Raw genomic sequence first — 576,716 nt, forward strand, 5'->3', positions numbered from 1 at the left:
TATCAGTCATGTGACCTTTTACGTCATTCCAGTTGCCATCTTGAGTACCTACCAAGTACCAGTAGGCCACTGACAAGCATTGGCTAGCTTTCTATGATTTACAGATTTCTTATCTTTAACTGACAACATTTCGCACCTTGACTGTCATGAAAAGAAACACTACTTTAAAAACAATATCTTGGTTAGGGTGTGATGCCTACTCAATCACTGATCCGTTCTTCCAGCCGCTGTCTGCTGCTACCGAACTACCACTATTTTTACAACACTAAGAAGGCTCGACACAACATGAACACTTTGCTTGAAGTAGGGGAGAGTGGGGTAAAGTGAGACATTTTTTACATTTGCTCCCCTCTAAGCGAACTAAAATGATATATCAGTCAAATTTACACATTTCCCATTAATTCAGGATGTTTCCTAGCTTTGGAAATTACCAGAATGTATTCAGGACGAAGAGCAGTGAAAATATGATTGTTTTAAAAAAAGTGGTCTTGTGTCTCACTTTACCCCAGCTTAGGGTAAACTGAGACAGACCAGAAAAATCAAGGGGGTAAAGTGAACCAGCTCGGGGTAAACTGATCCACTTACTTTTTCCACTCTGAAACTACCATAACAGCACATATTGTAACAGATAAAATCCTGACGGCTAGCTTGACAACCACACATTCCAGAACTAATGTTGGACTAGTAAAAGAATCAAGAAGATTGGTCAATTAAGAACATTATTTTTCTAAACACTTGAAAGTACAGTAACTCTGAACCAATATCAAATACAACGTAATATAATTCAAAAGTTATATTTTTTGGCCAGTTTTTGCCTTTATTTAACAGTGAGTTTTGGAGAGGACAGGAAAGGACAGGGAGGAGAGAAGGGTATTGGATCGGCAAATGACCACGAGCCGGGAATCGAACTCGGGTCCCAGAAAGTGTGAAAGCACCACATGTCGGAGCGCTGCCCACTATACACCATTGGCTCCGACAATTCAAATTTTTTTAATTAACATTCAAAGACATATAGAACTAGTTAGATTAGAACGCAGTCTGGGGGTCAGAACAAAGGACCCTTAGAGCCAGCTAGTGTCTGCGGGTCAGCGCAAAAGACAATCAGAACCATCTATCAATATTTCTATCCCTTGCAGCTGCTCTTACTGTGGGTTCACACCAGACGTGAGTTCAACGACCTGCGCAAGTAGACTACACTCAAAGCCAATGCAAAGACACGACCAGACGCATCCCCGCCCGGGGCGACGCGAACGACGCCACATGAGCAGAGCACCCGCCGCGAAAACACGCACCACCCACCTCAAACACGTCCTCGCCCAAGTTGAAAATATTTATCTCGAGCGAAAAGTTTGCATGACACAATGTCAAATCCCGCGAGTAATCCAGAGTGAGTAATGCTACGTACACACCAAATGCGGGGCATCGCGTTACTTGATCTAGATTACTCGCAGGATTTAACATTGTGTAATGCGAATTTTTCGCTCGAGTTGAATATTTTCAAATTGGGCGAAGACGCGCCCGAGGCGAACAGCGCGTGCCCCCACGGCAAACGCGCCACCCATATCACGTCATTCGCATCGCCACACGCGATGACGTGTCTGGTCGCGTCTTTGCATTGGCTTTGTGTGTGGTCTGCTTGCGCAAATTGCCGAACTTGTGTCTGGTGTGAACCCACAGTTCCATGATGCCTTGCGTTTGGTGTGTACGTAGCATTAGAGACTTCTTTCCTTCCTTGACCTAAGCAGCTGCACTCTCCATCTCCTCAAGGGGTGTTTTTCCCCAGGCTGCCTTCCTGGTGTATTGACTAGGCATAATGTTTTTTCTGCAATGTTTATAACATTAAAAATAAAACATATGTAATGTAATATTACATTAAAATATGTTTTAGACTAAACTGCACTTGTGCCTCATGTCTCACTTTACCCCACAGCATTTGTCTCACTTTACCCCACCACCACATTTTGGAAAAAAACTCTCTCTCTTGGAAATTCAGGCTTATCTTCAGCTAGCATCAACACAAGGTTTTATATGTTGGTAGTTCATAAACATGTGTGATATAAGTTTTTCTACCTGAATCAATTTGCTTTGGCACAACAGTTGATTAAGTTGACAGCAAGAAAATTTACTTTTACACGCAAAAAATATATTTTTGTGAAAAAAACATGCTAAACACAGCAGCATGAGGTCCTGTCCTTCATGGCCAAGGGGAAATTTGAGGGGCTTAAAAACATAATAGTCATAGGACCACAAATGTGTTCCGTTGCCTAGATACAGGGGGTGTCTCACTTTACCCGATGTCTCACTTTACCCCACTCTCCCCTATCACCTGGATCTCTACACATGAACGCGAACATTGAGAACAATGAATTATCCGTGCATTTATATGGAACTCTGCTTTAGGAGCTATCCATCTTTACTCTCCTCCCTCCTTGCGTCGCATTCGGAGATCAATACATCTTGACTGGGAAGATGGCGGCAGGGGGACACCAAAACAATCAAAGTCAGTTGTTCAAAACCTTATTAGTAAACTCTGTTTACACAAACATTGCTCGAAGTATCACCTGTGTCTCTACACGTGAACTTGAGCATTAAGAACAAAGTTTCATGTTGTGTCGAGCCTTCTTAGTGCTGTAAAAATAGTGATTTTGATGCTCACAGCATATTGAAGGCATAGCTTTTAGTTATTTTGTGACCACTTCAGGTAATCAAAATAGCAGAAGACAAGTTTAAGATGTGAGTGATGTCAGCTGATATTCATGAATAGAAAACACAAACAAGACATTTATCCTCACCGGGTGTCCACAGAAGACAAACACTCAAGAGTCACACAACATTTTGTCCATTATGAACACAAACACTTGAAGAAATAAGATCATGTGTTCAACCTGACAGACTTCAATCAATGGCTCTCATTCACTAAGCATAGGGTGTGACGGTTATTATATAACCGTGAGGCCGACGGTTATAGTTGAACACCGTCATCAGAACTCTATAACCGACAAAACCGTGTTATTAAAATATAAAAAATATATATATCATAAAGAATGTTTAAATACTAATTAAAAACAATTGTCAACAGTCTGTGTTACACGCCCCACCATGTTATCACGTCACGCAATGAAAAATAAAGAGCGGAGCAGACACTGACAACGCGCTGACATACAGGAGAGACCAGGACACTTTTTGGTTACTTTTAAGATTAAACATATTAAACAAAGTCTCACCTTTCAAATCATCTCTTCCTTCTATTTAATTTATAGAATCAAATAAACATGAATGACCATAATATGTTTTAACCGCGGAAAGGCTCCGCCCCGCTTTTCAAGTTCAAATCCTCCCATATAATCTACTAACTCTCATGAAAGCACATTCACTGTTAGTTGTCTTGCTGTTAATTGTAAACAAACGTAGAGCAAGTAGCTAATCAGTGTTTAGTTTATTCAAATGCTGGTTACACATCGCAAGCATGAACACTGAGCAGCGCGTATGCGGAGAGCGTTTGCCGCGCGTGGCCATTGTGCTTTTACACCGGCTGCGTTTGCAGCGCATATGGCGCAGTTTAATAACAGTATAACAATCTCAAGTTCACATTACTTTATTTTACATGCATTTATGAGCAAAACCTCTTCAAGACGCTTTTTAATCCACATTGTTTTCGTGCTGTTCTGGTCCGTGTAATGACAGATATAGACACAATTATAGACATTAAAAGCCCATGGCACAAATCTGTTTCTCTGAAGATTATTAAGATAATGATAGATAAAGGATTCATTTCTGCTGGGCAGAGAGTGACAGCGCAGTCTTCTGGCAACAGTGTGTTTTTTAAATATTTAATTGCTTTCTGTTAGATTTCTCAGAGTCATTACTGTTTAAAACACACTTGACATCACATTCATGATTGTATGGTAAAATGACACTTTCGTGTCAATCCACGAGCATTTCAACAAGCACCTCCCCCCCAGACGGTTATGTGACGAACCGTCATCACCAATTTTGAAACCGGCACAGCCCTAATTAAGCATGAAATGTGTGTACAGACGTTTTCATAAACAAATCATGATTCAACAAAAACCTTCATAATAAAATTTCTTCTAAATGTACGCAATAAGTAAGGGGTAATGTAGAGGCAGCGGGTAGTTATCGGGAAATATTTTAGTTATCGGCTTATTTCCCGATAACTACCGGCTGCCTCTACATTATCCTGCTTATTACACGGCTACTTGTCACATAAGAAAAAAAACCTGACATGAATATGAATTCGAAACATTTTATTTGCATATTTGTTTTAAATTAACATTTTTATCATAAAATGATCGTAATACCTTATTAAGATCCTCTGCTTCATACTTGTCTGTCTCCATTTTTTCTCTTTTAGCCAGTCTTTGAGAAGTTTTAATGCCCATTCTGTATTTTTTTGTGTGTTGGCTTCGTAGCTGTCATGCTCTATTTTGTCAAGTTCAGTCTCAGTAAGCTTGTCGTGGTTGTTGAGTGTTTGTCACAAGATGGCGCCAAACAGTAATCTTTATTGATCTTTATTGGCGCGGAGCGATTTTACTCGTACAAGTAGTACCAGCTATGTGTTATTACTTTGGAGCGGTTATTATTTGAAAAGAACGAACCTGCAAATGTCTCAACTGACCAATCAGAATCAAGCATTCCAGAGAGCCGTGTAATAATTATGAATAAGACAAAAATAACCCTTTATATCTGTGTTATATATATTATATACACTTTTTCTTTGTGTGGTCTAAGTTTTACTTACAGTTTTGCATACATTTAGAAGAAATTTTTGTATGAACATTTTTGTTGAATCATGATTTGTTTATGAAAACGTCTGTACACACATTACACGCATACATTTGTACATATGCATACTTAGTGAATGAGACTCAATGTCTTTGAATATGATTTAATCACGGCCGAATCCTCCTCATCAGAAAGAATACAAGAATATTTATATAGGATAGATACATGACAAAGTCACATCATTTATCTCTAATATGATTTATTCTTCATATCTGCAAATTCAGCAACTCCTCTCTGTTACCATGCAGACAAAAACAAATGTAACTTTCTTGAAAAGACATGTTAGTTATAATTAGTTATGATTCATTTCAATTTCCTTCACAACGTGCAACAAAACTCCTCTGTTAAAATGTCAGAAAATGTAGTTTGGTGTTTCTTTGAAGAAATCTTTGCTGATATTATTGTGTATGAAGAGTGTTTCTCCTCGTCGTGTTGTTTTTATAAAGATGATTAAAAAAATTGATCCATCATTGACACTAACACACACATTAATAATGTTTTTATAGATTGAGTGAAATTGATCTTTAAACACTGTAACATCTTTTAATGTAAGATCAGAGTTATGTTATCTCCAGCTGATATTCCTCCTGTAATAGAGGAAGATTTTACATCAAATACCTGATGAGAATTACAAGTGTGGGTCATGAACTCAATACAGATTTATGAAGAAATGTTCATGTGGTTTAGGACATCTAACACTAATAGTCAGCTGTGTGATGGATTTATTTGACAATTAAACACACAGTGTCTCAGTTACTGAGGGATTGAAAGAGGAACATTACATGAAGAGATGGAGGTTAGAGATTTGTGGACAAACTTTGTAGTTTTGCATCATTCACATAATGTCTCTGTTCTCTACAGGTTGAAGTGTTGTCGTATCACAGATGAAGGTTGTGTTGCTCTGACTTCAGCTCTGAGATCAAACCCATCACACCTGAGAGAACTGAATCTGTCTCTGAATTATCTCACAGATTCAGTAGTGAAGCTGATCTATGATCTACAAAATGATCCACATTATAAACTACAGACAGTACTGTGAGTAGAGTTCATTTAAATAAATGTTTAAAGTAAACTCGTGCAGTGTCATTTAAATCCTAGAATATAAATATTAGAAATAAATGTAAATTGATCTGCTGCTGTTATAGGCTGTGTATCATTTAAACCCAACAAACAGAAAATATGAAGTGTACATGAACAACACTTGATGCTTTGTCAGATCAACACAATAAGAATTCAATCCAATGTCTGAGTCTGTTTACTAACTCTGATGTTGAGTTTGTTCACTCCAGGATTTAATACTGTGATCTTACTCTTCTTACACATTATATATGATGTTTGTTAATGGGGTTTGTTTGATAGGCCGACACCTCTATAGTTATGCACACTTGACTAGATGTTCATCTTAAACTCTTTTTATAACAACTTGGTTTTTATTTCATTTTTTAAGCATTATTTATCAAATCATCAGAATACAGAAAGAAATAACAACACAAACACAATATATACACAACAGATGAACACAAAGTACAGATGATAAATGATAGAGATGAAGATTAGAAAAAGAAGAGAGTCAACTCTTAAAATCTGATGGACACTTCACACAACTCTCTGTCGAGCTTTGACATTGATGCTGTTTCTCTTTATTTACACGACTGTCAACCTCCAGGACTTTTAAAATAAAGCATCACCTTCATTTTCTTACTGTTTGTGTGTGAACTCATAAAACTGTCAGTGTGTCATTATATTATACTACATACATATCAATACATTCATCTCTTACATTGACATCAAATATTCAGAGGAAATAGATGAAATGTGTTTTTGTATTGTTGTAGCTCATGTGTATGTGATAAACAGATTGTTGACATGTTTATTATATCTGATTCTCTTTCTCATTTTAGGACTAACAGATGGTAGTAAAGATGTAAAGATGTCTGTCTGATCTTCAGTATGATCTGCTGGTGAATAAGAAGACACAATAGTGACATCACTTCATCTTATCCGTATGAGTTGATTATTCAGTACAGGATCTGATCTGTGACTTTATTCAAATCTGACTCAGATCATAAACTGAAGTAAATACTGACAAGATTCCTCTTCTTCTACACTGTTGGAGTTTTTAACTTCATCTTAAACTGAAATGCACAACACTGAAGACTCGCAGCTTATTTATCTCTAAATCCAGATATTGGATGTCTTTGCTTTCGTGTTCTTCAGGATCTGACTGCAGGACTTTTTGATGATTATCTGATCAATTATAAAAAATTTGAGACACTGAATGAAATGTAAATAAAATCACAAAGTTTAATAAAATGATAAACTTGACATTTCAGGTTTGGTCCATTGCTGTTGATTATCTGTCAGACGCTTTCTGAACGACAGAGTCAAACTGCGCCATCTAGTGGACAAACACAAACTTTATAATAAATTTACAATAAAACACAACACATTCTATGTCTAGTTCAAAATAAATGTAAAAACAAAACAGTAAATTCATACTCAGTGAACAGTACATTCGGTCATTATTATAATTTGTACAATCTTGAGGTAAAATCCTGGGGCCTCATTTATCAACATTGCGTAGAAAATGTTCTATATTTGTACCTACGAATGAAATTTAGTATGTGCGTAAGTACAAAAAAATTGGGATTTATCAAACTTGCGCACGTGGTTCGTATTCACATCAGTAAGTAATCCTTGATGATAAATTCCATTTGTTCTTAAGCACCATGCTCGTGCACGTTCATAGTCATTTGCATTCCGAAACGCCTCGAATAAACCATATATGGTGACAACACCTCCCGTTATAAGTCACATGGTTGTGCTTTTTCCCTCATCGCAATAATGGCAAAGAGAGCGAAAAAGAGAAACTTTACAGACACAGAAATCGAGTTACTGGTGGATGAGGTTAAATCCTGTGTAGAACCAAATAGGGGCCATATTAGTGTTGGGCGATATGCCCTATTTTCAGATCATCCTATCGTCAGCCTGTGAGATCGGCGATACACGATATTATCGGGGGGCGGGGCAGTAGTTTACTCATTTTTTATTTGATAATTTTTTACTCATTATAACAAGTCACTTGATGGGTGGACAAAAAAACAACAGCAACACCGTCATGACCGCAACCTTCTTAAACCTGATGCCCTTAATGCGAGCGCGTCATTAAAACCCTAATCATGATTACTTAATAACTGTAAAAGCATGCATCTGCGCACGCACACACACACGTGCGCGCACATACAAACTATTCAATGCATTGGTTTAGTGCTGTTGCAGAAGACTACACGTGTCAAGCAGTGGTGCTCTCATGAGGTGCCTTTTTAAACGCATCGGTCCAGCGGAACGCGATCATATTTTAAACACAATCATATATTAAACACGAGAGACGTGTTGCTACAACTCCTTGAAATGCATATAAACAGGATTAATACCTAGTGATCTGACTTCGGACAGAGCGCAGCTTTCTGCACGTACGCGAGAGTGAGGCGCTAATATGCAGCGGTTCATATTTTAAACAAAAAGTAAAGTTTGCCTCAGCTCGCATGAAACGCATTAAACTGAACAAATACATAAGGATTACTACTTTAGTTTATGTTTAGACTTCGGACAGACGCGAGAGCGCTTGCACGTGAGACAGAGAGAAGCGCAGCTGCTCATGACGCGGCGCGCTGGATTTAGTGGTAGAAGGAGACCAAGACGCGCGCATTAAGTGCAGGTACGCGCAAGAAGGAATTCTCTCTTTACAAGCTCTCCACGTAAAGTGAAGCCCACAAACCCTCATGTGAGGAAATGCATGCATTGTGGGTGTTAATATAAAACTATGATAATAATAATAATAATAATAATAATAACCATTCGCCAACTATCGTCATGACTATCGCCATGAAAGCCTGCCATTGGCGATATGTCTGAAGATCGTCGATACACGATACTATCGTCTATCGGCACAACCCTAGGCCATATAGCACCACATATGGTTCTACATAGCACTATTTGGTTCTACACAGGTGCTTCACTGGTGCTTCACCATTGCTATATGGCACTAAAAAGGTTCTTCTATGATTACGAGCGAAGAACCACTTTTGGTGCTATATAGCACCGCTTTTTTTTTTTAGAGTGACGGTTTGGTACACTTAATGCGCGAGGAATGACTAACAAAAGAAAACAAATCTGCATGGGAACATGTTACCAGTGAGTTTAATTACGTTGGGTACAGTATGAGAACACTACTAGAAATAAAAAGTGGTTTGACATTAAAAAACCCGTCACAGCACACCAACGTGAAATCAGTGCAAATGGAGGAGGACAGACAATGACAGAACTTTCCACCTTGGACAGCAGCATATAAACAGCATCAACGGCGTGATCTGAAACGCGCTCCCGGCGGATGGATGATTTCCCAAGTCTTTCAATAACGCAAGATAAGCCATTGCACTGCATTTTCAGCGCTTCATTTATAGTGGTAGACACCAATTTGACGACAAATCACAAATAAATCATTAACTTCAACAATGGTTTGCTGTTACTATACACAAATCATTTTAGCACCTGCTTGTGGATAATAAATACACACTTCTTTACACACTGGGGATGATTCTGTGTAGTATCACTATTCTAGCACTAGATGCTCTGCGTAAGAATACTCAGAGGTGTGCGTATATTTACACACATTTCTACGTATAAGTGCAATTTGATAAATTACACACTTTGCGTAAAACTGTTCCTACGCACACTTTACGCACGCTTCTGTACATACGCACGCTTGATAAATGAGGCCCCTGAACTCCATCAAAGGCGTCTGAACGGCAGATGTTGTTTTAAAAATGACCGCTTGAGGTAGGGATGGCGAAGTGAAGCTTTCTTGAAGCAGTGAAGCTTTCAACCCAATTGTATCGGAAAAAGGTTCATTACTCGAAGCTTTTCAAATCAGAGCTCAATGAGGACCTCTGCTGGTGAAAGTGCTGTTTCACAACATGTTCCACAACCAAAAAACGTATTAATTTAATTATAAAAGCAAAACTTAATGGATTGACAAATTAAGGATAGATTCATAAATAAATGTAACACTATATTAAATGCATGACCAAAGCATGTTCCATTTCATGCGAATGATACTTCAAACAAAAATAACAAATTAAGGATAGACGTTGTCTCAAAAGTATAAAGTGTGAACCAATAAAAAAATATATCATGGTATTAAGTGGTGCAGAAAAGGCTTTTTACTACTAATATATTCTATATATATCATAAACTCACTATACAGTAATCGATTCCGTGTAATGCAATACTCCAATACAACCCATGAGGGCGCGCCGCGCATCGCACAATTCTAAACCTTTGAATCAGATAACGAAGCGGTCACGTGGGTGTGTGTGAAACGAAGCTTCGGACGTCATTGGTCACGTGATTTTGCCAGAACGAATCAAGCTTCGATACAAAGCTTCAATGAAAATCGGTTCGTTTTTTTGACACACGCTTCGGAGCTTCGGTGTCACTGGTAACATCACTAGCTTGAGGCGCTTTGGAGACGTTTATGTGCTTTGGTTATTACAATACTAGCTATAGTATTTTTCAAGCTTGATAGCATTGTTTGTCTCGTGAATATACAGCATAAATTGGTGATGAGGATAAAGTATGTGAGAGGAGGAAGACTATAAAGCAGAAAATGAGTCCTGGGGTCTGTTCTTCGTACGTGGATTACTCGGTTAGCTGGATTTGATTGTTGATGATTTGGCTTGATCTTGGATTATTTGGTTCTTCAAAGCTCATTCTAGAGTTGCTGTCATAGCAACAGGTCCATAAGATTAAACCTGCTCGGGAGCAGTCTTATTTCATGTAATCAAGATTAGTTTGTACCTTTTCAAAAGCGGATGTGATACGGAAAGTCTGACGCAGTTGTATATTCTCCATTATACGAGAAATACGAGAAGAGCTTTTCAAATTCAACACGTAAAAAAAAGTATAGATTAAATCTTTTAGCGATGTTATTTAACAAATATATAATATTACAAATATATTTTTTCTGTACTTGTGCAACTTGTTTTTGTTTAACAGATTTGATTATCATTAAATGAATGACAAGACAAACATGCTGATTACTTTCATTTTAAATGTATTTAAATTTTCATCAATAAAAATAGCAATCAATCATACCCAGCAGTAATATATGTTATAATATGTACAATAAAGACTATTACTCGGTGTGAAATAAGTTTCCTTTGAATAAACTCATCTCCGATTTTAGTTTTGTCTTTAGATTGTCAAGTAGGCTTAAGGGTTCTTTTAGTAATTTCTATCTGTTATATAAACTCTGAATACAAAGATGTTGTCCTGTCCCTTTCCTGTGACAAAAATGACAATAACCAAATAAGTTTTTTGCACATATTTTCACATATATTTATCTTCTTTACTACACTTTTCTGTGCAGACTCAGCAGATGCAGGACTTTCAGTTAATGTGGATTCCTGCTAATATTCTTGTAGTCAGAAATCAGTGATATAAGAATAATGTAATTGAAGTAAACTTATTTAACCACTTGCATATAGTTTCTCTAAAGGACTGTCTTCTGAGAGGATTTCTTTACTGTCGTGTGCATTGCTCAGAAACAGTTGCTCTTTATAATCTTTTGATGTAGAATAACATTTACATTCACTTACTGCACATCATACTTCATTTAACACATTCTTGAGAACTGCTGAAAGTGTTGGTGTATTATCTACAACTGCACAAAAGAGAGGAAAACACAATCTTATAATAAACTACAATTAAAATTTTATTAATCAGCAATCAAAGTGTTGCATTGGATGTGGGTTTAAGAAAGAGCAACTGCTCCAGAGATGATCTGTACAATCAATCATTTTAGAGACATCACTCCTGCCAGCACATCACATGAAGATGGAGGTCCACCACCTGTTTTTATTCTGCTTTTTATGTTGCTGTTACAAAAAGACAAAATAGCATTGAACTGTTTTTAAAAGAGACTTAAAGTACTTTAGGAGCATCAAAGTTTAAATCAAGCATATAAAGATATCAAGATTATATTTTTACAGAATATTTGACATTATTTATGGTGATTTATGTAAAGTAGCTTTAACTGGGATTCTAAATTCAGTGTCATAAAAAGTTCACAACCTTCCATCAATAGCTCTCAGACTGCAGGGGTTAAAAATGGGCGTGTTCGTGGCCATTGTAACAACCGGCCAATCACAGCGTGGCTGATCAGTGTTTCTACTATCGATATGTATTGACTTTTCTTGCAGCGCACAAACACGCAGTCATCTCAGATAATTCAATCCTGCCATACTAATCATCAACAGCAGGAGAGTTCAAAGAACCGGATAAGCGAGATATAATTAGCGAGATCTAAACATCTTGGATGTCTCATTTGATCGTGGATGTATTAATCGACATACGAAGAACGGACCCCAGGACTCTTCTACTATAAACTCATGCTGTTGTAATAGATGCAGTATGAAGTTTATCAATGTCTTACTGAAATAGACAAAGACAGATGAAAGCAGATGTTGCTCTTTCAGTATTGATGATATCCCGAGCTATGTGATCCCAAGTGGATTTCAGATTTGTATTTTTTGGTCGACATACTGCATTATCTGAATGTGGATCTGCAGGGGAAGTTAAAGATGGTGCATGACCTGGTGCAGTGTTTTCACATTTATCAACAAACTCAAAATGGATCCACAAAAGAGTTAACAGATTTTCCATCTTTGTTAAAGTGTACAAGCAGCAGAGGTTGCAAACAAGTGTACTGCACTGTATCCAACACTGCTTGAAAATCTCAAACAGAGTTTTGAGGACAGATTCTCATCAACACATTCACTGCTGAATCATTGTTTAAAAGTCCCTTTAGTGGAAGATAAAGCAGCATCTCAGCTTGAAATGATTGAACTTTCTGAGGATGACAGACTTAAACATGTTCTAAGGGAAGAAACTTTGGAGTTTTGGAAATATCTCAATGTTAAAAGGCAGCACTAAAACTATTGTCTATGTTTGGGTCAACTTACATCTGTGAATCACTTTTTTCAACACTGAAACAAGTGAAATCAAAGCATGGCTCTGTCCTGACTAACACACATGTGAAAGAATTACTACAAACTGAATACAAGCCAGACTTATCACTAGACGACAGGCTGTACAGCAGCTTTGAGGAAAATGAAAGTTTAAACTGTCAAAACTTTAAAACGCATGCAAACAATACACTTTCAGCATAAGGATGCAATTATCCCTGATAGCTATGTGTTGTATATGCTGTTTGATGGGGATGTGAAGACACGTTGCGTTGTTAGGACCAGAGAATGTCCTCATAGAAAATACACACATATCTGTAGAAATCCAAATTGTCCACGGATCTGGGGCCTAGGGTGGCCATTCATGCCAGTTCCACCCGACACGTCCCGAACATGTTTTCTGGTGCGTTCTCCAGAAGTTGCGTTGGTCGACCACATACGTCATCAAGGTTTAATATTTCGGGTTCAATTGCAGAAAAGCAACCGTTACATTTCAAGGTAAGAATGAAACTACAATGATTGTATGTCTTAAAAGAAATAAATCATTATTTTCTAATGTATTTTAACTGAAATGTGAGAACTTCAATGAAGTATGCGATCGTATCCGGAAAACGCACTCGAAATCCTGTTCAGGATGTGTCTGGCGAAACTGGCACGAATGGCCACCCGTCTAGCAATGGCAGCATTGGCTTAATTAGAGGACATTTTCAATGGACGAATCCGGAGAGAATGAATTTTTAGAGACCACAATAATTTTCTGGCCCACGATGATAACTGGCTTATTTCAGATTTCCAAGGGCTATACTCTTGGAGCTCTGCGCTGAGTTGGGTCAGAATTTGGAAATAGAGACAATGAGGAGCCACGCATTACACGTACCTTTACAGGTGCTTACTACACTTGGTTTCCTGGTAACTGGTTCTTTCTAAAGAGAACTGGTAGACCGCTCATGAATAAGCCAGTCGTGTTTGAGCAGTGCAATGCCAGCTGTATGGGACGCAATTTGGAGGCTGTTATAAGGCCCTGACAAGGTTTCCCGCATCATACTGGCCTGAGGAGTGCTGCACAATGTCGCGCACAAGCATGGCACACCTATTGGTGAGGTGGGGGCACCACCAGATGACCCTGACCCAGGACCAGTACATGTCCAGCACATTCAACAAGCTTTTCAGGACCATCAACATGTAAGTGCAACAAATAGTACTCAAATAGTTCATTTGTTGACCAATTCCTTTAATGAATTGCTTATTTCTGTGCTGATATATGATGTTTGTTAATGGGGTTTGTTTGATAGGCCGACACCTCTATAGTTATGCACACTTGACTAGATGTTCATCTTTTTATAACAACTTTTTATTTCATGTTTTAAGCAGTATTTATCAAATCATCAGAATACAGACAGAAATAACAACACAAACACAATACATACACAACAGATCAACACAAAGTACAGATGATAAATGATACAGATGAAGATTAGAAAAAAGAAGAGAAAGTCAACTCTTAAAATCTGATGGACACTTCACACAACTCTCTGTCGAGCTTTGACATTGATGCTGTTTCTCTTTATTTACACGACTGTCAACCTCCAGGACTTTTAAAATAAAGCATCACCTTCATTTTCTTACTGTTTGTGTGTGAACTCATAAAACTGTCAGTGTGTCATTATATTATACTACATACATATCAATACATTCATCTCTTACATTGACATCAAATATTCAGAGGAAATAGATGAAATGTGTTTTTGTATTGTTGTAGCTCATGTGTATGTGATAAACAGATTGTTGACATGTTTATTATGTTGAAGATTTCATTTCTATCACTGACTGACAGCACTAATAGTTTGTTTTTCTATCTCTTCATCTGACACTGATGATGATCTCATATCTGATTGACTTTCTCTTTCATTTTTATTCAGGACCCATGTGCAGAGACTGTAAAGATGTCTGATTGATCTTCAGTATGATCTGATGGTGAATAAGAAGACACAATAGTGACATCACTTCCTCTTAACCGTATGAGTTGATTATTCAGTACAGGATCTGATCTGTGACTTTATCCAAATCTGACTATTTAAATTTTGACTATTTTTTATTGAAGTTGATCAATGTCTTACTGAAATAGATGAAGACAGATGAAAGCAGATGTTGCTCTTTCAGTATTGATGAGGTCTTTGTGATGTGAAAGCTGCTCATTTAGACGCTAATCCTCCTCCATACCAACAGAGATGAAGGCTTTTGATGTGAGCACTGATAACAAAGACCTACTACAAATAACACAAACATAAAACTATGCTAACTATAGTTAAGTCATGCTTGTTTTTTTTTTAAGGACAATTCATCTCATGTGCATTACATCTCATGGTGCTTTCATTCTTCACTCATTCATGTCAGTACAGTCTGCACACGAGCGACATCTCGTGGACTTTGATTGTATTGCATCAAATGAGTCATTCTGGACCAAACCCGAACTCAAAAGTAATATTTAAAACATTTATAAACTGATGATTTAAGCCCTGCTGATGTCAAACATTTATGTTAGTGTTGATGTAAAACTAAGAGTAACAGCTGCGGTTTATTAAACCAAACAATATGTGCAATTGTCTCGTTTACACTATGATAATAAAAACATGGATGTACATGTAGTTCACACAAATAATAAAATATCACTTAGTCTACATTATATTAAACTCATATGACTTTATTAGGCTTACATTAGTTAAACAAAAGAGGAGTAATTTTGATTTGAGTTTAATTATTGTTAATGCTGATGTGCTCTTTGTTTCACGCAGTGAATGTAAACACATTGACTCACATTATTGATTAAGTCTCGTTTATAAATTAAATCTGTTAAATTATTTGTAATCAGATGTTTAATGTTTGTTTACTGTCAGCAGAGGGAGAAACACCTCAAACACTTCCTCATACAATAGTGACGTCACAGATGAAAGTGAAAGTAAATTGTTTCGTGTTTATCTTCCGCCATTTTAAACAGGTAGAGTTGATTTCTTAACATATCGATGATCAAAGTGATTAATATAACATGTATAAACAGCTTTACATGTATTTTTGTATATGTTGTAGTTGATGTTAAAGTTGTAGTATTTTGAGAAAGTGAATCCAGTCAGATTGTGATGACAGCGAGTGTTCAGGTGTGTTCAGGTGAGATGAGACGCTTTTCACTTCCTCATAGCAACTAAGTAAGTTATCATTAGTCACAAAAAAAACCATTCGGTCTCATTAACATTGCAATGTTTTCCGCTACGTGTCGTCCGTCCATTTGGTGTTCATTATCATTGAAGACTTTTTAAGCTTCTTAGCTAATGTTACATTTTAGCATCAGCTTGCTAGATAACGGGTGAAAACCGGATCGGGTCTGTGGGTAGAGCTAACTATTAAACGCTAACAGCTAAGGATGCGCGATAATTTGCATGTGATAGTCATTGCGCTTCTCATCAGTGAAGCCGTTTTCTTGATTAAAAGTGAATCGCCATCAGCTGCTTTCAGATTGAGCCACATTTACTGCACAAAGCCGTAGTTCATGTACAAGCTGAGCATAGGTTATCCCAAGGCCTATTATAAGTGAACTTCTAGCGAAATACTAACAGCATCTTACTTACCAATCTAAAAAAGAAGTCATTTCGGAGTCGAACCTCATTTCTTTCATGTCCATTAGTTGTCTCCAGCGATAAAAAGCAGTGCAAGTATTTACTCTGGTTTGGTTCCTTTATTTATCAGATTTTATTTGTGATTCTGAGCGCGTTTTTTCCCTGCAGCGAATTGTTGTGGTAGTGTTAAATGTCTCTTGCTTCAGCCATTCTTCCGCTCTCTTCCCTGAACTGAAATGCGTTCGAAAACCCTATTGCAAGGCAGGAAGGCATCAAGACATGTCCGAATTGCATTTCTCTGAGCTGCCTTCATGCCTCTTAAGTCAACAAGTCAGCTGCCTTAGTTTTCGGACGCAGCGGTAGTAGAGGGCTGTACTTCCCGCACATGCGACTTATTCGTGTATTGCAGTTTGGCTGGCGGTTATGTGCGTGGCCCGCATACGCCCTACCATGGTCGAAACTGCTATTACGGCACCTGTCGAGCTGTAGCTAGTCATTTAGCATGCTAATTCAGATTGATATTTCTGCAGCACTATACCTTGTCATTTTTTTAATGACATCTTTGCCCTTATTTCTTCTCATTCTTTTGATGCGTGTAGCTCATTTTTTAAAATCTTTTACCTCAATTATTATAAATGGAACATTTAAAAAATGTCCAAAACATACTCTGTAGTTTGTGGTTTAAAATATATATGTTAAGGATGAAAATGAAAACCTCCCAGCTCAAATGGTGTAATCCTCTTCTTCTACTTCTCTGTACCTACACTGCCCGACTAGTTATGTATTGTTGTGATTAGGGGTGGAACAATACATGTATTCGTTTCGAACCGAATCGGTACGGGGGTCACGGTTCGGTGCATGAATTTAAACGGAGAATACACGGTATGAAAATAAAAAAACTTGCGTGCAAAATAATTAATGTAATGCGGAACTACTGTTAGATACGCGGGTTCTTTATGGACAGCTAATCTGTTGCCCCGCTTTAGCTCTGAAGCTCTGATTGGCGCCGATGCATCCGAGCTCCGCCTATGTATGCGCACTATCAGAGCCCGTCTACATTCTGGCACTCTGCAGTTTTTTGTCAGGTCGACGTCACGTCGGTCCAGTCAGTAGTGAGCAGGGATAGCGAGGATGGCAAGTGGTGTTCCACAAGAGTTAGACGGTCCGCCAGCCATCGCAAGTTTGGCAAAACTTCAGTTTTCCAGTCAGTTACAATAGTACAGGCGAGAGAGTGGTGGAAAAGATGAGGACTTTGCATCGGCGTTGTTCAGCAATTGTTAGGTATGTGAGTGGAAATACATCTAATCAGGGCTCTCAAGTCTCACGCATTCACCTTGACAAACACGCATTTCAGTCAGTTCAAACGCCACACTTTGTATTTCTCACGCTGAGAAGTAGGAGATAAATTGTCCTGCTATATACAACAGGCATACGCAGGGCAGTTCTGTCGAGTTCATCTGCTTTCAGTTTTTTAAGCGTGCTCAACTTTACGCAGCGCCATCAGCATCAGAGTACCGCGAGAAATCTTGCGGAGGAGGCTGATTTCAAATCGCTCTCGCGTTACTCTGACGTCATCCACTTGTCGTTTCTTGCAGCGCCTCGTGAAGTCGTACACACCTATTAATTCATCCTAAGAGCCTTTTTTTTGTTCTTTAGTACATTAATATGGAATAAGGCCAAAATGTAATTTTAAAATGTATTTAGGTAACACTTGTAATACAATTGAACCCATATTTGTATGAAAGATGAGTACAAGATTACTTAAAGAGGTATACATTTTTGAAATACGAGATAGTATGTTAAATGCATTTCAGTTCATATTCATGACATCTCAAAATAACACTGATAAGGACACCTATGTTTTTAAGATTAGCTTAGGTACTAAAAAAAATCTTTAATTTTTGTTTTGCTTTTCCCTCCATTGTACCGAAAGTGAATCGAACCGTGGCGCCTGAACCGAGGTACGAACCGAACCGGGACTTCTGTGTACCGTTCCACCCCTAGTTGTGATGCAACTTTTTTTGTTAAAATCCAACAAAATGTTTAAGTTATGTTTATAATGAGTGAGTACATCATGAATCAATCTTTCAAGCCGTGGTTTTGTCTGATCCTGAATCACCATAGTACACCTATAATTAGTGTTTATTTTAGTCCAGCAGGATCGCAGCAGCTGCGGAGTAGTACAGTACCTGGGTGACTTGTCCATAGACTTAAAGGAATAGTCTACTCATTTTCAATATTAAAATATGTTATTACCTTAACTAAGAATTGTTGATACATCCCTCTATCATCTGTGTGCGTGCACGTAAGCGCTGGAGCGCGCTGCGACGCTACGATAGCATTTAGCTTAGCCCCATTCATTCAATGCTGCCATTTAGAGATAAAGTTAGAAGTGACCAAACACATCAAAGTTTTTCCTATTTAAGACGAGTAGTTATACGAGCAAGTTTGGTGGTACAAAATAAAACATAGCGCTTTTCTAAGTGGATTTAAAAGAGTAACTATATTTTATGGCGTAATAGCACTTTTGTGAGTACTTCGACTCGGCGCAGTAACACCCTCCCTCTCCCATTATGAGAGTGAGAAGTGGAGCGGACTTTTCAGGCGAGTCGAAGTACTCACAAAAGTGCTATTACGCCATAAAATATAGTAAATCCGCTTAGAAAACCGCTACGTTTTATTTTGTACCACCAAACTTGCTCGTATAACTACTCGTCTTAAATAGGAAAAACGTTGATGTGTTTGGTCACTTCTAACTTTATCTCTAAATGGCAGCATTGAATGAATGGGGCTAAGCTAAATGCTATCGAAGCGTCGCAGCGCGCTCCAGCGCTTACGTGCACACACACAGATGATAGAGGGATGATTCAACAGTTCTTAGTTAAGGTAATAACATATTTTAATATTGAAAATGAGTAGACTATTCCTTTAACGAAGAGAAGTAGCGCCGGTTACAATGTTCTTACGCAAGACGCATGCAGTTTTGTGCGTCCCAGTGTGTAGTTGCCAGTGGTGTAGTCTACGTGATACGCAGGTATACGCCGTATACCCACTAGAAATTGTCAAGGATTTCCGTATACCCACTAAAAATAGCGTAACAGCATGGTTTTCTGACATTTCAAACTTTTAGTCATAATTCAGATGGAAAAGGACTGACCAGCATGCTACACTTGCTATTTTAGCGGGTTGAACTGCATATATATATTAGGCTATATATTTGGTGTGTTTGAATTCCTGCCGAACTGCGCGATCCGATTCGCGTATGAAATCAAATTACCATAGCGGCGCGAAAGTGACTGGGGAGCAGACTGGTGTGGCACCAGAAGAACCCACAGGCGCGTGACAGCAAAGTACCGCGAGAGCGATTGCATTTATCACATGGAGAAATCTGCTTTGAATCGCTCTTGCGGTACTTTGACATCACCATAGGGTCTGCTTAGCGCCAAATGAAGTCGAACCTGCAGTGTAGCTGCTCACGCGACACTGTAAACAAACAATCCATGTGAAGTGAACGAGCTGCTGCAATATAAAATCTGGAGAGTTAACAATGCACATGTGAGTAAACAACATTTAAAACATCAGTCCAGTTTATTATTTTATCTGGAGGTAAGGCTCCAAATGCAATAAAATAAGCCCGTAATTATATCCTGATGGTTTTAGCTTTCAGCATGTTTGCTTGTGCTTCATAGTGTTAAACTTTCCTTCTCTGTGTTAATTTATATATCTACGTTCAAGATGTATATGATCTTAAACTTTTGTGAGGAAAATCATGTCTGCGTTGATATTCAGTTCAGACTTGCAAATTAAAGATAAGTTTCTTCACTTTGGTTTGGGTGTCTAATATTAGGCTACATGATGGTCTTGTAATAATAATTAAGTAAAAGCCTATTTTAATTTTTAGACACTGCTTGTATTATATGAATAAAATAAGCTTTTATTTCAATGACTATGCAAATTAGAGTTAATTCATGGTCATCTTAAATGTGTATTAATTAAAAACATTTACACCATTAAATTACACATGGTAATGTTATCAATAGTTGTCAGATAATAGCTATTGAAAGAGTGGATATTTTTTTCTCCTTCAATGCATGTGTTAGCCGCGAATTGAAGATTGGAAACAGTTTATTTAATTTTAATTAACAGTTGAGCAACTTTTGGCCCTGAGTTAGATGTTGATTAACACTAAACCAGTCTAAAAATCCATCCAGTTTCCCCAGCTGTAAACCCATTGACTGTTAAAGTCTTTTTTTCTTATAATAAACTGACATGTTGATAACACATTCAGTTTATGTGTTTATGAGTACCCTTTAGAATGCTCTCGATTACATGAATATCTATACTGTATGCATCTGTAAGTGTGGTGGTGCTTATGGGGTGTCACGCTGGGACGAGTGAGCATAAGGGTGAGAGGAAAAAATCACAGTATACTCACTACAAAAATCTAGACTACACCACTGGTAGTTGCGTACGTGTGTCTCTGTTGTTAAAGTTTATCGTATGGTTTATCGTTAATTTGAGATTCATTTTAACAATCGGGAGTCATGTTAACATGACGTCACGTGCGTCTTTTTTGGTCAGTCGTCATGGAAACGTGGCGTTTGGACCAGGGTGAAAACAAACGACATATTACTCTATATACTGTATACCACCAGTACCGGTAAGTTATGTGTGAAATCACTAACTGTGGCTTTTTACATGAATTGTTATTCATTCCTAGATTTATATCTGTTATTTTTCAGTTGTGTCTGATTATCAAACTAGACAATAAATATTTTTTTGTTTGTCACACGCAGATTAATATGAAGGGGATAAAGTTTTTAACCCTTAGTGCAGGAGTCACAAGTGTTTTGTTTTGGACATATAGTAAAGGTAATCGTTCAATTAAAGGACTGTTAAAAGAAAAGCTGTAAATTAACAAACTATTAATAAACCTACCATATGTTGTAGGCATAAAAGTTATACATTAGGAGATCTGTAATTTTGACAAAGGCTTAAAACGATACACTGTATATTCACATAAAACCATACCCACACTGCTGCTCTAGCCCACCTTTTGTCCTGAGACTTTAATATGGCATTAATGGCAAAAAAGTGCTAGCTTGCCATTAATCAGAAAGAAAAAGGTTGACAAAAAATGTATCTCAAAACTCATGAGATTGATGCTTTAAAATATGCAATTTTAAATTTTTTCTTACAGGGGAGCATGCCCCCAGACCCCCCTAGAGGGGTAATATCCTTCTCATGTTTTTCACCCCTGTTTTCATCCCTACAAAGGTCTCCAAAAAAAAAAAAAAAATCAGGATTTTAGAGTTAATTGAACCGATGTTAAAATGATAGTTATTTTACAATAGACATATTATTGTTTTTTGTGTGAAAAAAGGGTGGGTGGTGGCAGCGGAGCTCATTGGGTGCTCAGCACCCCTAAAGCTCTAACCCTAGAATCGCCTCTGATATTAGCGTTATATTTATTGAATGGTTTGCACTGTCTGTGACTCTTAATTTGTGTTAATATTGTGTTAAAGGGATAGTTCACCCAAAAATAAAAATAGTGTCATTAATGACTCACCCTCATATTGTTCCAAACTCGGAAGACCTCCGTTCATCTTCGAAAAACACAGTTTAAGATGTTTTAGATTTAGTCCGACAGCTTGCTGACCCTCCATTGAAAATCTATGTATGGTATACTGATGCTGCTGACGTACGACGCTACTGACGTGTTATCTGGTGCACCCAGGCATGTAATGGCCATCAGGACTACTGGGAGATTCCCGGTGGGCCGCGGTCTGGTTGGGCCGGTGCTTTATGTATTTTCAGGGTGTAACACCTCCTTTGTTTTTCATGTGTTACTCTGAGGGAGGTAGAATTTTTGACATGTACTGACATACAAAAATTCACAACACAAATTAGCTTATACAACAATTTTATTTTTCCCACAGTGCTTATATACATGTGACCCAAAGAAAATGAATACATTTAAAAATGAGCATTGTCTTTTTTATATGAGTCAATGGGATGAAGTAAACTTAGCGTTTCAATGTCCAGTTTTCAGATGAGTTGGAGTGATGATAAGGATGATAAACATGAGATTCTGATGCACGCTTACTGTGTGGTATACAGTAATTTAGTCACGTTGAGTTTAAAGTTTTGTTACTACTTTACTATACGTATTGTCATTTATGTGTATCATCTTTAGCACCCAGAATCTTTTGTGGCTCAAACATATTTGTGTTTGGCTGCTATTTTTACACATTAATGTTTTTAAAACATTTGCCCAAATGTAATGATGGGGAATGAAGCTATCCAATCATAGCAGTGGGCGTTACGTCCAGGTCTTCAATGCGGCCCGCCCCTTCAAACGAACCATTTCTCCAGACAGCCACTAATCCATGTTACAAAATAGCCTATTACTTATTGCTTTTGATGTTTTTGAATGTAAAAACCACGCAAACATCATAAGTAGACATCAGACAACAGTATAAAACAATAAAATCAACAAATTCACCGCCCCTTAAAGCTCTCAAAGCAGCATTAACTATGAACACCATGATGAGACACAAGTGACATAAGAAAAAAGAAAAGTAATGAAAAGTCCTTTCTAGAAAAAAAGCAATAACTAACATTAGTGATTTTTTAAACAAACAAAACAGCAGGAAAAAGCACAATCCATATTTACAGTTGAGCAGAAACTCAAGAGTTCTCAACAAGGACTTAGTAGACAAGAAAGATAGCTTGAGTGGAAACCATGATGAACCCCTACCAAACTAATTCACTTCTTCTATGGTAGCTCAGCTTATATGCTGGTTACCTCCAGGCACTCCAGTTGCTCCTAGAGGTACTACACTACTTTGCAGCGACCCCTAAGAAATCCCCAAGCATAAAAGAAGTGAAAATAATACAATAAAACAGGTAACACATCTTGTCTGTTACAAGGGGCAGACTGGCCATCTGGCACACCGAGCCATTTCCCGGTGGGGTCGATGCATCTCAGACTATTTTTGTACCATTTTGACCAGCCCATAACATTAGTGCATCGCACATCGTAGCCCATTGCTTTCTTTCTGTTTGTTTCTGTTTTAACGTAATTCATTAATGGCGCTAAAAGGCACGGTGGCAATGTACTGCATTTTCAAAAAAGTTAGCGTATGTTTTTTTCACACAGACCGGCCCAGGAGACACCTAATCAACTGGTTCTTTTTTATTTGACATTTGGCTAGCCCAATCACAACATTTAGGGCATTTTATGAAGCATGCACCGTCAGTGTGCATCTGTCAAAATAAGAGACGCGAAGAGAGTGGACGTGCGGTAAGCAGAATTGCTTTTAAAACACTGTCGTTAGAGATCCCCTTGATAAAACGCAGTCAAAACACAAGTGATAGACCAATAGCTGTTTGCAAAATGACAGTGATTACACTGCAGTAAAATACAGTTTGTGCGGAATTATGAGGTAGCTGTAAGGTTTTGTTCTGTGTTTGCTTGTATTCTGTGTATTTTTGTTATTTGAACTTGTATTTTGTTATCCTGCTCTGTTCGGACTTTTATTTTGAAATCATCATGCCATGTCACGCTTTACGTTTCCTGATTGTTTTTGTATTTAAGTCACTTCCTGTACACCAGTTCCCTGCTGAATATTACACATAGTAAGCCCAACCTGTTACCTGCATCTGTATATCTGTTAACCTGTTACTGTACCTGTTATCTGTTCCTGTGATTGACCTGCGCCTGTATTTGGATTTTGATTGTTACTCTGCCTGCCCTGAACATTTGCCTGTCTTTTGGATTACGATTGTTGGATTTACCCTGTTTGGATTTGTCAGCTGGCCCTTATTGGGATTTTACAATAAACCACCTTTTGCACATGGATTCACATCTTCTCCGCTTTCTTTAAAGCAACCCATTACAGTAGCTACATCAAACTTTTGATCACAGTTTTTATCAAACATCTTTTACTAATTACAAAACAAATAATTAATCTTAATACTACTACCATCAATTTAGTAAATAAAGCATTTATAAGAAATACATTATTGTTAGAAAAGAAAGACCTTATATTCAGGTGTGCAGAATTATTAGGCACAATTTCTTTTACAGATAAAATGGGCCAGAAAAGGTTTAACACACACACTGGAAATTCATTATTTGATGTCCATAAGAAAGATGCAGTGCATGGAAATTGCAAAATTGAGGTGTCGCCATTAGATAAGAAATCCTGATTCAGGCAACCAGGACATAAAATAGGATGAAAGGGAAAGATATATACAAAAATTAATGGTAGTTATTAAAATTACTGTGGTTTGGAATTTGCTAAAGGTGTTTAGAAAAAGTGTTCAAAATATTCTGCGCACACTGTAATGGGACTCATGGCTCTGCCGTGAGACTGCAACTTCATTGTAACATTTATCAGATCTCAGTGTTATCATAAGGTGGTTAGCAGATTTTTAATATCTGCAAAGCCTTTTACAGCACTTACATTTATTATAATGTCACGTGTCAGCTCTTATACCTTTCTACTTAATCATTATATGGAGTTGGTTGTCAAGATTGCACAAAGATGGGGGCTATTTGTGATCCCATGTAGTGGGCCGTTCTGGGCCAAAATGCCAGGGACAATTTTTTGTCCCACTCCAGCCCTGGGTGCCCCCAAGCTTTCCAGAATTTCGTTTACAGTCGTTTACACTGTAAGTTTAAAAAAAACTTTGCAAACATGTCTGCGGATAATATGTCAGCAGCGCCGTACGTCAGCACTGTCACTGTTCACAACAGAACCGGAAGAGAAGACAATGCTGAATAAAGTTGGACATTTTGTCAAAATGTATTTTCGATGCTTTAACACATTCTAACTGACCCCCTGATGTCACATGGACTACTTTAGTGATGTTTTTATTACCTTTAAAACACCTTAAACGGTGTTTCCAAAGATGAGCAGAGGTCTTTCGAGTTTGGAACGACATGAGGGTGACTCATTAATGACATTATTTTCATTTTTTGGGTGAACTATCACTTTAATGTTGTGTAGTTGTGTTGACACAGTTGTTTCTTCAACACTCATTCATTTATCTGAATTATAATGTCTGTTTATTCACTTTGATTTTAAGTTTATTTTGTGTCTGAATGTTATCAGTTGTGGAGATCAGATTGATCAGATTCACCTCTACAGCTTCCTCATGGGTCAAACACAAACATCAACACATGAAGATTTTTCTCCAGGATGCAGGTACTTTATAGAAACACTTTATTAAATAACAGTTATATTATAGGAAAATACTTTAGTGTTATTTTATTTTAATCTTTGAAGAAAATATTAGTAATGTAATTTAAAGTATTAAATCTGTTGTGTGTTATAGTTCAGATCATCAGAAGAGATCAGATTCAGAGTTCAGTTGTGTGTCTATGAAGAGTGATCGGTCTATGATTCATCCATTACACTTTAAGAATGAAGAGACAAGACCCGCACACAGGTATAAAATATCTTTACTACTATTATTGTAGTTCAATATTTTTTACAATTGTTTATTTTGTGAAATTCACCATCTTTGTATTAAAATAGTGAACGAATATATCATATGAGAGTTTTATTAGTAAGTTACATTCACAGCAGTGTAAAAACTGTAGAATTAATAAAGTAATGTGAAAAATCTCACTAATATTAAAGCGTAAAGTGATTCTTGATTCTCATTCTTGCCGTTCAGACGAATCAGAACAGAATCTGACTGTCAGAGGAGGAAGATTGAACAATCTGAGAATCAACTACAAGACTTCAATGAAAACATGAGTCCTCGTTTCAGGTGAATCATAGGACTTTTTGTTTAGTAGTAGACGTGCCTAAATGAAACATTTTACAAACCATTATTATGTCCTGGTCTTAAAGAGCACCAATTATGCTAATAAATTGGCACGTTAGCACGTTATTGCAGTATCCCATAGTACATACATGTTATTAAAACTTGAACTAATGCATTGTGAGTCTTATAAATTGCTTACATACCTCACCGATTTCCCACTGTCTGAAAAACGCTCGGTTTAGTTCCTGTCTCCGCCTCCCAAAATGTCTAGTGTAATCGGATTGGTCAGATGACTACTCAACTGTTATTGGTCACCTGGGTTCGGCGTGTGTTTGAAAGGTTACGCCCCTGACTACGCGTGGGTTGACACCGGTTCTGACTGAGAGTCACAGCCTCAGAGGCAACGTAAACAAGCGTTATATTTCTCTATAAACGATGGTGTCTGTACTGCCTTACCACTTCGAGCTCGATCCAGAGAGTTCAGAAGGCCGTTACGATATAAACGATCTCCGTCAATGAATGCGATTGGATTTAACTTTTTTAGGTGTCCTTAGCTCTGCCAGAATGCTAAACGAAGACGAAAATGTGTTGGAAAAACATCCAAAAGGTAATTATAACGTACTACATAACTATATGGAAACACCAAATGTAGCACATAGAAAGTATTTGTTGAAATGATTATAAAACGATTTCACTTGGTAATTTCTACATTACTTTACTATAGTAAAATGTATTATAAAAGACTGTTTACATACTCTATTACTGTGCAAACTATAGGGGAACACCAAATGTAGCACATAGAAAGTATTTGTTGAAATGATTATAAAACGATTTCACTTGGTAATTTCTACATTATTTTACTATAGTAAAATGTATTATAAAAGACTGTTTACATACTCTATTACTGTGCAAACTATATGGAAACACCAAATGTAGCACATAAAAAGTATTTGTTGAAATGATTATAAAACGATTTCACTTGGTAATTTCTACATTACTTTACTATAGTAAAATGTATTATAAAAGACTGTTTACATACTCTATTACTGTGCAAACTATATGGAAACACCAAATGTAGCACATAGAAAGTATTTGTTGAAATGATTATAAAACGATTTCACTTGGTAATTTCTACATTATTTTACTATAGTAAACTTTATTATAAAATACTGCTTACATACTATTTTACTGTGCTATGTTTTTACTTATTAGGTTTTAAGGAGAATGCAACAGGTTCCTGGGCATCTTACCTGCGTGATTCATCATCCAGGTTTTGCACAAATTGTGTAAATCCCTACACACAGAACATTTATTGTACCGACTATAAGCCTTTGAGGCGCAGGACTAGAGTAAGTTTTATTACATTTTTAAACCAATAACACTAAAGTATTATTATAGTAACAAAGTACCCAAAAGAACAAAAGATGTAACTTTAAAGAAAATATAGTAGTCAGTCAAAAGTTTATTTATTACAAATATATATTTAACTGTTAAACAATATACAAATAAACATACTTTAGTAACCATATTGTGCTCTTCTTTCAAAAAATTGTTCAATTCACTTCTTACAGCTATCTATTCAGATAAATGGCATATCAAAGCTTTGTCAGCTGGTGCTATCTAAGACGACACTTTAGGGTTATCATCCTGTCGTGTGTTGTTCTCCAGATATGCTTGGAGCTTCCTGATCGGAATGGTGGCTTCCGACGACCCCTGCACTGAAGATGGCATGCAATCACGTCCTCCTTTGAAGGTCTCTCAAACTGTGATGCCAGGTCCATTGGAATCGGGGTTTCCTTCAGCTTATCTTCAAATACCTCATCAAACCCAAGCCTGATCACATCATCCACATAACTGTACAAATATTGCAGTCAATAAATCTTTTGTTTTGATCATTTATTTCCCTGCTTCATACATTTAGTTTTTAATTATGAATGTATTTGAAATAAAACATTACTGCTTACAGTATGTCACTTGTGTGTTTTGGGAACATAGCCTTGTACTTTCCCTCTCCTGCTTTTGTTACGGCTTGGTGACATTGTAATGGATGGCTGCAAGGTACAACCTGTAAAAATATAAATAAGCAATACATTTATTTTAAAAGTAAATACTACTGTACTTTATTTAACACAGTTACTAAAATTCCTTAAATACCTGCACAGCATTCCAATAAATGGGAAAGTCACATTTTTTGCTGCAAATCTGAAATCTCAGGGTACGGACGGCAAAGGCATCCACTGATGATGGTGATTGAAACATTGTGAAACGATGCTACTGCCTGGGTTCCTATGATTATGCAGAGAAAAAAAACTGTCATCATCAGTTATACATTTAAGACTGGTAGTGGTTTCACTAGCTAAATACATCATATGTGTTACACACCTTTGCTCCTCATATGCCTTGTACTGTGTGTAATGATGTTGCATGTTTGCATACAGTGTAGAAGGATGTGTCCAGCTGCGAATCTAGGATATAGACAAATAAAACAAACATGTATTCAGTCAAAAAGACATATTATAACAATAGAGTACAACGATTCTAAATCGTTAGACTATTCATTAAAACGTTAATGTATTACATGTTACATGGCCCAACATTAGCAACACACATTACGTGTTTACTTCGTTTCAAAATCTAAGAAAGCTTCAAGTAAAAACAACAGTAAAATACATATAACGTTAAACAAATCATCTGTACTTCGAGTTTCTTGAGTTTGATCACGAGAACAAACTTTACCGGTAACAGTTTAGCTGGAACAGCTTAGCAAGTTTGTAAACACGTCTAAATAAACATAGATAAAAACGATAGTCTGCATAATTCAACATACACGTGTGTAAATATGGTACGTTGTTTATGAAATACATTATTACAACACAAAACAATTAGCTTGCAAGGTTAGCTCTACACATAGATCTATATCTGAGCTTTACAAGCACATAATGTTAAGCTCCGGTTACAGGTAACGTAACTTACAGTAAAGGCAAATAATAAACATGAATACTTACAGCCTGTGATCCAGAAGTGCACAATAATCCAACTTTCAGGAGGAGACGTCGCGCAGCTTTGGTTCATGAGAAGCAGTTATTGTGAAAACTCCGTGAACCACTTCTGACTGGATTTTTCCGGAACCGTATTAAACATGATGTCCTCTTTGTAAGTCCATAAAGTGCTATTTTGCCCTTGCATCTAAAGAGACAGCGTCTACTCGAGAGATTTAATCGCTTAAACAATGAAACAAGAGTTTGCAAACAGGGTCAAAGCAGGGACTCCCAACCTCCGCCATTTTAGCTCTATTCTGACTCAGCGCTCTCCCCCCCCCACCGTCTTTGAGGGCGTACCAAAGCAAAGCAGAGAGGGCTGAACTATGATAATGTTGGTCTTATCTACGTCACCAATCCCAGGAAGTAAACTGTTGCCTACAATCCGAGTGTTTTTTGTAGTCCTCGAACGTTAGAGACGATAACTCGCGTCATCGTTTTCTTTGAGGTATGTACTTTTTGAATATCGTTAGCATGTACTAATACACACCTACACACAAAAGGATGTTTAAAAACGTGTATCTCATAATAGGTGCTCTTTAAGATGCAAACACAAACTTTGCTCTACACATTTTTACTCATACAGGTATTTGTGTAATAATCTGATATATTCATTTTTAATTTACAGTCATGATCCTGCTGAAGTCCTGAACACATTCAGATCAAATCTGAGGAAGAAGTTTGAGTGTTTGTATGAGGTAACATCAAATAAGAGAAACCCAACACTACTGAATGAGATCTACACAGAGCTCTACATCACAGAGAGTGAAAGTGGAGAGATCAGTAATGAACATGAGGTGAGACAGATTGAGACACAATCCAGAAGAACAACAACAGAGGAGACACCAATCAAATGTAATGACATCTTTAAACCTTTACCTGAACAAGACAAACACATCAGAAGTGTGCTGACAAAGGGAGTCGCTGGCATTGGAAAAACAGTCTCTGTACAGAAGTTCATTCTGGACTGGGCTGAAGAGAAAGAGAATCAGGACGTCCACCTCATATTTCCACTTCCTTTCAGAGAGATCAATTTGATGAAGAACAAAACACTCAGTCTTTTAGATCTTCTTCATCTTTTCTTCCCACAAACAAAAGAAATGGAAATCTTCAGTGATGAATATAAAGTGTTGTTCATCTTTGATGGTTTGGATGAGTGTCGTCTGTCTCTGGATTTTCACAGCAGTGTGAGGTTGTGTGATGTAAGTGAATCAACCTCAGTGGACGTGATGCTGACAAACCTCATCAAGGGGAATCTGTTTCCCTCTGCTCTCATCTGGATCACCTCCAGACCAGCAGCAGCTGATCTCATCCCCTCTGAGTGTGTTGATCGAGTCACAGAGGTACGAGGCTTCAGTGATCCACAGAAGGAGGAATACTTCAGGAAGAGAATCAGTGATGAGAGTCTGTCTGATCAAATCATCTCACACCTGAAGTCATCCAGGAGTCTCTACATCATGTGTCACATCCCAGTCTTCTGCTGGATTTCAGTCACTGTTCTAGAGAGAATGTTGAGTAAAGCAGAGAGAAGAGAGATCCCCAAGACTCTCACTCAAATGTACACACACTTCCTGATCATTCAGACAAACATCAAACATCAGAAGGACTATGAGAAGAAAGATGAAGACATGATCTTCAAACTGGGGAAACTGGCTTTTGAGCAGCTTGTGAAAGGCAATCTGATCTTCTATGATGAAGACCTGAGAGAGTGTGACATTGATGTAGCAGAAGCATCAGTGTACTCAGGATTGTGTACTCAGATCTTCAGAGAGGAGTTTGGTTTGTATCAGGGGAAAGTTTACTGCTTTGTTCATCTCAGCATCCAGGAACATCTAGCAGCTCTTTATGCTCACATCTCCATCACAAACAATAAACGATATGTGTTTAAACCAGGTCAGTTTTCTATAAATTTACAGCAGCATTCATTGGCTGATTTACATCATCGAGCTATATATGAATCTTTACAGAGTAAGAATGGACATCTGGATCTTTTCCTGCGTTTTCTTCTGGGTCTTTCACTGGAGTCCAATCAGATTCTCTTACAGGATCTACTGACACAGATGAGAAGATGCTCCTACAAGAAAGAGGAAACTGTTAAGTACATTAAACAGAAGATGAATGAGAATCTGTCTCCAGAGAAATCCATCAATCTGATTCACTGTCTGAATGAACTGGGTGATGATTCACTGCTGAAAGAGATTCAACATTATGTGAGATCTTCATCAGTAGGAAATGACAAACTCTCCTCTTCACAGTGGGCAGCTTTAGTTTTTGTGTTGTTGATGTCTGAGCAGCATTTGGATGAACTTAAACTAAAACCATTTATTGGAGATAAAAATACAGCAGATGAAGTTCTTGTGAGACTGCAGCTTGTGATTAAAGAAACCAAAAAACTCAAGTAAGTAAAACTAACAACAATCACATGACTGTTTACATATTAAAGCAACACTATGTAGTTTTCCATGTTAGATTGGCTTATGGCTCACACATGAGGTTGAAAAGCACAACAGTGCAATTGTGTTGCTTTAATACAATTAATTTAATTATTTTATGATTTTATTTTGAACTCTTACTTTGGAAGAATCTTTTCTAACAAAAGTCATTTTCTTAATGTTGTACATAAATCAGCAGTCAATCTGAAAAAAGTTCCCAACATTCTGCCAATATAAAAGTGTCCAGTTTTCTTGACGTTCTAAGAACGTTTCTGTGTTGTCTGAACTAGGGATGTTAACAATTAATCGATCTTCGATTAATTGTCGATAAGAATTTACTCGATAAAACTTAACGATTGTTGAAAAAAATGATCATGCACGTGTGTGCGGCGCCTGCGCAAAACACATACAGTCGGAGAAAAAAAAATTAAGCGAGCGCGCAAAAGTTAAACTACTAGCTATGATCACAACTAGAGCCCGACCGATATGCGTTTTTTCGGGTCGATGCCGATACAGATATTAGGGAGTAAAAAAAGACAGATAACGATATATCGGCCGATATTCTTTATGTGTATATTATAGTTCAGTATATACTACAGTATATTATACTAAAGTACTGTACATAGAATACACTATATACTTTAACATAATATACTGTATATGAATAAATACAATGCAATGCAATGATCACTCACATATGTGGTGATCACTCACAAATGTGGTGATCCAACACTTATATTGATGTGACAAAGATATGTACTATAGGCAAGAAGTTAACAATAAACTTTATTATCCAAAATTAGTTGGATATCAGTGCACTAAACAGTAAACTTGACTTATTATAAATAACTTTAAAACACAAAGAGAACAAAATACATAAAACTTGCATCATTTGCAGTTTTGACAAGAATAACGTTATAAAGAGAAACTTATGAAGTCATTGATTATTAGCTTTACAGTATGTTGTGTACTTCACAAATTTGTTAGCCACTCACCGTTACGAAGACAATGCTTGACGGAGCACATACTAATGTACGCTATGTTTAATGTTGTGCACAACGTTTTTATAACACAAACCCAGGGTTCCGTGCAAACTTTAGACTTTTATAAAAATAAAGCGTCTTCGCTCCGCCTCTTTTATTTAGCAAGGGTGTAGAGTTGCGCGAGCTTATTGAATCAATTGCTCTGAAATGAGCATGTTACCTAACAACACAAGCAGCAGTTATCTCATATAGTGTTATATAAGTGCACGGCTGCGCGTAGTTTAAACGTGTCATTTCTCCGTCTCGCGTCATTTCTCCCGCTTGCATTTTAACTCGCAAGTCGACAAAGAGACGGATTAAAAACACCAAATGTAAGCGGGAATGCGTCTCTCTTGTCCATTTATAATCCAATCGACCAAAGCGCGTCTTAATACCAGGTGTAAAAATGTTGTGAAGAAGACACTGCGTGACTGCTTCCATGCCACCTGAACTGACTGAGGTGAAGGGGGTGGGGGATTGGCTGGTGTCACTACAGTGAGTGATCTGGGTCGCCATTAGCAACCAGTATGGCGCACTCTGCTGGACAAACAAGTACTTACATCTTTCAAATGCATTTAATGTGTTCTGTAACAAACGTTCATATCGGCGCATATCTGCGGCTTATACGCCGATACAGATATATCTGCGACATGCTCATATCGGCCGATAAAATCGGCAAAACGATAAATCGGTCGGGCTCTAATCACAACGATGCTCGATGCCAAGCACACGCATGTGCTTTTTAACGTCATGCGAGACGAGGCTGGCTGGCTGCCAACGCAACGAAATCACATCCGCAGTGGATCTGACAGGGTCCAACGCAGAAAATGCAAATACGTTTAGGATACTGAAAGCAAAGACCCTCTTCGGGGAAGCCTGCAAGATTAGCATAGCAACGCTGCTATATACAGAGAAGGAGACCAGAAGCCGTTTTTAATGAACAGATTAAAATGTCATCTTAAATTATGGCAAGAAACTGTCAAATGTAAACTGTAACTGACTGTCGTTACACCCTGAATGCCCGCAACATATATCATTGATCATCATTATTGACTGGCTGAGGCGCTGCGTGTTTTCTAATGGAAGGTTGGCATCTCCGTAATATAAGCATCTTTGCTGAAAGTACGTCTAAGCTGAGGTGACGACGAGAAAAGTGCCCTTCGTGTGCTTCTTGGATATAATTACAAACAGTGTATCAAAGACTCGGAAAGCGAGGTAAACAACTTGATAAATAACACTTGATGATAATAAAACTGTTATTTTGACATGGACTTTCATGCGTCTGTTGAAGAGTGCCCATGTAAGGCGGAGTTTACTGTGTCTATTAGTCATTATATTTCATTACGAGATAAGTTTAAATTGATGATTTTATCAAAACAACAACTACATTGACTCATTTTACAATCCCACTAGCATGTTATTTAGACGAAATTAAATCTTTTAATTCGCGTGAGGAAGCTGTCGTTATTATGCACACTTTTATGTCATTGGCTATATGCCACTGCAGTGAAGGCTCATTGCACTATTACTGTTAACGATTATTAGATTGATTGATCGTTAATTTAAATGATCATCGAATATGGGAAATTGCATAAATTGACATCCCTAGTCTGAACGTTAGATGAATGTTACATTATGACAATGTAACATTCAAACGTTATGACAATTTCATGTTTTAATTTTCACACAATGTTTAAAACAACAACTTATCTACCAACTGCTACAGAATTACACTAACTTTACATTAGCATAACAAATGTGTTTTATATACACAAAGTTAACACAACCAGGGAATAACTAGCAAGCAAAAAGTCAAGGGTCAAGAGTCCAACTAAAACAAACAATAATCAACAGCATGGTGACTTTAAATGAAACAAATCATCAACATCTAAACCTAATAAGTGAATTGTGTTTTCTACAGCAATATTTTTACACAACATTCAGAAATAATGTTTTATGGGGTGGTTTCCCAGATAGGGATAAGCTAAAACCAGGATTAGGCCTTAGTTTAATTATGAAATATAAATTGTTTTAACAAACACACCTTACTAAAAACATTACTTGTGTGCATTTTAAAGCAAAACAAATGGCATTGATGTATTTTAAAATATGTCAGTGCAAGTTGTTTTCAGTTTGGACAGCTATTACATTTACTTTAGTCTAGGACTAGTCTAATCCCTGTCTGGGAAACCACCCCTATACATTTTAAAATAATAAAATGCAATGTTTAGGACGATATACTTCATTTCGGGCGATACGGTATAAATCCGAAAAAGGCATGCATATTAAAAAAGCCTCAGGAAAAACTGCCAAGCCTGCAATGGATGTCTGAACCTGTGATGACTGGTTTGAAAAATCAGGAAGCAAATGCAAGATAAATGAAACAGGTTTATTAAACAGATGATATAGATGATATGACAGATGACACAGATGATATGGTGGTAGTTGGACAGACAAAGGCTGCGGTGACGAATCCAAGTGCTCGTGAGTGAAGTCAGACTGACGGATGAAACCGGATAAACAGACAGGCAGAACTCCAAAGCGAAGACGAGACCACAGGAACACACGACACGATAACACTGGGAACACAACGTAGTACAATCATCTGGCAGTGAGAGGAGAGAATGAGTGAGTATAAATGCCGTATGGGTAACTACCACCAGCTGGAGCAAAGCAATCACGCACACCTGCACTCACTCAGATCATTAGCGATCAGACACGCACACATACACTTCAATCATACAGACAGACACAACACAGAAAGTCACGGTGGACTTATCCTACCGTGACAGTACCCCCTCCCCCACGGACGTCACCTGACGTTCCCGGGCTCCTTGACCTGCGATGGAAATCATCAATAAGGGAGTGATCCAATATGTCCCGAGCCGGAACCCAACTTCTCTCCTCCGGACCGTAACCTTCCCAATCCACCAAATACTGAAATCCGCGTCCCCTCCGTCTAGAGTCCAGAATACGATTAATCGAATAGGTTGGTTCCCCATCTACGATACGAGGCGGGGGGGGAACCGGGACAGGCGGATTAAGACGAGATTTAAACACGGGCTTGATTTTGGAAATGTGGAAAACCGGATGAATTCGTCTGTACACAGGAGGGAGGTTAAGGCGGACTGTTACTGGATTAATGATTTTAGCAACAGAAAATGGACCTATAAATTTGGGAGTCAACTTATTCGAAACGGAACGCATCGGAATATTTTAAGTACCTCTGATCTCAGTCCCTCTGGCACAAATAACCGGTTCGGTGGGCAACGGGCCGGGGGCGTTACCCCTTCTAAGGCTTTGGTCACCTTCGATTCGATCTCCCATGAGAGCGCGGAGATGAATATAGTCTCCGGTAAAATGGGCTCGGGAGATGAGGCACGATCGGAACGCTCAAAAATGCGGGATAAAGCATCAGGTTTGGTGTTTTTAGAACCTGGACGGTAGGACAAAGTGAAATCGAAACGACCGAAAAATAAAGCCCACCGAGCCTGCCTAGAGTTCAAACGTTTAGCAGATTTGATGTATTCAAGATTCTTGTGATCAGTGTAAACTATGAAAGGCACACCCGACCCCTCAAGCCAATGACGCCATTCTTCCAGTGCTAGTTTAACAGCCAACAATTCCCGATTACCAATGTCGTAATTACGTTCGGCAGGCGATAAACGATGGGAATAAAACGCGCAGGGATGCACCTTTCCGTCTGAGGACGTGCGTTGAGATAACACGGCTCCTACCCCCACATCTGACGCATCGACCTCCACTATGAACTGACGCTTACGATCAGGGGTCACAAGAATTGGGTTGAAACAAAGCAGCCTTTCAGTTTGGTAAAAGCAGTCTGGGCTGCCTCCGACCACCTGAACGCAGTACTAGCGGAGGTCAAGGCAGTCAGAGGTGCGGCTAGTTGGCTGAAATTGCGAATGAAACGCCGGTAAAAATTGGCGAACCCCAGAAATCTCTGCAGGGCCTTGCGAGACTCTGGGGATGGCCAATCAACCACAGCCTTAACCTTCTCCGGATCCATACGGACGCCCTCAGTCGAAATGATGTGCCCTAGGAAAGAAACAGACTGTGCATGAAATTCGCATTTCTCCGCCTTGACAAAAAGCCCATTCTCTAGCAACCTAAGAAGCACTCGTCGTACGTGTTGCACATGTTCCTGGAGAGACGAAGAAAAAATCAGTATGTCATCCAGGTAAACATACAGAAACTGGTCTACCATGTCTCGCAACACGTCATTAACGAGTGCTTGGAAAACTGCCGGCGAGTTAGATAGACCGAAAGGCATCACGCAGTACTCAAAATGGCCACGAGGGGTGTTAAAAGCAGTTTTCCATTCGTCCCCCTCCCTTATGCGAACCAAATTATAAGCATTGCGTAAATCCAATTTTGTGAAAACGGATGCTCCTTGCAACCTCTCGAAGGCTGAAGACATTAACGGCAAAGGATAAGTATTCTTTACCGTAATGTTATTCAACCCTCGGTAATCAATACAAGGTCGCAAAGATCCATCCTTTTTACTAACAAAAAAGAACCCCGCCCCCGCTGGAGATGAGGAAGGGCGGATGAACCCGGTTGCTAAAGAATCAGAAATGTATTTCTCCATGGCCTTCATCTCAGGAACAGATAGAGAGTAAAGTTTGCCCTTAGGCGGAGACGTACCTGGCAATAACTCTATGGCACAGTCATAGGGACGATGAGGAGGTAGAGAATCGGCCCGAGACTTACTGAACACTCCCTTCAGGTCCTGGTACTCTACGGGCACGTTAGTTAAGTCCACCGTCTCCTCCTGAAACACAGACGCAGAGACAGATACACAAGCAGAGACAAGACAAGACTTATGACAAGCTTCACTCCAACCGGTGATAGTTCCTAATCTCCAGTTGACGGATGGGTTGTGTTTGAGCAGCCAAGGATGTCCAAGTACAATGGGAGCCAGAGGGGAAATAGTGACATAAAACTGCAAAGTCTCAGAATGATTGCCAGAAATGCACAGGGTGACCGGGTCCGTGATGTGAGTGATAACAGATAACTCGCTACCATTGAGTGCGAAGGGTGAAATGGGTTTGGAGAGAGCTGTCAACGGAACCTGGAGCTTACGTGCAAAGTGGTGATCGATAAAATTCCCCTCGGCTCCCGAGTCCAGTAGTGCGTCACAGGTGAGATGTGTGTTGCGCCACCGCAGCTTCGCCGGGAGGAGGGTAGATGTTAAAGGGGTCTTTGCTGTAGAGATTCCGCCCGAAAGTAACCCCAGCACTACTCCCGGGCGTTGCCTTTTACCGGACACCGATGGAGGAGGTGCCCGGCCTCTCCGCAGTACAAGCAAAGCCCCAATGATCGACGGCGAATCCTCTCCTCCCGGGAAAGCCGAGCTCGACCCACCTGCATGGGCTCCGGATCGGACATGGAAGAACCGGCCGCAATCTCCCTCGACGACAGTCTTCCCTCAGAAACAGCTTGAGAACAACCATCATCGTCATGAACGGGAATACTCCTCAGCCGGATGTCCACTCGGATCGCCGCGTCAATGAGACCGTTGAGAGAAATGGGAATCTCCCCATGTTGAAGTTCGCGTTGGATGCGGCCGGTTAACCCATGCAGGAAAATATCCCACTGCGCTTCCTCGTTCCAATTTGTGTCCGCTGCTAGCGTGCGAAAATCAATGGCGTAGTCTGAAACGGACCGTGTACCCTGACGCAGATCGGCCAACTTCCTAGCCGCGCCTCTACCAACTGCAGATCTATCGAACACCCTTCTCATCATGGCTGACAACGCCTCGAAGCTCAGGGTACACGGGTCGTGATTTTCCCACACCGCGGTTCCCCAACGCGCCACCTTTCCCGTCAGAAGGGATAACACAAATCCCACTTTACTCTCCTCCGTGATGTAAGTCTGGGGCTGAAGAAAGAAATGGAGAGAGCATTGAGATAGAAATGGTCTACAACATTCCGGATCACCTGCATATTTCTCGGGCGTAGAAAGTCTTGGTTCCTGACGGGACGCGCTCGCGGGTGGTGTAGAAGGAACAGACGGTGCGGGTGGCGCAGTGGGTAGCGTCAGCTGTTGGATCGCCTGGGTGAGCTCGGACACTTTGTCTGTCATATCCTTCATTCCCCGGCTCAGTTCCTCGATCCGACTGTCCTGGGTGGTAAAACGATGTATGGCAGCGGAGATAAACTCTTCAAACCGAGCCGGGGATCCTTTACCTGCTGCTTCCATGGTGGCCAGATGATTCTGTGATGACTGGTTTGAAAAATCAGGAAGCAAATGCAAGATAAATGAAACAGGTTTATTAAACAGATGACTCAGATGATATGACAGATGACACAGATGATATGGTGGTAGTTGGACAGACAAAGGCTGCGGTGACGAATCCAAGTGCTCGTGAGTGAAGTCAGACTGACGGATGAAACCGGATAAACAGACAGGCAGAACTCCAAAGCGAAGACGAGACCACAGGAACACACGACACGATAACACTGGGAACACAACGTAGTACACTCATCTGGCAGTGAGAGGAGAGAATGAGTGAGTATATATGCCGTCTGGGTAACTACCACCAGCTGGAGCAAAGCAATCACGCACACCTGCACTCACTCAGATCATTAGCGATCAGACACGCACACACACACTTCAATCATACAGACAGACACAACACAGAAAGTCACGGTGGACTTATCCTACCGTGACAGAACCAAAAACAAACCTCTGAAAAAAACTTGGCCAATAAAACTATAAAAACTATATCATATGTAAAATAAAAAAGGGATAAATATATTAATGTTCACCTTTAATTCGTGTTTATCCTTCATACAAAAAAGTGATATCACTGTCCAGTAAAACAGACTTTCAGGCTCAGCTTAATATTATTATAATATTATTAATTAATTAATTAATTAATATTATATATTATTAATAATAATAATAGTAATAAATGCTGTAATGCAGGGGTCTCAAACTCAAACAGGCTTGGGGACATTTCTGAGATCGACATCTTATAGGAGGGACGAAGAGCTATTTTAACATTAAAAAACACAATTATTTATTTTACATTTATAAACTATTAAGTATTTTTTGCCACCGGGTTGTGTTTGTGTTTTGATATATTATGGATTTATTCAGTCATAGTATTGACTTTCATAGTTCCATCTGTGTAAGTTTTGATCAATTTGCTATTATAGTAATATGTGCAGAAAATATAAGTCAACGTGACCCTAAAATAATTGTAGTATTTAATGTTACATACTGTAAGAAAAATAAAAATTACTGATTTACTTGTAATTGCTTAGCAAGCTAGATAGTGAAAAATTATACATTTATTTCATGATCAAATCTAATATTTTTTATACAAAGATGACGGTGTTGACATGTTATGGTTGTCACAGTAGCAGTGTCCAAAAATATGAAGATGTTTAAGAGAAAATATCAAACATACAGGAGCTTGAGTGATCTTGAAGCATGCAGTAGAGCTGAAGGTTTGAAAATGGGGTCCTCAGGAATGCAGTTGACTCTGTAGTTGTCTGATTTTATTGCTTTTTATAAATATCTGACGGTGGTGACGAATTTGTGGGACACATTTTAAGCAATCACAAAATAATAGTTAATATTATTCAAACTCACTGTTTGTTGTTTTTAATACATATTACAATGTACTCTTTCATGTGGTAAATATATTATTCAATTCAATTATTACTTTTGGCTTTTTTAATCTAGTTGAAATGATTATCTCTTAACCGAGGACAGCTGATTTTATAGGCAGCATTTAATCATTAAATTAATAAAAAATAAAAATAAACCTATAAAAGAACCTTACATATGTGCAAAGGACCCCCTGATTATAACATTGATTCTTTTTCTTCATGAAAATAATATTAATTTCCAACAGAATTAGCACTTTTCTTAGTGGGACATGTTTTTGCCAAAGTTTCAAGAATCAATGATTTGATACTAGACATTTAATTATATTATACATATAACTCATAACCAGGTGACACAGCAGCATACATACTTGTATCTTTTCTCCTCATCTTTATTCTTTTCTAACCTTGGCACCTTATGGTTTAAGCCTATTTTTTCTCACCAGTAATTTAGTTTTTTGTGTTTATTACATCTCCTGTTCTCCCTCTCTATATGATGTCGTCATATCAGTGAACACCCCTGACCACTCGCTGAGTTTCACGTCTTTGTAAACGAAAGTTTAATGCATTTTAGGAAGGATTGTTCCAGTGCACATATACAGCCATTGTAGAGGTGGGGGTAATACAATAAACACCCGAAAGTTTTCCGGCCAGCATCATATGTCCAAATTTCAATCAAAACCGTTCTATTTCATCATAAACAATCTGAAAACAGGCCTTTAGGTGTAAAATGCCAAACTTGTCCTTTAACTACAAGACACCACACGTTTAAGAGGGAAGTAGCCCCTTGACCTGTGTTTAACATGTGTTTTTACATGTGACATGTGAACGGCCACAGGACGCCGTAATGTATCGAAATATCGAAATGTGTTTAGAAACCATATCACTGTTATCGAAAAATATTATACTGCGAGATATATTGATATTGAATTATTGTCCAGCTCTACTCTATCATTTACATAACAAGCAAATAAGTCTATAAAACAGTTGTTGTTTTAAACATTGTGTGAACATTAAAACATGACATTGTCATAACGTTTGAAAATGGTAGAATCTAACATTCATCTAACATTCAGACAACACAGAAACATTCTTAGAACATCAAGAAAACTGAACACTTTTTATGTTGGCAGAACGTTTTTGGGAACTTTCAAGGAACGTTCTTAGAACTTTTTTCTGTTAGCTGAGAGTCAAACAATATCTTGTCATTATGAACACAAACACTTGAGGAAATAAGATCAAGGGCCAGATTTACTAAACAGGGCAAATTAGCGCATGAGCGCAATTCCAAAAATGCGCTGATGGGAGTGGTGATATCTGCGGGTTATTTACTAAAAAAGCGCTAATTAAATAACACAGGCGCAACAGCTGATTTCCATAATGACCAACCAATCTACTAAGAGCAGCGCAAATTAGCGCATGGTTGCAAATAAGCAGAGATGATGCTCCTGCAGGTGCATGTGATATACAGGCCGATAAATAAAGGCAGAGAGACGCGTGAACTTATCTGGTAAAATGATGGAAGCTTCCGGCCGATTTGGGAATATTATATGCTGATGTACTATTTTCATCAGTGACTTCAGCACCACGGACAACGCAGGTGAAAATGCGGATTGTGAAATTCCAGCTAACGTAGCCACAGTAGACTGAAAAGAACCGGAGGACAAAAAATGAAGTGTTGCAAGAAGTTTTGAAACACCTGGGATTGCGTGACTCCTTCTAGTTGAGGGCTCCAGATCGTCTTGTATTTCTTCCAGCAAATTTAGAATAACATGGCTTGGCAAACAAAATTTTTGGATAATTTGTTGTTCTGGCATTCCAAATAAATTGATACGTGTGGAAAAAATCCTCTCCCTTCTACCATGCAGTCTCTGATTTCTGCGATGTCTCCTCCTAGCAACAACAATTGCAGCCATTTCGAGCGCAAAATGATTTAAGACATGCTTTTTTTCGGCGTTAAATAGTCGGGGTAATTCATTACATTAGACATGCGCAAACATTAGTAAATCGCGTTGCGTGAATCATTTAAATAGTCTCCTCCCAAAATGTTTGCGTCTGAAAGGGAAACTCCTAGAAATGCATATGCAATCAGGTCAGTCGCAAAAAGAACTAGACCACACCTTTTCAGCGCTAATGATCCACTGCGCGTCTTTAGTAAATTCCGACATCGCTATTAACCGCCAAAATGATGGTTTACGCTGGCGCAAGCGCTTAGTAAATCTGGCCCCAAGTATTTAGTGTGAGCCATGAACTCAATACAGATTTATGAAGAAATGTTCATGTGGTTTAGGACATCTAACACTAATAGTCAGCTGTGTGATGGATTTTTTTGACATTTAAACACACAGTGTCTCAGTTACTGAGGGATTGAAAGAGGAACATTACATGAAGAGATGGAGGTTAGAGATTTGTGGACAAACTTTGTAGTTTTGCATCATTCACATAAAGTCCCTGTTCTCTACAGGTTGAGTGGTTGTGATATCACAGATGAAGGTTGTGTTGCTCTGACTTCAGCTCTGAGATCAAACCCATCACACCTGAGAGAACTGAATCTGTCTTATAATAATCTCACAGATTCAGGAGTGAAGCTGATCTCTGATGTACTGAAGAATCCTGACTGTAAACTGAAGCTACTGAGGTAACATTGTGATCTGATGCTCAGACAGAAATCACATATAGATTATAGTGAGACTATATAGAGATCACAACATCTGTAATGGATTTATAGACACTAGTCAACATTGAAAGTGGATCATAAAAGTTAATCTTATGGTGTTTTCAGACCTGTAGATCGATTGCTTTGTTTTGAAACTGGGGTAAATGGCTACAATGTTGGTTCAGTTCGCATACACAAGACAATATTTCCAAATGAATCAGACTTTGTTAATACAAGTCATGTGTGTGTAAACTTTCCTTTAATTGCTCAGATTGCATCTGTTTATTTTCTGTGATTCTGCTTAAATTGTCTGTCAGGATTAGAGCCCGAAGCCATTTGTTTTGAGAATAATGGCTGGCTGATGAAGTTATTGGCTGGCTAGCCGGCTCAGCCAAAACCTGAATGACTGCTGCAGCCGCCAAACTTTTCATAGCTGCAAATGACTGAAGCTGCCACTACATGTCTACAGATGTATATGTTATACTGATTAACTAGATCTCAATCTTTCCAGGTAATGAGAAAATGAGACTGATAAAAAATGTAATATAAACACTAGGGCTGGGTATTGTTAGGAATTTCACAATTCGATTCGATTACGATTCTTGAGGCTTCGTTTCGATTCGATATTGATTTGTTTGCTTCAATATCGATTCAATAATAAGTAGACACACAAGTAATTAAGTACCTGAGTAGCCTATATTTTAATTTTAGCTTTTGGTGCAGACTTGAACGGACTGCAGCTGCTGTTTGCCATCTTGCTGTTTTGGTAAAGCGTGTTTTGTACAACGCTGAACGCTCTCACTAGAGCAGGGCTATTCAGTTAGTTTGTCATGGAGGCCAGTTCATGAAAAGCATCTCAAATAAGGGGCCGAAGATATATCAGTGATTATGACTACCTACTTTATGACTGCATAACAACAAAATCAGTGCATTGTACAATAAGCTTTTTCTACATCCAGACATGTTCATATGTTGTATTTTAAAACTGCATAATAACATAAGTGCACTGTAAGATGCCCGAGAAAGCTTTAATTTACATTTAAAGGTGTAAATAAGAGCCATCATTGAGAATTTAAATTTTTTACTCACTTTAGTACACATAACAAAAAAGTTTACAATATGTAACATAACATTGTTTTATGCTGTTTTTGTCAAAGCTAATTATTTCACTACCCCTATTTAAACTACAACAGCCATCTTAATAACTGGCAAACATTAGTCTAGCTTCTAATAAGAGAAATTATACTTTTAGATTTCGCTAGAGCAGTAAAATCAGGTGTATGTTTGTCAGTAGATACGCGTTCAGTGGTGCAGGTGTTGGGCGCGATGGGTGACTAACTGTTACTAATCGTTTCAATGTGTTTCCTTTATTAAGACATCTAATGTCATTGTGGATAAGCAAGTCATCATTGAGCCGACATATCAAACAACAACTGTCGGAAAAGACGGTTTTGTAAATACAAGTTAAAACAGCCATAGAGTCCGTGGTCTCACCACTGTCAGTCATCGCGTCTTAATATGCGGGTGCGAGCGGCTCGCGTTGGATCAAAGCGCGAATATAAACACGTGACACAGCTGCTCGCGCCAGTCAAGTGACTCGCGCTCTGCATCTCATGCTGTAACAGATGCACGCTAATCAACTCGTAACTGTAGGGCCCGTTGTACAACTACATTTATTTTAATTCTACATTTATTTATTTTAGAGATGTCTTTTTCACAGACTACATAAAGGGCCGGATCAAATTACCTCGGGGGGCTGGCGCTAGAGTGTTGCCCACCCACAGCGCCGCCACTGGCCAGTAGGCTGAATCGATTCATAGGATTTGATGAATGGATATTGAATTGAGGAACAAATAATTGCAATGCATTGATGAATCGATATTTTTACCCAGCCCTAATAAACACACACTGTTATCAGTATTATTTTGGATAAAGTTTTGCACATTTCACTTCAATGTACACTGAATCATGCGTTGTGAATTAGCAATGTGGAAACGATGGTTTGTTACTGCAGTTATATCACGTTCAGTGCTAAAAATCTCTCCGTTCCAGAATATTTGGTTCATAACATCAATCTTTGATTCAGGTTTGTGCAACCGTGCCCTGAAGATTTAACAAAAGTCTGGGTAGGTCTAAGTTAAAAAAAAAGTAAGTAGGAATTAGGAAAGTATGTGAGAAGTGAGATCAAAATGACCTTGCTTGCTTCTTTCTGCCATTTAGATCAGTGCGAGAAAAAAATGCATCGCTTCTTCTGTAGCAATTTTATTTGTTTAGTCTCCGGAGGTCGCATTTTTACGCTGCATACGTCATCAAGACTGTCTTCAAAATATTAACAATTATAAAGTTTATTCTTAGTTAATCGTAAATTGTTGTAATATGCGTATGGCTTGCGAATGTAATGCTCAGTTAACTTAAATAAACCAGACTTGATGACGTATGTAGCCTGCATATGAGACCTCCACAGACTGCAACCTTTGGATTGAGAAACGGCCTCTGTGTATCGTAGCAACGAGTGAGCACAAGACTGTGCTGTTATGAAACCAGTCGGAAAATAGATCTCGTGTATTGGTTTATATATTTTGTGTGTGTGTGTATGTCTCTATGTGATAGAATTATTATTTTATGCAAATAATTCTAGCCGGCTCAGCCAAACTTTATCAGCTCAATTTGGCTTAGGAAATTATTGGCTGGCGGCAGCTGAACTTCTAAATGGTGGAAATGGCGGCGCCTGGCGGCGGCTTCGGGGTCTAGTCAGGATTTTTTGTGGGCGGAGCCAAACTGGTTGCAGAAAGTAACTGCTCCGCAGGAGGATTGTGAAGTGTTTTAGCATTAAACCATGATTTTTATGGATCCGGTGTTCTGTCGAAGTCTGATTCCCCTGTTTCCCTTTAGTGCAATGTTTCTTATAGCGTTTTAATAACGTTAAGTTTATTTTTTAGATAGATAAAAAGTTTAAATGGCTTTGCTACTGATATGCATGTATGTAATGTATATGTATTGTTCTTTTTTGCTAAATCAATTATTTTTACAGTCTGAATCACTAAAGTACATATAAAAGCAATACTATCATGTATTATATATAATAGCGTTTATTAAATATTTCATAATTTTCCTGTTTTCTATTATTTCTTATATTTATCTTACGTGTTTGGTCTAAAACTATTATAAAAGTATTATGTTTAAACATACATTAAAAAGGCCTGTTTATATATTAATAACACTTTACATCATGTGTGTGTGTGTGTGTGTGCTATATTTGTATATTTATTAAGTATGTAAACATAATAATTTTAGAACAAACAGGAAGAAGACATAAGCTAAGATATAAGGAAATAAAAAGAAATAATAGAAAACGAAAAAATTATGAAATATTTTTTAAAAATTGTGATATTATTGCTTTTTCAGTATAAAAAACAATTATTCTAAATAATTATAATTGTAACGTAATAAAAACGTTATAAGAAACACATGGCGGGAACAGACTTCAACAGAACACCGGACATCTTCTCTACTTATTTTCTATTCTAATTATTAAAAGATTTCCAGATGATTTCCTCGCTCCATTCTGTCCGTTTAAGGGCTTATTGTAACCAAAAACACCTACGTTTATCTTCAATGATGTCTTCGACGATGGTTCTTATTCTGACACTTAACAGCACAACAGGACATTTTCTAGTGAGTTATCTTGCTCTTTTCACTCGTGTCTAATTCATTTCCACTGTTTTTCTGCAACCGCATTGCGCGCGCAGCTTGAGGTGACGTAACTGTGACGTCTACTCTAAATTGGTCTATTGTGTGGCTTTTTTGTAAGTGTGGTTATATTACTTCATTTGTTTAAGTAGGAATCAAAACTTCTTACCATGAACCTATGTGGAGAAGAGCAATTAAAATCTGTTTTTAATAGGAACAGATATACTTTCGTGTTAAATTAGGTTGACGTGCTCACCAGAATTCATCTACAAAAAGCTATCAAGCTATATTCATGGTTAATTAAGCAATTCATGGGTACCAAAGACGTCACTTCTGCCATGACTGCTGCCATATTTGAGTCAGTCTTGGCAGCGAACACATATCTAATTCACTAAATGGTCACATTTATTAGTTTAATTGAGGACTTACCAGAAACAAAATACTGATTTTACAATCTGGAGTTAGATGTCGGCTGCCAGTCAGTTCGTACAGTTGTTCACGATCGTGGAAGAGCACAAAATCAACAAAATGTTGAATTTTTGGGATTCTGCATTATTTGTCATATTCTGTATTAAATATTTCCAGAAATTCAAAATGTCTCATAAAAATAAATCAAATATAATATCTGTCATTATAAATAGAGTAGACAACTTGAATATTTTTGGCTTTAATTTACTAACGTGAATAAACAATCCCTCTCATGTCACGCTGTATCATGTTAACATAACAGCTCTGCACCCCACAGTTAACAGTGAATCACATCTTCTGAGTACACATAAAAACATTATCTCTACTAGATTTATGAAGTTTAATGGTAAGATATAATGCAGTATTTTCATTACGATACACACATGAAAGTCCTTGTGAAACCTGCTTGGCACACCTGCTGTCTCATATGCAAGGATCTGTTAAAGCAATATCAAAATGTATTACAATGTATTGTTTTGTAGTCTTTAAAATAAGCAGTGCACTCTTAAGAAAAAAGGTTCTTCAAAGGTTCTGAAACGATGGTAAAGGTTCTATATAGAACCATAGCTTACTGAAGAACCATTTTTTGCTGAAATGGTTCTTTGTCTTGGCAAAAGGGTTCTTTATTTCCCTCCTTTTTTGATTTTAAATTTAGTCAGTTATTTTCAGGCTGCCTCCTGATTATTTTCACCTGTAAAAGCCCTGAATCATCAGTCCTGCTGAACTGCCTGCAGACTAACATCACAAACAGGTAAGAGAGGAAAATAATCATCATTTACTGTTAAAAACATTTTGAAAATTGAAGTTTTGTGTGTTCTTATTGTAAATGATTTATTTTATAACAGGTAAACTTTATACTGTAAGCTTCATTCCATTTATAGCAGGTAAGCTTCATATTGTTTTAAATTATATATTTAGGGGACTCTACTTTAACAATGACTTAGGATAATGATTTGTTAAAGTGTTATAAAGCATATACATGTATATTGTACATTAAGTTTATTAAACTAATTATCAGAAGTATGTGGTAAAACATGTGTTTAGTTTTTTTATTGATATTTCAGAGTTTTTATATGTGAGGTAAGCTTGCTGGGAGTGAAGGCAGTGCGTATGACCGCTTGATACGAGAGACACATTCTTTTTTTAAAGGTGATGTATGCATGTTACTTTCAATCCTGGCATTAAAATAATAATATTTACTGTTTAAACATTTTGTAAATTGAGGTTTTGTGTGTTTTTGATGTACTTTATTTCTTTTATAACAGGTCAACATACTGTAAGCTTCATTCCCTTTAAAGCAGGTAATCTTCATATTGTTTTAAATGATATATTTCAGGGACTCTGCTTGAACAATGACTTAGGATAATGATTTGTTATAGTGTTTGTTATAAAGCATATACATGTATATTTTACATTAAGTTTATTAAACTTATTATGAAAAGAATGTGGTACAACATGTGTTTAGTTTTTGATATTTCAGAGTTTTCATATGTGAGGTAATCTTGCCTATGCTTGGAGTGAAGGCAGTGCGTATGACCACTTGGTATGAAAGACACATCCTGTTTTGGTGATGTATGCATGTTACTTTCAATGCTTTAAAATAATCATTAAAATAATCGTTATTTACTATTTAAACATTTTGGAGATTGTGTGTGTGATCTTGTGGCACATTTACTTGTGATAACAGAATTACTTTTGTCTATCTGTTGTAGGTGGATCATGAGTGAAGCTCTGCAGGTCTGCCATTGGCTTGATAACAGTGGTTTATGTTAATTGAGTGAATTCAATTTATAAATAAATCTTTCACCAAGCATTCACCTATTTACTGACAAAACAGGTATCTTGAGCAGAGTCATATTAAAACTTCTGTCAAATCATGTTTTACATACAGTATGTAAGCAAACTCCAGGCTAATTTTAACTTGTTTTGTTTCCATGTCTTATCCTTTCACCCATGACTGACAGATCCAAATCTTGTTCAGCCTGATGCTCAACCTTGTATGATGATGACTACAGCCAGGTGATGGAGATCTGTGTTAATCACAGCCTGCGTCTCAAGATCAACATGACAATAGCAGACCATTTCTTATCTTACTCTTATCTGACTAAATGTTCAGCATCATTGCAACAAAACGTTGAAAGAACATTGGATGGAGTATTGGATGATCCCGTAAAGAAAATAATATGGACTTTTTTGGTGAGATTCTAGAAAGATTGACACAATCCGACTTTTATTTTTACAGTTACTAATGTATTATTAACATCCCATTCATTTGTATTCTATGTCATCGATCGTTTGTGCTAAAGTGTTTACATCTGAATGTAATGTCAATAACATGTTAATATTCAGGATTTATTATCATTTGCATGTTTTGATGTTGCATGTCATGATTTTATTGATTTCATGTAATTGTTGTCTATTTAAAATGATTTTAATTGCCAAATTTTATTGTTAATTTATTTGATATTGAAGCTGTTATTAAACATCCATATCTTTTTGAGTAGTTATTTGTTATATTTGCATTATAATTAATATATGTATTCTGATTGTGATTTTAATGCACATATTTATTATTGTATGACACCTCATGTAATGAAAACGTGAAAATAAAAGTATGATCTGATGTCTTGCAATTCTGTTTTTAAACTGTTAAACCTTATAAAGTGCTATAAATAAGAAAAAACAAATAAAAAATAATCCTCCTGACTGCTGATAAATGAAAGGGTTCTTTATAGCACCACTGAGGTTCTATTTAGCACTTTTTCAAGGCAAGGTTCTATATAGAACCATCTAAAAAAGGGTTCTATATAGTACCAGAAAGGGTGCTGCTATTGTTACAAGCTGAAGAACCCTTATTTGGTACTATATAGAACCATTTTTCTTAAGAGTGTGGTGTATTAAGACCTTGTGGTGCCCCCGACCCACCTCACAAATAATCATGCAAGAATCCACTTAATAATTTATACGATTTTGTAAGAATTAGTAACTATTACATTTCACAAGGAAACTATCAATATAAACATGTCACTTTTGTAAAATTGAACACAAAAAACAACTCTTTAATCTGACATATAACAACATCTGTAGTTAATGTGCAACTACTCAGTGGTGTAATCAGGGATGGGCAGTATTTCAAATACATGTATTCAAAATACGTATTTGAAATACAAAATAGTATTTTGTATTTTGTATTTTAAAGCCTTTGAAAAAAATTAAATGTAATTTGTTCATTTAAGATGAGTATTTTTGTATTTTTAAAATACTCAAAATACTTTGAGCCAGTCAACCAGTCAGGGTGCTGTTTTCATGCATCAACTAGTTCAGACCAGACAACAGAGTTCAGGTAAGCAAATATATCTGTGCAGCTTTTAGTGGGCAATAATTGAAATGTTGGAGTGGGAAATAAAGCAAAGGCGATTGAATTTTTGGGTGTGATGTGATTTGTGTTATAACTGTCGCAAAAGGAAATTCAAATTCACACTTGCACGTTGGCAGGCAGTTGCAACACTACAGTTGCACTTGCACATTGCACGACTGAGACAAAGTGTGGAACGCTGACAAATTGGCCTACACTTTTGACTTAAAGGAAAACCACCATTTTGTTTATATTTTACTATGTTCTTACCTCAACTTAGACAAATGAATACATAACTATCTTTTTTCAATGCATGGAGAAAGAGCACATAGTTTGCAGCATTTCGACCTCAGTGCGCAGTAACATCTTCACAGGAGTAATGATGTTACTGCGCCAGAGGTTGAAGTGCTCTTCCGCCATACAATATAGTTCTCATTTTCTATTCACTTAAAAATCACGTTTTATTTTGTGCTACCATACTTACTCGTGTAACTATGTAACAGTCTTTAAATAGGGAAAACATGGAAGTGTTTGGTGGCTTCTAAATTCATCCCTGTTTGGATCCTAAGGAATAAATGGGACTAGGCTAAATGCTAACACATTCATGACATGCTGTGCAAAGATTAAGTGCACATACAGTTTTGAAAAAAGATAGGCATGTATTAATTCATCAGGTAAGAACATAGTAAAATATTGAAAAACTGTGTAAACCTAAAAGGCTTTTATGCTTGACGTGCTCTCCGTTGTATAATTCTGTAAATGACAGAGGGCGACTCGTGAGTAATTGTTCTCAAAACCATCAAAAAGCAGCAATGAGAGGAATTAGTTTGCCGAATAATTTGTCTCGTGAGACGTTTGTAAATGCATGGATTTCTTAACATATAAACTGATTAGGTTGTGGGTCATTTTGACGACACATGAAAAAGTTTTATGATGTTTTTATAAAACATCACTTTACTTGAAGGGGTGTTCATAAGGCTGACATGACACATTCATAATCATAACATGACACGTGTCATGAATATGAAGGAGATTTTATGGATGTTTATGACAACTGTCATTAAGTGTCATTTGTTCAATTATGTCATTTTTATTGCAAAGATGACATTGTTTGAGATGTCTTTGTTATGACAACTTGACATTAAAGCAACACTATGTAGTTTTTGTTTACCTTTAAATAATGTCTCGAAAATTATTTCAGTGATAGAACACTTTTAACTGGACAAATTGTTCTGTTGATGCAACCTGAGCAGCCTCCTAGCTGCTACAAGCACACTCTGAAAATGTCGGTGGAGGGTAAGAAACACAGCCCGCCCCTCCCCCTGCCTGCAGAAGAGTGTCTGATACCAGGCACTGTTGCGCTTTTCAACCACATGAGGGAGCTGTAAGTCATTTTTACATGGAAACTACATTGTGTTGCTTTAACCCATACATCATAACTTGCCATGACAACTTGACATTAACCAAGACAACATAACTGACAACTTTTTACCAGTGATACAAATATAATTTGTCATTAAAATGTCATTAAGTGTTAATACTCTGTTAAATAGTTTTTATAACAGCATCATGAATATTCTTCAGTTCATAATGTTTATTTGACCGAGTATTAATAATATTTGACATAGTTTTAACACTTAGGGCTCTATCTTACACCCGGCGCAATGCAGCGCAATGCGCGACGCAAGTGTCTTTCGCTAGTTTCCACCCTAATTTTCACGTTTAGCGCCGCGTTGTTTAAATAGCAAATGCATTTGCGCCCCCTTTTGCGCCCATGGGCGTTCTGGTCTGAAAACGAGGCGTGTTCAGGCGCATTGTTGGCGCGTTGCTATTTTGAGGCAACTAAAATAGACTACGCCATTGACCAACAAAAACCTGGTCTAAAGTCTAAAGTCAATGGCGCAATGTGTTTTATGTTATTTAAAGAGCGCATTAGTAATATGCGCCTATAAACGGCAGGACAACGCGGGTTTGCTTATCACAAAGTACATGAATGCGCAGCAGCACAAAAACGCTTTTAAATATGAAAGATTAAAGGATTGAATGTAAAAGATTATTATTGAGTCTCTTGAACATAAATGAGGACTAATTATGAGACGTTAGAAGGCGCAAAGAGCTGCTTCACCTGCAGCCTGGTAAGTAAATAAATGCTTACTTTAAACAAATGCATCTGTTTTTAAATGTTTTTTTTAATGCTACCTCACGGAATTAGTGTATATAATGACTCTGTACCTGCGAATATGGTGAGATGAGAAACATTTTAAGTAATGCTTAAAAAAAACTCTTTGCTAAAAAGACCGCTGTCCAAAGTGCTGAAACGTGAGGAGAGCCGTTTGTAATTTCTTTATCTCCTGTTTGTTACAAATAAAGTATTTTTAGAGAACAAACATTATCTTACATACTTGTAAATTATTTTTTGATGATATTGGATAGCCATACATTTAAAGCAATTACAAGCCTGCTTTTTTACTTCCATGACTAAAAGAAAACGGGTTTTAAAGGTTTTAACAAAAAAACAACAACCTCAATACAAGTGAAAAACAACACAATTATTTAACATTAATCTTAAACTGGGGATCTTCTTCCTCCGCTTAGTTTTTCAGTTTACAAAGTCCGTCATCCAAATAGGGATCAGACACAGCGCCAGCGCAACTTGCTTTTAAAGGGAATGAGAGCTGTGACTCTCATTGGTTTACTGCACGTTACGCCCAAAATACTCCCATTACAATAGGACCTACCCTTTTCGACCATGCGCTCCGCGCAAAAACCATTTTTCCCGTCGTTAAATTAGCAAAAGTGGATTCGGACACGCCCATTTAGACGTTGCGCTGTGCTGTAACGATACAATAAAGTGGAGGAAGCAAGCGCAGGCGATCAACACAGATTTATTATGAATGATGGTAATACAGTGAAACAACATAGAAAGTGACTGAGTCCAGGATGTAGGCAATGGTGATCGAAGGTCTACGGTGGCGTGAGAAGTGTTGGTTGGTGAAGTCGGTGGTGAGTGTGGAGATGGCCAATGGATGAAACCAGGAACGGACCGGAACACTCACACGAAGACGACAACACGAAACACTAATCCAAATACACGAACACGGGAGACGATAATCCAAACTTTGGCTGGAACATGAATGAGGATCTGACAACAGGAAGAGAACTGAGTGAGTATATGTAGCTGATGGGTAATGAGGACCAGCTGGAGCGAGGCAATCATACACAGGTGACAACACTTAATCAAACGAGCACATGGCAGAGGTGAGTGAACAAACAAACACACACACACACGACACGGAGGAAACAGAGGATTTCCTACCGTGACAGTACCCCCTCCCCTAGGAACGCCCCTTGGCGTTCCCAGCCTGCTTTACCTGAAGATTGTAATCATCAATAAGGCGGTGATCCAGTATGTCCCGAGCAGGAACCCACCTTCTCTCCTCCGGACCGTAACCTTCCCAATCCACCAAGTACTGAAAACCGCGTCCCCTCCGTCTAGAGTCCAGAATACGATTAACCAAATACGTGGTCTCCCCATTAACGATACGAGGCGGGGGGGGAACCGGGGCAGGCGGATTAAGACGGGAAAAAATCACCGGTTTAATTTTGGACACATGAAACACGGGATGAACCCTCCTGTACGCCGGTGGAAGGCTAAGACGCACTGTTACCGGATTAATGATCTTGGTAACAGAAAACGGGCCAATAAATTTGGGAGCAAGCTTATTCGAAACGGAACGCATCGGAATGTTCTGGGTTGAAAGCCACACTCTTTGACCGACGACGTATCGGGGAGGCTTCGACCGGTGGCGATCGGCCTTAGCCTTGGTGCGCGACCTTGCCTGGAGCAGAGCTCTACGAGCTCTGGTCCAGGTGCGGTGACACCTCTGGACTAGTGCGTTTGCGGAGGGAACCGACACCTCGGATTCAGTACTGACAAAATTAGGTGGTTGGTACCCTAAACTACACTTAAATGGAGACATGCCCGTAGATGACACTGGCAGAGAATTGTGTGCGTACTCCACAATTGAGAGTTGTTGACACCAGGATGAAGGATTGTTGGAAGCCAAACACCGCAATGCCCTTTCGACATCCTGATTGGCTCGCTCGGTTTCACCATTGCTCTGGGGATGGAACCCGGATGAAAGACTAACAGTCGCTCCTAACAATTTACAAAACTCTCGCCAAAATTTGGACACAAATTGGGGACCCCTGTCAGAAACCACGTCTGTCGGAAGGCCATGTATACGGAAGACGTGGTTAATGACAGTTACCGCTGTTTCCTTGGCTGATGGCAATTTGGGCAAGGGGATGAAATGAGCCGCCTTCGAGAACCGGTCCACTACGGTTAAAATCACCGTATTACCCTTAGAGGGTGGGAGGGCGGTAATGAAATCTAGCGAGATGTGGGACCAGGGTCTCGAAGGGACAGACAGCGGTAAGAGTAACCCATCTGGAGGTCGATTGGAAGTCTTACCAACAGCGCAAACCGAGCAAGCCAAGACGAAGTCGTGGACATCACGAGCCATACCAGGCCACCAAAATCGTTGCTTGACTAGAAATTTAGTTCTACTAACCCCTGGGTGACAAGCAACACTGGAACAATGACCCCACTGGAGAACGTCTGACCGTAACCCCTCCGGCACAAATAAACGGTTCGGTGGGCAACGAGCCGGGGGCGTTACCCCTTCTAAGGCAGTCAAAACCTTCGATTCGACCTCCCATCTGAGCGCGGAGATAATGATGGTCTCCGGTAAAATGGGCTCGGGAGTAGCAGTACGATCGGAACGCTCAAAAAGACGGGATAAAGCATCGGGTTTGATGTTTTTGGAACCCGGCCGGTAAGAAAGTGTAAAATCGAAACGACCGAAAAACAATGCCCACCGAGCCTGCCTGGAGTTAAGTCTTTTAGCAGTTCTAATGTATTCGAGATTCTTATGGTCCGTCCATACAATGAAAGGTACACCCGACCCTTCAAGCCAGTGACGCCATTCTTCCAGTGCCAATTTGACGGCCAACAGCTCTCGATTGCCAATGTCATAGTTAACTTCCGCAGGAGATAAACGATGAGAATAATACGCGCAAGGATGAACCTTTCCGTCTGAGGATGCGCGCTGGGATAACACTGCTCCTACCCCCACCTCTGACGCGTCGACCTCCACTATGAATTGACGTGAGCGATCAGGGGTGACAAGAATAGGAGCTGAAACAAAGCAGCTTTTCAGTTTGGCAAACGCAGCCTCAGCTGCATCTGACCACCTGAACGTCAAACTAGGGGAGGTCAAAGCGGTCAGAGGCGCGGCTAGTTGGCTGAAATTGCGAATGAAACGCCGATAAAAATTGGCGAACCCCAGAAATCTCTGCAGGGCCTTGCGAGACTCTGGGGATGGCCAATCTACCACAGCCTTAACCTTCTCAGGATCCATGCGAACACCCTCAGTCGAAATGATGTGTCCTAGAAAAGAAACAGACTGTGCATGAAAAACGCATTTCTCCGCCTTGACAAACAATCCATTCTCTAGCAACCGCAGAAGCACTCGTCGTACGTGTTGCACGTGTTCCTGGAGAGACGAAGAAAAAATCAATATGTCATCCAGGTAAACATATATGAACTGATCGACCATGTCTCGCAACACGTCATTAACGAGTGCTTGGAAGACTGCCGGCGAGTTAGATAGCCCGAAAGGCATCACGCGATACTCAAAATGGCCACGAGGGGTGTTAAAGGCAGTCTTCCATTCGTCCCCCTCCCTAATGCGGACCAAATGATAAGCGTTACGTAAGTCCAATTTAGTGAAAACGGACGCTCCCTGCAACCTCTCAAAAGCTGAAGACATCAGCGGCAAAGGATAAGTATTCTTTACCGTTATGTTGTTCAACCCTCGGTAGTCAATACAAGGTTGCAAGGATCCGTCCTTCTTCCCCACAAAAAAGAACCCCGCCCCCGCTGGAGAAGAGGAAGGGCGAATGAACCCCGTTGCTAGAGAACTGGATATATATTTCTCCATGGCCGCCGTCTCTGGAATAGACAAGGAATATAACTTGCCCTTAGGCGGAGAGGTACCTGGCAATAACTCTATCGCACAGTCATAGGGACGATGAGGAGGAAGAGAATCAGCCCGCGACTTACTGAACACCTCCTTCAGGTCGTGGTACTCCGCGGGCACGTTAGTCAAATCCACTGCTTCCCCCTGAAACACAGACTCAGAAACATTAACACCAGCAGACAAAAGACAAGACAAATGACACTCCTCGCTCCAGCTAACCACAGATCCGAGACGCCAATCAATCCTGGGGTTGTGTTGATGGAGCCAAGTGTGACCGAGAACAATGGGAGTCTGAGGTGAGTCTGTGATGAGGAATGAAATCTTCTCCGTATGATTACCAGATGTGATGAGTGAAACAGGAATGGTGGTCTGAGTGATGACTGGAAGCTTGTGTCCATCAAGTGCAAAAGGTGCAATGGGGTGTTTGAGGGAAGTGAGAGGAATCTTGACCTTATGTGCGAAGTTAAAATCCATGAAACTGCCCTCGGCCCCAGAATCCACCAAAGCGTGCTGATCCAGTGTATGCGTGGACCACCGTAGTCTCACCGGAAGGAGTGTTGATGTTGATGAGGTCTTCCTGGCAGAGATCCCACCCGATAGTAGCCTCAGATTTACTATCGGGCCTGATCTTTTTACTGGGCAGCGCTGGATGTGATGTTCTGGGCTGCCACAGTATAAACACAGTCCAAGGGATCTCCGCCTGATCCTCTCCTCCCGGGAGAGCCGAGCTCGCCCCACCTGCATGGGTTCCAGATCTCCAGGTGGGCTGACCGCAACCTCTGGCCGTCGATGCTGAACCTCTGGACTGGTGGTGCGAGTGGTCCTCCCCCTCCGTCTAGCTGCTTGATCTAGCCGGTTGTCAATCCGGATAGTGAGATCGATTAACCCGTTGAGTAAAGAGGGAAGTTCCACGGCTCGAATCTCCTGTTGGATGCGGTCAGCCAACCCATGCAGGAAATGATCCCACTGCGCCTCTTCGTTCCACTTACACTCCGCCACCAGGGTGCGGAACTTGATGGAATAATCTGATACGGACCTATCCTCCTGTCGTAGGTCCGCTAGAAGCCTGGCCGCCTCCCTCCCGGCGACGGAGCGGTCAAAGACCCGTCTCATCTCCTCCGAAAGGGTGTGGAACGAAGCACAACAGCGATCTTGGTTCTCCCACACCGCCGTCCCCCAGAGGGCAGCCTTCCCCGTGAGTAGGGAGAGAACGAACGCCACCTTCATCTCCTCTGTGGTGAACGTACGGGGCTGCAAGGCGAAGTGCAGAGAACAATGAGAAAGAAATGATCGACAAAATTTTGGCTCACCCGCATACTTCTCAGGAATGGGGAGGCGTGGCTCGGACTGGGGAGAACCCCCAGTGGTGATCGGCGGTGTGGGTGGCGTGGGGGGCGCAGCGGGCGGCGATGGATGATGTTGTTGAGCCTGGAGGGCGAGCTCGGAAACCTTCGTCACCATCGCTTGGAAAGCTCGACCCATCTCATCTATCGCTTTCTCTTGACGATCCATACGACCCACTGTGCGTTGAAGAAATTCCTCCAGATGAGATGGGGAGCGATCGCCTGCTGCTTCCATGATGGTCAGATCCTTCTGTAACGATACAATAAAGTGGAGGAAGCAAGCGCAGGCGATCAACACAGATTTATTATGAATGATGGTAATACAGTGAAACAACATAGAAAGTGACTGAGTCCAGGATGTAGGCAATGGTGATCGAAGGTCTACGGTGGCGTGAGAAGTGTTGGTTGGTGAAGTCGGTGGTGAGTGTGGAGATGGCCAATGGATGAAACCAGGAACGGACCGGAACACTCACACGAAGACGACAACACGAAACACTAATCCAAATACACGAACACGGGAGACGATAATCCAAACTTTGGCTGGAACATGAATGAGGATCTGACAACAGGAAGAGAACTGAGTGAGTATATGTAGCTGATGGGTAATGAGGACCAGCTGGAGCGAGGCAATCATACACAGGTGACAACACTTAATCAAACGAGCACATGGCAGAGGTGAGTGAACAAACAAACACACACACACACACACACACACACGACACGGAGGAAACAGAGGATTTCCTACCGTGACATGTGCGCTTTAGACAATGCGCTTAGATCGTTAAAATAGGGCCCTTAATGCCTTTTAAATCATGGTTTAATGTAATGTTAACCCACAAAGCTAGGTAGTTTCTTAAGTTTGATAATTATTGTTTATAATTTATAACAAGTTGTATTGTATTGTACTGGTTTATGTGTCAAGTTGTCATAACAAAGATTTTTCTAGTTTTTTATTTTTTACAGGGCAGGGGAAAGCAAGAGGTACGTAAAATAAAATGAAAGTTTCTAAGTAGTTGCACACATCTAAATGCTTTTTGGCATTCAGAAATAGACCCAGATAGATTTCAGCCTAATAGGGATACTTGCACAGAATCGCCAATTTCACATGTATTTTGTGTATTTTCAAAATACAAAATACTGTATTTGTATTTAAATACATTTTTCCTCACAGTATTTTGTATTTGTATTTAAATACATTTTTCGACTCAGTATTTTGTATTTGTATTTGAAATACATTTCCATGTTTTTATGCCCATCTCTGTATACACCAGTCAGCTCACAGTAATGTGAGATAAAATTTACTACACAGGTTCTCACATTGGGGCTTGTGGATTACCAGGTAAAAATATATAGAACATGTGAACAAAATTAGTATATATGGTTTATTTAGGATGTGTATTATTAGGGGATCTGCCTTATTCAGCCCTGCATGCATTAGTAGGTGTTCTTCTCTGAACTCTTAAAATATTTCTACAGAATTCAGCATGCAGGGATTCCATTGGATGTTTGTCCCATATAGAGCTATGGGCATTATTACACTATCAAATATACACTATCAAATATATACACTATCTCTCTCTCTCTCTCGCTCTCTCTCTCTCTCTCTCTCTCTCTCTCTCTGTCTTTCTCTCTCTCTCTCTCTCGCTCGCTTGCTCGCTCGCTTACTCGTAGCATTGAGTTTGGTGCAGGTACTTTTAAATGGCCATAACTTGCTCAATTTTATACCCATTTTCAAACGGGTTTTTTTTTTACAAACGTTATTAACGTGGTTATAATTCTGGATGCTTTAACATGTTTCATGATTTTTTTTTTTAGTATAAGTATGCAGTGTCATAGGTACATCTTTGACGTTTATTACAAACCAAACCGTTTGAAAATCGGTAAAAAATTAAGCAAGTTATGGTCATTTAAAAGTACCTGCATCATTAAAACTTAATGCTACGAGTGAGCAAGCACCCTGTGGTAAGATGGCCGCCAAAATGCAGACGTTCCACTCAATTGGCCGCAAGCAGCAAGAGCGAGAGATCTAGCCTTCATACATATCTATGGTTTGTCCCTCATCATGACCAGGCTTTGGATGCTCATGCTCGCGAATTCCGGGAATCCTTGGACCAATCACAGCTAGTAGGCTGACTCTTCTTCCTCATTTTTTTACACTTAGCAGCATATAAGTGATCGTATTAGTGCCCCTGCTGTCGGCTGATCATATTGCGTTTTTAGACTTTTTTTGCCGTCGGCAGGGCGACAGCCCTCCGTTGAACGGCCGTTCTGGACTTTTCCAGAACGCACAGATTGCCAATCCGTCCCTGGTATGATTTCACAAAAATAGGTTCATGTAAGCTATCATGGCATGTTCCCAAAATTGCCACTAGGGTGCTGTAAAATGGTATTCTATTTAGAATTCATTATTATGAACATCAGCTTTAGGTCACATCACCATAGTCCCCCCCACTTTTAAAATGGCTACAACGCCCCTGAGTACCATTGTTTTTTCACAAGATGCCAGTAATGTTTTTGTGAGGTATGTATGTAAAAGCTACTTTAATCTCCTAAAGCAGTGGTTCTCAAACTTTTTCAACGTGTGGCCCCCCATGTGTACGGAGCTTTCCTTCATAGCCCCCCTAAAGGAAAAGTAATGACAAATGTGTTCTAAAATGCAACATTTTAATTAAACAAAACATATTAAATTATACAAAGTAGTGCTGTTTGTTAGTAGCCTTATTTTTTTAGGTTTAGTTACACAGAATTTATGATGAATTTGTTTATTTTATAAAATGTCATAAAACTGGGGCCCCCTGGCACCATCTTGCGGCGCCCCAGTTTGAGAACCACTGTCCTAAATAACTAAAGTCTTATCTGTCTTACTTAGTCTTACTTTGTCTGGGAAACCACCCCATAGTGTCAAAACACAAAAGCTTTATTAACTGTAAAACCTCACATATAATTTGACTCAATAAAAGATTTTTGATTCACTTTTAATAAATCTTACCTTTAACTTTTATATTTAATACCACACAAATCAAACAAACACCATGGGGTGGTTTCCCAGACAGGGTTTGGATTAAGCCAGGACGAGGCCTTGGTTATACACTGAAAAAAATGATTCGTTCAATTTACAAAATTTTTTAAGGTAAGTGGTTGCAATCAATTTATTTAAGCTACATTTAAAAAAAAAACTTTTGTTTAAATGTATCTGAAATAAATTTATTGCAACCACTTACCTTAAAAAATTTAGTGTTTTGAATGAATCTTTTTTTTCAGTGTATTAGGACATTCAAGTACAATAGCACTGATATATGATCAGATATGACAGGGCAAGTTGTTTTTAAATTAAGGTAGCTCTAACATCCATATTAGTCTGGGACTAGGATTAACCCTGTCTACGAAACCGACCCTACATGATGAGTTTGAAATCATTGTTTCTTTGAGGCTTAACCTCTGATTACAGCTAATAAACTGGTTTATATGAGTAAAGAGTCAATGAAAAATTCATTATTTGTTTCTTAATTACAGTTTTCAGTTCATGTTTGTGACCGTGTTTATCATTTACATTATTACAGGTTGAGTTTGTGTGATATCACAGATGAAGGTTGTGTTGCTCTGACTTCAGTTCTGAGATCAAACCCATCACACCTGAGAGAACTTGATCTGTCTTATAATAAACTAAGAGATTCAGGAGTGAAACTGATCTCTGATGTACTGAAGAATCCTGACTGTAAACTGGAGAATCTGAGGTAAGATCATCTCTCTGATAGTCACAAATGTACTGAGGTTTAGTTACACTTAAACTGTATGAAAAAAACACACCAAACTGTAAAGGATCTGATCAGTAAACAGATACATCAACACTCTCATGAATAATTATGAGAAATCGATACATCATCAAAGTACTGCAGTGTTTCACCACAACACAACCTGTGAAGATAAAAACAGAGATAAAGCTTAAAATAAAAATAAATTCACATCCAATTAAAGTGAATGATGTTGTGTTGTTAGAATTTTCCTACGCACCTGACTGACTCCGGTGCGTCTATAGACAACACACACAAGACATTTATCCTCACTGGGTGTTCACAGAAGACAAACACTCACCCAGCTAACAGAGAAAAGTTCTAAGAACGTTCCTTGAAAGTTCCCAACGTTCCCAAAAACTTTCTTTTAACTTAAAAAGTGTTCAGTTTTCTTGATTTTCTGTGAATGTTTCTGGGTTGTCTGAACATTATGTTACATTCTACCATTTTTAAACTTATAATTTTAAAACTTATAAAAAGTGTATTTTACTCTTAAAGCCCTGTTTTCAAATTGTTTATGATGAAATAGAATGGTTTTACAGAAATTTGGCCCAAGAATTTTCAGGTGTTTGTTGTATCACCTCCCACCGCTATAATGGCTGTATAGGTGGACAGGAACAATCCTTCCTAAAATGCATTAAACTTTCATTTACAAAGACGTGAAACTCACCGAGTGGTCAGGGGTGTTCTGATATACTCACACAAAAATCACTGCAAAAGCTGAGAGCTGAGAGCTTGAATAATAGACACTCCAGCCCAGTTGGTGGCGATAATCTGCCTTTGCCAATTGCAAGAATACAAACAACGTTCCTGGCACAGAGTAATAGCGTACCTCACAGCACATCTAATACAAGTCAATGGATTTGGCAAGAACTACGATAAAACATGTTGGATGCGTCTTTTGCAGCGATTTTTGTGTGAGCATATCAGTGAACACCCCTGACCACTCGGTGAGTTTCACGTCTTTGTAAATGAAAGTTTAATGCATTTTAGGAAGGATCCTGTAAACCTATACAGCCATTATAGAGGTGGGAGGTGATACAAGAAACACCCGAAAATTCTCAGGCCAGCATCATATGTCCAAATTTCAGTCAAAAACATTCTATATCATCATGAACAATCTGAAAACAGGGCTTTAAGTGTAAAATACCGAACTTGTCCTTTAAAGTCACCATTATTGTGATCAGTGTTTTTATACACACAAAGTTAACACAACCAGGGAATAAATAGCAAGCAAAAAGTTAAGGGTCAAGAGTCCAACTAAAACAAACAATGATCACCACCATTGTGACTTTAAATAAAACAAATAATCAACATCTAAACCTAATAAGTGAATCGTGTTTCTACAGCAATATTTTTAGAGAACATTCAGAAAGAAAGTTTTATAAGTGTGCTGGAGTAGTTTTCTCTCCCTCCAGTAGGAGGCGTTGTAGTTGTTACAAGTGTTGTGTTTAACCTTTACTAGCATGAGAGTTAGAAAAACAACACATGAGCCATTTCTCAATACTAAGTACGCCAAACTCGGACTTGTGTCCTTCGTAGTTCGAACTTGCAAGTTCAGACTCGGAAGAACGAACTCCTGACGCGAAATGCATTATGGGAAACTTCGCTGTCATAAGTCCACACAAGTCTCCTCCGATGCATCCTCGATAAAATGGGCGGATCAAGAACACATCCGGGGATTTTATGTGAACTTGGGCTTGATGCGAACTTTGAATTGGAACAGTACTTGGGCCGCGACTGATGACGTTTCACAAGTCCACAAGAACACAAGTAGAGACAAGAATGCATATTGAGAAACGGCTATGTTGAAATATGGCTGATAGCAACATCCACTTCTGATGTGATCTGCATTCATCCTTCTTTGTCGTCTTACAGAAAGCATTGCTTTTGAGTGTTTTATGTTTAATATGAGCCTTGAAGACAATATTTGTGAACATTTATGTTAAACAAGATTATATTTGATAGTTTTTAGTTTTGATGAATGTTAGCCAAAATTTGCATAGGTACATGTGAACATACATTAGAATACAGTCTACATGCTGTTTATTTGTTTATTTTTGTAGTTTCACTCTGTCAGTAATTGAAGGATACATGAATAAAAGGACATCACACCTGTCACTTGTTGAGGAGTTTATCTATCTGCATAGCTGTGTCTGAGTCTAACAGTGAGGGCAGAATAATACGTTTTAAAATAATAAAATGGAATGTTTCTCTATCATTTACATAACAAGCAAATATGTCTATAAAACAGTTGTTGTTTAAAACATTATGTGAACATTTAAACATGACATTGTCATAACGTTTGAAAATGGTAGAATGTAACATTCATTGTTCGGACAACCAGAGAGCGTTCTTGAGAGCATGGAGAAAACTGGACACTTTTATGTTGGCAGAACGTTTTTGGGAACTTTCAGGGAACTTTCTTAGAACTTTTCTCTGTTAGCTGAGAGTTAGACAACATCTTATGAACACAAACACTTGAGGAAATAAGATCATGATATAATCAAAACCTTATTGTAAAGTCTTACATTATTCAATACACACAACTTTTACTTTCTCTATTTCAACACATTTTGTTGTCAAAAGCATACAGTACAAATATTCAAACCTGTAAGGAAAAGACACGTTAGTTATAATTAGTTATGATTCATTTCAATTTCCTTCACAACGTGCAACAAAACTCCTCTGTTAAAATGTCAGAAAATGTAGTTTGGTGTTTCTTTGATGAAATCTTTGCTGATATTATTGTGTATGAACACAATAACACGACGTGTTGTTTTTATAAAGATGATTAAAAACATTGATCCATCATTGACACTGACACACACATTAATAATGTTTTTATAGATTGAGTGAAATTGATCTTTAAACACTGTAACATCTTTAAATGTAAGATCAGAGTTATGTTATCTCCAGCTGATATTCCTCCTGTAATAGAGGAAGATTTTTACATCAAATACCTGATGAGAATTACAAGTGTGAGTCATGAACTCAATATAGATTTATGAAGAAATGTTCATGTGGTTTAGGACATCTAACACTAATAGTCAGTTGTGTGATGGATTTATTTGACATTTGAACACACAGTGTCTCAGTTACTGAGGGATTGAAAGAGGAACATTAGATGAAGAGATGGAGGTTAGAGATTTGTGGACAAACTTTGTAGTTTTGCATAATTCACATAAAGTCTCTGTTCTCTGCAGGTTGAGTTGGTGTGATATCACAGATGAAGGTTGTGTTGCTCTGACTTCAGCTCTGAGATCAAACCCATCACACCTGAGAGATCTGGATCTGTCTGATAATAATCTCACAGATTCAGGAGTGAAGCTGATCTCTGATGTACTGAAGAATCCTGACTGTAAACTGGAGAAACTGAAGTAAGATTGTGATCTGATGTTCAGACAGAAATCACATATAGATTATAGTGAGACTTTATAGAGATCATAACATCTGTAATGGATTTATAAACACTAAACAACGTTGAAAGTGGATCATAAAAGTTAATCTTAGGGTGTTTTCAGACCTGTAGATCGATTGCTTTGTTTTGAAACCGGGGGTTAAATGGCTACAATGTTAGTTCAGTTCACATACACAAGGCAATATTTCCAAATGAAGCAGACTTTGTTAATACAAGTCATGTGTGTGTAAACTTTCCTTTAATTGCTCAGAGTGCATCTGTTTATTTTCTGTGATTCTGCTTAAATTTTCCGTCAGGAAAGACAGAGGGCAGTTTTACGAGATTATCGTGAGGTAATCTAACCCTAACCCTAAGTGCGGTTATATTACTTTATTTGTTTAAGTAGGAATCAAAACTTAGGTGGACCACATTCTTACCATGAACCTATGCAAAGAAGAGCAATTAAAAGTTGTTTTTAATAGGAACAGATGCACTATGGTCATCTACAAAAACCTATCAGGTATGTTCATGGTTAATTAAGCAATTCATGGGTACCAAAGACGTCACTTCCACCATGCCCACGGCCATATTTGCATCTTGGCAGTGAACACATATCTAATGCACTAAATGGTCACATTTACTGCCAGTCAGTCCCTACAGTTGTTTGCAATCGCAGAAGAGCGATTCTGCATTATTTGTCATATTCTGTATTAAATATTTCCAGAAAATAAAAATGTCTGATAAAAATAAATCAAATATAATATCTGTCATTATAAATAGAGTAGACAACTTGGTGAATATTTTTGTCTTTAATTTATTAACGTGAATAAACAATCCCTCTCATAGCACGCTGTATCCTGTTATCATAACAGCCCTGTACCCCACAGTTAACAGTGAATCACATCTTCTGAGTACACATAAAACCATTATCTCTACTAGATTTATGAAGTTTAATGGTAAGATATAATGCATTATTTTCATGTATTGTTTTGTAGTCCTTAAAATAAGCAGTGGAGTATTAAGACCTTGTGGTGTCCCCGACCCACCTCACAAATGATCATGCAAGAATCCACTTAATAATTTATAAGATTTTGTAAGAATTAACAATTATTACATTTCACAAGGAAACTATCATTATAAACATGTAATTTGTAAAATTGAACACAAAAAAACAACACTTTAATCTGGAATATATCAACATCTGTAGTTAATGTGCAACTACTCAGTGCTGTAATGCTACATTGCATTTGTTTTGTTTGTGTTGTTCAGTTCAAGCAGTGATATTATGCACAAATTCTCAAACAATTTACAATTGCATTTTTCTGGATTTTTACCAAGCAAACTGGCATATGATGTCTTCAAAATCTATGTCTCTAATCAGTTCAGATTCAATGACAAGCAGGGAAAGTGCAGAAAGATGTTTTTGTGTCATTGTTGTCTTAAGTTCATTTTTCACTCGCTTTAGGGATTGTGCACACCAAAACTTTGTCCAGTCGTTTTCAGCCACGTTTTAATTCTGAATGCCAGTTGTTTTTTCAGTTGTGTGTCAGCTTTCTTCAGCTGAGCGCTTTGGTAGCTGTGATACTTCAGCTGTTAGTTGCTGTGGTAATGTCCCGCCCCTCCTCCACTGTGATTGGACGGCTGTGTGAGAACTGACATTGACGAGCGGAGCTTTTCACTCAAAGTTGAATATTTGTAAACTCTCAGCGCCGAACGCGGAAAAACCGCAGCGCGCCGTTTTTCAGTGCGGAAGAAAACCGCTAGCTGCTGGCTTATTTAAAAAACGCAGAGCTTTCATTGGAAACAATTGAAAACATGCGCCGGCCACGGGCGTAAAAGCTTTGGTGTGCATGCCCCCTTAGAGTAGCTAAAGACCTCTCTCCTTCACAGTTAGATACTGACATAGTTAAATAAAGTCTAAGTGCAAAAAAACATTAGGAAATGTTGTCTTTAGTCCATTCTGATCAATAATTTGCAGCAGCTTTGCAGGTGAGGTCTTGTCTTTGATAAAATGTCTGAACTGAATCAGTTCATCAAAGTTTTATCTTGGTCCACTGGATAAGTGATGACAGTTTATCAGCCCTTATGTGCACAATTCACTTTCTGTACAGTCCTTACAAAAGAGAACACCAAAAAGATAATAGACCTCTTTGTAAGCATCAATACGTTTGGCCAGGCATGATTTTAGTCTGTCCAAAATGACATAATATGCCTCGACCTTAAATCTCTGACTTACATCAGTAAATAATACTTCATCTTCATCAGATGACTCATCAGCTTTCTCTTTCGTTTGTGGCAAACGTCATATTGATAAGTCTGAGTAACACTGAAAGCACGAGCAGATTCATCTACCTCAACAAACTGCTCTCGTAGTGCCAACATAAAAGTGTAATGACTGCAATAGTTCAACAGCAGTGGATAAGTCTATGTCGCATTTTTGCAGATGAACGCTTGTTGCCTTAAATCTGTTTAGCACCCGGTTCCACAGTGTAGTCATTATCGTCGTTTCCAGATTATTACGCTTACCAGCGAGTGCGGCAGCATCACGTCTTGTGTCTGCTGTTTCATTACAATCTGCTGTATTTTTTGCAAGTGCTTTTCTAATTGTATTGTAGTTTTCATAGAGAGCTTCGGTGGAGTTGGCCCTACGGTTTCATCTTGTGGCACACAGAGGTTTAAGGGTTAAATTAATGTGAATGTCACTGTCATTAAATACCCGATACACGATGAGTGGATGCGCTGCAAAAGTTATAAAGAGATTGTAAATGACTAAAAAATGATGTGACCTCATCACAGCAATCATCTATGCTGTTCACACCAACGAGATTCAAAGAATGAGCGGCACAGAGCGTGTAATGAATTAAAGGGTTTTGCATTTTCAGGTGCGCTTGAAGTCTGTTATATTTATCAGACATATTACATTTATCATCAGCGGGTGTCCACAGAAGACAAACACAGTAGAGTCACACAACATTTTGTCCATTATGAACACTATGAAAAAAAAATTATTCTTTGATGCATCATGATGTGGAGGATTCTGAATCAATTCACAAATGTCAAGAATTGATTCTTAAAAGTTATTTTACAAAATAATAACATGACGTTATCAGAACCAAACTGCGGGAGGGGTGCTGCACACGGACAGCTTGAGAGCGCGCACCGCACTAGCACATCAGATGAGTCTGTAAATAAAAGGTGCTGTTTCTTCTTGCCGCTCACTGAACAGAGAAAAGGCAGATGAAGATCATCCCAACATGTCTTTTGTTTTCTTGCAGTTTATAATGAGTCAAATAGGGCTAGATGTATTTGTTTTTTCTTTCTCTACTGCTCGTGTAAGCTCCGCTGTGGGTGCACTCTAAAAACAAACGGTGCTTTATAGCACCAAAAGTGGTTCTTTGCTTGTAATCATAGAAGAACCGTTTTTAGTGCCATATAGCACCGGTGAAGCACCAGTGAAGCACCTGTGTAGAACCATATAGTCAGGGTGCGATTTGCCGGGGGGGATGCGTGGGATTTCCCCCTTTCTGGTCAACGTATCCCTGCCTCTGCTTAATTATTTTTATCCCCGGTGGGGATAAATTTATCCCCCTCTCAAAGTGATCAGTGCTACTACACAAGTGGCGAGACGGATCACAAAACTTATCACGGATCCGTGGTTTGATTAAAGTCAATTTTGTTTTAAAATGCGCTACTTTGGCTGGCTCTGATACAGGTGCCCCGCAGCCTCTCTGTATTCACCACTCTGCAGACTTGCTCAATGTCCCGCCCACGGCGCTATCTGATTGGTTACAGACCCGGTTAAACCTCATAGCCTATCAACACTTGCGAGATGGTTATGGAGCTGTGTGTCGAAACGATGAAATGCAGCATATTCAGCCGCATATTAATAAAGCGGGAATAAACATAACAATCTGATTATCTGTTTATGATGACAAGCAGAGTTAGTGTCCCAGTCACACCACTGAGAATGGCCGAAGTTACACACATGATAAATGCCGATGAGGCATTTAGCGAGGCGCGGGCGCGTCCAGTTTGCGCAAATGAGGCTAAGTGACTAACACATAATGCATCTGACTTTTCTATCATTTCACTGTAGCTCAGCATCGCAGTGTAAAGTTAATGTTATTACTTTAAAAGCAGCATTAAAACTGTTTCTACTGTAATGGTTTAACTTTGCAATCAATACATTGTTCATATTTATGTTTAAGTTGACACTACGTTGTGCCATATAGTTTTGCCATTCAAGATTTAATTCTTGCGTGTTTTTTCGTTGTGCATGATCACAGTTCATATGTGTGGGGAAAGATAAGCTATTAGAGTAAAAATATTGCGTTAGGGTGCTTCATGAGTTAATAAGAAAAAAGATTTTACAATTCCTGCAAATGCAGTAATGAGTTCATGTTCTCATGATTTATTTTTATGAATTAAAATGTTTTGAAATGTGCTGTGGACAGAGAAGCATTATGTCAAGAATTATAAAAAATCGTCAATAAGCTCATAATTTGTGCTAAACTAGTATAAATGTTTAGTTTTAAAACCATTTTGAAAAGCTGGTTATATTTTTATGTTTCTGCGCAAGTTCAGCAGACAGTGAGGTTCGGGTTTGTTCCTATCAGAGCTCGTGAGCGGAGAGCGCATTTCTGAATATTAGAAATATTTAAATTAGAAATATATAAAAAATCATAATAATATTATAATGGATTTTTGTTAGGTCGGACAATGATTACCAAATTTCTCATATATTGCTCTTCATAACCACTGAAAACAGTCAAAAAAGTTAAAACTAATGGTGGGTACAAAATGACTCATGACGAAATATGGTGGGTACCCACCGTCGCCGAAATCGACGTTTATGAAAACATCCCCCCCCCTCTGTTTTTTTCACAAATCGCACCCTGCAAATAGTGCTATGTAGAACCATATGTGGTGCTATATGGCCCCTATTTGGTTCTACACAGGTGCTTCACTGGTGCTTCACTGGTGCTTCACCGGTGCTATATGGCACTAAAAACGGTTCTTCTATGATTACGAGCAAAGAACCACATTTGGTGCTGTATAGCACCGTTTGTTTTTAAAGTGTAATAGGGTTTCCAAAACCTGTCGCTAAATGTTTAGATCTAGATAAGAACATGAATATACTTCTGTAAAAATATGCACATCATTTGTTATTCAGACGGAGGCGCTGGGTGCGCTGCATTAGATAAATACAGTAATACTGCCAAAATCACTGTGTATAATGATGATGATTAGACGATATGTTAGTTTCAGTTACATATCAATATGCTGGTTAACATATTAATGATATATGTCGATTCTGAATTGATTCATGAGGGTCCAAACGATTCCCACCCCTAATGAAAACAAACACTTGAGGAAATAAGATCATGTGTTCAAGCTGACAGACTCCAATCAATGTCTTTGAATATGATTTAATCACGACTGAATCCTCCTCATCAGAAAGAATACAAGAGTTTATATAGGATAGATACAGGACAAAGTCACATCATTTATCTCTGATATGATTTATTCTTCATATCTGCAATTCAGAAACTCCTCTCTGTTACTATGCAGACAAAACCAAATTTAACTTTCTTGATGACCTCAGCTTTAACAAGTCATGGGGTTTTAAATTGAAATCATTTAACCACATGTACTACTTCTATTTCAACACATTTTGTTGTTAAAAGCATACAGTACAAATGTTCAAACCTGTAAGGAAAAGACATGTTAGTTATTATTAGTTATGATTCATTTCAATTTCCTTCACAACGTGCAACAAAACTCCTCTGTTAAAATGACAGAAAATGTAGTTTGGTGTTTATGAAATCTTTGCTGATATTATTGTGTATGAAGAGTTTTTCTCCTCGTCGTGTTGTTTTTATAAAGATGATTAAAAACATTGATCCATCATTGACACTGACACACACATTAATAATGTTTTTATAGATTGAGTGAAATTGATCTTTAAACACTGTAACATCTTTAAATGTAAGATCAGAGTTATGTTATCTCCAGCTGATATTCCTCCTGTAATAGAGGAAGATTTTTACATCAAATACCTGATGAGAATTACAAGTGTGAGTCATGAACTCAATATAGATTTATGAAGAAATGTTCATGTGGTTTAGGACATCTAAGACTAATAGTCAGCTGTGTGATGGATTTATTTGACATTTAAACACATAGTGTCTCAGTTACTGAGGGATTGAAAGAGGAACATTACATGAAGAGATGGAGGTTAGAGATTTGTGGACCAACTTTGTAGTTTTGCATCATTTACATAAAGTCTCTGTTCTCTACAGGTTGAGGAGGTGTGATATCACAGATGAAGGTTGTGTTGCTCTGACTTCAGCTCTGAGATCAAACCCATCACACCTGAGAGAACTGGATCTGTCTGGTAATAAACTCACAGATTCAGGAGTGAAGCTGATCTCTGATCTAAGAGATGATCCACATTATAAACTAAAGAGAGTAAAGTGAGTAGAGCTCATTTAAATAAATGTTTAAAGTAAACTCATGCAGTGTCATTTAAATCCTAGAATATAAATATTAGAAATAAATGTAAATTGATCTGCTGCTGTTATAGGCTGTGTATCCTTTAAACCCAACAAACAGAAAATATGAAGTGTACATGAACAACACTTGATGCTTTGTCAGATCAACACAATAAGAATTCAACACAATGTCTGAGTCTGTTTACTAACTGTGATGTTGAGTTTGTTCACTCCAGGATTTAATACTGTGATCTTACTCTTCTTACACATTATATATGATGTTTGTTAATGGGGTTTGTTTGATAGGCCGACACCTCTATAGTTATGCACACTTGACTAGATGTTCATCTTAAACTCTTTTTATAACAACTTGGTTTTTATTTCATGTTTTAAGCATTATTTATCAAATCATCAGAATACAGACAGAAATAACAACACAAACACAATATATACACAACAGATAAACACAAAGTACAGATGATAAATGATAGAGATGAAGATTAGAAAAAAGAAGAGAAAGTCAACTCTTAAAATCTGATGGACACTTCACACAACTCTCTGTCGAGCTTTGACATTGATGCTGTTTGTCTTTATTTCAACGACTGTCAACCTCCAGGACTTTTAAAATAAAGCATCACCTTCATTTTCTTACTGTTTGTGTGTGAACTCATAAAACTGTCATTATGTTATACTACATACATATCAATACATTCATCTCTTACATTGACATCAAATATTCAGAGGAAATAGATGAAATGTGTTTTTGTATTGTTGTAGCTCATGTGTATGTGATAAACAGATTGTTGACATGTTTATTATGTTGAAGATTTTATTTCTATCACTGACTGACAGCACTAATAGTTTGTTTTTCTATCTCTTCATCTGACACTGATGATGATCTCATATCTGATTGACTTTCTCTTTCAATTTTAGCCCTTACAGATGGTGGTAAAGTTGTCTGTCTGATCTTCAGTATGATCTGCTGGTGAATAAGAAGACACAATAGTGACATCACTTCCTCTTAACCGTATGAGTTGATTATTCAGTACAGGATCTGATCTGTGACTTTATCTAAATCTGACTTTGAAGTGTTGGAGGTAAATCTTCATCCTAACTCAGCTTCTGTCTACACATTTCCTATAAGAGCGATTTATCAGTCAGTGTAAGAGGAGCAAGAAATCTCATAGGATCATAAACTGAAGTAAATACTGACAAGATTCCTCTTCTTCTACACTGTTGGGGTTTTTAACTTCATCTTAAACTGAAATGTGTTCAAGTTCAGCACAACATTGAAGACTCGCAGCTCATTTATCTCTAAATCCAAATATTGGACGTCTTGACTTTTTTTTAATTGATCACACAATCATCAAAAAGTCCTGCAGTCAGATCCTGAAGAACACAAAATCAGAGACACTGAATGAAATAAAATCACAATGCAATCATTTTTCAATCTTATAAACACAGAAAACAAATATGAGCAAATGAACTTTATAAGAATAAAATCAGGTCAATTTAAATTTGATGTCATGAAGACGTGTGAATAAAGTTGTGACAGGGTGATGTTTATCTCCTCTTCTTTTAACAACAGTCTGTATACATCTGGGAACTGAGGAGACGCGTTGATGAACTTTTAGGAGATGAATGTTGTCCCATTCTTGTCTGATACTGGATTCTAGCTGTTCTGAGTTTTCTTTGTTGTATTTTTCACTTCAAATGTTTGTCAGATGGTTTTCAGATCTGGACTGTGCTCAGGACTCTTCTACTATAAACTCATGCTGTTGTAATAGATGCAGTATGAAGTTTATCAATGTCTTACTGAAATAGACAAAGACAGATGAAAGCAGATGTTGCTCTTTCAGTATTGATGAGGTCTTTCCAGATGTGAAAGCTGCTCATTTAGACGCTAATCCTCCTCCATACCAACAGAGATGAAGACTTTTGATGTGAGCACTGATAACAATACAGATGATCTCTCTCCTCTTTAGTTTCCAAACTTTGATTTGTCTGATCACAGAACAGTTTTGTCTCAGTCCATTTGAAATCAGACAGAAGAGCATTTCTGGATCTTGTATGATAAAGCTTTAAGCAGCATTGTGGATGATAAAGTGAATTGTGTTAACAGACAGTGATTTCTGGAGGTGTTTCTGATCTCATGCAGTGATTTTCAGGACTGTGTTTCATTCAGTGAGGACATCACAGACATCTAATATTGATTTGACTCCCTCACACACAGAGATTGTTTGAATATTTTGATGATATTATTAGTAGATCAGTGTCCTTCCTTCATAATGTTTTAAAACACCTGATTCAACTCATCAGACTCCTTCCAGAATGATTGAAATGTCTCCATAATGAAAACATCAACAAGATGATGAACTGAATCTGCTGTTTTATCTGCTTTCTACTCTGTTGTATTTGTTAAGATTATTGCAGCATTTATTAATGTTAGTTAATACATAACCTGATGCTTTTCTACACTGTTAGTTTGCATTTACAAATGTTAGCCAAACGTTTGACTTTATAAATGTATTAAACATCAAATTTAACTAAATACTGCAGAAGTATTGTTCATTTTTTTATAAAGTAAATATTGAAATATTCAGTAAACAGAAGATTGATTTAATTGATGTTTGACGCAGTGCACTGATACAGGCCGGATGTGCTGGTGCTGATGTTTCTCAGTGTCCCTGCATCTGATCTGAGAACAGCACCATCAGTTATCTTATACATTTCATTCATCTGCACATTCAACACACACTTTAGATTTCAGTGGAGAAAATAAAGAAACTGTGAATAATGTTTCTATTGTCTATGACACACTGCAGAATAACTGTAATAACACAAATGTCCTGTAGGTGGCAGTGGAGGCGGAGTTTTCTTTAGATCTTTTAATGTATAATGTCTGATAATTATCCTGAAAAGTAAAGTTTTCAACCATACTGATATTTCAGATGTTATTACTGTACTATAGGTATACATGGACATTCATATCTACCCTGCTTTTATAAACACACTTTCATATTTTGCTCTTGTTCATATCAGTAGATATACAGTTATCTATATAAATAATATCCAGTTCTGAAGAAAACATCATAGTATTACAATCTGAGTAATAAATGGAGGAAAATGCTCGTCAAAATCGCACTGGTAAGACAGCATGTTCCTGTCAAGGTTTGCAACCTCATCATGGATTACTACGACAACTTCAGTGCGCGAGTCTCTTCAGGACAAATAACATCCTCCTGGCATCAACTTGAAAAGGGGATAATCACCGGCTGCACAATCTCCGTATCTCTCTTCTCACTGGCTATGAACATGATTGTAAAGTCGGCAGAGGTGGAATGCAGAGGGCCCAAGTCAAGATCTGGGACCTGTCAGCCCCCTATAAGAGCCTTTATGGATGACAGTGAGACAACATCAGTTCCTGGGTGCAGATGGCTCCTCCTGGGCAAGAATGAGCTTCAAGCCTACTAAGTCCAGGTCTCTGGTCTTAATGAAGGGTAAAGTGTCCGACCGTTTCCGCTTTGCCCTGGGAGAGACCATGATTCCATCGGTGACTGAAAAACCAGTCAAGAGCCTGGGGAAGATCTTTGATAGCTCCCTGAAGGACTCAACTGCCATAAAACAAACCAAGCGCGACCTGACTACCTGGCTCACAGAGATTGACATATCCCGGAAAATTTAGAACCTGGATCTAGCAGCACGGAGTCTTGCCAAGAATACTCTGGCCCCTGCTAGTCTATGAGGTACCAACATCAACAGTCGAGGATCTAGAGAAATCTATTAGCCAGTTCCTCAGAAAATGGCTGGGGCTCCCTCGGTCCTTGAGCAGCATTGCCCTGTATAGCCATTCCACCAAGCTGCATCTTCCTTTGAGTGGACTAACAGAGGAGTTCAAAGTCACCTGCTCCAGAAAGGTGTTGATGTACAGGGACTCCAGAGACAGAAAAGTCGCAGCAGCAGGAATCCTTGTGAAGACCGGGAGGAAGTGGCGGGCGCAGGAAGCAGTCACTAAAGCAGAGGCTTGACTAAGGCACAAAACGATGGTGGGCTCAGTGGCAACGAGACGAGCGGGTCTTGGTTGTTTTCCCAGGCCACGTTACGATCTGGCTCGTGGAAAAGAGAGGCGCAGATTGATTCAGGACGAGATTCGAGCAGAGGTAGAGGAAGAACGCTATACCAAAATGGCTGGCATGTCCAAACAAGGAGCGTGGACCAGGTGGGAACATGTAGATCCACACAGAATAACCTGGGCAGAGATCTGGAAAGCAGAGCCATTTCGGATCAAGTTTCTTGTCCAATCTGTCTATGATGTCCTCCCAAGCCCAATTGTGTGATATCCATCAACTTATTGATTCTTTTTTCGTTTTACTATAACAATTACAGGTAAGAAGCTATTACATTTCCAAAATCTTACTAACTTATGTTACTGAAGTAATCTAATAGGGCTAGTTCATTAAGGTTTTCAGCTAGTAAACAGGATGGTGTATCGGTCAGGACACAGAAAAAAAGACGAGGAGATGTATTTTCTTCTCTTAACTGTATTGAGTTTCAGAACATTTAAATATCCAGTATTGTCATTATAGTCTGATAAAAAGGCAAATAAATCACCATTAGGTACTGACATTTAAACAGTTACTTACTTTAATTGCTATGCAACGTAAATAATAAATCCACACATATAATACAAATCATGATCATCAAACATAAATATCTCAATAAACATTAATATTCCCCTTTAAACATAATCTACAATTACATAAATAGGGAAATGACTCTTAATATAAGGAGCTTCATTTATCTTACTGACCAGTATACATGAAACTGTATTAAAATGGTTTACAGAAGGAAAATAGCGACATCCTCTGGCCAGACAAGGCTACTACACCAACAGCTCGCACATGGTCTCCTCAGCACGATATTAACTCTTTTTAACTCAATATTATGAATGTTACTACATAACTTATCAGGGACGGACTGGGGCTAAAAAAATAGCCCTGGACTTTTTCCCAAATAGGCCCATCATCCGGCCATTCGCACCTAGCCGTGCGCAACAGACACAAGGATGTCCTGGCAAGGTTATTTAATATTTTGTCAATGTCATACACTTTGATGTATAATAAGGCTGTGAAATAATGAAAATGGCTAGGCCCTATTAATTTTGTCTGTAAAGCTTTCACAAACAACCACCAGGTCTTTGCCAATTTCACAATACTAAACACAAATATAAAAGACAAGGAAAAACTGCACACTGATGGAGGAAAGTGCAAGCTAGGATTTTTTGGTTAAACTAATATTTTGACAATTATTTAGCCCCATTTCTTGTATATTAGCACGTTTAGAGTAGTAGCAATGCATTACTGATATTTTCTCATTTAATTCAATACCTTTATTGTAGCAGAAAATGTGAGCTCCCTACAACCTCTCATATACAATAAAGTCAATGAAAGAAATGAAAACAAATGCAATACGATGAATGTCCACCCACAGACTGTTTTTAAATGTGATTGGATAAATACTTTTTGCTTTGGTGTTTGTGTGTGTGTGATTTTGGTTAGATGACAGTTGTAGGTTACAGTTGGACAAGAGTTTACAGTTTGACAAAAGCACGTGTTTTGACTTATTGCGACTGTATACAACACTCTGCAGTTTGAATGATGTCCCATATGAACAAAATGACAGAGTATAGCCTATGTATTGTTTTTACATTTTCACTGTTCAATTGCGCCCACGCCTCTCTCTCTCTCTCTCACACACACACCCAAGCGCACACACAGTCACACGTTAATTTTCACGTGATTTGTATTTATTTTTATATCATGTACATTATATTATAATGTCACGTGTCCTGCTACTACTAGCACTTACATGACCTCTTGCTGGTGTGAAGTTAACTCTGTCTGTCCCTCATCATGACCAGGCTGTGGATGGTCAGGCTCGCGAATTCCGGGAATCCGTGGACCAATCACGGCCAGTAGGCCGACTCTTCTTTCTCGTTTTTTTTTACAAGTAGCAGCATATAAGTGATTGTATTAGTGCCCCTGCTGTTGGCTAATCTATTCATATTGCGTTATTAGACATTTTGCAGACGGCCCGGCAACGGCCCTCCGTTGAACAGCCGTTCTGGAAAACTCCCTGTAACTTGTACATCAGAAGACTCACATCAGTTAACTTATTATTTCCTACAGTGTTTTACAGCATAAACATTATTCTATTGCTATAATCATTTAATTATAATCTCACTCATCACTGAGCATGCAGGGAAATTCTACAACATAGAAACATCAACACAACAAACAGTCACTTACTTTTCTTCATGAACTCAACACATGAATATTGAAAGCTGGATCATTTAAGGGACTGAAGAAGCTACACAACACGGTAGACTAAACTTCCTCTATCATAACCACATTATTCGAGTCTTAAAGTGACAGACACCCAGAAATGTCAGACCCTTTTATACAACTTAAGTGAATTAATTTGTTTTTAATTTTATGAAGAAGCAGTGAACATCAACCATGTTGGAAGAATTCAAGGAGGAGACAAAACAGCAGGAGAAAGAAGTGCAGAACATCAGACTACATCTTGAACATCTTGATGGTAGCAGCACATTCAATAATACAGAATCAGAGACTGAAAGTCTTTATCCTCACTAACTATTATAGTAGCTTTATGACAAATACCTTATACATGTTTGAAGTATTACCTGCTCTCATACGATGCACTTCTGTTTTTAGGGAGGTTAGGCTGTGATGTTTGGAAATTGCAGTATTTTTTGGGTTTGTTTCTAATACCCAATAGTTGCCAGATGTTGTCCTGTCAGAAATTCTTCATCATGTGGTCCTGGAGGAGGGTGATGCTGTATTGTTAAATCTCTCTTTGGTTTGTTTCAGATTCAGAAGTCTGGTGGACAGTCACACTTCTGCTGGCTTGATGGTATTCATTTTCTTTTACATCTTTGATTAAAGAGGTTTAAAATGGTGCCATACCATTTAATTTCTCTGTTGACATGTCTGAATGTTTATCTTTGTAATGTTAACTAATATAATTATGCTCATTTCAATATACAGGTGTAACTAAATGGAGAACAAAGTCTGAGCCATCCCAGGAATTTTAGAAAATGTTTACACTGCAATGAAGTGAACAATAACTGCTTATCAGGTGTGCAAATTAAGCATGAAATTGTGATCACTGTTAGGTTCATGGCAAAATGCAATGGGAATATGTCTGTGCATGCTTGCCTACTGTTAAGGTAATTTATGTATTAATGTCTCCATTTTCTTATGAATCCTCTAGGCTATGTTGGAAACGAGGAGAGATGAAGGCTTTTACTCAGAAAACACTCATCCAGGGTTTAGCAGTGAGTGGTCATGATGCTGCAGGAGGAATAACTCTGTATAACACATCACTTCTGTTCTGAAAGTCTTGTAAATACCTCAGGATTATTTGTGATTCTGATTTCTGACATCTACTAGGGAGCGCCCCTAATATTGTGTTATATATAAAGGTAAGTTGGATAATTTGCATATTACACAACGTGTGTGAATGTGTCTGTTTCTTGAGTTACTAATGTAAAAATTAAGCAAAATAAAAAGATTTAAAATAAAGGTCATTGGCGAGATCTGTCTCTCTTCGTCATTTAGACGTGTGTGTGTGTGTGTGTGTGTGTCCTGTATAATAAATATATAACATACAGTACATCTAGTAGTAAGTGTCTCATATAAATATGAATTCATTTATTTAGGTGTTTTTGTGCATATTTTTCATTATTTCACACAAACATTGATTTACACGCATATGCATTTATACATAAATATTCAGCTGGAATTTAACGTTTGGCCAAATTATCTTCATCTTTGTTTATATTCAAAAAACATTTTAATCAGATAATCCTGACGTTTATACATTAATACTTAACGCCAGCAGCAGCACAGAAGGGACTTTGGACCGTACTTTGATCTCTTACTGCTTTAAGTCATAAACAGGTGTGTTTTATAATCTCTCGCCATTTTACACACCAGTTTTAATGTGTCTACATTCATTGAAAGTCACTTACGTGTCCTTGTTCACTTTGAGTAGAAATAGGTTGACGAAGGTAAGTGTTACTTGACTCAATGTTTCTAAAAATCATTTTTACAGTTAATAGTAAAATTAAACTATTATATTGATCTAAACAGTATCATCTATTATCGTTTTTAAAACATGACTAATATTTATTAAAGCTCAGTGACTGAATGGATTTTGTCAGAAGCAGTGCAGAGACTTTATAACTTTATACATTTTAATTGAATGCATCCTGAGAGTGTTTATTTGGTCCAGAAAAAGAATAAATTGTCTAAATGAGACCTTAAATGATGTTGAAAATATGTTCACATTCTCCACATCTGAACTAGTTTTTAAACTTATATTGAGGTTCCATGAACATTATAAAGTTTATAACTTTTATGTATCTTTTAAATTCTTTATAATTTCTGTGTAAAGTTATTTAAATGATGCTATGTCAAGTCAATTTTATTTATTTAGCACTTTTCACAATTGTTCATTGTTTCAAAACAGCTTCATATGAAATAGAAACTAAAACACACACAAAAGCATGCTTGTCTACTGACTCAGAGGACTTTGAGCTGGTTTATAAAAGTATTAAACCTATGACCATGATTATGATTCATAGATTCATTAGATTTATTCAGAGTCTGTGGTGTTGATCAGATTCATCAGTGGAGATCAGACTGATGTGACTGAATGATTCATGGCTGATTCACAAACATTCAGAGATGAAGATGATTCTCCAGGAGTCAGGTATTCTTATTCAAGTCTGCATTAAATGTTTTATCTAAACACAAGTGAATGACAAGTTACACACTTTGTTTCATATTTAAAATAGACATTTTTTTTTTAAACGGTCATTAATATAAATAACATTCTGCATGTTTATAGGATAAATTAATTTGTAATTAGATCATCAAATAGCTGTAAATATCTTTATTGATGCAAATTAAACTAAGAATGAAAACATCTACTGTATATTATCTTGTTATAGATCAGACCATCAGAAGAGATCAGACTCATCTCAGATCAGCTGTTTGTCTATGAAGAGTGATGCGTCTATGCCTCTTCCAATAACATTTCAGGACAGAGAAACATCACCTGGTCTGAGGTACAACAGCTGTCTCATGATCAGCGGGATATTTTAAAATGAACTTTTATGTATTTTTTAAATTCTTTATAATTTCTGTGTAAAGTTATTTAAATGACGCTATATCAAGTCAAGTGAATTTTATTTATTTAGCACTTTTCACAATTGTTGATTGTTTCAAAACAGCTTCACATGAAATAGAAACTAAAAAACACACACAAAAAAGGCAAAGAACAATAAAAGCACAGCAGTTTTTAATAGTTTAGGATGAAGTAAAATGAGTTACTCAGATTGGTAATAATAATAATAACAGCACTAAAGTGAAGTAGCGATATCTGTAAGATTGTAACTGGACCATAATAATGAAAGCAATATTAATGAAAAGATTAAATTAAGTTAATCTATATTATCATTATGTATAAATGTGCTCTGATTACTCTAAATAATTCTTAGAAACCTGGAGAGATGTGACAAACATGTACAGCAGAAGAGATCAGACTCATCTGAGATCAGTTGTGTGTCCATGAAGAGTGATCAGTCAATAACATTTCAGGACAGAGAAACATCACCTGGTCTGAGGTACAACAGCTCTGTATAGATAAAGATGTGATAATATGCTCAAATATGTGTTCACAAACTGTTGACTAGTCTATTAATATCAGATTGTCTGAATGTCTTCTGTTTAAGGTCAATAATGTTGTCTGGATCAGACTCAGATCAATTAAGAGTGTATAAGAATCATGTTGTTATTTAATGAGTAAAAGTAGATATCACTTACATGATATTATTATTAGTTTAGATGTTTTTCTAACTTCTTTAATTTATGTAATAGTATCATGCATCTCTTTACAGTTATCATTGTCATCAGAAAACATTCAGATCAAATCTGAGGAAGAAGTTTGAGTGTTTGTATGAGGTAACATCAAATAAGAGAAACCCAACACTACTGAATGAGATCTACACAGAGCTCTACATCACAGAGAGTGAAAGTGGAGAGATCAGTAATGAACATGAGGTGAGACAGATTGAGACACAATCCAGAAGAACAACAACAGAGGAGACACCAATCAAATGTAATGACATCTTTAAACCTTTACCTGAACAAGACAAACACATCAGAAGTGTGCTGACAAAGGGAGTCGCTGGCATTGGAAAAACAGTCTCTGTACAGAAGTTCATTCTGGACTGGGCTGAAGAGAAAGAGAATCAGGACGTCCACCTCATATTTCCACTTCCTTTCAGAGAGATCAATTTGATGAAGGACAAAACACTCAGTCTTTTAGATCTTCTTCATCTTTTCTTCCCAGAGACAAAAGAAATGGAAATCTTCAGTGATGAATATAAAGTGTTGTTCATCTTTGATGGTTTGGATGAGTGTCGTCTGTCTCTGGATTTTCACAGCAGTGTGAGGTTGTGTGATGTAAGTGAATCAACCTCAGTGGACGTGATGCTGACAAACCTCATCAAGGGGAATCTGTTTCCCTCTTCTCTCATCTGGATCACCTCCAGACCAGCAGCAGCTGATCTCATCCCCTCTGAGTGTGTTGATCGAGTCACAGAGGTACGAGGCTTCACTGATCCACAGAAGGAGGAATACTTCAGGAAGAGAATCAGTGATGAGAGTCTGTCTGATCAAATCATCTCACACCTGAAGTCATCCAGGAGTCTCTACATCATGTGTCACATCCCAGTCTTCTGCTGGATTTCAGTCACTGTTCTAGAGAGAATGTTGAGTGAAGCAGAGAGAAGAGAGATCCCCAAGACTCTCACTCAAATGTACACACACTTCCTGATCATTCAGACAAACATCAAACATCAGAAGGACTATGAGAAGAAAGATGAAGACATGATCTTCAAACTGGGGAAACTGGCTTTTGAGCAGCTTGTGAAAGGCAATCTGATCTTCTATGATGAAGACCTGAGAGAGTGTGACATTGATGTAGCAGAAGCATCAGTGTACTCAGGATTGTGTACTCAGATCTTCAGAGAGGAGTTTGGTTTGTATCAGGGGAAAGTTTACTGCTTTGTTCATCTCAGCATCCAGGAACATCTAGCAGCTCTTTATGCTCACATCTCCATCACAAACAAATACACAAATGTTTTTAATCCTAAACCAGGTTGGTTTTCTAACATTTTGGGCAAATTTAAACATAAATCATCAGAACAGGATTCATTATCTGAGTTACATCAGCGAGCTGTAGATGAATCTTTGCAGAGTAAGAATGGACATCTGGATCTTTTCCTGCGTTTTCTTCTGGGTCTTTCACTGGAGTCCAATCAGATTCTCTTACAGGATCTACTGACACAGATGAGAAGATGCTCCTACAAGAAAGAGAAAACTGTTGAGTACATTAAACAGAAGATGAATGAGAATCTGTCTCCAGAGAAATCCATCAATCTGATTCACTGTCTGAATGAACTGGGTGATGATTCACTGCTGCAGGAGATTCAACTTTATGTGAAATCTAAATCAGTAGGAAACCACAAACTCTCCTCTTCACAGTGGGCAGCTTTAGTTTTTGTGTTGTTGATGTCTGAGCAGCATTTGGATGAACTTAATCTAAATAAATTTATTGGAGATAAAAATACAGCAGATGAAGTTCTTGTGAGACTGCAGCCTGTGATTAAAGAAACAAAAAAACTCAAGTAAGTAAAACTAACAACAATCACATGACTGTTTACATATTAAAGCAACACTATGTAATTTTCCATGTTAGATTGGCTTACGGCTCCCACATGAGGTTTAAAAGCGCAACAGTGCAATTTGTGTTGCTTTAATACAATTAATTTAATTATTTTATGATTTTATTTTGAACTCTTACTTTGGAAGAGTATTTTCTAACAAAAGTAATTTTCTTAATGTTGTACATAAATCAAAACAACAACTTATCTACCAACTGCTACAGAATTACACTAACTTTACATTACCATAACAAATGTGTTTTATACACACAAAGTTAACACAACTAGGGAATAATTAGCAAGCAAAAAGTCAAGGGTCAAGGGTCCAACTAAAACAAACACTAATCACCACCTTTAATGAAACTTAAATGAAACAAATCATCAACATCTAAACCTAATAAGTGAATCTTGTTTTCTACAGCAATATTTTTACAGAACATTCAGAAATAATGTTTTATGGGGTGGTTTCCCAGATAGGGATTAGCTTAAGCCAGGACTAGGCCGTAGTTTAATTATGAAATATAAATTGTTTTAACAAACACACCTTACTAAAAACATTACTTGTGTGCATTTTAAGGCAAAACAAATGGCATTGATGTATTTTAAAATATGTCAGTGTAAGTTGTTTTCAGTTTGGACAGCTATTACATTTACTTTAGTCTAGGACTAGTCTAATCCCTGTCTGGGAAACCACCCCTATACATTTTAAAATAATAAAATGCAATGTTTCTCTATCATATGCCTGGACGGTATGGCCAAAAATTTTATCGCGGTATACTTCTTCATTTCGGTCGGTACGGTATAAACCCGATAACGGTATGCATATGAAAAAAAGCCTCAAGAAAAACAGCCAAGAATGCCTGCAATGGATGTCTGAACCAAAAACAAACCTCTGAAAAAAAATTGGCCAATGAAACCTTCTCCTATAAAACGATATCATATTTAAAATAAAAAAGGGATAAATATATTAATGTTCACCTTTAATTCGTGTTTATCCTTCATACAAAAAAGCAGTGGTGTCAAAAGTATTCATATTCATTACTCAAGTAGAAGTATAGATACTAGGGTTTAAAAAGACTTTTGTAGAAGTTGAAGTATCAACTCAAGCTTTTTACTCAAGTAAAAGTGAAAAAGTACTGGTTTCAAAACTACTTAAAGTATAAAAGTAAAAGTAATGTAAGGAAAAAAATGTCATTAGAGAAAAAAGCCTAAGCCGCACCACATGGGCCTTTTGGGCACTACCCTATCTTCTCTAAAAAATGTTTCTAAAGGCCATAATAACTATAGTGTTATTAAAATGTTAATGTTAAAAAATGTGGGATGCACTAGGGCCAGGGGTAGGCAACGTCAGTCTTGGAGTGTCGATGTCCTGCAGATTAGCTCCAACCCTTATAAAACCTTGGTTACCTGTAGTTTCAGGTGACTTTAACCTTTATTAGTTTGTTCAGGTCTGCTTGATTAGACCTGGAGCTAAACACTGCAGGACATCGGCACTCCATGTTGCCTATCCCTGCCCTAGGCTATCTGTTTCAACCACATACGGTATATGCCCATTAAAAATGAACGCATTTCAATACAATGCAAACAAATACATTAAAGCAGTGGTTCTCAAACTGGATGTCGCCAGATGGTGCCAGGGGCCCCAGTTTTATAATATTTTATGAAATACATTACTTTATTATAAATTCTGTGTAATTAAACCTCAGAAAAATAAGGCTACTAAACAAAAGCAATAAATTGTATAATTTAAAATGTTTTGTTTAATTCAAATTTTAAGTTTTAGAATGTTTATGTCAATCCACTGTACACAAGGGAGGCCGCAAAAAATGTTTGATAACAACTGCATTAAAGATCCATATATGTGTACTGCTGAGCATTAACATGTGTTCTATAGAGAGGAAGATATGATGACTAGTTGCCTATAAATATTGTAATGGTGCAAAAAGTCAATCTTCAGAGCAGTGCCGCTGGTGGCCAAACCTTTACAGTGGTGCCCTCTTTAGTTAAAAAACAACAAAATCACACACAACTATAGTATGTGTGAGAATAGAAATATGCTATTGTTATCATTTATAATTGTATTTTGACAGCAACACAAACTACAAATATGCAATTATATATTATAGCCTATATTTCTGCATCTGTACTTGTGTAGCTAATGGACTTTTGTATACTTTAGTCAGTATAAATCCAAGCAATTTTGGAGAATTACTAAATGTCTTTATTGTAAGTAAATTAAAAGTCAGGTTTAAGGAAACAGCTGATGTCTATTAACAAAAGCAAAGGTTTGTATGTATGATTATTTGTTTGATTGATTTAACACTCAAGCATTCAGCTAAGTAGGTTTTGTTAATGCAAATAAAATTTAGGGTAGTTATTAGCATATACAAAACAACAATGTCTTTAGAATAGATATCTTTGCCATGCTTCAAAACGCAACGCAGCACAATGTCATTTAAGTTGAACAACTGAAGTTACATGATATAAATTGGTATTCTTACACTATTTAAATCACACAGATGAGTTGGTGCCAGCCACCAGCTATACATTTACACAGGCTTGTGAATGTGAACTGACCTGAAAGTGATGCGCGAGTTTTATTTCGTCCTTTTCCATTTGAAGACAGAATGCCGCGTTCTGTTACTGTACAAACAGATGGCGGATGATATCAAAGCATCGCGAGGGGAGACACTCTGCATGCTTTCTAATCGCTCTCGCGGTTCTTTTATGTTTCTCTGTGCAGCGCTATCGAACAAACTTTTGATCATCTGCAGTCAGCTGGGGGGCGGGGATTGCGTACAAACCAATAGGGAGTCGGAATGGTGTATGTTTATACTTCTCATCCAACCACAATCGGATTCATCTGGATGATGCAATTTATCAAGATAGGTTTTTTTAACGATGACAAGCCGAAATGTAAAAAAGAAAACAAGTTGAAATTAATAGAAGTAACGAGGCGATTTTTAAAATGTAAGGAGTAGAAAGTACAGATTATTGCGTCAAAATGTAAGGAGTAGAAGTAAAAAGTCGTCTGAAAAATAATTACTCAAGTAAAGTATAGATACCCAAAATATCTACTTAAGTAATGTAACGAAGTATTTGTACTTCGTTACTTGACACCTCTGCAAAAAAGTGATATCATTGTCCAGTAAAACAAACTTTCAGGCTCAGCTTAATAATGTTATAAGGGCACCCTGAATGTCGTTCAGTAATAAATGCTGTAATGCAGGGGTCTCAAACTCAAACAGGCTTGGGGACATTTCTGAGATCGACATCTTATAGGAGAGACGAAGAGCTATTTTAACATTAAAAAGCACAATTATTCATTTTACATTTATAAACTATTAAGTATTTTTTGCCACCAGATTGTGTTTCTGTTTTGATATATTATGGTTTTATTCGGTCATAGTATTGACTTTCATAGTTCCATCTGTGTTAGTCTATAGTTTTGTTCAATTAGCTATTATAGTAATATGTGGAGAAAATATAAGTCAACGTGACCCTAAAATTATTGTAGTATTTAATGTTACATACTGTAAGAAAAATAAAAATTACTGATCTACTTGTAATTGCTTAGCAAGCTAGATAGTGAAAAATTATACATTTATTTCATGATCTAATCTAATATTTTTTATACAAAGATGACGGTGTTGACATGTTATGTTTGTCACAGTAGCAGTGTCCAAAAATATGAAGAAGTTTAAGAGAAAATATCAAAGATCCAGGAGCTTGAGTGATCTTGAAGCATGCAGTAGAGCTGAAGGTTTGAAAATGGGGTCCTCAGAAATGCAGTTGACCCTGTAGTTGTCTGATTTTATTGTTTTTATAAATATCTGACGGTGGTGACGAATACCGTAAAACTTCAAATAATAGCCTAGTCCCAAATAGACGCCTGTCTCTTTTAGACGCCTGGTGTGACGACAGGTTTGGGTAAATAAACGCCTGTCTCAAATAAAGGCCTGGTCTGTTTTTTAGTTTCGGGTTGTATTTGATCTTCTAAAACCCGTCAGATAGTCTGTTTAAGACAGTTCTATGGGGCAGATTGAACACGCTAAAGTTTTTTTTGCTTACCGGTAGATGTCACGTGACAGACGCAGTCGTTTCGTTACTCATCACTATGACAACACAACAAGCTTTGTCGCCAGGATTGAGGTGATGATGATGGTAGCGAAGTGGCAATCGGGAGAGTCGGGACTTTTCCCGGTGGGCCGGTAGTGTTTTGAGGCTGCTGATAATAGTCGGGCTTTCAGTCTTTTGTCATGCATGCACTCCCGCCACACATTGTATTTCTCACGCGGAAACACTATTTATCATATTTAATATGCTGCAGCGCCTAAAATGTATCTGGCCGCACTGCTCTCTCTCTCTATCAAGCCCGTCTTCCCTTCCCTAGAGTTCTAGTCGAGCGAGCCAATACAAAAAAAAGAGAAAGAGGCTACACAATAGCCAATCAGAAAATAGCACTGTTGTATCTGGGTAAGATTTCACGCAACAACCAATAAAAAAAACATATCCTTGTTTGCTTTATTTAGACTGCCAATAATTTAAGACTGTTGTTATTACACGAACTAATTTGTTAAACACATTCAAATTAAAAATAAACCGTAATATGTGGTAACCTCCTGCTGTCATGCTGGAACAATTAAATTAAAAGCCTGTCTCTTATAGACGCCTGTCTCTTTTAGACGCCTGGTGTGATGATAGGTTTGGGAAAATAAGTTTCAAGAATCAGTGATTTGATACTAGACATTTAATTATATTATACATATAACTCATAACCAGATGACACAGCAGCATACATACTTGTATCTTTTCTCCTCATCTTTATTCTTTTCTAACCTTGGCACTTTATGGCTTAAGCCTATTTTTTCTCACCAGTAATTTAGTTTGTGTTTATTACATCTCTATATGATGTCGTCATTGGAAGCTGTGACTTGACATGAACTAACCCCACACCTCCTTCTCATACTTCTGAGTGACTGACAGCTCTTCTCTGAGCAAACACTCCAAAGTCCCGAATAGATTAATTGATCGCATGGTGGTGTCAATGATATGATTTGACGCGAGGTACAGATGAGCGAATTTAAATCCGCATTCCATTTGCTTGTCGTCCCGGTGATCGCGGCTTATGGTTGCTTAAAGGACAAGTTCTGTATTTTACACTTAAAGCCCTGTTTTCAGATTGTTTATGATTAAATAGAACGGTTTTGACTGAAATTTGGACATATGATGCTGGCCCGAGAATTTTCGGGTGTTTGTTGTTTCACCTCCCACCTCTACAATGGCTGCATAGGTGCAGTGGAACAATCCTTCCTAAAATGCATTAAACTTTCGTTTACAAAGACGTGAAACTCAGCGAGTGGTCAGGGGTGTTCACTGATATGCTCACACAAAAATCACTGCAAAAGATGCTTTCCGAAAGGTGTTTTATTGTAGTTATTGTCCAAATAAATAAAACGTATGTGCTGTGAGGTATTTCTCCGCCGCCGGGAACTTTGTTTCTATTCTTGCAATTGGCAAAAGTGGATTATCGCCACCAACTGGGCTGGAGTGTCTATTATTCAAGCTCTCAGCGGAAGAATGTACAGGTATGAGGCGTTTGGAAAAATAGGTCCACAAGTTTACAACGAATGGTAAAACAGCTGTTGGAAAGCATCTTTTGCAACGATTTTTGTGTGAGCATATCAGTGAACACCTCTGACCACTCGCTGAGTTTCACGTCTTTGTAAACGAAAGTTTAATGCATTTTAGGAAGGATTGTTCCAGTGCACTTATACAGCCATTGTAGAGGTCGGGGGTAATACAATAAACACCCGAAAGTTTTCGGGCCAGCATCATATGTCCAAATTTCAGTCAAAACCATTCTATTTCATCATAAACAATCTGAAAACAGGCCTTTAAGTGTAAAATTATCTTTAACTACAAGACACCACACGTTTAAGAGGGAAGTAGCCCCTTGACCCGTGTTTAACATGCGTTTTTACATGTGACATTTGAACGGCCACAGGACGCCGTAATGTATCGAAATATCGGAAATGTGTTTAGAAACCCTTATCGAAAAATATTATACTGCGAGATATATTGATATTGAATTATTGTCCAGTCCTACTCTATCATTTACATAACAAGCAAATAAGTCTATAAAACATTTGTTGTTTTAAACATTGTGAGAACATTAAAACATGACATTGACATAACGTTTAAAAATGGTAGAATCTAACATTCATCTAACGTTTAGACAACCCAGAAACGTTCTTAGAAAATCAAGAAAACTGGACACTTTTTATGTTGGCAGAACGTTTTTGGGAACTTTCAGGGAACGTTCTTTGAACTTTTTTCTGTTAGCTGAGAGTCAAACAATATCTTGTCCATTATGAACACAAACACTTAAGGAAATAAGATCAAGTATTCAGTGTGAGCCATGAACTCAATACAGATTTAGGAAGAAATGTTCATGTGGTTTAGGACATCTAACACTAATAGTCAGCTGTGTGATGGATTTATTTGACATTTAAACACACAGTGTCTCAGTTACTGAGGGATTGAAAGAGGAACATTACATGAAGAGATGGAGGTTAGAGATTTGTGTTTGTAGTTTTGTATAATTCACATAAAGTCTCTGTTCTCTACAGGTTGTATGGTTGTAATATCACATATGAAGGTTGTGTTGCTCTGACTTCAGCTCTGAGATCAAACCCATCACACCTGAGAGGTCTGGATTTGTCTGGTAATAAACTAAGAGATTCAGGAGTGAAGCTGATCTCTGATGCACTGAAGAATCCTGACTGTAAACTGAAGATACTGAAGTAAGATTGTGATCTGATGTTCAGACAGTAATCGCATATAGATTATAGTGAGACTATATAGAGATCATAACATCTGTAATGGATTTATAGACACTAGTCAACATTAAAAGTGGATCATAAATGTTAATCTTAGGGTGTTTTCAGACCTGTAGATCAATTGCTTTGTTTTGAAACCGGGGATTACATGGCTACAATGTTGGTTCAGTTCGCATACACAAGGCAATATTTCCAAATGAAGCAGACTTTGTTAATACAAGTCATGTGTGTGTAAACTGTCATGTAATTGCTCAGAGTGCATCTGTTTATTTTCTGTGATTCTGCTTAAATTGTCTGTCAGGATTAGAGCCCGAAGCCATTTGTTTTGAGAATAATGGCTGGCTGATTAAGTTATTGGCTGGCTAGCCGGCTCAGCCAAAACTTAAATGACTGCTGCAGCCGCCAAACTTTTCATAGCTGCAAATGACTGAAGCTGCCACTACATGTCTACAGATGTATATGTTATACTGATTAACTAGATCTCAATCTTTACAGGAAATGAGAAATTGAGACTGAGAAAAACTAATATAACAACACTCACTGTTATCAGTATTATTTTGGACAAAGTTTTGCACATTTCACTGCACTGAAGCATGCGTTGTGAATTACGCCTGTTTCACACATACTCCGTATGCAATGCGTTTGCTTTGCGTATTGCAGTACGTATGTGGTGGGATCCGTCAAGCATCCGTTGTGCTTTCACAAATACTCCGTTTGCAGTGCATTGCTAACCGCTGCTTCTGCGTATCAAATGATCATGTGATTGACACTTTCTGTTGAAAAGCGCCTCATCAATAAACAATATAATAGCCTGCTGTGTTTTTTCTTCACAAAACAATATACTTTAGATATTATTTGATAGACTAGTTAGGATGTTTAAAATCTCTAGTGGTCAGGACACATGAATGGATTAAAGGTCTATTTATCTCCACATATACAGTATTGTTCAAAATAATAGCAGTACAATGTGACTAACCAGAATAATCAAGGTTTTTAGTATATTTTTTATTGCTACGTGGCAAACAAGTTACCAGTAGGTTCAGTAGATTCTCAGAAAACAAACAAGACCCAGCATTCATGATATGCACGCTCTTAAGGCTGTGCAATTGGGCAATTAGTTGAAAGGGGTGTGTTAAAAAAAATAGCAGTGTCTACCTTTGACTGAACAAACTCAAAACTATTTTGTACAAACATTTTTTTTTCTGGGATTTAGCAATCCTGTGAATCACCAAACTAATATTTAGTTGTATGACCACAGTTTTTTAAAACTGCTTGACATCTGTGTGGCATGGAGTCAACCAACTTGTGGCACCTCTCAGCTGTTATTCCACTCCATGATTCTTTAACAACATTCCACAATTCATTCACATTTCTTGGTTTTGCTTCAGAAACAGCATTTTTGATATCACCCCACAAGTTCTCAATTGGATTAAGGTCTGGAGATTGGGCTGGCCACTCCATAACATTAATTTTGTTGGTTTGGAACCAAGACTTTGCCCGTTTACTAGTGTGTTTTGGGTCATTGTCTTGTTGAAACAACCATTTCAAGGGCATGTCCTCTTCAGCATAGGGCAACATGACCTCTTCAAGTATTTTAACATATGCAAACTGATCCATGATCCCTGGTATGCGATAAATAGGCCCAACACCATAGTAGGAGAAACATGCCCATATCATGATGCTTGCACCTCCATGCTTCACTGTCTTCACTGTGTACTGTGGCTTGAATTCAGAGTTTGGTGGTCGTCTCACAAACTGCCTGTGGCCCTTGGACCCAAAAAGAACAATTTTACTCCCATCAGTCCACAAAATGTTCCTCCATTTCTCTTTAGACCAGTTGATGTGTTCTTTGGCAAATTGTAACTTCTTCTGCACATGCCTTTTTTTAACAGAGGGACTTTGCGGGGGATTCTTGAAAATAGATTAGCTTCACACAGACGTCTTCTAACTGTCACAGTACTTACAGGTAACTCCAGACTGTGATCATTGGCTGAGCCTTTGCCATTCTGGTTATTCTTCTATCCATTTTGATGGTTGTCTTCCGTTTTCTTCCACGTCTCTCTGGTTTTGCTCTCCATTTTAAGGCATTGGAGATCATTTTAGCTGAACAGCCTATCATTTTTTGCACCTCTTTATAGGTTTTCCCCTCTCCAATCAACTTTTTAATCAAAGTACGCTGTTCTTCTGAACAATGTCTTGAACGACCCATTTTCCTCAGCTTTCAAATGCATGTTCAACAAGTGTTGGCTTCATCCTTAAATAGGGGCCACCTGATTCACACCTGTTTCTTCACAAAATTGATGACCTCAGTGATTGAATGCCACACTGCTATTTTTTTGAACACACCTCTTTCGGCTGGTTGCCCAGTTGCGCAGCCTTGGGAGCGTGCATGTCGTGGGTGCTGGGTCTCGTTTGTTTTCTGAGAATCTACTGAACCTACTGGTGGCTTGTGTGCCACGTGGCAATAAAAAATATACTACAAACCTTGATTATTCTGGTTAGTCACATTGTACTGCTATTATTTTGAACAATACTGTATCATAAATATAAATTAGCATTATAACTTTTGAAGAGAAAATATAGGTCACAGGCATGGTTACATTATACATTTCCTATATTTATATATTTGCATAGACGAGAATATTTATATAACGGCAATGAACGTCTCATATGGCAAGAAATATACGTACATAATTAAAACATGGGCGTCGGAAGCAAATGAAAAGTGGGTGGGTCCCCACGTACCATCCCCGAAAAATACATTATACACAATAGATGACATTTTCATGTTTCCTTTTATATAACCTGAACATTTGCATTTATTAAATAAAAGACAGTAGCCTATTGCGGTCGAAATTCTGGTAATAGCCTTTTAAATATTTTGCAAATAATGACAGATGTCATGCTTCATTTATCTTTCTCTGTGACATTTTTTTTCTCTACTCTGCTGACAGTAAGCTACAATGTTTATTTTTTATTTTGAGGAAATAAAAGGTAAGAAAAACGAATGAAGGTAAACTGATACAACTTTTATATACCTTTTTTATTTGTTATTCCCAATCTCTCTTTCGCTCTCTTAGAGAAATAAATGTGAGATTCTGGAAATGAGATCACTTTATTTAATGGTATCCGTCAGGAAACAATGCTGTCATAAGAGTTTGAGCATGTGTACTTCTAAAACACAATCGATCAAAACAGAGGTATGACTTTATGAATTATCTGCAAATGTAGGCCTACCTCGCAAATAATGTCAATACGTGAAGACGTTCAACTCTGTGATATCGCAAATGAAAAGTAATTGCGGGCTTCTGTAAAAACTTTAAAATTATCCAGCGATCGTGGCACCATAATCAAAATAAACTATTTTACAGCAGTAATCATATTTTAACGAGTAGCCTACACTTTTAACGTTTGAAAGGAACCACATTTAGTGCTGTGTTAATTATCATTAAAAGCAAAACGGGAGTCTCCGTGCCTTCGCGACAGACGCAATTCTTCTGGAGTCTCTCCTCATCATCATCTCTTCCTTTTTTCTTCTGTGTCTTAAACTTGGGGCTCGAGTCCGACCTAAGGTTCGAGCTGCCTTTAAGAACAGCAAGCTAAGTTCGTTTACCGTTAAAGGCGGAGTCCACGATGTTTGAAAAACGCGTTGAAAAAGGAGACGGGCCGACTACCAAAACACACTTATAGCCAATCAAATCAAATCAAATGCCGGGTTGCGTATGTGTGGGGCGGGTCTATCAACAGAAGGTCCAGATTCTATTGGGGTAAGGGCGTGTTTGTTTGGGTGATTTCAAATATCAACATTGGCTTTCAAACATCGTGGACTCCGCCTTTAATTATTAAGACTAAATGGGCAGGTAAACTCGTGAAACGATGAAAGTAAAATAATCCGCTATAATATGGTTTTACATATGGTCGCACTTTGTTCGAACAGCAACTCAGTGACCACTCACCCCCGCGAATTATGTTTAAAAGCTGGAACGGGTCCGCGGTGTAAAAAAGCAAAGGTTAGGGATCCCTGCTGTAGTGGAATGGATTTTGAGTAACAGCGCTTTGATAAGTGAAGAGACAAATGCGCTAAATTAGAGAAAAAGTGGGTGGGTCCATTATCATTGGTCTTAAAAAGTGGGTGGGTCCTGTCTGTAGGAGCCATTTGGTTATGTTAGGCCTGTAATTTTCTTTCACGCCAATAGAGGGCGCTTAATGTATATATGGTGTTGAGTTACCGCAGCCAGGTGTGCGAGAAGTAATCAGGTCAAACAAACTTTTTGACCGTCAGCGTCACAGTCATCAATTGTGGTATTTGAACTTGATTAATTATATGTTTGTTTTATTTTTCTTTATTGTTTATTAATGATTACATTTTGAAGTCAAAGGACGGACACAAAATAAATGGATTGGAATATCCAAATGTATATGTTGAGTTTTGGACAGTGTTTTATCTAACGTTAATATCAAGTTTTAAAATGACGCGTCAGAAGCACAAAGACCTCACAATGGACAATCACGCACCTACATTTTAAGTCAAAAAATTTGGCCTTAATGGAGAAGTTTATTTGTGCTGAGCTTTGAGTTTATCTCAACGGGCTGAGGATCAAATTGGAGACTACAGGACAAGTCGACTGATCTGCACGAGGAGATTCACTTCGATGGACTGCATTCGGCAAGTTGTTTGTGGATTTCGTTATCGTTTATCGCGGTGGATTTGCGCTGTATGCTGGCGTAGATGTCAACAAAGGAGCTGCATAAGCTACAGAGCAGAGGGCTATTTCATAAAACTCGCTTGGAAAAGCGAGGATTAAAGTTACAAACTCGACTTGAATTAACCTAACAAATGAGGCGAGGCTAAAGCGGTTTCAAAAAAGGCAAATGAAGCTTACGCAATCCAACTTATGTGATCCAGATTTCCCTAGTCAAGATAATTGCGCGTGCTGCTATTCTTGAGCAGCCCTAGAGGTCGAGCGTGGATCAAATCGATCAAAGTTAAAGAGAAAGCGGTCATTTTTGATAAAAATGTATGAAAATGTACTACTGACTGAAAATGATAATACTGCTGCAATAAACAAACCCATAAAATAGTTGGAAAGTCCTTATGGATTAAATCCTTGCATGCAGAAACTAAATTTAAATATATTGTCTTATTTTAAAGTGATCACATGAACGCATGATACACTGTTAGAAATGATGGCCTAGTGGTTAGTGCTCTCAGCAGCGCATGCGGGGATCCGGGTTCGATTCCCGTCAATACTTATGTGGCTATGCTTTGCTAATTTTTATATACTGTACTTTTTAAAAATAACACAAATCTTAACTTTTAAAAGACAATTTGTAGTTTACTAAGTAACCTATATAATACATATTTAGCAGATGAATGATTTTAATACATTTACAGTAACTTACATTTATTTATTTTTTATTTGGGGGTACATTTCAAAAGCAGCAACTTGAGTGGACAATAACGTAACAGGTGAAAATAAAACATAAATATATTGTTCATAAGAAGTGTAGTTGATTTAAGCATAAGAAGTGTCTAATCTCATAATGTTTGCCAAAGATGTTAACTGGCAGTGAGGAGAGCACTGGCATCTATCAGCAGCACAGCTTTACCCCTGCAGATGAACTGTTCTTCAAAGAAAAAATGGGGGTCACTGAAAGCATGGTGGGTGAACAGCATATGCATTTCTGAATTTACAGTAGTACAAGAAATTTTGTAAAATCATATATGTTTCACATATTCTTGACCAATCATTATTACTTGACATGTTACTCAAAACATTTTTGATGGCAAATTATGTGTGCGTTATAGAGCCACAAGTCATCATGTTAAACCCTGGGAGTATGAGAGATTTTAAACCACTGGGTTATTATCACACTGTTAAAAAATTAGCTGTAGTTATGCAGCTGTTTGCCAGTAACTTATGTAGATTTAAAGGTTTATTATTTACTGGCAACAGTGTTGTTCAAAGTTAAATCAACATTAAACATTAGCAGGTCTATGATTTTACAGCATGGAACTATAGAATGGCAGCCTTGTGCAAGGCATTTTGTGAACCAGAAATCCTCATGAACCTTTTTCTGTTGTTTCCTTCATATTTTGGTTCCCAGAATGCTTTGCATGAGGCTGTTATTTGGTGGTTTTGTTCTGTAAATAAAAAGACTTGTTGATGTTTGTTGTTCATTTGGCTTTGAACAAACTGTTGCCAGTGGGTAACATAGATATAAATCTACAGTAAGTTACTGGCAAACAGCTGACAGTAATACTGTAAGTTCTACATAATTTTTTAACAGTGTAGTGTTAGGTGTTGATAGATAAACAGAGATTTATGAATGGTTACAGTGAGGATCAGTTGAAGAAAAGCCTAAGGTATAAGCACATTATACTGTATGTCTACAGTACAAGCCTTGTGAGCTGAAAAATTATTGTATGCAGGACACTAACAATCTTCTCTGTGATAAAAAAAAGAATTTTAACTCATTACAACAAAATGCCAAGAGCATACCATCACATAATTATATTGTATTCCTTCAGCCATGCAGACACCATAATTTTTTTTTATTTCAACTAGAGACAGATACAAATACTGTAGATCTTTAAAATAATGTGCATTTTTATGCACACCAAGCATAAAAAAATTAAATGACTGTACTTGACTTTTGTGTGTTGTATATTTAAATTAAATATCCTCTTTGTGTGACAGACAATCTGAAAAAATTGAAATATATATATATATTTCATCAATACATTGCAATTATATGAATTAAGATACATCTTAAATTTGTTAATAAACTATTATCCTTATATTGGGGTAGTTAAGATTATCATTTATATTCAACATTTGATAGGCCTATAATATACCATATTATGAAACACATGTCTATATTTTATTAATTATTATTGTAACAAAATTGATCAAAATTTAATATTAATATATAAGTTGATTTTCTTTAATTGTTAGATTAATAGTGGTTCATAAAGTCAAATAAAATGTCAAAGAGTCAGCTGTAATATCATTGCATTTACATTTCAGTGTCAGTGGAAGTCTAGTTAAGCAACAATTGAGGCTTAGCCTGACAGTTAGCCTGCTCCAGACCAGGCTAGTTTGCAAGCATAAGTTTCCATAGTAACTGGGGTTGAACTAGTTCATATTGTTTATTTTGTTCATGCTTACAATGTTTGCAATGTTTATAAACTTTGTATTTCTGGGTATGTTTTGAATGAACAAAGTGTTTTATGAAGGTTTAAAAATGGCAGAGAAAAGTGAAATTTGTGTGTCTAAAGTGACTGATCCTGACGAGGATCAAACACAAAATACAAAGGGTACTGATATAGTTGACCAAGCGGTTAGAAAACGTGAGGTTAAACTTACTACAAAAGGGTTGTTGTTTAAACTTGATACGCTGCAAAAACACAGAAAATCTAAGTTTGAAATGGCAGCATATATTAAAGGTGTACTGAATGATCTTATGGGTAAAGCTGATTTTGAAAATGTTGAAATCACTTTTGAAAAGTTTAAAACCCAGTGCAAAGAAGCAAACGAAGTACATAAGACTTTGTTAGGTTTATTACCTGATGAAGAGAGAGAGAAACATGAAACATGGTTCAAACCAAATTACTGTGGGTTGAAGAGTTTTCTGCTATTGTCATTAAGTGGCTAAAACAACATCAAGAGGAAAATCAGTGTGCTGATAGTGAAATTAACCCTGATGATAGCGTTTCCAACATTGATGCCCGGGCAAACAGTCCCACGTCGAGTCGACACAGTAGTTCCACCAAATCCAAGTCCTCTGTTCATCGAGTGCGCACACATGTGGAGGCTGAAAGAGCTGCTCTGGTTGCACGTGCACAATCTTTAAGAGACAGACATGAGCTTGAGGATCAAGTGGAAAAGTTAAGGAAACGAAAGGAACAAATGGATCTTAATGCTGAAATAGCAGCCTCTACTGCAAAGTTATCTGTGCTCAAAACATTTGAACAACAAACCACTGAGAGTGTGATATCAGATGGGATGGAGTCTTATTTTGATAGAGGAAAAACTACATCAAAAGCTTAATTTCTCAATTCAGATTGGATTGAACCACCAAATGCCACATCGCGTAGCTATAAAGGTTTACCATTGCTACCTTTCTCTCACAGTGTGCAACAGCAAGATTCTCATACTGGTAGGCCAGTACAAGGAGAAACTACAACACACAGTACACGTCCCAAAGTTCCCAACAGAGGAGTACATGCTTTATCAAATGCTGAGGAGTAAACCGTTTCAATGTTAAGTATGCTTCAAAAGCAAGAGCAAATAACGGAGCTGCTAATACAACAGCAAAAGGCTAGTCACTTACCACCACATGAAATTCCCATATTTAATGGAGATCCTTTGCAATTCAGTTCATTTATGAAAGCATTTCAGTTTTGTGTGGAAGACAAGACAAACAACAAAGGAGACTGCTTATATGTTCTAGAAAGGTATACTAAAGGACGTCCAAAGGAAATTGTTCGCAGTTGCATGAACATGACACCTGAAAGGGGCTATCGAAAAGCTAAAACAATGCTTAAACAACATTTTGGTGATGATCATGTGGTATCTGCTGCCTACATGGAAAAAGTGCTTCAGTGGCCAGTAATCAGAGGAGATGATGTTACAGCTCTTCAAGATTATGCAATTTTTCTACGAGGTTGCTGTAATGCAATGTCTGACATACAATACTTACAGCAATTGAATATACCAGCCAACATGCAAACAGTAGTTCTAAAACTTCCTTTTAAGCTAAGAGAAAGATGGAGAACTGTGGCATGTGATATTTTGGAACGAAATCATAAGAGAGCTAATTTTGATGATGTTGTCTCATTCATTGAACGTCAAGTCAAAATCATTTCTGATCCGGTCTTCGGATGCATTCAGAATGTGGAGAAAGGAATCATCAATAAACAAAAGGATGTGACCAAATGGAAACCACAATCTCTTTCAAAGCCCAAATTTAAAGGTAACAGCTTTGCAATACACTTGTTTCAGCATCCCAGGCATGTAATCATACAGGGCCCGGGAATAAAAGTGGTATCCTTCCTATACTTCCAGTACAAGTTAAGTCAACAATGAGTAACAAAGTTATCCAGACTTATGCCTTTTTGGATACAGGTAGTACTTCTACATTCTGCTCAGAGTTTGATGAGAAGGTTGAATCTAAATGGGCGAAAGACAACAATCTCATTACTTACAATGAGTCCTAAGTCAACTGTCTCAAGCTATGTTGTTAATAATTTGGAGATTTCAGGCCTCACTGGAAAGGAGTTTTACAGATTGCCAGAAGTCTACACGCAGAAAAGGATGCCTGTTCACATTCCACACATTCAAGCAGATGTGGTGTTATTGATTGGTAACAATGCCTCTAAGTTACTTGAACCCTGGAAAGTTGTGAATAGTTGTGGAGATGGACCTTATGCCATTCGAACCCTATTGGGGTGGGTTATAAATGGTACCATTGGCAATTGTCAAAGTGAATGCCTTACTGCTACAGTGAACCGAATTGATGTAAGAAGATTGGAATTGCTATTGGAGAAGCAATATCAACATGATTTTGGTGAAAGGATGTATGAAGATAAGGAGGAAATGTCCAGAGAAGATGCTAAGTTCATGAAAATTATGGAGGAGTCTGTAAATCTGAAAGATGGACATTACAATTTGAAACTACCTTTCAGGAGCATGGATGTTACTATGCCTGACAATCGCTGCATTGCCAAGCAGCGCCTCCTTGGAATAAGGAAAAAATTTGAAAAGGATAAGAAGTTTCAGCAAGAATATATAAACTTCATCAATAATATGATTGATCAGGGCTATGCTGAAGAGGTGCCAAAACATCAACTTGTGCGACATGATGGTAAGGTTTGGTACATACCTCATCATGGAGTATACCACCCCCGTAAGGGCAAGTTGCGTGTTGTATTTGACTGTGGAGCCGAGTTCAAGGGAACTTCTTTGAACAGTCAGCTATTACAAGGCCCAAACCTCACTAGCTCATTGATTGGAGTTCGTCTTAGGTTTAGACAGGAGCCAGTTGCCTTCATGACTGATGTTCGGGCAATGTTTTATCAAGTTAAAGTGAAAGAAGAGGATAAAGACTTCCTTAGGTATTTGTGGTGGCCCAATGGCAATGTAACAGAAAATGTCTCAGAGTTCAGAATGACTGTTCATTTATTTGGAGCGGTTTCATCACCAAGTTGTGCATGCTTTGCTCTAAGGAAGACTGCTGAGGACAATCAGCACAGTTTTGATCAAGAGGTAATCAACACTGTCTACAATAATTTCTATATGGATGACTGTCTAAAGAGCCTACCAACAGAGATCGAAGCAGTCCACATGGCCAGGGATCTGGCGGCTCTATGTCAAAAGGGTGGCTTCTATCTGACACAGTGGATCAGCAATAGCCGTGAGGTTCTGCAATCCATTCCAGAGCAAGACAGATCCCAGAACATCATTGAGCTTAACTTGGACCGAGATCAATTGCCAGTGGAACAGGCTCTGGGACTTCAGTGGTGCGTACAAACCGATACATTTAACTTCAAGACTCTGTGTAAGGAAAGGATGCACAGTAGATGTGGGATCTTGTCAGTGATCAGTTCAATCTTTGATCCTTTAGGTTACCTGGCACCAGTGATACTACCTGCTAAGGTCCTTCTGCAGGAATTGTGCAGAACAAATTATAAGTGGGATGACCAAATTCCTCCAGTGCTTGATCAGCAATGGATCAAATGGGTAACGGATCTAGATCACTTGAGTGCTTTCACAGTTGACCGATGTTTAAAGCCACATGATTTTGGACAACCTGTTCAAGCTCAATTACATCATTTCTCGGATGCCAGTGAAAAGGGATATGGCTCTGTAACTTACCTTAGACTACAGAATAGCCATGACACTATTCATGTCTCATTTCTTCTGGGTAAATCTAGAGTGACGCCTCTTAAACCAGTCACCATTCCACGCCTAGAGCTAACTGCTGCTACTTTAGCTGTTAGCATAGACAAAATGCTGAGAACAGAACTGCAACTGAATTTGAAGGAATCATGTTTTTGGACTGATAGCACGTCTGTCCTGAAATATATACATAATGAGAACAAAAGGTTTCGTACTTTTGTGGCAAATAGACTCTCTATTATTAGAGAGGCTTCTGATTTAACACAGTGGAAGTACATCCATACTTCTCAAAATCCAGCCGACGATGTGTCTAGAGGAATGACTGCACAGAAACTTCTAGCTAGCAAGAGGTGGCTAAATGGTCCAGAGTTTCTGTGGAAACATGAAGAGGAGTGGTTAAACCATTACATTGAGACAAGTATTTCTGTCGATGATCCAGAAATCAAAAGGGAGCTCACAACAAATGTTGTAAATGTAGGGGATGCCAATAATGCCACTCACAGACTGATCACATACTTTTCTGATTGGAAACGACTCAAAATAGCAGTAGCATGGTTACTTAAGTTTAAAAGCAACTTACTAGAACTGAGTCATCAAAGAAAGCAATTAATTGCAACATCAGAAGGCCTGGACAAAGTGGAACGTAAAATGCAGGAAGTCAAAGCTTCATTAGGAGGACAGTGTTTGTCTTTGGATGATCTCTCTTTGGCGGAAAAAGCTATCATTCAATACTGTCAGCAAGAAAGGTTCGGTATGGAAATTGCTTCACTGGAATCTAGAAAAACTACAATCAGAAGGGATAGTGCTATTTACAAGCTAAACCCCATTCTTGAAGATGGATTGCTAAGAGTTGGTGGACGGTTATGCAAAATTGCAATGCCTGAAGAAGTGAAACATCCTATAATCCATTCCAAAGATCAACACATTTCCAAGCTTATTCTTAAACACATCCATGAACAGACTGGTCACGGTGGGAGAAATCATATTCTTTCCACATTAAGAAGAAAGTATTGGATCACCCACGCTAATGCAGCTGCTAGCTTTCTAGCTGTGTCTATTGTCGGCGTCAGAAAGGGAAATTGGGAGAACAAAAGATGGCTGACCTGCCTTCAGAAATGTTGACCGTAGACCTACCTCCATTTACCAACGCTGGAGTAGATTACTTCGGTCCAATTGAAGTTAAAAGAAACCGTTCACTTGTGAAGCGATACGGTGTGATATTTACATGCATGGCAAGCAGAGCAGTCCATTTGGAGATCGCTTATTCTTTGGACACCGACTCATGCATTAATGTGTCACAAGGTGACGATCTTTTAGTGGTGGAACCAAAGTTAAGGAAGTTTGGTTCTGCCCGGAAGCGTTCCCGCCCGGGCCGGAAAGGAAGAACACCGGAACTTCCGGTAGCGCCGCGGGAGGGAAAATCGCGAATTAGATGCAACTGTGCCTAGTTAACAGGAGCGGCTGCTGATTGGAGAAGACACTGAACAAGGCAGTATTTAATATCAGCTTAAATCACAGTTTGGGGCTGGTTGTTGCTGTTGTGTTGTAGTGCTGCGTTGTGCTCATCAGATACGCTGTTGGGGGCGGTCTAACTCTCTTTCTCAGGCTGAAGTCTGCATGGTTGAAAGGACATCGTGAACCTTAAGAGTCGATGAGCGAACGGAAAATGTTGCAAACCAAGACACAATAAGAGGAGAAGAAACGGAGTTTATGTGAGTACATACCTGCAGGTAAAATGTGGAAATACCGGAAGTTGTGGTGTAACCCTGTCGGCCCTACCCCTAAGATAGCGTGGTTGGTGAGCCGAGGGAATATCTGGCTGAAGCTAGTCACGGCGATGAGACCTAGGCCGTATTATCCATCGCCAATCGGACCTGGGCAAAGAAGAAGAAGACGGGCGTCCTTTGTGTACACTTGAGTGTGGTGGGTGAGTCTTTGTGCTGTGGAAACTTTCACTTTGACGTGGTGCCGTGTATTGCTGTGTGTTGCTGTGTGTGTCTCGTCAGACAAACCCCCGCCTTCGTACACTTTGTCGAGGGAGGACGAAGAGGTTGCCGGTCCTAGTGAAGATTATCATACTATATGTTGTGAACACGCTTCAGGCCTAAAGCAACGGAGTGGTGCCGCGGAACGATCTCCGGTCTAGACATTTGGGGTGTTTCCGAAGAACGGCGGTGAAGAGCTGGAAAATTGGTGTGTGTGTGAGTACGACTAGGGGTCGCTATTGTTGATGCTTTTACCTACGTAATACTTACTGTTGTAGAGAGAGAGGTGTAGGAATTCCGCCTGTCCCGAGGTCCCTACTAAGGGGCGCCCCTGTCCGGTGTACGATTGCCTAACGGTAGCAAGGAAAGGGCAGCGCTCGGCCTGGTGCGACGGTGCGACGTTTCCACCCCTCTGCAACCATCGAGCTCGTCGAGAGGGTCCGCCCCCGACGCTACATGGGAACTGCTTGTCCCATCTGACCCATTGAGAGAAACCAATTGTCGTAAGTCCGCCACCCGGTTGTACTAAATTGAACCCCTTTTAAGCCTGCTGATTTACAGGGACGGAGAACGCACCGTAAAGAAACGGAACGCAAGGAGGACCACAAGAGAGAAACGAACTGCGTGAAACCTGTACTTACCGTGAGCTGTAGCCAGCGAAGAGGTGAGAGCAAACCAAGTCAAATTAACTGTGCCTCTGTGTCCCAGCCGCTGCCTGTGGAGAAAGAGAAAGAGAGTGAGCACCAATAGAACAAACTGTGTGGAACCTGTACTTACCGTGAGCTGTAGCCAGCGAAGAGGTGAGAGCAAACCAAGTCAAATTAACTGTGCCTCTGTGTCCCAGCCGCTGCCTGTGGAGAAAGAGAGTGAACACCAAGAGAACGAACTGTGTGAAACCTGTACTTACCGTGAGCTGTAGCCAGCGAAGAGGTGAGAGCAAACCAAGTCAGATTAACTGTGTCTCTGTGTCCCAGCCGCTGCCTGTGGAGAAAGAGAAAGAGAGTGAGCACCAAGAGAACGAACTGTGTGGAACCTGTACTTACCTTGAGCTGTAGCCAGCGAAGAGGTGAGAGCAAACCAAGTCAGATTAACTGTGTCTCTGCGTCCCAGCCGCTGCCTGTGGAGAAAGAGAAAGAGAGTGAGCACCAAGAGAACGAACTGTGTGGAACCTGTACTTACCGTGAGCTGTAGCCAGCGAAGAGGTGAGAGCAAACCAAGTCAAATTAACTGTGCCTCTGTGTCCCAGCCGCTGCCTGTGGAGAAAGAGAAAGAGAGTGAGCACCAAGAGAACGAACTGTGTGGAACCTGTACTTACCGTGAGCTGTAGCCAGCGAAGAGGTGAGAGCAAACCAAGTCAGATTAACTGTGTCTCTGCGTCCCAGCCGCTGCCTGGGGAGAAAGGGAAAGAGAGTGAGCACCACGAAAATGAACTGTGTAAAATCTGCACTTACCGTGAGTTGTAGCCAGCAAGGAGGTGAGAGTGAACCAGGTCGAACTAACTGTACCTCTGTGTCCCAGCCGCTGCCTGTGGAGAGAAAGAGAAGAAGAGTGAACGATACGACAGGGAACTGTGAGAGCACGTGCGGTGAAGTCTCCGCAAGGAGGATAAAGGTACGCAGACAGGAAAATAACTTCAACACTCATTTTGCTTTTAATTCTGCCTCCAGGAAGGAAAAGGAGGGCGCCACGGATAGCAAGGACCAGGCAGGAGCCTGATTTCTACGCCCCCTTGGTCTATAGTGCCCCGGACCACCGTTGCCCCCCCCTCTTCCGGTTACTCCCTTGGCCGCAGCCTACCTGGAGGGCAGAGCCGGAGGCCTTAGTTTTAATTGCCCTTTCCCCATTTCCCCAAGTTCATTTTAAATATTTAAATAAATAAAGATTTGTTTTATACTTACCTGTCCTCGTTGTTGTCTGGTCATTGGGTTGGCTTTGGGGACCTCCTCGAGGTGGAAGTTGAAAAGGGGCGTGGCTTTAGCCAAACCATAGCCAGCCCCTGGGTGTGACAAATGCATTACGTAGGTTCATATGCAGAAGAGGTCAAGTATCTCACTTAAGATCAGACAATGGAACTAACTTTATTGGCGCAGAAAAAGAGTTGAGGAAAGCTCTAACAGAGTTGAATCAAAACAGGATCCAGACAACTTTAGCGCATAAAGGCATCAAGTGGAGTTTTAATCCACCTGCAGCTTCACATCACGGAGGAGTGTGGGAAAGGATCATACGAATGATCAGAAAAGTTTTATCTTCAGTTCTCTTTCAGCAAACATTGGATGATGAGGCATTACAGACCTTTATGTGTGAAGTAGAGGCAATTCTGAACGATCGACCCCTTACAAAGGTGTCTGAAGATCCAAATGATTTAGAACCCCTCACTCCCAGCCATCTTCTTACTATGAAGAAAAGGCATGTCCTGCCTCCTGGACTGTTTGATGAGAACGACCTGTATGCAAGAAGGTGGAGGCAGGTGCAATACCTCTCAGACCTCTTTTGGAAGAGGTGGATAAAAGAATACTTACCTCTACTACAAGAGAGACAAAAATGGTCCAAGGAAAGACGCAATTTGCAACCAGGTGACATTGTTCTCATGGCAGACACTGCAGCCCCACGTAATTCTTGGGTACTTGGAAAGGTAATAGAAACTTTCCCAGATCATAAAGGTTTAGTCAGGTCTGCAAAAATCCAAACAAAATTGAGTGTCATAATTAGACCAGTAACGAAACTCTGTCTTTTAGTAGGAACATAAAATGAGTGAGTTTTGAAAATTCCAGCATAAAATGCATAAAATGGAATATTCTGTTATATATTTTTATTTTTCTTGGTGATGGTTGGTTGTAAAAAAAAGGGAGTTGAATATAAAATGGAATTGTATAATTATGATTGTAATTCATGGCTCCTTATGTAAATGTTTATTTAATTGTTTCCTCACTCCAGTCATAAACAATTAGGGGCCGGGTGTAGGAGCCATTTAGTTATGTTGGGTCTGTAATTTTCTTTCACACAAATAGAGGGCGCTTAATGTATATATGGTGTTGAATTATCGCAGCCAGGTGTGCGGGAAGTAATTAGGTCAAACAAACCTTTTGACCGTCAGTGTCACCGTCAACATCAATGACAAGTATTTGAACTTGATTAATTATATGTTTATTTTATTTTTCTTTATTGTTTATTAATAATTACATTTTGGAGTCAAAGGAAGGACACAAATAAATGAATTGGAATATCCAAATGTATATGTTGAGTTTTGGACAGTGTTTTATCTAACGTTAATATCAAGTTTTAAAATGATGCATCAGAAGCACAAAGACCTCACAATGGACAATCACGCACCTACACTGTCCCACCCACGTATAATGGTTCCGACGTCCATGAATTAAAATAACAGCATAATGACATGAATAAACAGACAAGGAAGCAAGAGTGACATGCAAATTGTTCTGTTATAATAGCGTTGATTGACAGGGGCGCTTCCCCGTCTATCAAACAGATCATTTTGTATAGTTCTCCTTAGAAAAATTAACCATAATTTTAACGGTTGACAAAACGGTTTTTGTCAGATTGATTATGGTTTGTATTACCTTAGTTTAACTAAAAATGCCATGGTTATGGATATTGTGATAAGACAATATAAATTTGGTTACTGTTGTTTTACTACAAATAAAAACTAAAAGACTATGTTAGTATAATTAAACAATGGTAAAATGAATAGCATACTTTATGTATATGCATGTATATAAACACGGTAGAATATTTAACAAGATGTTTTATATATAATTTTTCAACTTGTGGTGTTTTACTTTAATTGCTTCATACTGGGATTAAATAAATAAGATTACAGAAAAAACTACTGAAAAACTTTATTTACATCCATTTAGAGTGAAATTACTGCATTTTTGTGTAAATCCATGTTCATTCTGACCACAAAACACGCGCTATCGCTTTAAATCAGCGCGTGCAGCTTGCGTGCTGTACAGCAAAAATAGACTCGCTGCCGAAACGATTGCAGCACTGCTGCACCGCATCTGCAACGGACAGGACGGACCGCATACGTATAGACCGTTTCAGCAGTAACAACATAAACAAGCAGCTGCACGTAACTTCCGGTAAAGTCCGCTAAGAATAAATAACAACAAAGTTCTTTAAACGTAGTTTATTTCTATAACAAGTAGTGATGCTCCGATCGATCGGCCGCCGATCGTAATCGGCCGATAACGGCATTAAATGACGCGATCGGCACTCGCTAAATTTGTCGATCTCATGAGCCGATCTTTCTGTTTACTTTTGTCATCATAGCGTTCCTGATGCGGCTGCAATTAGAAACCATTTTACACAGTGCGGGCCTTTTGTAACCCATTGCTCATGTGTGACGTGCAGATTTGGATTTCCCTCTCTGCCTTTACAGAGATATGCGTATTTTCTATTAGGACACGCAACACACACACCTCTGCTACAAATGAACAGCGTATTCAACACATATCTATCGCAGACAATTGCATCCTCGTGCCGAAAGTTTATTACTTGCATTCGTTTTAAAGTTTTGAAGGTTTAAACTTCCATTTTCCTCACAGCTGCTCTTGTTTGTGGACTATGAGGACGCGCTCCGGTCCTCAGCGCGATGCGTCTTCACATCCCTATCAAACAGCGTATACAACACATATCTATCGCGGATAAATTGCATCCTCATGCCGAAAGTTTATTACTTGCATTCGTTTTAAAGTTTTGAAGGTTTAAACTTCCATTTTCCTCACAGCTGCTCTTGTTTGCAGACACCCGCCGCACGCATACACAGCAGCCGGTCATCAGTGCCCGTGAAGAGAACGATCTCTCCCACGTCTTAAAGCTACAGTATCCTAATTCATCTCTCAATAAAATGACTCTCTGCTCATCAGTGAAGAACTGTTGTACCTTATACGAATGCGTGTATATTTAATTCATACAGTAAAGACTGTAAAATGTTTTATTTTACATAAACCTTTTTAAAGGCATATTACATTTCTCTTTGCAAGAAGAAATATTTGTTGTGCTTATTTATTTGATTCTCTATTAAAACAATAATATACCTAATTTATAGTTAGTTTCATTTCTACAAATGGTGTAAACTCTGCTAGATTATAGATAAAAGATTCCCATTCCACTGCCATTGTGATCGGCACTGATCGGCGATCGGCAGATCATGATCTTGGTGATCGGTAATCGTGATCGGCCCCAAAAATGCTGATCGGAGGATCTCTAATAACAAGCAAAACAACAACACATAGATTACCTAGGAAACCAAAACATTTGTTATTTTCGACGAAGCAACTAGTCAGACCATTAAAAAAACGAAACCGGAAGTAAGGTTAGGATCCAGACGTGTATCACGTGCGTCCGATGAAACCGTCTATACTGTGTGAAAGCTCTAACCTGTTAACATGGCTACGTAAAAAATTATGCACCGCAAATGCACTGCATACGGAGTATGTGTGAAACAGGCATTAACAATGTGGAAACGATGGTTTGTTACTGCAGTTATATCACGTTCAGTGCTATAAATCTCTCCGTTCCCGAATATTTGGTTCATAACATCAATCTTTGATTCAGGTTTGTGCAACCGTGCCCTGAAGATTTAACAAAAGTCTGGGTAGGTCTAAGTTAAAAAAAAGTAAGTAGGAATTAGGAAAGTATGTGAGAAGTGAGATGAAAATGACCTTGCTTGCTTCTTTCCGCCATTTAGATCAGTGCGAGAAAAAAATGCATCGCTTCTTCTGTAGCAATTTTAATTGGTCGTCATCCCTGTGAGTCTCTGGCCGTTTTCCCAATCCGAAGACTGCAGCCTCCGGAGGTCGCATTTTTACGCTGCATATGTCATCAAGACTGTCTTATTTCAAAATATTAACAATTATAAAGTTTATTCTTAGTTAATCGTAAATTGTTGTAATATGCGTATGGCTTGCGAATGCAATGCTCAGTTAACTTAAATAAACCAGACTTGATGACGTATGCAGCCTGCATATACGACCTCCGCAGGCTGCAACCTTTGGATTGAGAAACGGCCTCTGTGTATCGTAGCAATGAGTGAGCACAAGACTGTGCTGTTATGAAACCAGTCGGAAAATAGATCTCGTGTATTGGTTTATATATTTTGTGTGTGTATGTCTCTATGTGATAGGATTATTAATTGATGCAAATAATTCTTGCCAGCATATCTAATGCACTAAATGGTCACATTTATTAGTTTAATTGAGTACCAGAGACAAAATACTGATTTTACAATCTGGAGTTAGATGTCGGCTGCCAGTTAGTACGTACAGTTGTTCGCGATTGCAGAAGAGCGCAAAATCAACAAAATGTTGAATTTTTGTGATTCTGCATTATTTGTCATATTCTGTATTTCACGAGTTCGCATTAACATGTAATCGATAGGGAATGAGATAAAGCATATTTGGCGTGCTGTCCGAGGAGAGGGCTCCGAGCTCGGAATTTTAGCCCGAACCCAGAGTACTCCCCTCTCTTTAAATGTGATGAATGAATCTAGATGAGAGTGAGGTGATGGGGTGGAGCAAGGATGCTGCAAAAAACTCTCATGGGACAGAGGTGAAGGGCGGCTGTTTAAAGGCACCTCTTCACACTGATTGGTTGGATCACACAACCATGATCCTTTCGAACTTAGTTAAATAAACTTCATTTCACAAGTTCGCATTAACATGTAAGCCAGAAAAAACATCCCCAAAAAGTGTAAGCGTAAAGACCTATAGAAAGCAGTGGAAAAACTAGTGGTTTGACTGGGAGGGCTCTCGCAGCATCCGACGGGGGCATTGTCTGAGATGCTCGCAGCATCGGACGGGAAAGCCCCGCCAGCAGTCAAACGGGGAGCGCATTTGCGAACTAGAACAAGGTGCGGAATTAAACGAGTTAAGGCCAATTCACTGGAAGGCCGCTGCAGTGTCCAACGAGAGCTTTGGTTGAGATGCTAGCAGCATCGAACGAGACGTCTCCACATGCAGAGGGGAAATGCTGGTGAGGACGGTGAGAAATTTAATAAGCGAGACAAGCAAAATTCGAATTAGGCGTTTGACCGAGAAGACCCTCGCAGCATCTGACGGGGGCTTTTGCTGAGGTGCTCACGGCATCAGACGGGAAGTTCCTGCCAGCAGTCAAACGGGAATGCTTTACGATACATTTTTTAAATAAGCAAAATTAAGCGTCCAACCGGGAGGACCCTCGCTGCATCCGAAGGGAGCTTGAGCGAAGATGCTCGCTGCATCGGATGGGTAGGTCCCGCCTGTATTAAAAGGAAATGCTTGATATAAGGTTTAAAAAGCAAAAATTTTGGTGTTCGACCGGGAGAACCCTCGCAGCGTCCGAAGGGAGCTTTAACGGAGATACTCACAGCATCGAACGGGTAGGTTCCGCCTGCAGTCAAACAGGAAGGCTTTAGAATAGGGTTAAAAAGGCAAAAAAATTTGGTGTCCGACCAGGAGGACCCTCGCAGCATCCAAAGGGAGCTTTTGCGGAGATGCTCACAGCATTGGATGGGTAGGTCCTGTTGCAAATTCAACATGAAAATATAAAGGTAAGAAAATTATGAGTGATGAGTGATGGGGCTCGACCAGCGATTTGAAGGGGCGAAACTTAAATTGGTGAAAGAAAATCCCGCACTGCCTACAAACGGGGAGCCCATACAACGACGTGCACGGTAGAGTGCAACTGTGTGTGAAAAATGCTGGGGAAAAATATATACGAATACTGTATACATACAGTGTATTCTCACAAGTATAAACGCACGCAGATAAATATACATATAATTATTTATTCATTTTAATGAATGTGCAGGTGAAGCAAACAAAACAAACTAGGCGTACACGAGATTTTCTGATATGCAAGTGGTTGAATCTAATGTAGAATTTGAATTATCCTGACATCTGGCAACTGAGGGCCTAAGTTTCTTGATTAGAGAGGCCATTTGGAGCGGGAGTGGTTGGGGCACTGATGCTGAATGAATTAGCTGAATGAAAATTTAATTGCTTGGATATCAGACTGGATTAAAACAAATTTTATCAAAATCTCGTAGCCAATTAAATTCGGTTGTCGATGAAAAGAGGATCAAAACAAGTTTCGACCAGGATCGTCTGTACTGCAGGTAATTTATTAGCGAATTATATAATTGGATGGGGTTCGGTAAACTGAAAATAGAAAGTGCCCCTTCTTAAATTTGAAAGTCTTACTTTGTTTGAAGAAAAACAAGATTGTATCAAGGTTTTAGAACTTTATAATCAGAAGTTGTAGGGTAGATGACTGGACTGAAATTTTAGATGACTGCAAATCCTGAACAGTGAAAAAAGCAAAAAACACAAAATGAACACTGCGTCCAGTGTGCGGGCAGTATGGATGGAGTGGTAGAGGGAGTGGTGACCGAGCCGAAAGGCGGAAAGGCACCTAGACATTAAGTCAATTGTAATGGGCGGCATGGAGTTTGGGCGAATGGGCTTATTTCTAAATATAGTTTTGATGACGGGTGAGAGTTTTAGAGTTGTTTATAGCTGATGAAGGTTTGCCAAAGATTAGATTATAAAAATTAATGCCACTTAATTAGCCTGAATGACTTAACTGTTGAATAAATGAGATGCCCAACAAAGAAAAATCCGGAAACGGATGGCATCGGAGAGGTAGACCCCATATGCAGTCGAAACAAGAGTGCATATATTAAAAGGCGTGAATTTTTTGGAGCAAAACTGGGCATCGAATTTAAGTGTTTGACAGGAAGGACCCTCGCAGCGTCTGCGGGAGCTTTAGCTGGAATGCTCACAGCACCAGACGGGTAGGTCCCACCTGCGGTCGAATGGGTCTCACCCAGCACTTTGAAGGGGCAAGACGAATAAACAGAAGAAAGAAACTTTGCATAGTTTCTGATTGGGGGAAATGTGCAGTACTGCAAATACCAGAGCTTAAAAAGAAAACTATTGTTATTTAATGACAATATAATGAGGTTTAGACAAGCAGCAAATGCTGATAGAAATTTACGTGAAATAAGAGCTGATATGCAAGCGCTGAGCAATTAGAAAAAACACGATTGAATTGGCATGTGAACATGCGAATGTGATTGGTAACAGCGGGAATGCTCAGGTGTTGGAAACGAGCAAATTAATTAGTTCCAGGCAGGCTTGTGCACAATTCAGAATTTCAGAATTGGCCTCCATTCAATTCATGAATTGGAATTTGAATTGAATTGACTCCGCCCTACAGGAAGTTGAATTTGAATTGGAATTGGAATGACAGAAAGTGGAATTAAATTCATTGCAATTCAAAGAAATTCCACAGTCACACAACAGAAAGAATCTCACATACATTCAGTGTTAGGAAAGTTACTTTAGAAAATTGTTTGGCAACCCTTTTAAATACTTGGTAAAATTAAAGCATTCTGGGAAATGAAGTCATGTTACATCATGTTCCATAAAATTACAATTGCAAAAAAATCTAACTTAATTACTTGTTATGTGACTAGAGTTTTTAAAATTAATTGCTAGGGGAAAACATTTCCTGTTAATGTAAGCTGTACAAACGAATATATTTATAGAATATGTAATGCAATCATATCTGACATATACTGAAAGCTTTATTTTTAACACTTCACTTACTATATAATATGTATAAGAATTTCTTTGAATTGAATTGCAATTCTGCTTTCTTTAATTCAAATTCGAATTGTAATTCTAGATCCTGTTTTTGACATAAATTCAAATTCAATTCAAATTCAAGAATTGAATTGGAATTTAGGAGTCATTCTCAATTCAATTCTGAATTCTGCACAAGCCTGGTTCCAGGTGTGGTTTCCTTACACTGTAAAAATCCAATTAATGAAATGTTGGACGGGCAAAAAATATATATATACAAGTTAAACCAATTTTCTTAGTTACTAAAAAATAATTAATTGGGCCAACAATTTGAGTTTTACAGTGTAGAGAAAAAAAAGAGTTCATGGTTAAATGATTTACCGTTGAATAATACCTTTGGAGGATAGGGTAAATGTCTCTGAATATAAATCGAGGTATCAAGATTTTACCTGGTGACTTTGTAAAAACGATTTTGTATGATGACTTACTAGGGATGGACTTGCATCCAGTTCTGATGCCGGCAGGCTAACTACCGGTGATGGAAAAAAAAATTAATACGATTTTGCTCCCTGGCACATGCGTGGCAGTTAAATTTAATTCCGAAGACCATTGTAAAAGCATAGCAAGGGGGCGCAGTGTTTCGTTGACAAATTTAGAAAATTTGAGCGTTTTCAATTTTATTTAGAATGCTACCAGAGCAGCATGTAGGACAGAACAAAATTTTAGATGAGAGGAGTTTACATTTAAAACAAAACTGGCTAAGGAGATTAAATACGACAACGCTATATGACCGAAATATAGCTTAAAACCCAGAAACCCGAAGGAGGTGGATGGGTCCCATGATTTGCACTCAGCGATGCCAAAATGCCAGGATCTTTAAAACCTTTTGAACTGTGAGGGAGATCTGCTGGAAAAGCATCGGGTGGTTAGATTGAGATTTTTCAGCGAATATGGGAATTGCATAGTTACATTAAATAAAACCGAAAACCGAACTTTTTTGCGACTGATTTCCCCACAAGTTAAATAAACCGTGATGCGGAATTGAATGCGGTAGCCTATATTACGCCAGCGGGCGTTAAATGAATGCTGCGAATCAGGGTATTAGACTAACGTCAACTTTCCCATGGTCTATAAATGGTTTCAGCAGTAACAACATCAACAAGCGTCTGTCGAGGTCCGCACGTAACTTCCGGTAAACTCCGCTAATAATAAATAACAACAAAGTACTTTAAACGTAGTTAATTTATATAACAAGGAAAACAACAACACATAGATTACCTAGGAAACCAAAATATTTGTTATTTTCGATGAGGCATTTGTTCAAGAGATCAGTTTAGCAACTAGTCAGACCATTAAAAAAAACGAAACCGGAAGTAAGGTTCGGATCCAGACATGTATCACGTGCGTCAGATGAAACCGTCTATACTTGCAGGTTTTTATTTTACAGGCTGGATAAAAATAGAAAAAACGCTTAAAGGAAGATTAAGAGATTACCTTGTGCGGCATATGATTTAAACAGCTCGGGATCTGCAGAGGCAGATTGGAATAATATATTTCGAGTATGCAGGGATCCTGGGACAGAATTAAGCAATGATTAATGTCAGACATCATTTAAATGGTAAAATCAGCGTCATAGCTCCACCATCGACTACAAAAGAACGAATCGACTGGCAGGTGACGAATATAGAGTTAGATTTTGAAATAAATAACCCCCTAACATGCGGAGCGCGCTGCTGCGGGTGCTGAAAAACCCTGGTAAGCTGTATATCCATCAGGGTATGACGCGAACATGCATCAGCTTTTAACGTCGGACTCGGCGGCAAGGATGGAGCTAGTTAGTGCACTTCTTAGGGAACAAAACACCGTCCTGTAGAAGGACATACGAGCCGACACTTTAACGCCGGGCACGATAGAGGCACGGTGTCGGCAGTAAATGATCGTATTGGGGGGTCTGTGATGAGAAAACGCAATATATTCTAAAATAGTGTGTAATAAGCGAGTTAGGTACGCCTGGTAGCGTATCACCAGCAGCTGGAGGCGCTGCTTCTAGATAACTTACATAATGGCAAATATGAGATCACACGACTCGAAAAACTACAGAACTGACTGACAGATTTGATTTAAAAGTATGATTCGGGCCGGTGGTGATAGCGCAAAAGTCTGCCGTTGTGATGAAAGCGTGAGCGGTTGCTTATTAGGTTTGCAACTAGGGAAAAGCAGAGCAAATTATTTCTGTACAGTAGCTAAATCAATACAAAACGAAGGATGTAAGTACAATACTTTAAGAGTAACGTGGAAAGAAAAATCAACACGGTCTACATTGAGATCGAGAAGTCCGAGTTGCGGAGGAAAATATCGATAAAAAGGGGAAGCATATATTATTATGTTAATAATCCGTGCGTTTCAAAACGATTGCATGGGGAGGTACTGAATGAATAAGTATCGGTGGTCTGCGGAGGCAATCTCCCGTTATATTTGGTGATATTTAGAACAGGTTGAACTAAAAACAGAGGAATGAGAGATAATAGCGTCAGGGCTTGAGCCGCTAGCGGAGGCAGCCTCACGCTAGGAAGCACCTGAAGTTAACATCCTATGGACAAAAATACAGATGAGGAAAATGGATTGCGACGCTGGCGGATATAACAGAAATATTTGGTGAAATGGAAGCGGCAGCCACTGTAATGCGGGCAAGGGAACTGATTGAAACCGGCGCTCTAGGACGCGGCCCGGACCTGCCGAGCGCCTGCCACCGGTGGTGAGAAGCATTAGGAATAAACCCGGAACTCGGCGGAGTAGGGTGGAAGGTGGAGGGCGCGAAATTTGGGCCCGGTGGCCTTGCTTGCTAGAAGAGTACGAGAGGCTCAATGGGAAATGGTTAGTAGTCTGAAAGGAGACATTTAGTCATAGCGTTAAACCTGCGCCAAAGATATAGTTCAATAGTGATCGTTTCGAGGCTTTTATCAGTCCCTGATTAATGATTCGGCTTGATTGGGCCGGATAGGAACCGAGGCGAAAAAATGGCGGACGTCTCGCTGGCAGGGGCGAGAGTAGGATTCGGCGTCCTGGTGTGAAGTGGAAAGTGTTGGTTAATATCCCCAAATTTTCAGGTAGAAAGAAATTAATCCTTGCTGGTAAGTAGTGGCGGGCCGAGAAAGCACGTCGTCGCACAACAACGCTCGAAACCGGATGTGACGACACATGGGCGGGGCCAAATGCTGCAAAAAATCTCACGGACAGAGGTGAGGGACTGCCATTTATAGGCACCTCTTTGCACTGATTGGTTGGATCACATGACCATGCTCCTCCCGAACTTAGTTAAATAAACTTCATTAAAAATTTCCAGAAATTAAAAATGTCTCATAAAAATAAATCAAATATAATATCTGTCATGATAAATAGAGTAGACAACTTGGTGAATATTTTTGGCTTTAATTTACTAACGTGAATAAACAATCCCTCTCATAGCACGCTGTATCCTGTTACCATAACAACCCTGTACCCCACAGTTAACAGTGAATCACATCTTCTGAGTACACATAAAACCATTATCTCTACTAGATTTCTGAAGTTTAATGGTAAGATATAATGCATTATTTTCATTACGATACACACATGAAAAGTCCTCGTGAAACCTGCTTGGCACACCTGCTGTCTCATATGCAAGGATCTGGTGAAGCAATATCAAAATGTATTACAATGCATTGTTTAAAATAAGCAGTGGCATATTATGACCTTGTGGTGCCCCCGACCCACCTCACAAATGATCATGCAAGAATCCACTTAATAATTTATACGATTTTGTAAGAATTAGCAATTATTACATTTCACAAGGAAACTATCAATATAAACATGTCACTTTTGTAAAACTAAACACAAAAAACAACTCTTTAATCTGACATATAACAACATCTGTAGTTAATGTGCAACTACTCAGTGGTGTAATGCTACATTGCTTGTACTTAACAACACAAACAAAACAATTGCAGTGATATTATGCACAAATTCTCAAACTATTTACAATTACACTTTTCTGGATTCTGACCAAGCAAAAAGCAGGGAAAGTGCAGAAAGACGTTTCTGTGTCATTGTTGTCCTAAGTTCATGTTTCACTCGCTTTAGAGTAGATAAAGACCTCTCTCCTTCACCGTTAGATACTGACAAAGTTAAATCAGTATGAGTGCAACAAAAACATTAGGAAATATTGTCTTTAGTCCATTCTGATCAACAATTTACAACAGCTCTGCAGGTGAGGTCTTGTCTTTGATAAAATGTCTGAACTGAATCAGTTCATCAGTCAAAGTTTTATCTGGTCCACTGGATAAGTGATGACAGTTTATCAGCCCTTATGCGCAATTCACTTTCTGTACAGTCTTTACAAAAGAGAACACCAAAAAGATCATAGACCTTTTTGTAAGCATCAATACGTTTGGCCAGGCATGATTTTAGTCTGTCCAAAATTACATAATATGCCTCGACCTTAAATATCTGACTTACATCAGTAAATAATACTTCATCTTCATCAGATGACTCATCAGCTTTCTCTTTTGTTTGTGGTAAACATCATATTGATAAGTCTGAGTAACACCGAGAGCACGAGCAGATTCATCTACCTCAGCAAACTGCTCTTGTAGTGCCAACATAAAAGTGTAATGACTGCAATAGTTCAACAGCAGTGGATAAGTCCATGTTGTCTTTTTGCAGATGACCGCTTGTTGCCCTAAATCTGCTTAGCACCCGGTTCCACAGTGAAGTCATTATCATCGTTTCCAGATTATTTATCTTACCAGCGAGTGCGGCAGCATCACGTCTTGTGTCTGCTTTTTCATTACAATCTGCAGCAATTTTTGCAAGTGCTTTTCTAATTGCATTGTAGTTGACAATTTGACAAGTCCAACCCCAAGTCTTGCACCATTTTTAGTACACACTCAGTAAGGCTTGCATCTGTGTGGCTATGGATGAGCTCAAATCAAAGGAATCTTTTTAACTTCTCTTCCCTCAGCATTAACAAATCTAAAAATAAATGTCAACTGATCAACATGGGAGAGGTCTGGTCTTGGCCTCGATATTTGTTTTGCTCTGTTTATTAAAGCAAGCATGTTACGTCGGTGAACCGCACTCTTTTCATGGTCGGATATTCTCTTAAGATGTTTCCAGTCACAGAAGCCTGTAATAAATGTATGATTTTGTGAGGAGAAAAGTTTGCATGAATAGAAATAAACCAATCCAGTTGACGGGGAGTTCAGTAACCATTCCTTAGGAACAATTTAGTTGTTTTGGAGACGAAACTGTAAAAATTCATTTGTAAGAGAACGTGTTCTTCCTCCATTTCACAATCTCGTACAGATGTTGGATATTTGGCAGCTTGATTCTGATAGACTGCAGCCCAACATTGTTTACTCTTCCCTCCCTTTTTCTGTGATGAACCCCCACAAGGTCAGATCACCAGGAACAGAAAACCATCGATTGTCTGTTTCATTGTCTACCTCAGTCTGGGTGTAGGAGCTTAAGTCTAGCTGTTGGTCGATTGTTTCTGGATGCTTCGGCTCATCAGGTGCACTTCTGTTTATTTGATCGGTGGGGTCTCCATCACTATTTGATTGCTCAACAGAGCATAAATTTGCATCATTGTTAGTGCTGCTAACAGACTGCTCGGCACCAGCGCGAAAAAAACTGCATATTTGTGGGATTTTGTGTAAAGTGGCTTAATGTACTTTTTTTGGCTATGCCACTAAGCTGCTTCCGATCATTTTCCAAAAAGCTGTTGTGCATGTCACGCTTACTTAGTAGATGTGTCACCGGGTGACTATGATGGGGCGGAACCGAAAGTGGCGGAGAAAGGTTCCGCCTGAAGATGGTTTCCGCCCGGGCCCGATTTTTAACTACACATTTTACTTCCTGGTCTCCCTGGCAACACAAATCACGGGCAGATGAGCAACAAGTGTTACAAATTAAGCTGGCAACTCGTGATTGAAGGAGAGAAGAGAGACAAGACCCATAAAAGGTCCAAGGAAAGCACAAACAGGGAGAGTTGTTTTGGGCACGAGCTCCATTGTTGCCTAGGGCAGAAAATCAAAAGCTCCATCCTTAGAGGAGCCGGAGGGCGCCTTTGATCCACGGGAGCGCTTATAGCGCGAGGAAAGAGTGCGGCAGCCAAGACAGGCGAAAAGAGGACGGAGCTGTGATAGTTAAAGGAGCACTGCACTGGAGCTTTTTGGCTGGAATTACATGGTTGTGAAGACATCGCGAACCTTAAAGGTTGAGAAGTGAATGGATTACATTGCAAAACGAGACAAAGTGAAAAGGGATTGAAACCGGCATTGATGTGAGTACCAAGATTAAGTTGAAAACGTACTGTATAGTGTCTTTATGCTAGATACCTCCAGGAGAAGGAGGGCGGCCCTACCCCTAACATAGCGTAGTGGGTGAGCTGAAGGGATACCTACCGAAGCAGTCACAACGACGATACCACCAGCTAGGCCGCATATTTCATCGCCAGATCCGAACTAAGCGAAGTGAAGGAAGACGGGTGTCCTTTTGTACACTGAGTGTGGTGGGTGAGCCCTTGTGTCGTGAAAACCTTTATTTTTGACGTGGTGCTGTATATTGCTGTGGATTGCTGTGTATTGTGTGTGTCCCTTCAGATAAGCCCCCGCTTTCACACACTTCGTCGAGGGAGGACAGAGGGAGGACATAGAGGCTGCTGGTCCTAGCCTAGTTCAGTACAGCATATGTTGTGAGTGTGCTTCGAGTCTCCAGTAATAGTATGGTGCCATGGAACGATTTTCCCCTGCCTAGACATCGGGCGGATGTGAAGAGTGGCGGTGAAGAGTTGAAGAAACAGCAGAGGTGTGAGTACGATTCGGGGCTATTATCATTGATGCTTTCAATTGCATAACCATTGTTGTTGCAGAGAGAGAGGTGAAGTAATTTCATCGTCCCGTGGCCTCTACAAAGGGGCGCCCCTGTCCAGAGCTCGAACGCCTGACGGCAGTGAGGAGAGGGCAGTGCCCGGCCCGGTGAGACGGTGTGACATCCCACCCCTCTGCCACCACCGAGCTGTCGAGAGGGTTCGCCCCCGATGCCACGTAGGAACTGCTTACCCCATCGGACACCTCACAAATTGTTGTAAGTCCGCCACTGCTGCCAGCTGTAAATACTAACCTCCTAAGCCGTTGATTCATAGAGACGGAGCACGCACTGTATACGGTTGGTCGGGGAGGAGCACCCTGAGGAGAAATCGAGGAAAATCTGTACTTACGGTACGCCAAGTCCAGTCAAGAGGTGAGAGCCACCCAAAGCAGAGTAACTGTGCTTTTGTGTCTAAGTCGATACCTGTGGAGAGAGAAGGAGAGAGAGTGAATAATCTGAGGAGAAATCAAGGAAACCTGTACTTACGGTACGCTGAGCCCAGTCAAGAGGTGAGAGCCATCTAAAGCAAAGTAACTGGGCTTTTGTGTCCAAGTGGACACCTGTGGAGAGAGAAGGAGAGAGAGAGAATTAACACAAGGAGAAATCGAGTGAGACATGTATTTACCGTACGCTGAGTCCAGCCGAGAGGTGAGAACCATCCACCCTGAATTAACTGTGTCTCTATGCCCCAGCTGCTACCTGTGGAGAGATAGAGAGACGGTAGTGAGCGACACGACAAGAGCTGTGCAAGTACGAGGGAAAAGCCTCCACAAGGGATATCCAGGTACGCAACCAGAATATTAACCCCCCCACACTCATTTGGCTTTGATTCTGCCTCCAGGAGGAAGAAGGAGCGCACCACGGATAACAAGATCCAGGCCAGAGCCTGAGTCCCACGCCCCGGACCCCCGTCGCCCCCTTGCCCCCCGTCATTCCTCGGCTGTGGCCCACCTGGAAGGCAGAGCTTGATCTTAGTTTTAATTTCCCTTCCCCCATTCCCCAAGTATATTTTAAATATTTAAATAATAAAGATTGTTTTATACTTACCTGCTCTTGTGTTGTCTGGTCATTGGGTTGGCTTTGGGGACCTCCTCAAGGTGTAAGTTGAGAAGGGGCGTGGCTTTAGCCATTAGCAGCCAGCCCCCGGGTGTGACAGATGAACAACTTACATCTTAAAGAGCAAGCTGGTTTCAGTTGGTGCCCATAAGACTTCGGTGCCCCTGGGTACTCGCCCAGTTTGCCCATATGGTTAATCTGCTCCTGAAAATAAGTTGCTGGGACACAAAAGAAAGTCTGCTGTCCATAACATCTCAGCGGGAACAAACGTACACATGCAGAACTGTGATCTTTCAGGCTTTGATGGTCACATACGCTCATAATTAAGTCAAAATGTCCATTGGCATATAAATGTATATAAAAAGGTTATGTGTTAAGTGAAAAGTTTAGGAAAAAAGTATTTTAGGGCATATGAATCCATTACTGTAGGCTTGTAAATATAAGTGACAGCTGTAACTTATGTTACCATTCATTAATATTAGGCCAGCATTTATGTTATCTTTGTGGTCACTTCTGATTGAAGTCAATCGTTTATTCTGCTGATTTAACTCCTTTGGAATTGAATTCAAGTGTAGTTCGGGGTTCCTCTAACGACTGTTGTTACCGGCAACCAGGGGCGCCGTAAGGGGGAGGGGGAGAGGGTTTCGGGTATGATTCTAAGGGCCCATGAATTTTTTGGGGCCTCAGCCAAGGACTGTGCCGCACACACAATCCCCTTAAGCTGAGCCCTCTTAGCTCTGCCCCGTCTTTACTCTGTGTTTTAGCACCTTCTTTAATCCACGGTCTCACAGTGCGCGTGAACTTCAGAAGAGAACAAGGTGTGTGTATTTAATGCTAATTTCTATGATATCTGCATATGTGCACTTCCTTACTATAAATGCAGTTTACACAATGTGACGCTGGAGCAATACAATGCAGTTTTCTTTCCACTGTAAAGTCTTCGCTCTTTTCACCCCACTTTAAAAAAAAACAAGGTGATTTATGTTCCCTGTTTTATGTTATGATTCTAACGCGAAGTCAGTTCTTATAAGCTGTTTTAATTAATGTAGCCCGAATAACCTAATTAACATAAACTAGAAATGCTAGCTGTTACACACTCCAATGTTTTGTAACGCAATATGCCAATGAAGGATTTTTAGGCAGTTGAGAATCGAGTTGATTGTGATAAAACTGAAATGCAACTAAGGCTAAACTAGTCCAGTTATGTATATTAAATCTTCTCACCTTGCAACAGATTTAAGAAATCAATCTGCCGTAATCTGTTATAGTTGTTGTAGTTTGTTAGAGAGATGGAGACGTTTATCTACAGTTGTCCTTCATTTCATTTTAGAGTCCTGTTGATTAATAAACAGAAGAATCATTTACGTTAAGAGTAAAGCTGTTTTCATGAGTTCACGTTAATGATCTGTTGTTATTTTTGCTTTAGTGTAGCTGCTGGTGTGTGAAACCTGTTCTTCATCTTATAAATAATGCTAATAATTATCATACAAGCTTTGGTCAAGCATTTTTGACCCAGTCTTATTTGAGGAATAAGGTAACTGTATAGAAAAGATGCATTGTTGTTGTTCGCCATTTTTAAATGTTATAATGTTATTGGTGTGTGTAACAGCTCAAGTATACAGTATGTCACTGAGACGGTCTCTGAAAATCAGACTAAAGCCTCAAATCTGTTTGTGAGATAAAAGCATCACAGTTTAATTTCAAGCATTAATTTCACTATGATTTCAATCGCTGACATGACATTACTCAGTCAATATCAAAGATATCAAGTTCATATTTTCACAAAATGTTCTTAACATTATGTAGGATGATTTTATGTGGAAAACAGTAAATCACAAATAAATACTTCAGCTGGGTTTTCACAGGCATGGTCACAATTATCTTTAATCTATGTTTAATAATGTTGCATTTTCTCTGATTATTTGATTAATGTACTGTATTTTTCAATTACATTTACATTGCGCAATAAATTATCTTAGCTGCAGACATTGTAAGTATCTATAAATACTGTTAATTGTGGTCAAAACAATAGCAAAAGAAATAGTTCTGTATTATTAAATTGCAGACAAAGATTTTGAATAGCTACAGTAGGTTGGATTGTATGTTTGGTGCGAAATGGGTATGGTGGGGGCTCGACCTCATATTCTTTCATAGGGCCCAAAATTGCTAGCGGCACCCCTGCCGGCAACAGCACAACATATCCCGGGCAAATTGTAATCTTGTTGTGAACCTCTTGGGAGTGTTTTATTGATCTTCATCTGGTAGTTTTGGCTGCTGTGACCATAGACTAAAGCAGTCCGCCCCTGCAGGGTTCACATATGACTAAACAAACTGAACCAAGAAGAAAAAGCAGCAGGTTCTGAAACATAGACTCATGTCTGAAAACACCCTAAGATGTCCTCAGACAAGTATTGTTTAAAATTCACACACAACATTTATAAAAAGTTTTGATCCACTTTAATTGTTGAATAGTTTATTTTAATTTAATCTCAGTAATGTATTTGATAACTGAAGCTGATTTTATTCAACATTCATCACAACACTTTAACTCTTACTGAAAGTCACAAACATAAAACATTAAAATTGAATTATGAACAAAAGTAAAAAACTTTAGTGATGTCTGATGAAAGAAATCTGATTTCATTACTGTATAAAAAATAAATCACACAGTTAATATAAACATAAACTGATGAAGTTCATTTCCTTTTAAATCTCACTGATGTGTTTCAGTAAAACACAAACACACATAAATGAAACTAAAATGAAAATGTTCAAAAACACTAAATGATGACAGAAGAGAAACAAATTCAATTCACTGTAGATTTGATCTGTGTGTGAACAAACTGTGTGTCTCTGTTCTCTACAGGTTGATCAGTTGTGATATCACAGATGAAGGTTGTGTTGCTCTGACTTCAGCTCTGAGATCAAACTCATCACACCTGACACATCTGGATCTGTCTTATAATAATCTCAAAGATTCAGGAGTGAAGCTGATCTCTGATGTACTGAAGAATGCTGACTGTAAACTGGAGATACTGAAGTAAGTTCATCTCTCTGATAGTCACACATGTACTGAGGTTTAGTTAAACATAAACTGTATGAAAAAAAACACACTAAACTGTAAAGTATCTGGGCCCGGTTCCCTGATAACGTTCACTCTTAGCGCGCTAAGAAGACTCAAAAAGATATATCTTAACAAAGTTGTTTATGTTCCTAAGTGTGTTCCCCGAAGTGTCTCTTAGGAAGCTTCTTAACACGCTGCCTCTAAGTTCGACATAACAAAGGCGCTGTCCCAAGTGAAGGTGCTGAATTATTTGCGATCGATCGCTCAGGGATCGATTTTCCACTTCACGCAAAGGTGCATTACAATGTTAAGAAAGACAACACGTTATATACAAATGGAACGTAACTCAAACTATTCCAGTAACATTTATTTTAACATGGTTTAAGTTATGCGTAAAATAGACTAATAATTAAGTTATCAAATTGTCAGTAATATAGACAAAGCGGGTATCCCTCGCTAATCATCCACCCTCCTTATCCCGTTGTGCCACTTCTTGACATGGGTTTAACGACTTAAAGGTGCCCTTCCTCTGGCGTTTTTATTGTTTTAGACTATTGTCTGAGGTCTACTCATGACGTTTGCATGGTTTCCAAAAACATCAAAAGCAATAAGTAATAGGCTATTTTGTACCCTGATTTTGAGGCTGGTTAGAGAAATGATCCGTTTTAATGGGCGGGCTGCATTGACGACTTGGAAGTAAACGCCCACTACTATGATTGGATAACAGTTTTTCGTTCAAACTAACTTTCAATTTAATCTCATGTGTAATCAATTTAATGTTAAGTGAGTGTCTTAAGACTCAGTGTCTTTCTTACACACGCATATTTTATCATAAACCCTTTTGACACTGAAGTAGTTTATTTTAATCCAAAAATGTGCATCATGAGTTTACTAATATAATCCAACTATGCAGTAGTCTAAAGAACCATCTGGACCAGCTGGGTGTATTCAGGTTTCAGGGTAGTTTAAAGAGCCATCTGGACAGGCACAAAGAGTTTTAGTATTAGCAAACAGCCAAGGGTCAAATAGGTCATGGGAAGGAGCCATTGGTCTGAGGAATGTCATGTGGTTCTTTAGATTACAAATCTTATATTGTTTTGGCCATGAGGGGAGGGAACCAGGACCTGTATATTTGCCAGGCCCTAGCTTGGAGGGTCAGACTGATTTGGAGATTCCTCCCAGGCCGGCAGACTGGTTTTGGAGTGTCCTCCCAGAACTCTGGTTCTGGGGGGATTCATAAGGGCAGGCTCGGCTTTTTATTTGACCGGAAAATAAAAGTCTATCTCTTGAAATCAAAACCTAAGACTGAAGATTGTTTCACTTGAGGAAAAGGAAAACCACAACATTTGGTGCCGAAACCCGGGATAGAAAAGAGCTGGACAGTCGCGCCACCTGGGTGAACCTGACGAGCAACACAAACAGTGTATGGCCATATACAAGGTAAGCACTTTTTGCTTATTTATTAGGTTTGTGCTGTTGGCCAGAATTTGCTCAACGTGGTGAGAAATTTAAGCTCTTCTAAATTTAAGAACCATATAGGTCAACTGGGTTTTGATTTCAAGGGTACAATCTAATTAAGGCATGCATGCATGAATCTGTATTAAGTTACTTTGGCTTTGATGATCAAGGTGAATTGAAACAGATTTTAAGTAAAAGAAAATGCGTAAGAGTTTTGTATGCAAGGTTGCATATGCTGCGTCTATCGGGTAAGTGGATGACGTAGAGGTTTAAGTTAAGAAAACGGATAAGAGTTTTGTATGCAAGGTTGCATATGCTGCGTCTATCGGGTAAGTGGATGACGTAGAGGTTTAAGTTAAGAGAACGGATAAGAGTTTTGTATGCAAGGTTGCATATGCTGCGTCTGTCAGTAAGTGGATGACGTAGAGGTTTAAGTTAAGAGAACGGATAAAAGTTTAAATCGTGATGTGAATTAACGATTGGTTATTTGTTTAATGATTTGTGTTTGAGTGTGTATGTATGCAGCTGCAGAGAGTGTGTTAGTGAGAGAAATGTGAACGTGCATCTGGTAAAGCAGGGAGAGACTTTCCCTTGGGCAATAACTACTGTGTTAGAATGTGGAAGAATGAGCCCTAAGGAAATAAATAAATAAAGAGAGCCCAAATAAAAACATAAAGGGTTGTACATAAAAGCTAATGGGTTATTACTGAAAAATGGTTGGGTAAACAATTTGGTTTATAGGTTATCAAATATACATTTGAAATTTAAGGTTTGGTAAAAACAATTGACACCAGATGGGACATCAAAAAGAGCACAGACCCTGAGACCACAGCTGGCTTTCTCAATGGACAATGCAATCAGGTGGCCACCTACAGAGATGAGCAGTTTTGCTTGTTCAAAGATTGTATTGTTCACCTGAGATGGCTCGTGGGGGTCAAATCTCAAATGCTCTTCCAAATTTAAGAATAAAAAGGGCAAATTAAAGATTATTAGACTAAATGATAAGAATAAAGGGTTTCATTTCAAAAGGAATGTGTGCTAGGACAGATGATGGTTTATTGTGTGAATGAGTTTTATTTTTTGTCGTTGAGTGGCTTGGATAAAGATTTAATGTTAAGTTGAGAAAATGCCTAAGAAGTTTCGCGAACCTGAGTGTTACCGTGTCGGGGCAGACACGTTGGGGTTCGGAGAGAAGAGTTATTAAGTCCTGCAGGTCAGGTACGGTCTATGTGTTATTTGTCTTGTTGTTTTGGAAGGCCCGGGCTGATGAGAGATATTGTTTTTGTTTTATTTGTCATGTTGGATTGGTAAATTGTGTAAGTGAATCTTTTCCACGTTGATGGAAGTGAAGTGGAATGATGAACTTGGCCAGGTAGTCTAGATAGAGTTGTTTTATTTTATTTGTGTGAGAATGCAATGTGTCTGTAATATATAGAGTCTGTGTGTGAATGTCTGAGATGGAAAGAGTGGGGGCTGAGTGAGCAGTGGGTGTGGCTTTCTCCTGTGGCTCTAAAGAGCCCACAGAGAGGTGTTGTGTTACAGGAGTGAAGATTGTTTAAAACTATAAAAAAAGGGGATAACGTTTGAAAGTATGTGAATATGAGTATACGGATAAGAGACAGTTATAAATGCTGGGTATTAAAGATTAGAGTTGAAGACATTGTGGTTCTGAGGTATTGTAACCAAAAATATTAGTTATTACAGTGAAGTATACAGCTAATTCTAGAAATTAAATAATTCGTTTAAATGATTGATTAAAATAAAATTGTGCTCAATAGGAAAAGATTGCTTGTCCAAAAAAGGACAGATGTTGGTGATGGTATTTGATTCTATTTGACAAAACATTACAGAATATTATAAAGGAAATTTTATTTTAAAGACACATTGGAAATCTAAGTAACTATTTGGAGAATATATAAAATTGGACAAATAAAAACAATAAGTTTGTGAAGTGGTTAAATGAGAAATAATTACAAAATATAAGGTGTGTTATATTGCAAAGAAAAGATTATGGCAGTCACATTAATGGAAAAATAAGGATTAAACAATTGTTGTGTGGAGAATTAGAAAATAAAATAATTGGAGTTCAAATGAGGAAACATTTGATGTGGCATTGTGTGAGGAGAAATACAATTAAATAAAAATATAAACTAATGAAAGATAAGAGGAGATAATTAACAGACAAAGAAATGCTCAAAGGGAGGAAGAGAGAGAGAGAGAGAAAGGGAGGGGGAAGGTCAACTCCCATAGCTCGAGGGAATTGTGGGATTAAGCAAAATCTAGCAGGAAGACAGAAGTGAAGCTTTGAAAAGAAAAACAACAAATTAGAGAAAAAGAGTAGAGACCAGGTTATTAAAGGTGGAAATAAAGAGAAAAATAAGACAAGAGAAAAACTGGACTATACTTTTGCTTCTTCATACAAGCCTTTGGGTGAAAAGGGAAAGAGTGAAACAGCCGTTGTTCAATGTTTAGCTAGGACCTTATAACTATAGGGACACATACAATCTTTATGAGAAAATCAGCTAGTGTTGTGGATTTTTGAAGTGATTATGAAAAATAATTTTCAGCAGAGGGTTCCATTGCCAAAAGATGACTTTATTGCATACAACAATAAGGCCGAGTTGGTGGCCAAGCAACTAAAGAGTCTTTTTTCAGAATGCAACCTAATATACAGTTCTCTAAAAGTTGAAACCCCTCCCATGTAGTTGTTTTTAGCATGTTTTTATGTTTGACAGGTGTGGTAACTTCATTCCTTCCAAATGTCAGCCTATGCATTTTTAGCTCTGCTCTCAGTTACCATATTTTAAACCCTGCATACATTGCAGTCTTTACGACTGCTAGTCTTCAGCTTACAAGCTTGAGACATACATACTTGCAAAACACATTTGAATCTGAGTACCATGTTCACCAAAGATAAGTTCTGAATTAAAAAATCTTCTTCATTCCACCCTTTGAGACTTTCACAAGTCTCACCCAAAGTGCAACTTCATAATCCAGTTCAATTAAGTTAAGCTAATTAATGGCTTAACTAAGCCATCTTTCCCTTACCAATGACTAAATCATGCTGCCGCACTTTGGTGTAGTGTGGAACAAACATCTTCTCTTGGAGAAGTAAAAGAATCTGCTCCCTAAATTAACAAACCTTTATGATCATGGAATATACTTCATTATGTCATTGTTGCTGTAAACTCAGAACTCATAAAAATATTCATCATAAGAGTGTAAATTAGTCAAATACCTTTTCAATACTTATTATCTTTTTCTGATGTAGTATTACCATTTTCCAACTTTTGCAAAACCCATTTTTGATGCACTTTGTAATTTCTTATATGAAGTAACTTTTCATCTTGATATTTCAACATTAACATTTGTTTCAATATAAGTACACAGTAAAGTAACAATTCATCCAATTAAACTTGCAAATCCTTAACCTCTGATAATTTGCATCATTTACCTTATACCTTTGATAATATTCATCCTTTAACCTATACCTTTAATCATTTGCATCATTTAACCTATGAATCATTTGACATACCAAAATATATCTTTGATAATTTGACAAACCAATCACCCATTTTCCTAATTTTAAATCACACCAATTCCACATTAAGATTCTTTCTTCCTGTATTTGTTGCAGTTTCTATCCTAAACTCTTAAGCTTATTGATAGCTTCAATGAATATCTATGAGCATAACATTAATCTCCATACAATAAAACTATACCCCTTTGTAGTATCTCAGTTTTTTTTTTTTTTTTTTTTTTAAATTGTTAAAACATCATTAGTTAAATTTAATAAACCTTTGTTGATTATAGTAGATATAATTTAGTAATTCTAGATTAAAGCAATATTTATTCTAACCATGATGTTATCTCATCTCTTGCTTAAATTGTAACATATGGTAATACCAAACCAATTTAGGGATAAACTATTTTAGTTTTATCATTTGTTTTCTCTGTATTTTGTTCAATATACTTCAATATAAGTTCTATGTTATAGAATATTCCCTTTAAATATCCCTCATCTTTAGTTCCATCAGGTTTACTGTAGCATTCATAATCTTTTTCCTATTCTGCCTTTTTTCTATTTTAATGCTTTTATTAACTTTCCAAAATTGAGACTATTTACCAAAATATGCCCTATAAAATGGATATTTAAACCAGAATTTGTCAATTTGTTAAATTGAACACCCCTATAATATCATGTTGACTTTTGATTATTATTACCTTTCGTAATTCAGAGCATAATAAGCAATTGTTCATACCAATTTCTCTTAGCTTTGAAAGTTACCCATTTGTACTATTCATTATGTTTTTTGTTGTTTCCCATAAAATGTCCAAAATATATTTTTTCCTTCCGTTGACGTCCTTTTCTTCTTTTGATGTCCTTGTCTACTTGTTGTTTTGGTTTTTTTTAGTATTCAATCTAGATTTTGTTCCTCCTGAGATTATTGTAGAATAAATTCTCACTGGTGTCCTCGCTGAAGTGTGACTGATCCTTGCTGATAGGTGAAAAGTTAATTGAAGAGAAGTTTGATTATTGACTGCAGTCGTGTGAATTTACCATATGTTGCTGATAATTGTCAAACTGGTTATTAGCTTTATTTTTCAATTTCCATGGCTAATTTCTTAAAGTTTTCCTTGTGTGTCCTTTACACATTACCAGCAACTTTGTCCCTGTGTATTGCTTGTGAACTTCACTGCTTTGCACTCATTGGTTGTTGCTCCTGAAAGTCACTTCTCATTTACACATTTTTCTTAACATTGTTGTTGTTGCTTGATATGCCCTGAGTGGTCATTACTTCGTTCTTTTATCTCTTTGTAGGCTTGAATTGCTTTAAATTTTTCTGTTGTTGTCTTCTGTCTCATGTCTTTTATTATTTTCTTTTCCTCAGTTCTCCTCTTCATTATTGTGTTTAAGTTCTCCTCTGCTCCTCAGCTCTCCTCTTCTGTATCGTGTTTTTGTTGTCCTCTTCTCCGACTGGTATTTTAGGAACTCTGTGCAATGGCTCAGATGACATCAGATGTGCTCATTCCCCCTGGCCTGCTGGTAGAGCTGCTCTCCCTGGTCCTTGTTTTATGTCACTCTCTCCTGAAGACCCTCAGATACACTAGATCCCATGGCATAATATGGCATTTTATTTCCATCTCCTCATCAGGCTCCTTTTCTTTTTTCCTGCACACAAATAGCTTATGCATACAGTTAGTTTCATCACATAAGATCTCATCTTTATTTGTAATTGTTCCAAAAGCTCCATCTGCAGTCATTCCAGAGGCTGTCCTTTTTTGGGGATGAATTTTTGTTATCACATATAGTATAGCGCAGACATTGATATTGGGATTGGTATTTGCATTGGTCGACCAATAAGCATTCCATGCAGTGTTAGTTGAAGTCTTTCACTCGTTATTGCAAGAGACAAAGCATCCAGTCAGTTCAGTTTCATGCTTTCACATTTTTTGCTGAGTTTAACCTTGAAGGGATGGTATACTTTTTATGATTAAGGATGGTAAACACTATGGTAATTTTAGTTTTTCCTTTATTCATTACTGTTGCAGTATTTGCTTTATAGTTTTTAATGAATGCTGATCCATTATCTAAAATGATTCCTCATAGTGTTAAAAATGAAGGGATAACTTCTTCTATCATTATTTATCCTTATTTTTTTTGCACTAGCTTTACCTGTTGAACAGAAATGTAACCAGTATTGCACTTAAATGAGACAATTTCTCAAATATAGAGAATAATACAAATTTTCCTTTTTTTTATCTTTAATTTTAATTTGTTATTTTATATCTCTGTTTTTAATTTGAAATTAAAACCACCCATCTGGAAAGGTAACATTTTACTGTATTATAGAATGATTTATCCCCAATACATTAGATGTCTTAAATGTCTTTATTTGTCCCCCTTTGGGTACCACAAAATGTTCATAACATCCTGCTTGTTCTTCTTCTCTTCTATCTTATAATTAAGGCTTTTATATTAACACTAAGCAAAACTTCTGTGTGGCTTTCTGAGGCTTCTTTAGCCTCCCAATCTGCTGTGTTGTTCCCTGTGATAAAATATCATTCATTTTTATATAAGTTTAATATTTTATGATTGCCGTTTACTTTGATAATGTTCGATGCAGAAATTAAACCCCACTTATTCAGTACCTTGATTATGTATACCCTCATTCTTTTGAAAGCCTCTTTGTTCCCATACCGAATTGGATATTGTTTAGTTTCCCAAAAAACAAACAAATATTTCTTCTGTTTGAAAACTCAAATATATAAAGCAAATATCAATTACAGTATTTGTCATCTGGGAAAACATTTGTTAGCAATGTGGATCTGGATATCAACTGTTTAGTCTTACAATGTCATTAATTGGATACTTCAAATTATTACTTTGTTCTCTACATCTTTTAACAATTAATACATCTTCTTAATCTTGCATGTTGTTATCATCCGCATTTATTGTTTTTATGAAAACTATTTCCTGGCAAATGATTGACTATAACATATAATTCTAATGTGATTCTTAAACATTATGGAGATCCACTGGCTTTATATAGTTTTTTTTCCATCATATCCCATAAATCCTTTTCTTCACAATCTTTTCCAGTATACACGAGACCTGTGGAAATAAGTCAGTTACATTAAGTCATTATTCTATTAACTGATTTTCAACCATACTCTTTACTAATTCTTGTTTACCTTCCTTTGATGTTATATCAATTTCTTGTCATATAATTTATTTTGCCACTTTTTAAGTTGAATATCTTTCTCATGATCATATTATAATACAATGAAATTCCCACTTTGATAACTTTGCATTAGAAATGTGTGCTTCAATACATTTTCCAATGTATTCATTGTTTGTTGTGCTCACTACTTATTATACATTTGCTTTGATTCAGTTAATATCACTTTAATATCATGTCTTACTTACTTTATATCTATATTCCCTATACCCTTCTGGAAAACACAAATTCCAATGGCTTAACCCAAATTATGCATATTTTGTTTAACAAGTAAACAGTAAACAGGAGTGTGATTTTGATATGAGAATAGATATGGTCATGGTTTTGTTTATTGTGTATAGACATACATTGAATTACCACTACTTGTCCAGAGAATCATATTCTTAACAACTCTTCTGGACCTTAAAATGGACTTTGAAAGGCTGCTGTCACCCTCCCCCCTTCACCCACAGAGCTGGTACATGGATATAGCGAAAGTCTCTCTTAGCGTGGCCCGGCTTTTTGTAGTCCTCAGCATGTTTTCTTTGTCTCTCCCATTTCAAGTTGTTTTCTTTCTGGGATGGTGATGCTGCAAAGTCATTTATGATGGGTACAGGATTCTGGCTTTTTGGAGGAATTGCGGAAAGTAGCTGAACACAAGAGTCATCACTGTTATTCACTTTGCATTTCAAAACAGTGTGGTCATTCTAGGGTCTCCTTCTGGATTTCCCTCAGTTTCTTTTTTATTGTCTCTGAACAAAACTGGATTCTCTGTGTCTCCCAGTTTTCTCTTTGTGCTTTTAGAGTCCAAGCAGTGGCTGCCACACTGCTATGATATGTTCAAAAATAGTCCCTCCTCATGTAACGTTAGTCCACCGGTCAAAGGTTTGGAGGATTTCTTTCATTTCTCCATTGCCACAACTTAGTCCTTTTCCCAGCCCCATAAATGCCTGAGGGTAAGTGATCAGCCTCACAAGGTCCTTAATACCTTTATTAAATTAAGAAATTGTAAGGCCAATGGCCTAAGCCATCCTTTTTTTCCCCATATCCACATTTCTCCATCAGATGACAACTCCTCTTTACTCTCCCTCTCTACTCTCTCCTTATTTTGCTTCATTAATTCTTTTTAATGTTTTTCTTATTTTTATTTCTTATTTTATTTATATCTTCCTACCTCATCTTCTTTTTCACCTCTTTGTGTAAACAATGCCTCTTGGCTTTTTACTCTACACCAGGGCTATTCAATTGGCGGCCCGCGGGCCAAACCCGGCCCCCAAGGTAATTTGATCCGGCCCTTTATGTAGTCTGTAAAAAAGACATCTCTAAAATAAATTTAGTAAGTTAGACAACGGGCCGTACAGTTACGAGTTGATGCGCGTGCGTCTGTTTCATGCAGCATGAGCTGCAGAGCGCGAGTCACGTGACTGGTGCGAGCAGCTGTGTCACGTGATTATATTCGCGCTTTTGTCCACAAGTTCAAAGCGATCGCCTCCCCCGCTCGCGCCCGCGTCTCAAGACGCGATAGCTGAAAGACAGTGGTGAGTTAAGAGACCGGACTCTATGGTTGTTTTAACTTTATTTGTTGTATTTTCAGCTTAAAACACTGCCTTTTCCGACAATTGTTGTCTGATATGTTTATGCTTATCCACAATGACATTAACGTTAGATAAAGGAAACTCGTTGAAACGATTTTGTGAACTAGACAAAAAGATCCTGGCGTTTCTCCAAAATTCAAAGCAGACAAAGGCTCAAATATTATGCGAGTCATCGTTCTCACACAAGAATGCAATTAAAACGAGTAACAGTAGTCACCCATCGCTCACAGCCCAGCAGCTGCACCACTGTATGCGTATCATGCTGACAAACATACACCTGATTTTACTGCTCTTGCGAAATCTAAAAACATATTCTGTTTATAAGAAGGTAGCCTAATGTTTGCCAGTTATTAAGATGGCTGTTGTAGTTTAAATAGGGCTACTGTAATAATTAGCTTTTGACAAAAAAACAGCATAAAACAATTATGTTCCATATTATAAACTTTTTTGTTATGTGAAGTGAGTAAATGAGTTAAATTCTCAAGTGTGATATGGATCTTATTTACCTATTTAAATGTAGAATAAAGCTTACTTGGGCATCTTACTTATGTTGTTATGCAATTTTAAAATACAACAAACATGTCTGGATGTAGAAAAATCCTACTTTGACATCTAACAATGCACTAATGTTGTTGAATGCAGTTTGAAAATACATGTTTGTAGAAAAAGCCTATTGTACAATGCACTGATTTTGTTGTTATGCAGTTTTAAAATACAACATGAATATGTTTAAATGTAGAAAAATGTAGTCATCATCACTGTTATATCTCCGGCCCCTCATTTAAGATACTTTTTATGAACTGGCCCCCACAACAAACTAATTGAATAGCCCTGCTCTACACTCTTCACACTTATACTTTTTCTGATAATAATTAAATTTCTTTCATTTAGGATATTTCCTCATTTGTAAGATTCACTCCCAAACCTGTTTAAGTTTCCTATTCTATAACTACTGATCATTTCATTTACATTTTACCTATAATTTCCACAGTGCCCTTGAGTACTGGAAATCAACCTTCTACAGTATGCATGATAAATATAGAGTAACATTTAACACACTTTCTTTTGTTCCATTATCAACTTCCTTTAACATTCTATCATATATATCTCCTTTATTCATTAATAATGCCAATGCTTTTTCCTTCAAATCCATCCTTCTTTTCTTTCTTTTGATTTAATATAGTTTTATTTACAATATCCATTTCTTTACACATTGCAACATCAAATGTTCCCTTCATGACAATTTCTTAGACACATTCTTTATTAGATCTCTGGCCAATAGATTTTCCACAAGAATAACAACTATGACTTTTCACTACACCTGTTACTTCTCCATTCAATCTTTTCTATCATATTTAGCCATTTTTTAACTTTTTAAAATTAGAAAATTAACAAATAAAAACACTTTTATACCATTTAACTTTCAAGCTAAGTAAACATCAAACTTACCATTTGCTCTCCAATATTACTTTTTCTACACTGCAAATATTTTTCAAGCAGTTCCTTAATTAATGTTTCTCTTTCAATTCAATTTGTTCTATTTGTCCAGTAATACTATTTTTCCCTTTTCAATAGTATTAAACACAAACATTTTTTCATTGGATTAAGATATAAAATATAGATGCAAAAACCTCCTTTCAACCTATATATACCATTTACCTATAATTTTACCTATAATCTCCTATTACTTAGTACTATTATATAAATAATATATTATTATTATTATTATTATTTTACTTATCTTAACCGGTATTCCACTTCACTGCTAGCTCTTTCATCCACAGCACTCAGTCAGGCCTGCACTCACTATTTATAACATACACCCAGTCATTCACACTTTAAACATGACACCACTTGTTTTTCACTGTTGAGGATCCTTTCCACTTTTACTCACACAAACTTTTTATCATGCATTAGGGCGGTATCTACAGAATAATATTTTATCCGTTCAGACCTTTATTATATAAATATATATATAAAGAGCTGTTTTCATAAAAATTAATTCTGCCCTTGCAGACCCCTATCCACTTTATAACACTTTTGTTTCATGCTCTGTTTATTAATTTTTTATCCATACACTGTAAAATATGCAGCATTTATGTTAAATCAACATATACATTTTTTGTTACCCTAACCTAACAAAGTAACACATTAATGGCTTGACAAACCAAAGTACTTTTCCTTTTGCTATCATTATTTTACAGTGTATCCGCTTATTCCATAAGCATTTTTAATAGTCTGTTCCAGTCTACCTGTATCCGTCAAGGCCCTCTTACAGAGTAAACACAGATTATTTAATTTCATCTTATTTCATAAGCATTTTAATAGTCTGTTCCAGTCTACCTGTATCCGTCAAGGCCCTCTTACAGAATAAACACAGATTATTTAATTTATTTTTTTTTTTCCATACACTGTAAATAAAATGCAGTATTGATGTCAAATCAACATATGCTTAAATACCTAACCTAACAAATTGAAACATGGATTTGCTTCCAAAACCACGTTACTTTTTCTTTATACAAATTATTCATTTACAGTGTATCAGCTTATTACATCTAATCAAAGCCCTCTTGCAATAAGCATTTTTTATAATCTGTTACAGTTCATTTGTATCCATCAAGGCCCTTTTACATAATAAACACAGATTATTTAATTTTATTCTATTTTTTTTTTTCCCATACACTGTAAATGATATATTGTAGTGATGTCAAATCAACATCTACTTAGTTACTTAAACTAACAAAGTGAAACATGTATTCGCTTCCAAAACCAAATCACTTTCATTTTTATACAATTATGCATTTACAGTGTATCCGCTTATTACATCTATCAAAGCCCTCTTGCAATAAGCATTTTTATAATCTGTTACAGTTCATTTGTATCCATCAAGGCCCTTTTACAAATAAACACAGATTAGTTTTATTTCTGTTTAATGCTATCTTCGAAGCCCACTTAGCTATTAAACTATTATCTGTTCCAGGTTAATGCTGTCCAATCAAAGGCCCTCTCAGCAAAACCACAGATTATCCACCTGAGCTCAGGAATTTTTTCCTCTTTATCATTTCAAACAAATCACACCATGCAATCCTTGGAAGTGGAACCCTTTTTAACTTGTATTAATCGTAGTTCTTATGTTGGAAGAGCATTGTGAAAGTCTTTCCACCATGAGCCAACCCAGATGAGCAACACAACAGGACACCAGTAAATAAGCAAAAACTGCTCACCTGGTCCTGTGTATGCCGCTCATCCAAACTCAGCCCACAGTGGTCATCCACCTCCATGCTCCTTTCCAATCCCATCCTCGTCGCCAAATGTTGTGGATTTTTGTAGTGATTATGAAAAATAATTTTCAGCAGAGGGTTCCATTGCCAAAAGATGACTTTATTGCATACAACAATAAGGCCTAGTTGGTGGCCAAGCAACTAAAGAGTCTTTTTTCAGAATGCAACCTAATATACAGTTCTCTAAAAGTTGAACCCCTCCCATGTAGTTGTTTTTAGCATGTTTTTATGTTTGACAGGTGTGGTAACTTCATTCCTTCCAAATGTCAGCCTATGCATTTTTAGCTCTGCTCTCTGTTACCATATTTTAAACCCTGCATACATTGCAGTCTTTACAACTGCTAGTCTTCAGCTTACAAGCTTGAGACATACATACTTGCAAAACACATTTGAATCTGAGTACCATGTTCACCAAAGATATAGTTCTGAATTAAAAAATCTTCTTCACTAGACAAATTTAAAGGCTGATCAAGAACTTATGATGTTAGGTGTGACTACCTGTTCTGAAATCAAATCAGACTCCTATTAATCTGACAGGAAGAAATGCATAATGAAAATTGGGGTTTTTGAATTTGGTATCTACAGAGGAAGTTAGAACTCCAATGATGGTACTAAGCTAAAAAGCAAATATAAATGGCATAGAACAGCTATGGCAGAAAGGAAAATAAAATAGATAAAAGAAATAAATTTAAAAACACCATAGGATACTATAAAAGGTAAACAAGAAAAATCTGTGAGAATAGAAAAAAAACTAATTATTATAACAAACTTAGGATTTAAGGAAATAAATCTAAATTGTATCTAGTCACGATTTAAGAAGCAATTAATAACAAGAAAAGATTGATGATCCAAAAACCCACATACTTTGCTTACAAGTGTTTCTCCATTTGATAAACATTTTTACTGTGAATTATGATTTGCATAACAAGTAGATAATTGTATTTACATATTTAATTATAAGGAAAAATATTATACAGGTTTAGAATGGATGAACTACTATTCCAACATGCGGAATGGTCAGCCTGGTTGATTAATGCTAAAAAGTTGATAAAATGATTGGTTGTCATTGAGTTATAGGGACACAGGAGAACAGTTGATTTTGCCAGCATGGGCAAACAGATGGGGAAGCTAAAAAGGGCCTCAGAGTGTCAGGAGATCTTTTTAGATTATATAGAAGTGAGAAATCTCAGTCATAAATATTATTATCATAGATGTACATGGGGCAAATAAGTGGAATGAAAATAAATAATTTGATTCCTGAGAAGAATAAGGATTTTGAGTTGAGATAAGAAGGGAAAAATTGATGTGACGGATAAGAGAGAAGAAAAATTTGACTATCATCTAAAATCACAAAGGATGGTAGATAAAAATATATAGAAAAGGAATAATCATCAAAGCCATACTTAACAAAATGTGTGAAAATACTAATCGTAACAGAACTTATGTTTTACCTTGTATTAATGAGCATGTAAACTAACAACAGTACACCTTTAACACTGCATGAAATATTCGCCGACAGACCTATGCGTATTGTAAAAACATCTGGAATTAAGTGTTATATGAAGAAACTAATTGTCTATGTATTGAGTTATGTGTGTACAGAAAAAGATGAAAGGAGTTGAGGAGGAGATGAGACAACATGACTCTTGTGCGAGATGATCTAGCTTATCTGAGGGTCGAGAGGTCGGAGGAGGCCAAACACGGCCACAGGGGGCCTAACTGAAGGATGAGACCAGCCCCAGAAATGTCCAAGTGGGAGGAGCAGCCAATGTAGCAGAGCTCGTAGGAAAGAGAGGAGAAAGAATGCCATGATATGAAACAAGAAACATCAAAACCAAATCAAAGTAAAAGCAATTCAAGTATACCGACGGATGGAGAGCAAAGTTTTGAACACCGAGAGGAAGAAGTGAAAAAGAGAAATTGTCAAAAGAAATTGAATTGAAAAGAACGAAGCTGATTATTACAGAAGATTTGCATTGCTACAGTCAATTAAAGAACGACACCGATTACTACAGAAGATTTGCATTGCTACAGTCAATTAAAGAACGAAGCCGATTACTACAGAAGATTTGCATTGCTACAGTCAATTAAAGAACGAAACTGATTACTACAGAAGATTTGCATTGCTACAGTCAATTAAACTTCCTGGCGATGGACTTTTGCCTTAAACGAGGCCCAGTGAAAGATCTGCAATAATTTCAAAGGAACAGACTCTGAAAGAAAGACTGAAAACATAGAGACATTGAACAGAGAACTTAAGGTGGACATTTTATGGGAAACATCCCAAAGATAACAATGATACAAATGGGGAATATTTACAGTTAAGGAAATATATTTGCAAAGTTGCTTTTTATGCTTTAAACTAAACCAGATTTCAATAATGCAATAACAATTTCAAGTCCACATAAATATGATAAAGGTGATAATTCAACAAGAATTCTTATGGATAAAAGGGAAAAGTTAAGGTCAACTTATCTGGATAATATTTAGGTCTTTTGGGAAATTCTGAGTTTAAAAATACATCTTGTAGGCCACAATTTGGAAATTTGTGTCAATGGTAGTAAATAACAAAACACTAAAAATAAAAAAGGAAGGATAGATATTTCAGAATGGTACAGTAAGATTACAATCAAGAAAATATAAGCCTTATGGAATTATAGACTTAAGAAAATTAAATAGAAAATGCTTTATAACAGGAATTTTGAATGAATCAACTAAAAAACCGCTAGATCTATTATGAAGACATCAAAAAGTATGGGCCCTATTTTAACGATCTGAAACGCAAGTCCGAAGCGCAATGCGCAAGTGACTTTGTGGGCGGATCTTGGGCGCCTTTGCTATTTTCCCGGCGGGAGAAATAAGTCTTGCGCCGGGCGCAAATCAATAAGGGGTTGGTCTGAAGTAGGTTCATTATTCATAGGTGTGGTTTGGGCGTAACGTCAAATAAACCAATCAGAATGCTATCCAACATTCCCTTTAAACGCAAGGGCGCAAGTTCCATGGCGGGTTGCTATTATTATGACGGATTTGACAGGCGCACGCCAGGAGCGGTTCACAGCCGAGGAGACCGACGTTCTTGTAAGAGCAGTCAAAGACAGAGAAGTAGTTTTGTATGAGGATGGGAGAAACCCGCCCGAATCAGCGTCGGTTAAACAGGCGTGAGAGGAAAGAGCCGCAATTGTCTCATCAGCTGCGCCAAGCACTACAATGATGTCAGGAGACGGGGGGATCCCAAGCTTGCCAGCATAAATCGGGCACGCCGGGCACACAGGAGGACATCCCTGCGTCCACCCTCACCGCTGAAAGGGTTTGGGGGCTTTGAAATCGGACACAAGAAACGCAAGCAAGGTCCAACCCCAAAGTACACTTACAAATCAAGTTCACATACATGAAGGTTTCTTATGAAAACATTTTAATTATTTTTTAGATAAAATAAACGTAATACAGCCACACAACAAACGTATGAAAATATTTTAATCGTTATTTGCATGATAATTGTTTAACGCTGCCACACAAAATAAATAAAAACTATCACCACAATGCTCACCACAATGATTTCCCTTATCTCATGTATTAATATTTTTTATTGTAACAATTTATGATTTGATTTCCCTTATCTCATATTTTTTATTGTAACAATTAATGATTTGCAAAAATAACTGTTGCATCTGTGTAGATTAGATAAGCAATGCGCGTTGTGCACGCTATACATTATGGTCAAGCATGCGCCCTTAAAATAGCATAATGAACCACGCGCAACGCGCCACTGACTTTAGACTAGTTTTTTTTGGTTAGTAGCGCAATTGTTTTTTGAAACTGCAAAATAGCATAAGAGATGGTTTGCGCCGGAGCACGCCTCCTTTTTTGTGCTGAACCGCCCAGGGAGCGCAAGTTCATTCCCTAGTTTGCCGACGTGCGTCTGTGGAGGGAAAAACCCGCTGTGCGCCGGTGCAAAATACGAAACGATACATGCGTCACTGACAAAGTCAATTGCGCTGGGTGCAAGATAGGGCCCTATATCTTAAGGTGTAAAAGTGAGAAGAGAAATGCTATTAGAAGAATAATATAATCAAATCAAAGAAACATATACATTGAAGATATTTGAAGATCAAATAATATCGATTGGAGAATTATTTTGGATTGGTAGAAAAAGAAAATGTTTGACCTCGTTATCATTAGGAGGGAGAGGAAAAGTACTTAAATATGATGAAGAAAAAAAATCACTACAAAAGAAGGGTATTTAGAATCCTTATAAAAGGATGAACACAACAATTAATCATAAATTATATGTAGATTCTGTTGATCAACCAAATGGGAACCAAATTAGATTAAGGGATGGGATTAAGCTAAATAAGGAATTTAATAAAGTTTTGTCAGAATAAAAATACAGAATAAATAAATTATGTACAGTACTACAATCAAAAAGTAGATTAAGTTACAAATAAGGCATTAATTTATCTTAGGATAACAACTAGATGCAGTCATTAGAAATACATGATAACATATACTGAATCAATTTTAATTAGAGGTTAGTGGGTAAATGAGGCGTAGGTGTCTGGTTAGAGAACCAAATGGAAGTTAAAATATCAGGATGATGGAAAAATTTACTTGAAATCAACAAGAATGTTATCAAGACTTACGTTACAAGACAGTAATGAATTTACAAATAGTGAACGAGAATTCAAGCACCTCTGATGAGGATGGAAAAATTAATTTAAATTGTGATCAAGAATTATTATGCATGCTTTACTTAGTTGTATTATGGGTTATTTCCATTTACTAGTTTCATTTGAATTAATTACATTTATGTGTGTATTATGCAATCTTTACTTAGTACACTCTAAAAAATGCTGGGTTGTTTTTAACCCAGGGCTGGGTCACTATTGGACAGAACACACTGCCGGGTTAAAATGACCCAACTGCTGGGTTGTTTTAACCCAATTGCTGGGTTATTGTCAATCAACAATGTTGAAACAACCCAGCAGTTGGGTTAAAATAACCCAGCTGTTGGGTCATTTTAACCCGGCAGTGTGTTCTGTCCAATAGTGACCAGGCTTGTGCACAATTCAGAATTTCAGAATTGACCTCCATTCAATTCATGAATTGGAATTTGAATTGAATTGACTCCGCCCTAAAGGATGTTGAATTTGAATTGGAATGACAGGAAGTGGAATTAAATTCATGGCAATTCAAAGAAATTCCACAGTCACACAACAGAAAGAATCTCACATACATTCAGTGTTAGGAAAGTTACTTTAAAAAATTGTTTGGCAACCATTTTAAATTCTTGGTTAAAGTAAAGCATTCTGGGAAATGAAGTCATGTTCCATCATGTTCCAAAAAATTACAATTACAAAAAATCTAACTTAATTATTTGTAATGTGACTAGAGTTTTTAACATTAATTGCTGAGGGGGAGCATTTCCTGTTAATGTAATCTGTACAGTAGTTCAAACTAATATAATTTATAGAATATGTAATGCTATCATATCTGACATATACTGTAAAGCTTCATTTTGAACACTTCACTTACTGTATAATATGTATATGAATTTCTTTGAATTTCTATTGAATTGCAATTCTGCTTCCTTTAATTCAAATTCGAATTGTAATTCTAGATCCTGTTTTTGGCATCAATTCAAATTCAATTCAAATTCAAGAATTGAATTGGAATTTAGGAGTCATTCTCAATTCAATTCTGAATTGTGCACAAGCCTGATAGTGACCCAGCCCTGGGTTAAAAACAACCCAGCATTTTTTAGAGTGTATATTAGTGGTTCACATTTTATTATGTTATTTGAGTTAATCTACATTTATTTGTGTTTTTGATGCCATCTTTACCTAGTTTTATTATTGGTTATTGCTCTTTACTTTTTTTATTTGAATTAACTTACATTTATACTTGTTTATTATACTTAATTTTTGAGTTTTTATGATTCAATTCAGTATCAATTAGTTATATTTACTCGTTTTGAATTTGAATATTGAGTCTTTAACATTTCTTTTGTGTTTATTATGCATACTTTACTTTTGTTTTTATTATTTTTTACTTGGATTCATTAACGTTGACTTTACATTTACGATGATTTTCATATACTCTACATAACTATAATGATAACTGTAAGCGCAAAACCAATTGCGCACAAACTGTTTAGGGCTTAAGTTCTTTTACTTTTACATTCAAGACAAATTGAGAATGGAAAGACGTTTGTTCTTAATGTCCATAGTTCGAAGTGCTGTGGCATAATTGGGTTATTGGTAATGTCTATTGGCTTTCTTTAACCACAAGATAGTAGTAATAAGGGAGATACTCAGTGCTTTAAGTGGCCCAAAAGAGGTGCCGGTACTCTATTTTTTTTTTTTTTTTTGGTGACTCGACTCCTATATTGAAGGGGTTTTATATTCAGCAGTCAACAGACGACCTTATAAAAAAATCCTTTTATAAGTTTGTGGATTTGCTTGAGCTAGAAATAGCTACTGAACATAAATAAAATGTGCAAAAGGATTTTGAAAAAATACCATTAGAAAGAGCTACTGTAAAGCTTTTGAACATAAATAAAATGTGCAAAAGGTAGATATGTGAGTAAAATTTTCAACATGGTTAAATGCTAAAACTAGTTGTTCAGATAGAAAAAGCTTGAAAAAAAACTTTAAAATGACACCAAGACCATGTCTATGGGTTTAAGAATAACAAAATACTGGCCATTTGAAACTCGAAAGTCATTTATTTTGTCCCATTGTTTTCCATTTTGCGGATGGTAAAACTACTGTGCACGTCATTCAAATTCATTGAAATTTCGTTCACTTGTAGTTTAGCAATTAAACTAAATGTATATTACAATTTTAAGAATGCTTTCTGCACATCGCTTGAGGAAATCCGAAGTTGCGTCGAGGGGAACCAAACAGCCGCGACAGCGGAGATTATCACATACCTACATTGAATAAGGCTTGCGTCTGACCTGCAGCTATCATTCTGGCTTGGTGGGATGTCAGGCAGCGAGTCTCTGATTCTGACCTTGTTCTTTTACTACTCAGAGTCGAAAACAATGAGGGCATATTAAGTGTTCATTGTATTTTCATTTTAACCGAGCAGCTGTGGTTGCGCGTTTCACACACAAACACACACCTCTCCAGTCCAGAGCGCGACACTGACTGACCGACGCATGCGCTTTTAACTTGTAAACGCAAGGGTGTATGGGAAATGTAGTCTCTGCTCTCGGTGGGATGAATTAGGAAGCATACATTAAGAGCGCTCTGAAAAGCCGCAGCGCAGCCAAAGGATTAAATTAAACCTCTGATTTTTAAACAGATGTGCAAATGAGCGTTCCGGTACGCTAAAAGCACGTTCTGGGCGCACGGAGAGGTGGTGGTACGCTCAAGAGCTATTTTTGGAAGTGGCGGTACTGAGTACCGGGGCGTTCCGGCCCACTTAAAGCACTGGAGATACTGAATTATGAAACAGCACTCCGGATTAAAATAAATAAACAGGAAAACTGAGGCTAGGTAAGCCTCAGAGCGGGGATTATGAAGTAGTTTATTTTAATCCAAAAATGTGCATCATGAGTTTACTAATATAATCCAACTATGCAGTAGTCTAAAGAACCATCTGGACCAGCTGGGTGTATTCAGGTTTCAGGGTAGTTTAAAGAGCCATCTGGACAGGCACAAAGAGTTTTAGTATTAGCAAACAGCCAAGGGTCAAATAGGTCATGGGAAGGAGCCATTGGTCTGAGGAATGTCATGTGGTTCTTTAGATTACAAATCTTATATTGTTTTGGCCATGAGGGGAGGGAACCAGGACCTGTATATTTGCCAGGCCCTAGCTTGGAGGGTCAGACTGATTTGGAGATTCCTCCCAGGCCGGCAGACTGGTTTTGGAGTGTCCTCCCAGAACTCTGGTTCATTAGGGCAGGCTCTGCTTTTTATTTGACCGGAAAATAAAAGTCTATCTCTTGAAATCAAAACCTAAGACTGAAGATTGTTTCACTTGAGGAAAAGGAAAACCACAACAACACACACACGCGCAGTGCCGGGCAGTAGCTTCACTACAAGTAGCAAAGCTAGTAGTTTAACTACATTTTTCATTAGCTTGGCGGTAGCTTAGCTGCTTTCTAAATCAAATAGCTTTTCAGTAGCTAAGCTCTTTTTTGACCAAGTAGTGAGGTAGCTTCCACACAAGCTACAATTTTCCAAACATTTCTGAAGTCGTCCTGAATTTGAGAATAAGCGCGTCATTTGAATCGACACAGGACGTCGTTTGTTCTGTATTTTCGAGTTGTGCAGCCTTCATTCATACAAAACATTACCACTCGCATTTTGTGAAGACTCGTGCTCTACCTCTGACTGGGTTATGTCACCAAGTCAAGCTAATATAAAAACATGTAATAAATATTACAATTGAAACTATTAATAGAATGTGCTTTGGCGGGCACCTCACAGACTCTGCGCAGGCTACCTGCTGCTTGCGGGCCCACGTTGGAGACCCTTGTGTTAAGATATGTCAGGGCCATGTGTTTTTGAATAAAGACAGCTCAAACATTCATTTTATTCTGGGAGTAGGATAAGTCCAGCAAACAGCCCCAATGAATGTGAAGTACCTAGGAATACATTATGCTTGTATTGCCTATAATTACCAAAATGATCAATTGAAACTGAATAAATAATTACATAATAAAAACTGGTTAAAAATAAAAAAGTAGCTTGGATGTAGCAGGCTACTATTGATGTAACTTAGCTTGCTACATTTCCCAGGGGGGTAGCTTCAGTGTAGCGAAGCTTCATTTAATGTGAAGTAACTGGTAGCTTAGCTCACTACATTTTGCAAGTAGCTTGCCCAGCACTGCACACGCGTGTCTTTTATCGTAAACCCACGCACAAAAACACACACACGTGTCTTTTATCGTAAACCCTTTCGATGCGGTGTAGCAGCACACACACACACACACACACACACACACACACACACACACACACACACACGTCTTTTACATAAACCCTTCGACGCATGTGTAACGAATGCACAAACACACACATGTGTTTTTTATCACATTCAATGGCCGCAACTGATAGTAACACATAGTACTAAAGTGTTTTACTCACACAAACACGCATGTCTTTTATCATAAACCCTTTCAAAAAGTGTGCAGCATGAATTCGCGTCCCTCGGAAGAGAAAACACCGGCCGCCACATTGACACATAGTACTACAGAGTTTTTCTCGCATAAGCTGCACCACCATTACGTCCGGATCCAATATTGATAGAAGAGCATTGCTTTTTAATCGCAGTCTATCTTCAAATCCAGCGTTCTTCTGAACATCCAAACATGAAGCAACTGTTATGATTCCCTCGTTTAATAGGAATGATGTCTCGACGAAAAACAATGGCCCGAATACGGTACGGTTGACGTTTAGCCATCCTTGCTGTAACTTATGAAAACTAACTCAAATACACGTAATATGTGGGCACGGTTGAAGAGCTCATGAATATTAATGATCTCGATCAGTTCCACGTCACACTGATAAGCTTTTCAAACTGACCTGATTTATCTGCTTATTTTTTTTCAGTGGCTAGAGCTGACAGAGGAGGTGGAAGTTAATTTTCACATTCACAACACAACACAAACATATATGGACCTAGCACATATCAAAAAATACAAGTAAAAACGGTTTTATGTGGAAGGGCCTCTTTTAAAAATGATGATATACACTTTTATACTTATGGTAAGGTACTTAACAATCAGAATTGATTGGCAAGCAGCTGCAGTTACTTCTGTTTAATGCGGTATTGCTTACCATTAATGTTTTCAATAAAAAGCAACCTAGTTAGATAGAGAATATGGTCTGAGAAGATCCAGCAGCTCCATAATGAGTTGTCTTGGGAGGCAATTTTTTTTTAATTTAGCCACGTCAGGCAAAATGTCAAAAGGTTTAAGGGTTGCCGAATAAAAAAAATGTTTCGGAGTTACCGGTGTTGTGTGGAAGTCTGTTCCCTATGTTTCCCTTTAGTGTAGTGTTTTTATAGCGTTTTTATCACATTATACGTTTATTCTTTATATACATTGAAAGTTTTAATGGCTACTGAGATGTATATGTGTGCATTTAAGTAATGTATCTTGACTGTTCTTGATTGTAAGTCAATTATTTTTACAGTATGAATCATATTATATGTATAATATATATTTATTATGTAACAGTAGAGAAAAAAGAGCTATATGTTAAAAGGCATAAAACTGTCAAATATGAAATATAAAAAAAATTGCATTGTATAATAAAATACATGATATTATTGCTTTTTAGTATAACCAATTGAAGTCTTTAATCTTTCAAATAAATTATAAATGTAACGTGATGAAAACGCTATAAACATAGAGGGAACAGACTTCAATGAGGAACAAACACCGGCGCCGTCTTTGATTCATTAGGTCTGATACCAAATAAAGTAAACTGCATAATAGTCCTGTATCCATTGCAAACATATTTTATTAAGTCTTAAAATGTCCATAGCATAAAATCATTGATAACATACCATAGTTTGACTTGTACTGCACTGTGCTGATTTCTAAAGACTGCTGCACAGTGGCGGCGATAGCGTTTTGTGCTCAAGCAACGCTAAGAGAGAGCTTACGAATGGTCCAGACCAACCTTACGAAAGTGTGACTTACAGAAGATATACTTAGCGGACGAACGTTTTGGGAATCGTGCCATAGAGTTAAGAGAGAGGTTAAGAAATAGGTTAAGAACTACTAAGCGATAAGAACGTTTTGGGGAACTGGGCCCTGATCAGTAAGCAGATACATCAGCAGTCTCATTAATAATTATGATGTTGTGTTGTTAGATTTCCCCTACACACCTGACTGACTTAAGTTACATAACCGTGTAGACAACACACACAAGACATTTATCCTCACAGGGTGTCCACAGAAGACGAGCAGTAGAGAAAGAAAAAACAAAAACATCTAGCCCTATTTGACTCATTCTAAACTGCAAGAAAACAAAATACATGTTGGGATGATCTTCCTCTGCCTTTTCTCTGTTCAGTGAGCGGCAGGAAGAAACAGCGCCTTTCATTTACAAACTCATCTGATGTGCTAATAGCGTTTCCAAAAACCTGCCGCTAAATGTTTAGATATAGATAAGAACATGAATATACTGTAAAAATATGCACATCATTTGTTATTCAGACGGAGACGCTGGGTGCGCTGCATTAGATAAATACAGTAATACTGCCAAAATCACTGTGTATAATGATGATGATTAGACGATATGTCAGTTACAGTTACATATCGATATGCTGGTTAACATATTAATTATATATGTCGATTCTGAATCGATTCATGAGGGTCCAAACGATTCCCACCCCTAATGAACACAAACACTTGAGGAAATAAGATCAAGTGTTCAACCTGACAGACTCCAGTCAATGTCTTTTGAATATGATTTAATCACGGCCGAATCCTCCTCATCAGAAAGAATACAAGAGTTTATATAGGATAGATACATGACAAAGTCACATCATTTATCTCTAATATGATTTATTCTTCATATCTGCAATTCAGAAACTTCTCTCTGTTACCATGCAGACAAAACCAAATTTACCTTTCTTAATGACCTCAGCTTTAACAAGTCATGGGATTTAAATTGAAATCATTTAACCACACGTACTTTCTCTATTTCAACACATTTTGTTGTCAAAAGCATACAGTACAAATGTTCAAACCTGTAAGAAAAAGACATGTTAGTTATAATTAGTTACGATTCATTTCAATTTCCTTCACAAAGTGCAACAAAACTCCTCTGTTAAAATGTCAGAAAATGTAGTTTGGTGTTTCTTTGATGAAATCTTTGCTGATATTATTGTGTATGAAGAGTTTTTCTCCTCGTCGTGTTGTTTTTATAAAGATGATTAAAAAAATTGATCCATCATTGACACTGACACACACATTAATAATGTTTTTATAGATTGAGTGAAATTGATCTTTAAACACTGTAACATCTTTAAATGTAAGATCAGAGTTATGTTATCTCCAGCTGATATTCCTCCTGTAATAGAGGAAGATTTTTACATCAAATACCTGATGAGAATTACAAGTGTGAGTCATGAACTCAATACAGATTTATGAAGAAATGTTCATGTAGGACATCTAACACTAATAGTCAGCTGTATGCTTAACACGCATGAATTCGCAGCACCACAAAAACGCTTTTAATTATGAAAGATTAAAGGATTGAATGTAAAAGATTATTATTGAGTCTCTTGGACATAAATGAGGACTAATTATAAGACATTAGAAGGCACAAAGAGCTGCTTCACCTGCAGCCTGGTAACTAAATAAATGCTTTGCTTTAAACAAATGCATCTGTTTTTAAATGATTTTTTAATGCTACCTCACGGATTTATTGTATATGATGACTCTGTACCTGTGGATATGGTGAGATGAGAAACATTTTTAAGTAATGCTTAAAAAAACTGACGCTGTCCAAGTGCTGAACCTTGCAGAGAGCCGTTTGTAAATTCTTTATCTCCTGTTTGTTACAAATAAAGTATTTTTAGAGTACAAACCTTTTCTTACATACTTGTAAATTATTTTTTGAAGATATTGGATAGCCATACATTTAAAGCAATTACAAGCCTGCTTTTTTACTTCCATGACTAAATGAAAACGGGTTTTAAAGATTTTAATGAAAAAAATAACAATTTCAATACAAGTGTAAAACAACACAATTATTTAACATTAATCTTAAACTGGAGATCTTCTTCCTCCACTTAGTTTTTCAGTTTACAAAGTTCGTCATCTAAATAGGGATTAGACATAGCGCCAGCGCAACTAGCTTTTAAAGGAGATGAGAGCTGAGACTCTCATTGGTTTATTGCACGTTACGCCCAAAATACTCCCATTAATCATTAAAAAAATAGGACCAACCCTTTTTGACCATGCGCTCGGCGCACAAACCATTTTTCCCGTCAATAAATTAGCAAAAGTGGTTTCGGACACGTCCATTTAGACGTTGCGCTGTGTGCTTTAGACAATGCGCTTAGATCGTTAAAATAGGGATCAGTGTCTCAGTTACTGAGGGATTGAAAGAGGAAAATTACATGAAGAGATGGAGGTTACAGATTTGTCGACAAACTTTGTAGTTTTGTATAATTCACATAAAGTCTCTGTTCTCTACAGGTTGAGTTGGTCTGATATCACAGATGAAGGTTGTGTTGCTCTGACTTCAGCTCTGAGATCAAACCCATCACACCTGAGAGATCTGTATCTGTCTCAGAATAAACTCACACGTTCAGGAGTGAAGCTGATCTCTGATCTAAAAGATGATCCACATTATAAACTACAGACAGTACGGTGAGTAGAGCTCATTTAAATAAATGTTTAAAGTAAACTCATGCAGTGTAATTTAAATCCTAGAATATAAATATTAGAAATAAATGTAAATTGATCTGCTGCTGTTATAGGCTGTGTATCCTTTAAACCAAACAAACAGAAAATATGAAGTGTACATGAACAACACTTGATGCTTTGTCAGATCAACACAATAAGAATTCAATTCAATGTCTGAGTCTGTTTACTAACTGTGATGTTGAGTTTGTTGACTCCAGGATTTAATACTGTGATATTACTCTTCTTACACATTATATATGATGTTTGTTAATTAAGTTTGTTTGATAGGCCGACACCTCTATAGTTATGAATACTTGACTAGATGTTCATCTTAAACTCTTTTTACAATAACTTGGTTTTTATTTCATGTTTTAAGCATTATTTATCAAATCATCAGAATACAGACAGAAATAACAACACAAACACAATATATACACAACAGATAAACACAAAGTACAGATGATAAATGATAGAGATGAAGATTAGAAAAAAGAAGAGAAAGTCAACTCTTAAAATCTGATGGACACTTCACACAACTCTCTGTCGAGCTTTGACATTGATGCTGTTTCTCTTTATTTACACGACTGTCAACCTCCAGGACTTTTAAAATAAAGCATCACCTTCATTTTCTTACTGTTTGTGTGTGAACTCATAAAACTGTCAGTGTGTCATTATATTATACTACATAAATATCAATACATTCATCTCTTACATTGACATCAAATATTCAGAGGAAATAGATGAAATGTGTTTTTGTATTGTTGTAGCTCATGTGTATGTGATAAACAGATTGTTGACATGTTTATTATGTTGAAGATTTCATTTCTATCACTGACTGACAGCACTAATAGTTTGTTTTTCTATCTCTTCATCTGACACTGATGATGATCTCATATCTGATTGACTTTCTCTTTCATTTTTATTCAGGACTCATGGTCAGATTAGGATATAAAGATGTCTGATCTTCAGTACGATCTGCTGGTGAATAAGAAGACACAATAGTGACATCACTTCCTCTTAACCGTATGAGTTGATTATTCAGTACAGGATCTGATCTGTGACTTTATCCAAATCTGACTATTTAAATTTAATGTCATAAAGACGTGTGAATAAAGTTGTGACAGGGTCATGTTTATCTCCTCTTCTTTTAACAACAGTCTGTATACATCTGGGAACTGAGGAGAGGCGTTGATGAACTTTTAGGAGAGGAATGTTGTCCCATTCATGTCTGATACTGGATTCTAGCTGTTCTGAGTTTTCTTTGTTGTATTTTTCACTTCAAATGTTTGTCAGATGGTTTTCAGATCTGGACTGTGTTCAGGACTCTTCTACTATAAACTCATGCTGTTGTAATAGATGCAGTATGAAGTTTATCAATGTCTTACTGAAATAGACAAAGACAGATGAAAGCAGATGTTGCTCTTTCAGTATTGATGAGGTCTTTCCAGATGTGAAAGCTGCTCATTTAGACGCTAATCCTCCTCCATACCAACAGAGATGAAGACTTTTGATGTGAGCACTGATAACAAAGACCTACTACAAATAAAACAAACATAAAACTATGCTAACTATAGTTAAGTCATGCTTGATTTTCTTAAGGACAATTCATCTCATGTGCATTACATCTCATGGTGCTTTCATTCTTCACTCATTCATGTCAGTACAGTCTGCACACCAGCGACATCTCGTGGACTTTGATTGTATTGCATCAAATGAGTCATTCTGGACCAAACCCGAACTCAAAAGTAATATTTAATACATTTATAAACTGATGATTTTACCTTCTGCTGATGTAAAACATTTCTGTTAGTGTTGATGTAAAACTAAGAGTAAACACAAGGTGTCAGAATTTATGTGTGAAACAGGTCGAGTCATTCACTGTCTCTCTTTCATCTTTCTCTGAATATCTCTCTCTCTCTCTCTCTGTGACATGAAATAAACATATTCAATAATCTAAACTTTACTGATATTAATTGTGCAGACATCAGTTGTATGTCGTCCTGATTACAGTCCTACTTATGACCGTAAAGATGAAATGAGTGTAATTTACAGTTTTAATACAATGACATAAAGTTTTATAAAATGATAAACTTGACATTTCAGCTTTGGTCTATCGCTGTTGATTATCTGTCAGACGCTTTCTGAACGACAGAGTCAAACTGCGCCATCTAGTGGACAAACACAAACTTTATACTATAGTAAATACTGACTTTAATTAAATAGTCCTAACTGATTTACACAGCACTTTATTTCATTATATTAATATTAAAACAATCAAATACCTGAACAGTCTGTGAACAATCCTCCAGAATTCTCTCAGTTAGACTCCTGAAGATTGTGTCATGGGTGGTCTCATCAAGGAAAGGTCGAGATTTGAAACAGAGGTCACTATCATTTTAGGCAATCCATGTGTGCTAAAACACGGTCTCATTTTCATGATGGTAGTTTGTGAAGTTGTTACAGGATAAATTTCCAACCATTTGGAATGAGAATCTACCAAAATCTTTCTCAAGGGTCCTGTATAATCCACATGTGTGACCAGCAGACATCAGATGATCACAGCCAGAACGCTCGTGTCGATGGTGCCGGCCGGTGATCAGACCCACACTCTGTGTCTGAGCTGTGATACGAGACAGAGCTGTGATCAGACCTCATATCTGATCATGTGACAGTCTTTGTGTCTGTAATGTCTCTCCTTACACACTTACGTGCTACAACCTGCAGGTTAAGGACACAGGTGCTCTTTCCTATGATGTTTGACGCAGTGCACTGATACAGGCCGGATGTGCTGGTGCTGATGTTTCTCAGTGTCCCTGCATCTGATCTGAGAACAGCACCATCAGTTATCTTATACATTTCATTCATCTGCACATTCAACACACACTTTAGATTTCAGTGGAGAAAATAAAGAAACTGTGAATAATGTTTCTATTGTCTATGACACACTGCAGAATAACTGTAATAACACAAATGTCCTGTAGGTGGCAGTGGAGGGGGAGTTTTCTTTTGATCTTTTAATGTTTAAAGCGTAACTAAACCCCTGGTCAGAACCTGACTCCACCCACTTACAATATTTGAAAAATGCAAGAAAAGTGGGCAGATCCCAACGGAGATAGAGGGGAGGAACTAAGCTCGTACCAAGCAGGGGGGCAGGGTTTCATATTTTCTTGAAGCCGCCCTAGGCACCGCCATTAGCTAGCGGACCCCCACCTGCTCTTAGCATTCCATTGACTCCCATTCATTTTGGCGTCACTTTGACAGTGAATAACTTTACATCTGGGGCATTTAAAGACTCAATTTGTGCATCAATTATTTCTAAAGAAACACGAAAATGTATAAAAGGCTCCATTACCTTTTATCTTACGTTATGGCCCAGTAAAAGCAGTTTTAGTAAAACTATGCTAACGATTGCGTCATAACCACGCGACTCTCTGTCGCACAGTTGAGAAATTACCGTATGAACAGGAGGAGAAGCGCATGTAGAATATGGCGTACTGGCGTTAAACTTTAAAATAAATAAATACTATGCAAAATGACAAAGTAATTAATCAGAATACTAAATATACTTAATACAAAATGTACTCCTGTTCACCCTTTGCCGTTTCTGCAAGATTCGGTGGGTGATTCAGATTTCTCTTGGCACAGCTATTAGAAGACTTACAATTGTCAGACAGGTTGCTCACGTGACCAAGCTCAGTTTGAGTCTGCGCAGTACGCTCGACCCCCCGGAAGTGTGAGCTTCTAATTGGCTTCACTTGTCTCCGTTGAATCCAACGGGGTCGCTGTGTCCATTTCTTTTACTGTCTATGGTACCAAGTGTGTGGTGAGAGACTGTAAAAAAAGATGGACGACGCGACGTCGCCTCCCACCATTGTAATGAATTGAAGCCAAAAATGTCCGAGCACGGTCGCCGCCATGTTACGTAAAAATGTCAGTTTGGAGCCGAGGCATGCGCAGAAGGAATCGTCCGTGAAGCCAGAGGCGGAGCCGCGGTATCAAACTTCCGCCCAAACGCTCGCGCGGCCAATTCAACCACTCCAATCATAACGACACGCCCCATTTCTATAGCATCAAATTACAAGCTAAAATGAAACTTATCACAAAAATTAACACTTGAACATATATCAGCGTGATAACAACTACTTGAAAGGACCAAAACCATCTTTCGAAAACTTTTATTGGAAGTGTAAATATTTTTTTTATTTAGAGCAAAGTCCTATTCATTTGAATGGAGAGGGCGGGGTTATGACTTGTACTGCAGCCAGCCACCAGGGGGCGATCAAAGAGCCAGAGGCTTCACGTTTCAAGGCTTATGAGGCACACCCGGGTGAGATCGTAACAAGGGCGTGGTGAGCTTGAACCTGCTTACGTCAGGAGTTATTTTTTGGACCCAACATCCAATAGAAAAATTCAACTGCAGCAGCAACCGTTCAACCTGAAGAGGGCAGCACTCAGACGTTTTTACACCATATATTGTAGTATTGAAACACTTTATATCCAAATGTCAAAATATGTACTAAAATCAATGAACAGCACTAATAAAGCATCATTCTTACAGATCATTAACTAAAAAAAGTTGGTTTAGGGTTTAGTTACTCTTTAATGTCTGATAATTATCCTGAAAAGTAAAGTTTTCAATCATACTGATATTTCAGATGTTACTACTGTACTATAGGTATACATGGACATTCATATTTACTCTGCTTTTATAAACACACTTTTATATTTTGCTCTTGTTCACATCAGTAGATATACAGTTATCTATACAGTTCTGAAGAAAACACCATAGTATTACAATCTGAGTAATATATAACTCTCATTTCATATCCATTATGAGCAATATTTACACTTATCATCATAAAGAAAATTAACCATGGTTTTATTAGTGTAGTCAGCATGTATTAGCAGATTAGTTGATATTTATATTACTATAAATAAAATACCATGTTTACTATGGTGAGACCTACTATAAATAAAACCAACATAAAACTATGCTATAGTTAGGTCATACTTCATTTTCTTAAGGAAACTGTAAGAATGATTTAATATTTGTGTGCATTTGATTGATTGTTGTTGTTTTCAGGGTTTAATAATTTACTTCTGATTTTAGGTTTAATTATTAAGTTGATTCATCATAGTTTAATTTCATATTCAGAAAAACTTCTTGATTTTAATATGGAAGCCACCAGTGAACGGTTAAACTTCACTTATCACTCATAAACCTCAACACTTAACACACAAACCTCAGTAACACTGACAGTAAACAAATCTCATCAACTCAAAATGTGAATTGTTAACTCTACCACAACTCTACCACAACATTAATAACAATCATACACAAACAATACAACCATCCTATAACAGCACTTAAATTATACTTACTGTAATACATGATGGGTAAAACTGGTCAATCTATAGACTAAAATAGGCTAAATAGATCAACTCCATTCTTTCTATGTGTGTTTCTCTGACTCAAGTATGAAAGAATGTTTGTGTTTTGTGATGGTTGTGAGTTTGTGATGTGAAGTTGTACACAGTTATTTTATCTTGTGAAACATTTCTCTGTTCTGTCACAAACCGTCATTAGACAGTAAACACATCTTCTCTATAATAAATATAATAAATATAATAAAAACAAGATCTCTCTATAATAAATCACTAAATGTGTCTCTATCATTTAAATGAGAACTGCATCACACTATGATAAATAGGCTACAAACCCATATGATTTTACTCCTTTAGTGGAACAAAAGAGAGAAATTTAGATTTCAGTTTAATCATTGTTGATGTTGATGTGTTTTGTTTCATGAATGAAAGTAAACACACAAATATTAAATCATTAATGATTTCTCCTCGTTTATAAGTTAAATCTGTTAAATTAGTTGTAATAATTTTAGTATAATGTGACGCTGTAATGCTCGTTTACTACCAGCAGAGGGAGAAAAACATCAAGTGATTGGTCGTCTTGTCGGTGACGTCACAGGTTTAAAGTAAAAGTTAAAAGTTTAGCGTTTAACTTTTCCATTCCCCTGAAACCATTGCTGCGTCCGAAAACTCAAGGCAGTGACTCGTTGCTTCGCTGCCTCATGAGGAAATGACTTCGGAGGCATGAAGGTAGCTCAGAGAAAGACTTTCGGACACACTTCTAAGGCAGCGTGTTTGAAATTTAAACAGAGAGCGCCTTTGTGATAACTAATCACATATTTGAAAACTACAATACTAATTTCTCGCTAGAAATGCAATTAAAAGGTGTAAAAAGTGAAAATATACCTTTATTTACACTAAATTGGTAGTCCAGTCGCGTCCTTGACCGCCATTTTATTTTTTCGAACTCGACCGGACTCGACCAATCACATTCTTAATGTACGTCCACGCATAGGTATCTCAGGAGACAGGAAGTAAACCAAACATTGAATTCGGACATGCCTTGATGCCTTGCTGCCTTGGAAAGCTGCCTCAGAAGGCAGCAATTTAGAGTTTTCGGACGCAGCCCTAATTTACTGAGTTATAATTTGATTTTTGTGTTTTTATGTTATTATTATTTTGTTTACAATTATGCTGCTTGGACTTTTTGTTAATGTATATCATTGATAATATGTTCATGCCTGTTTGTTATTTGAAATGATTTAATTTAAAAAAAGGAAAAAAACTTTTCCATCCGCCATTTTACAGGGATGGGATGAGCGGATTCTTCACCACACTGATCATCAAACGGATTAATATAAGGTTTATTAAAGCAGATTCAGGTATTGTCGCGTGCGTAGTTGATCTTAAAGTTAGATGATTTTGAGAATGTGAATCAGTCAGATTAGTTCAGGTGTCACGAAAAACTTTCACTTCTTCACTTTTTCTTCAGTTTTCTAAAGGACCTATTTATTATTTTATATTTATTTGATAGTTTCATAAAATGCATCTTAATTGTAGCGTTATTTATTGAATGTTTTGCGCTGTTTGTGACTCTTAATTTAATATGTGTTAATATTTTGGTGATGTAATGTTGTCTAGTTGTGTTGATGTCTCACTCAAGATTGATTTATCTGAATTATAATGTCCGTTTATTCACTTTGATTTTAAAGTGTATGTTGCAGGTTAACCACCACTGTCGATTAATGGGTACACTGTAAAAAAAGTCTGTATTTTTATGGGAAATAGTGTGTATATTTTACAGTTTCTTTCTGTTTTTGTGGAAAACAGTATTGTTTTGATAATAGTACAGAAATGTACTGTGGAATTAGATTTGTAATATAAAATTACAGGAAAAAACTGTTAATGTAAATAATCATGATTTTCCGTTTTTTTCAAAGAAAATGTCCTTTATTTCATAGAAAATGTCCTTTATTTCATATGAAAACACTGTTAAAATACAGGGGCCCAAAACATATTTTATTTACAGTTTGGGGAAATTAATTTTACAATGTTTTCTCTGTTTTTTTACATGACAGAAAACGTGTGTTCAAATCACAAGAATATACTGTTTAATAAAATGTGTAACATGATTTTACAAAGAAATTCTGTATAAATGTACTACACAAAATATCAGTTTTTAAACAGATTCCAAATGATTTTAACAAAGTAATCATAAAAATACAGTTTCAATTATGAAAAATTAACTGTAAAGTCAAGTTTACTCATTTGTTAATTTTACTTTTGGAAATAAGGCACAAGACCTTCATGACTATTGATTTGAGGGCAACTTGATGATAGTCATTTAGGCAAGACGGTTTATTGTTATTGGGTATATTATACATAACTTTGCTATAAGGTTGTTTTTCTTCCTCTGCTTTTCTCTTTTTTTCTTCAGCTAGGGTTAGTAACCATTTTGATGACATAGTTTACTTAATCCTACCACCGCAACATCTCTAAAATAAGTCTTTTTTTTATCTTTATTGAAAGTAACATGAACATTACGTTTCTATAAGATACTACATTACCCATAATCCCAAACGTTTCATTTCAAAGCATGCGCAATGAGACGTATTTGACGCACCTCTGCAAGCGCGTCATTAACATTATGCAAATGAGCCCACTCTGCTCCTATTTTGTAATGTTTTCTGTCTTTATTTATACTGATGTTTTGTATTTATTGTCACTTTACTGTCGATTTTGGTGTGGAGAGTTTATCCTGCTATTAAATCCCTGTATTTTTTTTCACTCACCGTCTTTGTGATGCTTATGTTAATCAGTAAGGTCCCTGAGCATGCAGCGTGTGTACGCGCTTAGACCATAACAGACATAGACATATGTTCGGAAGGTCTTGGCTTGTTCTGAAAGCTAGGCAATTGCCTGTGCTTCCTGATTGGATGAGGTTCATTTTAGTGTTTTGCATATAGTTTAAAAGCAAGTATTATTACAAGTAAATATCATTAATTAAACATGAAATGGCTGCATTATAGCAGCGTTTACCCGTATTTATAGTTTTTTTATTGTTTTATACAAGTAAATATCATTAATTAAACATGAAAAGGCTGCATTGTCGCCGCGTTTACCCGTATTTATAGGTGTTTTGACTGTTTTTATACAAGTAAATATCATTCATTACACATTTAAAGGCTGTACAAATACACAAAAAAAACTGTTTTTGTACATTCGTTATTATACAGTCAAAATCTGTATTTTTACGTCACAGTTTTTCCCTGTTATTTGAAAGTAATTTTCTGGCGCCCCTGCTGCCAGAAAATAACCGTTTTTTTACGAGATTTTTTTTTACAGTGTACATAAATCACTCAAGATATGTGTATAATTTTTAAAATGTCTCAAAAATGGTCTTAAAGACCACTTTTTTAGGTTTTTGGTATTAACGGTTTTTTTAACGCAATTCTGCGATGACGTCACGTTGGGGAGAAGTGGAGAAAGACTCAGCCAGAGCCATAGAGATAGATGAGACATTTATTGCTATTTAATACTTACGTATATAATTTGGAAATCATATATACATCGTAGGAAATATATAATGTGTTATACTGCAAAGTTACCTTGTTAATTATTATTTATGATATATGTGGAGATAAATAAAACTTCGCAAATCTGCTGATTTGATCCATTCATGTCCTGACCACCAGGCTAGAGATTTTTAAACATCCTTAATCCACACTTACTAGTCTATCAAATAATATCTCAAATGTATTGTTTTGTGAAATAAAAGGATGCTTTGTTATATTGTTTATGCGATTATAACGAATCACACGATCATTTTATGCAGCAGCAGTCAGCAGCTGCAGCACACTCGGATCCGACCGCATACATACTGTAATAAACAGGCGTTCGGCGGCTTTTTACATCACGACAGACTATGCCATTTGAGGAGGAACCGCTCATTGATCACCGTATTTTTATAAATCCTGTACATGTTTGGACCTGCCGAACAGGTTGAGCACTTTTATATACTTTATTGAGCAGAGAGGCTGCCTGCACAGTTTGACCAGCGGGCTGCGGGAACCGGCGCACATCACGCCGCCAGACGGTGTTGCTAATATAACTCGAAATGTATAGCTATTATCAGGTCGGCCCACCGGGAAAGTCCCGACTCTCTCGATTGTCATTCCGCTACTGGCTGTAAGAAAGTGAGTGCGTTTGGGTCGCTGGTCCCCGCGAACAGACGTGACGTGCTTCACTCACCTTCCAGGATTAGAGACATGCTGCCAAAACCGTTTGTGCTGAAGATCGCATAAAGTTACACCCATTTCAGGCAGGATCATGGACCCCCTCAAGCCAGCATGCACGAGTATGTTAATTGTTTGTTTACTTTCTACACGAAGATATGCTAACGTTATGCTATCTGTCTGTCTGCCTATCTCTCTATACTAGCCTATTCATCTGTCTGTCTGTCTGTCTGTCTGTCTGTCTGTCTGTCTATCTATCTATCTATCTATCTATCTATCTATCTATCTATCTATCTATCTATCTATCTATCTTTCGATCTATCGATCTATCAATCTATCTATAATCTGCGCTATCAGAACTGTACTTTACTCGTCTTTCTATAGTCATTCTCAATGCTCTCAAGGCGGCTTTGGTCAATTCTCACCCCAGCGTGACGTCATACAGTGCGTTGTGGGGGAAAGGAGAATCATTGCAAATTGCTGTTCTTTTTCATACTTTTTCGGGTTTTGTGATACCCAACAACATAAAATACAATGGATAACAGTTTAAATGTTTATTATCAACAAGCAAATTGCACAAATTCGTTGAAAAATTTTACCTGCAAAACGCCCTTTAAGTATATTTTGTGTCTGAATGTTATTTTCATTCAGTATCAGTTGTAGAGATCAGATTGATCAGATTCACCTCTGCAGCTTCATCATGGATCAAACACAAACATCAACACATGAAGATGTTTCTCCAGGATGCAGGTACTTTATAGAAACACTTATAACATTTATATTATAGGAAAATACTTAAGTGTTGTTTTTAACTAGAAAATGCATTTCCAGAGGAACTGCAAAAGTGTGCTTGCTCTGGTGCGGTCGCTAACACAGGGTTCCTTGATAAATACATGAATGTTAATGAAAAACACAAAAATAATGAAAAATCACTTACATTACCAAACCCATATGACTTTACTGCTTTAGTGGAAGAAAATAGGAGAAATTTAGATTTCAGTTTAATCATTGTTGATGTTGATGTGTTTTGTTCTGTTTCATGAGTGAAAGTAAATAACACACAAATGTTTAAGCAATACATTAATGATTTCTCATCGTTTATAAGTTAAATCTGTTAAATTAGTTGTAATAATGTTTGTATAATGTAATGCTCTAATGCTCGTTTACTACCAGCAGATGGAGAAAACATTACGCGATTGGTCATCTTGTTCGTGACGTCACAGGCTTAAAGTGAAAGTAAAAAGTTTTTTCCGCTATTTTAAACTTGGGGTGAATTCCTATACCGATCATCAAACGGATTAAAATAAGGTTTATAAAAACACATTCAGGTATTGTGTCGTGTGTAGTTGATGTTAAAGCTGGAATATTTTGAGGATGTGAATCCAGACAGATTGTAAGTTCATTTATCACGAGACGCTTTTCACTTCATGTTTCTCTAAAGCATCGATTTATTATTTGATATTTATTTGATGGCTTCTTAAAAACCATTAATAGCTTTATTTATTGAATGTTTTGCGCTGTCTGTGATCTTAACGATATTTATGTTAACATTGTGTTCATGTGAGGTAATTTGGGTGTTCACGGTTTGGACAGTTACCCGGATGCGCGATCATGTTGGAGATACTCGGATGTAACATCATGGATTGCATGGTTAAATTAGTATTAAGAAGTTGTCCTACTAATTTATGATGTCGAAACCACAGAAAAAGATTGTAGAAGTTGCTAAATTATACAGAGAAGGACTTTTTGGTCATTCAGAATGTTGAAAACATTCGTATTTGTTCTTCCCTTTTCTTAATCTCTTAAATGACTTTGTAGTGTAGTCAATCAATCAATCAATCAATCAATCTTTATTACAGACTCGGGGTCCAGATAAAACAAAAGAATACTACAGACAAGACATTAAAACAAAATAAACAACCCACACATCAACCCACACAATAAATAGCTACAGAATAAAACAATACCAATGTCTCCAAAGCTTTGACTGATATCGTGTAGTACTCACGCTTATATTAGATAGACCAACAATAATCTCATTATCAGAATCATTTAGCCGGCAGATAAATCTATACATGAGATTTCGTAGCAGTGCTTTAAAAGTATTACTCTAACACTCACAAACATTTCACTTGCACTATGCCATCTAGGTTTCTTAAATAAAATTCTCATAGCATCATTATACGCTACCTGCAGCTTCTGTAAACTTGATGTTCTATAGTTAAACCACAGGTGAGCAGTATAAAGTGTAGTGCAAAATGCTTTAAAAAGAGACACCTTCACCTCATCTGAACAGAAACTAAACTTACGTAAAAGTGTATTCGCCTGCATATACATCATACGCCGTTGTCTTTCTATATCCTCATCATCTGTCATGTGTTCTGTGATAAAATGACCAAGGTATTTTACTTTCACAGATACAGTAAGACTCTTATTAGACAGCTTAAAGACTGGAAATGTTATACTTTTATCCTCCTTAGTTCTACAGATCATAACCACACTCTTATCAGGATTATATAAAATATCATGTGTAAGACCATACTCAGAACACATATTTAAAAGCTGTTGAAGACCAGCACTGCTAGGACTAAACACCACAAGATCATCTGCATACATAATATGATTCACACACATATTCCCAATCATACACCCAGTTTTATAGGCATTCAAACATTCAGATAGATCATCCATGTAAAAATTAAACAAAATTGGGGACAAAATCCCCCCCTTGTCTCATGCAATTAATAACCCCATATGGAGAAGAGAGTTTACTGCCCCATTTTACTTGCATCATCTGGTGGGAATACAAATAAACTAGGATTCTCACAATATATTCTGGCACCCCTCTTTGTTTCATTTTTAAAAATAACTTTGCATGGTTGACCCGATCGAAGGCCTTGGATGCATCAATAAAGCACATAAAAACTGATGAGTTTTTATTTCTATACTTATTTACAATTTCCTTTAATGCATAAATGCAGAGATCAGTACCATGTTTAGCCTTAAATCCAAACTGGTTGTCTTTAGATTTAATAAACACATTTAACCTGTCCAGCAAGATTTTTTCCAACACTTTAGACAGGATACTTGCTAGAGCTATGGGTCTATAATTATCTAAGTTGCCTACCATACCAGCTTTGTTCTTAATAACTGGGACTAACAGAACAGACAACATTGACTCTGGTAACACGCCATGAATCAAAAGGCCAGTAAAACAGACAGCTAGTAAAGGGGCTATCCTCTTACTTCCATATTTTAGATGTTCAGCAGAAATATTATCTAGTCCACTAGCTTTATTTTGAGGCAATTTACTCATAGCATGTTCCACCTCACGTGACATAATCACCATGGAATAATTAGGTTGAATGTCAACCACATCATATAATTCCTTTTGGATGCAATTAAAAAGACTATAATAATGCTGTCTCCATAATTCTGCAATATTATCTGCCCCCGAAACTCCATCCAAGACACAAGGAAGAGATACTCTGCATCTATTAATTGTTCTTACATCTTTCCAGAAATCTGTGGTATTTTGATTTAATAGCTTCATAGCCATAGAATCAGCCCTCAATGATTGCTCATTTTTACCAATAAAACGAATAGCGTACTTGTATCTTGCATTTGTAGATTTTTTATACTCAAGCTCAGGCCCCTGCCTGGGTCTACCTGCTATATCCCATAATTTAAAAGCTTCTCTGGCTTCATCCTGATATTCAGATACATATTTACTCCATCCAGGCCTAGTCTTATTTGGTATACCCTTCAATTTAAAAAAGGGCTTACTACAACCATGCAAGGCATTAACAATATCATTATACATTGAGCAGATATCTCTCTGATGACTTGGATCTTTACAGTTGACATCACTACACATGATCGCATCCCTAGGCAACTTAATGTTACCCAGACATCTATCTGTGTTTACATAATAAACCGAAAGATCCTCCTCTGTAAGTGCAGACCAATCAATTTTTGCTATATTGACATTATTATCATTATTAGACATTGCAACAAGAAACTCCGCATTTATCACAATGGACACAGGTATGTGATCAGTTGTTACTATTCCATACAGAATACTCATACCAGTCAGCGATGCATGTGCATCTGCTGTGCTAATACAATGGTCCAACCATGATGATGTGTTCCAAGCCTCACTAACATGGGTATAACTATCTACAGGCAAGCACACTTCTGTTGACAAAATAAGATTATTATCATGACAAAACTGAGCAATATGACTGGAAAATAGAGACTTTTTGTCTGAAATATCTGCATTCATATCCCCAATGACATACACACTAGAAACAGTAGAACTTTCTATAAAAGAACTGATAAAAGCTAATCTATTTAAATACTCATCTTCATTATGATGACTTTCGTAAGGTGTGTACACATTTAGAATAATAAAATTCTTATCTTGATAAGTTATCTGTATTGCAATACACCAATTAACATCCAATCGAATTACCTTAACCAGTGGATCTAGCTTTTTATTCCATAGTATGGCTACACCCCCAGATATCCTACCTTTAATTAAATCCATACCAAGATCCACTGTGGATTCACCAGCATTTTACCTATACAAGGGTTACAAAGACAATCAGGGTGTCATAGCGTCAGCAAAAAATCCTGTGAGGTGTAAACATGTGGACATTAAATGTCATTTTGTGAGGTCTGTGATAAAGGAGGGCAGAATTAGTCTGAGATACTGTCCAACTGATGATATGATTGAAGATATACTAACAAAACCAGCAACAAACATCATGACATTTAACTCATTTATGTTTGCTGTATGAATTTTCTTCTGTTGAAATGATCAAATAGAAATGTGGGTGTTAAGATTTATAAGTATTGTGCTCTCATTTATATTTGATTTGTTTAACTTTTATTTTTGTGAGCCAGCCAATCACATTTCAGAGTGTATTTCATCATGTGACCTAATCTGTGACTGAATGATTGCAGATGTTTCTGTTTAAATAAAGTACGCCAGTCAAAAAGAGAAACTGATTGATGTGAAACAGTATTCTGTGTTGTCTGTGTAAGTTACTCTGTTAACAGTAAACTTGTTTATTTCTGCACTCTCACACTAACATTTTCTACAGCATACTACATTTTACTATGGCTTTACTAGAATAAATACAAGTTTACTATACTATTTACTCCAGTTGATGAGTTAACTATAGTTAATGCTAGAGGATACTATAGTAAATACTGACTTTAATTAAATAGGCCTAACTGATTTACACAACACTTTATTTCAATATATTAATATTAAAACAATCAAATACCTGAACAGTCTGTGAACAATCATCCAGAATTCTCTCAGTTAGACTCCTGAAGATTGTGTCATGGGTGGTCTCATCAAGGAAAGGTCGAGATTTGAAACGGGGGTCACTATCATTTTAGGCAGTCCATGTGTGCTAAAACACAGTTTCATTTTCATGATGGTAGTTTGTGAAGTTGTTACAGGATAAATTTCCAACCATTTGGAATGAGAATCTATCAAAATCTTTCTCAAGGGTCCTGTATAATCCACATGTGTGACCAGCAGACATCAGATGATCACAGCCAGAACGCTCGTGGCGTTGGTGCCGGCCGGTGATCAGACCCACACTCTGTGTCTGAGCTGTGATACGAGACAGAGCTGTGATCAGACCATAGACTGTAAAAAATATGGACGTAGTGTCCGTGACGTCACCCATTGGTTTGTGAAGATCGCTTTTGAAGCTTAAAGTAGGCGTTGCCTGCCGTCGCCATCTTGGCCGCGCGTCCCTGCGAATTACTCGCGGAAAACCGAAAATGGGTAAAGAGGCGGGACATGGGTGAAGCTGAGGTGAAACCACGCCCGCCTAGCGCGAGTCTAGTGACAGCAGTGGCTGTTCAACCGACACTCAAGTGGCCACGCCCTTAATTATGCAGAAGTTTAAGGCTTAATATAATTTAAACGGATGAGTTACCCCTCACAGTTGTCATGAAGGGCAAAATTAGCTATATAGACCAAAAACACTTTTTGTACCAGGCTGTAAACACGTGATTTTCTGCTGTAAGGTTGGGCATTTTTAACATGGGGGTCTATGGGATTGGCTCCCTTTTGGAGCCAGTCTCGGGCGGCCGGTCGGTGAATTGCAGTTTGGGTCACTTCCGTGTTGGCTTCATTAGAGAGATCGGAAGGTTGCCCCTCGGATCAGACCTCATATCTGATCATGTGACAGTCTTTGTGTCTGTAATGTCTCTCCTTACACACTTACGTGCTACAACCTGCAGGTTAAGGACACAGGTGCTCTTTCCTATGATGTTTGACGCAGTGCACTGATACAGGCCGGATGTGCTGGTGCTGATGTTTCTCAGTGTCCCTGCATCTGATCTGAGAACAGCACCATCAGTTATCTTATACATTTCATTCATCTGCACATTCAACACACACTTTAGATTTCAGTGGAGAAAATAAAGAAACTGTGAATAATGTTTCTATTGTCTATGACACACTGCAGAATAACTGTAATAACACAACTGTCCTGTAGGTGGCAGTGGAGGCGGAGTTTTCTTTACATCTTTTAATAATGTCTGATAATTATCTTGATATTTTGTCTTTTTATTCAATGAAATGTTTATGTTAGCACAATTATATTTTATCTACAATTAATCTTTTAAACTAAAAGTGTGTGTTTTTAAGACCTCGCTGTGTTTATTAAACCAAACACTTGATAAAATTCACACTATGATAAATACATGAATGTAAATGTAGTTCACACAAATAATAAAATATCACTAAGTCTACATTATATTAAACTCATATGACTTTATTAGGCTTATATTAGTTAAACAAAAGAGGAGTAATTTTGATTTGAGTTTAATTATTGTTAATGTTGATGTGCTCTTTGTTTCATGCAGTGAATGTAAACATATTGACTCACATTAATGATTAAGTCTCGTTTATAAATGAAATCTGTTAAATTATTTGTAATCAGATGTTTAATGTTTGTTTACTGTCAGCAGAGGGAGAATCACCTCACACTTCCTCATACAATAGTGACGTCACAGATGAAAGTGAAAGTAAATTGTTTTGTGTTTATCTTCCGCCATTTTAAACAGATAGAGTTGATTTCTTAACATATCGATGATCAAAGTGATTAATATAACATGTAGAAACAGCTTTACATGTATTTTTGTGTGTGTAGTTGATGTAAAAGTTGTAGTATTTTGAGAAAGTGAATCCAGTCAGATTGTGATGACAGCGAGTGTTCAGGTGTGTTCAGGTGAGATGAGACGCTTTTCACTTCCTCATTCATAGTTTCTTTAAAGGACAGATTCACTCTTTTAAATTCAATCATTTCTTACCTTAAAATTACTGTCAACAAGACTCAAACATTATTTTTAGTTTTCTTTACTGTTTATAGGTTTGTGTTTAAGTAAAAGATCATTTATGCTATATATTCAATAATGTTATGCATTTATTTTCAGAAATTTAAACAAAATGGTCAAAATAATAAATAGATGTAATGGTTTTGAATATAAAGAAATTAAGATGACATTCATTTTTAAACAACACAACAGTAATGTTTTCACTTGTATTTCAGAAGAGTTTAAAGATGAATATTTGATGAATAACGTTTTCATTCATAGTTTCTTTACAGATTTATTGATTTATATTTTTATATAATTGTTTCTTATCTTTATATTAGCATTATTTATTGAAAGTTTGCCGCTGTCTCTGATTCTTAATTTAATTTAGTTAATGTAGTGTTAATGTGAGGTTGTGTAGTTGTGTTGATGATGCAGTTGTTTCTTCAACACTCAGGATTCATTTATTTGAATTATAATGTCTGTTTATTCACTTTGATTTTAAGTTTATTTTGTGTCTGAATGTTATTTTCATTCAGTATCAGTTGTGGAGATCAGATTGATCAGATTTACTTCTGCAGCTACATCATGGATCAAACAAAAACATCAACAGATGAAGATTTTCTTCCAGGATGCAGGTACTTTATAGAAACACTTTTTAAATAAAATTTATATTATAGGAAAATACTTAAGTGTTGTTTTTAATTATGTTAATCTTCAAAAATATTAGTTATGTAATGTAAAGTATTAAATCTGTTGTGTGTTATAGTTCAGATCATCAGAAGAGATCAGATTCAGAGTTCAGCTGTGTGTCTATGAAGAGTGATGCGTCTATGGATCATCCATTACAGTTTAATAATAAAGAGACAAGACCCGCACACAGGTATAAAATATCTTTACTACTATTATTGTAGTTTGACATTTTTTACAATCGTGTATTTTGTAAAAGAGATGAGAAATTATTCTTCATTATCAGACATATTCATGCACACAGACACATCTTTGTATTAAAAAAGTGAAAATGAAAAGATCATATGAAAGTTTTATTAGTAAGTTACATTCACAGCAGTGTAAAAACTGTAGAGTTAATAAAGTCATGTGAAAAATCTTACTAATATTAAAGTGTAAAGTGATTCTTGATTCTCATTCTTGCCGTTCAGACGAATCAGAACAGAATCTGACTGTCAGAGGAGAAAGATTGAACAATCTGAGAATCAACTACAAGACTTCAATGAAAACATGAATCCTCATCTTACAAACTCTCTAACTTCACAAAGGACGAGGACACAAGATTACAAAAACAGGAATATTTATAATGCAGACGCTGAGGAAGGATTACACTCAGGAACAAACAACAAAGACAGACGAAGATTAAGACACACAAGTGCAAAATATACTAACAAACCCAGGTGAGTGGGATTACAATGATTTAAAAAACAGGTGATAATGGTTAAACCTCGTGTGCTGTTCATATTTTTGTTACTTAGGCTGAATCTGAAATCACATATTTACAGAAAAGGTACTGGCTTTCACTGAGTACATACTTAATGTGCGCTAAGACAGTACATACATTCGCATTAAGTGGACCCCATTATAAAGTTGTTTATTTTCATGTTCTTCATAGAAAATGAGCCAAGGCCAATGAATCTGAGGTTGAAACAACAATTAATTGCATAATTTTTATTTATGTAAACATTAAAAACGGGTCCCACAGACCTGAACACCACACAAAGGTTAAATGAAAATAACAAATGAATGAATGATTAAACAATAATTAAAACAACAACAGAATTGTGACACCTCATTTCAGGTAAATCATAGGATTTTATTTTGTTTAGTAGTAGATGCGCAGTAGTAGATTTTATTTTGCCTAAATTAAACGTTTTATAAGCCATTAAAAATCATGTGTCTTAAGATACAAACATTTTGTTCTGTACATTTTAATCATACAGGTATTTGTGTAATAATCTGATATATACATTTTTAATTTACAGTCATGACTCTGATCTTGCTGAAGTCCTGAACACATTCAGATCAAATCTGAGGAAGAAGTTTGAGTGTTTGTATGAGGTAACATCAAATAAGAGAAACCCAACACTACTGAATGAGATCTACACAGAGCTCTACATCACAGAGAGTGAAAGTGGAGAGATCAGTAATGAACATGAGGTGAGACAGATTGAGACACAATCCAGAAGAACAACAACAGAGGAGACACCAATCAAATGTAATGACATCTTTAAACCTTTACCTGAACAAGACAAACACATCAGAAGTGTGCTGACAAAGGGAGTCGCTGGCATTGGAAAAACAGTCTCTGTACAGAAGTTCATTCTGGACTGGGCTGAAGAGAAAGAGAATCAGGACGTCCACCTCATATTTCCACTTCCTTTCAGAGAGATCAATTTGATGAAGAACAAAACACTCAGTCTTTTAGATCTTCTTCATCTTTTCTTCCCACAAACAAAAGAAATGGAAATCTTCAGTGATGAATATAAAGTGTTGTTCATCTTTGATGGTTTGGATGAGTGTCGTCTGTCTCTGGATTTTCACAGCAGTGTGAGGTTGTGTGATGTAAGTGAATCAACCTCAGTGGACGTGATGCTGACAAACCTCATCAAGGGGAATCTGTTTCCCTCTGCTCTCATCTGGATCACCTCCAGACCAGCAGCAGCTGATCTCATCCCCTCTGAGTGTGTTGATCGAGTCACAGAGGTACGAGGCTTCACTGATCCACAGAAGGAGGAATACTTCAGGAAGAGAATCAGTGATGAGAGTCTGTCTGATCAAATCATCTCACACCTGAAGTCATCCAGGAGTCTCTACATCATGTGTCACATCCCAGTCTTCTGCTGGATTTCAGTCACTGTTCTAGAGAGAATGTTGAGTGAAGCAGAGAGAAGAGAGATCCCCAAGACTCTCACTCAAATGTACACACACTTCCTGATCATTCAGACAAACATCAAACATCAGAAGGACTATGAGAAGAAAGATGAAGACATGATCTTCAAACTGGGGAAACTGGCTTTTGAGCAGCTTGTGAAAGGCAATCTGATCTTCTATGATGAAGACCTGAGAGAGTGTGGCATTGATGTAGCAGAAGCATCAGTGTACTCAGGATTGTGTACTCAGATCTTCAGAGAGGAGTTTGGTTTGTATCAGGGGAAAGTTTACTGCTTTGTTCATCTCAGCATCCAGGAACATCTAGCAGCTCTTTATGCTCACATCTCCTTCACAAACAACAACAGAAATGTGTTTGATCCTGAACCAGGTTGGTTTTCTAAAATTTGGGGCATAGTGAAACATAAATCATCAAAACAGGATTCATTATCTGAGTTACATCAGCGAGCTGTAGATGAATCTTTAGAGAGTAAGAATGGACATCTGGATCTTTTCCTGCGTTTTCTTCTGGGTCTTTCACTGGAGTCCAATCAGATTCTCTTACAGGATCTACTGACACAGATGAGAAGATGCTCCTACAAGAAAGAGAAAACTGTTGAGTACATTAAAGAGAAGATGAATGAGAATCTGTCTCCAGAGAAATCCATCAATCTGATTCACTGTCTGAATGAACTGGGTGATGATTCACTGCTGCAGGAGATTCAACATTATGTGAAATCTTCATCAGTAGGAGACTCCAAACTCTCCTCTTCACAGTGGGCAGCTTTAGTTTTTGTGTTGTTGACGTCTGAGCAGCATTTGGATGAACTTGATCTAAAACCATTTATTGGAGATAAAAATACAGCAGATGAAGTTCTTGTGAGACTGCAGCTTGTGATTAAAGAAACCAAAAAACTTCAGTAAGTAAACTAACAACAATCGGATGACTGTTTACATATTAAAGCAACACTATGTAGTTTTCCATGTAAGATTGGCTTACGGCTCCCACATGAGGTTTAAAAGCGCAACAGTGCAATTGTGTTGCTTTAATACAATTAATTTAATTATTTTATGATTTTATTTTGAACTCTTACTTTGGAAGAATCTTTTCTAAAAAAAGTCATTTTCTTAATGTTGTTAATACATCGGCAGTCAATCTCAAAAAAGTTCCCAACATTCTTCCAATATAAAAAGTGTCCAGTTTTCTTGACGTTCTAAGAATGTTTCTGTGTTGTCTGAACGTTAGATGAATGTTACATTCTACCATTTTCAAACGATATGACAATTTCATGTTTTAATTTTCACACAATGTTTAAAACAACAACTTATCTACCAACTGCTACAGAATTACACTAACTTTACATTACCATAACAAATGTGTTTTATATACACAAAGTTAACACAACCAGGGAATAACTAGCAAACAAAAAGTCAAGGGTCAAGAGTCCAACTAAAACAAACACTAATCAACACCATGGTGACTTTAAATGAAACAAATCATCAACATCTAAACCTAATAAGTGAATTGTGTTTTCTACAGCAATATTTTTACAGAACATTCAGAAATAATGTATTATGGGGTGGTTTCACAGATAGGGATTAGCTTAAGCAGGACTAGGCCTTAGTTTAATTATGAAATATAAATTGTTTTAACAAACACACCTTACTAAAAACATTACTTGTGTGCATTTTAAGGCAAAACAAATGGCATTGATGTATTTTAAAATATTTCAGTGCAAGTTGTTTTCAGTTTGGACAGCTATTACATTTACTTTAGTCTAGGACTAGTCTAATCCCTGTCTGGGAAACCACCTCTATACATTTTAAAATAATAAAATGCAATGTTTCTCTATCATATGGCTGGACGATTATGGCCAAGATTTTTAGCACGATATACTTCTCCATTTCGGGCAGTACGGTATAAATCTGATAACGGTATGCATATTAAAAAAGCCTCAGTAAAAACTGCCAAGAATGCCTGCAATGGATGTCTGAACCAAAAACAAACCTCTGAAAAAAATTGGGCCACCGGTGTCTGTTTTGATATATTATGGATTTATTCAGTCATAGTATTGACTTTCATAGTTCCATCTGTGTTAGTCTATAGTTTTGTTCAATTAGCTATTATAGTAATATGTGGAGAAAATATAAGTCAACGTGACACTAAAATTATTGTAGTATTTAATGTTACATAAAGTAAGAAAAATAAAAATTACTGATCTACTTGTAATTGCTTAGCAAGCTAGATAGTGAAAAATTATACATTTATTTCATGATCTAATCTAATATTTTTTATACAAAGATGACGGTGTTGACATGTTATGGTTGTCACAGTAGCAGTGTCCAAAAATATGAAGAAGTTTAAGAGAAAATATCAAACATACAGGAGCTTGAGTGATCTTGAAGCATGCAGAAGAGCTGAAGGTTTGAAAATGGGGTCCTCAGGAATGCAGTTGACCCTGTAGTTGTCTGATTTTATTGCTTTTTATAAATATCTGACGGTGGTGACAAATATGTGGGACACATTTTAAGCAATCACAAAGTAATAGTAAATATTGTTCAAACTCACTGTTTGTAGTTTTAATACATATTACAATGTACTCTTTCATGAGGTAAATATATTATTCAATTCAATTATTACTTTTTTAATCAAGTTGAAATGATTATCTCTTAACCGAGGACAGCTGATTTTGTAGGCAATGGGTCAGCATATAATCATTAAAATAATAAAAAATAAAAATAAACCCATAAAAGAACCTTACATATGTGCAAAGGACTCCCTGATTATAACATTGATTCTTTTTCTTCATGAAAATGTTATTAATTTTCAACAGAATTAGCACTTTTCTTTGTGGGACATGTTTTTGCCAAAGTTTCAAGAATCAGTGATTTGATACTAGACATTTAATTATATTATACATATTACTCATAACCAGGTGACACAGCAGCATACATACTTGTATCTTTTCTCCTCATCTTTATTCTTTCTAACATTGGCACCTTATGGATTAAGCATATTTTTTCTCACCAGTAATTTAGTTTGTGTTTATTACATCTCCTGTTCTCCCTCTCTATATGATGTCGTCATTGGAAGCTGTGACATGATGCAAACTAACCCCACACCTCCTTCTCATACTTCTGAGTGACTGACAGCTCTTCTCTGAGCAAACACTCCAAAGTCCCGAATAGATTAATTGATCGCATGGTGGTGACAATGATATGATTTGATGCGAGGTACAGATGAGCGAATTTAAATCCGCATTCCATTTGCTTGTCGTCCCGGAGATTGCAGCTCGTGATTGCTTAAAGGACAAGTTTGGTATTTTACACTTAAAGCCCTGTTTTCAGACTGCCCGCGATGAAATAGAACGGTTTTGACTGAAATTTGGACATATGATGCTGGCCCGAGAATTTTCGGGTGTTTGTTGTTTCACCTCCCACCTCTACAATGGCTGCATAGGTGCACTGAAACGATCCTTCCTAAAATGCATTAAACTTTCGTTTACAAAGACGTGAAACTCAGCGAGTGGTCAGGGGTGTTCACTGGTATGCTCACGCAAAAATCACTGCAAAAGATGCTTTCCAACAGCTGTTTTATCGTAGTTATTGTCCAACTCCATTGACTTGTATTAGATGTGCTGTGAGGTATTACTCCGCTGCCGGAAACGTTGTTTCTATTCTTGCAATTGGCAAAGGTGGATTATCGCCACCAACTGGGCTGGAGTGTCTATTATTCAAGCTTTCAGCAGAAGAATATACGGGTGTGAGGCATTTGGAAAGATAGGTCCACAAGTTTACAATGAATGCTAAAACAGCTGTTGGAAAGCATCTTTTGCAGCGATATTTGTGTGAGCATATCAGTGAACACCCCCGACCATTCGGTGAGTTTCACGGCTTTGTAAACGAAAATTTAATGCATTTTAGGAAGGATTGTTCCAGTGCACCTATACAGCCATTGTAGAGGTGGGGGGTAATACAATAAACACCCGAATGTTTTCGGGCCAGCATCATATGTCAAAATTTCAGTCAAAACCGTTCTATTTCATCATAAACAATCTGAAAACAGGGCTTTAAGTGTAAAATACCCAACTTGTCCTTTAACTACAAGACACCACACGTTTAAGAGGGAAGTAGCCCCTTGACCTGTGTTTAACATGCGTTTTTACATGTGACATGTGAACGGCCACAGGACGTTGTATCGAAATATTGGAAATGTGTCTGGAAACCATATTACTGTAATCGAAAAATATTATACTGCGAGATATATTGATATTGAATTATTGTCCAGTCCTACTCTATCATTTACGTAACAAGCAAATAAGTCTAAAAAACATTTGTTTTTTTAAACATTGTGTGAACATTAAAACATGACATTGACATAACGTTTGAAAATGGTAGAATGTAACATTCATCTAACATTCAGACAACCCAGAAACATTCTTAGAACATCAAGAAAACTGAACACTTTTTATGTTGGCCGAACGTTTTTGGGAACTTTCAGGGAACGTTCTTAGAACTTTTCTCTGTTAGCTGAGAGTCAGACAACATCTTGTCCATTATGAACACAAACACTTAAGGAAATAAGATCATGTATTCAGTGTGAGTCATGAACTCAATACAGATTTATGAAGAAATGTTTAGGACATCTAACACTAATAGTCAGCTGTGTGATGGATTTATTTGACATTTAAACACACAGTGTCTCAGTTACTGAGGGATTGAAAGAGGAACATTACATGAAGAGATGGAGGTTAGAGTAGGGCTGCTCGATTATGAGAAAAATCATAATCCCGATTGTTTTGATAAAAATCTTAATCTCGATTATTTAACACGATTACTTAAATGACTGTAAAAACATGCATTTATACATGGGCTTGACTTTAACTTTTTTGCTCACCAGCCAAAATGGCTAGTTGTTTTCCAAAGTTACTAGCCACTCAGCATTTTCACAGGCCACAATTTTGTTGCTGGTAAAATACATTTTATATGATTAAACTTGACTTTGGCATCCTAAAATGACATTAATTCGAGCAAATTTACTTGGTTTAGCTAAATTAGATGCAGAATGAATTTCAAATCTGACCACCCAAATTAGGACAACATTTATTAGCTGGTATATACCAGGTATATCAGTATAGATCATATCATATATTTAGGTGCATAAAAACAGTCCAGTAAGGCATTAATAGATTTACATAGAATGAATATATTAAAAGTGGAGCAGGGGTGTAGAAGATTAACTGAAAAAATAAACACAAAACCCCTCGACAACCACTTTAAATATTTATTAACAACAGCAGTCAAGAAATGTACATGAATTTTACTTTCAACTTGTTTATGCAGATTGTATTTTATATGCTTGATCATGTTTTCTGTTAAAAGTGATTTAAGACTTTTAATGACTTACTGTCGAGAGGGCATTATTGTTGCCCCAAAGTAGCCTACATTAAAATGATGCGCGAAGTTCGAAGCTCTCAGCTGGCGGGTTTCCTTTGATTTCGTGTGCATTCAGGTATGCGCTGAATTTCTCTCTGCTCTTGCCCTGAGAATGTGCACGCAATTTATATCTCTCTGATCACTTCCATGCAATTGTTTTGTCTTTCCCGAAGTGTGTATGCGCTCAGACTGCGTCCTCTTGTGCATTCGCTAATCCATCACCTCTGGCGCGCTCTCTGGGAGGTGGCGCTTTGGTCCGCAACGCTCCGCTGTCTTTGTGTGTTGCGCTCGGCGCAGGGAGTGCTCATGGGAGTTGTAGTTTTCCAGTGTCGAATTGCGCATTGGTTATCATTTTGCATAACTTTTAAGAAAACTACAAAAATGTATATTCAACCAGCCAAAGTGGCTAGTGAGATTGTCTTACCCGCCGCAGCCGAAATCTACCCGCATTTGGCAGGTGTTAATGTCAAGCCCTGCATACATTCAATGCATTGTTTAGTGTTGCTGCAGAAGGCTACACGTGTCAAAGCAGTAGTGTTTAAGTGCCAGCAGAACGCGATTCACGTTTTAAACACGATCGCTTGAAATGCATATAACTTTACAAAAATAAACAGGATTATTACCTAGTGGTCTGACTTTAAACAGATGCCTGAGCGCGCAGCTCTCTGCACGTGTGTGAGAGAGATAGAGAGACAGAGATCGGCGCCACGATCCAGCTGATAATATTTTAAACGTGAGTGATTGTTTGCCTCCGCTCGCTTGAAAAGCATAAAACTGAACAAATACATGAGTATTTCTACTTTGTGTGCGAGGCGCAGCTACTTCAAAACGAAATAACAGAAATGCGGCACACTAATCGATCTCCCTCGATTATCTTGTTTTTGCAATCGAAATGTGCAAAAATCGAAATTGAAATCGAAAAACGATTAATTGCACAGCCCTAGGTTAGAGATTTGTGTTTGTAGTTTTAGATAATCCACATAAAGTCTCTCTTCTCTACAGGTTGTATGGTTGTGATATCACAGATGAAGGTTGTGTTGCTCTGACTAAAGCTCTGAGATCAAACCCATCACACCTGAGACATCTGGATCTGTCTTATAATAAACTCACAGATTCAGGAGTGAAGCTGATCTCTGATGTACTGAAGAATCCTGACTGTAAACTGAAGATACTGAAGTAAGATTGTGATCTGATGTTCAGACAGAAATCACATATAGATTATAGTGAGACTATATAGAGATCATAACATCTGTAATGGATTTATAGACACTAGTCAACATTGAAAGTGGATCATAAAAGTTAATCTTAGGGTGTTTTCAGACCTGTAGATCGATTGCTTTGTTTTGAAACCAGGGGTTACATGGCTACAGTGTTGGTTCAGTTCGCATACACAAGGCAATATTTCCAAATGAAGCAGACTTTGTTAATACAAGTCATGTGTGTGTAAACTTTCCTTTAATTTCTCAGAGTGCATCTGTTTATTTTCTGTGATTCTGCTTAAATTGTCTGTCAGGATTAGAGCCCGAAGCCATTTGTTTTGAGAATAATGGCTGGCTGATGAAGTTATTGGCTGGATAGCCGGCTCAACCAAAACCTAAATGACTGCTGCAGCCGCCAAACTTTTCATAGCTGCAAATGACTGAAGCTGCCACTACATGTCTACAGATGTATATATATAAACTTTATTACAGGCTCTAGGCCCAACATCATGACATACAACATAACAGAGGGAATAAATACATACACACACAAAAACATACTTTGATTCATGAGAGTCTTAACAGGCACCCACACCAATGTTTCCACAAATATGATTGATATCTAACTGAGCTGTACCTGGGGCTTGTGAGCATCACTATAATACAATTTTGAGACTCATCAAGTCTCCTGGGCTTGTTCAGAAGTATCCTCAGGCAGTCATTATATGCTACCTGAAGTTTGCGCATGGTCTCCTTTGACCCACAATGGGGCTGCATAGATAGGGGTGCAATATGCACGAAACAAGCTCACTTTCACATCATCAGAACAGTGATGGAATTTCCGGACCAACATATTTGCTTGAACATACAACATTCATCTGTGCCTATACATATCTGCATCATCTTCCATCCTGTCAGTGATGATGTGCCCAAGATATTTCGTACAGTTAGATACACAGAGGGATTGCCCTGACAAGTAAAACATTGGAAAATGTATCTTCTGATCCTCCTTGGCCCTACATATCAATACAACACTCTTTTTTGCATTGTACTGTACATCAAACTCAACCCCATACTCAGAGCATATATTTAACAGCTGCTGGAACCCAACAGTGCTAGGGGACATAATAGCCAAATCATCTGCATACATCAGATGCTTTAACAGAGTGTTCCCTATCAGACAACCTGTCTTACACTTCCCTAACTGATTCGACAGGCTGTCCATGTATAGGTTAAACAAGGCTGGAGACAGAAGCCCCCCCTGCCTTACTCCATTGCCTACACTAAAGGATGAGGATAGGCTGTTTCCCCATTTAACTTGCATATGTTGTTTGGCATACCAGTAAACCAGGATACGTATGATGCATCCAGGCACCCCCCTAAGCTTGAGTTTAGTAAAAAGCTTATGGTGATTTACCCTGTCAAATGCCTTGGAGGCATCAATAAACCCTAGAAATATTGTAGATCCCTGCCTTCTGTAGGATTCAACAGCTTCTTTCAAGGCATAGATACATAGATCTGTACTGTGCTTGGCCTTAAAACCAAATTGATTTTCTGTCGTGTAAATGAACTCACTCAGTCTATCTAGTAGCATCTTTTCTAACACCTTTGAAAGAATGCTGGCTAAGGCAATGGGTCTATAGTTGTCCAAACTCCCTATTTTACCTGCCTTATCCTTAATAACCGGCACTAATGTGACTGTCAACATGTTGTCTGGCAATATACCATGTGTCATCAGCCCTGTAAAGCAGATGGACAGTAGAGCTGCTACCCTGGGGCTGGCTAACTTAAGGTGCTCCGCAGTGATGTTATCTTTGCCACTAGCTTTGTTATCAGCTAGTTGCTCTATAACATGATAAACCTCACTGGGAGTAAAATTAATTACTTCCTCATTTAACTTGCCCACACAATAAGGCTCACTTTTAATACAATTAAACAGAGCTGCGTAGTGCTGCCTCCACTGCTCTGCTATATTGTCTCCACCAGATACCCCTTCAATGTGGCATGGCAGTACTGCTTTGGCCCTATTTGTAACTTTTACCTCTTTCCAGAAGTCAGTGACATTGTTACCAAGCAAGTTTTCAGCCATAGAATGAGCTCTTAAGGCTTGCTCATGCTTCCCAACAAAACGCACTGCATATTTATATCTAGCATTTGTAAGTTTCTTATGCTCTAATTCTGGCCCCTGTCTGGGTCGACCGGCTATAACCCAGGCTCTATGAGCTGTCTTAGCGGCTTCCTGATGGGCAGCTACATACTTTGTCCAACCAGGCTTGGTTTTCTTAGCCTTTCTGGGGTGAGTGTGTAGAGGTCTACTGGCCTCATATATAGCACTCACTATACTATTGTACATTTCACATAGATCATTACAGTGAGTATCATCATTACAGTTAATATTTGTACATAAAATAGCATTCATGGGTAGCTGTACTTCCCTTAAGAGAACATCTGTTCTCTCACAATAAAACATGACATCCTCTTTAGATTGTTTAGCCCAATTCACTTTGACCCCATTGGCGCCATCTACTGTCGATCTGCTGCAACCAGGTAGGTTATCAACATTTATTGTCATGGAGACAGGTAAGTGATCAGTAGTAGTCAACCCATACATAATTTCCACTGTCTCCAGACTATCATGGGCATCAGCTGTACAGATTACATGATCCAGCCAAGATGTTGTGTGCCATGCTTCACTGATGTAAGTATAACTATCTACAGGCAGAAATTTCTTGCTGGAAAAAAACAGTTTACTGTCATGACAGAACTGCATCAAATGCTGACCAAAGAGAGATTTGTCATCAGAGATGTCTGCATTTAAATCACCCATCACAAATATATTTGCATATGTACATTCCTTAATATAAGAGTTTAAAAATGCCAATCTGTTCATATATTCATCTTCATTTTTATAGCAGTCATATATGTTATACTGATTAACTAGATCTCAATCTTTCCAGGTAATGAGAAAATGAGACTGAGAAAAACTGTAATATAAACACACACTGTTATCAGTATTATTTTGGACAAAGTTTTGCACATTTCACTTAAATGTACACTGAATCATGCGTCGTGAATTAGCAATGTGGAAAGGATGGTTTGTTACTGCAGTTATATCACGTTCAGTGCTATAAATCTCTCTGTTCCAGAATATTTTGTTCATAACATCAATCTTTGATTCAGGTTTGTGCAACCGGGCCCTGAAGATTTAACAAAAGTCTGGGTAGGTCTAAGTTAAAAAAAAGTAAGTAGGAATTAGGAAAGTATGTGAGAAGTGAGATCAAAATTACAATGCTTGCTTCTTTCCGCCATTTAGATCAGTGCGAGAAAAAAATGCATCACTTCTTCAGTAGCAATTTTAATTGGTCGTCATCCCTGTGAGTCTCTGCCCGTTTCTCAATCCGAAGACTGCGGCCTCCGGAGGTCGCATTTTTACGCTGCATACGTCATCAAGACTGTCTTATTTCAAAATATTAACAATTATAAAGTTCATTCTTAGTTAATTGTAAATTGTTGTAATATGCGTATGGCTTGTGAATGTAATGCTCAGTTAACTTAAATAAACCAGGCTTGATGACGTATGCCAAGACTGTGCTGTTATGAAACCAGGCGGAAAATAGATCTCGTGTATTGGTTTTTATATTTTGTGTGTGTATGTCTCTATGTGATAGAAATATTATTTGATGCAAATAATTCTAGCCGGCTCAGCCAAACTTTATCAGCTCAATTTGGCTTAGGAAATTATTGGCTGGCGGCAGCTGAACTTCTAAATAGTGGATTATTGTGTGGCTTTTTTGTAAGTGTGGTTATATTACTTCATTTGTTTAAGTAGGAATCAAAACTTAGGTGGGACAAACTTCTTAACATGAATCTTTGTGGAGAAGAGCAATTAAAAGCTGTTTTTAATAGGAACAGATGCACTTTGGTGTTAAATGGTGTTGACGTGCTCACCAGAATTCAACTACACAAAAGCTATCAGGTATGTTCATGGTTAATTAAGCAATTCATGGGTACCAAAGACGTCACTTCTGCCATGACCGCCACCATATTTGTGTCCGTCTTGGCAGCAAACACATATCTAATGCACTAAATGGTCACATTTATTAGTTTTATTGAGGGCTTACCAGAGACAAAATACTGATTTTACAATCTGGCTCCCAGTCAGTCCCTACAGTTGTTCGCGATCGTGGAAGAGCACAAAATCAACAAAATGTTGAATTTTGGGGATTCTGCATTATTTGTCATATTCTGTATTAAATATTTCCAGAAATTAAAAAATGTCTCATAAAATAAATAAAATATAATATCTGTCATTATAAATAGAGTAGACAACTTGGTGAATATTTTTGTCTTTAATTTACTAACGTGAATAAACAATCCCTCTCATAGCACGCTGTATCCTGTTACCATAACAGTCCTGCACCCCACAGTTAACAGTGAATCACATCTTCTAAGTACACATAAAACCATTATCTCTACTAGATTTATGAAGTTTAATGGTAATATATAATGCATTATTTCCTCGTGAAACCTGATTGGCACACCTGCTGTCTCATATGCAAGGATCTGGTGAAGCAATATCAAAATGTATTACAATGTATTGTTTAAAATAAGCAGTGGCATATTATGACCTTGTGGTGTCCCTGACCCACCTCACAAATGATCATGCAAGAATCCACTTAATAATTTATAAGATTTTGTAAGAATGAGCAATTATTACATTTCACAAGGAAACTATCAATATAAACATGTCACTTTTGTAAAACTAAACACAAAAAACAACTCTTTAATCTGACATATAACAACGTCTGTAGTTAATGTGCAACTACTCAGTGGTGTAATGCTACATTGCTTGTACTGAACAACACACAAAAAACAATTGCAGTAATATTATGCACAAATTCTCAAACTATTTACAATTGCACTTTTCTGGATTTTGACCAAGCAAACTGGAATATGATGTCTTCAAAATCTATGTCCCTAACCAGTTCAGATTCAATGGCAAGCAGGGAAAGTGCAGAAACACGTTAATTTTTCACAGTTAGTTACTGACAAAGTTAAATACAGTATAAATGCAACAAAAACATTAGGAAATGTTGTCTTTAGTTCATTCTGATCAATAATTTGCAGCAGCTCTGCAAGTGAGGTTTTGTCTTTGATAAAATGTCTGAACTGAATCAGTTCATCAGTCAAAGTTTTATCTAGGTCCACTGGATAAGTGGATGAGAGTTTATCAGCCCTTATGTGCAATTCACTTTCTGTACAGTCCTTGCAAAAGAAAACACCAAAAAGATCACAGACCTCTTTGTAAGCATCAATACGTTTGGCCAGGCATGATTTTAGTCTGTCCAAAATTACATAATATGCCTCGACCTTTAATCTCTGACTTACATCAGTAAATAATACTTCATCTTCATCAGATGACTCATCCACAAACCACTTTCTCTTTCGTTTGTGGTAAACGTCATATTGTTAAGTCTGAGTAACACAGAGAGCACGAGCAGATTCATCTACCTCAGCAAACTGCTCTCGTAGTGCCAACATAAAAGTGTAATGACTGCAATAGTTCAACAGCAGTGGATAAGTCCATGTTGCCTTTTTGCAGATGAACACTTGTTACCTAAAATCTGCTTAGCATCCGGTTCCACAGTGTAGTCATTATCATCGTTTCCACATTATTTGTCTTACCAGCGAGTGCGGCAGCATCACGTCTTGTGTCTGCTTTTTCATTGCAATCTGAAGCAATTTTTGCAAGTGCTTTTCTAATTGCATTGTAGTTGACAATTTGACAAGTCCAACCCCAATAGACGGTGGGCCGAGGGGAGATTTCGTGTTATCAGACGATCTCTGGTGAGGGATAACCAGGGTGCGATTTGTGAAAAAAACAGAGGGGGGGATGTTTTCATAGGCGTCGATTTCGGCGACGGTGGGTACCCACCATATTTCGTCATGAGTCATTTTGTACCCACCACTAGTTTTAACTTTTTTGATTGTTTTCAGTGGTTATGAAGAGCAATATGAGAGAGAAATTTGGTAATTATTGTCCGACCTAAACAAAAATCCATTATAATATTATTATTTTTTAAAATATATTTCTAATTAAAATATTTCTAATATTCAGAAATGCGCTCTCCGCTCACGAGCTCTGATTGGAACAAACCCGAACCTCACTGTCTGCTGAACTTGCGCAGAAACATAAAAATATAACCAGCTTTTCAAAATGGTTTTAAAACTAAACATTTATACTATTTTAGCACAAATTATGAGCGTATTGACGATTTTTTATAATTCTTGACATAATGCGTCTCTGTCCACAGCACATTTCAAAACATTTTAATTCATAAAATAAATCATGAGAACATGAACTCATCACTGCATTTGCAGGAATTGTAAAATCTTTTTTCTTATTAACTCATGAAGCAGCCTAACGCAATATTTTTACTCTAATAGATTATCTTTCCCCACACATATGAACTGTGATCATGCACAACGAAAAAACACGCAAGAATTAAATCTTGAATGGCAAAACTATCTGGCACAAAGTAGTGTCAACTTAAACATAAATATGAACAATGTATTGATTGCAAAGTTAAACCATTACAGTAGAAACAGTTTTAATGCTACTTTTAAAGTAATAACATTAACTTTACACCGCGATGCTGAGCTACAGTGAAATGATAGAGAAGTCAGATGCATTATGTGTTAGTCACTTAGCCTCATTTGCGCAAACTGGACGCGCCCGCGCCTCGCTAAACGCCACATCGGCATTTATCATGTGTGTAACTTCTGCCATTCTCAATGGTGTGACTGGGACACTAACTCTGCTTGTCATCATAAACAGATAATCAGATTGTGATCTTTATTCCCGCTTTATTAATATGCGGCTGAATATGCTGCATTTCATCTTTTCGACACACAGCTCCATAACCATCTCGCAAGTGTTGATAGGCTATTACTCGTGAGATGTAACCTGGTCTGTAACCAATCAGATAGCGCCGTGGGCGGGACATTGATCAAGTCTTCAGAGTGGTGAATACAGACATAGATATGTATAAAGGCTAGATGGCTCGTCCGCGCTGCTGGCCAATTGAGTGCAACGTCCGCATTTTGGCGGCCATCTTACGACAGGGCGCTCGCTCACTCGTAGCATTGAGTTTTAATGATGCAGGTACTTTTAAATGACCATAACTTGCTTAATTTTTTACCGATTTTCAAACGGTTTGGTTTGTTATAAACGGCAAATACGTACCTATGACACTGCATACCTATACTAAAAATAAATACAAAAATAATGAAACATGTTAAAGCATCCAGAATTATAGCCACGTTAAAGGCACACCAGGCAAGTCTGAGTATTATTCCTCTACTAGCTCCCCCTGGTGTCTGGGAGTAAATGCTTTCTATATCTGAGACTTTACGAGACTGAAGGACACCGGGTCGGATACAGCGAACTTGCAAGTGGGGTATTCTTCCTACAGACGGTAAGGGCTGGCGAGAGGGTCTTCATTCTTCATGTAATGAGTCATTTAACCATATACCGACTTACGAAGATGATTTATTAACATAAAAATGCTGCCTTGTGTCCCTTTAATAACGTTTGTAAAAAACCAAACCGTTTGAAAATCGGTCGAAAATTGAGCAAGTTATGGTCATTTAAAAGTACCTGCACCATTAAACTCAATGCTATGAGTGAGCGAGCGCCCTGTCGTAAGATGGCCGCCAGGTGATGCCGTTAGGGACTCGGCCGTAAGCCATCTAGCCTTTATACATATCTATGAATACAGAGATGCTGCGCGGCAGCTGTATCAGAGCCAGCCAAAGTAGCGCATTTTAAAACAAAATTGACTTTAATCAAACGATCCGTGATAAGTTTTGTGATCCGTCTCGCCACTAGTGTAGTAGCACTGATCACTTTGAGAGGGGGATAAATTTATCCCCCCGGGGATAAAAATAATTAAGCAGAGGCAGGGATACATTGACCAGAAAGGGGGAAATCCCACGCATCCCCCCGGCAAATCGCACCCTGGGGATAACCCAGTTTTTTAAATGTAACCGCTACGCTTTTCAACAAAGCAAATAAAATTTGTTGCCACTTACATACTTTGCACATTTCTATAATATCGGTAATTTTCTCCAGGTTATTTTCCCGGCGAATAGAGCAAGCAGCTACGTTTGGGGTCCGAAGTTCATGACGTATTTGTTGCCTTCATCCAATAGCGTGCGTGGAAAAGTGTCGGTGTTGATGACGCGTGTCAACACACTGGCGAGTTTCGCTGGAAAGATTGAACTTGTTAACTTATTTTATTTGCTGTTTTAATATTCAGTTTGAAACAAAATGTGAAAGTACGGGTACCCTTACGAAAAAGAAGTATACTTCAAGTTCATTATATTAAGTATACTTAAGTAATGTTGGAGTATAGTTTTAAGTATACTTTATGTAGTAAGTGTACTAACATTTATGTTCTAGTAGTAAACTTGTAAGTGTACTGCTTGAATACCGCTTGGGACTAAATTGGCCCACTTTTAGTATATAAAAGTATACTTCTAAGTGTACTATAAGTGTAAGAGTAGTCAACTTTAAGTGTACAACTAGTGCACAATTAGTTCTTTATTTGTACTGCAAGTGAACTCATGAGTATACTAGTAGTTTTCTAGACTTATACTTCAAGTGCACATGCAAATGTTCTGTTAGATTACTCTTAGTAAACTAGTAGGTTACTAATTTTGTGCTGCAGGTATACTTCCAAGTGAATTTTTAATATACTTTTATTTAACTAGTAGTTTACTAGTCATATACTGAAAGTGTACATGCAAGTGTTCTGTTAGTGTACTCTTAGTAAACTATTAGGTTACTTATTGTATACTGCTTGTGTAACAAAGCACTTTGACACTGAGGATCCATCTGCAGGTTTTTATTAAACACACTCATATTCCAACAGGCAAGGTCAAACGACAGCAAACACAGCAATATAGGGCAGGCAAATCTCGTAGTCATGAAACAGGCAAAAGGGTCAGCAATGACAGCCGGTACAAATCAAGACTTTGCACTGACTGAATGTTTCCAGAGGGTTTATATAGGCTGTCCAATGAGTTTCAGGTGGCAGAGTAATCAGTCCAGGTATGCGGGATTATGGGAAATGGAGTCCAGAACGAAAGTTAATATTCAGGGGGTTCAGCCATATATATAGATATATATATACAACCTCAAATCAGAAAAAGTTGGGACACTGTAGAAATTGTGAGTAAAAAAGGAATGGAATAATTTACAAATCTCATAAACTTATATTTTATTCACAATATAATATAAATAACATATCAAATGTTGAAAGTGAGACATTTTGAAATGTCATGCCAAATATTGGCTCAATTTGGATTTTATGAGAGCTACACATTCCCAAAAAGTTGGGACAGGTAGCAATAAGAGTATAAAAGTTAAATGTACATAAGGAACAACTAAAGGACCAATTTGCAACTAAATTGGCAACATGATTGGGTATAAAAAGTGTGGCAGTGTCTCTCAGAAGTCAAGATGGGCAGAGATAGTCTATATTCTATTGTGAATAAAATATAAGTTTATGAGATTTGTAAATTATTCCATTCCTTTTTTACAATTTCTACAGTGTCCCACTGTAGTGTCCCATTATATATATATAATTTTTGTATTTATTATTTTTGTTTGATTAGCTCACTGATAGCATACGAAAGATTTAGCTTCAAATTGAAAGTACAATTAAAAGGTACAAGTAAAAAAATTAATACACATTGTATTGTACTTTAAGTGCAATATATTAATATTTATAGTATGATGTTAAGTTCACTTAAAGTAAAGTTGAGTAGTAAATTACTAGTTAACTAAAAGTATAGTAAAAGAAAACTTGCAGCACACAATTAGTAACTTACTAGTTTATTAAGAGTACACTAACAGAACACTTGCATGTACACTTTCAGTATGAGTACACTAGTTAACTAAAAGTATAGTAAAAGAATACTTGCAAGTATACCTGCAGCACAAAATTAATATCCTACTAGTTTACTAACACTAAAGATTCTCCATAAAGATAATATACATTTGTACACTACATATACTTTCAAAATTTACTTAAAATATACTGTTTCTAAAGGATGCTAAATAATGTTTTTTTTATAAATATGCTGTCAGTGCATTATTATAATGATAACTTTAACAGATAAAGTAAACCTAAAATAAACTTTAAAATAAGTTCAAATTAGTATACTTTAAAAATTGCACAGAACTTTAACTCCAAGTATATTTTTTAAAGTATACTTTTAGAAAATATACTAAATTATAATTATTTTGAAATATGTTAAAAGTTTAATTGTAAGCAAATATGTTGTAAGCATACTTTCAGTATATTCAAAGATGGTACATTTCTTTCTAAGTATATTTGTAATGTACTATTGCAAAGTTAAATATACTTGAAATACAATAAAGTATATGTATTTTCACCAGGGCTATTCATATGGCTTTTTGCAGCTTTCTTGATGTACTTTCGTTGTTGCATTTTTACTTTATACTTTTAAGTATATGTCAGTAAACAAGTATAGGCCAAATATACTTAGACATTTCAGTCAGTATAGGTCAAGTATACTTTAGTACAATTTAAGTGTATTTCTGAGAAGTACCTAAAGTACATTTTAGAGAAGTACATAAAAAGTAAACTGAAAGTATACTTTCTTATTTTAAGTTTAAAAGAAGAATACTTATAGCACACTTCAATAAACTTCTTTTTCGTAAGGGTAACGTTGCCCATTCTTACTGTTTTTATTTTATGTAATCATCTTTGTCATGTCCTGTCATTTTTTTTGTAATCTTTAATAAATACACTGTTCTATTTTTTTTACACCGTTCTGATTTCATACACTGTTAAATATTTCCCTGTTAAATAACAGGAAATTACTGGCAGCAGGGTTACCATTATTTTCCTGTTATTTTAACAGTTAATTCATGTTAATGTTTTTTTACAGTGCACTCCCCGTAATGTTTTTTAACAGTTAATTCATGTTAATGTTTTTTTACAGTGCACTCCTCTTAATGTTTTTTAACAGCTAATTCATGTTAATGTTTTTTTACAGTGCACTCCCCGTAATGTTTTTTAACAGGAAACAACTGGCAGCAGTGTTACCATTATTTTCCTGTTAAATCACCATTTATTTTGTTTCCATCAAATATTGTTGATTATTTTTATCATAGTAACGTGTACCACTGAGTGTTATAGACATTTTCTAGCTTGAGTTAATACAAGAATAGGCATAATCCATCAGATAACACTTAAGTAAAAGAAAACTAATAGTCCGTGTTGAAATTTACTTTTTTATTGTAATACAAACACTGAAAGGTAAATACTTACAAATGAAGGCACACATGAATCAGACAAATCACAGAAATATATTGTATATCATGTTCATTGCTGACATCAGTGGTCGCTGGATGGAAAATAACAACTGCGTCTGTCTTAAACTAGCAGAGACACTTGCGTTTGGCTTTGCACTGTGTCAGTGCAAGATAGGGCCCTAAACCTCGATTTTTAATGTTCCAAGAATTGCTAAGATTCAAATAAAAAGACTCAAACCAAGGATATACACTCTTGACTCCTGGTCATATAAAATGTTACACATAGGCTCAGATTAATCACAATCAAATCTAATTTTCTCATGTTCATAGCTTAAAAAGTAGCAAATTCATTTTACACCCAAATACATTGTTCATTATAAACATTTCTGACCCTCAAAACATAGTGTTACCTAAACCACTAAAATTCAACATGTATGAATACATTCAAACTGATACTTAACTCATCATCAATAAAGAACAATAAATAAAATAAACAAATAAAAAAACAGTGTCACTGCTTAGACCACTAACCATTTTCTCAAAGCACACAATGAGGATCCTTTGTGAGAGAGAGAGAGAGAGAGAGAGAGAGAGAGAGAGAGAGAGAGAGAGAGAGAGAGAGAGAGAGAGATCCATAATTTTACATTTTTAATCCAAAATTATGGCTTGACCTAACAAAAGCTAATGTATAATGTATACATCTTACTCACCATTTTCAAATGAAATCCCACTGAAAGTTCATGAGCTTGCTCCCCCTTTGCAGCATTTGTCCCTTTTTCTGGGTTTATACCCTCAAAGTGTCTGAAAAATTATACACTTGTTAAAAATCGAGTAATTCACACAGACTAACAGCACAACAAAGACAACAAATGTACATGAACTATCCTCAACATGCACTAACTGATTTTCAAAATCAAAGTTAATTGCTAAATCCCATCATCAGACCTGTTAAAACCGCGCTTGACCCACAGCTAGGCCAGAAAAAAATGCAGGTGTTAGCAGACAATATCTTACCTCTGGATGAATTCAAGCGTGCAGGCTGCCTGCTCTTGGTTAAAGATGTGAAAACAGAAAAAAAAGACGCAAGCCCTGTCACAAAGGTGGACTGGATCCCTTCGCAAATTTGGCCCTCAAGGCTGAGCATCGAGCGCTGGAAGCGGCTTCTCGTTTCTCCTGAAACAGAATTTTTTTTTAACTGTGAAATTTCTGTTTTAGTTTTCATTTTGAATACAGTTTAGTTTGATACCATTGAATTCACTACATACAACAATAAAGACAACTGTCATATCTACAACCAACTTACCAAGAAGTATCAGACGAGGAGTTGCAGGTATAGAGAGTGAACTCTCAAGGTCAGCTGCAATGGCATATCCCTACATAGAACAAATTAAACACAATATTAATGACATAAGACTACCACTGAGTGAGTGAGACAGACAGACAGACAGACAGAATGAGAAATAGATAGACAGACAGACAGACAGACAGACAGATAGAATGAGAGATAGAATGAGAGATGGAGAAACAGGATTAAAGGTGCAGTGTGTAAATTTTAGTGGCATCTAGTGGTGAGGTTGTGAATTGCAACCAACGGCTCAGTCAACGGCTCACCTCTTGCTTTTGTAACACACAGAGAAGCTACTGTAGCCGCTACCGGACAAACATGCCATTGTTGGAGACAACTTAGTAAAAAAGTTTGTCTGTTAAGGACTTCTGTAGAAACATGGCTGCACAAAATGGCGGGACCCTCTGTGTATGTAGATAAAACGTCTCATTCTAAGGCAATAAACACATAACGGTTCATTATGAAAAGTCTTTATACACCCCTGCTCATATAGTTCTGTATATTATTTTGCATTTCTGTCAAGAGATCCTTCTAAAAGTTACACACTGCACCTTTAAGCAAGTAAGAAACCATTCAAATTTCCTCCTGGTTCTGAGATATAAATCCTTGGATATCTTGAACAGCAGTGTGATCAGCATCTGTAATAAAAATAAATAAAGAAATAAACAAATGTTAACATTGATCTACAACTCAATGATAATTAAAACAGCAATAAATAAATAAATAAAAATAGGATGCACTACCAGTGTTTCCAATCCTGGTCCTCGGGCACCCCCTCCCAGAAAGTTTTAGATGTCTCCGTATTTAAAACACCTGATTCGACTCATCAGCCTCCTTCCAAAATGGTAAACATGTGTCCCTAACAAGCTGATGAGTTAAATCAGGTGTGTTAAATAAGGAGACATCTAAAACTTTCTGGGAGGGGGTGCCCGAGGACCAGGGTTGGGAAACACTGCACTATGCCAATGCAATTAAAAGTGAATAGCTGTTAACATAGCTAGATACTGCACTAGCCCGATCAGTAGCCTACTGTTTTTTTGCTGGATTTACCTCATTGATAGCATAAAACATATATATAAAATAGTCACAACAGCATGTCTGGTAGCCCAAACAGCTATAATTCATCAAAGACAAGCAACTGTCATGAATTCATTAAATAGAGTTTTAGACCAACTATCTCTAGCATAAGAAACAGCTATCAGTAAATACATTTATAGCCGTTTGATTTTCAGGATGAATCTGCTTTAACCAGATGTGCACATGGCAATAATGCCACACAAACCAGACCACGGGAATGCTAAACGTTATAGCCTAGTTGTTTATAGATTTGGATCGTACTATACATAAATGCACATTAAAATAAGCGCATTCTAAAATTAATGGACAAACTATCGAAATGTTGCTAGCTTAAATCACATTGCCTTATTAACTAGCTAAGTTACTTCATTTCGTGTGGTGTAAGTCCCCGTAAGTCCGTTGCGTTTAGTATACATCAACATCACTGATAGATGATTAAAACTATGCATGACTTTCAAGAAACTCTTTAAACTCACCTGATTTTTGTGATTTTGGTCAATGACCGCGATCTTCCGACATGGTTCTCCGTGTTCGTTGCTGGTTAAAATGCCGCCTTCTACGCTAACGTTACTTCACAGGATGCAAAAAAAATACAGTATGAACATGTTATTTCAAATAGTGCCGCCAAATAAAGTGGCGCCTGCCGTGCTGCGCGTCATACGGATATTTACACCGGTTTCAAAAAGAACAGGAGACACACACACATTCGGAGCGCAGTTACTCAATAAACGTCGTCTTGAGTAAAATCCGGAGTGTTTTAATACGGTAAAAAAAGACAATTATACCCACGATAACAAAGACATTCGCGTATGAACAGAAAACATTGAGGTGTTAAATAACAAAAATAAGACGTTATTTAACAATGAGGTGTTAAATAACAAAAATGAGGTGTTATTTAACAATGAAGTGTTAAATAACAAAAATAAGATGTTATTTTACATATATCTCCTAAAATTAACAGTAAGGCGCAGTTATTAAAAATAACAGGTAAATCATGTTGAAATTTGGCCGTAAATTAACAGAAACATTTTACAGTGTACATTTAATCTGTTTATCGCTTGGAAACACAACGTCATAAAAACGAGACAGCCAATTCTTTTCCCTGTTTACTGGAAAGAAATGTCAAAAAATTAAGTGCTGCATGTATGTATTTGATACCATTCCCTTCACAGGCACAAGTTGGCAGAAATTGATTAAATCAGTGTTTTTGTGGAAAGACCTTGAATGCAGAGAAAGCAGTATACAAGAACAAGCAGTACAGGCATATAAGTTACAAACAGTGCCGCTGCTAGCCATTTTGGTGCCCTAAGCATAATTCCTTTATAATGCCCCCCACCCCGACCCTGAGAAAAAAAACGTTTGTTTTTGCCAGTTTAACTTTTTACAAACATATAACTTAAAAGCAGAAAGTAAAATCTTCACAGTTTTAGCCAACACACACTAATTTGAACGTGCAAACTTTTATAGAATTTTTATTTTTAACAAAATAAAAAAATTATCAAAATAATCCAGACATGTTTTTCCCAGGTACAATGTCACTTTAAATAAATTACATTAATAAACATCAATAAGTAAACAAGAATACCCAATATTCTTAAATAAAACAAAGATTTAGAGAACTAAGTGTCACAGTAATGTTTGCTTCATATCATACATACATGATGACATTTTATATATAACAGTCAGGAATTGTTAGCCTACCATGTGCACTGACTGCTAAAGTTAACTTTTACTGAGAAAGTATTAACCACCGTCACGTCAAAATAAACCACAAAATAAACTACTGCTCAATATCTAAAGAAACGTAGTAAAGAAAGTAACAGCTGGCGTCAGTTATTTGTAAAATGCATATGCATAGGTAATGTTTTACAGTAAAATCTCAATTTAACTTGCACTGAAATTATAAATTATAACAACATAGTTTGTCATCACAGCAGGTTCGAGGCGCATTACGATTAGCAGCAGCTGCAGCCCATGCGCATTTCCCTTTTTTAGGAATGATGATGGACTTACCTGCAAGTGATGCACGGGCATCATCCCGCAGTTTCTTGTTTTTTTTTCCGATCCTGACTCCTGCTGTCTTTTCGGGGCCATTTTTAAAAGTTGCCTACTGTCTGGCCGTTTCTCAATCCGAAGGCTGCAGCCTGCGCGAGGTCGCATATGCAGGCTGCATACGTCATCAAGCCTGGTTTATTTCAGTTAACCGAACATTACATTATCAAGTCATAAGAATATTACAACCATTTACGATTAACTAAGAATAATAGTCAACTTAATAAGCGTTTATATTACGAAATAAGAAAGTTTTGATGACGTATCCAGCCTAGAAATGTGACCTCTGGAGGCTGCAGCCTTCGGATTGAGAAACGGCCTCTGTCAAACTTCGTCAGGCGCCCGCGCGATCAACCGGCACGGACCATCAAAGGCTGGGGGGCATATTTTCTATACTAAAGCGATTAAATTATCTCGTTTCCCCTTTTTTTTGTAACATATACATGGATAAAAATTGCCTGATAATATTTCTATAGGCTAATGAAATTCTATCAGCATTATATATTTTTTTTCAATAGGCTTATTTTTGGTGCCCTATCAGCACCTGGTGCCCTACGCACAGCGCGTGATGCGCGTTATGGTAGCGGCGGGGCTGGTTACAAAGCCAGGATCCTACAAACAAGTTAGTCAAACTAGCTAACACTAGCTACCACAGGCAGTGCTACAGCCATTTCACAAATATCACAACGATAAAAAGCGCACAAAGGAGAAGCAGGGCCAGATTAACACTTTGTTATACCCTGGGCAACAATATTCAAGGGCCCCATCATCACGACCCCAGGATCACCAAAATATGGTCATATACAGAATATATTACTGTAATATACAGTAAATATACTCAATACTTCAAATTCTAACTGTCATCAGGTGTATTTTTGATTTACAAATATTTAAATGCTCATACAACTGCATTACCATTGTCTAAAAATGAAAATAGGCTTTTACTTAATTATTATTACAAGACCATCATATAGCCTAATATTAGACACCCAAACCAAAGTGAAGAACACTATCTTTAATTTGAAGTCTGAACTGAACATCAACGCAGACATGATTTTTCTCACAGAAGTTTAAGATCATATAGGCTACATCTTGAACGTAGATATATAAATGAACACAGGGAAAGTAAGTTTAACACTGTGAAGCACAAGCAAACATGCTGGAAGGCAGCTAAAAACCATCAGGACATAAACACTGGCTTATTTTATTTTATTGGAGCCTTACCTCCAGATAAAATTATAAACTGGAATACTAGATTGATGATTTAAATGTTGTTTACTTACATGTGTGTTGTGAAATCTCCGGATTTTATGTTGTGCACTACTCCACTCGTTCACTTCTCAACATGTTTGTTTACAGTGTCGCATGAGCAGCTACACTGCAGGTTCGACTTCATGTGGCGCTAAGCAGACCTCTTGGTGATGTCAAAGTACCGCGAGAGCGATTCAAAGCAGATTTCTCCATGTGATAACCAGTGTTGGGGGTAACGCATTACAAGTAACTTGAATTACGTAATAATATTACTTTTCTGAAGTAACGAGTAAAGTAACGCATTACTTTTTAAATGTACACATTAATATTTGAGTTACTTTTTCAAAAAAGTAACTCAAGTTACTTTTTTATATTAATTAATTTGATTAAAAAATATGTACTGAATTAAACTAAACGTATGCACTCTCTGTGCCTGTGTGGAAACAGTTTGAGTCAGAAACTGAGATGGCAGGCCAGAGCTAAACATTTTTGTGATGAAATATGCAATTTCTGAAGGCAGAACTTTTCAGTCATAAAAACACCTGCAAGGCCTGAAAGAGATCAAGCTTTAGCCAAGAAAAAGTAACGCAAAAGTAACTAAAAGTAACGTAAGCATTACTTTCCATGAAAAGTAACTAAGTAATGCAATTAGTTACTTTTTTTGGGAGTAACTTAATATTGTAATGCATTACTTTTAAAAGTAACTTTCCCCAACACTGGTGATAACGGCAATCGCTCTCGCGGTACTTTACTGTCACTCGTCTGTGGGTTCTTGTGGGGCCACACCAGTCTGCTCCCCAGTCACTTTCGTGCCGCTATAGTAATTTGATTTCATACGCCGATCGGATCGCGCAGATGCCTGCGTATCACGTAGACTACACCACTGTTTATACTTTACATTTTCTGCGTTTCTGATGTCATTTTCCTTTTTTAATTTCCGCTTCGCGCTCCATGTCTCGTTTTTTTCTGTTGTAGCAGTAGTAAGATCCTTTGACCCACCTCATGCGGACTGACCAATGAGGAGAGGGTCTTAACTTGAGGCCCACTCTTCATTGGTCAGTCCGCATGAGACTGACTCTCAACCGCTCTCAACTCACGTTCAAAGACAGTCATAGCGCAGCGCCGCGTCTCTCTTTGCAGCGCAAAAGCCCGTGTTGACAGTTTGTTTAATATAAAGCGGCCAGTGGGAGATTACCAGATACAGTATTTTGCTCGTGCCCTTGCTGCCCTGGGCCCTTTGGAGATCATCTTTCTTCAATCAGTGATGTGCAGAACCTAAACCTATTGTTTTGCACTTTTTTATTGGTAGAGGCAGAGGATGGCGAGGCAACGCCAGTAAAAACACAGGCTCTGAGGTCTTAAGCCCATGGTCTTTACACATCCAAGCAGGCCCCACACCTGCTTCCAGTACAATGCATTATCTGCAAACATGAGAAGTATAAGGTTCAGAAAAACATCAGGAAAGGGGTTAAAATAAAATTAACACAGTATAAAACAAGGTATCACTTCACCTGCCCTTACGAAAATTAACCATTGTTTTTCTACAGTAAAAAAAAATGGTTACTGTAGTAACATGATTAATTTTCATAAGGGTGCTATCGAGATTATACCCGGTACATCAACACACAAAAACACGAGAACATTAACTAACATATGCAAATACAAGCACTTCTGCAAAACTGTCAATTTTTAAGCGCAGTGGGCGCAAACGTTATGATATATTACTAGAACAACCGGCTGGGACGTGTCTCTCTTAAACGGAGATGGAAGAGAAATGAAGACGACACACATACATATTTTGTGTATGACCTTACGTAATTAGTATTTATTCAGCGATCGGCGGTAAAAGTTAATCTGCACGGAACATCGTTGTTGTACAAAACCATGGAGGTAGCCTGCTTGGGCTTAACTTAGCTTCTTCTCCTAGACGTTACATTAGTAATACGCTCGCTCACAATGTCGCGTCATAGACGCAGCAAATTTGACTGCTTATGCTATTGTGTATTATGTTGTGCTATCTGTCGTTTTTCTCTGCTTTCACTGCTTCTATTAATGTAAAGCTGCTTTGAAACAATTGAGTATTGTAAAAAGCGCTATATAAATAAAATTGAATTGAAAAAAATTGAATTGAATGTACAGAACGGTTAGTCTACGCCTACGTAAAACGACACTACCGAGACGCATACATACGTTTGAACAAACCAGTGTACATAACAAACATTTTATATAGATATAAATTAAATAAAATGAATACTTACAATCACACAAAGAATTTACTTGGCGATGGTCAGTGTGCTTCCGCTGCAGCTCGTGTCTGAATCCGTGTAACAGCTGTTCTACTAACCTACATCTGATTAATAATAATCCTATGTCAGTATCTTGCCACTCTATTGGTTCGACTGATATAGTAGGCAACCGCGTTTGCCTGCATATTTACGGGGACATTTTATCATTTCGGGGGAAAATGTGCAATAAATGCGAGTGGCAACACGTTTCATATTGTTGAGAATAAAACAACCGTCCAAACTTTAAAAATTCATGGTTCTCCCTCCATGGGGATCATCCATTTCGAAAAGTAAAGCAGATACGGACCCTCGGCCCACCGTCTACAAGTCTTGCATAATTTTTAGTACACACTCAGCAAGGCTTGCACCTGTGTGGCTATAGATGGGCTCAAATCAAAGGAATCTTTTTAACTTCTCTTCCCTCAGCATTAACAAATCTAAAAATAAATGTCAACTGATCAACATGGGAGAGGTCTGGTCTTGGCCTCGATATTTGTTTTGCTCTGTTTATTAAAGCAAGCATGTTACATCAGTGATCTGCACTCTTTTCATGGTCAGATATCCTCTCAGGATTTTTCCAGTCACAGAAGCCTGTAATAAATATGATTTTGTGAGAAGAAAAGTTTGCATGAATAACAATAAACCAATCCAGTTGACGTGGAGTACAGTAGCCATTCCTTAGGAACAATTTAGTTGTTTTGGGGACGAGACTGTAATAATTAATTTATAAGAGAACGTGTTCTTCCCTCATTCCACAATCTTGTACAGATGTTGGATATTTGGCTGCCTGATTCTGATAGACTGCAGCTCCATGTTGTAAACTCTTCCCTCACTTTTTCTGTGATGAACCACCACAAGGCCAGATCACCAGGAACAGCAAACCATCGATTGTCTGTTTCATCATCCACCTCAGTCTGGGTGTAGGAGTTTAAGTCTAGCTGTTGGTCGATTATTTCTGGATACTTCAGTTCATCAGGTGCACTTCTGTTTATTTGATCGGTAGTGTGTCCGTTAGTAATTGATTGCTTAACAGAGCATAAATTTACATCATCATTAGTGCTGCTAACAGACTACTCGGCACCAGCGTGAAAAAAAATGCATATTTTTGGGATTTTGTGTAAAGTGGCTTAATGTACTTTTTTTTGGCTATGTCACTTAGCTGCTGCCGATCATTTTCCAAAAAGCTGTGGTGCACGTCACGCTTACTTAGTAGATGAGCAACTTACGTCTTAAAGAGCAAGTACTTTTGTAATTTTATAAAATAATTGTTTTATTGCTGGTTTCAGCAATAAAACTCGCCCAGTTTGCCCATATGGTTAATCTGCTCCTGAAAATTAGTTGCTGTGACACAAAAGAAAGTCTGCTGTCCATAACATCTCAGCTGGAACAAACGTGCACATGCAGAACTGTGATCTTTCAGGCTTTGATGGTCACATACGCTCATAATTAAGTCAAAATGTCCATTGGCGTATATAAATGTATATAAAAAGATTATGTGTAAAGTGAAAAGTTTAGGAAAAAAGTGTTTTAGGGCATATGAATCCATTACTATAGGCTTGTAAGTATAATTGACAGCTGTAACTTATATGTTACTATTCATTAATATTAGGCCAGCATTTATGTTATCTTAGTGGTCACTTCTGATTGAAGGCAATCCTTTATTCTGCTGATTTAATAGCAGGATTGATGACACAAGATGGCCGCGCTAGCCTGAGCGTCTGTTGTTGAATTTGGCTGCTTTGTAAATTTGGGCCAGTTATAACTGTCTTCATGCATCATTCGAAATCTACTTCTAAGCACTTGTATATTGCTGTTGGATTTTCTCTATTGGAGTTCATTTTCTCCTAATCGCGTCCTTCTTCAGCATGGATCAGGCGGAGGTTTCTCTACAAACAATTTGGGACGCGATTCAGCTGATCAAAGTTGAAATGACTGCTCATCTTGATTCAAAAACGGCGACAATACAAACCAGTCTTACCGGCATTCAAGGATCTTTATCTGCATTATGTGAACAAATCTCGGAACTTGAGCACAGGGTGAGCTGTAATGAAGATAACTTTGATGATCTGTCGAAACGCGTTCAATCACTTGAAAAAGAGAATGCCTACCTGAAGGATAGAGTTGACGATGTTGAGAACAGAAGTCGGTCATCTAATCTTCGTTTTATCAATGTTCCCGAAAAGAGTGAAGGCAGTGACACGATCGCCTTCCTGAATCAGTTGATTCCGCTTCTTCTCGGCAGAGATCAATTCTCTGTTTCACCGATTATTCAGATGGCCCATCGCTCTCCTACATTTAACTCTGGCTCCAGGCAGGTGCCCAGACCAATTCTGGTGAAGTTTCTATATCTTCAGGACAAAGTAAAGATTTTACGTGTGTCCAGGGAGAAAAAGGAACTCTTTTATAAAGGTTCTCGAGTGTACATTTATCCGGATTTTAGTGCAGATTTGATCAAAAAGCGTCGGCAGTTTGATGCTGTAAAGAAGAAACTCCGTGCTGCGGACATTAAATACTCTCTGTTGTACCCCTGTACGTTGAGAGTGATGCTACATGGGAAACCGAAATTATTTCGCTGTCCTGAGGAAGCAGAGACTTTCTTTCAGGATCTGTCCGGGTCTTCTCCATAACTATGGTAGCCTCTCTCTTATCTGTAAGTGACTCCCTTTGTGGTTTCTTTTCTCCTCGCTGGCAAAAAGTAAATTTTTGGTTTAATCAAGTCTCACAGAGTGTGAACTTAGGGAGTTATATATTATATGGAGTTATATTATATTTTGTGGATGATGCATTATATATCTGCATGCTGAACAATGAAAGTTTTGTTTATCATCTTATCATTTTTTTTTTATTTAATTAAATAATTTAGGCTATTAGAATCATAAATTGTTTTGGCCCTTTTTGAAAATATGTCTTGCTAAGCAGTCCGAGTTCTGGTGCTGTTTGCTCTATTTTTACAATGAACTTTTTTTTTCTCTCTTTTTTGTTATTTGTTTGTGTGTATAAGTGTATTGTTTTTTGTTTGCTCAATTTGCGGTATTTTTTCTCCCCACCCCTACCTATTTTCTTTCAATTACTATTTGATCGGCTGATTTATTGTTTTTTAATGGTGCAATTGATTCTATTAAAGGTCTAAAGGTTATTCACCTTAATATTAGGAGTCTTCTCTCAAAAATCGATCTTCTTAGAGCTTGGGTTTTTCAAAATAGACCTAATATTATTACTCTCTCTGAAACATGGCTACATAGCAACATTTCTGATGATGAGATTAAAATTGACAATTATGTTTTATATAGATCTGATAGAGCCACTAGAGGTGGCGGGGTGGCAACTTATGTTTCCATAGATTTAGTTTCTGAATGTGTAACTCCTAACTTATCTCCTGTTAACTTTGAGTGTCTTTTTATTAGGGTTATTTTTCATGTTAATAAAAATTTAATTATTGGTAATATTTATAGGCCACCGTCTGCTCCGTCTGATTCTACGATGTGTATTCTGTCAACTATTAATTCTCTTGAGAAGCACAATGAATTGATAATTTTGGGCGATTTTAATAGAAACTGGTTGGACCGTTCTTCTGCTAATGATAGAAATTTATTTGGTAGTATAAATCTTACTCAGTTAATTAATGAGCCTACTAGAGTTGACTATCGTTCGTCTTCTCTTTTGGATTGGATACTTGTTACTAATCCTGAAAGGATAATTAAATCTGGTGTAATGTCGGACTGTTTAAATGACCACTCGATCATATATTGTGTCTGGAAAATTAAAACCCTAAGTTCCCCTCCTAAATATATAAGATTTAGACAGTGTAAAAATATGAATGTAGAGGGTTTTATTCAAGATCTAATTGATATAAATTGGGATAGGTTTCAGTTAATCCCTTTCGTTGAGGATGCACTGAGTTTTTTTAATTCTGAAGTTATAAATATAATTAATAAACATGCTCCGATGAGAACTGTTAGAGTCAAAGGCAGAAATTTACCTTGGATCAGTTCTAATCTTGTTAAACTTTTTAAGCAAAGGGATAAAGCATGGACCAAATACCGGTTATCGAGGGACTCTATTGACTGGGAAAATTATAGATATTTGAGGAATTTATGCAAGGTAGAAACACGGAACTCTAAGGCCAATTATTATAAAGATCGTTTTTCTCAGGATTTTCATAACCCCAAGCAGTTTTGGAATCAGTTGAATAATCTTTTGAATAAACCCTAAAAACTTGATTCAAAATATAAAATTTAATAATGAAATTATATCTGATCCATTACTTATCTCTCAAGCTTTCAATCAACATTTCTCTTCTGTTTGTGGTTCTCAGGGCCCCGATCTTTATACTACTGGGTATTTAAATTCTATTACTTCAAATAACAATTTTTCCTTTAAGAAGATCATGCCTGTTGATGTTTATCATGTTATATGTGATTTAAAAACAAATATTAGCACTGGTCCTGATGGTCTGGAAGCCAAATTTATTAAATTGGCAGCTCATGTATTAATGTATCCTCTTGCAGATTTATTTAATTTATCATTGTCTACTTGTTCTGTTCCACATGTATGGAAATGTGCAAAAGTTACTCCTTTGTTCAAGGCTGGAGACTCATCGGATGTAAATAATTATCGTCCAATTTCTATTATTTGTACTATCGTAAAAATTTTTGAGAAACTAATTTTCAATCAATTATCTTTATTTATTAATTCGTCAGATATTTTATCTCCGTTACAGTCTGGTTTCAGACCTAATTTTTCTACCACAACTGCTCTTTTAAAATTCACAAACGATGTATTTTCATCCTTCGACAAAGGCCAAGCTACAGGTGCCATTTTTATTGACCTTTCTAAGGCTTTTGATCTGGTGGATCATTATCTTCTTCTTGATAAATTGTCTTCTATTGGTCTAACTAGAAATGCTCTCCTTTGGTTTAGTGCTTATCTTCATAATAGACGTCAATGTGTTGTCTTTCAAGGTTTTCAGTCAGATTATGTAATTGTTGAAAAAGGTGTTCCACAAGGTTCTTCGCTTGGACCATTGCTTTTCTCCATTTTTATTAATGATTTACCTCAGATATGCTTAAATTGTTTAGTACATCTTTATGCCGATGACACTGTAATTTATACTTCTAATTCGGACATGACACAAATTCAGAATTATTTACAATCTGATTTAAATTTGGTTCAAAAATGGTTTCATAATAATGGTCTTATACTTAATAAGAAGAAATCCTGTTGTATGATGTTTGGGACACGTCGTTGTCATTCTTCTTCTTTGGATTTTAACATTATCTTTGAAGATGGCTTAACTCTTGATAAAGTCGATTCATTTAAATACCTTGGCCTTTGGCTTGATTCTGCACTTACTTTTAAGCCCCATATTGATTATGTGGTTAGTAGAATATATTATTGTCTTCGTTTACTTTATCGTTCAATCAATTGTTTTACATTTCAAGTAAGGAAAAGAATTGTCTCTCAGTTAATATTACCCCTTATTGATTATGCTGATATTGTTTATCAAAATACCTATGATATTTACCTAAAGCCTCTTAATGTTGTCTATAATTCCTTGTGTAGATTTGTGTTAAGGTGTCCGTATCGTACCCATCACTGTTATATGTATGAATTGCTTAATTGGTTACATCCTAAATCAAGAAGACAATTTCATTGGTTTTTGTTCATTTTTAAATGTGTTTATTCTGTTTGTCCATCTTATTTGAAACAATTCCTGATTCTATATGGGTCTTCTTATTCACTTAGACATATGCAATATCCTTACTTTCTTGTTCCTAAAATCTTTACTGAGGTCGGACGCAGGTCATTTCAGTATAAAGCTCCTTTTGACTGGAATAATCTTCCTGTTTCTTTGAGATCTACTACCTCTCTTAACCGCTTCAGGATTTTATTATTTTCTTATCTTAAAATAACTTGTTCATGTTTTTGATTGGTTTATTATTACTATTATTGTTCTCTTTTTGTTTTGCTTTAAATTTTGTCTTCTGTTGATGTTATTGATTTATGATGCTGAGATTTTGTATTTCAACTATGGTATGAGGGTGTGGGGGACATGTTGAGCATTTTGTGTTTGTTTTGTAATGTGGTTGTGTTTTGTATTGTATTATTTGTTTATGTTTTTGGGACCCCCTTGAAAATGAGATGCCACATCTCAAGGGGCTATCCTTTCAATAAAATTCAAAAATTCAAATTCAAACTCCTTTGTAATTGAATACAAGTGTAGTTCGGGGTTCCTCTAACGACTGTTGTTACTGCCAACCAGGGGCGCCTTGGGGGGGGGGGGGGTTAGGACGATTCTAAGGGCCCATGAAATTATTGGGGCCTCAGCCAAGGACTGTGCCGCACACACAATCCCCTTAAGCTGAGCCCTCTTAGCTCTGTCCCGTCTTTACTCTGTGTTTAGCACCTTCTTTAATCCACGGTCTCACAGTGCGCGTGAACTTCAGAAGAGAACAAGGTGTGTGTATTTGATGCTAATTTCTATGATATCTGCATATGTGCGCTTCCTTACTATAAATGCAGTTTACACAATGTGACGCTGGAGCAATACAATGCAGTTTTCTTTCCAATGTACAGTCTTCGCTCTGTTCACCCCAGTTTAAAAAAACACAAAGTGATTTACGTTCCCTGTTTTATTTCATGATTCTAACACGAAGTCAGCCCTTATAAGCTGTTTTAATTAACGTAGCCCGTATAACCTAATTAACATAAACTAGAAATGCTAGCGGTTACACACTCTAATGTTTTGTAACGCAATATGCCAAAGAAGGATTTTTAAGCAGTTGAGAATCGAGTTGATTGTGATAAAACAGAAATGAAACGAAGGCTAAACTAGTCCAGTAATGTATATTAAAGCTTCTCAACTTGCAACAGCTTTAAGAAATCAATCTGTCGTAATCTGCTATAGTTGTTGTAGTTTGTTAGAGAGATGGAGACGTTTATCTACAGTTGTCCTTCATTTCATTTTAGAGTCCCGTTGATTAATAAACAGTCTGAAGAATCATTTATGTTAAGAGTTTAGCTGTTTTCTCGAGTTCACGTTAATGATCTGTTGTTATTTTTGCTTTAGTGTAGCTGCTGGTGTGTGAAACTTCACCTTATAAATAATGCTAATAAATATAATACAAGCTTTTGTCAAGCATTTTTGACCCAGTCTTATTTGAGGCATAAGGTAACTGTATAGAAAAGATGCATTGTTGTTGTTCGCCATTTTTAAATGTTACAATGTTATTGATGTGTGTAACAGCTCAAGTATACAGTATGTCACTGAGACGGTCTCTGAAAATCAGACTAAAGCCTCAAATCTTATTGTGAGATAAAGAGCATCACAGTTTAATTTCAAGCATTAATTTCACTATGATTTCAATCGCTGACATGACATTACTCAGTCAACATTAAATATATCAAGTTCATATTTTCACAAAATGTTTTTACATTATGTAGGATGATTTTATGTGGAAAAAAGTAAATCACAAAGAAATACTTCAGCTGGGTTTTCACAGGCATGGTCACAATTATCTTTAATCTATGTTTAATAATGTTGCATTTTCTCTGATTATTTGATTAATGTACTGTATTTTTCAATTACATTTACATTGCGCAATAAATTATCTTAGCTGCAGACATTGTAAGTATCTATAAATACTGTTAATTGTGGTCAAAACAATAGCAAAAGAAATAGTTCTGTATTATTAAATTGCAGACAAAGATTTTGAATAGCTACAGTAGGTTGGATTGTATGTTTGGTGCGAAATGGGTATGGTGGGGGCCCGACCTCATATTCTTTCATAGGGCCCAAAATTGCTAGTGGCACCCCTGCCACCAACAGCACAACATATCCCGGGCATATTGTAATCTTGTTGTGAACCTCCTGTGAGTGTTTTATTGATCTTCATCTGGTAGTGACCATAAACTAAAGCAGTCCGCCCCTGCCGTGTTCACATATGACCAAACAAACTGAATCAAGGAGAAAAAGCAACAGGTTCTGAAACATAGACTCAGGTCTGAAAACACCCTAAGATGTCCTCAGACAAGTATTGTTCAAAACTCAAAGACAACATTTATAAAAAGTTTTGGTCCACTTCAAATGTTGAATAGTTTATTTAAATTTAATCTCAGTAATGTATTTGATAACTGAAGCTGATTTTATTCAACATTCATCACAACACTTTAACTCTTACTGAAAGTCACAAACATAAAACATTAAAATTGAATTATGAACAAAAGTAAAAAAACAAAAATCATTCAGAAATAAAAACATAAGAGAAAATTTTGTAATGTCTGATGACAGAAATCTGATTTCATTACTGTATAAAAAAATAAATCACACAGTTAATATAAACATAAACTGATGAAGTTCATTTCCTTATAAATCTCACTGATGTGTTTCAGTAAAACACAAACACACATAAATTATACTAAAATGAAAATGTCCATGAACACTAAATGATGACAGAAGAGAAACAAATTCAACTCACTGTAGATTTGATCTGTGTGTGAACAAACTGTGTGTCTCTGTTCTCTACAGGTTGAGTTGGTGTAATATCACAGATGAAGGTTGTGTTGCTCTGACTTCAGCTCTGAGATCAAACCCATCACACCTGAGAGAACTGAATCTGGCCAAGAATAAACTAAGAGATTCAGGAGTGAAGCTGATCTCTGATGTACTGAAGAATCCTGACTGTAAACTGAAGATACTGAAGTAAGATCATCTCTCTGATAGTCACACATGTACTGAGGTTTAGTTAAACATAAACTGTATGAAAAAAAACACACTCAACTGTAAACTATCTGGGCCCGGTTCCTCGATAACGTTCACTCTTAGCACGCTAAGAAGACTCAAAAAGATATATCTTACCACAGTTGTTTGTGTTCCTAAGTGTGTTCCCCGAAGTGTCTATTAGAAAGCTTCTTAACACGCTGCCTCTAAGTTCGACGTAACAATGTCGCTGTCCCAAGTGAAGGTACTGAATTATTTGTGATAGCTGTCTCAGGGATCGATTTTCCACTTCACGCAAAGGTGCATTACGACGTTAAGAAAGACAACACGTTATATACAAATGGAACATAACTCAAACTATTCCAGTAACATTTATTTTAACATGGTTTAAGTTATCCGTAAAATAGACTAATAATTAAGTTATCAAATTGTCAGTAATATAGACGAAGCGGGTATCCCTCTCTAATCATCCACCCTCATTATCACGTTGTGCCACTTGTGCCGTTTCTTGACATGGGTTTAACGACTTTAAAAAATGATGTAATACACTTTTATAGTAATGGTAAGGTACTTAACAATCAGAATTGATTGGCAAGCAGCTGCAGGTACTTCTGTTTAATGCGGTATTGCTTACCATTAATGTTTTCAATAAAAAGCAACCTAGTTAGATAGAGAATATGGTCTGAGAAGATCCAGCAGCTCCATAATGAGTTGTCTTGGGAGGCAATTTTTTTTTTATTTAGCCACGTCAGGCAAAATGTCAAAAGGTTTAAGGGTTGCCCAATAAAAAAAATTGTTTTGGAGTTACCGGTGTTGTGTGGAAGTCTGTTCGGTAACACTTTATTTTACGACCCGCAAAGTACCGCGTAATTAAACCGAATTTACAGCGTACCTATTTGTAACAACAGAGTACCTCTACAGTACGTACTTGTAGTTATAAGGGAATAATATTTTAAGTTTGGGGTAATAAGGGGGTAAGAATATATGGGAAATTATTCTCTAAGTATTTCATACCTATAGGGTACCTATTGTAATATTACGTGGTATGTATGACTTGGTCTATGGGTAATATGGTCTATGTGTAATATGTTTTTTTTCATATATGCTACTTACCTGATGAAGTGTATTGTATAGCCTACAGTTGATGTCTACAAGCCACGTCGGCAAATAAAATATAACACACAATAAAAATAATAGCAACTTGTACCTCTTTGATCTGTATATGTATACAGGAGTTACCAGGTAACTCTTATATTGGCGGGCTGTAAATTAAAGTGGGGCTTATTCCCCGCTTGTACTGTGTATGTACCAGGTAACTCTCATATTTGCGGGCTGTAAACTAAAGTGGTGCTTTGTTCACCTCTTGTTATAAATGTTATAGGGTAAATACCATAAACATACAGAATATTGTTATTTTTTTTTAAACAACTTATTTCAAAACATCTTTAAAACACTATAATTAAGCCAACACTTAATGTTTATTATCACATAACTTTTATTTCAAATAAAAAGTCATGACAATTTTTCGTTGTTTTTGCGGCTGGTTTCCTCTGTTGGTCTTGTCCACTCGGATGATGAGTTGATTTCGTCTCACAAATGCTGTTCTGCATTACATAAAAAACATAAATGAAAGCCTTAAGTAAATATTTCTTCACTGTGCCTTGACAGAAACAGAGTTTTCTGAGCCAGTTAATAACTTTAGGCTAACGTATGTGCTAGCTAACCTGCTGCGTTAGCTGGCAACTTTCTTGAAAAAACATTGTTTGAAATGCGTGAGTAATGTATTACCAAAACCAGTCACCTTATCCAGCATGCGAATCCTGCTCACATCACTCGCAGCCTACTCCACAGTGTAGAAAGTTTTTAAACCCTCTTAAATAAATTTCACCTCAGGATCGCGTTCCAGCAAACCTCCTGCAGACGGCCACGCGCTCTACGCCTGCGCAGTAGCCTACGCATGTCGTCTTTTGCTTTAGCGGGAGCTGATATCTGCCGTTGTTTCATTCTGGTTTGCCATTGCATAAATTATATTTGGCTAAAATACTTGTGTTTACACATGTTGCAAAGTTTTATTCTACCAATGATAACACCTATTAAAAATAAACAAATAGCGTGCTGCTTTGTGGTCATTATTGTGTCATTTGAAAAAAGTAAATAAATTGCAAAGCACCACTTCAGATATGTCCGCAAATGTGAGAGTGGTAAATAGGGAATAAGTTGCTATTTTTTATTGTACTTACCTTAAAAAAAAGATAACCACATTAAATCAGCTGGACTTTTGTTATTAAAAGCAAGTAATATAGGCTGCTAAAATAAAAGTGATGTGCTGTTATATTTATTTGCCGATGTGGCTCGTAGACATCGACTGTATACAACATTCGGTAGTCAATATGAAAATTCACAATAAAATAAAATAAAAAAATAAAACATAATTTCCTCATAGACTTGACTAAGTCATACATACCCCGTAATATTACAATAGGTACCCTGTTGTTATAAAATACTTAGAGTATAAATAATTTATAATTCTTCATATTCTTACCCCCTTATTACCCCAAACTTAAAATATTGTTCCCTTATAACTACAAGTACGTACTGTAGAGGTACTCTGTTGTTACAAATAGGTACGCTGTAAATTCGGTTTAATTACGTGGTACTTTGCGGGTCGTAAAATAAAGTGTTACCGTCTGTTCCCTATGTTTCCCTTTAGTGTAGTGTTTTTATAGCGTTTTTATCACATTATACGTTTATTCTTTATATACATTGAAAGTTTTAATGGCTACTGAGATGTATATGTGTGCATTTATGTAATGTATCTTGACTGTTTTTGATTGTAAGTCAATTATTTTTACAGTATGAATCATATTATATGTATAATATATATTTATTATGTATGGAAACATAACAGTTTTAAAACAAACAGTAGAGAAAAAAGAGCTATATGTTAAAAGGCATAAAACTGTCAAATATGAAATATTTAATAAATTGTATAATAGAATACATGATATTATTGCTTTTTAGTATAACCAATTGAAATCTTTAATCTTTCTAAATAAATTATAAATGTAACGTGATGAAAACGCTATAAACATAGAGGGAACAGACTTCAATGAGGAACAAACACCGGCGCCGTCTTTGATTCATTAGTTCTGATACCAAATAAAGTCAACTGCATAAATAGTCCTGTATCCATTGCAAACATATTTTATTATAAGTCTTAAAATGTCCATAACATAAAATCATTGTCAGCATACCATAGTTTGACTTGTACTGCGCTGTGCTGATTTCTAAGACTGCAGTGCGGCGATAGCGTTTTGTGCTCAAACAACGCTAAGAGAGAGCTTACGAATGGTCCAGACCAACCTTACGAAAGTGTGACTTACAGAAGATATACTTAGCGTACGAAACGTTTTGGGAATCGTGCCATAGAGTTAAGAGAGAGGTTAAGAAATAGGTTAAGAACTACTTAGCGATAAGAACGTTTTGGGGAACTGGGCCCTGATCAGTAAGCAGATACATCAGCAGTCTCATGAATAATTATGATGTTGTGTTGTTAGATTTCCCCTACACACCTGACTGACTTAAGTTACATAACCGTGTAGACAACACACACAAGACATTTATCCTCACCGGGTGTCCACAGAAGACAAACACCGAAGAGTCACACAACATTTTGTCCATTATATGAAAAATGAAAAAAAATGAAAAATGAAAAAAAATGTATTCTTTGATGCATCATGATGTGGACGATTCTGAATCAATTCACAAATGTCAAGAATTGATTCTTAAAAGTTATTTTACAAAATAATAATGTGATGTTATCAGAACCAAAAGTCGTAACTCAACTTCAGGAGGGTTGCTGCACACGGACAGCTTGAGAGTGCGCACCACACGAGCACCCACAGCGGAGCTTACACGAGCAGTAGAGAAAGAAAAAACAAATACATCTAACCCTATTTGACTAATTCTACTCTGCAAGAAAACAAAATACATGTTGGATGATCTTTATCTGCCTTTTCTCTGTTCAGTGAGCAGCAGGAAGAAACAGCGCCTTTCATTTACAGACTCATCTGATGTGCTAATAGCGTTTCCAAAACCTGCCGCTAAATGTTTAGATATAGATAAGAACATGAATATACTTCTGTAAAAATATGCACATCATTTGTTATTCAGACGGAGGCGCTGGGTGCGCTGCATTAAATAAATACAGTAATACTGCCAAAATCACTGTGTATAATGATGATGATTAGACGATATGTCAGTTACAGTTACATATCGATATGCTGGTTAACATATTAATTATATATGTTGATTCTGAATCGATTCATGAGGGTCCAAACGATTCCCACCCCTAATGAACACAAACACTTGAGGAAATAAGATCATGTGTTCAACCTGACAGACTCCAGTCAATGTCTTTGAATATGATTTAATCACGACCGAATCCTCCTCATCAGAAAAAATACAAGAGTTTATATAGGATAGATACATGACAAAGTCACATCATTTATCTCTAATATGATTTATTCTTCATATCTGCAATTCAGAAACTCCTCTCTGTTACCATGCAGACAAAACCAAATTTACCTTTCTTAATGACCTCAGCTTTAACAAGTCATGGGGTTTAAATTGAAATCATTTAACCACACGTACTTCCTCTATTTCAACACATTTTGTTGTCAAAAGCATACAGTACAAATGTTCAAACCTGTAAGAAAAAGACATGTTAGTTATAATTAGTTACGATTCATTTCAATTTCCTTCACAACGTGCAACAAAACTCCTCTGTTAAAATGTCAGAAAATGTAGTTTGGTGTTTCTTTGATGAAATCTTTGCTGATATTATTGTGTATGAAGAGTTTTTCTCCTCGTCGTGTTGTTTTTATAAAGATGATTAAAAACATTGATCCATCATTGACACTGACACACACATTAATAATGTTTTTATAGATTGAGTGAAATTGATCTTTAAACACTGTAACATCTTTAAATGTAAGATCAGAGTTATGTTATCTCCAGCTGATATTCCTCCTGTAATAGAGGAAGAGTTTTACATCAAATACCTGATGAGAATTACAAGTGTGAGTCATGAACTCAATACAGATTTATGAAGAAATGTTCATGTGGTTTAGGACATCTAACACTAATAGTCAGCTGTGTGATGGATTAATTTGACATTTAAACACACAGTGTCTCAGTTACTGAGGGATTGAAAGAGGAACATTACATGAAGAGATGGAGGTTAGAGATTTGTGAACTTTGTAGTTTTGTATAATTCACATAAACTCTCTGTTCTCTACAGGTTGTGGAGTTGTGATATCACAGATGAAGGTTGTGTTGCTCTGACTTCAGCTCTGAGATCAAACCCATCACACCTGAGAGATCTGAATCTGTCTCAGAATAAACTCACAGATTCAGGAGTGAAGCTGATCTCTGATCTAAAAGATGATCCACATTATAAACTACAGACAGTACTGTGAGTAGAGCTCATTTAAATAAATGTTTAAAGTAAACTCATGCAGTGTCATTTAAATCCTAGAATATAAATATTAGAAATAAATGTAAATTGATCTGCTGCTGTTATAGGCTGTGTATCCTTTAAACCCAACAAACAGAAAATATGAAGTGTACATGAACAACACTTGATGCTTTGTCAGATCAACACAATAAGAATTCAATCCAATGTCTGAGTCTGTTTACTAACTGTGATGTTGAGTTTGTTCACTCCAGGATTTAATACTGTGATCTTACTCTTCTTACACATTATATATGATGTTTGTTAATGGGGTTTGTTTGATAGGCCGACACCTCTATAGTTATGCACACTTGACTAGATGTTCATCTTAAACTCTTTTTATAACAACTTGGTTTTTATTTCATGTTTTAAGCATTATTTATCAAATCATCAGAATACAGACAGAAATAACAACACAAACACAATATATACACAACAGATAAACACAAAGTACAGATGATAAATGATAGAGATGAAGATTAGAAAAAAGAAGAGAAAGTCAACTCTTAAAATCTGATGGACACTTCACACAACTCTCTGTCGAGCTTTGACATTGATGCTGTTTCTCTTTATTTACACGACTGTCAACCTCCAGGACTTTTAAAATAAAGCATCACCTTCATTTTCTTACTGTTTGTGTGTGAACTCATAAAACTGTCAGTGTGTCATTATATTATACTACATAAATATCAATACATTCATCTCTTACATTGACATCAAATATTCAGAGGAAATAGATGAAATGTGTTTTTATATTGTTGTAGCTCATGTGTATGTGATAAACAGATTGTTGACATGTTTATTATGTTGAAGATTTCATTTCTATCACTGACTGACAGCACTAATAGTTTGTCTCTTCATCTGACACTGATTATGATCTGATATCTGATTGTCTTTCCGTTTCATTTTTAGGCCTTACAGATGGTGGTAAAGTTGTCTGTCTGATCTTCAGTATGATCTGCTGGTGAATAAGAAGACACAATAGTGACATCACTTCCTCTTAACCGTATGAGTTGATTATTCAGTACAGGATCTGATCTGTGACTTTATCTAAATCTGACTTTGAAGTGTTGGAGGTAAATCTTCATCCTAACTCAGCTTCTGTCTACACATTTCCTATAAGAGCGATTTATCAGTCAGTGTAAGAGGAGCAAGAAATCTCATAGGATCATAAACTGAAGTAAATACTGACAAGATTCCTCTTCTTCTACACTGTTGGGGTTTTTAACTTCATCTTAAACTGAAATGTGTTCAAGTTCAGCACAACATTGAAGACTCGCAGCTCATTTATCTCTAAATCCAAATATTGGACGTCTTTGCTTTTGTGTTCTTCAGGATCTGACTGCAGGACTTTTTGATGATTATGTGATCAATTACAAAAAAGTTGAGACACTGAATGAAATGTAAATAAAATCACAAAGTTTAATAAAATGATAAACTTGACATTTCAGCTTTGGTCTATCGCTGTTGATTATCTGTCAGACGCTTTCTGAACGGCAGAGTCAAACTGCGCCATCTAGTGGACAAACACAAACTTTATAATAAATTTACAATAAAACACAACACATTTTATGCCTAATTCAAAATAAATGTAAAAACAAAACAGTAAATTCATACTCAGTGAACAGTACATTAGGTCATTATTATAATTTGTACAATCTTGAGGTAAAATCCTGGGGCCTCATTTATCAACATTGCGTAGAAAATGTTCTATATTTGTACCTACGAATGAGGTTAAATCCTTATAACACATACTGTTTGGTTCACTTAATGCGCGAGGAATGACTAACAAAAGAAAACAAATCTGCATGGGAACATGTTACCAGTGAGTTTAATTACGTTGGGTACAGTATGAGAACACTCCTAGAAATAAAAAGTGGTTTGACATTAAATTAAAAAACGCGTCACAGCACACCAACGTGAAATCAGTGCAAATGGAGGAGGACAGACAATGACAGAACTTTCCACTTTGGACAGCAGCATATAACCAGCATCAACGGCGCGATCTGAAACGCCCTCCCGGCGGATGGATGATTTCCCAAGTCTTCCAATAACGCAAGATAAGTCATTGCACTGCATTGTCAGCGCTTCATTTATAGTGATAGGCACCAATTTGACGACAAATCACAAATAAATCATTAACTTCAACAATGGTTTGCTGTTACTATACACAAATCATTTTAGCACCTGCTTGTGGATAATAAATACACACTTCTTTACACACTGGGGATGATTCTGTGTAGTATCGCTATTCTAGCACTAGATGCTCTGCGTACGGATACTCAGAGATGTGCGTATATTTACACACATTTCTACATATAAGTGCAATTTGATAAATTACACACTTTGCGTAAAACTGTTCCTACGCACACTTTATGCACACTTCTGTGCGTACGCACGCTTGATAAATGAGGCCCCTGAACTCCATCAAAGACGTCTGAACGTCAGGTGTTGTTCTAAAAATGACCGCTTGAGGCGCTTTGGAGGCGTTTATGTGCTTTGGTTGCTACAATACTAGCTATAGTATTTTACAAGCTTGATAGCATTGTTTGTCTCGTGAATATACAGCATAAATTGGTGATGAGGATAAAGTATGTGAGAGGAGGAAGACTAGATGAGTATAAAGCAGAAAATGAGTCCTGGGGTCCGTTCTTCATACGTGGATTACTCGATTAGCTGGATTTGATTGTTGATGATTTGGCTTGATCTTGGATTATTTGGTTCTTCAAAGCTCATCCTAGAGTTGCTGTCATAGCAACCGGTCCATAAGATTAAACCTGCTCGGGAGCAGACTAATTTCATGTAAAGAAGATTAGTTTGTACCTTTTTAAGCTGATGTGATACGGAAAGTCTGACGCAGTTGTGTATTCTCCATTATACGAGAAATACGAGAAGAGCTTTTCAAATTCAACACGTAATAAAAAAGTATAGATTAAATCTTTTAGCGATGTTATTTAACAAATATATAATATAACAAATATATTTTTTCTGTACTTGTGAAACTTGTTTTTGTTTAACAGATTTGATTATCATTAAATGAATGACAAGACAAACATGCTGATCACTTTCATTTTAAATTTATTTAAATTGTCATTAATAAAAACAGCAATCAATCATACCCAGCAGTAATATTCTTTATTGTACATATTATAACATATATTACTCTGTGTGAAATAAGTTTCCTTTGAATAAACTCATCTCTGATTTTAGTTTTGTCTTTAGATTGTCAAGTAGGCTTAAGGGTTCTTTTAGTAATTTCTATCTGTTATTTAAACTCTGAATACAAAGATGTTGCCCTGTCCCTTTCCTGTGACAAAAATGACATTAACAAAATGAGTTTTTTGCACATATTTTCACATATCTTTATCTTCTTTACTACACTTTTCTGTGCAGACTCAGCAGATGCAGGACTTTCAGTTAATGTGGACGACTGCTGGTATTCTTGTAGTCAGAAATCAGTTATATAAGAATAATGCAATTGAGGTAAACTTATTTAACCACTTGCATATAGTTTCTGTCTGAGAGGATTTCTTTGCTGTCGTGTGCATTGCTCAGAGACAGTTGCATTTTGTGATCTTTTGATGTAGAATAACATTTACATTCACTTACTGGACATCATACTTTATTTAACACATTATTGGGAACTGCTAAAAGTGTTGGTGTATTATCTACAACTGCACAAAAGAGAGGAAAACACAATCGTATAGTACACTACAATTAAAATTGTATTAATCAGCAATCAAAGTGTTGCATTGGATGTGGGTTTAAGAAAGAGCAACTGCTCCAGAGATGATCTGTACAATCAATCATTTTAGAGACATCACTCCTGCCAGCACATCACATGAAGATGGAGGACCACCACCTGTTTTTATTCTGCTTTTTAAGTTGCTGTTACAAACAGACAAAATAGCATTGAACTGTTTTTAAAAGAGACTTAAAGTACTTTAGGAGCATCAAAGTTTAAATCAAGCATATAAAGATATCAAGATGATATTTTTACAGAATATTTTACATTATTTATGGTGATTTTATGTACAAAAGTAGCTTTAACTGGGATTCTAAATTCAGTGTCATAAAAAGTTCACAACCTTCCATCAATAGCTCTCAGACTGCAGGGGTTAAAAATGGGCGTGTCAATAACAACATTGCTGATCAGTGTTTTTGCTATCGATATGTTTTGCCTTTTCATGCAGCGCACAAACACGCAGTCATCTCAGATAATTAAATCCTGCCATACTAATCATCAACAGCAGTGGTGTTCAAAGAACCGGATAAGCGAGATATAATTAGCGAGATCTAAACATCTCAGATGTCTCATTTGATCGTGGATGTATTAATCGACGTACGAAGAACGGACCCCAGGACTCTTCTACTATAAACTCATGCTGTTGTAATAGATGCAGTATGAAGTTTATCAATGTCTTACCGAAATAGACAAAGACAGATGAAAGCAGATGTTGCTCTTTCAGTATTGATGATATCCCGAGCTATGTGATCCCAAGTGGATTTCAGATTTGTCTTTTTTGGTCGACATACTGCATTATCTGAATGTGGATCTGCAGGGGAAGTTAAAGATGGTGCATGACCTGGTGCAGTGTTTTCACATTTATCAACAAACTCAAAATGCATCTACAAAAGAGTTAACAGATTTTCCATCTTTGTTAAAGTGTACAAGCAGCAGAGGTTGTAAACAAGTGTACTGCACTGTATGCAACACTGCTTGAAAATCTCAAACGAGTTTTTAGGACAGATTCTCATCAACACATTCACTGCTGAATCATTGTTTAAAAGCTCCTTTAGTAGAAGATGAAGCAGCATCTCAGCTTGAAATGATTGAACTTTCTGAGGATGACAGACTTAAACATGTTCTAAGGGAAGAAACTTTGGGGTTTTGGAAATATCTCAATGTTAAAAGGCAGCACTAAAACTATTGTCTATGTTTGGGTCAACTTACATCTGTGAATCACTTTTTTCAACACCGAAACAAGTGAAATCAAAGCATGGCTCTGTCCTGACTAACACACATGTGAAAGAATTACTACAAACTGAATACAAGCCAGACTTATCAAAGATTGTGGAAAACAAGGAATGTCAGGTCTCCCACTGAGTCAAGTAAAAAGGGAAAGGCTGATACAAACATTCAAAACCATGAAAACTATTGTGTATGTAATTACAAATTCTAATAAGCAATTAATTGTAAAAGTCCTTGTGAGAGACATTTGTTGTGTGGCTGAATCATGCTGAAAAGGTTCGCCACTCCTGGCACTCCTGGCATTGGGTTGTCCCGTGTGAAAGGAACAAATGACTCGGAGGACCCGAAGATGCGACAGGTGAACTAATCAATTCTCTTTCCGGCACAGAACCAATACATGTCACGCAGGCACACAAAATGAATGAATCACTCTGCGAGACAACTCGTTCCCGAGTCATACTAAAGATTCGTTCAAATTGAAGGAATCGTTCATGGACGACCCATCACTAGACGACAGGCTGTACAGCAGCTTTGAGGAAAATGAAAGTTTAAACTGTCAAAACTTTAAAACGCATGCAAACTTTCAGCATAAGGATGCAATTATCCCTGATAGCTATGTGTTGTATATGCTGTTTGATGGGGATGTGAAGACACGTTGTGTTGTTAGGACCGGAGAGTGTCCTCATAGAAAATACACACGTCTCTGTAGAAATCCAATTTGTCCACAGATCCGGGGCCTAGGGTGGCCATTCGTGCCGGTTCTGCCCGGCGCGTCCCGGGCATGTTTTCGGGTGCGTTCTCCGGAAGTTGCGTTGGTGGACCACATACGTCATCAAGGTTTAATATTTCGGGTTCAATTTCAGAAAAGCAACCGTTACATTTCAAGGTAAGAATGAAACTACAATGATTGTATGTCTTAAAATAAATAAATCTTTATTTTCTAATGTATTTTAACTGAAATGTGAGAACTTCGATGAAGTATGCGATCGTATCCGGAAAACGCACCCGAAATCCTGTTCAGGATGTGTCCGGCGAAACTGGCACGAATGGCCACCCGTCTAGCAATGGCAGCGTTGGCTTAATTAGAGGACATTTTCAATGGACGAATCCGGAGAGAATGAATTTTTAGGGACCACAATAATTTTCTGGCCCACGATGATAACTGGCTTATTTCAGATTTCCAAGGGCTATACTCTTGGAGCTCTGCGCTGAGTTGGGTCAGAATTTGGAAATAGAGACAGTGAGGAGCCACGCATTACACGTACCTTTACAGGTGCTTACTACACTTGGTTTCCTGGTAACTGGTTATTTCTAAAGAGAACTGGCAGACCGCTCAGGAAGAAGCCAGTCGTGTTTGAGCAGTGCAATGCCAGCTGTATGGGACGGGATGGGACGCAATTTGGAGGCTGTTATAAGGCCCTGACAAGGTTTCCCACATCATACTGGCCTGAGGAGTGCTGCACAATGTCGCGCACAAGCATGACACACCCATTGGTGAGGTGGGGGCACCACCAGATGACCCTGACCCAGGACCAGTATATGTGCAGCACATTCAACAAGCTTTTCAGGACCATCAACATGTAAGTGCAACAAATAGTACTCAAATAGTTCATTTGTTGACCAATTCCTTTAATGAATTGCTTATTTCTGTGCTTATATATGATGTTTGTTAATGGGGTTTGTTTGATAGGCCGACACCTCTATAGTTATGCACACTTGACTAGATGTTCATCTTAAACTCTTTTTATAACTACTTGGTTTTTATTTCATGTTTTAAGCATTATTTATCAAATCATCAGAATACAGACAGAAATAACAACACAAACACAATATATACACAACAGATAAACACAAAGTACAGATGATAAATGATAGAGATGAAGATTAGAAAAAAGAAGAGAAAGTCAACTCTTAAAATCTGATGGACACTTCACAGAACTCTCTGTCGAGCTTTGACATTGATGCTGTTTCTCTTTATTTACACGACTGTCAACCTCCAGGACTTTTAAAATAAAGCATCACCTTCATTTTCTTACTGTTAGTGTGTGAACTCATAAAACTGTCAGTGTGTCATTATATTATACTACATACATATCAATACATTCATCTCTTACATTGACATCAAATATTCAGAGGAAATAGATGAAATGTGTTTTTGTATTGTTGTAGCTCATGTGTATGTGATAAACAGATTGTTGACATGTTTATTATGTTGAAGATTTCATTTCTATCACTGACTGACAGCACTAATAGTTTGTTTTTCTATCTCTTCATCTGACACTGATGATGATCTCATATCTGATTGACTTTCTCTTTCATTTTTATTTAGGACTCATAATCAGAGACTGTAAAGATGTCTGTCTGATCTTCAGTATGATCTGCTGGTGAATAAGAAGACACAATAGTGACATCACTTCCTCTTAACCGTATGAGTTGATTATTCAGTACAGGATCTGATCTGTGACTTTATCCAAATCTGACTTTGAAGTGTTGGAGGTAAATCTTCATCCTAACTCAGCTTCTGTCTACACATTTCCGGTGAAGGCTTTTGATGTGAGCACTGATAACAAAGACCTACTACAAATAAAACAAACATAAAACTATGCTAACTATAGTTAAGTCATGCTTGATTTTCTTAAGGACAATTCATCTCATGTGCATTACATCTCATGGTGCTTTCATTCTTCACTCATTCATGTCAGTACAGTCTGCACACCAGCGACATCTCGTGGACTTTGATTGTATTGCATCAAATGAGTCATTCTGGACCAAACCCGAACTCAAAAGTAATATTTAATACATTTATAAACTGATGATTTTACCCCTGCTGATGTAAAACATTTCTGTTAGTGTTGATGTAAAACTAAGAGTAAACACAAGCTGTCAGAATTTATGTGTGAAACAGGTCGAGTCATTCACTGTCTCTCTTTCATCTTTCTCTCAATCTCTCTCTCTCTGTGACATGAAATAAACATATTCAATAATCTAAACTTTACTGATATTAATTGTGCAGACATCAGTTGTATGTCGTCCGGATTACAGTCCTACTAATGACCGTAAAGATGAAATGAGCGTAATTTACAGTTTTAATACGATACAGTTATTTCAGCTTTGGTCTATCGCTGTTGATTATCTATCAGACGCTTTCTGAACGGCAGAGTCAAACTGCGCCATCTAGTGGACAAACACAAACTTTATAATACATTTACAATAAAACACAACACATTCTATGCCTAATTCAAAATAAATCTAAAAACAAAACAGTAAATTCATACTCAGTGAACAGTGAATAAGCGAAAACTAAACACAAATAGATGATGAAGCTGAACAAAGAAGAAATCCTGCCAGAGAGAGGAAAAGGTCAGATTATTTAAGTGATTATGTTTGTAGTTTTCAAGGTGATGTAGCTGACATTGATTATTATTACAAACTTGTATGCAATGAACCTCAAACACACAAAGAAGCTGAAACATCAGAGAAGACAGATGAGTGAGTTAAGATAATAGATGAAGAGATGAAGTCATTAAAGTAAAGTGTAACGTTTACTCTGATCAGTCTACATGAAGGTAAAGAATTAGTGAGGGGTAAGTGTGTCTACACTATTAAGAAAAACAGTGATGAACAGACAAATACATGCACGATATGATGTCAAAGGTTAAAGTCAAGAGAGAGGTGTGAACCAGGGACGGACTGGGACTAAAAAACAGCCCTGGACTTTGACTAGGCCCGGCCCAAAGCAATCGGAGTGCGGAAACTCGACAACAACAATAACGCCTGGCATGAGTGTCACAAGACTTTAATTGTGGCTCATGATACTATCCCATCCAAATTATAGCAATAGCACTTATGTTGACTAGATGTTGTGTTAAAAGCATATTATTCTAGATTAACTTGAATACTCACATGTAAATGGAGGTCTCAACACACTGCAGTCCCTCTGGCTGAACCAATACAAAACAGGTATCTTAAACACAACACATAGTACTGTATGAGTTATATGATAAATCACAAAGTAAAGAGGTTTTAATAGACAGTTTAACTTGAATACTCACATATAAATGGAGGTTGAATACTCACCTAAAAAAACAATCCAGCAATGGAATTTTACTCAATGTTGGGGATAAGGATTTTCTTCAACAGGTCGCTTTGTTCTGCAACTAAATAGTTCAGTTATTTTGTGACATTTAGCTGCTTCATTATCTAAATTCCGCAATTTTTTTTCTCTCGCCTTCTCAGCCCAACCCTTTTCTTTCCGCTTTTTACCCGCGGCCACGTTATGCATATTGTTTGTTTGTTTCTATGCTTCTATGTTCTACTTCTATCTAATGTCTTTGCTGTTGGTTTTTCTCTGTTTTTCTTCCTCCTCATACCACTTCTTCTCCTTACTTGGCGGCCACGGCCAGTGCAGCTGGCATCCAACTTAAAGGTGCATTATTGCCACCTACAGTACTGGAGTGTGAAACAGATTAGTGGGGGGGAAAAAAACAGGTAATGACTGCGTGCGTGGCGGGTGGTGGGACGGCCCACCGGCCGTCCTGAGTACCGGCCGCTCTGTGATTCTCCAGATCACACAGATGGCCAGTCCGCCCCTGGTGTGAACCATGACGAGACTTTTACTACAACTACCAGTATGACGAGATACTGAAACAGAAAAATATAATTGTTCATCAAATGGATGTAAAGACAGCATATTTACATGAACCAATAGAATGACATTTATATGAAACAACCAGAGGATTACGAGATAAAATCTCAAAGTAATACAAAACTGATGTGTACAAACTGAAAAAATCACTGTATGGGCAGCTGATATAATTGATAGAAGAAGTACTTGAAGTTACTGCATTAACATGAACAAAAATGATCCATTAATCTCATGAAGACTAAAAGACAGTCTACTGTTACACTGTCCACATGTGAATCTGAGTTTATGACATTAACTGTGACTGTACACGAGTGTTAGAAAACATTGATGGACTGAAATATCAATCTAGAGTTTATGAAGACAATCAGGGTGTCAGCAAAAAATCCTGTAAACATGTGGACATTAAATGTCATTTTGTGAGGTCTGTGATAAAGGAGGGCAGAATTAGTCTGAGATACTGTCCAACTGATGATATGATTGAAGATATACTAACAAAACCAGCAACAAACATCATGACATTTAACTCATTTATGTTTGCTGTATGAAGTTTCTTCTGTTGAAATGATCAAATAGAAATGTGGGTGTTAAGATTTATAAGTATTGTGCTCTCATTTATATTTGATTTGTTTTAGTTTTATTTTTGTGTGCCAGCCAATCACATTGCAGAGTGTATGTCATGTGATCTAATCAGTGACTGAATGAATGCAGATGTTTCTGTTTAAATAAAGTACGCCAGTCAAAAAGAGAACGTCAGGTTACGACTGTAACCGTGGTTCCCTGAGATAGGGAACGAGACGCTGTGTCATGTAATGACATTATGGGGAACGCTATGCAGCGTGACGCGCGTGAATATTGTGTCAACTAGGTCTATATATAGACGCCGGCAGATGACGTCAAGAGTGACGTGGCAACGCGAGGCTATAAATAGGCGGAAATAATATAGGTCAAACAGCTTCTGTTAAAATTGAAGCGAATGCTACAGGCACAAGGAGTTATGGCAAAGGGACACAGCGTCTCGTTCCCTATCTCAGGGAACCACGGTTACAGTCGTAACCTGACGTTCCCTTTCAAGGGATACTTGACGCTGTGTCATGTAATGACATTATGGGGAACGAGATACCCACTACGCCATAATTAATTGTGACTGTCTGTAAGTGTGAAGGTGTCTACGCACAACTTAAGACATAAAGACCTGAGATCCCGGTAGAAAAGGGAGGTCTAAAAACATAATACCTCATAAAAATGTGTGGGGGAGATTATCCCGCCACACCACAAGCACGGAGGTCCCTGACAAAGGGGCCAGATAAGACGCCATACTCCTAGTCGAGTGTGCCCTAATTTTCGCAGAGGTGAAAACATAATGTGCACCTCATACGCTATAAAAATAGCCTCCACAATCAATTATTGATTGTTTGTTTAGAGGAAGAATGTTCTCTCTTGGAGAACCAAACACAGACCAAAGGTTGGTCGGATCTTCTAAGGTGGAAGATCTATTAATGTAAACCTCTAAAAACCCCTCAGGGCATAGAAGATGTAGCCTCTGTTGATCCGCCGACTCTTGAGGAGGAGGATGAAAAGCCTGAAAGACCAATGTTCTAGCCACATTGCTAGGAACCTTGGGAACATAACCCGGTCTTGGGTGCAAATAGCCTTAATATGTCTTGAAGCAAACTCCAGGGTAGAGAAGAAACTGATAAGCTTGGAAGTTGCCCACTCTCCTCGGAGAAGTGATGGCTAATAAAAAGGCTAACTCCAGTGACAGAAACTTAACTGTACACAAGTTAATGGGTTCGAAAGGTGCCATAAAGAACCCCTTTCAGAACTACTGCCAGGTCCCATACTGGAACTCTGATTTGAGCAGGAGGCCTCATCCTAAATGTACCACGCAATAAGGCGTGAAGGCAGAGATAGCCGCAGCATATACTCCGATAGTAAATGGATATAAACCGGATGAAAACCCGGTATTGTAAAAATTCCAGAACTGAAGCCAGTGGGCAGTTTGGAAGTAAATGTTTGTCACTACACAGAGTAGTGAATAATCTCCATTTAAAACAGCCTTAAATGTCGCCTGGAGCAAAACTCCAGGCATGAAGAAGCAGCTGATAAGCTTGTTAGTCACTCACTCTCCTCAGAGAAGTGATGCTACTACCCATAGAGCCCTCAGGGATACGAGTGTGAAACCAGAGATAGCCTCAGCATATACTCTGGGTATAAACCGGATAAAAAAACGGTATTGTAAAAATTCCAGAACTGAAGCCACTGGGCAGTTTGGAACTAAATATGTCGTCACTACACCAGGTAGTTAAAATAGCCTTAATTCGTCTGAAGCGAACTCCAGGCATGAATAAGAAGTCACTCACTCTCCTCAGAGAAGTGATGGCTAATAAAAAAGCTAACTTCAGTGACAGAACTTTATCTGTACATGAATCAATGTGTTCAAAAGAGGCCATGAGAAGGGCTTTCGAAACAACTACAGATAGAGCCCTTAATAATAAGAGCATAAAAACAGAGATAGCCGCAGCCTATACTCTGGTAGTAAATGGATATAAACCGGATGAAAAAACGGTATTGTAAAAATTCCAGAACTGAAGCCAATGGGCAGTTTGGAAGTAAATGTTTGTCACTACCCCGAGTAGTGAATAGCCTCCATTTAAAATAGCCTTAATTTCATCTGGAGGTCATTTGTGTTTTTCTGTATAAACATTAATTACATCTAGATCCTCAGAACTAGAGTAATTCACAGCCCTCACAGTTAAAACGGGTGAAGCCGACTCGCGGGCACCCGTTGAACCATGATGGCTAATAAAAAAGGCTAACTTCAGTGACAGAAATGTATCTGTACATGAGTCAAATGTGTTCGAAAGAGGCCATGAGAAGGGCTTTCGAAGCACTACAGATAGAACCCTTAGAAATAGGAGCATAGACACAGAGATAGCCGCAGCCTATACTCTGGTAGTAAATGGATATAAACCGGATGAAAACCGATTTTGTAAAGATTCCAGAACTGAAGCCACTGGGCAGTTTGGAAATAAATGTTTGTCACTAAACCGAGTAGTGAATAGTCTCCATTTAAAATAGTTTTAATTTCGTGTGGAGCTCATTTGTGTTTTATGTATAAACATTAATTACATCTAGATCCTCAGAACTAGAGTAATTCACAGCCCTCACGGTTAAAACGGATGAAGCCGACTTGCGGGCACCTGTTGAACTATGATGGCTAATAAAAAGGCTAACTTCAGTGACAGAAATGTATCTGCACACAAGTCAAATGTGTTTGAAAGAGGCCATGAAAAGGGCTTTCGAAACACTAAAGAGAGCCCTTAGTAATAGGAGCATAAAAACAGAAATAGTGGATCTTAAATCTGGAGTAATCTCCATTTTAAACCATAATCTTTCGAATAGTATGGGCTTTACAACCTCAGCCCCTGCCTCGACAGGGTGTCTGCTCTCACATTCTGGACCCTGGGGATGTCTGAATGACAAAAAATTTCCCGTGAGACCAAAGGAGAACCTGATGCGCCAGTCTGTATAGAGGGCGCGACCTCATGCCTCCCTAATACTAGATGTTGCCGCCAACGGACCTAACACTCTAGAAAGTGCTTTACGGTGTAAAATTGGCCTTATCTGATCCTAGACACTGATGCCAGGATCGACTCTGTGTGTGTAGGAAACATACGTGCCTACATCCTCACTGAGTCCCAAGTTACCCAAAGAAATAATATTTTCTGCTAGTGGGTTAAAATGCCCTTTTTGGCATTGTTCCGTAGCCCTAGGCGCTTCATATGGGCAAGGACGACATCTCGATGCCGAACTGCCATGTCTCGAGACTGGACTAACACAAGCCAATAGTCTATGTAATTAAGTATTTGGATCCCTTGAAGTCTCAGAGGAGCAAGGGTTAAATCCATGCATTATGCGCTGTGAAAGAACTACTCTGAACGGCAGAACCCGATATTGGTATGGTTTGCCCCCGAAAGCAAACCTGGGATTTCCAGATGCTGCAGGAGGATAGATATATGGACATAGGGGTCCTTAAAATGTATCATGACAAACCAGTCCTCAGACCTGATTAACGCCACAATAAAAGGAATTGTCAGTTTTAGAATTTTTATCTCTTCAGAGATCGATCTAAATAGGCCTCAGCCCTCCATCCTTCTTTGGTACAATAAAATAATGGCTATAAAGCAATGACCTACTCCTTTAATAAGGTGGTCTTTTTCCGGGGCCCACCTCGGTGGGTAAAACCCCTCCGAACCTGGGAGGATGGGAAACAAACTGAATTATGTAGCCTCTCTCTATAAGCCTTTTTTTTTCACTCATGGAAAAAATGCCCTAAAAAGGAGATGGACTCCAGAATGCTCACTGCCCTGAAGCGGAGGACCGGCAGGGCACAGCTGAGCTACTAAAAATGCCCTATTGTTCTGTTTTATATGTCTTTTTTAATGGAGACAAAAATTAGGTCTTCTTTAATGAAGACGGAACATAAGGGGTTAACAAACTATTTTGTATGTGAGGGCACATCGGGCACAGGTTTATCTGTGCTCCATGAGAAGTGCCTTAAGAGGCCACTTGTGAACGACAGGACCCCTTTAACGCAGCCTTATGATTTGAGATAATGACTGCTCTCAGATCAGCCTTATATGCCTCTCTGGTTGCTGGTTGTTGTTTCGTCCCCCAAGCTCTCTGAGGGAGAGGGGGGGCACGAGAGACAACACTCTGTTTTTGTTATCTGTATGTTGTGTTAATACTGTTTAGATGCAGATTCTCGGGGGAAACTGCGACGAGGAAAAACCCGTTTCTTTAGTAGCACGGAGAGAAGCTCCGCTGTCCTGAGCTCATCTAATATTACAGGATTCAGGTTCACCCTTTATTTCATACAATATCTGCTTGATATGCGTGAAGAATGCCAATATTGCGAAGGCATGCTCCATCGCGACCCGCGACCATATAAACTTGTTAATCCATTTACATTGTTGCTGTCTCTCGCAACAAATAAACCGCGAGATACTTTCAATACGGGCATTTGCCGTATCTGCATTATTTAAAAAAAAAAACCAAAAAGGGTTAAGAAACTCGCTGATGTGTTTAACAATAAATTAGAGGAGTCTGCATATCTGCATGGTCTTCCGTTTAAAAACTTATCAGTGTAAATAGGGAAGAAAGTTAAACATCTTTCGTCAAGTTCACTGGCAGCCTTAACTTTGTGCTGGTCAGTAAAGTCAATATTAGATTGTTACAGCCGATCGGGTCAAAACATAATAGTTCTTCGTAACATGGAGAAAGGGTATAAATCAGTAAGCTTGTGTTTTCTGTATAAACATTAATTACATCTAGATCCTCAGAACTAGAGTAATTCACAACACTCGCGGATAAAACGGGTGAAGCCGCTCACGGGCACCCGTTGAACCACAAGGCTTGCGGGGTTTGTTTTTTGTATAAACATTAATTACATCTAGATCCTCAGAACTAGAGTAATTCACAACACTCGCGGATAAAACGGGTGAAGCCGCTCACGGGCACCCGTTGAACCACGCTTGCGAAAACCCATCGAGAGTGTAGTGATAGTATATATCTATATATATGAGTACGGTACAGATCCTAACCACTAGATGTCAGTAACATTACATTCATCTGTAGAGTATACAGCTGAAGAGTGAGAAGACTACAAGAACACCTGTGTAGTGATTAATGCTGTGTGCCTGCTGAGTGAGAGCCTCGCATGAATAAAAGATCATTTGATTATACAATGTTTACTTTATTGAAATAAGAAACATTACATGGTACCAGGAGTGGTGATAAGCACCAATTTCGACAGTCGTCATGGAAAGTGTTAAACCGCCTGACGCTGTAAACTGGACTGGGAATATTGATCACGAATGGCGCATGTTTAAACAGAGGTTTACGCTGTACTTGCAAGCAGTGGGCCTGGATGGAGCATCGGATGCACGCAGGATTGCATTGCTTCTTACCGTCGCGGGACCTCAGGCGATAGAGGTGTTTAATACACTTGTGTTTGAAGTGGCAGCGGATAAAGGCAAATACGATGTGGTAATGGAGAAGTTTGATTCACACTGCACACCCAGAAAAAACGAGACTTTTGAAAGGTATGTTTTTCATTCTCGTTTACAACAACAAGGAGAGACTTTTGACAGTTTTTTAATAGATTTAAAGTTGAAAGCTAAGACATGCAATTTCGGACTGTTGCAAGATTCAATGATCCGTGATCAGATTGTGTTTGGCATCAATGATAAAAAAGTGAGGGAGAGGCTCTTGAGAGAGACAGAGCTAACCTTGAATGAAGCAGTGCGGATATGTCATGCCAGTGAGATAGCTCTTCAGCATGCTAAGACCTTCAGTGAAAGCTCAAAAATGAGTGATAATTCAGCTATAGCTGCAGTAACAGAGAAGATGCAGAAAAACAGAATAAGTAAATGGAAACAACAAAAGGAGAAAGAGCAGTTTAACTGTAAACGATGTGGTAAAAGACACCCTCCCAAACAGTGCCCAGCTTACGGTAAAATATGTGCCAGATGTAAAGGGCAGAATCATTTTGCCCAGTACTACAACATCAGAGCAGAGTTAAGTGTTGTAAAGGGACTTCTGCTGAGACAGAACAGGATCATTATCCCTCAGTCACTGCGACAGGAGATGTTAAAGAAACTGCATGAGGGACACCTTGGAGTAGAAAAATGTAAAAGGAGGGCTAGAACTGCAATCTACTGGCCCGGAATAAACGCAGACATCGACAGGATGGTGTCAACCTGTAATACATGCTTGCAGCATCATGTTAAGCAACAGAAGGAGCCAATGATCATTACTGATCCACCAGATGAACCATGGCAGAAAGTTGGGACAGACTTATTCTTCCTCAATGGACAAAATTATTTGCTTGTGATAGACTATCTGTCAAACTACCCAGAGATTGCTTTGCTTTCTAATACATCTGCTGCTTGTGTGATAACACACATAAAATCCATCTTTGCAAGACACGGCATTCCGCAGGTGGTTTACAGTGATAACGGGCCGTGCTACAGTGGTAAAGACTTCCAGAAGTTTGCTAAGGAATATGGATTTCAGCATGTGACATCAAGCCCATTTTATCCACAGTCAAATGGAAAGGCAGAGAAAGGAGTTCATATAGTGAAACTACTACTCAAGAAAGCAATGGAAAGTCAGTCAGATCCTTATTTAGCTTTGTTGAATTACCGTGCGTCTCCACTAGAACACGGTGTGTCTCCTGGCGAAATACTAATGGGGCGCAGATTACAAACCACACTTCCTTGCTTAGTAACATCAAATAAGAACAATTACCTGAAAAGAAAACAAGAATATCTGAAACTGAGACAAAAAGCTAACTATGACAAGACAACAAAAAGCTTAGAACCACTTTCCAATAATGACACAGTAAGACTTGAGGGGAACAGTACTTGGACTAAAAGAACTACAGTCCTGGAGGAGGTGAAGCCAAGATCTTACACTGTCAGGACAGAGGATGGTCAAATTCTTAGGCGAAATCGAAGAAGCCTGTTGAAAACAAAAGAGACTGTGCTGGGAGATACAGATGATATAGACTGTGCAGAGTCAACAACCACATCTGAAACACTTCCAGTGCATAACGAAGAGTTAGTTAAAGAAATGTGTTCAGATTTGTCTAACAAAGAGCCAACCAAAGAACATTCAGAGTTGCATTCACCTGTACTGAGAAGATCTCAACGCACAGTAAAACCTCCTGATAGACTGAACCTCTGAATATTGCTGAAACATCTTAAGTATTTGAATTATCATAAAAGTCAAGCTAATACTAAATGTTAAATGTTGATTAGTGTTATTGGGATGGTAAGGCAATAATTATTGATATTGTTGTGCAATGCAGTACATTTTGTATAATGTGCTTATTGTTAGCTTAGTATTTATCTGAATTAAGTCACTAGTGTTTTTGTAATAACTTGTTCTTGATGTCTAGTGGAAAGGGGATGTAGTGATAGTATATATCTATATATATATGAGTACGGTACAGATCCTAACCACTAGATGTCAGTAACATTACATTTATCTGTAGAGTATACAGCTGAAGAGTGAGAAGACTACAAGAACACCTGTGTAGTGATTAATGCAGTGTGCCTGCTGAGTGAGAGCCTCGCATGAATAAAAGATCATTTGATTATACAATGTTTACTTTATTGAAATAAGAAACATTACAGAGAGCGGACCATTTGAATGGTATTTTTTTACAATGCCCGCACGCCTGCCCCTCGGGGAAAGCGTGCGTGTAGTCCGCACCAAACACACAAAGCTCGTGCTAGCCTATCCCCGTCAATAATAATCTAGGACAGGGGGTAACACACTTCTAAATCCCTTTCTCTTATCCATGTTTCCCTAGTTTTTTAAAACTAATCTAATCTCACTAGATATAGATATAGATTTAGACACATTCACATTCACACAAGCGTTCGCTGAAATAGCAGAAGCTGTTTGACCTATATTATTTCCGCCTATTTATAGCCTCGCGTTGCCACGTCACTCTTGACGTCATCCGCCGGCGTCTATATATAGACCTAAGCCGTTTCTCAATACCAAGTACGCCAAACTCGGACTTGTGTCCTTCGTAGTTCGAACTTGCAAGTTCAGACTCGGAAGAACGAACTCCTGACGCGAAATGCATTCTGGGAAACTTCGCTGTCATAAGTCCACACAAGTCTCCTCTGATGCGTCCTCGATAAAATGGGCGGATCAAGAACACATCCGGGGATTTTATGTAAACTTGGGCTTGATGCGAACTTTGAATTGGAACAGTACTTGGGCTGCGACTGATGACGTTTCACAAGTCCACAAGAACGCAAGTACAGACAAGAACGCATATTGAGAAACGGCTCTAGTTGACACAATATTCACGCGCGTCACGCTGCATAGCGTTCCCCATAATGTCATTACATGACACAGCGTCAAGTATCCCTTGAAAGGGAAACTGCTTGATGTGAAACAGTATTCTGTGTTGTCTGTGTAAGTTACTCTGTTAAAGTAAACTTGTTTATTTCTGCACTCTCACACTACAAATTTTCTACAGCAAACTACATTTTACTATTTCTTTACTAGAATAAATTCAAACATTTACTAAACTATTTACTACAGTTGATTAGTTAACTATAGTTAATGCTAGAGGATACTATAGTAAATACTGACTTTAATTAAACAGATTTACACAGCACTTTATTTCATTATATTAATATTAAAACAATCAAATACCTGAACAGTCTGAACAATCATCCAGAATTCTCTCAGTTAGACTCCTGCAGGGGCATATTACAGAAAAATCCTATCTTTAAAATCTTATCTTAACTGTTTGGTAACCATGGTAATTTCAGTTAGGACCTAATTTGAGACAAAAGCTATTACAGAATGACGATCCTAAATGCATTATCTTATCTTAACTGCAGATAGGAAAGTGGTATTACAGAAGCATCCTAACTTGACAAAACATCCTAAAAACGGTCTTAACTTTAGGATAGCCCCACAGGTGTCCTAACTTAAAACTTTAATGATAGCCAGCTGAAACAATCACATTATGATAGAGCTGCGGGAGAATTACATTACATTTTTTAACAAAGTGCAGAATGAAAAACAGCAATGTTTGTTTTTGGATTACTCTTTGAATATATTTACCTTCACACATTCACATAATCACAATGTTTCTCACTAGTTGGAGTGATTTTTCAATTTCTATCATCCCTCATTAAAAAAACAGTTAAGTTATCTAATCTGTGAACACTTGATGGGATTATAGTGAATACAGTACACACTTGACTCAGCATCTATTTCTTCTCATGTCTCTATCAAATGTTGAAATGTACAGTAGTATCCTAGCACTTAGGATAGGAAGAATAGTTTTTAAAATTTCACATTTGCTAAATGTTTAAAGGGATACTTCACCGATTTAGCATTCAGCTTTGTATCTGTAGAAACCCGGCAGTATTACTGAATGACCATGTTTCCCTCCATCATTTCCCCCTGAGAGGAGAGATATCTGCATTTTGGTTCTGCAAAAAAGTCCTCCGATGATGCAAAAATCGTCATATTACATCATCGGAGGACATTTTTGCAGAACCAAAATGCAGATATCTCTCCTCTCAGGGGGAAATGAGGGAGAAAAACATGGTCATTCAGTAATACTGCCGGGTTTCTACAGATACAAAGCTGAATGCTAAATCGGTGAAGTATCCCTTTAAATTGAATGCGGTAACTGATAGATGATGTGCTAAAACACTAATAAAAAAACACAGATTATGATTACAATGAATTTAATAAAAAGTATTTTTTCTGTCCCATTAAAATTAAAAGGACAATTCTTTTGTTTACTGTAGCAGCAGCTCACGCATTGCTGGTTGCTTGGTAACAGACATGACAGTTGATAGCCGAACATGATTAAGCGATTTGGGATTTCCTAGAGATGAGATAAGATTTGATGAGATAAGATGAGAATCCTAAATCAATTTAAGATTTGCTTCTGTAATATGAATTTGTGAAAAATCTTAATTTAACACATCATATCTTAAGTTAAGACCTAAGATAGAAAGTTTCTGTAATACGCCCCCAGGTCGAGTCATTCACTGTCTCTCTTTCATCTTTCTCTGAATCTCTCTCTCTCTCTGTGATATGAAATAAACATATTCAATAATCTAAACTTAACTGATATTAATTGTGTTGTATGTCGTCCTGATTACAGTCCTACTGATGACCGTAAAGATGAAATGAGCGTAATTTAATTTTAATAGCGTTTTAATAGAGTGACATAAAGTTTAATAAAATGATAATCTTGACATTTCAGCTTTGTTCTATCGCTGTTGATTATCTGTCAAACGCTTTCTGAATGTCAGAGTCAAACTGCACCATCTAGTGGACAAACACAAACTTTATAATAAATTTACAATAAAACACAACACATTCTATGCCTAATTCAAAATAAATGTAAAAACAAAACAGTAAATTCATACTCAGTGAACAGTGAATAGATGATGAACCTGAACAAAAGAGAAATCCTGCCAGACAGAGGAAAAGTTCAGATTATTTAAGTGATTATGTTTGTAGTTTTCAAGGTGATGTAGCTGACATTGATTATTATTACAAACTTGTATGCAATGAACCTCAAACACACAAAGAAGCTGAAACATCAGAGAAGACAGATGAGTGAGTTAAAGTTATAGATGAAGAGATGAAGTCATTAAAGGAAAGTGTAACATTTACTCTGACCAGTCTACATGAAGATAAAGAATTAGTGAGGGGTAAGTGTGTCTACACTATTAAGAAAAACAGTGATGAACAGACAAATACAAAGCACGATATGATGTCAAAGGTTAAAGTCAAGAGAGAGGTGTGAACCATGACAAGATTTTTTCTCCAACTGCCAGTATGACGAGATACTGAAACAGAAAACAGTACAGGACAATTTCATTGTGTGATGACTGGAGGTGTAAATCAGGAAGCAAATGCAGGATTAAATGAACACAGTTTATTAAACAGATGACACAGATGATATGATTGAAATCTCAAGACAGACAAAGGCTGCGGTGACTGATCCTGGTGCTCGTGGGTGAATTCAGAGTGTCGGATGAAACCGGATACACAAACAGGCAGAACTCCACGCGAAGACGAGACCACAGGAACACACGAACACGATAAGACTGGTAAGACACGTAGCATAATCATCTGGCAGTGAGAAGAGAGAATGGGTGAGTATATATGCCGTCTGAGTAACTACCGCCAGCTGGAGTAAAGCAATCACACACACCTGCACTCACTCAGATCATTAGTGATCAGACACGCACACGCACACTTCTGTCATACAGACAAACACAACACAGAAAGTCACGATGGACTTATCCAACCGTGACAGTACCCCCTCCCCCAAGGACGTCACCTGACGTTCTCGGGCTCCTTGACCTGTGATGGAAATCATCAATAAGGGAGTGATCCAATATATCCCGGGCAGGAACCCAACTTCTCTCCTCCGGACCGTAACCTTCCCAATCCACCAAGTACTGAAATCCGCGTCTCCTCCGTCTAGAGTCCAGAATACTATTTATCGAATAAGTTGGTTCCCCATCTACGAGACGAGGCGGAGGGGGGGCGGGACAGGCGGATTAAGACGAGATTTAAACACGGGTTTATTTTTGGAAATGTGAAAAACCGGATGAATTCGTCTGTACACAGGAGGAAGATTAAGGCGGACTGTTACTGGGTTAATGATCTTAGCAACAGAAAATGGGCCAATAAATTTGGGAGTCAACTTATTCAAGACAAAACCCATCCGAATATTCTGAGTTGAAAGCCACACTTTTTGACCCATGACATAAACGGGAGGCTTCGACCGGTGGCGATCAGCCTTAGCCTTGGTGCGTTGTCTCACTTGGAGTATAACCTCACGTGCCTACTCCAAGTGCGATGGCACCTCTGGACGAAAGCGTGCGCGGAGGGGACCGCGACCTCGGATTCCAGACTGGGAAATAAAGGTGGTTGGTACCCTAAACTACACTTAAACGGAGATAGGCCCGTAGCTGACACTGGTAATGAATTGTGCGTGTACTCCACCATAGAGAGTTGTTGGCTCCAGGAGGAAGGATTCTTGGAAACCAAACATCGCAACACTCTTTCCACATCCTGATTGGCTCGTTCGGTTTGACCATTGGTTTGAGGAAGAAACCCCGAAGACAGACTAACAGTAGCCCCTAGCAATCTGCAGAACTCTCGCCAAAATTTAGATATAAATTGAGAACCCCTATCGGAGACCACGTCTGTCGGAAGGCCATGTAACCGGAATACGTGGTCTACGATAATGACCGCTGTCTCCTTGGCAGAAGGCAATTTGGGCAAGGGAATAAAATGAGCCGCCTTCGAGAATCGGTCCACTACGGTTAAAATCACCATATTACCCTGGGAGGGTGGGAGGGCGGTAATAAAATCGAGTGAAATATGGGACCAGGGTCTCGAAGGGACAGGCAGCGGTCTAAGTTATTCGTCAGGAGGACGATTAGATGACTTACCCACAGCACAAACCGAACAAGCCAATACAAAATCGTGTGTGTCACGAGCCATCCCTGGCCACCAAAATCGTTGCTTAACCAAAAATTTGGTTCGACTGACCCCTGGATGGCAAGCTATACTAGAATTATGGCTCCATTTAAGTACCTCTGATCTCAGTCCCTCTGGCACAAATAACCGGTTCGGTGGGCAACGGGCCGGAGGCGTTACCCCTTCTAAGGCTTTGGTTACCTTCGATTCGATCTCCCATGAGAGCGCGGAGATGAATAGAGTCTCCAGTAAAATGGGCTCGGGAGAGGAAACACGATCGGAACGCTCAAAAATGCGGGACAAAGCATCAGGTTTGGTGTTTTTAGAACCTGGACGGTAGGACAAAGTGAAATCGAAACGACCGAAAAATAAAGCCCACCGAGCCTGCCTAGAGTTCAAACGTTTAGCAGATTTGATGTATTCGAGATTCTTGTGATCAGTGTAAACTTTGAAAGGCACACCCGACCCCTCAAGCCAATGATGCCATTCTTCCAGTGCTAGTTTAACAGTCAACAACTCCCGATTACCAATGTCATAATTACGTTCGGCGGGTGATAAACGATGGGAATAAAACGCGCAGGGATGCACCTTTCCGTCTGAAGATGTGCTAACACGGCTCCTACCCCCACATCTGACGCATCGACCTCCACTATGAACTGGCGTTTACGATCAGGTGCCACGAGAATCGGGGCTGAAACGAAGCAGCCTTTCAGTTTGGTAAAAGCAGTCTGGGCTGCCTCCGACCACCTGAACGCAGTACTAGAGGAGGTCAAGGCAGTCAGAGGTGCGGCAAGTTGGCTGAAATTGCGAATAAAACGCCGTTAAAAATTGGCGAACCCCAGAAATCTCTGCAGGGCCTTGCGAGACTCTGGGGATGGCCAATCAACCACAGCCTTAACCTTCTCCGGATCCATACGGACACCCTCAGTCGAAATGATGTGGCCTAGAAAGGAAACAGACTGTGCATGAAATTCGCATTTCTCCGCCTTGACAAAAAGCCCATTCTCTAGCAACCTTAGAAGCACTTGTCGTACGTGTTGCACATGTTCCTGGAGAGACGTAGAAAAAATCAGTATGTCATCCAGGTAAACATACAGAAACTGGTCGACCATGTCTCGCAACACGTCATTAACGAGTGCGTGGAAAACTGCCGGCGAGTTAGATAGCCCGAAAGGCATCACGCAGTACTCAAAATGGCCACGAGGGGTGTTAAAAGCAGTTTTCCATTCGTCCCCCTCCCTTATGCGGACCAAATTATAAGCATTGCGTAAATCCAATTTTGTGAAAACGGAGGCTCCTTGCAACCTCTCGAAAGCTGAAGACATTAACGGCAAAGGATAAGTATTCTTTACCGTAATGTTATTCAACCCTCAGTAATCAATACAAGGACGCAAGGACCCATCCTTCTTACTAACAAAAAAGAACCCCGCCCCCGCTGGAGATGAGGAAGGGCGGATGAACCTGGTTGCTAGAGAATCAGAAATGTATTTCTCCATGGCCTCCATCTCAGGAACAGAAAGAGAGTAAAGTTTGCCCTTAGGCGGAGACGTACCTGGCAGTAACTCTATGGCACAGTCATAGGGACGGTGTGGAGGTAGAGAAGCGGCTCGGGACTTACTGAACACCCCCTTCAGGTCGTGATCCCCCGCGGGCACGTTAGTCAAGTCCATCGTCTCCTCCTGAAACATAGACGCAGAGACAGGTATACAAGCAGAGACAAGACAAGACTTATGACAAGCTTCACTCCAACCGGTAATAGTTCCTAGCCTCCAGTTGACAGATGGGTTGTGTTTAAGCAGCCAAGGATGTCCAAGTACAATGGGAGCCAGAGGGGAAACCGTGACATAAAACTGCAAAGTCTCAGAATGGTTGCCAGAAATACAAATGGTGACAGGATCCTTGATGTGAGTGATGACAGATAATTCACTTCCATTGAGTGCGAAGGGTGAGATGGGTTTGGAAAGAGCTGACAACGGAACCTTGAGCTTACGTGCAAAGTGGTGGTCGATTAAATTCCCCTCGGCTCCCGAGTCCAGTAGTGCGTCACAGGTGAGATGTGTGTTATGCCACCGCAGCTTCGCCGGGAGGAGGGTAGATGTTAAAGGGGTCTTTGCTGAAGAGATTCCGCCCGAAAGTAACCCCAGAACTACTCCCGGGCGCTGCCTTTTACCGGACACCGATGGAGTAGGTGCCCAGCCTCTCCGCAATAAAGGCAAAGCCCCAGTGATCGACGGCGAATCCTCTCCTCCCGGAAAGCCGAGCTCGACCCACCTGCATGGGCTCCGGATCGGACAGGGAGGAACCGGCTGCAGTCTCTCTCGACGAGGGCGGTCTCTCCAGAACAGCGTGAGACAAAACTTCATCGTCGTAAGCAGGAATTGTCCTCAATCGAATGTCTGCTCGGATGGCGGCATCAATAAGACCATTAAGAGAGGCTGGAATCTCCCCCTGTTGAAGTTCGCGTTGAATGCGGCCGGTTAACCCATGCAGGAAAATATCCCACTGCGCCTCTTCATTCCAATGCGTGTCCGCAGCAAGCGTACGAAAGTCAATGGCATAATCAGAGACGGAACGTGTACCCTGACGCAGATCGGCCACCTTCCTAGCCGCGTCTCTTCCTACCGCGGATCGATCGAACACCTTCCTCATCATCGCGGAAAGCGCCTCGAAGTTCTGGGTACACGGGTCGTGGTTCTCCCACACCGCTGTTCCCCAACGCGCCGCCTTTCCCGTCAGCAGAGATAACACGAATCCCACTTTGCTCTCCTCCGTAGTGTAGGTCTGGGACTGAAGAAAGAAATGAAGAGAGCATTGAGATAGAAATGGTCTACAGCATTCTGGATCACCTGCGTATTTTTCTGGCGTGGATAATTTTGGTTCCTGCCGGGAAGCGCTCGCGGGTGGTGTAGGAGGAACAGACGGTGCGGGTGACGCAGTGGGTAGCGTCAGCTGTTGGATCGCCTGGGTGAGCTCGGACACTTTGTCTGTCATGTCCTTCATTCCCCGGCTCAGTTCCTCAATCCGGTTATCCTGAGTGGTAAAACGATGTATGGGAGCGGTGATAAACTCTTCAAACCGAGCCGGGGATCCTTTACCTGCTGCTTCCATGGTGGCCAGATGATTCTGTGATGACTGGAGGTGTAAATCAGGAAGCAAATGCAGGATTAAATGAACACAGTTTATTAAACAGATGACACAGATGATATGATTGAAATCTCAAGACAGACAAAGGCTGCGGTGACTGATCCTGGTGCTCGTGGGTGAATTCAGAGTGTCGGAGGAAACCGGATACACAAACAGGCAGAACTCCACACGAAGACGAGACCACAGGAACACACGAACACGATAAGACTGGTAAGACACGTAGCATAATCATCTGGCAGTGAGAAGAGAGAATGGGTGAGTATATATGCCGTCTGAGTAACTACCGCCAGCTGGAGTAAAGCAATCACGCACACCTGCACTCACTCAGATCATTAGTGATCAGACACGCACACGCACAACTCAGTCATACAGACAAACACAACACAGAAAGTCACGATGGACTTATCCTACCGTGACACATTGTTCATCAAATGGATGTAAAGACAGCATATTTACATAGGGGTTCTTTAACCAATAACACAGTTGATTGTTGTAATAATAATAATAATAAAAGCCATCGATTGAGGCGCCATACTGGCATCCCGTAAAACATTTCAATTAATAAGAAATTATCTAAAAATAAAGTCACTGTTTTTAAAGTCTCTTACACTTATGCTTTGTTTTTTTATATAAATTGTGAATTTTAACTACTTAAAACAGTAAACAAATTACTGTACATTCATGTTCATTACAGTAGTGAATATATCAGATCATAAATCTGAAGTCTAAATAAAGTTTGAAATATGCTAATACAAGTGTAAGTAAGTTATTCATAAACTGTTATGTAAATGTGTTTTATTTGTACACTAAGTAAACAATTTACAGATTTTGTTAATGTTATTTTGTTAGGCCTATCCTATGCAAATCAGATTGTAAATAAACAATTTCATGTGTGCATTACAACATGTGCATCAGACACAGTCACCTTAAAGATTTCTATATATCGCTTATCGTGCTCGAAAAGGACAAATATTGCATCTAATGTTTGATAAGCTTATAAAACAAGGTGAAATGAATTGTTTTGAATGTAAGTCAATGACCAGTGGCGTGTTTACCATTTTGGGGGCCCTAAGCAAAGTCCAAGAACCGGGCCCCCCATGCCCCAGCATTGCCCAAGGTTTTTCATTTGAATTGCACAACAATAATATTCAGTATATAGAATTAAGTGAGATATATATAAAGCGGATTTATTTTGTTTTACACTGCTTAAAATAACACTAAATTGTTACAGTTTGGTTGTCACGGTGCGAATACACCGAATAAGGAAAAACTAAATAGAACCCAAACGCAGACACGAAATACAAAAATATAATATGATTTATTAAATACAAAACAGAAACACCCACGTGGGGGTAAAACAGATGATGAAACTAAAGACTGTGGAAAAACACAAACCAAAACACAGGAACAACGGGAACAGACCTTAAACACGAAACACATGAACTCAGGTCTATAACAATATCCACAACGCACGAGCACACGACAGAAAACACGCAGGCATTATAAAGACACCACATCAATGGGGAACAGGTGAACATAATTAATCACTTAAGACAGGAGTACATAAGGGAGTAGGGTAAAAGTGACAAGACCCTGGGAACACGTGTCACACATACATGATGTGAAACAACACGTATTCCCACATAAACACAATGCTGCCCTGGTCTTGCCCTCTAACATCCGACCTGGATCATAACCAAGGTCAGGCAAGACCATGACAGCCACACAACACTGGGAACATGTGGAAGCCACACACACAATGTGATTCCACATGTCCCCACACAGAACATAATACTGTCACGGTCCTGTCAGATGCACTCAGACCTACATCTAGCACAGATGTCTGACAAGACCGTGACATTGGTATGACAAAAATTCTTGGTTTAAAAAATGTTTCACGCCCCTCTCAGATATATTTTTTGCTCGCAAATGTCTTACAGGATGTATTTCAAACAATGTAATTAATACTGCAACTTCAATGTCTGACATCTTACTAAAAAAACTAAATAAGGAAAAAGAGGAAGCTTTAGATTATGATTCAGACTGATCTAACAAGCTGAACTAACAAACACCAGCAAACAACATTGTAAGTTGGTTATTGCTTGAATTTATGGATGGGAATCACATAACTCTCATGTTCATATTGTAAAACCAAACTTACTGTGAGATACAACAAGCATATAGACTAGACAAACATTAAAGATGAGATTTGATGCCAATAATGAGATACAGAATATGATTTATCTATTTTCGACATGATTAAAACCCCTGCGTGGTGTCTTTATCATGTTTATACCTGTACGAGCGTGGAACAAAAAATGCGTGTCACCAATCACAGGTGTGAAGCCCAAAGTCTTTAAAGTAAACTTGACCATAGAGTGAATGTTGTGCAGTTACGAGAGCAGAGAGAGTCGAGGGAGCGCTCATTCCAGCACTTGTGTGGCTGCATTTGTGAGCGCTGAGCAGAGGTGCGTTTTCCCGTAGAGTTTCGCTCATGAAGTAGCCTATATGAGCCCTCACAAGGATGCGCGGAAATATTATTCTGCGTACAGACTCGCACATATCTTGCTCGTGCATGCTTTATCCTTAGATTTGGGTCTGAATAAACGTAACATACTTTCGCACACCTTGTGGCCAGTAGGGGGCCCCCCAAGCCCGTGGGGCCCCATGCAATTGCGTGGTTTGCGTGGTGGGTAAACACGCCACTGTCAATGACGCCCCCTGTCGGTTGGGCAAACCAAACACTTTTTGAGGCTTTACCTATACGACTAAAGTTAAGGTCAATCCAGTCAACTTTTAATATTTAGTTATTCCATTGTGCTGGCATTGAAACGGTTAATAAGTGTAGACACTGAATAAATTCTTTTCTATAAATGTCATTTAGTCATTTCATTGTTATTTAACAAATTTGACTTTGACTGCAAAAAAAAAACTGCAAAAGTGCATATCAAGCTTTTTTTCAAAATCCTCCTCTTTTAAAAAAATATAACTTCTAAAGACGGAACTGGAAACATTGCAAATAATGAAAGTCAGAATGTGAAAATAAAGAAACTAAACCCACACATTGGTGGCGCTGTGATCCTGAAACATACAGTACGGGTTGGTTCATTTTTACTTGATTCATTTCCTTAAAGGGGACATTTCACAAATACATATTTGGTGTCCTCAGAGTACATATGTGAAGTTTTAGCTCAAAATACCCCACAGATAATTTATTATAACATGTTAAAATTGACACTTTTTAATGGTTTGAGCAAAAATGTGTGTCCTTTAAAATGCAAATGAGCTGATCTGGTGACCCAATTATAGCACTTAAACATGCAAAAAGTCAGATTTTTATGATATGTCCCCTTTAACAATGTTTAACTTTGAAGTCTAACACCACAATAAAGTAAATCTGCCAGTTGGGATATAAAATTGATTGATAAATAAAATGTTTAAAGAATAGCCTAAATATTGCTCTCTCTAAAACAATGCATATTTATTAGGTATTGTTATTGTTGAACACGACAAACACAAGTTTAAAAACTGAGATATGGCCTAAACCAGGGCCGGGGTTTCCAACCCTTTTTGTGATCAATGGATAAAGCAAACTTGAGGCCATTTTCCTGAATTTTGGACGTTTCATTGTATTATTCACTAGAATCACTTGGTGTCTAAAAAGCTGAACTTGGATCACATCATGAAATCTGTGCTGGAAATTTTCAATTTTAAACACACACATGCTCTTAATCACAGGCAGTTGAAAAATCTCATTGCCAGGGCCATTCACAAATCTTTTGATGGGCATGTGCTGAAACATGAAAAAGGACCCCCCTCCAAATGAATAGCAAAAATCTTTTATCTAAAGCAACTTACATAAATATGTCAGAGGTCGCACGCCTCTGGAGCAACTAGGGGTTAAGAGTCTTGCTCAGGGACACAATGGTGTGTTACAGTGGATTCGAACCCTGGGTCTGTCACACCAAAGGCGTGTGTCTTATCCACTGCACCATCACCACACAATAATTACCAATTTATTATCAAGAGGACAAACACAAGCGGTAACAGGCAAAGAGAGAGAGGTCTAGTAATGATAGCATTAGCAACTTAATTATACCGTTGTTTACCTATTCACAGGCAAAATATAAAATTGAATGAAAATATTAGCCTTGTGTATATATCACTCATGGCGATTCATAGACTTTGCAAATATTATGCAGTTTAATATTGATAACAAAACTCAAGCTTGATCTGTTTATGCAGTAAAATTACTTTGTATTATTATTTTATTTTAATTGCTAATTATTTTTTGTAGTGAATAAGTATATTATTATTTCATTATTATTTAACCTTTACATTATTTGTTAAATCATGGCATTATTAAAACTACACCAATGTAAAAGCTGAACTGTCGCTTCGTTTATCCAATTTGGCAAAAGTGCTAATTTGGAATTCCACCATGTAAAAAGTGGGCCGGTCTTGGGCCTGAAACTCCCGGGCTGAAAAGTGGCCCCACTCCGGTCCTGGTAAACACTATGGCAATATTTCATCTCTCAACAAATCTTCAAGGTCATGTTTAATAATTGTGCGATAAGTTAATAAAGTAACTATTGCAACAGGTGTGTGTGTGTGTGTGTCTGTGTTTGTGTGTTTGCTTTAGTGCTATGAGTCAAGTTTAAATTATGTCGTCTTAGCAGTAAAAAACATTTACATATTGGGCCGATGCTTTTATCTATGGGACTTGCATTGAATTTAAGCTATACTTATATTTATCAGTGTTTATTTTCTTAGGGAATCAAAGCCAAATCCTTTGATTTGTTGATACTTACATGAAAAAAGACAGTTTGAACAAATTATCAGAAAAAGGTCTTTACACATTGACTGTGCTGCGATAAAGCAACAAACTGTCCCTTCACATCAAAGACAAAATAATTGTTCACCTTGATCAATATCACACCTGACAGATAGGTGTCGCTGATCAGGACTGCATTTTACAGCTGTACACCTGTGGTGCCATAACCCACTTTCAGATGTCCAGCTTATTATTTGTTTTTATTTAATTTATTACATATTTCATTAAATCTTTTCTATTTTTATATACATTTAGTTATATTATATTCATTTCATTCATTTCATCTAGTTATTCTATTTTGTTGTTTAAATCTTATGTTGGAGCTGCTCGCTAGTACGGTTTAAACTTACTAGTTTAGGCTGTAATCAGCCATGAACAAATCATCTGTAACTCTGATAAGAGCAAATGAAATTGATTGTGATGATGAAGAGTCACCTGATCTCATTGGGATCTTCCTCATATTTGTTTTTATTTCTCAAGTAGAAGAGCGTGACCAGCAGACATCAGATGATCACAGCCAGAACGCTCGTGTTGATGGTGCCGGCCGGTGATCAGACCCACACTCTGTGTCTGAGCTGTGATACGAGACAGAGCTGTGATCAGACCTCATATCTGATCATGTGACAGTCTTTGTGTCTGTAATGTCTCTCCTTACACACTTATGTGCTACAACCTGCAGGTTAAGGACACAGGTGCTCTTTCCTATGATGTTTGACGCAGTGCACTGATACAGGCCGGATGTGCTGCTGATGATGTTTCTCAGTGTCCCTGCATCTGATCTGAGAACAGCACCATCAGTTATCTTATACATTTCATTCATCTGCACATTCAACACACACTTTAGATTTCAGTGGAGAAAATAAAGAAACTGTGAATAATGTTTCTATTGTCTATGACACACTGCAGAATAACTGCAATAACACAAATGTCTTGTAGGTGGCAGTGGAGGCGGAGTTTTCTTTACATCTTTTAATGTTTAATGTCTGATAATTATCCTGAAAAGTAAAGTTTTCAATCATACTGATATTTCAGATGTTACTACTGTACTATAGGTATACATGGACATTCATATGTACCCTGCTTTTATAAACACACTTTCATATTTTGCTCTTGTTCATATCAGTAGATACACAGTTATCTATATATATAATATCCAGTTCTGAAGAAAACATCATAGTATTACAATCGGAGTAATAAATGGAGGAAAATGCTCGTCAAAATCGCATTGGTAAGACAGCATGGTCCTGTCAAGATTTGCAACCTCATCATGGATTACTACGACAACTTCAGTGCGCGAGTCTCTTCAGGGCAAATAACATCCTCCTGGCATCAACTTGAAAAGGGGATAATCACCGGCTGCACAATCTCCGTATCTCTCTTCTCACTGGCTATGAACATGATTGTAAAGTCGGCAGAGGTGGAATGCAGAGGGCCCAAGTCAAGATCTGGGACCTGTCAGCCCCCTATAAGAGCCTTTATGGATGACTTAACAGTGATGACAACATCAGTTCCAGGGTGCAGATGGCTCCTCCAGGGGCTTGAACGGCTCATCTCCTGGGCAAGAATGAGCTTCAAGCCTACTAAGTCCAGGTCTCTGGTTTTAAAGAAGGGTAAAGTGTCCGACCGTTTCCGCTTTGCCCTGGGAGAGACCATGATTCCATCGGTGACTGAAAAACCAGTCAAGAGCCTGGGGAAGATCTTTGATAGCTCCCTGAAGGACTCAACTGCCATAAAACAAACCCAGCGCGACCTGACTACCTGGCTCACAGTGATTGACAGATCCCGGAAAATTTAGAACCTGGATCTAGCAGCACGGAGTCTTGCCAAGAATACTCTGGCCCCTGCTAGTCTATGAGGTACCAACATCAACAGTCGAGGATCTAGAGAAGTCTATTAGCCAGTTCCTCAGAAAATGGCTGGGGCTCCCTCGGTCCTTGAGCAGCATTGCCCTGTATAGCCATTCCACCAAGCTGCATCTTCCTTTGAGTGGACTAACAGAGGAGTTCAAAGTCACCTGCTCCAGAAAGGTGTTGATGTACAGGGACTCCAGAGACAGAAAAGTCGCAGCAGCAGGAATTCTTGTGGGGCGCAGGAAGCAGTCACTAAAGCAGAGGCTTGACTAAGGCACAAAACGATGGTGGGCTCAGTGGCAACGAGACGAGCGGGTCTTGGTTGTTTTCCCAAGCCATGTTACGATCTGGCTCGTGGAAAAGAGAGGTGCAGATTGATTCAGGACGAGATTCGAGCAGAGGTAGAGGAAGAACGCTATACCAAAATGGCTGGCATGTCCAAACAAGGAGCGTGGACCAGGTGGGAACATGTAGATCCACACAGAATAACCTGGGCAGAGATCTGGAAAGCAGAGCCATTTCGTATCAAGTTTCTTGTCCAATCTGTCTATGATGTCCTCCCAAGCCCAATTGTGTGATATCCATCAATTATTGATTCTTTTTTCGTTTTACTATAACAATTACAGGTAAGAAGCTATTACATTTCCAAAATCTTACTAACTTATGTTACTGAGGTAATCTAATAGGGCTAGTTCATTAAGGTTTTCAGCTAGTAAACAGGATGGTGTATCGGTCAGGACACAGAAATAAAGACGAGGAAATGTATTTTCTTCTCTTAACTGTATTGAGTTTCAGAACATTTCAATATTCAGTATTGTCATTATAGTCTGATAAAAAGGCAAATAAATCACCATTAGGTACTGACATTTAAACAGTTACAGTACTTAAACTGCTATGCAACGTAAATAATAAATCCACACATATAATACAAATCAGGATCATCAAACATAAATATCTCAATAAACATTAATATGCCCCTTTAAACATAATCTACAATTACATAAACAGGGAAATGACTCTTAATATAAGGAGCTTCATCTATCTTACTGACCAGTATGCATGAAACTGTATTAAAATGGTTTACAGAAGGAAAACAGCGACATCCTCTGGCCAGACAAGGCTACTACACCAACAGCTCGCACATGGTCTCCTCAGCACGATATTAACTCTTTTTAACTCAATATTATGAATGTTACTACATAACTTATCAGGGACGGACTGGGGCTAAAAAATAGCCCTGGACTTTTTCCCAAATAGGCCCATCATCCGGCCATTCGCCGCTAGCCGTGCGCAACAGACACAAGGATGTCCTGGCTAGGTTATTTAATATTTTGTCAATGTCATACACTTTGATGTATAATAAGGCTGTGAAATAATGAAAATGGCTAGCCCATATTAATTTTGTCTGTAAAGCTTTCACAAACAACCACCAGGTCTTTGCCAATTTCACAATACTAAACACAAATATAAAAGACAAGGAAAAACTGCACACTGATGGAGGAAAGTGCAAGCTAGGATTTTTTGGTTAAACTAATATTTTGACAATTATTTAGCCCCATTTCTTGTATATTAGCACGTTTAGAGTGGTAGCAATGCATTACTGATATTTTCTCGTTTAATTCAATACCTTCATTGTAGCAGAAAATGTGAGCTCCCTACAACCTCTCATATACAATAAAGTCAATGAAAGAAATGAAAACCAATGCAATACGATGAATGTCCACCCACAGACGGTGCGGTTGGATAAATACTTTTTGCTTTGGTGTTTGTGTGTGTGTGATTTTGGTTAGATGACAGGTTACAGTTTGACAAGAGTTTACAGTTTGACAAAAGCACGTGTTTTGACTTATTGCGACTGTACACAACACTCTGCAGTTTGAATGATGTCCCATATGAACAAAATGACAGAGTATAGCCTATGTATTGTTTTTACATTTTCACTGTTCAATTGCGCCCACGCCTCTCTCTCTCTCTCTCTCACACACACACACGCAAGCGCGCACACAGTCACATCACGTCTCTCTCTAACAGTAGTTGCGCATTACGTTAATTTTCACGTGATTTGTATTTATTTTTATATCATGTACAGCAGGGATGGCCAACTTCGGTCCTGGAGGGCCAGTGTCCTGCAGAGTTTAGCTCCAACCATAAATTAAACACACCTGAAGCAGCCAATTAAGGTCTTACTTAGCATACTAGAAACTTTTAGGCAGGTGTGCTGAGGCAAGTTGAAGCTAAACTCTGCAGGACACCGGCCCTCCAGGACCGAAGTTGCCCATCCCTGATGTACAGTATATTATAATTTCACGTGTCCTGCTACTACTGGCACTTACATGACCTCTTGCTGATGTGAAGTTAACTCTGTCTGTCCCTCATCATGACCAGGCTGTGGATGGTCAGGCTCGCGAATTCCGGGAATCCGTGGACCAATCACGGCCAGTAGGCCGACTCTTCTTTCTCGTTTTTTTTTTTTACAAGTAGCAGCATATAAGTGATTGTATTAGTGCCCCTGCTGTTGGCTATTCATATTGCGTTATTAGACATTTTGCAGACGGCCGGGCTGCGCCCCTCCATTGAACGGCCGTTCTGGACTTTTCCAGAACGCACAGATTGCCAATCCGTCCCTGTAACTTGTACATCAGAAGACTCACATCAGTTAACTTATTATTTCCTACAGTGTTTTACAGCATAAACATTGATCTATCGCTATAATCATTTAATTATAATCTCACTCATCACTGAGCACGTGTTAATGCAGGGAAATTATACAACATACACAACACAACAAACAGTCACTTACTTTTCTTCATGAACTCAACACATGAATATTGAAAGCTGGATCATTTAAGGGACTGAAGAAGCTACACAACACGGTAGACTAAACTTCCTCTATCATAACCACATAATAAGAGTCTAAAAGTGACAGACACCCAGAAATGTCAGAGGCTTTTATAATACTAATTTGTTTTAATTTTTAGGAAGAAGCGGTGAACATTAACCATGTAGGAAGCATTCAAGTAGGAGACAGAACAGCAGGAAAAAGAAGTGCAGAACATCTGAGAACATTCATCTTGAACATCTTGATGATAACAGCACATTCAATAAGACAGAAGCAGAGACTGAAAGTCTTTATCCTCACTAACTATTATAGTAGCTTTATGGCAAATGCATTATACATGTTTTAAGTATTACCCATACGATGCACTTCTGTATTTAGGGAGGTTAGGCTGTGATGTTTGGAAATTGCAGTAATTTTTCGGTTTGTTTATAATACCCAATAGTTGCCAAATGCTGTCCTCTCAGAAATTCTTCATCACGTGGTCCTGGAGGAGGGTGATGCTGTATTGTTAAATCTCTCTTTGGTTTGTTCCAAATTCAGAAGTCTGGTGGACAGGCACCCTTTTGCTGGCTTGATGGTGTTCATTTTCTTTTTGATTAAAGAGGTTTAAAATGGTGCCATACCATTCAATTTATCTGTTGACATGGATGGCTGAATGTTTATCTTTGTAATGTTAACTAATATAATTATGCTCATTTCAATATACAGGTGTAACTAAATGGAGACCAAATTCTGAGCCATCGCAGGAATTTTAGAAAATGTTTACACTGCATCCGACACTGCAATGAAGTGAACAATAACTGCTTACCATGTGTGCAAATTAAGCATGAAATTGTGATCACTGTTAGGTTCATGGCAAAATGCAATGGGAATATGTCTGTGCATGCTTGTCTACTGTTAAGGTAATTTACCGTATAATGTCTCAATTTTCTTATGAATCCTCTAGGCTATGTTGGAAACGAGGAGAGATGCAAGTCTTTTACTCAGAAAACACTCATCCAGGGTTTAGCAGTGATTGGTCATGATGCTACAGGAGGAATAACTCTGTATAACACATCACTTCTGTTCTGAAAGTCTTGTAAATACCTCAGGACTGTTTGTGATTCTGATCTCTGACATCTACTAGGAGCGCCCCTAATATTATGTTTATATATACAGTATATGACAAAGTTTCTTTGTTCTTTGTCTCCGAGCTCTTCTGCAAATCATGCACCAAAGGGTTCTGTATTTATTATGTTTTATATCTTAAGGACCACAATATGGAAATAAGGCTATGGGCTTTTTGTGTTTTAATAATTTTAAACACTTCATGTTGAGTGTTGTTGTTCAATAAAGTATTCAATCAATCAAAATCTGTCTAATACATGTATCCAAAGCTCTCTAATCTAATTCACTTTTTAATACAAAACAGTATATGTGTCTTTTATTAAACAATATTCTCAACTCTGTGATTATAATACTTTGCATTAAAGCAACACTTGCAGTATAAAATAACAACACACATTTCTAATGTTCTGAAGGATTGCGTATGAAATTGTTTATAATACTTTTCTTATAATGGTTGGATAATTTGCATATTACACAACGTGTGTGTGTGTGTGTGTGTGTGTGTGTGTGTGTGTGTCTGTTTTTTGAGTTACTAATGTAAAAAACAAGCAAAATAAAATAAAAGATTTAAAATAAAGGTCATTGGTGAGATCTGTCTCTCTTTGTCATTTAGACGTGTGTGTGTGTGTGTGTGTGTGTGTGTGTGTGTGTGTGTGTGTGTGTGTGTGTGTGTGTGTGTGTGTGTGTGTGTGTGTGTGTGTAGCCTATATAATAAATATATAACATACAGTACATCTAGTAGTAAGTGCCTCATATAAAATTAATTTATTTAGGTGTTTTTGTGCATATTTTTCATTATTTCACACAAACATTGATTTACACGCATATGCATTCATACATAAATATTCAGCTGGAATTTAACGTTTGGCCAAATTATCTTCATCTTTTTTTATATTCAATAAACCTTTTTAATCAGATAATCCTGACATTTATATATTTATACTTACACCAGCAGCAGCACAGAAGGGACTTTGGACCGTACTTTGTTCTCTTACTGCTTTTAGTCATAAACAGATGTGTTTTATAACCTCTCGCCATTTTACACACCAGTTTTAATGTGTCTACATTTGTTGAAAGTCACTTACGTGTACTTGTTCACTTTGAGTAGAAATAGGTTGATGAAGGTAAGTGTTACTTGACTCAATGTTTCTAATAAAAATCACCTTTATAGTAATAGTAAAATTAAACTTTTATATTCATCTAAACAGTATCATCTATTATCGTTTTTAAAACATGTCTAATATTTATTAAAGCTCAATGACTGAATGGATTTTGTCAGAAGCAGTGCAGAGACTTTGTGCTGATTTATACATTTTATGTATCTTTTAAATTCTTTATAATTTCTGTGTAAAGTTATTTAAATGACGCTATGTCAAGTCAATTTTATTTATTTAGCACTTTTCACAATTGTTGATTGTTTCAAAACAGCTTAAAATGAAATAGAAACTAAAACACACACAAAAACATGCTTGTCTACTGACTCAGAGGTTTAGACTTTGTGCTGATTTATAACCAGTATTAAACCTATCATGATTCATAGATTCATTCAGAGTCTGTGGAGGTGATCAGATTCATTCAGAGTCTGTGGAGGTGAATCAGATTCATTCAGAGTCTGTGGAGGTGATCAGATTAATTCAGAGTCTGTGGAGGTGAATCAGATTCATTCAGAGTCTGTGGAGGTGAATCAGATTCATTCAGAGTCTGTGGAGGAGATCAGATTCATTCAGAGTCTGTGGAGGTGATCAGATTCATTCAGAGTCTGTGGAGGTGATCAGATTCATTCAGAGTCTGTGGAGGTGATCAGGGCTGCGTTCCCCGAAACCTTCTTAGCTCTACGTCGTTCTTGAGTTGTACCTTAAGCTGTACCTTATCGTTAATACGTGTTTCCCGAAACGTTCTTAGTTACGTATCACTTCTGTAAGTCATTCGTTCGGAAGGTTGGTCTGGAGCACTCTTAGCTATACCTTATCCCACTTGACTCCGCTAGGGGCCATGACTGTAATAAAAGCTTGTGTAGATTGCAGTCTATATAACTAAATATCTGTAAAAAAAAAAGTTGAACTACACTCCGTGTTAAATAAGGCATTTTTTTATTTAAAGAATAAAATATTCAGATAATTAGACATTATTACACTGATGGTTGTTAGATTTTTAATTATTTTTTTCAAAGGAATCTCAGCTTCGAACTATTATTACAGGCTAAAGAAACTATTAAAAAAGAGTTTGGGTGGAGGAGTTGGTGAAACTATGGCAGGCAGCTACACAGCGAATCTTAGTAGTTCATTTGTGCATTTCAAATCCGTTATATCTTTAGTTTACCGGCTATTTTAGCTGCAGTAAAACGAATCAAGTAAAATCGCATGCCACGGGCGCACATTCATAACGAAATCATAATTGTTGATTTTCCTAAATATTATTATTGATGTTAAATCGACGTTTTTTTATGTTTTCTAACTTTGAGGCAGCTGCATGCCATATTCTTTATAAACATTCAAAATAAACTGCTCCACTTGATTACTGCTTGTATAAGGTCAACAAATTTTCCACATTAAAACTAATCAAAGCTAAAATGTAAAGCAATCATAATATATATTTATATATCATATAATATATATTTTTATGTTATGTTTAAGGTAAAAACAGACAGGCGCAGCTCCAGAAATGCGTCCATTAAGCGTTATCCGCATTGTAAACGCGCTGCTTGCGCATCCATTGTCCAAGCACAATAAACGCGTGAATTAATGAACAACAATTTGTTTTTACTGTATATATTTTAAGTGTAATGCACAGCCAAGCCAGGTGACTTGCACGACCCACCTTATTCCCCTGTGCAACGCATTTATTGGAAACCCTAATATAAATTATCCTTTAAAGTGAAGGAATAATGAATGCATTGGAGCAGTTTATGCATGATACTTTGGAAATGAATTGCGGGTTTTGCACGGGTTTGATATAAAATAAAAGGTTGAATTTAGTTGTTTGCAATTTGAAATATTTTTTACAAGATATTCCTAATAAATTTAACTTGAACTATTTCTGAAATGTTTATTTAATCAACAACACCGCTATCTCATAACACAGCGAAACCTATTACATAAAGTGAATAATTGATTGTCGAGCAATCGATATCAACCTATTCAGCACCATCGCCGTGGACAGCACCTGGTAACGTCGTACGTAAGAAGGAATACCTTAAGAAACCCGCAAAGGTACAGTTCGGGAAACACGCCTAGAAAAGGTAAACCTGTAGTTAAGGTTTAACTTAAGAGTCTTCGTAGCGCGCTAAGAGACAACGTTGTCGGGAAACGCAGCCCAGATTCATTCAGAGTCTGTGGAGGTGAATCAGATTCATTCAGAGTCTGTGGAGGTGAATCAGATTCATTCAGAGTCTGTGGAGGTGAATCACATTCAATTCAGAGTCTGTGGAGGTGATCAGATTCATCAGTGGAGATCAGACTGATGTGACTGAATGATTCATGGCTGATTCACAAACATTCAGAGATGAAGATGATTCTCCAGGAGTCAGTTATTCTTATTCAAATCTGTACAAAATGTTTTATCTAAACACATGTGAATTACAAGGAACACACTTTCTTTAATTTAAATTTGCCTTTTTTTAACTGTTAATTAATGTAAATAACATTCTGCATGTTTATATGATCAATTAATTTGTAATTAGATTATCAAATAGCTTTAAATATCTTTCTTGATGTAAATTAAACTAAGAATGAAAACATCTACTGTATATTATCGTGTTATAGATCAGACCATCAGAAGAGATCAGACTCATCTCAGATCAGCTGTTTGTCTATGAAGAGTGATGAGTCTATGCATAAACCAATACAATTTCAGAACAGCGAAACATCATCTGGTCTGAGGTACAACAGCTGTCTCATTATCAGCAAGATATTTTAAAATGGACTTTTATGTATTTTTTTAATTCTTTGTCATTTCTGTGTAAAGTTATTTAAATGACGCTATGTCAAGTCAATTTTATTTATTTAGCACTTTTCACAATTGTTGATTGTTTCAAAACAGCTTCACATGAAATAGAAACTAAAACACACACACAAAAGCAAAGAACAACAAAAGCACAGCAGTTTTTAATAGTTTAGGATGAAGTAAAATGAGTTACTCGGTTTGTTTCTTTAGTAATGTAATGAATAGAGTCAAACTTTATTATAAACGCAGTCTATGATGGAGTATGTGGAAGTATTTTGTTACTAATAGAATAATGCAATAAGTAAAACTCCAACTCCAAACTATCCTTTAATCCTCTCCAGAAATACATGAAGTACATGGAGGCACTCAAAATTATTCCCTAATAGAATGATGATAATCATATAATAATAATTATAATAATAATAATAATAATAATAATAATAATAGCACTAAAGTGAAGTATATCTGTAAGATTGTAACTGGACCATAATAATGAAAGCAGTTTAAATGAAAAGATTAAACCAAGTTAATCTATATTATTATTATTTATAAATGTGCTCTAATTACTGCAAATAATTCTTAGAAACCTGGAGAGATCTGACAAACATCTACAGCAGAAGAGATCAGACTCATCTGAGATCAGCTGTGTGTCCATGAAGAGTAATCAGTCAATAACATTTCAGGACAGAGAAACATCACCTGGTCTGAGGTACAACAGCTCTGTATAGATAAAGATATGATAATATACTCAAATATGTGTTCACAAACTGTTGACTAGTCTATTAATATCAGATTGTCTGAATGTCTTCTGTTTAATATCAATAATATTGTCTGGATCAGACTCAGAACAATTAAGAGTGTATAAGAATCATGCTGTTATTTAATGAGAATTCAGCAGATATCACTTACATTATATTATGATTAGTTTAGATGTTTTTCTATCTTCTTTATGTAATAGTATCATGCATCTCTTTACAGTTATCATTGTCATCAGAAAACATTCAGATCAAATCTGAGGAAGAAGTTTGAGTGTTTGTATGAGGTAACATCAAATAAGAGAAACCCAACACTACTGAATGAGATCTACACAGAGCTCTACATCACAGAGAGTGAAAGTGGAGAGATCAGTAATGAACATGAGGTGAGACAGATTGAGACACAATCCAGAAGAACAACAACAGAGGAGACACCAATCAAATGTAATGACATCTTTAAACCTTTACCTGAACAAGACAAACACATCAGAAGTGTGCTGACAAAGGGAGTCGCTGGCATTGGAAAAACAGTCTCTGTACAGAAGTTCATTCTGGACTGGGCTGAAGAGAAAGAGAATCAGGACGTCCACCTCATATTTCCACTTCCTTTCAGAGAGATCAATTTGATGAAGGACGAAACACTCAGTCTTTTAGATCTTCTTCATCTTTTCTTCCCACAAACAAAAGAAATGGAAATCTCCAGTGATGAATATAAAGTGTTGTTCATCTTTGATGGTTTGGATGAGTGTCGTCTGTCTCTGGATTTTCACAGCAGTGTGAAGTTTTGTGATGAAAGTAAATCAACCTCAGTGGACGTGATGCTGACAAACCTCATCAAGGGGAATCTGTTTCCCTCTGCTCTCATCTGGATCACCTCCAGACCAGCAGCAGCTGATCTCATCCCCTCTGAGTGTGTTGATCGAGTCACAGAGGTACGAGGCTTCAGTGATAAACAGAAGGAGGAATACTTCAGGAAGAGAATCGATGATGAAAGTCTGTCTGATCAAATCATCTCACACCTGAAGTCATCCAGGAGTCTCTACATCATGTGTCACATCCCAGTCTTCTGCTGGATTTCAGTCACTGTTCTAGAGAGAATGTTGAGTGAAGCAGAGAGAAGAGAGATCCCCAAGACTCTCACTCAAATGTACACACACTTCCTGATCATTCAGACAAACATCAAACATCAGAAGGACTATGAGAAGAAAGATGAAGACATGATCTTCAAACTGGGGAAACTGGCTTTTGAGCAGCTTGTTAAAGGCAATCTGATCTTCTATGATGAAGACCTGAGAGAGTGTGGCATTGATGTAGCAGAAGCATCAGTGTACTCAGGATTGTGTACTCAGATCTTCAGAGAGGAGTTTGGTTTGTATCAGGGGAAAGTTTACTGCTTTGTTCATCTCAGCATCCAGGAACATCTAGCAGCTCTTTATGCTCACATCTCCTTCACAAACAACAACAGAAATGTGTTTGATCATAATCAGTTTTCGAAAGTTTTGGGCAAAATAAAACATAATTCATTTAAAGAGTATTTATTAATCAATTTACATCAGCGAGCTGTAGATGAATCTTTGCAGAGTAAGAATGGACATCTGGATCTTTTCCTGCGTTTTCTTCTGGGTCTTTCACTGGAGTCCAATCAGATTCTCTTACAGGATCTACTGACACAGATGAGAAGATGCTCCTACAAGAAAGAGAAAACTGTTAAGTACATTAAAGAGAAGATGAATGAGAATCTGTCTACAGAGAAATCCATCAATCTGATTCACTGTCTGAATGAACTGGGTGATGATTCACTGCTGCAGGAGATTCAACATTATGTGAGATCTTCATCAGTAGGAAAGACCAAACTCTCCTCTTCACAGTGGGCAGCTTTAGTTTTTGTGTTGTTGATGTCTGAGCAGCATTTGGATGAACTTGATCTAAAATCATTTATTGGAGATAAAAATACAGCAGATGAAGTTCTTGTGAGACTGCAGCTTGTGATTAAAGAAACAAAAAAACTAAAGTAAGTAAAACTAACAACAATCACATGACTGTTTACATATTTAAGCAAAACTATGTAGTTTTCCATGTTAGATTGGCTTACAGTTCCCACATGAGGTTTAAAAGTGCAACAGTACCTGGTATCAGACACTCTTCTGCAGGTAAGGGAGGGGCGGGGCTGTGTTCTTCGACCCGATCAAGTGACTTACGATATTTTTGGCTGTAGCAGCTAGGAGGCTAATCAGGTTGCAGTAAAATTTATACAGGAGTTGTTCTACCACTGAAATAATTTTAGAGACATTATTTAAAGGTCGAAAAAAATAGTGTTGCTTTAATACAATTAATTTAATTATTTTATGATTTTATTTTGAATTCTTACTTTGGGAGAATCTTTTCTAAAAGTCATTTTCCTAATGTTGTTAATAAATCAGCAGTCTCAAAAAAGTTCACAACGTTTCCAAAAACGTTCTGCAAACATAAAAAGTGTCCAGTTTTCTTGATTTTCTAAGAACGTTTCTGTGTTGTCTGAACGTTCTACCATTTTCAAACGTTATGACAATGTCAGGTTTTAATGTTCACACAATGTTTAAAACAACAACTGTTTTATAGACTTATTTGCTTGTTATGTAAATTTTGATTGGTTTGATTTAATGGTTTATTTTAAAACAACATAAACAAAACACATGTACAAACATTGTTAAAAAAGCCAGAATTAGCCAAAAGGCTATTTTTCATATGTAGTCCCCTGGCCAAGATGTAAAAAGCATTAAAATACAAACAAGAAAATACATTACAAATGTATAGGAATTTGACTAGCTATAAATAACACTATAAAGTACATAAGGTACTCTGTTCCTATTACAGTAATAAGACACATAAAACACACATTTTCAAAAAAACTATAATACCTAAATTTTAAATATGTAATACAGCTCAATAGGATCGGCTTTTAATATTGACAGACATAATTGTTAATAAGCCAGAGTTTCAGTTGTTTTGTAAAGGCCATATAAGTATTGAGCTGTCTAACCTCCTCTGGTATAAAATTCCATTCAGTGGCGCCCTTCACTGACCAGGCCGAGCGACTGAAAGCGCTCCTGCGCAGAGGGATGACACAGTCCCCTCTGGCAGAGCCTCGAGTAACGCGCTCAGAGCTGTTTCTTTGGCTGATGAACTTAGCCAGAGGAGCTGGAGCCAAATCATGTATCACTTTATATATAAGATTCAGATTTAAAAACTTATGAATACCGTCCCAGTTTAAAAGGTTATATTTTTCTAAAATTACACAGTGATGATAGTGCCTTGGTTTTTTGTCCATAATTTTAATGGCTTGTTTATATAATGATTCCAAGGGTCTTTTTGCGCTCTGACTTGCTTGAGACCAACTTGTAAAGCAATAATTAAAGAGCCACACAGATCCAAAATCGAAACTAACCTTTATTGCAGTGTGTCGTGTAGCTGTCCATCAATGTGTAGGGAAGATGTAATGTGTTCTCCATGCCATGGGGGGGAGCTGTTTTTTGTGTCTCATTGGGGAAGTTGCCTCTTTCTGACCCCTTCAGTTCTATTTCCTTTATGAAAAGGTAAGGAAGTCTATCACTGTTGGTCCATGATTTCTGTTTAATCTTTATTAATATTAGCCATCCTTATCAGTAAAGAAAATATATTGATGTTTAGAAGTTTTCCAATGTGGATGTAATATTATTTTGTATAAATTGTGTTGCATTTCTGGTATTATTGCACGTTTACTCTATCCCATGTGACTAAGTATATTTCAATGTATTTTATATTGAATTTAAGTTTATTTGCACATGTATTGATCTTATGATTCCTATTTTGAATATATCTACAATCTGTTTTTGTTTGTCACATGGTTAAGTTTATCCTTTTTGCATTTGTTTGCGGTTGTGAGCAATGAGCTTGCTATTAGGTTAGCTGTGAATTGAATTGTGTAGTTTCCCATTATGGGCTTGTGTGTATTGTTATTTTGAAGTCAATTTGAAGTGATTTCAGCTGTTCTATTTCCTTTATGAAAAGGCTGCTGTAGTGCTGTTTTCCTGGGAAGTGTCTGAAGTGGAAAAGAAGCCTAATAAAAGAAAGCTGCTCATCATTGATTCTACCAGCGACTTTGGTGTCCTTTCTATTTTTCCTACGAACACTTAACACAACGCAGAGACAGTCGTGGAAGCACATCAACGAAGAGGGTTACATCTTTGTTGCCGTGACCCGGATTGTTGGTTATTTTTCACGTCAATGGAAGTAAGCTTTCTGATGAATAAGTAGAGGAAGCAGAGGAAAATTGTATTACATTTCTTTTGTTTTAAAGCAGCAGTGTTAAATGTATAGTTAAAGTGAGTTTTGCTTCAGTTCTTGTTTCACTTTATCCGGACCTTGTATATTGTACTATAAGAGTGGTTATTTGTTGATTTGAGCTACAAATTTGTGAACTGTGTTTTTTGTATTTTGTTTATTATTGAGGTGGCTTTAATACTTTATTATTTGCCCTGCATTCTTGATAGAGTGCTTTGTAAAAAAAATAAGAAACATCAGTAATACACAACACATACTCACAGCATTTATCTGCACTTTACTTTTCACATTTACATTTACAAACACTACATATAGTGTATTGCTCACTGCATACACCCTTTATGCTGCACTTGCAAGAAGATTCAATTTAGTGAAAGAGAAATGCAGGGCCCCCCTGAAACCACCCCTCGTCGACCAATTACTCATCCCCAAGTACCACTACGGCAACCCTTCCAGACCACCCCATGGTTACCAGTAAAGCAGGACAAAGTCCAACAGTTTGAAATAAGCATGCCTGTTGAAGTGAGTAGTGAAACTGTCTCCCAGCGAGATGAGAACCTTAAACAGTCTGTTAGGCCAAAGATGGCGCAGCAAGCAACACACACAGAGTATGTGCCGCCTTCAGAAGGGAGCTGGCACCAGTCTGGCACCTGTCCCAGCGCTTCTGTGCAACATCGTATCATGCCCAAGCCCCAAATAACAACTCCCATGCACTTCCTACCACCCTGCACCAGCCTTCAGTTAACCCACACCGATGTAATGTGCTGACTGTTTCATCCCAAGCTGACATGTCTAATTCTCCAAATGGCCCATACCCGCCCCCAGCATTGACTCTGCCACCTGAAGCTCACATTTCTGCTTATCCTGGTATGATCCAGACTCCCAATATGTACGCTTTTCCATGTGGCCTGCGCTCTCCTGGTACAATGGCTGTTTCATCCCAAGCCGACTTGCCTCGCCTCCAAACGGCCATTTGCATTTCTCCACCTTTCGGCTATGATGTGTCAAATGCTCTGTATTCAGAACCACCTGACTCACTCCTGCCCCCAGCACCTCCTGTTTTATCTGGAACCAGCTATCCTCATAAAAAAGACCCCATCCAAGCGCAACAAACTTCCAGTGGTCAACAGAACGCCTTATACTCAAACTGTGCGATTGTGTCATCCTCCCCTACTCCTGTGTATGCTACTACAACAATGTCAATGCCTCCTGGTTCACATATATACACACATCAACCCCAGTCTGTGCCTCCATATGTTGCTTATCAGCGAGATGCAAATATTCCTGCCTATCCAGCGACCATGCCACCACCCAGCTTTACACAAACACACCAAGTTCGAAATGTGCAAGTCTTCAGTGGTGGTCCTGATTGCAGAATCTTGATTGAAGACTGGATACGGGATATGCAGTATCTCATTGATGCTGGAGGAATGCCTGCAAATCTGTCCTTCGCCACTGTAGTGCGACATTTAAGTGGTGAAGCTAGGAGGTTAGTTCTGAATCTCCCTACTAATGAGCAGACAGCTCGTAGTGCCTTTGATGAACTACGAGCTGAGTATAGTGATATGCAGACATCTTTGGACCCATTAGCTGATTTCTATGAGAGATACCAGAGCTCGGGTGAATCAGCATGTTCATATGCCATCGCATTGGAGGCCAGTTTACGCTCAGTGGAAGAGGCTCAGTATGGAGGCAAACCTTTTCCAGACCGTGATAGCAAACTTACTCGTCAGTTTATGAGAGGATTGTGTGACGAAGAGGTTTATCGTAGGATTGCACCGATGAAGCCAAGACTTCTAAGTTTTCGTGAACTTCAAGGGGAACTCCGTAACCTTGCAAGGGAGACAAGGAAGTTTCAGACACAGCCAAGGTCAAAAAAGACGTACACCCAGGCTCAATTTTCGACAACAAGTGGTAACCAGACTGACGAAAAGCTGAGAACAGAGAAAGGGAATAGACAGAACTCAGATCTTGCCGAACTCACAGCCATGGTTAAGAAACTGGTGAGCAGCCAAGAGGATCAGATTGATAGACTGACACAGCTGGAGGCAAGAGTTGGAGCATCACCACTGGCTGTGTTTCCTCAGACCCAGAGATCTCAAGGGAGTAGTGACACTGCAGTAGGTGGTGTAGTGTGCTATCGCTGTGGAAAACTGGGGCACATTGCACGTCTGTGCAGGACACTGATGACTGATGAGGCACCCCAGGCTGAAGATGGAGCGGTGACTAGGCAGAATTTAAATGCGTAGGGCCTGTGGTTATCGAGGCAACCACAGGCATGCAACAATGTCCCCAGCAACATGACATGGGCAAGTCAAAACCAGCTGATACCCCACTGGTAGGTCCCTGTAATGAAGGGGTGGTTGAGGTGAATGGAGAGATGTGTAAGGCTCTCATCGACTCTGGCTCTCAAGTAACCACAATTACTGATGAGTTTTGGCAACGACATCCTGTTCTATGTACTCAGGAACTGCAGCCATCTGACGTCCCCATTGAAGGTGCCGCTGGCCAACCCGTATCTCATGTTGGTGTGCTTCGTATTAACCTCAAGTTTTTGGGAAGGGTCTATGCAAATGTTCCTGTGTTTGTTGTCCCTGTCACAGAGTACCGATCCTGGGTTCCATTACTCATTGGGACTAATGTAATAAGGGTTTCCAGAAATGACCTCCGGGCATCATATGGACGAAAATATTTGGCCAAAGTCAAGTCGATTAATCCTGAGTGGCACTCTGCCCTGGTGGCTGTAAATAAAAGTGAGCCAGATGGGGCTAAGGGTAAAGTTGGTCAAGTACAGTATGCTGGCCACAGAATAAGAATACCCGCTGGTAGTGAGCAGGATGTTACCGGCAGAGTTATGGGTGGACCAAAGGGAACCCAGTACACAGTCCTGGTGGAGAGCCAGTCACCCAAAAGGATACCAGAAGGCCTTATGGTTGCCAGGTTGCTCGCTAATGTGGACAATGGATGTGTTCCTGTCCGTCTCTTGAATCTGTCTGAGAAAGATGTGATCGTCCATCCTAGGACCCGGCTAGCGGATGCTTTTCTGATCCAGAATGTTGTGGAAGAGGAAAAAAAGTGCCAAATGCCATGCCAGAACCAGTCTATGCATCCGAGTCAGTGTGGGAGTTCAGTGACCATGACTTGCCAAAGCCAACAGCAGACTACCAGTGTTGGGTCTGTTAAGGACATGACAGGTGGAGTTGATCTTAGTGCTGCAGCAGTGGAAGGTGAGGAGCAGTTGGCATCGCTCCAGGATTTGTTACAGAGAAATGCTGATGTCTTCTCCAAACACTCCATGGACTATGGCCATACCACCACGGTGCAACACGAGATACCTTTGGTAGACCCAAAACCTTTTCGCCTCCCTTATCGAAAAATACCCCCATCTCAGTACCAGGAAGTACGAAAGGCCATATCGCAGATGGAAGAAGCTGGAGTTATTCGGCCAAGCAAAAGCCCTTATGCATCCCCCATCGTTGTGGTGTCAAAAAAAGATGGCTCCTTGAGGATCTGCGTGGACTACAGGAAATTAAATTCTTGCAGCACCAGAGATGCCTTTCCACTGCCGAGAATAGAGGATGCATTAGAGGCATTGGGGCAAGCAAGGTTATTCTCGACTCTGGATCTTACTTCTGGTTATTGGCAAGTTGAGGTGGCGGAAAACGACAAGCCTAAAACTGCTTTCAGCACCCCCTTTGGATTATACGAGGCTAACAGGATGCCGTTTGGTCTGCAGAACGCCCCATCGACCTTCCAAAGATTGATGACCAGTTGCTTCGGTGATCTGAACTTTGAGAGCCTGCTTATCTATCTCGACGATATAATTATCTTCTCAAGGACTTTTGAAGAGCACATTGAGCGGCTGGAGTTAGTGTTCAGCCGGCTCCGCAAGCATGGTCTGAAGCTAAAACCTCAAAAATGCAGGCTACTGAGGAAAGAGGTTCAATACCTGGGCCACGTGGTGTCTGCGGAGGGTGTTCATACAGATCCTGAGAAGATAAGCATAGTCAGAGATTGGAAACAACCGTCGAGTGTGAAGGACGTCTTTAAGTTTCTTGGTTTCACCGGGTACTATAGGCGATTCATTGAGGGCTATGCATCACTGGCGGCACCCCTGTATCGGCTTACCTCTGGAGATCCTAAGATAAAGAAAAGGAGAGTAAAAGGAACATCTGGACCTGTAAAGTTGTTTGAGTGGACAGATGAATGTGAAAAAGCGTTCAAAGTACTGAAGGAAAGGTTGACTACAGCACCAGTGTTAGGCTACCCCAACTTCAACTTACCATTTGTATTGCAAACGGACGCTTCTGGTGAGGGTCTTGGTGCAGTCCTGGCACAAGTTCAAGAGGGGGTGGAAAAGGTCATTGCTTATGCAAGCCGAGGTTTAAGACCACCTGAAACCCGGTATCCGGCACACAAGTTAGAGTTTTTGGCTCTAAAGTGGGCTGTTACAGATAAATTTTATGACCACCTCTATGGGCATAAGTTTTCTGTGCTTACTGATAACAACCCACTCAAATATGTGATGAGTACCGCAAAGTTGGATGCCACCGGTCAGCGTTGGGTGTCGCAGCTTGCCATGTTTGACTTCAACATTGAGTATAGGCAAGGAAAATCCAACTCTAATGCCGACGCACTCTCAAGGATGTCGAATCAAGAGGTCACAGAAATTCTTCAGTCCTGCCCCCAGTGGATTTCCTCCACAAAGAGAGGCCAGTGTAGTGAAGATGAATCGGGGAAGAAGAAAGAAGTTGGTGATCAAGTGGAGGGAACTGTTCCATGTAAAGAAGGAGAGTTTCTAGAGCGGGTTGAAAAGTCAGCCGATCCATTTGATGGAGCAGGTACTGATGCACTGCCTGCAATGACAAATATGGAGATCAGAGGATGTCAGAAAGAGGACCCTGTCATTGGGCCAGTTTTGCACTACAAGACACTAAATACAAAGCCAAGACGGGGAGAAAGGTTAAAGAAAGGAAAGGATGCTCTGCTTCTCTTAAAAGAGTGGAGGAAACTGGTAGTCAAAGATGGAATTCTGTTCAGGCAAGTCAAGGATGATCAGGGACGGTCCATTGCTCAGCTAGTCCTGCCAGAGAAAATGAGACTTCTGGCTAAAACAAGTCTTCATGACAACGCCGGTCATTTGGGATTGGAGCGTACCTTATTTCTGTTCCGAGAACGATTCTTTTGGCCAAGAATGCAGTCTGAAATAAAGTCCTGGTGTGAGCAGTGTGAAAGATGTTGCCTGAGAAAAACTCCAACAGCGGGAAAAAGAGCTCCGCTGGTGAGCATTCACACCAATGCCCCTATGGAACTCATCTGCATGGATTTCCTTGTCCTGGAGAAGTCTAAGGGAGGAATCGAGAATGTCCTGGTGGTCACTGATCACTTTTCAAGATTTGCCCAGGCTTACCCCACGAAAGACCAGAAGGCTGTCACTGTAGCAAGGGTGCTATGGAAGAACTTCTTCTGTCGATTTGGGTTCCCAGCAAGACTCCATGCCGATCAGGGCAGAAATTTTGAGAGTACAGTGGTGAAGGAGTTGTGTAAACTGACAGGAATCACAAGGACTCATACTAGCCCCTACCACCCACAGGGCAACGGGATCACAGAGAGATTTAATAGAACTCTAATGAATATGTTGGGCACTCTTGATCCTGATCAAAAGCCCCGGTGGCATGAATACCTTGATGCACTGACACATGCCTACAACTGCACACAGCATGACTCGACTGGTTTCTCCCCATACTATTTGATGTATGGCAGACATCCACGGCTGCCTGTAGATCTCCTGTTTGGCCTGTCAACAGTGAAAGAGCCATGTGAGTACAGTGACTACATTCAGACACTGCATGAATGCTTGACTTACGCTTATGGTGAGGCAGATAGAATGTCAAGGCGTGCTAAAGATCTGCAGAAAAAGCACTATGACAAGAAAGCCAAAAGCCACATGTTCCAACCTGGTGACCGAGTGATGGTGAAAGTGTGTCATGTCGAGGGAAAACAGAAGCTGGCTGACAGGTGGGAGCCATGTCCATATGTTGTGGTAAAGAAACAGCCTGGAATTCCGGTGTATGTTGTTCGTCCAGAAGATGGTGACAGAGAAAGAGTCATCCACCACAATCTTCTGTCACAGTGCATGTTTTTCCCGGTGGGTTCCCAGTACCTAGGCAGAGGAGAGTCTGATATGGAGGAAGTGCCTGGAATGGACTCAAGTGTCTCTGAGGAAGAAGAGGAAGTAGCGTACACAAGTATGCCTGTAGACAGTGGTCCGATTACCCAGAGCACAAGTTCGGAATTACCTGATGATGTAGGCGAAGAGCGTGAGCAGGATGAAACACAGTTGGATGAGACTGTAAAAGAGATGGAAGTGGATAAGGAGCAAACACAGTTGGATGAGACTGTAAAAGAGATGGAAGTGGATAAGGAGCAAACACAGTTGGAAGTCTCAAATCCTGACCCGCCAAAGAGGAGATATCCTGAGCGGAAAAGGCACCCACCGAATAGACTCTCACTGGAGATTCATGTTCTCCAAAATGAAAGTGACAAGGAGAAAGTAGAGAGAGGAAGGAAAGTGTGGGAAAAAGCTAAATCAAAGAATAACCACCTTAGCCACACACTCACTTAGGCACATTGCCCCACACACTTCAAAGAGTCTTAAAATCTAGACTTGTTTTATTTATTTTGGTTTAACCTAAAATAAGTGATGACTGGGACGACATCATTTTCAGTGGGGGTGGATGTAGGGAAGATGTAATGTGTTCTCCATGCCATGGGGGGGAGCTGTTTTTTGTGTCTCATTGGGGAAGTTGCCTCTTTCTGACCCCTTCAGTTCTATTTCCTTTATGAAAAGGCTGCTGTAGTGCTGTTTTCCTGGGAAGTGTCTGAAGTGGAAAAGAAGCCTAATAAAAGAAAGCTGCTCATCATTGATTCTACCAGCGACTTTGGTGTCCTTTCTATTTTTCCTACGAACACTTAACACAACGCAGAGACAGTCGTGGAAGCACATCAACGAAGAGGGTTACAAATGTAAACAACGTGTAAAGTAGTTGAACCAAAAAGTGCACGATTAATAAAGTTATTGGCTTCTAAAGCAGGGAGTCGACTCTGAATCGCTGAAACGAGTCGTTATAGGGAGTGAGTCTTCTTCCTGATATTATCCACGTCACACGAACTTATCCACCTCACATGAGATACTAATCTCCGCCTACAGCCTTGCCTGCGGGAGAAACGAGAACTATGACCCGCCCACAGCTAGTGTGTGAGTGTAAACATCAGCTCACGCTGTTTTCAGCTTTTGTTGTTTTCACTACCAAAGGAGACTTTTTCAAGGAGGGATATTGTAAACGTGTCTGGCTGTGAAGAATCAGTGGTTAAAATTATTTTTTAACGGAGGGATTTAGACGTTTGGCAATGCAAGATGGTTCAGTACCCACTTTATTTGGAACAACATGCGTCTCCTAACCACAACCTGTAAGTATGATTATAGCTACATACTTGCTTAAATGAGTGTAAAATGTCTATAGTCGTTTTATTGCTTGGATTAATGATGAATGATATCGTTGTTTAAACTCTAACTTATATACTGTCAGAGCCACGATAGCAAGCAGTTTTGCTATGACCCAGTTAGTTTAGATAAATGCTTAAATGAGTGTAAAATTGTTAGTTTCAATCGTCGTTTGTATTGTTTGGGTTAATGATGAATGATGTTGTGTGTTTAAACTGTTCATTTACTGTCAGAGAGTCACGTTAGCAAACGGCTAACGCATGCTTATTTACGATTTAGCTATGACCCGGTTAGTTTAGATAAATGCTTAAATGAGTGTAAAATTGTTAGTTTCAATCGTCGTTTGTATTGTTTGGATTAATGATGAATGATGTTGTGTGTTTAAACTGTTCATTTACTGTCAGAGAGTCACGTTAGCAAACGGCTAACGCATGCTTATTTACGATTTTGCTATGACCCGGTTAGTTTAGATAAATGCTTAAATGAGTGTAAAATTGTTAGTTTCAATCGTCGTTTGTATTGTTTGGATTAATGATGAATGATGTTGTGTGTTTAAACTGTTAATTTACTGTCAGAGAGTCACGTTAGCAAACGGCTAACGCATGCTTATTTACGATTTTGCTATGACCCGGTTAGTTTAGATAAATGCTTAAATGAGTGTAAAATTGTTAGTTTCAATTGGCGTTTGTATTGTTTGGGTTAATGATGAATGATGTTGTGTGTTTAAACTGTTCATTTACTGTCAGAGAGTCACGTTAGCAAACGGCTAACGCATGCTTATTTACGATTTTGCTATGACTCGGTTAGTTTAGATAAATGCTTAAATGAGTGTAAAATTGTTCGTTTCAATCGTCGTTTGTATTGTTTGGATGAATGATGAATGATGTTGTGTGTTTAAACTGTTAATTTACTGTCAGAGAGTCACGTTAGCAAACGGCTAACGCATGCTTATTTACGATTTTGCTATGACCCGGTTAGTTTAGATAAATGCTTAAATGAGTGTAAAATTGTTAGTTTCAATCGTCGTTTGTATTGTTTGGGTTAATGATGAATGATGTTGTGTGTTTAAACTGTTAATTTACTGTCAGAGAGTCACGTTAGCAAACGGCTAACGCATGCTTATTTACGGTTTTGCTATGACCCGGTTAGTTTAGATAAATGCTTAAATGAGGAGATGGGTCTGTCTGCGGACCGCAAGAGAGGGGCGTGCCGTTAATGGGCGTAACTTTTAGCAGGGGGCGTAACTTTAAGTTGTCCAAGTTACACAGAACCACGCGAGACTTCAGGACGAGATGTTGTCATTCTGTCTTCTCTTCTGCCCGCATAGAGATACAGCGGCTAAAGGCGTTATTAAAGTTGCTCATCCAAGCGCCCTCATGTTTGTTCGTACTAATTTTAATGGACGGGAAGCCGACTGACGAACATCCTTTTCCCGAGAAATGGTTCGGCTACGACACATGTTGAGAAGTCACGCCAGGGGCTGAATTAAGGTCGACCGTTTCAGGTAAGCTCGCTAACGTTAGCTATGTGTTGTTAGCCTAATGTTAGATTTGTGAAGTCCGTTCTATGATTACACTTATGATCAGTAACGAATAGTTAACAAAATCCAACAAATCTTGCATGAGTTTCATTGCTCACCTATATATTTTCCTGTTTACGATAGTAACGTTAGATATTAGTACATTAGAATCTTACAGTTATTCCTGTAAGTTGTCGACATTTCAAATGACAGTTAATTAATTAATGACCTACTAAACGTCATAATAACACTGGAGTTAAAGGATGTGTGTACTACTGTCTCGTTTTTAATGTATCTCTCTCAAACCCTATTCTGTTTAGTATGGGTGCCATTGTATATTCTCATAATGTAAGCTTATTTTAAGTACAAATGTAAAATATGTTTGTTTATGGTTATTATTTTCACAGCTGCATTGATGTGAAGTGATGCAGTGGACAACTTGTGAGGGTGATACCATCCACATGCACCTTAACTGTGATGCAGAAATACAATACACTCTTAAAATTAATGTGTTGGATTGGCACGTCTTGTGTCTGGTTGAGGACAGCACATCTAGTGTGTTGTCCTTGATTTGACACATCTCTGTGTTATTTTTGGAACATCACACTGTGTTGTTTTAACACATCTTGTGTTGTCCCTTTTATTTTTTATGAACTTAAATGACACTTAATGTGTTAAAAACAACACATAATGTGTTGGGTGGTTTAACACGGAGCAATGTGTTAAAATTAACACATCCAGGGTGTGTTGAGTTTAACACATTGCTTTTTGTTGGACTATTTGGCACATTATGTGTTGATTTTAACACATTATGTGTAATTTCGTGCTGATTTAGAGTTCATATAAATGAAGGGGACAACACAAGATGTGTTGGGGCAACACAAAGTGTGTTGTTCTAAAAATAGCACAGAGATGTGTTAATTTAAGGACAACACACTAGGTCATGGGCGGAAATCCCGGGGGGGTCGGGGGGGACAGGACCCCCCCTATCTGAGGGTTGTCCCCCCTAAAATATCATTAAAATATGTGTATTGAAAATATTTTAATGATTTATAATACTTAAAATAGTTGTGTAAGAAGTGAAACAATACAAATGCAAACGGAGCAACAACAAAAACGTTTTAAACATTTTGATTCCCCCTCCCTTGCCTTACAGTGGTTTGGTCCACTGCCTGCACCCCTTTTACCTCACCACCGGCAAGTGTACGGAGCCGACGCGTTAATCAGCTATATACCTACAATACAACGTTTCCCATCACTTATCAGTTTATCTTCATATGTTTTAAAACTGGACTATTTTGACATATAAACGACATATTTCGTTTTCTGAGAACAGAAGCAGATAAACGATCAAGAAAACATTTTTATGCATTCATGCAGAGGTGAGGCAGAGGTGAAAATAACAAATTACATTAACTCTCCTTGCTGTAACTGAGTTTTTTTTTGTGTACTTTTACTTTGAGTAGTTTTTAAAATCTGTACTTTACTTTTACTTAAGTATGTTTAAAGTATTGTAGGCTACTTCGCTTCATGTTAAATCATATCCGTTACTGAATAAAAAAAATAAAAAAGTAAGGTGATAAAGACACGCCACGGTCGGATGATTGATTGATGGGCGGGGGAACGCGCAAAAAGAACCATGCAGACCCTCAATGCAATTCTTATGAAAGAAACCCCTGGCCATTGACGCAAAGCGATTGTTTCATTCAGGTACGGTTCATCCTCTTGAGTACGGAGTTTGAGAATTGCCGACCAGGTTTTAACCGCTAATTTGCACGACGCGTTTTTAATATGCGCATTATCTTCCGAGGTCTAGCAGCTTCACGTCAAGTCAAACACAACTTAAGAACGTCCTCGAGAATGCACAGATCATTAGACATTGCAGAGAGAGAGAGAGAGAGAGCGCGAGAGAGATTGAAAGACATCAGGTACACAGCTCTGGGAAGCTATACAATAAACGTGTAAAGGATGTATAGTGTATAGCCATGGCACTCATCTCATTGTATTCTCATTTATGTATATAGTTTAATAACATAATGTATGTTACCAGCAATACATCAACAACCTTACTATAATGATTGTATTTACTAGCTGCTGACCTCATATTATTTTTGCTTCAAAAGTGCATAACTCACCTGTAAAAATCATTAAATAATTCCATAAATGTTTCTTAGTTATAAAAAAGCTTTTTATTTTATCATTTTATTAATTTTTTGTTATTGCACTTTAATTGTAAAGATGTTTACAATTAAAAACATAGTTTAAGATGTATATATCCTTCATTCTTGAACTAGAAACCTCTCCCCGCTGTAAAAAAGTAACTTTTACTCTTAAAATTAAAATGACTTACTTTTTACTTGAGTAGATTTTTAGACCAGTAACTTTACTTTTACTTAAGTAAAATATTATTAAAGTAACTTTACTTTTACTTAAGTAGAATATTTTATTACTCTTTTCACCTCTGCATTCATGTGTATTAAAATTAAATTTGCTCCGTTCATAGAGAAAGAGAAACATTTCTATCTGTTCACATTTCCTTGCAAGTACAATTTTGCCTGTATTATTGGTGTCCCCTTCAAAAATTGTTCAAGAAAAATTTTATGTTTATTGGCCCCCCCCAACATTTAGATGAGATTTTCGCCCCTGCACTAGGTGTGTTGTCCTTAACTAGACACAAGATGTGTTGATTTAGCACATTCGTTTTAAGAGTGTAGGATGATGATCCATCTGTCTACACTTCAAAATCACAACTAAACCTTAAACATCCCATATCTGTTATGGTAAAACAATGTGGCGGTTTTCCAGACAGGGCTTATACTGTTCCTGGGCTAAAATGCATGTTTGAGCTACTGTAATTAAGAAAACACCTTGTACTGACACATCTCAACATATATCAATGCCATTGTTTTGTTTCAAGATGCACACCAGTCTTGTTTTTGTAAGGTTTGTTTGTAAAAACTAAAATGTCCTAATATAAGTGCCCAGTCCTGGTTTAATCTGGACCATTGGTGACCAGACCTGTGTCTTGAGATCTACTGTCCTGCAGAGTTCAGCTCCAACCCCAATCAAACACACCTGAACCTGGCAATCAAGCATTTCAGGGCAACCTTAAAATTATAGTCAGGTGTGTTTGTTAAAGCTGGGTTGGAACTGAAATATGCAGGAGGGTAGATCTCCAGGAACAGGGTTGGTCACCCCTGATCTAAACAAAGGGTTTCCAAACTGTGTCCTGCAAAGTTTAGCTCTAACCCTAATCAAACACACCTGAAGCAGCCAATTAAGGTCTTACTAAGCATACTAGAAACTTACTGGCAGGTGCTCTGATGCAAGTTAGAGCTAAACTCTGCAGGACACCGGCCCTCCAGGACTGAGTTTGGGAACCCCTGACTAAGCCCTGCCTGGGAAACTGCACCAATGTGTTGAGCTGGCACCATTGGACATTACTGTTGCTGAGAAACAACCACTTTCTCAGCTCTACACAGGGTTGACATTGGATGCATTATTATTATAAAATGCATTCATGTGCACTTTACCAATACTGTACATACATCAACAGCTTCCAGCTATACACTTGAGATCAGCTCCTGATGCCTCTCATAATGCTGTGTTATAATTTATTGCAGGGTGATCTTGCTGAAAGGATATTTTTATAAACCTTTACAATGTCACCAGATGTTACATGTTGTGGATAGTTATTTTTATAAACCTTTACAATGTCACCAGATGTTACCTGTTGTGAATAATTATTTTATAAACCTTTACAATGTCACCAGTTGTTACATGTTGTGGATAGTTATTTTTATAAACCTTTACAATGTCACCAGTTGTTACATGTTGTGGATAGTTATTTTTATAAACCTTTACAATGTCACCAGATGTTACATGTTGTGAATGGTTATTTTTATAAACCTTTACAATGTCACCAGTTGTTACATGTTGTGCATAGTTATTTTTATACACCTTTACAATGTTACCTGTTGTGAATAGTTATTTTTATAAACCTTTACAATATCCCCAGATGTTATCTGTTAGCCATTTCTTATAAAACCACGTGAGCTCTGTAGATTCCTCTTAAAACTTAAAAAGAATTAAGTCTGCAAGTTTGCAAATGAATTTTATCTTGGTTTAATACATATTAAACTGTCTGAGGTGCACATTTACTTAAAAAAAAAAGACAAAATCACCCTCACTGTGTAACAGTTCATGATTTAAATATTGGTATGCCTCGGTACTTTAATAATTTTAGGTTGGTAAATATGTCCATCCATATATGCCGTATGTGGCCATATTGTCTACCCACGTTAACAATGACGATGGATGAGACAATATAAGACCATCCGAGCGTCTTATGAAGCTTCCTCCGTGCCCTCAATTTAAAACATTTACGGCAGTAACGTTATTTGTCATTACGCTAAAGTTAAAAGAGAGCTATAAACAATCGTCTTACTGTTAAACTAGCTATCGGATGTGCCGTGTCAGTTTAGCGGAAGTCGGACATCTCGCGGGATTCTGTGTGACTTGGACAACTTAAATTTCCGCCCCCTGCTAAAAGTTACGCCGCTTAACGGCACGCCCCTCTCTTGCACTCCGCAGACAGACACTATTGTAAATGAGTGTAAAATTGTTAGTTTCAATCGTCGTTTGTATTGTTTGGATTAATGATGAATGATGTTGTGTGTTTAAACTGTTAATTTACTGTCAGAGAGTCACGTTAGCAAACGGCTAATGCATGCTTATTTACGTTTTGCTATGACCCGGTTAGTTTAGATAAATGCTTAAATGAGTGTAAAATTGTTAGTTTAAATCGTCGTTTTTATTGCTTGGATTAATGATGAATGATGTGTATTGATGTTGACAATGTCTTCTCAGTAAATCATGTTAGCACGAGGTCAATACATGTTGCACTGTTGTTGGTCTGTGCCACCGATCTGTGGTCTGTGAGACTGATCTGTGATCTGTGCATTGTGTGCAAAGACACTCTGTCAGTTGACCAATCAGAGCAGAGTAGGCTACTGAAAGGTGGGGTTTAGGCAGGCTGAGTCGTTGAATGGCTTCACACGAATCGTTTGGGGATCTCTGAGAAATGGGGTAATTTTAAATTTATATTTTGAGAAAATTACAGTGTTTTTTGACCTTGCATGCATTTAAACCTGTTGCCCGGGACTTATAAATAGTGATAGGATGCTTAAAATTGTCATCTTACTGGCTCTTTAAAATGGCTGAATATCATGGAATGTAAAAAAATTTCAGCTTCAGTTGACATCATTTCGAATTGAACAGAAATTTGCAAGATTAAACTTGATTATTTTACTTAATTTTTCAATATGGGCTTTAAAGGAGAGTTGTGAATCTATTACTAAGCCAAGATATTTATATTTATTTACGATTTTTAATTTTTCTCCATTAACTATTATGTCTGGATTTAATGAAGCTCTATTAGTTTTGCTGAAGAACATACCTACAGTTTTTGAAATATTTAACTGCAGGCAGTTCTCCAGCAGCCAAGATGTAACATAAGTCATTGCTTTTGTGAGTTTATCTGCAACAATGTCTTTAGAGCGACCATGAACAAATAGAATGGTATCGTCCGCATACATTAAACATTCTACTTCAGAACAAACATTAGGCAAGTCATTGATATAAAGGCTAAATAAAAGGGGCCCTAATATTGAGCCCTGAGGAACTCCGGTAGTTAGCTTAAGCGACTCAGAATTACAGTTGTTAATTAGTACAGATTGTGTACGATCATGCAAATAAGATTCAAACCAACTTATAGTATCACAAGAAAATTTAAATAATGGAAGCTTGTTAAGTAGAACTGAGTGGTTCACTGTATCAAAAGCTTTCTTGAGATCCAAGAATACCGCCCCTACTACTCCCCCCTTGTCAAGAGAAAATTTTATTTTCTCAATAAAAAGGCACGCCGCCGTTTTAGTGGAATGTTTAGATCTAAAACCAAACTGCATAGTGTGAAAAGAGGGGGAGCTACTGTTTAAATACTTGACAATCTGCTCAGCCACCCATTTTTCTGCAATTTTAGAAATAGCTGGAAGAATACTTATTGGTCGATAGTTATTCATGGAGGTAGATAAACCAGACTTAAAAACTGGCGTAACAATAGCAGATTTCCAGGCCTTTTGAAAGTGACCACTGGAAATAGATAGATTAATAATAGAAGCAATGGGAGTAGCCAGAGCGGATCCTAAATCTTTAAGCATGTTTGTATCCATACCAAATACATCCCTGGCCTTAGATGGTTTTAATGTTTTAATTATATCAATGACTTCAGTCTCAGTGATGTTTGCTATGGAAAAGGACTGTGTTGCAGGCACTAAGTGTTCTTTTTTTTGTTTTATTATAAAATTCTTAGAAATTTCTGCGACCGATTTAATAAAATAGTTGTTAAAAGCATCAGCTAATACCTTGGGTTCTACCAAAATGTCTCCATTTAATTCAATTTGCATTTGTTTTATCTTATTTTTGTGGGACTCACCTGTCAGTTTTTTTATATAATGCCAGGTCATTTTAGAATTTCCACGTGCACTATTCAGTTATGAAGAAGTCAGCTTTAAATCTCCTTATTTCTCTCACTACTCTATTTCTTAAAGAGATAAAATGATGCCTATTATATCATGATTTTACAGCCAGCTTCAAAGAATGATCTCGTTCTTTCATCAATTTCAGAACAGATTCATTTAGCCATGGATTTTTTTAGCTCGTAATCTAATTTTCAGTGTAAATTGATTAACAATTTGCTGTATTTTATTTGAAAAAGAGAACAATCCTTTTCCAAGTTTATGCCAGAGAGTAGTTCATCCCAATTTTCATCATTAATTGAATCTATGAAATTTTGTTGTTCCTGTTTTGGTATCCTAAAGGATTCTGTGGCTGGCAAAGGTTTAAAACGCTTTTTATTTATTTTTCTTGTGACCATTATGAGATTGTGATCAGACAATCCAGTAAGCATATTATATGATTTCAAAATTCTTTCTGGTCTGTTTGTGAAAACTTAATCAATTTGAGTGCTCGTAGAATTTGTAATTCTCGTAGCACCATTAATCACCTGAGCCATATCCATTTTATCCATTACCTTTTTCAAGTTTGCCTGTTTTGCTTGACTTCCCAATTAACATTCAGGTCACCTAACATTATAAGTTCTTTTGCAGGATTAAGTTGGTTTAATAAACTATCCAGCTTTTCATAAAAATCTGCATTAGATGAAGGAGGTCTATAAATAACCACAAGAATAAAAGACATTTGCGGTGACAAAGTTACATTCAGACCAATACATTCCAAATCATTCTCATCTGTCAAATTATTTCATTACAGTTAAAAGTGTCCTTGGCATAAATCATAAGCCCCCCTCCCTTGGAACCCTGTCTGTCCTCACGAAACATTTATAACCAGGTATAGATACACCAACCTGTTGCCATGCTTGCACGTTTAAAGGCTGCAATCTCAACCCTTGACTGCGATTGTAATATACCACCACCTCTCGCAGTCGTCCGGGGTCCGCAACACAAGCGGGAATGCTGCATTGATCTGCCAATAAATCCTCTCCCCAGTAATGCGCGGGTTGATCCGAAAAAAATATTTTTTATGATATGGGGGTCGCGGGTGGTCGGGTCGTTTGAAATAAAAATGCCAGTTAACTATTTTAAACAATTACTACTTTTAAAAAATGCGTGCCAGGGAGCGGGTCGGGTATATTCATTTTTTTTTTTTTGCGCTCCGAGTTGCGGCGGTTAGTTGAGAACGTTGGTCGGGTGCCTGTTGTTTTGTACATTGATCCGCGCATCACTCTCTCCCACGTCTCACGTCAGTTTTGCTTGATATCTCAGTGCCGAATTTCCCTTTTATTACGTTTCTTTTTTCCAACACTAACTGGAACAGCAGCAGCAGTATCTGATCCTGCGTCCAGTTGGGCTTTCTTTTCCGTTTTGGCGAGTTCATAATCCACCATCATTTATTTATTTCATTAGGCTTCTTCAATATGGGCAACATTTCCTTGCTTTAAGTAGTCTATTTAGGCTAATAGGATGTAAATTAATCAAGCAAGTGTTAATGCAATGTCATTTTTTATTAATAGGCAATTGGCGGTTTTCATTTGGGTATTAGCTACCTTGATTTAATTTAATTTCATTCACGACTTTTCTTTTATATATGTGTGGCGGTACAAAGAGGGAGGGGTTAGTTTTAAAGAGAACCTACCCCCAAAACACTGACTACGCCACCCTGGGACTTACACCCAGGGAATACTTGGTGTTAGTTCCTAGTTTTGATATTCTAAGTACACGTAAGGACACCCAGGTACGTATACAATTAAGCCAGAGACGAAGTTCAAAAAATAGACAATACTTTATTTCAATCATAAAAACACTATTTTAAAACACATTCATACTTGGGAAGGGGGGCAAATTATAATGGCTGCTGAGGCTTACCGGTGGAGGAAAAAGGAGTCACAAGGGCTTAGGGAAATCGAAAAAAAAAATAAATCACCCACGTGAACACACACACACACGCGCACACACACACAGCAAAACAGTGAATATGGAGAAAACGGGGTAATTGCCACGGCACACTGGCAAGGGGACACCACCACCCGGGACACCAATACCACCACCTTCAGCCCTCAGCAGCTGGAACAAAAACAAACACACAAAAGGGTTAAATCAACAGGCAAAACTCAATGTCAAAGAAAGCTAAATAAAGTTAAATCCCTAAATATCTAATAAACTGCCAGGGCCAACAATGGCTCCACAAAGGCAGTGCACATCAAAACAGAATAACACAAATAAACTTATCACTAAACAAAAACCAAATATAAGTCAAATAGAATGAATCAGAAAAGAAACTAATAAAGCAAAAACAACAAATGAAAATACACAATTAACTAAATTACTTTGTATTGGCACAAAAGAAAAGAAACAAAATCCAAACAATAAAGACAAGTTTTAACAAACGGGAAACAAAACAAACAAAACACTTAACCAACCAAATTATAACAGGAAGCAAACCCCCTTTAGCTGTAAACAAACAGTTAAAATATTAGCCCACATAAAACAGGGAGCTCGCCCATTCAAACGGACCAATGGCCGGAAAGGCTGTTAAACAGTAAGGTTGCTGACACAATGTTCAGAATGCGTTCATCACAGTGTTCAAAACACATTTGTCGCTAATCGGCAGTAAACAAACCGGTGTGCAGTACTCAAATAGAATCACGGAGATGACAGCAAAACATGCACGTCCAAAGCGGGCGTTTTGTGATTAGCTGAAATGATTAGTATAATGTTCAAAGCATGCACGTACATAAGCAACAGTCCACGGCAGGCATGCAGTGATTGAATAAAGTCTGGACTAGTATGATGTTCTCAGCATGCACATGCATACACACAGCAACACAGGGCGAGCATACAACTAAATAAGGGGCTAGTATCAATGTTCAACGCACATGCGTGCACAAACAGCAGTCCAGGGCGAGCGTGCGGCAGTCACATAAAGTGGTTGACAAAATGACCAATGGATGCATGTTGACACCACCAGTCATTCAAGACAGACGTACAACACAGCTAGCGTTAATATAACAACCAACATATGCACGTTACACGAACAATAATCCAGGCAAAACAGCAGCTAATGAACAAATGCTCTGCAGCTGAAGTCAGTCTCCAGTTGAATCAGTCCGATCTCTGTCATTTAACAAAAATAAATAAATAAATAACTAATTAACCACACTGCAACCATAAATAAAGCTGGCACCAAGTGCCTACATACCGATCAGGCATCCTCTTGTATCACCCAGGAGAAGACAGCTCAAAGGGTACAAACAGTACAGGTAGCCTGCGTTAACATCCGCTTTTGAATGAGTTGAGTGACCGTGCAGAGGATTCGCCAACCAACCGGAGATCTACGAACGTTCAGTACATAGTAAACATAATGATAGCTGGTAACAGCGAGGTACACAGAGACAGCAGAGCCGCTACTCTACCTGTTGTGTAGCAGCAAAACACACGGAGCGAGTGACCCGGAAGTATGACGCACTTCCTTCACCAGTGAGCAAGACAGCAGTCCAAAGGACTACGACTTTTATTTATAGAGAGAGCCAGGGACAGCGATTGGCCAAAAGAGTGCAAAGTAATTATGAGTTTAACTCGTACTGCCACAATCTATCCCACCTTTTGGATCGTCGCCCCGACAATGGATAAATAAAGCCAAAAATACCCTATGCTAGCTCCAAGGTCGAAAGAAAGCCATGACTGCATTAGACACTGGACCAGGAAGATCAGCAGCATTCTCCACGGTCACTACCGGTCTAGGTAGATGATGGACATTAGAATGCTGGCCAGCAGTTGACCGCGCTGTCCGACGCACAGCCACTTCCGGAACAGGGCCTCCTACTGCCCTGGTAGAAATAGGCACTAATGGCAATTGACCAGTAAGTGCTGGTGCAGCTGGTAACGGCTGCACCGGAGGGACGGTTTGAGTAACCGACACTGAAGTAGGAGTCACAAAAGGGACCTCATACCTCAACACCACCAAATCATCCCCTGGCAGCTCGTCCTCCGACCGGGGCGGGTCTCCAGGAGGCGAGCAAGGTGAGGCAACCTCGCTTAAGGGCTGAGCTCCAACCACAGCCTTCAACAATGCACGATTGACCTGCCTGGCTTTGGTCGGTTCGTCCACCGGTGCGATTGTGTACACGGACCCTCCCTCCCTGGGTACCTTAAGGACTTTATACTGTACAGGACCATAAAGGTCACGAAGCTTATGACGGCCCCGAGCGGTAAAATCACGAAGCCACACTAACTGGCCCAATTTAAGGGGCAGAGCTCTCACCCGACAATCGTGGTTGTTCTTGCGACGCGCCGCAGCAACCCACAACCTCCCTGTAGCCCCCTCAAAGGCCAACTGCAAACGTGTCTGGTGTTCCTGAACCCACTCATGAATGTTTCCACCCACAGGCTCCTGAACTCTACCCAACAGGAAATCAACTGGCAGCCTAGGTTCCTGTCCAAACATCAAAAAGAATGGAGACTCACCAGTTGCCTGATGGGGAGTAGTGTTATAGGAGAACAAGACCTGTGGCAAACAGGAACTCCAGTCCCTCTTCCGAGACACTGGCAAAGTACGCAACAAGTTATGGAGCGTCCTATTGAACCGTTCGCATTGGCCGTTTCCGGCCGGATGGTATGGTGTGGTGCGAGACTTTTCAATACCATAAAGATGACACAGCTGTTGAATAAGGGAGCTCTCAAAGTTGCGGCCCTGATCAGAGTGGATGAGGGCAGGAACACCAAACTTGGAAAACCACTCTACCACCAAAGCTTAAGCCACAGTAGAGGCTCGTTGGTCACAGGTAGGAACAGCAAGTGTGTATTTGCTGAAGACATCCGTCATAACCAATACATTTTCTAAACCATTCTGGGTGGGTTCTAGCACTGTATAGTCAATGGCTACAATCTCATTAGGCCGGGAGGCCAACAAATGCCCCATAAAACTAGCACCAGAATGTTGAGGATCCTTGGCCACTTGGCACCTCTCACAGGCCTGGCACCACTTAGACACATCTGCGGACATACCTGGCCAATAACAGCGCTGGCGTAAAAGCTCTAACGTCCTGTCTATACCCTGATGGCCGTGCTCCTGGTGGACCTTAGTCAACACCTCTTCCCTTAGGGAAGCGGGCACCACCACCTGCAAGACTACTGCTGCCCCATCAGGGCGAAACACCTGGCGGTACAGGACCCCACGCTGTTCAACCAACCTGTCCCACTGCCGAAGTAATGCCAATGCAGACCGAGACGGCTTTTGGCGCTCTTCAAAGTCGGGACGCTGCTCACGTCTCCAAAACACAAAAACCTCCTGCATAACCGGATCAGCCTGCTGAAGGGTAGAGATATCAACAGTGGTGAGGTGAGGCAGGGCCATGACAGCAGTTTGAATTGCTTCAGGTCCCTGGAGGGCCTGCTGCAAAGGCTTGGGGAGTGAAGTACCAGGAAGCATAGCTTCCATATTGGCAGGGGCAGGCGGATACTGGCGAGATAAAGCATCCGCATTCTTGTTACTTCTGCCAGAGCGATACTTTACCTCAAAATCAAACGAGGCGAGCTGGGCCGCCCAGCGTTGCTCAGTGGCACCAAGCTTCGCAGACGACAAGTGACTGAGCGGATTATTATCGGTAAAGACCACGCATTTATGGCCTAGCAAATACTCCCGGAATTTCTCCGTCATAGCCCACTTGAGCGCCACAAACTCAAGTTTCATTGAACTGTAATTCGCCATATTGCGCTCAGTGGGCCTCAAACCCCGGCTAGCATAGGCTATGGGTCTAACCCTACCATTCTGCTCCTGTGATAACACGGCACCAAGGCCACCATGACTTGCATCCACCTCCAAAATAAAAGGAAGAGCGAAGTCGGCATATGCAAGCACTGGTGTACTTGTGAGCTTGGCTTTCAATGCTTCAAAACTGCTATGGCATTCCTCTGTCCAGTTTTCAATGACAGCTTGCTCAGTCTTCCTCTTAGACTTGGTGGCCCCCAACTGTGCCACAAGCTTGTGTAGAGGGGCTGCCAATTTCGCAAAACCCTCCACAAAGCGGCGGTAATAGCTGGCAAACCCAAGGAATGACCGCAGCTCTGAAACAGTGGCAGGTGGCTGCCAATTTGCTACAACCTCTACCTTACTTGGATCTGTGCCAACCCCTTTACGGGAAATAACATGCCCCAAATAACGCACCTCTTGTTGGAAAAATGCACACTTAGTGAGCTTGGCCTTTAGATTCTCTCGTTTTAGCCGACCCAGCACCACTTCCAACCTCTCCAAATGCTGCTGAATTGTGGAGGAGAAAATCACAATATCATCAAGGTAAAGCAACAAAGACTGGTTCTGCTGGTCTCCGAACAACCGCTGCATCAACCTCTGAAAGGTACCGGGGGCATTACAAAGCCCAAAGGGCATACGGTTCCACTCGAAAAGCCCGAAAGGCGTACAGAACGCAGTCTTCGGCCGATCTACCTCTGTAACTGGGACCTGGTTGTACCCACTAGCCAGGTCCAGGGTAGAAAACCAGCAAGCACCTGTGAGGGCATCCAAGGATTCCTCGATACGAGGAAGGGGGAAGGCATCTTTCCGGGTTTTACAATTAAGCTGCCTATAGTCAACACACATTCTCAGAGTTCCATCTTTTTTCTTAACCAGAACAATTGGGCTGGCATAGGGACTGCTACTCTCCCTAATTACCTGTGACTCAAGCAGTTGGTGAATGTGCTCCTTAACCACCTCATATTCAGACGGAGGGATACGCCAGTGGCGTTGCCTAACAGGAACATTATCCAAAAGAGGGATGTCATGACTAATCAGGTTTGTGCACCCAAGATCTCTGTCATGAGTCGAAAAGACAGAGCTATAACGCCCTAAAAGGGATCTTACCAAGCCCTGTTCTTCAACAGACAATGATGACAGGTCCATAGAAGTTATCTGATCCTGCACTGTAGGAGCAGCAGTCTGAGATGACACTGTGGCCATACGTGAAGGTACCTCTATGACTCCTGTAGGCAAGCTAACAACACAAACCTCGTCCAAAGTACCTACAACTATATGTGGGTAAAGCAGCACATCGATGGTACCCACATTCACAACTGGGATATAGGCAGTACCTCTTACCACCCGAACCAAGGCAGGAGATGCCAGAAGTCCAGCTGGTAAGCCAGAATTCAGGGGTTCAAACAATGCAGTAATTTCAGACTACTGTGCTGAACATGTGGTAGTGACAATTTTCATCACCCCTCCAGGAATACGACAAGCCTTCCTGCCTCACACTCTTACCTTACCAACTGCATCATCCAGGGAATGAGTGCTGGCCTGCTGGCACCTTTGCAATGCATTCACAACAAGTTCTGGACTATTGGCAACCACAGGTAAGTCAAACATGGCCAAGCCATGAAGACTAAAAAGCTCTCTGTAGCCTCTACGAATCACATTCATCCCTAAAATACCCGGAACCTGAGAAGACACACCACCAGGGGGATCTTTAACTACCAGCAGCCCACACCGCTGCAATGATTTACCACAAAGTTCAATGTCAAGCTCCTGGCACCTCCGACATAATATGGGGGCATTATAAGATGAACGACCACGCTGGCTAGAACTCTGCAAATGGGCAATGCTTTGGGTAAGTTGGTTAAGCTTCCCTTGCTGCACGTTTAGCATTTCTCATAGTTCACTCAGCTCCAATACTTGGGGTGAATTAACAATTCCCAGAGAATCACTCTGAACACCAAACTGAAAACCAAGGGCCGAAGGGACAGAGTGACTCCTACCCCTAGCTCCCCCTGGCAAACCCTCTCGCTCCCACTGTATCGCCTCTGCTCTCACCTCCAGCAAAGTAGCGGCCGGCTGTCTGCGCACACACTGTTTCAACTCGCGACGGAGAGCGCCGTCAAGTACATGCTCAACAAATTGGTCGCGCAGTAAAACTTCAGCATTTGGTATTTCGCTAGGGGCACGCTGCTTTACCGACGCCATAAGGCTCATTAATGCGAGGGAAAACTCTTGCAAGGTTTCCCCCTCCTGCTGCCGATGGGAGAAGAACGCTTCCTGCAGGGCTATGTAGGACTCGCAACAACTGTAAATTTCCTGTAAAATGGCAATTATCTTAACCGGGTCTTTACGTTCTGCACTCGGACGAAACTTTACTTCATCACGGGCTTCCCCTTCCAGGTGATCAATCAAAAAGAATGCCTGATCGGATGTTGACAAATGGCGCGCCCTCATACAAGTTTGCACTTCCTCAATCCATTCTGTTAACCCTATGCCTGATCTTCCCCTAAACATAGGACATTTCCGATCACGGGGCACGAAAACAAATCTTTCGGTAGTAGGCGCTCTAGCTGCGGGTAGTGCAGTAGTTGACGCATTAGAGGGTGCTGAACTAGGTCCTGCCACAGCCCCGGCCTGTTCCAGGCGCAGCTTCTCATTATCTGCCCTTAACTGCTCAACTAAATCCCTCAACTCCTGTAACTCTCCCTCCATACTTATCCTGCCCAATAAAAGGGGAAACTCTCGTTAAGAGATAAGGTGGAGAAACACCAGCTGCTGTTTGGCCTAAAACACAAAAACAAAGTAAACACTCCTGTACACGAATCAAAATACACCCAAAAACACAACAGACAAAAACAAAAATTGAACTCGTCTCGGCTTTGAATTGTGAGACCCTGCCGACTATACGCCAAATGTGGCGGTACAAAGAGGGAGGGGTTAGTTTTAAAGAGAACCTACCCCCAAAACACTGACTACGCCACCCTGGGACTTACACCCAGGGAATACTTGGTGTTAGTTCCTAGTTTTGATATTCTAAGTACACGTAAGGACACCCAGGTACGTATACAATTAAGCCAGAGACGAAGTTCAAAAAATAGACAATACTTTATTTCAATCATAAAAACACTATTTTAAAACACATTCATACTTGGGAAGGGGGGCAAATTATAATGGCTGCTGAAGCTTACCGGTGGAGGAAAAAAGGAGTCACAAGGGCTTAGGGAAATCCGAAAAAAATAAATCACCCACGTGAACACACACACACACACACGTGCACACACACACAGCAAAACAGTGAATATGGAGAAAACGGGGTAATTGCCACGGCACACTGGCCAGGGGACACCACCACCCGGGACACCAATACCACCACCTTCAGCCCTCAGCAGCTGGAACAAAAACAAACACACAAAAGGGTTAAATCAACAGGCAAAACTCAATATCAAAGAAAGCTAAATAAAGTTAAATCACTAAATATCTAATAAACTGCCAGGGCCAACAATGGCTCCACAAAGGCAGTGCACATCAAAACAGAATAACACAAATAAACTTATCACTAAACAAAAACCAAATATAAGTCAAATAGAATGAATCAGGAAAGAAACTAATAAAGCAAAAACAACAAATGAAAATACACAATTAACTAAATTACTTTGTATTGGCACAAAAAAAGGAAACAAAATCCAAACAATAAAGACAAGTTTCAACAAACGGGAAACAAAACAAACAAAACACTTAACCAACCAAATTATAACAGGAAACAAACCCCCTTTAGTGGTATACTATCAGTTAAAATACTAGCCCACATAAAACAGGGAGCTCGCCCATTCAAACGGACCAATGGCCGGAAAGGCTGTTAAACAGTAAGGTTGCTGACACAATGTTCAGAATGCGTTCATCACAGTGTTCAAAACACATTCGTCGCTAATTGGCAGTAAACAAACCGGCGTGCAGTACTCAAATAGAATCGCGGAGATGACAGCAAAACATGCACGTCCAAAGCGGGCGTTTTGTGATGAGCTGAGATGATTAGTATAATGTTCAAAGCATGCACGTACATAAGCAACAGTCCACGGCAGGCATGCAGTGATTGAATAAAGTCTGGACTAGTATGATGTTCTCAGCATGCACATGCATACACACAGCAACACAGGGCGAGCATACAACTAAATAAGGGGCTAGTATCAATGTTCAACGCACATGCGTGCACAAACAGCAATCCAGGGCGAGCGTGCGGCAGTCACATAAAGTGGTTGACAAAATGACCAGTGGATGCACGTTGACACCACCAGTCATTCAAGACAGACGTACAACACAGCTAGCGTTAATATAACAACCAACATATGCACGTTACACGAACAATAATCCAGGCAAAACAGCAGCTAATGAATAAATGCTCTGCAGCTGAAGTCAGTCTCCAGTTGAACCAGTCCGATCTCTGTCATTTAACAAAAAAATAAATAAATAAATAACTAATTAACCCCACTGCAACCATAAATAAAGCTGGCACCAAGTGCCTACATACCGATCAGGCATCGTCTTGTATCACCCAGGAGAAGACAGCTCAAAGGGTACAAACAGTACAGGTAGCCTGCGTTAACATCCGCTTTTGAATGAGTTGAGTGACCGTGCAGAGGATTTGCTAACCAACCGGAGATCTACGAACGTTCAGTACATAGTAAACATCATGATAGCTGGTAACAGCGAGGTACACAGAGACAGCAGAGCCGCTACTCTACCTGTTGTGCAGCAGCAAAACACACGGAGCGAGTGACCCGGAAGTATGACGCACTTCCTTCACCAGTGAGCAAGACAGCAGTCCAAAGGACTACAACGTTTATTTATAGAGAGAGCCAGGGACAGCGATTGGCCAAAAGAGTGCAAAGTAATTATGAGTTTAACTCGTACTGCCACATATGCATTTCAATGGCATTACTATTATTATTTTGTGTAGGACACAGACATATTTCAATGTTGTAATTTCATGATTTGGTGCGTCTGTGTTCCGCATGATAGCCATCTAACAACCAATCACCATGGCCATTGCGAGGCAGCTCGTGCATGAGAATTGACGTCATCCGTAGCAACGAAGACTAATTCTTAGTTTAGGAGTTATAATTTTTCCTTACTAAAAGTAGGTCTGAAAGGCGTTGTGAATAACTTTTAAAGGAAAACTCCTTGCTAAAATCTTTTAGTGCGATTTAGGAGTACTCATAGTGGTAAGATAAAATTCTTTGTGAATACGGCCCCAGACCTGTAAGGAAAAGACATGTTAGTTAAAATTAGTTATGATTCATTTCAATTTCCTTCAGAACGTGTAACAAAACCTCTGTTAAAATGTCAGAAAATGTAGTTTGGTGTTTCTTTGATGAAATCTTTGCTGATATTATTGTGTATGAAGAGTTTTTCTCCTCGTCGTGTTGTTTTTATAAAGATGATTAAAAACATTGATCCATCATTGACACTGACACACACATTAATAATGTTTTTATAGATTGAGTGAAATTGATCTTTAAACACTGTAACATCTTTAAATGTAAAGAGTTATGTTATCTCCAGCTGATATTCCTCCTGTAATAGAGGAAGATTTTTACATCAAATACCTGATGAGAATTACAAGTGTGAGTCATGAACTCAATACAGATTTATGAAGAAATGTTCATGTGGTTTAGGACATCTAACACTAATAGTCAGCTATGTGATGGATTTATTTGACATTTAAACACACAGTGTCTCAGTTACTGAGGGATTGAAAGAGGAACATTACATGAAGAGATGGAGGTTAGAGATTTGTGTCAAACTTTGTAGTTTTGCATTATTTACATAAAGTCTCTGTTCTCTACAGGTTGAGGTGTTGTAATATCACAGATGAAGGTTGTGTTGCTCTGACTTCAGCTCTGAGATCAAACCCATCACACCTGAGAGATCTGGATCTGTCTCAGAATTATAATCTAAGAGATTCAGGAGTGAAGCTGATCTCTGATGTACTGAAGAATCCTGACTGTAAACTGAAGAAACTGAAGTAAGATCATCTCTTTGATAGTCACACATGTACTGAGGTTTAGTTATACATAAACTGTATGAAAAAGAAACGCACACTAAAATGTAAAGGATATATAAAGTCAATGAGAGAATAGGGGCCGTATTCACAAAGAATTTTAAGGCTAAAAGTAGCTCCTAACTGGCGAATTTAGGAGCAACTCCTAAAAATAATGGGCGTGTCATTCCTAACTTTAGGACTCCTAATTTTTTAAGAGTAACACTAAGAGTAATTCACGAAAGGATTTTAGCCCTAAAAGTAGCACCTAAGTCTGGGACAGCTTAAAAGAAGTCGAGAGGACTCCTAACTCACTAAGACCTATTCACAAAGAATACTAAATGGCTTAGGTGCTGTCTGATCCTCCTTAACACGGACAGTTTCACCAACTCAAAAGCATTGCCAAGACTTAAAAGCACACTTTAATGTAAGCATATTGTTTATGACATTTGTTTCATAATTCAATACATTCATGACAATCAGGGGCCGTATTCACAAAGAATTTTAAGGCTAAAAGTAGCTCCTAACTCGCGAATTTAGGAGCAACTCCTAAAAATAATGGGCGTGTCCCTCCTAACTTTAGGACTCCTAATTTTTTTCACTAAAAGTAATTCACGAAGCATTTTAGCCCTAAAAGTAGCACCTAAGTCTGGGACAGCTTAAAAGAAGTCGAGAGGACTCCTAACTCACTAAGACCTATTCACAAAGAATCCTAAATGGCTTAGGTGCTGTCTGATCCTCCTTAACACGGACAGTTTCACCAACTCAAAAGCATTGCCTAGACTTAAAAGCACACTTTAATGTAAGCATATTGTTTATGACATTTGTTTTTTACAATTCATTACATTCGTGACAAGCAGGAAGTTTTTAGAATTACATGAAACAATAATGATATTATGATATTATATATTTAATATTGTACACCAACCTGTTGCCATGCTTGCCCGTTTAAAGGCTGCAATCTGACTGCGATTGTAATGCATACCACCTCTCGCAGTCGTCCGAGTCCGCGACATAAGCGGGAATGCTGCATTGATCTGCAAACAAATCCTCTCCCCATGCGCGGGTTGATCCGAAATGAGAGGGTGCCTGCGGTTACGAGTCATCCAAAAATATTTTTTATGATATCCGGGTCGCGGTCGGTCGAGTCGTTTGAAATAAAAATGCCAGTTAACTATTTTAAACAAAAAAATGCGGGCCAGGGAGCGGGTCGGGTATATATATAGCCTATATATATTTTTTTTTTTTGCGCTCCGAGTTGCGAGCGGGTTAGTTGAAAACGTTGGTCGGGTGCCGGTTGTTTTGTTGTACATATCCGTGCATCACTGTCTCCCACGTCTCACGCTTAGTTTTGCTTGATATCTCAGTGCCGAATTTCCCTTTTATTATGTTTCTTTTTCCAGCACTAACTGGGACAGCAGCAGCAGTAGTTGATCCTGCGTCTAGTTGGGCTTTCTTTTCCGTTTTGGCGAGTTCATAATCCACCGTCATTTATTTATTACATTAGGCTTCTTCAATATGGGCAACATTTCCTTGCTTTAAGTTGCTAAAATTTTCAAAATGGTTAAATGCTAAAACGAGTTGTTCAGATAGAAAGAGCTTGAGAAAAGCTTTTAAATGAGACCAAGATCATGTATATGGGTTAAAGAATAACAAAATACTGGCCATTTGAAACTCGAAAATCATCACTTTATTTGGTCCCATGTTTTCCATTAAAATTCAAGAAAATGTGTGACCGAATCATGAAAATTATGACGTTTTTAGCTATAACTTTTTAAATTTTTAAGATATTGACCTGAATCTTTCAGGATAAGCTGTTTGCCATATCCTCTACATATTCTACTTCTAAAAAGTCAGATATATAATAAAACAAACCACTAATTACACCAAATAACACTCTTTACTCAGTCTATATATACAGACATCTACTACATGGCTATACGGCTGCGTCCCATTCTTTACCATTCAAGCAGATTTTGGTAGAGGTAAAACCACATGTGGTAGTCGTTCAAATTTATTAAAATTTCGTTCACTTGTAGTTTAGCAATTAAACTAAATGTCTTTACAATTTCAAGAATGTCTTTACTCAACTTCAGTAAAAACAGCGATGATTTTACAAACAACAGACTTTGGCGAGCTCGCACGGCCAGTAGTTAAACATAAAAGGTGGTGACTGAAAACGAGAAGGTACCTATGCTTCTTCCGGTGATGTTAAGAATTAAAACTCAGACATTTCGCCATCAACAAACCAACAGAAGCATTATTTTCCACAACACCGCGCGCCGCCTGAGGAAATCTTGAGTTTCGTTGAGCGGAACCAAAATGTCAGCCGTGACAGCGGGGTTAGCAACATGCCTACTTTAAGTAGTCTATTTAGGCTAATAGGATGTAAATTAATCAAGCAAGTGTTAATGCAATGTCATTTTTTTATTATTAGGCAATTGGCGGTTTTCATTTTTTTAAGAATTTTTTAGATGTTATACAGGTTTTATTTCTCAATGACATGCAAGCTAACAACCAAATAAAGGATTTAAAAAAGAAAGAAAAGGTATTTATCTCCTTCCTGTCACATTAGGCTGTCAACTTCTTACCTCTTCTTCCAAGAAACATGGCGAAGGCAAACCCTCCCAAAGAAAGGTAATTTTCATTTTACTAAAAAATATTATTGGTTGACATTTATGTATCTAATCATGAAGGTCTCTAGAGTCATCCAAACAAAACAAATCTTACAAGAGATCTATAGTTTTTTATATACTTAGTCAAAAGTCCAAGCGGCAACTATAGTTGCCGGTGGGCAAATGCCTTGTAAGTACATATATCATGAGGAAATGGTGTATACTGTGTCAATAGGTTAATAATCAAGGTTATTGGTCTTTTTAGTGCTTTTTTTCTTTCATAATATCATACCTAAAACCCTTTAACTAACATCTCTACTGTCCATTAGACCTTAATTTGATATAGGGAATAAAATCCATTCATACAGGTCATTTAAAGAGGGAGACAGAGATCTCGTCTTCTTCCAAAGACTGGTTGCCCATTTTATTGATTTATTTTCATATTATTTTCATTAAATGACAACTCCGGTGAAAAATGAGCCTAGGGGTAATTAACACATGGTTACCGAGTAGATCGTTCTCTGGGATGCGTTTTCATGATAATCGAATGTAAAGAGTTTTTTATCAATAAAAACAGATTAGCGTATAGAGCTAGTATATGGGGCAAAGAGTAAGTACAAGTAAATCGCTAGTTAATACCATTAACATGGCTCAAAACAGCCTCACACTACCACAGTAGCATAGTGAGGGTCCTTACATGCAAACCGAAGCATTGAGAACTTTGTAATTGTACAAACAGTTTAATAAGAAGCTACTTTATAAAGACAGCACATTACGGGTATTCAGACAGCAGACATCTTGGAAAACAGACTCAACAAGTCGAGCCATGAACAATGTGCTAAGTGATATGAACTAAGTGATATGAACTGATTTGGAGCTGACATATGGTCCGTTGTTTCTGGAAGAAAGCACTGAATGCAACAGAGAAAATAAATAAAAAAAATTATAATAAAAAATCTGAACAAGACACAGTTTATATCACTTAGCACGCGTTTGTAAGTCTAAACTTAAGACATTCTTCTTTAACAAAGCATTCAAATAAAATGTCCAGTAATTGTACTTGTCCCCCAATAGTTATTTTGTCTAGAACAAAGCACTCACATACCTCATATGGGTAATATACTATTACTGCAATAGGTAGCCTGTCTGGAACCGAGCGTTTTTTAAACCACAATACTACATGACACTTACGTTACATGCAACCGGCCCCTATGCTAATACAATTCTGTTTCTCTCTCCCTGTCTCGTCCTCGACCCCGAGGACAATGGGACAAACAGACCCATTTCCTGTTGCTGTGAAGGTCATCACACCACTGATCTACTGGCTGTCCTTCAACGTGATGCTTAGCCGATGCGCGACCACTGGCTGAACCAGTTTAATCCGCTTACCCGCCTCCTATCCCTACCCTGTTTATATATATAAATATATATATTAATTTCTCCCAAGGGTTTTTGTCCTGCTAGAAGTTTTTCCCACAGGGTTTTCTCCTAGGGGGGGTTTTCGTCACCGAGAGAGTCAGCCAACTTTGGCTTAACTTAGCACTTTACTGTATACGTTACATTATTAATACGCTCGCTTGTACGGTTTATCCTTAGCTGCTATATTCTACTTCTTATATTATCTAATGATTTTCTGTGTTCTCCTCTACATCTACTCATGTAAAGCTGCTTTGCAACAATTAACAATTGAGAAAAGCGTTATATAAATAAAATTGAATTAAATTGAACAAGAGATTATAAGCTAGATGCATTTTTTTTTGGAGGGGGGGTTCGCATCAAATGTTCTTTGACTGTTATACATAATACATGTGTTTATGAATAAAGGTTGATCTGTTGAAAGCCGTTATTTTGAGTAAGATGCCAAATGTATTAAAATTTGACATTAAAGGGGTGCATACAACCTTTTTGCCCACCGGCAACTATAGTTGCCGCACATTCAAAAATGATTTTCAAAAAGATAAAAATAAAAATGGGGAAAATAAATGCAGAACATGTTTACAGAGGACACTATAAACACAATTTTATGCATGAAACCATTCAGAAAAATTTGGGCACAAATGGGTTAACTACCTTGATTTAATTTAATTTCATTCACGACTTTTCTTTTATATATGCATTTCGATGGCATTACTATTATTATTTTGTGTAGGACACAGACATATTTTGATGTTGTAATTCCATGATTTGGTGCGTCTGTTATGTTCCGCATGACAGCCTGTCATCTAACAACCAATCACCGTGGTCATTGCGAGGCAGCTCGTGCATGAGAATTGACGTCATCCGTAGCAACGGAGACTCACTCTTAGTTTAGGAGTTATCAGTTTTCCTTACAAAAAGTAGGTCTGAAAGGCGTTGTGAATAACTTTTAAGAGAAAACTCCTAGCTAAAATCTTTTAGTGCGATTTAAGAGTACTCTTAGTGATAAGATAAAATTCTTTGTGAATACGCCCCCAGGAAGTTTTTAGAATTACATGAAACAATAATGATATTATATATTTAATATTATAGGTCAACCTGTTGCCATGCTTGCCAATTTAAAGGGGACAGAGAATGAAAAACCATTTTTACCTTGTCTTTGTTGAATAATGGTAGTCTACCCACATTCACAAACATACAAAAAGTGCTAGACATTCTAAAAATCTCAGTCTCATAGAAATTCCTCTTTTAGAAATGTTTGCCCCTGGGTGAGACGTGCACAAACACGCAGGAGAGATTGAGCGAGTGGAGTCCGGTTCTTCAAAGCAACTGTAAACATTCCTCACCACAACGTAAGCCCCGCCTCTCCCCTCATTCGATTGGACAATGGAAAGACGCGAATGACATTGGGTGCTTCTCCCCTCTCAGCGCCCCGTTAAAAGCGTGTGCTGCGGCTGGCGGCAAAAACCGCAAAGCGCTCTGCGCGCATACACAGCGCCCAAACGCTCCCTGTCCATAGAATATAATTTAAAAAAGGCGCCTGCAACTGCCATAAACGCTTTTGGTGTGATTGGCCCATTAGAAGACTGGACACAACATGAAACTTTGCTTGAAGTATCACCTGGGTCTCTACACATGAACACGAACATTGTTTGTGGACACAGAGTTTACTAAAAGAAAGGTTTTAAACAACTGACTTTGGCTGTTATGGTGTCCGCTCGTCATCTCTGCCAGACATGAATAATTGATTTCCGAATGCTAATGAATGAATCTCATATGAGGCTCCTTTTACAACTAGAAGGTCAAGATTGATTTGCACTTGCGACAAAACAACGAATTATCCGTGCATGAAACTATGAAAACTATGCTTTAGGAGCTATCCATCTTTACTCTCCTCCCTCCTTACGTCACATTCGGAGATCGATACATATTGACTGGCAAGAAGGCGGCGAACAGACGCCAAAACAACCAAAGTCAGTTGTTCAAAACTGTCAGGGATGGGGAAGACAGAACCCAAGTGCAAACAGCTCTCAACCAAAAAGACTTGTATTTTATAACAAAAACATCCTTGAGGGGATAAACAAGGCAAGAATATAAATGATAACATACAACAAGACATGGCAAAACAAAACAGGACCCATGACAGTGTCAAACGTGACACACACAATGATCCGACACAGGACATCACACACAATGGCTTTAAATGGGGAAGAACTAAACTAGGGAACGAGGACACACAGGTGAAGGGTGTAAACTAATAATGAATAATTAACAAGGCAACAAGGGGGCGGGGTCAAGACTTAAGACAGGAGAGCACGAGGCACACATAACACAAACACAGGCCAAGTGACTCTCCACACAAAACAAGACAACAGTGAGGGCTGCCATGATCCTGTCACATGAAACACATAAGACATACAGGGCTGACAGGATCATGACAGTACGCCCCTCTTAAGGGACGCCTCCTGGCATCCCCAGGAAACAGGTACACAAGAACACATGACACAATATAAAAGTAAACAAGGCAAGACAGTGCCAGGGATCCGAGCTGTAAGGTACCACCCACAAGCCCAACGACAGATACAAGTGGAGTGGGTGAAGGGGACTCGTGTTCGTTCCTTCCTCAGTGCTTCTAGAAGAATAATTCCATATCATGATTAAATTAATGTCTTTGATCTCTGTGTTTAAATTATAATCTGACTCCAATTTAATATACTAAGAATTTAGTGCATTATTCCAATTAACTGTTGATCATAATTTAGATGTTTGATTATTTATTAACAGAGGTGGAAAGTAACGAATTACATTTACTCACGTTATTGTAATTGAGTAGTTTTTTTTTTGTATTTTTACTTTTTTGAGTAGTTTTTAAAATCTGTACTTTTACTTTTACTTAAGTATGTTTTATTTAAAGTATTGTACTTCGCTACATTTTAAATCATATACGTTACTGAGTAAAAAAATATTTTAAAAAGCAAGGTGATAGACGCGCAACGGATGTAAATGGGCGGGGCCCGGGGGAACGCGCAAAAAGAACCATGACAGGCGCGCGCTAATGCAGACCCGCCTCAGTTCAAATCTTATGAAAGAAACCCCTGGTCATATTTAAGCGACCACTTTCCACTGACGCGAAGCGAGTGTTTCATTTCTATGAAAGGTAAGATTCATGCTCTCGAGTACGAAATTGCACGACGCGTTTTTAATACCATGCGCATTATCTTCCGAGGTCTAGCAGCTTCGCGTCAAGTCAAACACAACAAAAAGAGAGAGAGAGAGAGAGAGAGAGAGAGAAGAATAAAGGTCATCATGTCCCCAGGTCAGGGAAGTAAGAAGATAATAAACGTGTCAAATGTATATAGACATGGCACTCATCTCATTATATGCTCATTTAAACTATAGTTTAATAAAATAATGTATGTTACCAGCAATACATCAATTACAACCTTAGGCTACTATAGTGATTGTATTTACTAGCTGCTGCCCACCTTCAAAAGTGCATAACTCACATGTAAAAATCATTAAACAATTCCATAAATGTTTCTTTCTTTAAAAAAGCTTTTTATTTTATTAACTTTTTGTTATTGCACTTTCATTGTAAATATGTTCCTACAATTAAACACTACTAGTTTAAGATGTATATTCCCTTGTCGTTATTGAACTAGAATCCTCTACCTCTTCCCGCTGTAAAAAAAGTAACTTTTACTCTGAGTAAAGTTAAAATGACTTACTTTTTACTTTAGTAGATTTTTAGACAAGTAACTTTACTTTTACTTAAGTAAAATATTATTAAAGTAACTTTACTTTTACTTGAGTACAATATTTTAGTACTTTTTCCACCTCTGTTTATTAATTCCCATAGTCTTAGTTATTCGTTCATTAGGGACCCGGTATCGCACAGAGCATACGCCGGCCGTTTGCGTACATCTCACGGACACAAAATTGTCAGTCTGATCTTAGTCAGAGGTTACCGGGTAAACTAATATTTTTATGTCTGGCCGCTCCATGCTTGCTCCGATCATAAAAATAGTTACTTTAGTTTAGCGCTCATGCAACTTGCTAAGGCAGGTGATAAACATAAATCTGAGAGTTTTAATGAATGTGCCCCATGCTCCATTCGACCATCGAAACCTCAGTGTGATAATATCCTGACAGGATAATCTTGCGGTAATACCAGACTCCTTCTAATCTACTGGTCATAACAATTTCTGAAAGAATTAAAATAAATCAATACAATTTCTGAAGAATTCAGATGAATCAAATGTAACAATTTATTATACCAGGCAGGTTTCAGCTTCAAACATAAATTAAACAATATCATGAATTTGATTCAATTCCAATTAATTAAAATGATCAACAGTTGCAAAAGTTACAAAGTCATACCTGGCAATAGACACTCTGGCTACAGAGTACTTCCATCATGAATATAATATACCCAAAATGGTTTAGAAAGATTCTTGTTAAAGAATACTTCCATAATGTCTGAATACACACACCCAAAGTGTGGGGAAGATTCTTACTAAAGAATACTTCCCAGAGTCTCTTGCCAAGCCACCTTATATACACAGAATGAGACAAAGAATAATAAAATCTCAAAACAGGATTTGGTTGGTTGGTTCTCATGACCTGAAGGAGCACCAAATGGGACTGTTAACCATCTGTAATCTAGATCTCCTCATGAGGTGACACCCATCACAGGAGTACAGATTATGTCTTAAGTTTTAAACTTTGATATACTTTCTCTTAACATTATAGAAATTAGACCTTTTTAACCATCGCACCCTGACCTTTAAAACAACACCAAACATGAAGATAAAACCTTTGTAGCATCACAACATATGATATACCCAATGTAACATGTGTTTAGTATATTTCCAGTAACCAAACCCTTAAAGGAGAAGAGAGAGGGGGTGAAATACAGATCAGTTCCTGGGTATCTGTGACCCCTGTGGAGAGAGACAACAGTTCTCTCAAAAATAGACACAGAATGTGTTTTTTATTGTTTTATGGTCCAGCTCCAAAAACAAAACTTGTCCACCTGTCCAACAGGACCCCCAAGACAAGAAGCGGGACTCCAGTCTCCGCAAGAAGGTGGGCACAGGATCCACGCCGCTCTAGGCTCACCGGCCAGCCACGCCCCCGCGCGGCTCGCCAACCAGAACACGCCCGCAGAGCTCGCCAAACAGGCACGCACCTGCAGGGCTCACAGACCGGGAACACTCCCGCAGAACTCGCCGACCGGGAACAGGCACCCGGAACTCTCCCTCCAGAAAAGCCGGCACTCGCAGCACGCCGTCAAGGAAGCAGGAACTCTTCCTCTGCTCCCCAACCAGAACCGGCACAAAGACAGCCATCCCAGGACAGGCACCCGCGGCTCACCATCCGGGAACGCGCGCTCACGTCTCACCGCCCAGGATCTCGCGGCTCCCCGAACAGGAACGCCCTCTCGGGGTCCTCCCTCCAGGGACCCGCGGCTCACCGACCAGGAACGCAGGCCCACGTCTCGCCGCCCGGGAGCTCAGCCACGGCTAACCATACCGGGACACAGACACCAAACAAGACGACAGGAACAAACGAAGGACGTGAACAAAACTAGGTAAACAAAACAAAAAACAGAGCTGTCTGCTGGGTTCTAGAATGGTCGGATCATTCTGTCAGGGATGGGGAAGACAGAACCCAAGTGCAAACAGCTCTCAACCAAAAAGACTTGTATTTTCTAACAAAAACATCCTTGAGGGGATAAACAAGGCAAGAATATAAATGATAACATACAACAAGACATGGCAAAACAAAACAGGACCCATGACAGTGTCAAACGTGACACACACAATGATCCGACACAGGACATCACACACAATGGCTTTAAATAGGGAAGAACTAAAGTAGGGAACGAGGACACACAGGTGAAGGGTGTAAACTAATAATGAATAATTAACAAGGCAACGAGGGGGCGGGGTCAAGACTTAAGACAGGAGAGCACGAGGCACACATAACACAAACACAGGCCAAGTGACTCTCCACACAAAACAAGACAACAGTGAGGGCTGCCATGATCCTGTCACATGAAACACATAAGACATACAGGTCATGACAAAAACCTTCTTTTTAGTAAAGTCTGTGTACACAACAATGTTCTCAATGCTCAAGTTTATGTGTAGAGACCCAGGTGATACTTCAAGCAAAGTTTCATGTTGTGTCGAGTCTTCTTAGTGCTTTAAAAATAGCGATGTTGATGCTCACATCATTTAAGGCATAGCTTTTATTTCTTTTGTGACCACTTCAGGTACTTAAATGGTGGAAGACAAGTTTAAGATGTGAGTAGTCTCAGCCTCAGACGTCACGCCCACAAACTGTTGGCTGAACGTCTGATGTTTTTCGTACACTTTTCTGGAAACCCTGTGAAAATGTTAAAGTCGTCTTTGATTGGTTGGAAAAAAACGGATTTCCAGGAGACGCGAGTGTCGCGATTAGTTTCGGTCCCTGGAAAACAAAGCTCTGACGTTCCATTGAGGAAGAGAATCAGTCGTGTTCACGTGGATAATAATGAGCAGTTATCATGATCAGTTAAACATTGGATTCTCAAAAATATGCAAAGTTCACGGCATCGACTCTCTAAAAGACGTCCAAGAGTTTTCTTTAAGGCAGTTAGTGGAGTTTAAAAGTTTGGTTCTCCTGAATTGCTTGTATGTGTTTAAAAGTGGAGAGATATGCTTCAAACAGACGTTTAACAGGATCGTCTCATTGGTGTGGCTGTTGATGAAGTGCACAACGTTGTCCTATGGTGAGTAATGTTGTTTATTTAGATACTATTTGGTTGCGGCTGGTTATTTCAATAACTGACTTGTTGCCAGCCGGCTCGTTATTGTGGGGAGTCCGAAACGTGACGCTAGATGAAATAAACTGTGATTGGTTGTTTGACATGTCTGTCAAACAGCTCGTGGGCGGGCTTTGTCCAGAAAAAGCAGCGAAAAACACCAGACCTTCAGTATTGAAGGTCTGGCTACGCGAGACTAAGATGTGAGTGACGTCAGCTGATATTCATGAATAGACAACACACACAAGACATTTATCCTCACCGGGTGTCCACAGAAAACAAACATTCAAGAGTCACACAACATCTTGTCCATATGAACAAAAACACTTGAGGACATAAAATCATGTGTTCAACCTGACAGACTCCAATCAATGTCTCTCATTCGCTAAACATGAAATGTGTGTACAGACGTTTTAATAAACAAATCATGATTCAACAAAACCTTCATACTAGAATTTCTTCTACTGTAAATGTATGCAATAATCATGAACAAGACAGAAAGAACCCTATATATCTGTGTTATATATTTTATACATATTTTCATTGTTTATGATTATTGCGTACGTGTGGTCTAAGTTTTTCTTACAATTTTGTATACATTTAGAAGAGATTTTAGTATGAATGTTTTTGTTGAATCATGATTTGTTTATGAAAACGTCTGTACACACATTACACGCATACATTCGTGCATATGCATACTGAGACTCAGGGCCCTATTTAAACACATTGTCTAAAGCGCACAGCGCAACATCTAAATCGGCGTGTCCGAATCAACTTTTGCTAATTTAACAACGGGAAAAATGGTTTGTGCGAAGAGCGCATGGTCGAAAAGGGTTGGTCCTATTTAATGAGTGATGGGAGTATTTGGTCGTAACGTGCAGTAAACCAATGAGAGTCTCAGCTCTCATCCCCTTTAAAAGCTAGTTGCGCTGGCGCTATGTCTAATCCCTATTTAGATGACGGACTTTGTAAACTGAAAAACTAAGCGGAGGAAGAAGATCCCCAGTTTAAGATTAATGTTAAATAATTGTGTTGTTTTCACTTGTATTGAAATTGTTATTTTTTTATTAAAACTTTTAAAACCCGTTTTCTTTTAGTCATGGAAGTAAAAAAGCAGGCTTTTAATTGCTTTAAATGTATGGCTATCAAATATCAACAAAAAAGAATTTACAAATCTGTAAAAAAAGGTTTGTACTCTAAAAATACTTTTTTTGTTACAAACAGGAGATTTTAAAAAGAATTTACAAACGGCTCACTGCATGTTTCAGCACTTGGACAGCGTCTCAAGTTTTTTTAAGCATTACTTAAAATGTTTCTCATCTCACCATATCCACAGGTACAGAGTCATCATATACAATAAATCCGTGAGGTAGCATTTAAAAAAACATTAAAAAAACAGATGCATTTGTTTAAAGCAAAGCATTTATTTACTTACCAGGCTGCGGGTGAAGCAGCTCTTTGCGCCTTCTAACGTCTCGTAATTAGTCCTCATTTATGTCCAAGAGACTCAATAATAATCTTTTACATTCAATCCTTTAATCTTTCATATTTAAAAGCATTTTTGTGCTGCTGCGCATTCATGTACTTTGTGATAAGCAAACCCGCGTTGTCCTCCCGTTTATAGGCGCATATTACTAATGCACTCTTTAAATAACAAAAAACATATTGTGCCATTGACTTTAGACCAGGTTTTTGTTGGTCAATGCTGTAGTCTATTTTAGTTGCCTCAAAATAGCAACGCACCAACAATGCGCCTGAACACACCTCGTTTTCAGACCAGAACGTCCATGGACACAAAAGCGGGCGCAAATGCATTTGCTATTTAAACAACGTGGCGCTAAACATGAAAATGATGATTGCGCAGGGTGTAAGATGTCTTTGAATATGATTTATTCACGACCGAATCCTCCTCATCAGAAAGAATACAAGAGTTTATATAGAATAGATACATGACAAAGTTACATAATTTATCTCTAATATGATTTATTCCTTATATCTGCAATTCAGAAACTCCTCTCTGTTACCATGCAGACAAAAACAAATTTAACTTTCTTGATGACCTCAGCTTTAACAAGTCATGGGGTTTAAATTGAAATCATTTAACCACAAAAAGTTCCTCTATTTCAACACATTTTGTTGTCAAAAGCATACAGTACAAATGTTCAAACCTGTAAGGAAAAGACATGTTAGTTATAATTAGTTATGATTCATTTCAATTTCCTTTACAACGTGCAACAAAACTCCTCTGTTAAAATGTCAGAAAATGTAGTTTGGTGTTTCTTTGATGAAATCTTTGCTGATATTATTGTGTATGAAGAGTTTTTCTCCTCGTCGTGTTGTTTTTATAAAGATGATTAAAAACATTGATCCATCATTGACACTGACACACACATTAATAATGTTTTTATAGATTGAGTGAAATTGATCTTTAAACACTGTAACATCTTTAAATGTAAGATCAGAGTTATGTTATCTCCAGCTGATATTCCTCCTGTAATAGAGGAAGATTTTTACATCAAATACCTGATGAGAATTACAAGTGTGAGTCATGAACTCATTACAGATTTATTAAGAAATGTTCATGTGGTTTAGGACATCTAACACTAATAGTCAGCTGTGTGATGGATTTATTTGACATTTAAACACACAGTGTCTCAGTTACTGAGGGATTGAAAGAGGAACATTACATGAAGAGATGGAGGTTACAGATTTGTGGACAAACTTTGTAGTTTTGCATCATTCACATAAAGTCTCTGTTCTCTACAGGTTGGGTGAGTGTGATATCACAGATGAAGGTTGTGTTGCTCTGACTTCAGCTCTGAGATCAAACCCATCACACCTGAGAAAGCTGAATCTGACTTGGAGTAATCTTGGAGATTCAGGATTGAAGCTGATCTCTGAGCTAAAAGATGATCCACATTATAAACTACAGACAGTAGGGTGAGGAGAGCTCATTTAAATAAATGTTTAAAGTAAACTCATGCAGTGTAATATAAATCATAGAATATAAATATTAGAAATAAATGTAAATTGATCTGCTGCTGTTATAGGCTGTGTATCCTTTAAACCCAACAAACAGAAAATATGAAGTGTACATGAACAACACTTGATGCTTTGTCAGATCAACACAATACGAATTCAATCCAATGTCTGAGTCTGTTTACTAACTGTGATGTTGAGTTTGTTCACTCCAGGATTTAATACTGTGATCTTACTCTTCTTACACATTATATATGATGTTTGTTAATGGGGTTTGTTTGATAGGCTGACACCTCTATAGTTATGCACACTTGACTAGATGTTCATCTTAAACTCTTTTTATAACAACTTGGTTTTTATTTCATGTTTTAAGCATTATTTATCAAATCATCAGAATGCAGACAGAAATAACAACACAAACACAATATATACACAACAGATAAACACAAAGTACAGATGATAAATGATAGAGATGAAGATTAGAAAAAAGAAGAGAAAGTCAAGTCTTAAAATCTGATGGACACTTCACACAACTCTCTGTCGAGCTTTGACATTGATGCTGTTTCTCTTTATTTACACGACTGTCAACCTCCAGGACTTTTAAAATAAAGCATCACCTTCATTTTCTTACTGTTTGTGTGTGAACTCATAAAACTGTCAGTGTGTCATTATATTATACTACATACATATCAATACATTCATCTCTTACATTGACATCAAATATTCAGAGGAAATAGATGAAATGTGTTTTTGTATTGTTGTAGCTCATGTGTATGTGATAAACAGATTGTTGACATGTTTATTATGTTGAAGATTTCATTTCTATCACTGACTGACAGCACTAATAGTTTGTTTTTCTATCTCTTTATCTGACACTGATGATGATCTAATTTCTGATTGACTTTCTCTTTCATTTTTATTCAGGACGAATGATCAGAGACGTTAAAGATGTCTCTCTGATCTTCAGTATGATTTGATGGTGAATAAGAAGACACAATAGTGACATCACTTCCTCTTAACCGTATGAGTTGATTATTCAGTACAGGATCTGATCTGTGACTTTATCTAAATCTGACTTTGAAGTGTTGGAGGTAAATCTTCATCCTAACTCAGCTTCTGTCTACACATTTCCTATAAGAGCGATTTATCAGTCAGTGTAAGAGGAGCAAGAAATCTCATAGGATCATAAACTGAAGTAAATACTGACAAGATTCCTCTTCTTCTACACTGTTGGGGTTTTTAACTTCATCTTAAACTGAAATGTGTTCAAGTTCAGCACAACATTGAAGACTCGCAGCTCATTTATCTCTAAATCCAAATATTGGACGTCTTTGCTTTTGTGTTCTTCAGGATCTGACTGCAGGACTTTTTGATGATTATTTGATCAATTACAAAAAAGTTGAGACACTGAATGAAATGTAAATAAAATCACAAAGTTTAATAAAATGATAAACTTGACATTTCAGCTTTGGTCTATCGCTGTTGATTTTCTGTCAGACGCTTTCTGAACAACAGAGTCAAACTGCGCCATCTAGTGGATAAACACAAACTTTAAATTTACAATAAAACCCAAGTATGACTCGCTGCAGCCTGCGGTGGACATCCAACTCCGCCCACATCCAAGTGTCACGCCAGATGTCACGCCCATGTCCAATACGTCACCGCGTGACTCCCATATATGGCAAAGCGTGGTTCCCCATGGAAACCCGCTGATCCTATCGATGTTAAAGCAGTTTATTGCAATCTTAGAATCTAAATAAAAGGTTATATTTCGTTTTAACAATACACGTATTCTTATATTTGTAAACAATACCCAAACTAATATGACATAAATTAAATCTAGGCCACCCTCCCCCAATTTGATAAAAACATTATAAACGGAGCTAATTTCATTGGTTAAACAATAACATATGCTTGCTTTACCTTATTCCTTTACAGCATGTAATGATATAAATTCCCATTTAATATGATCGATTGTAACATAGCCAAAACAAGTTTACATTTAAGTGGACATTACTTTTTAGTATTGTAAATGTAATGCTTAACATATTTTCATGAGTTTATTTTCATTTAATTTTCTAAACATTTGTTCCACTTCATCATAAAGTCAAAATATGTCAATTTTAGGATCAATATGCAATAGCATACACAATATACATACATATAGACTAAATAGAGAAATTACTTTTGATAGATTATATAAGATATTTATTTTCACTGTACATTTGCAATGACATTCTGGTGGAGCAAGCTTCAGATGCCTTCATGATAAATACAAATATATATCAGTTTTTTTTATGTTTAAAACTATACAGAAGTTTCATACACTAGACTAGAAGCACTAAGCATGACTGTACAATTTACAATATTCACAACAATATTACAATATACAGTATAATCACAACGAAGTAGCCAATATAGTATAAAACACAACACAATAGAGCATAAATGTTCATAGATGTAAACATTGTATGTTTCATTGTGCAATGAACACAAAGTGGTTGTGTTAGAATTGACAGTGGAGCATAGACGCCAAATGTTAATAATGGAAACATTGTGTAATGAGACCAAAAGTGGCATGTGCTAGAATGTCATATTGCACTTCAGTAGAAGTTTAGTAACATGGCATTGACCTTCAGAGGTTTTGTTCTTTAACAACTTGACATGAATATGTCCAGGTCACCCAGATACTTAAAGATAAATTAAAAGACACTTCTTGCTTCACTGGGCATTTTTGTATTTATTATTGAACAAGAATATTTCATGGCCCTTACAGGCCTTGTTCCTCATAACAGTTTGAAATAAACGTGTTCAGATCCTCCAGATATTCGAAAACAAATCCATCTGGAGAAAGGCAGGCTCCATCACCTCTCCAAGGAATATCTTGCGGTGACTCTCTACCCAGGACCATGCTGGACCAATGTTCCTTATGAACTTCCACTTTATGTTCTTTCTGTAATCCTGTAATAAAAAATAAATAAAGGTTTATTTGTGGAGCATGCAGCTACAGAGGGAGCTGAAGATGCCGTAAGTGCTTCTGTCATAAAGCATTTGGCATTTCCTTGCGTACTACAGTCTGGCTGCAGTTCAAACAGTAAAAATGGGATGTGGTCCTGCACAGTTCAGTTCTTTTTTTTAGATAAAGTAACCTGTAAGAATGTATCAACAAATGTATCAACACTGTTGAACGTTAATAACGTGCATGTGTGAAGTTCAACTAGGCTTATCAAGCTGTATGTGCATAAACTACACATATTGACTCACAGTTTTTAAGTTATCAATGTTTTACATTTTAACAATTTCTCAAAACAAGCTACCATTAAGTTTTATTTTACTTTGGCTTGACAGATATCTGATACGTAAAGTTAACAGCAGCAAAAGAGGTTACGTGCACCACAGTACAATCCTTGTGAATATATCGTATGATTTTATCAAGCATATATGTATTAATATAAATAAATTTTGAAATTACATTAGGCTTTTGAAACAAATACTTTTACTTACCGACGTGGTAAACAACTTTAGTACTTCAACTTCGTGCTTTCTCTCTTCTTCGGGAAGCACCAACATAAGGTACATTATCGCCATCTACTGTGTTGGAGTGAGATGTGAATGGACGTGGTAACTGACGTCACGCCTGGATGTGGGCGGGGTTGGATGTCCACCGCAGGTTGCAGCGAGACGCTACTCATAAAACCCAACACATTCTATGTCTAATTCAAAATAAATATAAACACAAAACAGTAAATTCATACCCAGTGAACAGTACATTAGGTCATTATTATAATATGTACAATCTCGAGGTAAAATCCTGGGGCCTCATTTATCAACATTGCGTAGAAAATTTTCTATATTTGTACCTACGAGTCTCATTCGTATCTGTACCTACGAATGAGACTCCTCCCCTTACTGAGTGAACGCTGGCGTGTTTGACTGCCGCTGCTCTTGGGGTTCTTAAAATGAAATTTTAATATAGTTTCTACGGATTTATCTTCATGGATTAGTGACTTTTAATTGTGCCGAAATTTATGTCATACCTCACATTGGATTGGATTGCTAAAAGGAGATTAACATCGCTGCACTCATTGTGACATGAATCTAGGCCGTATGCTTTATTGTGAACATCACCGTGGGACCGGCGTGTGTGGAATTTAAGTGCGACTTTCTGGAGGACTTGGTGAGAATGATCTGTCTCCTGCTGCTTTTTTTGGCCCTTTGGAATTTTAATACCTGTTCTAGATACTCTCAACATAGATCCTTCTGTTTCTCTGATATGGTCCGATCGTACTCATTTTCGGAGTTGTGGAGTATGAACTCCCCGGATCGTTTGTCAGATGGAATATACAATCATTGCGCTGCACTTGGAATTGCGCGTCGCCGCTATATTCATCGAGGGTCAAAGCGTCGATATTTTTGCAGCGGGCAGACTGACCAGTCTGATAACAACGAAATACCAGTTATCTGGTCATCATACCGGCACTCACCAGCTGGCGACAGAAGTTTAAAGAGGGACAATGGCAACATCTGCGTACTAAACCGCACATCTCTTTCTCAGGAAAACACGGATAGCACGAACATTAAAATGGCTCTTATTAATACTCGTTCAATAGCGAACAAGTCTTTTATTCTCAACAACTTTTTTACATCACAATCCTTGGACTTTTTATTTATTACTGAGACGTGGGTTAATCCAGGCGAACAAATGGCCTTGGGCGATCTGACACCTCCAGGCTGCAACTTTCTAAATTCCCCGCAAATTTCAGGACGTGGAGGCGGTGTTGCTACTGTTTTTAAAAACTCTTTTAAATGTAAAAGACTGCCTATGGATACGTATTCCAGCTTTGAGGCCCAGCTGTTAAAAATTGAAATGATGATCCCTGTTTTCTGCGTACTTGTTTACAGACCTCCCAAATTTAATAAGGATTTCATACAACAATTTTCCGATTTCCTCTCTGGACTAGTATCTCGTGGTGACAGACTCCTTATTATTGGGGACTTTAATATACATGTATGCTGTCCATCAAAACCCTTGGTAAATGATTTTCTTTTGCTCACTGAGTCGTTAAATCTTGTACAATATGTTACTGATCCTACTCACAACAAGGGTCATATTTTAGACCTTGTATTTTCATATGGTTTCTCTGTGCTTAATTTGGAGATTCTAGATTCGGGAATTTCTGACCATTATTCATTAATATTTGAGTCTATGTTTACCTGTCCCCGCCCTACATACGTTCAGCCTTCATGTAAACTAAGGTCTATCCACTCGTCTACTGCCAGTCTTTTCTCAGAATTCTATCAAATGCATTTTTCGAATGATGTATCAATTGGGGTTGATACAGAATCTTTAGTAGAAGCTTTTAACGATTCTTGTACCTTCACACTTGATAATGTTGCTCCTTTTAAAATCAAGAAGATTAAGAGTGTCTCTCAGCCTTGGTTAAATGATGAAACTCGCGCTCTCAGGCAAGAGTGCAGAATAGCTGAGCGAAAATAGAAACGAGATAAGCTTCAAGTCTCTTATGGCATCCTAAAAGAATGTTTGACAACTTATCAGAAAGCTGTTAAGGATGCAAAAGCCAACTATTTTTCTACATTGATCTCTGAAAATGCTAATAGACCGAAAGTTTTGTTTAAGACAATAAATTCGGTTTTAAATCCAACAGAAAACATTGTTCTGGAAGCTTCTGAAGAGAACTGTCAATTATTTCTACACTCTTTTACTCATAAAATTGAGCAAATAAAATGTGGGATTATACCCGTTCCATTTGATCAACCTCAAACTACAACCCCAAAACAGAAAAAGTTGGGACACAGTAGAAATTGTGAGTAAAAAAGGAATGGAATAATTTACAAATCTCATAAGCATATATTTTATTCACAGTAGAATATAGATAAAATATCAAATGTTGAAAGTAAGATATTTTGAAATGTCATGCCAAATATTGGCACATTTTGGATCTCATGAGAGCTACACATTCCAAAAAAAGTTGGGACAGGTAGCAATAAGAGGCCAGAAAATTTTAATGTACATACAAGGAACAGTTGAAAGACCAATTTGCAACTTATTAGGTCAATTGGCAACATGATTGGGTATAAAAAGAGCCTCTCAGAATGGCAGTGTCTCTCAGAGGTCGAGATGGGCAGAGAATCACCAATTCCCCCAATGCTGCAGCGAAAAATAGTTTTCTGAGTTTCTCAGAGAAAAAATGCAATGAGATTGAAGCTATCATCATCTACGGTGCATAATACCATTCAAAGATTCAGAGAATCTGGAACAATCTCTGTGCGTAAGGGTCAAGACCGGAAAACCATACCGGATGCCCGTGATCTTCGGGCCCTTAGATGGCACTGCATCACATACAGGAATGCTACTGTAATGGAAATCATAACATGGGCTCAGAAATACTTCCAGAAAACATTGTCAGTGAACACAATCCACCTTGTCATTCGCTGTTGCCAGCTAAAACTCTGTAGGTCAAAAAAGAAGCCATATCTAAACATGATCCAGAAGCACAGGCGTTTTCTCTGGGCAACGCTCATTTAAAATGGACTTTGGCAAAGTGGAAAACTGTTCTGTGGTCCAACGAATCAAAATTTGAAGTTCTTTTTAGAAAACTGGGACGCCATTTCATCCGGACTAAAGAGGACAAGGACAACCCAAGTTGTTATTAGCGCTCAGTTCAGAAGCCTGCATCTCTGATGGTTTTGGGTTGCATGAGTGCGTGTGGCATGGGCAGCTTACACATCTGGAAAGGCACCATCAATGCTGAAAGGTTTATCCAAGTTCTAGATACATATGATCCCATTCAGACATCGTCTCTTTCAGGGAAGACCTTGCATTTTCCAACATGACAATGCCAGACCACATACTGCATCAATTACAACATCATGGCTGCATAGAAGAAGGATCTGAGTACTGAAATGGCCAGCCTGCAGTCCAGATCTGTCACCCAAAGAAAAGATTTGGTGCATCATAAAGAGGAAGATGCGACAAAGAAGACTTAAGACAGTTGAGCAACTAGAAGTCTGTATAAGACAAGAATGGGACAACATTCCTATTCCTAAACATTGGTCCTCCTCCAGCTGTTCCTTATATGTACATTTAACTTTTCTGGCCTCTTATTGCTACCTGTCCCAACTTTTTTTGGAATGTGTAGCTCTCATGAAATCCAAAACGAGCCAATATTTGGCATGACATTTCAAAATATCTTACTTTCAACATTTGATATGTTATCTATATTCTACTGTGAATAAAATATAAGTTTATGACATTTGTAAATTATTCCATTCCTTTTTTACTCACAATTTCTACTATGTCCCAACTTTTTCTGTTTTGGGGTTGTACTCCAGTTACCAGTTCTCTGACTAATTTCGAACTAGTTACATCAGAACAAATAGCAGACATAGTCGCTAAGTTGAAGTGTTCAAACTATAAGCTGGATTCACTTCCTACACGTCTTTTTAAAGAAGTTTTTATGACACTTAATGTCAGTGTGACAGCTATAGTCAACAGCTCATTAGCAAGTGGCATTGTGCCCAGTAGCTTTAAGCATGCTATTATACATCCCCTTTTGAAGAAAGCTTATCTGGATCCTTCGAAACATGAAAATTACAGACCGATCTCCAAATTGCCTTTTATGTCAAAGATTTTGGAGAGAGTCGTCTACTCTCAGCTCTATTCCTACTTAAACGCATTTAATATTTTGGATACATTTCAGTCCGGTTTCAGATGTTTGCACAGCACTGAATCTGCATTACTTAGGGTCACAAACGATATCTTATTATCTATGGACTTAGGTTCGCCAGTGGTCCTAGTTTTGTTAGATCTCAGCGCTGCCTTTGACACAATTGATCATGATATTCTTCTGAAACGTTTAGAATGCATGGTGGGCATCCATGGGACAACCCTTCAGTGGTTCTCTTCCTATTTAAAAGAAAGGACTTTCTCTGTGAACATGGCCAACTTCTCTTCTGCTTCATCCCAGTTAAAATGTGGTGTTCCTCAGGGATCAATTTTGGGACCCCTGTTATTTTCATTGTACATGCTTCCTCTGAGTTCCATCTTTCAGAAGTATAGTATATCCTATCACTGCTACGCCGATGACTCCCAATTTTATTTTCCTGTGAGTATAGACAAGAACTGTGCATCTAACAATGCATTAAATTGTTTTAAAGATATAAAACAGTGGCTGGCAAACAACTTTTTACAATTAAATGAGAGCAAAACGGAAGTCCTGATTCTTGGATCCTCCTTATCCAGTCAGCCTGCACTAGTTGTCGAACTAGGCCCGTTAGCATCGAATATACAAGACCATGTGAGGAACCTTGGAGTAATTTTTGACTCCTCCCTTCTTTTCAACAAGCAGATTAGTGCCGTTGTAAAAAGCAGTTTTTACCAACTGAGACAAATTGCTCAAATTAAATCCTTGCTTTCCCCTTCTGACTTGGAAATTGTAATCCATTCATTTATTACATCTAGGTTAGATTATTGTAACTCACTGTACAGTGGCTTGCCCCAAAATGCATTATCTCGTTTACAACTTGTTCAGAATGCTGCAGCCAGACTGTTGCTTGGTTTAAGGAAAAGGGATCACATCACCCCAGCTCTGAGAAACTTACACTGGCTCCCGGTCAAATACAGAGTGGATTTCAAAATTTTGATGTTTGTTTATAAGGCATTAGCAGGGCTCGCTCCCAAGTACATCAGTGATCTTTTACATCTTTACTCTCCGACTAGAGCACTAAGGTCCTCTGACCAACTGTTACTGACGGTTCCTCGCTGCCGGTATAAATCCAAGGGTGACCACGCTTTTTCGGTGAGGGGTCCAAAATTGTGGAATAGTCTTCCTCTCTATGTGAGGTCATCTTCATCTTTAGCCATTTTTAAGTTGTCCTTGAAGACATATCTGTTCTCTGTAGCCTTTGAATAGATAACAAATTATGTGTTGAGGTTGATAAATTATGTGTTGTTTTTTTTTTTTTTTTTTTTTTAACTCTTTAATATTTTTATTCATTTGTAAAGCACTTTGGCTCAACCATTGTTGTTTTTAAATGTGCTATAAAAATAAAGCTTGACTTGACTTGACTTGACTTAAATCCTTATAACACATACTGTTTGGTTCACTTAATGCACGAGGAATGACTAACAAAAGAAAACAAATCTGCATGGGAACATGTTACCAGTGAGTTTAATTACGTTGGGTACAGTATGAGAACACTCATAGAAATAAAAAGTGGTTTGACATTAAATTAAAAAACGTGTTACAGCACACCAACGTGAAATCAGTGCAAATGGAGGAGGACAGACAATGACAGAACTTTCCACTTTGGACATCAGCATATAACCAGCATCAACGGCGCGATCTGAAACGAGCTCCCGGCGGATGGATGATTTCCCAAGTCTTCCAATAACGCAAGATAAGTCATTGCACTGCATTGTCAGCGCTTCATTTATAGTGGTAGACACCAATTTGACGACAAATCACAAATAAATCATTAACTTCAACAATGGTTTGCTGTTACTATACACAAATCATTTTAGCACCTGCTTGTGGATAATAAATACACACTTCTTTACACACTGGGGATGATTCTGTGTAGTATCGCTATTCTAGCACTAGATGCTCTGCGTACGGATACTCAGAGGTGTGCGTATATTTACACACATTTCTACATATACGTGCAATTTGATAAATTCCACACTTTGCGTAAAACTGTTCCTACGCACACTTTATGCACACTTCTGTGCGTATACGCACGCTTGATAAATGAGACCCCTGAACTCCATGAAAGACGTCTGAACGTCAGGTGTTGTTCTAAAAATGACTGCTTGAGGCGCTTTGGAGGCATTTATGTGCTTTGTTTACTACAATACTAACTATAGTATTTTACAAGCTTGATAGCATTGTTTGCCTCGTGAATATACATCATAAATTGGCGATGAGGATAAAGTGTGTGAGAGGAGGAAGACTAGATGAGTATAAAGCAGAAAATGAGTCCTGGGGTCCGTTCTTCATACGTGGATTACTCGGTTAGCTGGATTTGATTGTTAATGATTTGGCTTGATCTTGGATTATTTGGTTCTTCAAAAGCTCATCCTAGACTTGCTGTCATAGCAACCGGTCCATAAGATTAAACCTGCTCAGGAGCAGACTTATTTCATGTAAACAAGATTAGTTTGTACCTTTTTAAGCGGATGTGATACGGAAAGTCTGACGCAGTTGTGTATTCTCCATTATAAGAGAAATACGAGAAGAGCTTTTCAAATTCAACACGTAATAAAAAGGATCGATTAAATCTTTTAGCGATGTTATTTAACAAATATATAATATAACAAATATATTTTTTCTGTGCTTGTGCGACTTGTTTTTGTTTAACAGATTTGATTATCATTAAATGAATGACAAGACAAACATGTTGATCAATTTCATTTTACATTTATTTAAATTTTCATTAATAAAAACAGCAATCAATCATACCCAGCAGTAATATATGTTATAATATGTACAATAAAGAATATTACTCGGTGTGAAATAAGTTTCCTTTGAATAAACTCATCTCAGATTTTAGTTTTGTCTTTAGATTGTCAAGTAGGCTTAAGGGTTCTTTTAGTCATTTCTATCTGTTATATAAACTCTGAATATAAAGATATGACCCTGTCCCTTTCCTGTGACAAAAATTACAATAACCAAATAAGTTTTGTGCACATATTTTCAAATATATTTATCTTCTTTACACTTTTCTGTGCAGACTCAGCAGATGCAGGACTTTCAGTTAATGTGTATTCCTGCTAATATTCTTGTAGTCAGAAATCAGTTATATAAGAATAATGTAATTGAAGTAAACTTATTTAACCACTTGCATATAGTTTCTGTCTGAGAGGATTTCTTTACTGTCATGTGCATTGCTCAGAAACAGTTGCACTTTATAATCTTTTGATGTAGAATAACATTTACATTCACTTACTGCATATCATACTTCATTTAACACATTCTTGGGAACTGCTAAAAGTGTTGGTGTATTATCTACAACTGCACAAAAGAGAGGAAAACAAAATCTTATAATAAACTACAATTAAAATTTTATTAATCAGCAATCAAAGTGTTGCATTGGCTGTTGGTTTAAGAAAAAACAGCTGTTTCAGAGATGATCTGTACAATCAATCAGTTTAGAGACATCAATCCTGCCAGCACATCACATGAAGATACAGCATATTCTGCTTTTTAAGTTGCTGTTTCAAGCAGATAAAACAGCATTGAACTGTTTTTAAAAGAGACTTAAAGTACTTTAGGAGCATCAAAGTTTAAATCAAGCATATAAAGATATCAAGATTATATTTTTACAGAATATTTGACATTATTTATGGTGATTTATGTACAAAAGTAGCTTTAACTGGGATTCTAAATTCAGTGTCATAAAAAGTTCACAACCTTCCATCAATAGCTCTCAGACTGCAGGGGTTAAAAATGGGCGTGTTCATGGCCATTGTAACAACCGGCCAATCACAGCGTTGCTGAACAGTGTTTTTGCTATTAATATGCATTGACTTTTCATGCAGCACACAAACACGCAGTCATCTCACATAATTCAATCCTGTCATACTTATCATCAACAGCAGGAGAGTTCAAAGAACCGGATAAGCGAGATATAATTAGCGAAATCTAAACATCTCAGATGTCTCATTTGATCGTGGATGTATTAATCGACGTACGAAGAACGGACCCCAGGACTCTTCTACTATAAACTCATGCTGTTGTAATAGATGCAGTATGAAGTTTACCAATGTCTAACTGAAATAGACAAAAGACAGATGAAAGCAGATGTTGCTCTTTCAGTATTAATGATATCCCGAGCTATGTGATCCCAAGTGGATTTCAGATTTGTCTTTTTTTGGTCGACATACTGCATTATCTGAATGTGGATCTGCAGGGGAAGTTAAAGATGGTGCCTGACCTGGTGCAGTGTTTTCACATTTATCAACAAACTCAAAATGCATCTACAAAAGAGTTAACAGATTTTCCATCTTTGTTAAAGTGTACAAGCAGCAGAGGTTATAAACAAGTGTACTACACTGTATGCAACACTGCTTGAAAATCTCAAACAGAGTTTTGAGGACAGATTCTCATCAACACATTCACTGCTGAATCATTGTTTAAAAGTCCCTTTAGTGGAAGATGAAGCAGCATCTCAGCTTGAGATGATTGAACTTTCTGAAAATGACAGACTTAAACATGTTCTAAGGGAAGAAACTTTGGAGTTTTGGAAATATCCCAATGTTAAAAGGCAGCACTAAAACTATTGTCTTTGTTTGGGTCAACTTACATCTGTGAATCACTTTTATCAACACCGAAACAAGTGAAATCAAAGCATGGCTCTGTCCTGACTAACACACATGTGAAAGAATTACTACAAACTGAATACAAGCCAGACTTATCAAAGATTGTGGAAAACAAGGAATGTCAGGTCTCCCACTGAGTCAAGTAAAAAGGGAAAGGCTGATACAAACATTCAAAACCATGAAAACTATTGTGTATGTAATTACAAATTCTAATAAGCAATTAATTGTAAAAGTCCTTGTGAGAGACATTTGTTGTGTGGCTCTTTGAAGTAAATGTTCCTTTTTTTGGCTCATCATGCTGAAAAGGTTCGCCACTCCTGGCACTCCTGGCATTAGGTTGTCCCGTGTGAAAGGAACAAATGACTCGGAGGACCCGAAGATGCGACAGGTGAACTAATCAATTCTCTTTCCGGCACAGAACCAATACATGTCACGCAGACACACAAAATGAATGAATCATTCTGCGAGACAACTCGTTCCTGAGTCATACTAAAGATTCGTTCAAATAGAAGGAATCGTTAATGGACGACCCATCACTAGACGACAGGCTGTACAGCAGCTTTGAGGAAAATAAAAGTTTAAACTGTCAAAACTTTAAAACGCATGCAAACAATACACTTTCAGCATAAGGATGCAATTATCCCTGATAGCTATGTGTTGTATATGCTGTCTGATGGGGATGTGAAGACACGTTGCTTTGTTAGGACCGGAGAGTGTCCTCATAGAAAATACACACATCTCTGTAGAAATCCAAATTGTCCACAGATCTGGGGCCTAGGGTGGCCATTCATGCCAGTTTCGCCCGTGTCATAAAGTCCGTTCACGGAAGGGAACTTTGTTGCCTTTATAGTTTGTTTCCGGCGGACCATTAAACAGTTGCCACTGACCTGAGAGCTGTGACAGTCAGCTGAGCTCTCTGATATCGTTCATGTTGTGCGTTCATGTCAAATATGTGAGTAATCACGCATATTGTTACATCTTTAGCACCTTGTGCCTGCTATTGTGAATGTTCGATGTTATGCCAGTGTTTATATATGCAAATTACGATCGCAACGCGATCGCCGTAATCTGATATGTATATTAGCCATGTTAGCATTGTACACGCTGATGTTCACGTGCAACCATGTGCTTCGCACTATATTTAATAACTGTTTGAGTTCATGTTATATACTGTTCATTTACTTAACTAAACTAATAGTTATGTGTAATGTTTACATGACATGATGTTTTAATCACATAACTGAAACTTAACTACTGAAGTGAATGTATACAGATTTATTCGTTTATATGTTTATTTACAGACCACAACGTAATTCATCATTACTCTCCATACTCCTACCAATGTATATATGGCTATCATTGCTTGGCTGCTTAACTATAATAAATAGAAGTTTGAGGAATTACTTCTCCATTGACTGATTCTCTAACAGGAATCTTTATCCTTATTTATCCTGTGACACGTGTCCCGAGCTCTCATCAGCGTCGCCCTGGAAACCAAGCAGTCACACCTGTACCTGCTCGTTATGGGCTGAGCGGCCACACCTGCGCCCCATCAAGCATCAGCTTTATAAACCTGGCAAACAAACACAGAGGGGAGAGATGTCTCCACAAAACTCGGCTAACCTTTGTTTCTCTTACCCCCGCAGAGAGCAGTGTGTGACCGCCAGTCCCAGCACCAAGGGAGAGCACGGACCCACACAGCACAACGCCTTACATAGAAGAGGAAACAAAGCACCGAGCACCAAACCACCTCACGTTATCCTTCTTTTCCCCACTAAACCACTAATAAAATCCACCCTCCGGGGTTTTTACTTGCATTCTCGTGTCGTGTGCTTCTTCACCCCGCCACACTGGTGGAGAATGCGGGCAACTCAGTGAAGAAGACACAGACAACGACCCCTTTACACTCAGTTTTCCCCTCTTGGATTAGTTTGGACAGATTTTATTTTTTTCATTTGTTTCTCTTTTGGCTCACATTCCCTCTCTGTTTCCCCAGGTGACGCTCCTCCCCCGAAGATGGAAGAACTGCTGAAGCACCTCACAGAGGTGAGCATTCGCCAGCAGCAAATCATGGAGCATATGGCCTCCCGGCAAGGGGAAACGGAGCGTGAGCTTTCCGCGCTCCGCATCGCTGCTGCCCAGCGAACTCCGCTACCTGACCCCCGTGTCCAGGCGACACAGTTGCTGCCGAAAATGACAGCGCATGATGATGTAGCGATGTATCTCCAGATGTTTGAAACCGTTGCTGTGCGGGAGGCGTGGCCCAAGGATGAGTGGGCACGGATTGTGGCCCCGCTCTTAACTGGGGAAGCGCAACGGGCTTATTTTGCGCTGACGGCGGAACGAAGTGCTTCCTATGAAGAGTTGAGGAAGGAGATCCTCGGCCGGGTTGGATTGTCACCGATCAGCGCTGCCCAACTTTTCCACGAGTGGGCCTTTGACTCACGGCAGCCGGCCCGAACTCAAGCCGCCAATCTCTCTCGCCTTGCCCAACACTGGCTACTGGCCGGGGATCCCAGCGCGCATCAGGTAGCGGAGCGTGTAGTGGTTGACCGCCTCCTTTGAGCCCTGCCCCGCCCACTTCGTCAAGCAGCTGGCATGCGGAACCCATCCAACATCGACGAGCTGGTTGAGGCCATCGAGCTGGCGGAGGCCAGCCAACACCGGGAGGTTGGGGAGCGAGCGTCACCTTTTCCCCGGAGGGTGGTCCAGGAGCGACGCACGCCGGAGGGCACCCAGCGACCAGTGAACAGGCCGGCGGTTCCCGGGCTGCAAGATGAGCCCATGCCTACTGAAGCACCCCGCTCTCCTGGACGACCCTGGCTGGCAGGCTGCGCCGTGCATACAGAAAACGCACCGCGGGCGGAAGTGAAAATAAATGGCCGCCCGTTCCTCGCCCTTCTTGACTCCGGCAGTGCCGTCAGCCTGATCAAGACGTCTGTCCTGCCCCCGCGAGCTGAAACCAAGGCAATGCTGCCCATCACCTGTGTGCACGGCGACACCCGAGACGTCCCAGCGTGGCGCGTTACCATCGCTGCGCCACCCGGCGCCTGGCCAGTTGACGTCGGACTCGTCAAGGACCTGCCAGTGCCAGTCCTGCTTGGTAGAGACTGGCCAGGATTCGACCGCCTGCTCGCCGCCATCACCCAGCCTGTCAGCTTTGCCGGGAACCGCCCAGTCCGGAGGACCACAAAGAGGCCACGACGGCGTCCCGTGTTGCTGGCCTCGGACAGCCCCAAGGATGGTGAGTCACTCCCTCAAAGTACTAACCTTTACTTTGATTTGTATCAGCAGGTGACTGGAGCTGGGGCCTTCGCCAAGGAGCAACACGAGGACGACAGATTGAAACACTGCTGGGCCCAAGTGAGAATCGCAGAAGGGAAGGAGCTTCAACCTGCACCCCATCCCATTCCCCACTTTGTGGTGAAAAATGGCCTGCTTTACTGTGTCGCACAGCGTAGGGGGGAGGAAAAACTCTTGATGGTCGTCCCACGCACCAAGACGGAAGCATTGATGGAGATAGCCCATGCACACCCTATGGCAGGCCACTTAGGAGCCCAGAACAAAAATATAGCGCCTCCGCGACCGATTTCACTGACCAGGCCTGGAGGCTGAAGTTAAGCGTTTCTGTCACGCCTGCCCAACCTGCCAAAAGACGTCACCACGCTCCCCTCCCCCAGCCCGCTTATACTGTTGCCCATTATTGAGGTGCCCTTCGATCGGATTGGGATGGATCTGGTAGGGCCGTTGCCGAAGTCCGCCCGGGGGCATGAACACATTCTTGTCATCGTGGATTATGCCACCCGCTACCCTGAGGCCATTCCCCTCCGTAAGGCCACCACAAAAGCGATCGCCCAGGAACTGTTCCTTCTGTGTAGCCGGGTCGGCATCCCCTCCCAAATACTGACTGACCAGGGCACCCCATTTATGTCCCGGATGATGGCTGACCTCTGCAAGCTCCTCAAGGTCCAACAGCTCCGCACCACAGTGTACCACCCCCAGACCGACGGGCTCGTTGAACGCTTCAATCAAACACTAAAGCAGATGTTGCGGCGAGTGGCTGCCGAAGACAAGCGAGACTGGGACAAGATGTTGCCATATGTGCTCTTCGGTGTCCGGGAGGTCCCACAAGCCTCCACTGGCTTCACACCGATTGAGCTACTCTTTGGTCGGCAGCCCCGCGGCCTGTTGGACATTGCCCGAGAGGCCTGGGAGCAACAACCAGCGGTGCACCGAACCATGGTGGAACATGTGAGGGACATGCGAGAGCGGATCGACCGGGTCATGCCTATTGTCCGGGAACACCTCGCCAAGGCACAACAGGCTCAGCAACGACACTACAACCGGGCAGCCCAACCACGGGAGTTCCAGTGAGGTGACCACGTTCTGGTCCTGGTCCCCACGGCTTACTGCAAGTTCCTGGCCACTTGGCAGGGTCCGTACACCATAACAGAGAAGGTCGGCCCTGTCACCTACCGTGTCCGGCAACCAGGTAAAAGGAAAGAGGACCAGCTCTACCATATTAATCTCCTGAAGCGTTGGGTCGGGACCGGACCCCAGCTTTCTGCCTTGGCCAACTCACCCCCCGTGGTTGTTGACATGGACCCTCAACTCTCGGCCGCTCAGAAGTCGGAGCTGCAACACCTGGTCAGCCAGTTTTCTGATGTGTTCTCCCCCCAGCCTGGGCGGACCCACGTCTTGGAACATGACGTCCGCACACCACCTGGAGTTATCATCCAGCAGCGGCCTTATCGTGTCCCAGAGGCTCGGCGACACGCCATCGAGGAAGAAGTTCAGGAGATGCTGAAATTGGAGGTCATCGAACCATCGCGCAGCCCATGGTCCAGCCCCATCGTCATGTTCCAAAACCCGACGGCACCTTCCGCTTCTGTAACGACTTCCGGCGTCTAAATGAAGTCTCAGAGTTTGACAGTTACCCGATGCCCCGGGTCAACGAGCTGCTGGACCGCCTAGGGAGGGCCCGGTTTATCTCGACACTTGACCTCACCAAGGGTTACTGGCAGGTCCCCTTAACAGAACAGGCCAAACCGAAGACGGCCTTCTCAACCCCAAATGGCCATTGGCAGTACCGGGTCCTTCCCTTCGGCCTACACGGGGCGCCGGCCACCTTCCAGCGGCTGATGGATGTCCTCCTGCGACCACACCAGCTCTATGCAGCCGCCTACATCGATGATGTCGTCATCCACTCTGAGACTTGGGAAGACCATCTGGAAAGGCTGCGGAAGGTGCTGTTGGAGTTACGCCAAGCTGGCCTGACCGCCAACCCTCGGAAATGTCACCTGGCCCTCGCCTTAGTACCTGGGCTACCAGGTGGGTTGGGGCCTTATCACACGACAAGAGAAGAAGGTGGCCGCTATCCTCTCCGCGCCACGGCCTGCCTCCAAGACTCAGGTACGGGCCTTTTTGGGGTTGGCGGGTTACTATCGCTGCTTCATCCCTGACTTCTCCTCCTTAGCATCTCCCCTGACAGACCTGACCAGGAAGGGGCAGCCAGAGAAGGTCCTTTGGACCGCAGAAACGGAAGCAGCGTTCCAGCGGATAAAGACGGCTCTCACTTCGGAACCAGTGCTTCAAGCCCCCGACTTCAACCGCCCCTTCCTGCTACAGACAGACCCATCCGACACTGGTTTAGGAGCCGTCCTGTCCCAGGGCCAGGCCAGCGAGGAGCACCCGGTGATTTACATCAGCCGAAAGCTGACCCCAGCAGAGCAAAGGTATGCGACCGTTGAGAGGGAGGCTTTGGCAGTCAAGTGGGCAGTTCTGGAGCTGCGGTACTACCTCCTCGGTCGCCACTTCACCCTTGTCACCAATCACGCTCCTCTGCAGTGGATGGCCCGAGCAAAGGACACGAATGCCAGGGTGACGCGGTGGTTCCTTGCGCTCCAGGACTTCAACTTTACCGTGCAACACCGGGCAGGGACGGCCAACGCAAATGCTGATGGTCTCTCCAGGATATGGGCAGCTTTCGCAGGTCTGTCAGGGTCCACTCCCCGCCCTCCCCCAATCTCCCCACTTCTCCATAGGAACAGGACGACGCTTAGGGGGGGGGAGTGTGACACGTGTCCCGAGCTCTCATCAGCATCGCCCTGGAAACCAAGCAGTCACACCTGTACCTGCTCGTTATGGGCTGAGCGGCCACACCTGCGCCCCATCAAGCATCAGCTTTATAAACCTGGCAAACAAACACAGAGGGGAGAGATGTCTCCACAAAACTCGGCTAACCTTTGTTTCTCTTACCCCCGCAGAGAGCAGTGTGTGACCGCCAGTCCCAGCACCAAGGGAGAGCACGGACCCACACAGCACAACGCCTTACATAGAAGAGGAAACAAAGCACCGAGCACCAAACCACCTCACGTTATCTTTCTTTTCCCCACTAAACCACTAATAAAATCCACCCTCCGGGGTTTTTACTTGCATTCTCGTGTCGTGTGCTTCTTCACCCCGCCACAATCCGCTATGAGAACAGCGAATTAAACTAGATGTGGGAAGGCTTCCGCACATAAGATGGTCCTTCGAGCCGGATATAGCAAAAGTAAATAATATGGATACTGCAGCTAGCAATGTAATAGATACAATGGATCGGCCTAAAAGACAGAATCAATTGCCTGCTTACCTGGGTGACTATGAAGTTGTTTACTCACCTATTGTGGACCCTCCTCTAATCGCTACCTCCCATGCTCACAGCCAGCATAAAAGCTCATCGAGGAAACCGTCCCATAGTAGAGCCAGCTCTCATTCTAAATCCAGTAGCCAATCCAGTATTGTTGATACTCATGCTACATCTGCACTTACAAGCAGCCAAGCAGCCATACTAGGGGAGAGAATAAAGCAACGCCAGTACAATGACCTCGTTCAACAAATGGAGGAGGACAGGTTGGCAAAGCTGGAGTTACAGCAACTACAAACTCAAACTAAAGATGCCCAACGACCTGCTTAGGAAGAGGCTCTTATGGCAAAGGAGGCTTTAACTAACCAACTGGAAAGACGGCGGAAATAAAAAAGGCAGAAATCGAACCGGAGGTGGCCAAGATGGTGAGTTCTCTGCTTAGCATTGACACGAGTCAAATTGATCCAGAAACTCAACCATCACCAGACTCAACCCAGCCGCAACCTCAGTTTCTACACACCAGGTCAGTCCAACCAGCTATGTTACAACAGTCACCCTTTCCAGTATCCTCAACAAAATCAGTAAAGCAGACTGTTCCAGAGGCACAGAGTGCATTCAGGGCCACGCCTATAATTCAGTCAACGCCCAAAGCTCCTCAGTCATTACATGAGTCCATGCTCTCGCAAGCCTCAGCTTCATCCACGTCATTGCCCTTGTATGTCGTCAGTCAAGATTTAAAGGGGTCTCATGTTGCTTATTCTAGTCAGAGCATACCAACGGTTAATCAGCCCCCTTTAGTCCCTAAGCCATTACAACACTTCACACCCCTGAAATCAGCAGTAACCCAGTTTATCACACCACATACAGACAGTGTTCTGACCTCACAAGCTATACATCCTGTAGCAACCGTTACATCTGCCTCAAATGCAAATAGCTTGCCACAATATGGAGCAGCTCAACCTGTCAGTCAGGCCCAGCCTTCTACAGCTACTAGGAAAATAGGGACCAACCTATTCAGCCCTACATTCAATCCTCTACCTTATCCACCTCCATCTGTTCCCAGCACAGGATACATGCCTCAACCCGGAACAGATCTCTTAATGGCAGCAGCCTATGGCATCCCACGCCCTACGTTACCCGTCTTCGAAAGTGGCACTGAAAGTGACTTTGCTCTGTTGAAATTGGCCTTGGACAATCTCTTAAGCTACCATACTCACATTGGTGAGCAGTACAAATATCAAGTGTTGTTGAGCCATCTGAAATTCCCTAGTGCCCAGCAGCTGGCTAAGGCATATATGCACCATCCACAACCATATACTGCTGCTTTACAAGCCTTACAGGAGAAATACGGCCAGCCTAGGCAGCTCGTACAGTCTGAGTTAGGAGCTATAATGAGCACTCCCCCCCTCAAAATGGGTGATTCCAATGCCTTTGACTCATTTGCCTTATCCGTCCAATCTCTAGTGGGCATGTTAAGAACTTTGGAAGGACAAAATGGGTATGAGCTTATGTGTGGTTCGCACGTAGATCGTCTTCTGGGAAAAATGCCACCTGCTTATTGAGACAGCTTTGCAAAATACTGCCTAAGCCATGGCATTCTCCAAACTGGTAGTGATTGAACCTAAACTCTTCCTGACCTGGCAGTTTGGTTACAGACAAAGTCACAAGCAAAACGTATCTCAAGCCGAGCAGCTGCTATGTTCCAGCCTGATAATACAAAATCATATGGGAAGAGTAAGGGAACCACACCTTATAGAGAGCGATCGACACCTATACTTTTGACCTCTGAAAAGGCTGCCAAACCCATTGAACATACACAGGCTAAAGTTGCCTCCAAACCAAAGCCCTACTGTCCTCATTGCGACAACAGAGAACATTATCTCAACTCCTGTGATAAATTCAAAAGGTTGAACACTACCCAGATTGTCACATGGATCACAGAAGGTAAACGTTGTTGGAAATGTGGTAGAAATCACTCAGTGGACTCCTGTAACCTCAAACGGCCATGTAAAGTCTGCAGAGAACTGCATCTTACTGTATTACATGACTCTGTAAAGGACACTTCGAAAGCTGTGCTGCTGGTGAGTTCACCATCTACGCCAATCTACCTGGACAGGCCTAACCGCTCACAGAAAGTTATGCTTAAAGTTGCCAAAGTACTTCTGCACAATGGTGGCCAGATGATTGAAGCCCATGCTGTTCTCGATGATGGCTCCGAAAGAACCATTGTTCTTCCTCCTGTCGTTCAGCAGCTGAAACTACATGGAGTTCCAGAGGTTCTTCCTTTACAGACAATCCAACAAAGTCATACCGCAGTCAAAGGAGCATCAATAACCTTTGAAATATCTCCAATTGACAGACCCACAGAGAGGTATGTCATCCGAAATGCCTTTACTGCTCCCGGTTTAAGTATCGCTGAGCATGATTATCCAGTGACAGCACTGCAGAAGGCATATCGCCATCTAAAAGGTCTACCACTACTACCTGTAGATAGGGTACAACCCTTACTCCTCATAGGGTCTGATATGCCAGATCTCTTGATTCCCACTCAGCCCGTATGTAAAGGACCACCAGGTGGCCCCATTGCTATATGTACCAGGCTTGGTTGGGTGCTGCAAGGCCCAATGAATCCAATTCAGCCCCCTAGAGGTCAACAACAATGTCTGCACATTCTCACAACTCCACCCCGTGATGAGCTGTATCAGCATGTAGAACGCTTATGGCAAATCGATGTTTTGCCATACAATGAAAAGGTGATCGTTAGGTCTAAACAGGACCAACAGTCTTATGACCTTTTACAGTCAGCTACTGTCAGAGTAAATGTGAATGGTGTTTTACGCTATGCTACACCATTGTTAAGACGTACACCTATCACCTTGCTTCATGCAGACAAAAATGCTGTGATTCCCAGTCTACGAAATATTGAGAGGAGGTTGGCAAAGGATCCTAAGCGAGCTGAATCCTACTGCTCCGAAATTCAGAAGCTGGAATCAGCAGGATACATTGCCAAGATATCAGCAGAGGAAGCAAACAAGACAAAGGAATCCTGGTTTATTCCGCATCATATGGTGTGCCATAATGAGAAGGACCGAGTAGTATTTAACTGTTCATTTCAGCACCAAGGGCAAAGTTTAAATGAGCAACTGCTTCCTGGACCGGCACTGGGTCCATCTCTGCTTGGAGTCATAATGAGGTTCCGACAGCATGCCATTGCAGTCAGTGGTGACATCAAGGGCATGTTTCACCAGGTGTGTCTGTTACCGGAGGACAAATCAGTGCTACGATTCATATGGAGGGATATGAATAGGGAAGCTAACCCAGACATCTATGAGTGGCAGGTCCTTCCTTTTGGCACAACATGCAGTCCCTGTTGTGCCATTTACGCCCTACAGCATCATGCCCAAGAGCACAAAGACACCATGACTGGCTTAGCTAACATAGTGGAGCACTCATTTTATGTAGACAACTGCCTGCACAGCACTCCAGACCAGGGTGATGCCAAAGGTATAATAGATGGACTGCGTCAGTCTCTGATGAAAGGAGGTTTCGAAATAAGGCAGTGGGCATGTAATGTACCTGCAGTTCTCAAGCACCTGCCACCAGAGGCCAGATCTGATAGCAGCGAGCGCTGGTTGTCCCAAACTAGTCATGACATGCAAGAACTTGCCCTCGGCCTTCAATGGAACTGCCTTGATGACACTCTTGGGTATAAGAACCGATCGGCAGAGACTGTCCAACCCACAATGAGAAACTTGTACAAGACTTTGGCAAGCCAGTTTGATCCCCTGGGGTTTATCATACCATTTACCACACGGGCTAAGACACTCATTCAAGACCTTTGGAAACATAACCTAGGCTGGGATGATCCAATTGAACCTCTTCATTTGCGGGAAAAATGGCATACATGGGTTGCAGAAATTTCTGACATCACTACACTACAACTGCCACGTTCTTATGTTCCGGCCTATGCAGACACTCCTTCCACTGTCAGGGAATTACATGTCTTTTGCGATGCCTCAGAAAGAGCATACGGTGCAGTAGCCTATCTTCGGGCCACAGATGAACTAGGTGAAGTTCATGTTGCTTACGTCTTAGCTCGATCCAGAGTGGCTCCCCGCAAATGCTTATCCATGCCACGTTTAGAACTGTGCGCCGCACTTTCTGGAGCCCAAATGGCCAACGTAATACAGGCTGAACTGACTCTTCCGATACAGCAAATCACATACTGGTCTGATTCCACTACCGTGCTGCATTGGTTGAAGTCCGAGTCATGCAGATACAAGGTGTTTGTGGGGGCTCGAGTATCTGAGATTCAGACACTGACAGATGTGACTAGGTGGAGATATGTTGACTCAAATCAAAACCCAGCTGACCATATCACCCGAGGTCTTACCTTAAAGGAATTAGCAGGTCCTCACCAATGGAGATCTGGACCAAGTTTCTTGACTCAAACCTTAGATATGTGGCCATCGTCACCCACACCAGAGATTGAACCTGAACCTACTGAACTGAAAAAAGCATCCTTTCTTGGAGTAGTCACAATAGCTTCTGGCTCAATCCCTCCAGACCTTGGTCAGTTCAAAACTTGGAAAGAACTAGTTCAAGCCACTGTTAGGGCCTGTGATGGGGCGGCTACCCACACTGACACTCCTAAAGCCTCAGACTACATTCAGGCAGAAAAGCTTCTTTTGGCACGTGCACAGCTCGACTCTTTTCCTGAGGAATTCAAAGCTTTGACAGCTGTACACCCCATTCCTACAGATAGTCGCTTAAGTTCCCTCGCCCCAGAGTATGATAAAGATACAGGTCTTATAAGAGTAGGTGGACGACTCCGTAGGGCAGAAGCTTTGTCTCCAGACATTATCCATCCTATAGTTCTAGACCCTAAACATCATGTTACAAAGCTACTTATTCAGGATGCAGACCAACGGCTTCATCATCCTGGTGCAGAACGAGTTCTCGCAGAGCTACGACGCAAATACTGGGTGATTAGAGGTCGCGAAGCAGTACGTAAGCACCAACGTTCCTGTTACAATTGTCAGTTTTGGCGTGCCAAACCACAAACCCCACAGATGGCAGATCTTCCTCCCGCTAGGCTACGTCTGTTCAAACCACCATTTTACTCTACCGGCACAGACTGCTTCGGCCCCTTTCATGTAAAGATAGGACGCCGTCAAGAGAAAAGATGGGGTATTTTGTACAAGTGCCTAACAACAAGATGTTTGCATCTAGATCTCCTTGAACACTTGGACACAGATGCCTTTCTTCTTTCCTTGCGACGCTTCATAGCTCGAAGAGGGAAACCCTTTGAGATATTGTGCGACAACGGTACCAACTTTGTAGGAGGGGACAGAGAGCTTAGAGACACATTTAACCAAATGTCCCAGGAGCTTCAAGAACAGTTGGCTGAACAGCAGATTCAATTTCGCTATAACCCACCAAGTGCTCCACACTTTGGCGGAACATGGGAGCGAGAGGTTAAATCCGTCAAGTCAGCCTTGCGAGTGGTTCTGAGAGAGCAGTCTGTACCCGAGTCTGTCTTGCAAACATTATTAGTGGAGGTGGAAGGAATGCTCAATTCAAAGCCACTCGGTTATGTCTCATCAGATATTGCAGATCCAGATCCTGTGACCCCCAATATGCTGCTCATGGGGCGCCATGATGCTTCTCTACCGCAAGTCCTCTTTGACTCCAACCAACTCTTGGGGAAACGTAGGTGGAGACATAGTCAGGTATTGGCCGACCATTTCTGGACTGCTTTCATCCGCTACTACTTACCAGAACAACAGGGTAGACAGAAATGGAGATCAGATGGCAAAGAGCTGGCAGTGGGGCAAGTTGTACTTTTAATTGATCATCAACTTCCACGAGCTCTGTGGCCTGTGGGTACTGTGGTGGAGACATATGCAGGGGCTGATGGAAGGATTAGAACAGCTAAAATCCAAGTCAGAAATAAGATGTACATTCGCCCAGTTGTAAAACTCATTCAGATTCCCCAAGTTATAGATGATTAGTCAAACGGACTTTCTTAAGGGAATCAATTATCCTGACAGATAATTGGGGGCGGCTATGTCATAAAGTCCGTTCACGGAAGGGAACTTTGTTGCCTTTATAGTTTGTTTCCGGCGGACCATTAAACAGTTGCCACTGACCTGAGAGCTGTGACAGACAGCTGAGCTCTCTGATATCGTTCATGTTGTGCGTTCATGTCAAATATGTGAGTAATCACGCATATTGTTACATCTTTAGCACCTTGTGCCTGCTATTGTGAATGTTCGATGTTATGCCAGTGTTTATATATGCAAATTACGATCGCAACGCGATCGCCGTAATCTGATATGTATATTAGCCATGTTAGCATTGTACACGCTGATGTTCACGTGCAACCATGTGCTTCGCACTATATTTAATAACTGTTTGAGTTCATGTTATATACTGTTCATTTACTTAACTAAACTAATAGTTATGTGTAATGTTTACATGACATGATGTTTTAATCACATAACTGAAACTTAACTACTGAAGTGAATGTATACAGATTTATTCATTTATATGTTTATTTTACAGACCACAACGTAATTCATCATTACTCTCCATACTCCTACCAATGTATATATGGCTATCATTGCTTGGCTGCTTAACTATAATAAATAGAAGTTTGAGGAATTACTTCTCCATTGACTGATTCTCTAACAGGAATCTTTATCCTTATTTATCCGCTATGAGAACAGCGAATTAAACTAGATGTGGGAAGGCTTCCGCACAGCCCGACACGTCCCGAACATGTTTTCGGGTGCGTTTTCAGGAAGTTTCGTTGGTCGACCACATACGTCATCAAGGTTTAATATTTTGGGTTCAATTTTAGAAAAGCAACCGTTACATTTCAAGGTAAGAATGAAACTACAATGATTGTATGTCTTAAAAGAAATAAATCTTTATTTTCTAATGTATTTTAACTGAAATGTGAGAACTTCGATGAAGTATGCCATCGTATCCGGGGGGCGCACCCGAGGTCCTGTTCGGGATGTGTCCGGCGGAGCTGGCACGAATGGCCACCCGTCTAGCAATGGCAGCGTTGGCTTAATTAGAGGACATTTTCAATGAACGAATCCGGAGAGAATGAATTTTTAGGGACCACAATAATTTTCTGGCCCACGATGATGACTGGCTTATTTCAGATTTCCAAGGGCTATACTCTTGGAGCTCTGCACTGAGTTGGGTCAGAATTTGGAAATAGAGACAGTGAGGAGCCACGCATTACACGTACCTTTACAGGTGCTTACTACACTTGGTTTCCTGATAACTGGTTCTTTCTAAAGAGAACTGGCAGACCGCTCAGGAGTAAGCCAGTCGTGTTTGAGCAGTGCAATGCCAGCTGTATGAGACGGGACGCAATTTGGAGGCTGTTATAAGGCCCTGACAAGGTTTGCTGCATCATACTGGCCTGAGGAGTGCTGCACAATGTCACGCACAAGCATGGCACACCCATTGGTGAGGTGGGGGCACCACCAGATGACCCTGACCCAGGACCAGTATATGTGCAGCACATTCAACAAGCTTTTCAGGACCATCAACATGTAAGTGCAACAAATAGTACTCAAATAGTTCATTTGTTGACCAATTCCTTTAATGAATTGCTTATTTCTGTGCTTATATATGATGTTTGTTAATGGGGTTTGTTTGATAGGTCGACACCTCTATAGTTATGCACACTTGACTAGATGTTCATCTTAAACTCTTTTTATAACAACTTGGTTTTTATTTCATGTTTTAAGCATTATTTATCAAATCATCAGAATACAGACAGAAATAACAACACAAACACAATATATACACAACAGATAAACACAAAGTACAGATGATAAATGATACAGATGAAGATTAGAAAAAAGAAGAGAAAGTTAACTCTTAAAATCTGATGAACACTTCACACAACTCTCTGTCGAGCTTTGACATTGATGCTGTTTCTCTTTATTTACACGACTGTCAACCTCCAGGACTTTTAAAATAAAGCATCACCTTCATTTTCTTACTGTTTGTGTGTGAACTCATAAAACTGTCAGTGTGTCATTATATTATACTACATACATATCAATACATTCATCTCTTACATTGACATCAAATATTCAGAGGAAATAGATGAAATGTGTTTTTGTATTGTTGTAGCTCATGTGTATGTGATAAACAGATTGTTGACATGTTTATTATGTTGAAGATTTCATTTCTATCACTGACTGACAGCACTAATAGTTTGTTTTTCTATCTCTTCATCTGACACTGATGATGATCTCATATCTTATTGACTTTCTCTTTCATTTTTATTCAGGACTCATGGTCAGATTAGGATATAAAGATGTCTGATCTTCAGTATAATTTGATGGTGAATAAGAAGACACAATAGTGACATCACTTCATCTTATCCGTATGAGTTGATTATTCAGTACAGGATCTGATCTGTAACTTTATCCAAATCTGACTATTTAAATTTTGACTATTTTTTATTGAAGTTTATCAATGTCTTACTGAAATAGACAAAGACAGATGAAAGCAGATGTTGCTCTTTCAGTATTGATGAGGTCTTTGTGATGTGAAAGCTGCTCATTTAGACACTAATCCTCCTCCATACCAACAGAGATGAAGACTTTTGATGTGAACACTGATAACAAAGATCTGAGACCTACTACAAATAACACAAACATAAAACTGCTAACTATAGTTAAGTCATGCTTGATTTTCTTAAGGACAATTCATCTCATGTGCATTACATCTCATGGTGCTTTCATTCTTCACTCATTCATGTCAGTACAGTCTGCACACCAGCGACATCTCGTGGACTTTGATTGTATTGCATCAAATGAGTCATTCTGGACCAAACCTGAACTCAAAAGTAATATTTAATACATTTATAAACTGATGATTTTACCCCTGCTGATGTAAAACATTTCTGTTAGTGTTGATGTAAAACTAAGAGTAAACACAAGCTGTCAGAATTTATGTGTGAAACAGGTCGAGTCATTCACTGTCTCTCTTTCATCTTTCTCTGAATCTCTCTCTCTCTGTGACATGAAATAAACATATTCAATAATCTAAACTTTACTGATATTAATTGTAAGATCACTGTATGGACAGCTGATATAATTGATAGAAGAAGTACTACATGTTACTGCATTAACATGAACAAAATGATCCTCATGAAGACTAAAAGACAGCCTACTGTTACACTGTCCACATGTGAAGCTGAGTTTATGACATTAACTGTGACTGTACACGAGTGTTAGAAAACATTGATGGACTGAAATATCAATCTAGAGTTTATGAAGACAATCAGGGTGTCATAGCGTCAGCAAAAAATCCTGTAAACATGTGGACATTAAATGTCATTTTGTGAGGTCTGTGATAAAGGAGGACAGAATTAGTCTGAGATACTGTCCTACTATAAATAAACAAACATAAAACTATGCTATAGTTAGGTCATAGCTACTTGATTTTCTTAAGGAAACTGTAAGAATGATTTAATATTTGTGTGCATAGTGCATTTGATTGTTTGTTGTTGTTTTCAGGGTTTAATAATTTACTTCTGATTTTAGGTTGAATTATTAAGTTGATTCATCATAGTTTAATTTAATATTCAGAAAAACTTCTTGATTTTAATATGGAAGCCACCAGTGAACGGTTAAACTTCACTTATCACTCATAAACCTCAACACTTAACACACAAACCTCAGTAACACTAACAGTAAACAAATCTCATCAACTCAAAATGTGAATTGTTAACTCTACCACAACATTAATAACAATCAGTGATAACACAAACAATACAACCATCCTATAACAACACTTAAATGATACTTACTGTAATACATGATGGGTAAAACAGCTCAATCTATAGACTAAAATAGGCTAAAAAGATCAACTCCATTCTTTCTATGTGTGTTTCTCTTACTCAAGTATGAAAGAGTGTTTGTGTTGTGATGGTTGTGAGTTTGTGATGTGAAGTTGTACACAGTTATTTTATCTTGTGAAACATTTCTCTGTTCTTCCTTTATTAGACAGTAAACACATCTTAAAGATCTCTCTATAATAAATCACTAAATGTGTCTCTATCATTTAAATGAGAACTGCATCACACTATGATTAATACAAACCCATATGACTTTACTCCTTTATTTCAGTTTAATCATTGTTGATGCTGATGTGTTTTGTTTTATGAGTTAAAGTAAACACACAAATGTTAACGCAATACATTAATGATTTCTCCTCGTTTATAAGTTAAATCTGTTAAATTAGTTGTAATAATGTTTAAAAATAATGTAAATCTGTAATGCTCGTTTACTACCAGCAGAGGGAGAAAAACATCAAGCGATTGATCATCTTGTCGGTGACGTCACATGTTTAAAGTAAAAGTAAATGTTTAGCGTTTAACTTTTCCATTCCCCTGAAACCTAATTTACTGCGTTATAATTTGATTTTTGTGTTTTTATGTTATTATTATTTTGTTTACAATTATGCTGCTTGGTCTTTTTGTTAATGTATATCATTGATAATATGTTCATGCCTGTTTGTTATTTGAAATGTACGGATTTAATTAAAAAAAAGGAAAAAACTTTTCCATCCGCCATTTTACAAGGATGGGATGAGCGGATTCTTCACCACACTGATCATCAAACGGATTAATATAAGGTTTATAAAAGAAGATTCAGGTAATGTCGCGTGCGTAGTTGATGTTAAAGTTAGAGGATTTTGAGAATGTGAATCAGTCAGATTAGGTCACGAAAAACTTCTTCACTTTTTCTTCAGTTTTCTTAAGGACCTATTTATTACTTGATATTTATTTGATAGTTTCATAAAATGCATCTTAATTGTAGCGTTATTTATTGAATGTTTTGCGCTGTTTGTGACTCTTAATTTAATGTGTTAATATTTTGGTGATGTAATGTTGTCTAGTTGTGGTTGATGTCTCACTCAGGATTGATTTATCTGAATTATAATGTCTGTTTATTCACTTTGATTTGAAGTTTATTTTGTGTCTGAATGTTATTTTCATTCAGTATCAGTTGTGGAGATCAGATTGATCAGATTCACCTCTGCAGCTTCATCATGGATCAAACACAAACATCAACACATGAAGATTTTTCTCCAGGATGCAGGTAGGCTACTTTATAGAAACACTTATAACATTTGTATTATAGGAAAATAGTTAAGTGTTGTTTTTAACTAGAAAATGCATTTCCAGACGAACTGCAAAAGTGTGCTTGCTCTGGTGCGGTCGCTAACAGGGTTCCTTCCCACGAGTCCTGGAATTCCTGGAAATTGAATGAGTAATTTTCCAGTGCTGGAAAACACACAAAACAAAAATTGTCTTGGACAATCTTGAAGTTGTCCTGGATGATTGAAAACGTTCTTTTTTAAAGGGATAGTTCACATAAAAATTCTGTAATCATTTACATTTAATAATTTGGCAGATGCTTTTATCTAAAGCGACTTAAAATAGTATGCACTGGGCAGCTATCACTGCAGAGCAAACAGGGGTAAAGTGCCTTGCTCAAGGGCACTTCAGTTAGTCCAGTTCGAACTAGGGGTGTGCACGAATGTTCGAATATTAGTTTCTGAAAAATAATCATTTGAAAATTAAAAATGCTATACTATTATCCCTATTTTTTATGAGAAAAGAAAACCAGGGTTAAGCCTTTATTAGAATTGTCTTGTCTTATTTTACTTCATATGTAATGACTTATAATATACAGAATATAAAAAATTATTTGTAGGCTATGTGTTCCTAAATCTTTGTTCAATAACATCCCAAGCTATAGTTCAAATATCTGCCAAATGCGTATAAAATGCACACGGCGGCCTGCAAAGTTTGCATGATATAACTGGTGAGCATCAGAATTCAATAACATTACTTAATTACATTGGGGTTGGTTGTCACATTGTGTCAGAGTATCTTTGATGGTTAATTACTTCCTGTTACAATACACTCGAAAAGTAAAAAGTATACACATTTAAAGCCAAGACCCCAAAGTTTCATTTCATGTAGGAATTACTGCTGAAAGATTTTTTGAAGATGAGCAATTCATGCATGAGTGAAAATTGTGACAACCAACCTCGGTCTCCCCTAAATATCTTCCTCAGATGACGGTCACGTAATAAACAGGACAACAAGCACTTCATTTTTAGGATCTGAACAGTCGGCATGAAAGTATCAAACCATTTGCTTTATTTATCATTATAAAGGCAGGTATTCTTGTCAGATCACGTTTTTTACCAGGAGTTAGCAGCGCTTTTTGTACGTTGTCGGCTTGTTCTGTCTGAAGAAAAGACTTTCAGTGAATAGGCCTATATGCAAATTTTTCTTATCAAGAAAATGTAAAACGAAATAAACAAGAGAATTATAAACCACATACTGTCAGTATACATTGCGTTTTGTTTCATATGTTCAGATTTTGTATGATTAAGCAGATTTTAAATAGGGTCTACAGTTTTTTTCTGTTGCTAATATTTTCAACATAAACAAACTATATAGATAATATAATATTGGTGTGTTAAAACTATTCAATGATAATTATAAGCTTGATGTTAAATTGAGACTTAATAAAAAATGTAAAAATGACATCTTAATTTAAATTAACAAATATTCGAATGTTCACTTTTTTTTAGCTCAAATATTAGAATATGAAATTATTAGTTTGAACCTAGAGCTGTGCAAAAAATCGACTGCGATTATCATGCGTGTGTCATCATCAGTAAAGCCGGTTCAGTGATTAGAAGTAAATCGGCATCAGCTGCTTTCAGATGGAGCTGCATTTATTACACAGACCCGTAGTTCACCGAGAAGCTAGGCAAAATCGCATAGATAATCGGAGTCGATTTTCCTCGATTATGAACCCGATTTTGCCTAGCTTCTCGGTGAACTATGGGTCTGTGTAATAAATGCCGCTCCATCTGAAAGCAGCTGATGCCGATTTAATACTAATCACCGAACCGGCTTTACTGATGACACGCACATGATAATCGCAGTCGATTTTTTGCACAGCCCTATTTGAACCAGTGACCTTCTGGTTACCAGTCCGATTGTTGCGGTGACTGCCAATCAGTCACTCACAGAGGTTGTGAGCAAATGCTGTTTGACTCGCGTACCAATAACAATGTCCATATCTTCACCCTCACGTTCTATATTTCATTTTTTCACATATGGTTAAAATATTAAAAAGAGTTCACAAAATAATACATTCAAACAGATCTTACATATGGCTTTCCAATGCCATTCCAATCTCACGGTCAAAACTGGTATGTTCATTACCCGCACCTGTGCAGCATTTCCTCTTTACCTATTTTATACATTTCCCAAACTCAATACCCCACCTAGTGTACAAAATCAGAATAACACCATATATGGCTCTTATGCTGAGTTTACACCAACCACGTTTCAGACGTCAAAATCGCGTCTACCGCGCCTAGTTTGCCGCTTGAACAGTTTGAATGCATTCGCACGTGTAGAGGGAAGTAGACAAAATCATTTGACGTGCGTCAGAGGAAAACTCCGCTTCTTGTGGGAGGTGCAAGTGCTATGAGGTTGTCTGTTTACAAGATGACTGATGTTGATTGTGCATTTATCAAGAGAGTGACTCCGGGCGGGGCTGCCACCACAGCAGCAAGCAGGCTCCTGATTGGTAAACGCGGCGCGAAATTCCGCCAAAGTTCAAATTTTTTAACTCGGGCGTCAGCCGCAAATTCGTGTGGACGTACTTGGTTGAATTGTTTAACTGTAATCTGTTTATATGTTACAGTTCAGATCATCAGAAGAGATCAGATCCAGAGTTCAGTTGTGTGTCTATGAAGAGTGATGCGTCTATGAATCATCCATTGAACTTTAAGAATGAATCAACATCTCCTGCTGTCAGGTATAAAACACTCTGAAACATGATTATACCTTTAATATGATGATGTGTTTTGTTAAAGAGATGATAAATTATTCTTGTGATTGTGTTTAATAAATGTTATCTTCATTATTATACAGCACATGTTCACATAGAGAGACACATCTGTACAAACACTAAGTTGAATTGTTTAACTGTATTATTGTTGTGTTATAGTTCAGATCATCAGAAGAGATCAGATCCAGAGTTCAGTTGTGTGTCTATGAAGAGTGATCGGTCTATGGATCCACCAAACAACTTTAAGAATGAATCAACATCTCCTGCTGTCAGGTATAAAACACTGTGAAACATGATTATAGCTTTTACATGATGATGTGTTTTATAAAAGAGATGATAAATTATTCTTGTGATTGTGTTTAGTAAATGTTATCTTCATTATTATACAGCACATGTTCACATAGAGACACATCTGTACAAGTTCTCTGTTAAATTGTTTAACTGGATTATTGTTGTGTGTTATAGTTCAGATCATCAGAAGAGATCAGATCCAGAGTTCAGTTGTGTGTCTATGAAGAGTGATGCGTCTATGGGTCATCCAATAACCTTTAAGAATGAATCAACATCTCCTGCTGTCAGGTATAAAACACTGTGAAACATGATTATAGCTTTTATATGTGTTTTGTTAAAGAGATGATAAATTATTCTTGTGTTTAGTAAATGTTATCTTCATTATTATACAGCACATGTTCATATAGAGAGACACATCTGTACAAGTTCTCTGTTAAATTGTTTAACTGGATTATTGTTGTGTGTTATAGTTCAGATCATCAGAAGAGATCAGATCCAGAGTTCAGTTGTGTGTCTATGAAGAGTGATCGGTCTATGGATCATCCAATCAACTTTAAGAATGAATCAACATCTGCTGTCAGGTATTAAACACTCTGAAACATGATTATACCTTTAATATGATGATGTGTTTTATAAAAGAGATGACAAATTATTCTTGTGATTGTGTTTAGTAAATGTTTTCTTCATTATTATACAGCACATGTTCACATAGAGAGACACATCTGTACAAACACTCAGTTACAGTCTTTATATTAAAATAGTGTAAATGAAAAAGTCATGAAAGTTTTATTAGTAGGTTACATTCACAGTAGGGATGGGCATTTTATAATAATATAATATTTGAATATTTAAATTACGTTTTTGAAGTTTTATGTAATTTTTTTCACAATTTCATAGAAGGCTTGTCTTTAGGAAATATCCACAACAAGATAAGCTTATAATCTGAAGATATTCAAAGTTTGAGGACTTGACATAAAGTACGTTATCATCATGTACATAGCCGCAGGAACTCATTTTATCAGAGGGGTGCTGGGCTTAATGTTGCGGGGCTGCTGTGGTGGATTTTTGACAACATCCCAATAATAAACAGCCCAAACAAACAACACTCACTTACAGACTACCATGCAAATGAATGAGGACTAGTTATGTGTGAACACTCAGAGCTTATGATTACGTAAAAGTTTAAAACATCTAAAATATTTAACTGCTGCACAACGACAGCACAAAAACCTGAGTCTTACCTAATGATCATGGATTTATTATTGCCAGTCCTGGCGCCAAGGGTGGGCATTGGGGGTCCGGGCCCTGGATGAGCCTGTGGTCTCCCTTCACTTGTTCACCAGCTCAATTGTCCCACCAACCAACAGTCCTTGCTTGTTTGCCCTTTTTTATCAATAGGGTACTGTTATCAAAAGTTATTGTTTTGTATAACTCCTGAATAAAAATAAAAATATGTTTGGTTTGTTTTAAAAATATATATATTTAAACGTATTTGATTGGTTTGGCAATAGTGAGCGCGGAAATGTTTGGTTGTTTGCTAAGCATACGCCACCATTTAAAGTTAAGACACGATTGAGTGTTGCAATGAGGCTGACACGTTATGGTTCTGCTGTGGTTTTTGAACTATTTTTGCTGCTGAAACAACAGAGACAGTCAATATTGCTTCTAAAATGTAAGTGACTAAATATGAATTACTTGTTTAGTGAACTGTCATACTCAGGAAATTGGTCTCACATTGTCAATCGTGATGTGATGCTGCTTAACTGTATGTTTAACCCACTTTGTTAACACACTGTTAACACGCTTTGTGTTTGCTGCGTTCATTTGTTTAGCGTAATTACATTATCCACTTTCGGTTCCAATTGAGACTAAAGAATGCAGAATCATTATCGCGTTTTGGTGATTGTTATTGCCGTTTTAATCAGACCAAGATACTTGTCCAGTCGAGCAAATAAAATTCTCTTTCACTTGGCCTTTTAAAAAATCCACTTGTCTCTGATAAGCGGATAACCGTTGATTTCGAACACTGCGACGTGTAGACTGCTTCAGTAGGCTAGGTTCAAACTTTACGACTTCTTCGTTGTATTATGTTAATGGAGAGGTATGTCAGTTTTTCCTCGTTTTTGTCCATTTAATCCAAGGTTAATCTCATAATTTGTGCCCCCCTGAAAAAATGAAATGCCCATCCGTGAATTTGTGTCTGGCGCCGGGTCTGCTTATTGGTCTGACTGGGCTGATGATGATGAGTGGACTGAGACAGTGTGAGTGAGGGTTGTAAACAGGCCACCCAGGGCTAATAAAAGCCTCCGACTGTGAGCTTCGAGGCCCATAACCAAACAGCGTAAACTGATATTTATTATTATTTCAAATAGAAGTACATGTTTGGTGCTATCATACACTCAAGTTCACACAACATTTCGTTTTTTGCTCCGTAAAATATATAGAACAGCAGAATGGATCTCCGAGCAACCATACCCCGCATTTGAATGAATCAGATGAGTGATTCAATTAGTCTACCTGTTCGTACCATACAGTCGCGCCTCACTTGTTTAATTAAGTGATTTGTGATCTTTGAATGAACCGGTTGAATAAAGGATTTTATTGGATTTTATTGATAGGCTGATTTCATTGTATTAGTAATAATAGCCATACACAGTGTCCTTGTATTCTGATACAAATCAGAAAGGATCAGAAAAATTCTGATAATTTTTCTAAGAACCTAACAACCAAAGCATATATGGGAGAGTGGGGCACAACCTAACGCTTTTTGGTTTTCGCGCAATCATTCAAAAAATATTTGTGTTTGATTAATTTTTACACAAGCAACACACACATCTCTGCTACAAATGAACATTTGAAGTTTGTTTCAAGTACTTAATTATTGGACAATTACACCAACTGTGACAGAAGTGCAAACGTTACAACTTACCCCATAGGTGGGGTTCATTGTAACAGGCAGGGGGTTAGTTAGTAACAATTGCTAAAAATTAAGTTTGCAAGCAAATATTTTAATAGTATTTTGTCTATATACTTGAAGTGGATATTGTTTGTATTTGTCTATAATAGACAGGTATACACACTGTATTCATTCATCCAGCCCTTTTCTAACAATAGATCAATTATAAACGGATACAAATGTCTAAATATGTGAGAAAAAGCAGCACAATTATGACAATTTATTTTATATGTGACCCAGCCTGTAATAATCAAACTACAGTTTCAAAATCAAATTCTGAGATAATGAGCATCAAAGTCTGATTTTAGCCATGCATTGCATTATCATTTCAATCTTTGACGTGACCTTATTCAATCAATATTAAAGATATGAACAAAAATTTGACACAATTTTTGATAAGACAGGCACATTAATTTTGTTGGCAGCCAGCAATCATTCGTGTGTAACTCATTTAAAACAAAGGCAAGAATTATGCTAACATTAGCTGTTTTCATATCGTAAGTGCTGAGGGGTTAGTTAACACATTACAGAATTACAATAAACCCCGCTGGGTCAAAATATTTACAACAAAAAGTTGCTAAGAGCTGCAGACATTTCAAAACGATGCTGTGTTTTAGTCAACAAGACACTGATTAATATGACATAGCATTGGATTTGGTATCTTACACACCCAACTCAGAAACCAAAAAAAAATAAATCCATTTTGACACATTTTGGTAAAAACATGTTTTCTATACCAAAAAAGTGACAAGATGAAAACCACTATTTTCTGTTACAAATTTTCACATAGCATCTTTAGGTTATAAAAACATAAAAAATTCAAATTCATAACTTGATTTTTCAAAGATTTATTATAAAAACGAATTATTTTTTCCACAAAATGCAATAAATCCATGACAGTTTCTTTTTCAAAATCTATTCAAACAATGTATAGATGTGCATTCATCTTTGGCATTATATTCATTTAGTTGAAAAGTTGTAGACACGGATAAAAAATAAGCATTAATGGCATTAATCAAAACACTTACTTTGTCATATTAAGAAAACTGTCATTGCTGCGCTTATACTTGGGACGTCGTCGCTTAGCGTTTTTCACAGCAATCAGCTGTAAAATGTTTTGGTCCTGCTCGATTTTTGTTGACTTTGAGTAAAATAATGTAAAGTTTTTCATAAGATCCCCTTGGGTCAATGTGTTAGCATGAGAAACTTGATGCTGTCGGGAGATAAGCACCAGTCTCCCTATTGCCTCTTGCGTACATTGCTTTCTCGTCACAGAAAGCCATCACAGGTTTATCAATGCTATTAAAGTATTATTTTGTTTTTGTTTGTTTGTTGATCACGAAGTACAAAGTAGATGAAAAACACTAGGACTCTGTGTACTCAACGCAGCACCATTGTTTGTTTACATTGTGTGTAATGGTGCGCTGTAATTTGTGGATTTATTGCATTCTGTAGAAAAGGAGGAGTGGCGTTTATTGCGTTTTGGGGGAAAAGGGAGAAAAGATGACAGAATAACATGGCGGATATTGGATTTTGCGTAAAATTAAGAATTTAATTTTAAATACTGACCTGATATAATACTGATTCTGGCAGTAACTCATTTTTTTCAAAAATGCCGTTTATTGCGTTTCGGAACAAACTCTTCATATTTAACTATAATAAATAGCCAAAACAAATACCTTCAAATTAGTGTTATTTTTTTGGTTTATAGCTTATTGCATGGATCAAACCAGTCTAATTCTGCCCTACAAAGCCAAAGCGCAGTAACTACGCATTTGGTCAAAATTGAGTTAAAGGTTGAAATGGGCTTTGTGAGATCTGTTGTGTTTTGTGACAAAGTCTCCTGGTTCCATTTTATCCCATTTCAGAAAAAACGTGTGCGCCAAAATTGCAGTAACATGTTTCACTGCCTGGTGTAAAACTTTAAGGGCATTTTTCTTGGTTTCCGTGTTTGTGTGGTGTAGCGAATTTCAGCGGGAGGAGGGGAATAACGTTATTTGAAACACTATGAACCTCCGACCGAAACACTACGGGGATTCCCAAGGGAATCTTAGATTTTAGCTCAAAAGGGAATATTATGCATAATTAACTGTAATTAACTATACAAGTTTATCAGGTTTTACCTGGCGTAGCAGAATTAATAATAACAATTATACAACAGTTCTTTCTGGTTCTCGAATCTGATTGGCTAAGACCTATGCGATATTGTGCTGATATCGGCACTCTAACCGCTTCACCTTTCGTATCATTCTGCCACCTAGTGAATGGAGGTTCTAAGCAGGCTCATCTCTGAATGGAAAAACACAGACGCCCTGTTTTTAAACACTCTCCGTTTGTCTCATTAGTTTACTAGCTCATAAATCAGTCTGTGAATCCCCAATCGGAAGTTATTCCGTCAAAGATCAGCGCTCTTGGATGTTACGTTACAGTTAATGGGAGAAATGTCTTGTCACATCGTGTGGACGATTAACACTTGGAAAGAGGAATATAAACACTCGTTTTTTTTCTGGAGCTATATTTCTTATCAGAACGCGAAAACACCGTGGAACTGCAGGTAAGCACCGCAGCTTTTAAATGTGGACATTGATCATTTACTTTATCGTGACCTGACTATTAAAACATGTTATGAGATATCGCCACTGGTATATTTATAAGCAGCATGCAAAAACATCTCTCTGACACTTATAAAAAACCGTTTTATATAGTACTGACCAGAACAAAGTTTAATAATAATAATCGAGTGCTCGTATCACGTTAAGAATAAATGAGAAAGCAATAGTAACGTTATACAAGTAGTTTTATTAACTTTTACCTCGCGCCAAAACAATAACAACACAAAATACACTAAATATGAATTAAAAAACAAGTACTAGTTTGATCATGACACCAAATAATGCTGATTTGATCTCATTTTGACGATCATAAACAAACAAGGCCAACATGAGAGCCAGGGTATCCCTGTCAGAGATGTAGCCCAGAGAGGGCGGTGGTCAGCGGGGCGAGTGAACACTGATGTCCGCTCATGCTTTGGTTCTCATTCGTACTGAATCTCACTAAGCAAACGTTCAAACAGGTGCTATCTTTACTAATCGACTGCAGATTTAAATATAATACATATACATTCTCGGCTGAACTACTCTTAAAACTACACTTTGTGACCAAGAAACGGTAATATAAAGTAACGGCTTTTCCGTCCATTGAGTTGTTATGCGATTCAAAGCAGCCAAAAGTGTTACCTGTCATTCTGGCCGCCCTCAAATCTGTGGCGGAAGAAGTAGTTCTCAAACAAAGAGGCTTTTAAAATAACTCCGTTGTTGTTTTCTAGTTTTCGTTTTTCAAACGTGTGCCGTCGAACTGTTGTATAAAAGCAATGTTGCTCTCGGAGTCGTGTGATATAGCTCTATATCATCACGGCTGTGATTAGGCCAGAGGCACGAGGCCGCAGGCCTGCGGCCTCGTGCCTCTGGCCTAATCACAGCCGTGATGATATAGAGCTATATCACACTCCTACTCGAGCGATATTGCTTAATTAATTAATATGTTCGTCCACCGAAGACATATATCCATAATCGTATATTAACGTCTAAGAAATGTTAATTTCATGGCCTTTAAAATTAACCTTCTCACTGATATACAGTGCTACTCGCAGCGTGTAGCTGGATCAAAAGGCAGAAATAGTGACTTTAATTTCATGAGCATTGAACACAGAAACAATTCAATTGTAAAAATGCAAAACCGGTTTATTAGCTATAAAACGAAGTACACATAACGACTAACTAAACATACACACATACAATAACATAAAACATAGATGAGAAAGAAAAGATTGAAAATAATAGAGAGAGAGTAAAAGATTGGCAATAGCACTATTACTTAACATCTGCACAAACCATCGGATAATCTCTAAGGATCGCCTTAATTTTCATAAGGGGTAAAGCTTGAACATCAGCGAGTAAAACGAGTTTATACTTGCGTTTGGCTCTTTGTGATGCGGTGCGAAGTTTCTGATGCTCGCGGTGCGAGTAAGGAGAGAGAGAGAGAGAGTCCAGGTGTGTTCGTTTAAGATGAAGTCCGTTAAGTTGTTTCGTAGGGCGGATTGGTCCGCGTGGTTTTCCGAACTAGCGCAAAGTCAGGAAAGACTGTCCCGAAGAGACAGGGCTCAGAGAAAAGATGATGAATCCGAGGGACTCTGGGTGAGTCTCAGCGAGTTTCCAAACTGCGTTGACGGGTTACCTGAGTAACTGAGCGACTGAGCGCTCCAGCCACCGGGCGGCTGAGTTACTGGGCGAACTGAGCGATTGAGCGATGATGGCTTGGGCGATAGGCCGTTTTGACCTTTCACACGCCCAGCCCATTTTGGGTGTATGACCCAATGTTTGAACTTTCAGACATCACATTTGCGTAATTGCATAATGATAAAAGTTTGTTTCCATAACTCTTCAAATCGATATTAAATGACATTGATGCGGCTTATGGTAATATGATACATAGAAATGATTAGGAAATAAAGAGTAGGTTAATTTGATACTAGACAAGACATGGGTTTAAGATCACGTTGAATAATAATTTCATACCTAAGATATGAACCATGATACAGTGAACAAAATCTAACTAAAGTGTTAACACACAGTTACATCACACATACATGATCATGCAGTAAAGGGATATAACATATATACATTTAAACAGCTCATTGTGATCGTTAAACGTGGTTTCATCAGAGACATATCGTCTGTGCCCCCTGCTGTGTCTCTGGCGATTGTCGTTCGATCGGCTCTCAGGTTTCTCTGGTGGAATTCCTTTGAACCTCCTTTTACGACGGCATTTGTTTTAATTGTCGCCCACTTTACACCCCTGATAGGTGGTAGATATCTGGGTGATTGTGTTATCAGGACACAGGGTTATCTAAAGTCACAATTTTAGGGCTGTTACGATCCAGACGCCAAATGGCCTCAATCTGACTCCGAGCCATTTGCTACAGTAGTTACTGCACTTAGCATTTGTAGAGCAGTATTGTTTTAACATAAATTATCTTTTCCGACATAATGGTCATATTAAAATGTGGTGGGCTGCACAAGATAAAGAGGAGGGCCCAATGTGGCCCATGGCCCTCCAGTTGCCCATCCCTGATTTAGGGATTGTCAAATTTACAATAAATGTATAAATGTACATTTGAATCTATTAAATCTATTTGATTGTTGGTTGATTGTTGGGTAAAGATAAGGGTTAGGCTGTTTGGGCTTTGTCATGATAAAAATGAAAATATTTTTATTAAAAACACTCAAATAAAACTTAATTTTGAAGAAACTACACTGTAAAAAATGTCTGTAGAAATTACAGTATTACTGGGTATTACTGGCAACTAGCTGCCAGTAACTTACTGTAGATTTTACATTTATGTTATTTACTCGCAACAGTTTGTTTAAAGTTCATCAAGTCTTTATCTTCTGCAGTAAGTAACTGGCAACCAGCTGCATAATTGCAGCAAATTACAGTGTATGACAGAAAATAAACACATACTAGATTAATAGTTAATTAAATGTTTTTACCTCTAACGGGAATAGCTGCGTGATGAAGTGAAACTAAAGGGTTAATAAACACAAACTGAAGCAGATATTGTAGAACGTCTGGCAAACGATGATAGATAGCGCGAAGATTGTAAAAACTGATTATTTCCCATTACTAATTACATTATCTTATCCTACTTTTATGCGGGGATATTCATGTGAACCCAGGGCCGATGGATTTACAACAACCACTGCAGGTGACGGAGATCGCTCACATCCCGCATGTTTTCAACACAGGGCAGATGCTATCAGGTACCATTGCTAACATCGCGCATTCACGCACATCTACGTTTACAAATCCATTGCAACAAGGTAACCTTCTGGCATTATACGCGCTTAAGCCAGCAAAGGAAAGTGGTAAATTAAACACTATGCAGACTATAGTTGTCCCAAAACAAAATCGGATGAAATTATTTCAGACAGTAAACCATGCATCGGTCCTATGGAATCCATTGACAAAGCCGAAAGGAATATTCGGAGGACATATTAAGATACGTAGCGTAATGTCTAGAGATGCTCCGATCAGCATTTTTGGGGCCGATCACCGATTACCGATCACCAAGATCATGATCTGCCGATCGCCGATCAGTGTCGATCACAGAATGGCAGTGGAATGGGAATCTTTTATCTATAATTTAGCAGAGTTTACACCATTTGTAGAAATGAAACTAACTGTCAGGTTTAAAATACTTATGAACCTTAACAAAAATTAAGACGCACTCAGACCACGAATGAGGTTTCAATATTCTGCAGGGAGAACCCAGAATGAGACGTCTCATCAGGAAACTCTCAACTGTCTCTCGAATTGGTCTTCCTACAGGAGAGTTTTTATTTGAAATGTAATCACTTGGTCCACCCCGGTTCATTCCGAAGGTCGAACCTCACAGACTTTCATAATTGCAACAACATCACACATTTTGCTAAGTCTAGAGAAATAGTATTGACTACATTTGACCAAAAACAAGATAGTAACAGTTTGATGATGCAGTTTACCAAAGGTCATATGATAACAAAAGAACATTTTACGCACTATTTTACCTTGGCAGTATTTAAGTAGCTAGTCAGATTAATATGATTCTAAGCAAATGATTATATATTCATAAATCTAAACCAAGGATTATACATTCATAAATGGTAACATAAAACATTCGAAAATGTAATAAGAATTACATAATATGTAATAAGAAAATACATTTTCTCCAACATTCCCTCCTGTTTATCATTTATAATGTCTTTACTTCGGGTTGTAACCCGTTACCTGCTTAGGCACTTTAGGATTAAACCTTCATCAATAGACAAAATTGCATTTCTTCTACACAGTATCATCATAGGCTTTAGTAGTTTTTCTAACAAAAAATTTGTAGTCTTCTCCATCTGCAGTATTACCCAAGAAGTATTCATCAGTAAGTACAGATTGAATCATTTTCTTTGTCATTTTTGACACACATTGTATCACACAAGTCGAACACATACATATCAACAAAAGAGCAGATAATATTGGAACCAGTATTTTCAATAGTTTCTCCCACCAAGATCCTCCAAACAACCATTGCGTCATATCCTCTGCTGTAACATAGTCTTTATCCATGGTGTCGCGCAACTTTGTGAGATTGTTAATGGCCTGTTCAATAATTGCACCGTCGGCATCATTTGCAGGAATAAAACTGCAACAGCTTTCTCCGATAATCCAGCAGACACCTCCGAGGGAGGCGGTCAATTGGTCAAGCACCATACGGTCTTGAAGTTCCATCATACGTAAGGCTGTCAGTTCCTCACGAATGCCTTTCAATGCCGCTCTAGTAGAATTAACAAACTGTTCAAACCTATAATCAAAAGTCTCCATCCGTAGCATGAGCTTTCCAGTCCCCAGCCAAGGGAACAAGGCGAGGCTCACTTTCTGTCCGTTGGTCCATAGTTTGTGGTCGTTGGGGACGTCCGTTCCCCATATGGAATCATGTTTTGCGAAAATGTCTCTCTTACCACGATGTACCTCTGTAGCAGTAATGACAAATGAATGGTCTGTAGGCCGTACCGGGGCGCATCTTCCGATCCACCCGACTGGTAGATAATGGTATATGGTCAGTCCACATAACCAGACGAAGTTGATTTGGTGAGTGGTCCCCATGGCGTCGGGTGCGGTGAAATAATCGGTACATGTGCTTCCTTTCCTGGCCTCAGACTCGTTGAAATCTCCTTTGCGGTTCGTTGTACAAGGGGTGTACGTGATGTAACAGTTCTGTTCCGGAACTCTTCCAAGGTAGCCGTCGACAACACCCATTGTTAGAGTGTTTTCATAACAGATGAACTTTGTGCTTGGTGAAACGTGAATAGGGCCATTCATTCTAACACTTGCATCCTCTGGCAGGATCTTAAGGTTCTTAAAAGTCAGTGTGTTTGCATCCACCGGAGGTGGCATGCGATACTTTAAAGTGGCATTCAAAAATATTGGTGTATATGCAGATGTCAAGCATTCAGGAAACAAATCGTTGGTATTCAATACCGGTTCAGGTTCCACGTGCGGATTCGTTCCTGACTTGGGCATTTTTGAACAAACGTAGCAGTTTGTGTGGTTTCCACTCCGTGCGACGTACTTCGCATAACGATACCACATGTTGATCTCGTAGGTGTTCTGGTAGTTTCCATTCTGTTGATCCATTCCTCTTTCTCGACTACTCCATTCCTCTCCGTTTCTCCTCATTCTTTCATTGTTTCTCTTCGTCCCACCAGGGTCTGCCTCACACATCAGCATGATTGCCAGGATTACAATGATTATTTTCATAAAATCAGCCATTCCTTTTGCTCTGTGTAGACAGGACAGTGCTAACTAACCTTACCTATTATATCTTCTAGGTCAAACTTTCCTAGCTCCCGTAAAAAATAAACAGGGGTCACAAAAAAATCTTCCGGTTCCACTAACTTACCCACACTTCCTCTGACCTAGATTAACTAAACATCAACTTCACTGTCCTGGACAGAACAAACCAACTGTTTCTTAATGTGGCTGAGATGTATCCACGAAGGTCTTTCTGCAATCTTTACTGCTGTTGGTGTGGTTATGAGGACCTGAAAGGGACCGTCCCACTTCGGGCTGGACCAGGTTTTTCGTTTGATGACTTTGATGAAAACGTAATCACCTGGTTACACAGCTGCTTCCCTTCAGTGTAATAAATGAGAATGACCATTGGCCTGAATTTTTTAGCAAATTTCTTGAAGGCCGCCGTCATATACTTCTGCGAAAACATAAAAACAAAACAAAAGAAAAGAAAACAAAAGAGCTCCATAGCCAAAAAACAACTTTGTTTAAACAGATTTGTTAGGAAGTATCTTGTTTTGACTATTGCTAGAAAATAACTAGTTTTGACTCCCATATAAACTATAGAAACCATTAGGCGACCAAAACATCAAAAGTTAAGCATTTGCCCCCCACCCCGTATCTTCATCATGAGGTGACCCTCTCGTCACTAAAAAACAAAGATCTTCTCATGACTCTAATCCCACATCGCCTGTCTTATTTTGGGGAGTATAATGAATTAATGAGTGTTAATTAAAAAATAAAATGTTATATGAAATAGTGTTATAAAAATAACTTTTATTTTAAAACCATTTGCCCCGGCACAATATTATGTTGTCATATTAGCCATAAAGGAAGCAAAGCTTTTCTTTGTGGGGAAAAACTTTACACCCAATGAAAAAATCTATTAGTTAAAACATCTTAATAACCCTTGTTTTAGATGAAAGGTTATAAAGTCATACTGCAATTCACAAACATCCCTGGGGTGTTCTGCTTAGAACTGATTGGGGTGCCGAATTGTGTTTTTGAGAAATTATGCATCCGCAAACAATTTTGTTTGCATGATTCCTAAAACCCCCTCTCCCGCATTAAAGTGTAAACACATTTGAAAAAACGTTTAAGCGTCCAATACTGTGTATCTGTGTGACCAAATAAGGAAAAGGCTTTTGGAGTTACAATTCGATATTAAAATTACTTTTTTCAATCTGTTCTCCTTTCTCCTTTCTGGAGCATTGAATTTAAAAATCAGTGAGCTGTGAGTAGTTTGTCACCATAGATGACGCATTTGAACAGTAATTTTCTCTGCCGTTCATGCGGCTGGCAACCGTAGCTGCCTGGTCAGCAAGGGTACTCCCTTTACCTCACTGGTATCTCCCTTCAAGTGGGCTTTTACCGCAATCTGTTCCCGGGACATCTCAGGAAACCTCTCTGCTGCCAACCTGCTCTAGAGTTAAGCACAGCTCCACAGACATAACAAAAATAAATATAAATGTTAGTTTTGTTACTAGCCAATTCACATGTTTTTTGTGATTTCATTTGCCTTTCCCTTTTTGTCCACAAAAGATAAACATCATTGTAACAATCAAATTGGAATTTTTTAAGTGACAGATTGTTTAGGTATTGGAATTTTTAAGTGACAGATTGTCTAAGTGTTCATCAACACTTAATGTTTGTATAATATCTATAGTCACAGTCATGGCTGTTTGGTATTGCTTCAGACAAACCAAGTAATTTAGCTGGATATTTTTTATACAAATGGTACATTTTCTACAAATTTTATTTATTATTATTAATATTATTATTATTTTAAGCAAATATTGAACCCATAGGCAAAGAAATGCTCTTTTATTAACTTTACCATAACCATCAATGTTCTTCTATTAACTTTACCATAATGTGTACAATTCTTAGTGCTCTGCAAATGGCAAATAAAACTTTGAACTTTCATTATAGCCATTATCATTATCAATCAATCAATCAATCCATCAATTTATTTCTAGAGCACAATTAAACACAACTGTCGTTGACCAATATGTTGTACAAAACAAACATAAAACCAATACAACTGTCGTTGACCAATATGTTGTACAAAACAAACATAAAACCAATATAGGACGACATAAAACCATAATATCACAATTAAGAGCAGATAAAACACATTACCAAGGAACTGAGGTCGTAAAACATACGCAAAAAAACACATAAAATATTACGATAGGCAAGAGGTAACTAGTCATGTAGCGTAAGCCAACTCAAATAAATACGTTTTCAACTTAGATTTCTTCTCTTTCCTGTTTTGAAAGCTGCTTTCATTTCTAACATTTCCACCAATGACCTACATTCATCTACATTTAATTTTCCTGACCACTGATAATTCTTTCTCCATTTCTTAGCATACTTCACATTATCACTTTCTTTACCATACATATACTTTTCATCTCCTTCTAAATCTTCCTTAGCAGAAACACTTCAAATAAACAAAAAAAAATTCAACAACAACAATTAAAAAATTTTTCCTTTTCTTTTTTCTATTTCTTCAACTTTTCTTTCCCCGGGGAATTCTAAACACCACCTTCTGTTTGTTTACACAGTGTGCTTACTTCAGCGTTTAACTGGTTGGTTGTTTTGAACCTTCAGGGTTTCTCTCCCTGTCGCTGTTTCAGTACACCGGGTAAATTCACAGTATATATAATTTTATATACACAACTATAATACAATATAACAAACAATTGCTTCAGCACATCAACCACAAAAACAATACAATATAACAAACAATTGCTTCAGCACATCAAACACAAAAACCCCCATAATATACAAAGCATACACCGAATAAATTTTTGGTTTCTACACAAATATAGTAAAATCTTTCGGGCGATTTCCAGGATCCCCTTCAGCTACTGGGGGACTCGAAACCTCCATTCGGCTGACTGACAGACATTGGGGACTCGAACCCACAATTCTGTTCTTGGGCGACACTGTAGGACTCAAACCGATTCAGCTGTCCCCTTTTCTTATGGTAAATAACAAATCAAATTACCAATCAGAAACTCACCCGATTCACTGCGTCTGAGTCGTCTTCTTAGCTTCAGATTCCGTCAATCCCAAGATCACCAGCTGAGGAGACCTAAATGCCGGCCTGGCGAGGAATTTTCACCACCCAGGACTTTCTTCGAATTCCTAGAACTCGGCCGTCGACGGGCTTCGGCATGTCTCCTCCACTGTTGATCACTGGATGTGTTGGAATCCGGCTCGAAGGACCAAAATGTCAGGTTTAAAATACTTATGAACCTTAACAAAAATTAAGACGCACTCAGACCATGAATGAGGTTTCAATATTCTGCAGGGAGAACCCAGATAAAGAAGTCTCATCAGGAAACCTCCAAACTGTTTCTCGAATTGGTCCTCCTGCAGGCCAGTTTTTATTTGAAATGTAATCACTTGGTCCACCCCGGTTCATTCCGAAGGTCGAACCTCACAGACTTTCATAATTGCAACAACATCACACATTTTGCTAAGTCTAGAAAAATAGTATTGACTACATTTTACCAAAAACAAGATAGTTACTTGATGATGCAGTTTGATGATGCAGTTTACCAAAGGTCATATGATAACAAAAGAACATTGTACGCACTATTTTACCTTGGCAGTCTTCTAAGTAGCTAGACAGACTTAATATGATTCTAAGCAAATGATTATATATTCATAAATCTAAACCAATGATTATACATTCATAAATGATAACATAAAACATTCGAAAATGTAATAAGAAATACATAATATGTAATAAGAAAATACATTTTCTCCAACACTAACTATAAATTAGGTATATTCTTGTTTTTATAGAGAATCAAATAAATAAGCACAATAATATTTCTTTTTGCAAAGAGAAATGTAATATGCCTTTAAAAAGGTTTATGTCTGTTAAAAGTTATTAAAATAAAACACTTCACAGTCTTTACTGTATGAATTAAATATACACGCATTCGAATGAAGTACAACAGTTCTTCAATGATGAGCAGAGAGTAATTTTATTTAGAGATGAATTAGGATACTGTAGCTTTAAGGCGTGGGAGAGATCGTTCTCTTCACGTGCACTGATGACAGGCTGCTGTGTATGCGTGCGGCGGGTGTCCGCAAACAAGAGCAGCTGTGAGGAAAATGGATGTTTAAACCTTCAAAACTTTAAAACGAATGCAAGTAATAAACTTTCGGCACGAGGATGCAATTGTCCGCGATAGATATGTGTTGTATACGCTGTTCATTTGTAGCAGATATGTGTATGTTGCGCGTCCTCATAGAAAATGCGCATATCTCTGTAAGGGCAGAGAGGGAAATCACGTCACACATGAGCAATGGGTTACAAAATTCTTGCACTGTGTAAAGTGGTCTCTAATTGCAGCCGCATCAGGAACGCTATGATGACAAAAGTAAGCGGAAAAATCGTCTCATGAGATCGGCAAATTTAGCGAGTGCCGATCGCGTCATTTAATTCCGTTATCGGCCGATTACGATCGGCGGCCGATCGATCGGAGCATCACTAGTAATGTCCAAAACGGAACAGTTGGAACATCTACACCACCAAATCATTTGCGTGATTTAAATAGTATTGTATCAATTTATATCATGTAACTTCAGCTGTTTGCGTTTTGAAGCATGGTAAAGATATATATGCCTTATACATTCATTGTTTTGTATATGCTAATAACTACACTTATTTATTATTTGAATTAACAAAACCTACTTAGCTGAATTTTAACGTGCTTGTGAACTGACCTGAAAGGGATCCATTGGCTTTATTTTGGACTTTTCTTTTCCATTTGGAGACAGAGTGCTGTGTCTTCCGGGTCATAGCGGTCCATCAATTGTGTATGGCCGTTTCACGCGGCAATCGGCGAATTCGGCTACAGCTTTTCTTGTGTAATGGAAGAGTTTTGTGCAGCATTAATGCCAATCTGTTTATCTTCAATGGCGCCTGGCATGAAGAGTCTTGTCCGTAAAAGGGAAAGGATTTTGGGTGCACGAGCAAGGCGTGCGGACCAACTCTGCTTCACTTTTGTAACCGCCCCCGTTTTGGCGCCTTACGCACTCCTCCTATTGAAAAAGAACTTAACACTTGCGGTTGCCGCATACCGTGTGAAATGCCCATTACAGTGCAAAGGAGGCGTTTGAAATTAAAGCATTGCGACAGAAGACTGCTCTGCATGCTTTCTACTCACTCTTGTGGTACTTTTATTTTTTTATTGATCTGAGCAGCGCCAAATACACACGTGATTATCTGCAGTCAGGTAGCGGGGGCGCAGAGATGCTGGGATGGCTAAAAAGATGAAATGACAGTAACATTTCGTCTGGTCTCGTTTTGGTCAACGAAAATGAAGAGATATTTTAGATTAGTTTTTATTTTGTAAACCACTTTTAGTCTCGTTTTTATTCGTCAACAATATTGCATTATACATTTTATTATAGTCATGGTCACATGACCAGTATTTTTGTTGAGTCTCGTCTCGTTTTCGTCACGTGAAAATGGCTCGTTGACGATTATAAAACGGTTAGTTCCAATCCTTGATTCTGATTGGTCAATAGGTGTGCTTTATTCATGATAAAACACTGCTATGACCGCTTCACCCAACGGTTCTATTTAATATCACGGCGCTCTTAGCAACACCCTTAGCAACACATAAACATATAATGAGACAAAGTCTGAGAACAGTTTGTTGTTTTTATTTGAGCTTTCATGTTGTTGTTCGCAGTCAGGGACTATTTTTTCTAGCGGAAGGAATGCTTTTATTGATTTAAGTTCATGAAAGTTGCACTCATTTTTTTTTACTTTAATATTGTGTAGTAACCGTTTTATAAAAGCAATAAGGTACTCGAGGCAAGTGCTGTATTGTGAATAAGTAACGGCTGAAGGGGTTGCAGGCACTCCGCTTGGCGTCGTGCCTAACAACGGCCTTCAGCCGTTACTTATTCACGATACAGCACAGCCTCTCGTACCTTATTGCTTACCTATATAAGCAACACTAGTTGTAAGCTGGAAATACAACAAATAAAGTTAAAACAGCCATAGAGTCCGTGGTCTCAAACTCACCACTGTCAGTCATCGCATCTTGAGACGCGGGCGCGATCGGGGGAGGCTTGCCTTGCGGACCAAAGCGTGAATATAAACACGTGACTCGCGCTCTGTATCTCATGCTGTATGAGATGAAACAGATGCACACGCATCAACTCGTAACTCTAATTATAAAACGGTTAGTTCCAATCCTTGATTCTGATTGGTCAATAGGTGTGCTTTATTCACAATAAAACACTGCTATGACCGCTTCACCCAACGGTTCTATGTAATATCACTGCGCCCTTAGCAACACTCTTAGCAACACATAAACATATAATGAGACAAAGTTTGAGAACAGTTTGTTGTTTTTATTTGAGCTTTCATGTTGTTGTTCGCAGTCAGGGACTATTTTTTCTAGCGGAAGGAATGCTTTTATTGATTTAACTTCATGAAAGTTGCACTAATATTTTTTTTACTTTAATATGGTGTGGTAACCGTTTTATTAAAGCAATAAGGTACTCGAGGCAAGTGCTGTATCGTGAATAAGTAACGGCTGAAGGGCGTTGTTCGCGTCGTGCCTGCAACCCCTTCAGCCGTTACTTATTCACGATACAGCACTTGCCTCGAGTACCTTATTGCTTACTTGCGACCCTGTCCTCTTGCATGCTTTCCATGTGAAATCAATGGTATGCTTCACTTCATTGCACTGTTGTTCAGTGTATTGAGAACAGCCCGTCACTCGCGCACTGTGCTCCTAAATTATTTTACAAGCTCGCACATAACAATTTTTAGGCGCAAATGTGAAATACTCGCACTGTAGAGCCCTGGGCTATATCAGGAAGCTAACAAATCTCTCATTATGTGGTGATGTGGCGGAGCAGCAAATCTAAATAACACGCGAGTGTGTGGACGAAAAACAAACCTGGCGTAAAACTCTAAATACTTCAATTAGTCTATAATCTGTATTGCCAAAACAATCAGAAATACATAGGGCTGTGCAAAAAGTCGCCTGCGATTCTCAAGGGGTGAACTACGTCTCTGTATAGTAAATGCCGCTCCATCAGAAAGCAGCTGGAGGCGATTTACTTCTAATCACTGAATCGGCTTTACTGTGAACCAGCATGAGAATCGCAGGCGATTTTTTTTTTTTTTTGCACAGCCCTAGAAATACATAGAATTTAATTTTCATGTATATTTTACATTAAAGTCTGTAAAAGACACATTAACTCTTTCCCAATCAGCTTTTTTTCCAAAGTTGCCAGCCAGCACCAGCATTTTTTTTTTTTTGATTTTCACATAAGTTTAATGCCTTCCAGAAAATGTTCTTCTTTAAATATATAAACATACAATATATCAAATGAAAGAACAGACCCTCTGCTTTAAAAAAACCTGTTGCATCCTACGCACAGTAATGGATCATACGTCCTAAACCACTTTTTCCCTAAACTGCAGGGTGGTGATGGCGCAGTGGCCTTTTGTGTGAGAGACCCAGGTTCGAATCCACTGTGACACACCATTGTGTCCCTGAGCAAGACATTTAAACCCTAGTTGCTCCAGAGGCGTGCGACCTCTGACATATATATCCAGGGCTCAACATTAAGGCTTGTCCGCTTGTCCGGGACAAGTGGATTTTTTTGTAGGACAAGTGTAAGAGAAAATTAGTTGTCCGACTGGACAAGTTAAATTTCAATCAATGTTACTTCACGTTGTGTGCCGTTAACGACAGAGCAGAACGCGCAGCGCAAACACCGAGTGGAATATTGAACAGAGAGCGCATACGCCGACACACACTTTTACATGTACTGTTATTGTTACTAAACAAGCTGTGCGCGCATTAAACCCGATCGTCGAACATGTGTGCGTGCTGCGCGACAGCGATTTGAATCTGACAGAGTTCGTCACTGTACATTAAAAATCCCACACGAACATTACAACGTAAATGCTAGGTTTAAGATTGATTTTTTTATATATATATATATATATATATATATATATATATATATATATATATATAAAACAGATAATCTAGATACATTTATTCTAATAAGTTTTTTAAAACATGGTAATGTTTTAATGTTTTGCTTTAGTGTTTTAATGTCAGACAATCATTGAAAAATCATCTATTATTTTGCTTTAATTGCTATAGTCCGGGTTTGGTTGAAGGCTACAGTTAGAACAAGTTAGAACAAGTATGTCTCACTCAAAGTATTCAAATCGTTGACTTTATTAAATGTGCATAGATGTGTGTTTAGTATAATGCACGCAGACGCACAGTTCACAAAACCTCCTTTGATTTGAATCAATCCTGCTTATTTAAACTATAACTATTTACACTATTCAGCCGATCTCCCTTCCCGTTATCATTCACCTGCTCTATTCTCCGACATTGCGCAGACTCTCTAGCGGTAAGTTTTGGAACAGTCCATTTCGCACTTAACAACAGGGGTGATCGGATTAGTCCATTTATTAAAGGTGACACTTTTCTACAATCATTGAAATGTGGGAAAAATGAAGAGAAAGGCAGCAGATATAGCATCATTCTTCAGAAAGAGTAACAAGAAGCAGCCAAATGAATCTTAGTAAAATACATTTTAGTGGCCTAAATTCACATGATTTTCTGGTCTCTATATTATTTTCAGCAATGGGAGATATAAATCCTGGTTTCAAAGTAAATTTCAAAAGTTTTATTTGATTTAATAGTTTAAAAAAACATGAGGTTAAATTATGACTATAAATTGTATGTTAATCTCAATTCATTTTAATTAAAATTCAAGTATTGTAGCAATTGTATGTTATACATTATTCTTATTAACACACCTATAATACTTAAAAGTATTTTAAGGTTGGATGATAGAGATTTTATGTGCCACCAGAGTAACTGCTGGCCCCGGCCACCACTGAAAATCTCTTGCTCCGCCACTGATTAGCAAATCACAAAAAATACATTATATTATAAATCTTTACCCGGACAAGTGACTTTTGTGCATGGACAAGCAGAGGTGTAAAGTACTCGAGTAAATGTACTTCGTTACTGTACTTAAGTATTTTTTGGGCTACTTTGTACTTGTACTGAGTATCAAAAATATAAGCAACTTTTGCTCTCTACTCAATACATTTTTGATTGGGTATTTGTACTCTTTACTCCACTACATTTGAAATGCCACTTAACGTTACTCGCTACATTGTTTATTTGTCAAATAAAAACGAGACGAAAGTGCCAGAGCGTGATGATGGATAGAATCTGTGGTCGCGAGGTTAGACGGACACACACAACTGAGGGACTTCATTGGCGCTACGCAGGGCAATCGTATGAAATCAAAGTACTGCGAGAGCGAATCAAATGCATATGGAGAAGTCTGGTCTCGCGGTACTTTGATGTCAAACACTGAATGGCTTGCGTTGAGCCACCGTAGCGGGACATCTGCGTGCTGCATATGTCATAAACTGTAGAGAAAAGTTCGCATCTGGTCTGAGAGAAAAGATAAAGCGCAAACATATGGATGCATATCACATTAGATTCTGTCACGGGACCCTTTGTTAAACATGTGATGCTACAATCAAACAAAAGTGAAGCGCGATTGGGTCATCCCGCAACTCAAAGGCAAGCACAAATGTTTTATATAACGTTACTCTGATGCTACTTTATCAGCTAACCTAAGCTGGTAAGTTACATAACTTGATATAACTTACTATATAATCCAAAATAAACCAGCGATGTCCTGTACTGATTGCTCAAGTAACTTAAGTACATTATAAGATTGATAACAAGTGTACAATTTCACTGTCCTCAAATTTAACCAAGTATGCTGTAATGTATTTACTGTAAAGAGGGATGCATGACTAAATGTGCACTTAATGTGAGATAGTGGTGTTACATCTACTAGATGTGTTTTCAATTAATCTTTCGAATGAACAACTTCCTGTTTTTAATATGCATGATCATATTTCTGTTAGTGTAATTTTAGTTTACTGGAATTTTTTAAATATTAAAATTATATCTTTTTATATCTTTAGGCCTATAAGAATATTTGGTAACACTTTACAATAAGGTTCATTAGTTAACAGTAGTTAATGTATTAACTAACTTGAACAAACCATGAGCAATACATTTGTTACATTATTTATTCATCTTTGTTAATGTTAGTTAATAAAAATGTATGTTATATCACAAAGTTAGGCTATATATTTTTCAGCATGGCACATTCAAATACACAATGACACTAGACTAAAATTAAATGGGTTTAAATAAAATGTAATGTTGAATAAAATTAGACTAAAACTAAATCAATTCAGATGACAAAAATATGACTAAAACTAAATTAAACTTTAATCAAAAGACTATGACTATGTTTAATCTGTGTTTGTTCTGCCAGATCAAAATTTTGAGGTGTTTGATTTCTTTTCTATATAAGGAAATAAAACCTCTTAAATAAACTTTCTTAGTTTTCACTGCCCAGACCTACAATGTCTCTTTGTGTTGAGGACTAGTGCATCTTTGAGCCAACATTCAGTACGAGTAAAAATACTTAAGTACTTTTAAATTGGGTTACTTTAATACTTTTACTCAAGTCGTATTTAAATTGGTGACTTGTAACTTGTAGTGGAGTAATTTTTACAGTAAGGAATTTGTACTTTTACTCAAGTATGGCTTTCAGCTACTCTTTACACCTCTGTGGACAAGTGAAACACAAATTTACTTGTCCGAAGGACAAGTTGCTCAAAAAGTTAATGTCAAGCCCTGTATATCACTTGTAAGTCGCTTTAGATAAAAGCGTCAGCTAAATGAATAAATGTAAATTTAAACTTTGCACTTTACACATAACCTTTTTATATACATTTATATACGGCAATTAACATTTTGACTTAATTATGAGCATACATGTGACCGTCGCCTGAAAGATCACAGTTCTGCATGTGCATGTTTGTTCCCGTTGAGATGTTTTGGACAGCAGACTTTCTTTTGTGTCCCAGCAACTTATTTTAACTCTTTCCCCGCCAGCATTTTTCATAATTTTCACAAAAGTTTAATGCCTTCCAGAAAATGCTCCTTTTTAAATATATAAACATACAAAATATGAAATAAAAGAACAGACCCTCTGCTTTCAAACAAAAAAATCTGTTTCATCCTACCTTCTTGTGTTCTGTTTTTATCACCTCTCTAATATGTGTAGGTTTCATCAAAAACACCAAATTTTGAGCAAAAAGCTGAGATAATTCTTTTTTTGTGAAGAACTTTTGATAGAGATCAGATGCAGAGCGATCTTTAAAACATACACGGACATACAGCTGTTTGCCCTAGGGCAATACTTCCGGTTTTTATAAGTTGCGGAAGAGCGCCACCTGGTGGATAATAGCGGTATTGCAGATTGACGAGATAAGGACTACAAAACAATAAATTGTAATATGATATTGCTTTACCAGATCCTTGCATATAAGACAGCAGGTGCAGGTTTCATCACGAGGTCTTTTCATGTGTGTATCGGCATATATGCAATAATGCATTATAACTTACCAATAAACTTAGAAATATAGTAGAGATATGGTTTTATGTGTACTCAGAAGATGAGCTTCCCTGTTAAATGTGGGGTGCAGGGCTGTTATGATAACGTGATACAGCGTGCTATAAGAGGGATTAATTCGCGTTAGTAAATTTAAGCCAAAAATATTCACCAAGTTTTCTACTCTATTTATAATGACAGATATTATATTTAATTTATTTTTATGAGACATTTTTAATTTCTGGAAATATTTTATAGAGAATATGACATATAATGCAGGATACCAAAAATTCGACTTTTGTTGATTTTGCGCTCTTCCGCGATCGCAAACAACTGTAGGGACTGACTGGCAGCCGACATCTAACACCAGATTGTAAAATCAGTAATTTGTCTCTGGTAAACCCTCAATTAAACTAATAAATGTGACCATTTAGTGCATTAGATATGCTGTGTTTACTGTCGGACAGAAATATGGCACCGGGCATGGCGGAAGTAACGTCTTTTGTACCCATGAATAGGGCGTTAGTGCTGTCTGATTCTGTTCACGGCCGATCTCTGATCGACTCGGGTTTAATCAGACCCAGTACCTCAAGTTATTAAAATGGGACCGACTCGGACCCGTCTGACCTTTCAAAATATAGAGCAGTGTCCTTCTTAAAGGCCTCTAATGCTGCGTTTACACCAGCCGCGGTAGAGGTGTCAAACGCGAGTGATTTTAATGTTAAGTCCATATGAAGACGCGTTGACGCGCGTCTGGAGGTCTTGCGGCGCGAATGAGGCGTTTAGTGAGGTGCAGGGATTCTGCCTCATTTGCGCATCTAGTTTGCACAAATGACACGAATTGAGCGTCTGGCGTGGTATGCGCAAATGGTGCTTTTTGTGCATTTTGCGTTTGACGCGAATTTGCGACTGAAGCCCGAGTTGAAGAATTTGAACTTTGGCGGATTTTCACTCCGCGTTAACCTATCAGGAGCCTGCTTGCTGCTGTGGCGGCAGCTCTGCCTGGAGTCACTCATTCAACATGAAGGGACACTAGTTGTAAATACACATTTCACTTTTAAGTCACGTGACGTTTATCAACCCGCGCCGTTTATTTTCCCCCTATAGTAAACCAGTAATTCTCTCAATAAATGCACAACATCAGCCATCTTGCAAACAGACAACCGCATAGCACTTGCCCCTCCCACAAGAAGCAGATTTCGCCTCTGACGCGCGCCAAATGCTTGCTTTTTCCGGGTGTCTACTTCGCTCTAGACGCGCAACGACATTCAAACTGTTCAAACGGCAAACTAGGCGCAGTAGACGTGATTTTGACGCGGCTGGTGTAATCGCAGCATAATGGATACAACTATGATCAAGTTCAGGAACATGGAAGGATACAATGTGACACTGAGCTTGCTTTGCGTCGCACCCAATTCATCGAGAAACAAAGAGCATGCGAAAGCACAGCAAACTCATCGGAAAAAAACACGACATCCTCGCACGCATAATGTCTTTATCACCGACAAAAAAGGCTAAATTTGATGCCAGATATACGTGGGCGGTTGTTAATATACTTGGGAGAGTCGCCCAAGTAAAGAAAATGTGTGGGAAACACCTTCTAATTGGTGTAATTTAGAGAATCTAAGCATGCAACACACAAATGATAGACACGTAAAATAAATGCAAGTTATAGCAGCTTCCTGTGATATGCATATTGCACACAAGCTTATCATGATGGCAATACATTTTTCAATATACCGTGCAGCCCTATCCCTAATTCACGTTTCCTAAGTTACTAAGTTAAATTCCTAAGTTATGTGAAAATTCCACTAAAAGTAAAGTGTTAAGAAATTCTTGATTCTCATTCTTGCCATCCAGACAAATAACAGAACCTGACTGTCAGAGGAGGAAGATTGAGCAATCTGTGAATCAACCACAAGACTTCAATGAAAACATGAGTCCTCATTTCAGGTAAATCATAGGATTTTGTTTTATTTAGTAGTAAATGCTTTAACTTTCTATTTTGCCTAAATGTAACATTTGTGACCAGTCACGGAACTGCCAGTCGGATCTGGGGCATTTTGAGTTATTCACAGATTCTGAAAGTGCAGTTTCTAAGCTTTCCAATGATTTGTAACACATGGAAAACGTGACAAGATTTGAAGAAGTTGTGGCCATTTGAATTTAGGAACTCAGAAAAACTCAAACCAAGACAATAGAGACGGAAATGTACTCTTTTTTTTTTTAACCCTAACCTCATTTAGCTAAGCCTTACCCCCTGTAAAGCCGTTTTGAGATACAGATGCTCTAGCATCAAATGAAGTATTTTGTGACAGAAGTCCGGATGACAACATGCAAAAAAACATGACTTTTTACCTTTGTGTTGATCACAAGTCAAATCCAGTCTGTTTCAAATGTGTGAATCATCCAATTACCATTTTGTCCACAAATGCGTATAACACATGAAGTATAGATATATAGTCTATTGTTTACATCAGATTTCGCATGAACGTCTGGTAATAGAATATAATGTACAGTCTGAGGACTATTTACATCGTAACATGTAAGGGTATATGAGATTACACTTTACGTTACGGTAAACACATGAACCCGCCTTCAAAGTTTGTATTTAAAAGTAGGGAGGTAGTATAATAGATAATCCAAACAGCGCCGCCGAAAATGTTAGGGATCCTTTAGGGATGTAACCAATTGCTCGCTCGTTCCTCCATCAGCCAATGACTTCATGGAAAATATTGATAGACAAAACATGTAGCCAATTATATAAAGAATTCAACGATCTCTGGGTGACTTTTTTGTGTGTGTTTGACTTCATGCTGCGCTGCAAGAACTGACAGACAGACAGTGTTGGGTGTAACTAGTTACAAAGTAACTAGTTACTGTAATAATATTACTTTTTTCAGTAACTAGTACTGTAAGGCATTACCCGTCTGAAAATGGTAATATTATTACAGTTTTCCCGAGCTAGTTACTTGAGTTACATTTGCCAGTAGCACCTTCATCACACAAGGCACCAAACACAGAGAACAAAAGGGAAGGGGAGGAGGGCGTGAATGGAACAGTGATTGGTCTAAGTTTGGCACAAGGTATCATTTACCATCACAGATTGGTCGACACCGGGCAGCCAGCAGCACAGAGCGGCAGCGGCACACTCAAAGACAGATCGGGAAAATGGAAGCGTCAACAACGGGAAGCTCTTTTTCAGAGGAAGGTTCCCAGCAACAGAAAGCTAGTTTCGACGGGTGGAGATTCAGTCATATTTTATTATGTTCAACGGAAGGAAAATAACTTGACGGTGAAGTGCACACTCTTTTTAATGTTTCTCCGAACGCTGTGCCCCCCGTCCGGTAGCGGGTAAGGAAGCCAGCATTTTCTTGGCCGTGGCTTGCCCAAATAAACATTCTTGTCCAGAAAAAAAAATGTAACTAGTAATATAACTAGTAATATAACTAGTTACTTTCTCCAGGGAGTAATAAAGTAAAGTAAGGCATTACTATTTTTGAGAGTAATATGTAATACGTAATATATTACTTTTTTGAGTAACTAGCCCCAACACTGTTCGTAACCGAGGCGGATCGTGCGTAAAACTCAACGAACGGGCTGGGAACTGAAGCCAAGCACCCAGGCACCGTACGAGGAGAATTAACGACACTACCAAAGTACCCGCGGTGGGGCAGCGAAGCGAGACAGGTGAGACTGCCGGTGCGTCTGCTGTGACAGCATAAGCATCTACAGTATGTGTGTGTGACACTGACCTGAGCCCGCTGAAGGTGACGGTCGTCTGGTCTCCTCTGCGGAGAGCACAGACTCCGATGAGGGTGCTGGTGGTCCGGTCTCCTCAGTGGAGGGCTCGGACTCCTCAGAACACCCGCTGGCGATAGAGGAGAGGTAGGGTGAGCTGGTGTGTGCCCGCTCACGGCTCTCTCGATCCTCTGGAGACCTGGAGAGGGAAGAGGAATGCACTCTATGTGTGGTTAAGTAGGTACCGGCTAAACAGCCGGTGGAACATATGCAAACCAAGAATTTTCCACCCGACCCTCTATCGGGGGAAGGAGCGAAACACTGTCTCCTGAAGAGCGATCCTCTGCCAATCCGGGTCGCCCGTTTACTGGCCACTTAAACTCCCGATTTCACGGGAAGCGGCTAAGCGGGCGGGCGAGCTGCTGACGACCGGTTCCCCCGCGCTGCCGAGATGGGGTCCGAGGAGGGGAACGGAGGTGGTCGCCGCAGGACGCCGACGGTGAGAGGCAGACTGAGGAGCCGGCGTGGTGGTTTTTACCAAGGGCAGCTCTCCTTCGCCGGGGCATGACCTAAGAGATCGTCTCAGTCTGCGCAGCGGAGCTGTACGACTCCACGGCCTCGCCGAAGAGGCCGGTCTGTGAGACAGGAGCATTCAAGAAGTTGTTCTCGCCTGCGTCCGTCAGCCAGACACAGCCAAAGGTGGCGATCTTGAACCACTGTGGTGAACATCGCACGACTGAAGGTCGCGGCCTCCCTCGTAAATCCTTGGTGAACCTGTAGCAACGTTATTACGTGTAGGGCTGAAGCCGCCTCTCCGCATGCCTGACGGACAGCGCCCGTAACCGGACGACTGTCTACAAACACGGGAGGGAAGGGTTGGGTGGTCCCTCCAGGAACGCAGCTGCATCACAACCCCCCGCTCCACTGAAGGGGTCCCCGCCCTTAGCGGCTCCATTGGTGAGGGAGGTGAGGGGTGAAAGCTGAAGCTGAACGGCCGGATGGCCGCAAATCACGTCAGCTCTTCGTGCCGTCGGGAAAGAAAGGCACAGGAGAAGAGGACCGAGAGGCCCGAGCAGCTCCGAAATACCAATCACGTGGGCGGTACGGTTCGGGCGGAGGGGGGTTAACCTCTCCAACTCTACCGTTTCCGCCGCTCGAGCAGGCACGGCCGCCATCTCCGGAACGACTCCACTTCGGAGGAAAAATGGACACCCCTCTGATGCTGCAGAAGTGAACGGGACCAGAAGGAGGTCCAATGGATTCGGCAGAAATCGTAGAACACGACTCTGCAGTCTCCACCGGAGCCTCAATCGGCTGAGGATGAAAGGCCAGTAGGTGGAGGAAGCATCCTCCGTCCTACTCAGCGTAGTGATGCGAAGAGCGTCCTGCAAGCGCTTGACAGCCGCACCACGGCGGCGTCAGCACTGCAAAGGCGCGGACAGCATTCCCGTAGAAACGTCAGTCGTCTCCGCAATCCAAGAGGGTTATGCTCTCACAGAGAGAACAAAAACTCTCCACGAACGCAGCCTCAGAGTGCTTGATGCCCAAGCACGAAGACAGCGCTCGTGACCGTAACTGGAACCCTTATACCTCTCGCATCCAAGATCGCACGGACGAAAAGCAATCCTGAAAAGGACGCTGATCTCCGAATATACGAGAGAGTGGCTGTCTTTAAAAAGACACAGAGCTCTCACGTATCACTCTTTAGGGAAATCACTCTTTAGGTGCTCAGCTGATGATGCGCACAGGGAAAGGCAACGCACACACTAAACTCAAACAAAAAATATGCAGAGCAGTGGAATACTGCGAGCGTCCGCTGTGTTAGTACTGCTTGTCAATCAACTTCAGCAACCGTTCCCAGAAGAGCAGAGAGTAGCTTCTCAGTCAGATAAAGCCGGCTTTCGAAGTGAAAAAAGCTGATTTCCCCATCTGCACGTGCGCCTTATATACGCACCTGGCGGGGCGGCGCCAGCATTATGCAAATATCTCAATGCCAAGTTCATTGGCGTTTTAGTAGTATTCGAAGCAGATTGGTCTCTCTAAGCGAGTTCCCAATTCGTCGGTCACGACGTGACGTCGTAGTGACCGACTGAAAGGGAACTCCTCTGTTAAAATGTCAGAAAATGTAGTTTGGTGTTACTTTGATGAAATATTTGCTGATATTATTGTGTATGAAGACTTTTTCTCCTCGTCGTGTTGTTTTTATAAAGATGATTAAAAACATTGATCCGTAATTGACACTGACACACACATTAATAATGTTTTTATAGATTGAGTGAAATTGATCTTTAAACACTGTAACATCTTTAAATGTAAGATCAGAGTTATGTTATCTCCAGCTGATATTCCTCCTGTAATAGAGGAAGATTTTTACATCAAATACCTGATGAGAAATACAAGTGTGAGTCATGAACTCAATACAGATTTATGAAGAAATGTTCATGTGGTTTAGGACATCTAACACTAATAGTCAGCTGTGTGATGGATTTATTTGACATTTAAACACACAGTGTCTCAGTTGCTGAGGGATTGAAAGAGGAACATTACATGAAGAGATGGAGGTTAGAGATTTGTGGACAAACTTTGTAGTTTTGCATCATTCACATAAAGTCTCTGTTCTCTACAGGTTGATGAGTTGTAATATCACAGATAAAGGTTGTGTTGCTCTGACTTCAGCTCTGAGATCAAACCCATCACACCTGACACAACTGAATCTGTCTGTAATAAACTCACATATTCAGGAGTGAAGCTGATCTATGATCTAAAAGATGATCCACATTATAAACTACAGACAGTATGGTGAGTAGAACTCATTTAAATAAATGTTAAAAGTAAACTCATGCAGTGTAATTTAAATCCTAGAATATAGATATTATAAATAAATGTAAATTGATCTGCTGCTGTTATAGGCTGTGTATCCTTTAAACCCAACAAACAGAAAATATGAAGTGTACATGAACAACACTTGATGCTTTGTCAGATCAACACAATAAGAATTCAACACAATGTCTGAGTCTGTTTACTAACTGTGATGTTGAGTTTGTTCACTCCAGGATTTAATACTGTGATCTTACTCTTCTTACACATTATATATGATGTTTGATGATGATCTGATATCTGATTGACTTTCTCTTTCATTTTTATTCAGGACTCATAATCAGAGACTGTAAAGATGTAAAGATGTCTGTCTGATCTTCAGTATGATCTGATGGTGAATAAGAAGACACAATAGTGACATCACTTCCTCTTAACCGTATGAGTTGATTATTCAGTACAGGATCTGATCTGTTACTTTATCCAAATTAGGTGAATTTAAATTTGATGTCATGAAGACGTGGGAATAAAGTTGGTACAGGTTCATGTTTATCTCCTCTTCTTTTAACAACAGTCTGTATACATCTGGGAACTGAAATGTTGTCCCATTCATGTCTGATACTGGATTCTCGCTGTTTAAGAGTTTTCTTTGTTGTATTTTTCACTTCAAATGTTTGTAAGATGGTTTTCAGATCTGGACTGTGCTCAGGACTCTTCTACTATAAACTCATGCTGTTGTTATAGATGCAGTATGAAGTTTATCAATGTCTAACTGAAATAGACAAAAGACAGATGAAAGCAGATGTTGCTCTTTCAGTATTAATGAGGTCTTTCAAGATATGAAAGCTGCTTATTTAGACGCTAATCCTCCTCCATACCAACAGAGATGAAGGCTTTTGATGTGAGCACTGATACCAATACAGATGATCTTTTTATTTTAAAACAACTTATTTCAAAACATCTTTGAAACACTATAATTAAGCCAACACTTAATGTTTATTATCACAAAACTTTTATTTCAAATAAAAAGTCGTTGTTTTTGCGGCTGGCTTCCTCTGTTGGTGTTCTTGTCCACTCGGATGTTGAGTTGATGTCGTCTCTCAAATGCTGTTCTGCATTCTGAGTTATTAACTTTAGGCTAATTTATGAGCTAGCTAACCTGCTGCTACTGTTAAACTGTCTTGAAAAAACATTGTTTGAAATGCGTGAGTCATGTATTAACAAAACCAGTCACCTTATCCAGCATGCGGATCCTGCTCACATCACTCGCAGCCGTACTCCACAGTGTAGAAAGTTTTTAAAACCTCTTAAAGAAATTTCACCTCAGGATAGCCTTCGCAATTCGCATGTAGTCATCTTTTGCTTTAGCGGGAGCTGATATCTGCTATTGTTTCGTTCTGGTTTGCCATTGCATAAATTATATTTGGCTAAAATACTTGTGTTTACACATCTTGCAAAGTTTTATTCTACCAATGATAACACCTATTAAAAATAAACAAATAGAGTGCTGCTTTGTGGTCATTATTGTGTCATTTGGAAAATAAAAGTAAATAAATAGCAAAGCACCACTTCAAATATGTCCGCAAATGTAGGAGTTTCCTGGTAAATAGGGAATAAGTTGCTATTTTTATTGTACCTACCTTAAGTTAGCCCTCATTCCATTTTCCGAACCCCCCCACAAAAACTGTCATAGCCAAACTAAAATAGATACAGTTTATGAAGTCTTTGCACTAAAAGCATAAGTTTGGTCTCATTTGAAAGCAGACACTTGGAAGTTTATTAAGAGGTGAACATTAGTTACTGTCATAATGAAAAAAGTTGTTATAGAGAGCTTAATTTATACTTTTTTATAAACTCCACCAAACATGTATGAAATATTGTTATGAAAATCTAAATGAAATTGGCCTTGGAGCAATCTAGAAATGCTCTGCAGATAAAGCCACAGGTCTGACCATGTTCTGTTTTAAATCTGAAGATGATACCTCTCAAACTCTGTATTTTATGAAATGTTTTTTAGACCCATGTCATGTAAATTTATTTAGAGAAAACAGCAAAAATGCTAAGCTAATGTTTGTTTATTTATATCTCACAACATCCTTTCATTTTATTGTCCTATTGCTCCGTGTTTTAAACAGACTCATTAAATAAGCATTCGGATGAGTCATTAACAACTTTTAATCCGGGATATGGCTGTCTAAATGTTTATTTTATTATTATAAACAATATAATAATTGCTCATAATTTCTATTTAGTGTTTTATTTCCTCCTTTTGTCTCAATTCACTTTCTTTTTATTAAAGTCCTTTCTTACAAAAAGAAACTTACCTTAAAGAAGCTTTACCAGTCAAAATTATTCCTAGAAACACATATCTCATATCTCCAGACAGCAGATGTTTACAGAACAGCTAGTACGTTAGCTTAGCATACCATCAAAACACTACAAATAAAAGCATTTATAATAAAACTCACATTATAACATCAAAAGTCGAGTGCTTTGGATCATAAAATAAGACCGAAAATAAACAATTTTATGTTATTTATGCTGTTAGCTTAGCATAGCATTATAATATACAGTACTGTTATGAAAATAACAGACATAGCGTTAAAAATACAGACAAACCATATATAATCTTAATCGTGTTTATTGTCTCCATGGTTTTAAAACATCAAAACATCTTTATTTACATGTTATTATAAAAACAGCGATCACTCGTTGCAGGTCACTGTTCAAGTTCACGTCTGACTGACAGCTGCTGCTGAGCTGACTGACGTCTTATTCTTTCTATGAAAGTTTATGAAAGAGTTTCAGACTTTAGCGCCCTCCGGCTTCACGTATGAATGAAACAAACTGAGTGTGAATGACTGCAGACTCCAGCTTGCTCATATCGCCATGTTTGCAATAAAAATGGGTGAAATATTAGCCCCACTGCAGAAATTTGAAGTAAACATATAAAATTGAAGCAATATTTCTCCAAATATGCATACTTTGAATTAAAAGCCCCGATAGATGTTGTTTTATCGAGTGCTTTCATGACGATCACGGAGGAGTATTTTTATCAATGAGTGCGGCTGAGAGTTATATTTCAAATTAAAGGTATGTACCGTTTTTCATTTTCATAACGCCTTTACAAAAAATGAAGAAATTACTGTTACTAGGATTCTCAGATTAAAATAAAGGTCAAAAACTAAATCTTAAATCAAAACACTTTTTAATGATGTATAGTTGTTCAGAGGCAGGAAGATATTTTCGGTAGGGGGTGCGGGGGGGGGGGGGTTTATAGAATAGAGTTATAGAATTCTAATGTTGTTCACAAGCTCTGTATTCTGCAGACCACTCTACCTACAGTGGGGCAAAAAAGTATTTAGTCAGCTACCAATTGTTCAAGTTCTCACACTTAAAAAGATGAGAGAGGCCTGTAATTTTTGTCAAAGGTACACGTCAACTATGAGAGACAAAATGAGAAAAAAAATCCAGAAAATCACATTGTCTGATTTTTTAAGAATTTATTTGTAAATTATGGTGAAAAATAAGTATTTGGTCAATAACAAAAGTTTATGTCAATACTTTGTTCTATTCCCTTTGTTGGCAATGACAGAGATCAAACGTTTTCTGTAAGTCTCCACAAGGTTTTTACATATTGTTGCTGGTAGTTTGGCCCATTCCTCCATGCAGATCTCCTCTAGAGCAGTGATGTTTTAGGGCTGTCGCTGGGCAACTCAGATTTTCAACTCCCTCCAAAGATTTTCTATGGGGTTGAGATCTGGAGACTGGCTAGGCCACTCCAGGACATTGAAATTATTCTTATGAAACCACTCCTTCTTTGCCCGGGCGGTATGTTTGGGATCACTGCCATACTGAAAGATCCAGCCACGTTTCATCTTCAATGCCCTTGCTGACGAAAGGAGGTTTTGAGTCAAAATCTCACGATACATGGCCCCATTCATTCTTTCCTTAACTCGGATCAGTCGTCCTGGTCCCTTTGCAGAAAAACAGACCCAAAGCATGAGGTTTCCACCCCCATGCTTCACAGTAGGTATGGTGTTCTTTGGATGCAACTCAGCATCTTTCTCCTCCAAACACAAGAAGTTGAGTTTCTACCTAAAAGTTATGTTTTGGTTTCATCTGACCATATAACATTCTCCCACTCTTCTTCTGGATCATCCAAATGCTCTCTAGCAAACTTCAGACGGGTCCGAACATGTACTGGCTTAAGCAGGTGGACACATCTGGCACTGCAGGAATTGAGTCCCTGGCTGCATAGTGTGTTACTGATGGTAGCCTTTGTTACTTTGGTCCCAGCTCTCTGCAGGTCATTCACTAGGTTCCCCCATGTGGTTCTGGGATTTTTGCTCACCATTCTGGTGATAATTTTTACCCTACGGGATGAGATCTTGCGTGGAGCCCCAGATCGAGGGACATTATTAGTGTTCTTGTATGTCTTTCATTTTCTAATAATTGCTCTCACAGTTGATTTCTTCACACCAAGCTGCTTACCTATTGCAGATTCAGTCTTCCCAGCCTGGTGCAGGTCTACAATTTTGTTTCTGGTGTCCTTTGACAGCTCTTTGGTCTTGGCCATAGTTGAGTTTGCATTCTGACTGTTTTAGGTTGTGGACAGGTGTCTTTTATACTGCTAACAAGTTCAAACAGGTGCCATTAATACAGGTAACAAGTGGAGGACAGAGGATCCTCTTAAAGAAGAAGTTACAGGTCTGTGAGAGAAAGAAATCTTGCTTTTTTGTTATTGACCAAATACTTATTTTCCACCATAAATTGCAAACAAATTCTTAAAAAATCAGACAATGTGATTTTCTGGATTTTTTTCCTCATTTTGTCTCTCATAGTTAAAGTGTACCTATGATGAAAATTACAGGCCTCTCTCATCTTTTTAAGTGGGAGAACTTGCACAATTGGTGGTTGACTAAATACTTTTTTGCCCCACTGTATGTCTTCTTTTAAAAAAATCACTCGCCCCTCCCATCCATAAAGTAGCCTACAGCTGAGCTGACGGGGCATACAAACTATATAGCCTATTGCAACATAGTAGAGATTCTCTGCCCAGGACGTTATTTTCCGCTACTATCCTCGGGCCGGGCCGATATAAGCATATTTTTAATCATTACTTTATTAGCCCAATTGGGGAGAAAGCTATGCCATAATCAGAAATATTATGACTATATTAAGGCCAAAGTAACAAATGTCTCCAAAAAGTTACACAAATTACAAAATGATTTGTAAAAGTTACAAAATGCAACGCGAGTCAGGTGCGGAGTCTCCTCTGGCACGCATCACGCACCGGGCATGCTGTGCGGTATGGTGGAGCTTAAGTGCAACATGGAGTTTGAAGATGTAAAGAAAAAAGAAAAACAGGAGAATTAACTTTGAGCAAGTTTGGAGGAAAGTCGGATGTATGGAACCAGTTTATGTATACATATGCATTCTCACTGGTCCCAGTAGTACGCCTTTTTGTTGTCCTTTGGTTAAGTTTTTAATATTTCTAAACTCTAACATAATAACTTTATTGACATTACTCGAGTTAAGGCGATTATAGTGGTCCTTTCATTTCACGGGTTTCATTTAATTCTATTTTACACGTAAATGTAATATTTGTGTCTTTACGTTTTGTTTCACTTTGCCATGCGTCCTGCGGTGTAAAAATAAGATATTTTTCGACTTTAAAATTCCAAAATCATGTCCTAAATTGTCGGAATATATTCCAAATGGATTCATTTGAATTTATAGACGTTTAACATTAAAATCGATGCATGGGAATAATTTATATAATTTTTTTGAAATTCCTTTTAAATGTCGCATGCATGTTCCTTATTGTACATATATAATTTAGTTCCTTTTACGTCGTTTTAATAATTTAATTCAACCGTTTATACTTTCATTCAATAAAGCACATGTTCTGTAACATTTACAAGTGCGTTAAACACCGCAAAACAATTTGGCTATATTTTTAAATATTTTTGAAAAGATGACGAACTAGAAAATCGTTTACTGAACCTAGCTTAGCTTGGACGCATTTTTCCATCGGAATATGTTTAAAATATCAAAATGGGCCAACATATTTTGATTAAAATATATTCTAAAACCATGCTAAATTATTTTAAGACTAGTAGACCTTCTAATATAGGCCAACCACACTCCACAGTTCATTCTTGTTCGTTTTATATGTGTTTCATTGTTGCATGCACTTTTTACGCATGCAAACTAAAATGCTATTTATATAGTGCGACCATTGTAAATCAATGCGAATCATTGTAAAAATGTATTAGCAATACATACCTTAATAACTAGACCTCGGGAATTTGCGTTGTGTGATTGAAAAAAATCCAAAATTCTCTTTTGAGACATTGCGAAGCTGATAGATAAACTCATTCGGCGTTCAGTATGTGGCTGTGAGTGTGCGTGCTTGTGTGCTTATGCCTATTACAGCATATCGGCTGAATGCAATCACGTCGTCAAGACAGAATCTGATAGAATCTGGCTAATACACACTGAAATAAATTAAATCATTTTAAAATTACTAAAATTATCCCTCTCTTCATCACACACCCAACATGGCATACAAAATGTCTTTGTACAGAAACAAACCAAAATCAAGAGATATTTATGAGATATAATTTTACTGTCATCGCATTTTTAAATCTCTGCCACCAGGGGGTGCTGCAGAACCCCCAGCACCCCCACTTCCCGCGCCCCTGTAGTTGTTTAAAAAAAAGATAACCACATTAAATCAGCGGGACTTTTGTTATTAAAAGCAAGTAATATAGGCTACTAAAATAACAGTGATGTGCTGTTATATTTATTTGCCGATGTGGCTCGTAGACATCGACTGTATACAACATTCAGTAGTCAATATGAAAAATTCACAGTAAAATAAAATAAAAAATAAAACATAATTTCCCCATAGACTTGACTAAGTCATACTACACACCACGTAATATTACAATATGTACCCTGTAGTTATAAAATACTTAGAGTATGAATAATTTATAATTCTTCATATTCTTACACCTTTATTACCCCAAACTTAAAATATCATTCCCTTATACCTACAAGTATGTACTGTAGAGGTACCGTTTTTACAAATAGGTACGCTGTAAATTCAGTTTAATTACGCGGTACTTTGCGGGTCGTAAAATAAAGTGTTACCGATCTTTCTCCTCTTTAGTTTCCAAACTTTGATTTGTCTGATCACAGAACAGTTTTGTCTCAGTCCATTTGAAATCAGACAGAAGAGCATTTCTGGATCTTGTTTTCATTGGGCTTCTTCTTTGCATGATAAAGCTTTAAGCAACATTTGTGGATGATAAAGTGAATTGTGTTAACAGACAGTGATTTCTGGAGGTGTTTCTGATCTCATGCAGTGATTTTCAGGACTGAATCAGGTCTGTGTTTCATTCAGTGAGGACATCACAGACATCTAATATTGATTTTACTCCCTCACACACAGAGATTTTTTGAATATTTTGATGATATTATTAGTAGATCAGTGTCCTCCCTTCATAATGTTTTAAAACACCTGATTCAACTCATCAGACTCCTTCCAGAATGATTGAAATGTCTCCATAATGAAAACATCAACAAGATAATGAGTTCAATCTGCTGTTTTATCTCCTTTCTACTCTGTTGTATTGTTCATTTTTTATAAAATAAATATTGAAATATTCAGTAAGCAGAAGATTGATTTAATTCATGTTTGACGCAGTGCACTGATACAGGCCGAATGTGCTGGTGCTGATGTTTCTCAGTGTCCCTGCATCTGATCTGAAAACACCATCAGTTATCTTATACATTTCATTCATCTGCACATCCAATATACAGTTATCTATATATAATATACAGTTCTGAAGAAAACACCACAGTATTACAATCTGAGTAATATATTTAGCATATATAGTAAGACACAACTCTTGGGATACCTCCCTGAAATGACTTTTTGCAGGTTGGGATGTCTAAAAAACTAACCTAAAATTAAAGTTCTGTTTTCCTGGCTAACCTAAAACAAACATTAAAAATGTTAGGGGAATGTTTTTTTAAAAAAAACTAATGTTAGGAAAACGTTTTGGCAACCAAAAATTGTTAGCTGGCCTGGGATGATGCTTTCATTCTTCACTCATTCATGTTACAGTCTGCACACGAGCGACATCTCGTAGACTTTGATTGTATTGCATCAAATGAGTCATTCTGGACCAAACTAGTCTAACCAGTAAGGCAGGGTTTCCCAAATCTTACCCTGGAGGTGAAGGGCCGAAGCACTGCAGAGTTTAGCTCCAACCCAGACAAAACACACTTGAATAAGCTAATCAAGGTCTTCATGATGACTAGAAAATCACAGGTGGGTAAGTTTAATTGGGGTTGGAGCTAAACTCTTTAGTGCTCCGGCCCTCCAGGGTAACATTTGGGGAACACTGCAGTAGGGATTCAGATAAAAAAATCGGCAGCTGGCAACAGGAAGTGGCCATTGACAGCCGGAAGGCAGTTACTGGCAGCCTGAAGGTAGGAGGGACCTGACACTCGCTAACAGCCAATCAATAACGACCAACGTGGACGCAACCAATTAATATGCCCCTTTAAACATAATCTATAATTACATAAACAGTGATATTACTCTTTGGAGAAATATAAGGAGCTTCACCTATCTTACTGACCAGTATACATGAAACTGTATTAAAATGGTTTACAGAAGGAAAACAGCGACATCTTCTGGCCAGACAAGACTACTACACCAACAGCTCACACATGGTCTCCTCAGCACGATATTAACTCTTTTTAACTCAATATTATGAATGTTACTACATAACTTATACATCAGAAGACTCACATCAGTTAACTTATTATTTCCTACAGTGTTTTACAGCATAAACATTGATCTATCACTATAATCATTTAATTATAATCTCACTCATCACTGAGCACGTGTTCAGGGAAATTATACAACATAGAAACATTAACACAACACAACAAACAGTCACTTACTTTTCTTCAGTAATTCAACACATGAATATTGAAAGCTGGATCATTTAGAAGGGACTGAAGAAGCTACACAACATGGTAGGCTGAACTTCATCTATCGTACCCACATTATAAGAGTCTTAAAGTGACAGACACCCAGAAATGTCAGAGCCTTTTATACAACTTAAGTGAATTAATTTGTTTTTAATTTTAGGAAGAAGCAGTGCACATCAAGGTAAGTGGTTGCAATCAATTTATTTAAGCTACATTTAAACAAAAGTTTTATATTTTATTTTACGTTACTAATGTTTTTTTTTAAATGTAGCTTAAATAAATTGATTGCAACCACTTACCTTAAAAAATTGATTTAATTAAATTAATAATTTTTTTCAGTTTAAGGTAATTTATGTATTAATGTCTCCATTTTTTATGAATCCTATAGGTTATGTTGAAAACGAGGAGAGATGCAAGGCCTTTACTCAGAAAACACCCATTCAGGGTTTAGCAGTGATTGGTGCATGATGCTGCAGGAGGAATAAGTAAGGGATCATGTAGAGGCAGCCGGTAGTTATCGGGATATAAGCCGCGACTGAAGGGGCTTATTTCCCGATAACTACCGGCTGCCTCTACATTATCCCGCTTATTACACGGCTACTTGCCACATAAGAAAAAAAAAACTGGACATGAATATGAATTTGAAACATTTTATTGGCATATTTGTTTTAAATTAACATTTTTATCCTTCTGCGAAACTTTGCACAGATGCATAAAATGATCGTAATACCTTATTAAGATCCTCTGCTTCATACTTGTCTGTCTCCATTTTTTCTCTTTTAGCCAGTCTTTGAGAAGTTTTAATGCCCATTCTGTATTTTTTGTGTGGTGGCTTCGTAGCTGTCATGCTCTATTTTGTCAAGTTCAGTCTCAGTAAGCTCTCTGTGTCTTGTCGTTGTTCGTTCTTCTATCCACTGTTTAAATGTTTTGTTTTTTCCGTACATGCTAAAATTAATGTCAACATTTTCCATTCTTAATTGTGGTTGTCCAGTGTTTGTCACAAGATGGCGCCAAACAGTAATCTTTATATGGCGCGGAGCGATTTTACTCGTACAAGTAGTACCGGCTATGCGTTATTACTTTGGAGCGGTTATTATTCGAAAAGAACGAACCTGCAAATGTCTCAACTGACCAATCAGAATCAAGCATTCCAGAGAGCCATGTAATAACTCTGTATAACACATCAGTTATGTTCTGAAAGTCTTGTGAATACCTCCAGGATTGTTGTTCGTGATTCTGATTTCTGACATCTACTAGGGGCGGCCCTAATACTATGTTTATATATATATATGACAAAGTTTCTTTGTCTCTGAGCTCTTCTGCAAATCATGCACCAAAGAGTGTCATGGTCCTGTCTTCAAGTCACAGTTTTAAGTCATAGTGACAGGATCATGGCAGCCCAATGTTTTGTGTGAGAGCACTGGCTTTGTTTTTTCATTGCCATGTGCTTTCTGTCTCGTCTCCTGACCCCGCCCCCTTGTTTCCTCGTTAATCATCCCATTATTGTTTGATTCATGTCACCTGTTCCCCTCTTGATTTGCTCCCCTATTTAATGCCCTTGTGTTTGTTGTCCTGTGCTCGATCGTCTGTTTATATGGAGTTTGTATTGTTCCTGTTTAGGCCTAATATCCAGTCCAGTTGAGTCAAGTTTAGTGTTTGTTCTTGTCTAGCTCATTGTTTACAGTTTAGTCTAGTCTTGCCTTGTTAGTGTTTTTGTATTATCTGTTAATGTTGTTTTGCCCCCTCGTGGGTTTTTGTTTTCTTGTTTTAATTAAAGTCATCAGTGTTTTCTCCATCTCTGTCTGCGCTTGGGTTCTTTGCCAGCAAATCCTGACAAAGAGTACTGTATTTCTTATGTTTTATATCTTAAGGACCACAATATGGAAATAAGGCTATGGGCTTTTTGTGTTTTTATCCTTTTGAACACTTAATGTGGATTGTTGTTGTTCAATAAAGTATTCAATCAATCAAAATCTGTCTAATACATGTATCCAAAGCTCTCTTCACTTTTTAATACAAAACAGTATATGTGTCTTTTATTAAACAATATTCTCAACTTTGTGATTATAATACTTTGCATTAAAGCAACACTTGCAGTATAAAATAACAACACAGGTTTGTAATGTTCTGAAGGATTGCGTATGAAATTGGTTATAATACTTAGCTTATGATGGTTGGATGATTTGCATATTACACAACATGTATATGTGTCTGTTTCTTGAGTTACTAATGTAAAAAAAAAGATTTAAAGGACAAGTTCGGTGTTTTGCACTTGGGGCCCTGTTTTCGGATTGTTTGTGATGAGGTGGAGGGGTTTTGACTGAAATTTCGACATATGCGGCTGCCCTGAGAATTTTTGGGTGTTTGTGTTTCAGCTCCTACCTTTACAGTGGGTTTAGTGGTGCACTGGAACAGTCCTTCCTAAAATGCATTAAACTTTCGTTTACAAAGACGTGAAACTCAGCGAGTGGTCAGGGGTGTTCACTGGTATGCTCACACAAAAATCACTGCAAAAGATGCTTTCCAACAGGTTTTATCATAGTTTTTGCCAACTCCATTGACTTGTATTAGATGTGCTGTGAGGTATTACTCCGCCCCCGGGAACTTTGTTTCTATTCTTGCAATTGGCAATGGGGGATTAGCGCCACCACCTGGGCTGGAGTGTCTATTATTCAAGCTCTAAGCGGAAGAAAATACGGGTGTGAGGCGTTTGGAAAAATAGGTCCACAAGTTAACAACGAATGCTAAAACAGCTGAGTTTCACGTCTTTGTAAACGAAAGTTTAATGCATTTTAGAAAGGATTGTTCCAGTGCACCATTAAACCCATTGTAGAGCTGTGAGATGAAACACAAACATCCGAAAATTCTCGGGGCAGCCGCATGTGTCGAAATTTCAGTCAAAACCGTTCTATTTCACCAAAAACAATCTTAAAACAGGGCTTTAAGTGTAAAATACCAAACTTGTCCTTTAAAGATTTTAAATAAAGGTCACTGGTGCGACCTGTCTCACTTTGTCATTTAGGCGTGTGTGTGTAGCCTGTATAATAACTTTATAACATACAGTACATCTAGCAGTAAGTGCTTCATATAAATATGAATTCATTTATCTACGTGTTTTTGTGCATATTTTCATTATTTCACACAAACATTGATTTACACGCATATGCATTCATACATAAATATTCAGCTGGAATTTAACGTTTGGCCAAATTATCTTCATCTTTATTTATATTCAATAAACCTTTTTAATCAGATAATACTGACATTTATACTTACACCAGCAGCAGCACAGAAGGGACTTTGGTACTTTGGTCTCTTATTGCTTTTAGTCATAAACAGGTGTGTTTTATAATCTCTCACCATTTTACAGTTTTAATGTGTCTGCATTCGTTGAAAGTCACTTACGTGTCCTTGTTCACTTTGAGAAGAAATAGATTGACGAAGGTAAGTGTTACTTGATTCGATGTTTCTAATAAATTTTTTTACAGTTAAAAGTAAAATTAAACTTTTATATTTATCTAAACAGTATCATCTATTATCGTTTTTAAAACATGACTAATATTTATTAAAGCTCAGTGACTGAATGGATTTTGTCAGAAGCAGTGCAGAGACTTTGTGCTGATTTATAACTTTTTTGTATATTTTAAATTCTTTATAATTTCTGTGTAAAGTTATTTAAATGACACTATGTCAAGTCAGTTTCATTTATTTAGCACTTTTCACAATTGTTGATTGTTTTAAAACAGCTTCAAATGAAATAGAAACTAAAACACACACAAAAAGCATGCTTGTCTACTGACTCAGAGGTTTAGACTTTGTGCTGATTTATAACAGTATTAAACCTTTGACCATGATTATGATTCATAGATTCATTAGATTCATTCAGAGTCTGTGGAGGAGAATCAGATTCATTCAGAATCTGCGGAGGAGATCAGATTCATTCAGAGTCTGTGGAGGTGAATCAGATTCATTCAGAGTTAGTGGTGTTGATCAGATTCATCAGTGGAGATCAGACTGATGTGACTGAATGATTCATGGCTCATTCACAAATATTCAGAGATGAAGATGATTCTCCAGGAGTCAGGTATTCAAGTCTGTATTAAATATTTAATCTAAACACAAGTAAATTACAAGTTACACATTTCATATTTAAATTTGACATAAACATTTTTTTTAAACTGTCATTAATATAAATAATATTCTGCATGTTTATATGATCAATTAATTTTGTAATAAGATCATCAAATAGCTCTAAATATCTTTCTTGATGCAAATTAAACTAAGAATGAAAACACTTAGTGTATATTATCTTGTTATAGATCAGACCATCAGAAGAGATCAGACTCATCTCAGATCAGCTGTTTGTCTATGAAGAGTGATGTGTCTATGCCACATCCAATACATTTTCAGGACAGAGAAACATCACCTGATCTGAGGTACAACAGCTGTCTCATGATCAGCAAGATATTTTAAAATGGACTTTTATGTATCTTTTAAATTCTTTTTAATTTCTGTGTAAAGTTATTTAAATGACGCTATGTCAAGTCAATTTTATTTATTTAGCACTTCTCACAATTGTTCATTGTTTCAAAACAGCTTCACATGAAATAGAAACTAAAACACAAAAAAGCAAAGAACAACAAAAGCGCATCAGTTTTTAATATTTAGGATGAAGTAAAATGAGTTACTCAGATTGTTTCTTTAAGTAATGTTATGAGTAGGAGTCAAACTATATTATAAACACACAGGGCCGGTGTCAAGGGAGGCATTCGCAGGCCGTGGCCCCCCAAACAGGTTGTTGTGCCCCCCTACAAAGTTTTTTATTAATTTAATATATATCAAGAATAATTAAAATAAATTAAACATTGAATGTTTCATGACTTTTAATGTAATCAACTGAGGAAAATATAGTGGATATGTGTTTTCTTTAATTAAAATAGACCAGTTTCTCTGATTGGATGTATTGCAGCGTCTCATGCGTCTTTACGTCTTTAGCATATTTGTGACTTGATACTAGCAACGTGTTTTTTCACGGCATTTCATGGATTGTGTAAAATATGGATATTAGAACATTCAGAAAGAACCAGCACCGCCTGCTTCATCTGACTTCATGCACCGACTGGCTCAAACTCAGAGATTAGAGGTTGAGGTGGAAATTTCAAATCTACAGGACACTGTTTTTGTCACAATGAAGGGTTCGGAGTCAATAGCAAGTTAACAATGTTTATTTAGAAAAGAGATAGATGCAGAGCAAAGTCAATATTTCTAGAACCACACACGGCAGTAGGAGAGAGTGAGTCGACACTATAGGAAAATAGTCCAGTTCAGATCTTGAAGAGAGAGAGCCACCCACGTTCACCGTCGTAGACACCAGCACAATCACCTCACGCGACAGAGGGCATGAAACACGCACGACTGAAGGTGGATGAAAGAACCAGCTGTTCCGAGAAACAATCAGAGTCAATACAGTTCATATAATCCACAATGTGCGATACCTGGATACACCACTCACGGAATGGAGACAGCAGGAGAAACCCGAAAGCAACTGGTGTACCGCCTGAATACGAAGCGAACCAGCTGTTTCCGGGAAAACAAACAGAGTCAATGAGGATGGCAAATATAATCCACAGGCGAGAGGATCCCGGGTGAAGACGAGCCTCTGGACGCCGAAAACCAAACCTGGAGTAACTAGAGAGAATACACAGAAACGTCCGACAAGACAAGGCTGGGTAGCAAGACTGTGACCAAAACAATGAGCGCGCAATGAGAGACAGGACGGCGTGGAATATATAAAGGGAAAAGTAAACAAGACACCACCGGTGAACAATTGCCGAAACGAGCGGGCGGGGTTTAGTGAACACATGAGGAACCGTCACCACAGGTAAATAAACAAACACATACCCCACACACCACCATCGATCACCCAGAAGTCATGACAGTAGCCTCCCCCCCAAGGCCGGCACCAGACGGACCGGGAGACTCACCCTGTCGCCGACGGAGATCCTCGATCAGATCAGGAACCAGTATATCCCGAGCCGGAACCCAAGACCTCTCATCCGGACCGTATCCTTCCCAATCCACTAGATACTGAAAACCTCTGCCCTTGCGGCGAGAATCTAGTAACCTCTTAACAGTATAGACGAGGGGCGGGAGGGTTAGGGGCAGAGACAGGAGGGTTATTGCGAGCAAATATCACAGGTTTAACCTTGGATACATGAAAAACAGGGTGAACCCGACCAAGAGAAAGGGGTAACTTAAGCTTTACCGTCACCGGATTAATGACCTTAGAGATGCTGTATGGCCCAATGAACCGTGAGCCAGCTTACGAGAAGGCTCACGGAGAGACAGATTCTTGGTAGAAAGCCATACCCTTTCACCACAAACGTAACGGGGTGGAGGTCGCCGATGACGGTCAGCCGCAGCTTTGGTTTGTCTGGAATTAGATAGTAAAAGTGTCTTAGCTCTCCTCCAATTGCGTCTGCACCTGCGCACGAAAGCTAACGCAGAAGGAACCGCTGCCTCGGGCTCCTGTGATGGAAAAATGGGGGGTTGATAACCGATGGAAAGTTCAAACGGGGACATATTAGTAGATGTAACAGGAAGAGAATTATGAGAATACTCAACCCACAGGAGCTGATTGCACCAGGAATTCGGATATTGGGACGACAGACAGCGAAGCGTTCTACCGAAATCCTGATTAGCCCGTTCGCATTGCCCATTGGTCTGCGGGTGATAACCAGAAGACAAGCTGGCCGTAGCACCAATCTGTCTACAAAACTCCTGCCAAAAACGAGAGATGAACTGAGGACCCCTATCTGACACTACGTCAGTCGGAATACCGTGTAACCGAAAGATGTGATTGATCAAAACCTGAGCCATCTCCTTGGCAGAAGGAAGCTTGGGTAGGGGAATAAAATGAACCACCTTAGAAAAGCGATCCACCACAGTTAGAATAACAGTGTTACCATTAGATGCCGGTAAGCCGGTGACAAAATCAAGGGCAATATGAGACCAGGGGCGGGAGGCCACGGGCAAAGATTTAAGCAGACCAGCGGGAGGTAAATTAGATGCTTTATTACGAGCACAAACCGAACAGGCTAATACAAACTGTCTGATGTCCGTGGTCATAGAAGACCACCAAAAACGCTGACGGATGGCAGCCAACGTTCTCCGAATACCTGGATGGCGACAAATTTGGACTCGTGACCCCACCTGATGACATCGGAACGTAACCGCTCAGGAACCCATAGGCGACCCGCTGGACACCCCTCGGGAACTTCCCCCTCCCGGCCGGCCTCTCTCACCCGCTGTTCGATACACCATACGAGGGCACCGACCACTCTCCCCTCCGGGAGAATGGTCTCAGTCCGCTCTGAATCAGACTTCTCGAACAGACGGGAGAGAGCGTCAGGCTTCGTATTCTTCGAGCCAGGCCGGTACGAGAGAGTGAAGTTAAAACGATCAAAGAAAAGTGCCCAACGAGCCTGCCTAGATGTTAGTCTTCTGGCCGAACGAATATATTCAAGGTTCTTGTGATCCGTCCAGACCAGAAAGGGCTCCGAGGTTCCCTCCAACCAGTGACGCCACTCGCCCAAAGCGAGTCTAACCGCCAACAGCTCCCGATTACCTATGTCGTAATTTCGTTCTGTTGGGTTTAACCGGTGAGAGAAAAAGGCACAAGGATGCACTTTCCCATCGATAGACGATCGCTGAGATAAAACGGCACCTACCCAGACATCAGACGCATCCACTTCCACTATAAACTGTTTAGCCGGATCGGGAATAGAGAAGACAGGTGCAGAGATGAACCGGGACTTTAAACCATCAAAGGCCTCCTGAGCCTCCCTATCCCAACGGAAACACACGTTAGGTGAAGTGAGAGCGTTAAGAGGTTTAGCGATCTGACCAAAATTTCTGATGAAACGCCGATAAAAATTGGCGAATCCCAGAAATCGCTGAAGCTCTTTCCGAGTGTCGGGTACTGGCCAATCAGCAACCGTCTTAACTTTAGCGGGATCGGGACGAATCTCTCCCTCGGCAATAACAAAACCCAGAAACGAAACCGATTGCTTGTGGAACTCGCACTTCTCCGCCTTAACGAAAAGTTGATTTTCTAATAGCCGTTGCAAAACCATGCGAACATGCTGGGTGTGTATCTGCATGGAGGGAGAAAAGATGAGAATGTCATCGAGATACACAAAGACAAATCTGTTAATCATGTCACCCAGCACTTCATTGACCATGGTCTGAAAGACAGCCGGAGCGTTACAAAGCCCGAACGGCAGAACGGAATATTCCCAGTGTCCTGAGGGTGTACTAAAGGCTGTCTTCCACTCATCACCCTCCTTAATACGTACCAAGTGATAAGCGTTGCACAGATCTAACTTGGTAAACACGTGCGCTCCCTGTAACAACTCGAAAGCTGATGACATTAATGGCAAGGGGTACTTATTCTTAACAGTAATGTCATTCAACCCTCGATAATCAATGCACGGATGAAGAGACCCGTCTTTCTTTTTAACAAAGAAAAATCCAGCACCGGTTGGAGACGAGGAGCGGCGAATGAGACCGGCTTTTAAAGCTTCACTAATGTACTTATCCATAGCCTCTCTTTCTGGTTTAGATAGGGAAAAAATACGACCCTTAGGCGGAGAAGTGTTGGGAAGGAGTTTGATTTCACAATCATACGACCGGTGAGGAAGCAGAGAAGTAGCCCGGGCTTTACTGAATTCCTGATGCAGATACGAGTACTCCGCCGGGACCCCTGAGAGATCAACAGCCGGAACCTGCGAAACAGAACAAGAGACAGGAGAGGGAGCAGGACCAAGACATGAAACATAACACGAAGACTTCCAAGACAACACAACGTTGTTCTGCCAATCAACGTGAGGATTATGTTTGGATAGCCAGTCATGCCCTAGAATGACTGGCGATTCTGAATCCTCTAAGAGATAAAATTCAATCTCCTCACGATGATTGCCAGAAACAAACAAACTTACAGGGGGTGTGCGGTGTGTGATCACAGCCATATGCTGACCCTTCAAAGTCCAGGCAGACAAGGGAGAGGGTAGAGAAATGAAAGGAATACCCCAGGACTTGGCCAACCCAGCATCCAAGAGACAGGCCTCCGCACTGGAATCCAACAACGCCTGTGAATGAAAAGAATTAATAATCACGGGTAGTGTGGTACTGCTAACGGGAGATTTAAATGACGACGCGCCCACCGAGACTCCCAAATTCATCGGCGGGCGGAACCTTTTAACGGACATGTGGCCGCCATGTGTCCTGGCTTACCACAATACAGGCAAAGTCCATTTGACAGACGACGATTCTCTTCCCCAGCAGTGATGCGAAACTTCCCAAGTTGCATGGGTTCCTCGGAGGGCATCCCAGAACCAGACTTCTCAGGTTTAGATAGCAGATGGCGAAAAGAGCGGCGCAGATCTCTTTGACGATGACGAGTCTCAACCCTCAAAGCCAGGTCGATGGCAGCCTCCAGTGACGTTGGCTCCCTGAGTGCAATCTCGTCTTGAATGGCAGGTGTGAGACCCTCGAGAAATTTAGCTCTTAGGGCGGCATCGTTCCAGTTGCAGCTAATGGCAAGCGTCTTAAACTTGATAGCAAAATCAGTGATGGAGTTATTACGCTGCCGTAATCTCACCAGTTCAGCCGCAGCCATGTCCCCCTTGAGTGAACGGTCAAATAGGCTCAACATTTCCTGCTCTAGAGCCTCAAAAGAGAGCGTAAAATGAGCCTTAGCCCCCCATGCAGCCATACCCCAGTCTCTCGCTCTCCCGGTGAGTAACGTCAGTAAAAATGCCACCTTGGAAGTGGATGATGAGAAGAGACGAGGCTGGAGCACAAAGACGAGAGAACACTGTTGCAGGAAGGACCGGCAGGTATTAGGGTCGCCGTCATAGGTAGGGGGTGTCGCCGTGTGTGGCTCTCGCTCAGCCAAGGCGGCTCCCCCAGAGGTGGAAGATGGAAGTTCACCGAGTGGGGCAACTCGGTCCAACCGTTTGCTTAACTGCGTTAGTTGCTCAGACAGAATACTGAAATCTCTGGATGAATGCTGTTCAATGACTGCCCCCTGCTGGTGAAGGGCGGTCTGCACCTCCAAACTCTCCGAACTCGCTGACTCCATTGGTGGCGCGCTCATTCTGTCACAATGAAGGGTTCGGAGTCAATAGCAAGTTAACAATGTTTATCTAGAAAAGAGATAGATGCAGAGCAAAGTCAATATTTCTAGAACCACACACGGCAGTAGGAGAGAGTGAGTTGACACTATAGGAAAATAGTCCAGTTCAGATCTTGAAGAGAGAGAGCCACCCACGTTCACCGTCGTAGACACCAGCACAATCACCTTACGCGACAGAGGGCATGAAACACGCACGACTGAAGGTGGATGAAAGGCGGAAATTGACGATCTAAAATCCAAAGTTCAAAGACGGGAGGTAATCCACTGCGGATGCAGATGTAGCTGACGCAACCCGGAAGTGACTGGTGTACCGCCTGAATACGAAGCGAACCAGCTGTTCCGAGAAACAATCAGAGTCAATAGAGTTCATATAATCCACAATGTGCGATACCTGGATACACCACTCACGGAATGGAGACAGCAGGAGAAACCCGAAAGCAACTGGTGTACCGCGTGAATACGAAGCGAACCAGCTGTTTCCGGGAAAACAAACAGAGTCAATGAGGATGGCAAATATAATCCACAAGCGAGAGGATCCCGGGTGAAGACGAGCCTCTGGACGCCGAAAACCAAACCTGGAGTAACTAGAGAGAATACACAGAAACGTCCGACAAGACAAGGCTGGGTAGCAAGACTGTGACCAAAACAATGAGCGCGCAACGAGAGACAGGACGGCGTGGAATATATAAAGAGAAAAGTAAACAAGACACCACCAGTGAACAATTGCCGAAACGAGCGGGCGGGGTTTAGTGAACACATGAGGAACCGTCACCACAGGTAAATAAACAAACACATACCCCACACACCACCATCGATCACCCAGAAGTCATGACAGTTTTAAGGAAGTTTAATGTTCGTACACGGCGTCTTCGCCTATTTTAAAGGTAAGTTAACGTTGTTTAATTTACGTAAGCTTAAATGTGAAGTGTGGCTATAGACCGTTAACAGCATTACGACGTGATTTTGGTAAAGCGGCTTTTAGGACGCGGTGTGCGCTGCGCTATGAAACCCATTCATTTCAATGGCTTGCGCCGCGCAAGGGCGGTTTGTTGTTGCGTCGAGCAAAGCGCTAGCACAGCAGCTTGCGCTCACGCCGCGGTCAAGTTCAAAATAGTTTTGCGCATAGTTTGTAATCTTTTGCACTTTATACGGGAAATGAGATGACAGTCTGTACCAGTTGTATGAGTGTGTGCTTGCACTGTATTTGTTGTTTTAATAACTTGTTTTTGCAAGTTATTGTTGCTATTGCGTGCCCCCCATTGGAAGCCACGTGCCCCCCTGTAAGTTATGGTCTGGCGCCGGCTCTGTAAACACAGTCTATGATGGAGTATGTGGAGGTATTTTGTTACTCATAGAATAATGCAATAAATAAAACCCCACACTATATCCTTTAATCCTGTCCAGAAATACATGGAGTACATGATGGAGGCACTTAAAATTATTCCCTAAATAGAATGATTGTAATCATATAATAATAATAATAAATATAGCTGCAAGCAGCGATACGGGGCCATGCACTGTCAGGAAAAGGGAAACACAAAACACGAACCCAGATGCGGACGTAACAACAAAGGGATTTATTATGAAAACAGGGGAAAAACAGGAAAACAAAACCCACGAGGGGGCAAAACAAGACTAGGGAAACACGACACTAAACTAATACTAAACTTGACAAAAACTAACAATAAACTCTACAACAGATTACACAGATCAGGACTAAGAACATCAAAAAACTCACAGGAACCGACAGGGCATGAGACAAGACGAACGTGCACTGGACAACAAACACAAGGACTCTTAAATAGGGAGAAAGTAAATTACATACAGCTGGAAATAATTACAAGTAAGGGATCGGGGAAAAAGTGACGAGACCCGGGAAATGCGTGGTCGGAATAAACCAATACTACAACCACACATTTCCCACATAGAACATATGTACTGTCAGAACCCTGCCATGCTAAACTAGATCTAAATACCAACAGGATCCGGCAGGATTCTGACAGTACACCCCCCTCCAAAAGGCGGCTACTAGACGCCTTCGAAGGGGGAACACTAAACATGGGACAAGACCGACTGACAGACAGAGAACATCCAAGAAAACATAACAAATAACATTAAGGGCAAACAAGACAGAATTACAAACGGGTTAGGATGGGATAACAAAAATAATAAACAAGGGAGGGGGGGGGGGGGAACAACAGAGTTCATAGGGGGTGGTCCAGGGTGGGAGGGTGGGGAAAGAGTCTGGGTGGCTTTAGGGTGAGTCCAAGAGTCTTGGCCGAAATCGGCAAAACCTGGCTGGGGTGGCGCTGGCTGCGCACACGGCTGGGGTGGCGCTGGCTGCGCACACGGCTGGGGTGGCGCTTGCTGCGCACACGGCTGGGGTTGCGCTGACTGCGCACACGGCTGGGGTAGCGCTGGGGTCTGCGTCGACGCCTCTGGGCGCTGCGGCGGCTGCGTCGACGCCTCTGGGCGCTGCGGCGTCTGCGTCGGCGCCTCTGGGCGCTGCGGCGTCTGCGTCGGCGCCTCTGGGCGCTGCGGCGTCTGCGTCGGCGCCTCTGGGCGCTGCGGCGTCTGCGTCGGCGCCTCTGGGCGCTGCGGCTTCTGCGTCGGCGCCTCTGGGCGCTGCGGCGTCTGCGTCGGCGCCTCTGGGCGCTGCGGCGTCTGCGTCGGCGCCTCTGGGCGCTGCGGCGTCTGCGTCGGCGCCTCTGGGCGCTGCGGCGTCTGCGTCGGCGCCTCTGGGCGCTGCGGCGTCTGCGTCGGCGCCTCTGGGCGCTGCGGCGTCTGCGTCGGCGCCTCTGGGCGCTGCGGCGTCTGCGTCGGCGCCTCTGGGCGCTGCGGCGTCTGCGTCGGCGGCTCTGGACGCGCTGGCGGCTGCGCCGGCGGCTCTGGACGCGCTGGCGGCTGAAGTGGCTGGGCTGGCAGGACAGGAAGCTGAGGCTGGACAGACGAAGGATGTGGCGGAGACGCCACCACATCTTTCCTCCTCTTCTTCTTCTTGTTCCTGGGTGCAGAAGGTGCAGGGGAAAGAACAGGAGTAGGCGTGGATGAGGTAGATGTGAGAGAGCCTCCCAGGGTCGGAGAGGCGGGAACTGAACTCACCAGCCTTATCGACCCCGTGATGAGACCCCTGGGGCCCGATGGCTGCGGACCGACAGTCAGCTCCTCCTTGCTCCTCCGTTGCTGTCGGTCGAGACGGCCCACCATCTCCCAAAACGGCATAGAAATGAGCCCTGCACGTTCCGAGACAGGAGGCGGGTTATCAAGGCCGGCCAGGAGGTATCTATTGACCATCCGGTCAGAAAAGCAAGCCCTTCTGTCCAGGACCTTCTGGGCATAGCTCCGCACATCAAGTCCCTTCTGTGCTGGAAAGAACCCAAACCCGGAACGTGACTCAGCGGTAAGGGCATTCCACCAAACTGGGTCCTCGGCCATAGTCCGCTGGGTTCTATATTGGCACGTTCGTTCTGTCAGGAAAAGGGAAACACAAAACACGAACCCAGATGCGGACGTAACACATACCTGTCAAGTATCCCGTTTTGGCCGGGAAAGTCCCGTATTTTACCCTTCTTTCCCGCCGTCCTCCCGTATTAGTATTTTCCCGTAAATCTCCCGTATTTTAACCTGCGTAATTACAAAATAATAATGCCCGGGCAAAGTAATAAAAAACATTCCCAATCCCAGATCGCTAAAGATCCACTGATTCTGCTAATCCACTTCGTGTTTTCCCACCCGCTCCGCATCATCTCTGTGTGCACTCTCTGCCTGGAGAGCGAAGACGACAGTTTCTGTCTGAAGTTTGTTGCATTAACAGGTACATTTATTACATTATATCAGTTGTTAAACCGCAGAATTAGTAATTTGGAAGTTTGTTTACGTATTTCTTTGGTTAATGATTTGCTGTCGGTGTTCTAAAAGTGCTAACAAGTTAGCAAGCAAACAGCAACAAAATATCCACATTATTATCGTTACAATGCTTGTCTAATGAATTAAATGTTCCCGGTCAGATCTAAGTTAACATAAACACTAAATTTGCTGTTGTTGGCACACTTTGTAGACAAAAAATACCAAAAACACCAATGCCTTCACAAAATAAAGACAGAGAACAGAAAGGGAGGCTGGTTTGGGCCACTGCCCCATCTATCTAGCATTTTCATTTTCTAAATGACAGTTCTCATTACAAAGAAAAGTGAATGGTTTATAAATAATTTTGGCATTAAGGTATAATGCAAAATAAGTTAAAATAAGGCTTTTCAGCCTAAGGCCATTGGGTTTTGTACAGATGCAAATTTATGTGTATAGTATGTACAGTATGAGTGTGACTTATGAAATGTAGTTTTCACAGAGCTGTGTGTTTCACTAGTTTTCTTGCTAATTAATTAGTTTGTTTAGTTAATTTTAACACAATTATCAGCACTAAGTTTTAAAAAATATTATCCGGCCCTCCCCAGTCTTTAAATGTAAGGAATACTGGAGCTTGTTTGGGTTGGTGGTGGGACTGTTCGCGGTGGGCGCCGGAAAATTTCCCTTATTTTCAAATCCAAAACTTGACAGGTATGACGTAACAACAAAGGGATTTATTATGAAAACAGGGGAAAAACAGGAAAACAAAACCCACGAGGGGGCAAAACAAGACTAGGGAAACACGACACTAAACTAATACTAAACTTGACAAAAACTAACAATAAACTCTACAACAGATTACACAGATCAGGACTAAGAACATCAAAAAACTCACAGGAACCGACAGGGCATGAAACAAGACGAACGTGCACTGAACAACAAACACAAGGACTCTTAAATAGGGAGAAAGTAAATTACATACACCTGGAAATAATTACAAGTAAGGGATCGGGGAAAAAGTGACGAGACCCGGGAAATGCGTGGTCGGAATAAACCAATACTACAACCACACATTTCCCACATAGAACATATGTACTGTCAGAACCCTGCCATGCTAAACTAGATCTAAATACCAACAGGATCCGGCAGGATTCTGACAATGCACCATCAGCGCAATGAGCACCCAAAGCACAGCAAGAAAGATACAACGTATCAATCACCCAGGGCGCATTGAGAGATCAAGATCACAAAGCTCAGCAAAGAACCCAAAGCGTAGCAATGACAGAGCAGAACCACCGCAGTGCAGAGCAGCAACAGAAAACATGGCAAAAATAGAACATATGTGAACTACAGACATGTCGAGAAGAATAGGTGAGAAAGAACAAAACTTTAATAGAAGAAATTAACACCTGCCTCAGGTGGGATTCAAACCCATGAACTCAGGATCTCTATGCATCCGACTTAGTAGATGTGCCACTCAGTAGACACAGCTCAAAGTGCAGCAGAAAAGAGCTTAAATGCCATAGAAAGAATTCAGAAGTTATAAGCAGTTCGATAAGAACTGTTATAGTTTATTACCCCTAGGTGGCGCTGTACTCTGATTTCCCAGGTACCCTCTGGACATCATGCCGAAGCTCCCTACCGATTTTTGTGCCGATATATCCGATACTTCAAAAGTTATAGCAATTTATGACAAATTTCAAAATGGCGGACAGACGGTTCGGTCAAACCCGGCATAATAAACATCCACAGATGCGGCATGAGCCAAGGAATCTGTAGACACCACGATCATAATTTTCTGACAAACGATTCAGAAGTCATGGGCAAAAATAGCCTATTTTCATATCTCATGACCCATAGGTGGCGCTGTCACAAAAACTGGCATAGACCCCCATTTCATGGTCGACATAAAGTGTACCAAATTTTATTTCGATTGATCAAAGAATGACCGAGATACAGCTTCAGAACCAATTTTGCGTCAATTTCGTTAAGTTCGCGCATTAATTACTTTTGAATAAAGAAAAATATCAAAATTCTGTTCAGTCATTTCTATGGAGCTCACTCTAAAGATCACATGTGCCAAATCTCATAAGAATTGAACCAAATTTGAAGGAGGAGTAGCAAAAAAACGAAAAACTGTACATTTCAAAATAGCCGCTACTGTAATGGGAGGAGTCTTACTGTAAAGTATCAAATTCAATAAGCGGGATGAGAGCAATCACACGTGTACTAAGTAGAATTCTCATAGATCTAATGGATCACGAGTTATAACCATTTGAACATTGAATTTTTGAGCAGATGGTGGCGCTATAGAGATTCTGCTAGAGACCCCATTTTTGGCCACATGACTATTTATGACCACCACTACAACTATGCAAAATTTCATCATTTTCCTACATACGGTTCATAGGGCTGCCATCAGGGCTGGACTGAGACAAAACATTGGCCCTGGCATTTTGTCCCAGGCCGGCCCACTACATAGGATCACAAATCTTTGTGCAATTTTCACTACCAACTCCATATAATGATTAAGTAGAAAACTATAAGAGCTGACATGTGACATTACAAAAATGTAAGCGGGTTAAAAGGCTTATGATAACACTGAGACCTGATAAAGTTACAATGAAGTCGCAGTCTCACGGCAGATCCACAAGTCCCATTACAGTGTGTGCAGAATATTTTGATCACTTTTTTTCTGAACACCTTTTACCAATTCCAAACCACAGTAATTTTAACAACTAACATTCATTTTTGTGTATATTTTCCCTGTCATCCTATTTTATGACCTTGCTGCCCGAATCAGGATTTCTTGTCTAATGGTCAAACCTAAATTTTGCAATTTCCATGCATGGCATCTTTCTTATGGACATTAAATAATGAATTTCCAGCATGTGTGTTTGTCCATTTTTAATTATAAAAACAAATGTGCCTTATAATTCTGCACACCTTAATTAAGGTGCTTTTTTCTCCAGCCAGTCATCATTAACAATAATGTATTCCTTATAAATGCTGTATTTACATAAATAATGGTAGTAATTAAGATTAATTTGGTTTGGAATTAGTAAATATGTTTGATAAAAACTGTGATCAAAAGATTGATTTAGCTACATAATAATTCTGCACACAATGTATTTCATTGCAGTGTAATCACTGTCATTTTGCAAACAGCCATTGGTCTATCACTTGTGTTTTTGACTGCGTTTTATCAAGAGGATATCTAACAGCAGTGTTTTAAAAGCAGTTCTGCTTACCGCACGTCAACTCGCTTCTCAGACGCACACTGATGTTGCATGCTTCATAAATAAGCCCGAAAAGTTGTGATTGGGCTAGCCAAATGTCAAATAAAAAAGAACCAATGGGCCGCGGATTAGGTGTCTCCTGGGTTGGTCTGTCCGAAAAAGAAAAAAAAATTACTCTAACTTTTTGGGAAAATGCAGTACATTGCCACTGCGCCTTTTAGCGCCATTAATGAATTACATGAAAACAGAAACAAAGAAAGAAAGCAACGGCCCACGTTGCGCGATGTACGAGTATTACGGGCTGGTCAGACAAAAATAGTGTGAGACGTATGATACGTCGTGTGAATGATACTCGTGGACTGCATCTGACACAAGAAACAGAGGGGAGGGGGTGGAGCCTGTTAAGAGATGATTGGGCCAGCTCAGTGTCAGTATGGAAAATGAACCAATGGGCCGCTGTCCCTGCATTATGGGCCAGTCGTTGGCCAATTTAAAAAAAATCCTATTTTAGGCTATCCACCAGCCCCCAAGTGCGTCGGCCCACCAAAATGCCCGGTATGCCAGATTATCAGTCCAGCCCTGGCTGACATAGACTCCCATTGGGGAAGATTAAGATTAAGAAGATTAAGAATAATAATAATACTAACAGAAACAATAGGTGCCACAGCAATAATAATAATAATAGCACTAAAGTGAAGTAGCAATATCTGTAAGATTATAACTGGACAATAATAATGAAAGCAGTATTAATGAAAAAATTAAATTAAATTAATCTATATTATCATTATTTATAAATGTGCTACTTTTCTTGATTACTGCAAAATGATTTTTAGAAACCTGGAGAGCTCTGACAAACATCTACAGCAGAAGAGATCAGACTCATCTGAGATCAGCTGTGTGTCCATGAAGAGTCATCAGTCAATAACATTTCAGAACAGAGAAACATCACCTGGACAGAGGTACAACAGCTCTGTATAGATAAAGATATGATAATATACTCAAATATGTGTTCATAAACTGTTGACTAGTCTATTAATATCAGATTGTCTGAATGTCTTCTGTTTAAGGTCAATTATATTGTCTGGATCAGACTCAGATCAATTAAGAGTGTATAAGAATCATGTTGTTATTTAATTAAGCAGATATCACTTACATGCCATTATTTTTTAGTTTACAACTTCTTTAATTTATATAATAGTATCATGCATCTGTTTACAGTTATCAGAAAACATTCAGATAAAATCTGATGAAGAAGTTTGAGTGTTTATGTGAGGTAACATCAAGTGAGAGAAACCCAACACTACTGAATGAGATCTACACAGAGCTCTACATCACAGAGAGTGAAAGTGGAGAGATCAATAATGAACATGAGGTGAGACAGATTGAGACACAATCCAGAAGAACAACAACAGAGGAGACACCAATCAAATGTAATGACATCTTTAAACCTTTACCTGAACAAGACAAACACATCAGAAGTGTGCTGACAAAGGGAGTCGCTGGCATTGGAAAAACAGTCTCTGTACAGAAGTTCATTCTGGACTGGGCTGAAGGGAAAAAGAATCAGGACGTCCACCTCATATTTCCACTTCCTTTCAGAGAGATCAATTTGATGAAGAACAAAACACTCAGTCTTTTAGATCTTCTTCATCTTTTCTTCCCACAAACAAAAGAAATGGAAATCTTCAGTGATGAATATAAAGTGTTGTTCATCTTTGATGGTTTGGATGAGTGTCGTCTGTCTCTGGATTTTAAAAGCAAAGTGAAGTTGTGTGATGTAAGTGAATCAACCTCAGTGGACGTGATGCTGACAAACCTCATCAAGGGGAATCTGTTTCCCTCTGCTCTCATCTGGATCACCTCCAGACCAGCAGCAGCTGATCTCATCCCCTCTGAGTGTGTTGATCGAGTCACAGAGGTACGAGGATTCACTGATCCACAGAAGGAGGAATACTTCAGGAAGAGAATCAGTGATGAGAGTCTGTCTGATCAAATCATCTCACACCTGAAGTCATCCAGGAGTCTCTACATCATGTGTCACATCCCAGTCTTCTGCTGGATTTCAGTCACTGTTCTAGAGAGAATGTTGAGTGAAGCAGAGAGAAGAGAGATCCCCAAGACTCTCACTCAAATGTACACACACTTCCTGATCATTCAGACAAACATCAAACATCAGAAGGACTATGAGAAGAAAGATGAAGACATGATCTTCAAACTGGGGAAACTGGCTTTTGAGCAGCTTGTGAAAGGCAATCTGATCTTCTATGATGAAGACCTGAGAGAGTGTGGCATTGATGTAGCAGAAGCATCAGTGTACTCAGGATTGTGTACTCAGATCTTCAGAGAGGAGTTTGGTTTGTATCAGGGGAAAGTTTACTGCTTTGTTCATCTCAGCATCCAGGAACATCTAGCAGCTCTTTATGCTCACATCTCCTCCACAAACTACTACAGAAATGTGTTAAATCAAAGTCCTGAACCAGTTCGACTTTTTAACATTTTAGATATGGTAAAACATAAATCAGCAAAGAAGAACTCAACATTTGAGTTACACCAGCGAGCTGTAGATGAATCTTTACAGAGTAAGAATGGACATCTGGATCTTTTCCTGCGTTTTCTTCTGGGTCTTTCACTGGAGTCCAATCAGATTCTCTTACAGGACAGGGTTTAAGTCTAGACTCTACGAGCTGCCGTAACTAAAAACACCTGCACTGATGTTAGGTGTGCTTGTAGAAAGAGATGACTGAGACTCTGACAATGAATCAAAATGATAAACTTCAATTATAAAACAAGAAATTAACAGACAGGCAACAAAACAAACTAAATACAACAGAGAACAAACATCAGTGGGGAAACAGGAGAGAGTTTATATGGTATGATGAAGATGATGATGTGATGATGATGGGTAATGCAGTCCAGAGGTAACTGGTGAAAATGCATAAAACATATGACAGATTTTTAAATATATCAGTGCATTGTTTTGTCATAAGATGCCAGTAATGTCTTTGTAAGGTATGTTTCTAAAAACAACTTTAATCTCCTAAATTCTCATCCTGGCCTTAGGTGTCATTTACGCTGGGGACATGTCCCCACCACTTTTTGACATGGCTGATTTTGTCCCCACAACTTTTTGAAAGCATTTGGTTAAAATTTTATTTTACCTGTGCAACTTGCACTGCAAAAATGACTTTCTTACTTACTATTTTTTTCTTGATTTTAGTAGAAATATCAAAAATTTCTTAAATCAAGATGCTTTTTCTTGATGAGCAAAATGACTCTAAGAAAATAAGTCTAGTTTTTAGACAAAAACTATACAATTTAAAGTAAGCAAAAATATCTGCCAAAGGGGTGAGAAAAAATCTAAAAAGAGATACATTTTTTCTTAAACACTTTTCACAATTTTCTCACCCCATTGGCAGATGTTTTTGCTTGTTTTAAGCCCAAATTTACTTAAATTATATTTTTTTTGTCTAGAAATTTGACTTGTTTTTTTAAGGCAATTTTTCTCATAAAAAAATACATCTTGATTTAAGAATTTTTGGATATTTGTACTGAAAACAAGACAAAAATACTAAGAAAGAAAGTCAGATTTTCAAGAAAAAAATTCTTAGTATTTTTGTCTTGTTATCAGTAACAAATATCTAAAAATTCTTAATGCTCCACTGTGTACTTTTTTGGGTTAATTCTTAGCAAAAACCCATGTTTTCTTTCAAAAGTATGTGCTCATTCCATAGACCGTAAAAAAATATGGACGTAGTGTCCGTGACGTCACCCATTGGTTTGTGAAGATAGCTTTTGAAGCTTAAAGTAGGGGTTGCCTGCCGTCGCCATCTTGGCCGCACGTCCCGGCGAATTACTCACGGAAAACCGAAAATGGGTAAAGAGGCGGGACATGGGTGAAGCTGAGGTAAAACCACGCCCGCCTAGCGCGAGTCTAGTGACAACAGTGGCTGTTCAACCGACACTCAAGCGGCCACGCCCTTAATTATGCAGAAGTTTAAGGCTTAATATAATTTAAACGGATGAGTTAAAAAAAAAATTCACCCCCCCTCAGAGTTGTCATAAAGGGCAAAATTAGCTATATAGGCCGAAAACACTTTTTGTACCAGGCTGTAAACATATTATTTTCTACTGTAAAGTTGGCCATTTTTAACATGGGAGTCTATGGGAATTGACTCCCTTTTGGAGCCAGCCTTAAGCGGCCAGTTGATGAATTGCAGTTTAAGTCACTTCCGTGTTGGCTTCATTAGAGAGATCGGAAGGTTGCCCCTCGGCTCATTCATGTGTAATTACTTCCACCCACTAATCAAAGTATTCTCGTAAGTGTAGAATCTGCTATTTAAAATACATACGGTCGAGTCCCTCGACTGGCTAAATCCATGTTGTGCCTCCATCTTTAAAAATACATTCGCCGACGAGGGACATTCCGAAAATTCAAGCTCCGCCTTTCGCGCTTTCAGACTACACTCACGCTGGCCGCTAGCTGAAGCCTCCCGAGGTTGCATGTGTAGGCGGTAAACGTCATCAAGACAGTCTTATTTCAGAATATTAACAATTATAAAGCTGACAATTATTCTTAGTTAATTGTAAATTGATGTAATATGCTTATGACTTGCGAATGTAATGCTCAGTTAATTTAAATAAACCAGGCTTGATGACGTATGCAGCCCAAATATATGCGACCTTGTAGACTGAATCCTTCGGATTTTACAACAGCCGCACGCTGTGATAAACTTGCGATCTAATGCTTTGATTTGAAAGCCTGTTGAAGACCTATTCTCGAGGAAATTAAAACAAGTCGCCAAGGAAGCGAAACGGGGATTTAAAACGACAGCGCGACAGGAAAAACATCAAGACCAAAGTCAATATTGGAGTTAGTTTTCCAAGATGGGGCTCAAGGGACACAGAAGTTGCCTAACGTTACTTCTATCTTCACCACAGGTAATTCAGCATATTCGTTTACATCTACACAGTCTATGTTGTAAACTCGAAGTTTTATAGTTCCCTTTCAGTCGGTCACTACGACGTCACGTCGTGACCGACGAATTGGGAGCTCGCTTAGAGAGACCAATCTGCTTCGAATACTACTAAAACGCCAATGAACTTGGCATTGAGATATTTGCATAATGCTGGCGCCGCCCCGCCAGGTGCGTATATAAGGCGCACGTGCAAATAGGGAAATCAGCTTTTTATCGCTTCGAAAGCCGGCAGTATCTGCTACTGAGAAGCTACTTCACTCTGTTGGGATCGATTGCGGAAGTTGGTTGGACTGGCAGTACCACAGCGGACGCTTCGCAGTATTCCACAGGCTCTGCATCTTTTTGTTTTGAGTTTAGTGTGTGCGTTGCCTTCCCTGTGCGCATCATCAACTGAGCATCTGAGTGAATTTCCCTAAAAGAGTGATACGAGAGAGCTTTGTGCCTTGTTAAAGGCAGCCACTCTCTCGTATATCCGGAGATTAGCGTCCTTTTCAGGATGGCTTTTCGTCCGTGCGATCTTGGATGCGGGAAGTATATGGGTCCGAAGGACGGTCACGAGCGTTGTCTTTCGTGCTTGGGCATCGAGCACGCTGAGGCAGCGTTCGCTGGGGGTAAGTGTTCTCACTGCGAGAACATGTCCCTTGTGGATTTGCGGAGACGGTTGTCTTTCCTCCGGGAAAAACGCAACCCACGTCCGACGAGCTCTGATCGCCGCCACGGTGCGGCTGTGAAGCTCTCGAAGGATGATCTCCGCATCACTGTGCTGAACCGGGCGGGGGATTCGTCCTCCGCCTCTCAGCCTCCTCATCCACAGCTGGTTGATGCGCCGATGGAAACTTCAGAGTCGTGTTCTACGATGTCTGTTGGATCTGTCGTGCCTCCCTCCGGGTCCACGGAGACCGCAGCATCCGAGGGTGGGCCCTCTACCTCTGAGGATCTGGATGTCCTCCCCCCTTCCGGACGGGTCGTGACGCCGGATTTCGATCCAGAGATGGTGGCCGTGCTCTCTCGAGCGGCGGAGACCGTCGGGTTGGAGTGGGTTCACCCCCCACAGCCCGAACCGTCCCGCCTGGATGATTGGTTCTTTGGAGCTGCCCGGGTTTCACAACCCTCTCCGCCGGTACCTTTCTTCCCCGAGGTGCACGAGGAGCTGACCAGGACCTGGAGGTCGCCGTATTCTACCCGTTTACGGCCGTTTCAGCCCTCCCCCCTCACCTCCCTCACCGATGGAGCCGCTAAGGGCTATACGGGAATCCCCCCCGTGGAGCGTGCGGTTGTGATGCAATTGTGTCCGGCCACCGCTTCCACCTGGAAGGATCGCCCAGCCCTCCCCTCCCGTGCTTGCAGACAGTCTTCCGGTTTAACGGGGGCTGCCTATCATGCATGTGGAGAGGCGGCTTCAGCCCTGCACGCTATGGCGTTGCTGCAGGTCCACCAGGCCAAGGCCTTGAGAGATCTGCACGAGGGAGGACACGACTCGCCTGTGCTTTCGGAGCTCCGGGCCGCTACGGATCTGGCCCTCCGTGCTACGAAGGTCACGGCACAGGCGATCGGTCGTGCGATGTCCACGATGGTGGTCCAGGAACGCCATCTGTGGCTCTGTCTGGCTGACATGACGGATGCAGAAAAGAACAAGTTCTTGGATGCGCCCGTATCCCAGGCAGGCCTGTTCGGCGAGTCGGTGGAGTCGTTTGCCCAGCAGTTCTCCGCCGCCCAGAAGCAGACGGAAGCGATCGCTCAGATCATGCCCCGGTGCAAGCGACCTGCATCTCGCCCCCCAGCGCCGGCGGCCCCGTCTGCTCCTCGCCGAGGGCGCCCTCCGGCGGCTGCCTCCGCCCCCCCCGCTAGAACGTCTTCTAGACCACGGAGAGGGAACAGCCGTCGGCAGCCCGCCCCGCCCGCACCACCCGCTTCCCGTGGCAAACGGAAGTCGAAGCGGCCCTGAGACGGGCGACCTGGAGTTGGATGGGATCACTCTACGGGAGACGGTGACGGCACCGCTCCTTCCACCGGTAGAGGGCCGGGTGGAAAATCTTTTGTTTCGTTTTGTTTCTGTTCCGCCGGCTTCTCAGCCGGCACCCACAAAACCACAAAGAGAGTGCATTCCTATTCCTTCTCCAGGTCTCCAGAGGATCGAGAGAGATGTCAGCGGGCAGTCAGATGCTCTTCCTCCCTCTCCTCTGTCGCCAGTGGGTGTTCTGAGGAGTTCGAGCTCTCCCCTTCGGAGACCGGACCACCAGCAACCCCTTCGGAGTCTGCGTCCTCAGCTGAGGAGACCGGACGACCGTTTACCTCAGCGGGCTCAGGTCAGTGTCACACACACACATACTGTAGATGCTTATGCTGTCACGGCAGACGCACCGGCAGTCCCGCCTGTCCCGCCTCGCTGCCCCGCCGCGGGTACACCGGTAGTGCCGTTAATTCCTCTCGTACGGTCCCTGGGGGCTTGGCTTCAGCTTCCCAGTCCGTCTCGTTGGGTTTTACGCACGATCCGCCTCGGTTACGAAATTCAATTCAATCGGCACACTCCCAAATTTGCGGGCATACGTTTCACCACGGTGAAAGCGTCCGTTGCACATGTACTGCGTGCAGAGGTCGAAGTCCTGCTGGCGAAGGACGCGATCGAGCCGATCCCTCTTACCGAGATGAGATCGGGTTTCTACAGCCCGTATTTCATAGTACCCAAGAAAGGCGGCGGGTTACGACCGATTTTGGATTTGCGTGTCCTGAACAAATCTCTTCAGAAGAGGTCTTTCAGGATGATTACACCGAAACAAATTTTCAGTGCAATACGCCCCCAAGATTGGTTTGCAGCGATAGACCTGAAAGACGCGTACTTTCATGTGTCCATTCTCCCTCGTCACCGACCGTTTCTCCGGTTTGCGTTCGAGGGGCGGGCATACCAATACAAAGTACTACCGTTCGGGCTGTCTCTCTCTCCCCGTGTGTTCACGAAAGTGGTAGAGGCGGCGTTAAAGCCCCTCAGAGAGAGCGGTGTTCGCATTCTGGCTTACCTCGACGATTGGCTTATAATAGCGCATTCTCGGCGGACGCTGTGCGAACACAGAGATCTAACACTTCAACATCTCGCCCGTTTGGGTCTTCGGGTCAACTGGGAAAAGAGCAAACTCTGCCCCACGCAGAGGATCTCTTTTCTCGGTATGGAACTGGACTCGATCGATTTATCTGCGCGTTTAACAGAAGAGCGCGTCCAATCAATTCTGACTTGCCTCGGTTCATTCCGAGGGAAGAATGCGGTCCCTCTGAAACAATTTCAGAGACTCCTGGGGCGTATGGCAGCAGCAGCGGCCGTGACACCGCTCGGACTGCTCCATATGAGACCGCTTCAGCGTTGGCTTCACGATCGAGTCCCGAGGAGAGCGTGGCGCGCTGGCATTCATCGTGTAACCATTACACCTGCGTGTCGCCTAACATTCCCCCCGTGGTCAGACCCCGCGTTTCTCAGGGCCGGCGTGTCCATGAGACAGGTCTCCCGGCATGCTGTTGTGCACACAGATGCCTCCGACACGGGCTGGGGAGCCACGTACGACGAGCTCACGGCTTCGGGGGTGTGGACAGCACCCCAGTTGCTTTGGCATATCAATTGCCGCGAGTTATGGGCAGTACATCTGGGACTCGTACGCTTCGCTCAGGAGCTGCGAGGGAAGGATGTACTAGTGCGCTCAGACAACACTGCGACCGTAGCGTATATCAACCGTCAAGGCGGTTTGCGCTCTCGTCACCTGTCGCATCTCGCTCGTCGTCTCCTCCTTTGGAGTCAGAAGCATCTGAGGTCCCTTCGTGCCATTTACATACCGGGCTCGCTCAATACAGCGGCAGACGCGCTTTCCCGAGCGGCGCGCCCCGGCGAATGGCGACTCCACCCCCAGACGGTCCAGCTGATTTGGAGGAAATTCGGTCGAGCGCAGATAGACCTATTTGCGTCACCGAACAATACCCATTGTCGCCTGTTTTATTCACTAACCGAGGGCAGCCTCGGCGTGGATGCGTTGGCACACAGCTGGCCGCGGGGCATGCGCAAATATGCGTTCCCCCCAGTGAGTTTAATAGCACAGATACTGTGCAAAGTCAGGCAGGACGAGGAGAGCCTTTTAATGATCGCCCCATATTGGACGACCAGGAATTGGTTTCCGGAACTAATGCTCCTCGCGACAGCCCCTCCCTGGCGGATTCCCCTGAGGAAGGACCTTCTTTCTCAGGGAGGGGGCACATTATGGCACCCGCGCCCCGACCTGTGGAATCTCCACGTTTGGTCGTTGAGCGCGCGCAAGGTTTAAGTGATTTGCCCCAGGCGGTATCTAACACTATTGACGCGGCACGAGCTCCGTCCACGAGACGGGCTTACGCGTTAAAATGGAACCTTTTCGTCACCTGGTGCTCTTCGCAACGCGAGGACCCCAGAGAATGCCCTATTAACATTGTGCTTTTATATCTTCAACAAAGGTTAGATGGTAGGCTGTCACCGTCCACTATTAAAGTTGATATCGCCGCTATATCTGCGCATCACTCACTTATTAACGGCAGATCAGTGGGCCAGCATGATTTGGTTATTAGATTCCTGAGAGGCGCTCGCAGGCTAAACCCCTCGCGCCCTCCTTCTATTCCTCCCTGGGACCTGTCCATGGTGCTGAAAGCGCTACAGAGTCCTCCGTTCGAGCCTTTGCAGTCTGCGAGTCTGAAGCTTCTATCCATGAAGGCTCTGACCCTACTAGCATTGGCCTCGGTGAAGAGAATAGGGGATTTACATGCATTCTCTGTTGACGATTCGTGCCTTCAGTTTGGTCCTTCTGTCTCGAGCGTGACCTTGAGACCCAGACCAGGCTACGTGCCCAAAGTTCCCACTACTCCCTTTAGAGATCAAGTGGTGAGCTTGCAAGCATTGCCTTTGGAGCAGGCAAACCCAACCGAGGCTTTGTTGTGCCCCGTACGCGCACTGCGATTCTACGTGGACCGCACGCAAAGCTTCAGGACCTCAGACCAGCTCTTTGTTTGTTATGGTGGCCAGCAGAAAGGGAAAGCTGTCACTAAGCAGAGGATGTCTCATTGGATAGTTGATACTATCGCCCTGGCTTACAATTTGCAGGGCATTCCTTGCCCCTTTAATTTGAGAGCGCACTCCACACGGAGTGTTGCCTCATCTTGGGCATTAGCTCGTGGTTCCTCGCTAACAGACATCTGTAGAGCTGCTGGTTGGGCGACACCTAATACGTTCATTAGATTCTACAATGTTCGTATCGAGCCTGTATCCTCTCGTGTTCTGTCCTCACCAGGGAGGACACGGAGAGCAGACTCGCAAGTCGGCTTGCAGCCTCCGACTGAGGCTCCAAATTGAGTTTTAGTATGGAAGGCTAACAGAGCAAAAATGCGTAATGGTTTGATTTGCTCTCTCCACTGCCTTGACAGCCTTTGTTGCGGAGCATTGGCTGTCAGCCTTTCACTAGTTGTATTCTTACGAACCTACGTGTTTGGCCAGGGCCCCACATTGTGTCCCAACGGGTTCCTTTGTGAGTATTATTCCGTGGGGTTAATCCTACCAGCCCACGTTTCCCTTAGCAGAGCACTGCTTTGCTTACACAGCCACGGCTGTCATTTATACCTCAACTACGGTTGACTTTCGTCCACCATTAGCCCTTAACGGGGCGGTGGCTTCCGCAGCGTCCCTATACCGCTCAGTTAGGGCGCTTCCCAGTCGCTGGCACTACTGTGGGGTTAAAGGAACATCTAGTGCCCGGCCTTCTGCCTTAAAACCTAATTCTCCTATCCTTAAGTGGAACCGGAGGGCTTTATGCAGACACTGGAAGAGGTCAGCCCCTAGTGGCGTTTTAGTAGGGTTTCCCAATTTGTCGGTCACGACGTGACGTCGTAGTGACCGACTGAAAGGGAACGTCTCGGTTACGGATGTAACCCTCGTTCCCTGAAGGAGGGAACGGAGACGTCACGTCCCGTCGCCACAGGTGCTGCCACCTGCTGTTTAGGCCGGTCACCTTCCGGCTTTCTCAGCGAACAGAAGCTGATTTCCCTATTTGCACGTGCGCCTTATATACGCACCTGGCGGGGCGGCGCCAGCATTATGCAAATATCTCAATGCCAAGTTCATTGGCGTTTTAGTAGTATTCGAAGCAGATTGGTCTCTCTAAGCGAGCTCCCAATTCGTCGGTCACGACGTGACGTCTCCGTTCCCTCCTTCAGGGAACGAGGGTTACATCCGTAACCGAGACGTTCTTTGGCTAACTATAGCATGGTTATGCATAACACTTGTTAGTGTAAACACGCATGTGGTTTAATGTGTTCAAACAGCCACACGCCGTCTCTTCACACATTTATGTAATCTGAGGTACTGAGATCAATGTTTTTTATCTTTTCTGATCTCTAGCCCGAACACACGGTGTACAGCGCTATTTTTAGCCTTTCATTGATAAAACTAACGCGGCTGATCTGCGCGTCTTTCGTTTCATTTTACAAGCGTGTGAAAGTTGAGCGATCTTATTTCACCAATATCAGAGAAAGCTCTTACATATACACTGACATGTAACATGTTTACTTAAAACATAAGCATTGGACTCTGACATAATATTAGTTCGCGTCCATTTAAACCCTTCATTACTCTCGCTCATGATTAAATGACAGGAGATTGACTCGTCCACAGACCATCTCCTCAGTAATCTGGAAAGAAGCGGTCGAAAATGGACAAAAAGAGACAACGTGATGTGTCTCTCTCGTCCACTTGTGATCCGATCGAAGAAAACACATCTTAATACCAAGTTTAACAGCCCCTGGGATATTTTTACTCGCGTCGATGAAAAAGGAGTGTCTAAGCTACGTTTAGGGTTGCTTTTTGTATGTGATTTAAGCGGACATATCATGAAAATCTGACTTTTTCCATGTTTAACATAAATCTGTGTGCTTTGATGGATCACAGGCTAAGGACATTGCAAATGGTTCATTTTTTTCATTGCTTTTGAATTGTTCTTGAATTAAGTGTTTAATAAAAAATTTCAAAGATTTTTTTGCTTAACCCATTGGCAGATTTTTTTGCTTGTTTTATGCACAAAATCACCTAAATTTGATATTTTTGGCTTAAAAACTAGACTTATTTTCATTTTGCTCAACAAGAATTTAATTTAAGAATTTTTTTGATATTTTTACTGAAAACAAGACAAAAATGCAAAGAAACTTTTTCATGAAAATTATTTTTTGCAGTATACGACCAGGGTCACATATGTTGCGTTGTATGCTTATGGTGTGTTTTCTTTAACATATATAATGAATTTTATTGTAATCATTGACTTAACATGCTGCTGTTTTCTACAGTATGGTGCCTTGGCACTGTTTGGTCGAGCTGGTGTTGCAGGGACTGTTACATGTGCAGTCGACATTGTTGAGGGTTTTATGCTGAGTATTTTTGTGTTGTTTGTTCAGGTAACTAACAACTAGATTACAGTTTTATGCCTACACTATGCCCATTTTTGATGCGCCGTTATTCAATATTTTTCCCGTTCTGCTGTAATGTTTTTCATCTGATCTTTTGTCCCCACCACTTTTCAACACAAACTGACCAACATGATCTCACAAAGTTCCGTGGGATAGTCACGGAATTTTGTGCTCATTTTTCCGTGGCATTCTCACGGATCCCGCATTTTTCCATGGCCCTGCTACGGACTGTCTTTTTCCGTGGCATTCTCACAGATTGGTAACTGCTTTTTCCTATTTTCAAACCATTTTCGCTTCGGTTTAGGGTTAGATTTGGTGTTTGCGTTAGTATGTCACTTTAGCTATTGGTTTATACTATTATACAATTTTTTCTGATTTATTTGTTTATATTTTCTTTAAACAATTGTCGCCTGGCGTTGGGGTTAGGGTTGGGTTTGGGTAGGGATTTCATTTCATGTAAATCTAACCCTAAATCTAACCCTAAAAGCAGGGCCACGAACCACGGCACACCCCCTCCCTTGCACGTGAAGCTGCATAAACGTCATTGTAACTTTGAAGCATTAAATCTTCAAAATATACGGTCATGCGGCACATCGTTGTAAAGCTTCGACTTTCGGGATTCCATTAAGCGCACACACAAAGCATAATATGATTTTTAGCAGTCATAAAACTGTGATCTAGTTGTTAGTTACCTGAACTGGGCGGCGCCGATTTAGGATATTTGCTTGCCTTCAAAATCTTCCCTTTATCCGCTTCGGTGGAATTGTCCAAAACAAATTGTTCATAAATGGAATATCCAAGCCTTTTAATCCAAATCGATTTGTTTATCTCACAATCTTGACGTTTCTGACCGAATTACGATATAAATACTGTATACAATTAGTTCACCAACGGACATTCGTTCGAATCTCACTTTTCATTCACGATTTATAATGAATATATTTGGATGTCACGTTTATTGTGCAAGGTCTGAGGAACAAATACGCCCCCTTGTGGAATTTCAGCCGTTCCATAAGAGGCTACCTTTTATATTTAATACAAATCAAACAAACACTATGGGGTGGTTTCTCAGACAGGGCTTATCCTGTAATCATTAAAATCATGACATATGCCACATCAAACATGCAAATGATAATAAATACTGAATTTTGACACATTACATTCATATGTATACATTTTAGCACAAACAGAGAGACGGCATAAATTAAGAATTAATAGGATGTTAATATTTCATTACTAACTGTAAAAATAAAAGTCAATAGGATTGTGTTAATGTTTGTAAAATCTAGCTAAAAATGTCCATGTTATTTTGTTTGCTGGGTCATTGTGTAGACTCCATCTAATTTTTTGTTTTGTTTTGTAGCAGTGATGTTGAACATTTGGTCAGATAAGAGTAAGATAAGAGTATGGTCTGCTATTGTCACATTGATCTTGAGACGCAGGCTGTGATTACCACAGATTCTCATCATCTGGTTGTGGTCATCATTTTGGTAAACAACTGTTGGTCGTGGATGAAAGGATAAGACATGGAGACAAAACAAGTTAAAATTAGCCTGGAGTTTGCTTACTACTGTATAGGGATCTCCCAATCCGATATGCTGGATCGGTATCGAAGCCGATCCGGGCTTTTTGGCTGGATCGGACATCGGATCGAGGACGACAACATGACTGATCCAATTCCGTGATCCAATTTATGTGCGTTAGCCGTGGTTGTTACTGACAAGCAAATAAAAGGACAATGTATTATAAAAGCACCATAAACGTTTTATGCTCTATATTCAAAGTCAAACTTTTAATACACCCAATAGCTTCATGTGCGGGAACAAACGCACATTTAAAGATATTTTAGTTCACAGAAACTACTCCCAAACGTGTGAACCGGGCGGATGAAACGCGTCATTCACACATGCACACACACAAGATAACTGTAGGCTTTATTAAAGATCTGATTTTATAAAGTCTCAGTAAGCCAGGTGGATGGATGCAATTTACTTTGTGCTGAGCACACAATGCATCTATTCTCTTGGTGTTTTAACAGTTATAAACTTTCCATTGTGGTGCGAGGATTCCCATGAGAGGATGATTCAAGGGCATCAATTCTGCACCCAGAAACCCCATGAACGTAGCGTGTATATTACTTAGGCGCATCAATTCAGCACCCGGAATGTGCATAAAAAGTCCGGTCAAACGCATAATTTCCCAAAATAACCATCTGCACACTAAAGCTTTTTTACTATGACAGTTTTATGCAATTAAGAAAAAATATTTGGCATACTTAATTGATCAAACATACCTATTATGTTCTCCTAAATGTTTTTAACAATAAATGATGACTATTTTATTCTCTTACCTGTTTGTGTTGTTAAGTCTTCAGGCGGTTCAGCAGGACTGTTGATTCAGAGCTTTTACAGGTTAAACTGATCAGCAGGCAGCTTTAAATTAACTGACTAAATTTAAAATCAAAAAGGTAGGAATTAAAGAACCCTTTTGCCAAGACAAAGAACCATTTCAGCACAAAAGGGTTCTTTAGTAAGGGTTCTTTTTACAAACATACCCTACAAAAAACAGTACTGGTGTTCATTTTCAGACAAAACAATGGCACTGATATATGTTAAGATGTGACAGGGCAAGGTGTTTTTATATTAAGGCATCTCAAACATGCATTTTAGTATGGGAGTAGGATGAGCACTGTCTGGGAAACCACCCTACATGAAGAGTTTGAAATCGTCGTTTCTTTGAGGCTTAACTTCTGATTACAGTTATAACACTGAGATGTTTATATGAGTAAAGAGTCAACGAGTAATTCATTATTTGTTTCTTAATTACAGTTTTCAGTTTATGTTCTGTGACCGTGTTTATCATTTACATTATTACAGGTTGAGTTATTGTAATATCACAGATAAAGGTTGTGTTGCTCTGACTTCAGCTCTGAGATCAAACCCATCACACCTGAGAGAACTGGATCTGTCTTATAATAAACTCACAGATTCAGGAGTGAAGCTGATCTCTGATGTACTGAAGAATCCTGACTGTAAACTGAAGATACTGGAGTAAGATTGTGATCTGATGCTCAGACAGAAATCACATATAGATTATAGTGAGACTATATAGAGATCATAACATCTGTAATGGATTTATAGGATTTTAATTCAATCTCTTTATTTGATAACTAAAGTTTCACTTAACATTCATCACAACACTTTAACTCTTACTGAGAGTCACAGTAAGAGAAATGTAAGAGAAAATGTTACAATGTGTGATTGGAGGAATCAACAGTTCATTTACTTTAAAATCTCACTGATGTGTTTCAATAAAGCACAAACACACATAATTAAAACTAAAATGAAAATGTCCATAAACACTAAATGATGACAGGACGAGAAACAAATTCAACTCACTGTAGATTTGATCTGTGTGTGAACAAACTGTGTGTCTCTGTTCTCTACAGGATGAGTTTTTGTAATATCACAGATGAAGCTTGTGTTGCCCTGACTTCAGCTCTGATATCAAACCCATCACACCTGACACATCTGGATCTGTCTCATAATAATTTCAGAGATTCAGGTGTGAAACTGATCTCTGATGTACTGAAGAATCCTGACTGTAAACTGGAGACACTGAGGTAAGATTGTGATCTGATGCTCAGACAGAAATCGCATATAGATTATAATGAGACTATATAGAGATCATAACATCTGTAATGGATTCATAGGATTTTATTTCAATCGCTTTATTTGATAACTAAAGTTTCACTTAACATTCATCACAACACTTTAACTCTTACTGAAAGTCACAGTAAGAGAAATGTAAGAAAAAATGTTTTAATGTGTGATTAGAGGAATCAACAGTTCATTTACTTGTAAATCTTACTGATGTGTTTCAGTAAAACACAAATACACATAAATGAAACTAAAATGAAAATGTCCATAAACACTAAATGATAACAGGAAGAGAAACAAATTCAACTCACTGTAGATTTGATCTGTGTGTGAACAAACTGGGTGTCTCTGTTCTCTACAGGTTGTATGGTTGTGATATCACAGATGAAGGTTGTGTTGCTCTGACTTCAGCTCTGAGATCAAACCCATCATCACACCTGACACATCTGGATCTGTCTCATAATTATAATCTAAGAGATTCAGGAGTGAAGCTGATCTCTGATGGACTGAAGAATCCTGACTGTAAACTGGAGATACTGAAGTAAGATCATCTCTCTGTTAGTCACACATGTACTGAGGTTTAGTTAAACATAAACTGTATGAAAAAGAAACACACACTAAAATGTAAAGGATATATAAAGTCAATGAGAGATCTGATCAGTAAGCAGATACATCATCAGTCTAATGAATAAGACATCGATACGTCATCAAAGTACTGTACCACAACACAACCTGTGAAGATAAAAACAGAGATAAAGCTTAAAAATAAAAAAATATTCTCCTCCAATTTAAATGAATGATGTGGTGGGGGTACATCATTCATTTAAATTGGGGGAAAATAATTTTTTTAAATACATTGTAAAACATTCTTTTATGTTTTTTTCCAAACACCAAATGGCCAAATTCAACACATAACATCTTGATCAATATCTAAAAACAATTTAAATCAAATTTAGATAATAATTTATGTGAATTGTTCATAAAAAATGTATATTCTAATGGTGTACTTGAAGAATTTAGTGGTAAATGGGTACAAAAGTACTTCATATCTCCCAAAACACAGCTTTATTGTATAGATAAGAAGTAAACATTTTACATATTACATGTATTACTGAAAATGTATGTTTTTTTTACAGTTTTTTTTTTAAATTTTGGGGTCATATAGACTCCAAGGCCCAGTAGTGTAAACAGAAAATGAGGAGCATTTGAGGGTTAAGTTACATAACCGGTGCGTCTTGTTTATGGTACGAACATTTGTACCTTTTGCCTATTCTTTCTATTCAGGGTAGGCAAGGATAGTCGAATCTGCAACTATATCCCTAATGCCTGGCTCACACTACAGGATTTTTAAAATCCTGGCAGATTTTGAAATCTGGTTGCAGCACACACATAAAGAGAATCTTGTCAGATATTCTTCTCTCAAATCTTAAACATGCTCACACTACAGGAATTTAAAATCCTAGTGCATCACACACTACAGAATATTATTAGGATTATCTTGCCAGAGCAAGTTCTTCACTTCACCTCAGGAGAAGAGTATATAAAGGAATGAAGATTATGACACATTTATTATGATTTCTTTTTAAATATTTACAAAGTAGCAGTTTTCTTTTTGAAACCTAGGCGATTTCTCCTCCTCAGCTCTTGTTATGCAGGCAGTGTTTGAATGCATACTGTAGATGTGTGCAGTGCACAATCTAGCACCAACTCAAGTCTAATCCTTATGCAAGATTTATTTAAATTTAAATACATCTATTTAAAAACATATTTTTAATATAATTGGCTAGCCTATATATCATTATTTTTTGCACATTTTAGAGTTATTATAAGTGGTCTAGGCTATTTCTATTAATGCTCTGTTTTCCTGTTCCTTCCTAACAGGAATATTATTGTAGGCTAAGCGTTAAATGACTGATACTTGGTTAAACTTGTTTTTGCGCTGTTGTTTGCATAATTCCACTGTATATATACTCTGCGGTGATATTGTTTTGTAGCTAGCTATTTACTATGTGGATTCTATTTTTGTTGTTTATTCTTCTGAGGCTGCTGGTCTTTGAGAGCTTATAAACAAATTTTATTATAGTTTTATAATGACAGTATGTTTCTATTCTATTCTATTTTATCTTGCAGTGTAGGGTCTAGTGTTTAATTCAGTATTTACATTACCAATGGTTTTGGACAAATATGTCATTTAATGTGAAACGTTGTAAGTGTCGATATGAGGCGCATCAGATTCTCAAGTGTGCGGTATTTCAGCAATCAGCGCTGCACTTGGGTGAGGTTCAAGCGGGTCATTTATATTTCGAACAACTAATGGCGTGATAAAGTTTGTTAGTACATATCCTACTACATGCCGGTGAACACTGAACAGCAATGCATGCATGATAACCTTAAATTACTTTTATGGTTATATGGTCATACAGATAAAAACTGTGTGCGTCTGTAAAGTAATATTTAAAACATGATGCGCTTTCTGCCGGCTGCCCATCGGTTTCTGTGCGTTTGTGGAGCGCGTCACAAAAAAAGAACTGAAAATCGCCATATCATTTTAAATTCATTTTGTTAATAAGCTAATTATTTAAGTGCAACTTATTTCGTGTATGCCTATTTATTTTATTAAAATTCCTCTATACACATAATAGCTGCAGGTGCGTGATGTGACTGACCATCAAGGCCGCCTTAATGCACGGGCTTACCTGGGCTGAAGCCCAGGGGCCTCCCAAGTTCAAGGGCCTCCCAAGTTTGCGTTCATGACGAGCTGAAAATGTCATATTGTTTTGTAACTTGTCGGGTTTTCTGTCAATCCCTCTAATTGCACGTTACATGGCTGCTGATTGGTCCGTTGTAACTTAACGTGAAATAAAATGTCAGACGTAACATATTTTTTATTCCGCGTAATGTAATTAAGTGCGGGTTGTCAACTTGACATTCCTGCACTTTAGACTGAGTGTGACAGAGAAACGGGAAATAATCCACCAGCAAATAAAGAGTAATTTCTGAAATTTCATAATAAGCACTAGTGAGGTGCAGGTCTCTCTCTCTCTCTTTCCTGCGCGCGCTCGCTCGTTCGCTTTCTCTGTGCTCGTTCAGCTGAGTCTCTGGCATGCAGAAGTCTCTCCCACCGTGCACAAGAAACTGTGCCGCTAAATTAAGAAAGGAGTTCCCGCACATAATGCTGTTAGTTGTTATAAAGTTTAAGTTTACTCGCGTTTATATCAGTGACGCATGCGCAGCTGAAGCGATGTAGTTTGACGCGACGTCAGCTCACAGTACACACATCTGTTGGTTTAGAAAGACGAGAAAGAGACGCAACGGTAAAGGTCCAAGTCTAAGAAAGTAAAGAGCGACAAGACCATCTCAAATGATCATCCCCTGATAGCACCATTATAACCTCATTATCTAAAGATCTTATATACAGGTATGTTCCCTGTCTGTCTTGTGCATATTCATACTTGGTCATTTTACATGCTTTATGCATAAATACTAAATACAATGCATACTATATCTGCAGTAGCCTACAAAATAAATAACTGATTAAAAAACAAGATTCTGTCTATAAAGACTTATCTTTTGTTATCATTAATGCATTTAACAAGATTCTGTCTATAGAGACTTATCTTTTGTTATCATTAATGCATTTTCACTTTAAAACTAACTTTAACTTATTATATTTTTAAAACTGTTGTGAGCATTTAGTTATGAGTGGCAATTTTCTGCAAATTTGTATATTCCAAAAACTATAAATATAAAGCTTATAAACATATATACTTTCACACATTTTGGTTTTATTATCACCACAAGTTGCTGTGTGTGGTGGTTAAATAAAGTGTCTTGTGTTTATGCTCAAGTGGGCTCAGTGATATGTTTGTAATTGACTTTTTGTGGTGTTTAGGTAGGTTAATGCCCATCCATTACGGGGCTCCGGTAAGAAGTGTGACAGGAGACAGGCAACAGTTAACTCTTTATGTAGCACTTTGAGTATTAATATTCATAGCAGCATACAAACATGGCCACAAGGTATTAATGTGGTTTTCCTGAAATACACAGAGGAATTATATATCAATTTAAGTCAGCTAACATAACATTGTTGTCAAATAATACAAATAAACATGATATATACATCGTGTGGAGTGAAATTGGTAATATAACATAAAAGTTTTAACCACAATATATATAACTGGCCTTTTACATCATAATTAACATTTATATTAGTAATAGAAACGGATTACTCAAAGTACAGCATTGCAATGAAGTATTAATGTTAATTGTTATTATTTAAGGAGAACTTACATGCATCCACGCACATTAGTACCCAAAGAAAATGGCGGAGCGAGCGTCTGTGAAAGTGAAACTAAAATGAACCGCAAAAGCGGAACTACGCCATCTAGCGGCATATAATAAAAGTCTCAAATTAAAGTTTCATAACCTACTCATAGGGAATTTAGAACAGCCGCCCCCAGATTAGCATAGCTAATATGTAATAAAGTAAATTCCCTAGTCCCCGGGATTAGTTTCATCTCCATCAGGAATTGGTGGAAGTCTTACAAGTTTGGCTACAGGCCTTAAGTATAGGCGATCCTTGACCTGTATTTGAGCTGACCTGATATGTCCATCAGCACTGGGTATCAGTTTAACAACCCGACCAACTGGCCAGCTGGCTCTAGGAAGTTGTGGATCCATAATCATCACCACTGTGTTCTCAGTTAGATCCTGTGTTTCCCGTTGCCACTTCTGTCGAGTCTGTAAGTCAGGCAGGTAATGTCGGGTGTAGTATAACCAGAAGTGATCAACAATACTTTGAGTGTGACGCCAGCGGCGCTTGGTTACAGGTTCTGGAGTGTAAATAACTTGAGGAAGCGAGGCATCCCGTCGGCCCATAAGCAGCATATTAGGAGTGACCGGGTCTAAGTCCGCTACGTCAGATGAAACGTAACCTAATGGTTTGCTATTCAGAATACCTTCTACTTCGATTAAGACAGTACTCAGCACTTCCTCTGGAACAGGTTGACTTCCTATAACTACTTGCAGGGCAGACTTTACCGATCTAATCTCCCTTTCCCAGATGCCTCCGAAATGTGGTGCAGCCGGAGGATTCAATTTAAAGGTGATCTGATAGTCAGATAGCAGCTCCTGCAGCCCGGGCTCCATTTCCTTAAAGGCTTGCCTTAATTCAGTTTCTGCTCCTCTGAAATTAGTCCCTTGATCTGAGAGAATTTCAGATGGTGTTCCCCTTCGAGCGATAAAACGCCTAAGTGCCAATAAGAATGCATCCGAATCAATACTGTTAAGAAGGTCAAGGTGAATACATCGGGTTGTCAAGCACTTGAAGATGATTCCCCATCGCTTCTCTGAGCGTCGGCCAATCTTAACAATAAAGGGCCCGAAGCAATCAACTCCAGTCGAAAAAAAAGGCGGTTGGTTGAGTCGCAGACAAGCTGAGGGTATGTCAGCCATAATGGGTACTATCGGCTTAGCCCTCCACTTCTGGCATTCCACACATTCCCTTTGATGTTTTTTAATTGCTTGCCTGCCTCTCAGAATCCAATAATAGCGACGTAGTTCCGCGAAAACCCTGTCTGGACCTGGATGGAGTAAACGGTCGTCGAAGTGCCTTATGAGGAGCTTAGTCACTGAATGGTGTGGGTCTAAGACCACTGGGTGTATCTCAGTCTCACTGGAATCAGACAGTTTCCGTAGTCTACCACCCACACGGATTAGTGCCAGCGTGTGATCAAACTCTGGTGCAAGGGTATGCAGACGGCTGGATACGGGCACCGGTTTTGCTGTCTTTAAGGCTCTAAACTCCTCTGAGAAAGATTCCTCTTGAGCCTGGCTCAGTATGCAAGCTTCTGCACTTCGGTAGTCTGGAGTTTGCGCATTTGTATCTTGGGCAGCCGCCCCGTGAAGGAACTGGTAAGTGGCATCAACCAAGGCTTTCCATGAGGTATATTTTGATACATCAGGCATTCCAGAGCTTTGGTCATTTGTTGCTAGGCCACAGAAAATACCTTTCTTTGCTTCTGCAGGATCATCATGAATTTCTGTCATGGGTGTAGTTGGCCATTGCTCTGGTGGTTCCTTCAAAAATTCTGGACCTTGACTCCACCTACCTGGGCTTGCTATCTCAGTAAGTGTCCGGCCCCTGGTAATGTCATCTGCCGGGTTATTTGAGGAATCAACATACCTCCATGTGTGGTCTTCAGTGAGCTCTTGAATTTCGGCTATTCTTGTTCCGACAAAAACCTTATATCGGCAAGATTCAGAGTTTATCCAGGTAAGGACGGTGGTGGAGTCAGTCCATAATGTCACATTTTCCACAACAATGCTCAGTTCCTGTTGGAGAAATCTGGCTAATTGAGCACTGGTCAGCGCTGCACACAACTCAAGCCGTGGTATTGATAGCTGTCGTTTGGGGGCAACCCTGGAGCGAGCCATGACAAAGGAGGTATGGACTTCTCCATTCTGCTCAATAAGCAGATACGCAACGGATCCGTAGGCCACTTCTGATGCATCACCGAACACATGCAGGCTAAATCTTGATGTTTCCACTGCAAAGTTGGGGGGGAGATAACATCTAGGCAACTTGATTTTGCTAAGGTTGGGTAATTCTCTTTCCCAGAGGTTCCACTGCTCCAGCAAATTTGCAGGTAAGTTCGGATCATCCCAATTCCGTGGTTTGGTCCAGAATTTCTGGATAAGCACCTTGGCCCTGGTAGTGAAGGGAACAATAAACCCTACGGGGTCATATTGTGATGCTAGAACTTTGTAAAGGTGTCTCATTGTTGGGGGATGCTCTCCTATTGCCCGATGCTTATACCCTAAATGATCTTTGAGACAATGCCACATTAAACCGAGAGCATGTTCTAGAGGATCGGGGGTATACTGCTGAAGCCACAGTTCAATGCTCTCAGAACGTGCTCCTGCTGGTAAATGCTGGACTACTGATGGAACGTTAGAAGCCCATTGCCTTATCTCAAAACCCCCAGAGGCTAAGAGTGGTCTCATCTTGTCAATTAGTTCCTTAGCCTCTTCAGGGGTCGAAAAACTCTGTAGACAGTTGTCTACGTAGAAACTCTGCTCTATAGACTGTAACACCTCTTCATTGCCAGGCTGTTGTTCTTGAACATGTTTACGCAAAGCAAAGGAGGCACAGCAAGGACTGCAGGTCGTTCCAAAAGGCAAGACTTGCCATTCATAGATGTCAGTCTGATCCTCCCTCCGCATGTTCCTCCAAATGAACCTCAGCAGGGATCTGTCCTCCGGCAGAAGTCTCACTTGGTGAAACATCGCACGGATATCACCACTAATGGCAACAGGATACTGCCGAAACCGCAGGAGAACTCCTAGTAAAGAGGCACCGAGGCTGGGCCCAGGAAGTAGTTGCTGATTAAGTGAAATTCCTTGATGCACGAAGGAGCAGTTAAAAACCAGCCGGTCCTTGCCGTTGTGATGGACAAGATGATGCGGTAGGAACCACGACTCCTTATCTGTCCACAGATGCTCCGTTGGTATTTTGACAACATAGCCTGCATCTAGGAGTTTCTGTATTTCGGCTTCGTAAACTTTAGCTCTTTCTGGGTCTTTACTCAGGCGCCTTTCAGAGTTCCTGAGGCTGGAAAGAACTGATTCCTTGGTTCCTCTCAAGGGGGTAGCATCCTGGACACGAAGAAGTGGGGTAGCGTAGCGCTCAACGCCATTAACTTCCACTCGCTGTGTCTTTGTCTCCAGCATGTTTATAGCCCTTTGATCCTGCTTTGACCGTGTTACTAGCTTCTCACTGCGATATGGCAGTACATCTAGCTGCCACAGTCGTTCGACATGTTGGTAAACCGGATCTGGTATTGGTGATAGGGAAGTAAATAAACATTGCTGTGTAGGTACCTGATGTGAAAGGAGTCCATCTGGTCCCTGGAGAACCCAACCAAGCTGCGTATTTACAGCTGCTGGGCCACCAGCTGGTCCTATTCTGATAGGCTCTTTGGCTGTGATCAAGTTTGGGTAGTCGGACCCGATTAACAGAAGAGGCTGGACCTTATCAAAGGACGGAAGAGGGATCTCTCTGAGATGATAGTAACATTGCTGAAGTCTCCTAGTCGGGTATGTTTGTTCAGACAATGTAAGGAGAGGAGCCGTAAACACACCCATAAGGGTATATTTTTCATTTGGGTTTGACTGGGTGGAAAGCAGTAGATCAACGGACCGCCCTTGTAACACACTTATATCATGCCGAATGGTGCGTAGGGTCATAGTTTCATTTTCACCCTCAAGACCTAACCGCTGGACCGCTTCTGAAAGGATAATGCTCCTCTGGGCACCATCATCCAGAATGGCATACGTTGGTATGGAGCTCTTGCCTTTCCACAGCAGCACTGGAACCACCTTTAAGTAAACCCGTCCTGTAGAGCTTGGAGTCGACAGATAGGCACGATCTTGAGAAGTCGTAAGCAGCACAGTGCGGGAAACTTCCAGTGCGATACGATGTAATTCACTTCAGAATCTGTGCAGGCGAGTGTTTAGTGATTTCATTGCACTGTGACAAGTAGTGTTCCTGACTTTTACAATACAGACATAGGCGCTTGAACCTATTAGCTGATTGTTGAGCACCTGCAGTTTCCGTAGCAACCAAATGTACGGTGCTTACCTCTTTGGGCTGATTACTTCCATGATAGACAGCGATGGGCCGAGCTGGGGGCTTTAGTTTAGGCTGACGTTCTCTACTTGCTTGAACCTTCTCAGTTTGATAGCGCTGCACCATTTTTGATGATAAACGCTGGGCCTCTGCCTTTACTTTCAGCCAGTCTGCAAGGTCATGCAAATTATATGGGTTTAGGCTTACAGAACTCAGTCGGCCCCGTATCTGGAGGTGTTCAATAAAGCTATCTCTGTAGTATTTCGGTAACTTACTGAGTAACCTATCAACGTGTCCTGTACAGGTAAGCTCTCGCCCCTGTGGTCCTTCAAGGGACATCAACATGCCCACCAACAGGTCAACATTAAGAGCGAAACTCTGGAAAGCCTTTGCATCTCCTACTTTAAAGGCAGGCGAATTTAGGAGGGCCGCTATTTCACTTTGTGCCAATTGGTGAGGTTGGCCGTATTGGCGTTGTAAACTGGTCATCGCTGCTGTATAAGGTGCTGAATGATGCCGGCATGCTTGTGCAATTAGCTTTGCCTCCTCCAGAACTAATTGTTCCATTAACACCCTATATTTATAATGTTCAGTAAGCTCAGTACGGGGATTGAGGAGATTGTCCAAAGCCATCTTTAGGTCTGTAAACTCACGCTCACTGTCATTCACAAGCTTAGGCAAAGCTGGAATTGGAACTGGCTGGAGTGGAGGGCCCACAGGCGTTGGCTGGTAAAATGAAGCAGGGTACGAAGGCTGAAGAGGAGGGGACACAGGCATTGGTTGGTAAGTCGAAACCGGAGTAGGGTAATGTGGCTGGGAGTGGAGGGGACACAGGCATTGGTTGGTAAGTCGAAACTGGAGTAGAGTAATGTGGCTGGAGTGGAGTCTGAGAAGATAGTAAGGTAGAATGATATCCTGTCACAGATGATGTTATCCGATAAGGATCTGACCTGGTGAAAGACTGCTGTTGTAATTGACTTGGTCGATTCGCCTGTAGCTGATAGACTGGTGGCACAAAGGTGGTGTGCGCAGTAACTATTGGCAGCTTCACTGACGTAACTGTCTGTGGTAGTGATGAAATGATTTGACATGAGGAGTGAATGTCAGCTGCACTGTATGAAGTTTGCTGATATGCTGCTGTATGTAAAGCAGTGATATCAGGCTGTGATATAGCCATATCAGGTGCCAAACTGGGTCTGGTCTGTGTCATATGCCATGGAGTTGACTGCTGGGGAAGATTTCCTGTGCCAGCGAAAACGGGCAATGGATGTCCCAAACGCCAAGGTGCGATCGAAGGGACAGCGGTAGCCTTTGGTCTAACCGGAGGTAGCAAAGTAACCTCAGCCTGTTCGAGACTGGGCAATACAGGCGATACTGTGCCGCTGCTATGAGAATTATGTTCAGACTGACTGTGAGTCATGTTTCGTGCTGCTGGTGTAGCAAGCTGACTAATAGAGCTCCCAACATCTAGCTGCCTCACAAGGTCACTAAGTTCAACGTTAATACTGCTCATATGGCTTGGTCCATACTGCATGTGTTGCTCATAACCAGAAGGCTGTTCAACAGTCGAGACTGGCTCGGCCTGTCCACTGAGAATCAGCTGTGCTCCTGTATGATCTATCCTTGATTGTGCATATGGACTATTATAAAGTCCAGGGACTGGCATCAGCGATTTGGGTAATACTACATCATAGTCTTGCAGATGAGCAGGCAGCTGACGTACTCTGTCCTGTCTACGGACAGGGTGTGTGGGATCAAAAGGATAACTGTGGCTCTGTCGCTCCATTTGTCACCGTAATGAATGCAGCATCCGGCTCGAAGGACCAAATGTAAATGACTTTTTATGGTGTTTAGGTAGGTTAATGCCCATCCATTACGGGGCTCCGGTAAGAAGTGTGACAGGAGACAGGCAACAGTTAACTCTTTATGTAGCACTTTGAGTATTAATATTCATAGCAGCATACAAACAAGGTATTAATGTGGTTTTCCTGAAATACACAGAGGAATTATAAATCAATTTAAGTCAGCTAACATAACATTGTTGTCAAATAATACAAATAAACATGATATATACATCGTGTGGAGTGAAATTGGTAATATAACATAAAAGTTTTAACCACAATATATATAACTGGCCTTTTACATCATAATTAACATTTATATTAGTAATAGAAACGGATTACTCAAAGTACAGCATTGCAATGAAGTATTAATGTTAATTGTTATTATTTAAGGAGAACTTACATGCATCCACGCACATTAGTACCCAAAGAAAATGGCGGAGCGACGGTCTGTGAAAGTGAAACTAAAATGAACCGCAAAAGCGGAACTACGCCATCTAGCGGCATATAATAAAAGTCTCAAATTAAAGTTTCATAACCTACTCATAGGGAATTTAGAACAATGTTAATAACAATATTATGGTGTTTTCTGGCTCAAAGAGGGAAAACTCACTGTTGTATGTCTCGAAAGAAACTAATGCATTTTGTGATGTAGATTACCTAGATATTACACTTAAAAAAGAGACTATAAATCGAGGGGAAGGGGGGCCTACAAAACCTCTTAGCCCCGGGGCCTCACATTAGGTTAAGGCGGCCCTGCTGACCATCATCATGTTCTGTTGTTTTTAGGATATTTTAGATAATGTTTATGACAACGTGAATCAAGCAAGTAATTAATTTCTATATTTTAAATAGTCTGTCTGCCCCAACGAGCTGCAGTTGTGGCGGAATGAGTCCGGCTGCGCTGTCTACCCGTACAGCAGCTTGATTCGCGGTCCCGAAAGCTGTCAATCATCTCCGTCTCTCAATGATTATTGTGAAAGTATTGACGTAATTATGCGGATTTAAAATCCTAAATATCAAACATGTTTGATAAGATCGGGGCGGCCCCGATTTGCTTGAAAGCATATCGGAAGGTGTAAGTTTAGATTTTTAAACGTCTCACATTACAGGATAATCTGGGCCGAACTTCGGAGCCGATCAAGGTCCCTTGCCCGATTTTCCCTCGGATTCTCGGGAGGGGAAAATCGGGGTAAATTCGGCCCGATTATCCTGTGGTGTGAGCCAGGCATAAGTATACCAATCACATAACCTTAAGTAAAGTAATACTCTAAGATTAGATCATACTCATGCCTGGCTCACACTACAGGATTTTTAAAATCCTGGCAGATTATGAAATCTGGTTGCAGCACACACATAAGGAGAATCTTGTCAGATATTCTTCTCTCAAATCCTAAACATGCTCACACTACAGGATTTAAAAATCCTAGTGCATCACACACTACAGGATATTATTAAGATTATCTTGCCAGAGCAAGCACTTCACTTCACCACAGGTTATAAAGGAATGAAGATTATGACACATTTATTATGATTTCTTTTTAAATATTTACATTTGCTAGCAGCTTTCTATTTGAAACCTAGGCGATTTCTCCTCCTCAGCTCTTGTTTATGAGGCAACGATCATGATTTATTGATGTTTTAAGGATGTGTTATGCAGGCAGTGTTTGAATAGTGTGCACAATCTAGCACCAACTCAAGTCTAATCCTTATGCAAGATTTATTTAAATTTAAATACCTTTAAAAACATTTTTTAAATATAATTGGCTAGCCTATATATCACTATTTTTGGCACATTTAGGAGTTCCTAGGCTATTTCTATTAATGCTCTGTTTTCCTGTTTCTTCCTAACAGGAATATTATTGTAGGTTTATAAGCGTTGCTGCTAAATGACTGATGCTTGGTTAAACTTGATTTTGCACTGTTGTTTGCATTATTTAATTCCACTGTATATATACTACTCTGCAGTGATATTATTTTGTAGCTATATACTATGTAAATTCTATTTTTGTTGTTCATTCTGCCTGTCTTTAAGAGCTTCTAAACAAATTTCATTATATTTTTTATAATGACAGTAAAGTTTCTATTCTATTCTTGCAGTGTAGTGTCTAGTGTTAAATTCAGTATTTACATTATCAATGGTTTTGAACAAATATGTAATTTAATGTGAAACGTTGTAAGTGTGGATATGAGGCGCATCAGATTCTCAAGCGGTGTTTAAGCAATCAGTTTCTGTGCGTTTGTGGAGCATGTCACAAAAAAAGAACTGAAAATTGTCATATCATTTTAAATTAATTTTGTTAATATGCTAATTATTTAAGTGCAGCATATTTCGTGTATGCCTATTTATTTTATTAAATTTCCTCTATACACAGAATAGCTGCAGGTGCGTGATGTGACTGACCATCATCATGTTCTGTTGTTTTTAAGATATTTTAGATAATGTTTATAAAAGAGTGAACAATGTGAATCAAGCAAGGAATTCATTTCGATATTAGTCTGTCTGCCCGACGAGCAGCAGTTGTGGCGGAATGAAAGTAGAATTAAAGACTTGACTTTCACAAACTGTTTCTCCGGCTGCGCTGTCTACCCATACTGCAGCTTGTTTCGCGGTCCCGAAAGCTGTCAATCATCTCCGTCTCTCAATGATTGTTGTGAAAGTACTGACGTAATTTTCCGGATTTAAAATCCTAAATATCAAACATGTTTGATAAGATCGGGGCGGCCCCGATTTGCTTGAGAGCATATCGGAAGGTGTAAGTTTAGACTTTTAAACGTCTCACATTACAGGATAATCTGCGCCGAACTTCGGAGCCGATCAAGGTCCATTGCCCGATTTTCCCTCGGATTCTCGGGAGGGGAAAAGCGGGGTAAATTCGGCCCGATTATCCTGTGGTGTGAGCCAGGCATCACATATAGTTGTCAGAAGACTTCCCCGTCGTTTAGCTAAGTTCACGAAAGCAGACGACTTCTTGTCTTTTATAAAATGTATTAATACAACAATTAATACAAGTTTTGCCGAATTAAAAAAAAGAAAAAAGAAATAAAAACACCAAATTAGATCAAAAGTAATGAAACAAAAGTACAGAGTCTAAAAAATCCTAAGTCTAGAGCACACAAGATTCCAGGCTGTCAGACAACGGAGAAGCTGGCTGCGACGTCCAGATCTGAATAAGTTCTGCAGCAACATCAATTTATAGGCAAGGTCTCAAGGCCAATTTCTAGGATCATGTTCAGGGTCTCATGACACGCCTTCGATCCTTACATTTACTGGGAAATTCCCCGTCTTATATATACGATAAAGTCTCATTGTTTTTCTTTCTCCGAGCTCTTCTGCACTTTCTCAGACGAAGACAGGTATATAAATCATGCTTTAAACCGTAATGTATCTCTTATGCTTTGTTGTATCTAATACATGCATCTAATACATGCAGTCTAATACATGCAATCTCTCTACTCTAATCTTAATAAACTAGTTAAAACCAGTGTCATTTTGTTAAACATGCAATTTAAGAGCTGTCATGCCTATATTCCCAACTCGGTGATTATAATACTTTACATTAAAGCAACACTTGGCGTATTTAATAATAAAATAATGAGTTTAACATAACAAAAGCAGTACACTGTAAAAAATTGCTGTTAAAAAACGGGCAATTTCCAACAGTAAAATACTGTTATTTCAATAAACAGTTTGATACTGTAGATTAACAGCCAAAGGCCCATAAAATAATTTTTTTCTGTAAATTTACAGCTTTGAACTGTACACCCATTGGCGCCTAAAAAAAACAGTCTTGCGCTGTAAAAAGCAGGATATGGCACTACTAACCATGTGTGTGTATAAAATAATGTAAAAGGTAGACAGTTGTTAATTTTTTTTTTTAAGTTAAATGTATAGTTTAGTATCCATCTGTTTTGTTGTGTCAGAAATTATTAACAATACAAATTGTTTATTATTAATCTTAAATAATAACAAAGCTTGAACATTTGATTTTGTTTAAAAGACATTTTTAATACTCAATTTCACAACTAAACAAAGAAATTCTTTTTCTCAAAGATCAATTCTATAGTAGAGTGAAAAAACAAAAAGGACTAATTTTAATAAAGTGTTTTTGTCCTCTTAAATAGCAAAAGCATAACACACTAGCTGTACCTACTCCAAAATAAATACAAATAAATAAAAAAATTCAAACTAAGAAAATAATTTAAATAGTCAGGCACACACTGCTTCTCCGCCCACTTCCGGCCTAGTTCTGCGTTGTGGGGAGGGAGGATTTTTAACTCATCACTCTTTTTCAAAACAGCGCGGTAAACAAGATGACGTCGCAGCTCATCTCTTCTCCTGCTTTTCCTCCGTTGTTACAAAGGACACGATTCAATGTAAGTTTGTTGTTATTTCATTATGCTTCCCTTAATTTGTAATATGTCTTTTAAGAAGTATTTGTGACTCTGCTACCTGACGCGAATCGCGTTTTGAAGGCAGTTCTGAACATTCGTTACTCAGTTTTCTCCAACCTTTTGATTATTACAGCAAATACTTTGCTTGGTTTAAAATCTGCGATATAAATTCGACATTTTTAGTAGTAACTTTAATGTGTATCTGTTGTGTGTTTGATTTTTAATACCAGATGCACATGTGAAGTAAATTTACACCACGCAATATAATTCACGCAAAAGTACGTTACTCGTATTTGATACGATTGATTTGAGATTTACACGTAACGTTAGGCTTTTATGTAAGTTGGTAGTCTTCAAAAAGCCAATGAGGTCGTTAGTCAGTAGCAGTTATTTTTGACTGTTTTTAGCGCGAATCGCGTTTTGCAGAGAGACGTTGACAATCAACAACAGGTCAAGCATTTTCAAGTCTTCTCCAAAAAGTTAATAACCCGAAATAAATAAATTGTTTTATTTTTATCTTGTACAGGAATCATTCAATCGATGTACTTGTATTTCTGAGACAGTAAACAACGCTATATTAGGTAAGTTTAACGACATGTTTTCTTGCAAACTTTGTATTGACTTAAGCAGTACTATCTGTGCATTTGTGAGGCACTTGCAAGTACACAGACACAAATTGTGATGCAAGCAGTGCTTGGCCTGTGTCTATTCTGTGTATTTTAATGCATGAAGAACAGAGAAATCTTAATGATGAAATAGCTTCTTACAAACATGTAGATTTCACCACAGAAAACATTCACTAATAAACTGGAATCGTGTGGATTATTGTAATGCTTCATTTACATGTTATTTTCGCTTACTTAGGTTGGACATGTGCAAAGTTCCAATTTACTCATGAAAATGTATGTGTTCTGATAACAGAAAAGTCATAGACCATTATCTAAGCATAACTGGAAAAAATACACCCTGAGAACTATTTATTTATTTATTTTATTACAGATTTTTTAAATATATATTTTCAGGGAGGTCAGAGATGATTATCCTTGAGGGTCGTGTGATTTGTGAGGCCGTATACCCAAGATTTCGGACTGCAAGATTTCTACTATTCGCAATGTACTACGTCTTAAATCTTCAGTATCCAGAGGCATGTGGCACATTGGATTTTATTTAGAGGTATTTTATTTTTCTTCTTCTGTAACCTGTAAATTGCTTTCTCTTTTATTACTCCCTAATTTCAGCAACTATATATTTAATGCATTAATTAAATTAAAAAGGGTCGACTGTGTAAGTGTTTTTTTTTTATATAAATATATTTATTAATACCCTTAGACAATTTTTCGGATAAACCCTGAAAAAGGCTCGAAGACCAGCAAAGTCAAGGTCGTTAAGAAGACTGGAAAGAATGTGAATAAGAAGACTGCTACTGTCAACCCAGAAGTTGCATCCCTCCTAAAAAACCTCATCCGTTTGGAATGGGATTTTGTCTAGGTAACTAAACTTAATTACCCCCCACCACTTACAAGCTTGCTGAAAGAGTTACCACCTCTAATCTACTTTCAAATTCAGTGGTAAGAGTGTATGTTAACTCTTAATTATACACATATAGTATGTCACAAAAGTGAATACACCCCTCACATTTCAGCAAATATTTTAGCATGTCTTCTCAAGGGGCAATTCAATAGAAATAAATTATACATACTTTATAGTAGTAAATATATTTTTTAAAGTAGTTGGCAAACGTGCTCCTTGTATAGCAGTATATATTTACTGTCCTGGGAAAATACCTTAACATGCAGCCCTTATTGTCAAAATAGCTGGCAACAAAAGTGAGTACACCCTTTACATTATGGTAATGAGCTATGACATGGTTTGATGACATCCAACCTAAAGGTGGAAACGTATTCCAGAGTGCATTCGGGCGTCAGAGTGGCCACTACTTTTTTTCTATAGCGTTGTTGGCAGGGCAACCAGAGCGTTTTTTGATGCTCTTGTCGGCAGCACTTGTGCATCTGTTTTTGAAGCCAGTTTCTGCAAATGACGCATAGCACAAGGACTCAACTTCTTTGATTGACCCTTGCATGTCCTGTTCCGAGTGGAAACAGTCTTGGAAGACTTCTGTATGACCCTAGCCACTGTACTGGAACTCAGTTTCAGGTTGTTACTGACCTTTTTATAGCCTACCTAGGCCATCTTTATGGACAGCAACAATTCTAATTTTCAAATCATCAGAGTTGTTTACCATGAGGTGCTATGGTCAACATCCATTGGTCAGTATGAGAGAATTCTACGCAAAGCATCAAATTTGAACAGCTCTAATACAAGATAGACATGCATTGTCCTTACAAGCAGATGAAAACATGAATTATGAATAGGACATGTGGCTTTGCATGATTAAACCATATACATCTATTATCACTTAGGGTGTACTCACTGACTTGTTGCCAGTTATTTTGACATTAATGGCTGTATGTCAAGTTATGTTCAGAGGACAATAAATCTATAGTTCTATACAAGAAGCACTAAAACTCTGAAACATACCCAAATTTCATTTCTGTAGTATTGTCTCTTTGAAAAGATACTAAAATATTGCTAAATATGTGGGGTCTACTCACTTTTGTGACATACTGTAATTGTTCACTCCTTTTTGGCTAACTAGAAAATCCAATCACTTTTACACACAGCTGAACTTTCTGGTCTTGACCTGCAGTTCTGTTAAGATTGTGTTTTGTCTGATAAATTAAAAAGTGTTTTCAGAGTGTATGAGCACTAGCTTTTACCATGTGCTATATTTTGTTACTAACATTTAAAAAAAAATGTTTTCTATCTACAGACCTGGATTTCCTCTCAGGCCAGAGCAATCAGAAACTGGAGTAAGACACTTAAATTTTTTTCCAACAATTAGTCTGATTAATGTGTTCTTCATTTCATGCCAGGTTTTTAAAATATGTTGTGCCGTGCTGGCAGTTTTTTCTTGTTGTAAGTTTGTTTTTAGCTCCTTGAGTTGCACTTTTTTCTGTGATTTCTGTTTTTAACTCTTTCCCGCCATTGACAAGTTTTTATAGCCATCCGTATTTCCACTATTATAGCGCTCTTACCCAACTTATACACCCTGGAAGCAACTCCTCAGGTCAAACAATTCAAACTCAGTGTATGTTTTGATTATTGCTCCGGATTTCTATCAGAAGTCTTTCACAAAATCGCCATTATCTCAGCTTTTTGCTCAAAATATGGTCTTTTTGAAGAAACCTACATATATTTGAGAGGTGGTAAAAAAGAACTAATTAAGGTAGGATGAATTTTTTTTATTGTTGTTTGAAAGCAGAGGGGTTTGTTATTTTATTTGATTCGATTTGATATATTGAAGGTTTATATAGTTAAAGAAGAATGTTTTCTTAAAGGCATTTAACTTTTGTAAGAATCATTAAAAACGCTGTCACTGGCTGTCAACTTTTTTTTTTAAACACTGGCGGGGAAAGAGTTAACATACTCTTAAATTCACTGTAACTGTTACTCCGTAGCTCCTTCAATTGCACTTTATTTTTGTGATGTGGTCTTACTTTACTCTGTGGTTGCTTTTTAATGGCACCTTTTCTCTGTGACAGTGCATTTATTGTTAAACATACTTGTAAATTTTTACAGTGCTAAAAGATTGTTTAAAGATTGTAATAACAGTTGTATTAATAAATGGAAAATGGAGCACTATGTCAGTCATTTCTCTTTTTTTATTAGATGTTAGGATATCAGACAGTAGAGTAAATATTAACTAACTTGTGTTATGTTTCACAACTTAAAAATTTAAGAAAACAAACAGTAATGAGTGTGTATAATTATAAGAAATTGCTGGAACCATTGCTGCCAGTACTTCACTGTAAAATTACGGCACAACTGTAAAATGGAAAACGGAGGCAACACTGTAAAATAACAGTATATGGCTGGAACCATTGCTGCCAGTACTTTACTGTAAAATTACAGCACAACTGTAAAATGGAAAACGGTGGGAAAACTGTAAAATAACAGCACAACTGTAAAATGAAAAACGGTGGGAAAACTGTAAAATAACAGCACAACTGTAAAATGGAAAACGGTGGGAAAACTGTTAAATAACAGCACAACTGTAAAATGAAAAAACAGTGGGAAAACTGTAAAATAACAGTAAATGGCTGGAACCACAGCTGCCAGTATTTTACCGTAAATTAACGGGGAAATTTCTTACAGTGTATAAAATAACAAACCACAGGTTTCTATTGCTCCCAAGAATTACAGATAAAATTATGTGTATTATTTGGCTTACAGTATAAAGGTTGGATAATTTGCATCTTACACAACAGTCTATAGAGAACACACACAAGACATTATCCTCACCGGGTGTCCACAGAAGACAAACACTCAAGAGTCAGACAACATCTTGTCCATTATGAACACAAACACTTGAGGAAATAAAATCATGTATTCAGATAAAACCTTATTGTAAAGTCTTACATTATTCAATACATACCACTTTTACTTTCTCTATTTCAACACATTTTGTTGTTAAAAGCATACAGTACAAATGTTCAAACCTGTAAGAAAAAGACATGTTAGTTATAATTAGTTATACGACAGGCTTGTTGAATGCTGTATTCTGATTGGCTGAGAAACATTCCACACGTGTTGATTACTTTTCTGTAAACCGCACACCTATGAAGTAGTTCTAGGTCCGTCGACCGTTTTACAGTTACAAATCACTACGCCAAGTTTAATCAAAATAACGGATTAGGCTACTGTAACTGAACACAAATCAGCACATACAGCAAACAAAGCAACAAACAACATGACAGACAATTTCATGTTTCCAGAAATAACTTTTAATATTTATGGACAGTACAAAAATTTTGACAATTGGGCAACAGCTGTATTAGACAGTCCAAATGAACGAAACAAAAGAAAGCTAACATCAAAGGAAGCCGGCAACAACAACAAATGGCATAAAGTAATCAGCGATGAAGAGCTAGATAGGCTTGAAGGAGAAAAACATGAAGAAAACACAATAAAAACAACAGAGTGGGCAGCAAAGGTATTCAGTGATTGGTTTTAAGAAAAAAAAAACATCTCTGGAAGAGGTAGAAAGAGAGGGGGCAAATGCTTTAAATGCCCAGCTGCAAGCTTTTTATGCAACCGTCAGAACCACAGTTGGCACAAAATACTCTGTGTCAAGTTTTATTGCCTTAAGGGCTGCTCTGAACTGTCAAATTTCCAAATACAACATTATTGGACAATCAGAATTCAAATCATCCAACGATGTATTCAAGTCCATCTTCAAAAAGCTACTGGAAACAATCAGTTAAAGATCGCAAACAATGGAGCTTGATCCTTTCGGGAAACAAAAATGCATGTGAAGATGCAACAGAAAATCAAGCCGCAGATCAAAGAAAAACAAACTCCACTGAGCAGCCCCCTGCGATTGATCTGCACTTTTCTATATCCAATTGTACAATTAATGGAAATGTACAATTTAATTTCAACAAATAAAATACACGTGATAACGAAATAACTAATACAATAGAATAGAAATAATACAGCAAATAAGCAATGATTGCTGGTTTGATACTGCAGTCAAACGTTTGACTGGGTTTGCGTTATGCATCCACTAGATGGAGCTGTGCTAATGGGAATGTCAGATAAAGTCAAACTTTAAGCCTTCTGAAAACTCAGTTCACCATGGTGACGTTGTTCAAACGTTGATGTGCATATTAACAATATCTCCCAGCCTTGCTCACTCTTCTCCCAAACGTGGAAGGGAATAATTCAGTAAACACGTTGTAAATGAAACGGTCTGATCCCCGCGGAAGCGCGCAAGCCTGGTTATACTCACGCTTTGGTTCGCAACGCAAGCCTCCGCAGATCGCGCGCGCGTCTCACCAAACGGACGAGGCGTTTATAGTTAACACGCTCGCTGTTGCACTATTTTTTTAACCACCAGGCGGCGACGCGAGCAATAAAGTCAAAAACAAACACAAAGAAGAGGATAGAAGTCGTCGTCCGCTGGAACAACCCTAGTGCTTTTAACATTAGAGTTTGATGTATATAAATATGAGAACATGAATAAAACAACAATCTTTTAAATATGTCATTATTAAACATTATCATTTCATTAACGTTTTTACTAAACAAACAGTACAGACATCTTAAGGTTTGTATTTTATTCCTCATCCAGTGGTTCATTCAATACAAATATAAGCCAAACATTCTGAATAATGTAAAATAATTTGTGTTTTAAACTGCAAAGTTTCCATACTTTACTTCCAGAGTGTCAGATAAATATATACATTGTTTTGCTTGGATTGATCAAAGAGATACGTCACAGGCTTGGCTGCTTGGACAGAATCGCCTCAAATTCGGTCATTTTCGGATGCGGAGCCGCGCGGAAAGTTACAAAAAATGCCGTGCACAGCGCCACGCGAAATGGGGTCTCGCGCACCCAACGCGCGCGACCGCCCACTCCGCGTTGACGTCATTTTTGCCGCGCGCACCAACGCGCTCTTGCGAACGCGGCGACCATAAACTCTAGGCTGAAGCGTCCTCGCGCGAGCCAGCCGGAACATTTTGACATTGACCCGGAGTTTGCCTTGTTCCATATATAAGGCGCTCTGGATTATAAGGTGCACTGTCATTTTTTGAGAAAATTAAAGCCTTTTAAGTGCGCCTTATAGTACGGAAAATACGGTAGTAGTACTGAAGAAAAAATTATATATAAATATTGATAGACCGAATTTTTCACAGTGTTCTTATCACCACAAACAAGTGCAATCATGTTCTCCCTGGCGCTTGGCTTTCTCTTTTCTCTCTCGCTCTCAACAGAGGCTTTAGATTAGGTGCGGAAGAAATATTCCTACTTATAATAGCATTTTAAGGTCAAAATCTGTCAAATGTCTTAAAGTAAAACATCTAAACAATATCTTATGGTGTGGTAAGCATCGTATAAGCGGAATAATTGACTTCGGCCCGTTGAACTATTCGAAAATAATGCACACCCTCGGTGTAACTTCGCTTCGCGTCATGGCCACATTACCACCTCGGGTGTGCATTATTTTCCAATAGTTCAACGGCCCGTCGTCAATTGTTCCTTACTTATGAACAAAACTCCTCTGTTAAAATGTCAGAAAATGTAGTTTGGTGTTTCTTTGATGAAATCTTTGCTGATATTATTGTGTATGAAGAGTTTTTCTCCTCGTCGTGTTGTTTTTATAAAGATGATTAAAAACATTCATCCATCATTGACACTGACACACACATTAATAATGTTTTTATAGATTGAGTGAAGTTAATCTTTAAACACTGTAACATCTTTAAATGTAAGATCAGAGTTATGTTATCTCCAGCTGATATTCCTCCTGTAATAGAGGAAGATTTTTACATCAAATACCTGATGAGAATTACAAGTGTGAGTCATGAACTCAATACAGATTTATGAAGAAATGTTCATGTGGTTTAGGACATCTAACACTAATAGTCAGCTGTGTGATGGATTTATTTGACATTTAAACACACAGTGTCTCAGTTACTGAGGGATTGAAAGAGGAACATTACATGAAGAGATGGAGGTTACAGATTTGTGGACAAACTTTGTAGTTTTGTATAATTCACATAAAAGGGGTTTTCACACTGCGCTTAACCCTGGGTTATCTTCATTCTAAACCCTGCTGTTAACCCTGGGTTAAGGAGCGTTTCACACCTGTAATTTGAAAGCGGTGTTAGCACCGCTTTTTACCCAGGGTTATGAAACCCTGCTCTGGAGCAGGGTTAGCACCGCATTTGTGGTGTTAACCCCGCATTGTGGTGCCAAACGCATGCAGTGTGAAACGAAGCAGGGTTAGAATGTTATGACCCTAATTAAACACAGCTGAAGGAGCTAATCAAGGCTTGATAATTACAGACAGGTGTGTTGAAACTGGGTTGAAGACTCCTGACCCAGGGTTTAGGAATGCACAGTGTGAAACGTCAAATTATGAATACCCAGGGTTATCTCTTAACCCCTGGTTAAGTTTGAACAGTGTGAAACATGAAAAAAATAACCCAGGATTCCGTTAACCCTGGGTTTAGAATAACCCAGGGTTAACAATTTCAGGTGTGAAAAGCCCTAAAGTCTCTTTTCTCTACAGGTTGAGTTGGTGTTATATCACAGATGAAGGTTGTGTTGCTCTGACTTCAGCTCTGAGATCAAACCCATCACACCTGACACATCTGGATCTGTCTTTTAATAATCTCACAGATTCAGGAGTGAAGCTGATCTCTGATCTAAAAGATGATCCACATTATAAACTAGAGACAGTATGGTGAGTAGAGCTCATTTAAATAAATGTTTAAAGTAAACTCATTTAAATCCTAGAATATAAATATTAGAAATAAATGTAAATTGATCTGCTGCTGTTATAGGCTGTGTATCCTTTAAGCCCAACAAACAGAAAATATGAAGTGTACATGAACAACACTTGATGCTTTGTCAGATCAACACAATAAGAATTCAACACAATGTCTGAGTCTGTTTACTAACTGTGATGTTGAGTTTGTTCACTCCAGGATTTAATACTGTGATCTTACTCTTCTTACACATTATATATGATGTTTGTTAATGGGGTTTGTTTGATAGGCCGACACCTCTATAGTTATGAATACTTGACTAGATGTTCATCTTAAACTCTTTTTACAATAACTTGGTTTTTATTTCATGTTTTAAGCATTATTTATCAAATCATCAGAATACAGACAGAAATAACAACACAAACACAATATATACACAACAGATAAACACAAAGTACAGATGATAAATGATAGAGATGAAGATTTTTAGAAAAATTCTTTTAGAAAAAAGAAGAGAAAGTCAACTCTTAAAATCTGATGGACACTTCACACAACTCTCTGTCGAGCTTTGACATTGATGCTGTTTCTCTTTATTTACACGACTGTCAACCTCCAGGACTTTTCAAATAAAGCATCACCTTCATTTTCTTACTGTTTGTGTGTGAACTCATAAAACTGTCAGTGTGTCATTATATTATACTACATACATATCAATACATTCATCTCTTACATTGACATCAAATATTCAGAGGAAATAGATGAAATGTGTTTTTGTATTGTTGTAGCTCATGTGTATGTGATAAACAGATTGTTGACATGTTTATTATGTTGAAGATTTCATTTCTATCACTGACTGACAGCACTAATAGTTTGTTTTTCTATCTCTTCATCTGACACTGATGATGATCTCATATCTTATTGACTTTCTCTTTCATTTTTATTCAGGACTCATGCACAGATGATGGTAACGATGTAAAGATGTCTGTCTGATCTTCAGTATGATCTGATGGTGAATAACACGACACAATAGTGACATCACTTCCTCTTAACCGTATGAGTTGATTATTCAGTACAGGATCTGATCTGTGACTTTATCTAAATCTGACTTTGAAGTGTTGGAGGTAAATCCTCATCCTAACTCAGCTTCTGTCCACACATTTCCTTTAAGAGCGTTTTATCAGTCAGTGTAAGAGGAGCAAGAAATCTCATAGGATCATAAAGTGAAGTAAATACTGACAAGATTCCTCTTCTTCTACACTGTTGGGGTTTGAATATTTTGATGATATTATTAGTAGATCAGTGTCCTTCCTTCATAATGTTTTAAAACACCTAATTCAACTCATCAGACTCCTTCCAGAATGATTGACATGTCTCCATAATGAAAACATCAAAAAGATGATGAGTTCAATCTTTATCTCCTTTGTACTCTGTTGTATTTGTTTTTTTGTAAGATAATTACAGCATTTATTAATGTTAGTTAATATTAGTTAATACATAACCTGACGCTTTTCTCCACTGTTAGTTTGCATTTACAAATGTTAACCAAACTTTTGACTTTATAAATGTATTAAACATTAATATTAACTAAATGCTGCAGATGTATTGTTCATTTTTTCTAAAATAAATATTTGTTCAGTAAACAGAAGATTGATTTAATTAATGTTTGACGCAGTGCACTGATACAGGCCGGATGTGCTGCTGATGATGTTTCTCAGTGTCCCTGCATCTGATCTGAGAACAGCACCATCAGTTATCTTATACATTTCATTCATCTGCACATTCAACACACACTTTAGATTTCAGTGGAGAAAATAAAGAAACTATGAATAATGTTTATATTGTCTATGACACACTGCAGAATAACTGTAATAACACAAATGTCCTGTAGGTGGCAGTGGAGGCGGAGTTTTCTTTACATCTTTTAATGTATAATGTCTGATAATTATCCTGAAAAGTAAAGTTTTCAATCATACTGATATTTCAGATGTTATTACTGTACTGTACTATCAGTAGATATACAGTTATCTATATATATAATATCCAGTTCTGAAGAAAACATCATAGTATTACAATCGGAGTAATAAATGGAGGATGGCTCTTGCAACATTGATCAGTTTTGTATCATCTCGCTGCTCAGGAGATCTGGCAACTCTCTGGCTTGACCTGGCCAATGCCTATGGGTCTATTCCACACAAGCTCGTCAAAATCGCACTGGTAAGACAGCATGGTCCTGTCAAGATTTGCAACCTCATCATGGATTATTACGACAACTTCAGTGCGCGAGTTTCTTCAGGGCAAATAACATCCTCCTGGCATCAACTTGAAAAGGGGATAATCACCGGCTGCACAATCTCCGTATCTCTCTTCTCACTGGCTATGAACATGATTGTAAAGTCGGCAGAGGTGGAATGCAGAGGGCCCAAATCAAGATCTGGGACCTGTCAGCCCCCTATAAGAGCCTTTATGGATGACTTAACAGTGATGACAACATTAGTTCCAGGGTGCAGATGGCTCATCTCCTGGGCAAGAATGAGCTTCAAGCCTACTAAGTCCAGGTCTCTGGTCTTAAAGAAGGGTAAAGTGTCCAACCGTTTCAGCTTTTCCCTGGGAGAGACCATGATTCCATCGGTGACTGAAAAACCAGTCAAGAGCCTGGGGAAGATCTTTGATAGCTCCCTGAAGGACTCAACTGCCATAAAACAAACCAAGCGCGACCTGACTACCTGGCTCACAGTGATTGACAGATCCCGGAAAATTTAGAACCTGGATCCAGTGGCGGAGCCAGAGGGGTGTCCAGGGTGGCACTGGACACCCTTGACATGTTACTGGCCACCCCGTGTGCCACCCCAAATTTAATGCGCTACTTTCACTTAATCGCTATGTTTATTTTCGACGTGCGGCAGCGCAGCACATTGTTAAAAACAAACATTATGAATATTAACCCTCCCTGCGGGCGCAAACTCTTTATTTTTCAATCACTGAGCAAAGAGACTTTGATTACTCTGCTGATGGACATACAGATATGATTTATACATCATTTAAAACGTTATTATTATATAGTGTCATTTTTTTGTGTGTCTATAAAACTGATTGTTGTGCTTTTCAGAAAATTAAGAAAATAAACATAATGTGCGTTCTGTTATCTCTCCATCAGTGACGTCTTTTCAAAAACGCGTCAGAAAAATTACTGTAACTTAACGAATACTTTTCATACCATCAGAAGATAAATGTCATGTCTACATAATGCTTGGAATCTCTTTACAATGATGTAAGTGAAGTCGTACATTTTGCTAATACTACATGATTTATTTTCACCGTATATGCTGGAAGTGTGGTAATTGTCTTGTGGACTGAATCTAAGATTGCCAATTCTTTTTACAACAAAACGCACCATGTTTTCATTTTTGACGTGATCTTTATAGGCTACTGTATGATTGTTATTTCGACTGGATTGCCACATTGAACTTGAAAGCGCGACACGCATTTCCGATAGAAGCTAGAGCTAGAGCTTAAACGACTTCATATTCGCGTCTTTTTGGCTTAAACGGACAAATGCTCATAATGTCAAACATTTTATTGCATTCGGTCTTAGCCTAACCCTATGGAGATAATTTTATCTCATTAATAATTCACGCAAAAAACATGATTCACACATGCGTAGACTATTTCACATGCATGAAATCTAATTTACATACACAAAAACATATATATATTCGCAAAAAAACGATGTACATACACAAAATAAAAATACATATTCATAAAATACGTTTCATAAACGGAAAAAGTTTTAAATTTTGAGTTTATCATGACTGTGAATGTACGAATCGTCTTTTTCGTGTGTGAATTGCTTTGAATTCGTGTGTGTGTTTCTGAGACTTTGTTGGCAGCGCGCTCTCCAACGTGGGTCGCTCGTACTCTTTAGCCAATCAGATGCGAGCTCACCATTCAACCAACCAATCATAACCCGCCAAGAGCGCAGCATTCAAGGAGATCAGCATTGCACACCTTTTGCGCAATCTGGCTCTCCTGACGTATTTCCGGAAAAATATGAGCGTATTTACTTAGCGCATTTCGTATCTGAGTGTACTAGCAGCAAAATGCTTTCATAAAATTTATTTGAGAGCGATTTATAACTAAAGTATATTTATAATTATATATAATTATATAATTATATAGTTTACCATTATAGTAATGGCTTCCAGAAAGTTTAAATATCAACAGTGGAAATTAAGTAGTTAAGCTGAACATTGCTGTGTCCAGTTATGTGAGGACTCCTCAAAGTTCAACTCTGTATGAGTTTCCAAATGTTTTTTGTGGACGAAAAACATGCAGAAAATGGATTCACAACATTCGGCGCGAGCGATTTAACATCACTTCTCATACACGGATCTGCAGTCATTTTAAAAGTGATGATTTGATCGTGCTATTGACCCTTAAAGTGCGTCGCTGGCTTTGAAAGGACGTTGCCTTATCCAGTGAACCAAGTATTGCATTTAGTTTTGTTCAGGTATAAATAATATTGACATGTATATAATCAACTTTTATTCAGTGTTGCCTGCACTGCAGGAATGTAAATAATGACTTTACACATTTGCAATGCATGTAATGTATTTAAATATACTGTAAATAACTTTTATTTAGTGTTGCATGCACTGCAGGAGTGTAAACATGTAAATATAAATGACTTTGAACATTTGCAATGCAGTAATCAATGTAAATATACTGTAATTAACCTTTATTCAGTGTTGCATGCACTGCAGGAATGTAAACATGTGGCTTTGAACATTTACAATGCAGTAATGTATTTAAATATACTGTAAATAACTTCCATACAGTGTTGCATGCACTGCATGAATGTAAAACTAAATGACTTTGAACATTAACATTGCAGTCATGTATGTATGTAATATACTGTAAATAACTACCTTAACTTCAGAAATGTAAACATGTAAATATAAATAACTATCAAGCAAACAGATGTGTCAAGGCTGTAGCCAAATAGAATCTGGTAGTATGCCATGGGTCAACAAACCAGTGAAGTTGATTGCTAGGAGGGGAGCAAGCCTAAGACTGGCATTTTTCGGATGCTCTGCAGTTATTGAATCCCTACCACATGCTTTATTGTTAGGTAATTTCCATATGGCATCAAATACCTCATGTGTCAAAATACTTTTAAAATCATTACTGATAACAGTGTCCTCCACGTGTGGATCATGCTTTAAACAATTAAAAATGGAGCTATAGTGCTGTCTCCATATTTCAGCGACATTATCTTCTCCGGAGACTCCTTCAACAGTGCAAGGAAGGAAAGATTTACAGTTATTAAGGGACCTCACCTCTTTCCAAAAATCAGTAATATTGTTGCTCATCATTTTACTAGCCATAGAATCAGCCCTCATCATTTGCTCATTTCTAGATATAAAACGAACAGCATACTTATATCTGGCATTTGCAAGCTTTTTACTCTCAAGCTCGGGGCCCTGCCTAGGTCTCCCAGCCAGGTCCCAAAGCCTGTAAGCTTCCCGAGCTTCAGTGTGATATGGTGCTACATGCTCATTCCATCCTGGTCCAATATTAAAGGCCCTGTTTTTCCTATGTTTTTGAAGAGGTTTACCAGCCTCCAACAGAGCAGCCACAACATCATCATACATGGCACATAGATTACTCTTGTGCACCTCACTCTGACAATTTACATCCTTACACATAATAGCTTCTCTAGGAAGACAGAAATTACTTAAATAATGGTCTGTATTAGTTTAATAAGCCAGAAGATCCTCTTCAGAAAGAGTTGACCAGTCTAATTTAGTACTCACATTACCACTGATAGCATTGTTGTTACTAACTACAGATGGTAATTCTTCAGTGTTAATTGTGAGGGCCAAAGGTATATGATCTGTTATTGTGACCCCATATTTAATACCCATATTCTCTATGGCTGCATGCCCATCAGCTGTACTAAAACAATGGTCAAGCCATGATGTTGTGTGCCAGGCTTCACTTATGTATGTATAACTATCTGCGGGCAACAGTACTCTACTTGATAAAGTGAAGTTATTGTCTTGACTAAAGCAGATCAGATGCTTGGCAAATAATGAGTTACTGTCATTGATATCAGCATTCATATCCCCAACAACATATACATTGCAGATACTATTATCTTGAATAAAAGCATTTATAAAAGCCAATCTATTTAAATATTCAACCTCATTTTCACGACACTCATATGGAGTATAAACATTTAAAATGACAAAATTATTACATTTATAAGTATATTGTATACCAATACACCAGTCAACGTCAAGCCTGATCGGCTTTATCACAGCATCAAGCTTTTTATTCCAGAGCACAGCCACCCCTCCTGGGATTCTGCCTCTGACTATAGCCTTGCTAAAATCAGTCGTTGACTCTCCTACTCCAAGAAAGTTTTCATTAAGAGTGTTCAGTTTCTCTAAATCTTGTTTAGCAATAAAGGTCTCCTGTAAACATAAAATGTCACATTCTGCGAGCAAACTGTCCACCACAGCACGTCGTGCTTTATCCCCTGTGCTCTGCCCCAAGCGCAGGCCACGGCAGTTGTAAGACAGTAGCCGAATTGACATGTTCATGCCAACGGGTTACCACCAGAGGGCCCATTTGCCTCCCTTTCGGACGGCACACGACATAAACCAACAACACCGGCCTTACGTGGCTCATAATAACGCCTTATTAGAGCTCCTTCTGGCCAGAGTTCAGGAATGTACATTTCACCAATATCATTACATTCAGCAGTCACTTTAAAAGAGCCAACCCTGCTACGTACATTGTCTATTTTTTGGCAGGTCACCACTCTATTAAGTTTACTTTTAAGATAATCAGCAAGTGTGTCAGCATCAAGTTCTGGTGAAAATTTTGTTGCAAAAACACTCACCATTTTGGTCTTCACAGTTTTAATAGTACTCACGGCTCCAGTACCGATGATAGAAGCGGGACCAGATTTTTTACGTCCCGCGGTAATCGCATGCCCACCAAGGCTGTAGCAGCTGACTTTGTCTTCTGCCTAGCCCGTCCGTTTCTCACTACTTTACTCCAACTTGGAGAGCCAGTGGATAACACTGACCCGGCAGGATCCTTCCCCGTAGCTGCATCCACCGCAACAGTCCCATCGCGGCTGCACTGCACCGGTTCAGGACAGAGCGCTAATAAGTCTCCCATTCGGTGCAGGTCCGCCACACCTCCAACTCCCTGCTCCACAGTCAGCGCATGTTCGCCACCTCGCACCCCCGGCGTCGGCTCCTTAGGGTTTCCCGGGCCATGGTAAACAGCCTTCTTTAATCCTGGAGAGATCCCAGCTACAGCACTAGCAATCGGGTTGCCAGATCGGCACTCCAGAACTGTCACGGTAGGAAAATCCATTGTTTTCCTCCGTGTCATGTTTGTGTGTGTGTGTTGTTCACTTACCCCGCCATGTGCTCGTTAGAGCGATCCCTTTCACCTGTGTGTTGATTGTCTCGCTCCAGCTGTTCATCATTACATCATCTCCATAAAAACTCACCTGACTTTCTGTTCCCTGCCAGATTCTATTGTTTGCTCAGTCTCCGTGTTGCTTGGTTGTTCCCTGTGCTTTGGATTACGTGTTTCAGTTGGATGTGTATTGTCGTCGTCGTCTTCGTGTGGATGTTCCGTGTCAGCCTGGATTTCACCACTGTTCACCACTCCACCAACGTCGCACTCAAAACACCAACTTCCACCGTAGTCATCGTCACCATTGCCAACAACAACACCGGACTGGATTACTTCCGCATTTGACTTTGAATACTCTCTCTTGGTTTATATTTAATAAACATTGTTTCATTTTTACACCTGCGTTTGCTTCCGTCTTTACAAGTCATTACAGAAGAATCTGGCCAACATGGAAGCAGCAGGTGGCCAGCCGATCTCCGGGTTGGAAGAGTTTCTCCAGCGATCTCTGGCTCGTATGGATCATCAGGATCAAACCATCGAGGACATGCGGAAGGCCGTCCAGGCAATGGTGGCGAAGGTTTCCGAGCTCTCTCAGCGATCTCCGAACATCACGCCTCCCACTGCGCCACCCATGCCGCCCGCACCATCTTCACCTCCAGGGGGTAGTTTCATCCAGGAACCGAGACTGCCGATCCCGGAGAAATATGCCGGTGAGCCCAACTACTGTCGCACTTTTCTCTCTCATTGTTCTCTACATTTCGCCCAACAGCCCCGGACATTCTCGCTCGAGGAGACCAAAGTGGCGTTCACGCTCTCACTGCTCTCGGGCAACGCTGCCCTCTGGGGGACGGCGGTATGGGAAAACCACGACAGCTGTTGTTCCTCGTTCGCCTCGCTTTCCGAAGAAATGAAGAGGGTTTTCGATCGCTCCGTCGCCGGGAGGGAGGCCGCCCGGCTCCTCACGGATCTCCAGCAGGGGGAGCGGTCGGTCTCGGACTATGCCATCGAGTTCCGTACCCTGGCGGCGGAGTGCAGGTGGAACGAGGAAGCGCAGTGGGACCATTTCCTGCATGGGTTGGCGGATCGGATCCATCGAGAGATCATCACGGCGGAATTACCGAAGTCGCTCAACGGTCTGGTGGACTTGGCGATCCGGGTTGACGCACGCCTGTCTACAGTTGCCAGAAGGAAGACTCAAGTTCTGCCCCTACGTCAAGCGGAGTCCACGGATCCTCCCATCGAAGTTTCCGCCGGTGGTCTCTCAGATCCGGAACCCATGCAGGTGGGTCGAGCTCGGTTACCCTGGAAGGAGAGGAATCGGCGGAGATCCTTGGGTCTTTGCCTATACTGTGGTGAGTCGGGTCACCAATGTCAGAGGTGCCCGGTAAAAGACCAAGCCCGATAGTAAAACAGAGGCTACTATCGGGCAGGATCTCCGCACAGAAGACCTCTACTACATCCACTCTCCTTCTGGTGAGACTACGGTGGTCCACTATGTCACACTCGGGGCACGCACTTCTGGATTCGGGGGCGGAGGGCAACTTCATCGACAGCTCACTAGCACGTAAGCTCAAGTTACCTTTCACTGCACTCACCCACCAGATTGCGCCCTTCGCCCTCAATGGACATCAGTTACCCACTATCAAGTACACCACAGCACCTATCACACTCATCACTTCCGGAAACCACACAGAGACTATTTCATTTTTTATTACTGACACTGCTCTCTCTCCCATAGTTCTTGGTCATCCGTGGCTTCATTCCCATAACCCAAGAATTGACTGGAAACTGGGTTCTGTTACCAGCTGGAGCGAGGAGTGTCATAAGTCCTGTCTTGTCTCTGCTTGTGTTTCTGTGTCTGAGTCTGTGTTTCAGGGGAAAGCAGTGGATTTGTCTACCGTGCCCGCGGAGTACCATGACCTGAAGGAGGTGTTCAGTAAGTCGCGGGCTGATTCTCTTCCTCCTCATCGTCCCTATGACTGTGCGATAGACTTATTGCCAGGTACGTTTCCGCCTAAGGGCAAGTTATACTCTCTGTCTGTTCCGGAGATGGAGGCCATGGAGAAATATATTTCTGATTCTCTGGCAACGGGGTTCATTCGCCCTTCCTCATCTCCAGCGGGGGCGGGGTTCTTTTTTGTGGGGAAAAAGGACGGATCCTTGCGACCTTGTATTGACTACCGAGGGTTGAACAACATCACGGTAAAGAATACTTATCCTTTGCCGTTGATGTCTTCAGCTGTCGAGAGGTTGCAGGGAGCGTCCGTTTTCACTAAATTGGACTTACGTAATGCATATCATTTGGTTCGCATCAGGAAGGGGGATGAATGGAAGACTGCGTTTAACACCCCTCGTGGCCATTTTGAGTACTGCGTGATGCCTTTCGGTCTCACGAACTCGCCGGCAGTCTTCCAAGCACTCGTTAATGACGTGTTGCGAGACATGGTAGACCAGTTCATATATGTTTACCTGGATGACATATTGATTTTTTCTTCGTCTCTCCAGGAACATTTGCAACACGTACGACGAGTGCTTCTGCGGTTGTTAGAGAATGGGCTTTTTGTCAAGGCGGAAAAATGCGTTTTTCATGCACAGTCTGTTTCTTTTTTAGGACACATCATTTCGACTGAGGGTGTTCGCATGGATCCTGAGAAAGTTAAGGCTGTGGTAGATTGGCCATCCCCAGAGTCTCGCAAGGCCCTGCAGAGATTTCTGGGGTTCGCCAATTTTTACCGGCGTTTCATTCGCAATTTCAGCCAACTAGCCGCACCTCTGACCGCTTTGGCTTCCCCTGGTTTGACGTTCAGGTGGTCAGACGCAGCTGAGGCTGCGTTTGCCAAACTGAAAAGCTGCTTTGTTTCAGCTCCCATTCTTGTAACCCCTGATCGTTCACGTCAATTCATAGTGGAGGTCGACGCGTCAGAGGTGGGGGTAGGAGCAGTGTTGTCCCAGCGCGCATCCTCAGACGGAAAGGTTCATCCTTTCGCGTATTTTTCCCATCGTTTATCTCCTGCGGAAGTTAATTATGACATTGGCAATCGAGAGTTGTTGGCGGTCAAGCTAGCACTGGAAGAATGGCGTCACTGGCTTGAGGGGTCGGGTGTACCTTTCATTGTATGGACGGACCATAAGAATCTCGAATACATTAGAACTGCCAAAAGACTTAACTCCAGGCAGGCTCGGTGGGCATTGTTTTTCGGACGTTTCGATTTTACTCTTTCTTACCGGCCGGGTTCCAAAAACATCAAACCCGATGCTTTATCCCGTCTTTTTGAGCGTTCCGATCGTACTGCTACTCCCGAGCCTATTTTACCAGAGAAAATCATTATCTCTGCGCTCAGATGGGAGGTCGAATCGAAGGTTTTGACAGCCTTAGAAGGGGTAACGCCCCCGGCTCGCTGCCCACCGAACCGTTTATTTGTGCCGGAAGGGTTACGGTCAGACGTTCTCCAGTGGGGTCATAGTTCCAGTGTTGCTTGTCACCCAGGGGTTAGTAGAACTAGGTTTCTAGTCAAGCAACGATTTTGGTGGCCTGGTATGGCTCGTGACGTCCACGACTTCGTCTTGGCTTGTTCGGTTTGTGCCGTTGGTAAGACTTCCAATCGTCCTCCAGATGGGTTACTTTTACCGCTGTCTGTCCCTTCGAGACCCTGGTCCCACATTTCGCTAGATTTTATTACCGCCCTCCCACCCTCTAAGGGTAATACGGTGATTTTGACCGTAGTGGACCGGTTCTCGAAGGCGACCCATTTCATTCCCTTGCCCAAATTACCATCAGCCAAGGAAACAGCGGTAGCTGTCATTGACCACGTCTTCCGAATACATGGCCTCCCGACAGACGTGGTCTCTGACAGGGGTCCCCAGTTTGTGTCCAAATTTTGGCGAGAGTTCTGCAAATTGCTAGGGGCGACTGTTAGTCTTTCATCCGGGTTTCATCCCCAGAGCAACGGTCAAACCGAGCGAGCCAATCAGGACGTCGAAAGGGTGTTGCGATGTCTGGTTTCCAAGAATCCTTCGTCCTGGTGTCAGCAACTCTCAATTGTGGAGTACGCACACAATTCTCTGCCGGTGTCATCTACGGGCATGTCTCCATTTAAGTGTAGTTTAGGGTACCAACCACCTAATTTTGTCAGTACTGAATCCGAGGTGTCGGTTCCCTCCGCAAACGCACTAGTCCAGAGGTGCCACCGCACCTGGATCAGAGCTCGCAGAGCTCTGCTCCAGGCAAGGTCACGCACCAAGGCCAAGGCCGATCGCCACCGGTCGAAGCCTCCCCGATACGTCGTCGGTCAAAGAGTGTGGCTTTCTACCCAGAATATTCCGATGCGTTCCGTCTCGAATAAACTTGCTCCCAAATTTATTGGCCCGTTTTCTGTTACCAAAATCATTAATCCGGTAACAGTGCGTCTTAGCCTTCCTCCTGCGTACAGGAGGGTTCACCCCGTCTTTCATGTCTCCAAAATTAAACCGGTGATTTCTTCCCGTCTTAATCCGCATACCCCGGTTCCCCCTCCGCCTCGTATCGTTAATGGGGAGACCACTTATTCGGTTAACCGTATTCTGGACTCCAGACGGAGGGGACGCGGATTTCAGTACTTGGTGGATTGGGAAGGTTACGGTCCGGAGGAGAGAAGGTGGGTTCCTGCTCGGGACATACTGGATCACCGCCTTATTGATGAGTTCAATCAACAGGTAAAGCAGGCTGGGAACGCCGAGGGGCGTTCCTAGGGGGGAGGGTACTGTCACGGTAGGAAAATCCATTGTTTTCCTCCGTGTCATGTTTGTGTGTGTGTGTTGTTCACTTACCCTGCCATGTGCTCGTTAGAGCGATCCCTTTCACCTGTGTGTTGATTGTCTCGCTCCAGCTGTTCATCATTACATCATCTCCATAAAAACTCACCTGACTTTCTGTTCCCTGCCAGATTCTATTGTTTGCTCAGTCTCCGTGTTGCTTGGTTGTTCCCTGTGCTTTGGATTACGTGTTTCAGTTGGATGTGTATTGTCGTCGTCGTCTTCGTGTGGATGTTCCGTGTCAGCCTGGATTTCACCACTGTTCACCACTCCACCAACGTCGCACTCAAAACACCAACTTCCACCGTAGTCATCGTCACCATTGCCAACAACAACACCGGACTGGATTACTTCCGCATTTGACTTTGAATACTCTCTCTTTGTTTATATTTAATAAACATTGTTTCATTTTTACACCTGCGTTTGCTTCCGTCTTTACAAGTCATTACAAGAACAGATACCCTGTGGTTGATTTCCACAGCTTCAGCACGAACTTGTTCACATACACCCGTCTGGAGCTGGGTTACGTGTTTTAGAGTTCCCACTTCCGCACAGAGCTGCTCCATTCTCCGAAGCAAACAGGAGACATCTAAACTCGAGAATGTCACCGGAGGGAGCTCATCCAAGTAATAAGAAACAAATCTAGGGATATCAGACCCACATTCATTCAGTACTTTAAGGCAGAGTTTTATGTTGTTGGCGTTTCTGTGCTGCCCTTTATACGCAACACATCTCTGCGAGGTTCCCGGACAGAGCTCAAACAAAACTTTCTTAGAGGCTTCAATTTCCTCAGAGTCGAACGTGTTTGTGGCCAATAAGACAATCTCATCCTGGCTTAGAGTCTTAATTTTCACAGCAAGGAAGTTTAACAACTCATCCTCCACTATTACTTTGCCATCAGTCGTCGTATAGATCTCTGGTTTTAGACGAGACCGTTTAAAACTACGAGCATGAGCCCCTGGGTTGCAGCCACATCCGCCATTTTTAGATAATATCCTTATATAATATCCAACATTTAATAAACGTTGTGCAACGTTTTGTCGGGGCTGAACGCAGCCCAGATGTTTCTGTTTAAATAAAGTACGCCAGTCAAAAAGAGAAACTGGTTGATGTGAAACAGTATTGTGTGTTGTCTGTGTAAGTTACTCTGTTAACAGTAAACTTGTGTATTTCTGCACTCTCACACTAACATTTTCTACAGCATACTACATTTTACTATGGCTTTACTAGAGTAAATACAAACATTTACTATACTATTTACTCCAGTTGATGAGTTAACTATAGTTAATGCTAGAGGATACTATAGTAAATACTGACTTTAATTAAACTGATTTACACGACAGTTTATTTCATTATATTAATATTAAAACAATCAAATACCTGAACAGTCTGAACAATCATCCAGAATTCTCTCAGTTAGACTCCTGAAGATTGTGTCATGGGTGCTCTCATCAAGGAAAGGTCGAGATTTGAAACGGGGGTCACTATCATTTTAGGCAATCCATGTGTGCTAAAAACACAGTCTCATTTTCATGATGGTAGTTTGTGAAGTTGTTACAGGATAAATGTCCAACCATTTGGAATGAGAATCTACCCAGCTAACAATTTTTGGTTCCCAAAACGTTCCCCTAACGTTAGTTTTTTGTTCCCATAACGTTATTTTCCAAGGTTTGTTTTTGGTTAGCCAGGAAAGTTTTCTTTACAGAAATAGAACGTTATTTTTAGGTTATTTTAACGTTTTCCTAACGTTAGGAAAACGTTACAATAACGTTAGGAAAACGTTAAAATAACCTAAAAATAACGTTCTATTTCTGTAAAGAAAACTTTCCTGGCTAACCAAAAACAAACCTTGGAAAATGCACAGTTGACATGGAGTGAAAAATGATCTCACCAGGGCGCGAGGGCGCGTTGCCGCGGCTCCGTACACGCACTGACAGAGCGCGCAGAGCTCAAGACTCCAGCCTCAGTGAAGAAGTAAAGGCTTACAAAAGTACGGCACGTCTATTAGTACATCCCATGCTGTGTTTTTATCTATCATATCTATCTAAAATAAGTAAAACACATTTTCATATAAGGAGGAATAAAATAATTTATTTAATACAAAATCTATAATAAATAAATTATGCTATTACTGGAAAAAATGTATATTTAAACATTGTACCATTATATAACACAGGTTATTTTATATAAAAATACCTCAACACATCACATATTATGTATTTAGATAACACTATATTTTATCAAATATATAAATAACCAGTGTCTTCAACACAATAAAGAAGACTTAAAACAGATATTTATTGAAAATATATAAACATTTAATTCACTTTAGTTGAACAGACCTTACAGCAGCCGCCTCTCCATTATTAAGTAACAACAATCAGCATCTCTCTCTCAGTTTTTACAATAATCAAAAGCTTCTAACTTCATATTCTCTTCATGGAAATAATTAAAATATATTTTCGTTTTCACATATTTAAGCTACTAATGAAGAAACAAAAAAGAAATCGCTAGAATGTTATACTCTGAAGTTAAAACGCAATGACAAAAAAATCAGTCACTTTATAGGTTAAAAGATCTTACCACAGTTATTCGGGTATCCGTTTTTACAACAATAAAAAGTTTCTAACATTATATTCTCCTCAAATTCTCCTCAAATCGATTAGAAATCACTCGTATGTATATATATTTCTTCTCACATATTTAAGTTACCAAATCAAGAAAGAGACAAAAGAACCGCTAAAATAATGTTAGTCTCTGAGGTAAAATCGAAAGGACCGTTATTTTTTTAATTAACGACTTTTCCTGAGCACAAGATAAAGCGGGTACTCGTGAAGAAGGCGGTAAGCTCGTGCAGACAAGCACGCGCATATTAGACGTGCACACTAAAGGAATAATGGGTTCACTTTAGATACAGAAAGACCTGATGATATTATTTCAGGAATCTCTTTGCTATCATTTGAAAGTGAACACCGACCATAATAGATAACCACTCGGTTTTAAATACATTCCCAGCAAACAATGACCTGGCGGTCCGCCGGCGGTTTTTGGGCGGCACGAAGTCAGCGGCTTGACGCGGTCGGACCACCGTCGGGGCACCTTCGGCAAACCGACCAACGTAAAAAAGCTGTCGGTCTGCCGGCGTTTCTTGGGTGGCAAGCCACCAGCGGCTTGCCCCTGCTGGACCACCGTTGGTACACCAGTGGCATATCGCCCCAGCAAACAATGACCTGTCGGTCCGCCGGCGGTTTTTGGGTGGCACGAAGTCAGCGGCTTGACGCGGTCGGACCACCGTCGGGGCACCTTCGGCAAACCGACCAACGTAAAAAAGCTGTCGGTCTGCCGGCGTTTCTTGGGTGGCAAGCCACCAGCGGCTTGCCTTTGCTGGACCACCGTTGGTACACCAGTGGCAAGCCGCCCCAGCAAACAATGACCTGGCGGTCCGCCGGCGGTTTTTGGGTGGCACGAAGTCAGCGGCTTGACGCGGTCGGACCACCGTCGGGGCACCTTCGGCAAACCGACCAACGTAAAAAAGCTGTCGGTCTGCTGGCGTTTCTTGGGTGGCAAGCCACCAGCGGCTTGCCCCTGCTGGACCACCGTTGGTACACCAGTGGCAAACTGCTAGGTTTCTACTGAAACTAAGAATTATAAAAATCTTAAGAAAATACATGAAAAACAATATGAGACTGCATATAGGGCTTATTTAACGAAATGCATACATTTTTTTTTATATTTCAGTTTAAAAGAATTTTAAGGATAAAATAAAAAATGAGAGATAGTGTTTAATACAATATAGTCCACGTGCAGGTGTGGTTATTTGGACATTTATAGACAACAAACAAACACGAGTTTGTGATTTCATAATCATTTGAGGAGATTTTAAATTGTTGTAGTGATTATGTCAATGTGTGAATTTGCCATGACGCGTGTGTTGTGCGCGCCGAACACGTGCCCTTTTTGGCTTGTTCGACTTCATGCGGCCCTGCAAGAACCGACAGCTGTATGACGTCAAAGTACCGCGAGAACGATTCGAGAACTCATACGAAGTGTAATTTCGTCTCGCTTTCGCGGCACTTTAACGTCATCTGTCTGTCAGTTCTAGCGGGGCCGCAGGCAGGAAGTCGAACAGCCTTCTTTCTCAATACGGATTACCATCAGGTGGGACTGACGAAGCTCCTCTTTCACGGGTTCCTTTACTGTTTTCAGGTAAGTTTATTCCCTCAAAATACAGAAATAATACACAAAACTATTATTGAAACGTAACAGAAACGCTTGTGTTGAATATTTACTTCATAGAAATGTTTTTTGTCTTCCGTAAGCATGTGGACGCTTTTCAAAAGTGATAATGTTAGGGTGACTATAGCTTTTGCATTGTTTATTAAGTTTTGGCTTTTTAAAAACCAACTTCGTGTGTTGATGAGATGATGTGATAGCTTTGTTCAGGTTGTCAATGCATTATTGGAAGTAACTTAGGCTAATTTGTTTAGCCTAAAATATGCAATGTACTGCACAGTTAAACGGTGAAAAAACTTTCATATAGCGTATTTGGTGAAAGTAGTACAAACAAATGTTTTATCGTAAACATATATATACAAAAAGTTGTTATTTTATTTTAGGAGTGACCAAAATAACCTCTATAATAGAAGAAAAGCTGAAAGATTTCAAAATTTTCTGAAGGGAGCCACAGACAGATGTAAACTCAGGCAGGTTCAGAGCATATTAACTCACTTTTTTCACAACATATTACCATGCATCTTGTCATTTTTCTGCGTTTATAGCAGTTATTCTAGGAAGATTTTAACATCCAAACGTGAGTGCCACCATATGAGCAATATTAAATGAACAAGTAAACCTAAAAACATAGATTCTGTTATATTTTGTATACTTTAATTTTCTTTTCAGTGTTTCACATCCTTTTAATCAATATTGATTGCTTTGTGACAAATTGCATATTATGTTTGTAGATTTTCCATGCTGATATCCGTGCAGCAGAATTGAAGCAGACCTGTCAGAAAACATCTCTAAGGTGCTATGAATCTCATAACTAGTAAGTACAACCTTAAACTAATACATTGCTGTTTACAGGTTTAAGGTTGTGGTTTATTTATAAAGTGCATCCAATTTCATTGGTAAAAAACAATGTTATTTTGTGTATTTGGTATAATATGCAATGTGTTTGCGTGGTGTACGGTTAAAAACACATACATTTTTATAGCTTTAGATTTCCTGCCTTCCTCAAACGCATTGATTTTATACAGAACTCATCGATCTGAAATGCGCTGTGTCCCTGATTGGCCAGCTAATATGTACGTTGTGATTGGCCTGAATATGTCTGACGTCAGCCGGAAATGTGACGCTCCTGTTTGAAAGATTCGGTCACAATGCAATGCTGACAGGAGTTCATTTGTAGGCTATGAGTAAAAGTGAGAGCAATTATACAGACAGCGCATTATTAGAAAACCACGCCCACCGGGGGAAAACAATCCAACCATCTCCATTTACTTTATATTGCATTTCTGGCTTATAACCAAAAAACAAAACAATGCCTGAAAGCTGCTGCGTGACAGAGTCTACAGCTAACACGCTGAAAAACCCAGAAATAAGTTTTTAGTACCAAGCTATAAAACTCAGCCTTTAAGGAGACAAAAGTGGATCGCTGATTATGTTTCCCTACAGTGGGCAACTGGGCATAGTTCTAATTATAGTAGTACTATGACAAGTTGCCTGTATCCAGTTTTGTGTCTTTGAAACGCTAGTTTTTTTTGTTTGTGTCAACAGCTTATAAAATCTTATTTCTGGGTTTTTGGCTTGTTAGCTCAAGCCTGGTCCAACCAGACTCTCGTACATTCATTTCATTTGTACAGGGAGTCTGGCCACGCTCCATTGCAAAGTGTTACTTCCGTTAAGGAGGGTCTTCTGTTGAAGTACGACCTCTGTTCGCTGATTGGTCCTGCAGATTTTTGCAGGAGAAAACGAAACTCTACAAAGCAGTCCCAGACATTGTACTGAAGCGAAATGAAAATTAAGCGGAAGCACGTAGGAGGGCGGAGCCAGGCTATGTTAGCTCCACACCCTGTCACACAGCAGCTTTTAGGCATTGTTGTGGTATAAGCCAGAAATGACATGGAGGTTCAGGCAGCCTCACGCAATACAAAGTCATTGTTACTCATTGTTTACGCATATCGTTAACATGTACTAATACATACTTACACACCAAAGTAAATGTAAAATCATTAGTCGGACCATAATTGTACTTTAACAAAATACAATAAAAAGGCCAGGCTTTTTCACATTTTACTCCTAAATTCTCCCATGCAGTCTAAATCCTCTTCTAAGACAAGCATTCACATACACAAATACATCTTATGACCTTGTTCTTCAGTAATTAAATAATAAAATGCGCAAATGAGGTTTTGCTTGAAATAATATGAACAGCAGCAATCCTAATCCTTCTCATTTTGCTTTTCTGTTTTTGTTTATCAGGATACACATCATAAGATAACTAGAGCTTACGGCTCTGTTTAGATTCAGCCTCACTTGTGAAGACTTCAGATGATGTAAACACTCACAAAGACATTATATGATGGCATCTATAGATGGACATACACAACTGCCAAATGTAACATATTGTAATTACTGCACCAAAGCGCAACCCTACAGATTTTCAACCCACTTAATATTGTTACAAATACAATATATGTTTATATTTGAAAAAATATTCTTTAGCTAATTTTACTGATTTATTTCCATTTATTTGTCCACAATACTCTGCCAAAATGATGTTTTGCATCATCCAAATATTGTTAATGTACATTTTACAGACATTGTAACAACACAAAGTGGGTTGAAAAAGTTTCTTCTTCTAAGTGCAGTAACTACGCAAACACTAAAACCGAGAAAAAAGTTCTTAAAGTGTTTTACACCAGCCAGTCAAACTTGTTACTGCAATTTTGGCAAACACATTTCTCTGATGGGACAAAATTAAACCAGGAGACTTTGTCACAAGACAACAGATCTCACAAAGCCCATTTCAACCTTTACCTCAATTTTGACCAAATGCATAGTTACTGCGCTTTGGCTTTGTTGGCCAGTATAGTAGTATTATAGTAATGCTGGAGTGAAACCATGGTTACCATATATTTTTAAATCATGGTAATGTTTGTGGTTACTAAAATGTAGTACTATAAGCCTATGCTGTTGTAAGAGAATGTTTATTCTTTATTATTGTTGTGAAATCATGGTTGATTTTATATTTACCATGTGTTACTGCAAATGATGGTAAAATCATGGATAACTTTGCATGGGTACAGAAAGGTGTAAACTGGTTGTTTTTATTTGGAGGTCATGTTGGTTTTAATGCATGTGATAAATGTATATGCATTTGAATATTTATTCTGTTTACTGACAATAATAAATTTGCAGTTGCTGATGTAAATTGTTTATTATTGTGTGGAAAGACATTTGGTTAGCGTGATTAAACAATTATGAACCACGGACCAACCGGGCAGCTAGCAACCATTACCGGTATAAACCAGCGGACCTTTGCGGCTGCCGCTGGTGGTCCGCTGGAAAAACGATGGGTAAAACTCCGGCGAGCCGCTGGCGGCATCCGCCGGCGGACCGCCGCTCGTCCGCTGGCCTTGTGTTAGCTGGGGCAGCGGTCCAACAGCGGACCTCCGCCCTCTGCGGCTGCCGCTGGTGGTCCGATGGAAAAACGATGGGCAAAACTCCGGCGAGCCGCTGGCGGCATCCGCCGGTGGACCGCCGCTGGTCCGCTGGCCTTATGTTATCTGAGGCAGCGGTCCGACAGCGGACCTCCGTCGAAAAAGTAGCGGCTGCCGCTGGTGGTCCGCTGGAAAAACGATGGGCAAAACTCCGGCGAGCCGCTGACGGCATCCGCCAGTGGACCGCCAACTTTGCCGCCGGTGGACCGCTGACCTTATGTTTGCTGGGCTGCGTCTCATATTTAGAAGTTCATCGAACTAAACATTACAAAACGGATGTTTTTCGACGGGTATAAGTTTTAAAACCCAGCAAACATAAGGTCAGCGGTCCACCGGCGGACCACCAGCGGCAAAGTTGGCGGTCCACTGGCGGATGCCGTCAGCGGCTCGCCGGAGTTTTGCCCATCGTTTTTCCAGCGGACCACCAGCGGCAGCCGCTACTTTTTCGACGGAGGTCCGCTGTCGGACCGCTGCCTCAGATAACATAAGGCCAGCGGACCAGCGGCGGTCCACCGGCGGATGCCGCCAGCGGCTCGCCGGAGTTTTGCCCATCGTTTTTCCATCGGACCACCAGCGGCAGCCGCAGAGGGCGGAGGTCCGCTGTTGGACCGCTGCCCCAGCTAACACAAGGCCAGCGGACGAGCGGCGGTCCGCCGGCGGATGCCGCCAGCGGCTCGCCGGAGTTTTACCCATCGTTTTTCCAGCGGACCACCAGCGGCAGCCGCAAAGGTCCGCTGGTTTATACCGGTAATGGTTGCTAGCTGCCCGGTTGGTCCGTGGTTCATAATTGTTTAATCACGCTAACCAAATGTCTTTCCACACAATAATAAACAATTTACATCAGCAACTGCAAATTTATTATTGTCAGTAAACAGAATAAATATTCAAATGCATATACATTTATCACATGCATTAAAACCAACATGACCTCCAAATAAAAACAACCAGTTTACACCTTTCTGTACCCATGCAAAGTTATCCATGATTTTACCATCATTTGCAGTAACACATGGTAAATATAAAATCAACCATGATTTCACAACAATAATAAAGAATAAACATTCTCTTACAACAGCATAGGCTTATAGTACTACATTTTAGTAACCACAAACATTACCATGATTTAAAAATATATGGTTACCATGGTTTCACTCCAGCATTACTATAATACTACTATACTGGCCAACAAAGCCAAAGCGCAGTAACTATGCATTTGGTCAAAATTGAGGTAAAGGTTGAAATGGGCTTTGTGAGATCTGTTGTCTTGTGACAAAGTCTCCTGGTTTAATTTTGTCCCATCAGAGAAATGTGTTTGCCAAAATTGCAGTAACAAGTTTGACTGGCTGGTGTAAAACACTTTAAGAACTTTTTTCTCGGTTTTAGTGTTTGCGTAGTTACTGCACTTAGAAGAAGAAACTTTTTCAACCCACTTTGTGTTGTTACAATGTCTGTAAAATGTACATTAACAATATTTGGATGATGCAAAACATCATTTTGGCAGAGTATTGTGGACAAATAAATGGAAATAAATCAGTAAAATTAGCTAAAGAATATTTTTTCAAATATAAACATATATTGTATTTGTAACAATATTAAGTGGGTTGAAAATCTGTAGGGTTGCGCTTTGGTGCAGTAATTACAATATGTTACATTTGGCAGTTGTGTATGTCCATCTATAGATGCCATCATATAATGTCTTTGTGAGTGTTTACGTCATCTGAAGTCTTCACAAGTGAGGCTGAATCTAAACAGAGCCGTAAGCTCTAGTTATCTTATGATGTGTATCCTGATAAACAAAAACAGAAAAGCAAAATGAGAAGGATTAGGATTGCTGCTGTTCATATTATTTCAAGCAAAACCTCATTTGCGCATTTTATTATTTAATTACTGAAGAACAAGGTCATAAGATGTATTTGTGTATGTGAATGCTTGTCTTAGAAGAGGATTTAGACTGCATGGGAGAATTTAGGAGTAAAATGTGAAAAAGCCTGGCCTTTTTATTGTATTTTGTTAAAGTACAATTATGGTCCGACTAATGATTTTACATTTACTTTGGTGTGTAAGTATGTATTAGTACATGTTAACGATATGCGTAAACAATGAGTAACAATGACTTTGTATTGCGTGAGGCTGCCTGAACCTCCATGTCATTTCTGGCTTATACCACAACAATGCCTAAAAGCTGCTGTGTGACAGGGTGTGGAGCTAACATAGCCTGGCTCCGCCCTCCTACGTGCTTCCGCTTAATTTTCATTTCGCTTCAGTACAATGTCTGGGACTGCTTTGTAGAGTTTCGTTTTCTCCTGCAAAAATCTGCAGGACCAATCAGCGAACAGAGGTCGTACTTCAACAGAAGACCCTCCTTAACGGAAGTAACACTTTGCAATGGAGCGTGGCCAGACTCCCTGTACAAATGAAATGAATGTACGAGAGTCTGGTTGGACCAGGCTTGAGCTAACAAGCCAAAAACCCAGAAATAAGATTTTATAAGCTGTTGACACAAACAAAAAAAACTAGCGTTTCAAAGACACAAAACTGGATACAGGCAACTTGTCATAGTACTACTATAATTAGAACTATGCCCAGTTGCCCACTGTAGGGAAACATAATCAGCGATCCACTTTTGTCTCCTTAAAGGCTGAGTTTTATAGCTTGGTACTAAAAACTTATTTCTGGGTTTTTCAGCGTGTTAGCTGTAGACTCTGTCACGCAGCAGCTTTCAGGCATTGTTTTGTTTTTTGGTTATAAGCCAGAAATGCAATATAAAGTAAATGGAGATGGTTGGATTGTTTTCCCCCGGTGGGCGTGGTTTTCTAATAATGCGCTGTCTGTATAATTGCTCTCACTTTTACTCATAGCCTACAAATGAACTCCTGTCAGCATTGCATTGTGACCGAATCTTTCAAACAGGAGCGTCACATTTCCGGCTGACGTCAGACATATTCAGGCCAATCACAACGTACATATTAGCTGGCCAATCAGGGACACAGCGCATTTCAGATCGATGAGTTCTGTATAAAATCAATGCGTTTGAGGAAGGCAGGAAATCTAAAGCTATAAAAATGTATGTGTTTTTAACCGTACACCACGCAAACACATTGCATATTATACCAAATACACAAAATAACATTGTTTTTTACCAATGAAATTGGATGCACTTTATAAATAAACCACAACCTTAAACCTGTAAACAGCAATGTATTAGTTTAAGGTTGTACTTACTAGTTATGAGATTCATAGCACCTTAGAGATGTTTTCTGACAGGTCTGCTTCAATTCTGCTGCACGGATATCAGCATGGAAAATCTACAAACATAATATGCAATTTGTCACAAAGCAATCAATATTGATTAAAAGGATGTGAAACACTGAAAAGAAAATTAAAGTATACAAAATATAACAGAATCTATGTTTTTAGGTTTACTTGTTCATTTAATATTGCTCATATGGTGCCACTCACGTTTGGATGTTAAAATCTTCCTAGAATAACTGCTATAAACGCAGAAAAATGACAAGATGCATGGTAATATGTTGTGAAAAAAGTGAGTTAATATGCTCTCAACCTGCCTGAGTTTACATCTGTCTGTGGCTCCCTTCAGAAAATTTTGAAATCTTTCAGCTTTTCTTCTATTATAGAGGTTATTTTGGTCACTCCTAAAATAAAATAACAACTTTTTGTATATATATGTTTACGATAAAACATGTGTTTGTACTACTTTCACCAAATACTCACGCTATATGAAAGTTTTTTCACCGTTTAACTGTGCAGTACATTGCATATTTTAGGCTAAACAAATTAGCCTAAGTTACTTCCAATAATGCATTGACAACCTGAACAAAGCTATCACATCATCTCATCAACACACGAAGTTGGTTTTTAAAAAGCCAAAACTTAATAAACAATGCAAAAGCTATAGTCACCCTAACATTATCACTTTTGAAAAGCGTCCACATGCTTACGGAAGACAAAAAACATTTCTATGAAGTAAATATTCAACACAAGCGTTTCTGTTACGTTTCAATAATAGTTTTGTGTATTATTTCTGTATTTTGAGGGAATAAACTTACCTGAAAACAGTAAAGGAACCCGTGAAAGAGGAGCTTCGTCAGTCCCACCTGATGGTAATCCGTATTGAGAAAGAAGGCTGTTCGACTTCCTGCCTGCGGCCCCGCTAGAACTGACAGACAGATGACGTTAAAGTGCCGCGAAAGCGAGACGAAATTACACTTCGTATGAGTTCTCGAATCGTTCTCGCGGTACTTTGACGTCATACAGCTGTCGGTTCTTGCAGGGCCGCATGAAGTCGAACAAGCCAAAAAGGGCACGTGTTCGGCGCGCACAACACACGCGTCATGGCAAATTCACACATTGACATAATCACTACAACAATTTAAAATCTCCTCAAATGATTATGAAATCACAAACTCGTGTTTGTTTGTTGTCTATAAATGTCCAAATAACCACACCTGCACGTGGACTATATTGTATTAAACACTATCTCTCATTTTTTATTTTATCCTTAAAATTCTTTTAAACTGAAATATAAAAAAAAATGTATGCATTTCGTTAAATAAGCCCTATATGCAGTCTCATATTGTTTTTTATGTATTTTCTTAAGATTTTTATAATTATTAGTTTCATTAGAAACCTAGCGGTTTGCCACTGGTGTACCAACGGTGGTCCAGCAGGGGCAAGCCGCTGGTTGCTTGCCACCCAAGAAACGCCAGCAGACCGACAGCTTTTTTACGTTGGTCGGTTTGCCGAAGGTGCCCCGACGGTGGTCCGACCGCGTCAAGCCGCTGACTTCGTGCCACCCAAAAACCGCCGGCGGACCGCCAGGTCATTGTTTGCTGGGGCGGTTTGCCACTGGTGTACCAACGGTGGTCCAGCAAAGGCAAGCCGCTGGTGGCTTGCCACCCAAGAAACGCCGGCAGACCGACAGCTTTTTTACGTTGGTCGGTTTGCCGAAGGTGCCCCGACGGTGGTCCGACCGCGTCAAGCCGCTGACTTCGTGCCACCCAAAAACCGCCGGCGGACCGCCAGGTCATTGTTTGCGGGGGCGGTTTGCCACTGGTGTACCACCGGTGGTCCAGCAGGGGCAAGCCGCTGGTGGCTTGCCACCCAAGAAACGCCGGCAGACCGACATCTTTTTTACGTTGGTCGGTTTGCCGAAAGTGCCCCGACGGTGGTCCGACCGCGTCAAGCCGCTGACTTCGTGCCGCCCAAAAACCGCCGGCGGACCGCCAGGTCATTGTTTGCTGGGAGAGCATGCGCAAACATGGCCAGAACGAAATAGCGCAACATCGATAGAACGAAAAACAATCCAAAATGTACAGACTTAAATTATATCAGAATTTACGTTTATAATAAATACATTTTTTAAATAAAATAAGGTCAGAAGTAACAACTTGCAGAACAAATGTGCAAAATGCCTCAAGTGCACGAAAACAAAACACAAGCCAAATAGATACATCAGATAACCCAGAGTGATTTATAAATAAAATAAAGAAATTAATAAAAAACGAAAGTATTGCCAGAATTGCCAGCTTTGTCTTTTAAATGTAGAAACGACTGTGAGATTGATAGTCGAATCCGGCTTCTCCGATGCATCGAATCTTCAACTATTCGGGGTCACCCCTATTAATTATTAAAAAAAGTTCTCAATATTAGTAATACTGATGTGTTGCTTTGTACTTTGAAAATACATGATATTAATTAAGATATGTTTTCAGGAATGTGTCTGCAACACCAACTTCGTCTGGTACTCGCACGTTTTGAACAATGGGACGACAACATTTAACTCCATTCCCAAAGAGTTACAGTGTGTGATGGTTTACAAATGTATAGCCTACCTTATTTTTTAATATTTGGAAGTATTTTTAGATGCACACCAAACTTTCACAGCTGACATTTAAAATCCTTTTCTTTTAATTAGAGCCATATTTTACTGGTCATATAGAATATTGTTACATGTATACATATTGTTACTTTATTATTTATAATTACAATGAAGCTTCTTCATTTATAATTACAATAAAGCTTCTTAAATCTATTGTATTGTTCATGTTTTTAGCATTTTTTGCAACCCTATAAGACTTTTATTTTACTAAAAAAGTATTTTGTACTTTATTTTAACCTATTTTTTTTTAAACTACAAGCAAAAGATTTTCTCTTTAAGTCTCCCCACAGTCACAGTTCTTTTGTCCCAACATTCCTCACTGAGCCATTAGGGGGTTGGGTCTCCTCACGTGTGAAACACATCAATATTCATGACCATTGACCCTCCCTTGCATATTGCCTTTACACAGCAAAAAGTGTCTTACAAAAGTTAAATCAATGTATTTTTTCATGTGAATGAGTGGGTTACATGGTTTTGACATCTTTTTGTAGCAAATTCTCTACTCTACAAGAGTAGATAACTTTTTTGCTTGTTAACAAATGTTTAGGATGTGTTTCTTGGCCTTATTTCAGCAACTTGATGTTTTCTTTTTTTTACTAACCACGCATAAACATCATTTACTTAAAAATACAAACATGTTCATACATGTTAACTCACATATTATTTTAGCACAGTTTGTGCTGAATACAATGTTATGTGATATTAGCCATTATTATGTTTAAACCAACTGAAAAAAGACCAAATGTGAGAGCATGTCAGAACCTCTGACTGTGTCCAAAAAGGGTCCGACCCCAGAGGGTTAATTATGCATTCACTTCATTTCCTAAAAAAAACATAACCAAAAAATGACCATTAGAGAACGTTGTGTATAAGTTATTTTTGGGTTATTTTATGGTTCCAGAAAATAACCAAAAAATAACGTTCTGTATAAGTTATTTTTAGGTTATTTTAAAAATAACCACCCTGCAACGTTATGGGAACGTTATTTTATGGTTCCAAAAAAAATAAACAAAAAATAACGTTCTGTATAAGTTATTTTTAGGTTATTTTCAAAATAACCACCCTGCAACGTTATGGGAACGTTATTTTATGGTTCCAAAAAAATAACCAAAAAATAACGTTCTGTATAAGTTATTTTTAGATTATTTAAAAATAACCCCCCTGCAACGTTATGGGAACGTTATTTTATGGTTGCAAAAAAAACTAAAAATAACGTTCCCAGAACGTTATTTTTTGCTTCCCAAAAAAATAACCAAAAACTAACGTTAGGGGAACGTTCTGTGTTTGCTGGGTAGGGTGACCATACGCGCCATTCTTCCCGGACGCATCCCGGACGCATCCCGACCAGGATTTCGGGTTCGTCTTCCGGAAGTCGTATTTGTCGACTGCATACGTCATAGAGGATTATTATTATTATTACAGAAAGCAACCGTTATCTTTTAAGGTATGAATGAAACTACGGTTGTATGTCTTATGTTTTTAACTGAATGGCGTATGCAGTCAACAAATACGACTTCCGGAAGACACACCGAAATCCTGGACAGGAAGCGTCCGGGAAGAATGGCATGTATGGTCAGCCTAGAGAATCTACCAAAACTCTTTCCCAAGGGTCCTGTATAATCCACATGTGTGACCAGCAGACATCAGATGATCACAGCCAGAACGCTCGTGTCGATGGTGCCGGCCGGTGATCAGACCCACACTCTGTGTCTGAGCTGTGATACGAGACAGAGCTGTGATCAGACCTCATATCTGATCATGTGACATTCTTTGTGTCTGTAATGTCTCTCCTTACACACTTACGTGCTACAACCTGCAGGTTAAGGACACAGGTGCTCTTTCCTATGATGTTTGACGCAGTGCACTGATACAGGCCGGATGTGCTGCTGCTGATGTTTCTCAGTGTCCCTGCATCTGATCTAAGAACAGCACCATCAGTTATCTTATACATTTCATTCATCTACACATTCAACACACACTTTAGATTTCAGTGGAGAAAATAAAGAAACTGTGAATAATGTTTCTATTGTCTATGACACACTGCAGAATAACTGTAATAACACAAATGTCCTGTAGGTGGCAGTGGAGGCGGAGTTTTCTTTACATCTTTTAATGTTTAATGTCTGATAATTATCCTGATATTTTGTCGTTTTATTCAATTAAATGTTTATGTTAGCACAATTATATTTTATCTACAATTAATCTTTTAAACTGAAAGTGAGTGTTTTTTAAGATCTCGCTGTGTTTATTAAACCAAACACTTGATAAAATTCACACTATGATAAATACATGAATGTAAATGTAGTTCACACAAATAATAAAACATCACTTAGTCTACATTATATTAAACTCATATGACTTTATTAGGCTTACATTAGTTCAACAAAAGAGGAGTCATTTTGATTTGAGTTTAATTATTGTTAATGTTGATGTGCTCTTTGTTTCATGCAGTGAATGTAAACATATTGACTCACATTAATGATTAAGTCTCGTTTATAAATTAAATCTGTTAAATTATTTGTAATCAGATGTTTAATGTTTGTTTACTGTCAGCAGAGGGAGAAACACCTCAAACACTTCCTCATACAATAGTGACGTCACAGATGAAAGTGAAAGTAAATTGATTCGTGTTTATCTTCCGCCATTTTGAACAGGTAGAGTTGATTTCTTAACACATCGATGATCAAAGTGATTAATATAACATGTATAAACAGCTTTACATCTATTTTTTTTGTGTGTAGTTGATGTTAAAGTTGTAGTATTTTGAGAAAGTGAATCCAGTCAGATTGTGATGACAGCGAGTGTTCAGGTGTGTTCAGGTGAGATGAGACGCTTTTACTTCCTCATTCATAGTTTCTTTAAAGGACAGATTCACTCTTTTAAATTAAATCATTTCTTATCTTACAATTACTGTCAACAAGTTGATCTATCAATATTTACAGTCGTGGAAAACATTAAGAGACTCCAACATTATTTTCAGTTTTCTGAATTTAACAACAAAAAGATGTAATGTTTTTTAATATAAAGAAATCAAGATGAGATTTATTTTTAAACAACACAATATTAATGTTTTCACTTGTATTTCAGGAAGAGTTTAAAGATGAATATTTAATGAATAACAATTTTTAATGACATCTTTCATGTTTCTTTCTATGAGCTCAGTCTTTTATATTGTTGTTCAGGTGAGATCAGACACTTTTTACTTCATCATTTATAGTTTTGTTAAAGATTTATATTGGATTGTTTCTTATCTTAATATTAGCGTTATGTATTGAATGTTTTCTTAACATAATTCTTAATTTAATTGATGTAATTTGTGTGTAGTTGTGTTGATGACACCATTGTTTTTTCATTGTTGATTCATTCATCTGAATTATAATGTCTGTTTATTCACTCTGATTTTAAGTTTATTTTGTGTCTGAATGTTATTTTCATTCAGTATCAGTTGTGGAGATCAGATTGATCAGATTCACCTCTGCAGCTCCATCATGGATCAAACACAAACATCAACACATGAAGATTTTTCTCCAGGATGCAGGTACTTTATATACCTAATTAACAGAAAATTTTAGCAGTTTCCACAAAAAATATTTTGCAATTAAAACTAAATGACCACAAAATCTCATTTAAATACTTTTTTGAATAAAGAATGTTTTTTTTAAATATGGTTCATAAAAATATTAGTAATGTAATTTAAAGTATTAAATCTGTTGTGTGTTATAGTTCAGATCATCAGAAGAGATCAGACACAGAGTTCAGCTGTCTGTCTATGAAGAGTGATCCGTCTATGGAGCGGCCAATACACTTTAGGAATCAAAACAATTTCAGGTATAAGATTTATTTTAAAGTTTTGATTAAGCTTTGATGCTTTAATATCCAGATGCCTTTTGTAAAATTGAATAGACATTTTCTTGTGATATTTTTCCACATCTATGAAATGTAATTGATTCATTCGGTGAGACTTGAAGAAGCTCTGTTAAATATACTTTTTTATGATGTTACAAACAGTTCTTCAAGAGTGGCTGTGTAAGGGTTACGTAAGGAATAATTGACGACGGGCCATTGAATTATAAGAAAATAATGCACACCAAGGTGGTTATGCGGCACGACGCGCAGGTGCATTATTTTCAAATAATTCAAAGGACCGGAGTCAATTATTCCTCTTATACCATGTGCAGAGGTGTAAAAAGTAGCTGAAAGCCATACTTGAGTAAAAGTACAGATTCCTTACTGTAAAAATTACTCCACTACAAGTTACAAGTCACCAATTTAAATACAACTTGAGTAAAAGTATTAAAGTAACCCAATTTAAAAGTACTTAAGTATTTTTACTCGTACTGAATGTTGGCTCAAAGATGCACTAGTCCTCAACACAAAGAGACATTGTAGATCTGGGCAGTGAAAACTTAGAAAGTTTATTTATGAGGTTTTATTTCCTAATATAGAAAAGAAATCAAACTCCTCAAAATTTTGACCTGGCAGAACAAACACAGATTAAACATAGTCATAGTCTTTTGACAAAAATTGAATTAAGTTTTAGTCATATTTTTGTCATCTGAATTGATTTAGTTTTAGTCTAATTTTATTCAACTAAATGCCATGAGATTTTAGTCTAGAAATCTACATTCAATTTAATTTAAACCCATTTAATTTTAGTCTAGTGTCATTGTGTACTTGAATGTGCCATGCTGAAAAATATATAGCCTAACTTTGTGATATAAATATATGGTAACAATTTACAATAAGGTTCATTAGTTAACATTAGTTAGCTACATTACTCAACATGAACTAATAATGAACTGCACTTATACAGCATTTATTCATCTTTGTTAATGTTAATTTCAACAATTACTAATACTTTATTAAAATCTTGTTAACATTACCAAATATTCTTATATAGGCTTATCCTAAAAAAGATATAATTTTAATATTTAAAAAATTCCTGTAAACTAAAATTAAACTAACAGAAATATGATAATGCATATTAAAAACGTGAAGTTGTCCATTTGAAAGATTAATTGTAAACACATGTAGTACGTAACACCACTATCTCATATTAAGTGCACTACATTTCTTCCGTCATGCATCCCTCTTTACAGTAAATACATTACAGCATACTTGATTAAATGTGAGGACAGTGAAATTGTACACTTATTATCAATCTTATAATGTACTTAAGTTACTCGGGCAATCAGTACAGGACCTCGCTGGTTTATTTTGGCTTATATAGTAAGTTATATCAAGTTATGTAACCAGCTCAGGTTAGCTGATACAGTAGCGTCAGAGTACATAAACATTTGTGCTTGTGCTTGCCTTTGAGTTGCGGGATGACCCTCCAGCAATCGCGCATCACTTTTGTTTTGATTGTAGCATCACATGTTTAACAAAGGGTCCCTTGACAGAAGCAAATGTGATATGCATCCATATGTTTGCGCTTTATCTCTTCTCTCAGACCAGACGCGAACTTTTCTCTACAGTTTATGACATACGCAGCACGCAGATGTCCCGCTACGGTGGCTCAACGCAAGCCATTCAGCGTTTGACATCAAAGTACCGCGAGACCAGACTTCTCCATATGCATTTGATTCGCTCTCGCAGTACTTTGATTGCTCTGCGCAGCGCCAAATGAAGTCCCTCAGTTGTGTGTGTGTGCGTCTAACCTCGCGACCACAGATTCTATCCATCATCACCCTCTGACACTTTCGTCTCGTTTTTATTTGACGAATAAACAATGTAGCGAGTAACGTTAAGTGGCATTTCAAATGTAGTGGAGTAAAGAGTACAAATACCCAATCAAAAATGTAATTGAGTAGAGAGTAAAAGTTGCTTATATTTTTGATACTCAGTACAAGTACAAAGTAGCCAAAAAAATACTTAAGTACAGTAACGAAGTACATTTACTCGAGTACTTTACACCTCTGACCATGTGTAGGAGCCATGTCATGTGACCGTGGGAGAATGGGGCGTCACCTAATTATGTATGTTTAAATCACCTGCGTGTGTTTGTGAGAGGCATGGGGGTGAGTGCAGGAGCACATATTTTTTGGTTGACCGTACATACGTACAGCTATATATGACTGTTTGTTTATTGAGAAGCTGTATTTGATCTTGGTCAAATCACTGTTATTGCTGCATTAAAACAAAACATGCGGAGAATAAACAGCAAACTTGCAAGATGATTAACGAGTCACCATTTATTGCTCTCACTCAGCCCCTTAGCGGTTTTTAAGACACTGTGCCGCTACACCATGGTTACCACAAACATTGCTCTGGTGGCTATTTTTAAGACATTTGAAAAGTTAGGTGTGCGGTTTACAGAAAAATAATCAACACCCATAGAACATTTCTCAGCCAAATAGGATGCAGCATTCAACAGACCCATGGTATAAATAACATATAAAGGACCCATGAAACTCAAGTGCGCTACGTCAACATGTATTTAACAATAATGTTACTCACAAAGAAAACTCAAGAAACACGTATCATAACGAAAAGAAAACCAATGATTAACAATTATTAACTATAATTGCAAAATAAAGAAAAACAATCAAATATTTCCTAAATATAAAGGAAACAAATATTAACAAAGACGCCCAAGAAAGTAAATTAAACAAAGGAAAACACTTTTTTGCCCCTGAAATAGGGAACCAATCACAGAACGGGGAGGGGGCAGAAAGACGAAGACGACGTCTATGCGACACACCGAAGCAGTTTTAATTATCCAACACGGCAGCAGACGCGAAGTTACTTTTCAATGCAGCCTTAGATAGTGTTATAAGTTTTGAACGCAAGTTTATTAAAAAAATATATAAACTTTTGGCATTAAACAATTTCATATCCAGAAGGATGTTTGTGTATGGCAAGACATGATAGCCACAGAGTTTTATAGGACCAACCTGCTAGGCATCGTCGTAGATATCGTAGACAAAGTACAATTAACTTATTTATGGTAAGTGTTATTTATTAATATCATATTGTCATTATGCCTCTACTCTGGTTGTCACAGTGTCACTAAATTGTTTTACTTTTTAATATCAATATACCAGCTACCAGCTGTGTGCACACGTACTTGATAAAAGTTGTTTACGTTTGAATTGATGTCGCTCTACATACGTCATCTGGTATAATTGATACGATTAGCTATGACCTAGGTACAGACGCATTTGATAGACATTCATAGCGTCCAGTAAACGGCTCTGGGCATTCGTAAACCCCGCCTCAAACATAAGAAAATAAACATGTGGTTCCAAACCACATCTCATTCTCTACTGTCAATGCATTTTTCTCAAACATCTCTGCAAAAATAGACTCACCTAAATTCACTTTATTCTCCTAGGCCTGATTTTAGCGTCAGAAGAATTAACTTTATTCTCCCTTTGTGAAGTTTATCCTAAGTTACTCACACGTTTTACAAACAGTTTATGAATTAGTGCATACTCCTCTGCCAACACAGAAAGGAACATATTTTAAATGAAAGATCTCAGCCAGGAAGCCTCTTTGTATGGAGTTTGCATTTTCTCTCTGTGTCAAGATTTGTTTTTGTTGGAGTAACTAAAATTAGTGTACAGTATATGGATGTGTCTGTGTGTGTGAGCCCAGCCATAAACTGGTCATCTGTCCAGGGTGTTTGGCCTAAAATACTGGGATAGACTCCAGCCCCCTGTGATCATGCTGACAAGCCAGTTTTGAGAATTGATGGATAGATTATAAGTGCTTTATTGTTGTATACATTTTTACGTATTGAATACAGTTTGTAAAAGAGATCTGTTCTGGACCTTCATCATGATTTGTTGAGCATTGTTGGAAGCCACAAATTGTGTTTAATTCGAAATAAGACTTTGTTCTATATTTTATCAAATCGTATGTGTATGTAGACGTTCAACGTATGCGCATTGCACCAAAATGCAATGCATCTACTGGACTACAGACTACATTGTCCTGTAGGCACATGTGTAACCTACGCATACATTGAACACTAGGCATGGACACGAGTACTCGATTGCTCGAGTACTTGAATGTGGCATCGATGATCAATCACGAAAACAATGATCTTGTGGTTTTATTTACTTATTTTTTGTGGTTGTGGCAGCATTTGGATGTAACGGTTGCTGAAGTTGATTGACAAGCAGTACTGACACAGCGGACGCTCGCAGTATTCCACTGCTCTGCATATTTTTTGTTTTGAGTTTAGTGTGTGCGTTGCCTCTCCCTGTGCGCATCATCAGCTGAGCACCAAAAGAGTGATTTCCCTAAAGAGTGATACGTGAGAGCTCTGTGTCTTTTTAAAGACAGCCACTCTCTCGTATATTCGGAGATCAGCGTCCTTTTCAGGATAGCTTTTCCTCCGTGCGATTTTGGGTGCGAGAAGTACAGGGATTCCAGTGACGGTCACGAGCGCTGTCTTCGTGCTTGCGCATCGAGCACTCCGAGGCTGCGTTCGTGGAGAGCTTTTGTTCTCTCTGTGAGAGCATACTCTCTTGGATTGCGGAGACGACTGTCGTTTCTATGGGAACGACGTCCGCGCCTTTGCAGTGCTGAACGCCGCCATGGTGCGGCTGTCAAGCGCTCGCAGGACGCTCTTCGCATCACTACGCTGAGTAGGACGGAGGATGCGTCCTTCACTTACCGGCCTTGTCATCCTCAGCCGGTTGAGGCTCCGGTGGAGACTGCAGAGTCGTGTTCTGCGATTTCTGCCGAATCCATTGGACCTCCTTCTGGTCCCGTCACTTCTGCAGCATCAGAGGGGTGCCCATCTTTTCCCTCCGAGGCGGAGTCTTCCCGGAGATGGCGGCCGTGCCCGCTCGAGCGGCGGAAACGGTAGAGTTGGAGGGGTTAATCCCTCTCCGCCCGAACCGTCCCGCCCATATGATTGGTATTTCGGAGCTGCCCGGGCCTCTACGGTCCTCACCTCCTGCCTTTCCCGACGGCACGAAGAGCTGACGTGATTTGCGGCCGTCTCGGCCGTTCAGCTTTCACCCCTCACCTCCCTCACCAACGGAGCCGCTAAGGACGGGGATCCCTTTAGTAGAGCGGGGGGTTGCGATGCAGCTGCGTTCCTGGAGGGACCACCCAACCCTTCCCTTCTGTGTTTGTATAGACAGTCGTCCGGTTACGGGCGCTGCCCATCAGGCATGCGGAGACGCGGCTTCAGCCCTGCACGCAATAACATTACTGCAGGTTCACCAAGCGAAGGCTTTAGAGATTTACGAGGGAAGCCGCGACCTTTAGTCGTGCGATGTCCACCACAGTGTTCAAGATCGCCACCTTTGGCTATGTCTGACTTACATGACGGACGCAGACGAGAACAACTTCTTGAATGCTCCTGTCTCACAGACCGGCCTCTTCGGCGAGCCCGTGGAGTCGTACAGCTCCGCTGCGCAGACTGAGGCGATCTCCTAGGTCATGCCCCGGCGAAAGAGAGCTGCCCTTGGTCCACCACGCCGGCTCCTCAGTCTGCCTCTCGCCGTCGGCGTCCTGCGGCGGCCACCTCTGTTCCCCTCCTCGGACCCCATCTCGGCAGCGCATGGAACCGGTCGTCAGCAGCTCGCCCCGCCCGCTTAGCCGCTTCCCGTGAAAATTGGGAGTTTAAGTGTCCAGTAACGGGCGACCTGGATTGGCAGAGGATCACTTTTCAGGAGACGGTGATTCGCTCCTTCCCCCGGTAGAGGGTCGGGTGGAAAATTCTTGGTTTGCATCTGTTCCACCGGCTGTCCAGCCGGTACCCACTTAACCACACATAAGAGTGCATTCCTCTTCCCTCTCCAGGTCTCCAGAGGATCGAGAGAGCCGTGAGCGGGCACACCAGCTCACCCTACCTCTCCTCTATCGCCAGCGGGTGTTTTTTCGGAGTCTGCGCTCTCCGCGCAGGAGACCAGACGACCGTCACCCTCAGCGGGCTCAGGTCAGTGTCACACACACACATACTGTAGATGTTTATGCTGTCACAGCAGACGCACCGGCAGTTTCACCTGTCTCGCTTCGCTGCCCCACCGCGGGTACTTCGGTAGTGTCGTTAATTCTCCTCGTACGGTCTCTGGATGCTTCGCTTCAGTTCCCAGCCCGTCTCGTTGAGTTTTACGCACTGTCCGCCTCGGTAACGAAATACAATTACCGGCACTCCCCCAAATTCTACGGGCATTCGTTTCACTATAGTGAAAGCGTCCGATGCACATGTACTGCGTGCAGAAGTCGATGTCCTGCTGGCGAAGGACATTTCGAGCCGGTCCCTCTTACCGAGAATGATGATAAGGTTTTTTCCAGCCTTTATCTCATATTACCCAAAATACGCGGTGCGTTACGACCGATTTATTTACGCACCGGCTCTACAAATGTGATCCTTTAGGATGATACGCCGAGGCTCGTATTTCAATATTCAGATCGGTTTGCAGCCTTAGACCTGTAGACGTGTACTTCATGTGTCCATCTCCCCTCGCCTTAGACCGTTTATTCGCTCTGCGTCATGGGGTGGGCATATTAATACCAAGTACACCATTCGAGCTGTCTCTCTCTCCCCGTGTCTCCATGAAAGTGCTAGTCACGGCATTAAAACCTCCGAGAGAGAGCGTTGTTCGCATTCTGCTTATATTTACGTCAACTATAATGGCGCCTTCTTGGCAGACGTGCGCGAACACAGAGATTTAATGCTTCAGCATCTCGCTCGTTTAAGTCATCAGGTCAGCTGGGAAAGGAGCAACTTTGCCCCGTGAAGAGGATCTTTTTCTCAGTATGGAAATAGACTCGGTCGATTTTTTGGCGTGTTTTACAATAGCGCGCAACCAGTCAGTTCTGACTTGCCTCGGTTTAATTCGAGGGAAGTACGCGGTCCCTTTGAAACAATTTCAGAAGCTCCTGGACATATGACAGCATGCTGCGGCTGTGACACTGCTCGAGCTGCTTCATATGAGACCGCTTCAGCATTGGTTTTATGATCGAGTCTCGAGGAGAGCGTGGCGCAACGGCATACACTGTGTAACCATTACACCTGCGTGTCATTTCAATTTTACCCCGTGGCTGACCCAGCATTTCTTATAGCAAGATATGCCCCTGAGTCGGGTCTCCTGGCATTCTGTAGCACATTCAATGCCCCCAGCACGGGATGAGCAGCCACGTATGACGGGCTTGCAGTTTCAGGGGTGTGCATAGCACCCCAACTGCCGTGAGCGGTGCGCTGTATATCTGGGACTTGTACGCTCCGCTATGGTGATGCGAGGGAAGGATGTATTAGCCGACACCGACATCATTGCGACTGTTGCGTTATTTACCGTTAAGGCGGTTTTTGCGCTCTCGTCACCTGTCGCATCTCGCTCGTCATCTCCTCCTTTGGAGTCAGAAGCATCTGAGGTCCCTTCGTGCCATTCACATCCCGGGTACGCTCAATACAGCGGCTGACGCGCTTTCCCGAGCTGCGCGCACCGGCGAATGGCGACTCCACCCCCAGACGGTTCAGCTAATTTGGAAGAAGTTCGGTCGTGCGCAGATATATCTGTTTGCGTCACCGGACGATACCCACTGTCGCCTGTTTTATTCACTAACCGAGGGCAGCCTCGGCGTGGATGCGTTGGCACACAGCTGGCCGCGGGGGACGCGCAAATACCCATTCACTCCAGTGAGCTTAATCGCACAGACACTGTGCAAAGTCAGGCAGGACGAGTAGAGCCTTTTATTAGTCGCCCCGTACTGGACGACCAGGAATTGGTTTTCAGAGTAAATGCTCCTCGCGACAGCCCCTCCCTGGCAAATTTCCCGGAGGAAGGACTTTCTTTCTCAAGGAAGGGGCACATTTGGCACCCGCGCCCCGACCTGTGGGATTTCCATGTATGGTCGTTGAGTGCGCGCAAGGTTTAGGTGATTTATCGCAAGCGGTATCTAACACCATCGACGCGGTACAAGCACCGTCCACAAGACGGCTTACGCGCTTAAATGAAACCCTTTTCGTCACCTGGTGCTCTTCGCAACACGAGGACCCCAGAGAATGCTTAACATTGTGCTTTTAGATATCTTCAACATAGGTTAGATGGTAGGCTGTCACCCTCCACCATTAAAGTTGATATCGCCGCTATTCTGCTCATCACTCACTTATTAACGGCAGATCAGTTGGCCAGCATGATTTGGTTATTAGATTTTAAGAGGCGCTCGCAGGCTAAACCCCTCGCGCCCTCCCTCTATTCCTCCGAGACCTGTCCATGGTGCTGAAGCCCTACTACAGGTACCGCGTTCGAGCCTTTGCAGTCTGCGAGTCTGAAGCTTTTGTCAATGAAAACTCTGACCCTGCTAGCATTGGCTTTCGTGAAGAGAGTAAGGGATTTATGTGCATTCTCTGTTGACGATTCGTGCCTTCAGTTTGGTCCTGCTGTCTCACTGAGACCCAGACCAGGCTACATGCCCAAAGTTCCCACCACTCCCTTCAGAGATCAGGTGGTGAGCTTGCAAGCTTTGCCCGCGAAGGCGGCAGACCCAACCATGGCTTTATTATGCCCCGTACGAGCGTTACGCATCTACGTGGATCGCACACAAAGCCTTAGGACCTCAGATCAGCTCTTTGTTTGTTACGGTGGTCAGCAGAGAGGGAAAGCTGTCACTAAGCAGAGGATGTCTCATTGGATAGTTGATACTATCGCCCTTGCTTATAATCTGCAGGGCATTCCTTGTCCATTTAATTTGAGAGCGCACTCCACACGAAGTTTTGCCTCATCTTGGGCACTCGCTCGTGGTTCCTCGCTAACAGACATCTGCAGAGCTGCTGGTTGGGCGACACCTAATACGTTCATTAGATTTTACAGTGTTCGTGTCGAGCCTGTCTCCTCTCGTGTCCTTTCCTCGTTAGGGGAAGCACAGGAAACAGGCTCGCAGGTCGGCTTGCAGCCTCCGACTGCTGCTCCAAACTGAGCTCAGTATGGAAGGCCATCGAGGCAAAAATGCGTAATAATTTGTTTTGCCTTCCTCCGCTGCCTTGGCAGCCTGATGTTGCGGAGCATCCGCTGCCAGCCTTTCACTAGCTGCATCCTCGCGAACCTGTGTTTGGCTCGGGCATCCACATTGCGTCCCACCGGGTTCCTTTGTGAGTATTTTTCCGTGGGGTTAATCCTACTAGCCCACGTTTCCCTCAGCAGAGCACTGCTTTGCTTACACAGCCACGGCTGTCATTTATACCTCAACTACGGTTGACTTTCGCCCACCAATAGCCCTTAACGGGGCGGTGGCTTCCGCAGCGTCCCTATACCGCTCAGATAGGGCGCTTCCCAGTCGCTGGCACTACTGTGGGTTAAAGGAACATCTAGTGCCCGGCCTTCTGCCTTAAAACCTAATTCTCCTTATCCTTAAGTGGAACCGGAGGGCTTTACGCAGACACTGGAAGAGGTCAGCCCTCAGTGGCGTTTTGGTAGGGATTCCCAATTCGTCGGTCACGACGTGACGTCGTAGTGACCGACTGAAAGGGAACGTCTCGGTTACGTATGTAACCCTCGTTCCCTGAAGGAGGGAACGGAGACGTCACGTCCCGTCGCCACAGGGCTGCTCCCTGCTGTTTATCGGCCGGTCACACTTTCCGGCTTTCTCAGCGAAAAAGAAGCTGATTTCTACATTTGCACCTGTGGCTTATATACGCACCTGGCGGGGCGGCGCCAGCATTATGCAAATATCTCAATGCCAAGTTCATTGGCGTTTTAGTAGTATTCGAAGCAGATTGGTCTCTCTAAGCGAGTTCCCAATTCGTTGGTCATGACGTGACGTCTCCGTTCCCTCCTTCAGGGAACGAGGGTTACATACGTAACCGAGACGTTTTACTACACTGAAAAAAATAACATAACATCTTGACTGAGAACAGGTGAGGGGACGACACGACACAGCTAATCGCTAAAACGATTGCAAAATACTTAAATCTGCTTAATGTTATGAAGTGATTTTACTGAACGTGTTAAAAGCACACTGTTATGGTGCACATACACAACACGAGTTAAACTTTCTGTCTAGTACATAACTTAGTTAAAGGCTTGCATTTTGTGCAGATATATTATGCACGTTGTATTATACATTTATGTTGTATCAATGCTTAAAAGTACAGTAGAGTGCGTCATATAGAAATCGCTTCAGTTTGTGTTTATTAACCCTTTAGTTTTACTTCATCACTATTTCTGTTTGAGGTTTCTGTTAAAAAACATTACATTCATAAATAGTATTTAGTATCTGTTCATTTTTGTGTCATAGTTTCTTCAAAAGAAAGTTTTAATTGAGTGTTTTTAATAAAAATATTTTCATTTTTACCATGACGCGTACAACCCTAAGATTGCCCCACCCACAATTAACCAGGCTGGATATAATCAACATTCTTAAATAAAAGGCCTAAAAAACGGATTTCAAAATCAGTGGCATAATTTCTCAATTTATGCCATCACAGCTATATGTGAGATAAAAATGTTTAGTAAAACAATAAACCTATAAAGCCCATAAACTTTTCTAAAAGTTACACTAAAACACAGATTCATGCAATCACAGTAATCATGATGGTTTAATGATGTATACAAATAATAATATTATGGTATTCATACAATTCTTACACCCAGACCAGTCAAAACAGAAGTCATCTGTAAAAAGAGGAAAATTGATGAGACTATCAATCAAGCACAAGATTATGATGTAAACACGTGTCCGGGATTCAGGTAAATTCTAAGAAAGTTTTTTAAGATAATTTTTGGTTAAGATGCTACAAAGTGCAGTTGTTTTAGAACATGGTTCTTAAAAAATATTAAATCTGTTGTGTGTTATAGTTCAGATCATCAGAAGAGATCAGATCCAGAGTTCAGCTGTGTGTCTATGAAGAGTGATCGGTCTATGGTTTGGCCATTACACTTCAAATCTGATGATAGAGGGCCTACTATTAGGTACTTTTGTCGTTTATGTAACCCATGTTATTGTTGTATAACATCTTTATATATAAATATTTTAACATATTGAATACAAAACAGATCCAATCCTTGATTACGATTTGGTAATGGAAAGCCTTTGTTAATTACTCTACAAAGATACACATGTGATGTTCTACATCAGTATTTTACACCATTTGTAGCACTTTTCCACCAGTGCTGGAACTCAATCTTGAACGGGGCTTCACTTTTTCACACATAAAGATCTTGGTCAGGTAAGGTGGCCTGTGGTCACATTTAGAAAACTCTGCGTAGGATCCTTACTATGCTCCGATCAGGATTTTTGCAGCCGATACCGATCACTGATTTGCAATCTTCGTGATCGGCCGATACCGATTCCGATACCGATTTTTTAAAAAGCTGATATGCAAGCTCTTTGATGACTGTAAGTGTTACAATCTTTCTAAATAAAATAATACCACGGATTTTGCCTTTGTTATATTACTTGCAGTAATTATGTATATTATTGTTTTAATAGAGACTCAAATAAATAAGAACAACAAAAATGTATTCTGCAAAGAGAAATTTAATATGGCTTTAAAAAGGCTTATGTCTCCTAAAAGTACTGAAAATAAAACACTTCACAGTCTTTACTGTATTAATTAAATATACACGCATTCGTATGAAGTATTAAAATTCTTAAGTCAAGAGCAGAGAGTGATTTTATTGAGAAATTAATTAGGTTACTGCAGCTTTAAGACGTGAGAGTGAGAGAGAGATCGCTCTGTTCACGTGCACTGATGACAGGCTGCTGTGTGTGTGTGGGCGGCGGCCGAACGCAGACAAGCAGCTGTGAGAAAAATAAAAGTTTAAACGCTCAAAACTTTAAGACGTATGCAAATAAGAAACTTTTGGCATGAGGATGCAATTGTCCGTGATAGATGTGTGTTGTATACGCTGTTTGATGGGGATGTGAAGACGCCTCGCGCTGTTTACCGGAGCACGTCCTCATAGAAAATATGCATATCTCTGTAAAGGCAAAGAGAGACATACAAGTCTGCACGTCGCACACGAGCAACGGGTTGTAAAAATGCTCGTGCTACGTAAAAAATGTCTTTAATTGCAGCCGCATTCAGGATCCTTTTGATGACAAAAGTAAACAGAAAGATCGGTTTATGAGATCGGCAGATTTAGCGAGCACCGATCGAGTCATTTAATGCCATTATCGGCCAATACCGATCGTACCGATTCCTAATCCTTACTAAAGTTTTACTACGCCCAAATGCCAAAAAAGGTTTACGCCAAAAAATATTCTGATTTATCATCAAACCATGCATACACACACCTGTGGGTAATGTTATCTTTATAAGTCACAGATCATTTGTAAGTGTGCGCACGTGAACCAGCCTCATATCCTGCCCTGTACACCCATTTTAACCATAAATAGTCAATCTTACTTAAATGTATAGCGGAACATTTTCTTTTTCTGGGTGGATCATCAAGACTATTCGTCATCCCAGTTGTCAATCATTCTGATGATGTTTACGTAAGGCCGTCGTAGGTGCTCTTCCCTAGGTTTGCTTTCTGCACATGCACACTCTCAGGTGTGTATGTGTGTGTGGTGGTCTATGGTTTCAGCCATTCATTGAAGCTCGCGTTTTCACCGCGTTTTTTCCAAAAGTCTGAGAGTCGCAAGTAGGGGTGTAAATCGGCGCCTTCATGACCATTCAATCCGATACCGATTTCTTAGGTCAACGGTTCGATTCTTTTCTATTCTTCAGAATTCCCCGTGATCCAATTGGATCCGATTCAATACTTGATATTTTTTAGGGCTGTCAAAATATTAAAATATTTAATCTAGATTAATTGCATGATTTCATGAGTTAACTCGCGATTAATCGCAAATTAATGTCACATTTTTATCTGTTCTAAATTTACCTAAATTTAACACTTTTCAAGTTTTTAATGCTCTAATCAACATGGATTTGGACAAATATTTATGCTATATGCAAATGTATGTTTACAACAGCCTGTTTACATTTTCAACAGAACCATCAGTCATAGTTTTATATTTAATTTCCCTTTAGAAGACCTTGTTCTTTCTCCATTTCTGTTTGCTGCTGCATCATTTCTGACCTGTGCTGGCAAATTGAGTTGGGATGAGCAAATTTTCTAAAATTAGTTATTTATATTTTAACATTAAAAAACTTCAAAACAATGCATGATTTGTGGGAATCTGACAAAACATGACAGAACTACACCTGTTTACGCAAAGCAAAAACAATATCACTATGTGTTAAATTTATGTTTTTTTGTATTGTTTAAATTCAACATTAAGACAGACCACTTTAAGATGTAGGCTAATGCAAGGGTTTAATATAGCCTAATGTTACACAACAGATGCTTTTCCTCAACAGTTAACCAAACATTTACTTCAGATATAACAGATTATAGGTCATACCTGCGTGAATTCTTGTCAAAACAGATATTTTTAAAACTGTAATTTTAGATGTCTATATCAGGGTCACGCAATCGCGCGTTTGTGTGCATGCGCGTCAGACAACAGCATCTGGTAGATCGCTTTTGAGTCAATCTTAATAACTCTTTTAACATCAATCAGGTCCAGAACTTTATCTCTTTTAATAATTATTTTAACATCAAGCAATCTATTTTGTGTCATTTCGGCATGCTTTAAAAACAAAACAATAAGTGAATGAAGACGCATCTTTGCTTTAGATTATGGATTTGGGACGGTAGATGTTTAATGACCATTAAGAGCATTGGATTCGCTAGACATGAGCTTAAAGGGGCGGTGAATTTGTTGATTTTATTGTTTTATACTGTTGTCTGATGTCTACTTATGATGTTCGCATGGTTTTTACATTCAAAAACATAAAAAGCAATAAGTAATAGGCTATTTTGTAACATGGATTAGTGGCTGTCTTGAGAAATGGTTCGTTTGAAGGGGCGGGCCGCATTGAAGACCTGAACGTAAACACCCACTGCTATGATTGGACAGCTTTGTTCCCCGTCATTACATGTAGGGAAATGTTTTAAAAACATTAATGTGATAAAAATAGCAGCCGAACACAAATATGTTTGAGACACAAAAGATTCTGGGTGCTAAACATGATACACATAAATGACAATACGTATATTAAAGTAGAAACAAAACTCGACGTGACTAAATTACCGTATAAAACACAGTAAGCGTGCATCCGAATCTAAACTGCGGCTAATAAATCCTTATCAATAACTTTGTATATTTCTATTGTGCTTGTGAGGTTGCTTTTACATTCACGTAATGTTAAATACCACAGTTATATGATTAAAAATAAGCTTTGTTGAGTGTTTGACCTTTCAAACGCAACTTGCCTAAATTACCATATACAACACAGTAAACGGGCATCAGAATCTAAACTGCGGCTGATAAATCCTTCCTTATAACTAACTTTGTATATTTCTACCTTTAAATTACAGTCGTATTGTTAAGTGTTGTACCTTTATTAATCGTTTAATGTTTTTAGTAAATTAAAACAGTCAAACAAACGTGTTTAGACACAGATGTTACAACAGGACATATCAAGCAATCTCTTTTAACAAAGCAATAGTGAAACGCAGTAACTTAAATAAAGTAAAATGTCTTACTGTGAATTATACTGCTGTGTCATTGTTGTCAGATCCAATATAAGTGGTGCTTCTGAGTCTCTCTGCAAATCCAGCATCGACTTCTTTACAAATGAATCCATGTACACAACGTTAACAAACGCTCCCCACACGAGCTGGAACTTCTTCAAAAGCAAACTTTATCCACGCATATTGCTAATGTTATGTTTCAAGCCTCCGAATTGAAGTATTTAGCTTCTGTGTTGTTCCCACGCGGTTCTTCCACAACCGAAAATGCGTTTCCATGGTATCATAACAGATCACCGCGTCAAAATAAAAGTCTCTCAGAAAAAAATGTATTTAAAAGTCATTTTGGTTACATTTGTCAATCTTTAAAGACATGTTTACTCGTTAAGACACACGTGTGTCACGCAAAGCTGTGGGCGGGGCTACAAAAGTAGACTTGTCCTTTTGGTTATGGGGAGGTGTTTCAATTCTACTTTGACGTCATAGATTTCCGAATTTTTCACTGGAGTGTTTAGCTGGCTTGGTGCCAAAAACGGTTATATTTCAGTAGCACGGACGTTTTCAGTTCTGAAACTTGCAGGATGTTAAGTTAAGTATGATGACCTCTTATATAACAAATTATCAAGTTAAAATTGAGTTTTTGATTCACCGCTCCTTTAATGGTCTTATTTTTATGAAAACCTCTGTCTCATCTAGAAAGCACGGGTCACTTGCTGCGTCTCAATTCATCCAGCTGTGGGCTAGACCAAGGGTCAAACAGAAATTGCGTGTTGCACTGACGGTTCCATCGCTTTTAAAAGACTTAGCAATGTGTGTGAACAACAGACTGTGAAACATAAATAACGCGTGTGAAGCGGTGTGACATAGAAGATAACAATGAGGTTAGGCGAGCAGACAGGCGGCAAAATAAACACATTAATAATCAATCCTCTTGCGAACGCATCGATGCATCGAATCGGCACCTGTATAATCGATGCATCGATACGAATCGATTAATCTTTACACCCCTAGTCGCAAGAGAAAAGGTGTCTACGAATTGTATGACAAGAAGAGAAAGTCCTCTGAAGAAAGAAACAAGGCCAGCGTGTTTTTGGGAGACTATTTCACACAGGTTGGGCTTCTCACTGATATCTCAGTCACGAAGTTTCTACTCGACAGGTGAAGTTTGTCATGCTTTTTGGAGAAATCCATTTAAAATCACTGCTAGTAAAAGTTGATGTAAGCTATAATTAGCGATGTTAGCCCTGGCACAAGTCACGAACCGCGCAGACACGATAAACATCTTAATGTTTACAGCAACTTGTAAACAGAGCGAAGGGAAGAACTAGGCTCGTGCATGATCTCTCTCGTGCAGACGTTAATAGGCATTAGAGTGTTGGGCATGTGCACTTTTTTTAAAAGTGGAGGTGTGGTTCTTTTCAAAAATTCTGGAAAATCTTCCGCTATACCTTTAATTTCAAGAATTCACTGTCTGTGTCGCCAATTCCCTTTGTCTCCAGAATTTGAATACGCATGGGTCGGAGTTTACAGGTGCCCACATTCTTCCACAAGTTTAATTTTATAGATCACAAACTTTTCATGGGAAGCGGCGTATGCATGTTTTCGTTTTGTGCATATGCATGCTTTATAAATGAGGCCCAAGACTTTTGTTTCAACTTGGCCCTAAAATCTTGCTGGTCTTGAACCAAGAAACTGGTTATGTTAGTAGGCAGAGACAAATTGTTACGTATATACTAATCGTTGAATGCCAAAATTAAAATTTACAGTTCAAAAACACTGTGTAATATTAATATGTTAGTGAAGCATGATTGTCTGATGCAGTTTTACAACAGCAAAACCATGGTAACACTAGTAAAAAGAAAGTTTACAATAATTCAAATAAATCCTTAAGTAAAAATATGGTTGATAACAGTAGTTTCCAAGCTAAACACTACAAAAATTGTTTATATGTATGTATTTGTATACATTAGGATATTACAAAGATGTTTTGCTTTAATATAGTAGAAAAAATATATATGTAGGACATAAACTGATTATGAATTATTGTTTAAAGTAATTATTCGTAACAAAGAGTTTTAAGCATGTTTTTTATATTTTGGATGAAAAAGCAAAGAATTTCTGAAATACCAGCTCTTGTCTTCCTTGAAGTGCGTAAGCGGGGAAGTAATATAATATAGCACATAACATATATAGTAATATAACTTAACAACAAGCTATTCAGGTCACTGGTGATGTTGTGCATTTAGCTCTTTTTTTAGTGCGTCAGTCGGGACTGAACGAGTGCCACCTTATGACCGAGCGTTCACTTCACTGCTGGTGTCAATACAGTGCCAGCCTGGTGGAAATGAGTGTACTGTAGGTCATTGTTGCTGCATCTGTGCTGCTTTGTAAAACTTTGTTAAATAGTTTTTTAAAGAACTACATTTGTTTTCAATATCATTACATTTTGCTTCTTGTGTGTTTGTTTTACTAAACCTTGCCAGGTACATGAAATTACCATTTGATAAAGCAATAAGCCCTGTGACGCTGTTTTAAAGTGAATTTAACTCTACTCTGCATCATGGCTTATAACACAACTGTTATAAATTTACTATAAATGACAGCTTCATAGGGCTTATTGCTTTAATAAAACTGCATACTTGTATAATACAAATATAAATATTAATAAAATCATGATGTTTAAGCTCATTCCTGCCATCAAGACCAGAAGTCATCTGTAAGAAGAGGAAAATCGATAAGACTCTTAATCAACCACAAGAATATAATGTAAACATGTGTCCTGAATTCAGGTAAATGTCTGATAATTTTTGCTTTCTTTAGATGCTGAAAAGTGCTGTTGTAAATTATAATTGATAGATTATATGAACCTAATTATGTTCTGTTTTATTGATATTTTACAGCTATGATGATCCTAATAAAGTCCTGAAGACATTCAGATCAAATCTGAGGAAGAAGTTTGAGTGTTTGTATGAGGTAACATCAAATAAGAGAAACCCAACACTACTGAATGAGATCTACACAGAGCTCTACATCACAGAGAGTGAAAGTGGAGAGATCAGTAATGAACATGAGGTGAGACAGATTGAGACACAATCCAGAAGAACAACAACAGAGGAGACACCAATCAAATGTAATGACATCTTTAAACCTTTACCTGAACAAGACAAACACATCAGAAGTGTGCTGACAAAGGGAGTCGCTGGCATTGGAAAAACAGTCTCTGTACAGAAGTTCATTCTGGACTGGGCTGAAGAGAAAGAGAATCAGGACGTCCACCTCATATTTCCACTTCCTTTCAGAGAGATCAATTTGATGAAGAACAAAACACTCAGTGTTTTAGATCTTCTTCATCTTTTCTTCCCACAAACAAAAGAAATGAAAATCTTCAGTGATGAATATAAAGTGTTGTTCATCTTTGATGGTTTGGATGAGTGTCGTCTGTCTCTGGATTTTCACAGCAGTGTGAGGTTGTGTGATGTAAGTGAATCAACCTCAGTGGACGTGATGCTGACAAACCTCATCAAGGGGAATCTGTTTCCGTCTGCTCTCATCTGGATCACCTCCAGACCAGCAGCAGCTGATCTCATCCCCTCTGAGTGTGTTGATCGCGTCACAGAGGTACGAGGATTCAGTGATCTACAGAAGGAGGAATACTTCAGGAAGAGAATCAGAAAAAAGAGACTGGCCAACAGAATCATCTCACACCTGAAGTCATCCAGGAGTCTCTACATCATGTGTCACATCCCAGTCTTCTGCTGGATTTCAGTCACTGTTCTAGAGAGAATGTTGAGTGAAGCAGAGAGAAGAGAGATCCCCAAGACTCTCACTCAAATGTACACACACTTCCTGATCATTCAGACAAACATCAAACATCAGAAGGACTATGAGAAGAAAGATGAAGACATGATCTTCAAACTGGGGAAACTGGCTTTTGAGCAGCTTGTGAAAGGCAATCTGATCTTCTATGATGAAGACCTGAGAGAGTGTGGCATTGATGTAGCAGAAGCATCAGTGTACTCAGGATTGTGTACTCAGATCTTCAGAGAGGAGTTTGGTTTGTATCAGGGGAAAGTTTACTGCTTTGTTCATCTCAGCATCCAGGAACATCTAGCAGCTCTTTATGCTCACATCTCCTTCACAGACAACAACAGAAATGTGTTTGATGAAAATCAGTTTTCTAAAGTTTTGGGCAAAATAAAACATAAATCATTAAAAGAGTATTTATTAATCAGTTTGCATCAGCGAGCTGTAGATGAATCTTTACAGAGTAAGAATGGACATCTGGATCTTTTCCTGCGTTTTCTTCTGGGTCTTTCACTGGAGTCCAATCAGATTCTCTTACAGGATCTACTGACACAGATGAGAAGATGCTCCTACAAGAAAGAGAAAACTGTTGAGTACATTAAACAGAAGATGAATGAGAATCTGTCTACAGAGAAATCCATCAATCTGATTCACTGTCTGAATGAACTGGGTGATGATTCACTGCTGCAGGAGATTCAACGTTATGTGAAATCTTCATCAGTAGGAGAGACAAAACTCTCCTCTTCACAGTGGGCAGCTTTAGTTTTTGTGTTGTTGATGTCTGAGCAGCATTTGGATGAACTTAATCTAAAACCATTTATTGGAGATAAAAATACAGCAGATGAAGTTATTGTGAGACTGCAGCTTGTGATAAAAGAAATCAAAAAACTTCAGTAAGTAAACTAACAACAATCGGATGACTGTTTACATATTAAAGCAACACTATGTAGTTTTCCATGTAAGATTGGCTTACGGCTCCCACATGAGGTTTAAAAGTGCAACAGTGCAATTGTGTTGCTTTAATACAATGAATTTAATTATTTTATGATTTTATTTTGAACTCTTACTTTGGAAGACTCTTTTCTAACAAAAGTCATTTTCTTAATGTTGTACATAAATCAGCAGTCAATCTCAAAAAACTTCCCAACATTCTGCCAATATAAAAAGTGTTCAGTTTTCTTGACGTTCTAAGAACATTTCTGTGTTGTCTGAACGTTAGATGAATGTTACATCCCAGCAAACATTTGGACGTGTGATGACCGTTGAAAAGACGTCCGCTCGTCACGTCCCGTCATGGTTGAAAAATAGTTCCAAAATGAAAATCCAACCGACGTCTTTGACGTCATCTGACCGTGAATCACACATCTTTTCTGCACGGTCCGTGCACGTCTAAAAATGTCCTCTTCTGGACGGTAATATGAGTCTCTGCTTAATTCAGGCGTTATACTCACTTAAAGGGACACTTCACCCATTTGCATTAATCTTTGTATAGTTAGAACCCCAGTCATGTTTTTGAATGGTCATGCATAATTTCCTCAGTTGGCACTGATGCAGGAGAAATACAGATTTCAGTGTTGCACTTCCTTCTTTCAATGATGTAAAAATCATCATTTTGCATCATTGAAAGAAGGAAGTGCTATATCTTTGTTGAAGGAGTGAGACTACAAACACCCCTTTTCTCGGTCAAATAGGCACCAAATTCGAAATGTATGTTACATTTCCACTACAAATATGACACACTTTCAATAAAGATTAATGTTTCTATGGGTGAAATGCTCCTTTAAACATGCAGATAAAACAGGCTACTTTGTAATAGGCAATTATTAAGGTTCTTAAAATACACAAATTCAGTCCAGTCAAACCTGAACGTCTTTACAACGTTGTAATCACGTGTATTTCACAAACACATTAAAGAACACATTATTTGTGGACATAAGCAAAAAAAAGAAGCATGTTCTGATTTAGCACTTTTATTTTTTTTAAACCGTTTAACTATAATAACAATTTCAAAATACTTTATTATATAAAAGGATAGTTCACCCAAAAATGATTATTTAGTAATTTACTCTATCTTATGTTTCAAACAACTTTTCTGCTGAACACAAAGATATTTGAAAGAATAGAAAGCAGATCTCTCAACCCATTACTACAATTGTAAAAAAAAATTATTGACAGTTAGCTTGGTTACAAACATTTTTCAATCTTTATGTTCAGCAGAAAAAAGAAATGTATACAGGTTTGAAACGTGTGGGTAAGAAAATTATAACAATTTTCAATTTTGGGTGAACTCTCTCTTTTACACATTACAGCTGTTTGGCTTATTTAGTGTATTCACAAACCACAGCTCTTCCTGAAGATTGCTTGAGGTCGTCTGCCATAGCTGCATCTATTTATGAGTCTCTGGCATTTGGGCTCCACCTCTTTACAGCATCTGAGGGAAGAGAAGAATATGTTTCTTTTTAAAATAAATACAATTAAAATACAATACAATATATAGTATAAAAGATGTTCTGCATTAAATAAGTGTTAGATCAGTTGTGGGGGAAACAGCATTTGTCCTCTCCCTCTACAAAACCACTGTGGTGCCCTTGAGAAAGACCCTGAACTAGGTTTGTAATCGTCAAAAAATGAACAGGATATTTCTGATAAAGACAGGTGAGCTGTGATGTCCCCTAAATACATAAATCATAGCAATGAAAATTACATCAATATACACAAACAAGTTTTTTTAGATCAACATATTCCCTACATTACCTTGAATAACATAATACAAAGGTGTGCCTTTAAAAGCCTTCTTTTCCAGATGTCCACCACCCCTCATATTAAACTTGGCCATAAGACAATTAGACATCATTCTGTGAAAGAAATGTATGATTACTTTTAAGATTACACCTTAGACAAATTACCTAAATGGTCAATAAATCACAATTAACAGTAATGTGCAACATAGCAATTGCATGCAATGTTCAAACATAAACTATGTTTTAACCAGTGGGGAACCTTCAGGGCCTTCTACGCCTTCAGAGAAGGCCTAAAAAAATTAATAAAAATATTTTTTATAATAATACTAATAAATAATAAAGTATTCAATAAAAATATGTTTTTACATATTTAAATTTATATTTAATTTAATTTAATACATGTAATATATTTTCTCTCATCTATGTTCTAACGTTAAGCTTACTGTCAGGTTCATATCCAATCAGAATCGTCTGTCTCTATTAAGGCCCGGTAAACTGGCTCATTCATTGGTTAGGACTTCAAGAATCCCAAGGAAGGCCAAGCTATGTGTTTTGGTGTGGAGAGTGACGGGCAAATCGACCAATCACGCTTTGATTTCAAGTGGGCGGGTAAAAAACAAAGCATTGTAAGCCTTCATGAAGTCCTAATCATGCAACAAGCTGGATGCGAGCTGCCGTAAAACACCAAAGAAGAAGAAGTCCTAATCATAGACCGTCTAATGGCCCGAATCTCTGCGGTGAGAGTGGTTGAGGTAAATGGCAGAAAACGTGATTGACGTTGTGGCTAGTTTGATAGGGCTGAGGTAAAAACGAAATTACTTAAGCGGGTACTCGTGAAGAGCACAGCCGAGAGATGCGCGTGCAGCTGCGCTGCGCATATCAGACGTGAACACGAGAAAAATAATGGGTTTAATTATACTTTCACTTCCTGACAGTTTTACTTGAGGATAGTAATGACTGTGACTTTCATTTATTGCGCCATGCGTAATTGCGCATGGAGAGGCATTTGCACTTCATTGCATATTTTGAAGGCCCAGCTGAAGTACTCACGGTTCGCCACTGGTTTTAACAATTCACAACTACTCATCTACCATGTAACAAGTGCTATAAACTATATCCTCATCCATAAGTTTTGATGACAAGTAATGGCTTACACTGAAATTATGTTTTGATTTCTTGTTTTCAGTATGGCTGACTGTTTGAGCCACTACGAACATTAAAACTTCTCAACAAGTGATGTGTGACGGATTAAATCCTGAATTGAAGTAATATAAATAGCTGGGTTAATGGTGGTAATCAACAAATATTCCTGAAATATTATGCAGGATTACACAATTCAAGAGAAATACATACCTGTTCATAACATTGTTCACGCAGTCTCTGACAGAATATCCACCAACTCAGACAGTTGCTGGACCTACATGTGAAAACAATTGAAATAATGTTATAGAAAGATAGCTGGAAATATATATACATATTTTTTATGTCACAATTTACGCAGATCAACTTGTTATCAACATCTTTGATGTATTCATAATGCAAAATACACAGTCATATAGCATTTCTTACTTCTTGCATTTGAAGCTGAGGCCATAGGTGAAGAATCAGGTAGTCTCCATCCTGTTAGTTTTTCTTGTGTTACCTCACCTGTACAAATATAGTTAATTATATGGTAGAGTAATATTTTAACAGTAAATAACTTCACAGTGTAATACTGCATTAGCTATGAAATTAGCTGTCTGTACTTTTAGGTCTTTGTGGTTGAGCAATGACAGACATTATAAGCTCTGTATTTGTAACTATTAACTCAGATTCAGAGAAATGTACATGTTTATCCTCTAAGCTGAGTTGTCACTAATGTAAAATCTAGGGCTGCACGATAAATCGCATGCGATATCATGCGCATCTCGTCAGTAAAGCCAGTTCCTTGATTAGTAGTAAATTGCCATCACCTGCTTTCAGATGGATGCTCTCTGGGATTGGGGTGCCCTCTGGTACTGGGGCGTCAATCCAGAATTTGGGATTGTAGAGAATACTATATAGACATTAAAACAAAAGTAGTGAAAATTATAAGTTATTTAAGGTAAGAAAGGGCACATTAATGAATGAATAACACCATAATTGTATGATTAAAAAAAAACCTCTTTAGGTGTATGACAATACACAAGAAAACAATACTATTGTATGCCTCTTTCGGTTGTCTGTAAGATGCCTGTTCATTATGTGACCCTGCGAAACAAACACCTTGCATGTAATTTCATTAAGTACAATAAACATACACACGCACAATGTATTTTAAAAAATACATAGTAGTGTAAAATATTAAAATAAATCACTTTTTATATCAACGTTTTTGGATATTATGTTGACATTCAGGCAAAACCCTGACTCATGGAATAAAATTTTACCTAAAAATGAGAATGACATTATAAAGGCAAAAGTGTATGCACTTAGGAGCAAAGCAACGTGTTTGTATAGTGTGGGACTGCACCAAAAAAATAACAAAAGTATCAGTAGCACGTACGTCTCATAGTGTCACAGCTTATTCTAGGGTATAGATCAATCACACCATCTTGATACCGATGTTTACTGTCATGAAGTGTGCCATCACCTGTGTAAACAAAATACACCAAAAAATGTATATACATTTTTGAGTTTCATATCGAAATATATAAAAGTCATTTTTGAAAGCATGATTCTTTTTCGTAGTAAAGCAAAGCAGTCAAAAACTTACAACTTAATGTAGTGTAGACAAAGTCAGGGGTCGGGCACGTCTCATCCAAGTGTGTTGGACACAAAACTTGATCTTTAGCACAAAAAAGGACATATTACAAATTAGAACATTAACAAATGTGACTGTTTAAGCCATATCTACAAAAAATCATATCTACAGTTTTCCATACCTTTGTTATTGTTTGTAGAATGCCCATCTTTATTTGGTTTGTGTTGATCTTCAACTGTAAATAAAACGAAATTGTGATTAATTATATTAACTCCACAATAACAACTCCAATTTGTTAATGTATTTTCAAACTGAGGCATTTACCTGACTTGGGTTTTGGGTGGTTATATTTTGGAGGGTCAGTGTAGGACACAGTGCCTTTAACAGCTTGTTTATTTTTATTTGGATGAGGTTCTGCTTTTCCTTTGTACAAAACAAAAGCAAAGGAAGTTAATCAAACAAACACTTATGCTGAACTTTTAATGCAAAACAGTATTTAATATTTTGCATGTGCAATGTTTATGCAATCAAATCATTGTAATTCCATTAATGCCAAATAACTTTTATTTTTCAGATAAATTAGTTTCTGAAAGAGACTTTCAAGAGGCTACATTAATTAGTTACAGTAATAACTTTGACTGTATCCTTAAACATACTTTATACCATGTATAACTTCAAAGTACGTTAGCTTTTAGCCTTCTAGCTAATTTTTGCCATATTCAGTGTGGACAATTCTGGCAACGTTTATTTCGGAGCCTTCGTGTCAAACAAGTAAAACTTAAGCACGTTAATCAAATAATACACAATGTACTTACCCAACAGTAGATTTTGCATAATATATAGACAAAACTCCCTCGTAATCGCTCCTCGTGTTTGAATGTGAACTTCCGGAAGAACGCGTGACGTGACCACTATCTCGCGAGATAATATGTCCTATCGCGGGATTTTGTAATATATTTCTTAAAATAATATTGGAATCACAGTTTTTGAAATTACATCCAACTCACACCTAAATGGTGACCGGATATGTATCTGTTTTACATTTATATGCATACATTGAATAATAAAACAGGTGAAATAATGACTAAAATGCAGTGTGGCTTTGCAATCACACTGGGCACTTTGTGATTATAATTTATTTAAACAAGATAAGGTTAATATATTTACTTTGCATACAAATCGTGTATTTCATAAAGATTATTATGTTTTTTTTCCTAGGAGTCTAGTCTAGACGTGTAAAAGACGTGAGTGGACGTCTATTCATAACCGCTTAAAAATATACTTTGTTCACTTAAATTAATTATTGCAGTATTAACCAAGGTGTACGCACAGCATTTGCATATTTCACAAGGACTACATAAATGCATTTTAGGACATGTTGTGCATTTGTGCTGTCCAGCACCGACTAATTTTGGACGGGGAGACAACGTTGATTTCGGACCAATAGTACACCATTTGTGGCGTCCTGCCGCGACCTCTTTTGGCCAGGGAGACGACGTTGCCGTCCGACCAATGTTTGCTGGGATTCTACCATTTTCAAACGTTATGACAATTTCATGTTTTAATTTTCACACAATGTTTAAAACAACAACTTATCTACCAACTGCTACAGAATTACACTAACTTTACATTACCATAACAAATGTGTTTTATATACACAAAGTTAACACAACCAGGGAAGAACTAGCAAACAAAAAGTCAAGGGTCAAGAGTCCAACTAAAACAAACACTAATCACTAATGGTGACTTTAAATGAAACAAATCATCAACATCTAAACCTAATAAGTGAATTGTGTTTTCTACAGCAATATTTTTACAGAACATTCAGAAATAATGTTTTATGGGGTTGTTTCCCAGATAGGGATTAGCTTAAACCAGGACTAGGCCTTAGTTTAATTATGAAATATAAATTGTTTTAACAAACACACCTTACTAAAAACATTACTGTCAGTGCAAGTTGTTTTCAGTTTGGACTAGGACTAGTCTAATCCCTGTCTGGGAAACCACCTCTATAAATTTTAAAATAATAAAATGCAATGTTTCTCTATCATATGGCTGGACGATATGGCCAAGATTTTATCACGGTATACTTCTTCATTTCGGACGGTACGGTATAAATCCGATGACGGTATGCATATTAAAAAAGCCTCAGGAAAAACTGCCAAGAATGCCTGCAATGGATGTCTGAACCAAAAACAAACCTCTGAAAAAAACTTGGGCCACCGGGTTGTGTTTCTGTTTTGATATATTATGGATTTATTCAGTCATAGTATTGACTTTCATAGTTCCATCTGTTTTAGTTTATAGTTTTGTTCAATTTGCTATAATAGTCATATGTGCAGAAAATATAAGTCAACGTGACCCTAAAATTATTGTAGTATTTAATGTTACATACTGTAAGAAAAATACAAATTACTGATTTACTTGTAATTGCTTAGCAAGCTAGATAGTGAAAAATTATACATTTATTTCATGATCTAATCTAATATTTTTTATACAAAGATGACGTTGTTGACATGTTATGGTTGTCACAGTAGCAGTGTCCAAAAATATGAAGAAGTTTAAGAGACAATATCAAACATACAGGAGCTTGAGTGGTCTCTTGAAGCATGCAGTAGAGCTGAAGGTTTGAAAATGGGGTCCTCAGGAATGCAGTTGACCCTGTAGTTGTCTGATTTTATTTTTAATATCTGACGGTGGTGACGAATATGTGGGACACATTTTAAGCAATCAAAAAATAATAGTAAATATTGTTCAAAACTTACTATTTGTAGTTTTTAATATTACAATGTACTCTTTCATGTGGTAAATATATTATTCAATTAAATTATTACTTTTGGCTTTTTTAATCTAGTTGAAATGATTATCTCTTAACCGAGGACAGTTGATTTTGTAGGCAATGGGCCAGCATATAATCATTAAATTAATAAAAAATAAACCTATAAAAGAACCTTACATATGTGCAAAGGACCCCCTGATTATAACATTGATTCTTTTTCTTCATGAAAATGTTATTAATTTCCAACAGAATTAGCACTTTTCTTAGTGGGACATGTTTTTGCCAAAGTTTCAAGAATCAGTGATTTGATACTAGACATTTAATTATATTATTAACTCATAACCAGGTGACACAGCAGCATACATACTTGTATCTTTTCTCCTCATCTTTATTCTTTTCTAACATTGGCACTTAATGGCTTAAGCCTATTTTTTCTCACCAGTAATTCAGTTTGTGTTTATTACATCTCCTGTTCTCTCTCTATATGGTGTCGTCATTGGAAGCTGTGACTTGATGCGAACTAACACCGCACCTCCTTCTCATACTTCTGAGAGACAGCTCTTCTCTGAGCAAACACTACAAAGTCCCGAAAATATTAATTGATCGCATGGTGGTGTCAATGATATGATTTGACGCAAGGTACAGATGAGAGAATTTAAATCCGCATTCCCGGAGATTGCGGCTCCTGGTTGCTTAAAGGACAGTTTGGGTATTTTACACTTAAAGCCATGTTTCCAAATTTCAGTCAAAACCGTTCTATTTCATCATAAACAATCTGAAAACAGGGCTTTAAGTGTAAAATACCGGACTTGTCCTTTAACTACAAGACACCACACGTTTAAGAGGGAAGTAGCCCCTTGACCTGTGTTTAACATGCGTTTTTACATGTGACATGTGAACGGCCACAGGACGCCGTAATGTATCGAAATATCGGAAATGTGTTTAGAAACCATATCACTGTTGTCGGAAAATATTATACTGCGAGATATATTGATATTGAATTATTGTCCAGTCCTACTCTATCATTTACATAACAAGCAAATAAGTCTATAAAACAGTTGTTGTTTTAAACATTGTGTGAACATTAAAACATGACATTGACATAATGTTTGAAAATGGTAGAATCTAACATTCATCTAACATTCAGACAACCCAGAAACATTCTTAGAACATCAAGAAAACTGAACACTTTTTATGTTGGCAGAACGTTTTTGGGAACTTTCAGGGAATGTTCTTAGAACTTTTCTCTGTTAGCTGAGAGTCAGACAACATCTTGTCCATTATGAACACAAACACTTGAGGAAATAAGATCAAGTATTCAGTGTCAGTCATGAACTCAATACAGATTTATGAAGAAATGTTCATGTGGTTTAGGACATCTAACACTAATAGTCAGCTGTGTGATGGATTTATTTGACATTTAAACACACAGTGTCTCAGTTACTGAGGGATTGAAAGAGGAACATTACATGAAGAGATGGAGCTTAGAGATTTGTGTTTGTAGTTTTGCATCATTTACATAAAGTCTCTGTTCTCTACAGGTTGGAGTGGTGTAATATCACAGATGAAGGTTGTGTTGCTCTGACTTCAGCTCTGAGATCAAACCCATCACATCTGAGAGATCTGAATCTGTCTCTGAATAATCTCAAAGATTCAGGAGTGAAGCTGATCTCTGATGTACTGAAGAATCCTGACTGTAAACTGAAGATACTGAAGTAAGATTGTGATCTGATGCTCAGACAGAAATCACATATAGATTATAGTGAGACTATATAGAGATCATAACATCTGTAATGGATTTATAGACACTAGTCAACATTGAAAGTGGATCATAAAAGTTCATCTTAGGGTGTTTTCAGACCTGTAGATCGATTGCTTTGTTTTGAAACCGGGGGGTTAAATGGCTACAATGTTGGTTCAGTTCACATACACAAGGCAATATTTCCAAATGAAGCAGACTTTGTTAATTCAAGTCATGTGTGTGTAAACTTTCCTTTAATTGCTCAGAGTGCATCTGTTTATAGCTGTGTCCCAATGCAGCCGTTGGAGTTGCGCAATGAATCTTGGGATATCCTCGGCTGTTAAGGATCCATTCGTTCTATCCTTAACATCACAGAGAAATGAGGACGCATTTTGAGGCTTCATTCTAAGCATCCTTTGAATTGGAACGGCCTTACTGGCCTTAAGTCGCGCTGCTGTGACGCAATCGGTCTTAAAATACTAGAAGGTCACAGCCTTTGAATTGGGACACAGCCTATTTTCTGTGATTCTGCTTAAATTGTCTGTCAGGATTAGCCCGAAGCCATTTGTTTTGAGAATAATGGCTGGCTGATGAAGTTATTGGCCGCCAAATTTTTCATAGCTGCAAATGGCTGAAGCTGCCACTACATTTCTACAGATGTATATGTTATACTGATTAACTAGATCTCAATCTTTCCAGGTAATGAGAAAATTAGACTGAGAAAAACTGTAACACACACTGTTATCAGTATTATTTTGGACAAAGTTTTGCACATTTCACTTCAATGTACACTGAATCATGCGTCGTGAATTAGCAATGTGGAAACGATGGTTTGTTTCTGCCGTTATATCACGTTCAGTGCTAAAAATCTCTCCGTTCCAGAATATTTGGTTCATAACATCAATCTTTGATTCAGGTTTGTGCAACCGTGCCCTGAAGATTTAACAAAAGTCTGGGTAGGTCTAAGTTAAAAAAAAAGTAAGTAGGAATTAGGAAAGTATGTGAGAAGTGAGATCAAAATTACCTTACTTGCTTCTTTCCGCCATTTAGATCAGTGTGAGAAAAAAATGCATCGCTTCTTCTGTAGCAATTTTAATTGGTCGTCATCCCTGTGAGTCTCTGGCCGTTTCCCAATCCGAAGACTGCAGCCTCCTGAGGTCGCATTTTTACACTGCATACGTCATCAAGACTTACGTCTTATTTCAAAATATTAACAATTATAAAGTTTATTCTTAGTTAATTGTAAATTGTTGTAATATGCGTATGGCTTGTGAATGTAATGCTCAGTTAACTTAAATAAACCAGGCTTGATGACGTATGCAGCCTGTATATGAGACCTCCGCAGGCTGCAACCTTTGGATTGAGAAACGGCCTCTGTGTATCGTAGCAACGAGTGAGCACAAGACTGTGCTGTTATGAAACCAGTCGGAAAATAGATCTCGTGTATTGGTTTATATATTTTGTGTGTGTATGTGATAGAATTATTATTTGATGCAAATAATTCTAGTCGGCTCAGCCAAACTTTAACAGCTCAATTTGGCTTAGGAAATTATTGGCTGGTGGCAGCTGAACTTCTAAATGGTGGAAATGGCGGCGCCTGGCGGGGGCTTCAGGGTCTAGTCAGGATGGACAGAGAGCAGCTTTACGGGATTATTGTGTGGCTTTTTTGTAATTGTGTTATATTACTTCATTTGTTTAAGTAGGAATCAAAACTTAGGGGGGACAACATTCTTAACATGAATCTATGTGGAGAAGAGCAATTAAAAGCTGTTTTAAATAGGAACAGGTGCACTTTGGTGTTAAATGGTGTTGATGTGCTCACCAGAATTCATCTACAAAAAGCTATCAGGTATGTTCGTGGTTAATTAAGCAATTCATGGGTACCAAAGATGTCACTTCCAACATGCCCACCGCCATATTTGTGTCCATCTTGGCAGTGAACACATATCTAATACACTAAATGATCACATTTATTAGTTTAATTGAGGGTTTACCAGAAACAAAATACTGATTTTACAATCTGGAGTTAGATGTCGGCCTCCAGTCATTCCGTACAGTTGTTCACAATTGCAGAACAGCACAAAATCAACAAAATGTTGAATTTTTGTGATTCTGCATTATTTGTCATATTCTGTATTAAATATTTCCAGAAAATTAAAAATGTCTTATAAAAATAAATCAAATATAATATCTGTCATTATAAATAGAGTAGACAACTTGGTGAATATTTTTGGCTTTAAAGGGATACTTCACCGATTTAGCATTCAGCTTTGTATCTGTAGAAACCCGGCAGTATTACTGAATGAGCATGTTTCCCTCCCTCATTTCCCCCTGAGAGGAGAGATATCTGCATTTTGGTTCTGCAAAAAAGTCCTCCGATGATGTAATATGACGATTTTTGCATCATCGGAGGACTTTTTTGCAGAACCAAAATGCAGATATCTCTCCTCTCAGGGGGAAATGATGGAGGGAAACATGGTCATTCAGTAATACTGCCGGGTTTCTACAGATACAAAGCTGAATGCTAAATCGGTGAAGTATCCCTTTAATTTACTAACGTGAATAAACAATCCCTCTCATAGCACGCTGTATCCTGTTACTATAACAGTCCTGCACCCCACAGTTAACAGTGAATCACATCTTCTGAGTACACATAAAAACATTATCTCTACTATATGTCTGAAGTTTAATGGTAAGATATAATGCATTATTTTCATTACGATACACACATGAAAAGTCCTCGTGAAACCTGCTTGGCACACCTGCTGTCTCATATGCAAGGATCTGGTGAAGCAATATCAGAATGTACTACAATGTATTGTTTTGTAGTCCTTAAAGTAAGCAGTGATGTATTAAGACCTTGTGGTGACCCCGACCCACCTCACAAATGATCATGCAAGAATCCACTTAATAATTTATAAGATTTTGTAAGAATGAGCAATTATTACATTTCACAAGGAAACTATCAATATAAACATGTCACTTTTGTAAAACTAAACACAAAAAACAACTCTTTAATCTGACATATAACAACATCTGTAGTTAATGTGCAACTACTCAGTGCTGTAATGCTACATTGATGTACTGAACAACACAAACAAAACAATTGCAGTGATATTATGCACAAATTCTCAAACAATTTACAATTGCACTTTTCTGGATTTTGATCAAGCAAACTGGCATATGATGTCTTCAAAATCTATGTCCTTAACCAGTTCAGATTCAATGACAAGCAGGGAAAGTGCAGAAAGACGTTTCTGTGTCATTGTTGTCCTAGTTCATTTTTCACTCGCTTTAGAGTAGATAAAGACCTCTCTCCTTCACAGTTAGATACTGACAAAGTTAAATACAGTATAAGTGCAACAAAAACATTAGGAAATGTTGTCTTTAGTCCATTCTGATCAACAATTTACACCATCTCTGCAGGTGAGGTCTTGTCTTTGCTATAATGTCTGAACTGAATCAGATCGGTCAAAGTTTTATCTAGGTTCACTGGATAAGTGATGACAGTTTATCAGCCCCTGATGAGCAATTCACTTTCTGTACAGTCCTTACAATAGAGAACACCAAAAAGATCATAGACCTCTTTGTAAGCATCAATACGTCTGGCCAGGCATGATTTTAGTTTGTCCAAAATGACATAATATGCCTCGACCTTAAATCTCTGACTTACATCAGTAAATAATACTTCATCTTCATCAGATGACTCATCCACAAACCGCTTTCTCTTTCGTTTGCAGCAAACATCATATTGATAAGTCTGAAAGAGAGCACGATCAGATTCATCTACCTCAACAAACTGCTCTCATAGTGCCAACAAAAAAGTGTAATGACTGCAATAGTTCAACAGCAGTGGATAAGTCCATGTTGCCTTTTTGCAGATGAACGCTTGTTGCCTTAAATCTGCTTAACACCCGGTTCCACAGTGTAGTCATTATCATCGTTTCCAGATTATTTATCTTACCAGCGAGTGCAGCAGCATCACGTCTTGTGTCTGCTGTTTCATTACAATCTGCAGCAATTTTTGCAAGCGTTTTTCTAATTGCATTGTAGTTGACAATTTGACAAGTCTAACCCCAAGTCTTGCACCATTTTTAGTACACACTCAGCAAGGCTTGCACCTGTGTGGCTATGGATGGGCTTAAATCCAAGGAATCTTTTTAACTTCTCTTCCCTCCGCATTAACAAATCTAAAAATAAATGTCAACTGATCAACATGGGAGAGGTCTGGTCTTGGCCTCAATATTTGTTTTGCTCTGTTTATTAAAGCAAGCATGTTACGTCGGTGATCCGCACTCTTTTCGTGGTCAGATGTTTCCAGTCACAGAAGCCTGTAATAAATGTATGATTTTGTGAGGAGAAAAGTTTGCATGAATAGAAATAAACCAATCCAGTTGACGAAGATTACAGTTTGATTCTAAGGGCCCATGAAATTTTTGGGGCCTCAGCCAAGGAAATGCGATCGGTTGCACACTCCAATGTTTTGTAACGCAATATGCCAAGGAAGTATTTTTTATGGAGAGCCAATTCTGCCATATTCATAAATAAATAAATACATAAATAAATATACAAGGAAATGTAAAAAAACAAAAATACAGAAATAAATAAAGAAATATATATACATGGAAATGTAAAAAAGCAAAAATAAATGAGTATTTATACCTGTATTTCTTTATTTATGTATAATTGTATTTTTTCACACTATTATTTATTTATTTATTCATTCATTTATTTATACATTTATTTATTTTTACTTTTATTTATTTTCACATTTATTTATGTATAAATGTATTTATGTCTACACGTATTTATTTATACATTTATATATTTCTATATATATTTATTTCCACATTTATTTATTTATACATTTATTTATTTCTTCTTTTATTCGTCTGTATGCTAATGAGGGGGGCGTGTTTTACCTCAGACTTAGCAATCGATCTCTGAGTGCCCGTGCTGAAGCTTTGAGGCCACAGTGACACCTAGTGGTGTGACAAAGCGAACGCAGTTGCACATGGAGTGAATGACTTGGAGATGTGCAATATCCAAAACCTTATTTCAAGTTTTAAATCATTTTGTGTCACCATAACTGTGTATAGGGTCACTATACATAGCATACGCACTGTACCCAGTAAATCGCCATCCGGTCATGATTTCTAAAATGTCTTGGCACACATCATTATCAAAATGCACGTTATCAACAGATCTGATGACAGACCCTTGGAAGTGGACACTTTAATATGGAAACGCGTGAATTTATGCACTATTAATAACATTTAATGCCCTGGATGGGGGCTGATCAGAGTTTGAGGCTCGCCCACCAGCAGCACAGAACGCGGAGAGAAACCAGCACACGCAAGAATATTGATCAATGCCTCGTTTGAAACGCGGCTGCAAACACTTTACATTGGCGTTTGCTAATTTTGCAATGCACAACATGTGACAATTTGAATGCTTAATGCGCCTCTTAATCACAAGTCATCAAGTGGAATCAGCTGAGCGGGATTAAATCTAACAAAGGGTGATCGTGCAAACACAGCGAGACACGCATGACGCCATGCAGGTGATCCAAATCATGGCGAGGTGACGCGTGACTGAGCTGCTAAGAAAAGCAGACGATAGACTGAAAATGAAGTAATGATTATTATCCCATGGTACTGTTGCTGCGCAGAAGCATCATGTCCTTTCAAACCCTTGTCAGATTTTGAGTTTACTGATTTTTTTTAATGAAACGTCCAAAAGACAACGTTGACAGCAACAGAAACAAACCTTTCTATTGCGGTTATATTTCTCCATATAAATAGATTTTTAAACTTTTTATGCATCACAATATATAGCTTATGTCAAGACATAAGCCTACAGAAAGCTGTCTCGTGGCATATAATATAATGCATAGCCTATTTTTACAAGGCTACTGCATAGGAAATTGCCCTTCAACCCTGCTGAAAAAAGCAATAAAACCATTACAGAAAATTCCTAATGGTTTCCATTAAAATACCCACCATTAGCTTTTACCATAAAAACCATCACAAAATTCCTTTTTGTAGTGTGTTTTGGGACATATTCCAGGATTTAAAGGCCCCACCAATAGAACCCAACACATCCCAGTACAGACAAACAGAGACCCATAGAGACTCTAATAGTTTCCAATCCAACCAATCAAATTTCCATTAAAACCAATAAATCCAATAAAATTTCTGTGATGGTGTATGTTGCCTTTTTAGCAGGGAGTGCAATTATAGCATATAAAAACATGAGATTAATGCTTTAATTATAATATCATTTAAAAAATAGAAATGATGGAATCACTGAAATTATATGTTTAATATCAAACTAAAATAGCCACAAGGTGGCGGTAAGTCGCTGTCTCAACAAGTAAGTTCGATCAATTCACCCGATTCATTTGAATTCTGATTCATTCAATAACACCACGTGTTGCTTGGAGGCTGCATTGGCGATTGTTATATGTTATTGTCAAAAATGATATTATCTGGAAATAACATATTCTTCCAAAACAAAGTCACTGCAACCAATTTCACCAAATATGGCACATAGAAAATTTTGTGTATAATTAAAACCTCTCATAAAATGTTCACAACACAATTCTAGATTTTTTAATACTATTTGAAGCATTGAGATCTCTAGACAACAGCAATAACCTTCTTTTTGACTTTTTTCATTTATTATTCTGTGCAAATGTGCATGAATGCAACACCAGGGTTTAAATTGGGCCGGGGCCGTCCGGGGCTAAGCTCCGGCACATAGGCTGAAGGTCGCGCTCTGCTTGTGCCAGTGTACCCGCTGCGCTTGTGCGTGTACTCGCTGCGCTGGTGCGCGTGCACTGACGCGAAGGGAATAATGCGTTTTCATTCATTATGGGGCATACTCACCAACGCAAGTTCAACGATTTGCGCGAGCAGATTACATACAACGTCAATGCAAAGACGCAACCAGGCGCGTCCTCGCACGGGGCGATGGCAATGACGCGAATTGGGCGCCGCAATTGCCGCGAAAACACGCGCTTTTCCCTTTAAATGCGTCTTCGCGCAAGTTATGCAACTTAAGCGAAAAAACTCAGAACTTCAAGAACGCGCTCTCACACAGGATCATTTGACGAGAGAGAGAGAGAGAAAAACAGAGAGGGAGAGAGAGAAAGAGAGACAGAGAGAGAGAGAGGTAAGAATGGTGCCCACGTCGAGAAAACTTCATAAGACTAGAAACGTGTAAAGGATTAAAGTATGTATGTCACTCATCTAATTACATTATGTTAAGGATGACACTGGATATAACTTTTATAGTTTAATAAAATAATGTATTTTGATTACACAAATCAAACCTAACTATATAATTGTTTTAGCTGCTGACCAGCATAGGGAATCTCTATGGCTAATTTATAAGACATGTTGATGATACAGTACTGTGTGTTGCACCTTTTCTTTTTATTTGAGTCTTTTTAGCCTATCTTATGCCTAGAATTATTCAAGGAGGTTGATTCTTTTAACTTCCTTTAAAGTTTGATCAGTTGTGCATAATGACATGTGCAACAAATGGATATAGGGTGTCAAACTCATAGATTTGCATCATTTAAAATTCAGACGCTCTTTATAAAATATTTGGGGTCAACCTCTGGCACAGATTTAAAGCTGAAACTTATCAAATCCTATCAGAGGTCCAGAATGTCATTGAAACACACCAGTGGCTTTGCTATCATCAGTATTAAACATGTTACCCCTTGAAGTACCCCTCCCCGCAGAGCCCCCCCACATAACAAATCCCAATTTAACCCCTGTGCAACACCCACAATAATCAAAATATAAAATTTTCAAATGAACATAATATGACCAAACATTATATATTTTTTAAATTGTGCACAGTTAATGACTGTATTTTTGCTGTAGATAAACAACGGGTGAACACTTTTTACTGTGAAAAGTGTCTTGTATTGTTGCAATTTCATCTAAAATTTAAGGCAGCAAAGAATTTTTTACAGTGTGCGTTAATGTATACATATAAAAGTCTGACTACATGTTTGGAACATTAAATACAAAGAGCTAAGACTAATAGTGGCAGTATTTTTTGGTAAATATTTTATTTATTTTTTAAGGTAAAAAACCTCTTTGGTGTTGCTTTAATTGAGAAAAGCAGAAGTTGAAGGGAAACTGATTAGATTTTGATAGAAATATTATTTTTGAAATTTTGTTAGGAAGATTTATTCAGGTAAAGATTGGGCAAAATTTTCAGGTATAATAAGTGACAAGGAAGCCTATAGTCCTGTAATATTTTTCTATGATGACTAATGATGTGTTTTTAAATATTGAGAAGGGAATTTCCCTTGGCAGATGATGGCTACGATTTCAGTACAGTAAAATCAATAATCCTGGCTCTTTTTCAATTTTCTGGTAATATTCTATTCACAAAATACAACCAATGGTACCGCAATGTTAAAAAGTACTTGTGAAAATAATCCTCCGGGCTCTATTTGCGATGGTCTGCCGATTAGAACAGTGCTCCTAGCTGGCATCTTATCTGCTGCCATGCAACGAAACTAGGAGTACGACCGGTTTAAGATGGCCGCCGTATTTCTCAGTCCCCAGCGGCCAATAGGGCATCTAGTCTTCTATATGATATCTATGGTTCTGATGGCTGTCTGCGAGATCTTGCGTATCACATGAGGAATTTAAGCTTCTGAGAAAGAAGAGGTAAGGAAATATAAAGTCAATAGGTCAATGTTTAAAACGCATAATGTTATTTTATTCACAAAGTGTTATGACAAAAAGCACGATGCCAATTCGTTTTTTTTTTTGTTAGTTGGGAATGTATCCGTTATAGTGGTTAATTTGCTAGTCCACGGGATGCCCCCGAAATTGGACTTCGTTAATATGAATATTAATCAAGTGATATGATATCTGTTGTTATCAACTTAACCACTTGGTTGTTTTTACTTTAGAAAAGCAACTAGTTATAAATGTAAGTGCTTTTTGGGCTACTTCGGTGGAAAAAGTGTTAATATCGACATAGTTCAGTCAGTGTATACTGTATATCCGAGAGGTCTTACAGGCGCCACAGACACCTATCAGCCTTTTGTAAGGAGGAGCAGCTCGATGAGTGCGGTCAGTTAATGCTGCTTGCTCTCTCTTAAATTCATGTTACTGATTAAGTGTTAAAACTTAGATGAGATGTTGGTGTTTTATGGCTTACGAATTCGCAATAACGGATACATTTAGCAATTTGTGTTAATGACATTAATCTAAACTTATTGATGACGTTATACAATGGGGGTCGAATCCGACATTAATCATGCGGAGGTTTTCACGACGGGGTAATGTGTATAAATGCAGTTATAAAGTTTAAAGGGACTACTAGATAGTCAACGTAACCTTAGTGTTTCCAAGGCAATCGGTTAATCACATGTTACATTACGTTTATGCTCGAACCTGCGGTCCCTCGCGCTGTATCCATGATTTAAAGCGGTATGAAACACTTCCCTACTAAAAAATCCAGCAAAGACCAGCATAAGCTGGTAGCTGGTTTAAGGTGCAGGAGCTGGTTTAAGATGGTCCTCCTAGCCTGGAAAAGTGTTTAAGCTGGTGGGTCAGCTGGTCTTCCATCTGACCAGCTAAGTCCAGCTAGACCAGCTTAAAATGGGACCAAAACACAGCTAGACCAGCTTGCGACACCAGCAATACCAACTAAAACCATGCTGGGAGACCAGCTAAAACCAGTTCACCAGCTTATGCTGGTCTTAGCTGGATTTTTCAGTAGGGTTAACTCCTTTGTATGAAAAGGTGAAGTCGTGTAAGTTGGCATGTTCTATTCGAATTGAAATGAACTGTAATGGTGTAATTCTGCTCACTTCTCTTGTTGAATAATTAGCACGTTTTAATGGAAATTGAAAATATTTGTAGACAAATGTACTCTTGTTTTCAGTATATTTTATAACTCTTTTGTAATGTTTTCATTATCAGAAACCTTCAATTTAGAAAAGTGATGGTGATCTTGTCAATGCTGAGATTTTCATGCATCAACAGCCACTACATCTGGATCAGGTAATGTTGTGTTAACTCTGCTATTTTCCAGTAATTACTTAAATGCAGTATGCAAGTGTATGCATTCATGTTCTGATAAAGGTCATTTATAGAATTCATTTCCAATATTTCACTAATTTTACTAATTTTATATATTGTCAGGATTGAACAAGAAACAGACAGCAAGGGTTGTCAGGTCAGAAACAGAATGACACACAAACACAAGAAACTTCACAGGTGAGAAGTGAGAGTGGCTTTATAAAAACACCTGCTACTTGTTTCTCAGGACTGGTTTATCATTGTCATTAGGAAAATAATTTAGGATACAATGGTTACTTTTCAGCACAGCAATTAATTTCTTTTGTATGCCACTATACCTATTACAGTATGTAGGCCTACATATTTCAAACCCTTTGTTTTCAGTATACAGAGACAAAAGTTAAAGGTGCTCTAAGCGAATTCACGCGTTTTAGACCATACATTTTTTTTGTTACATAAAGCAAACATCTCCTCACTATCTGCTTGCTGCCTGTCCACTGATCAAACTGTAAAAAAACGCGATCTCTGTAGACAGCCCAGGCTCCACAAACTGCAATATAAACACAGTGGCCAAACCTACACCACAAAACAAAACAAAGTGTTCCAGCCAATAAACGACAAAAAGGATTTGGCGGTAGGGGTTGGGCGCGTTCATGAAAGCACGAAAGGGAGGGGGAGGAGTTAGCTACGCTCCGGCTGTTTGAAAACAATTCAAACATCAACAAAAAATAACGTCTCGCAGATTCGCTTAGAACGCCATTAATTCATAGTTCATAGTGGATGTTGATGCAAGTTTTAAAGAGGCTTCATGTTGACAGAAAAAAATGGGTCTTTGTGGTGGTGTACATAACAGCATTTATTTTTTCCAATCTTTATGTATTATGGCTTTAATCATAATTTTTTTAATTATTGCTATGTCCATGAGCTACCACCCACCCTTGTAATGCACCACCAAGCTACCATTTAGTAATAAAAATCAGTAATTTACCATTTCTTTTTGTGAAGCGCCTCCCAAAAACCTTACAATGCATTTAATATTTGTTTTGTAATCGAATCAAATTCTACTAATCCTAATAATTAAGATGCAGTGTCTTGTGTTTCACAATTTATTTTTTATTTTTTAAAGGAGCTATGACTTGTTTTTATTTTATTATGTGTTTTAAATTGTAGGCAGATCACCATGCAATTTGAAGAAGTGTGATAAAATGCACAGTGTGATAAAGTCGTGTGTCTTTCCAGATGCCCAAATCATTCCCCCTTAAAAGGTAATGAAGTAATAGTGTCATGACAAAAATGGAAACTAGGGCTGAAACGATTCATCGAGTTACTCGATTTACTCGATTCAAAAAATCCCTCGAGGCAAAAATTCTGCCTCGAAGCCTCGTTAAATTTCTATGACGCGCACTACACGCGCCGAGATCTGATTCACACGGACCATTGTTCAATGTTCAGGAAGCACATCATAGCGCTTGGTACTTTTGAATTTAGTTGGCGCGATGGCGGAGAGTAAATATGTCCATAAACGGCAGAGAGAGGATGTCTAAAGTTTGGGATCATTACATTATCATTACATTCAGCATCTGAACCGAAAACATCCACTGCTGTTACACCAAGCGTCTCTGAAACAAGGTAACGTAGCTTCCGCTGATTTTAATCCCATACTGTATTTGTAGCGATGTCGTTATGCGGTTTGACTAGATATGATGTTTAGCGTTTATGTTTTTAAGTAGTAAACGTATTAACGTTCAATTGCAGGAGAGTAGCCTATATAGCTTTAAATAGAACCCCTTCACACACGCATGCACTTTACAGGTGTGTGTACCAAAAAACGGCACCACAGTGCAATCATATATGGGCAACTTGTAATCTGACATATTTTGTTCAATAATAATAATCTCTGTCTTATTGGAGTTTAGCATAAGTTATTCTCTCTCACGCGAGTCAGACCGATCGCGCAATGCATCACATATGCTTAAACTTTTATGTAGCCACGCAACAATAATTTCAGCTGCATGCATTCACTGTATTCACCGGGACGTGATGTTGTGATTTTTCAAACGGATTCTTAACCTAAAATGCACCGCAATGCAAGTGATGCAAACCAAATGCAGCGTTCTATTGCAATGAAGCAACTGGTCTGACTGGGGTATCTTCTTCCTCATGCACAGAAGAACGCGTGCACACATACAAACACAGGTGTCACGTGCGCGGGCACACACAGGTTGTTACCATAGCAAAAAGGGTCACCCCAGAAATGATATATTATATGTTAGTAGCCTAATGGTAAATGCTGCAGGTGTAGAAATGTACATAAACCAGATATTTACTTTGATGTCAGGGCTAGATTACAGCATGAAACCTGTTGTGCATATTAATAAATGAAAGTGTTTAATTGTTGGCACTGGCACTTATAAACAATAAATGGGTAAAATTGAAATAAATAGGCTTATTGTTTGGAGCCAAATACCTCTGTTTTTTTAAGAAATAAAAGCCAAATGCTTGAACATTTTACAGCCAAGTCATTTTCGTGATGCATTATTTGTTTTGGTTGTTTAAAAACACACACAAAATTTTATCCGATTACTCGATTAATCGATCGATTCAGTGCTAGATTAATCGATTATAAAAAGAATCGATAGCTGCAGCCCTAATGGAAACATTCTTAATTTCTTTAAAAGTTGTACTTTGGCCACAGTTTTCTTCTAACCAAAACATTACATTTATGTTTCTGTACTAATGAAATATGTTTTTCTTTTTCTGAACTTTATCAAATGCAATGGTCGCTAAGATGAGCCTGAAGAGGAGATTTGGGAAGATGATGTTTCATAAGTCTTTGTTTTGCCAGATCACCAGTGGTAAGTTTGTAAAACTTATATTAAAAATAGGATTAGAACATCTCATAATCAAGTTTTTGATCAGGTAGGGATGTCTGCTAACAAGATGCCTTGCTGGTTTGGGCGAGTTTGAAGTCCCACACAGACAGTCCAGAGGTTCTGAAGTGCACGTAGGAGTTTTCCTTTACTCAAAACATGTTCTGAGGGCAGAAAGAATATGATTGGTTCACAAAAACGACCGATCAAAATGCTCGTTACTGGTTTAAGCCCTCAGCGGGGCCTTCAGGGCAGCTTCTGCAGTGGGGCAGTTCGAGCTCGCCGTTGGTAGGATGAGTAGCGCAGATATGGTAAGATGGGAATGAGAATGTTTCAAACATTTAAGTGACGTGTTTTCGCGTGTCCGTGGCACGACTTTCTTTTTCGTGCCAGTTTCACGTATTGGTTGTTCAATTGTTTTTCCTATTTTCTTACCATTGTCGCTTGGGATCGGGGTTAGAACAACTTTCTGTTTCATAAAATGACATCCTCACCCTAACCCAACTCTAACCCCAAGCAAGAACAGTTTAAATTTCTGACAAATAAACGTATAAACCAACTTTATCCTAGCGCGAAAACAGTTTAAAAATCTGACGAAAACCACAAATCTAACCCCAATACGTGAAACTGGCACGAAAAAGAAAATTGTGCCACGGACATGTGAAAACACGGAAACACATCACTTAAATGCTCGAAACATTTCAAGCTGATTTCAAAAACAGTCTCATTTCTATCTCACCATATCTGCGCTACTCATCTGACCAACGGTGAGCTCGAACTGCTTCACTGCAGAAGCTGCCTTGAAGGCTACGGTACTTCTGGCATCCATCTAAGCTTTCATTGTTAAGGGACTGCACAAGAGACTGTTAGATCTACACATAAAGCAACCAGTCAATATTTTTTGTTTTGTTATGCATCTCATTTTGGGGTGTCGAAAATATAAGGTCGATATCACTTAAGCATTCAGTATTGGATTCATTTGTAACCAAACGATCAGAAGCACCATTCACTTCCATAGTATTCTTTTATCCTACTATGTAGGTCAATGGTGCTCCTGTTCAGTTTGGTTACAGACATTCCTCAAAAAATCTTCGTGTTCATCAGGACCCTTTAATGTGTAGAAACATCTCAGCAACCATCAAGAAAAAATGGAGGCAACGGAGCTAAATTGCAGATGTTGTTGCAAAGGGTCTGAATATGTATAATGTAAATATGATATTTCAGTTTTTCTTTTTTCATACATTAGCAAAAGTTTTTACTGAATTATTATTAATGTCTAAACAATTACAGTATCACACAACAACATAAAAATAAAAAGTGAAAGGGGTCTGAATAATTTCTGAATGCACTGTAGATGATCTTGATTGAACCTCATTGTCATCTATGTAAACACAACAGCTTTCTTCCTTCATCAGATGGCTATGCAATGTTTCAAGTCAGACCATTAAAGAACACGGATCTTGCCCTGATGTGCATTAACAACAAAAAAAGTGTACATGGGCTAAAATGCAGCATTTTTTAAAAATGTAATAACTTGTTTTTTTACCTCTTTAGATGCTGTCATCATATTTTAAGTACATCATGAGCCAGAATGGATGGATGGTGGTGGCCATAAGAAGACAACTACACCAACAACAAAATTCATATTTGCAGATTCAGATGAATAAAATGACTTTTAAACCTGATTTTGTTTTTATTGGAAACCATTAGGAATTTCTGTAATGGTTTTATTGTTTTTTTCAGCAGGGTTGAAGGGCAATTTCCTATGCAGTAGCCTTGTAAAAATAGGCTATGCATTATGTTATATGCCACGAGACAGCTTTCTGTAGGCTATGTCTTGACATAAGCTATATATGGTGATGCATATAGGGGCGGTTTCCCGGACAGGGATTAGACAAGTCCTAGACTAAAATAAATGTAAGAGCTGTCCAAACTGAAAACAACTTGCACTTACATGTCTTACAATACATCAGTGCACTTTGTTTAGCCTCAAAATGCACACAAGTAATGTTTTTAGTAAGGCATGCTTGTTAAAACTAGTTATATTTCCTAATTAAACTAAGGCCAAGTCCTGGATTAAGCTAATCCCTGTCCGGGAAACCACTCCATAAAGTTTAAAAATCTATTTATATGGAGAAATATAACCGCAATAGAAAGGTTTGTTTCTGTTGCTGTCAACGTTGTCTTTTGGACGTTTCAGTAAAAAAAAATCAGTAAACTCAAAATCTGACGAGGGTTTGAAAGGACATGATGCTTCTGCGCAGCAACAGTACCATGGGATCTTATAATAATCATTACTTCATTTTCAGTCTATCGTCTGCTTTTCTTAGCAGCTCAGTCACGCGTCACCTCGCCATGATTTGGATCACCTGCATGGCGTCATGCGTGTCTCGCTGTGTTTGCACGATCACCCTTTGTTAGATTTAATCCCGCTCAGCTGATTCCACTTGATGACTTGTGATTAAGAGGCGCATTAAGCATTCAAATTGTCACATGTTGTGCATTGCAAAATTAGCAAACGCCAATGTAAAGTGTTTGCAGCCGCGTTTCAAACGAGGCATTGATCAATATTCTTGCGTGTGCTGGTTTCTCTCCGCGTTCTGTGCTGCTGGTGGGCGAGCCTCAAACTCTGATCAGCCCCCATCCAGGGCATTAAATGTTATTAATAGTGCATAAATTCACGCGTTTCCATATTAAAGTGTCCACTTCCAAGGGTCTGTCATCAGATCTGTTGATAACGTGCATTTTGATAATGATGTGTGCCAAGACATTTTAGAAATCATGACCGGATGGCGATTTACTGGGTACAGTGCGTATGCTATGTATAGTGACCCTATACACAGTTATGGTGACACAAAATGATTTAAAACTTGAAATAAGGTTTTGGATATTGCACATCTCCAAGTCATTCACTCCATGTGCAACTGCGTTCGCTTTGTCACACCACTAGGTGTCACTGTGGCCTCAAAGCTTCAGCACGGGCACTCAGAGATCGATTGCTAAGTCTGAGGTAAAACACGCCCCCCTCATTAGCATACAGACGAATAAAAGAAGAAATAAATAAATGTATAAATAAATAAATGTGGAAATAAATATATATAGAAATATATAAATGTATAAATAAATACGTGTAGACATAAATACATTTATACATAAATAAATGTGAAAATAAATAAAAGTAAAAATAAATAAATGTATAAATAAATGAATGAATAAATAAATAAATAATAGTGTGAAAAAATACAATTATACATAAATAAAGAAATACAGGTATAAATACTCATTTATTTTTGCTTTTTTACATTTCCATGTATATATATTTCTTTATTTATTTCTGTATTTTTGTTTTTTTACATTTCCTTGTATATTTATTTATGTATTTATTTATTTATGAATATGGCAGAATTGGCTCTCCATATTTTTTAGCAGTTGAGAATCGAGTTGATTGTGATAAAAACAGAAATGAAACGAAGGCTAAACTAGTCCATTAATGTATATTAAAGCTTCTCACCTTGCAACAGCTTTAAGAAATCAATCTGTCGTAATCTGCTATAGTTGTTGTAGTTTGTTAGAGAGATGGAGACGTTTATCTACAGTTGTCCTTCATTTCATTTTAGAGTCCTGCTGATTAATAAACAGTCTGAAGAATCATTTACGTTAAGAGTATAGCTGTTTTCTCGAGTTCATGTTAATGATCTGTTGTTATTTTTGCTTTAGTGTAGCTGCTGGTGCGTGAAACTTGTTCTTCACCTTATAAATAATGCTAATAATTATAATATAAGCTTTGGTCAAGCATTTTTGACCCAATCTTATTTGAGGCATAAGGTAACTGTATAGAAAAGATGCATTGTTGTTGTTCACCATTTTTAAATGTTACAATGTCATTGATGCGTTTAACAGCTCAAGTATACAGTATGTCACTGAGACGGTCTCTGAAAATCAGACTAAAGCCTAAAATCTTATTGTGAGATAAAAAGCATCACAGTTTAATTTCAAGCATTAATTTCACTATGATTTCAATCGCTGACATGACATTACTCAGTCAACATTAAATATATCAAGTTCATATTTTCACAAAATGTTCTTTACATTATGTAGGATGATTTTATGTGGAAAACAGTAAATCACAAAGAAATACTTCAGCTGGGTTTTCACAGGCATGCAGTGGCGGTTCTACACGGAGGCCAAGGGTGGCCCGTGCCTCTGTAGACAAGTCCCTGGCCACCCCTGTGGCCACCCCGTGCTGACCAAATAAAAAAGTATACATTTATTTTGATTTTACACGCGAGCGCCAAAAGCGGAACTAATCCGACGCATAACGTTCTAAACGGGCAAATTAGAGCGGCGCACCCAACCACTGTAGCTGGCTGCATAGATATGTATAAAGGCTAGATGGCTTACCGGCGCTGAGAGCCAATGGGACCCGACGACGTCACACGGCGGCCATCTTAGGACAGGACCGCTCGTCCAGTTATAACATTAAATTCTATTGTGCATGTAGTGCTGAAATAACTATATTTTGCTCAATTTTCAACCGATTTTCAAACGGCTTGGTGTGTCATAAACGTCAGGGATGCGGCTATTTAACTACATAGGTACTTGTGAAAAATTATAGCCACGGAGTTTATTAGCACAAATCATAGCCACGTTAATAATGTTTGTAATACACCAAACCGTTTGTAAATCCGTCAAGAATTCAGCAAGTTACGAGCATTTTAGTTGGCGTATGTCACTCACCTTCACTATGGCAGCACTGACCTAAGATGGCCGCCAAGCGACGACACAGCTGACTCCGCCTTGAGCCATCTAGCCTTTATACATATCTATGGCTGGCTGCGGGTGCTGGGTGCTGGGTGCTGCTCAGCGAGTGTCTCAATTTGTTCCCAATTTCCCGATGTTGAGAATGTGTATCCAGGTTTGGGCACTAGTAAGGACTCTAGCTCACTTGACATTGGGACACTGTTCACTTGTTCTCCTGTGACGTGGCTGCTTAAGCGCGGTGATCATTCACAGCTGTTACTCATCAACAACCGGCAAAACCAACATCTCGCTAACTTTTTAAAGTTTACACATTGTAAAAAGCACTGTAATTATGCTCTTACATATACGTGCATAAAATTGGAGGAATATAATTAAATGTGTCATGTAAAAATGTTTACAATTTAAAATAAATATTATTTTAAATACTGATTAGATTGTGGTCCCTAACTGTCTAGCAATGTGTGTTTATATGTAAACTAAAACAAACGTTTGTCTTTATAACAGTTTGCATTTCATAAAGTTTATTGAGTAGGCTCGCATGATTTTCGGTTGCGGGGCTTTAGAAAAGAGCCCAGCTCCCCTTTTGCACCTGCACTCACTCTTGTATTAAATAAAGATTTATATGATTGTAAAGTAAGATAAAGTTTATGGGGCAGTTTCCCGGAAAGGGATTAGACTAGTCCTAGACTAAAATAAATGTAAGAGCTGTCCAAACTGAAAACAACTTGCAATGCCATATTTTAAAATACACCAGTGCCCTTTGTTTTGCTTCAAAATGCACACAAGTAATGTATTTAGTAAGGCATGTTTGTTAAAACTAGTTATATTTCCTAATTAAACTAAGGCCTAGTCCTGTCTTAAAATAATTCCTGTAACCGCCCCTATAATCTTTAAATATAATTTCTTGCCATTTTTTTTGTGCCCCTCTGGTAAAACACTGGCCCCTACTTGGCCCCCCTAGTGAAATTTGTCTAGAACCGCCACTGCAGGCATGGTCACAATTATCTTTTATCTTTAAGAATGTTGCATTTTCTCTGAATATTTGATTTACTGTACTGTATTTTTCAATTAAATGTACATTGCTCAATAAATTATCTTAGCTGCAGACATTGTAAGTATCTATAAATACTGTTAATTGTGGTCAAAACAATAGCAAAATAAATAGTTCATTATTATTAAATTGCAGACAAAGATTTTGAATAGCTACAGTAGGTTGGATTGTATGTTTGGTGTGAAATGGGTATGGTGGGGGCCTGACCTCATATTCTTTCATAGGGCCCAAAATTGCTAGCGGCACCCCTGCCGCCAACAGCACAACATATCCCGGCCTGTAATCTTGTTGTGAACCTCTTGGGAGTGTTTTATTGATCTTCATCTGGTAGTTGTGTCTGCTGTGATCATAGACTAAAGCAGTCTGCCCCTGCTGTGTTCACATATGACTAAACAAACTGAAGCAAGGAGAAAAAGCACCAGATTCTGAAACATAGACTCAGGTCTGAAAACACCCTAAGATGTCCTCAGACAAGTATTGTTCAAAATTCAAAGACAACATTTATAAAAAGTTTTGGTCCACTTTAAATGTTGAAAAGTTTATTTTAATTTAATCTCATTAATGTATTTGATAACTGAAGCTGATTTTATTCAACATTCACCACAACACTTTAACTCTTACTGAAAATCACAAACATAAAACATTAAAATTGAATTATGAACAAAAGTAAAAAACAAAAATCATTCAGAAATAAAAACATAAGAGAAAATTTTGTGATGTCTGATGAGAGAAATCTGATTTCATTACTGTATAAAAAATAAATCACACATTTAATATAAACATAAACTGATGAAGTTCATTTCCTTGTAAATTTCACTGATGTGTTTCAGTAAAACACAAACACACATAAATGAAACTAAAATGAAAATGTCCATAAACACTTAATGATGACAGGAAGAGAAACAAATTCAACTCATTGTAGATTTGATCTGTGTGAATAAACTGTGTCTTTGTTCTCTACAGGTTGTGGAGGTGTGATATCACAGATGAAGGTTGTGTTGCTCTGACTTCAGCTCTGAGATCAAACCCATCACACCTGAGAGATCTGGATCTGACTGGTAATAAACTAAGAGATTCAGGAGTGAAGCTGATCTCTGATGTACTGAAGAATCCTGACTGTAAACTGGAGATACTGCAGTAAGATCATCTCTCTGATAGTCACACATGTACTGAGGTTTAGTTAAACATAAACTGTATGAAAAAAACACACTAAAATGTAAAGTATCTGGGCCCGGTTCCACGATAACGTTCACTCTTAGCGCGCTAAGAAGACTCGAAAAGATATATCTTGCCAAAGTTGTTTGTGTTCCTAAGTGTGTTCCCTGAAGTGTCCCTTAGGAAGCTTCTTAACACGCTGCCTCTAAGTTCGACGTAACAATGTCGCTGTCCCAAGTGAAGGTGCTGAATTATTTGCGATCGATCGCTCAGGGATTGATTTTCCACTTCACGCAAAGGTGCATTACAATGTTTAGAAAGACAACACGTTATATACAAATGGAACATTACTCAAACTATTCCAGAAACATTTATTTTAACATGGTTTAAGTTATCCGTAAAATAGACTTTTAATTAAGTTATCAAATTGTCATTAATATAGACGAAGCGGGTATCCCTCGCTAATCATCCATCCTCCTTATCCCGTTGTGCCACTTGTGCCGCTTCTTGACATGGGTTTAACGACTTTTAAAAATGATGATATACACTTTTATAGTAATGGTGAGGTACTTAACAATCAGAATTGATTGGCAAGCAGCTGCAGTATTTCTGATTAATGCGGTATTGCTTACCATTAATGATTTCAATAAAAAGCAACCTAGTTAGATAGAGAATATGGTCTGAGAAGATCCAGCAGCTCCATAATGAGTTTTCTTGGGAGGCAAATTTTTCTTTTAATTTAGCCACGTCAGGCAAAATGTCAAAAGGTTTAAGGGTTGTCGAATAAAAACAATTGTTTCGGGGTTACCGGTGTTGTGTGGAAGTCTGTTCTCTATGTTTCCCTTTAGTGTAGTGTTTTTATAGCGTTTTTATCACATTATACGTTTATTCTTTATATACATTGAAAGTTATAATGGCTACTGAGATGTATATGTGTGCATTTATGTAATGTATCTTGACTGTTCTTGATTGTAAGTCAATTATTTTTACAGTATGAATCATATTATATGTATAATATATATTTATTATGTATGGAAACATAACAGTTTTAAAACAAACAGTAGAGAAAAAAGAGCTATATGTTAAAAGGCATAAAACTGTCAAATATGAAATATTTAAAAAATTGTATAATAGAATACATGATATTATTGCTTTTTAGTATAACCAATTGAAATCTTTAATCCTTCTAAATAAATTATAAATGTAACGTGATGAAAACACTATAAACATAGAGGGAACAGACTTCAATGAGGAACAAACACCGGCGCCGTCTTTGATTCATTAGTTCTGATACCAAATAAAGTCAACTGCATAAATAGTCCTGTATCCATTGCAAACATATTTTATTATAAGTCTTAAAATGTCCATAACATAAAATCATTGTCAGCATACCATCGTTTGACTTGTACTGCGCTGTGCTGATTTCTAAAGACTGCGGCGATAGCGTTTTGCGCTCAAACAACGCTAAGAGAGAGCTTACGAATGGTCCAGACCAACCTTACGAAAGTGTGACTTACAGAAGATATACTTAGCGTACGAACGTTTTGGGAATCGTGCCATAGAGTTAAGAGAGAGGTTAAGAAATAGGTTAAGAACTACTTAGCGATAAGAACGTTTTGGGGAACTGGGCCCTGATCAGTAAGCAGATACATCAGCAGTCTCATGAATAATTATGATGTTGTGTTGTTAGATTTCCCCTAAACACCTGACTGACTTAAGTTACATAACCGTGTAGACAACACACACAAGACATTTATCCTCACCGGGTGTCCACAGAAGACAAACACTCAAGAGTCACACAACATTTTGTCCATTATATGAAAAAAAAAAAAAAAAGAAAAACTATTTAAAAAAATGTATTCTTTGATGCATCATGATGTGGACGATTCTGTAACAATTCACAAATGTCAAGAATTTATTCTTAAAAGTTATTGTACAAAATAATAATGTGATGTTATCAGAACCAAAAAGCTAAACTCAACTGCAGGAGGGGTGCTGCACACGGACAGCTTGAGAGCGCGCACATCACCAGCACCCACAGCGGAGCTTACACGAGCAGTAGAGAAAGAAAAAACAAATACATCTAGCCCTATTTGACTGCAAGAAAACAAAATACATGTTGGGATGATCTTCATCTGCCTTTTCAGTGAGCATCAGGAAGAAACAGCACCTTTCATTTACAGACTCATCTGATGTGCTAATAGCGTTTCCAAAAACCTGCCGCTAAATGTTTAGATATAGATAAGAACATGAATATACTTCTGTAAAAATATGCACATCATTTATTATTCAGACGGAGGCGCTGGGTGCTGCATTAAATAAATACAGTATTACTGCCAAAATCACTGTGTATAATGATGATGATTATACAATATGTCAGTTACAGTTACATATTGATATGCCTGTTAACATATTAATTATATATGTTGATTCTGAATCGATTCATGAGGGTCCAAACGATTCCCACCCCTAATGAACACAAACACTTGAGGAAATAAGATCATGTGTTCAACCTGACAGACTCCAATCAATGTCTTTGAATATGATTTAATCACGAATGAATCCTCCTCATCAGAAAGAATACAAGAGTTTATATAGGATAGATACAAGACAGTCACATCATTTATCTCTTATATGATTTATTCTTCATATCTGCAATTCAGAAACTCCTCTCTGTTACCATGCAGACAAAAAACAAATTTAACTTTCTTGATGACCTCAGCTTTAACAAGTCATCGGGTTTTAAATTGAAATCATTTAACCACACGAACATCCTCCATTTCAACACATTTTGTTGTTAAAAGCATACAGTACAAATGTTCAAACCTGTAAGGAAAAGACATGTTAGTTATAATTAGTTATGATTCATTTCAATTTCCTTCACAACGTGCAACAAAAAATACTATGTTAAAATGTCAGAAAATGTAGTTTGGTGTTTCTTTGATGAAATCTTTGCTGATATTATTGTGTATGAAGAGTTTTTCTCCTCGTCGTGTTGTTTTTATAAAGATGATTAAAAACATTGATCCATCATTGACACTGACACACACATTAATAATGTTTTTATAGATTGAGTGAAATTGATCTTTAAACACTGTAACATCTTTAAATGTAAGATCAGAGTTATGTTATCTCCAGCTGATATTCCTCCTGTAATAGAGGAAGATTTTTACATCAAATACCTGATGAGAATTACAAGTGTGAGTCATGAACTCAATACAGATTTATGAAGAAATGTTCATGTGGTTTAGAACATCTAACACTAATAGTCAGCTGTGTGATGGATTTATTTGACATTTAAACACACAGTGTCTCAGTTACTGAGGGATTGAAAGAGGAACATTACATGAAGAGATGGAGGTTAGAGATTTGTGGACAAACTTTGTAGTTTTGCATCATTCACATAAAGTCTCTGTTCTCTACAGGTTGTGTAGTTGTGATATCACAGATGAAGGTTGTGTTGCTCTGACTTCAGCTCTGAGATCAAACCCATCACACCTGAGAGATCTGAATCTGTCTCTGAATAATCTCACAGATTCAGGAGTGAAGCTGATCTCTGATCTAGAAGATGATCCACATTATAAACTACAGAAAGTAGTGTGAGTAGAGCTCATTTAAATAAATGTTTAAAGTAAACTCATGCAGTGTCATTTAAATCCTAGAATATAAATATTAGAAATAAATGTAAATTGATCTGCTGCTGTTATAGGCTGTGTATCCTTTAAACCCAACAAACAGAAAATATGAAGTGTACATGAACAACACTTGATGCTTTGTCAGATCAACACAATGTCTGAGTCTGTTTACTAACTGTGATGTTGAGTTTGTTTACTCCAGGATTTAATACTGTGATCTTACTCTTCTTACACATTATATATGATGTTTGTTAATGGAGTTTGTTTGATAGGACGACACCTCTATAGTTAGGCACACTTGACTAGATGTTCATCTGAAACTCTTTTTATAACAACCTGGCTTTTATTTCATGTTTTAAGCATTATTTATCAAATCATCAGAATACTGACAGAAATAACAACACAAACACAATATATACACAACAGATAAACACAAAGTAAAGATGATAAATGATAGAGATGAAGATTAGAAAAAAGAAGAGAAAGTCAACTCTTAAAATCTGATGGACACTTCACACAACTCTCTGTCGAGCTTTGACATTGATGCTGTTTCTCTTTATTTACACGACTGTCAACCTCCAGGACTTTTAAAATAAAGCATCACCTTCATTTTCTTACTGTTTGTGTGTGAACTCATAAAACTGTCAGTGTGTCATTATATTATACTACATACATATCAATACATTCATCTCTTACATTGACATCAAATATTCAGAGGAAATAGATGAAATGTGTTTTTGTATTGTTGTAGCTCATGTGTATGTGATAAACAGATTGTTGACATGTTTATTATGTTGAAGATTTCATTTCTATCACTGACTGACAGCACTAATAGTTTGTTTTTCTATCTCTTCATCTGACACTGATGATGATCTCATATCTGATTGACTTAATCTTTTATTTTTATTCAGGACTTTTCCACGGAGTCATTAAAGATGTAAAGATGTCTGATCTTCAGTATGATCTGATGGTGAATAAGAAGACACAATAGTGACATCACTTCCTCTTAACCGTATGAGTTGATTATTCAGTACAGGATCTGATCTGTGACTTTATCCAAATCTGACTATTTATATTTTGAATTTTGACTATTTTTTATTGAAGTTTATCAATGTCTTACTGAAATAGATGAAGACAGATGAAAGCAGATGTTGCTCTTTCAGTATTGATGAGGTCTTTGTGATGTGAAAGCTGCTCATTTAGACGCTAATCCTCCTCCATACCAACAGAGATGAAGACTTTTGATGTGAGCACTGATAACAAAGACCTACTACAAATAAAACAAACATAAAACTATGCTAACTATAGTTAAGTCATGCTTGATTTTCTTAAGGACAATTCATCTCATGTGCATTACATCTCATGGTGCTTTCATTCTTCACTCATTCATGTCAGTACAGTCTGCACACCAGCGACATCTCGTGGACTTTGATTGTATTGCATCAAATGAGTCATTCTGGACCAAACCCGAACTCAAAAGTAATATTTAATACATTTATAAACTGATGATTTTACCCCTGCTGATGTCAAACATTTCTGTTAGTGTTGATGTAAAACTAAGAGTAAACACAAGCTGTCAGAATTTATGTGTGAAACAGGTCGAGTCATTCACTGTCTCTCTTTCATCTTTCTCTGAATCTCTCTCTCTCTGTGACATGAAATAAACATATTCAATAATCTAAACTTTACTGATATTAATTGTGCAGACATCAGTTGTATGTCATCTGATTACAGTCCTACTGATGACCATAAAGATAAAATGAGAGTAATTTACAGTTTTAATACAGTGACATAAAGTTTAATAAAATGATAAACTTGACATTTCAGCTTTGGTCTATCGCTGTTGATTATCTGTCAGACGCTTTCTGAACGACAGAGTCGAACTGCGCCATCTAGTGGACAAATACAAACTTTATAATAAATTTACAATAAGACACAACACATTCTATGACTAATTCAAAAATAAATGTAAAAAACAAAACAGTAAATTCATACTCAGTGAACAGTAAATAAGCAAAAACCAAACACAAATAGATGATGAACCTGAACAAAAGAGAAATCCTGCCAGAGAGAGGAAAATGTCAGATTATTTAAGTGATTATGTTTGTAGTTTTCAAGGTGATGTAGCTTAAAGTCAAGAGAGACGTGTGAACCATGACGAGACTTTTTCTCCAACTGCCAGAATGACAAGATACTGAAACAGAAAACAGTTCAGGAAAACATGATTGTTCATCAAATTGATGTAAAGACAACATATTTACATGAGCCAATAAAATGACATTTATATAAAACAACCAGAGGATTACGAGGTAAAATCTCAAAGTATTACAAAACTGATGTGTATAAACTGAAAAAATCACTGTATGGACAGCTGATATTATTGATAGAAGAAGTACTACAAGTTACTGCATTAACCTGAACAAAAATGATCCATTAATCTCATGAAGACTAAAAGACAGTCTACTGTTACACTGTCCACATGTGAAGCTGAGTTTATGACATTAACTGTGACTGTACACGAGTGTTAGAAAACATTGATGGACTGAAATATCAATCTAGAGTTTATAAAGACAATCAGGGTGTCATAGCGTCAGCAAAAAATCCTGTAAACATGTGGACATTAAATGTCATTTTGTGAGGTCTGTGATAAAGGAGGGCAGAATTAGTCTGAGATACTGTCCAACTGATGATATGATTGAAGATATACTAACAAAACCAGCAACAAACATCATGAAATTTAACTCATTTATGTTTGCTGGATGTGTTTTCTTGTGTTGAAATGATCAAATAGAAATGTGTGTGTTAAGATTTATAAGTATTGTGCTCTCATTTATATTTGATTTGTTAACTTTTATTTTTGTGAGCCAGCCAATCACATTGCAGAGTGTATGTCATGTGACCTAGTGACTGAATGAATTTTCATTTTCATGATGGTAGTTTGTGAAGTTGTTACAGGATAAATTTCCAACCATTTGGAATGAGAATCTACCAAAATCTCTCCCAAGGGTCCTGTATAATCCACATGTGTGACCAGCAGACATCAGATGATCACAGCCAGAACGCTCGTGTCGATGGTGCCGGCCGGTGATCAGACCAACACTCTGTGTCTGAGCTGTGATACGAGACAGAGCTGTGATCAGACCTCATATCTGATCATGTGACAGTCTTTGTGTCTGTAATGTCTCTCCTTACACACTTACGTGCTACAACCTGCAGGTTAAGGACACAGGTGCTCTTTCCTATGATGTTTGACGCAGTGCACTGATACAGGCCGGATGTGCTGCTGCTGATGTTTCTCAGTGTCCCTGCATCTGATCTGAGAACAGCACCTTCAGTTATCTTATACATTTCATTCATCTGCACATTCAACACACACTTTAGATTTCAGTGGAGAAAATAAAGAAACTGTGAATAATGTTTCTATTGTCTATGACACACTGCAGAATAACTGTAATAACACAAATGTCCTGTAGGTGGCAGTGGAGGCGGAGTTTTCTTTACATCTTTTAATGTTTAATGTCTGATAATTATCCTGATATTTTTTTATTCAATGAAATGTTTATGTTAGCACAATTATATTTAATCTTTTAAACTAAAAGTGTGTGTTTTTAAGACCTCGCTGTGTTTATTAAATCAAACACTTGATAAAGTTCACACTATGATAAATACATGAATGTAAATGTAGTTCACACAAATAATAAAATATCACTTAGTCTACATTATATTAAACTCATATGACTTTATTAGGCTTACATTAGTTCAACAAAAGAGGAGTAATTTTGATTTGAGTTTAATTATTGTTAATCCTGATGTGCTCTTTGTTTCATGTAGTGAATGTAAACATATTGACTCACATTAATGATTAAGTCTCGTTTATAAATTAAATCTGTTAAATTATTTGTAATCAGATGTTTAATGTTTGTTTACTGTCAGCAGAGGGAGAAACACCTCAAACACTTCCTCATACAATAGTGACGTCACAGATGAAAGTGAAAGTAAATTGTTTCGTGTTTATCTTCCGCCATTTTAAACAGGTAGAGTTGATTTCTTAACATATCGATGATCAAAGTGATTAATATAACATGTATGAACAGCTTTATGTGTATTTTTGTGTGTGTAGTTGATGTTAAAGTTGTAGTATTTTGAGAAAGTGAATCCAGTCAGATTGTGATGACAGCGAGTGTTCAGGTGTGTTCAGGTGAGATGAGACGCTTTTTACTTCCTCGTTCATAGTTTCTTTAAAGGACAGATTCACACTTTTAAATTAAATCATTTCTTATCTTTAAATTGCTGTCAACAAGTTGATCTATCAATATTTACAGTCGAGGAAAACATTAAGAGACTTCAACATTATTTTCAGTTTTCTTAATTTACTGTTTATAGGTTTGTGTTTAAGTAAAATCATCATTTATGTTATTTTAACATAAATCAAGATGACATTAATTTTTAATCAACACAATAGTAGCCTAATGTTTTCACTTGTATTTCAGGAAGAGTTTAAAGATGAATATTTGATGAATAACTCAGATTTTTAATGACATCTTTCATGTTTCTTGCTATAAGTTCAGTCTTTTACATTGTTGTTCAGGTGAGATCAGACACTTTTTACTTCATCATTCATAGTTTCTATAAATCTTTATTCATTATATTATCATATATTTGTTTCTTATCTTAATATTAGTGTCATTTATTTAGAGTTTTCTTATCATAATTCTTAATTTAATTTGTGTTAATATTGTGTTAATGTGAGGAAATGTTGTGTTGACGCAGTTGTTTCTTCAACACTCAGGATTCATTTATCTGAATTATAATGTCTGTTTATTTACTTTGATTTTAAGTTTATTTTGTGTCTGAATGTTATTTTCATTCAGTATCAGTTGTGGAGATCAGATTGATCAGATTCATCTCTGCAGCTTCATCATGGATCAAACACAAACATCTCCAGGATGCAGGTACTTTATATAAACACTTTAAAGTATTAAAATAATACAAATCAATTAAGTAACCTTTATTATTATTAATAACCTTTTAAATGAACTTATATGAAAATATTATTTTTATAGGTATTATTTACTATAATGGCTTATTTTTATAATGAGCATCTGCAAAAAATATTTGTAATGTTATTTTAAGTATTGAATCTGTTGTGTGTTATAGTTCAGATCATCAGAAGAGATCAGATTCAGAGTTCAGTTGTGTGTCTATGAAGAGTGATCGGTCTATGAATCATCCAATAGAGTTTAAGAGTGAAGAAACACAGCCTGCACACAGGTATACAATATCTTTGAAAACTATGATTGTAGTTTAACATTTTTTTTTACAATCGAGAAATTATTCTTCATTATCAGACATATTCATGCAAAGAGACACATAAAATTGACAGTTTTTGTATTAAAATCTCTCCACTTGCTGTAATTGTTTACATTGAAATGTATAAATATGCTGCGTGTGCGTGCACTTTAGATTCAAGTAGATTTGATTGGCTGTCATTGGTTTATCGTTCATCGGTTAGAAAAAAATTGCACCGCAAGTGATCACAACGATACGTTTACTTGTATCTTTATCATTATAGTTGTGGTGTGAACTCCACTATTCTCTTTAAAATCAAAGGATTTATATTTTTATAGTTATAGTTATAATGGGAACCGCCCTTTAAGTGATTCTTCATTTTCATTCTTACAATCCAGACGAATCATAACAGAACCCGACTGTAAGGGGAGGAAGAGTGAGCAATTTGAGAATAAACTACAAGACGTTAATAAAAACATAAGTCCTCATTTCAGGTAAATAATAGGATTTTAATTTATTTTTAGAGACTAAAAAAGGTTGACCACATGTTACTTAAAAAAAAAACATTTTACATCCATATTTATATGTGTTTTGTGATGCAAAAACAACATTTTGCTCTGTACTTTTTAACTCAAACTTGTGTTCTTATTTAATATATTACTTTTAATTTACAGTCATGACTCTGATCCTGCTGAAGTCCAGAAAACATTCAGATCAAATCTGAGGAGGAAGTTTGAGTGTTTGTATGAAGTAACATCAAATAAGAGAAACCCAATGTAGTGGAGGACTTTTATTATGCTTTTATTTTCATATTATTCATCCTATTTTTCATTTTTTAATTACAATCATAAGCTCATAAATTGTGATTCATATGGAGATCATGTTTTTCTGCTAACGTACAGAATTATGCTCTTTCTGTCTTTTGAGCAAAGTACAATGTCCAAGGACTTAAACATCATGTACTGAGAACAAGACATACGTTTTATGATTTCACTAGATTTGTGTTTAACTGTTTATGTTCTTAATCACTGACAGCTGAAGGCTATCTTCTAAATGACGTAGAAACGGATGATTGTACGTATTTCAGCATCTTACTATAAATGTGTGTTCAACCTTGTGATCGGGGCTCTTGGGTTTAGACTTCTAGCACCAGGGAGTGAGAGCCTATTCTGCAGAATATATAAAATTCAGACAAAGAAAATTCTGTCGACAGTGTGTCTGTGTGATCCTTGACTTTGACTCTTAGTGAGTATTATTTGATGCGGCTAAAATTCCACGACAATAATGGCGACGAGGATGCGGATTCCACAGCTGAAGACTCCAGAAGGTTTGGGAGAGACTGACTGATCACCCCTGAGACGAGAGGTCTCGGGCTCCGTACCCCAGGCCTAAGGGAAGGGAGAGTCTCAACCATTTCTGGAGTCAAAGCTGACGGAATCTGGAAAAGAACCGTTGTGGTGGCATCTGAATAGATAATACGGTAAGCGTTATTTCGTTCATGACCATGGGTCAGGGTAATTCGAAAGGGAGTACAAAGTCAATGGATCTGGAAAATGGTGTGTATGCTCGAGTGATCAAATCAAAGGGCACGGGGGCGTTGGAAAGCGTAAAATCTGGGAGAAAAGGTATGATTTTCCTCCTAAAGGAACACTGAGTGTAAAAGCACTCATTTTATTAAGGGAAAAATCATTGCGGATGGCAGAGAAATGAGAGCACAGAGTAAGATAAAGACCAAGGACGAACTGACTCAGACTAAGTCAGAGCTAAACATTAAGCAAATGTTTTCCTACATCAGATTCATTACATGATGAACCTAACTTTCTGTTTTTTCCTTCTCCCTATGCACCTGCACGTACCCCACCTGGGGTACATTTCCAATACACAAGGGTACCGCTTCTGGACGATGACCTCCAACCCCCTCCACAACGTCGCCCTCCACCACCACCTGCTCAACAAATCGCACAGATACAACGACCAGCTCAACAAGCCGCACAGATACAAAAGCCAGCACGACAAGCACTACCTGATTGCACCCCCGCCACCGCCGATGCAAGAACTGCCACGTGGACCAGAATCAGGACAAAGATGATGTTCAGATAAACACGGAACGGGAGGCAAGGCCTAAGGAAACAGCAGAGAAGCCGTTCACCAGAGAAACAGCTATCTTCAGCTTTTGCCAAGATAGGAGAATGGGCACAGCCACAACATAACCAACGCAATTTCTCTTCGCAAGGACAACGCTCCCGAGAGAACGGGCAGCAGAGAGAATGAGAGAAGAGGAGAGGAGATCCGAAAGAAAATGTTTGCTGGTATTGCGGACAGAAAGGACATTTGAAAAACCAATGTTTCCATTTCCTGAAAACTCAAGGGACACCGGAATCCCAAGGGGGTGCGGGAAACCTGCCAGTGTGTAAAGAAAGGGGCGACTGAAGCCAGGAGGGGGAAGGGGAGCATCGTACAGAGGCGGGTAAGTCCAATCTTGTTTTTTCTGCGGTTCAAATGCCATATTATCTGCTTGCTGATTCTGATTTTTCTGATGTGTATGATAGGGAAAGACACGCTCTGTGCAATGAAGAACTTGCTTTGCTTGATATTGATAAGAAATAATGGTTGAGGGACAGGTATTGTTGTTTATGGTAGACTCTGGATGCAACTGACTCTGTCATACGCAAAGATGAATTCCCATTTGTCACCTTGAGTGGGCAGTTTAACTCATCTATGAGTGCTACGGGGCATATAGTGAGGGAAGAATTTACTGCTCCACTCTGTTGTATGCATGACGGTAACGAGTTTATGCATATGTTCCTCTTATCTGACGCGTGTCCGGTAAACCTCATGGGGAGGGATTTGATGTGTTAAATTAATGCTAGCATCTTACGTAACAACCAAGGCCTGAATATTTCTTGTTGGGATCCCAGAATGTCATCTATGTGTGTGTCTATGTTGTATGTGTATGAATGTTTCAGAGTGAAGAGTTGCATGCTGAAGGGAAGATAAGATTGCCACAAGCCAGCGAGGTCATTCCAGCTGATAACATGCATTGCACGGCTCATAGAAATGGTTCTCTGTAAAAACAGAAGGTTTGACTATAACCCATATATGCTGGAATGACTCATGGTGTGTGGCACTCGTTCAAATTGACAGAAAAGCAAGACCTAATTTTTGATGTTGAAAATTCGGTACCCCATGTTTCTATTGCAAAAAATACCAGTCAGCCATGGGAAAAAGCAGGTGAATTTGCAAAGGCCTGTAGCGAGGCTGTTGATTGGGAAATGTTGTCAGAAAACGTGCAGTTCTCAGAGCAGATAACAGCACACAGGAGAAGTTGTGTTTCTTTTTTCATTGCTGAGAGAGAGAGAGTTATAATACAGAAAGCTGTTTCTGCAGATTCAAATTTACAAAACATTTTGCCAGCACACATGACGTGTGCTAGCATTGATTTACCACAAGAGGTTCTTGACAAAGTACCTGACTACCTGTGGGCTAAAGATAAATATGATGTGGGTTTGATTAAAGGGTGTGAACCAGTAGTTATCACCCCAAAAAGTGATTACAGACCATGTAAACCTCAATACCCTCTGAAAAGGGAGGCGCTTGAGGGAATAAGGCCAGTATTTGAGGCCTTATTGGAGAAAGGGATAATTGTTCCCTGCCCAACTCACCTGTGAGAACACCCATTTTTCCTGTACAAAAGGTCAGAGATGCAGGTCAGCCCACAGAGTGGAGGTTTGTTCAAGACCTCCAAGCAGTAAATGCTGCGGTGCAGGTAAAGGCACCAAACGTGCCGAACCCTTACACAATTCTCTCACAGATACCAGCTGACGGCCAGTGGTTTTCTGTAGTGGATATTTCAAATGCATCTTTCAGTGTTTCCTGTCCATCCTGATAGCCAGTTCTCGTTTACTTTTACATTTGAGGGGTACAGCGAGAGCCCCACGATTTACAACTTTGCATTGCATTGTTCATTACAGAAACTTGTGTTGGATGATGATGTTGCTTTATTGCAGTACGTGGATGACCTCTTGGTGGCGGCACCGACTCAGCAGTCGTTCACAGACAACACCATACGGTTGCTCACTCATCTAGCTGAGGAGGGCCACAAGGTCAACCCCAAGAAGGTACAGTGCTCTGTCCAGAAAGTAACCTTTCTAGGACACGAAATTACACCAATGGGTAAGTCTCTCTCTCCAAAGAGAATAGAGGCGATAGCTAACATACCAAAACCCATTACAAAGAAACAAGTAATGTCATTTTTGGGTATGACATCTTATTGCAGGACTTTTATTGCTAATTATTCTGAGATGCAACAACCATTGCATGACATGATTTATGAAAAACCTTTAGCACCATCAGAAAAGGTACAATGGACAGAGGAGGCTGAAAGGGCATTTATGGAACTGAAACAGACATTACAGCAGGCACCCACTTTAGGATTGCCAGAAGAAAAAAAAAAGCCTTTTATTCAAACTGTGGATGAAAGAAATGGCTGTATGACATCTGTTTTGTTGCAGGAACATGGTGACAAGTTGAGACCAGTTGCATATTTTTCAGGTCGTCTTGATCCGGTGGCCAGGGGCCTACCGGGATGTCTCAGGGCAGTGGCAGCTGCAGAGAGAGCAGTACAAGCAAGCAGTGAGTTTGTGGGCTACGCACAGCTACGTCTGTTGGTCCCTCATTCTGTGTCTCATATACTGCTTGAACAGTGCACATCTCACTTGTCTGCAGCAAGGTGGCTGCGTATTTCCTGTGCATTGTTACAAATGTCTAATGTCACAGTTGAAAGATGTACAGTTCTGAACCTGGCGACATTGTTACCTACACCTGATGAAGGTACACCACACTGTTGTTTGTCTGCTCTACGGGAAGTATGTACACCAAGGCCTGACCTGGCTGACACACCCATATCTAATTGCACCATCACATATTTTGTGGATGTTTCCTCTTCCAGAGATGACAGAGGCATGAATAGGATGGGGTGGGCAGTAGTGTCTGACTTTGAAGTAGTGAAATCCGGATGCTTACCACCTCACGCAAAGGTGGCTGAATTGCATGCACTAACAAAAGTTTGTCAACTTGCTACTAATCAATCTATAACCATTTACATTGACTGCTGGTTTAACTGACAGCTGATTTACTCCTTTCTCAAATAGCTGTGTGTAAATGCAAAGCACACACCAAGGAACAGGACGTGGTCTCGAGAGGCAATGCACGCGCGGACGCAGCGGCAAAGCAAGCATCTCTCATTTCTACTAACGTTAATTTTTCTCTTACACAGATTTCCCAGGAAAATGAAGCTGAAAAAGCACAGGAGTCACTAATAAGCATGCAAACATTTTCTCTCCCAACAGAAATAGCTCTATGGAAATCGTGTGGAGCTACTAAATCTCCTGAAGGGATTTGGATGGGTCCAAATCAAAAACCTTGCTTACCTAAACACTTTTATTCCCATTTTGCTAGGTTGACACGTGGCTTAGACCATGTGTCCAAAGGAGGAATGCTGACAGCCATGGCACAAAATTGGTTCACAAAGGGTTTTTCTCCTGTAGCACAGAGACATTGCGAAAACTGTCATATATGTCTGGGTAATAATGTTGCAAGAGGGGTAAAAACCGCACCTGTGGGGCATCCCATTTCCTGAGGGACCATTCACACATGTAATGATGGATTACATTGAATTGACACCAGCAGAAGGTAAACGGTACTGTTTGGTGATGACAGACATGTTTTCAAAATGGGCTGAAGCCACGCCCACCAAACATGCAGATAGTGCTGGGGTGACAAAAATGCTTTTGAAAGATATTATTCCCCGATGGGGAATCCCAAACAAAATTTCCACTGACAATGGAGCACACTTCACTGCTCAAGTGGTGAAAGATGTGGGTAAATTTTGCAAATCAATTTGACCAATCACTGTGCCTACCATCCACAAAGTGGAGGTGCAGTGGAAAAAGAGAATGGCACCATCAAGGCAAAACTAAGCAAAATGTGTGAAGAAACAAAATTGAATTGGGTTCAGTGCTTACCACTGGTACTCATGTACATGAGAATGAGGGTAAGAGATCGAACAAAATTGTCCCCATTTGAAATACTTTTTGGTAGACCCCCACATATGGGGTGGGAACCACACAGGGCGACAGGTGATACCCTTCGAAATGAAAATGACATGTTGCAGTATTGTATTCCTATGTCTTCTATCCTTCAAAATATCTCAAAACAGGTTAAAGCAGCACTAACACGCCCCGCAGAGGGACCTTTGCACAACATCAAACCAGGAGATTTTGTGTTGGTGAAAAACCTGAGGAGGAAATACTGGAAGGCAAGACGGTGGGAGGGGTCATTTCAGGTTCTGCTGACGACTCACACCGCCGTGAAGGTCGCGGAGCGTGCCACCTGGGTCCCAGTTGCCCATTGCCGGAGGGTTGGTCCGGGACTGCAAGGTGTAAACCAAAGGGAGGACGGCTAGTCGACTGCTACGGACCACTTTTTCGTATTGGTGGGAACCACAGATACCTGTATACTGCAAGTTTATACAAAGAACGACACGAGAGAACTGCAACAGCTCACAAGGTATTGGAGGACGACTCCAGTATTCTGGGTTTGGTTTGGACACACGCACACGACATCTTTAATGTGGGTAATCGACACGACGCTTGCAGCTTAATAACTGTAATTACAACACCAGCTTTGAGACCCCACATTAATTTAGACACTAAGATAATTTCATTCAAACAAGAAAGCAGGATAGCTTGGCACAACTGCACCGTGTGGTCCTACCAAACCCGAACCTACAAAGGAAATTAATCAACAAGGGCTCACGACCCCAACTCTAACTGTGCTCAGGGCTCACGACCCCAACTCTAACTGTGCTCAGGGCTCACGACCCCAACTCTAACTGTGCTCAATCCGGAATCATCAAGGGCTCACGACCCCAACTCTAACTGTGCTCAATTTCTTCAAGAAAACTAACTATTTTTCTTCTTTCAAAAATGAGGTTCATGATCATATTATGTGTGTGCATTTTTGCTTTTACAACTGCACAGAACTATATGCACACTATGGTTAAGGGTAATAACTAGAGCTACGTAACGATGACAGTAAATGAAGTTATGAATAAATCATAAAAAGGGAGGAGTGTAGTAAAGGACTTTTATTATGCTTTTATTTTCATATTATTCATCCTATTTTTCATTTTTTAATTACAATCATAAGCTCATAAATTGTGATTCATATGGAGATCATGTTTTTCTGCTAACGTACAGAATTATGCTCTTTATGTCTTTTGAGCAAAGTACAATGTCCAAGGACTTAAACATCATGTACTGAGAACAAGACATACGTTTTATGATTTCACTAGATTTGTGTTTAACTGTTTATGTTCTTAATCACTGACAGCTGAAGGCTATCTTCTAAATGACGTAGAAACGGATGATTGTACGTATTTCAGCATCTTACTATAAATGTGTGTTCAACCTTGTGATCGGGGCTCTTGGGTTAAGACTTCTAGCACCAGAGAGTGAGAGCCTATTCTGCAGAATATATAAAATTCAGACAAAGAAAATTCTGTCGACAGTGTGTCTGTGTGATCCTTGACTTTGACTCTTAGTGAGTATTATTTGATGCGGCTAAAATTCCACGACACCAACACTACTGAATGAGATCTACACAGAGCTCTACATCACAGAGAGTGAAAGTGGAGAGATCAGTAATGAACATGAGGTGAGACAGATTGAGACACAATCCAGAAGAACAACAACAGAGGAGACACCAATCAAATGTTATGACAACTTTAAACCTTTACCTGAACAAGACAAACACATCAGAAGTGTGCTGACAAAGGGAGTCGCTGGCATTGGAAAAACAGTCTCTGTACAGAAGTTCATTCTGGACTGGGCTGAAGAAAAAGAGAATCAGGACGTCCACCTCATATTTCCACTTCCTTTCAGAGACATCAATTTGATGAAGAACAAAACACTCAGTCTTTTAGATCTTCTTCATCTTTTCTTTCCAGAGACAAAAGAAATGGAAATCTTCAGTGATGAATATAAAGTTTTGTTCATCTTTGATGGTTTGGATGAGTGTCGTCTGTCTCTGGATTTTCACAGCAGTGTGAGGTTGTGTGATGTAAGTGAATCAACCTCAGTGGACGTGATGCTGACAAACCTCATCAAGGGGAATCTGTTTCCCTCTGCTCTCATCTGGATCACCTCCAGACCAGCAGCAGCTGATCTCATCCCCTCTGAGTGTGTTGATCGAGTCACAGAGGTACGAGGCTTCACTGATCCACAGAAGGAGGAATACTTCAGGAAGAGAATCAGTGATGAGAGGCTGGCCAGGAGAATCATCTCACACCTGAAGTCATCCAGGAGTCTCTACATCATGTGTCACATCCCAGTCTTCTGCTGGATTTCAGTCACTGTTCTAGAGAGAATGTTGAGTGAAGCAGAGAGAAGAGAGATCCCCAAGACTCTCACTCAAATGTACACACACTTCCTGATCATTCAGACAAACATCAAACATCAGAAGGACTATGAGAAGAAAGATGAAGACATGATCTTCAAACTGGGGAAACTGGCTTTTGAGCAGCTTGTGAAAGGCAATCTGATCTTCTATGATGAAGACCTGAGAGAGTGTGACATTGATGTAGCAGAAGCATCAGTGTATTCAGGATTGTGTACTCAGATCTTCAGAGAGGAGTTTGGTTTGTATCAGGGGAAAGTTTACTGCTTTGTTCATCTCAGCATCCAGGAACATCTAGCAGCTCTTTATGCTCACATCTCCTTCACAAACAACAACAGATATGTGTTTGATAACATTACTGAACCAGGTCAGTTTTCAGAATTTCCGCACAAATTGAAATGGTTATCATCAGAACAGGATTCATTATCTGAGTTACATCATCGAGCTGTAGATGAATCTTTGCAGAGTAAGAATGGACATCTGGATCTTTTCCTGCGTTTTCTTCTGGGTCTTTCACTGGAGTCCAATCAGATTCTCTTACAGGATCTACTGACACAGATGAGAAGATGCTCCTACAAGAAAGAGAAAACTGTTGAGTACATTAAAGAGAAGATGAATGAGAATCTGTCTCCAGAGAAATCCATCAATCTGATTCACTGTCTGAATGAACTGGGTGATGATTCACTGCTGCAGGAGATTCAACATTATGTGAAATCTTCATCAGTAGGAAAGACCAAACTCTCCTCTTCACAGTGGGCAGCTTTAGTTTTCATGTTGTTGTCGTCTGATCAGCATTTGGATGAACTTAATCTGAATAAATTTACTGGACAAACAAATAAAGCAGATGAAGTTCTTGTGAAACTGCAACCTGTGATTAAACAATCCAAAAATCTCAAATAAGTAAAACTAACAACAATCACATGACTGTTTACATATTAAAGCAACACTATGTAGTTTTCCATGTAAGATTGGCTTACGGCTCCCACATGAGGCTGAAAAGCGCAACAGTGCAATTGTGTTGCTTTAATACAATTAATTTAATTATTTTATGATTTTATTTTGAACTCTTACTTTGTGTGGCCATACGAGGGGGTGAGAGTTTAGCTTCATGACGGAAGCAAAGATTTTGCATAAAATTCCGAATACGCCACCCTGGGACTTACACCCAGGAAAATATTCCTTACGCCCAGAAAGGCTGTAAGGCACACAGGTTCGTTCCTCTTAAAAGGAAGAGTGAGCAAGAGACGTGGGAATAATACAAGAATAGATTTTTATTTACACATAATCTTTGTAAAAGGAGCACTCTAAAACATACACTCTCCACTTCAAAATGCACCACAATCAACACGCACTCAAAAAAATGAAATTAATAGAAACAAAACAAACACATAGTAATCAGCAGGGCTGAGGTCCCCAGCGGGAGGAATTTCTTAATCACGACTTGTGTTTACAGAAAGGCACACACACACATCCCACTGTGCACTTAGATCACACCACATACTTCAAGTGTTACACAGCACACACTGAGGAGGAAGCACCACCACCGGACAGATCCATCCACCCATGGGACCCCAGCTCCTGCAACAAATTGAAACAATGTAAATAATTAGGTCACACAAAACAAAATGGTGGCGCCTAGCCTTACGACCACCACAAACAATAAAAGAAAAGAATCAAATAAAGAATTAATCAATGACAATTAAACCACATCCATACAATAAGGCAATATACAAGATGCAGGTAGCTAACAATGTAGCAGTCAGTATTGTAAACAGGGCACAGTCCTCAAGAACCTGCTGCAATGAGCAATCTTACATATTAGTACCTTGAATCATATGAACAAAGACAGGTTCACAGACACAGGTTGTTGTCTACTTAGACAATAAGGAAAAAAGTAAACAAACCAAGTAAACAGATACTCGATGCATTAGAAACAAAGCTGATGGGAAGCTACTCGTTCACACACCGAGAGCGAACCTTGGCTCTGTAATAGTCACGTTAAAAGTGGAGCGTTACTTCTAGATGCCCAGCAGAACCAGACAGTGTACAGTCCAAATTATAGCGGTGCAGATGATGTCGTTGTTAACAGCGGGGCAACACTGCAGCGCAATAGTTAAAAAACAAAGCGCACGGAGAGACACTGAATGGAACGAAAGGGAGAAACCTAGAATAAACAAATATCATATTAGAACTAAATCACAGCGTCACACAACGTCATGAACTTGTGTTGTACACTCACCGAACAGTGGTCACCCCAGACAAATTAACATTTTACCGGCATATGTTAACCAACATCAGGTCAACCTAAAGCCAACTGAGGTTAAACAGTCACGTAACCCACTTTAACAGCACAACGAGGGCACCAGCACACTGGACAAATGACAGACTAAAACCAACACAACCCTTAGTTTTAAATATCAAACACAAATTAAAACTAACCGTAACATGTTCGCAAAAACTCACCTGCCGCTAACATTGCAGACACCCAGGGGGAAAACAGGACATGACGCATCCCGAGCAGCAGCCAATCGGCTCTTAAAAAGGGACTGCCCCTTCCTAATAGGTGAAATCAGCTGTCAATCACAGCTCACCTAATCCTGCTACATTTGGAAGAATCTTTTCTAACAAAATTCATTTTCTTAATGTTGTACATAAATCAGCAGTCAATCTCAAAAAAGTTCCCAACATTCTGCCAATATAAAAAGTGTTCAGTTTTCTTGATGTTATAAGAACGTTTCTGTGTTGTCTGAACTACCATTTTCAAATGTTATGACAATTTCATGTTTTAATTTTCACACAATGTTTAAAACAACAACTTATCTACCAACTGCTACAGAATTACACTAACTTTACATTACCATAACAAATGTGTTTTATGGGGTGGTTTCCCAGACAGGGATTAGCTTAAGCCAGGACTAGGCCTTAGTTTAATTATGAAATATAAATTGTTTTAACAAACACACCTTACTAAAAACATTACTTGTGTGCATTTTAAGGCAAAACAAATGGCATTGATGTATTTTAAAATATGTCAGTGCAAGTTGTTTTCAGTTTGGACAGCTATTACATTTACTTTAGTCTAGGACTAGTCTAATCCCTGTCTGGGAAACCACCCCTATACATTTTAAAATAATAAAATGCAATGTTTCTCTATCATATGGCTGGACGATATGGCCAAAAAAAATTATTGCGGTATACTTCTTCATTTCGGTCGGTACAGTATAAATCAGATAACGGTATGCATATTAAAAAAGCCTCAGGAAAAACTGCCAAGAATGCCTGCAATGGATGTCTGAACCAAAAACAAACCTCTGAAAAAAACTGGGCCACCGGGTTGTGTTTCTGTTTTGATATATTATGGATTTATTCGGTCATAGTATATGTGGAGAAAATATAAGTCAACGTGACCCTAAAATAATTGTAGTATTTAATGTTACATACTGATAGAAAAATAAAAATTACTGATCTACTTGTAATTGCTTAGCAAGCTAGATAGTGAAAAATTATACATTTATTTCATGATCTAATCTAATATTTTTTATACAAAGATGACGGTGTTGACATGTTATGGTTGTCACAGTAGCAGTGTCCAAAAATATGAAGAAGTTTAAGAGAAAATATCAAACATACAGGAGCTTGAGTGATCTTGAAGCATGCAGTAGAGCTGAAGGTTTGAAAATGGGGTCCTCAGGAATGCAGTTGACCCTGTAGTTGTCTGATTTTATTGCTTTTTATAAATATCTGACGGTGGTGAAGAATATGTGGGACACATTTTAAGCAATCACAAAATAATAGTAAATATTGTTCAAACTCACTGTTTGTAGTTTTAATACATATTACAATGTACTCTTTCATGTGGTAAATATATTATTCAATTCAATTATTACTTTTGGCTTTTTTAATCTAGTTGAAATTATTATCTCTTAACCGAGGACAGCTGATTTTGTAGGCAATGGGCCAGCATATAATCATTAAATTAATAAAAAATGAAAATAAACCTATATAAGAACCTTACATATGTGCAAAGGACCCCCTGATTATAACATTGATTCTTTTTCTTCATGAAAATGTTATTAATTTCCAACAGAATCAGCACTTTTCTTTGTGGGGCATGTTTTTGCCAAAGTTTCAAGAATCAGTGATTTGATACTAGACATTTAATTATATTATACATATAACCAGGTGACACAGCAGCATACATACTTGTATCTTTTCTCCTCATCTTTATTCTTTTCTAACCTTGGCACCTTATGGTTTAAGCCTAATTTTTTCACCAGTAATTTAGTTTGTGTTTATTACATCTCCTGTTCTCTCTCTCTATATGATGTCGTCATTGGAAGCTGTGACTTGATGCAAACTAACCCCACACCTCCTTCTCGTTGTTCTGAGTGACTGACAGCTCTTCTTTGAGCAAACACTCCAAAGTCCCGAATAGATTAATTGATCGCATGGTGGTGACAATGATATGATTTGGTGCGAGGTACAGATGAGCGAATTTAAATCCGCATTCCATTTGCTTGTCGTCCCGGAGATTGCGGCTCATGGTTGCTTAAAGGACAAGTTCGGTATTTTACACTTAAAGCCCTGTTTTCAGATTGTTTATGATGAAATAGAACAGTTTTGTAGGTGCACTGAAACAATCCTTCCTAAAATGCATTAAACTTTCGTTTACAAAGACGTGAAACTCACCGAGTGGTCAGGGGTGTTCACTGATATGCTCAAACAAAAATCGCTGCAAAAGATGCTTTCCAACAGCTGATTTATCGTAGTTTTTGTCCAACTCCATTGACTTGTATTAGATGTGCTGTGAGGTATTACTCCGCTGCCGGAAACGTTGTTTCTATTCTTGCAATTGGCAAAGGTGGATTATCCCCACCAACTGGGCTGGAGTGTCTATTATTCAAGCTCTCAACGGAAGAATATACGGGTGTGAGGCGTTTGGAAAAATAGGTCCACAAGTTAACAACGAATGCTAAAACGCCTGTTGGAAAGCATCTTTTGCAGCGTTTTGTGTGAGCATATCAGTGAACACCCCTGACCACTCGGTGAGTTTCACGTCTTTGTAAACGAAAGTTTTATGCATTTTAGGAAGGATTGTTCCACTGCACTTATATGGCCATTGTAGGGGTGGGGGGTGGTGCAATAGGCGCCCGGGGGTTTTCGGGCCAGCGTCGTGTGTCCGGATTTCGGTCGGAACCGTTCTGTTTCATCATGAACAATCTGAAAACAGGCCTTTAAGAGTAAAATATCCAACTTGTCCTTTAACTACAAGACACCACACGTTTAATAGGGAAGTAGCCCCTTGACCCGTGTTTAACATGTGTTTTTACATGTGACATGTGAACAGCCACAGGACGCCGTAATGTATCGAAATATCGGAAATGTGTTTAGAAACCATATCACTGTTATTGAAAAATATTATACTGCGAGATATATTGATATTGAATTATTGTCCAGTCCTACTCTATCATTTACATAACAAGCAAATAAGTCTATAAAACAGTTGTTGTTTTAAACATTGTGTGAACATTAAAACATGACATTGACATAACGTTTGAAAATGGTAGAATCTAACATTCATCTAACGTTCAGACAACCCAGAAACATTCTTAGAACATTAAGAAAACTGGACACTTTTTATGTTGGCAGAACGTTTTTGGGAACTTTCAGGGAACTTTTTTCTGTTAGCTGAGAGTCAGACAACATCTTGTCCATTATGAACACAAACACTTGAGGAAATAAGATCAAGTATTCAGTGTGAGTCATGAACTCAATACAGATTTATGAAGAAATGTTCATGTGGTTTAGGACATCTAACACTAATAGTCAGCTGTGTGATGGATTTATTTGACATTTAAACACACAGTGTCTCAGTTACTGAGGGATTGAAAGAGGAACATTACATGAAGAGATGGAGCTTAGAGATTTGTGTTTGTAGTTTTGGATAATTCACATAAAGTCTCTGTTCTCTACAGGTTGGAGTGGTGTAATATCACAGATGAAGGTTGTGTTGCTCTGACTTCAGCTCTGAGATCAAACCCATCACACCTGAGAGAACTGGATCTGTCTCATATTAATCTAAGAGATTCAGTAGTGAAGCTGATCTCTGATGGACTGAAGAATCCTGACTGTAAACTGAAGATACTGAAGTAAGATTGTGATCTGATGCTCAGACAGAAATCACATATGGATTATAGTGAGACTATATAGAGATCATAACATCTGTAATGGATTTATAGACACTAGTCAACATTGAAAGTGGATCATAAAAGTTAATCTTAGGGTGTTTTCAGACCTGTAGATCGATTGCTTTGTTTTGAAACTGGGGGTTAAATGGCTACAATGTTGGTTCAGTTCACATCCACAAGACAATATTTCCAAATGAAGCAGACTTTGTTAATACAAGTCATGTGTGTGTAAACTTTCCTTTAATTGCTTAGAGTGCATCTGCTTAAATTGTCTGTCAGGATTAGAGCCCGAAGCCATTTGTTTTGAGAATAATGGCTGGCTGATGAAGTTATTGGCTGGCTAGCCGACTCAGCCAAAACCTAAATGACTGCTGCAGCCAAACTTTTCATAGCTGCAAATGACTGAAGCTGCCACTACATGTCTACAGATGTATATGTTATACTGATTAACTAGATCTCAATCTTTCCAGGTAATGAGAAAATGAGACTGAGAAAAACTGTAATATAAACACACACTGTTATCAGTATTATTTTGGACAAAGTTTTGCACATTTCACTTCAATGTACACTGAATCATGCGTCGTGAATTAGCAATGTGGAAACGATGGTTTGTTACTGCAGTTATATCACGTTCAGTGCTAAAAATCTCTCCGTTCCAGAATATTTGGTTTCTAACATCAATCTTTGATTCAGGTTTGTGCAACCGTGCCCTGAAGATTTAACAAAAGTCTGGGTAGGTCTAAGTTAAAAAAAAAAGTAAGTAGGAATTAGGAAAGTATGTGAGAAGTGAGATCAAAATGACTTTGCTTGCTTCTTTCCGCCATTTAGATCAGTGCGAGAAAAAAATGCATCGCTTCTTCTGTAGCAATTTTAATTGGTCATCATGACTGTCAGTCTCTGGCCGTTTCTCGGTCCAAAGACTGCAGCCTCCGGAGGTCGCATTTTTACGCTGCATACGTCATCAAGACTGTCTTATTTCAAAATATTAACAATTATAAAGTTTATTCTTAGTTAATCGTAAATTGTTGTAATATGCGTATGGCTTGCGAATGTAATGCTCAGTTAACTTAAATAAACCAGGCTTGATGACGTGTATTGGTTTATATATTTTGTGTGTGTATGTCTCTATGTGATAGAATTATTATTTGATGCAAATAATTCTAGCCGGCTCAGCCAAACTTTATCAGCTCAATTTGGCTTAGGAAATTATTGGCTGGCGGCAGCTGAACTTCTAAATGGTGGATTATTGTGTGGCTTTTTTGTATGTGTGGTTATATTATTTAATTTGTTTAAGTTGGAATCAAAACTTAGGTGGGACAACATTCTTAACATGAATCTATTTGGAGAAGAGCAATTAAAGCTGTTTTAAATATGAACAGGTGCACTTTGGTCATCTACAAAAAGCTATCAGGTATGTTCATGGATAATTAAGCAATTCATGAGTACCAAAGACGTCACTTCTGCCATGACCACCGCCATATTTGTGTCCGTCTTGGCAGTGAACACACATATCTAATGCACTAAATGATCAAATTTATTAGTTTAATTAAGGACTTACCAGAAACAAAATACTGATTTTACAATCTGGAGTTAGATGTCGGCTGCCAGTCAGTCTCTACAGTTGTTCGCAATCGCAGAAGAGCGCAGAATCAACAAAATGTTGAATTTTTGGGATTCTGCATTATTTTTCATATTCTGTATTAAATATTTCCAGAAATTAAAACTGTCTCATAAAAATAAATCAAATATAATATCTGTCATTATAAATAGAGTAGACAACTTGGTGAATATTTTTGTCTTTAATTTACTAACGTGAATAATCAATCCCTCTCATAGCACGCTGTATACTGTTACCATAACAGCCCTGCACCCCACAGTTAACAGTGAATCACATCTTCTGAGTACACATAAAACCATTATCTCTACTAGATTTATGAAGTATAATGGTCAGATATAATGCATTATTTTCATTACGATACACACATGAAAGTCCTCGTGAAACCTGCTTGGCACACCTGCTGTCTCATATGCAAGGATCTGGTGAAGCAATATCAAAATGTATTACAATGCATTGTTTAAAATAAGCAGTGGCATATTATGACCTTGTGGTGCCCCCGACCCACCTCACAAATGATCATGCAAGAATCCACTTAATAATTTATAAGATTTTGTAGAATTAGTAATTATTACATTTCACAAGGAAACTATCAATATAAACATGTCACTTTTGTAAAATTGAACACAAAAAAACAACTCTTTAATCTAACATGTAACAACATCTGTAGTTAATGTGCAACTACTCAGTGGTGTAATGCTACATTGCTTATACTGAACAACACAAACAAAACAACTGCAGTGATATTATGCACAAATTCTCAAACAATTTACAATTGCACTTTTCTGGATTTTGACCAAGCAAACTGGCATATGATGTCTTCAAAATCTATGTCCCTAACCAGTTCAGATTCAATGACAAGCAGGGAAAGTGCAGAAAGACGTTTCTGTGTCATTGTTGTCCTAGTTTATTTTTCACTCGCTTTAGAGTAGATAAAGACCTCTCTCCTTCACAGTTAGATACTGACAAAGTTAAATACAGTGTAAGTGCAACAAAAACATTAGGAAATGTTGTCTTTAGTCCATTCTGATCAACAATTTACAGCAGCTCTGCAGGTGAGGTCATGTCTTTGCTAAAATGTCTGAACTGAATCAGTTAATCAGTCAAAGTTTTATTTAGGTCCACTGGATAAGTGATGACAGTTTATCAGCCCTTATGCTCAATTCACTTTCTGTACAGTCCTTACAAAAGAGAACACCAAAAAGATTATAGACCTTTTTGTAAGCATCAATAAGTTTGGCCAGGCATGATTTTAGTCTGTCCAAAATTACATAATATCCCTCAACCTTAAATCTCTGACTTACATCAGTAAATAATACTTCATCTTCATCAGATGACTCATCTGCTTTCTCTTTCGTTTGTGGCAAACATCATATTGATAAGTCTGAGTAACACTGAGAGCACGAGCAGATTCATCTACCTCAACAAACTGCTCTCGTAGTGCCAACATAAAAGTGTAATGACTGCAATAGTTCAACAGCAGTGGATAAGTCCATGTTGTCTTTTTGCAGATGAACGCTTGTTGTCTTAAATCTGCTTAGCACCCGGTTCTACAGTGTAGTCATTATCACCGTTTCCAGATTATTTATATTACCAGCGAGTGCGGCAGCATCACGTCTTGTGTCTGCTTTTTCATTACAATCTGCAGCAATTTTTGCAACCACTTTTCTAATCGCATTGTAGTTGACAATTTGACAAGTCCAACCTTAAGTCTTGCACCATTTTTAGTAGACACTCAGCAAGGCTTGCACCTGTGTGACTATGGATGTGTCAGGTGTGGGGAAGACAGAACCCAAGTGCAGACAGCTCTCAACCAAAAGACTTTTATTATATAACAAAAACACCCTCGAGGGGGTAAAACAAAGACAATAATCCAAATGAATAACATGACATGACACTAAACAGGGCAGGATGTGACAAAACATGAACACACGACATCATCATAAGATGAACAATGATCCAGCACGAGACAGCAGACACAAGGGCATTAAATAGGGGTGAACTAAACTAGGGAACGAAGACAGACAGGTGAAGGGCGTTAACTAATAATGAATAATTAACAAGGGAACGAGGGGGCGGGGTCAAGACTTAAGACAGGAGAGCACGAGGCACACAAAACACAAACACAGGCCACGTGACTCTCCACACAAAACAAGACAACAGTGAGGGCTGCCATGATCCTGTCACATGAAACACATAAGACATACAGGGCTGACAGGATCATGACAGTAGCCCCCTCTTAACGGACGCCTCCTGGCGTCCCCAGGAAACAGGTACACAAGAATAACACATGACAATAAAAAAGTCAACAAGGCAAGACAGTGCCAGGGATCCGGACCCCCAAGACAAGAAGCGGGACTCCAGTCTCCGCAAGGAGGTGGGCACAGGATCCCGCGCCGCTCTAGGCTCACCGGCCAACCACGCCCCCGCGGGGCTCGCCAACCAGGAACACGCCCGCAGAGCTCGCCGAACAGACACGCACCTGCGGGGCTCACAGACCGGGAACACTCCCGCGGAGCTCGCCGACCGGGAACAGGCACCCGGAACTCTCCCTCCAGAAAAGCCGGCACTCGCGGCACGCCGTCCGGGAAGCAGGAACTCTTCCTCTGCTCCCCAACCAGAACCGGCACAAAGACAGCCATCCCAGGACAGGCACCCGCGGCTCACCATCCCGGAACACGCGCTCACGTCTCACCGCCCAGGATCTCACGGCTCCCCGAGCAGAACACGCTCTTACGGTCCTCCCTCCAGGGACCCGCGGTTCACCGACCAGGAACGCGGGCTTGCGTCTACCGCCCGGGAGCCACATGGCTCATCCTCCCGGGACACGAACACTAAACTGCAGACACCAGACGACAGGAACACTCTTGACAGAAGCGAACATAAACTAGGTAAAACAAAACGAAAACAGAGCTGTCTGCTGGGTTCTAGAATGGCTGGATCATTCTGTGAAGGTATAGCAGACGAATGAACCCAATAGCAGACGATGTCGGGGAAAACAGAAGACACTTTATTACAAACAAAAACCCACGAGGGGGTAAACAACAAGAAACATGAACTAGACGAAAAACACTACAACTATGACTATGACTTGGTAACTAGACTCTGAATAACGTGGCACACGAGAACACGACACAACACAATGATCCTGCACAGAACAAAAGAAACACTGACATTAAATAGAGAAAACCAAACAAGATAACGAGCGGGAACAGGTGATGGGAATAAGTAATAATTAACAATAAGCAGGAGAACGAGGGAGCGGGGACAAATGACAAGACACCGGAGGTACATGCCAAACACAAAACTAGGCATGAACCTCCACACAAGGCCAGGGACTGCCAGAACTCTGCCACCATGACAAAATACAAATTTAACAAGACTTCAAGGCAGAGTCCTGACAGGATGGGCTCAAATCAAAGTAATCTTTTTAACTTCTCTTCCCTCAGCATTAACAAATCTAAAGATAAATGTCAACTGATCAACATGGGAGAGGTCTGGTCTTTGCCTCGATATTTGTTTTGCTGTGTTTATTAAAGCAAGCATGTTACATCAGTGATCTGCACTCTTTTCATGGTCAGATATCCTCTCAAGATGTTTCCAGTCACAGAAGCCTGTAATAAATGTATGATTTTGTGAAGAGAAAAGTTTGCATGAATAGCAATAAACCAATCCAGTTGACGGGGAGTACAGTAGCCATTCCTTAGGAACAATTTAGTTGTTTTGGGGACGAGATTGTAATAATTAATTTATAAGAGAACGTGTTCTTCCCCCATTACACAATCTCGTACAGATGTTGGATATTTGGCAGACTGATTCTGATAGACTGCAGCTCCACGTTGTTTACTCTTAACTCACTTTTTCTGTGATGAACCCCCACAAGACCAGATCATCAGGAACAGCAAACCATCAATTGTTTGTTTCATCATGTAGGAGTTTAAGTCTAGCTGTTGGTTGATTATTTCTGGATGCTTCGGCTCATCAGGTGCACTCCTGTTTATTTGATCAGTGGTGTCTATGTCACTAATTGATTGCTCAACAGAGCATAAATTTACATCATCGTTAGTGCTGCTAACAGACTGCTTGGCACCAGAGAAAAAACCAGAGACGCCGTAAGGGGGGATGGGGGGGTTGATATGATTCTAAGGGCCCATGAAATTTTTGGGGCCTCAGCCAAGGACTGTGCCGCACACACAATCCCCTTAAGCTGAGCCCTCTTAGTAGTCCAGGCAAAATAGCGTTTTACGACAGACTAATTGTAAGGTAATTTTTTTCGGCATGGATCATGTCTGGGAGGTGTCCAGAACAACATACTAAAAGTCATAAGAAATCCTAGTTGAGGAAATATGTTAATTTCTCATCAATCCGAAATGTGTGCCAATAAGGCCAGACTACAATACACCCCAATGGGGCTATTTTTTCCTTTACTCCTATCAAAATGAAACTTTACACAATGAAAGTACCCATGAAAAGTAATTTTTTTTGTATTACAGGTTGCTTTAAAAATTAAACTTAATATGCAAATGAGCTATATACTAATCGAATATGCCCAAAAAACACCCAAAAGTAACTTTTTAGTATTACAAGTTTCTTTTGAAAAGAATTTGAATATCCACATGAGCTTTACACTTATTTAATATGTCCTTATGTGCATAGACAGGAACATCATTCATATGTACAACCCCAAATCAGAAAAAGTTGGGACACTGTAGAAATTGTGAGTAAAAAAGTAATGGAATAATTTACTAATCTCATAAACTTATATTTTATTCACAGTAGAATATAGATAACATATCAAATGTTGAAAGTAAGATATTTTGTAATGTTATGCCAAATATTGGCTCATTTTGGATTTCATGGGAGCTGCACATTCCAAAAAAAGTTGGGACAGGTAGCAATAAGAGGCCAGAAAAGTTAAATGTACAAATAAGGAACAACTGGAGGAGGACCAATGTTTAGGAATAGGAATGTTGTCCTATTCTCGTCTAATACAGACTTCTAGTTGCTCAACTGTCTTAGGTCTTCTTTGTCGCATCTTAATCTTTATGATGCACCAAATGTTTTCTATGGGTGAAAGATCTGGACTGCAGGCTGGCCCTTTCAGTACCCGGATCCTTCTTCTACGCAGCCATGATGTTGTAATTGATGCAGTATGTGGTCTGGCATTGTCATGTTGGAAAATGCAAGGTCTTCCCTGAAAGAGACGACTTCTGAATGGGATCATATGTATCTAGAACTTGGATAAACCTTTCAGCATTGATGGTGCCTTTTCAGATCTGTAAGCTGCCCATGCCACACGCACTCATACAACCCCAAACCATCAGAGATGCAGGCTTCTGAAATGAGCGCTAATAACAAGTTGGGTTGTCATTGTTCTCTTTAGTCCGGATAAAATGGTGTCCCAGTTTTCCAAAAAAGACTTTAAATTTTGATTCGTTAAACCACAGAACAGTTTTTCACTTTGCCAAAGTCCATTTTAAATGAGCCTTGGCCCAGAGAAAATGTCTGCGCTTCTAGATCATGTTTAGATATGGCTTCTTGTTTGACCTATTGAGTTTAGCAGCAACGGCGAATGGCACGGTGGATTGTGTTCACTGACAATGTTTTCTGGAAGTATTCCTGAGCCCATGTTGTGATTTCCTTTACAGTAACATTCCTGTATGTGATGCAGTGCCGTCTAAGGGCCCGAAGATCACGGGCATCCAGTATGGTTTTCCGGTCTTGATCCTTACTCACAGAGATTCTTCCAGATTCTCTAAATCTTTGGATGATATTATACACTGTAGATGATGATAACTTCAATCTCTTTGCAATTTTTCTCTGAGAAACTCAGAAAACTATTTTTCGCCGCAGCATTGGGAGAATTGGTGATTCTCTGCCCATCTTAACCTCTGGGAGACACTGCCACTCTGAAATGCTTTTTTATAGCCAATCATGTTGCCAATTGACCTAATAAGTTGCAAATTGGTCCTTTGACTGTTCCTTATATGTACATTTTAAATTTTCTGGCCTCTTATTGCTACCTGTCCCAACTTTTTTTGGAATGTGTAGCTCACATGAAATCCAAAATGAGCCAATATTTGGTATAACATTACAAAATGTCTCACTTTCAACATTTAATATGTTATCTATATTCTATTGCGAATAAAATATAAGTTTATGAGATTTGTAAATTATTCCATTACTTTTTTACTCAATTTCTACAGTGTCCCAACTTTTTCTGATTTGGGGTTGTATGATTAATATATCGGCCCAATGTTCATCCAATCATCCTGCTGCTTTTAGACAGGCCTCTAACCTGAAAACTGCCTGGCTTGGTAGTACCTGCCAGCTGTATAACCCCCACCGGTATAATCTTCAGGGTCACGGAGGAACACAAGCCTCCCCACCACGACAAGGTAGCAACAGAAGGGGAGGCCTTTTTTTTGGTGTTTTTGTTTTTTGGTGATTTTGTTTTTACATCTTTTTTTAATTCCAGCCTGGATCCTTGACCCCTTCTCTGTGGCTCTTGGTTCTGGCACCTCCTATATCAGTTCCTAGTTTGTTCTTTGCTTAGTTCTTCCCCTCTGGGTCATATTCATCTGATAAATCAGGCAACTGTGAGTTTGTACAGCTATAACCACAACATTCTCCACAAATGTTACTGCAAAGGAGTCCATGTTTTTTGCATGTGCATCTCTTTGTGCTGCAGTCTTTCTTGCAACTACAGTGGATGTAACTATCAACTACAAAAGTGCAGCAGTAAGTAAACATGATTTTAAATGGTATGGATCAATCTTTCTGCGTATGTAATGATTGAGCTGAAGTTTAGAGCTGCTGTGTGCATCATGCCATCCAGAACTGAAGCCCGGAAAATGCCGCTATAAATTATAATGTGGTTATAATTTAACGCTATAGCCTATAATGTAAGTGAGCATCTTATTTATGTATTTAATTTTTTTTTCAATTCAGTTTTATTTATATTACGCTTTATGGCCAATTGCACTGCATTGTAATGAATGTATTTTGCAATGCAATTTTTTTACCCATATCAATGCTGCAAGGAAACCTCAGGTACATTTATGCTTTTATACTAGTGACCTTAAGAAAAAAGGTATCAGTCTTTCTTGTGTTTTGTTAATGCATTTACTGTGTTGATCTATTTTCTAACTTAACATGCATTTAAATTGTACAGATTTTGCTAGCACTGCAATTCAGATTGCTTTAGTGAGGCAATTTTATCAGATGAATGTGACCCAGAGGGGAAGAACCAAGTAAAGAACAAACCAGGAAATGATATGGGGGTGCCCGAACCAAAAGCCACAGCGAAGGGATTGAGGATCCAGGCTGGATAAAAAAATAAAAAAATTTAAAAACAAAAACACACACAAAAAAACACAACCCTCCCCTTCTGTTCAGGCTTGTGTTCCTCCGTGACCCTGAAGATAATACCAGCGGGGGTAATACAGCTGGCAGGAACTACCAAGACAGGAAGTTTTCAAGTTAGAGGCCAGTCCAAAAGCAGCAGGATGTACATAAGGACATATTAAATAAGTGTAAAGCTCATATGGATATTCAAATTCATTTCAAAAGAAACTTGTAATACCAAAAAGTTACTTTTGGGTGTATTTTGGGCATATTCGATTAGTGTATAGCTCATTTGCATATTAAATTTAATTTTCAAAGCAACTTGTAATACAAAAAAATTTACTTTTCATGGGAACTTTCATTGTGTAAAGTTTCATTTTGATAGGAGTAAAGGAAAAAAATAGCCCCATTGGTGTGTATTGTAGTCTGCACACTAAAAAACAATGGGTTAAAAACAACCCAAATTGGGTTGTTTTTAACCTAACTGCTGGGTAAATATAGGACAGAACCCATATGGGGTTAAATTAACCCAAGAAGTTGGGTTAATAATTTTAACCCAGCCAATGGGTTGTTTTTTCTACCCAAAACTTGGGTTATTTTTTACTAAAATGATGGGTTAATTTGACTTCATAAATGGGTTAAAAATGTATATAGGGTTATTTTTATTCCTTTTAAAATTATCATTTAAAATTAAAAACCACAAGATAAACAAACAGGTCAACATTGTATTAACTTTATTTTTCATTAATATTTTTAGCATATTACACTTTGGGTAATGTAACAAATACAATGTGTGTAACATACACTTTGTACACAATAGCTCAATCAAAAATTCAGGAGATCATACAAAACTATAAATACAATAAATAAAATTCAATTTTTAAACAATTTTAAACAACTTCTTCACTTGCCTCTAATTGCAAAAGTGTAAGGGTTGGTTTCACGGACAGGGATTGGCTTAAGCCAGGACTAATCCTTAGTTATTAATTAGGAAATATAACAAGTTTGAACAAACATATCTTAATAAAAACATTACTTGTGTGTATTTTGAGGGAAATTAAAGGGCACTGGTGTATTTTAAGATATGTCAGTGCAAGTAGTTTTCAGTTTGGACAGCTCTTACATTTACTTTAGTCTAGGACTAGTCTTATCCTTGTCTGTGAAACCGCCTCTATACGTTTTAACATTTTAAAAAAAAAACCATGAAATTCATTAAATACCTTTAAGAACAACTGTTTGTTACAAAGCAGTATTGTTTTAGTCTACATTATGAACACACACAAAAAACTATGAAATACAGCATTTTGCCAGTGTAACATTTCATAAACATGTCATTAATATTCATCAAGTAATACTCTTCCTTAAAGGTGCTCTAATTCACGCGTTTTAGACCATAAAACATTTTTTGTTACATACAGCAAACATCTCCTCACTATCTGCTGGCTGCCTGTCCGCTGATCAAACTGTAAAAAAACGTGATCTCTTTAGACAGCCTAGGCTCCACAAACTGCAATAAAAACAAAGTGGCCAAACCTACTACACAGCAAATTTAGCAGAGTTAAAATTACGGTGTTAATGGAAATATAAAGAGTTCGGAGTTAATTTAACACTGGATTGAGTTAAAACGATTTTATTTAACTCTATAAAAATAAAGAGTTGGTGTCAAAACAGAGTGTTACCACTTTTTTTAAAAATCAACTCCTACAGTGTTTTATAGTGGTGTTTGTTAACTCTTAGGGTGTTAAATAGAGAAGACCTCCCACTTTTTACAGCACACACTGAACCGTGTTTTTGGATGATGCAGTTCAAGCAGAAGATCATCTCTTTTACTGTAAATGGTAAGTAAATGTTCAATAAATAACATTTTGATAAATAATATTTGAGAGTTGTGAGGTGTTATGTTTTATATTGCTGTTAGTATTAAGTTTAACATTAAGAGTCATGTGTTATTGTCATTATATGAATGCAGCAGTTGAGTTTAGGTCTTAGCCTTAGATGGAGCAATTCATACTCATAATGTTTTTGGGTGTTTTTTGTTGTTGTTTTTTTGCTTTATATGCTGTTTAAGTTTAATATATATATTTTTAAATCCATTAATGTGTGCAGGAGATTTGCTTTGGGGACTTTGAAGGAGCACAGAAATAGGCCTACATACAAATTTCTTCAGACGAAGAGCAATTTTATAACAAAGTGAGTATTTTGTGCAAAACATAAATTGTTTTTTTGCATTTTGTATTGTTTTTAATACTGAATTTTTCCCTTTTATTTTTGTTTTATTAACAGAAAAATTCAATATCCAGTCTGAAGGTCTGACCGTTGAGGATCCTATCACCTCCTTACAGCCACTGGTTCATCATATTCTGCTGTTAATATGTGAAGACCAACATGGATTTTGGATTGAAATGAAGTCAAACTTGTTTGTATGAACTGAAGCATCCCATAAACTGTGTTTACTGTTGTTTTACATTGGGAATGTGCTTTTTAGTTGTCTCGGATGTTAATATGTTAATTTAATGAACACTTAAATGCATGATACATTGAGGACAATTTTTCTGTCATAAATAAATGTTGATCAGATGACATTTTAAAAAAATCATTAATAGTTTTAAAATGAGAATGATAGATTATACTGCTGTATTGTTACATTAAAAAAACTGTTTAAAATAAAGTTTTTTGTCCCAAAAGTACCTTAATATGCTTCTGTCTTTACATTTACCATATTAACACCATAGTATTAAAAAATATAACACTACATTGGAGTTAACAAATTACACCGAGGGAGTTAATTTTTAACAAATAAAAAATATTTAACACTGATTAGTGTCAATTTATAGTTGGATTTGTAACTCTGTATAGTGTCAATTGCTAACACTTTAAAAGAGTGAACGTGCCAACACTTTCAAAAGTGTTAAAATAACTCTATTGGGAGTGGACCCCATGAGACAGTTTTAAAGTGTTGAAATTAACTCTTATAGAGTTATTCTGAGGTTCCAGATTTTGCTGTGTACCAGAAAGGATAACAAAGTGTTTCAGCCAATTAACGACAAGAAGCATTTGGGGGTGAGGGTTGGGTGCGTTCATGAAACCACGGAAGGGAGGGAAGGAGTTAGCTACGCTCCGTTTGAAAACAGTTCAAACATCAACAAAAAGTAACGTCACACAGATTCGCTTAGAGCACCTTTAAGTCTGTAAAAAAAACCCTAAAATGATAACTCTTGTACCTGAAACCCAGTCTATTCAAAAAACCTCTTGTCATTTACTTGCAAGAATGTAGTGCTTCTACTACCCCAATCAAAGTGCCTTGTCCAAAGTTTCTCCTCCAAGGATGACGAATGCCTGGGACTCATGTGTCCATTTTCAAGTGACAGAAAATAAGGGTAAAGTCCTGATGCTTCAGCCTGCTGGAGGTACTCCATCATATTTGTTCCAACCTAAAGGACACACAATGCAAATGAGTTAAGGTGAAACTTGGGGGGTGTCAGGGTGTGGGTATGGGTTTGGGAGTTATTACACCTTGATCTTGCCCACTTTAAGACAGCCACTATTAACATATGGCGCTTTTCCATTGCATAGTACCCCACGGTTTGGTTTAGTTTAGTTTGGGTCGGGTCAGCTTACTTTTGGGAGCTTTTCCATTAGGTGCAGTACGTGGTACCCGATACTTTTTTTCGTACCACCTCGGTTGGGGTTCCAAGCGACCCGAGCTGATACCAAACGTGACGCGAAAACACTGTAGATCACTGATTGGTCTGAAAGAAACGTCACTAACAGCGTCATCGCTGTTAGCTTTACCTTTAGTGCTAGCTTGCCCTGTCTCGAGCAAACATGTCATCTGTGCTCTGCTATAAGTTCCCAAACTCCCTTTTAGCGATGAAAAACATCCACAGGTTGAGAATCAGGGACACCATAACAGTTTTTTCCAGACTTGCAGTTTGTGGCGGAACATTCACGACGAGCACGTCAGCATTATATGCTTAAATGCACCTTCAGTGAGGCTCAGCGGAGCGCCGTTGGCTGACGCCTCGGGTGTTTGAACAGAAACTGTCATGTGATACAGACAGAGGTAGTGATAAACGCGATGTGCAAACATCTATTTGTGGTGGCCAATTTTAATTTTGTAGCGGACTGAGAAATAAATAAACGTATGGGAATATACAACGACGCTCTCCTCTAACTTGTATGATGTCACAGCAGTATGCAGCGCAAATATAACGACACGCCTATAATCCCTCCCACTGCGAAGTGATGCCAAACTCAATGGAAAAGCTAACCACACCAAAGTGAGGTGAGGTGAGCAGACCCGACCCAAACTAAACTAAACCGTGGGGTACTATGCAATGGAAAAGCGCCATAAATGTCCCAAACTTTTGAATGGTAGTTTATTTAAATACCTGGTAAATAAAGTATTAAGGTAAATTTCTTGATTTGTACTTACAGGCTGAATGTCGATGAAAGCTCTTTTGCCATCATCAATGCTGGGCCGGACTTTTTCTGGCAGTTTTGAAGGGTGGAGGTGGAAGCAAAACAGGGAGCAGCTTTAATGCAAGATATCCCTTTGCATCTGTAGCAGCAGAAATTGAAAAGCAATATGTTCAGATAATGTCGGTTAACTGTCTGACATTTCAAATAAATGAAGATGAGTGGAGAAAGTGCCAAATCTCCCAACAGCAATTATTGTCAAAAATTTTCTTCATTAATTTATCAGTGGGTGTCTTTATTAAATTGCTATTAGTAAATCTGGCCCATAATATCAAAATAGTTGAGAAACTTTACCTTGTGTCATCTCCTCAACTGAACATGGAAGCTTTGCTTCTGGTTTAGAAAAATGCAAGATCCTATCGGTATATCAAGGGAGCCATTTCTCAAAGAGTTTTGGAGCTGCATCCTGGTGTAATGTGTAAAAGTCTTGTGCAATCTAAATGCAAAAATAACAAAAAAACAACTTCTAAAATACTAGAAGACTAAATAAAACTCTTGTTACCATATGATAAGGACAGTATATTAACATACCATGCCTGGGGTAGTTAGCCTAGGAAACTCATGGAAACTCAGACCACCTAAAACAGAATAACACAAACTTTTAGCTGTAAGTGATGCATTTTTTTTCTATCAATATAGATAATAGACCAGGGGTGGCGAACGTCGGTCCTGGAGAGCCACAGCCCTGCAGTTTTTTTGCTCCAACCCTGATTAAGGCTATGTTTACACGTGGACGGCTATTTTCAAACGGACATTTCAACCTCTCTGGTTTCAAAAATAATATCGTGCACACATGTCAGTTTTCAGAAAAGTGTTTATTTACACATACGCGTGCATATATGCCGTCAAGAGAAGCTCAAGCCCACATAAGCCAATCACCGGCAGCGCTGGTGGTGACGCAAACTGGTTCTTCATGTTGGAGGGAGGAGTTGTTGCAGTAGGTGATCGATGACGTCAAAGTACCGCGAGAGCGAGTTGAGGAATCACACGTAGAGGTCTAATTTCAAATCGCTCTCGCAGTACTTTGACATCATTCGTCTGTCGGTTCTTGCAGCGCCGCATGAAGTCAAACACAGGTAAAATTTCTGACCTCCGAGCACTCGTCTCTGCTCCTCGACATAATGGAGCAGCTGTATTTGCAAATACAAACACACAAAACGAGTTTGCACGAACATAAATGTGATCTTGGAAGCGTTCAGAGTAGCAGTCACATGTAAACATAGGTCGCACTTTTGACGTAGATGCAAGCTCTGGCGCATACTCTGTGACGTTGCCTGCTTAAACATCTGTTTGTCTCAGTTTACGTGCAACCGAAGATTTTCAAGATCTCCACTCTGGCCGGAGTTTTAAGAAACAATCGATTTCAGAGGCGAGTTCTCCGTTTGCGTGTAAACGAGGGGCACAAACGAAGGTAAATCTCTCAGTTTTTAAAAATAACCATGTACGTGTAAACAGACCCTAAACCTCACCCGTCTGAAGGTTTCTAGTAACTCTTTAGACCTTGATTACCTGTTCAGGTGTGTTTGATTAGAGCTGGAGCTAAACTCTGCAGGACTGCGGCTCTCCACGACCGACATTCGCCACCCCTGTAATAGACCATTCATACTTATTCATTAGTTTAGGTGATTTCAAATGTCAACATTGGCTTTCAGAGATCATGCACCCCACCTTTAATTTACTTGTCACCACCTGCTGGCATTAATGTTGCACTTAAGAGAAACTATATTTGAAGCATTGTCACTGTCGAAAAGACAATTTAATCTCTTTTGATCGTTTCGTAGACAGCAGTGTTTATATTTGAACTATAAAGATTTATTCCAGTACTTCCAGAATAACATATCTGAATGTTTGTTTCATACGTTACGTTACACGTAAACTGCTTTCGCTGGATAAGCACGGAGGCAGATTTGAATGTCACAGAGTGTGATTAGGCTTTAATGGACATTTTAAAGTTAGTTGAATCCTGTCATTTATAAACAACTTCCAGTAAACTCCGCTAAGAATAAATAACAACAAAGTCTTTTTAGAGTAGATAATTTCTGATACCAAGCAAAATAAACAACAAGTAAATTACCTCAGTTCTTATTTCATAACTAAAGCGTATAAAAACTACACTGAGCTAACGTTGCTAAGTAACATGTGTACTATAATGTATACATCGTTAACTACAAATCGGCTATCAAACCTCCCTTCACATGGTCATGATCGCCGTCTCCCCCTGCCTTTAGAAAACTAAATTTGTTATTTTTGACGAGGTAATTTGTTCCAGAATTCATCTGAGGCACTAGTCAGACCATTAAACCGGAAGTAAACGCCAGACGCGTACCCGCGACACCCGTGCGTCCGATGAAACGGTCTATACTCATAATAATAAAGTATAATTATAATCCAATGTTAATCGCCATTATTACCATATTAAATATATTGTCCAACGTTACCCCGTTCTGTGGTAAAAACGCGCATCTGCTCACAAAAAGTTATTTCAAGCACTCGACTGATGTTGTTGACTAAACGTAACGTTAATGAAATGCCCTCGTTCTTGGACAACACTTTTGCCAATAGGTATCGATTAAATGATACAAAGACAAATACAGAACTTTATTTCACCAGAAAAGAACCGCTGAAGAATGTCTGCTTGTAAAGTCCTGCTGTATTTCTCCTTCTGACGATCCAAAATCCCCGCGACAGATGATCCATGAAAGGGGTTGTTTTGGGGGATGGGCTGCTTTAACTGTTTGTGTACAAAAAATGGTTTTCAGAAATTAATTACCAGAGATTTGTTACGGGCTGTAATTGTCAAAAATCTCATTTTAATAATCTGAAAATGCAAAGAATGCATTTACTTTAACTTACATTAATCTCGTTTTAAGTTAACAGTTAACTGGGCTTTGAAGTAACGTAAATGTCGTCATATAACGTTAGTTAAGAAGAAACTTAAGGCTTTGTCCAAAGGGGACGTTTAAAACATTAAACAAAAACAGTAGAAAACGTATTTACTATCCAACGGGCCTATCAAACAAGCCAACCTAAACGAACGAAGCTGGCGGCGTATTTAATGCCATGTAAAACTGAATGTAATGGCACTTACGTCTTTATATAGCCCTCGATATTATGATACGTGTATAAATAGGTTTAAAAATATGTTATATGAATAAATATGTTGATACGAACCTTATTTCTCCAAATATTAGTGTGCATTGCATCCACCTCAAATTCAGTCAGCCGGTGCTGCACCTGACCTGAATCTGCGCCGAGTTGATTTGACCCAATGAGCTGGGTTGTTGAGTCCGGGAGGGGGAGGGGGTGTATTGATTCCACTCTCAGTGAAAATTACCCAGAAAATAACCCAGTGGTGGGGTTACATAAAACTACCCAAAAAACTACCCAAGACTGCCAAAATAACCCAAAAAATTACCCAAATGGCTTAACCCCACATTTGGGTAGAAAAAATAACCCCGGATTTTTTTGAGTGTGGCCTTATTGGCACACATTTCGGATTGATGAGAAATTAACATATTTCCTCAACTAGGATTTCTTAGGACTTTTAGTATGTTGTTCTGGACACCTCCTAGATATGATCTATGCTGAAATAAATTCTTTTACAATTACTTCTATTTTTTGCTCAAAAATGAGTTAGTTTGCCTGGACTATAGCTCCGCCCCGTCTTTACTCTGCGTTTTAGCACCTTCTTTAATCCACGGTCTCACAATGCGCGTGAACTTCAGCAGAGAACAAGGTGTGTGTATTTAATGCTAATTTCTATGATATCTGCATATGTGCACTTCCTTACTATAAATGCAGTTTACACAATGTGACGCTGGAGCAATACAATGCAGTTTTCTTTCCACTGTAAAGTCTTCGCTCTGTTCAGCCCAGTTTAAAAAAACACAAAGTGATTTACGTTCCCTGTTTTATGTTATGATTCTAACACAAAGTCAGCCCTTATAAGCTGTTTTAATTAACGTAGCCCATATAACCTAATTAACATACTACTAGAAATGCGATCGGTTACACACTCCAATGTTTTGTAACACAATATGCCAAGGAAGTATTTTTAAGCAGTTGAGAATCGAGTTGATTGTGATAAAACAGAAATGCAACGAAGGCTAAACTAGTCCAGTTATTAAAGCTTCTCATCTTGCAACAGCTTTAAGAAATCAATCTGTCGTAATCTGTTATAGTTGTTGTAGTTTGTTAGAGAGATGGAGACGTTTATCTACAGTTGTCCTTCATTTCATTTTAGAGTCCTGCTGATTAATAAACAGTCTGAAGAATCATTTACGTTAAGAGTATAGCTGTTTTCTCAAGTCCACGTTAATGATCTGTTGTTATTTTTGCTTTAGTGTAGCTGCTGGTGCGTGAAACTTGTTCTTCACCTTATAAATAATGCTAATAATTATAATACAAGCTTTGGTCAAGCATTTTTGACCCAGTTTTATTTGAGGCATAAGGTAACTGTATAGAAAAGATGCATTGTTGTTGTTCACCATTTTTAAATGTTATAATGTTATTGATGTGTGTAACAGCTCAAGTATACAGTATGTCACTGAGACGGTCTCTGAAAATCAGACTAAAGCCTCAAATCTTATTGTGAGATAAAAGCATCACAGTTTAATTTCAAGCATTAATTTCACTGTGATTTCAATCGCTGACATGACATTACTCAGTCAATAAAGATATCAAGTTCATATTTTCACAAAATGTTCTTTACATTATGTAGGATGATTTTATGTGGAAAACAGTAAATCACAAAGAAATACTTCAGCTGGGTTTTCACAGGCATGGTCACATTTATCTTTAATCTATGTTTAATAATGTTGCATTTTCTCTGATTATTTGATTAATGTACCAAAAATGCTAGCGGCACCCCTGCCGCCAACAGCACAACATATCCCGGGCATATTGTAATCTTGATGTGAACCTCCTGGGAGTGTTTTATTGATCTTCATCTGGTAGTTGTGTCTGCTGTGATCATAGACTAAAGCAGTCCGCCCCTGCTGTGTTCACATATGACTAAACAAACTGAACCAAGGAGAAAAAGCAGCAGATTCTGAAACATAGACTCATGTCTGAAAACACCCTAAGATGTCCTCAGACAAGTATTGTTCAAAATTCAAAGACAACATTTATAAAAAAGTTTTGGTCCACTTTAAATGTTGAATAGTGAATTTTAATTTAATCTCAGTAATGTATTTGATAACTGAAGCTGATTTTATTCAACATTCATCACAACACTTTAACTCTTACTGAAAGTCACAAACAAAAAACATTAAAATTGAATTATGAACAAAAGTAAAAAACAAAAATCATTCAGAAATAAAAACATAAGAGAAAATTTTGTGATGTCTGATGAGAGAAATCTGATTTCATTACTGTATAAAAAATAAATCACACATTTAATATAAACATAAACTGATGAAGTTCATTTCCTTGTAAATTTCACTGATGTGTTTCAGTAAAACACAAACACACATAAATGAAAATAAAATGAAAATGCCTATAAACACTTAATGATGACAGGAAGAGAAACAAATTCAACTCATTGTAGATTTGATCTGTGTGTGAACAAACTGTGTGTCTCTGTTCTCTACAGTTTGGAGAGGTGTAATATCACAGATGAAGGTTGTGTTGCTCTGACTTCAGCTTTGAGATCAAACCCATCACAACTGAGAGATCTGGATCTGTCCTATAATGAACTAAGAGATTCAGGAGTGAAGCTGATCTCTGATGTACTGAAGAATCCTGACTGTAAACTGGAGAAACTGAAGTAAGATCATCTGTCTGATAGTCACACATGTACTGAGGTTTAGTTAAACATAAACTGTATGAAAAAAAAAAACACACTTAAATGTACTGTAAAGTATCTAGGCCCGGTTCCCCGATAACGTTCACTCTTAGCGCGCTAAGAAGACTTTAAAAAGATATATCTTACCAAAGTTGTTTATGTTCCTAAGTGTGTTCCCCGAAGTGTCTCTTAGGAAGCTTCTTAACATGCTGCCTCTAAGTTCGGCGTAACAATATCGCTGTTCCAAGTGAAGGTGCTGAATTATTTGCGATCGATTGCTCAGGGATCGATTTTCCACTTCACGCAAAGGTGCATTACAATGTTAAGAAAGACAACACGTTATATACAAATGGAACATTACTCAAATTATTCAAGTCACATTTATTTTAACATAGTTTAAGTTATCCGTAAAATAGTCTATTAATTAAGTTATCAAATTGTCAGTAATATAGAAGAAGCGGGTATCCCTCTCTAATCATCCACCCTCATTATCCCGTTGTGCCACTTGTGCCGCTTCTTGACATGGGTTTAAAGGGATAGTTCGGCCAAAAACGATATTAAACCCATGATTTACTCACCCCCAAGCTGTCCGAGTTGCATATGTCCATCGTTTTTCAGACAAACACATTTTCGGATATTTTAGAAAATATTTTAGATCTTTCTGTTCATTAAATGTAATGTTACGGGGTCCAGCAATAGTCCACGACCTTCAAGTCCAAAAAAGTGCGTCCATCCTTCACAAATTAAATCCGGCTCCAGGATGATAAACAAAGGTCTTCTGTGGGTAATCCGTGCGGTGTTGTTGTAGAAATATCCATATTTAAAATGTTATTAACGTTATAAACTACCTTCCGGTAGCGCCGCCATTGAGTTGTCTTGGGAGGCATTTTTTTTTAATTTAGCCACGTCAGGCAAAATGTCAAAAGGTTTAAGGGTTGCAGAATAAAAAAAATTGTTTCTGAGTTACCGGTGTTGTGTGGAAGTCTGTTCCCTATGTTTCCCTTTAGTGTAGTGTTTTGATAGCGTTTTTATTACATTATACGTTTATTCTTTATATACATTGAAAGTTTTAATGGCTACTGAGATGTGTGTGTGTGTGCATTTATGTAATGTATCTTGACTGTTTTTGATTGTAAGTCAATTATTTTTACAGTATGAATCATATTATATGTATAATATATATTTATTATGTATGGAAACATAACAGTTTTAAAACAAACAGTAGGGGTGGCACAGTGGCTCACTGGGTAGCACTGTTGCCTCACAGCAAGAAGGTTCACGGTTCGAGCCCCGGTTAGGGCAGGTGGCCTTTCTGTGTGGAGTTCCCTGTCCCTGTTCTCCCTGTGTCAGCGTGGGTTTACTCTGGCGACTCCGGTTTCCACAAGCCAAAAACACGCAAGTTAGGCAAATTGGAGATACCAAATTGTCCCTCCCCCAACTTGTGTATAAATCAACTTGTCTGAATAAACTTGTGTATGGATTACCTGGTTCTCGCCATGAATATAGCCGTAGATGCTGGAATGGCGTTAAGAAATAAAGGTAGAAGAAGAAGAAAACAAACAGTAGAGAAAAAAGAGCCACATGCCAAAAGGCACAAAACCGTCAAATACGAAATACTTAAAAAATTGTACAATAGAATACATGATATTATTGCTTTTTAGTATAACCAATTGAATTAAATAAATAAATTATAAATGTAAGGTGATGAAAACGCTATAAACACAGAGGGAACAGACCTCAATGAGGAACAAACACCGGCGCCGTCTTTGATTCATTAGTTCTGATACCAAATAAAGTCAACTGCATAAATAGTCCTGTATTCATTGCAAACATATTTTATTATAAGTCTTAAAATGTCCATAACATAAAATCATTGTCAACATACCATAGTTTGACTTGTACTGCGCTGTGCTGATTTCTAAAGACTGCTGCACAGTGGCGGCGATAGCGTTTTGCCCTCAAACAACGCTTAGAGAGAGCTTACGAATGGTCCAGACCAACCTTATGAAACTGTGACTTACAGAAGATATACTTAGCGGATGAACGTTTTGGGAATCGTGCCATAGAGTTAAGAGAGAGGTTAAGAAATAGGTTAAGAACTAGTTAGCGATAAGAATGTTTTGGGGAACTGGGCCCTGATCAGTAAGCAGATACATCAGCAGTCTCATGAATAATTATGATGTTGTGTTGTTAGATTTCCCCTACACACCTGACTGACTTAAGTTACATAACCGTGTAGACAACACACACAAGACATTTATCCTCACCGGGTGTCCACAGAAGACAAACACCAAAGAGTCACACAACATTTTGTCCATTATATGAAAAATGAAAAAAATGAAAAACTATGAAAAAAACATTATTCTTTGATGCATCATGATGTGGACGATTCTGAATCAATTCACAAATGTCAAGAATTGATTCTTAAAAGTTATTTTACAAAATAATAACATGCCAAAAGGCGTAACTCAACTGCGGGAGGGGTGCTGCACACGGACAGCTTGAGAGCGCACACCGCACGAGCATCCACAACGGAGCTTACACGAGTAGTAGAGAAAGAAAAAACAAATACATCTAGCCCTATTTGACTCATTCTAAACTGCTAGAAAACAAAATACATGTTGGGATGATCTTCATCTGTCTTTTCTCTGTTCAGTGAGCGGCAGGAAGAAACAGCGCCTTTCATTTACAGACTCATCTGATGTGCTAATAGCGTTTCCAAAAACCTGCCGCTAAATGTTTAGATATAGATAAGAACATGAATATACTTCAATATACATGAATATATCATTTGTTATTCAGACGGAGGTGCTGGGTGCGCTGCATTAGATAAATACAGTAATACTGCCAAAATCACTGTGTATAATGATGATGATTAGACGATATGTCAGTTACAGTTACATATCGATATGCCGGTTAACATATTAATTATATATGTAGATTCTGAATCGATTCATGAGGGTCCAAACGATTCCCACCCCTAATGAACACAAACACTTGAGAAAATAAGATCATGTGTTCAACCTGACAGACTCCAGTCAATGTCTTTGAATATGATTTAATCACGAACGAATCCTCCTCATCAGAAAGAATACAAGAGTTTATATACGATAGATACATGACAAAGTCACATTATTTATCTCTAATATGATTTATTCTTTATATCTGCAATTCAGAAACTCCTCTCTGTTACAATGCAGACAAAACCAAATTTAACTTTCTTGATGACCTCAACTTTAACAAGTCATGGGGTTTAAATTGAAATCATTTAACCACACATACTTCCTCTATTTCAACACATTTTGTTGTCAAAAGCATACAGTACAAATGTTCAAACTTGTAAGGAAAAGACATGTTAGTTATAATTAGTTATGATTCATTTCAATTTCCTTCACAATGTGCAACAAAACTCCTCTGTTAAAATGTCAGAAAATGTGGTGTTTCTTTGATGAAATCTTTGCTGATATTATTGTGTATGAAGAGTTTTTCTCCTCGTCGTGTTGTTTTTATAAAGATGATTAAAAACATTGATCCATCATTGACACTGACACACACATTAATAATGTTTTTATAGATTGAGTGAAATTGATCTTTAAACACTGTAACATCTTTAAATGTAAGATCAGAGTTATGTTATCTCCAGCTGATATTCCTCCTGTAATAGAGGAAGATTTTTACATCAAATACCTGATGAGAATTACAAGTGTGAGTCATGAACTCAATACAGATTTATGAAGAAATGTTCATGTGGTTTAATACATCTAACACTAATAGTCAGCTGTGTGATGGATTTATTTGACATTTAAACACACAGTGTCTCAGTTACTGAGGGATTGAAAGAGGAACATTACATGAAGAGATGGAGGTTAGAGATTTGTGAAAAAAAACTTTGTAGTTTTTCATCCTTCACATAAAGTCTCTGTTCTCTACAGGTTGAGTTATTGTGATATCACAGATGAAGGTTGTGTTGCTCTGACGTCAGCTCTGAGATCAAACCCATCACACCTGAGACATCTGGACCTGTCTGGGAATAATCTCACATATTCAGGAGAGACGCTGATCTCTAAACTAAAAGATGATCTACATTATAAACTAGAGAGAGTATGGTGAGTAGAGCTCATTTAAATAAATGTTTAAAGTAAACTCATGCAGTGTCATTTATAGAATATAAATATTAGAAATAAATGTAAATTGATCTGCTGCTGTTATAGGCTGTGTATCATTTAAACCCAACAAACAGAAAATATGAAGTGTACATGAACAACACTTGATGCTTTGTCAGATCAACACAATGTCTGAGTCTGTTTACTAACTGTGATGTTGAGTTTGTTCACTCCAGGATTTAATACTGTGATCTTACTCTTCTTACACATTATATATGATGTTTGATAATGGGGTTTGTTTGATAGGCCGACACCTCTATAGTTATGCACACTTGACTAGATGTTCATCTTAAACTCTTTTTATAACAACTTGGTTTTTATTTCATGTTTATCAAAACATCAGAATACAGACATAAATAACAACACAAACACAATATATACACAACAGATAAACACAAAGTACAGATGATAAATGATAGAGATGAAGATTAGAAAAAAGAAGAGAAAGTCAAGTCTTAAAATCTGATGGACACTTCACACAACTCTCTGTCGAGCTTTGACATTGATGCTGTTTCTCTTTATTTACATGACTGTCAACCTCCAGGACTTTTAAAATAAAGCATCACCTTCATTTTCTTACTGTTTGTGTGTGAACTCATAAAACTGTCAGTGTGTCATTATATTATACTATATACATATCAATACATTCATCTCTTACATTGACATCAAATATTCAGAGGAAATAGATGAAATGTGTTTTTGTATTGTTGTAGCTCATGTGTATGTGATAAACAGATTGTTGACATGTTTATTATGTTGAAGATTTCATTTCTATCACTGACTGACAACACTAATAGTTTGTTTTTCTATCTCTTCATCTGACACTGATGATGATCTCATATCTGATTGACTTTGTTTCATTTTTATTCAGGACTCATGGTCAGATGATATTAAATATGTAAAGATGTCTGATCTTCAGTATGATCTGATGGTGAATAAGAAGACACAATAGTGACATCACTTCCTCTTAACCGTATGAGTTGATTATTCAGTACAGGATCTGATCTGTGACTTTATCTAAATCTGACTTTGAAGTGTTGGAGGTAAATCTTCATCCTAACTCAGCTTCTGTCTACACATTTCCTATAAGAGCGATTTATCAGTCAGTGTAAGAGGAGCAAGAATTCCCATCGGATCATAAACTGAAGTAAATACTGACAAGATTCCTCTTCTTCTACACTGTTGGGGTTTTTAACTTCATCTTAAACTGAAATGTGTTCAAGTTCAGCACAACAGTGTTGTTTTTGGCAGCCCTTTTAGTTTTCGTTTTAGTCTTAGTCTTTTGGACGAAAATGCTTTTAGTTTTAGTCACATTTTAGTCACTTGTAAAATTGATAGTTTTAGTCAAGTTTTAGTCGACAAAAACGCAAAAAGGTTTTAGTCAAGTTTTAGTCGACAATAACGCAAAGAGGTTTTAGTCAAGTTTAAGTCAATTTTAGTAAAAAGGTATTTTTTAACCAATGAATTTAGGTTAAAAAGTGTGATGTATTTAATACAATATTGTTTTAGTAGGTGTGCCTTCTGCGCATGTCATAACAAAAAGTTATGAAGAAAAAAGTTTAGCCTAATATACCATCATGTTGAGTTTGTGTGTTATGCTGAGACCTTGCTTATAAAGTTGAGAAACGCGTGCCTTACCTTATTTAAATACACCACAAAACGTATTGGAAATGGGCTTAGGTTTGACAAGCAGATACTGTACATGTAAAACCTTAAGCCAGGGCTGGACTGGTAATCTGGCATACCGGGCAAATGCCCGGTGGGCCGACGTCCTTGGGGGTCGGTGAATATAATATGATATATATATATATATTTAATTGGCCAACGACCGGCCTCATAAAGCATGGACTGCGGCCCATTGGTTTATTTTCCATACTGACACTGGGCTGGCCCAATCATCTCTTAACAAGCTCCACCCCTCCCCTTCTGTTTCTTGTGTCAGATGGAAACAGAGAGCGATGATCTGACAGACACAAGAAACAGAGAGCGAGTATCATACAGACGTATCATACATCTCGCACTATTTTTGTCTGACCAGCCCATAACACTCGTTCATCGCGCAACGCAGCCCGTTGCTTTCTTTCTTTGTTTTAATGTAATTCATTAATGGCGCTAAAAGGCGCGGTGGCAATGTACTGCTTTTTCCAAAAAAGTTAGCGTAAGATGTTTTTATTTCGGACAGACCGGCCCAGGAGACACCTAATCAGCAGCCCATTGGTTCTTTTTGATTTGACATTTGGCTAGCCCAATAACAACTTTTAGGGCATTTTATGAAGCATGCAGCATCAGTGTTCGTCTGTCAAAATAAGAGACGACTGAGAAGCGAGTTGACATGCGGTAAGCAGAACTGCTTTTAAAACACTGTTGTTAGATATCCTCTTAATAAAACACAGTCAAAAACACAAATGATAGATCAATGGCTGTTTGTAACATGACAGTGATTACACTGCTATAAAATACAGTGTGGGCAGAATTATTACATCAAACTTTTGATCACAGTTTTTATCAAACATATTTTACTAATTCCAAACCAAATTCATTTTAATAACTACCATTAATTTTGTAAATAAAGCATTTATAAGTAATACATTATTGTTAATGATGGCTGACTGGAGAAAAAAGCACCTTATATTCAAGTGTGCAGAATTATTAGGCACATTTTCTTTTACATTTAAAATGGACATTCATTATTTATGTCCATAAGAAAGATGCCATGCATGGAAATAGCAAAACTGAGGTATGACCATTATACAAGAAATCCTGATTCGGGCAGCAAGGGCATAAAATAGGATGAAAGGAAAATATATATACAAAGTTAATGTTGGTTATTGAAGTTACTTTGGTTTGGAATTGGTAAAAGGTGTTCAGAAAAAAAGTGATCAAAATTTTCTGCACACACTGTAATGGGGATTGTGGCTTGTCATTGTAACATTTATCTTGTCTCAGTGTTATCATAAGGTGCACAACATTGTGCACTCACTGGCTTATACTATTATTTTTAAAACCTGCAAAGCCTTTTACAGCGCTTACATTTTTGTAATGTCACATGTCCGCTCTTATACTTTTTTACTTAATCATTATATGGAGTTATAGTCAAGGTTGCACAAAGATTTGTGATCCTATGTAGTGGGCCGGTCTGGGCCAAAATGCCAGGGCCAATTTTTTGTCCCAGTCCAGCCCTGCCTTAAGCTTACCATGAAATGTGTCACAAGCCGATTGTCGAGTAAAATTGAATGTATATTATAAGTTAAAAGCGTGACTTGTTAGTTACCTTTAAAAAATATTAGCGTGATGAGCCTTCAGGTGCCGCTTGAGATTGGTGGTATTCTTCCCACCTAGTTTGTGGCCACATTAACCGTCGTCTCCCAATATGCATTCCGTTTTTCTGTCTGATGGATTATACTGAAAGTATGTCCATAAATCATCTCGTCGTTTCCGTTTATTGGCGTCACCGATACGGTCCTTCGAACTCGCCACAGCCGCAGGTGTGTTGTTGTTGTTGTTTGAAATCTTGTGCGCGTGCGTGGCATGGCGGCAGCCGGGTGATGGGGGTGAGCATGACTGTGTTGACCCAAAACAAGGATAGATAGCGGCAGCATTGCTTATACTTTTGAGCTAAAAACCGACAGATTTCATGCAAAATAGGCAGAAATGACATGCAATATGAACGTCAGACTTATAATCATTTTCGTTCCGTCTCGTTTCGTTAACGAAAACTCGAAAGCGTCTCGTCATGTTTTCGTCACCTTAGAGACATTTTTAGCTAGTCATCGTCGCGTTAGCGTCATAAAAAATATGTGCGTCAACGAAATCATTTCGTTATCGTCATCGTTGACGAAAACAACACTGCAGCACAACATTGAAGACTCGCAGCTCATTTATCTCTAAATCTAAATATTGGACGTCTTTGCTTTTGTGTTCTTCAGGATCTGACTGCAGGACTTTTTCATGATTATGTGATCAATTACAAAAAAGTTCAGACACTGAATGAAATGTAAATAAAATCACAAAGTTTAATAAAATGATAAACTTGACATTTCAGCTTTGGTCTATCGCTGTTGATTATCTGTCAGACGCTTTCTGAACGACAGAGTCAAACTGCGCCATCTAGTGGACAAACACAAACTTTATAATAAATTTACAATAAAACACAACACATTCTATGCTTAATTCAAAATAAATGTAAAAACAAAACGGTAAATTCATACTCAGTGAACAGTACATTAGATCATTATTATAATTTGCAATCTTGAGGTAAAATCCTGGGGCCTCATTTATCAACATTGCGTAGAAAATGTTCTATTTGTACCTACGAATGAGGTTAAGTAAGGGATGGTGTGGAGGCAGCCGGTGGTTGTTGGGAGGTGGGCCCCTTCAGTGTGATACAGGACCCTCTGCTTCGCGTCGGGTCCTGATCGCACTGTCGGGGCTTGTTTCCCAGTGGCTGCCGGCTGCCTCTACATTATCCCGCTTATTACACTGCTACTTGTCACATAAGAAAAAAACTGGACATGAATATGAATTTGAAACATTTAATTGGCATATTTGTTTTAAATTAACATTTTTATCCTTCCGTGAAACTTTGCACAGATGCATAAAATGATCGTAATACCTTATTAAGATCCTCTGCTTCATACTTGTCTGTCTCCATTTTGTTTGTTTGTTTTAGCCAGTCTTTGAGAAGTTTTAATGCCCATTCTGTTTTTTTTTTTGGTGTTGGCTTCGTAGCTGTCATGCTCTATTTTGTCAAGTTCATTCTCAGTAAGCTCTCTGTGTCTTGTCGTTGTTCGTTCTTCTATCCACTGTTTAATGGCGCTTTTCCATTGCATAGTACCCCACGGTTTGGTTTAGTTTATAGCGCCATAAATGTTTAGTTTTTTCCGTACATGTTAAAATGAATGTCAAAATGTTCCAGTGTTTGTCACAAGATGGCGCCAAACAGTAATCTTTATTGATCTTTATATGGCGCGGAGCGATTTTACTCGTACAAGTAGTCCGGCTATGCGTTATTGTTTTGGAGCGGTTATTATTTGAACAGAACGAACCTGCAAATGTCTCAACTGACCAATCAGAATCAAGCATTCCAGAGAGCCGTGTAATAAATCCTTATAACACATACTGTTTGGTTCACTTAATGCGCGAGGAATGACTAACAAAAGAAAACAAATCTACATGGGAACATGTTACCAGTGAGTTTAATTACGTTGGGTACAGTATGAGAACACTCCTAGAAATAAAAAGTGGTTTGACATTAAATTAAAAAACGCGTCACAGCACACCAACGTGAAATCAGTGCAAATGAAGGAGGACAGACAATGACAGAACTTTCCACCTTGAACAGCAGCATATAACAGCATCAACGGTGCGATCTGAAACGAGCTCCCGGCGGATGGATGATTTCCCAAGTCTTCCAATAACGTAAGATAAGTCATTGCACTGCATTGTCAGCGCTTCATTTATAGTGGTAGACACCAATTTGACGACAAATCACAAATAAATCATTAACTTCAACAATGGTTTGCTGTTAATATACACAAATCATTTTAGCACCTGCTTGTGGATAATAAATACACACTTCTTTACACACTGGGGATGATTCTGTGTAGTATCGCTATTCTAGCACTAGATGCTCTGCGTACGGATACTCAAGAGGTGTGCGTATATTTACACACATTTCTACATATAAGTGCAATTTGATAAATACCACACTTTGCGTAAAACTGTTCCTACGCACACTTTATGCACACTTTACGCACGCTTGATAAATGAGGCCCCTTAACTCCATCAAAGGTGACTGAACGTCAGGAGTTGTTGTTAAAATGAGTGCTTGAGGCGCTTTGGAGGCGTTTATGTGCTTTGGTTGCTACAATACTTGCTATAGTATTTTTTCAAGCTTGATATCATTGTTTGTCTCGTGAATATACAGCATAAAATGGTGACGATGATAAAGTATGTGAGAGGAGGAAGACTAGATGAGTATAAAGCAGAAAATGAGTCCTGGGGTCCGTTCTTCGTACGTGGATTACTCGGTTAGCTGGATTTGATTGTTGATGATTTGGCTTGATCTTGGATTATTTGGTTCTTCAAAGCTCATCCTAGAGTTGCTGTCATAGCAACCGGTCCATAAGATTAAACCTGCTCGGGAGCAGACTTATTTCATGTAAACAAGATTAGTTTGTACCTTTTTAAGCGGATGTGATACATAAAGTCTGACGCAGTAGGTATTCTCCATTATACGAGAAATACGAGAAGAGCTTTTCAAATTCAACACGTAATAAAAAAGTATAGATTAAATCTTTTAGCGATGTTATTTAACAAATATATAATATAACAAATATATTTTTTCTGTGCTTGTGCAACTTGTTTTTGTTTAACAGATTTGATTATCATTAAATGAATGACAAGACAAACATGCTGATCACTTTCATTTTAAATGTATTAAAATTTTCATTAATAAAAACAGCAATCAATCATACCCAGCAGTAATATATGTTATAATATGTACAACAATTACTCTTTGTGAAATAAGTTTCCTTTGAATAAACTCATCTCCTATTTTAGTTTTGTCTTTAGATTGTCAAGTAGGCTTAAGGGTTCTTTTAGTAATTTCTATCTGTTATATAAACTCTGAATACAAAGATGTTACCCTGTCCCTTTCCTGTGACAAAAAATGGCAATAACCAAATAAGTTTTTTGGCACATATTTTCACACATATTTGTCTTCTTTACTACACTTTTCTGTGCAGACTCAGCAGATGCAGGACTTTCAGTTAATGTGGATTCCTGCTAATATTCTTGTAGTCAGAAATCAGTTATATAAGAATATGCAATTGAAGTAAACTTATTTAACCACTTGCATATAGTTTCTCTAAAGGACTGTCATCTGAGAGGATTTCTTTACTGTCGTGTGCATTGCTCAGAAACAGTTGCATTTTATAATCTTTTGATGTAGAATAACATTTACATTCCTTTACTGCATATCATACTTTATTTAACACATTATTGGAAACAGCTAAAAGTGTTGGTGTATTATCTACAACTGCAGAAAAGAGAGGGAAACACAATCTTATAATAAACTACAATTCAAATTTTATTAATCAGCAATCAAAGTGTTGCATTGGATGTGGGTTTAAGAAAGAGCAACTGCTCCAGAGATGATCTGTACAATCAATCAGTTTAGAGACACTCCTGCCAGCACATCACATGAAGATGCACGACCACCACCTGTTTTTATTCTGCTTTTTATGTTGCTGTTTCAAACAGATAAAACAGCATTTAACTGTTTTTAAAAGAGACTTAAAGTACTTTAGGAGCATCAAAGTTTAAATCAAGCATATAAAGATATCAAGATGATATTTTTACAGAATATTTTACATTATTTATGGTGATTTTATGTACAAAAGTAGCTTTAACTGGGATTCTAAATTCAGCGTCATAAAAAGTTCACAACCTTTCATCAATAGCTCTCAGACTGCAGGGGTTAAAAATGGGCGTGTCAATAACAACATTGCTGATCAGTGTTTCTACTATCGATATGTTTTGCCTTTTCATGCAGCGCACAAACACGCAGTCATCTCAGATAATTCAATCCTGCCATACTAATCATCAACAGCAGTGGTGTTCAAAGAACCGGATAAGCGAGATATAATTAGCGAGATCTAAACATCTCAGATGTCTCATTTGATCGTGGATGTATTAATCGACGTACGAAGAACGGACCCCAGGACTCTTCTACTATAAACTCATGCTGTTGTAATATATGCAGTATGAAGTTTATCAATGTCTTACTGAAATAGACAAAGACAGATGAAAGCAGATGTTGCTCTTTCAGTATTGATGATATTCCGAGCTATGTGATCCCAAGTGGATTTCAGATTTGTCTTTTTTGGTCGACATACTGCATTATCTGAATGTGGATCTGCAGGGGAAGTTAAAGATGGTGCCTGCCTGGTGCAGTGTTTTCACATTTATCAACAAACTCAAAATGCATCTACAAAAGAGTTAACAGATTATCCATCTTTGTTGAAGTGTACAAGCAGCAGAGGTTGTAAACAAGCAGCCCCGCCGCTCCCATAACGTGCATCACGCGCTGTGCGTAGGGCATCACGTGCTGAGGGGGCACCAAAAAATAGCCTAATCAAAAAAAAATTATAATGCTGATATTATTTCATTAGCCTATAGAAATATTATTACGCACTTTTTATCCATGTATATGTTACAAAAAGGGGGAACGAGATAATTTAATTGCTCTAGTCTAGATAGTATGCCCCCCAGCCTTTGATGGTCCGTGCCGGTTGACCGGCGGGCACCTGACGAGGTTTGACAGAGGCCGTTTCTCAATCCGAAGGCTGCAGCCTCCAGAGGTCGCATTTCTACATACGTCATCAAAACGTTCTTATTTCGTAATATTAACGATTATAAAGTTGACTATTATTCTTTGTTAATCGTATATTGTTGTGATATGCTTATGACTTGCTAATGTAATGTTCAGTTAACTGAAATAAACCAGGCTTGATGACGTATGCAGCCTGCATATGCAACCTCGCGCAGGCTGCAGGCTTCGGGTTGAGAAACGGCCAGTCAGTAGGCAACTTTTGGAAATGGCCCGAAAAGACAGCAGGAGTCAGTATCGGAAAAAAAGAAACTGCGGGATGATGCCCGTGCATCACTTGCAGGTAAGTCCATCATGTTTAATCATTCCTAATAAGGGAAATGCGCATGGGCTGCAGCTGCTGCTAATCGTAATGCGCCTCGAACTTGCGGTGCTGACTTTAATGTTAGCAAACTATGTTGTTATAATTTATAACTTCATTGCAAGCTAAATTGAGATTTTACTGTAAAACATTACCTATGCATATGCATTTTACAAATAACTGACGCCAGCTGTTACTTTCACTACTTTTCTTTAGATATTGAGCAGTCGTTTATTTTGTGGTTTATTTTGATGTGACGGTGGTTAAAACTTTCTCAGTCAAAGTTAACGTTAGCAGGCTAACAAATCATGACTCTTAAATATATAAATATAAAACGTCATTATTTATGATATGAAGCAAACATTACTGTGACAATTAGTTCTCTGAATCTTGATATGAAATATTGATAATTCTTGTTTATTGATGTTTATTTAATGTCATTTATTTAAAGTGACATTGTACTTGTGAAAAACATGTCTGGATTATTTTGATAATTTAAGTTTGGTAATTTTTTTCTATTTTGCTATTCTATAAAAGTTTTCACTTTCAAATGTGTAGTGTGTGTTGGTTAAGCTGTGAAGATTTTGCTATCTGCAATGAAGTTATATGTTTGGTAATAAAAATTAAACTGGCAAAAACAAACGTTTTTTTTCTCAGGGTTGGGGGGCATTATAAAGGAATTATGCTTAGGGCACCAAAATGGCTAGCAGCGGCACTGTAAACAAGTGTACTGCACTGTATGCAACACTGCTTGAAAATCTCAAACAGAGTTTTGAGGACAGATTCTTATCAACACATTCACTGCTGAATCATTGTTTAAAAGTCCCTTTAGTGGAAGATAAAGCAGCATCTCAGCTTGAAATGATTGAACTTTCTGAGGATGACAGACTTAAACATGTTCCAAGGGAAGAAACTTTGGAGTTTTGAAAATATCCCAATGTTAAAAGGCAGCACTAAAACTATTGTCTATGTTTGGGTCAACTTACATCTGTGAATCACTTTTTTCAACACCGAAACAAGTGAAATCAAAGCATGGCTCTGTCCTGACTAACACACATGTGAAAGAATTACTACAAACTGAATACAAGCCAGACTTATCAAAGATTGTGGAAAACAAGGAATGTCAGGTCTCCCACTGAGTCAAGTAAAAAGGGAAAGGCTGATACAAACATTCAAATCCATGAAAACTATTGTGTATGTAATTACAAATTCTAATAAGCAATTAATTGTAAAAGTCCTTGTGAGAGACATTTGTTGTGTGGCTCTTTGAAGTAAATGTTCCTTTTTTTGGCTCATCATGCTGAAAAGGTTCGCCACTCCTGGCACTCCTGGCACTCCTGGCATTGGGTTGTCCCGTGTGAAAGGAACAAATGACTTGGAGGACCCGAAGATGCGACAGGTGAACTAATCAATTCTCTTTCCGGCACAGAACCAATACATGTCACGCAGGCACACAAAATGAATGAATCACTCTGCGAGACAATTCGTTCCCGAGTCATACTAAAGATTTGTTCAAATTGAAGGAATCGTTCATGGACGACCCATCACTAGACAACAGGCTGTACAGCAGCTTTGAGGAAAATAAAAGTTTAAACTGTCAAAACTTTAAAACGCATGCAAACAATACACTTTCAGCATAAGGATGCAATTATCCCTGATAGCTATGTGTTGTATATGCTGTTTGATGGGGATGTAAAGACACGTTGCGTTGTTAGGACCAGAGAGTGTCCTCATAGAAAATACACACGTCTCTGTAGAAATCCAAATTGTCCACGGATCGGCCTAGGGTGGCAATTCATGCCAGTTTCACCCGACACGTCCCGAACATGTTTTCGAGTGCGTTCTCCGGAAGTCAAGGTTTAATATTTCGGGTTCAATTTCAGAAAAGCAACCGTTACATTTCAAGGTAAGAATGAAACTACAATGATTGTATGTCTTAAAAGAAATAAATCTTTATTTTCTAATGTATTTTAACTGAAATGTGAGAACTTCGATGAAGTATGCGATCGTATCCGGAAAACACACTCGAAATCCTGTTCAGGATGTGTCCGGCGAAACTGGCACGAATGGCCACCCGTCTAGCAATGGCAGCGTTGGCTTAATTAGAGGACATTTTCAATGGACGAATCCGGAGAGAATGAATTTTTAGGGACCACAATAATTTTCTGGCCCACGATGATAACTGGCTTATTTCAGATTTCCAAGGGCTTTACTCTTGCAGCTCTGCGCTGAGTTGGGTCAGAATTTGGAAATAGAGACAGTGAGGAGCCACGCATTACACGTACCTTTACAGGTGCTTACTACACTTGGTTTCCTGGTAACTGGTTCTTTCTAAAGAGAACTGGCAGACCGCTCAGGAATAAGCCAGTCGTGTTTGAGCAGTGCAATGCCAGCTGTATGGGACGGGATGGGACGTAATTTGGAGGCTGTTATAAGGCCCTGACAAGGTTTGCTGCATCATACTGTCCTGAGGAGTGCTGCACAATGTCGCGCACAAGCATGGCACACCCATTGGTGAGGTGGGGGCACCACCAGATGACCCTGACCCAGGACCAGTATATGTGCAGCACATTCAACAAGCTTTTCAGGACCATCAACATGTAAGTGCAACAAATAGTACTCAAATAGTTCATTTGTTGACCAATTCCTTTAATGAATTGCTTATTTCTGTGCTTATATATGATGTTTGTTAATGGGGTTTGTTTGATAGGCCGACACCTCTATAGTTATGCACACTTGACTAGATGTTCATCGTTTTATAACAACTTGGTTTTTATTTCATGTATTTATCAAATCATCAGAATACAGACAGAAATAACAACACAAACACAATATATAGACAACAGATAAACACAAAGTACAGATGATAAATGATAGAGATGTAGATTAGAAAAAAGAAGAGAAAGTCAACTCTTAAAATCTGATGGACACTTCACACAACTCTCTGTCGAGCTTTGACATTGATGCTGTTTCTCTTTATTTACACGACTGTCAACCTCCAGGACTTTTAAAATAAAGCATCACCTTCATTTTCTTACTGTTTGTGTGTGAACTCATAAAACTGTCAGTGTGTCATTATATTATACTACATACATATCAATACATTCATCTCTTACATTGACATCAAATATTCAGAGGAAATAGATGAAATGTGTTTTTGTATTGTTGTAGTTCATGTGTATGTGATAAACAGATTGTTGACATGTTTATTATGTTGAAGATTTCATTTCTATCACTGACTGACAGCACGTATAGTTTGTTTTTCTATCTCTTTATCTGACACTGATGATGATCTCATATCTGATTGACTTTCTCTTTCATTTTTATTCAGGACTTTAGGACAGGGACGATAAGGATGTAAAGATATCTTCAGTATGATCTGCTGGTGAATAAGAAGACACAATAGTGACATCACTTCCCGTATGAGTTGATTATTCAGTACAGGATCTGATCTGTAACTTTATCCAAATCTGACTATTTAAATTTTGAATTTTGACTTTTTTATTGAAGTTTATCGTCTTACTGAACTAGACAAAGACAGATGAAAGCAGATGTTGCTCTTTCAGTATTGATGAGGTTTTTCCAGATGTGAAAGCTGCTCATTTAGACGCTAATCCTCCTCCATACTAACAGAGATGAAGGCTTTTGATGTGAGCACTGATAACAAAGATCTGAGACCTACTACAAATAAAACAAAGATAAAACTTTGCTAACTATAGTTAAGTCATGCTTGATTTTCTTAAGGACGATTCATCTCATGTGCATTACATCTCATGGTGCTTTCATTCTTCAATCATTCATGTCAGTACAGTCTGCACACCAGCGACATCTGGTGGACTTTGATTGTATTGCATCAAATGAGTCATTCTGGACCAAACCTGAACTCAAAAGTAATATTTAATACATTTATAAACTGATGATTTTACCTTCTGCTGATGTAAAACATTTCTGTTAGTGTTGATGTAAAACTAAGAGTAAACTCTGGGGTCTAAGGGGTTTTTAGGGCCCTGGAGAAGTTTTGACATGCACTGACATTTGTGCTTTTTTCAGTTGCTTAAAAACATAATAATGGCAAAAGTCTTATAACACTGTGTTCAGCACAAACTGGGCTACTATATTATATGATCAACATGTATGTACATGTTTGTATTTTTGAGAGAAAAATGTTTATGCGTGGTTTTTGAAAAAGCTAAATTTTTAAGTGACTGATATAAGTCAAAAAAACTCATACTAAACATGTTTTCCCAAGACTTTTCAAAACAGGATCTAGTAGTCTAGAGTTTTTTCTTTAAAATGATGTGAAAATCATTCTGCTTACTCATTTACATAAGACAATAATATTGATTTACAATTTCAAAGTCACTTTTTGGTTAGGAAGGCAATATGCAAGGAGGCTGGAAGCTCTTGAATAGTCTGTGATTGACAGCTGAAGAACAAAACACTTGCATAATGAGCTGCATAGGCTAATGAGACGACGCCTTGTTACGTGTTTGTTTGTGAAAGCAACACAAAAGAAATGCCTTCCCATGCGTGATCCTGCGTTAAATAAACTTACCGTGCAGAGATATACGCGAACAAACAGGGTTTTAGATGTGTTTAGATCCGTCTTAATACAAAAGTGCGTCAAATATGAGGCATTGTGTGTTTGTGTGTGCGTTTGGCCGTCAACCGCGTCTGACGGAAGCACAAAGAAAACATAAGCGCCTGGAGATTTACAGGCGAGAGAGCATACTTTATAATTTTACCACAAAGTGCGTCAAATATGAGGCATCTTGTGTTTTTGTGTGCGTTTGGACCTCGATCCCGTCACACTGACGAAGCACACACTCGCCTCTTTTTGGAGATAACTTTATGCGCGAGTAAACAAGTAGATGTGATGTTTGCAATGACACCTTTTATAAGAATACCACAAAGCGCGTCAAAATGAGGCATCGTGTTTGTGTGTGCGTTTGGACATCGCGTCACTGACGAAGCACACACACTCGCATCTGTTTGGAGATAACTTTAGGCGCGAGTAAACAAGTAGATGTGATGTTTACAATCGCATATCTTATAATGATACCACAAAGCGCGTCAAATATGAGGTATTTGTGTGTGCGTTTGGACGTCGATCGCGTCTGTTTGATGAAGCACACACACTCGCGTCTGGAGATAACTTAAGTTACAGTCTGAGTAAACAAGTAGATGTCATGTCACCATAAAACACTTGGATTAAAACTCAACACAGCACTGAATGGCTGCAGAGGAGCCTCCATTGACTGGGGTTGACTAATGAATATGGATGATCTCTGCTCTTCTCTTCAATGGAGCGGGGCGTGGCTCATTATAGATAATGCAGGAACACGAGAAAGACGGTACATCTCCCTCTTCTAACACAGTTAACAACGAATTACAATATTTGATTTCGATTTCACTTACATCTTCCAAAAGCAGACATTCCAAGCATTATGTCGATATGTATCTTTTGTTTATATGAGAAGTATTCCTTAAGTTACAGTTAATTTTTCTGACGTGTTTCTGAAAGGACTTCACTGAGGGAGAGAGAACAAAACACGCATCATGTTTATTTTCTTAATTTTGCGAAAAGCACAACATTCTGTTTTTATTGGGAGTGGACAGAAAAAAAACTAGACACTTTAACGTTTTAAATGATGTATAAATCATATCTGTATGACCAAAATCAGCAGAGTTATCTAACTCTCTTTGCGGAGTGATTGAAAAATAAAGAGTTTGCGGCGCCCGCGCCACCGTCGACCCCAGAGTGTTAAATGTAGTGAGGTTTGCTACAGTGTCAGAATTTATGTGTGAAACAGGTCGAGTCATTCACTGTCTCTCAGTGGTGTAGTCTAGATTTTTGTAGTGAGTATACTGTGATTTTTCCCTCTCACCCTTATGCTCACTCGTCCCAGCGTGACACACCATAAGCACCACCACACTTACAGATCAAGCCCGTAGGCAGGGGGGGTTCGGGTGGTTCGAACGAACCCCCCCTCACTGCCAAAAGGTCCTGAATTTATGTTGTTTTTCGCGTGATTCTTGTCATCATTGTTTTAATCAATGCTTGTGTAGTGGGACAAGGTGATTGACAGCTGTGTTCACCTATTGGAGAGTAGGGCTCTCTATTTAAAGGCTGATTGGCTGAAGCCGTGTATGTGTCACGTCTGATTTCCCTCCCCTTGTGTCTGTTGACGGTCGTTACAGTGTGTGTTGGCTCCGATGCTGGTGCCTGTTAGCACTGTTCCATGGATTTTAAAAGTGCTAGTCTCTCCGGTTGACTCCCTGTATGCCAGGGCACTGGTGGCTGCCATGACAGCTGTATGCCAGTGTCCGTAAGGTGTCATGCCTGGCGTAAGAAGCGGATTCTCCCTCTCGTTCCGGGCTGTGATTACCTCTTCGCGCTGTTTTTAGCGCTGCTATTCAGCTTGCAGTGCGCACGTGTTGACATCATTAAAGGGTGCTGCTGGTGTCCGGTCAACCTTTGAATATCGCACCATATAGTGCTCAAATCCATATGTGTTGGGGACATGAACGTTTTTGGTTTAAAGATTAAATGATGCTCTGAATGAGCTCTGTGATTCCCCTATCCAACCTCTTTAATTATTTTGTTTCTTTTGTTTATTTTTTGTATTTATACTTTGTTTGCTGCACGTGACTCCTCATCGTTGTAACGTGCCCAGGTGTATGTGTGGCCTATTGAACCTAGTAACACACTGTGACAGAGGGGAGTGGTATGTGAAATTAACCGTCCTAATGTTTTATTGTCTCTGTTTGTGTATTGTATTAATGGTCACTATAGAGGAGTTGTGAGAAGTAGTTAAACCATCTATAAAAAGTGTTTATAATTTATGTTCTGTTAAGCGTCTTTAACCTTTATTTTTGGTTTATCGCAGGAGCTGGGGTCCCACGGGTGACAGGAATTTCTACGGTGGTGGTGCTTCTCATCGTGTGCTGTGTAACATCTTGTGTGTTTCGTAGTGTGATTTGAGTGCACTTTGGTGTGTGTGGTTGTGTGGAAGTGTGCTCTGCTCAAACTGAATTCTGTCCTCTGCCGTTGGGAGCCTCAGCCCTGCTGGTAACATTCTCTTTTCTTTATTTGTTTTGATTTAACCTTTTTGTTATAATTAAAATTGTGTCTTTTCCTTTTAAGGGGAAAGAATGAGTACTTGGTGTGTCTTTTTAATCTAGTGTTTTTAAATATTTGTATCAATAAAATTATGTAACATTTTGCATTATACCCACGTCTCCTGCCTACTTTATTATAAGGGACCGAACCTGTGTCCTTCACCCATCATTTTGGGGGTAAATTGAGATTTCCCCGGGTGCAATTCCCGGGGTGGCGTAGTCGGAGTTCTTAAAATCTTAGGCTCATGTTCTCTCTCTAGCACCGCTCTGCTACACTTGTGACAAATATTCTGGGTTCCTGACACATTATTGAAGCTGTGCGCATGACCGTGCTCACCATTGAGGTCCACGAGGTCCGGATTTCGGTCATTTTCTGATGCTCGTTTTATTTGACTGAATGCTCAGTGCTCGTTTCACTTCTGGCTGCACTGCGCAGACCGATCGGCATGTGACGTCTTAGCACCGCGAGACCGATTCAATAGTAAATGACTCAGTATGCTTTTAAATAGATCTCGCGGTAGTGTGATGTCACATTCCAACAGGTCTGAGCTGCACCCCATTAAGTAAGATAAAGTAAAAATTATTCCGAGATGACCAATCAAATCAAACCAAACCAGGCAGACAAAGGTGCAACACAGGGATCAGATGCGCCTTTAGTGGAAGTGCAAGAAAGATGTAAGTAATCAAACGCTATCTATTATACAGCCGTTTAATGACGAGAAATATGAAACGCAGTGATTGTCAAGGTGACAAGACAAGAAACATTACTGCAGCTGAGCCACATGAATGTCCAAATTTAATGCGCTGCTTTAACTCCCTCCAGTAATTTACTTCCCGTTATTCAGCGTGTTTATTAACAAAATTCAATGCCACTCTTTAATTCTTTAAGATGTCTTTTTTACTGTATGATTACATTCACTGTTGAACTTGAAAACGGAAAACGCGACGCATCACGTGCGCAGTACAACTCTTCATCCACCGGTAATGCGCGTGCACGGCGTTTAAATGGGCGCACGTTCATCTTTTGGCTTAAACATTTTATTGCATTCAGTCTTAAAGCCCAATAAATAACTTACTTGCAACTTCTTCCTGTAGTGTTGAGCCGTTGAGCTCTGCTATTAAAAGTAAGTTTAAGGTTTATCATGGAATTAAATTTTCTGAACAACTTTTACTAAAGTTACTGCAGTTAACAAGAAGCCTTTTGCTTAATTAACAGACAGTAAATCAGATGTGAGAAGTTTAAAATTAAGGCTTACATTATGTTTACATCTTACACAGTTAGTAAAATGCATGCAGGGCAAGAAGAATATTTATCTAATGTGGGGTAATGTGAAATAATCGTAGATTCATTTATGCTTTTTTAATAATTACAGTTTTCTTTCATGGGATATGGACCCCCTAAAGTAGCCTTGGCCAACCCATTTATAAAATTTAAGTTCCCTGCATTACTGATCTTGTATTTAAGCATATAAAGTGTATAATAAGTGTGTGCATGTTTTGAATTAATTTAATAAACTAATTATTGATAGCCTTTAGTTAATTCACTAAAATGAGCCTATATTCAGTAAGCCTATGTTTACTTTACTGACATAACCCAGTGTGCCCAGGATGGTAAAATAATTATTACAATGCATTCCTATAATGACCAACACAAATCTTCTGCATACTGACATGGTTTGAAATCTATAGTTATTTGATTCTTTGGTTTTCTGATTTTTTTTTTATTCATATATGTAGAGCAGAGAAATACGATTTTTTACCTGGGGTGCATGACCTAGAAAAATACATATATGGACCTCGGTATTTATAAAATCCTGCGTACGGCCCTGCTCATAATTAAATACAAATGGAGGAGGAAAAACTGCAAAAAAGGTCCACTTTTTGAAAAAAAAGAACCCCCCCTTTCAATAGGCTGGCTACGGACCTGCAGATGCATACAGTATGGATCTTCATGTAATCGAGAGCATTCTGAAAGTGTACTCATAAACACATAAACTGAATGTGTTATACAACATGTCAGTTTATTATAAGAAAAGACTTTAACAGTCAATGGGTTTACAGCTGGGGAAACTGGATGGATTTTTAGACTGGTTTAGTGTTAATCAACATCTAACTCAGGGCCAAAACTTACTCAACTGTTAATTAAAATTAAATTAACTGTTTCCAATCTTCAATCCATGGCTAACACACGCATTAAAGAAGAAAAATATCCACTCTTTCAATAGCTATTATATGACACCTAGTGATAACATTACCATGTGTAATTTAATGGTGTAAATGTTTTTAATTAATACACATTTAAGATGACCATGAATTAACTCTAATTCTAACTCTAAAAATGAAAATAGGCTACTTAATTATTATAACAAGACCATCATGTAGCCTAATATTAGACACCCAAACCAAATTGAAGAAAATTATCTTTAATTTGCAAGTCTGAACTGAACATCAACGCAGACATGATTTTCCTCACAAAAGTTTAAGATCATATACATCTTGAACGTAGATATATAAATTAACACAGAGAAGGAAAGTTTAACACTATGAACCACAAGCAAACATGCTGAAAGCTAAAACCATCAGGATATAATTACGGGCTTATTTTATTGCATTTGGAGCCTTACCTCCAGATAAAGTAATAAACTGGACTGATGTTTTAAATGTTGTTTACTCACATGTGCGTTGTTAACTCTCCGGATTTTATATATTGCAGCAGCTCGTTCACTTCACATGGATTGTTTGCTTACAGTGTCGCGTGAGCAGCTACACTGCAGGTTCGACTTCATTTGGCGCTAAGCAGACCCTTTGGTGATGTCAAAGTACCGCGAGAGCGATTCAAAGCAGATTTCTCCATGTGATAAATGTAATCGCTCTCGCGGTACTTTGCTGTCACTCGCTTGTGGGTTCTTCTGGTGCCACACCAGTCTGCTCCCTTCTGCTCACTTTCGCGCCGCTATTGTAATTTGATTTCATACGCGAATCGGATCGCGCAGTTTGGCAGGAATTCAAACACACCAAATATATAGCCTTCAACACGCTAAAACAGCAAGTGTAGCATGGTACTGGTCAGTGCTTTACATCTGAATTATGACTAAAAGTTTGAAATGTCAGAAAACCATGCTGTTACGCATCCTCAAGCTATTTTTAGTGGGTATACGGAAATCCTTGACAATTTCTAGTGGGTATACGGCGTATACCTGCGTATCACGTAGACTACACCACTGCTGTCTCTCTTTCATCTTTCTCTGAATCTCTCTCTCTCTCTCTGTGACATGAAATAAACATATTCAATAATCTAAACTTTACTGATATTAATTGTGAAGACATCAGTTGTATGTCGCTTACTGATGACCGTAAAGAAGAAATGAGCGTAATTTACAGTTTTAATACAGTGACATAAAGTTTAATAAAATGATAAACTTGACATTTCAGGTTTGGTCTATCGCTGTTGATTATCTGTCAGACGCTTTCTGAACGGCAGAGTCAAACTGCGCCATCTAGTGGACAAACATAAACTTTATAATACATTTACAATAAAACACATGTTTACCCTAACTAGTGTACATGAAGATAAAGAATTAGTGAGGGGTAAGTGGGTCTACACTATTAAGAAAAACAGTGATGAACAGACAAACACAAAGCATGATATGATGTCAAAGGTTAAAGTCAAGAGAGAGGTGTGAACCATGACGAGACTTTTACTACAACTGCCAGTATGACGAGATACTGAAACAGAAAACAGTACAGAAAAATATGATTGTTCATCAAATGGATCTAAAGACAGCATATTTACATGAACCAATAGAATGACATTTATATGAAACAACCAGAGGATTACGAGATAAAATCTCAAAGTAGGCTAATACAAAACTGATGTGTATACATGGGCGGAAATCCCGGGGGGGTCGGGGGGGACAGGACCCCCCCATCTGAGGGTTGTCCCCCCTAAAATATCATTAAAATATGTGTATTGTAAATATTTTAATGATTTATAATACTTAAAATAGTTGTGTAAAAAGTGAAACAATACAAATGCAAACGGAGCAACAACAAAAACGTTTTAAACATTTTGATTCCCCCTCCCTTGCCTCACAGTGGTTTGGTCCACTGCCCGCACCCCTTTTACCTCACCACCACAGTCCGGTGGTAGAGAAGTGTACGGAGCCGACGCGTTAATCAGCTATATACCTACAATACAACGTTTCCCATCACTTATCAGTTTATCATCATATGTTTTAAAACTGGACTATTTTGACATATAAACGACATATTTCGTTTTCTGAGAACAGAAGCAGATAAACGATCAAGAAAACATTTTTATGCATTCATGCAGAGGTGAAAATAACAAATTACATTAACTCTCCTTGCTGTAACTGAGTTTTTTTTTGTGTACTTTTACTTTGAGTAGTTTTTAAAATCTGTACTTTACTTTTACTTAAGTATGTTTAAAGTATTGTAGGCTACTTCGCTTCATGTTAAATCATATCCGTTACTGAATAAAAATAAATATAAAAGTAAGGTGATAAAGACGCGCCACGGTCGGATGATTGATTGATGGGCGGGGGAACGCGCAAAAAGAACCATGGAGAGGGACGAGACAGGCGCGGGCTTATGGCAGGAGATCAGTGCGAAAATAAAACCACCGACCGACCGATCGACCCACCGAACGGCTAATCGAACGTCTGACCGAACCTCTTGAACTTTCAGCGCCTATCCGCGTGTGCGACCCACGTGACGACCTGACGTGACGTCAACGCCTTGAAATTAGCGGTGTTTTCAACCAGTGAAGAGCCAAGCTGTTGAAAAGTGTATGTGGGTGTGTTTTATTTTCAGAGGGCAAACATGCTGTGCACATAATAGTGTTAATTCGTGTGTTTTTTCATATTTTATTTACACATTAATCATATAATCATTTTCAAAGTCTTTTATGTCATGGGACCATAATGTCAGTAATTGTCCATTAACTTTGCATGGTATAGAAACACACTGTTCAGATTATTCAGTAAATGCTTTGTTAATTTTTAAAATGATTATGTCTCCTGCCTTCTGCTATAGCCCTATTCTCTGGGCTGGTAAATGAGATTTAACATAATTATTTTGTCAGTCTTTAAGGAAAGCTAAAATACCTGTTATTGCATTAAGAGCATCTTGATCATATGCATAATGTTATATGGTAGCAACATAGAAATGAACTGCTAGAGCCTGTAGAGAGGGATAAAGACTGCAGAGAGGAACAGCACTACCCTTCCTGCAAGTCTAGCAGTCCATAGAAGAGCCGGTTCCTTTGTTAAAATGACCAATTGTCCCCATACCAAACTGTTTCCACGTATATCCTCTGGCAATACATACAGAAGTGTAAGTTACAGGACGTGAATACTAAGGAACAGTTTCATTTCTCCTCGGGACTGAAGAAATAGCTGCCCACTGCTCCGCATGTGTTCACCACTCACTGGGATGGGTTAAATTCAGGGGTCACATTTTGAGAGGTCACACTTACACTGCACATACACCATATATTGTAAAACAGGTTTATTTCTACTTTATTATTTTAATGACAATCACCGTTGAATGTAATGTGGTAATAAAAAAGGAAGAATGTCATTGTACAGGTATCTATATGAAAATAAAGGCTTAAAAACTTCAACTGCACTTTTCATTTGCATATTCAAGAGAGAATAATTTAATAATTCAAATAATTTCTTCAGTTCCTTTACAGCAACATTTATAATCTTAATACGTAAGTAATATGATAAAATAGAAAATAACAACCTCCCAATGATGATAGAAAATAAACAGTTTTGCTACTGTATTAATATATATATATCCATGCTATTTGTAGTAAACCAATAGGCAATCAATCGGCTTTACTGCATGTTTATTTTTCTTAAGGGAGAGTAAATAAAGCTCCTAAAACAAGTTGTGTGATAAAAATTCTACACTATTACAATTGGGTTCATTTGTACTCCACCTCCACGATTCTCACAACCTAAAGCAGTGTTTCCCAATCCTGGTCCTCGGACCCCCCCCCCCCCCCACCACCAGATAGTTTTAGATGTCTCCTTATTTAAAACACCTGACTCAACTCATCAGCCTCCTTCCAAAATGGTAAACTGCGAGGAGGGTGCCCGAGGACCAGGATTGGGAAACACTGACTTAAAGAATCAGCCGTACTAAACACTGTCATGCAGACTGTCACGCAGAAGGCAATTTGTTTATGTGGAATGATACAGCATTGGCTGTTACGGGAAGTTCTATGCAGGCACTAAAAAGAAGAAACTAAAAAGAAGTATCAACATTGTAAGATGTTATAGTAACTGTATTATTCATTCAAATAAAAGTCATACAGTACATGTCAAAGTGATAAGGTTGATGGTCTGGTTGTAGTAAACCTTACTACATTTAGGGGAGGTTTCCCGGAACAGGGTTTAGGTTAATCCATGACTAGGCCTTAGGTCATTTAAGAAGATTTTACAAACATACCTTACAAAAAACACTAAAGGTGTGCATCTTAAGACAAACAATATCAAGAAAATATATTAAAAATTAAACAGGACAAGGTGTTTTTTAATTAAAGCAGCTCACAAATGCATTTTAGTCTGGGACTAGGATAAGCCCTGTGTGGGAAACCGCCCCTTAAGGTTTAGCTGGTTGAGGTGGCCAAATATGGACCAGGTTCTAGTAAGAAAATAAGGAGAGGAGACGTCTTTAAAGGAGATGTTTAATGTCAATCCAATGTATGCATCTGCCGCTGATATGATATGAAATACACTGTAATGCTCTAAAAAGAAACAAGAGAAATAATTAAAAATAATCACCACTCTCATATTTACATTAACATCCCTGAAGAAAAAAAAACTGCATAGGCTACCAGCAAGACCAGCATACCGGTATGTTGTGTTTTGGTGCTGGTTTGCTGGTGACAACCAGCATAATTACCATGCTGGTCTATGCTGGTTTAGCTGTTGGTCATCAGCATACCAGCACCAGCATCCCATGCTGGTCATACCAGCAAGACCAGCATATGTTGTGTTTTGATGCTGGTGATCACCAGCTAAACCAGCACCAGACAACCATGGGAATTATGTTGTCTATGTTGTTTTTTCAGCAGGGATTACTTGATAGAATAGAATAGCACCATGGTATTATCAGTAAATATACATATAAAACACAAATATATCTAACAGATATGTCTATATTCAATGTGACAATATGGTCAACAACAACACAATAATGGGTCGAGTAAATGGCGCTTATATTAATAATTACATACACATGTTCGTATCTGTTAACTTACATGTATCACTAAGCATGATATGATGACTCAGCAGAAACAGCGCGTCAAATTGCAGACGATAACCGATCAAACGCGATCAATATAAACATCAGAATCAAAATATAATAATAGCATGCAATACTACTCGGACTTACCTACATTATATGTACACATTACATAACATAGCAGCCGTTTTCACCGGCGGGTAACACTGATAATGGTCCCTCTCGGAAATACCAAATGGACTTTAGTTCCTACTAAACAGGCTTTCTGACACTAAACTTTGTCATTAAATTCCATTCATTTTCATGTCAGCCACATACAAACAATAAGCCAAAACAACATTTTTGATAATCTTTATAAAACAACATGTAACACGTTTCTACGTGTACTTACACGTTGTTAACGCGTATTTATGGCGACCGGTGGCTGTGTTGGTAACCCATCGTCTTCATAATGTGTTTTGTACGTGTAACAACACGTTGTTACACGTTGATGTTTTCTTATCTCAATTTGACGTCGAAAATGCTTCAGCCATGTTCTTCAACTAACGTTAGTCCACGTTTGAATTTTGAAATTGATTATTTAAAAAGTTACATGAAGTGTAATTAAAAGTAAGTAAAACAGAAAGGGTTATTCTGTGGCGGAAGCCACATGAATCTTAAATAGCATGAATCTGGTTGCTGATAGGCAACTTTACATTACCCCACATAAATACATATTCCTGCATGCACATGTGTAAACATGATGTAGGCTAAGGCTAATTTTAAAAGTTTCTATTTCTCACATATCCGATTTAGCCTACTTTCTGTAAATAAAAGAATGCTGCAGTAACATTAGCAAAAGTCGTTCAGGAAATCTAAACTCGCTTAGACTACTTCGCAGAGCTAAACACAAAGGATTTTTGGCAAAATGTCATTTAGTTAATTTAATAGTAGGCTAAATTAATTCATGTTTTTTTTACAAAGTTACAGAAGTTAGTCAGTCAGGCAGATTTAAAAAAAAATCTGTAGCTATTTAAATTAGAGACGAGTCTTAAACCCAATGATCAAAGATGCAACATTTCTGGTTTTAAAAGTAGTTTTCGTTTTAAAATAAATTTAATTGTTGTATAATTTATTATTTAACATTTTCAAGATTTAAAGGAAAACCAAAATGACTGACTTTTTTGAATAATGTGAAATTAAACAAAACACCTGCGCAAAGCTAAAACATCAGACAGGCTAAATTATAGCACAAATTCACCTCCCGACAGTAGATGGCGCTTAATAGCAGAATACGGACGTTACCAGGTTTGCCCTTATAAACACAGCAATACAATTCATTACAATAATGAATAGTATTTTATCACCTTGATTGCAATTTATTATTCATAGTTTCTTCTTAGTTCTTTCACTTTGTCAGTTGGTTTTAACTTAACTCAAAAGTAAAAATATAGACATTTTCTATTTATTTATGCACAGTGACAATATCATTTTCTTATAGCGATATGCTATCTACAGAAGGTGAAAACATGTTTTATTTAGTAAATAAACTTAATACGTTCGCAATAAGTGCAGGCTATCTAATAGTAATTATATTCTATCTATATTAAATGTTAATATATTATAATAAAATAATGCCGTGTAAATGATTATATTTATTAAAATTATTAAATGGATGGTGCTTAATTGGGGAAATGAAAATCTACACAGATTCCTAACCATCCAATAAATAATTTTGTTCTTAATAAACACTCATTAAATCTTCATTTTAAAATAATATGACTTTTCGATGTCCTCATTAAATTGACACATCTGATTTCCATTCATAAAATAACTGAGCTAAGATTTATAGTGAAACAGAGCTTTTAAACACCAAGCTTAATGCTTAATTATTCTTCACTTTATTCCAACACCACATAATAATATATAGTTTATAAATAATAAACCAACAAATGTCTTTTTTATTGATTTGGAAAAAATCAGACAAGTTCAAACTTTCTTATCTGACCTAGAAACTGTATGGAGAAATCATAGAAAGTAAAAAAAGAAAATAAAACATGAAAAACATTTCTCAGTTATTTGAAACGATGAAATACAATCTAGAAACTTTGTTGAAATACATGACAAACATTTCTTAGTTATTTAATACGATCAATTACAATCTAGAAACTTTGTTGAAATACATGACAAACATTTCTTAGTTATTTAATACGATCAATTACAATCTAGAAACTTTGTTGAAATACATGACAAACATTTCTTAGTTATTTAATACGATCAATTACAATATAGAAACTTTATGGTGAACTACAATAATTTTCTTTTACATTACAAATTTATGTAACACCGAACACCCCAAATGAAACATAACTATTTTATTTCATGGCCCATAATAAAAGGATTATTAATAAAATATTAGGCAGTGCCAAATGTTTTGGCACAGGCAATGCCAAAGGCCATTTCCCCAGAAAAGTCCTTAAATGTTGGGCACATTGGCAAATTAAGGGTCACTGAACATGTGTTAGCTGTTGGAAGGTTTCGACCTAATCCTGGTTCAGTGAATGTGATTGTTGGTTTCTCATTAAACCCTGAGAGAGGGATTTTAGATGCTCCACTGGCAAAGATTAATACGTCCTCCAGCTTTACATTGTCAACATTTTCTTCTATAATGGAAAACAAGACAAAAATGTACAAATACATTTTCTTTATGTTCATGATATTATTAGCAGAAAATACTAATGATCACTGTTCCAATCATAGAACGTAACTGAATAAAACAAATTGAAATGTTTTGAATGCCTACAGACCATTTTGCAAGATGTAAACAACACTGGTCCACAAGCACTTCCTGTTTCATTTTTTTAACACTACATAAACGTTGTGATGAAATACAACCAACAGAACATATAGAACTGAATCAAAAGGTTAGACAAACAGCTTTAAGATGTTTTCTTAATATGTGATATAAAGAAATCAGTTACAAACTGGGACGGGAAGTGTTTCTGGAGGAGTTTTGTTTACATCTTGCAAAATGGTCTATTAAAAAAGAATTATCTATTGTAACTGAAATGACCAAATACGTAATGCATACCGCAACAACATCAACTCACTTCCAATCTATTAAAATTATCAAGATATGTAAGTGTATTTACTCTGGCTATTATGACCTTTGACCAATTCATTGTTCAGTAACTTTCAAATGCAAGATATTTTTGACAAGAAGGTGCAGAGAATTGTTAGGACTGTTCAGTACATTAAAAATCTAATTAGATATAGCAACTTTTTTATACAAGATTCATTTAAATGTCAGGAAATGTTTTTTTAGTCAATTAAAATTTTTTATTCTCCATGACCCAAGAGGTAGTAAAAGGACAAAAGCAGCAGACTATAGGCATTTCAAGTAATCTTGGTACTTAAAAGGATAGTTCAGTTGAAAATTCTGTCATCATGTTGTTCATAAGCACTACAGTAGATGGTAACATTTACTGACAAACAAATTACATAGAAGTCTATTTGTACTTTGTATTTATTTACCATAATTTGTCAAAA

General features: G+C 38.7%; 8 protein-coding genes, 10 long non-coding RNA genes and 1 pseudogene across 23 annotated transcripts in view; 13 read left to right on the plus strand and 6 right to left on the minus strand.

The window, feature by feature from the left end:
* The first annotated feature begins 13,914 nt into the window (after nucleotides 1-13,914).
* Nucleotides 13,915-483,384, plus strand: LOC129438994 (protein NLRC3-like). Its single transcript, XM_073863419.1, has 7 exons — nucleotides 13,915-14,015; nucleotides 25,564-25,656; nucleotides 25,787-25,900; nucleotides 26,132-26,227; nucleotides 169,143-170,948; nucleotides 204,551-204,724; nucleotides 483,037-483,384. The coding sequence occupies exons 1-7, from the start codon at nucleotides 13,915-13,917 to the stop codon at nucleotides 483,212-483,214; spliced, it is 2,562 nt and encodes an 853-aa protein (XP_073719520.1). The 3' UTR covers nucleotides 483,215-483,384.
* LOC129432460 (uncharacterized) lies at nucleotides 27,669-29,804 on the minus strand. 2 transcript variants are annotated; one of them, XR_012367432.1, is made up of 5 exons: nucleotides 29,230-29,804; nucleotides 28,607-28,689; nucleotides 28,379-28,510; nucleotides 28,189-28,289; nucleotides 27,669-28,041 (listed from the first exon to the last, which is right to left on the minus strand). It is a non-coding gene; the product is annotated as an uncharacterized lncRNA (long non-coding RNA). The 2 variants fall into 2 exon arrangements; XR_012367431.1 differs by having other exon boundaries at nucleotides 27,669-28,078.
* LOC129419429 (uncharacterized) lies at nucleotides 48,155-48,736 on the plus strand. The gene is made up of 3 exons (XR_012367437.1): nucleotides 48,155-48,319; nucleotides 48,436-48,471; nucleotides 48,651-48,736. It is a non-coding gene; the product is annotated as an uncharacterized lncRNA (long non-coding RNA).
* Nucleotides 79,541-83,383, plus strand: LOC141361551 (protein NLRC3-like). Its single transcript, XM_073863038.1, has 5 exons — nucleotides 79,541-79,692; nucleotides 80,307-80,396; nucleotides 80,638-80,754; nucleotides 81,187-81,312; nucleotides 81,586-83,383. Exons 2-5 carry the CDS (start codon nucleotides 80,347-80,349, stop codon nucleotides 83,381-83,383), a joined length of 2,091 nt encoding a protein of 696 aa, XP_073719139.1. The 5' UTR covers nucleotides 79,541-79,692; nucleotides 80,307-80,346.
* Nucleotides 247,923-253,422, plus strand: LOC141361552 (protein NLRC3-like). Its single transcript, XM_073863039.1, has 5 exons — nucleotides 247,923-248,506; nucleotides 250,048-250,234; nucleotides 250,470-250,588; nucleotides 251,236-251,361; nucleotides 251,631-253,422. The coding sequence occupies exons 2-5, from the start codon at nucleotides 250,187-250,189 to the stop codon at nucleotides 253,420-253,422; spliced, it is 2,085 nt and encodes a 694-aa protein (XP_073719140.1). The 5' UTR covers nucleotides 247,923-248,506; nucleotides 250,048-250,186.
* On the plus strand, nucleotides 317,574-322,627 carry LOC129418175 (uncharacterized). Its single transcript, XM_073862471.1, has 2 exons — nucleotides 317,574-322,093; nucleotides 322,444-322,627. The coding sequence occupies exon 1, from the start codon at nucleotides 317,574-317,576 to the stop codon at nucleotides 321,888-321,890; it is 4,317 nt and encodes a 1,438-aa protein (XP_073718572.1). The 3' UTR covers nucleotides 321,891-322,093; nucleotides 322,444-322,627.
* On the plus strand, nucleotides 326,443-329,777 carry LOC141361379 (uncharacterized). Its single transcript, XR_012367434.1, has 3 exons — nucleotides 326,443-326,576; nucleotides 326,925-327,023; nucleotides 329,664-329,777. It is a non-coding gene; the product is annotated as an uncharacterized lncRNA (long non-coding RNA).
* On the minus strand, nucleotides 380,274-382,244 carry LOC141361377 (uncharacterized). Its single transcript, XM_073862475.1, has one exon. It carries the CDS (start codon nucleotides 382,166-382,168, stop codon nucleotides 380,786-380,788), a length of 1,383 nt encoding a protein of 460 aa, XP_073718576.1. The 5' UTR covers nucleotides 382,169-382,244; the 3' UTR covers nucleotides 380,274-380,785.
* On the plus strand, nucleotides 387,044-388,880 carry LOC141361376 (protein NLRC3-like). Its single transcript, XM_073862474.1, has one exon. The coding sequence runs from the start codon at nucleotides 387,062-387,064 to the stop codon at nucleotides 388,481-388,483; it is 1,422 nt and encodes a 473-aa protein (XP_073718575.1). The 5' UTR covers nucleotides 387,044-387,061; the 3' UTR covers nucleotides 388,484-388,880.
* Nucleotides 415,986-420,469, plus strand: LOC129448886 (uncharacterized). The gene is made up of 5 exons (XR_012367427.1): nucleotides 415,986-416,749; nucleotides 417,294-417,348; nucleotides 417,790-417,940; nucleotides 418,097-418,255; nucleotides 419,598-420,469. It is a non-coding gene; the product is annotated as an uncharacterized lncRNA (long non-coding RNA).
* On the plus strand, nucleotides 440,745-444,753 carry LOC141361593 (uncharacterized). The gene is made up of 3 exons (XR_012367735.1): nucleotides 440,745-441,541; nucleotides 442,300-442,382; nucleotides 443,819-444,753. It is a non-coding gene; the product is annotated as an uncharacterized lncRNA (long non-coding RNA).
* On the minus strand, nucleotides 445,914-449,247 carry LOC141361575 (uncharacterized). Its single transcript, XR_012367701.1, has 3 exons — nucleotides 449,127-449,247; nucleotides 448,282-448,364; nucleotides 445,914-446,845 (listed from the first exon to the last, which is right to left on the minus strand). It is a non-coding gene; the product is annotated as an uncharacterized lncRNA (long non-coding RNA).
* LOC141361554 (NACHT, LRR and PYD domains-containing protein 3-like) lies at nucleotides 454,447-473,393 on the plus strand (annotated as a pseudogene).
* Nucleotides 483,385-492,279: 8,895 nt separating the features above from the next.
* Nucleotides 492,280-497,850, plus strand: LOC141361599 (uncharacterized). Of its 3 annotated transcripts, none has more exons than XR_012367746.1 (7): nucleotides 492,280-492,346; nucleotides 493,202-493,282; nucleotides 493,424-493,498; nucleotides 494,471-494,565; nucleotides 496,089-496,155; nucleotides 496,220-496,304; nucleotides 497,725-497,850. It is a non-coding gene; the product is annotated as an uncharacterized lncRNA (long non-coding RNA). The 3 variants fall into 3 exon arrangements; XR_012367747.1 differs by having other exon boundaries at nucleotides 496,224-496,304; XR_012367745.1 differs by lacking the exon at nucleotides 496,220-496,304 and having other exon boundaries at nucleotides 492,281-492,346.
* Nucleotides 497,851-510,912: 13,062 nt separating this feature from the next.
* On the plus strand, nucleotides 510,913-521,418 carry LOC129437240 (protein NLRC3-like). Its single transcript, XM_073863420.1, has 6 exons — nucleotides 510,913-510,970; nucleotides 511,263-511,360; nucleotides 511,644-511,724; nucleotides 511,930-512,043; nucleotides 512,460-512,555; nucleotides 512,736-521,418. Exon 6 carries the CDS (start codon nucleotides 520,018-520,020, stop codon nucleotides 521,416-521,418), a length of 1,401 nt encoding a protein of 466 aa, XP_073719521.1. The 5' UTR covers nucleotides 510,913-510,970; nucleotides 511,263-511,360; nucleotides 511,644-511,724; nucleotides 511,930-512,043; nucleotides 512,460-512,555; nucleotides 512,736-520,017.
* A 194-nt stretch (nucleotides 521,419-521,612) lies between these two features.
* Nucleotides 521,613-523,117, minus strand: LOC129438170 (uncharacterized). Of its 2 annotated transcripts, XR_012367792.1 has the most exons (4): nucleotides 522,982-523,117; nucleotides 522,758-522,904; nucleotides 522,485-522,682; nucleotides 521,613-522,096 (listed from the first exon to the last, which is right to left on the minus strand). It is a non-coding gene; the product is annotated as an uncharacterized lncRNA (long non-coding RNA). The 2 variants fall into 2 exon arrangements; XR_012367791.1 differs by lacking the exon at nucleotides 521,613-522,096 and having other exon boundaries at nucleotides 522,162-522,682.
* Nucleotides 523,118-538,748: 15,631 nt separating this feature from the next.
* On the minus strand, nucleotides 538,749-542,389 carry LOC129455773 (uncharacterized). Of its 2 annotated transcripts, XR_012367755.1 has the most exons (6): nucleotides 541,816-542,389; nucleotides 541,657-541,733; nucleotides 540,679-540,725; nucleotides 540,442-540,583; nucleotides 540,104-540,229; nucleotides 538,749-539,099 (listed from the first exon to the last, which is right to left on the minus strand). It is a non-coding gene; the product is annotated as an uncharacterized lncRNA (long non-coding RNA). The 2 variants fall into 2 exon arrangements; XR_012367754.1 differs by having other exon boundaries at nucleotides 538,750-539,099; nucleotides 541,657-541,918.
* A 22,454-nt stretch (nucleotides 542,390-564,843) lies between these two features.
* Nucleotides 564,844-566,022, plus strand: LOC129422890 (uncharacterized). The gene is made up of 2 exons (XR_012367626.1): nucleotides 564,844-565,516; nucleotides 565,679-566,022. It is a non-coding gene; the product is annotated as an uncharacterized lncRNA (long non-coding RNA).
* Nucleotides 566,023-575,217: 9,195 nt separating this feature from the next.
* LOC141361668 (G2/M phase-specific E3 ubiquitin-protein ligase-like) overlaps nucleotides 575,218-576,716 on the minus strand; it is a 5,496-nt gene continuing 3,997 nt past the window's right edge. The window contains exon 7 of the mRNA XM_073863284.1: nucleotides 575,218-575,830. Within this exon, the coding sequence (XP_073719385.1) occupies nucleotides 575,583-575,830 (248 nt within the window). The 3' untranslated portion in view covers nucleotides 575,218-575,582. The remainder of the gene's footprint in view (nucleotides 575,831-576,716) is intronic.

This window comes from Misgurnus anguillicaudatus, chromosome 24 (assembly GCF_027580225.2).
Source record: "Misgurnus anguillicaudatus chromosome 24, ASM2758022v2, whole genome shotgun sequence".
Lineage (NCBI taxonomy): Eukaryota > Metazoa > Chordata > Actinopteri > Cypriniformes > Cobitidae > Misgurnus > Misgurnus anguillicaudatus.

Bases quoted from the DNA above. Each gene is read 5' to 3' on its own strand.
- LOC129438994 (XM_073863419.1), top strand. From the start codon at position 13,915: ATGGCACACCTATTGGTGAGGTGGGGGCACCACCAGATGACCCTGACC. The intron at 25,657-25,786 runs GTACTTTATAGA...TGTGTGTTATAG, and splicing joins GATTTTTCTCCAGGATGCAG to TTCAGATCATCAGAAGAGAT. The intron at 25,901-26,131 runs GTATAAAATATC...CTTGCCGTTCAG, and splicing joins GAGACAAGACCCGCACACAG to ACGAATCAGAACAGAATCTG.
- LOC141361552 (XM_073863039.1), top strand. From the start codon at position 250,187: ATGGCTGATTCACAAACATTCAGAGATGAAGATGATTCTCCAGGAGTC. The intron at 250,235-250,469 runs AGTTATTCTTAT...TTATCGTGTTAT, and splicing joins AAGATGATTCTCCAGGAGTC to AGATCAGACCATCAGAAGAG. The intron at 250,589-251,235 runs GTACAACAGCTG...AATAATTCTTAG, and splicing joins GAAACATCATCTGGTCTGAG to AAACCTGGAGAGATCTGACA.
- LOC141361551 (XM_073863038.1), top strand. From the start codon at position 80,347: ATGGCTGATTCACAAACATTCAGAGATGAAGATGATTCTCCAGGAGTC. The intron at 80,397-80,637 runs GTATTCTTATTC...ATCTTGTTATAG, and splicing joins GATGATTCTCCAGGAGTCAG to ATCAGACCATCAGAAGAGAT. The intron at 80,755-81,186 runs GTACAACAGCTG...AATAATTCTTAG, and splicing joins GAAACATCACCTGGTCTGAG to AAACCTGGAGAGATGTGACA.
- LOC129437240 (XM_073863420.1), top strand. From the start codon at position 520,018: ATGAAGAACAAAACACTCAGTCTTTTAGATCTTCTTCATCTTTTCTTT.
- LOC129418175 (XM_073862471.1), top strand. From the start codon at position 317,574: ATGTTCCAGCCTGATAATACAAAATCATATGGGAAGAGTAAGGGAACC.
- LOC141361377 (XM_073862475.1), bottom strand. From the start codon at position 382,168: ATGGCCGAGGACCCAGTTTGGTGGAATGCCCTTACCGCTGAGTCACGT.
- LOC141361376 (XM_073862474.1), top strand. From the start codon at position 387,062: ATGAAGAAGTTTGAGTGTTTATGTGAGGTAACATCAAGTGAGAGAAAC.